At 43.8% G+C, this 515,787-nt stretch overlaps 16 protein-coding genes and 2 long non-coding RNA genes across 62 annotated transcripts; 8 read left to right on the top strand and 10 right to left on the bottom strand.

Annotated features, from left to right (window-relative positions):
• Positions 1 to 34,969: 34,969 nt before the first annotated feature.
• TRPV1 (transient receptor potential cation channel subfamily V member 1) lies at positions 34,970 to 51,123 on the bottom strand. Its single transcript, XM_048823503.2, has 15 exons — positions 49,241 to 51,123; positions 48,443 to 48,609; positions 47,957 to 48,109; positions 47,302 to 47,442; positions 46,140 to 46,438; positions 45,299 to 45,475; positions 44,498 to 44,662; positions 44,117 to 44,212; positions 43,162 to 43,232; positions 42,228 to 42,393; positions 41,641 to 41,707; positions 40,831 to 41,147; positions 40,039 to 40,166; positions 38,834 to 38,949; positions 34,970 to 38,259 (listed from the first exon to the last, which is right to left on the bottom strand). The coding sequence occupies exons 1-15, from the start codon at positions 49,555 to 49,557 to the stop codon at positions 38,108 to 38,110; spliced, it is 2,532 nt and encodes an 843-aa protein (XP_048679460.1). The 5' UTR covers positions 49,558 to 51,123; the 3' UTR covers positions 34,970 to 38,107.
• An 8,551-nt stretch (positions 51,124 to 59,674) lies between these two features.
• Positions 59,675 to 73,063, bottom strand: SHPK (sedoheptulokinase). 7 transcript variants are annotated; one of them, XM_048823507.2, is made up of 8 exons: positions 72,437 to 73,063; positions 70,999 to 71,079; positions 67,609 to 67,681; positions 66,113 to 66,296; positions 63,851 to 64,003; positions 62,433 to 62,608; positions 61,705 to 61,815; positions 59,675 to 60,527 (listed from the first exon to the last, which is right to left on the bottom strand). In XM_048823507.2, the coding sequence occupies exons 1-8, from the start codon at positions 72,629 to 72,631 to the stop codon at positions 60,133 to 60,135; spliced, it is 1,368 nt and encodes a 455-aa protein (XP_048679464.1). In that variant the 5' UTR covers positions 72,632 to 73,063; the 3' UTR covers positions 59,675 to 60,132. The 7 variants fall into 7 exon arrangements, with proteins under 7 accessions (XP_048679464.1, XP_048679462.1, XP_074977024.1 ...); XM_048823505.2 differs by having other exon boundaries at positions 61,615 to 61,815; positions 72,437 to 73,062; XM_075120923.1 differs by lacking the exon at positions 67,609 to 67,681 and adding an exon at positions 66,913 to 66,961 and having other exon boundaries at positions 61,615 to 61,815; positions 72,437 to 73,062.
• Positions 73,064 to 73,254: 191 nt separating this feature from the next.
• CTNS (cystinosin, lysosomal cystine transporter) lies at positions 73,255 to 87,232 on the top strand. 3 transcript variants are annotated; one of them, XM_048823522.2, is made up of 11 exons: positions 73,255 to 73,375; positions 74,403 to 74,485; positions 76,620 to 76,698; positions 77,950 to 78,034; positions 78,145 to 78,245; positions 79,380 to 79,511; positions 83,819 to 83,918; positions 84,007 to 84,126; positions 84,989 to 85,159; positions 85,606 to 85,723; positions 86,214 to 87,232. In XM_048823522.2, exons 1-11 carry the CDS (start codon positions 73,320 to 73,322, stop codon positions 86,342 to 86,344), a joined length of 1,176 nt encoding a protein of 391 aa, XP_048679479.2. In that variant the 5' UTR covers positions 73,255 to 73,319; the 3' UTR covers positions 86,345 to 87,232. The 3 variants fall into 3 exon arrangements, with proteins under 3 accessions (XP_048679479.2, XP_048679481.1, XP_048679482.1); XM_048823524.2 differs by lacking the exon at positions 73,255 to 73,375 and adding an exon at positions 73,485 to 73,609; XM_048823525.2 differs by lacking the exons at positions 73,255 to 73,375; positions 74,403 to 74,485 and adding an exon at positions 75,551 to 75,606.
• A 706-nt stretch (positions 87,233 to 87,938) lies between these two features.
• On the bottom strand, positions 87,939 to 100,458 carry TAX1BP3 (Tax1 binding protein 3). The gene is made up of 4 exons (XM_048823528.2): positions 100,322 to 100,458; positions 95,614 to 95,733; positions 95,200 to 95,277; positions 87,939 to 89,811 (listed from the first exon to the last, which is right to left on the bottom strand). Exons 1-4 carry the CDS (start codon positions 100,358 to 100,360, stop codon positions 89,674 to 89,676), a joined length of 375 nt encoding a protein of 124 aa, XP_048679485.1. The 5' UTR covers positions 100,361 to 100,458; the 3' UTR covers positions 87,939 to 89,673.
• On the top strand, positions 92,529 to 98,457 carry LOC125623737 (uncharacterized). Its single transcript, XR_012665381.1, has 3 exons — positions 92,529 to 92,860; positions 93,286 to 93,379; positions 98,292 to 98,457. It is a non-coding gene; the product is annotated as an uncharacterized LOC125623737 (long non-coding RNA).
• Positions 100,459 to 100,500: 42 nt separating the features above from the next.
• On the top strand, positions 100,501 to 104,472 carry EMC6 (ER membrane protein complex subunit 6). 2 transcript variants are annotated; one of them, XM_048823529.2, is made up of 3 exons: positions 100,501 to 100,593; positions 101,387 to 101,458; positions 103,523 to 104,472. In XM_048823529.2, exon 3 carries the CDS (start codon positions 103,564 to 103,566, stop codon positions 103,894 to 103,896), a length of 333 nt encoding a protein of 110 aa, XP_048679486.1. In that variant the 5' UTR covers positions 100,501 to 100,593; positions 101,387 to 101,458; positions 103,523 to 103,563; the 3' UTR covers positions 103,897 to 104,472. The 2 variants fall into 2 exon arrangements, with proteins under 2 accessions (XP_048679486.1, XP_048679487.1); XM_048823530.2 differs by lacking the exon at positions 100,501 to 100,593 and adding an exon at positions 101,173 to 101,195.
• A 19-nt stretch (positions 104,473 to 104,491) lies between these two features.
• Positions 104,492 to 168,236, bottom strand: P2RX5 (purinergic receptor P2X 5). 4 transcript variants are annotated; one of them, XM_048823519.2, is made up of 16 exons: positions 157,071 to 157,203; positions 154,376 to 154,444; positions 153,347 to 153,449; positions 152,418 to 152,547; positions 150,640 to 150,750; positions 144,860 to 145,090; positions 120,012 to 120,083; positions 117,599 to 117,674; positions 115,559 to 115,655; positions 114,923 to 115,003; positions 113,513 to 113,651; positions 112,215 to 112,351; positions 111,362 to 111,455; positions 110,606 to 110,671; positions 109,050 to 109,132; positions 104,492 to 107,858 (listed from the first exon to the last, which is right to left on the bottom strand). In XM_048823519.2, exons 6-16 carry the CDS (start codon positions 144,989 to 144,991, stop codon positions 107,750 to 107,752), a joined length of 1,086 nt encoding a protein of 361 aa, XP_048679476.1. In that variant the 5' UTR covers positions 144,992 to 145,090; positions 150,640 to 150,750; positions 152,418 to 152,547; positions 153,347 to 153,449; positions 154,376 to 154,444; positions 157,071 to 157,203; the 3' UTR covers positions 104,492 to 107,749. The 4 variants fall into 4 exon arrangements, with proteins under 4 accessions (XP_048679476.1, XP_074977026.1, XP_048679477.1 ...); XM_075120925.1 differs by lacking the exon at positions 157,071 to 157,203 and adding an exon at positions 168,146 to 168,236 and having other exon boundaries at positions 150,640 to 152,547; XM_048823520.2 differs by lacking the exon at positions 150,640 to 150,750.
• HASPIN (histone H3 associated protein kinase) lies at positions 157,004 to 160,192 on the top strand. Its single transcript, XM_048823501.2, has one exon. The coding sequence runs from the start codon at positions 157,026 to 157,028 to the stop codon at positions 159,864 to 159,866; it is 2,841 nt and encodes a 946-aa protein (XP_048679458.2). The 5' UTR covers positions 157,004 to 157,025; the 3' UTR covers positions 159,867 to 160,192.
• Positions 166,595 to 220,907, top strand: LOC125623962 (uncharacterized). Of its 9 annotated transcripts, none has more exons than XM_075120928.1 (13): positions 166,595 to 167,301; positions 196,646 to 196,763; positions 199,626 to 199,725; positions 200,055 to 200,129; positions 201,150 to 201,289; positions 204,522 to 204,597; positions 207,858 to 208,000; positions 210,258 to 210,347; positions 211,348 to 211,376; positions 213,454 to 213,545; positions 214,775 to 214,873; positions 219,437 to 219,531; positions 220,348 to 220,907. In XM_075120928.1, the coding sequence occupies exons 3-13, from the start codon at positions 199,665 to 199,667 to the stop codon at positions 220,516 to 220,518; spliced, it is 1,071 nt and encodes a 356-aa protein (XP_074977029.1). In that variant the 5' UTR covers positions 166,595 to 167,301; positions 196,646 to 196,763; positions 199,626 to 199,664; the 3' UTR covers positions 220,519 to 220,907. The 9 variants fall into 9 exon arrangements, 7 of the variants coding, with proteins under 7 accessions (XP_074977029.1, XP_074977030.1, XP_074977028.1 ...); XM_075120929.1 differs by lacking the exon at positions 166,595 to 167,301 and adding an exon at positions 193,512 to 193,633 and having other exon boundaries at positions 200,058 to 200,129; XM_075120927.1 differs by lacking the exon at positions 166,595 to 167,301 and adding an exon at positions 193,512 to 193,633.
• On the bottom strand, positions 173,580 to 207,383 carry LOC125623959 (transient receptor potential cation channel subfamily V member 2). 4 transcript variants are annotated; one of them, XM_048824129.2, is made up of 18 exons: positions 207,330 to 207,383; positions 205,000 to 205,075; positions 188,400 to 188,567; positions 186,465 to 186,758; positions 185,906 to 186,042; positions 185,184 to 185,336; positions 184,207 to 184,347; positions 183,361 to 183,659; positions 182,753 to 182,929; positions 182,116 to 182,274; positions 181,892 to 181,987; positions 181,092 to 181,162; positions 179,916 to 180,081; positions 178,306 to 178,372; positions 177,911 to 178,218; positions 176,716 to 176,837; positions 175,233 to 175,327; positions 173,580 to 174,335 (listed from the first exon to the last, which is right to left on the bottom strand). In XM_048824129.2, exons 4-18 carry the CDS (start codon positions 186,701 to 186,703, stop codon positions 174,247 to 174,249), a joined length of 2,319 nt encoding a protein of 772 aa, XP_048680086.1. In that variant the 5' UTR covers positions 186,704 to 186,758; positions 188,400 to 188,567; positions 205,000 to 205,075; positions 207,330 to 207,383; the 3' UTR covers positions 173,580 to 174,246. The 4 variants fall into 4 exon arrangements, with proteins under 4 accessions (XP_048680086.1, XP_048680088.1, XP_048680089.1 ...); XM_048824131.2 differs by lacking the exon at positions 207,330 to 207,383 and adding an exon at positions 205,911 to 205,998; XM_048824132.2 differs by lacking the exons at positions 205,000 to 205,075; positions 207,330 to 207,383 and adding an exon at positions 188,961 to 189,443 and having other exon boundaries at positions 185,906 to 186,039.
• A 3,071-nt stretch (positions 220,908 to 223,978) lies between the features above and the next one.
• UBB (ubiquitin B) lies at positions 223,979 to 226,470 on the bottom strand. 2 transcript variants are annotated; one of them, XM_048824133.2, is made up of 2 exons: positions 226,313 to 226,470; positions 223,979 to 225,505 (listed from the first exon to the last, which is right to left on the bottom strand). In XM_048824133.2, the coding sequence occupies exon 2, from the start codon at positions 225,497 to 225,499 to the stop codon at positions 224,126 to 224,128; it is 1,374 nt and encodes a 457-aa protein (XP_048680090.1). In that variant the 5' UTR covers positions 225,500 to 225,505; positions 226,313 to 226,470; the 3' UTR covers positions 223,979 to 224,125. The 2 variants fall into 2 exon arrangements, with proteins under 2 accessions (XP_048680090.1, XP_048680091.1); XM_048824134.2 differs by having other exon boundaries at positions 226,284 to 226,404.
• Positions 226,471 to 239,152: 12,682 nt separating this feature from the next.
• Positions 239,153 to 245,706, top strand: CENPV (centromere protein V). The gene is made up of 5 exons (XM_048824147.2): positions 239,153 to 239,533; positions 241,724 to 241,822; positions 243,795 to 243,864; positions 244,957 to 245,071; positions 245,439 to 245,706. The coding sequence occupies exons 1-5, from the start codon at positions 239,259 to 239,261 to the stop codon at positions 245,561 to 245,563; spliced, it is 684 nt and encodes a 227-aa protein (XP_048680104.1). The 5' UTR covers positions 239,153 to 239,258; the 3' UTR covers positions 245,564 to 245,706.
• On the bottom strand, positions 242,663 to 334,952 carry PIGL (phosphatidylinositol glycan anchor biosynthesis class L). 3 transcript variants are annotated; one of them, XM_075120930.1, is made up of 8 exons: positions 334,634 to 334,944; positions 329,498 to 329,597; positions 275,292 to 275,382; positions 265,691 to 265,758; positions 256,522 to 256,553; positions 249,776 to 249,909; positions 247,542 to 248,834; positions 242,663 to 242,920 (listed from the first exon to the last, which is right to left on the bottom strand). In XM_075120930.1, the coding sequence occupies exons 1-7, from the start codon at positions 334,884 to 334,886 to the stop codon at positions 248,736 to 248,738; spliced, it is 777 nt and encodes a 258-aa protein (XP_074977031.1). In that variant the 5' UTR covers positions 334,887 to 334,944; the 3' UTR covers positions 242,663 to 242,920; positions 247,542 to 248,735. The 3 variants fall into 3 exon arrangements, with proteins under 3 accessions (XP_074977031.1, XP_074977033.1, XP_074977032.1); XM_075120932.1 differs by lacking the exon at positions 247,542 to 248,834 and having other exon boundaries at positions 334,634 to 334,951; XM_075120931.1 differs by lacking the exon at positions 242,663 to 242,920 and having other exon boundaries at positions 246,924 to 247,716; positions 334,634 to 334,952.
• Positions 334,953 to 339,854: 4,902 nt separating this feature from the next.
• Positions 339,855 to 454,946, top strand: NCOR1 (nuclear receptor corepressor 1). 13 transcript variants are annotated; one of them, XM_075120943.1, is made up of 48 exons: positions 339,855 to 339,986; positions 362,472 to 362,648; positions 365,575 to 365,717; positions 366,198 to 366,257; positions 367,979 to 368,174; positions 370,654 to 370,836; positions 372,967 to 373,080; positions 380,339 to 380,395; positions 381,572 to 381,624; positions 384,538 to 384,604; positions 386,417 to 386,589; positions 388,694 to 388,784; positions 389,323 to 389,501; positions 390,047 to 390,101; positions 390,902 to 391,003; positions 401,636 to 401,763; positions 402,629 to 402,834; positions 407,253 to 407,315; positions 411,844 to 411,983; positions 412,827 to 412,953; positions 415,647 to 416,202; positions 420,173 to 420,302; positions 421,008 to 421,203; positions 424,329 to 424,502; positions 425,429 to 425,589; positions 426,445 to 426,565; positions 426,655 to 426,756; positions 427,454 to 427,554; positions 428,439 to 428,607; positions 430,003 to 430,146; positions 431,368 to 431,451; positions 432,516 to 432,772; positions 433,161 to 433,521; positions 437,911 to 438,135; positions 439,042 to 439,251; positions 439,471 to 439,620; positions 440,279 to 440,440; positions 440,932 to 441,097; positions 441,357 to 441,856; positions 442,491 to 442,619; positions 444,694 to 444,851; positions 445,111 to 445,328; positions 445,850 to 445,987; positions 446,855 to 447,000; positions 448,621 to 448,674; positions 449,847 to 450,068; positions 451,345 to 451,527; positions 452,405 to 454,946. In XM_075120943.1, exons 2-48 carry the CDS (start codon positions 362,541 to 362,543, stop codon positions 452,590 to 452,592), a joined length of 7,650 nt encoding a protein of 2,549 aa, XP_074977044.1. In that variant the 5' UTR covers positions 339,855 to 339,986; positions 362,472 to 362,540; the 3' UTR covers positions 452,593 to 454,946. The 13 variants fall into 13 exon arrangements, with proteins under 13 accessions (XP_074977044.1, XP_074977045.1, XP_074977042.1 ...); XM_075120944.1 differs by having other exon boundaries at positions 401,633 to 401,763; positions 430,006 to 430,146; positions 446,858 to 447,000; XM_075120941.1 differs by having other exon boundaries at positions 401,633 to 401,763; positions 430,006 to 430,146.
• Positions 454,947 to 457,681: 2,735 nt separating this feature from the next.
• Positions 457,682 to 464,899, bottom strand: TTC19 (tetratricopeptide repeat domain 19). 2 transcript variants are annotated; one of them, XM_048823645.2, is made up of 10 exons: positions 464,617 to 464,899; positions 463,313 to 463,416; positions 462,677 to 462,787; positions 462,253 to 462,291; positions 461,756 to 461,812; positions 461,358 to 461,419; positions 460,534 to 460,628; positions 459,820 to 459,974; positions 459,272 to 459,434; positions 457,682 to 458,268 (listed from the first exon to the last, which is right to left on the bottom strand). In XM_048823645.2, the coding sequence occupies exons 1-10, from the start codon at positions 464,882 to 464,884 to the stop codon at positions 458,135 to 458,137; spliced, it is 1,188 nt and encodes a 395-aa protein (XP_048679602.2). In that variant the 5' UTR covers positions 464,885 to 464,899; the 3' UTR covers positions 457,682 to 458,134. The 2 variants fall into 2 exon arrangements, with proteins under 2 accessions (XP_048679602.2, XP_048679603.1); XM_048823646.2 differs by having other exon boundaries at positions 459,820 to 459,971; positions 464,617 to 464,729.
• A 630-nt stretch (positions 464,900 to 465,529) lies between these two features.
• ZSWIM7 (zinc finger SWIM-type containing 7) lies at positions 465,530 to 497,259 on the top strand. Of its 5 annotated transcripts, XM_048823653.2 has the most exons (9): positions 465,533 to 465,718; positions 465,901 to 465,963; positions 467,004 to 467,124; positions 467,475 to 467,573; positions 471,209 to 471,230; positions 475,482 to 475,584; positions 486,111 to 486,215; positions 487,242 to 487,418; positions 494,258 to 497,259. In XM_048823653.2, exons 1-9 carry the CDS (start codon positions 465,686 to 465,688, stop codon positions 494,270 to 494,272), a joined length of 738 nt encoding a protein of 245 aa, XP_048679610.1. In that variant the 5' UTR covers positions 465,533 to 465,685; the 3' UTR covers positions 494,273 to 497,259. The 5 variants fall into 5 exon arrangements, with proteins under 5 accessions (XP_048679608.1, XP_048679611.1, XP_048679610.1 ...); XM_048823651.2 differs by lacking the exon at positions 494,258 to 497,259 and having other exon boundaries at positions 465,530 to 465,718; positions 487,242 to 487,576; XM_048823654.2 differs by lacking the exons at positions 465,901 to 465,963; positions 494,258 to 497,259 and having other exon boundaries at positions 465,530 to 465,718; positions 487,242 to 487,576.
• Positions 469,686 to 475,488, bottom strand: LOC142069524 (uncharacterized). Its single transcript, XR_012665385.1, has 2 exons — positions 474,727 to 475,488; positions 469,686 to 472,691 (listed from the first exon to the last, which is right to left on the bottom strand). It is a non-coding gene; the product is annotated as an uncharacterized LOC142069524 (long non-coding RNA).
• Positions 489,073 to 510,841, bottom strand: ADORA2B (adenosine A2b receptor). 2 transcript variants are annotated; one of them, XR_007353127.2, is made up of 3 exons: positions 509,197 to 510,841; positions 491,597 to 492,707; positions 489,073 to 489,767 (listed from the first exon to the last, which is right to left on the bottom strand). XR_007353127.2 is itself a non-coding variant. In XM_048823647.2 (2 exons), exons 1-2 carry the CDS (start codon positions 509,517 to 509,519, stop codon positions 492,017 to 492,019), a joined length of 1,014 nt encoding a protein of 337 aa, XP_048679604.1. In that variant the 5' UTR covers positions 509,520 to 510,841; the 3' UTR covers positions 491,452 to 492,016. The 2 variants fall into 2 exon arrangements, 1 of the variants encoding a protein (XP_048679604.1); XM_048823647.2 differs by lacking the exon at positions 489,073 to 489,767 and having other exon boundaries at positions 491,452 to 492,707.
• Between the last annotated feature and the right edge of the window lie 4,946 nt (positions 510,842 to 515,787).

Raw genomic sequence — 515,787 nt, 5'->3', positions numbered from 1 at the left:
TACAATCTATCCTGAAAAATGATCCCTCACTCTCACAGATCTTGGGAGACAGACCAGTCCTCGCTTACAGACAGCCCCCAAACCTGAAGCAAATACTCACCAGCAACCACACAACAAAAACACTAACCCAGGAACCTATCCTTGCAACAAAGCCCAATGCCAACTCTGTCCACATATTTATTCAAGTGACACCATCATAGGACCTAATTACATTAGCCCCGCCATCAGGGGCTCGTTCGCCTGCACATCTACCAATGTGATATATGCCATCCTGTGCCATCAATGCCCCTCTGCCATGTACATTGGCCAAACCGGACAGTCTCTATGCAAAAGAATAATTGGACACAAATCTGACATCAGGAATCATAACATTCAAACACTGGTAGGAGAACACTTCAACCTCTCTGGTCACTCAGTAAAAGACTTAAGGGTGGCCATTTTGCAACAGAAAAGCTTCAAAAACGGACTCCAACAAGAAACTGCTGAGTTTGAATTAATATGCAAACTAGATACCATTAACTTGGGTTTGAATAGAGACTGGGAGTGGCTGGGTCATTACCCATATTGAATCTATTTCCCCATGTTAAGTATCCTCACACCTTCTTGTCAACTGTCTAAATGGGCCATCTTGATTATCACTACAAAAGTTTCTTTCTCCTGCTGATAATAGCTCATCTTAATTAGCCTCTTACAGTTGGTATGGCTACTTCCACCTTTTCATGTTCTCTGTGTGTGTGTATATATATCTATATTTATATCTATGTTCCATTCTATGCATCTGATGAAGTGGGCTGGAGCCCATGAAAGCTTGTGCTCAAATAAATTTGTTAGTCTCTGAGGTGCCACAAGTACTCCTGTTCTTTTTAGGTATATTCTCAGTATGTAATTGAAGGGAGCCCATCCATTTATATGGCAATAGATATTATTTCAAGTATCAGAAGGAACAGAGTAACTTTTATAAGCAACACTGAGGGTTTTGAAGTCTGCTATTAATGTAAAAGTCTATTTATACTTTAACCTAGATAACTTTAGAAAACCAATAAGTTTTAGCAGTCAAGCAATATTAACTCTGTTAGGTCCTAATAATATAGGAAGGTTGGTGCCAGACACTAAAGGTGCTGAAGTTAGATGAAAGCAGAAACTCTGCAAAGTGTTGGATCAGCAGAAGCAAGGTCTGAGTAGACACTACTAACACCAGGGGCAGAGCTCAATGAAAAATTAAGCCTTTTACCTGGACCTCCAGGGACTCCTGAGTTCTGGTGCCACTCCCATAAAACTAGTACAGAGAGAAGACGAAGACAAGTTATGGTCCTGTTATACATGAAGAATGTAGCATAAGGACTTTGGTGCTTGCATCTGCCCATCAACATTCAGAACACTGATTTCATAAGAAGTAATAACTATTTGTCATTGTAATATTCTAGGTTACCACTTATAATCACTAAGGATAATTTCAAATGAAGAAGTTAATTTTAGCATCTTTTAAGATATACTTTTATTGTAAATAGAAATAAAAAGTTCAATGATGTGACAGAGTAGTTTCTCCAGGAAAATGGTGAAAGCGCCCTCGGTACTCAAGAAGAATGTACTGAAGGGAAAATTGACTGGCAGGAGATGGACAAGATCAGCTACAAAGAACAATTATTTTTCATCTCAGAGTTCCATGGTTCTGGGGAACCTAAAGAAGATCTCTTCTCCCCAACTTTTGGCCTCAACTCTCCCTGACTAGATAGGAGTACAGGTGGATTTTACATTTGTGGGAGTGCATTCCTTCAGTGTTGTGATTCCTCTAACATGGGAATAACAAAATAAGAAAATGAGATCGTAGAGAGTGCATGAAAACCAAAGATGGCTGCAGTGATAAACAAGGCGTACATGTGGCATACATGAATAGCTGGGTGAAGAATCAATGAGGTAAATATGCATTTATGTGTGGAAGCATGTATAGGGAATAGACAAGTTGCAAATGCTAACACCTGTAAATAAACTCTTTTTGCTGTTTCTTTTGTCTTTAGATGGAGTGTAAAAGAAGTCACAAATGCTCAGTAGTCTCCCTGCCCCAGCAAGCCTGGGTTTAACACTCAAACAGAAATAAAATATTATTGTATATTCTGTTTTTGTTATATATATATTTACAGGAAAAATGTGTAGTCTAACAAATGCAACTTCAAAAACTCAACATTTGGATAAGTATCATAAATACAAATCATACCTGCATAGAAATCATTCATAAAGAGAAATAGCAGCATTATTCACTCAATATTTCTGTTATATAAACATACTATCCCCTATGGTACTAAAGGTGCATAGGAATAGAACTTAAGAGCTCAGAGAACTTAGATGAGGGAAAGAATAGGCCATTGTCCATCACCTTGCAAATATAGTACATACAGTAGTCCACAGATACATGATTTATCAGTTATTAAACTGATACATTTGATATTAACCCAGCCAAGAACAAATGATTACTGTCTTGTCTAGTTCATAAGTTATTTTGTTATGTATCTATTCTGGAGTGCCATAACAATATATTTTATGAATGCATAAAATACATGATCTCTATCCTGAGGAGGAGACAAATATGATACATGGAATAAATAAATCAAACATAAGTTAGTGAAAGGACAGATATGGAGATTAGCATTAGAAAGCTTCATAAAAGAAATGGGTTTTAAGGAGGAACTTAAAGTAAAAAGAAGAGAGCTGCTAGTAGACAAAGAAGAGGGAGAGTGTTCCAAGCATAGAGACCAGCATGAAAGCTGATGTTAAATTGACAGTGGAAGAAGCACACAAAGAGAGCAGTTATGGGAGCAAGGCTAAGAGTAGGAGGAAATAAGAGTATAGCCAAAGCTCTGTAGAGCTGGTACAGAGGTTTTTTTCATCATATTATGTTGTTTTATCAAGGCCAAAATGGTTCACAGAGATGTATTGGTTCCGATGAAGTTTTAGATGGGAAGGTTTCCAAGGTCCAGGGAAGACTCTCAGATCACTTCAAGAGGGAGAGAGAAACAAAAGAAACAAAATCAAAAAGCTTAGGTTTTCAATCCAAAAGCAGATTGTTTCAACACAATTCTGTTTCACAAAAATGTTTGAAAGGTTTTGTTTTTGTTCCAGTGAGGAATGAAACAGAGGGGGAACAGAGGGAGAATGATGTCGTCAGAATGTCCATTTACCAATGGACTTCTGTATAGACTGGAGTGATGAGAGGCAAGATGCAAAGAGGTAGTTACAGTTGGTGTGGTGAAAGATGACCAAGGCATGGACCTACAGAGGAAAGGACAAATTTTAACAGTGGTTAACCATGTAGACAAGCCCTTAAAAGTGACAGGTTTTAGCAAGAGCCAAAATACTAGGGGGTGGAGCAGATGAAAGTGGGGACTCAAAGATAACATTAAGTTTGTATATCTGGGTGATGGGGAGAATAATGAAGTTGTCAGTGGTGCTAAAGAAAGGAGACAGAAGAAAGAATCTGGGAGGAAAGGTGAGACAAAGTTTCTAGATATCTCAGCTGAGAATTTTCAAAACTATTTAGGGGCTTTGGATGGTCAATCTCATCCACAGGGCCAATTTTTAAATGAGGGATCTAATTTTGCACCAGTAATTGAATGTAGGCAAGGCACAAATGGTAGAATGGAAATAGCTAACTACTGTGCCTGAGAAGTAGATAGTTAAAGATTTAAAGTTTATCATTAGTGCCCATATTTGATTGCATCAACTGAAAATAAGCATGAAAATTAGAGGCCAGATCGGGGCCTTTGAAAATATGCCCCATAGAACTCAATTCTCTACTTAGATACACCCATGCAACTTTCACTGAAGACAGTAGAAGTTTAATGTGTGCATCATTAATTTTGGGATGCCCATGTGTCCTTAATTTCTCCCTCTTTGTGTTATTGGTCTAATGATTGTGATAATCTCTTTACCATTCAATACCCTTTCCTTCACTATTATTTTCTGTAATTTATACCATACTCTCTCCAGTACCTTACATAATTTTGATCTGTAAAATGATTGGAGATACAGTTTGTATGATGCACGCTATACAAACTAAAGTTGGGTTGCTTTATTGTCATAAACTGACAGGAGATGTGCTCCAGATTCTCTGTGAATTTCTGTTTTTACTCTGACCATCTATTCTATCATTATTTATCAGCCACTTCTTTCATGACTTATTTGCAGAATCGAATGTGACAATAAAAATATTCAGCTGGTTCTTAGCATTAAGAAATAATTTGAAGTGGAGTATACTTAGAGCACAGTAGATATCTCTTGTACTTACTTTAGGTATGAGGTAAGGGCATAATTTACTATACCGAGACCTGATTATGCATTCCTTACAGTGAGTAGTACCTTATCCTGCAAGCAGTCACGTTGAGTAACCTTATGTATATATCAATCACAGTGTAACAACAATCCTCTTGGTTAAGAAATATAGAAAACACAAATAAAAAACAAAAACAGTGAAGTGGGGCAGCGTGGAATGGTAGACTCCTCTTCTTCTTCCTTAGATTATCAGAAAAAAAAAAAACACTACTGGCAATGATTTCTATTCATTCTTGTTATGATTTTTTAAAAAAGTCTTTTCTGCCCTAGAGCCGTTCTTTTTGTTCTTCAGTTATTGTTATTATTTGTATTACCACAGTACCCAAAAAAACCCAAATCAGGGACCAGGGCTCCATTGTGCTAGGTGTTGCACAACAATATTCACACTCCCTTTCATAAGTTGGAACTCTCTAATATGTGACTGACTGGCATAAACTGTAAACGTACAAAACAACCCTCACTGGGGAAAGAATCTGGTCCTGTTTTTCCTCTTTCCTTAACGTTTTCACACTGTTTTTGGAGTGAGTATTTTGAGGTTTTGTGGTTGGGCCCTGACAAACTAAACTAGAACCCAATTTTTCCCTATTGGAAAATGAGTTTTCCCAAGAAAATCTGTTTTTACAAAAATGGCAGAATCCTCTGGGAAAAATAATTTCTTCCTTAAGGCACACAGGATTTATCAATCAGAGGGGTTTTTTTTAAACAGATCTTAGCATTATAGATGCACTAAGGATCTGATCTAACTACCATTCTGCTTCTGGAAGTGAACGTAACATATGAGTCCTTCAGAAAAAGATATTTTTAAAGTTTAGTTTGGTCCAGGGGACATTTTTGGTGTTTTTTCCCCCAAAACAATTGTGAAAAGCTATGTTCACTAGATTACAAATTACAAAATGTCACCATGGATCAGATAAGTATACATAAAAGCACTTTATCTGTTTTCGCCTCTATACACTTAGGAGTCAAGATTTGTCATGTCACACAGCCCTGGGTTAATAAATCACACAAAAAAATTACTCCATTTAAAAATCAGGAACCCTTTTACCCTTTGCCTGTTAAAGAATGGAAGAGTCACATAAAGCCCTCATTCTCCATATGAGCATCATACTGCAATCTGTATCCAGTTGAGCTCTAAGATGACTTACCCTGGTTAGGAAGCTCCCATTCATGTATAGAAAAGGTGGCTTATAGTTGTAAGAAATAACTCCAAAGTGGTTGCCACCAATGCTGCTATTATATCCAAAAAGATGAAACAGCACAATAAACAAAAAATGTCTCTTGAATCTTAAAACCATCCTAAAAATGTGAGGCACCCTTCTTGTGTCATCTGGTTTGTTTGGGTGCAGTTTCCGTGTATAAGTATAGTACTTAAACTGCAACACCACAGGGTTACGCCTGAAATTTGGCAGGAGACAGACAAACTTGCTAGACAACAATTTCTTTGCTGTACAGCTGACAAAATGGGAAGATAAAACACTGCCAATAATTATAGATTAAAAAGAGTTGCTAATTAATCTGAGTCACTTAATGATGAGGTAATGACACCTGTAGAATACGTAAAAGGATACACATCTGAAACCCATAGCTTTTTTAGTTTCCATATTCTGTATTAGTCAGAACTTGGTTAAAACATATCCATTGACATTGTAAATCATGTTTCTTTACGTCATGCCTCATTTGTTGTATATTATGTAACTGTGTTACCTATTCTAAAAGCACAAAACAAAAGTGAAAAGATAAATTGAGAGCACTCCAAATTGAGAGGCTACGGAAGCAAAAACATATATTGTTAAATATTACTTTCAGAACACATGGAGGGTTTAGAGTCCCATTCATTTCCAAACTGTAATGTTAGTAACGGTACTGTAGATGTGTTTAAAGCATTACCTGTCTTTAAAGGGATTCAGTTAAGATGCATCTTTACGCTTCATGAGGATATGAATTGGCATGCTTTGTATCAACAATGCTGATTTCATTTTTATTGTGTAATACCAATTGCAAGGAATGCAATTTTGCAACCTTGCTTGTTTTTCGCAATTGAGTGATAATTAATACAATGGACTTATTTCCTTCTGGCACCTATACCAGTGTAGCCCTAAGTTTTCCTCTCCTTCTCTTGGTTTTACCTTTATCAGGGAACGGTATTTTTAAAAGTTTGTGTGTATATGTAGCCATGCCTGGGAGATATACCTAAGACTGCCATCAATTAACTTCACTGAAGTGACAACTCCATTGGAGCTTGGGAGTTGTGTACTTAACCAGGTGAGTCTAATAGACAAATGGCTTATGTTATAAAAGGGAGCTGGAAGGCATCAGAAGTTTGAAAAGCTAACAAAAAAATGAATAAGGAGAGGATTTGGAAATGGAAGCTTATAAATAGTTTAAGAAGGTAACTCCTGGGATTAGCCATTTGAGGTCTGAAGAAAGACTTCACATCCCTCCACTGGCTTCCCCTTCTCTATCACATCAAACATAAGTATCCTGTCAGAAGACAAGTATTGAGCTAGGTGGACCTTTGTTCTGATCCAGTATGGCCATTCTTATAAGATACTTTTCTTCACTTTCAAGGCCCGTTATGATGGCCTATCCCCACTCTCTCTCTCTCATTCCCTATCAAAATGGCAATTCCTACCCTAAGTGGGTCCATGGTACCAGCCTCTATCACACACTTGTAAAATTTTCAAACAAGCACCTTTGTACTTTCTCCCATGCTGCCCCTCATGCTTTTCTCGTTGGTTTCCTTGTACTTTCCCATCTGTCTGCCTGTATCCATCTGTTGTCTCTTTACCACTTATCAATGATAATGCCATAAAGGACCGAGCCGCATGAATAATTATTCATGCATCCTTTATGAAAAAATTGCTTTCAGATTGTAACTTTAAAAGTAGCTATTCTGCAGTTTAGAGGTTAATACTATAGATCTTGTTTGACGTGTAACTCTTACTTTGTTATTCTGGCAAGTGGTCTATGGGCAAAGTAAAAGGGCTACATTTTGGGGACTAGAATAAACAGGGCAAAAGGGGCCCTCTATGGGAGGTGCTGAAAGTTTGACTTCTTGCCATATTAGATCAAACAATCAGTGTTGCATTGTCAGTTCTGCTTTTCCATGACATGATCCTAGTCAGACTCATGCAACACAAAGGGAATTGGTCAAACTTTATATTTAACTCTCTGCTTTTCCATTCCCCAAGAGAGACTCGTTAAAAGGAGAACCATTGTCTAAAATATATTATAACATTAATAAAGTAACAAACTGAGGATAACTCTCATTTACTTATTGTCAGCATTCTATTCCCAAGAGTGCCTTCTGTATGAGAAACTGCTTAATTTAACCTTTGAATTCATTATTTTTACACAGCCTTACTTTCCAAATAATATTTTCAAATTCCTGTTAGTTCAATATTTAATTGATTTTCAAGAGCCTTTTGTGATTTTTCACTCAGGATGCAGGCATTTATTTAACCTTATTCACGTGGAAATCAAATCAGTTCAGGACATTGTGTGTGTTATGGGTGGGATCTACAAATAATAAAGAAAAAACTTCTAATGGTTTTTAAAGGATTTTAAAAATGATTTTGTAGTCTTATTAGTATTATATATATTGCAGTCACACCCAAAGGCCCCATTGTGCTAGATACTGTATAAGCCAACAGGAAGATCATTTCCCCTGAGATTTTACAACTAATCTAAACAAGACACAACAAGCGAGTGTTACAGATAGACAGTAGGAGAGAAGTGGGGAAAGAGTATAAAGGTGACAGCAATGAGATCACACTGCTATCTAGGCTAGCTATGTGCACAGCTGGATGGGTCCATTGTTTATAATAGGCTTTTAGAAGGTATAAAAATTGTATTAATTCCACCCACAGTGCTTTTATTGTTAAACTAAGGCAAAATTTTGACTTCTCCCAAATTTTATCAGTTTGTTTTCTAGTATCAAGTTCTCGATTCTTGGAATCGAATTTTCTCAGTAACACATCCCACCCTGACACTGAGGGAATTCATGTAATTGATTTATCTTTAGTCAACTGTGGTATAAGCAGCCAGCTGTTTCCCACAACAGAAGAAACTTTTCTTTTGTGCCATCAGAAAACATAGTAGTGGCAAAACGTATGTCATCCATCCTATACTGTCAAACTTATCTTGTTCCATAACACTTTCCTTCATATGGCATCTTACATCCACATTTTAAGGAAAAATATAATGAAGAAGATTTTATATAAATGAACATTGTTAAACATCTCATTTCCCCTTAAGACAATATTATGAATGACTACTCAATCCAGTACAAATATATCTGGCTTGAAACAGAGTAGAGGATTTTTGCTGTGTGCTGTTTGGACTCCTATTATCATGACAATACTCTATGCATACAATGTGTACATTCCTTTAGAGTCCTGCTGAGATGGATTAGGCTTTTCTCTGGCAAATAATATTTTTGATTTATCAAAAGACTTGCTAGTCAGTTTCTCACATCAATAATATAAACACCCTCTAATAAAAGAAAAAGTTCATTTCACACATTTATGTAGTACTTGACTCCTTTTCATCAATTTCTGCCCTGTTTGCCCCCTTTTGAAAGTCACACTAGTTACTTTGTTCTTTTCACCTGGAAGGGTGGAAAGTAAAAAGGGACTTTGAGGAATACTAAAAATTTGTACTGGACTGGTTTTGGGGTGCTTCAGACTTTTTGGCATATACATTGCATGAAATCCCCAAGGAACTAGCACTTAATACATTCTCAGATGCAATGACTGCAATCAGAAGAATGAAAATAATGTAGACTTGTTTATGTAATAACTATGTAGCTTTAGTAACATTCTCCCTATTATAAAACTCCCTTAATCCCCACGCTATTAATTTCATTCTTATAGGATACTACCACACACATATGAAGAGCTTTTCATCCCTGACCAACTGAATAATACTGGCACATACTGAGGTGTCTGTTTACGAATATGAGCTTTGAGAACAAGAAGTTCCATTCTGAAAAATGTTTAAGGGTAGCAAGGTGATCCCGTAGGGCCCTGTTTCTCCATTGTGCGTGGATAGAGAAAATAGCATTTTACTTTGCACAGCTAAGTTGTAAGGCAGCAGACATCAGACTGTGTGTGTATGAATTTTGTAGAGTAGGAGATAGACTCTAGGGAAATCTTAAAGTGGGATAATATCTACCATTTTGTGTAATCTGGTAGATTGCAAAGACAAATCAGCACTCTCTAGCAATATCATCAGCACAGCTTTATAGCACCTTTGCCTTTAGGTTTTGTTCCTCAAGAATTTTTGCCATGAACACAAAATAGGAGAAAACACAAAGCCCTATTCACTAAGGAGTGGAGAATGGTCTGTGAGGCCTCTAGCACTTATTTGCTCTCTGTGCTTCCCCCAGCAACACCTTCTGTGATTGAGTTGGAGTGAAAGCACTTATTCTTAAAACAAATCAAAAGTATAAGAATTGAATGTGAACCTAGTGCATTTGGTTAGCATTGTGGTTATATGGTCTACGTGTACAGACTAGCTGATCACTATGGTCCCTTCAGGCCTTGGAATCTATGACTTTAAGGAATAAACTTTGAACACAGCATTACTGGAAAGGCTTGTGGCCAACCAGTGACAAACTAGCAGTGGCTATGCACCCTAATTAGCTGCTACATTCTACAACCAATCTTTCTATGGCCTAAGACAAATAGATTCACATAGCCAAAGTTCTAAAAAGAAAAGGAAAAGCTTAGTCCTATATCTCAGGTAGCATTCATTCCCTATATCAGTTAGGTTGCTAAAAGAAAAAAAGTGTACCACCCTCTCTCTTCTTATACTGCTTTCTCTTTCTGATGGCACAATTATCCCCACCTGTGCCAAGAGCCATTTCCCCCCCATCGCTGAACTCCACTGCCATCCCTGCAATGAGGGCAGGCACCTGTTGCCAATCCCATGTTCAGACACAGGTGGCCTAATCCTGTATCAATTGAAATCAATGGTTAAAAATCCCATTGACATTTGTGGCACCAGAATTTGACTTGAAGTTGTTTTTAACCCTTGCTCCCGCAAGCACTGGCTGGGAACTGAATAAACTGAGGATAATAATAATAAGAAAGAAAGAAAAGAAAGAATGATGGCAGCAGTTATTCTGTTAATCCTGTTTTTCTTTTTTTCCTAGTTCTTTGTTCTTATGAACTCCCCCCCCCAGCATACACACACCATTCCCTCTGTCCCCACATCATAAAAATAACAACATGGAATTAACAAGACTTGTACCAGTCATCACCCTGACAAATCTGCTGCTTGCAAAGTGCTTTCCTTTCTCCTTTGTCTGATGTTTGTCTTTTTAGATCATATGCTAGTTAGGGCTGAAACTGTGTCTTCCTATATGTCTGTCCAGCACTTAGCACATTTTGAGCATTATTGAGTAAATAAAAAAAAGTATACTTCCTTAGCCTGATCTGTGGGAGAAATGTCATACCATTCTGCAGACATCAAGGGCCAATATTTCAAAGTGTGCTTTTATATGCACCCAGCTTGTGCAGATGGAAACTGCAATTTATGGTGGAACCCATATGCATGTGTAAATCAGGGTCTGTGCATATGCAATTAAATCTGAACTCATGCTTTTGAAAATTTGGCCTCAAGATTTTTGAGTGCTTCTATTTCAGGGACAAATAAAAACAAATTACTTAGGCAAGTACCTCCCATTGTTTTCATTAGATTTTTAAAACATATTTAACCACTCCCCAAAACTGTTCATCAGATGTGGTTATGACAGACAATTTAATCAGACTTTCAAAGCATCAGCTATATTTGGATCGCTCAGATCTCACATGCAATGCATCACATCACAGGTTTGGTTGGGGGAGTTCCTGAGCTGTTACAACATGAGCCTGTACTCCTGGTAAACCTTCACTGTGCTGTTCAGTTTTTTGTATGCTTAGCAGAAGTCAAGAATTGAGCAATATTCAAGTGCTCAGGGGATGTGCCACACACAAGCAGGATATGCCCCACCTTGCTGTCTGCTGCTTTTTCTCCAGAGTGAGTCTACTACCATTTGACTCAAGCAGCCTTTTCATGATGATTACCAAAACTAGGGGTGGGCATTTAAGAAATGACAATAACCTCAGTTTCAACTGATAATAATGCAGTTTCTTTGGAGATAATAAAATACCCTGTTTTTGTGGCAGCCCTCTCCCCCCCGCACACACACACACCTTCCCCACTAAATCTTTGGAATAGTCCTTCCACTATGAAAAGTTGGTTAGAGCTGTAAAAACTTTTTGGTTTAAATCTGAAGCCAAGAAAAACTTGCCTGGTTTTATGTTTCAAGATGAAAGCTAAAATCTGCACAGAATTCATCATGCCTACTACACTCATTTCCCATAGCTGCTCCCAAAAAGGCCCTTTATGGAAATAACTGCATCAAAGTTTTTCTTTATGTTTTTGAGCTCACATAATCATGGTGGATATTCCATCACTGACCATTTTAAAATCAATATTGGATTTTTGTCTAAAAAGATCTGACCTAGGAATTATTTTGGGGAAGTTCTATGGCCTGTGTTGTATAGGAGGTCAGAGAGATGATGGTCCTTTCTGGCCTTGTAATCTATGAATAATTCCAGGTGAACATCAGGAGGTTCAAACCAAACCCACTGATTTTGGTTCACCAAAACTGAGAACTGAAACCTGTGCATTCCATGCAACCATAGATGTGACAACAGTAAAAATAGTTGCTTAAATGTGCTGAAAGAAGGAGTTTCCACCATTTCCACAGGGAATTAATTCCACAGACTAATGGAGCGTGCATTATCAGTATACACATATCAGAATTACATGATATTTACAGGCTACATTTCCTTATTTAAATTTCATCCTATTTCTCCTAATAAAAGCCCCTTTTGTAATATGAATTATTTCCTCTCTTTTTGGTGTAGACTATATTCACCTTAATCAGTGCTTACCTAAATTATAGTTAATTAACTCTTTTATTTTGTCCTTGAAAATTGGTCCCTCAAGAGTTCCTTCAAAATTTCTGTTGCCCTTCTCTGAACTCACTTCAGTTTTCAGTATGTTTCTGGTAATGAGGGACCTAGCTCTGAATGGAGTATCCCAGGTGAAGTCACAGCAAAGATGTATTGAGAAGGGACTACTATCCAGGCGTGCTGGAACTATTTTTATAGTGGAGGTGCTGTGAGCCATTGAACCAAACCGTAAACCCTGTTTATAATAGAATCCACTTCAAGTCAGTGGGTACTGCAGAACCCCCTGCACTCCTAGTTCCAACATCTATGCTACTATCTCCGTGCTCTCCAATATGACACCTCAGCCCAAAATTACATTGGCCTTTTTGATGTCATAATATATTGCAAACGTATGTATAATTTGCTGTCCACTCTCACTCTTAAGTCCCTTTCAGGATTACCAGTAACACTGTTCTAAAACATTAGTAATATTCCTGCCAAAGAGATTACAGTAACCTTTTCACAGAGAGTGAGCAAAGACTGTGTTATCAGACAGCAATTTGCTCAACCTTCAATCAAGCAAGTTCCTTGATTTGGAGAAGTGGCTGCAATGGTGTGGTGTATGAAATAATTTGTTCATTGGTAAATCTATCCATACACTTCGTAAATTCTTTGGGATGCCACTGAATGATGTTTCAATATTCCATAAATAAAAAGCATTATCAATATAGTTTGGTCTTTTGATTGGCTGGACAGCGTTTCTCAAAAACTTGTTGCGGGGATGATCCTAGGGACAAAATATCCAACCCAAACCAGATGCCAACAATCTACTTCCTAAAAAAATACAAGCAGGGTGTTCAGTATACAAATAAATGACACATGGAATGATTGACTGTAGCTTATACCAGATATTGTCTTTGCATTCAGCTGCCATACTAGGGAGAATAGAGAAACAATACACGGGGAGTGAAAATAAAGCAAATCGGTGAATAGAAAATAAAAGACTTCTAAATTGCCCTGGACATTCTCACAAATGCTGTTTTTCAGCTTTATCAGCTTCCTATTTGTGATTCTGTTAAACATCCACAACCATGTGGCATTTTTTACATGGAGAAGGGTGGGGAGAAGAACTTTGATGAATGCTAAAAATCTGGATTTAGCTTGTTTTGGTATGTTTCATCTGATTTCACGTGTAAAGCACCACAGATCCCTGAATAATTAGTATTTCTGAGATTCTTAAATGCAGTGATTGTAACCAGAAGAATGACAATAACAAACTATATGAAGTGTAGATTTAGCTGTGTCCATCCCAGGATATTAGAGAGACAAGGTGAGCGGGGTAATATATTTTATTGGACCAACTTCTGTTGATGAGGGAGACAAGCTTTTGAGAGCTCTTTGTGGCTCAAAAGCTTGTCTCTCTCACCAACAGAAGTTGGTCCAATAAAAGATATTAGCCCGCCCACCTTGTCTCTCTAATAACAAACTGCACACTTGACTCTCTTGAATGACCAGATTCTAATAACACTCTCTCTAAAAATAGAATGCTCCGGTACCTTTGGTCCCACACAGTTCCTCCACCCCATTTATACACGACTGGTTTTTCATCTCTGACTAACTGCATGCTAATGGCAGGCAGTTGAATAATCCTTTTGCTTTGTGTGATTCCCTATGTGCATTCCCCTTTGGAATAAAAGGAAATGCCTGGGCTAAACCTATTGCATCAGATTTGAAAAGAACGACTTCCTTCTAGCTGAGACAGGCTAAAAACTGCTTTTACTGAGTGAGCCACTGGGAGGCTTCCTTTGAGTCCCCTAATTGGGTAGGTTTGCTATCTCGTGCTGCCCATCAGTTGACTGACTAAGTTAAAACTGGTAAAGGCCATGGAGCCACCTGGCTTAGTGATGAATGGAAAAATGCTGGTTTGTGTTGTCTGAAGAGGATGGCTTGACGAAGAGTTTTCTTTTCACTTTAGAGTTTTGTTAATCCTAAAAATGCCTCTGATGTTGAATTTATAGTGAGAGTGGGGGGTATCATCATTCTGAAATGTACAGTTGTTAGGGGACAGTTGGTCCCTTACTGACACACAGTTGGGATTTTTGGTTGGCCCCCTCCCAGTACCAGAAGAAAGGGCTGATGAGAAATCAGGACTCTCAGACTAAGAGTCCTCAGGGCCAATGGGGAGAGGCCAACATTCTCAGTCAGCCTGACTGACAGAGCAGGCAGGCAGGCAAAGGAAGGAATCAGGAGGTTGGGGGTCCCATCCTTCGTGTGAGCTGGAGCTGCCTGGGCCAGAGCAGGTGCAAGATAATGAGAGAGCAGGAGCCTGAGCTGAGCCGGGGAGCGAGCCACGCCAGCCAGAGGAGCAGCCCAGAGAGCAGAGCTGGAGGCAGAGCAGCAGTGCATTGGAGAGTGGAGCTGGGGCTGGAGCCAGCTGGAGCCAGGTGCACTGAGCAGCTTGGGAGAGCGAGGGGGAGCCTGGGCAGAGGACCAGCACAAGGAGACACCCCCAGCCAAGCGGCCTTCCAGGCTGAACTTGAAGGGGGATGATAACCCTGACGGGAGGGCCAACACTGGGGAGAAGGGCCTTGCCATCCAGAGCCTGAGGGCGTGTGGCACCACCAGAGCAAGTGTCTGACCTGCAACATCCCTGAAGCACAGCCAGGGCCTGGGTAGGGGCCTGGGACATGTGAGGAACAGACTGTGAACTGCCCTGACATTCCAGAGATGCTGTTTGTGGTGTCCCTGGGCCCACAGGGCAGGGTTACGTGTTTTCCTTTAACGTTTCCTGTTTTTTCCTTATTTTTTAACTGGTTCCTGTTTAATAAATTGCATTTGCTTTGAAAGTATGCAGTGATCAGTGGGTCAGGGAAGCATCCAGAGTGGAGAGAGTACCCTGGAGTGGAGGCACCCTAACCCCTGTCCTGAATGACCATAACAAGATTGGAGGTTGAGTCCCTCAGGAATCCTGAGCCCAGCCTTGTAGGGGTTACAAGGACTCTGCCATACAGGACAGTGGAAGGGGAGCCCTCAAGGTCAGGCAGGCCTCTGGCTAAAGGGTGTGGGAGTGAGGACTCAGATCCTTTGCTAGCCAATTCCACCAAGGTAGTATATAAACCATGAAAGTTCCCCACAATAATGAAACCACTCCCCTACCTACACGGTGATTGTGTTACCTTGGAATTTTCAGCTGATCTTCTTGGATATTAATTGGCTAATGTTTTTACAGTGCTGTGCAGGTGTAAAGGACGATTTAAGTGCAAGGTATTATTATTAATAATGATGTGGTTTTTCACAGAATCATAGACACAGTAGAGAGCGAAAAGTTCTACAGGCTCATTTAGTCCATCCCTTAGGCAATATAGGATTGTTCCCACCAAATATTTTCTATTACTTTTTCCAGCCTAATTTAAAATGTCTTGAGTTATGGATCTTCTATCATTCCCCTTGGGAGAGAGACTATGTTACAGCCTAATGGAGCACACCGTGAGGAAGTTTTTAATAACATTCAGCCTAAATTTTCTATATCTTAATTTAATCTCAGAACAGTTCTTCTCCCTTGTTTGTTTCCATCCTTCAAATACTTGTAGGCAGTTATCACCAGTCGTGGTGATAATCATGGTCCAGTCATGTTACCTGCAGCCACTTTAAAATAAGGGATAATTTTAGCTGGCATTTATTTTACTGGGTGCAAATAGCTAAGAATTTAAGGTGTAACCACATAAGGTACAATTAAATACTACTCCACTGAGATAAATACCCACTGAAGATACTACATAACAGAAATATAATTGTCAGGTGACACATGGATTTTAGATTTAATAATTGGATTTCCAACAAGAACAAGGTAATGTCATAGGATCCTATTCAATGACAATAATATACAAGTTTTACATTAAAGCAGCTCCCCAAGGCCATGGAATTGATCTGGATTTTGCACATGATTATCCTGTTATCAGAAAACAACTGATGGAAAATATTGTGTCCAAGTTCAATGGTATCGCCCAAGGACAACCAAAGGGGGAAAAGAAAATTTGTTACAAACCACTCTCTTCCTCTTACTCTCCTTCGTGTGCCCATGATGGCGAGAATGTCTGCTTAGCTAGTTGAGAATATCAGGATGCAGAGCCTGGGAATATCTGTTCTGAGAGTAGACATGTACTGTCTCACTATGTATTTGCCTTTAAAGTATCCTCGTGTATATTAGGTCAGCCCTTCCCCATACAAGTACGTCATTGTGTTCTGTCCATTGGAGGATCAACACATCTTCCAGAGGCATTACCATCCCTACACTAAAATAGGAGGGACACACCTTCCTTTTCTGAAACAATTTGTTGGATGTGGCTAAAGAAAGATGAAGTAAGCAATTCACAACACATAGGGGTTTTGCTTACTGAATCAGAATTAGTGTGCAAGGATGTCAAGTTGAAGCCAGTAGAGTTTTCATGGCCAGAACTTGTAGAAAATTAATTTCTGCTGATTAGGGCCCATAGCAGAAAAGGAGTGATCACATGGTGTGGTTAGTCGTAGCTTATTTTTTTAAAAGTGAGAACTTTGCATTTGCTTTCTCAGACGATGTTGGCAACTGCAATGTTAAGGAAATAAAACCCTTATTACACAGCTTTAAAGCATTTAAATTTTTAACCATGGCATTATATTAATGTATGTGTTCACTGAGGGTTTTAGTATAAATCACATGTTTATTAAAAAATACAGTAACAAATCAGTATAGATTTTTTTAAGCACTTAGAAGCAGGAAGTAGTATGTTTATGAGAGTTAAAAACTCAGGGTTAAATTCTAGTCTAATGTACCAATGCAAGTGAAATAACTTCCGTGGAGACTTCAGTAGATATAAATCAAGGCAGAATTTGCCCTGATATTATCAATAAGATTAGGGCTCTCTATAGTACAGTACATATCAGAAATATGTAAAATCTTCTTGCATCTGTATATGACACAGGATCTTCATGAATGCTTCCTACTTGGATATTCCAATCATTTCAGTTCACTTCATTCACCCTGCATATATTACAGAGTGAGTTCACACTGGAGCCCAGTGCAGGAAAAGAGAACACTAACAGTCCATTTCTCTGGCCAATCATTTTCTTAATTCCCTTTCATATTAGTATTTATGCTGTAATAAGAGCTTTCATTCTCCTAGCCCAATTTTTTATTCTGCCTCACCCATAGCCACAGGGCCCAGTCCAATCAGGAATTCCCTATGTCAAGTGTTTGCCAGATCAAGACCATAATCCTGTGTTTGTGACATCACAGTCTATCACTATTACTATGTTTATATGATTACTAGCACAGTTATTGGTTCCAATAGTCATTTTGTAGCACAGACACTGTGGAGTTGCTTCCATGACTGTCTGCAGCTCATCTGATATGTCAGATGGCCTTTATGAGCATATGAATGGTAGGTAGAATGGTGTTGTCATCGGAGCATTGGCCTGGGACTCAGGAGACCTGGATTCAATTCCTGGCTCTGTCACAGATTTCCTTTGTGCCCCGGGGCAAGTCACTTAATCTTTCTTGTGTCTCAGTTTCCCTGTAAAATGGAAGTCACACTTTCTTCATTTCACATTTTGTCAGTCTTGTCTACATAGATTGTAAGTTCTTCAAGGCAAACACTGTTTCTTACATATGTTTTATGAAGGGTGCCTAGCACAATGGGCCCCTGATCTTAGTTGGAACCTCCAGGTAGTAATCTTTTTAATGTTATGAAACTCAAAATGCCCATCTTAAACATCTTCTTCGCTCTCCCTGCCCATCTGGGTAAAGGCAACCAGTTTGTTGGCTATAATCTTTCCTTTATGAAACCATTCTTTGAAGGACTTTGGCAGGTTTCTTTCCAGATCCAGTACAGTCAAAACTCTCTAGGAATCAAAGAACTAGTCTCATATATTCAAATAACTGCAACAATGTCACATGGAGAGAAAAACAAGCCAATATGCTATAAAATATAACATAAAAGCAAGGAAAGACAGATGAAGATACTTTCAAAATCTGGCATAGGTAAGCAGTCCTGTGAAAGAGCACTGGGCTGGCTTTCCGCAGTGACGAAGCATCACCCAGTGGCCATTTACCAGAGGTGCATTATTTACTTCATTTTGTTAATCTCAGGCCTTCCTTCAAATTTAAAACAAAGAATTGGCCAGAACCAATGGATCTGTTTAGAGCTGTGTGAGTAACGGATTTTCCAGTTTGCTGTCAATTCCAGGAGGGAGGATCATTTAGGGAAAACCAAAAATGAATTTTTTCAAAATTTTTGGTAATTCAAAAGTATGTGTTTAAGTCCATCTCAACTCCGCAAAGCACTTCATATGCTTAAGAGTTTTGTGAATTGTGGCCTCTCCTGAGGTTGCGAATAAGAATGCCAGCTGCCATGATGATTTCTGATATAACAACCCCCTAGCAACTGGACAGAGACCTGCCCTCACCCCCAAACAATGTTTTTCACATAGGCTAGTGGGCAGTATTGGGTGATAACAATTTCTGCTTCCTTGTGGCCTGGGCTACGCTTGAATTGAACACCATTGGAAGTTAGACAACTAAATACTTTTGAGGATCTAGGCCCGAGTATTATTGTTTTTTAATAATATTTTAACAACTAAAAAGAGAACTAACAGAAAAGGATTGTGGGAGGCATTCAAAACTAACAAGTTTCAGTGGCAGTTGTGACTTAGTGCTTCTGTGTTTATATTAACTAGGACAGGGATGGGCAAACTTTTTGGCCCGAGGGCCACATCTGGGTGGGGAAATTACATGCAGGGCCATGAATGTACGGCTGGGGCAGGGGGGTGGGGTGCGGGAGGGAGTGTGGGGTGTGGGGGGAGGTGCGGGGTGAACAAGGGGACTCAGGGAAGGGGGTTGGGGTGCAGGAGGGGGTGCAGAGTCTGGGAGGGGGCTCAAGGCAGGGGTGCAGGGACATGGTGCTGGCCACTTCTGGGAGCAGCACAGGGCCTGCAGCGCCACAGAGGTGGCAATCCCACGGGCTGAATCCAAAGCCCTGACGGGCCGGATCCGGCCCACGGGCCGTAGTTTGTCCACCCCTGAACTAGGACAATCTAGTTAAATCAAGGAAAAAGCTTCACCTGGAGCTGCTGTATTTTCTCACTTTCTTGGGACTCTGTGCTGACTGTCTCCCCCATCAACACACACGCTTAAGAGGAGTACAAAGAATATTACATAGGACACCAGGAAAAACTTGAAAACCTCTCAATACCGTGGAATCTTCACATCCTGGTCCCCCAGGTCTAAGTTTGAAGAGCTCCAGAGCTGCAGTGTGAAAGCTGTGAAGTGGGCTGCATGGTGTGTCCTGGGGATGCTCACTCATCAGAGAGGCAACACATGCAGTGAAAGAGAAAATCACACACCAGGAAAGGAATGGGAAAATCACTGTAACTTCCTAATGAACAGTTAGTTTTCCAACTTGAGAGTTCAGGGAAGAATGGACCATATTGACTTTCAGTTTGTTCAGGGAACAATGTGAATCTATAAAACGTGGACTTGCTTTTGCCAGTTTATTTTCCAGTGAAAAGGAAGTTTGTTCTCAAATACTGTTATCTTTTGGAAACATAGTAATTTTGCAAATCTTAATAGGTTTTGAAGTGAATGGGTGATAATTAGGGCTGTCGATTAATCACAGTTAACTCAGGCGATTAACCCAAAAAAATTAATTGCTATTAAAAAAAATTAATCATGATTAATTGCACTGTTAAACAATAGAATACCAATTGAAATTTATTAAATATTTTTGGATGTTTTTCTACATTTTCAAATATATCGATTTCAATTACAGCACAGAATACAAAGTGTACAGTGCTCACTTTATATTACTTTTGATTACAAATATTTGCCCTGTAAAAATGATAAAAGAAATAGTATTTTTCAATTCATCTCATACAAGTTCTGTAGTGCAATCTCTTTATCATGAAACTGCAACTTACAAATTTAGGTTTTTTTGTTACATAACTGCACTCAAAAAACAAAACAATGTAAAACTTTAGAGCCTACAAGTCCACACAGTCCTACCTGATCAGCCAATCGCTAAGAGAAACAAGTTTGTTTACATTTACAGGAGATAATGCTGCTGACTTCTTAATTACCATGTCACCTGAAAGTGAGAACAGGCATTCACATGGCAGTGTTGTAGCTGGCGTCGCAAGATATTTACATGCCAGATGCGTTAAAGATTCATATGCCTCTTCGTGCTTCAGCCATCGTTCCAGAGGCCATGCTTCCATGCTGATGACGCTGGTTAAAAAAATGCGTTAATTAAATTTGTGACTGAACTCCTTGGGGGAGAATTGTATGTCTCCTGCTCTGTTTTACGCACAAGCTGCCATATATTTCATGTTATAGCAGTCTCGGATTATGGTCCAGCACATGGTGTTCATTTTAAGAACACTTTCACTGCAAATTTGACAAAATGCAAAGAAGATACCAACGTGAAGTTTCTAAAGATAGCTACAGCACTCAACCCAAGATTTAAGAATCTGAAGTGCCTTCCAAAATCTGAGAGGGATGAGGTGTGGAGCATGCTTTCAGAAGTCTTAAAGAGCAACATTCTGATGTGGAAACTATAGAACCCCAATCACCAAAAAAGAAAATTAACCTTCTGCTGGTGGCATCTGACTCAGATGATGAAAATGAACATGCGTCGGTCCACACTGCAATAGAGGATATAAAAAATGGGACTATTGATTCCCAATTATTTCACAACTTGCAAACAGTCACACATTTTACTTTTTAGTCTTAGTGTTTAACTAGAATCTAAGCAGCCAAGATGACCCCCACAGGCACGTAGCCAGTAGCAAGATCAACTAGATGGTATGATTGGATATAATTCTATTAAATAGGAAGAAATTACTATAAATTATTTTGATTGTGTTTGGACATTATTTAGATGATACTTTCACACACACACACACACATACCCATTTGTTTTTCAGCAATATTTATGGGATAAAGTAAGCAGTCATGGAATAAGAGGGAAGGTCCTCTCGTGGATTGGTAACTGGTTAAAAGATAGGAAACAAAGGGTAGGAATAAATGGTCAGTTTTCAGAATGGAGAGAGGTAAATAGCTGTGTCCCCCAGGGGTCTGTATGGGGACCAGACCTGTTCAGCATATTCATAAATGATCTGGAAAAAGGGGTAAACAGTGAGGTGGCTAAATTTGCAGATGATACAAAATGCCTCAACATAGTTAAGTCCCAGGCAGACTGCAAAGAGCTAAAAACAGATCTCAAAAACTGAGTGACTGGGCAACAAAATGGCAGATGAAATTCAGTGTTGATAAATGCAAAGTTATGCACATTGGAAAACATCATCCCAACTATACATATAAAATGATGGGGTCTAAATTAACTGTTACCACTCAAGAAAGAGATCTTGGAGTCATTGTGGATAGTGCTCTGAAAACGTCCACTCAATATGCAGCAGCAGTCCAAAAAAGCAAACAAAATGTTGGGTATCATTAAAGGGATAGATAATCAGACAGAAAATATCATCTTGCCTCTGTATAAATCCATGGCATGCCCACACCTTGAATACTGCATGCAGATGTGGTCGCCCCATTTCAAAAAAGATATATTGGAATTGGAAAAGGTTCAGAAAAGGGAAACAAAAATGATTAGGGGTATGGAATGGCTGCTGTGTGAGGTCAGATGAATAAGAATGGGACTTTTCAGCTTGGAAAAGAGACAGCTAAGGGGGGATATGATTGAGGTCTATAAAATCATGACTAGTATAGAGAAAGTAAATAAGGAAGTATTATTTACTCCTTCTCATAACACAAGAGCTAGGGCCACCAAATTAAATGAATAGGCAGCAGGTTTAAAACAAACAAAAGAAAGTATTTTTTCACACAATGCACTATCAACCTGTAGAACTCCTTGCCAGAGGATGTTGCGAAGGCCAAGACTATTTGAGGGTTCAAAAAAGAAGAAGATAAATTCATGGAAGATAGGTCCATCAGTGGCTATTAGCCAGGATGGGCAGGAATGGTGTCCCTAGCCTCTGTTTGCCAGAAGCTGGGAATGAGCGAGAGGAGATGGATCACTTGACTGTTCGTTCCCTTTGGGGCACCTGGCTTTGGCCACTGTCAGAAGATAGCATACTGGGGTAGATGGACCTTTGGTCTGACCTAGTATGGCCGTTCTTATGTTCTTATGACTACATAGTTTTTGAGTTGGTAATTGTTGGGACAGTGCCAAATTATTATTATTACTGTGATTGACATGAGTGAATGTGATGAAGATGAATTTGGTATGGCTTGGTACATCTGAATTTGCTAGAGGATTCTGGGAACAGGGTTCTCTTAGCATCAGACAGTTGGTATGGAAATTTACTAAGAATGATTAGAGACTCTATCTGTGTGTATGTTTCAACATAGAACTTTGGTCATATTGTTAAGCTTATAAGAAGCACACAGCATCTTTTCCAGGAGATAAGGCAATGTGTTGCGTTTATTAAGAATACAGCCTAAAAATTAGCGTTCACACACGTACATACACCAGTCCTGCTAATGATGTTACATTTACCTCGTACTAACCTAGTGGCCAGTTAGGTCAGACACGAGTGGAGGAGCCGGGTTTAGTTGGACATGATCCAATGCTCTGAGGCCTTGCAGGACAAAACCCAGAGTTCCATGGCAAAACACCCCATCTTTATACTTGTAAGTTTCCATTTGAGTCTGTAGATTCTGCAATGTCATCCTACAATTGTTAGTCCTTAAGTGGCGTTAATCTCTAGGTTTTCCGCTGTTATCATTTGATGGGTATTGTCAGGCTTTCCATCCTTATGTCTTATTTGTTGTCTCCCCTTCGGGAATATTTGCCTCATCTCCAGGGTTGTCAATTCTACTATCTTGTTTAGCATCGAGTACAATGGATGTTTTCTGATTGTTTCCTTGTGTCTCCAAGTCTCTCACTTCTTCTTGACCAGCTGGACATCTGTGATGGTTTTCACACTTACCCTTAACCACGCACACATCCTTCATTCACACTAAACAATTTTACAGAGAATTTTAGACAGGATTATATTTTAGAAAGGATTATATGTGTAGGCACCCTTTACCAGAGAAGGCCTCTGGACGTTATTGGGAATGTTCTGGGGAAGATCCTGTGTGCTGCAATGCAGCCTTAGAGACTACAACTCCAGTTATGCCTTGGGAAAAGGGGAGAGTCTCTCTCTGCCAGGTGGGAGAGCGAGCAGGCAGGGGACTCCATTTTGAAGACGGAAGTGAGATTGCTGTGGTGGAGCTCTGGCCATGCCAGGAGCTGCTGCTACGAAGCCAGAAGCTGCTGCTGAGAACCTGTAGGGGCTTTGATCTGCAGGGAGCCTCAGAGGCTGTTAGTAGCTTCAGTGGAGTTAGAGCCAGGGCCGGTGCAACTACTAGGCAAACTAGGCGGCTACCTAGGGCGCCAAGTGGTTGGGGGCAGCCAAAAGCACACTCCCGGGAGGCAGTGGAGCGGAGGTGAGCTGGGGTAGGGGGACGCGGGGAAGGCCGCCTGCAGCAAGTGACGCAGGGGGCGGCGCACAGAGGAACCGCTCTCGGCTCTGCTTCTCTCTGTCCCAGGCTTGCGGCGCCAAACAGCTGATTGGTGCTGCAAGCCTGGGAGGCGGGAGAAGCGGAACAGTGGTGGCATGCTCGGGTAGGAGGCGGAGCAGAAGTGAGCTGGAGTGGGGAGCTGCCGCACGACTCCCCGGGCCAACAGGGTGGGGGGGCAGGGAGCTGCCGCACGGCTCCCCGGGCCAAGGGGAGGGAGGGGGATCTGCCGCCGGGGGCGGGGGGGGCGTCTCAGGGCGGAGGGCGGGGTGGAGAGCTGCCGCAGGGCTCCTGGTGGCGGGTGCACGGTGGAACTTTCACCTAGGGTGCAAAACATCCTTGCACTGGCCCTGGTCAAAGCAGAGACTTTTGCTGTGCTTGGAGCTGACTGAGCTGGGCCTGCAGTGAAGGGAACTGTGAGTAACTCTGGCAAGGGAAGGGACTGCACCAGAGGGGTAGATAGAGGATTCCCACCTATCCAACATCACCACTGGGATACCCAGGATCTCCTTTAATGTCAGCAACATCAGGCGCCCAGATACACGAGTGTTGCCTGCTCCCAAGTAACCCAGGGAGGAAAGGGTGGGTTACATATGGCTACTAAAGAGATTACAAAAGAACCTTATGCAACTTAGTTTGCAATACAGACAAGAAGCACAACTTAATTCGTAATGCAGACAAGAAGCAAGACCTTATAGCAAACACTAATAAAACCTTGTCCTAAGATAAAAGAAATGACCATAATAGATCAGAGATTTTTCTAGCCTTTTCCTGCCTCAGTGTCGGAGGTAGGCACTGGCAGGCCTATCCGATGCATATTTTACAACACCTCCAGGCTGTTCCTTTCTGCTAATCAGAAAAGGATGGCTGTGGCAGGGTAAAGATGCATCAAACAGATACCCATAATTCTTCATCATTAAACTCAACACTACTAAGAGGGTGGTGAAACACTGGAATGCGTTACCTAGGGAGGTGGTAGAATCTCCTTCCTTAGAGGTTTTTAAGGTCAGGCTTGACAAAGCCCTGGCTGGGATGATTTAACTGGGAATTGGTCCTGCTTCGAGCAGGGGGTTGGACTAGATGACCTTCTGGGGTCCCTTCCAACCCTTATATTCTATGATTCTATGATTCTAAGAGAAGGTTACCCACCTTGTGCAGTAACAGAGATTCTTCGAGGGCTGTGCCTGTGGGTGCTCCACTTTAGGTGTTCATGCACCCCTGCATGCGTAGTCGGAGACTTTTGGTAGCAGCGCCCAGTTGGGTCGGATATGCGTGGTCCCTGCCTCGCGCTGCTGCAGGCAGTTAACCGACGCTGTGCGACCAACACCCACTCCGTTCCTTCTCTACTGCAGAGACTAAAGCCCTGGCTGGGATGATTTAACTGGGAATTGGTCCTGCTTTGAGCAGGGGGTTGGACTAGATGACCTTCTGGGGTCCCTTCCAACCCTGATATTCTATGATTCTATGATTAATAAGGAAACTCCGAAGTAGAGGGGAGGAGGGAGGGTAGAACCTGCACAAGGTGAGTAATCTTCTCCTCTTCTTTGAGTGCTGTCCTTGTGGGTGCTCCACTTTAGGTGACTTCAGAGCAGTGCCCTCTGATGGAAGAAGGGGTTTCAGAGTTGAAGTCGTGACCTCCTATGGTACAGAGTGTCCGAAGGAGGTATCAGATGTTGCCTGTTGCTCTAAGGCATAGTGCTATCTAAAGGTATGGGCTAAGGCCCAGGTAGCAACTCTACAAATGTCTGTGATAGGTACATTGTGCAGAGAAGCCATGGAGGCTGATAAGGCTCTAGTGTGATGTGAGCGAATCCCCATGAGGGATTGGCAGTTGCACTGATGATAGCAGAGTTTTGTGTGATTATGGTTCTACGTGGAAAGTCTTTGTTTTGAGATGGCGCTCCTTTTGGAGCATTCAGTGATGGATAGAAACAGTCTGGGTGATTTATGGGATGGTTTAGTCCTGTCTATGTAAGAAGCCAGTGCCCTCCGAACATCAAGATTATGAAGTGTGTAATGTGTTCTATCTGTGTGGGATTTAGGAGTGTAGTCTGAGGGAGGCTTTATCCTTAAAGAAGACCATGTACGGGGGTTCTGCCATGAAAGCCCCCAGTTCTCCCATACGTCTGACAGATGTCATTGCCACAAGGAATGCTACTTTCATAGAACAGTGTAGCAGTGATTATGTCGTCATGGGTTCAAATGGGGAAGAGGTGAGGATCCGAAGGACCAGGTTCAGGTCCCATGGTGTAGTAGGCTAACGTAGGTTAGGGTAGGCATTATTGAGTCCTCTGAGGAAACATTTGGTCAGTAGATGGGTAAAGATGGGATGGTAATCCACCTTGGGGTGGAATGTTGTGATGGCAGGTAGATGCACTTTTATTGAGCTCATGGATAGGTCTGACCATTTGAGTTCCAATAGGTAACGCAGTACAGAGGGTAATGTCCCTGGGATGGAAGTCATCCATTTTAGTTGGCACCAGGCCTTAATTTGTCTCCCTTTCAGGGTGTATGGGTGACAGTTCATTTCTGTTCAACTGTGTAACAGTATATTTTGTATCTCTTCTGAACAGGTCAGCTCAGGTTCCGTGAGCCATGCTCTGAGATGGAGTTTCTGTGGATGCAGGACACAGCCTGAGTCCTGGGACAGTGGATGAGACAGAAGTGGGAGTGCGATTCATGGATGCACAGTCATGCTGAGGGGGTAAGGATACCATGTTTTGGCAAGACCATGCTAGTAGAATTACTGTGGCCCATCCAGCCTGATCTTGTGGATCACTCAGTTCAAGAGAGGAATAGGAAGGAAGGCATAGAGAAGGGGAGCATTTCACTAGAGGAGGAATGCATCGCCTAAGGACTGCACACAGAGACCTGCACTGAAACAAAAATGAAGGTGTTTGGTATTTTGTGCAGTTGTAAAAAGGTCTATTGTGGGGAACCCCCAGTGTTGAAATACATGCAGGAGTACTGTGCTGTCGAGGTCCCTTCCAGGGATTTCCCCAACACCCCCCCACACCTCATTTTTGTGAACTAGTTACATGCAGTGTTGCCAATTTAGTGATTGTTTGGAAATCTGAATTGAAATTGAAACATTAATTCACATTTTAAAAGCATATAAAGTATATGATAACAAAGGACCAAAATGGACACTGTGTAGAATCAAGCACGTAGGTTGTATTACGCACAGTGCTGGTGGAGTGTCACCTTGCTTATTAGGCTCAGAGACACTGCCAATCAATTGATTACAGTGAATTATATGGATTTTCCATGGGTGGAGGGAAATGACGGGGTAGGTGTTAGGCTATAGATATTCAAGCCTGTCTGTAAAGGCCTATACACTAAGAATTTAGGTGTATTCTTATCACTTGGCTAGTTATAGAGGTATAAAAGAAAGAATCAAAATCACTGTCTGCCGGTGTAAGAGCTTTCTCTTACTGTGACAGTCTGAGGCCTTGTTCTTAGGCTAAGGCCTTTGGCTAAGCAGCAGAGGCAGCCATAAGCTGGGAAGCGAATGGTCAGATTCTCACATTGCAAATTAGTCACATTGAAATAAGGTGCTATTGGGCTGTTAGGAATACAATCCTGTCCTGATAATGCCTATCGCCTCCAGAGAAAGGGAAGTGCCTAGAAGATGTAAAAGGAAACTTAGTTTGATAGCATCCTGTCTGGCAAGAACTCACTTATCAACAGCTGGAATGTGAAATCCTCATTTCTTTGTTGTTCTATCACTGTAGTCCCCGTTTCCCTATTGTTTGTCTGCATAATCTCTGTCTGGTTCTGTGATTGTTCCTGTCTGCTATATAATTAATTTTGCTGGGTGTAAACTAATTAAGGTGGTAGGATATAATTGGTTAAATAATCATGTTACAATATGTTAGGATTGGTTAGTTAAATTTCAGTAAAATGATTGGTTAAGGTATAGCTAAGCAGAACTCAAGTTTTACTATATAGTCTGCAGTCAATCAGGACATGAGTGGGTGGGGGGGAAATGGGAACAGGGGATGGGGTGGGGAATTGGAATCATGTTTTGCTAAGGGGGGGGGGATGGGAACAGGGACACAGGTAAGGCTCTGTGGTGTCAAAGCTGGGAAGGGGGATGCTAAGGAAGGAAACTAGAATCATGCTTGCTGGAAGTTCACCCCAATAAACATTGAATTGTTTGCACCTTTGGACTTCAGGTATTGTTGCTCTCTGTTCATGCGAGAAGGACCAGGGAAGTAAGTGGGTGAAGGAATAAGCCCCCTCACAGTAGGTAGTCCCAAACCCCTGGATAGGTCTAGCAGCAAGACAAGTACAGTAGCCAATAGTCAAAGATTACATGAGGTCTCTGCCCATGGTTTCAAGTTAACAACAATGCCCCTCTGCCATGTACATTGGTCAAACTGGACAGTCTCTACGTAAAAGAATAAATGGACACAAATCAGATGTCAAGAATTATAACATTCATAAACCAGTCGGAGAACACTTCAATCTCTCTGGTCACGCAATCACAGACATGAAGGTAGCTATCTTAAAACAAAAAAACTTCAAATCCAGACTCCAGCGAGAAACTGCTGAATTGGAATTCATTTGCAAATTGGATACTATTAATTTAGGCTTAAATAGAGACTGGGAGTGGCTAAGTCATTATGCAAGGTAGCCTGTTTCCTCTTGTTTTTTCCTACCCCCCCCCCAGATGTTCTGGTTTAACTTGGATTTAAACTTGGAGAGTGGTCAGTTTAGATGAGCTATTACCAGCAGGAGAGTGAGTTTGTGTGTGTATGGGGGTGGGGGGGATGTGAGAAAACCTGGATCTATGCAGGAAATAGCCCGACTTGATTATGTAAAGAGTTGTCACTTTGGATGGGCTAGCACCAGCAGGAGAGTGAATTTGTGTGGGGGGGTGGAGGGTGAGAAAACCTGGATTTGTGCTGGAAATGGCCCACATGTTGATCACTTTAGATAAGCTATTACCAGCAGGACAGTGGGGTGGGAGGAGGTATTGTTTCATATTCTCTGTGTGTATATAAAGTCTGCTGCAGTTTCCACGGTATGCATCTGATGAAGTGAGCTGTAGCTCACGAAAGCTCATGCTCAAATAAATTGGTTAGTCTCTAAGGTGCCACAAGTACTCCTTTTCTTTTTGCGAACATACAATTAGTACTTCAAACAATATATAAAATGTATATTAGTATAAAATATATATGTTGAATTCAGTTAGAGGTCCATCGGAATGAAGTAGCTCCTTTGATTGTCCACAGGTACATACCTGGGGGTTAAAGCAAAGAGACAAATGAAAATTACATGGCAATAAAGATTGTTTTTCAGTTGCTCATTTGTGTTTCTAAGGCAGGCACTGGTAATGGCTTGGGAGGAGGGATGTGCATCTGTGAGAGGGAGGATGTCATATCTCATACTGACATGTTTGAACCTCTTCCATAAACTCAAGGTTGATGTGTGGGAAGGTATCTCTTCCTACAGCAGGAACAGGGCCCCTTTCATTCCTTTGGTCTGTTTTCAACTTCAAATAAAGACACCAGTTATGACTCCCCACCTGGCATTTCGCTGACCAAGCTTATCTTAGCAAAAAGCAAGGTTGTCTTCTGTTTGTTCTGCTCTCTTAGCTAATATTGTTCACTATTTGCTAGGCCTCTGGCCTCTTGACCAAACTCTGGACTTTGGGCCTGTAAAAATAGCTAACATGGTCTATATCAGGTTGTTACATAAACATCATATGGATTTTGGCCCTTCAGATAAAATATGTGTATCTGAAAAAGTATAATAGATTTGAAAATCTATTATATCATATTATATCTATGATAATCAAGTTGGGCCATCCTGGATTTGTGCTGGAAATGGCCCAACTTGATTATCATACACATTGTAAGGAGAGTGATCACTTTAGATAAGCTATTACCAGCAGGAGAGTGGGGTGGGGGGAGAGAAAACCTTTTGTAGTGGTAAACACCCATTTTTTCATGGTTTGTATGTATAAGAACATCTTCTGTATTTTCCACAGTATGCATCCGATGAAGTGAGCTGTAGCTCACGAAAGCTTATGCTCAAATAAATTGGTTAGTCTCTAAGGTGCCACAAGTACTCCTTTTCTATACACACTAATATATTTCAAACAATCAATGACTCTTAACTTTAACTATAGCAGAGCTGCTGCTCCACAATAATAAAGTATATGGCTGTATTTCTCCTTCACTAGAGCTGTTAGTGATGTCTGTTATGATATGAGAAACACTGGCATTGTGGAGAAGTTCACCCCATGCAGAGGACCAGCACAAGACTTATGCACCACTTACATCCCACTTATACCCTCAGAATAGGACCTATGTGGTGTATTGGCCATGTGCTGACCTTCTACACAGAGGAGAATTTCACCCCTACTGAGCAAAGCAAGGCATAGGGTTTCCCAGGAAACTTCAGCACAACACATTAATGTCCTTTCTTAAGGTCATAGAGGGATCACGCTCCAACAGACAGTAGGTTACCAAAGGTGATGAACTAGAACATATTTCAAAATCCCATCTTTAAAAGTGTTAACTAAGTTAAGTGGAAGGGCTTGTATTTGATCCATATTTTTGTTTTTTAGAGTTTAGAGATCTTCTGGATGTGGCCTTTAACATTACGCTCTTTTCTTCAGAATAACTATTTCTATGTTCTCTTGTGAGTTCTACTCTTTTTTTCCCCACTGAATATTACATAGTGTTTTACCTTGTCACGGTGGGACTAGGGAGCCTTTTAAATGCAAACTGTCTTGTGTTTCTGTAAGCCAATCAGACTAGACTTTGTAACTGTTTGAAATTGCATTGCATACATTTAATGAATACATATATTTCAGTAACAACAGGTGGGAAGTATCTCAATATTTGACTATGATTTCTTTTTCCCCCCAGTTTCATTCAAACACTGCTGGTGATATGCACACATATCTTGTACATCATGCAAGTGGAAGCTTATGTTATACTGAGGGTCTTTGCCTTAGCTTTGGGATGGTTCAATATCTTGTACTATTTCAGAGGGTTCAGAATCACTGGCATTTACACTATAATGATTCAAAAGGTAAGTTCAAAGACCTTTGATTTAATTTATATTTACATATTAAAAACATGTTAATATAGGTATAAAAAACACAGCATAACTTGTTCATATGGGAGTGGAGAATTTTAACCCCAAAAGCTGGAAAGATCCTATTGCTAAAGTATTCTCCACAAATATTTTCGTGTAAATCTTTGGATTATGAACATAAATATAAACCATAGCAGCTCTTTTGTTCCATTCAAACATGTTTCAACCAACCAGTAGTAAAATATGCTAAACTATTCCTATTCACTTAAATTTGCCTAACAATTTGTTTGCTGTACTGAAACGATGCTTTATACAAATCCTGAGCTAACACAATGGGACAGCTTTACTGTATTCTATTGTGTGAAACTATAATACACATGAAAGTATATGGATATGCAGCTACAACCCTAAATATTCTCTATGCCTATACACCACAAGACTCCAAAGCTAGATATTTTGGTGAACTACAGAGCTTTCATATTATTGTCTAAGAGCTTTCCAATAATACTCTTCTTTCTAGGTTTTCCATGCTTTTTCAGATGATTTTAATGGATGTTTCTAGGTTCCTTTTGGTTTATGGGGTTTTCCTAGTAGGTTTTGGAGCAGGTAAGAAGTTTCTCATATTAATATATATAATTAGAATAAATATTAATTTGAATTTAATGATATGGAAAGATGAAAAGGATAAGAAATGAATCAATCCTATGATTCTGGGGTTCCTCAAGCATCACTACCACTAGGCAGCCCACACCCCCATTTCTGAAAAAGCCACCATCATCTGAGCTAAATCTAGAGCTATTCAAACCTTTTCCAGTCCTGGGCTTTGTGTTTGGGGTGAACCAGGTTCTAATTCCCATATGTCAGCCTCACTTCAGTCCCTGGAAAAATCATGGAGCAGGTCCTCAAAGAATCAATCCTGAAGCACTTGCATGAGAGGAAAGTGATCAGGAACAGCCAGCATGGATTCACCAAGGGAAGGTCATGCCTGACTAATCTAATCGCCTTCTATGATGAGATTACTGGTTCTGTGGATGAAGGGAAAGCAATGGATGTATTGTTTCTTGACTTTAGCAAAGCTTTTGACACGGTCTCCCACAGTATTCTTGTCAGCAAGTTAAGGAAGTATGGGCTGGATGAATGCACTACAAGGTGGGTAGAAAGCTGGCTAGATTGTCGGGCTCAACGGGTAGTGATCAATGGCTCCATGTCTAGTTGGCAGCCGGTATCAAGTGGAGTGCCCCAAGGGTCGGTCCTGGGGCCAGTTTTGTTCAATATCTTCATAAATGATCTGGAGGATGGTGTGGATTGCACTCTCAGCAAATTTGCGGATGATACTAAACTGGGAGGAGTGGTAGATACGCTGGAGGGGAGGGATAGGATACAGAAGGACCTAGACAAATTGGAGGATTGGGCCAAAAGAAATCTGATGAGGTTCAATAAGGATAAGTGCAGGGTCCTGCACTTAGGACGGAAGAACCCAATGCACAGCTACAGACTAGGGACCGAATGGCTAGGCAGCAGTTCTGCGGAAAAGGACCTAGGGGTGACAGTGGACGAGAAGCTGGATATGAGTCAGCAGTGTGCCCTTGTTGCCAAGAAGGCCAATGGCATTTTGGGATGTATAAGTAGGGGCATAGCGAGCAGATCGAGGGACGTGATCGTTCCCCTCTATTCGACATTGGTGAGGCCTCATCTGGAGTACTGTGTCCAGTTTTGGGCCCCACACTTCAAGAAGGATGTGGATAAATTGGAGAGAGTCCAGCGAAGGGCAACAAAAATGATTAGGGGTCTGGAACATATGAGTTATGAGGAGAGGCTGAGGGAGCTGGGATTGTTTAGCCTGCAGAAGAGAAGAATGAGGGGGGATTTGATAGCTGTTTTCAACTACCTGAAAGGGGGTTCCAAAGAGGATGGCTCTAGACTGTTCTCAATGGTATCAGAAGACAGAACGAGGAGTAATGGTCTCAAGTTACAGTGGGGGAGGTTTAGATTGGATATTAGGAAAAACTTTTTCACTATGAGGGTGGTGAAACACTGGAATGCGTTACCTAGGGAGGTGGTAGAATCTCCTTCCTTAGAGGTTTTTAAGGTCAGGCTTGACAAAGCCCTGGCTGGGATGATTTAACTGGGAATTGGTCCTGCTTTGAGCAGGGGGTTGGACTAGATGACCTTCTGGGGTCCCTTCCAACCCTTATATTCTATGATTCTATGATTCTATGTCACTGAGATTGTGCAGTAAAAGGTGGGACATTACATTTCAAATGTGCAGTAAGAGCTCGGGAAATATGTGGAAGGAAAAGCAAGAACACACCATAAAGGACTAGCTAGATCAAGTCCTGGGTATTCATAATGGACTTTACCCAGGAACAGTAGAACCATTACATAGTTATGTGCAACATATGCCAACAAAGGGGTAACTAAATTCACGTTATCAGAAAATAATTTTGACAGAAATCAAGTCTAAATTTGTATGAAACTGAATGAATATTGTACTCAGTATCAGTAGCTCAGACAATGGAAATTCAGTGTTATCTTCTTGGTCAGTGCAGTGATTTTTCCCATCCCTTTCCTGGTGTCTGATACGGATTTTCTTTTACTCTGCAGCTCTTGCTTCTCTGATTGACTGTCCCCAGGACACACTGTGCAGCCCATTTCACAGCTTTCACACTGCAGTGTTTGAGCTCTTCAAGCTTACCTTAGGCCTCGGGGACCTTTCAGGGCATGAGGATTCCAAGTACCCTGAGGTTTTCATGCTTCTTCTCATCTGCTATGTGATGCTCACCTTTGTGCTCCTCTTAAACATGCTGATCGCGCTGATGGGGGAGACAGTCAGCGCAGTGTCCCAAGGAAGTGAGGAAATCTGGAAGCTCCAGGTGAGGCTTTTGCCTTTATCAATTCAAAATCAGTGACAAGATACTGTAATATGATCAGACATACACACTATTTTGTATACACTATTGTCTCATCTACCTGTCACTTCTGTCACACTTTTCTTCCACTTCCCAAGAACCTAAGAAAAATTAAATGTCTATTTTACATGGCTATTACAGGTAACAAAACTTTTAAATCAACAAATACCTGGAAATGGCTACATCATAGCCAGGTTCCAGAACGGTCTTAGAATGGAAGCTATACAGCATGACACTAGAGACACACAACACATCCATTTGGGCCCTTATTATCCAACCTGAATACAGAATAATTCCCTTTAATAGGCTAAATCTAAATGACTAGTGTATGCCCATAGGGTATCTATAGTAATCATTCATCTGCAAGGGCCTCAAGTGGTGACTAGATGTCACCATTTCTCCATGTGAAGTTGGCTGTGTAAGTATGACGTGCTTTTTAAAATGGTAGAAAGTCATACCAGAAAACACTTAAATTGTTTACATTTGTATGTGGGATTTTCAAAAGTTCTCAGACAATGGCCTAATACTGTTCCCACTGTAGATAAGTTCATGGAGGATTGGTCCATCAATGGGTATTAGGGAAGATGGTCAAGAACACAACCCCATGCTACGGGTGTCCCTAAACTTCCAGCTGCCAGAGGCTGGGACTGGATTACAGGGGATGGATCACTCAAAACTGCCCTGTCCTGTTCATTCTCCCTAAAGCACTGGCCATTGGCCACTGCTGGAAGACAGGATACTGGGCTAGATGGACCACTGGCCTGTCATAGTATGGCCGTTCCTACATTCAGTGGATATATTACCATTAACTTCAGTGGGTGCAAAGTTAAGAGCACCACCTCCTCCCAACTTTCAAACCTGCATCCTTTGAAAATGTTGTGCTGCTAGAATGATCTGCTGACAGCAAGAACATGCTGCAGTAGCAGCCACATGCTAGAGCATACCCTGAACGATTCACTGTTTGGCATCATGTTGATTATACATTGTAACTGTTTCCAGAAAGCCATGACCATACTGGATCTGGAAAGAAGTTTGCCAGTGTCCTAGAGAAAATGGCTCCAAAGAAAAAAATATTCACTCCAATACACTAGTTGGATATACCCCTGATAAAAAGGAAGATGAGAGAACTTGCTTATGGTGGGTACAGTGAGACCTCTAGAAATCAAAGTAACTACATATTTAATAAAAGCTTGATTAAGCTATTTTATTATGCCTAAATGTGACGGGCCCAAGCTCTCTGCTGTTCCCAGATACAGCTTATCATACATGCACACCTGAAGACCATTCAGGGCTTTAAGGGTCAGTGGGCCCTGCAGAGACAGTGGAGGTGAAGGTAATCCCTCCACCAAAGACACAAGAGGAGGGCAGCAGGCCACAGCACCAGGGCTGGGAGAGAGAGATTTGTGTTTACTTTTTTTGGAAGGCTCTTCGATACTAAGGAGATAGGCACCCCTGTGACAACAGATAGAGCTGGGGAGGGGGGTTGCATATAGCAGAAGGTCACATTAATGGTGGAATTCTCCATAGTTTCAGATAGTTTAGATATGCATCTTAAGTCTGCACCTTCTGAAGCACCCCATCACTAGAGTTATATGGAGTTTGGCTATGCTGAACCCAGCTTTTAGATGAATAAAAATAAACTTCAGATTTGTAAGCTTCCTCTTTATATAACAAGGAGTCCCGTGGCACCTTAAAGGCTAACAAATTTATTTGGCCATAACTTTCATGGGCTATAACCCACTTTTGCCAGATGCATGAAGTGCCCCTCTTTATAAGTTTGCTTAAAACGAACAGGGTGAATGAAGTGAACAAAATCCAATGGAGTAACACACTGATAAGCCTGAATGAAGATCCTGTTCCCCTTGCAAAGGAAAAGAAAAGAGGAAATGGATGAGACCTGATTTTTAGCTGTAGGATAACTTTACTGCCCTTAAACTTCAGTAATCATTCCTGTGGACCTATGACTAGAATTACATTAGCTACCATACCAACAACCTCCAAGACTAGCCTTGTGTTGAATAGAGGAGCTCTGTGGCTTTTAATTACACAGGGGCCAAATCTTGAAGACCTTGTTTATGCAAAACTCCCACTGACTTCAAAAGGAATTTGGAATCAGAACTGCAGGGCTGGGCCTATAGTAGTTAACATGATATTAAAAGACAGTGACAGTTATTTCTGCCCGATAAAGCACTTGTGTTCTGATGAGATGTAAAAACTGCAAGTTCTAAGTCACTTTGGGTAGTTCTTCTCTTAAAACGATAATATTTAATTACGTTGGATGAAAACCTGACCCCATTGAAGTCAATGGCAAATTTCCATTGACTTAAATGGAGACAGGATTTCACCCATGGTATGGGTTCTGTAGATGTTACAGAACTGCAGCGTTACAGGTTTATATGGTTGTTTTTGCCATGTTAAATAAAGTGCTGCCAATGAGAATAATGTCATTCTGTGTGGTGGTTAGAGCAGATATAATTTTGAAGATAAATGCAAAAGTTAAAAGAAATCCAAAATTTAAGTTCATTTGCAAACTTAGTTGGTTGTTGGATAGCATTTTGTTCTCCTGATCTTGTAATTACTTGTAACTGGATTTTTGTCAGTTTCACTGAAAACAAACCCAGACCTCTAACTGTAACTGATTCCTCCAAATTGCATCCAAACTAAACAGAGAAAATTGGCTTGTTCTTCTCATGCCCACAGTTTCACCTTCTCAATATTTCTTCTCCAGGGTCAAGGAGAGATGTGATGGGGAAAAGGGAACCTGAAGAAAGCAACACATCAGTAGAAGAATCAGATGTCTGAAGAGGTGTTGGTTTCTTTAAGTTCTTGTACGTGTATACTCTTTCACTGCAAGTCAGATTCCTTCTGCATTTGCTTTGAACTGTAAAGTAAATAAGAACAGATTTAATAATTTTATTAAGATAATGTTGAAGTAAAAAGAAAACGGTACAGAGTTTAAGCATAGAAGTTTCTGGTTATCAGGGAATAAGGTACAGATTATCAAGGGGTGCGAAATTTGGTTTAGGAACGGGTGGCGTATGGAACACATAACCTGCAATCTCCCCAGTTGGGGGTAAAATGTTAACGGGTCAAAGTACAGACATTGAGATATGGGGGTATGTTGTCCATTACTATATAGCTCTCTAAATAGATATACACATTTATGTGCTCTTCCTTTCTCTTGCAAATTATATAACATGTAAGTACAGCTAATTATAAACTTGACTATACAAATTTAGAGCCCTGCGCAGATACAAAATTTATATCCGTGGATGCAGATTCCTCTGGATATAAATCAGTATCCACAAAGCTGCAGGGCTCTACTGGAAATGACAGTGGTGAAAGCAGCAGCTTGTCAGGCTGCCACTCTCAGGAGCCAATGCCCCACACTGGTAGCTTCTCCTGCATGGCACTGCGCAGCAACTGATTTATATCCGCGGATATATATTTTGTATCCATGCAGGGCTCTATAAATCATACCCGCAGATATTGCATACCTGTACTGGCATAATATGTGTTAGCTTTTGGGGACTGTTTCTCAGGGAGTTGATAATAGATTCTGTCCAATGACCAAAACAACAGTGATTGCTGTAATTTTGGGGTATGGTAAAGATTAAGTTAAAACCTATTCAATAAAACCATATTTCTGTATCAGTGCTACAAACTGTGTGATGACTGAAAACTTAAATCGAACTCACTGCAGCCTGAGTACCCGTGTTAGAAGCTGTGACATTCTTTCTATCCCAGAGAAGTCCCACAGGCAGAAGACCGCTAGAGAGCATTCCACCAAGCAGTTGAGGAGCCTCCCAAGGGTCAGTTAGGATGTGGAGATGGGGAGCAAGCAGTGAAATCCAATAGAGACTTTTATGTCTCTTGTTTGGGCCAGGTAGGAAACCTCAAGGTCTAGGCCGTCTGTAGTTTTTGCACTGGAAGGTGAGGAAAACTCCTTGTGGGCAAAAATACTCAAGTTTATTTCCTGCTTTTAACCAGCATGTGTGATGTACAAAGCTCAAGAGAGAGCCTTCTAGTGTGGTTGATCTGGAGATAAATACCTAACCAGTAATGGAGACACGACCAATTTTTGGCAGACTTATGTTGGAAATAACTATGGAAACATGGTCTTAACTAACAAGCTGTTTACTTAGCATGTTTAACGAGTTATTACATACAGTAACTTCCTCAGTCCTTTTGCAGTAATGCCCTATTCTCATAAAGGGCTCCAAGTCCATGGTCTGTGAACACAGACAATACACTTAAAAACAATTATAATTAACTTTCATCTTAAGAACAATTATATTCAACAACAAACAAAAAAACTACACAGACTTCCTTGCCCCAGAGTCTTCAGGCTCATAATCATGTTCCAAAATGGGTTTTAACTTGGCTTCTTCTGGCTGTTTCTGTGCCTCCTCTCGCCTGCTCCCATCTCTCAAAAGTGGAACCAAGGTCTTCCAGTTTTTCCCTGAAACTTATAAGCAAAGTGGCTATTAATGTTTTTTTCCTATAGAAACAGACTAGAATATTCCTGGTTTCCAACACAGAGGAAAACTGATATAAATATAAAGCACAAGTGAAGATTTTATTCTTTTAAGAGTTTTATTCTTCTGTCAGTTTTCCATTCTTTTAAGGTGACAAGTGCATCCACTGATCTATGAACTGGGGTTCTTCTGCACTGGCTAGTGAGCTACTGAACTGTGGGGTTGGGGCATCAGAGAGTGGCTCCTATGATACACTGCTGCCATCTCTACCCAGCTCACCAAGGTGTGCCACTCATTACACACCATCCAAAAACATCCAGAGTGAGGAATTTGAGGGAGCTAGAGAATTCCAAAGAATAAAACTGCAAAATGAATACAGGGTTAGCTCATTTTAATCCTTTTGCCCACTGTGTTCATTTAACAGCAGTTCATGTAGCTATTGGAAGTCTCACTAAGAGATGTATAAACTTGCACTACATTACGCTGCCTTTATAACCAAATGTATAGTCTACTATCGTCAGAATATGGGAAGAACCAGAGTGTTTCCATGCATGGATTCCTCACCTCTGCTAGACTTAAAAGAAAAACTTGAGTTTCGCTTCAAGCCCACGCTGTATCCGGGCTCCTCGTTGATTATGCCCAGATTAGTGTTCCACGTGGACCAGTTCACCTCATCGACTCTGGAGAGAGAAAAAGAGTGATGTCATGTTGAAGGGGATCTAATTTATTCTCCAAAAAGGATCGAGAGTCTCAAGGACCTCATGCACAGTATAACTTTGTCACGCAACCAGTTCTCTGTGTGGACAAACTACTCATAGAGAATTCTTGTAGAATAGTAATTACTACTCTTGAAGTACTCAAGGTACACAGCAATAATCCTGGAATTTTTGTGAAGTAAAGTGTTGCAGAATGGTGCTGGCCTAATCCTTGTGGCTGATTAAAGCTCCTGTGGGTTTAATATTCTGTATTAAAGTCCCTAATATACCAAATAAAATTCTCCATCTACTGGATATTTGCAAAAGGCCACTCTCAGCCTGAGGACCGAGGCAACTGCCCACAAAGAATTCTGTAACGTTCACCTGAGGAGAAACCAGCCTGACTCAATTAAATGTATATCATACTATGCAGAGAAACACCAACGGATTCCATGGTCACACTCTGTCCTTGTGTCCCAAGGCAGAGGGTTGGCTGTGGGCTGGTGAATCCATGAGTATGCAGATCCACTAACCAATCACCACACAAGGAAGAGTTCCGGCTATCGCAGGCCTGCTGTGTAACAGTTCTGCCAACGCTTCACGGTTTGGCAGGGAATGCCATAGACGTCCCTGTTGCATAGGTCAGATACTCAATCTCTGCACTCCACTAGGATTCTCCCCACTGAGCAGTTTGCGTCACAGTGGCCCAAGAAGTAAAGCAACGTAGAATCAGATATCGAAAGAAAAAGGCTCAGTTGCAGTATCTGTTCATTATCCGTCAAATTATGATGCTGCTTTGAGTCTGACAGCAATGAGAGGACATAATGCTGCTATTTTAACATAGAAGGTCTGCTTGGCATTCTGGCCCTTCTCAGACCCAGCAGGCTGGACCAAGTCTATTGCGAATTGGACTAAGAACCTATTTCACTCAGGCCACTGAACAGCTATCACTTAGTGTAATTTTTGGTCATCCTAAGTTTAAGAGCTCTGCATCCCATTACCAGTTATTGAGCCATCCCAGCCTGTAGATATGTTTCTGCAAAAGATTGTCCATTTAAAATAAAACCAGGTTACCTGAAACACCATCTGTAATCGTCCTTGTCATCAGGCGTGGTTCCCACTAAGACTCGCTTCCCGGATCGGAATGAGCTTATCATGCAGTTCAGGTAGCTGTTTTCAATATTCAAGATGGTGATGGCTCTCTACCAATTGAAAAAAGCAAGGGGAGTGGGGAACAGCTAGCATTTAACTATATTTATACAAATGTTGAGTCCTTTCTTTATAAAACAAGAATCCCCGAACTTTCACCTGCATTGTCAGCCTAGGGCAATGATCACGCCAACCACAAACACAGGAAATTTCTCTAGAAGTGTGTCTTTTAAAACGATGGATGATTACTGTTATGTAGTTAGAACTACAGGGTTTCTTTTCGTACACAAAAGCTGACATGACATTGTCTGCAAACCTGGCAGAAGGCACTTGCTTTCATCCAATGCATAATCTCTATCTTTTCATATTCTGATCATGGTTTTCCAGTGTCAAGAGCCTAAATGCCTTCTGGTTTTTGACTTTGTTATTGTCTAATAATAAAAATATTTATTTTCTTAAACTGCAAACATCTGTGAAATATTCAGTGTATATTGATAACATCTGCTTAAACAGTGCATCATACACCAGATGAGGAAAGGGGCCAAGGACAGTCATACAGGCTTGTGCTCATGGGTAAGGAATCAGGAGATAGAAAGCCATGAAAATCTGCAAGTTTAGAAACATACCAATCCCTCCAGATTCCCCTTAAAGTGCTTATCCCCCAAGTTCTCTTTCTAGTTCCAACATAAAACCAGAACCCTTGGGGGATCGACAAACCTGGAGTTTCCAGATGCTCTTACTCTCTTGTGCGATTTTGTTCACAGTTTCCCCCATCAGCGCAATCAGCATGTTGAGCAGGAGAATGTAGGTGAGGATGATGTAGAGGACCAACAGGATGACAAAGACAGACTTAAACCTGTAGTTCTCAGTGAACTCTAGATCTCCCATGCCAATGGTGAACTTGAACAGCTCCAGGCAGGTGTAATACAGACTGTTGTATGACATGCGGCCACGCTTCAGCTGGACTGATCGGGTGCAGAGAGAGCTGTTATTTTCTTGTCCCTCATAGTCATCTTCAATCAGAGTCACCACAGCTGTTGCAGATGGGAGGAGCCATGTATACAAGAAAAAGTTACTCAGAGATCATGCTCATTTTGCAAACAATGAAAAACTTGCAAAGATGTATCTGATTAGACACAATATATTGACGGCCATCGACTGCAGGTGGAGTTGTGGGGAGTCAGAAGCTCTGAAAAATCAGTCCCCAGGATTCTAAAGTTGGGCACTCAACATGGAGGCATCCAAAATTAGAGATTTCTTGAAAATGTGGTGTCTCAGTTTCTCCATCTGTGAAATGGGAATAATGCTGCTTGGCCAGCCACTTTGAGATCTATGGGTAAAAAGCCCCATATAAATGCTAAGTAATAGTATTCTTTATTTTTTTATGTGGTAGAGATTTTGTACGGGGGCGTGATGTAGATTTCTTAGTTTCTAGTTGGTAAAGGGAATTCTAAATTAACTGAAAAGGTAATTTTTGCTAAATCTCATTGATTCTCTAAGAAAAAATAACTCCCAGGGTGACATTACCTGTGGAAAATCCCAAGAGAAATACTAGGTAGACAAACATGAAACGACATAAATCCCTCAGGATCATCTGCAACATGGAAACAGAACATTTTATAGGACTCTAACACAAACTGCAACCAAGAGTGGTGGAAGGTCCTGATTTGGCTCCAAGAAGGAACTATACAGTGTGAACTCACTGCCCTTGCCTTACACCATGACTGCATTTCCTAGTACTGGCTTTCAATATAGAGAACATTTCCTTTGCATTATTCATAAAACCTATTACATGCATATGCAATATACTTAATGCCAAATATATTTTCAACTTTTCATGTGTGAATCAAGCTAAGACAGTGTGGTTCTTTGTCCCCCTCTATAGGCTGCTTGGCTAGACCACATGAAGAGGTCAGACTTCTTTGTGGAGAAGGCCTGAAAATAATGGAGGAGAGGAGAGTTAACGGACATGAGCCTTTTCAGACTCACTGGAACAGTTAGTAGATTCCCCCCCCCGGTGAAAATAAAGCTGCTCTCCCTGGTTTAAACCATAAGGTTGAGTCGGTGGCTCTGTGAAAATTCAGCAGTGCTTGCCAGCTGCTCCCTAGACTGACCTTCTCAATCATGACAGAGTAAATTCCCATCTGCTGGAAGCCTCGGGTGTAGTACAGCATGTTAGTCCAGCCCAGTGCCAAGGAGAACACCATGGATGCCACATAAAGTTCCTGGCCACAGAAGTACAGCACCACTGAACTCAACAGTAACAACGAGTGGACAAAGCTGAAAGACAAGCATGGTCCAAGCAGAGTGCAGATCCTCCCAGTTAGGCAAGAAAGGAGGGATGAAGACATAAGCAGTGGGCTCAGGAACTCCCCAAAAGCCCATTAGAACCCACCTGGACAGGCATATCCTCCTAGGCCAACCTCCATCCCTTGAAAGATTCTTTCCTTTCATGCTTCACTTGTTTTCTGCACCCTCCTCAATTCCTCTCCCCTTGATAACTCCCAAGTTTCCCACATATCCCTGTTTCTCCAACCCCACTGCTGTTCTTCTGCCTTGCAGGGTGTCAGCAAGACAAGCCACAATTCTCTGTGTTGTCCTCGAGCGCTGCTCTCTCTGGTACTCCCTCTCTCTCACCACAGAACTGGCAGCAGTTCAGGAAGCTGCCCTGTGTAGCAGCCTTCCGACTGGAGAAGGCAGAGGGCTCCAATAGAGTAAAGCGGAAGGTACCATTGGGGACAAGAGAGGTTTCAGCTTGGCCCAGTGCCCAGGGCATTGGACTGCAAGTCAAGAGTCCTGGGATCTATTCCTGGCTCTGCTGCGGGACCCAGTCAGTAAACCTCTCAGCACCTCACGTTCCCCACCTGTAAATGAGGGTTATGACCTGGCGCCACCTGTGTAAAGTGCTAGGAGAACTGGGGGATGAAAAGCACTGTGCTTATTTCAAAGCCTGTACATGAGCTGCCTGGCTCAAGCCAAGGCCATGAGTCCCTCAGGCTCCTAAATGCCACATTCAAAGGCAAATAAAGAAGTTGCTGAGAAGCTTACAAAAGAACCTCACTGTAACTGTCAGCTAGCAGAGTCTTCAATGAGGGCCGCCTCTGCAGGAAATACTGTATCTGCAAAAAAGGGAGAAGAAAAGTCAGTTTCAGGCTGGCAAGTAGATTTCCACTGCGAATCTGCCCGGGGGACCCATCACTCTGTATCTAAGTGCTGACTGTTATCTGGATCACACTTGTTGGAAATGCTGCTGCAACCATTGCCCCTGTAAGTGCTCGGGAGGTCTGCTGAGCCAGGGCCAAGCTGGGAAAAGGAAAACAGCTCACCCTAAGTTAGCTCACCACAAGGACCTCTCAAAAGAAACACACATTCCAGTAAGCATGAGCTTCAATTAGGGTTATCCCCTCAGTGTAGCACTACTCTGGAGCTTGCAGCTTGGGTGGAAGACAGCAGCCCATTTGCTCACTGGTTTGAGCAACTGTGATCACATTGTATTTGCTGTGCGTTCTTTACATTGGCCACCACACAGTAACAGTTTGTGTTTAAAATAGCACTGATGATCTCTAAAGTCCTTAATGGTGCAGGCCCTGGCTATATTCAGTACCCCGTTAAACCTTGTCTCGGCTAGTTTCTGTGCTCAGGCACTCCTAGACTTTGTAGGGCCTTCCTTCTCACACAGTAGCATGACAGGCAACTGCACCTTAGCTTTGTAGGTTTCAGAGTAGCAGCCGTGTTGCAGCCTGTAGCTGCAAAAAGAAAAAGATCACTTGTGGCACCTTTGAGACTAACTAAATTTGTTAGTCTCTAAGGTGCCACAAGTACTCCTTTTCTTTTAGCTTTGTAGCTCAGAAACCTGACAGCTCCTGGCCATGCCATTGAAAACTATCTGCAGCTTTCGAGTGAGGGATGGACTCGAATAGCAAGTAGCCCAAATCAAGGGGGGCACCTATTTTTGGCTCCCACCTATCCACATGGCTCTAAAGAGACATTTCAAAGCTCTTACCCCTCTGAAAAAGAAATAGAGACCTCCCAGCACACTCAGGATCTCTCCGGTGACTCGAAAACACTCCTCAGTGGTGTATTCAAATTTGAAGGGAGGCTGCATAACACAGGAGCAAAGGGTCAGCACAGCTGAAGATGGAAAAGGACCTGTCTGCTGAGCAGTTGAAGGTGCTTGGCTTCCCCTAGGATTGGTCCCTAAAAGCACTGCTTCCTCCATTCTCCAAGGAGGGGCTGGAGGAGGAATCCTTCCTCTACGCCCTTTCTCTTCCTCACTCAGGAAAGAAGGAAGAACCTTTTAAGCTCTGGCACCATGAACATGGCAGGCATGCCTGGGAATTCATCTCTGGGGTGGTCACACTGATGAGCATGACCAGTGAAGTACCTTTCCATGTTTCTCCACAGGTCTGAAGTAGGCGGCAATGGTGAGGATGATAACGTGCATGGCATAAACAAAGAAGTTGAAGTAAAATAGGCGTTTGACGAATCGGTCCCACTTGTCCTGCAGCAGCCTGTTCAGGGGCTCTACCAGCAGCATCTCATGGCGATTCTGCGAGGGGGACGAGAGAGAGAAGAAATGCGAGTCCCAAAGAAGCCAATACACACATAAGATGAGAGAGCACCTGCCAAAGGGCTTTGCAAACAGTAAATGAAACCTCATTGACCACATTCTCCAATCCCCAGAAGGCAGGGAAGTGTCATTATCCCTGTTTCACAGATAGGGAAACTAAAGTAGAATGATTTGTCCAGGGTTGCACAGTGAATTAGGAGCAGAGCTGAGAACAGAAGCCAGGAGGCCTGTCTCCCAGTCCCCTGCTCTAACTATAAAATGTTTCTCTCAGGAACCCAAAAGAGTGCCAGGGAATGACATACAACACAGGGGCTTGCTGTATGGCATGACCGTACCCTTACTTGTCTGAGCAAGCACTCCTGTGAACAGTACTGCTGGCTTCAAGCCGAAGGGGAATGTTTGCAATAAAGAGTCCTGGGATTAGCTTCCACAGTCAGGTGGGCAAAAGGAATGTCAGTGCATAGACTCGTGCCAAGAACAAAATTACATCTCTGCACTGTTCCTGATCACTATTTACTTGTAACTAAGGATGCAAACCTTCAGAGACATGCACTATACAGAACGCAGCTGACCACTGAACCCAGTAAGAACGTGTAGAGGAGGTTTCATACTCACTGGTGTTTTGCTGCTATACGCAATGATCTCAAGCACTGAGTTTTTCTCACATGTGTCTATGGAGGACAGGTCATAAAGAGATGAGTGGACGGGTCCATAGGCCCATTCGGTGAACTTCCTAGACAGATGCCTACACTCAGGCTCTTTGATCTCTCGTCTAAGGATATAGGCGAAAATCTAATCATAAAAGAATAATATGTGACCAACATTTCAGCTGTGGTAGATTTTTTGTTACTCAGTTTCTCAATAACACAGGAGGTCAGATTCCTCCCTGGCTTAACTGCACTGATATCAAGCCATTGGGATACTGTACAGCTCACAGCTTGCACTATCCAAAAGCCAGTGATCTCATTGGGTTCTGGAGAATGGGCAATATGAATGTGGCAAATGGGCTAATGCAGTAACACAAAGAAGTGTCTCTGATCTCTTCCAGTTAGGATTTGGGACTATCTTTGACCTCTGAAACCTAAAACAGACATCTAGAGGCACCTGTTTCATATCCCTTTGAGGTCACTGTCTTGGTGAATGGGAAATGTTTTGGAATTGGCCATGTTAGCCAATCAAAGATGCGCTTCCTACTCCACCTGAGATAGCAGCCAGGGCACTTTTACTGTTTCCATCTAGGCTGACATACATGTAGTGGTACTACACGACTCCCTCTGGATACATGATCTAGACTATGCCAAAGCTTTGCTTTTTAAACTCCAGTGTTAAGTCCTGCAAAGTTTTCCACCATCTCGGTCTGCGAGGCCCAGGCAGCAAGTAATGACATGGACCCAGTGTAAATTATTTGATTATACTGTGTGTCATTTGAAAGGGTAACAGGTATGTGTCCACCTACCCCTATCTTCCCTTTCTTTGCAGCCAGGGTTAAAGGAGTCAGTCCCTTCTTGTTAGTGATCTCTTCCAGCTTCAGCATCGGGTTAATTTTGGCACCAACGATCAAAATGTTGTTATACACCTTTGTTACAAACTTGGTGTTATCTTTGGTGTTATCTGCAATCTCCACAAGGGCGTGCAGAACTGTATTGCCCATAGAGTCCTGGCCAGCTATATTGGCTGGATGATACGGATTCTCCAGGAGGAATTTCACAATGCCTAGCTGGTTGGTGCAGGCAGCCAGGGAAAGAGGCAGTTCACCTAATGGCAAGCAACATGAACCACTGGTCAGAAAACTCACCATATGTACAAAAGTCACCTTTATGAGCCTAAAAGCGAAGGAGAATGTACAAGTCTCCACCTCCCACCATGACCAGACAGGGGTGAGCAGTTCTCCATCAAATACTGTACCAAATCATAGTCTCATTGTAAAAATTGTATTTCCCTATAGGACTTAAGCACTGCATAAAACTTGTGCAGGCCCTCTAAACATGGATGAATGTCACTCACTAGGGAACATGTTCATACCTTGCTAATCAATATAGACTGGGGTTATCTGGACCCAGCATACGAAGAGTTGAAAAAAAAAGAATTCTCGAATTAGAAATGCACACTGAATGGTCCCTATGTATTTTGGTTAAAAGGACTGAATGTCTTAAGGGAGTTTTACACACACACACACACACACACACACACAAAAAGACTTCTTGTGTTGGGACCTCACACACTAAGTTTTAGGCAGAAAAAAAAAGTGCTTGGATTATAATATCCTCTTCCCACTGAAAACAGATGGCTATAGAAATATTGAGTGCAGGGCTAGAAGGTGCCTTTAATAATGATACAACCCATCAAGAGATACAGAGGTAGTTCAGAAGACAAATGAGGTTAGGTACCCATCTTGCACTGAATATCAATGGGAAATGCATGCCTAACTGCCTTAGCTCCTTTGTAATCCCAGTCCCCATTAGGGAAATACTAGGGAAGGTTGGATTAGCCCCCTTGCTATTTGTGGGTCATCCGGTCCCCCATAATCAGGAGTATTTGAACAGCTCACATTTGGGACAACTCTCTTGGTTACTTGATCAGTGACTGAAATCATGTATCATGCTCCTTGTTTTCCCTACCAAAATAAAAGCCCGGTTTCCCTTTGATTTTTCTGAAGAACTCTCCGTGGGCTCTTGCATGAACATCTGCTCCATTTTGGACCAAGAGCTTCACCAAGTACATATTCCTCCTCTCGATGGCAATGTGGAGAGCAGTCTGACCTAGGGAAACACGCATCAGACCATGAAAATCTCACATCACATAACACAGAGAAACAGCTGCCAGACACTACAGGCTCTTCCTTCAGAGGTTAATGCAATGCTGGTGAAAAGGGACAAACTGAACAGCACTGGAGACTGAAGTGCTCTATTTATCAACAGAATGGAGCCCACAGAGGCAGCAAACACAGGCTTCCTTGCTCCCCTGCCAATGTGCTCCCAACCCTATTCCAGCAACGTGCAGCTAGAAAGGGAAGAAAATTAGACCACATTAACCAAACATGTCACTGGCATAAATAGCAGGTGTGATCCAGGTATTTCAGGAACACAAGTGCTGACTAATCGTCAGGCTCTCTGGCACTTTGTGGTTCTGCTTTCCTAGAACCAGAGCTTCATTCTTGGTCACATACAGAGAAACGTCTAAAGGGCTCAGGGGTCCTGTGTAACCAATCTTCAGTCTTTCTATACAGACTTAGGCTCAGGCAAGGCCAGACATTCTTCCAGCTGCCTCTCTTACCCTTGTAGTAGTTGTCAATATATTCTGCATTAACTAACTCTTTCAGATTGCCTGTCTTCTCCGCAATTTCCAGAAGCAGGGGAATCGTATCATTCTTCCCATCATGCAGATTCAGCATGGCTTTCAATAAGCAGGTTTTCCCAGTTTCCGGCTCTGTAACACAAAGGGTTACAGCTATAAAAGGGGGCATTACAAACCTGCCCTCTGACACCTAGGCATGCAGTAATAACAAGGGATCTGGGATCTTCTGAATGGATGGAAGAACCTACGGACATTTAGGGTTTCACAAATAACCTCTCAAACTTTTCTGAAATTTCCAGCATCTTTATAGAGAATTGCCCAGTCTATGGGAAACTCCTGCATGACACAGAACCCCCTGCGATGTCTTACCATGTATTTAAGTTAACACCATGCTGATCTTTTAACCTCAGCAGCGCTGCTGGAAGAGGGAATTGGCATTTGGATGCATCTGACACTACTGGGTACCTTTGAACTCATTGTCTGTGAGATGCTTCCGGGTCTCATGGAGATAGATCAGCAGGTCATTCAGATCACTTGTGTCACCTTGGGCTACAGCATCAAAGATCCTTCTGCGATCATAGAACTTGAAAGCTTTTTCTGAGCAGCTTGCAATGGAATTGGTAGATAGGAGCCTAACAAAGATAAATTTAGTTACTGAAACGTAAGGATTAAGCAAGTCTCTTAAAAACCACCAATTATACTTCCATTACTGGCTTTCAGTGGCACACACATTAGTGAATATTACATATATGAATTGTACAGTCTATAAGATCATAAATGTTTAGACAAACAGATGTACTGGTGAAATTATGTTTTTACTGGTGAAAAGTTAAGAACAAGAACTCAAATCCAGTTAAGCAACTAAGTCTAACATCTGATCACGCTCCTGGGAGCTAAGAACTCCCAAGTTCTAACCCCAGCTCTACCATGGATTCACTGTATAGCTTTGGGTAAATGATTCAGGGCAACATTTTCAAAGGTGCCCACTAATTTTGAGAAAGACACCAAAGGGTTTGATTTCTGGAGGCACTGAGTTCACTCCTATTGATTCATTTGGAGAGTAGATTGTATTCAGAGATACAACTCCAGGATGGGCAATAGTCATTAAATGTACCATAGTATTTGGGATACTTCCCATTCTTTAAAGCGTAGGAAATACTGAAATATCTGCTGTAAAAGCAAATACTTTGGTGCAATGGGTAAATGCTGAGTTATGCAGCCCAACCCCTGTCATAATATATATCCAATATATCAGGAACTTACTTGGCAAACTGATTGTGTATTTTTGCCCTTTCCATATTGATATTAAACTTGATGACGGGAGCAGAAACCAGGTGGTCCATCTGGTACAAGGAGTCCATGGGCGCCATGTTCTTATCGCTGTCCCCCATCCCAAAGCGGCCTCGTCTAGCAAAGATGTTGCTTTTGGGCAGCTGCTGTACCTTGGTGCTCTGGCTACCCTGAAGGCTGTCAGGGGTTCCCAGAAAGGAATTCTCACCATCTGTGTGCTCGTCCGTGACTTCAGAGTCCTCCACATCAGAACTGCCAAGTTTCCTCATCTTTCCAAGGATGGATGACATGGCCAGCAGGCTGCAGGGAACCCAGTGACATTAATACTGCCACCTGATAAACTATGTGGGAGCTTAGTCTGGCTTCGGTTAGGACTCTTCACCAGTAACAGTTAGAAAGGGAGTTGCTTTCTTTTTCTTTTAAGTGAAGGTGCTGGTTGCCATTCTGTATTACCTGGGAAGGTACAGTAGCAATATACACTTTCTACTCACTGCTCCTCTCAGCCTCATTCCTGATCTGGAGAGACCAACCACTGCTTTGGGTTAAGAGAGGAATTCAGCCGGTCTGCTGATATGATCAATAAGGGGGTCAATTGGTGCCAATCGTGGTCATGGTTCTTGTGATGTGGTCACTTGTTCACTAAGGCTGGGGCTGTATCTTTTCTGTTCTATTCATTGACCTCATCACCTCCAACTCGTTTCATACAAGCCCATCAAACAGCTATCAGATGGTACATTGCTCAACCACCACCACCGTTCTGGTGATAAACACTGATTTAGTATTCTGCTTCACAGACAGACCAAGCCTCTTCTGGCTTGCAAAGCTCTGACTTACAGTAAAAGAATCAAGAGTAAGGTCTTGAAGGAAATTCAACAACAGAGATTCTCCCCCCACCCCACTAGCCAGAACCTGGCATACACTGGGAAATAGTGTGGCAGACTTATAGAGTGTTACAAAGCCAGGAGCAAATAAAAATATATACATGCTAGGAGGGAAAGAGAGTAGGGCCAATATCAGGTCCTTTTGCATGCTGGGGAGGAAGAGGAAACCAAGACACATGTAGCTCTTGTAAGGCTTACGGAAAGGTACAAATTGCTACACAGGCACATTGATCTGGTATGGTCCTGGTATCCTGTCTTGGAAGACGCCAATATCTAAAATGAAAACCTCACTAACAAGGTAGTATCTGGTACTGTGAAGAGAAATTTTCTTCTTCATCCCTGCAGCAATCCACTGATGCCCTGAAGCATAAGGTTTCACTGTTCATGTCTTCATCTATATATATTTTTTACTTTGTTCATGAAAGAATTTTTACAATATCTTACTATGAACATGAAGAGGAGAAACCTAACACGAAGGATCTCGTCTTCACCAGCCATGAAGCCATCCTCAGCAAACAGGCTACTCCCCACCAGGTGAAGCACTGAACTATTTAGAAATTGACTCATAGCTCACACTGTCCTGTCCTTTAGCATTTTGTTAGGCAGGCAGCTTGAGTCTTCTGCATGCTTCAACGTAACTATTCACTCGAATAGCTCCTAACCTGAAGGAAATATCCTCAGTATGTGAAATCAGTGCACAGCAACATTCCCTCTGGGATGATCCAGCAAAGAAGAGGCTGCAGCACTGATTAATAAACCAACTGATATGGAAAATCATTTTTACTACTTCTGCAGAATCACGCCAGTTTCAATTATTTTGGTAATATATTTCAAAATAGCTGTCAGCAAGTATGCCTGTAACAATACAGACACACCCAAAAATTCCCCTGGGAGTAGAGAGTTAAAGAAACCCGTATGACAACCCAGCTCCTCTTTCTCTGTCCCCTTCTCCCCCCTCAGAGCCCAGCCGTGGGGCCAGAAACCCACAACCCCTCCCCAGAGCCCACCTGCGGGGCCCTCCCGGCCCAAGTAGCCACATCCCCTCCCCCCCACAGAGCCCCATCCCCCACCCCGAGCCCAGGGATCCAGAGGGAGAAACAGCCTGATGTTTGGTCCCAGGCTTGCACAGAGTTTCCTGCACACGGCCCTCTCCTTCCCTCAGGGCATGCAGGGAACTGCCGCTGCCAGAAACCCTCTAACTCCCTCTTCCTCCCTCCAGCAGTGTCTTCTATGTGCAAGCTGGGCTCTGCTGAGTCCAGTGGCCCCTAATGGCAGCTAGCAGTACTGCAGTCCATTTTGGTGGGGGATAGAAAATTCTGCACGCGTGTTCAATTTCTGCAAAATTCTTCACTGCACAGTGGTGGAGAATTCCCCCAGGAGTGAAATTTTACACAGGATCATAGGAGCAAACTACATCACCTCAGATTATCATAGATCCCTGGCAAGGAGAAAACAACTCACACCTCTTTGCACATGAATGATTAAAGCTCAAAGTAAATTTCTTTGTTTGGCAACAACAAGGCTCATTCTGCTCTCAGACCAGGGTAAATCAGGAGTAACACATTTATATGAAAGGAGTTGCACCAGTCGGTAAGTAACAGCAGAATCAGGTCCATGGCATCTACCACAAACAAGCTCTCTTGTTCTCCCTTTGCCCATCTGATGAGAGTCAGGGGACACAAGAAGGGGAGAGGGAAAGTTGTGTTATTTTCAGGATAAGCATCAATCAAGAGAAGCAGGACAAAGTAAGGAGCTGACACTAGGGAGAGCAAATGAGAAAGGAATGGAGAAAGGAGGTGTGCTAAAGAAATGAATGAAGCAGGTGTCCAGCAAGTTTGAAATGTCAGTTGTTGCTGAAAGAGATTTGGAGGACAGGACTGAAAGAAGACGCTAAGTTGTTGTGAATGGGCCTGTTAGAAGCACATAACTAGAGGGGTAGTAATTAGTCTTTTGTGGGTAGAGGTTAAGGATATTACTCCAAATGTTGATCTATTAGCCAGTGAACTGGGCCTCAACCAATGTCTTTGTGCATGAGGGCTGCATCTCAGCCATATGGTAGCAAAGAGACGTTTGGCTAACATGGGAAATTACCACCTACTGACTTCAGTGGAGTCACAGTGATGTCTAAATGGCGTAAAAGACTGGAGAACCGGTTCCAGTAAGATAGCCACTAGACAGGTGGACCTTGAAAGCTGATAGTCACCTCAGGGATACTAAGAAAGCAAAAAAGGACAGGTTACTGTAGATGAGTAATATTCGGAAGGCCAGCACTTTGATCGTGTTTGATTTATAATTACAACAGATATGCTAAAATGAAGGGTTGTTGTTGCCGTGATGGTCCCAGGATATTAGAGAGACAAGATGGGTGAGGTAACATCTTTTATTGGACAGAAATTGGTCCAATAAAATATATTACCTCATCCACCTTGTCATGCTAAAATTAAGACTGTTTCTAGACTGTTTTCTTATTAAAGTGTTTTAAACAGCCAAGTGTACATGCAGTGTGATCAAGAGGAAATGAGGCAAACACTGATACATCGAGGTGAACGTGACATGCAGGTAGGAACTACTGTTCATATCATTATTAGATATAAAATACTCTGGAGGATCAGAAGTAGAGAAAGCATTTCACTGTACCCCTTTTGAACTTTGACCCAGCCAGATTTGAGAGTGTGTGGAATGTCCTCTTACAAAAGATTTCCTGAAATCCCAAATTGTCTGGAAAATCTAATGCTTTGAAAATAAGGGTTTTTGAAATCCTGCAACAGCAAGTGCCCTCCTCAGCTATAAACAGACCTTCATGCTAAGAATTATTATGTATACAAGCAATAGCTGACCAGTGACCTCAAACGTGCTTATGGAGGCGAGTTAGCAAGACCACAGGTAAAGTTGTACCAGGATCTTCAGTTCAGTAGGATTCATTAACCTCTAAATCAATGGCACCTGTACAATTTTCTATGGAAGTAAACATGGAATGAGAATGTTGTTGTCGGTTTGACTTTTCAATAACCATACACAATATGTATCGAACAAATTCTTAAAATATTCATAAATATACATTTACAGCATCAACCATAAAACAAAAATAGAAACTGTTAAAATGACATCTACCATAATTTAGCTGTGGGGTACATTTTTGCTTAAATTTCCAGTTCTGTGGGTCCCTCACAAAAATAAACTGAAATAAATAGAAAAGAAATTTTCCTAATATCTTAAATGATTCTGCAAACAAGAAATAATGCAAAAAACAAACAAACAACTAAAAACAAAAAAACCTTTTCATTTACGGTTTGATATTAAAATACTTAAGAACTATAAAATGTTCCCTGAAATAATCAACAGTGGGTTTAAAGAATGAAAAACACTGGCAAACAAAATATTCATGGGTTTTTGGTTTGGGGTTGGGTTTTTTTCAGGGAAGAGGGGGGTGTCTCCTTTAAGCGAATGCACATCTGGCAAAAAATGCCAGACTGGAACCTGGAGACCTTTATTTCTCCACAGAACAGGTACCGTATAGGCAGCAGCCCAATGACCTTTCTCGCACTGCCTTATCAATACGCCATCACCCTATTTTCATCATTCCAAAAGCTTTAGTTTTAAAAACGCTTGGTAGAAACTGCAATAATGATAGGAAAACTACTCAGCCTCATACAGGTCTGAATTTGCAAGATGTAAAATCTTCCACAGAGACTTCAAAATTCACTGGAAAGATATTTTGTCTTTAAATTTCTCATGTGCTATCCGGATAAAATGTACCTAATTTGGGCTCTTCTAATCCAGTGTATATCAAAATTCAATCCTATACAACAACCAGATAAAAGAAAATATTGCTTACAAGAGACTCCAATCGAACCACATCTAGTGATAAATACCAAGGGGTAATTTACAAACAATGCACAAGTATGCTATTCAAATATACATGCAAAGACTTACAAAAGCTCCAAAAAATGCCACCTTCTGCAAAATAATCCCGTCTCAATAAGTACTATCTGATCTACAAGTCCTCTCTTCTTAGGTGATTTGTTTAGAGCAACATCACAGATCTTCCCTCCACTTCGTTTGTCTGCGGGATTGTTCTACACTCTGAGGATGTGCACTCGAACATGAACTTGACTAATATAATAATTAAGAACTATCCTAGAAGCAGAAGTAACAGCAGCAGCTATTCCCGAGAGTGTATCAAAGCTCTTTACAAGAATCCCAGTTTGTTTTTTTCAAATTACATTTAGCAATGGACACTCCTTTCCAGATTTCCTTTTCACAGATACATTCAGCCTGGGAAAGTCAGTTATTTTTGTGGTTCAGCTGTACACATCACTTAACGTGAAAGTTTGTAGAGATCTTTTCTGAGATCGTTCATCTTTGCAGTGGCTATTAGTGATGTTATAATAAAGATCTACATACTGTCCAAGGAAGAGTTTGATTACAATCAGAGTTGATGAACTTCGAAAACCAATTTAAAAAATCCAAACACCATTTTATTAATCTGTTTACACACCGCGTTTCATTGAAATAATACATGCTTACCTTAGTCAGCTGTGAAAAATTAATGTAAGTGCAGCTTGAACACTTGAAGTATTTCCTTACTTCAGGCAGGCTGGTTTTATTAATCTGTCCTTCTGTCTAGGATATCTACATCAAGGAATAGGCTAGAAAGACAAAGCATTTCTAAAAGATATGCTCTAGCCCAGCCAGAAGCTTTGGACTCGATACAGGAATCACTGGTGAAATCTCTGGCCTGTGTTCTGCAGGAGATCAGACTAGGTGATCACAATGGCCCTTTCTGGCCTTAACATGTATGAAAAGGGATGCTGCAATATTCACAGCAAATTGAATTACATTCATCAGAACAGCCTACGACATTTTATTCAGAACAAATAAAATGCCTGTTTATTAATGCTGAAGCATAAATTAACAATGGGCCAGATCCTCGGATAGTGCTACTGGAAGGAACTACTTCTTCACTGATTCCCCAGAGCTGGACTTGATAAGCGAACTAGGTATTTGGTTGTAGGAACATGTGCATTTCCTGAAAAGGTGAGCATTTAGCACCTGATCTACCACTGACCATCAGAGTTTGAGTTTATATTCAAACAGCAGGGTTTGATTCTGTTCTGGCTTACCCAACAATACATCTGGGGCAATTCCTTTTGAAGTTAATGGAGTTAAACAAGTGGAGAAGAGAAGAGTCAAGCACCCCAGTGTCCACATTCAGTCATAGATACATCTCCAGATTTCAGACATCCTGGAAACAGAAACTCTCAGTGTATCAATAAAGGAAAATTAGAGCAGCCAGAGGAGTGAATGAAACCAGAGACAGAGTAGCAGTTTGGTACAGCTGGAGAGGGTTGGGGGGAAGTGAGGGGACAACACACATGGGAAAGAGGATTAACATAACAAGAGGAAGACGGTAGAATCTGAGCTTGCCTGCAGGAATGTGTGACCTACAACTTATCCTATTTATGTCTTGCTCAGGGAGTCACTGGAGGCAAGTTTCCGGCAAAATTTCTTTAGAATCGAATGGATCCTCTACTTAAAAAACAAAAATAAAACAAACCTGGGCACTTGTCCCCAGTATAGAGTCTGCTATGGGAAATATTCACATATTGAAGGACATAAGACAGCTTGGTCCCTAATTGATCTTGCAGCCAGGCCTCTGCCTAGCAGATTGTTATGCAAGATACCACATTTCCATAGATAACCCAAAGGAAAAGTCATTTAAAATAAAACCTCCTGGAACTGCAGTGGCTGTTTGTCAGCTCTGTGTGATGAGCTCACAATTGCTGAATCAATTGATGTAGGAAGGACTAACACTTACTGATTCCAAACAGGAAAAAGACTGAAATGTATCCAGCGCTTCTAGATAAGAAAAAAGGGCAACATGGAGCAGCGAACCGCAGCCACTGGGAGCCGCGACTGGCCAAACCTGTGGACGCAGCAGGTAAACAAACCGGCCCGGCCCACCAGGGGCTTTCCCGGCACAAGTGGTGGAACAAGTTTGGGAACCACTGTTCTAGGCAATTCGAGGACAGATGAAACACTGCAGTTTTATACCAAAATGCACCACGTACCAAAGCTTTTCAACAGTGTCAGTTCCTGTATAAGCCAATTTCACAATGGATGATTTTTTGAAGCGCCTAAATTAAAAAATAATGGCAGGTTAGGGCCCAATTCTGATCTTTATTACACCAGTGTAAACAGGATAGATTCTCCAGATCAGATGAGATGAATTCAGCATAAGTCTGGAGCGTCTGGCCAAAGTGGCTTGAATTCTGATTCTGATCCCACTTACACTGGGGTAGCTCCAGTCCAAAAGAATCACTCCAGATTTTTCACCAGCATAGGAAAAGTACATAATCAGGCCTACTACATCTGAACAATGGAGAACTGCAGTGAGGTCCAAGCCTACCGGTATCTACTCATCATGCAGAGAACAGGAGTCTTCAGAGTGAGTGCAACATGCTATCTATAGAGCTAAGCAACTTATATGGCCCCCATTACGGTTGTACCACAGGCAAATAGAGAGATCAAGTGACTTGCCCGAGAAACCTGCGGCAAAGCAGGGAATTGAACATGGGTCCCAAATCCCAGGCTAGTGCCCCCACCACAGGGCCATATTTCCTCTCATATCCTTGCTCTGCACATTGCTGTCATGACTCACAGCAGTCAGTCTCAGCAAAACAAGAGAATTACAATGCACAGTGAAACATCCAGTAAACCTCATTATGCTGGACTGTTCACTAAGATAATCACATCCAGCTTTTCAGAACTATGAGGAAGGAAAGTTAAGTGCTTCAGCTGCACTAGCTAGATTTTCAGTCATAATTCAATTATCCCTATTACTGCCTTTTACTTCCAAAAAAACAACACCCCGGAGGCGCTGTGACCATGTCTCTCATGCCCCCTCTCGCTTCCTAGGCTTTTCTTCATCTCTTTTTGCTAAGTACTTCTTCTGTCTCCATCTCCCATTCCTGGCTTCAGACTTTCTCTGACCCTTCCTACCCCATGGATGCACATTTTTAGAACACCCTCCCATTTCCTGTGCATCAAGGAACTCCCCTCCCCTTCTGATCTCCCTTTCTCGTGAAGATGCTCTGCTCTTCACGATGTCCTGCTCTTGCCTCACCTACAGGTCTCTGCACCTTCCCATGCTTCAGCTGTTGTCCTAAATACTGGGTTTGTTTGTATTAGACTTGGCAGGGACCTGGTTTGGGTGTATCATATAGCGTGATCAGTATACTTGCAGCAGCATATAAATAATAAAATGGTGAAATTTACCCCTGTGCAATGGGTCCTACATACATCTGAGGCTTAAATGGTGCCTCAGTCTTGAGTAAACTCTGCACACAGGAATGAATTTTACTCACCGAATATCCTCTCTCATCAGGTGGCAAAAGACAGAAGTGACAAGAGATATGCTAGGAGCTTTAACAAACACAGCTGGTGATGGGGAGGACTGAGTTACTCCAGAGAATTATTTCCCGGGTATCTGACTAGTAGGTCTTGCCCACATGCTCAGGGTCTATCTAATCGCCATATTTGGAGCAGGAAGGAATTTTCCCCCAGGTCAGATTGGCAGAGACCTTGGGGGAGGTTTGCCTTCCTTTGTAGCATAGGGCACGGGTCACCTGCAGGTTTAAACTAGGGTAAATGGTGGATTCTCTGTAACTTGAAATCTTTAAATCATGATTTGAGGACTTCAGTAACTCAGCCACAGTTTAGGGGTTTATTACAGGAGTGGAGTGGTGAGGTTCTGTGTCCTGCAATGTGCAGGAGGTCAGACTAGATGATCATGATGGTCCCCTTTGACCTTAAAGTCTAGGCGTCTATTAATCAGGGAAATTCTTGTCTTGATAAAGCATAGTAATGAACCATATTCCAGATTTTACCAGCTCCCTGAAACTGGCTCAGCTGGATTCAAGGATTACTAAGCGGCAGCTGCAAAGACCTAGTTTTTTAAGGGGAAATATTATTGGCTCCTAGCGGTATCATTCAAAAAAGGGAAGAAGACCTGCTGATGCACACAAACAATATAACTAGCAAAATTAAAACAAAGTGCTACAAAATAGGGTGTTTTATCATAACCTTCAACTATTCATAACACAAGAACTAGGGGCCACCAAGTGAAATTAATAGGCAGCAGGTTTAAAACAAACAAAAGGTAGTATTTTTTCACACAGCACACAGTCAACCTGTGGAACTCCTTGCCAGAGGATGTTGTGAAGGCCAAGACTATAACAATAACAGGGTTCAAAAAAGAACTAGATAAATTCATGGAGGATAGGTCCATTAATGGCTATTAGCCAGGATGGGCAGGGATGGTGTCCCTAGCCTCTGTTTGCCAGAAGCTGGGAATGAGCGACAGGGAATGGATCACTTGATGATTACCTGTTCTGTTCATTCCCTCTGGGGGACTTGGCATTGGCCAATGTCAAAAGACAGGATACTGGGCTAGATGGACCTTTGGTCTGACCCAGTATGGCCATTCTTATGTTCTACACTTTGTCTGTGTTTCCTGGTTACACCAATGGCTCTTTACTCACCACATGGAAAAGACTGGTCATGAGGAGGCAGGGGATTAATCTATCACCTTAATTAAAGTCTGTGGACTTAGAGCTCTGGGATAGGAAGCAGATTTCTCATTAAGACAATATGAGTCAGTCTCGATGCTGCTAATGAACAAGATGAATATGCAGGTCCATATTTCAGTTAAAACAGATGCTTCTAGTTAATAAAATTGTACACAGATAATATGAAACCACTTTATTTACTTCCCTCTCTCTCTAGTAAGGAAATGCATGTCCAACTTCTCCTGGATGATAAAATAAAATACAAATGCTTTTACTTTAAAATAAAGGAGTGGGTAGAATGATCAGCGAGGTGCTTTAGGACCATGGCACATGGGATAGAAACCCAGAGACTTATGGCAAGCTCACATGAACAATGCTCAAAACTGAAAAAAGATTTTAATCCAGCCTGCAAATTGCTATGCCAAGGCTCAGTTCCTTCCAATATATAAAAAGCAGAGAGTTATAAACTCCTTAAAATAGAACATATCAAGGAAACCTGAAAGGACGTTCTTGGGCTGACACACGTGAGCACATTTCACCTCTCACTGGCAACAACTGATTGTACTTCAAGTCACATTGCGGTAAGAAGAGAGGGGAACGGATCTATCAGGAGGGTTACTATAACCTTTCTAGAACAAAAGAAAAGCCCAATGAACCATCTATTCAAATATCCCGCCAATGCGGGATGCTTCAGAGGAAGCTCCAATCCACACACACGAGTGTAAATAAACAAGAGAAATACCTTCCTGACCCCCCAGCTGGTAACCAATTGGCACTCTGAAGCGTGAGCACTGAAGTCATTTATGAGCTAGTCATGAATCTAACTTGGATCAGCAGCAATATACTTCACTGATCCTATCACCTTCCCTCCTACATGCTTTTCTTAACATTTTATTGTTACTTAAGAGCCAAAAAGGTGCTCAGCCCTTCAGAGAGAGACTCTTCAATGCATAAGATATGGTAAATTATTATTTTATTTGTATTACAGTAGCACCTTTAGGCTCCATTGTGTTGTATACACATATATATGGAAAGAGATAGTTTAACCACAAAACATCTCTAACAAAGGCTACAGATGCCATTACCAACAGACACTGGCTCTTCTTACCTAACAGGAAAATAAGCCTGTGATGAAGTATTATCTTCAACCCAAACGTAATGGAGCTTTTCCCTTCACACAGCCAAATTTCATATGGTAAATTGTTGCACAATTAGGAATGACAACATAAGAGCATGCAGGGCCCTGAGTACATATGGAACCAGAGAGGGACATTAATGGAAGCTGTTCTTCTCCATACTGAGTGGAATGGTAGATTAAAAGCAACGTCAGGAATGATGAGGAAATAGAAAGAAAGTGTTGATATGTCCAGAAAAAAAAAAAAAACTTTGTATCAGACAATCCTGAACTATGGATTTATCTTCTGTGCAGCATCACCATAGCAGCGCCTACAGCTGCATCCACATCCTTTCCATAGATCACAGGAAGTGGAAAAGTTTTCTCCACTTCTTGCTTCAGCACCTCATTCCTGGAAAGGGCACTTCCACTTCCCAGAATTCTCTTCACTCCTGCCTCTTTCAGGTGTTGAAATGGCAACATGGAATGCAGATTCTGAATGATCCCATGGCACAAAGCTCTGGTGACGTGACCCAGAGAGAGCTCAGAAGCAGCGATACTAGTCACAGACGCCAGTTGCTCAGGCATGTGCCTTTCTCCAAATACAGTTGGGCAGATTGAGAGTCTGGTAGCATTTTGGGCCAAGGCTGCGTTGATCATTTGTGTATAGACATGGGACTCTAGAACGTCATACCCTGCCAAAAGGAAATGGTGTTACTAATTTTGTCAGCCTGGTGTTCCTTTCACCTGTCAGAGATGAATGCTGGAGGCTTAAAGTATGCTAATCATGCTGGGTGCTGTTTCAGTGGTGTAGGTTGGCTCAACAGAACACTATGTATTTGGCTTCTCCTGTCCCTAAGGAGATCACTTTTGCAGGAATATGACTCTCCTCATCCAGAGTATTTTGATCCAAGAAGTCTTTTCTGATTATAAACACTGCAGTTCTGATAATGGAACAGTTTTCTCTGAAACATTAGCTATTGGCTCAATTTAAATGAAAAAGCAACAGTAAAGATAATTTTGCATGTTTGGAAACTAACCAGCTAGTGACCTTTTCTTAATAGGGGCAATCAGCACAGACTCCACCTCCTATACTGACAGTGCAAAGGTCACTCAAGCATTGGTTGGAAGGGTTTTAGAATTTACTGATGCACTGAGACAACTCAAGGGAAGGATATCAAAGAAGTTGTGACAACACATTTTAAAGCACTTTGGGGAAATGACATGATTGTCTTATATGATACTGCACTAAACCTGGCTCTTTAAAGTCCATTAGGCATTTAAAGTTCTGCGAAAATTGCAACTCCAGGCAATTAACATAATCAAGTCACTCTTTATAGACTCTATGAACATGGAAATTAGTGACTGACTTCTGATTTATTGACTTATAATTTTTCCTTTGAAAATTTTTCCTTCTGAAATGGAACCCACAAAGATATTCTCACTCACTTAAGTGCTTGAAACAAAAATAAAACCCAGACATAATCCAAATGCAGGTTCCAGTTAGTGTTGTTCTCAGCATGTCCCCTAATTGTTGTAGGAAATTCTAGCACTACAGTGGGAACAAATCGCGTGCGTCATGATTTCTGCTCAGATGACACATACTGTACAACAGTGGTTTTCAACCTTATTTCATTTGCAGACCCCTAAAAAATTTTGAATGGAGGTGCAGAGCACAGGTTGAAAACCACTGCAGTACAAGACTTGCTGCTTTGACTCAGTCCCTCATATCTTGCTGATCAACTCCCATATTAAGCTGTGTCTATCCCCAAAATACTTTACCCAACTCCGCCATCCAGCAGGCCAACATATCCACAAATGTTGCCAGCACATTTCCTCCGTTGAGTGATGCTGCCACTGCCAGATAGTTACCATCAAAATAAGGAAAATAGGCAACAGCTGACAAGGAATCTGGTGTCTCTGGGGGCTGGAATCCCAAGGGCATGGGGACTGTCAGCTGAGCAGAGGTGCTGATATTGAGAACTGCAACACAAGAAAGAAAAGATTTCATCTTTTAGCAAGCTACGCTGAAAGAGGAAAATAAGTTATCCACATACCGTGGTGTTGAGCACAATATAAACACCGAGCTAGCAACAACAGTCAGGCAAAAAAGAGTGCTATGGTATTAATGGAAAAATTGTATTAGTCCTTTCACAGACTAGAAACTGGTACTCAGACCTATTGAAAGGTCTGACAGTAGAACCTCAGAGTTACAAACAGCAGAGTTACAAACTGACCAGTCAACCACATGCTTCATTTGGAACCAGAAGTACACAATCAGACAGCAGCAGAGACAAAAAAAAAAAAAAGCAAGTACAATACTGCGCTAAACCTGAACCACTCAAAAAAATAAAGGCAAAAGTTTAAAAAAAAGATTTGACAAGGCAAGGAAACTGTTTCTGTGCGACAAATTAAGATGGTTAAAAGCATCATTTTTCTTCTGCAGAGTAAAGTTTCAAAGTTGTATTAAGTCGATGTTCAGTTGTAAACTTTTGAAAGAACAACCATGTTTTGTTCAGTTACAAACAACCTCCATTCCTGAAGTGTTCGTAACTCTGAGGTTCTACTGTAGTTGTTGTGTCCCAGCTGTATAAGAATACCTGCATCAGTCCGCTCAGTCATACAAGAATAAACAGAGCACTGGAAATCTCCCAGAGCAATTCCCACTTCCGCTCCCTTTGGTATTCCATGCCAGTCATGGGGCATCCTCCCAGCAATGCCACCAGGGTCACCCACTTCAGGAAGCAAGTCAAGGGGAAAGCCAGATTCTCTCAAACTGCAACCAAAAAAAAATATATATATATATATACATATATACACACACACACACACACACACACACACACACACACAGATGGATTAGTCAATACGACAGCATGCTATGTGAACATCCCTGAGGTCACAGGCTAGCCTGACCATGTGCTTGTGGCTGCTGGGTTTACAGATTCTTTTGCCCACCCAATTAGCTCTGCCTTGGACAAGTTCAGACTTTTAGTTTTTAGCCAACACAGCCAATGGAACTAGAACAGCCTTGTACAAAATAGCCCAGAAGAGTAAATAAATCCACCTACATTTATACTTGATTTGATCTAGCAGGGATCACATGTTCAACCCACCAAAGTCACATAGCCAAGCAGCATGGTAAGGGACAATCAAAAGGACAGAAATATAACCAATTTTCAAGTGCCAAAGAACACTGACTCCCAGGACACTCTCATGCAGAGGATTAGCATGTCAAAAACAAACCAGAATATCTTAGTTACAACAAGCTTCTTAACCAAACTTCAACGTGAGTATGGGCTACCTCACAACAACTACTACTTCAAGTCAGAAAAAGCTCAGTGAGCCAAATCCAAGGTCCTGTTACCCTTTCAATGGGCTAGAAAATATTTTACCTTCACGGTTAGAAGATCTTTTCACCCTGGAGTCGTGGCCCAAACCAATCCCTGAAATGTATAGGGCCCTGGACTCCACCCCCTGAAAGAGCAAGTCGTTTTTAAAAAAAGAATAAAACTGATGTCTCATCAGATGCCCGGTAGCCGGACACCTTTTAAATGACACTGTGAGGAAATTTTAATGCTTATGAAAGAGCTCAGCTGAAGGCACTAAAGAGTGAAATTCTCTTTAACCAGCATGTAGATAGAGCATTGTCAGTTGACCCACTCTGTCTCATTGCTGTACCTCATCCATGCCCTAGAGAGAACCCCAGCAGGAAGGAAGCAAATAATTCAGTATCCATGGCCTCTTTGCTGAGCCAGCCAATAATGCCTTCTCTGAGGGTTTCTAAAAATGACAATGCCAATGACTGCCAACAGTGATGAGGTTTTATATGATATACTTGCCCACCACAAACTGCACTGAGTCACACAGATTCATTCAGCAAAGGGCCAAACAATCATCAGAGATAGCAGCTTTCAATCACCCCTTCCTGGGCTATAATCATACTTATGGTCTACAGGAGTATTCACCCCATCTGGGACAGACAATAAATAAAATCCATTGGATGACTGTCACTTACATCTCAGTATTCCAGCTTTTACTTCTGGAATTAAAATATCCCCAGCTGGCAGCGTTCTGGACGGACATCAATGGCCTTTCCAGGTCACACAACATGGCAACCACATAGTCGTGGATGGTACCAGCTGCATCAAAAGGCTTCAGAAAATCTGGGCTATTTAACAACAAAACAACAGCTGCTTTGTTAAACGTCCACTTGCCAACCATTTCCATTTGTAGTTGATATTCAGGACAAAACTGGAAACACATGACAAAAGAAACCTTCTGGAAACATGTTAATTAACTGAATGAGAGAAATCCTTAGAAAACAAGTGTCCACTAGCACTGGTTAGGAAACATTTTTTCCTCCCCACAAAAAAACGTTATACTACAATAATTGTTTTTGTCAAAAACTTTCTTCAAAACTTTTTGGATTTTATAGAAAAACCAAAAATCCGAATTAAGGAAAAAAATCATTTTTGGCAACTCAAAAATTTCATAGAAATCAGACATTTCCCTGCAAAAATTTGTTTCAATTAAAAAAAAAAAGTAAAGAAAGCATTCTTTGTTGATAAAAAAACCTTTCAAGCAAAAAATTTCAACCATCTCTAGCATCTACCTCCAACACTGCAGTTACTCCATTGGCACCTGGTTTTGAGGCCAATAATACAATTAGATCTTTTCCAAATATTCTGAATAGGGTACTTGAGGTTTACTGTAAAAATGATTTAACAGTGAGTGTCTGAGGGAAAACAAAAAAGCTGCTTATTGAAGAAAAATAGAAAAAATTGAACAGTGTGTCTAATGTTCTTCAGTGAATTGTTACTTTGCAATAAAACTTAATTACACTGTTGCAGATGAGGATTGCTGAATTCCTAGCTGTATATAAAAGGAAATAAATAAGGTAGGTATTATCTCTTTTCTTATCTTTGTCATGAAAGTCAAATGATGCAGAGCAGTATTAAGTAAAGACAATGAGAAATAATTCCTAAGGCTCCTTAATATTAGTAAAATATTACATTAACTCTGTCCCATCAGTAACTGCAGCCTTTATAAAAAACAAGATTGCTTCTATCACTCCAGAGAACTTTAGAAACACACAGAATCTCACAATTAAAATTGCATGGAACCAACTATAAAGACTGCCTCAGTGATCAAGTCCTAGTTTTTCCATAGAATTGGATTTATGGTGTGTTACCATGCATAATACTCACTCTTACAGGGAGATGGGGGAAACAGTTTTAACACACAAGTTCTTTGTGGCAAAGTGCATAGCTGCAAAGCCTGTTATAAAGAGAGAAACAGCAGCAGACTTGCACAGAGATGTCCTGCTCTCAGCTTTGGAGCATCTGAAAAAATCTTAATTCCATCTAGTTGAATTAGGGTGCTCAATATATGCATTAAAGCAAAAGTACCAAGGATGAAAATAACAGTATAAAAACGAGTGTGGAGAGATCAACCGTGTTCCAGATACTATCTAAACAAACTTCAGGAGGAATGCAAGATCAAGAGAGTCTTTTATTCCTTTGAGCAAAACGGAACTCCTACTTGATGTGGAAGATGGTGACAGTTTGGGAGATGTAATAGCTTATTGAAGCTGAAGTGGTTTCAGAATCTACGCAAAGGTTTTGTGGATTCCACACCCTGCTATGGCTAAAGGCAAGTTGTAAGTGAAAAACTGTCCCATGCAAAGCATGTGACAACCCAGCAGATTATGTATAAAACCTCATCAGAGGCTTGCTAGGACAGCTTAATGCCTAAAAGGGAAGGGAACAGCAGCTAATGTAGGGCCCAATTTTCTTAGCATGTTGCGGGAATTGGCCCAAAACAACTCCCCCAACAGATTTTAGATTTTCATAAGTATATATAGGAACTATGCTTAAAGCACAGCTATAGGGTTCAAATTATATTAACTGATGATGTTTCCGTTCATGTATAACCAGAGCTGTTTCTTTTCTTGTTAAGTGTTCTGTGGTATTTTTAAGTAGAAGGATGAGAGAATATCAAACTCAGTTGTATATGGTTAATGTTTAATACTTCCATTTGAAATGATCTTCAGCCATTTAATTAATATTATGATTAAAGGGAAGTTTTGCTTCATCTCACAGGTCTCCTCCTGCTGGTGCATTATGACAGATAGGAAGAAATATACAGCTGCAGACCCTGAACTGGTATTAGCTTCTACAAGAACACTGACTGGCTTGAATTCCAGCCAAGAAACTGCTAAGGAAACGGCATGACAGAGAAAATCTAATGAATACAGCTGAAGTTACAGTGCTTCTACCTGTTCTTCAAATACCAGTAGATTGTGGCACATCCAAATCCTGTAGCCACGCTTAGATGTGACTGTGGTTGAGGAAGAGAAGAGAGGAAACTGCTGCTGCAGCGGCCATCTTGCCACGTAATCAGATGACTGACTTCTCCAGGCTGAAAGGTGTGACCAGTTCCACTCTCGGCCCATTTGCAACCTGAAATCGGCAGTATTTGAGAAGCACAGCATAATTAACCGCAGTTTGTCTGGCACCTTTCAACTCCTGTGACTCAAAATATTCTACAAAGAAACACATTTAACACTTAAAAAAAAAAAATACAGCAGTACTGACTCTAGTCAAACTAACCAATCATATTTTCTAGCCCTGAATAATCTGCCTCAAAGACTGTTACCCTGAGATGAAGAAAAAAAACATTCTGTCCAGAGGCTTTATCTCTGTCCTCCTAGCACCCATAATATCCATCCAAACAGGCACAGATCGAGATAAGACAGAATGTGACATCTTAAACTGAGCATGACCCACCAAAAACATGCAGCTAAGAAGTGCCCTGAGAAGTGGAGCAAAAGGCTGCTAGAACTGCACTGAACTTTTAGAACTGCATGCAAACGCTACATGTTTTAATGCAGCTAAATGTAAACGTAGGACATCTAGGAACAAAGAATGCAGGCCGTGCTTACGGGGGTCGGGGGGACTCTATCCTGGGAAGTAATGGATATGAGCTCCCAGTTAAACGTGGTGGCCAAAAGGGCGAATGCAATCCTTGAATGCATAAAGAGGGGAATCTTGAGTAGGAGCAGAGAGGTTATTTTACCTTTGTAATTGGATCTGGTGCGACTGCTGCTGGAATATTGTGTCCAGTTCTAGTGTCCACAGGTTAAGAAGGATGTTGATAAATTGGAGAGGGTTCAGAGAAGAGCCACAAAAACAATTAAAGGACTAAAAAAAAAAAATCTCTCATAGTGACAGACTCAAGGAGCTCAATCTACATAGCTTAACGAGAGACTTCAGGGGGGATTTGATGACAGTCTATAGGTATGGGGAACAAATATTTGATAATGGGCTCTTCAATCTAGCAGAGAAAGATATAACGTGACAATCCAATGAGTGGAAGTTGCAGCTAGACAAATTTGGACTGGAAATAAGGTGTAAATATTTTTTTTTAAACAGTGAAAGTAATTAACCATTAGAACAACTTAATAAGTGTCATGGTGGAGTCTCCATCATGGACAATTTTATCAAGATTGGAAGTTTTTCGAAAAGATATGCTCTAGGAATTATTTTGCGAAAGTTGTATGGCCTGTGTTACGCAGAAGGTCAGACTAGATGATCACAGTAATCCCTTCTGCCCTGGAATCCATCAATCACTTGAGCCCAAATTTTAAGAGTATGACTTGGATGTGTCATTTTCTAGCCTTGAAATATCTACACTTGCTCTAACATTGGGCTCAATTTCATACAACAGATAGCTCATGAATATGTCTATTTTTTAATACAAAGTACCACTTACATCTGGTATCGGGGGGTAGCCGTGTCAGTCTGTATCCACAAAAACAACAAGGAGTCTGGTGGCACCTTAAAGACTAACAGATTTATTTGGCCATAAGCTTTCGTGAGTAAAAAACCACTTCTTCAGATGCATGGAGTGAAAATTACAGATGCAGGCATTATAGAATGAAACATGAAGAGAAGGGAGTTATCTCACAAGTGGAGAACCAGTGTTGACAGGGCCAATTTGATCAGGGTGGATGTAGTCAACTCCCAATAATAGAGGAGGAGGTGTCAATTCCAGGAGAGGCAAAGCTGCTTTTGTAATGAGCCAGCCACTCCCAGTCCCTATTCAAGCCCAAATTAATGGTGTTAAATTTGCAAATGAATTTTAGTTCTGCTGTTTCTCTTTTAAGTCTGTTTCTGAAGTTTTTTTGTTCACATACAGCTACTTTTAAATCTGTTATAGAATGTCCAGGAAGATTGACAGGTTTCAGAGGAACAGCCGTGTTAGTCTGTATTCGCAAAAAGAAAAGGAGTACTTGTGGCACCTTAGAGACTAACCAATTTATTTGAGCATGAGCTTTCGTGAGCTACAGCTCACTTCATCAGATGTATACCGTGGAAACTGAAGTGTTCTCCTACTGACTTTTGTATGTTACCCTTCCTGATGTCCGATTTGTGTCCATTTATTCTTTTACGTAGGGACCGTCCGGTTTGGCCAATGTACATGACAGAGGGGCATTGCTGGCACATCACTTATGTAATATATATAAAAGTTATATATGTAAGTGATATATAACTTATGTATCACTTACATCTGGGTTTATCAAGCAATAATATAACTATCAACAGAGACATGTAACCACCAAGCAGTAAAGAGTACATGCCATCCTAGCTTTGTAATACAGGCTCATAGAACATCCTAGCTCTGTAACACAGCCTCATAGAGAAGGTGGACTGCCTTCATTAGGATTTATATTGATTCAATTTTCTTTTTTAGCTTCATTGCCAGGGTAATTCCTATCTTGTTCCTTTTAAATACAAAAGGTAGGATTCTGTGCTGTGCCTCTAAGTGCCTCACAATCCTAGGCCACCTGGAGGGGCCAGTCTAAATTATGCCAGCCACCCAGGGCTGCCCAGAATCTCCACAGTTCTGCATGCTGATGCTTCACTTCTGTGCCCTCAACCCCACTCCAGTGTGTTCCCTATACTGGGCGTCGTGAAGGAGTCCTAGGAAGGCAGCTTACAGGTGTCTTGCACAGTTCCTGTGCTGGGGAAGTTATCCCCTGGCCAGAGGGCTTTTATGGACCCTTTACACAGCATAAAGGAGCCACAGTGGGAGTGAGGCTCTCACCCATAGAAGTTAAGCCGTACTGGCAGAGAGGGAGCTTATACCAAACATAGCAGAAGGCATCATTCTATGACGACCAGTGCCTCCACTAGTCTGAACTGAAACTTTGATACAGCTCCTGAACTTCACTCTCACACAGAGCAACTTTAAACAAAATGTAAAAGTTACAGTATTATGTGACGCGTCCAAAGTCCATTTCTGTCTTATTTCCTTTTCTTTGATACCCATTCCTTTAAGTCTATTTCAACTGTATTTCCACTTCATCTATTTTCTAGTTTTCAAATTGATTCTAAGAACTATTATTAACCACAAAGCTAACCCTAAATGATGCCATTAAAAATGTAATTTGCAACATTGAGTATGCGGTTTCACTTAATCTACTCAAAGTAGTGAGAGCAAACAAACATTCTCCTTCATTTTGTTGAATACAGCAATTTAAAACAAAAAGTGACATATAGCTTTCTGAAATGAAATATTAAACACCTCCACATGAGAATTTATGCGGCTGATGGAGTCATGAGGTTTTGTTATGCAGCACTCATGGGACAGCTAGAAAGTGGGCAACAGACCCATGAATCCATCAGTCCTTGGATATACTCCTTGGTGATGGTTTTAGTATTTAAAATAAAATCACAGCGGTGAATAGTTCAGGATCTCTTAAAGCAATTGAGATCCTGCCAATATCTGACAGACAATGACCAGTGCTTTCAGAAAATCAGTTTTATGGTCTACAGCAAATCTCTGCTTCAACTACGGAGTTCAACATTAGCTATTATTATTTAATATTTTTTATTATTGCCTATAGGTGTGTATTTTGAGTTATAGAGAGAATAAAGACATGGAATCAGATTCTGAAAGCCAGAGTAATGCCACTGACCAAAATGGATTTACACTAGTGTAGCTGAGGAAAAATCTATATTATAATCCCTGCCCTACAGAGTTTACAATCTAAGACCAAAATCTTGTAAACAAATGCATGCAGCTACACATTTACTTGAAAAAAGAAAAGGAGTACTTGTGGCACCTTAGAGACTAACAAATTCCTTTTCTTTTTGCGAATACAGACTAACACGGCTGCTACTCTGAAACCTGACATTTACTTGAGTATTTGCAGAATTGGGGCCTATGTGAATAAGTCACAGAGGTCGACTTGGTTGCTTGTGACTTGGATGCTGATCCTACAACTACTTACACATGCAGAATTGCATTTCCATTTCCCAGATACTCATGGAGTCAACAGCAATAAGAGTATTGTGCGTCTGTCACCTGTGGCTTATCAGAAAACTATTTCATTTAATGCTTTGGGCTTTTTAAAAACATCTGACATCAATTCAAATATTTATTGAATTTCACTCCTTGTATTTTGCATTCAAACTGGAATCTTTAAAAACAACATTCCAGAGCAGAATGGGTAATGCTATGTACATTTCCATAAAGTGTAAGGCTACTAACTTTCCACAGCAGGATAGACTCAGTAACCTCTGTACTGAAGAGGAATTAACTGAAAGGTATTCAGACAACTCACTGGGAAACAACTAGTATGGGATAAAAAGAGTACTGTGTGTTCCATAAGCACATTTCATTTGGTAACAAACAGAGGACAATTGATAGATAATTGTAAAGGCCCAATTCCCTTCCAAATCCCAATCCTGCAAAACCTTCCTCACGTGAATAGCCCTGTTGACTTCACTGGGACTGCTCACATAAGGATTCACAAGATCAGATCCTTAATTAGTATGTCAACAAAGAACATGGTTAAACGGAATGAGTGGTTGTAAATGTCTGTCTACTACAATTAAGGAGAAATGCATGTTTAACAGGACTTTTTCTGACTATTATATTTCATAAAACATCAAGATGTTTTATGGCAGTTTTCTGCAAATTATTCCAGAACTAAAAATGATCTCCAACATCAATAGACCCATCTTCCATGGCTTCTGCCATTTAGCTTCTATACTACAATATTTATAGCAAACATGTCAAAAGATGGACATTACCTTGGTTTGTTTTCCAAAACACAACCCCATGCATTTGTCCTGAAATACCAATGCGACTAACCCTTTGAAGGTGCTCCTGGGGAAAAGCCGCAAGACATTCATTCAAGGCTTTTATTATTTTCTGGACATCTTGCTCCATTCCCTGCAACCGTAAAATCAGCTATGAGGGTGTTGAGACATAATCTACTAGATTCATGTACTGCATTTACTTAAGCAGTGAAACAGTAGCTAGAAGTGAACACCATCTATTATTTAGCTTAACAATATACTGTTACTATAGCTGAATTACTGAGTTACTACTACATAGTTCAAAATTTCAACACACACTAATTTAGCTGATTTGTGGCTAAATAACATACATTAGAAACAAAGTTTAATTACCCACACACAAATAGATATGAATTATTCTATTAACGTATAACTTTGATTGTATAAACAAACAAGATGTTTACCTGCTGTTATTATAATTACTTATTATTTGTATTACTGTAGTGCCTGTCTTCACTACTAAAAAAGGCAAGGCCTAGGATCATAACAAGTCCATTAAGAGCATAGAGATGTACCTTCTATCTTTCTGCCCTGGTTTTTGCCAGGTTGTATCAATAGACACAATGGACCAGAAGCCCTTTAAGATGAAAGGATCTCGTTGCTTCTTTCTAACACACCATGCCCTATTTAAGCAGTGCTCTCATGAAGCTAATGATTGTATCCCGAAGTAAAGTGCAAAATGGGCTAGGGCAGTTTGCCTCTGTCCCCTGTGAAGCAGCATCACATACAAGATCAAGGTGCAGGGAAAGATCTATTTTAGGTTTTTCTAAGGTTCTGATAAATATGATCTAAGTATCTGGGCTTTCTGCTGTTTTCTAGATTCTCAGGCGAAGTACATAACTTGGGTTTGGGCTGTAAATTTCACTCGATCATGCTAGAGCAAAGACCGCTACGGCAGCTAACTATGATGCCATTTCAGAAAGTGCTCAGAGCTATGTCTGTTTTGAAACTCCACAAATCATTAGGAAAAAAAAAAAAAGTATTCACTGCCGATAGTAGAGAGACAAGGTGGGTGGGGTAATATCTTTTATTGGACCAACGTAATAAAATATATTACCTCACCCACCTTGTCTCGCAAATATCCTGGGACCAACACAGCTACACAACCACTGCACACTGGACAGCCAGAAACACTAATCAACACTAATTCTGTCTTCATTTGACTTAACCATTTAGGTACCTAACCACTGATTCTTTTAAAAACTGACCCTTCTAGAAACAGACTGTCTTACTCGGCTTGGCTTTTTCATACAGCACAAGAGAAGTTTTTTAAATTAGATTTGAGACATACAGACAGACACACATGCCTCCTTTCCCTTTTTTCCTAAAGAGCCAAGCGGCATCCTGCAAGGCATTAAAACAACGCTGATAAGTCACTGAAGCTGACATAACATGGTGGCACAAAGCTGAGTTGGTAAAACACAACACCTCTGTCTTGAGCTCTCTCTCACCTGTGCTCCAGCAGCCGGGCTATTAGCCTGGGCCTGTGTCTCCCTTGAACAGCTCTGGGTCACAATTTGCCCTTGCGCTGTCTCTACGACCAAGGCAGCCTTCACTGAGGTGGTGCCCAGATCTATGCCCAACACACACACAGTTCCAGGCGTGGCGCATGGACTCAGCCCTATAGCCTGGTTATCAGCCATCATTTGTGTTGTCCTGTGGCAGCAGCCACTTCCTGCACCACGGGGATGCGTTCAGTCCGCCTGCTGCCCAAGTAAACACCCAGCACAAGGCAGCAGTAAGGGACCGGCGCAGGGACTCAGCCCGGCAGCCTGGCTCCCACTCTCCAGCCCTGCTCCCTGGGGTGGCTCTCGGTTACTCGTCTCTCCACCGGCAGGGTGCCCAGGTCTCTGCCCTACGCACAGGCAGCACCAGGGCACAGGTCCAGCTGGCTCCGGGCTCCCATGGCAGGCCAGGGCTGGAGGGCCTGGGGCAGCAGCCGCCTGAGGGTTAAATCCAGCTCCAGGCAGGCTTGGGCTAAGCCCTGGGCTGCGCTGACCCTTGAACTGCGAATCTCGGAGCCACAGCAGCAGGGAGCCGCTGCCCGAGTAGAGCCGGGGAGGGGGAGGGATGGAGCCTCCCATCTTGAGTGTGGCAACACGCCCGCCCGCGACCCACGTCTGGCGCTTCCCAGGGCCCACCCCCCAAAAAAACCCCGTATCGAAAGAGTTTTAAGCAATACTTTAATTAAACCAAGAGCGAGACACCCCAGGTCATCGCTAGCGCCCCCAGCACCAGATGCCACACCCAAGATGGCGGCAGAGGGCGGCCATTGCGGCTCTACGGCACGCGAGAGGGAGCCAGCGGGAGGCCTGATATAGGCGGTCGCCTCACATGGGAGGAAGGAGCCGGCAGAGCGCTAGTCGGACAGAGCGGCCCGGCGGTAGCGGGTCGGTCTTTCTCCAGGGGGTTTGTTCTGCCCTCGGGGCGTACAGCGGAGCGGGGATCCCCCTCCGGAGGGGTGGCCCATGAGGACCACAAGTCCCAGCATGCACCGCGCCGCGTGGCCGTGGGACTGAGGGGGCGCGTGGGTGCGAGCCCTCCCCGCCCCCCATCTCCCCCGCCCCCTGGCTGGGGCGCTGAGACACCCCGCCTGTTCCCCCTGCCCTACCTAGAGCGCTGGGGTGGGTGAGGAGATGTGAGGGGGGAGGTGTGGGGCGGGGAAAAGGCAGGCGGGCTCTAGGTTCAGGGGCCCCTGGGGTGGGTGTGGGGCAAGGCAGGGTGGTGAGGGAGGTGGGTGGGGGAAGGGTTCTAGGTTCAGGGGCCCCTGGGGTGGGTGTGGGGCAAGGCAGGGTGGTGAGGTAGGTGGGTGGGGGAAGGGTTCTAGGTTCAGGGGCCCCTGGGGTGGGTGTGGGGCAAGGCAGGGTGGTGAGGTAGGTGGGTGGGGGAAGGGTTTTAGGTTCAGGGGTCCCTGGGGTGGGTGTGGGGCAAGGCAGGGTGGTGAGGTAGGTGGGTGGGGGAAGGGTTCTAGGTTCAGGGGCCCCTGGGGTGGGTGTGGGGCAAGGCAGGGTGGTGAGGGAGGTGGGTGGGGGAAGGGTTCTAGGTTCAGGGGCCCCTGGGGTGGGTGTGGGGCAAGGCAGGGTGGTGAGGGGGGCTGGGGAAGGGAGGGCTCTAGGCTCAGGTATCCTGGCCGCTGGGGTGGATGGGGGGCCAGAAATGGTGATGCAGGGTGGGCACCACGCTCGGTGGTGAGTGGGAGCTTGGCAAGCCAGGCTCAAGGTGGCCCCAGCCCCTGGGATGGGTGGGGGCTAGGTGTGGAGGTGAAGGGGCAGTGCTGGACTGGCCATGGTGTGTGGGGAAGTGATGGGTGAGATGAAGGGATGCAGGGCACAGTGGAAAAAGAGTGCTCGATGGGACTGTTCTGCTGCTGAAATTATGCAGGAGCCTAAACAAAACTTCCTTTCATTTGCTTTGTAGCGGTCTGAAGAATAGCATGATGGTGAAAAGATGGCTACTTCTCTCTGTGTTGTGTTTTTCGCTCTCATTGCTAAAACTTTGTGGTAAGTGTCTTCCAAATAGGGAAGCTTATCTAGCTGTGCACCAGATCAGCAGTCGGTTATTTATTCGCTAAAATGGCTGTAAAAGAAAAGGGTATCTGTGCTGAAAACCAAATAGTCTCCTGTTAAAGGTGACCGGTGTGAAATAGTGGTGTGTTTATAAGGGTATTGGCTCAGTGTAACAATTTCTAATAAAGAATTGCTCCAGCTGTTGTGGTGTTGGGAAACTTTCTTCCCTTATATATTTTACCTTCAGACTATTTTGTAGTGACAGCGCAGCATGTCTTCTTTCATTATTGATGTAAGTGACTAGGGTAGGTCAGTAGGCTAGACTCTATAGGTTTAGTCCTCATTATACTGAAGTCAGTGATGAATTTGGTGATCCTGTCTATGCTAGCTATTGGGTTTATAGGTGCCAGAAGTATTTACAAGATAAGACCACCAAATTCAGTCACTTGTAATATATAGAATTTTAACAAAAGATTTCTAAAAATTGCATTTAAAATAACACTTCTCCCCTAATTAAGAGGTCTTTATTCTTTGCTTTTATAAGCTTCTGATATTAGCAGGTATGAGTGGTGAATTCCTGGGCAGGCTTTAGGCATATGTCGGAATTTGGGCAGGGGAGTGGAAAAACTGTCTGTGGGAGGCTGAGCTATACTGTGGCACTTGCTTGTGTATGAAATGTAACCACACCCTAGTCACTTAAATAAAGTGACTGACAAGCAAGAAAAGCATAATCTTATTTCTCATATGCCTTATATGAATATTGTTGCATGGTGCACACTTCAATGGCAACAATTTCAAGCACAATAGCAAGATGTTGCTTGAGTACTGCAAGGGCAGGATAATGAGCTGAAGTTCTTGAATTTCTTGGTATTCTGCTGGGCTTGTGTCATGAATATAAAGGGAAGGGTAACCACCTTTAAATCCCTCCTGGCAAGAGGCAAAACCCTTTCACCTGTAAAGGGTTAAGAAGCTAAGAACCTTGCTGGCACCTGACCAAAATGACCAATGAGGAGATAAGATACTTTCAAAGCTGGGGCGGGGGCAGAACAAAGGGTTTGTCTGTTATGCTTTTGCTGGGAACAGATCAGGAATGCAGCTCAGAACTCCTGTAAAAAGTTAGTAAGTAATCTAGCTAGAAATGTGTTTAGATTTCTTTTGTTTAATGGCTGGTAAAATAGCTGTGCTGAATGGAATGTATATTCCTGTTTGTGTCTTTTTGTAACTTAAGGTTTTGCCTACAGGGATTCTCTGTTTTGAATCCGATTACCCTGTAAGGTATTTACCATCCTGATTTTTACAGAGGTGATTCTTTTACCGTTTCTTTAATAGTCTTCTTTTAAGAACCTGATTGCTTTTTCATTGTTCTTAAGATTCAAAGGTTTGGATCTGTGTTCACCTGTACAAATTGGTGAGGATTTTTATCAAGCCTTCCCCAGGAAAAAGGGTGTAGGGCTTTGAGAGGTCTTCCTGCAAAATATCCCCCCCCAAGTGGGCTCTTTCCCTGTTCCTTGTTTAACATGCTTGGTGGTGGCAGCATAGGGTTCAAGGACAAGACAAAGTTTGTACCTTGAAGTTTTTAACCTAAGCTGGTTAGAATAAGCTTTGTGGGAACCTGCATGAAAGACCCCCTTCTGTACCCTAGAGTTCAGAATAGGGAAGGAACCTTGACAGCTCATGTGGATCATGTAGCAATTTTAAGACCAGCTTTAAAGAGTTCTGATTCTTACAGGTAATTAGGATCCATTGCTGATCATAGCAAGAAACAATAACACTTAGCATTTTATAATTAGCTTAGAGTTTAAAGTATTTATAATAAACACATTATACACATGCAATTAATTTTGTTCCAGGAGACCATTGTTTGGCCCATTTACTGTTTTCAGTCTGCACTTTTCTCATTAATGTCTCAGAATTATTCAGTCACTCGGAAAAGTGCCAATGCTTACTTCCACACTGTTGCTAGTTGTCTGCCACTCTAACCCTTCCTGCTAACCACCCCTAGGAGCTCGTCTAACTGGTTTGTACTCTCAAATTGCTTTCTTCTGCCACACAAGAAAACAATTCCTCTTTTCAGGAAGGAGATTTTTCCTTTTGTAGAAATCTAAGCTTAATGTTTTTCTTTTTCCAGATGGAGCCATCATGCTCTCTGTCCCTGAAGTGGTTTCAGTAGAAAAGGGTAGCTTGACAAATATCACTGTGACGCTAAGGTAAGGTTAGAGCATCATTTTCAGTTTCTCTTCCTTTAATTCTCTGCTTTTGTTACACCCACAGGCATCAGACCAGAACAGAGAATGGACAAAACTTGTTCAGATAACTAACTAGATTTGCAGGAAAGATGAGGTGGCTTTGTTCATTTAGGGCAGTGGCTTTAAACCTTTTCTCATTTGTGGGCTCCCCCCCCTCCCCCATCTAATTTAGGTGCACGTCCCTTTGAAAATGTTAGACATAGTCTGCAGACCTCCAGGGGTCTGTGGACCAGAGGTTGAAAGCCACTGTTCTACAGTTATGACTACCTTTCACGGACCCCCGAGACATAGTCTGTGAACCCCCACCACTGGAGGGTTGAAAAACCACTGATTTCAGGTGAGTTTCATCTGTGTGCAGTGAGTTAGTACAAGGCCACTATTCCACTTGAGCTGTGGTACATAGCCTTCATACTGGCCCTCACGGGGATGAAAATTCACCATTGGGTACAAGCTCAGATAAGTCTGTATTTTTGTATCAATAAGTTTTGGCTAGATGTAAGATTCAAATTCATATGTCCTCTGTTGGAGTATTGAATTCTGCATTTGCCGGAAGATGGACTCAGTCTCTTCTAGCTCTAACTACTATGAGCCTAACAAAAACATGCTTCATGTACAAATTTATCTAGAAGGACACCTAAATGTTTTATAAATTGAACAGGTGTCACTGTTCCCAGCACAGAAGTGTAGCCATCTCAGAGCTGAAACACACACTGTAGCTGTGGAGTAGATATTTACTATAGTCCAGTGCTCATTTTCTCAGTCTCTCACGAATAGTGAGACTTTTCCCAAGAATGGAAAGTTCCTCTCAATGTGAGATGACTTGTGGGGAGAGGGAGGAAGACTTCAGAGAAGACTGCAGTGGTGGGGATTGGTGGGGTGTTTACAAAGTGGGAGGAGAAATAGGGAAATATCAGACCTTTTTTTTTTTTAAAGGTGTTTATCCATCTTTCAAACCCCTGTTAGAATTGACTAGTGGCTGCACAAAGGGATACATACAAGTTCTATCCAGTTCAGATTGGTTTGTCAGTAAAGGACAGTATCTGTTTCTAGAGTATCATGTTGGTGCCACAAGTGATGATTAAGTGTGAATTGTATGTGGTCCATCCAAAACAATATTGCCTAAGCTGCATGGAATCAATTCTCCCAGAAGGCCTGAAACCTCCTTTAAACACATGGATTTATAGGCTTCTTTTGACTTGTCTATCTTCACAGTGCCCCATTAAATGAGACGTTGGTGATAACATTTAATATCACATATTCGTCAAAAAATGGAACCATTGTTGAACTACCTGATCAAGTGAGTAACAAAACTGACTTCAGACCTTATACTAAAGCTTACAATTGGTCATAGTCTGACCTCATTAAAAATGAGGTGAATAGATGTAACCTTTTTTCCTTGTCTGACAGGTAATATTGCCTGCAGGTCTAAATTCAAGCTTTCAAGTGAAAGCTAAAGATGTTGGACAAGTTACAGTTTATCTTCATGCCAGTAATGCCAATGAAACTGGGTGAGTTAAACTACTATTCAACCCAGATCATGTGCAACTCCTTGGTATCCAAAGTAGTATAATAATTTCCCCCGCCCCTACACCATCTCCCAGTATCCTACTGATTACACTGCAAGTTCCCTTGATTAACATAAACATAGTCATCTTCTCTTATCTCTCCTTCTTCCTCCCCCCCCCCCCCCCCCCAAAAAAAAATGATGTTGAGATACGTGAAGTGGTACTGGTAGCTTCTGTATCTTGTAATCCATGAAACCTAACCTCCTAAGCATTCATAGGTCGGGTTCAGCAGCATGCTCTAAACTACACAAGAAAAGGCTCCAAGCATGCATGACAACACTACTCAAGCTGGATACCATTTGGCCCTAAACTCCATGGGCTACTGCTTTGTTGCTATGCCTATCTTGCGAACACGCTTCTGAGATTCATATCCTTGAATGTTAACAGCCTGACTCTCCTCTGCACACCCACAGCTTTCACAAGACTTCAATGCAAGCCACAAGTACTTAGCACATCCACAAACCTTCCTGCTTAAAGAGTCTCTTAAGGAATCATGTGTTCACAGGTGGAACTCTCTCTTCCTTGAGATCAGAAACTGGTGAGATGGGGAATGCTGAGTTGCATTTGCTTGTTGCCATTAATACCACAGCTCTGCAGGATAATGCATGGTCTTGTCACTTCCTCATTTCACTTCTGCTTTTAACTGTCTTGATCATGGCTATCGTTACCCACATCACAACATATCCAGGAACACAAGACAAGCTAGATAATAAGGCTTTGCTTGACAAGCATGAAGAGTAAAACCTTGCTGTTGCACAACAGTAACATACTAAGAGGCATAGAAGAAAGAGAGGAAGATGAGAGGCTTCAGAAGGCCTGTATAAGGGAGGGGAAAATGACAGAATAGAGGATTGAGGGTAGGCAAATCACTAGGATTTGTAGAAATCTTGGAAAGACCACAAGGGTGTGTGAAAAGGGGGAAAGCTTTATTGCTCTACTGAAACCCAACCCTAAATTTTGAGTAACTGAGTAGTTTTCTGCCCCACAAATTAGAATGAAGAAGTATGATCTGTGGAAAAGTGCAGAGAATATACTGACTGTTTAAAAACTGATTGATTAGTACAAATTCCTTTGCAGCCCCAGGATTCGATTCCAAGTGATTCATAGTAACATACTGAGGATTATAGACCAGGTGACTGGCTGGATCTATTTCTTTGCCTGGTCGATCTCCTTCTACCCTCAGGTTTTCGAAAACTGGCGACGAAAAAGGTAAGGAGACTAGCTGTGAAATGTGTGTGAGTCTCTTAGCAGTGATACAAATGGTCATGTGGACTGGTTTCTGAGTAGGATGGGGAATTATCAGAGATCCTTCTAATGTAGTTAGTTCCCATTAAAGAAGAAAACCATACCCCATTATCACAAGAGTCCATTAACGTCATTAATATAAAGTCTCTTGTAGCAAGCTCAAGTACCTTTCCTAGAAGGCTACTTTCCTCACAACTGTCTGAGTCAGAACTCCAAGGCACTGACCCTGCAATTGGTTTTGTCCAAATGGACCCCTGCAAAGTATCATTGAAGTCAATGGGCAGCAGTTCACATATGTAGCTCCGATTGCAGGATCAAGACCCAACTCACTGAAAGGTTTAAAAATACTAAAAGACCACTCAAACAAAACAACTCTCTTTGCTGGAGAAGTAACCTGTCAATGTTTGGGTCCCCCCCCCCCCCCCCCGCCGCCCTTCTTTCTCCCCTTGAGCACAATAGTGGACTCTTCAGATCTTAAATTCACCATCAGAGGGAGCCCATGTAGCGTCATGAACATACTGGCAACTTTGTAGCTAAAAAAATTGAGTAATAGGGTTCAAAGAAAAATGCACTCACTAGTATGTATGCCTCCTGAACAGACTCATCTCGATGGAAATTAGATTATGCCTATTATGTATGCGTAGGAGGGTAAATTTCCCCTAGTCACAATTCTGCTTAACTCCACAATTTCTCACCTGTTCCAATGAATGGTTATTCATGATTAAGGCTGCAAGTTTCACAGACGTTCCGTATTCCATGACTTCAGTGACTTCTGCAGCAGCCGGTGCGCCTGGCTCAGAGGCAGCTCAGGCAGCCCCTGTGTCAGGCATACTGGCCACTGCTAGGGCAGTCTCAGGCCTCCGCCCCCATAGCAGCAGTTTGGGTGTGGAAGGGGACAGGGGATTGGGGCATGGGACAAGGTGAGGCGGGCTCTGCACGGCACTTACCTTGGGGGGCTCCCCGGAAGTGGCAACATCCCCCTCGCTCAGCTGCTAGTCGAAGGCGTGGCCAGGCAGCGCTGCGAGCCAGTGGGAGCTGCAGAGGCGGTGCCCTGGGCAGAGGCAGTGCACAGAGCTGCCTGTCCACGCCTCTGCCTAGCAGCTGAGCAAGGGAGATATCGCTGCTTCTGGTGAGGCCCCCAGGTGGGTGCTGCCCAGAGCCCGCCTCACCCCATCTCGTGCCCCTGACCCCTCCCACACACAAACGCTGCTGCAGGGGCAGGAGAGAGCACAGAGCCAGGAAGGGAGCCAGCCCCAACCAGGGACCTGGGCCGCACACTGCCCCCACGTTTTAGTCACGGTATCTTTAGTAATAGTCATGGACAGGTCATGGGCCTTGAATTTTTGTTTCTGTCCTGTGACCTGTCCGTTACTTTTACTAAATACTTGTGACTAAAACTTAGCCTTATTCATATTGTGTATGTATGTATACTGTGGCAGCTGGAGAGTGCAGCCTCATTCTACTAAGCACTGTTCAAATATGTAAAACATACAGTCTACTCCAGGGCAGGGAGTACAGTTTTTTTTGCATGTTAGACACCTAGCGTAATTTTCTAAATGCCTAATTGACTTAAGAACCAAAGACCTATTTTCAAGACCACATCACCCACGTGCTTTTGCAAAATTTACCCCTAATCTCCATCACCTCAATTTCAGTTGCCATGTGAATAAGTTACTGGAAAGATGGGAGTGTGTTTAAAATACACACTGCAGTGGTGATGTCCCTCCTCTTCTGGGTCAGAGGGAGGCCTCACTACATCATCAGTATCACTGCCTAGTATCAGGGGGAATTAGCAGACCAGGCATTAGTGTCCTGACTGGTCTAACAGGGAAGAACCCCAAAGAGTCTATGGGCTCAGGCAAGGGCAGGGCTAACCTGTCGTCCTAGCTCTGGACGACAGTAGGCTAACACCTACCACCTGGCCTACGTTAGGGTGGGATGGTAGGGAGACCCAGGCCCACCGATCACTGGATCTGATTCTAACAATCTTGGAGTGGTCTGTCAGTGGGGAATCTAGCTGCAACACGCTGACCATGTTTCAGGCAGTGCTACAGCAGACTAGAGTCAGCTGTCCTGGGCAACTTCCTCCCCTCCAGGTGTACCTAGATTGAAGGGGTGTCCTCTGTCTCCCCAGGATAGGTGGCCAGCAGCAGTTCTGGCAGCTCCCCTGTAGACACAGGTTCCTTCACGAGCAGGATGCATCTATCTCCCTCACTGTTTCAGACCTAACTGAGCTGGAGCTCCACCTTTTATACTTCCTGTCCTATCTATCCACTTCTGGTGGGAAGGACAAGGTGGATCTGGCTCTGCCCACCTGGGCAGAGTGGGTGGTTCCTTAGAATCATAGAATATCAGGGTTGGAAGGGACCCCAGAAGGTCATCTAGTCCAACCCCCTGCTCGAAGCAGGACCAATTCCCAGTTAAATCATCCCAGCCAGGGCTTTGTCAAGCCTGACCTTAAAAACCTCTAAGGAAGGAGATTCTACCACCTCCCTAGGTAACGCATTCCAGTGTTTCACCACCCTCCTAGTGAAAAAGTTTTTCCTAATATCCAATCTAAACCTCCCCCACTGCAACTTGAGACCATTACTCCTCGTTCTGTCATCTGCTACCATTGAGAACAGTCTAGAGCCATCCTCTTTGGAACCCCCTTTCAGGTAGTTGAAAGCAGCTATCAAATCCCCCCTCATTCTTCTCTTCTGCAGGCTAAACAATCCCAGCTCCCTCAGCCTCTCCTCATAACTCATGTGTTCCAGACCCCTAATCATTTTTGTTGCCCTTCGCTGGACTCTCTCCAATTTATCCACATCCTTCTTGTAGTGTGGGGCCCAAAACTGGACACAGTACTCCAGATGAGGCCTCACCAATGTCGAATAGAGGGGAACGATCACGTCCCTCGATCTGCTCGCTATGCCCCTACTTATACATCCCAAAATGCCATTGGCCTTCTTGGCAACAAGGGCACACTGCTGACTCATATCCAGCTTCTCGTCCACTGTCACCCCTAGGTCCTTTTCCGCAGAACTGCTGCCTAGCCATTCGGCCCTGTCTGTAGCGGTGCATTGGATTCTTCCATCCTAAGTGCAGGACCCTGCACTTATCCTTATTGAACCTCATCAGATTTCTTTTGGCCCAATCCTCCAATTTGTCTAGGTCCTTCTGTATCCTATCCCTCCCCTCCAGCGTATCTACCACTCCTCCCAGTTTAGTATCATCCACAAATTTGCTGAGAGTGCAATCCACACCATCCTCCAGATCATTTATGAAGATATTGAACAAAACCGGCCCCAGGACCGACCCTTGGGGCACTCCACTTGATACCGGCTGCCAACTAGACATGGAGCCATTGATCACTACCCGTTGAGCCCGACAATCTAGCCAGCTTTCTACCCACCTTATAGTGTATTCATCCAGCCCATACTTCCTTAACTTGCTGACAAGAATACTGTGGGAGACCGTGTCAAAAGCTTTGCTAAAGTCAAGAAACAATACATCCACTGCTTTCCCTTCATCCACAGAACCAATAATCTCATCATAAAAGGCGATTAGATTAGTCAGGCATGACCTTCCTTCTGGCTTGGAGGGAGGGCACACAGCTTCACTGCGCACACACTGTAGTGCAAGTGACTACATGTGAATTTGAGCCCTGATGAACTTTCAATAGCACATGAATTGGAGGGAGAATGGAACTTTAAGTGCGTCCTCCAGTGACCTAACGCTAAACTATGACTTAATATGGATGGTTGACAAGATTTCTTTTTCCCCCAGGGTTGTAGAAGACACTGTATTTCTAACCAATTCATTTAGAATGCATGCCTTTAACAATGACAGGTTATCTTGCCTCTGACTTGAGGCTCTTAGTGAGTGAACAAACGATTGTCTATAAGTTTTTTAAATTCTTACCTGGAATGTGAGGACAGAACAGTGGGCAGCAGGAATGGACTCCTTCTGATGTAATGCTTCTGGTTGTGGATCTAATTTAAAATGCTATCTGATTCATTGCAGTTAACATAGGAATATGAATTTTGAAAGTAAACTTTATTGTAAACGCTATCAAAATATATAGTATGTGTGAGGGGCAACCCTCACTGCGAACAAATTACTTCTTTTATAAAGTGGTATGGCCGCAGTTTCTGCTTGGGACAGTAATTGTAAAAAACACTTAAATCAGAACCTTCTAGTGCCAGAAAGTCTGTCCCTCTATGGCACTGACCATACTGCTCCGCAGATGAATCTTTACATGTAAAGTGGTGTCTCTCTTTCTTTCTTAGTGTTGTTGGATTAAGCTTTGACTACATAGCGTTCAACCTCACTGGTTTCATAGCATACAGTGTATTTAATGTAGGACTTTTCTGGATTGCCTATATCAAGGTAAGTGCACTTGTTCTTTCAATGAAATATTTCATTACTTGTAGAACAGAGTTACAGTAGCTGACTTGCTTGGGTTTTTAATACACAGGAGCAGTTCCTACGCCAGTATCCCAATGGAGTGAACCCTGTGGACAGCAATGATGTTTTCTTCAGTCTCCATGCAGTAGCTTTAACTCTCTTTACAATATTTCAGTGCTGTATATATGAGGTGGGTTTACCTAGGATATTCTTATAGTCCAAATGAAGTCAAAACCGTTGATTATGTTTAAGCTTTGAGGCAATTATACCTAGCAATTATAGGGTTCTTCATTTTCACAGCACTCTACAAACATTAATTCTCAACATCCTTCTCAGATAGGAGAATACAACTGCCATTACAGCGGAAAATATGGGCACAATTTGTATTACTCTTACAAAGCCATGCGGAGTGGCAGAATCTGGTTTGGAATGTGGGAGTTGTTCTTGGGTTCCACTTCTGTGCTCAGTTCACTGCCTTCCCAATTACAAAATGTGTGTGGATGATCACTTACAGGCAGTAAACCTGCTAGGTGGAAAAAAATATTCTTACCTCTTCTGGATTACCAAGTTGTGAAAGAGGGGTGTGTGTATGTGCGCTCCTTGCTCCCTCTACCAGAATGGGATGCTTTCAGGAAAGGTCAGGGTATGTGGCAAGCGTGACTTTGGAAGCTTCTCTGTGCCCATCTCAAATATGCTATTACGAGCATAAAGCCCCGCAAATAGTCTTAATTTAGAACTGAGTAATAAAACAAGTTCCACAAAAACATTGCAGAAAGACTTTGACCCCTTCCTCCTGGCTGCTAACATTCTGAACAAGATTCCCATGGGAATTGGGACTTGGAAATTGCACTGTTTTATCCTAAACCTATAGCAAGCTATTATGATACTAAAACAATGTGGGGATCCTTGAGGAGGAGGAGGGGTCAATCTAGCCAGTTCCACAATGGGCTTTGGTTGTATGTTATGCTTAGCATTGTGCATCCTATGGTAACTGGGGTGGGAGGGAGCTGGGTATAATGAATTCTAAATGTATAAAATGTCTTGTTTTTCAGCGAGCTAGTCAAAGAGTGTCCAGAGTTGCTATTGGGCTACTTGTGATTGCATGGATCTTCACATTTACCACACTGTCCGTGGCTGCAGCTGGAGAAATCACATGGCTACAGTTCTTATTTTTCTTTTCTTACATTAAACTGGGAATCTCACTGATAAAATATTTTCCACAGGTAAAAATTGGCACTAATGTCTCCTAACTCAGGCAGATAGCAAGAGGCCACATCCTAATATAGGAGGCTACCTGGAAGAGCACTGTAGGTTCTTTAATATGTAGTGCATATGATTCTAGAATGCTGACTATGCTATGTTAGAATTGTGAGAAAACCAATCACTTGATTGATGGCTCTTGTGCTCATTAAGCATGCAAGTAACTTGCAATGTCTGAAAACTGTAGTTTGTTAAAGCAGCGAGGCTTTCTCTTACAGCTGGGGTTAACTGAAGCATTGAAAGCTCAATCTGCTTATCTGAGGTCAAAATAAGTGGAGAATTCTCTATTGCTGGGGTAGAATAAAAAGTTTTGGCTTGTTTTGACTGCTCGATCTGCAAAAATATTTGCATTTTATAGGTAAAGATCAAAGGCTGCAGCATATTTAAATTCACTTTGACTCCCTTGTAGGCATACATGAATTTTCGGCGGAAGAGTACTGAAGGGTGGAGCATTGGAAATGTGTTACTAGATTTTACTGGTGGAAGTTTCAGCCTCCTTCAGATGTTTTTGCAGTCTTACAACAACGGTAAGCATGAAATTGAAGTGTCTTTTAGGGCCTACATTTTCAATTAAAGAAAAACCTGCCACAAAGCACTTTCTTCCAGTCCAGACCCACTTAAGGTCATTCCCAAACCTAGGTGTCCTGCATGGCAATACATGCAGCCATCAGTGCTATAAAAATGTGGTAAAGAATAAGTGTTTGGCTGTCTTCTAATGTAAGCTATTTACACAGTTCTGTGTAACTATACAACAGCACAGAATACCTTATTGCATTAACCGTACAATGTCATGAAATCAAACTAAAGTTGATGAATAACACCTGTGCTGTTAAAAATAAACCATTTTAGTAACAACCTACGGTAATGACAAACTTGAACAATTTATCTCATAGACCCATAACTATGGGATAGCCATTATCCCTTGACTTTTAAGGATAGCCAAGACCAGTTTAAGACTATTAAATCAGTTAATGTGGGTGACAATGCAGATTTTCAGACTACCTTAATTTTTGACAGATGAATGGATATTAATCTTTGGAGATCCAACTAAGTTTGGACTGGGCCTCTTCTCCATCACCTTTGATGTAGTCTTTATCATCCAGCATTACTGTCTATATAGAACATCAGGCTATGAGTCTTTGAACTAAGACCCCACCCTGAATAGACAACAGTACGGATTTATTGGTTTTACCTCTATACTGGCTGATGGATTTCCAGACTACTCACCAGGTATCCACGTGAGTAGTGCGAGAGTCATGCTGTTGTTTATAATTCCTCTACCGTATAGGACTGTTGTGAACTTATTTTTTGCTTAATGGCAAATGCCTTAATGGATACTCCATTACCCTACCCTTTACAGCTGGAAAAGATTTGCAACCCTGGAAGCTAATTCCAAGCCAGCCTGTCTTGAGCTGGCCTAGTAATAGTGGCTATCTTTGACCAATACGGCATTTTGTGTGGGGCAAGGAAAGAGCTGGGCTTCCTTCAGCTGAACGCAACTGGAGGGTGAAAAACCGAACCAGGTACCTTTATAAAGTAGTGACCAAGAAACAGTTTGGTTTTTTTTGCGGACTGGACAGTAAAAATCTAACTCTACTGCTGCTGACTTCATCTTCTCCCAAACCAAGTTGTAAGTGGAAGGCGGCGGCTCAGGAAAAGACTGCTTGGTAACCACAGATACTGTTACAAGTAGGTACAATGGGTTAATGAAGGCACTAACCAAGAAGCATGAAGACCAGACCAGTCTTCATCAGATTTAATCTCACAGCACGTTCATATGACTGTGTCAAAAGCTGTACCTAAACATTAAATAAAAAAAACTGTTGTGATCTCTGCTACCATATACCACCAAGCACTTTCAGTAAAAGTGCTAAATCTAGTGCCAAACTTCTGAATATTTACTGCACTAAGTTGTAGAGTTGTTCACATTTGGTTCCATTGAAGTGCCTAGTCTGTGCTGTTAATGCAAGGGAACAATTTTATGTTAAGTCTGATCTTGTTCAATAGCCTAATGATTAAAATTTGTATTAATCTTTGTTTCCTCCCTTTTCCTGAGTAATCTAGGCAGTAGCTGATAAGCACTTATGGCACCTTCCAGGTAAAGATTTCAAAGCCTCAAGATTCCCTCTGCAAGGTAGACATCCATTTTATGTAGGTGGCTTGGGGTAAATAAGGTCTTTAAGTAAATAACAAGACCTTAACACAAGGTAATGTAGGAAGGTGGTGAATTGGGAATAAAACTTACTCCGGTGCTCTGAATTGCTTTCTCTGTAGTATGCGTGCAAAGGATGTAAGATATTTAATCTCTAAACAGGGCTGAACATTCTTGCACTTTAAACTGTACAACTTGGCACTATGCTATGTTAGGAGTAAGGAATAGCTTATACTAAAAGGGACTCTTAAACACACGATTTAGAATCAGTAGTGTTCAAGGTCTGATTACTTAATCCTGTGACCCTCCTGCCAGAGGGAAAATTAACTTGTTCTTCACTGAAAAGTTTAGGATGGTAAAATTTCAGAAGGGAATGTACTTCTCCCCAAGAGATGCTCCAAGTTGTAAATGGGTGAAGAATTTGCTGACTGTCACTTTACTGTTAGCTGTTTAGCATATCTTTACTTCAGCAGAATGTGGCTGTCTAAATGTTGTCAAGCAGCACTCAACCTGTTCTAAATCAGAAGAATTGGAGGGGTAGGAAGCTTGCACAAAAAGGGTGTAAATACATAAGTTGTCCTCTTATTAGAGACAGTTTCTTAAATTCATTTTATTGTGTAAAATCAAGACCACAGTACAAATAGCAGTGTACTTTTTTCTACAGTAAACAAAAATAAGGCCTATCTGTAAAGCTATTTACTACCACAGGATTTGTAATTTAAATGTCCAAAATTCCTTTTGGATTTTTTAGTATTACTGAATAAGGTAAAGTATAAAAAGAGGCATCTGCTGGTATGTCGAGATAGAGTGGAACATTCTTTGAGATGCATTTATCAAGTTTATAAAATTCATTCAAGTCAGAACCTAAATAGCACTGCAGTAATAAGTTAGTCTACAACCTCTTCAGTGTTCTAGTTAAAAAAATTTTTAACTGCTCTGAAGACAGCTGAAGTAAAGAGGTCATATACAGTGTCATTAAAACTAGTTCTGGACAATGAAGCAATTTTTTTGAATAACTGTAATTAAAGCTAGCCTGTATAATGCCTTAAAGTGTAAATGAGTTTCACTGAAGAGTATAAAACCCTTTAAGGATTTGTAGGAATCTCTTCTGCAAAAGCTCCTACAACTCCATAGTTTGGCCTTTGTGAAGGATTTCTGTAGTGTATATTTGCCTACCACAGGTGCAAGGATAGGAATTTTGGTACAATAGATGTTTGCAAGCTTGTTTGCACATTTCTACTTAATACAAGATTTAAATAAGTCTCCCACTACAAAACAGACCAGCTGCCCCTTCTATTCGAAGATTCTCTCTGCTAAATGTGGAATGAGGAAGTGGAACTTTGTAAATGTCTCCTGTATGGTCAGCAATGACAAAAGTTTCCATCTCTTTCCCAATTATTATTTTTGTTAAAAAAAACATAAGCCCTAGAGTTGCAATAATTATGGCATGTTAAAGCTAATTTCCCAAGTACTTTACAGTTGCAAAGTACCTCTATAGAAGACAAAATTATGATTGCTTTATAAAGTCTTGGAATTTGTTACTGAATCCCACACAGCTTCCATTATAATCTGTTTCTGCACCAACTGCTAGTTCAAACTTGTGTCCCTTTTATGATGAGCTGCTTGGTGAAGCAGACTAAAATCTTGCAGTGAACTCTTCAGGACAGACTATCCCTCAAGCACTGCAAGATATTCTGCTTAACTTCTGGTAGCACTTGATGCTAAGAGTAGTGTAGAGATGTCCTTATTGGACTTTCTACAAACTTTTACTTAAATGTAGCATCTTAAAAACCTGAGCCTGAACTAGCAAGGAACAATCTAACCCTTAACATTAGATTTTGAAAACTTACAGTAAAAACATTACCTCCTCTCCCCACTGTTAATCATTCACTCCTTTGCAGAAGCAGCTAACAGAGCTTTAAATGCTAAGCAATGGGGAACTCTTGCACTATAGGAGAATCATCTCCCACTAAGTTAACTGCATTTTCCACAGTTTCTTCCCTAAGAGAAGTATTTAGTGTTTTGCATGTTAACTGCTAACTTCCCCTGCCGCTGTAGTGTTACAGCTTTGCATACACAGTAGGGTAAGGTGCTGTTTTATGCAGCATATGCTACTGGAAGCCTTTCTGAAAGAGAAACTTGCTTCTGAAATGGCTAGAATTTACTATTCTCAGTTTAGAGTAAAAATGGTGCATATTTACCTTGTTGGGCAGCACTAGTGTTTGCAAACAACTCAGGTCTAGTATTTGCTTCCTTAGAAAAAAGGAGTGTCACTCTATAGATCCATCCCTCCCTCTGCCCCCCTCCCCCAAGCCCATTGCATAATTAGGACATCATGGACTGCTGAACAGCCTTCTGCAGGGAGTGTCTGGTCACCAGGAGCCGTACCACTTCTTCATTCCTCTTTGTCAGTCTCTTCCTCGCTTGGTCATGAGTTACCATTGTCATGTCCCACCCGTTCACCTACAAGAGAAGGTTTATCAGGAAACAATATTGTCAGTGGAGCTAGCCTTGTGAAGGTGACTAGCAAGCTGGGGCCTGTCTGTCAGTGTCTTGGCACTAGTGGGTTAAGTCAAGATAGGGTGAACTTTAAGGTTCAAAGGTTTGCTTTGGAGAAGTACCGGACAATTTAAGAACTGCTAGTACGACAAACATACCTGCAGGAGTCCTGGTGTCGCCTGGAATGAGGAAGTATATGAGAAGAGACTTAGCTTAGAGAAAGTTTGAACATGCACTGAAGGACTTGAAATGTGGAGAAGGCAGAGAGAAAACCGAGTGGAAGCAGACTTAATGAACAGCACCCAATCACTTCACCATCTCAAGGACACTTCATTACCCAAGGGAAAATCTGTTCAGACATTTCTGCTGGCTCTCAGGTGAGTTCCCTCATTGCAGAACTAAGGGAGGGTCTGGTGTGGATTTCTCTTCTGCTCTTGCTGAAGCTGGTACACTTTAAAAAAAATTACATAGTAAATGCGCCACAGCTAGCATCAGGACTGCTGTATAACCCAGTGGTTTGAGTTCTTCCCCCAGGCTGTAGGAGAGTCTGATTCAATTGACCCTCTGCCTGCTCACTGGAGTGTAGGCTATACTGGGTGGGGGTGGCCTCATACTTGCCTGTTGGAGCTGTTGACCCTTTACTTAAGTAGTGTTTGGGCCAGGCCAGGAGTTAGAATCACTCCCTAGTCCAGTGGTTGGATATTGCCTAGGAGGTGGGGGATTCTGGTTCAACAGGCAGAACCAGGATTTGAAGAAGAGATCTGTAGGGGGATTCCCAGCCTTCCAGGGCACATCTCAGTGAGGGAGAGCTCCCGGTTTGAATCCCCTTGTCCTGGAGAAGGGAACCAGTGTCTCCCGCATTCTAGGCACCTACCCTACACCTGCACCACAGAGGGCTCTTTGCTGCTATATCTTGCTTTGGCCCAATTAATATTTAAAGTGGAACAGCTTCAAGAAAAAGGACTTGAACTCCATGAGGCTCATTCCTGGCTCAGGACTTGAGCCCTGCTCTCCACCAGCACAGTGTGGCAGCATAACCACTACACTACCAAGGGCGCCTTACAGCCCATCTTTGCTTTGGCCTAATTAACCTCTAACTGAGCAACCCTCACGGCAGGATACCTCATAGCCTACCTGTTAGGGCAGTTACTTGCATGGCAGGGAGATGGCTGTTCAAATCCCCTCTCAGGAGACAAAGTGAGACTTTAACCAGACTCTTCCCACACCCTGGGTGAGTTTATACTCCAGTGGGTGGGTTAAGTGATTCTTATGGTGTCTGACCCAATTATTATTTAATTAAAGTGGAAGAGCTTCAACAGGAGAATACAAGCAACTGACATCAGACTGTCCCTTAGTGCAGCAATTAGGGCACTCACTGGGGAGATAGCAGTTGCCTGCACAAATCCCTTCTCATGAGGCACAAGGGGGAACTGACCCAGAGTCTACTACATAACTATTGGAGAAGAGCTAATGTAACACCCATTTTAAAAAAAGGCTCCAGAGAGGAGCATGGCAAGCATAACTTCAGTACTGGGCAAACTGGTTGACATATAGTAAAACACAGAATTATCAGACATCAATGAACATTGTTTGTTGGGTCTGAGTCAACACAGCTTTTGTAAAGGGAAATCATGCCTGACCAACCTACAGGCATTCTTTGAGGGGGTCAACAAGCATGTGGACAAGTATAGTGTACTTAAATTTCACAAGATCCCTCACCAAAGTCTCTTAAGCAAAGTAAGCAGTCATTGGAGAAGAGGGAAGGTCCTTTCATGGATCAGTAACTGGTTAAAAGACAAGAAACAAAGGGTAGGAATAAATGGTCAGTTTTCAGAATGGAGAGGTAAATAGTGGTGTCTCCTAAGGTCAGTACAGGGACCAGTCCTGTTCAGCATTCATAAAAGGGGTGGCAAAAGGAGTGAGGTGGCAAAATTTGCACATGATACAAAACTACTCAAGATAGTTAAGTCCAAAGCAGTCTGCTAATAGATAAAGGGATCTCACTTTTTTTTTGTAGACACCACACATGCAACAACATGCATGACTAAAAGGAGCTCTCACAAAGATGCACACACCAAAATTCAATGTTGATAACTGCAAAGTAATGCTCACTGGAAAACAATCCCAACTATATATAAAATGGGGTCTAAATTAGCTGTTACCACTCAAGACAGATCTTGGAGTCATTATGGATAATTCTTTGAAAATATCCACTCAATGTGCAGTAGCAGTCAAAAAAGCGAACAATGTTGGGAATCATTAAGGGATAGATAAGATGGAAAATATATTGCCTTTATATAAATTCACAGTACACCAACATCTAGAATACTGCATGCAGATATAGTCTTCCCTTCTCAAAAAATATACTGGAATTGAGAAAAGGGCATCAGAAATTATTAGGGGTATGGAACATATGAGGAGAGATTAAGACTGGGCCTTTTGAGCTTGGAAAAGAGTCTATAAAACCATGATTGGTGTGAAGAAGGTAAAGTGTTATTTACTCCTTCTCAAACAAGAACTAGGGGTCACTAAATGAAATTAATAGGCAACAGGTTTAAAAACAAAAAGGAAGTATTTCTTCACACAACATAGTTAACCTGTGGAACTCTTTGCCAGAGGATATTGTGAAGGCCAAGACTATAACAGGGTTCAAAAAAGAACTAGATAAGTGCACAGAGGATAGGTCCATCAATGGTTATTAGCCAGGATGGGCAGAGATGGTATCCCTACCTTTGTTTGCCAAAAGCTGGGAATGGGCAACAGGATGGATCACTTGATTACCTGTTCATTCCCTCTAGGGCACCTGTCATTGGCTACTGTCAGAAGACAGGCGACTGGGCTAGATGGACCTTTTATCTGCCTCATATGACCATTCTTATGTAACCACTGGATTAACAGTCATGAGGCAAAGCTACCTTGCCTCTCAGAGCACTCGAGCAATGGCAGCTCACTGTTCAAATCCCATCTCATAAGGCAGGAGGAGGAAACTGACCCAGGCTTGCCCCTATCCCAGGTGAGTACCCTGACCATGGAGATAAAGGGAGGCCAGCTCCTCCCAGACTGCCATGTGTGGCCTTAGGCAGTCCCTAAGCAGGCCTACAGACTGAGTCCCACCAGGGAGACAGACAGGGCATGTGTAAACCTGCTCCAGTTACCTAGAGCATGAGCAGTTTGAGGGCAAAGAGCTGAAATGCTGACACCTCGTCACCCATCAAAGATTATCTGATAGTCTAGGCCAGGGGTAGTCCATAGGCAGACTGCCAGCCAAATCCAGACCACCAGACACTTTTTTTAATAGACCTTAAGTCTTTTTATTTACTTATTTTCTCTGGAGTCTGGACCTTGACAAAAAATATTTGAGTACCCTGGTCTAGGAAGTAGCTATATCTCTGCCTGTTAATGGCTTTATAAATTAGGACCCTTACTTTGAATTCACAGCATGGACAATCCTGACCTAACCAGAGAGGTAATGAAGAACCAAGCATTAGCTGAGTCAATAGTCCTTGCTCAGTATCACTAGCAAGATTTGAAGGTAGGTAACTGCATTCCAAGCCAACTGCTGTTTTTTAGTCAAAAGATCTCACTATTGTATTGGGAAAGAAGTAACCATCTCTGGATCATGTGGCTGAGTTGTTTGCCAAGAACAAAACAAATGAGAAACTGCCAAGTGTAGCCTCTTCAGGCAGCACCTGAAACATGCCACTGATCAGTCAGACATACAGAATCATGCTGCAGTTCAGTATCCTCAAGTATCCCCTGTCAGCACCGGATGGGTGATAGGTAGTTCCTAACACAATGGTCCAGCTGCCTGCTCCAGCAGCCAGCCTCACCTTTGTGCAGTGTAGGTGGGAGTACCTGTGCAACAAGGAGATGCAAATGCTGCAGGGAAGATTTGGTGTGCTTGATGCATGCAGCTGTGACAGTAACAAGTGCAGCGACTGAGCACATCAGAGACAGATTCCGAGGGGCAGTGGAAATGTTTCAACAGTCTGCAAATTTCTGTGATTATTTTTTGAGTTAATACGGCCCAAAGGAGCATTGCATTAGATATCCAGTAGCTCACAGTTGTATACAGGGGTTACATTAGAGTGCTAGTTTGTTATTCACAAGATAGTCATACAAGACATTCTATAGCCTGGCTACTGAGTCCTTACGGTTATATAAATAGTATACATGTATTGTCATTGTACTCAGTGACAGTAAGACGATAATTATAGTTGTATGTGCTTGTTTAGCTTAATGTCTCCAGCTGAGCAGGTATCAAATTATATATGCTTTATAATTAAGGGGTAGGGGTCTTATCTACATAACTTCATAAACATAGCAGACAAAAACTCTTCTCAAATGAGTCCATTCTACACTGTATTGTGAGGTATTACATGGTACAAACAAGCTCATACTGTCATGTGACTATAGACTTCTGCTTTAACTGAAGGCAAAAAAGTATGGGGGTGGGGGGTGGTTTTTTTGGGCAGGATTCACATTCCTCCTCCTACTCCAGCCAGAGCAGATTGCATCAACTATACACAAAGGGATTTAAATATTTCCCAAAAACTTTCCATACAGGACTATTTGGAGTACACACTTGCATTATCAGTTGTATTTAGAAGCTTTCTGCCAATTTTGTTAAAAGTAGACTATGATTCTACAAGTAAAGGCCCTTTTTGGATTTTATCAATTTTTCAAATTGGATACTCCACAACATTTAGACATGTGATACAAAAAACCCTCACCATGAGGGTTGCATCTACATCCCCTCTGGGGATGACCACCAGGTATGTGCCTAATGTGGTAGCAATGACATTCTTCTACCTGCTGGGTTACCCTTAGTACCTTGGATGGATCACTATTAAAAGCCCAGCCCCACAAAGGCATGTTTGGGGGAAAGAACATGTGTCCGTCTGCTTCTTCATGATCTGCCTCGAGTTCTGGTATTGCAGAATGGTTGCCAGGCACCACTTTCAGAGCTTTGAGGTTCATGACCATTCAAGACCACGTGCTCAGTTGTGACTTATAGCTAACTACCTATAAGTCACTCTTCTGCAGGGGGCATTCATGTTGGCAGTTACAGCCAGAAGCCTCTTGTCTGGAGATAGGGAAGCTTTTCCAGACAGATTCCCAAGACAATCCATATGGGAAGGCAGTGACCTTTTATAAACTTCCTTGGGTAGCACATACAACAGTGGAACAATGAGCAGGTGAAACAGTCAAGAACAGAGCGAGTGGATGAGATTCACCATCACCCTACCTCTGAAATAGCCTGGAAAGCAGTGCTCCCTAGGGATCTTCTGGGCTGGGATTGTTCTGCATCTAGGCATTCCAGTATGTTCCTCTTCCTACCTTTGAATTTACCTGCATTATCTTGTCTCCAACCTGGAGTCCGGCAACTTCTGCTGGGCCTCCTTCTGTCACCCTTGTTACATAGATGCCCTGTAAGAGTCATGTTTTAGTTATTCCAGTTGGAATGGTTACAAATGCACACAAGGCAATAACCTTTACTTAGCAGCACCTTAAAAATGGATTCCATTAAAAAACAAATCTGATATTAGAAAACAGATGAGTCACACAAGAGCCCAAATGCAGCAGCAGTGCAAGTTGGCTACATTGACTAAGTGGGAAAGGAGTATAACATGGACCAATCAGACTGAGGGAGGACCAGGCATAGGCTTACAAAAAGTGTGTGCCACTCACTGAATTCAAGGTGAGTTGAGGGCACTCAGCCTCTTACTGGGGGTCTTAATTATTTAAGTTCAAAGAGAATCTGACCTTGTCAGTTTTATCTTCAGAGAAAGGATTCTGAGCAGGGTCCTGATCAATTCCACCTCCAATACTGAATCCAAGAATCAGATTTTCACCTTGACGGAGTTTATGGATTTCAACTCTTTGCTGAAAGAGATGGGAGGGGAAAAAGTGCAGGATTCACATCCCTTCTTCTACTCCAGCCAGAGTAGATTAAGTTTAGCTTTATTACATGTAACTATCTCTGAACATAGGACAACAGATTTTGTTTGGTGAGCTACTGTGTAACTTCCAGACAAAGGGAGCACATAAGATAGTTTACAAACGAAGGCCATATCACAAGCATGTTTTTTATATTTGCTTAGACAATGAGCAGGGATCTCTGGATCTAAAACCCATTGGTGGATGGGAGCATTTGCTATCTATCCCAAAGAGACAAGCAAACTTAACTTGGGCAACAGCTGTTTGTTTTAATTGATCCTGTTTAAAAGTTATCATTAAGATGAACCATTTCTGCCCTTCAGCAGTAACTGAGGAGCACTCTGTTGTCCTTGCTAGTAAGCCACAACAGAAATAAGCATCTCCAAACATATCCCTAAAGGACTTGGCACTTCAGCATCTAAAGGAGTTTAGCTTCTATCTCCGTTACCACAATTGAAATGGAAGGAGGGATGGCTCCAATAGCAGTAGACTTATATTGGAGATCAGCTTCCTTCAAGCCAGTAAAATGCAAGTGTCAATAACGAGCAGTCTCTCAAACCCACACATCTTGTTCTGTTTTGTCCATGGAAAAACTGCGAGTTCCTCCTTTGCGCTCTGCCAATGGGAGTATGTATCCTACTATTGTCACTCACCCACAATAGATAATGGGGCAGAGACTTCTGTTGTCTGCAACAAGTTCAGAAACTTAAAGTACTCTGAATGTAGGCCACTAACTCGGCTGAAGAGAGTCCAACTACCAAAGGGTTCACAAGACCAGCTGTAAAGTCGCCCCGGCATTAAGAGTACTAAAAAAGTCTTGATGAGAAAGTTCAGACACCAAGAGATTTTAAATCGTATGAGTAACAGCAGAGGCGCTCTTAGTGACAGAGATATGAAGGGGAGTCATGATCTCATCCAGAACCCTGTCCAGCCGGGGCCTCTCTGCAAAAGAAGTTGTTTAGTCTTTCCTCTTGAATTAGGCCCAGATCCCCCCAGGCTACAAACTGCTCTGCCAAACAAATGATTTGTGCAGCCTTTGCTGCATGACCTACTTCCACCAAAATTATGAGATTTATCATACACATCACCAGGAAGCCTGGTTTAAGTGTGATTAGTAATTCAAAGTGAGTTGCTTTGCAATCTTTGTTTCAGCAAGGAAAGTAGTTCACATTACTATCTTAGAACATTTTAATTTAATGAACTCAAGTATGACCAACTACAGTTCTATGTTTTTTACTGCCTCTATAGTAACAGAACTCTTAACTATAGCATTGCAAACCCACAGATTACAGATAAAACCAGAAACAAGGATTTAATTCTCAAAAGCTTGCTTGGCATCTCATTTTCACAAGGGTTTTAGCTAGTGAAGTACAAAATTAAATTTTTTTAATCTACTTCACAAGACTAGAATAGCTAAAGCAGATGCCACTCAACTTTTAAAGAGCACCATGCAGCACTGTCTAGTGGAGGACACAGAACAGTCAGTAAGTCTTGTCATGCTACCAGAGTGACACTTTGCATTGAGAGATTAGAAACTGTTTTTCCCTGCTCAGGGGAAGGTTCTTCCTTGTGAAATACTCCAAAATGTAAACAACCTATCTCCTCTAGGTAATTTTGGGTATGGTAACTAGCTTTCCCTTCTGACAGCAACTTCTGGAAAGAAAGCATGGGTTGAGGGCAAAATTACAGGCTACATGTAAAAAGAAAAGGAGTACTTGTGGCACCTTAGAGACTACCAAATTTATTTGAGCATAAGCTTTCGTGAGCTACAGCTCACTTCATCGGATGCATACAGTGTATTCAGCTGTAGCTCTTAAAGCTTATGCTCAAATAAATTTATTAGTCTCTAAGGTGCCACAAGTACTTTTCTTTTTGCGAATACAGACTAACACAGCTGCTACTCTAAAGGCTACATGTACGATTTTTGAAGTTTTTCTTCCCTCAAGTTTGCACGGCTGTCTTTTTCCATTCATCAGAATGCTTCCCTGGGTCAAGTGAGCCCATTTGGAATAGAAGAGGGAGGTGTCTAACTCAGCCAAGTAAACAAATAATCATTTTAATTGGAGTGAGACTCCATATGAGCTCATTGGAAATACTGACAACTTCCACAGACAAACTAAAAATTGCAGCATACCATAATAAGAGACAGACAAGGAACAGACTCCAGGCTGGCAGCCAAACAAGTGGATGGCAGCAGATTTGGTATCTTTTTATGTTGTCTTCAACACTGGAATTGGCTTGGAGGCAAGTTGTTGAGAACAAGGCTAACAGCAACAGCGTGCAGTCACATGGCATTTTTATCAAGCGTGCGTGGGGGGGGGAGTGGCGCTAAGGCACCACAACTTTAGCTGAACAAGGACATTCTTGGTTTTGTTTTGTTAACTGGTGATACTGAGATTCCAGTTCAAGAAAACCTATGCTCCTTGAGCAACATGGTGTGCAGGGTGTTTACCCACAGGAAAAGTAACCCATTGTAATCTGTGCACCATCATCTTCTATCCCAGAAGGCACCTTAACAGAAGGCACCATCTGCCAAGCTAAAGAGTGAACACTTTCCATCAAGATCACAATGGTTTTTGAAGAAAAATACTGTTAGAGAGGTCTGACATCTGAGGTGAAGTCCTCTGATAAGTGGCAAGTTGACTATGCTATGCCTCTTAAATCACAGCACGTACCATGATCCCAGTTTGCGCTCGGTTAGGCTGCCTGGCGTTGCAGGGAGATGTCAGAAATCTGACTTGTTTGACAGTCACTTGGTTGGACAGCTAGTGCATGCCACGGTGTGCACCACACCGATATGTGGCAAATTTTCACCTCTACACTTATGGTACGTTTTACTGGGCTTATTTTCTACGGAGAAGGGTTGATTCTGGAGTCAAATCAGCCCCCATCCAACCTGCACTGGCTTGCATTAGTAGCAGAACTCACACCAGCTCACACAGCCTCTAAGTTCTTTGTTCTCATCGGACTGTCAGAGACTTTGTGCAAAAAAGGTTATTTTTTCATCCCCTCCACTACAGCTACCGCAAAGTGACATGCATCGCTGCAGTCTTGTGCGCATCAGAAACGTAACCATAAGCAAATAGCGGAGACAGCATAATCCAGTGGACCTGGGAGACAGGACAGCTAGCTTTTGTTCCCTGCTCTACCACTGACTCACTATATGATCTTGGGCAAGTCAGATCACATCTGTGCTTCAGTTTTCCTGGATGTACAGAGGGGACAATGATACTTCAATCTTTGGATGAAAGTGGTAAGAAAAATGGTATAACCTAAAGTAGATCTGTAGTAAAATCCTTAATTAAAAAAATACAATAAGGGAAGCTAAGTCACCCAATCCTTTCACACCACCAAAATGAATTAGTTTGACTTTTCCATTCCCCCTACCCCAAATCTACAAACATGCTACGGTTCTTTTGCTTCAGAGCACATTTTTCAAATACCGTTTTACCACCTTGTTACTTAGCTGTACGTGTATACATGCACACATGCAGGTGCATCAAGGATGGGGGAAAGAGTTGTTACATGCTTCAGAATAGCCAGTGAACTGGAGAGGTCTCTTCGAGTTGCCTCCAGTACACTAGCTCGCTCCACGTTTCGACTGCCCAGGTTTCAGAGTAGCAGCCGTGTGAGTCTCTATCCGCAAAAAGAAAAGGAGGACTTGTGGCACCTTAGAGACCAACCAATTTATTGGAGCATGAGCTTTGGTGAGAGACAGCTCACTTCGTACAGACTAGGTAGCTCTTATGGAGTGCTCTATAAAGGAGGTCGCGACCAGCCTCGTTGTAGAGACGGGGGAAACAGAGGCACAGAGCCGGGAGGGGCCCGGCCCCAGGTCGCCCAGCTGGCCAGCGGCAGACTGGGACTCAGCTCTCCCAGCGCTCGGCCCCTTCCACCGCCAGGCGGCGCTTTCACCGCGCGAGCCTCGGCCCGAGCGCTTCCCGGAACCTCCCTCCGACTCCCCCGAAGCGGGGCGCGGCCAGAGCAAGCGCCTCCACCCCGGCTCCCGCGCCACCCGAGCCCAGCGCCCGCTCCCACACGCGCTGCGCTGCTGTCAAACGCCGCCGCCGTGGTGGGTTTTGCTGGCAGCCGAGCAGCCCGAAGGAGACTTTTCCCCTTCTCCCCCCGGGGGGTGGGGGGCAGGAACCCAGCCCGCGCGCGCCCCTTTGCGCCCGGTGACCGGAGCGGCAGCGCGCCCCGCCCGGGGTAGGGAGCTCGGCCCCGCAGCCGGCGGGGAGCCGGGCAGGTTCGCCCGGCCCGGCCCGGCCCGGCCGAGTGTTTGCACGGGGCGGGGCGGGGCGGGCAGCGCTGCCCCGGGGCGTCTCCCGCGCTCCGCACGGGCCGGCTGGAAGCGCGGACTGCCCCGTGCGCCGCCCCGAGCGGCTCGCGACCCGCCGCCAGAGCTGAGGGGGCTGCTCGGGGCGAGGTCCTGCCGGGCGGGGGGGGGCGGGGCGCTACGGGGACACGGTCCCGCCCGGGGCCGCCCCCTCCCCAGCGCTCGGCCCCGCCCGGGGGCGGCCCCTGCCCCACTCACCACCACGGCGGTGACCGGCTGCCCCGGGATGTACGACATGGCCCCGCCCGGCAGCTCGCGCCCGACTCGCCGGCGCGCCCGCCGCCTCGCCAACAAAAGGTCCCTCCGGCCCCGCCCCTCGCTCCGCAGCCGAGGAGCCAATCGGGCGCCGCCTCAGGCCGAGAGAGCAACGGCGCGTGCGCATCGAGAGCGGCGCGGGGCTGGGGGGGGGCGCGGCGTTTCCCAGCAGCCTTTGAGCCAAGATGGCGGGCGGCCGCCGGCGGTAGGCGCGGGTGAGTCGCGGCTGTTACCTCAGCGGGGCCGGGCGGCCGCTGGGGGTCCGTAGTGACGTCGTCCCGGGCCCGGCCTCACCCTCACCCTCGGGTCAAACCGAGCCTGGCGGCGCTGCCTCAGGCGTGTCCTTCGCGCCTTGCTCTGGGCGGCCCCCGTCCAGGCCTGGACCCCGGGCGGGGGCTGGGCTCCGGCGGCCCCCCGGGCGGGGTGGGGGTGAGGCTCCGGTGGGGCCCCCCCCGGGGCGGGGCGGGGTGGGAGCGGGGGGGCTCGCCCTGGAGGCCGCTGGTGATGCGCTCGGGACCTGCTGTTTCTAGTGTGGAAGCCGGGCTGCGGGAAGGGGCGCAGAGTAGTTTCGAGGCCGATATTCTGCCCCATAAAGGTGCAGGAGCGAGCTGGGGCCAGCCTGGTTCTGCAGCACAGGGTGGTGTCCCCGCGGGCCCGGCCATGGCACTGCGGACTCCATCCCCCAGGCTGATCCTGTATCCCCAGCCATGCTCGGGGCTAAATTGCAGCTGCACTTGGTGTCTTGGCTGGGGGTGAAAGCGGTGCTTTCTTTTAGTCCCTCCTGGAGTCGGTGACCCCAGAGAACACTAAATGAGGGGTGAGTTTAAACTTCAGATTCCTCACCTGTGCTTCACTAAGCATGGGGAAAAGGGAGCTAGCTTGGGGCTGGGTGGTTTTGCTTTAACTCGGACCAGGGAAAGGAGGAGATGTGGATTTAAATCTGCTTTTACTGCCATTTTGTATAACATATCTATGAATATTAAAGTTTGTGAAATCTTTCTTTTACAGAAAGCTACGGTTGGAGTCTAAACTGCTTGACAAGCCCTTTCGCTTTTGTGTTCTGGTTGCATTTCACCTCAGGTAATTACATTGAGGCACTCCAAATTTCCCAGAAGCTTCAATTAAGCACAATGCCCTTTGCTTTTAGTCCTGAAGTCTTAGGTAGTGTTGCTATTGAACAACTAGCATGTTCCACCCTAGCGATAGCTGCGTTACACTGTTGAGTAGAGTGATCCCTGTATCTAGTTATTTTGGGTCTAAGCCAAGTGGAGCAGGGGTTCTTTAATATTAGTAAAGCACACTGAAATCATTCTATAAAAAATGCTATAGAAATGCCAAGTAGTGGTTTTAATGCAGTGTGCAGCTACATTTGGTTAATTGGGTCCTGTAGTGTCTAGATACTACTTCCTTGGATTTAATTACAACTTCAAAATTTAGGTAGTTAGCTAAAGAGGTGGCATTGTTGAACAGACCAGACTGATCGAAATTAAGTGTAAATAGGAAATCTTATCCAAACTCTGTGTGCTACAACAAGGAGGATAACAAGGAAAAGGAGGATGTGAATTTAAAAGTTGAGTTGCTGTTAGAACTATGTGTATGTACACAACAATATGTTGCAGGAAAAGGCCATATAATGAGGTTACTCATCTCTAAATTGGGCTTGCAAGTCTTATACTGGAAGCTAGGTTCCCTGCAAGCTGCATGCTTGGGCCAAGTGGCTGCCCAGGTGATTAGCTGAACATCTACACCCTGGCAATATGTGTTCATGTGCCTCTCCCCCCACAGTGCTTGTCCTGCAGCTGCTCCTCTCCTACTTGCTTTGCAGGGGGGGGGAGGGGGTGTTGCTGATGTCAGGATGTTGACCCTGTACCCCATCTCTGCAGAGCAGGGCAGAGGGGACACAGCCTGGCTCAGGAAGGACTTGGAACTGCTGGGGTGAATGATGAGTGCCTTTCTTAAAGAGACAGTGCACTGAGATTTCCCCAGCAGCCAGCTCTCTCACACTTCCCCCCACCCCCATATACCCCATCTCTGCAGAGTGGGGAAGGGGAGACGAGGGCTCAGGACAGAGCAGGAGAGCTTTCAGTGAGTGTCTTAAAGAGAGAGCGCATGGCATCTCTCAGAATCATCCCCAGCAGCCAGCACACACCCAGTCTGTCACTCTCACACACACACTCACCTCCCAACACATAATTGTATTAGTGTTACTACTTGGTACTTCCTGCAATGCACATATAGTCTCTAATTTTATTCTTTCAACGTGTTATTTTAGGGTTTTGACTGGTCTATGCATTTCATAATTTTTATTTCTCTTACACTTTAAATTATTTGAGTAGTGAGTCCTAAAATGCCTAACCTGTTCTAGCTGGAGTAATTATCCCTATAGTTACTCTTAAAAATATATATATATGGGTTTTCTGTTTCTACTGGAGATGCACATCCCCAATTTATTCTGCGCACATGGGTGGAAAAAATTAGAGGGAACATTGATTGGAACAAAAATTCTATTTTTTTCAGATGGCCTAAATTTTTCTTACTCTAACAAGTAAATTTGTGTGCTGTAAACATATGTAATGAGATTGGTACTGTTTTGTTTGTGTGTGGTGTTAATGACTAAAAGGCTTTGCGTTTTAGATGTAAACTTACCTGATTAACTCAAGTTAATTTTATATTTGCATAGAGTCCAAGTGCAGACTACCTGATTTGCTTGAATGTTTTAGCAGCTCTTTGAATACCATCAGTTATAACAGCTAGTGGACATGTGAATAGCTCCTTGATTTCTTGTAGTTATTCAAAGACCACCACTTATTTCTAGTGCAGATAACTGGGAATACAGTTTGTCCAAGACACTACTCAAATTAATTTTTTTCAAAGGGTATGAACAATGTTCTGATGTCTGATGCATTCCATATGCTGTCAGGCGTGATGTTACCAAAATGTGCAACAGATTATAGGTACTCTTCAGTTTATCGATTTATTGATGGTGATTTTTGCTAAAGAGGACAATTTCCAAGTAGCAGTGCATTTTTCACTCTCAGTTCCTGTTGTTAGTTATGCACAGGAGGGAAAATTGTTCTGTCCCATCTTCCCAAATAAAATGAAATTGACTTAGTATAATAGTTTCTTTTCTCTCCTTTGACGTAGTCTCGTTGGGAGAGAGAAATCCTTGACTCCAAACCAGAGCAATGGCTACCATGGTGGCTAAGCGAGAAGGGCCTCAGTTCATCAGCGAAGGAGCAGTCCGAGGGAATGCAGCCATTCTGGATTATTGCAGGACATCCGTTTCTGCCTTGTCAGGAGCAACAGCAGGAATTCTTGGCCTGACTGGTTTACATGGCTTCATCTTCTACTTCTTGGCTTCTGTCCTTCTCTCAGTGCTTTTGGTATTAAAAGCTGGACGGCGGTGGAATAAGTACTTTAAATCCCGAAGGCCACTTTTCACTGGGGGGCTTATCGGAGGCCTCTTCACGTATGTCCTCTTCTGGACTTTCCTCTATGGCATGGTGCATGTCTACTAAAAAGAGTAGTAACCACTTTAGCTGCAATGGGTTTTAATGAAATGGGAGGACTGTTGCCAAAAACTCATCTAAACAACTATACCAGCTTTTTAAATTGTTGTTCACTGCTTGTATTGTTAAGGCGGTCAGTAACTTATGTCTGAGAACAAAATTCTGTAGTATTTGTCTAAGTAAATTGAATGTAAAACGTCTTACAGAAAAGTCCCTTAAATTGGTTCCCACGCTTCTATAAGTATCCTGTGAATCGCTAAAAATCGCCATTTGTCCACTATTCTCAGCTGGCTTTATTCCTTTTACATTCTGCATCTGTAAGATCAGAAATAGCAGCTATATTTTACTGTGTGTTCCTACTGTCACCGTTTGCACCAGCGTACAAGCACTGGTAAAGTATTTTTAACCAGAAGCTTAATGCAATGAAATCTGAAAGGCAGCACTGACACAAAGTTAATTTCACAGTAATATGTAATTAAATGTACATGAAGCTCTGGACAGAAGTATCTTATTTGTCTGGATCATTCGTGTAAGTAATCCTGGCTGCAGTCACTTTATAAACAGGAAATTAAAGCTACTAAAACATTTCAGTCTCTTCCATGCATTGACTTTGCAGAGCATTTTTTTTAATGGCAGATATAAAAGGTAATAAGTAGCACAGTGCTTTCCACTGCCATACTACATTATGCCAAAGGAAACCACAGTATCCTATGAATCAGTATCCATTATAGCTAATGTGAACAAACACACAGCCAGAGATCTGGAATAGACTCACTCTTAGTATTTCCCCAAACATACAATGCATTATTGTGGTAATATACTTCATTTTCTGCAAGAAAAATCAAGGACCGACTGAGCTGTAAACTGTAGCTTTTAGCTATAGGATAGACCCTGCAATCCCTCTTCATCCATTTTCTTAGTGAATGGGTATATAGTCTATGCACTTGTATGGTGACAGGGCTCTGAAGCACACTGATATACACTTAGCAGTATTTCCATACAAGGAGAAAACCAAATAGTCAGTAGCATTTTTGCAGTTCACCCTATTCTAAAACATAAATTACTAACCAGTGACAGAACAGTCAGTGTAAAACATTTTCCCACTTATACTTTGAAATGCTTTTTTTAAAGTAGTCTTCCCTCTATTTTAAACTTTATTTAATATTAAAACAAAGACATTATATATGATAAAGGGAAATTGACAATGATACTATAAATATTGTCAGCCATACTATATATTTACAATAGTTTTATCTTTGGTCTCCTGCAAAATAACATGGTCTAGTTACTTAATTCTGTCAGAGCTATTTTTCTGTATTGTCATGCATCTTTTAAACATGGGCACTTTAGCTATGCTTAGATGGGCAGCTTTATTAATATACTTGTACTGTTCAAATGTTGAGTATCAGAGGGGTAACTGTGTTAGTCTGGATCTGTAAAAGCGGCAAAGAGTCCTGTGGCACTTTATTAGACAGACGTACTGGAGCCTAAGCTTTCGTGGCTGAATACCCACTTTGTCAGATGCTTGCATCCGCTGAAGTGGGTATTCACCCACAAAAGCTTATGCTCCAATACGTCTGTTAGTCTATAAGGTGCCACAGGACTCTTTGCTGCTTGTTCAAATGTTGTGCATGCTTTTAAAAACAAAATGGAGAAACCAGCATGTATATGGTTAATCACCATTATCTAAAATAATGCAACTTACAGAAGAGACGCAACATTGGCCTAAAATAGACAAATTCCACTGCTGTATATTAACTCCAAGAAAAATATCAAACTCTATTTAAAAAAAACCCTCTGAGAATCCGGTAGTTACTGTTTATGAATAATCTCTGTACTGAGTTTAAAGAAAAAAAATGGGGATCAAATTTTGTGATGAGGGACCTAAAGTCTTCAACTCTGGAAGTGAGTTAGGTCCTTTCTAACAAGGTAGCATTATTTGGGCAGGTTAAAGTATTAGACTACAAAGCAGGCCTAGCCTTGCCTTGTTTTTATTTCTGATGAGCTGTTTGATTGAATCATACCGTAGTATGAGGTGATACAGCATTGTATTATATTTGTTTCAGCTTCAAAAACTACTTAAGTATAGATGGTTAAGATAGTTATATTGGCTTAGTAAGTTTACACAGTCCTGTTTGCATCAAGCTAATGCTGTCAGGTTTCACCTTAACACATCATTCACCAGTTTTTTAATTGAGTGAAAAGACTGATGTAGGACTATTAATGTCATATTTCAAAACAAGGCAGATTAATCTTCACCACCTACCATTTTCATCCAAGGCTAGTGAGTCAAATTCATCCTAAGGAAGCACAGAGCCAAGTAGAATTGACTTTTGTGCTTTTGCTTCCTAGTGTTTTTTGGGAAGTTATATCACCATCTGAATTTAGGCCACAGAGCTTTGAGAGTCAAAAACCAATGGAGCAAAAAAAAAGTTTTAAGTATTAGATTTCTAACTTTTAAATAAATCCTGTAACTTGTGGGGTTAGGAGATACAGAATGACTTGGGAAACAAAGTTCAATTGGTGTTATTCCCCTCCCACACCCCCACATTTTAAACTATGGATAACGAAAGAGCAGACACAGTAGCTGTCCCTCACTAGAGCCTGCCTGACCCAGTAACAGTGACTATCCATTCCTACTGGCAGACGTATCAAATTCCTCCTCTTTCAGGAATGAGTAAGTAAGGTAGAGAGGATAATCATCCATGAGCTAAACAAAAAGCACAGTGACAATAAAAGGGAGTTTCTGAGAAAAGCAGATGAAACCAACTGGTAAAGGAAGGGAGGCTTGGTCATTGAATGTGCTGTCATTGACAGGTGCCTTGATGCATGCTGTTAACACATTGAATGCTTGATACTTTCTTTCCACATTCAGCTTCCAAGGGCAGTTTGTTCAAAAGAAAATTCAGACAAAAAAGTGTTATCAGGCCAGTTATACAAGCATTTGTCAACTTCCTTAGAAAGAAGTATCACCCAACTTGTTTCAAAATATTCCCCTAATCAGCTAACTGCTGTGCCACACTATGCTTTCTTGTACCCCAAAATGTCCAGTTACCTGGACCAATTACTAGGGGACAAACCCCATCCCTTTACTGTAGGTTATTCTGGTATTTTTAAACACTAGATTTAACAGAAGTTCTATATTTATTTGCTCATGAGAGCTTTGCCAGGCCAACTGCAAATATCACTGAGCCTGGTTGGTTTTGGAGTGGGGTTGGTAAAGTGCTTCTATGGAAATAGGAGGATACCATGGTCTATATAGTAAGTGCTCTTCCTGTGAAAACATCTTTAGAGTCACTTTACCTGTGGTATGATGTTACCTGAACTACAGACAAATTGAATGGAACGCTAGATCTCATTTATCTCAACAGCAGCCCAAATTATTTCAATCTACTCTTACAGGTAGATCATGCAAGACTTGGGAACTGGTGTGCAGTGCAGTGCAGCTGAACAGAAGGTGATTCTGTTTTCCCAACCTCAACCCTCCTAACAATGTCAAATGCCACATGTTCTTTGATAGTGATCTTTCACTAGCAAAGCAATGCAGTGCTAGGGAATAATGCTGATTATCTATGTATGTGCATATAAAAATGTTACCTGGTTTCTTCTACATTTTTCTTTATAATACAAAAATTCTGTAGCAATGACAGGTGTCATCAGCTCAAGACAGGGAAGAATGCCTTAGGTCAGAAGGTGTGATATTTTTAGCAAACTGCTCTCTTGAACAGAATAGCTATAACTGACTTCTTTGGGCATCCAAATGATACAATAGACCTGACCAGGGGTGTCTCCACCTCAAAGTTTGGTTGCTGTGTTTTACCACCGTAGTCTTTATGGAACGTGTTTTCCAATTGACAGACCCTTAGGTCTCAACTGTCTGTAGTTGTCTCTGCTGCTCTAATGTAGCCAGTGATTCTGAGTTCTGGTTCCCATTCACTGTTCCACCTGGTAAAGACTTCCTTGAACTGGACCTGTGGGAACAAAAGGCAAGAATGGCAGTACCTTGAGTTTATTTACCTTGTGAAGCAGAAGAGGGGTCTTGGTAGGACCTTCAGCATTTCCAGGAGACACAGACAAAGAATGTTTAAACCATTGCTTCTAGAGATGGGTAAATTTCTCCCTGGCTTGGCTAATGGACAGAACTGAGCCATTTTCATAAGTAGTCTGTTTTGACTAAACTATAACTGTTCAAAACAAATGTTTGTTGTTTCAATTGATTGTTTTTTAAGGTCCACTTGTACATCACAGAAGCTAAGTTGAGTCATAGATTTTTGCATAATGCCAGCAATGGCCTCAGGGCACCTTGCTGTAACTCCAGTAGGAGCTCCTCACGTAGCCACATGCACAAATAACCTTATCTATTCCACAAAGCTCATACTGAATTTGTGATGTCAAGTTTTTTAGAAAAAAATCTTTCCCACAATTTGTTGGCAACTTCATGATTGAAACAGAGGGGGCAGTTGTTCCACTGATGTAGATCTGTAAACTCCCTGTTAATTCAAGTAGATTGCACACAAATATAATCAAAAGGAGCTTAGACGGTACATGAAAAATAAATGTCAACGTGACGCTCAGACTTCAGGATTCAGAGCAATGGAGCTCTGGCACTGTGATAATGTTCTATTACAGGGACTATGTACTCGAGGTTTTATTAGATGGATGCTGGTGCAGCAGTGACTCACGCTGCCATTCTCAGTTGGCTGAACTCCAGTGGCACAGAAAATGGATCTACAGGGTCTAAGTCTGCCATACCTGAGAGGACATGGCCCCTGTTGCATCCCTGCCAGGCCTACATCAGCTTAGCACTGAATCCACCCTTTAACATAGCAGCTCTCGGGCTGGAGTTGTAATTTTCATCTTTATAAGTGAAAGGACAAGGCATCCAATACTTTTAGTAGTTGCCATTGATTCCATTTGGCATCATTATGGATGAAGAGGCAGGAGGCCATTTGCAGCTTGAACAATGACACAGCAGTTTCCCTGACTCCAGAAATGACTTATGGAGGGAGCAGCTCGGCTACATTCATCTGTATGCATGTAATTTCCTGGAAGCAAATGCCTTTCCTCTACAATTAAAATTTCCCGTGTTTCTATATTTCTGTCCATTTAATGACTGGACGGTCTAATGCTACACACATAAATGCAACAAGAGTCCCACTTACTTCACTTCCTCATATTTTTTGCCTCGATAGAAGTTGCTCTTTTTCATCAAATACAGCAGCACCACGTCGCAGAAGAAAGCCCCCTGCAAAATATTGGAGGCAGCACAGTACTATAAAAAGCAACGGAAAGCAAATGCATAATCTCCCTGTAAAAATCCCCAAAGCCACTACCTTGTCCTCCTCCCAATCTCTCTTGAAAACTCACCTGTGCTGTGAAGCCTACAAAATGTTTGACAATGGCTACTCTCAGCCAGCCTACCGTGACTGTTGCTTATTATGGTAATCGTGATCCTCCCACTGTCACCTTGTGCTCTCGTTTGCGTGTTGCATCCACCTGTTCTCTCACGCTCAGACTGTAAGCTCTTTGAGCCTAGGACTGTCTTTGCCTGATGTGCATAGAGCACCTAGCGCACTGGGGTCCTGTTTGGCAACTCTAGGCACTACTGCAGTGCAAATAATCATGTCTTCAATCCCAACCTTGCATATGAAAGGCTTTAGCAAAGCAATTGTTTCCACTCTGTGGGACCAGAATACCCGAGGCTACTAGATATAACTTAATTAGATAGCTCCAGGGCATCTGAGCACCTCACAACAACCCTGTGAGGCAGGACAGTTGTATTATCTATCCCCGTTGTGCAGATGGGAAACTGAGGCATAGAGGAAATATGTGATTTGCCCAAGGTTCCACAGGAAGTCTGCAGCTAAAGCAGGAATTAAAACCAGGTCTTCTAAATCCCAGACTAGCACCCTAACTGCTGCACCATCCTTTCTCGGTATCATCCATATCTGCTTACCCAAAAATAACTGGTGACTTCCGCTACCAAGAAATGCAGCCAGCGTTAAGACTGGTACATGTTAGCATGGAAAAGACACCGGGTTCACAAACATCAACATCCGCATTTGCTACATATGGACCAGGAATGTGATTCTATTTAGCTTTTATTATTCATTAACACAGCAACATGCCAATTTCCCTCAGCAGGAGTATCTTGCCCAGATTGGTTTCAGACAATGGGACAAACAAGAGAAGGAAAAAGACACCAAGTCACAATTCACAGGGGGCTTATTATAAAGTCTACTCAGTAATAATTCAGTGATAATGGGATTAATCTTGCTTTGTCTGTCTAGGCTTTCACACTATAGTCATCACCATGGTATCTGAGCTAAGAGATGTCAGCATATCACAGCTTCTTCCTTGTGCATGCGTTGCATCTCTCAAGTACAATAGTAGGCCTAATTTGCAGCAGGCACTGGTTAAAGGAGGAAAACAAAGGCTATGGCACAGTTTATAATCTAAGCATTTATACTGTGCTCATTACCGCAGTGTCTGTTCTCCCTAATGTGTTCTGCCATGCTGGGGTGCCCACAGCGCAAAGTGTATTAACTGATGGCTCCCTTTTAAAGGCACAATCCCAACCGATCAGCCTTTCTAAAGAACTTGACTATTTTTTCAGGCCAACTGTTTATCCTGGAAACATCTCAACCGCAGGATTTGGACATGGTTCAGGTTCTGATGCTTTTCTTTCATCCGTAAATAGGATGATACATTTACTTACTGCACCCATAAGCGCAAGTCCTGAGCCCACGTTGATTATCGTTGGAATGATGTTAAATTTACCTGCCTGAAAGAAATAATAAAACACTTTGTGTTAGCCGAGCAGTTACCACAAGCTGAACTGATGGCCACAGAGTTACACTTAGGGTAAATTTGGCTCGATGCATGTGTTTCATTAGCAGTACGTGATGGAAGCCAGCAGGCAGAGTTACTGAGCAAGCTTTGAGACTAGGGCTACATTCTAAGAGGCATGGGTTTGTCTGGTAGCAGCCTGGCCCTGCTTGCCTTCCTGGGGCTGTGGTGTCACACCAGACTAGGTCTCTCCTGTATGCTGATCCTCTTTCTCCAGCTCTACTTCTCATACTACAGTGGGTATTGACAGGAAACCCAATAACATCTTCCATAGTCCTCTTACTGCTGGACATCACATGAACCAGTTTCCTCAATGAGCATGAGATGTGTAGAGTGGATCCTGCTGGCTGATATTGACTAATCTATTAATCTTACTTTGAGCAGCCTAGTGCTTCCCTTCAGCCTCAGCTGCACTCCAGGCTCTTTTCTTCCCTTTGTGTATCAAGGCAGCTTGCTAGTGCCAATGAAACATTGCCTGCCAAGAATCCTCCCCCCTCACAAACAAGGGGGTGGTTTCGCCCTAGTGCTGCCCTTTCCCACTCTGGTGGTACCTACCCAACAACAAAAGTCTGACTCCACCCTTATTTCTTCCAGGACCAGAAATATCCTGGTCTAGGCTCCTCACCTTGCCATTCACCATCACATCAAAGCGTATTCCGTAGGCTTTTATCAGTGTCCTGTACTCGACTCCTTCAGCATCCTTGTAATATTTGGCAAATCTAGAAAGCAGAGAATGCAAGAACATTGATTTTTAACCCAGTCACCTGCCTCCCTCACGTAAGAACAAGTTTGAATTCACCCTCTCTGTTCAAACCCAGGTATATTTCCCTTTAAAAATCAGGGGTATATTTGATGTCCTAAACTTGAGGTCTCAGAGGAGCATGTGGATGGGTTCTGTATCAGCCAGTTCTTGACATCATGTTTCATTTCTAGCCTTAGCCAGACTAATAGGAAAGCCTTTCTTGCTGGGTAGCTCTAAGCCTATTGAAATCACTGTAATGGCCTCAGCGTACATTTCCTTATCATTACAGTGGGAGACTGGAAGGTAAAAACCCTAAACCTGTTCAATTTCCATGGATCACTCTCAGTGGCTGGCTGACCGTGGTGGGGGTGATGATGCAGAAGCAGTGCTTAATGCAGAATATGAAAGACTCAGCAAAACTCATAGAAGATCTCTAATTCTAGATTAGGAATCACTGCAAATACATCAAGACTTCGGTGTCTGCAGTGTGTGAATGGTACTAGCTTTGTGGAGAGAGAGAGAGACTGTGTGTGTGTGTAAGTAAACTGCGATGAAAATTTTAAAAGGCCATATACCATGGAACTGGCATAGGCTCAGCTGAAAGAGTTAGCCAGGAATAGTTAGGAACAGAATCTGATTTAACCTATGAGCCGATACTGTTACAGTGGCATTTTCAAGGGCCCCTGTGCCTGAGAGTTACACAGTGGTACCCAGTCCCATCATTGCCTTTGATTACCTGAAGTTGTATCCAGAGGAGATGGATTTTTCCGCAAACTTGTTGTCCAGACGGCTAAAAGAATAGTGAGGGTTGCATTCAGAAGGAGGTTTATCAAGATCACAGTCCCATTCAATCTGAATTCCTATCACACCACCCTTAACGAAAGAGAGACACGTTTTCAGTGTGCTTTTTTGTAGCTTGGCTTGGTTTGTTCATTTTTAAATCATGTCTGCTCCTCTGCCAAGTGTCCCTTGAGGGAGATAAAAGAGAAGTAGGCTCCTCTGGTCCTGAACTCATACTCAGATCAGGATGAGCCAAACTTAGGCAACTGTGGTTAATCATATTTTTCTACAGTCATCCTGGCTCTTCCCATGCTGGGCATCTGGAGACAGTTTCACTGACAGCTTCCTCACAGTGCTCCTGACACCAATTCCAACCCCACCTAGAAGGGCCCATCTGTACTCTCTGTTGTAATGAGGATTTTCATGCCCAGGGTGTTCATTAAGTTCCTGTTAGCTGACGTGTTCACTTTAGCGAAGAGGACCTTTGTCCACTAGTGGTAAAATTCTGTCCTGTGCAGAGGGTCAGCATGAGGACTGTGGAGCACTTAGCCCTAATTATGCGGGGACTTGAGAGGGGCTTAGGTCTTGCGCTGGCTCCTCTGTACAGTAAATTTCAGCACTAACAGTAAAATATTCTGTATTTCTTTGGACTTGAAAGGGTTCCACAGGTGGAAGCATCAGTCAATGGTATATTCATGAAAGCTACGTTACCTTTAGGGAGTATAGTTAAATGTAGTCCTTCAAGGGACCTGAAGAAGAGCTCTGTGTAACGCAAAAGCTTGTCCCTTTCACCAATAGGAGTTGGTCCAATAGAAGATATGACCTCACCCACCTTGTCCTTCAAGGGACACTGTTAAAGCTGGCTGTGGCAGGGATGGTGACATTTTAACATGTAAGGTTCAGGACTTCTTTACATAGATCCAAAACAGACATTTCAACCATGTTTTAAAAGAACATCCTGTGAGCAACTCATACACAGCCCTACAATAACAAACTAGGGTGCTCAGCCAGACATGTACAAGGTACCCAACAGTAATGCACAATTGGGCAGGTGGAAATACTTCAGTTCCATGGGGTTATTATAGGCAAGAGACAAGATGATTTTAAAGCTCAATGACCTGCCATAGTTCTGGATATGAGAAGTCCTCATAGGGGTGAGGGGGAGTTTTGGTCACTGGAAGGATTATCAGCTTTTCCAGAGAGGAATGTCTGTTTAGCTGGTGCGGTGTATGGGAGAATAAGGAATGTTCATACCTTAGATGCCATGTCCTGAAAGTTGTTCCCAGCCCAGCTCACGAGTTTGCCCAGGTGGAATATGGGGCAGTAAAGGTGCTGTGCACTGAAGTGGCAGTTTTTCAGGTAGAATTCATCGTCAGTGTTTAGCACATTAGTCCTGCATATAGTGAACAACAGAACCAGTCTGACCTTTCTCTTTGCCTGCCCTACAGAACAGCCGTAGGAAGATTCTCTTCCAAGGCCACAGAGATGAGTCTCCTCTTCGACACCCACCATAATAATCCAATAGGACAGAAAGGGCATTCTTGCCACTAACCCTATTATCCTGTGAGCATCTCTGCAGCCACCCCCAATGAATGCATTCTGCTGTGCTTGGATGCAAACAGACCCTGAGCCTGCACATAGATCCACGCAGGCAGATTTATGCCCATGCAGACCTGACAGCAAGATCAGGCTCTAAAGGAGGATGCAACCCTCATTCAGGCAGTGACTTTCGAAACCACACCTGGATTGTTCCTTCAGTTTTTAAGCAGAGCTTCCTGTTGCAATTCTGTCTCGTGTTCTCTCTCATAACAATAGGCTAGAAATGCACAACTGAAGCTACCCAGAGTGGTGATGGGAAAATGCTCGTTTTGATAGAGATTTCTGTAAGTAGAGCCATAGCCAATAGCTCCTGTTCCCACCTTCACACCCATCCTTACAAGTGGAATATTGAAAAATCAGCATTTTCCACTCAACTTGCCCAGGTTATTTCATTTTTACAGCATAATAATTTGGGGGTGAAACTCCAAAATGTTCTTATTTTTTACCTAACCAGTGAAAACACAATCCCCCATCAACTTCCCCCAGCTTGGGGAGCTGGTTTCTTTCTAAATGAAGGCCCAAGTACCCCACTCCCCTTTCCCCCGAATACTGCTGGTTGATGGACATGCTGGGTTTAGATCATGTAGGCTATTAGGGAGGCTGCCAGCCCAGTTGTACTCTAGGCATGAGAGGGGAATACCCCAATATTCATATACATGGGCTTGTTATCCAGTTAGATTAATAAAAATCCTATGATGGAAATAATGGGTCATATTCATCCCATTGGTCAGTGCAATGTCAGCTTGGATACACATAGCCAGACAACTGTCAAAGATTACGTTCCATAAGTGACGGTCTAAATCCAGCCACTGTTTGGCTGGGAAGCTCTCACCAGACTGAAAATCTTCCCCTAAAATCAAATCCTTCATTACCTTCCCTGCTCCTACATAGCCAGAAACCAAATACTGTCCTCCGGTTACCAACAGGAAACAGTCACCGTCCTAGACAGGAGTGTTCAGATCACATGCCAACATGCATTGAGGAGAAAAACACAGGAGCTATTTGGATTATTGACAAAAGAAAGGTTGCTGATAGAGAAAGAAACAGAGACAGGCACACACTTACTTGGAGAATTTAAACTTAGGGAAGCGGATCGAGTTTTTGATGTAAACAGTGAAGTTTTCTGCATTCGCTAAAAGCGGTTTCCTGAAAGAGAGGGGGCAAAGTTCTCTTGGGTTTATACTCATTGTTCTTCTGCCCATTGACATTTAACTGACATGTTCATGTAATAAGCAGAAGCAGAATCCAATCCTGCAGAATGCCCCCTGAAGACAGAGAAAGGGCTGCTGCACAGACCCTTGGCTCCTACTGAGAATCAGTTCTGTTCCACACTCTTCCCCTTTGGCCAGCCTCCCTCGGTTGTCATGTTTTGTCGGGGAGTTGTTTGAGAAAAGGGCAGTGTTAGAGGGAGTCAGGCAATAGCAAGAGTTGGAAGATGCCCTGCAAGAAGCATGTGCACCATCTTTAGAAGGAGCAAGGTGTGGGCCCCAAGGCACCCTCATGCAGAATTTCCTGCTGCCCTGACACATTTTAAACATAGCAGATGTTTCTGACCTCGTGCGTTCAAGCCAACGGGAATCTCTGCAAATACAACCCAGCGACTTATCTTCAGTTGCTTGTTAGGAAACGGAAGCCATGCTTCAAAATAAGACAAAAGACAGGCAACTCATGCTCAGTGAAATTGCCAGAAGGGGAACATACTTGGGCTTGGACTTTTTCTCCACCGGACACCACGCTAATATTTCACACGTCCCATTGGTGTTGCTCCCGACTTTCAAACAGCGGCCAGTCTTGACCCCTATGGTGCAGACAAGGTCATGGAAAAGGTCATTCAAGGCTGATACCTCCCTTTTTCCTGGCCCACTAGAGCAGATGAAATGTTACTTTGTCTTCATTGTAACCCTAAATCCTCCCAGCTGTGAAATGTTCTCTCCCTGCTTGAACAACTGCTCTGTTGTTGCTTTTCCTAGCAGCCTCAGGGTATCTTGGCAGGGAGACTGTGATCCATTTGGTTTAGCAGAGCTCTGTTTAAATGGGCTGTAAACAAGTCAATGACCTCAAATAAAGATGGCTAAGCGAGAGTGAAGTCACTGCTGCTCCCTCTCAGTTACTGACTGGAGACATCCGGGACCACGACAGTCCCAGCAGCTCAGCATGATATTGGCTTTCATCTCCCCAAAGAACAGCAGTCCACCATGACACATCCAGGGGTTCCCTTTCTTCCAAGGAGCCCTGGGTCCTTTGTTAATTGCTGACCTCAGTCTCAGGGCTGTTGGGGGGCCACTGCTGACCATGCTACAGTGCTCGGCTCAGGCTGGGGCTCCTGATACAGTCGATTCCATTTGAAAAAGCCAGGTCACTTTGAAAGGCAAGAGCTGGGCTGTTGTGAATCATCAACCACCCTTTACAGCACACAGGGAGGAGGGGAGGAGGAACTGTCCCAGTAACATCTATGGCTCAGGGCCAACAAGATGTGTAATGATATGCAGTGACCCCCCCCCCCAAAAAAAAAACAACCAAACAAACAAAAAAAACCTCCTGGGGTTACGGCCCAGACCCAAGGTCATAGTCCCAACTGCTCTGGAGTGCCCAGGGAGATCAATGGACACATCCCTATCTTGCTATCTCCTGTTAAAAAGGGAGTGTTCCCAATATCATAAAAAGAACAGGAGGACTTGTGGCACCTTCGAGACTAACACATTTATTTGAGCATGAAGTGAGCCACAAGTCCTCCTGTCCCACTTGCTTTCCTCAGCCAGGCCTCCGAAGCGTTTTGCTGACTGGCCAAGTCAGTGCCCAGGGGGTGCCACTACTCCAGCACACCTATCCTCCACGGCTCTTTACCCAGTTACTCATGCCACATGCCTTGGGCAACTCCTCTTGATCCAGACTCCCAACTGGCTGCATTCAGAACCATAGACATGCTGTGAAATCTCTGCCCCGGGGAGATCCTTGGGGATTCTGCAATATATTTAATGCCAAGCACCAAGAATCCTGTTAGGCCCAGGCTAGGTGTTGGAGCCAGCTGACCCTGCCCTGCTGCTGCTACCAATGTGTGTCGCAGGATAGGATATAAGTCAACCAATGGTAAAATACATTATTAATGACAGGTTTCAGAGTAACAGCCGTGTTAGTCTGTATTCACAAAAAGAAAAGGAGTACTTGTGGCACCTTAGAGACTAACCAATTTATTTGAGCATAAGCTTTCGTGAGCTACAGCTCACTTCATCAGATGCATCCGATGAAGTGAGCTGTAGCTCACGAAAGCTTATGCTCAAATAAATTGGTTAGTCTCTAAGGTGCCACAAGTACTCCTTTTCTTTTTACATTATTAATGTAATTTATGTCGGCTTTGTGCTCCTGAAAAGAGAAGACTAAGAACACTGGTTAGGACCAGGTGCACTGTGGGCAGGTGTGGCACCCGATTTCCCCACAGCTCTGCTGATGCATCTCCATCCTGCAGGACCCCCAGCTTCCAGTCCTGGGTCCACCTCTATGGCCACTTTCTCAAGCTCTCCCAAGGCCACATCCCGTTACTCACTAAGAGACTCCCATAAAGCTCTGCCAAGACACCTCAGTCATGACTTGCAACACCCCTGTTATTCTGGGACAGAGACTCCCATAAATCTCTCCCTCCTCCTCCAATCGTCTTCTCAAGCTAAGTTCTTAAGTGGAGAATTGTCTTCCTCAGAAGGCAAGCTAATTGCTCAGGATGTGCAGGGGGATGATCTCATCTCTTACCATTGCCAGCTATCACAGCTTCCCCCGCAGGGCAGTCCCTGTTCTTGCTGCACAGTGCGTCTCGAATGCCAGTACTCTGCAAAGCAGATGATTGCAGCAAGTAAGGCATGTGATAGAAAGCATAGTGTGCTTTCACTGGAACGCTCCTCCACATAGAACTTCATGTACCCGCCACCCCAAAAACACTTAGATTTGCATTGTGGGGGTGAAGAACTAAGTGAAAGGGATACATCTGAACTCATGTCAGCCTCCCAAAATTCACTCATCCACTCAGGCTGGATGAACAAGGTTTTTGATAGGAGAGTAAAATATTATTTTCTTCTTCCTCCTCATCACAGTAATTGGGTGAGACTTTCAAAAAATACCTAAGTGATTTAGAAACTTGAGTCCCTTGTTCTCCTAGGTGATGTAGGTGCTTTAGGAAATCCCATCCTCTCTCTCTGGCATACTTCCATGAGGTTTACATGAATGATTTCAGTAGGGTAATTAGGTCACTTTTACAAAGAGCCACCAAGTGCATCCCTTACGCAATGGGGACCACATATAAAATATTGTCCTGGAGGAAATGTACAGTTTAACAAATGGGGTGTGCACGCTAGCACTCAAGAACAGCCCTGCAGTAACCTACCCTCGGACTGGGTCTATCTATCATGTTATTTTTTATGACATGTCAATCACTCGCATCTGAACAATTGAGAGAGAGGAAAATGAGAGGAAAACAGATTGCACTCCCCGGCTCCCACAGGTCTCTAAAAACAAGCAGGAGGAAACAAACTATTATTAAAATGATGGGATAACGCTACCTTTGCTTTAATCTAAAAAACTTTCTCACTCTGAAATAAAGCAGAGACATCCTGTGTGATTGGACACATTCTTATTCCTCTTCCATCTCTGCATGCTATGCTAACCTGGCCACTTGAGGGCAGTGTTGTCTTACCCAGCTAAGCTCCATTGTCTGGTAGGCCTCCAGAGTGCTTAATTTCAGATGACCTCTTCAGACAGACATGGAGCCCAGCCAGAGGAAATGACTGTCATTAACTAGGCCTCAGCCCTGAGAGCTTGTTACCAACACACACACTGGCTTTCCCAACTGCCTGAGGGTTTGCTACAAAAATTGGCCCAGGATAGGGCAAAGTTAGTAAGGATACTGGTGAGATGGTAAATAATGGAGCAAAACATTTCTACATGTTTATGACCGACAGCAGCCCAGCCAGCTCAGGCTCTTGGCACTAACGAACAGTCTTTTATGATAGGACTGGAAAGAACTCCTGTTCCTTGCCTAATTTAGGACCCAATCCTGAAAGGTGCTGAGCCGGAGTTAGTCAGAACTGCAGGTGTTCAGCACCTCTCAGGTTGGGGCCTGTAACAGGGGAACTGTCCCCTTTAAGGCTGGCAGGGACTAGGGGTCAGGTAAGTTTTGGGAGAGAGGAAGTGATCTCAGGGAATAATTAGTGTTTGCAGAAAATCCAGGGTACTGTCTCTTGTAGTGTAGGATGGGGACAGGATCCCCTCTCTCCTAGCCAATCAAGGCAAGCTCTGGGAACGAGGGCAGTAGACATTGTGCGCCTGTTCCCTCATAACGATGGAGACATAGCAGGACTGCTGCCCTTTGCCTGCCCAGGGAGAAAAGGACTAAACTACAAAGCTGGGAGAAGCTGGTTTAAGGCTACAGCACACGGGCCCCAAGAGATTGTCTGTGTGGCTCCTGAACAAAGGAGAGGAAGCTTGTCTGAATCAGCACATAGGCCCCAGGAGGAAGGCTGGGGAGTCCAGAATGAAGGAGAAGTGTTGTTGGCCCAACGGGCTAAAAGAGTTTGTATTTGGGAGAAGATTAAATGGATAAGACCTCACAAAGGGAGATCCTATTTTAAGTATTCCGGCCTGTAAATTATTGTAAAGAACTAATAGGGATATAAGGCTGGGTGCCTGCAGGGCTACCTCATGCCATGAAGGGGTGCTCTGAGACCACCCCCAGCTACAGGTTCTTTCTTCTGGCATTACTGCAAGAGAGTCGTCTCTACACGAAACCCAGGATTGTTTCATTTGGACTCCACTTGATCTCTTCATATGACCACTCTCCCTTAGCTAAAAGGTTACCTTTCTCTAATGACTGTATGCTGTTATGGCCTGATTTCCAGTGGTGCTGAGGTCCTGCACTTCTCATTGAAGTCAATAGAGGATATAAAGTGCTCAGCACCTCTGAAAATTAAGCCAGCCGATTCTGCACTCCCCAAGGGCTAATCCACTTCTTCCCTGGTCAAGTTACTCTTCTACAGGCCTGAGAAAACACCTGCCCCCCCCAGCTATGTTCACAGCCTCTCAAGTATTCAAGTTTCTCAACTTTCCTCTTTGTTCATTCGTATCCATATTTTTTGGGGGGGGAAATGAAGGAAGTGGGGGCAGTTCTTCCTACCTCAGGGCATGTGTCCTGCCTTTGATTTGGGGTCACAATCAGATTTGTCATAACGAAGAAAACATTTTCACCCTAAAAAAAAAAAAAGAAGAAAAGAAAATTTATAAACTCTTTTTAACTCCTAGGATCCGGTTTAAAACATTAGTGCTAATAAGAACCCATCACAGCAGATGTGTTGTTTTATAATAATAAAACCGAGTTCTTATCTAGCACTGCTCAGGTGGTAGCGTCTTCGGCTGATCAGTTTTTCCCACTAATCTGATTCAGTCCATAGTTTAGGAGGCTCCTGCTCCTGGAGTCCTCACGGGCACAAAGGGCTTGTCTACACTGGCACTTCACAGCGCTGCAACTTTCTCACTCGGGTGTGGGGTGTGAAAAAACACGACCCTGAGCGCAGCAAGTTTAAGCACGGTAACGTGCCAGTGTAGACAGTGCGCCAGCCCTCGGAGCCGTGCTCCCAGCACTGGGAGCTTCGCCCCTCGTGGAGGTGGCTTTTTTAGAGCGCTGGGAGAGCTCTTTCCCAGCGCTCTGCCGCGACCACACAAACCACGTTGCAGTAGACTAGCCCTGAGCTCTCACATAGCAGCATCTGCAAGTAATGCCTTCTACCATCTCCAGGTGATGAGAAGACTCTGTCCCATCCTAGCGGGCAATGACCTGGTTATACACACCCTGGTCTCCTCTCATCTGAACTACAGCAATGTGATAGACCTGGGCACGAAGCCTTCTGTACTTAAGAAATGCCAACTCTCCTCCACTCTCTACACTTGCATCCTATAGAACAGCAAGTCAAGGTTCAGGTCTTGGTCCTTATCTTCAAGGTGCTCAATGGCTTGTCTCAATAGCATGTGTAAAAGAGCCTAAAGCTCCAGGATAAGGACTGTGGTCAACAACTCCACCCCTCAGGCCTGATGGAACTGTCTGCCACACAGGTAAGGCTTACCGGTGCAGGAGACAGTGCTTCTCCGGGGGCTGGTCCCAGACTGGAATGAATGCCCCCAGAACCGAGGACCATCCCAAATTCTCACCACCTCCTGCTCCAAATGCCATCTGCACTTCTCCGACCTGCCTTCTCCAATATAAACTCAGGGCAACAGGCACTTAAAAACAAACAAACAATTGCTCCCAAAACAAAATGCTCCACTGCACATACAATTCTCCCTGTCGAGAGAGGATGACAGAAAAGTGTGTATCAGATGTTGGTCACATTACTTAATGCACTGCTGGAAAGTGCTCAGATGCTATAGTGATGAACGCGGGATAAAAACCTATATAGGACAGAATAGATTTGATTGCTGCACTGACATACAGACACAAGCATACTGGTTCTGTATTATTAATGGCACTGGCTAAACATGCTGGAAGTGATGTTCTATATCCACACCAGGGAGGGGTTCTGTGATGCACTGTGTTTGCATGGTTAGCCGATGGAATACACTTTATTTAGTGGAACATTACTTGGCTTTTAAAAATACATTTGTCTCTAACATCGCATCCTGTTTTGCTGCATCGATTATTACTGGGGCCAGCAACCAGCAGCACCTGGGGCATTTGGGAGTGGGTTTGAGTGAAATGCATTAACCTTGAAGCATAATCAAGAGGATAAACCAAAAGCTCTGGAGACCTTGGGAAGCAGCATTTACCAGCTCCGTTCACTCTCCTTTCAAAGTACAGTCCCTTCTTGTGTCAGTTCTATGAGCAGCTTCCATCTGACGACGGAACAAGTTGGGAAGGAAAAGGATGTGTGTTCAAGGTTCACCACCACAAATGCTGCTGCTATGACAGTGGGAGTCTCCCAGGATTTTCCAGTAACAATCCAGTAACTGGCACTGCAGCAGCTTGCCGCGTTACTGCAGGAGACTGCAGTATTTGTGATAAAGGAATCAACCACAGCATATTTTGCTTTATGATTTTTTGCAGAGCAAACCACTCCCTCCCTCCACCAAACTGTGTGAGGCAGCTCAGTGTCAGAGCGAAACATAAAGAACCATGGGAATGAGCCATGAGAGTAACCTGCAGCTTTTGCTTGCTTCAGATACACCCGCTTTTCCCTATTCATCCCACTCTGATCCACTGAAACATTGCAGAGAAATGACGCCTGGGCCCAAATGCCTGTACTGTAGAGTGCCATCGCTAGAGATGGGGTGGACGTTTTTTTAAAATGCAGAGTACACCAGGCGGCACCCCAACAGAGTGACACACAGTAAGAGGGCCAGTGGCAAATCCTGGCGCATGAGTCCTGTGGAAAATAACTATCAGCGTCCCTGCCTGGTTTATGCGGATGGGCGTACACACATGACACCTGGTCCAATGGGCATGAAAGTCCTGGACACCACCTAGGGCAGACAGAGTTTCAGGCAGTGCAACCATTTATCACACAGAGTCTTACTGCGTGTTTCATGTCGAGCATCTGACTGGAGGCCACGTTTTTCACATCAGCGATGAGATTTGGTTTTAAAGTGCGGGTGGGCTAGTGAGCAGTGCAGAGCACTGGTGCCAAATTTGAGTGAGTGCAGACTGGGGCATGAGATGGAAGCTCTTACTGGCGTGCACAACTTCACTGCATAGAAAGGGTAGCAACAGAGGACTGCAACACGCTGCCAAGTACATTGCTCTTGCTTTACTGTCCTCTGCACTGCCTCAGCGTTTGCTGTCTTGAAAAAGTCTTTCAAAGACTGGGAAGGGTCAGACTTTCAGCCCCACCCACCCCCCTTTTTTTTTTCCTGCACGTGCTTTTGTGCACATGCAACTGACTGTGCAAACAAAAGTGGACATGCAAACGGCCACTGGTGAGTGCAAGTCAGACAGTTCCCAATCCAGTCCTCAATTATCCAGTATGTGCACTCACAAGAGGTGCTCCCAGACAGGGGCCAGCCCACATTTGCAGGTACAGCTGGCCAAGGAAATGGGCACATCTGACATTTGAACTGAATCGAGCAAGGAGCCCGGAGGGTTAAACCAGACCCTTCATTTAAGCAATTCACATACTCAGCATCATCATCATCTGATTCGTCCGCCTCCTCCTCTGGGCTTCCCCTAGAGTTCTCAGATAGGCACTGCATTTATTCATGCCTGCTCTGTTCAGGTAGAGCCTAATCCAGCATGTTGCTTAAGCATGTGCTTAACTTTAAGCAGGTGAGCCATCTCAATTAAGTCAATGGACGACTAACCTGCTTAAATTTAAGCACATGCTTAAACGCTTTGCTGGATCAGCACCCTGGCCTGACATCCATCCAAGGCCGATAGGAGGCTGGCTGAACATTTGTTGGAAAAGGAGGCACAGAGCTGAGATTCTCTGGTAGCCCCTCTCCTGGGCATTCACAGAGCTACGGGGACTAGCAACTTCATCGCTGTCTCGCCAATAGCGACCACGCAGGAATTAGCCCCCAGTCTTTCTAGTTAAAGAAAGTGAGAAATAAAGCAAAGGGGACTCAGCAAACCTGTGGGGGAATGACATAATCGGCGACATCCCACAGCCTCTCCCCCAGCTCCGAGGTGTTGGTGAAAGCCACGCCCTTCAGCTTGGTGATGACGGAGCTCTGGATGGAGGTGTCCGAGTCCTGGTAGCCTTTCTTGACAACAAATACCCATCTGTGAACAACACAGCAGGCAGCAGCATTAGCCAGGACGGCCAGCCGAATGGGCCAATGTGGCAAGTTAGCTAGAGAAGGGTTGTGCCCAGGTAAAGCACAGTTCAAGGGTAAGTCAGAATATACAAGTGATACCAAACCCCTCTCAGCCACAGCTCCAAATTTAGGTTAAGCCCTTTGATGCAAGTCACCTGTCCAGCAAATCCCCTAATGACCTCAACTCCTGAATGTTTCCAATGCACCCAACACACTATGGCTAATAGAATATGCAGCGCTTTCCATCCATCAATCTCACAGCACTTGCCAAGGGGTCAGAGTATCATTATTCTCATTCAACACATGGGGAAAAGTGAAGGGAAGCAACTTGCCCCGCATCACACTATCTCCGTGGCAGAACTGGCATTACAGCCCAGGCCTCCGGACTCTTGGTCCCCTGCTCAGCTCACCATCCGCAGCCAGGTCAAGGGGCTGCTATTGTGTATCTGGTAGCATATATGGCCCAAGCCCAGGTAATTCTTACGCAGACAAAGCTCCCATTGACTTCTATAGGAAAGAGTGAAGGCCCTGGCTCTCTGTTAGTATCATCCTGCTCTGCTATATACCTGGGATTTACAGACTCCTATTACCGATGACATATGTTTTGGGAGAGTCATTTTTTGGCATCTGGGAGACATATTTACCGGAGAGACCCAAGCAGCCCCCAGGACTCTGCCTGATCATACAGATAAATAATACGCATTTTATAACCTGCCACAAAATTGCCAGCCCTGCAGCAGGTCAATGCTAGGGAGACACAACCCAGGAAGGTGAGCAGGGATTTGCTTAGAGAAATCCACAGGGAATATTTGCATTATCCTAAAGTCGTCACCTCAGCACCAATGCCATCTTCTGAGCAACGCGCGTATCTCGGTTGGCTCAGGTGCTGCCAGCATGAGGAACAACTCTCAGAGTGTGGCACAGACCTTCCTCGAGAGACTGGGAACGTGAGTCCCACCCACCAAGACACTGTGTCGCAAACAGGAGTCCTGAGACCAAAGGAAGCTGAACTGGCACCGCTGAGGAGGGATCACCCCTGCAGCACACGAGGGAGCTGCAGCAATTAGCAGAGGCCATACGTGATGTGTGCCAGGCAGTGCTTGGAGAGTGTCGCCCAGTACACTGGCAGCAGCTGATCCCATTGTATGTTGAAGTGGGGCTTCCAGGCTTGGATGCTTAGTGGGGTTTAGCAGATCAAACTGGGAGCATTAAATTCACTCCACTCCCTCCTTTCATACCCAGAAGTCAGATCTGTGTGTTCATGAACTGCGCCCTGGGCCAACTGCGGCAGGAGTGCAGCAGCCATATGGACACCTCTGGCTGTGGGGAGAGTGTAACATCTCCATAGAGGCATAGGTAGGGGTGGGGAAAATCCAAACGCTGCTGGTCACGGACAAAGACAAAGGGAGCTTCACAGAACTGCAGTATTTACCACCCCAGGTGAGACCTGGTCTGGCAAATCTGGTCTCCTGCCTGTGGCAGTGGGAAATACCAGAGAAGCAATCCCCCCACCCCGAGCACCATATACCCGGTGAGCTGCGCCCCACTGCACAAGGTTCCTTCCTGCCCTGCTCAGCTGGCACCGTGAAGCCTGAGGTCCAATTGCCTCTCTCCTAGCCTGCAGCATTGTTCACAGGACTATCCAGCCCCTTTCTAAATCTAGCTCTGGTATTTAGGCCAATTACAATCCTGGTGTAAGAAGGCACCTAGGTGCCCCTGAACTTCAGTGAGAACTGTACCCGCTTTATGCCAGGGCTCAGCTTGTACCTTAGAATTTATGATTACCACACGACCCCAGGAGGCGGGACCCAAGCCTCAGCCTGCCTCGGCATTGGCATCCTGGGTAGAGGACCAAAGCTCAGGCCTCACCACCCCAAGCTGGGGCTGGGCGCCCAAAGCCAAAGCCCAGGGCTTCAGCCCCAGGCAGGGGGCCTGTAAGTTTAGCCCTGCGACCCAGGCCTGAAGCTCTTGGCTCAGCTTCAGCCCGAAGTGGTAGGGCTTGGGCTTCAGCCCCGGGCCCCAGCAAGTCTAACACTAGCCCTGGCAAACCCATTAAAACAGGGTTGTGACCCAGCTTGAGAACCCCTGCACTAGGCCCATCACAGTCTTAAACTGCTGTTATATCCCCTCTGATTTCTCCTTCCCAAACTACCTAATCCTCGGTTTTGCAATCTCTCACTGCACACAAGAGCTCAAACTAGCCTCCCTTCCTCACCCTCCTTGGCCCCTTTACTGTTTGGAAAGAAGGGTCTGTCACTGATTCCCACTAGGATCCAACTGTTCTGGGGGGAATGGAGAAGTAAAGCCCTTGTAGAACTGAATGAGGTGCCTGCCAGCTCCTCTATAGGACTGCCCCAGAGTTAGGGCTGTCAGTCACCAAGACAATGAATCAGTGGAGAACCTCAGGCAAGTTAAATGACCAGGTTACAGACTGGGTGGGGAGCAGGCAATGTTTGTAGGAACCCTTGGAATGCACTAAGGACTGAGCATGCCACTGAATGCAGCATGTGCAAGCAGCTGCCATGAGGGCTGGGGATAGCAACATCACATGCCTAACTCATGCCTGCTTTTAGAGGCAGATTAAGAATAAACCAAGAAAGCCCCCCCCCCCCCGGAAAATTCTCAGACTTTCTTGCCTTCCCAAGAAAACCAGCTCTTTGCAGTGAGGACTTGACAGTGACCCAGTTGGAGGCAGGTCTTTAGCTTTCCCCATTCGAATGTAACAGGGCATCCAGCGTGGGCAGATGTGCCCGAGCTCCAGGGATGCTCATCTGAACAGACACTGGTGAATAACAAAACCATCATACTAATGCCTGAGATGCAAGCCCAGCCTGGCAGCAAAGGGGTCAACACAATAACAATCACCTTTAGTTATATGGTTGTACTACAGGGATGCATGGAGCTATACACACCAATGAAAGGGAGCAGCCCATTCACCCAGTGCGTTCAATGTCTCCCAGGCAGAAGTCACTTTAGTATCCTCTTTTCTCAGGGGAAGGGGTATCATATCTATAGGATTCCTCCTTTAACAGCTAAAACATGCCAGGCTTCTGAGACTCCACTCCTCCTCCACTAACAGATGTACAAACAGACAGCAACTGTGCACTTTCTATAAATAAACCCAACCAGGAGAGTGACTCTGCTATATTTATTCAGTTATGGTGGGGGAAGGGTGGAGGCACTCAAAGGACAAACAGCTCAGCTCTTGTTTTTGGGTTGGAGACTCTTCCAGATAGCATCCTGGATCATTCTGGGAAGCCCCTGATACTCCAGGAGGAACAGCACATGCATTACACATAATTCATCAGCCTGTTGGGACATGGAACTTGACCATTCAGGGCCTGATCCTGTGAGGAGTGAAGCATTGAGTTCAATGAGAGCGCTCAGGATGTAGCAGGACTGGATCCTCTCTGAGCAGTGCCGGAGCCATCGCCATGCCAGCCAGTCCTGCTCTGAATCACTCGTGAGGCAGCAGACATGCATGCCACCTCTCTCCGCGTTCCCATGACTGCCCCCATTCCGGCTTGCTCAGCTAAGGAATTTGCCACTCAGTACGGGCCCATTTTGCTCTCAGTTCACTCAGACAGTCACTATCACACCCACAATCCTGCATTTAATAGAGTCACATGGAGTCAAACCTCACCTGGCATATCCTGATTGTCAGCAATAATGGCCACAAACACTTCAGCTTCTAAAAAAGGTTAGCTACAGTGGTTTGGGACCATAATTACAGAATACTGAAATAAGGATATAAATAATGCATCATAAGGCAATAGTAACATTTGCTCTATTTTTAAACCTAATTGTAATGGGGGAGGGGAAAGCTAAATATTTCTACTGGGGGAATCTAGATATTAGCCTCTTACATTACACAAAATCCCTATTTTGATTAGGAAGTTCAAATATTCATATTCAGGCAGGTAAAGCATTATAGAGCCCTCCCTGTACATACAGTCTCTCGTAACAGCCACGGCACCAAGCTCCATTGAGATGTAACTGAGATAGTATCCTATGCACAGAGTGACCCTGACCGCACTTACCCCACCAGGTAAGCCAGGATGGACAGCTGCACCACTCGATAGAGAATCCCCACCTTCTTGTTCTTTGCAATGACATATTTTTCGGTTTTATAATCAAAAAGCGACAGACACAGACCCTTCCAACCGACCTGCCCCATTCTCCCGGCTCACTCTGCATCAGTGACAGATCGAAAAGGCAGCACTGGATCATTCACACGTGCTTTGCATTGAAACCTGACTACACCAATCCCTGTAAAAAACTGCAGATCTCCACCCTCCTTCTCAGCTGCTGTTAAGCAAGCAGAAGCACCTTCCTTACAGCCAGTACTGCAGTAACAAGAAAGGGATTCTCACTGAATTCATCTGCCTAGGCACAAGTCCCTGATAAATTCAGTCAGCCCCAGAAAGTGCTGGATGATTCTCTTGTACCTTTCCCCACAGTCCAGAAACAATGGTAATTTAAAACAGGTTTAAGGTTGAGCCTTTAAAACCGGAGAGCTGTATTCTCTCTCTCTCTCTCTCACCCTGAGGAGTCAAATCCTAAAGTCCTTGCTCACTTTTATTCAGTCTTTATTCTGGCAAAACTCTCACTGACTTCCTTGCGAGTGTGCTGAGACAAGGAGAATTTGGCCCATCTGGAATAATCCAAAATCTCACAATGGCAGAAACGCCCTCTCCCAGCACAAAGAGCAATGTAGGAGACTAACCGACAGATTTTATAAAAACAATGAGGAGTCTGGTGGCACCTTAAAGACTAACTGATTTTATGATTATCTGTAGCAAAAACAACCAGAATTGAAAACCATAAAAATAAATATGGCTAGATTACAAAACATTTTTTGAAAAGTACATTATTTTAGCCTATATTACAATCAGCACTTGGGTTACCAAACAAAAGTATTTTATTGTACATTTGGTAGGTCAACTGTTCGCACTAGTTGGTGAAAATAAACTAGTCAGTGTCTAGTCAATATGATTTTCTAACTGTCTAGAGGAATGTTGGAATACCAGATCTGCAGACAAGCAGGGGAATGGTTGTTTTTTAAATTACCGTTTCCGATAGAATAATTTTAAAACAATAATGGAAACGTTTCTATAGGTCTTCGGTTTTATAAAAGCTTGTTTTTCACAAGACTTAAATGTTGGTCCAAATGCATACCCTGAAAATGCAATAAAAACTCCCTCAGCAATTCTCTCTCTCATTCTGTTTTCTCTGACTACAGCTATCATCATTGTCCTGCCCCGAAACAAGACACAAACACGACAAAGCGGATGAGTTTCATTTTCCATTTTGGGGTCTTAAGATCCAAATACTATTCTTATACTCTTCCAATTGTTTTTTCCCCATTTGCATGATGCTCTTTTCTATGACAATGGCTTGAGATGAACCAGACTCTGGTTGTGGTCAACCAAGCAGCCACCAGGGAGGCACACAGTAGAACACCACTCCAACTTTGACCGTGTTTATAAACTGGAGCATTATAAATCATGAGTACTGGGAACTCAGAACAGTCCCAAAACCATTCTCCGCCATATGTTATCTTTCTGCCTGGTTCTCACTTCACCCTTTTCTGATCAGTCCATTTAACAGCCAACTTTGGGCCTCAGAGGCACAGCAGCTGGGATAAGAGAGTCTGAGGCTTTCTAGGAGCAAGAAAGGCTCCTGCAACAAATAACTGACCAAAACAGGGACACTTTTTTGAAGGAGGGAGTTACAGGTGGGGAGCAGATTGGTTATTGAGATGATGGGAGGCAGAGAACATGACCCATGTAAATGGGAGTTGTCACATATTTTCTCTATCTAGGACACTGCTGTGCCCAACATTGGTCCAGAGCTGCAGATCTTGGCAAGGGACCAACACCCATGGCTGAGGCTCCCTCCTTAGTGATTTTTCCTTCTTCACACAGTGTGATTTTTTTAGGATGGAGAGAGATGGCTGCAATAAGACTACAGGATGTGCACACTGAAATATAAAACAGGGTGAAAAATAGCAGCGTCAAGTGCACAGTGCTGGTTCTCTCTGGAGAGGACATGTTTGGCTGAAATAGAGCGCAAAGAGAAAAATACAACTGTAATCTGCCAAGGCAGAATTTTCCAAATATAATCCATTAGATTTCTCCTCTAATTCTGCTGTGGCTTTGCAGTCAGTGCAGTGTAACAAAATGAAAATCAGAATCAGGCTGCAAGTTGCCATGGTTATAAACAAGTTGAAGGATTTTTATTTTTTAAATCAGAGGCATGAAAATAGCATTTGAAATTTGATAAAATCAACTGCAACCTTTGTCCTTCTAACTAGTGTCAACCCAAATTAGGCACATGTCCTTGAATCCTGGGGTCTGAAAGGAAAAGGAGACAGAATCCCAGAGAAACACTGGAAAGGTGTTTGGAGCATTTTTACCTTTTGAATAATTTCTTTCTTTTTCCTTGTAGTGTTGAACCAATGGGACCAATTCCACCTTGGCTGGCAGACTGAATTATTTTATCTCATTCCCAGACACTCTTGGAAAAGGAGCACCTGGAAATATGATTTCTGGCATCTCCATGCAAAGGGACTGGCAACACGCCATAAAACCTGGGATTCCATCTCTCCCAGGAGGCACCCAAACCTGCCTGCGAGGGTGGGGAAATGGGAACATATCCAGGTTCCAGGAGACAGCCAGGTATTTTCTGTTCTATTTATCTCCCCAATCCTGCTCTCATTAAACCAAATGACAAAACACCCATTGGCTTCCAAGAGAGCAGAACTGAATCTCAACTCTGCATGATGCTTCCCAGTCTTGTTAACCCTCTGGTTTGGTGAAACAATACCGGTGACACAACTATCTCTCACCAACAGCCTTTAATTATGGTACAAGCTGACCTGCCCTAAAGAACAAGCTACCTTCTAATGACAGGTTTCAGAGTAACAGCCGTGTTAGTCTGTATTTGCAAAAAGAACAGGAGGACTTGTGGCACCTTAGAGACTAACAAATTTATTTGAGCATAAGCTTTCGTGAGCTACAGCTCACTTCATCGGATGCATACAGTGGAAAATACAGTGGGGAGATTTTATATACACAGAGAACATGAAACAATGGGTGTTACCATACAGACTGTAACAAGAGTGATCAGGAAAGGTGAGCTATTACCAGCAGGAGAGCGGGGTTGGGGGGGAACCTTATAGCTACCTTATAGTTCACCAGCTTTCAGGTTACATCATCTCCTCATTCTTCCAGTGCTCTCCTAGTCCTTGAATGATCTGTATTGCATGTAGCACATCCTACACGGCCTTATCATCATCACTGGCTGAAGTACTTGCTACTTCCCCTCCCCCTTCCCAAGGATCCAAGATATCAGTGGAGAAGGATTGCGAACAAATGGTGGGGAAATCTTGTGGAGCTGAGGAAGTTCTCATAAGACAGTGCTTGATGGATTAAACTGCTGGCACCATAAAGGGAAACTGAAATGAAATAAAAATACACATACAAAATCATTTGGAAGACTGAGTGCAGCAGTAGACGGAACAGTCAGCATTTTGCAATGCTGCATTCCAGTGCTTTGACCTCCTAATGCCAGCCAACAAAAGCCTTGTTGGGGGAAATGTTAAATCAATGGCCTGAAAACTGACAGTTTTTAATAAAAACTTGCCTTCATGTTAAACTAATAACTCAAAGCAAAAATCCTGCTCTTGGCTAGGTGTGGCAGGTCTCTGCTCCACTGGTTAGTACACAAATGGCTCTTTGCCAACATGCTTCATGATTGACATGTAGGAATGAGAAAGGAACCCAGTCCCCAGAGCTCATGCAACCCAGGGCTGCTCTGTTGAGATGACCAACAAGGTGGCCCAAACTAGTAGTGGTGATTTTAGTCCTGTTATACTTCTAGGAACTGGACTGAGGCTCACCAAACTCCTTCATCACAGGCTACCATCAGACAGTAACACATTCCAGTCATTACTCAGCCTAGGCAGGACTCAAATCTGTGACCTGGAGAAGAAAAAGTTTCTTGTCTCCTTAGCAATCCTCTGAGCCAAGCAGTCCCCTCTGACTGATCCCGTCTCAAACCTGGAGTCTGACTATGCATAGTGATGATCAGAGGTTGAATATTTGCAATGAGCAAGTTACATGCCACTGAATCACTACAAGAAGCTCAAATGTCCCTGTTGCAACAGAACTCTGGAGCGCACTACAGATGATGTTCTGCTCTCCAATTAGTTTCACACATGTTCACCACCCCACAGATGCAGCATTGAGCACTGGCTTCCAGGAAGTTTAGCATTGCTGAGTCACCTCTTAGCACTGTTAAGTGCTCTCAGGGAATTCTGAACAGAAGGTGCCCTGTAGATTACTGGGCTGCTCTTTAAATAGCATATACTCTTCTAAGTCACCTGGCACAGACTGTATTCTCCACAGGAAATGGAGTTAAGGTATGGCCCACACTAGAGTCTAGACAGGTTGTTTGTGCCTCACTCAGGAATCAAGAACACTTTTTGCATGGAAAGCTTAAGCCCTGCATCACCCTGTGCAGGAGGTCTGGGTAGCACCCTATTGCACTGTTGCAAACCCTGCTGAATGCTTAGGGAGCTCCAGGATCTCCACAGTGGCATATCTTTTCATTCTACCAATACTTGGGATGGGGGAAGGGGAGAGGGACAGGGAGGACAGACCCAAATCAAGCAGCTGAGAGCGAGTCCAGCTAGGGTCCGGCAATTAAAGAAGCTGAATGTCATTTGCAAGGCTCTGTTCTTGAATGGCAACTTCAGCAGATAGAGCAGCCTCTTTCCTTTTGCTCTGTTTAGAATGGATCCTCACTGTATTGACAGGACTGAGCAAATCTATATTACCAGGCTGACTTACCGCACAGCTATCAGTAGGATCTAAATGAATGGCAAGACTAGCTTATGCAGAGGTGGTTCGCCAGGTATCTGAGGATAAACAAAGAGTGTTTATTCCCACATAGGGAAAGATGGCTGAATAAGACTGATAGGAGAATAAGGTGTTGAGTGTGAACCAGTCTGACATCACTGAAGACCTAATGAGATGGTGCACAATGGCCCTCAGACAAAGCCTAGACAAAGCAGGGAAAGACGTCACTGCCACCCACCTATAGACGATGGGAGCCCTAAACTGAGGCTTGGCTCAGATGGCAGCAGGTCGCAAAGCAAGTCCAGCCATGGGATGAGGATTCCACCAACTGGCTACGTTTGCTCCAAGAGAGTCCAGGGCAAGGTAACACAAGCACATACGGTGAATTTAGTCTAATCCCAAATGGTAATATGGCTATGTCACAAATCCACTCTGTTATAATGGTACAGTTGCCTTGTGTGTGCACGTAAGTACTGACAAGGCAATAAAAAGCAAGGGTCAGTGGCTCTTAACCTTTGCCCAGTTGGCTTTCCTGTTTTAACCCCTCCCTATGTGGTCCACGCGTCTGGCGGGGTTGTGGGGAGGGAGAATTCCACTGAATAACAGTGAGCTCATGCAAAATGAAAATGTAACAACAGCCCAATGCTCCCTTTCCTGCAGGATGAGGTGGATTGTAAGGCTTTGGAATTGGTTTTAACCACGCTCTTGGGGACTATGTATGTACAAACCTCAGTGCTGGTGAGGTTTTTTTTTTATTATTGTAATTGAAGGAAGTAAAATTAAAAAAAAAAAAATGCAGCAAAGCTTCCATGGGGAAAACACAGGATCCTATGAGATACATGATTGTGGTTTGGGTTGTTACAAGATCTTGGCAGTCCTGGCTAATCCCTTTAGTGCTATCCAATCACTGTGAATGGATTTGGCATCCACTACAGCGACAGCAACTGTGGGGAATTAAATCATCAGATAGGGCATGTCCGGTTTACAAGTCAAGGAGCCTTATAATGCATTTAATAAAGAAAAGCTGCTTGAAAGAAAAACTGGTCGGACTCTGCTAGAGCCACACTCCCAGCTCCCAGACAGCTTTACAAGACAGCAAAAGTGACTGGAGGCATCAGGGAAGTTACATACAAGGGGACACTGGAAAAGAGAAGAGTAGGAGGCGATATAATAAAATAATGAATTGTATGGAGAAGGCTGGGTCCCCTTTAACCTGTCCCATAGCACAAGAATATTGGGACACAGGCTGAAATTAAAAGGCAGCGAGTTCAAAGCCAGTAAGAGGAACTACTTTTTAAAAAGCGACACAGAATTAAACTGTGAAACTCTCTGTTGCAGAATGTCATTGAGGCAAATGGCAAAGAAATATTTTTTAAAATATTAGACGCCTAAAAAAACCCCTGCTTCTGTAGTTATACACAAACACCAAAAATCCTCATGTTTCAAGGCATAACCTGCTGATCATCAGCTGGAGTTAGGAACCACTTCTCCCACTCATGCATTTCCTCCATAGGATAATATTGCAGTGTTAATTGTGTTGTAGAGCTGTTACACCTTTGCTGAGCAGGAGCAGACGCAGGATGTCACAGGTCAGTTTCCAGCTTGAAGCAGAAATCGGTGAAACAGGATCAAGTATTTTGTTTATAGCTTGTTTATTTACAAGATCTACACTAGTTTTATTTCCTTGGTAACAAACGGGCAACTCCCCTCTTTCAGAAGCCCTAGAGAAAGGAACCGCTGCCTTATCCCAAGAAGCAGCTTCCTTGGGCCTCTATGTTTCTCTAGGGTCTCACGCAAAACTAACTATTAAATACAGTTCTCTCCCACTGCCCCCAACTCCTGAGGATTTTCCCTGGGAAACCCCTGCAACTCAAAACTCCTCCTCTGGGGGGGCCTTCCAAGATGAACCTGATTGTCAGCCTTCCTTTTGTGCAGCTGTTTTGGAATTCAAAGGAGCCTCAGTTAAGTGCCACACAAAGGCAAGTACTTTAACCCCCACAAGTCTCCTTAATGAGCATCTCATCTGGGTACTTATACATCAACAAACCCTATTAGGCAAACCATTAGCACATTTCAGCATAAAATGGAGCTTTGCTCCTGCCTATGAAGCAGTTAGCAATGGCCATTGTTGGGGACAGAACACCTTAGGACAGCCAATATCAAGTTTGTCTACACAGGGAAATTATTCCAGAATAAGGTAGGATGTGAATTTACAGCACTATAGTTATTCTGGAATAATTCAATTATGTGAAAAGAAAAGGAGTACTTGTGGCACCTTAGAGACTAACCAATTTATTTGAGCATGAGTTTTCGTGAGCTACAGCTCACTTCATCGGATGCATACCGTGGAAACTGCAGCAGACTTTATATATACACAGAGAATATGAAACAATACCTCTTACCACCCCACTGTCCTGCTGGTAATAGCTTATCTAAAGTGATCATCAGGTGGGCCATTTCTAGCACAAATCCAGGTTTTCTCACCCTCCACCCCCCCACACAAATTCACTCTCCTTCTGGTGCTAGCCCATCCAAAGTGACAACTCTTTACATAATCAAGTCGGGCTATTTCCTGCACAAATCCAGGTTTTCTCACATCCCCCCCACCCCCATACACACACAAACTCACTCTCCTGCTGGTAATAGCTCATCCAAACTGACATCAGCCACACTATCAGAGGCTCGTTCACCTGCACATCCACCAATGTGATATATGCCATCATGTGCCAGCAATGCCCCTCTGCCATGTACATTGGTCAAACTGGACAGTCTCTACGTAAAAGAATAAATGGACACAAATCAGATGTCAAGAATTATAACATTCATAAACCAGTCGGAGAACACTTCAATCTCTCTGGTCACGCAATCACAGACATGAAGGTCGCTATCTTAAAACAAAAAAACTTCAAATCCAGACTCCAGCGAGAAACTGCTGAATTGGAATTCATTTGCAAATTGGATACTATTAATTTAGGCTTAAATAGAGACTGGGAGTGGCTAAGTCATTATGCAAGGTAGCCTGTTTCCTCTTGTTTTTTCCTACCCCCCCCCCCCACAGATGTTCTGGTTTAACTTGGATTTAAACTTGGAGAGTGGTCAGTTTGGATGAGCTATTACCAGCAGGAGAGTGAGTTTGTGTGTGTATGGGGGTGGGGGGGATGTGAGAAAACCTGGATTTGTGCAGGAAATAGCCCGACTTGATTATGTAAAGAGTTGTCACTTTGGATGGGCTAGCACCAGCAGGAGAGTGAATTTGTGTGGGGGGGTGGAGGGTGAGAAAACCTGGATTTGTGCTGGAAATGGCCCACCCGATGATCACTTTAGATAAGCTATTACCAGCAGGACAGTGGGGTGGTAGGAGATATTGTTTCATATTCTCTGTGTATATATAAAGTCTGCTGCAGTTTCCACGGTATGCATCCGATGAAGTGAGCTGTAGCTCACGAAAGCTCATGCTCAAATAAATTGGTTAGTCTCTAAGGTGCCACAAGTACTCCTTTTCTTTTTGCGAATACAGACTAACACGGCTGTTACTCTGAAACCTGTCAATTATGTGAATGCTTTTATTCCAAAATAAGAGTGCCTCTTTCCAATTTAACTTAATCTAGCTAAATCAGAAAAAGGCACTCTTATTCCAGAATCAGAGTGTCCACATGGGGGGGTTATTTCCAGAATAGTTTATTCTGGTCAATTTCCCATTGTGGACAAGCCCTTAGTCTCTTGCAGTACTACAGTGCACACGACTATAGGAGAGAGTGGAAAAAAAACGGTTACTTACTTTCTCATAACTGTTGTTCTTCGAGATGTGTTGTTCACGTCCATTCCACATTAGGTGTGCGCGCGCGCCGCGTGCACGAGCGTCAGAAACCTTTTCCCTTAGCAGCTCCCGTCAAGCCGGCGGGCCCCCCGGCCCCCCGAGTGGCGCCACTGCGCCCCGCATATATACCCCCGCCGGCCCGACCCCCTCCAGTTCCTTCTTGCCGGCGACTCCGACAGAGGGGTAGGAGGGTGGGTGGTGGAATGGACGTGAACAACACATCTCGAAGAACAACAGTTACGAGAAAGTAAGTAACCGTTTTTTCTTCTTCGAGTACTTGTTCACATCCATTCCACATTAGGTGAATTACAAGCTTACCTCTGGAGGAGGGTAGGAGTCATGGAACAACTGCTCGGAGGACCGCTCTGCCAACTGCCGTGTCCTCTCTGGCCTGCTGGTTGACTGCACAGTGGGTTGTGAAGGTGTGCACCGAGGACCAGGTGGCTGCTCTGCAGATCTCCTGGATCCGGACCTGTGCCAGGAATGCCGTGGAAGTCGCCTGTGCTCTGGTCGAGTGGGCCGTGACCGCCGGGGCCGGAACACCCGCGAGCTCATAGCACACCCGGATGCAGCTTGTAATCCAAGACGAAATCCGCTGCCTCGACACTGGGAGGCCTTTTAACCTCTCAGCCGCAGCCACAAACAGCTGCGCGGATTTGCGAAAGGGCTTGGTGCGCTCCAAGTAGAACGCCAGCGCTCGACGCACATCCAAGGTGTACAAGCTGCAGTGACTCGGGTCCGTATGGGGTTTCAGGAAGAACACCGGCAGACAAATGTCCTGGCCCAGATGGAATTGGGAGACCACCTTAGGGAGGAACTTGGGGTGCGGCCAGAGCTGCACCTTGTCCTTGTGAAATACTGTGTATGGTGGCTCAGAAGTGAGGGCCCTCAGTTTGGACACCCTTCTGGCTGAGGTAATGGCAACCAGAAACGCCACCTTCCAGGAAAGGTGGACGAGAGAACAGGTAGTAAGGGGCTCGAAAGGGGGTCCCATGAGTTTAGAAAAGACCAGGTTAAGGTTCATGGAGGGACTGGGGGGCAGGAGTACGGGAACACACTCTCCAACCCTTTAAGGAACCGCCCCACCATTGGGTGAGAAAACACCGAGCCCCCCCGAGAACCCCGGATGGAAGGCGGAGATGGCCACCAGGTGCACTCTGAGTGAGGACGGGGCTAGCCCTTGCTGCTTGAGGTGCAGGAGGTACTCCAGAATGGCCTGCACCGGCCGCACCTGTCGGGGTTCACACCAACATGAGAACCTTTTCCACTTGGCCATATAGGCCCCCCTGGTAGAGGGCTTTCTACTGCCAAGCAGAATCTGCTGCAGAGGAAGGGAGCACTGGCTCTCCAGGGCGTTTAGCCACAGAGCCTCCACGCCGTCAGGTGCAGTGACTGCAGGTCGGGGTGGAGAAGCCACCCGCCGTCCTGTGTAATGAGGTCCTGGTGTAGGGGCAGGACTACGGGGGCATCCACCGACAGCTCTAGGAGCGATGTGTACCAGTGTTGGCGGGCCCAGGCTGGGGCGATGAGGATCGCTGCCGCCCTGTCCCTGCGCACCTTGAGCAGGACCTTGTGCACCAAGCGGAGCGGGGGGAAGGCATACATCAAGCCCCCTCTCCACGGGATCGCAAACGCATCCGCGAGTGAGCCCGGGCTGCGGCCCTAGAACAAGCAGAACCGCGGGCACTGGGCGTTGGCCCTGGTGGCAAACAGATCTACCCGGGGAAACCCCCACCTGTGGAAGAGCGAAAGCACGACATCCACCCTAAGCGTCCACTCGTGCATATGGTACGACCTGCTGAGGGAGTCCGCCAGCTCGTTCCGCACCCCCAGGAGAAGGACGCCTCAAGGTGAATCGCATGGGCTACGCAAAGGTCCCAGAGGAGGAGAGCCTCGTGACAGAGTGGCGAGGAACGAGCCCCACCCTGCTTGTTTATATAAAACATGGCAGTAGTGTTGTCTGTCAGAACTGTCACGCTGTGACCACTCAGAGTGGCATGAAAGGTCTGGCAGGCGACACGAACCACCCTGAGATCCTTCACATTGATATGGAGCGACCGCTCTGCCTCGGACCACAACCCTTGCGTCATGAGGTCCCCCAAGTGGTCTGACGCGTCTGTCACCAGCATCAGGTCCAGAAGTGGGGCGGCAAAGGGGATGCCTTCGCAAACCACAGGCTGGAACTGTCACCACAGCAGGGAGTCCAGCACATCCCTTGGGGCTGTCACTACCAAGTCCAGGGGGTCCCTGCCTGGGCGGTACACCCGAGCGAGCCACGCCTGCAGAGTCCTGAGTCTCAGTCTGGCATGCCTGACCATGTGTGTGCCTGCTGCCATGTGGCCCAGCAGTCGCAGGTACCACCTGGCCGTTTTTGTTGGAAACTGGCGCAGGGAGGCCACTGCTTGTTGGATAGCCCGGAATCGGGATACCGGAAGGCTTGCCCTGGCCTGCACTGCGTCCAGGACCGCCCCTATGAATTCCACTCTCTGCGTGGGTATGAGCATTGCCTTGGGGATGTTGACCAGGAGCCCCAGCTCGCAGAACAATCTCAGGGCCACCTCCACATGGCCCTACACCTCTGCCTCGGATCGGCCCACCAGGAGCCAGTCGTCGATGTACGGGTCCACCCGGATTCTCTGCCTCTGTAAGAAGGCCGCCACCACCGTCATCCACTTCGTGAACACCCTTGGGGCTGCGGCTAGACCAAACGGGAGAACCGCAGACTGATAATGTTCTCAGCCCACGGTGAAGTGTAGGAACCACCGATGTGCTGGGAAAATGGCGATATAAAAGTACGCATCCTTCATGTCGAGGGCAGCGTACCAGTCCCCCGGATCCAGGGAAGGGATGATGGTACCCAGAGAGCCCATGCAGAACCGGGCCTTGACTGGGAATTTGTTGAGCCTGTGCAGGTCTAGGATTGGGTGAAGGCCCCCTTTGGCCTTGGGCATGAGCAAGTACTGGGAGTAGAACCCTTTTCCCCTTAGGCCGTGAGGCACCGCCTCTACCGCCCCCGCCTGTAGCAGCGAGCGGACTTCCTCCTCTAGGAGATGTTCGTGAGAGGGGTCCCTAAAGAGGGACAGGGAAGGGGGGTGGGAGGGAGGCGAACTGCAGCGAGTACCCGTTCCGCACCGTGCGTAAGACCCAACGGTCCAACATAATGGTGGACCACGCACAGGAGAAACGGGACAGGCGGTTCAGGAAACAAAGGGACAGATCTGGTGACTAGTCTGGTACTCTGTCCTTGAGCGCACCTTCAAAAGCCTGGCTTACCTGGCTGGGGTTTGTGCTGGCCTTGGTTCTGGCCCGGCGCATTACTGTTATTGCGCCGTTGCCTGTTATCCCTGCCTCGCCTATGGTAAGGCTCATGCCTATGACGAGGCTGGTACTGGCATTGAGAGGGAGGCTGTGGCTTAAAAGGCTTCCTCTGGGTCACTGGGGTGCGCATACCCAGCGACTTGAGCATAGCCCACGAGTCCTTGAGGCTATGCAGCCTCGCATCTGTCTAATCCGAGAAGAGCCTTCGAAGGGGAGGTCCTGGAGCGTATTCAGGACCTCGGGGGGCAGGCCTGACTCCTGGAGCCACGCCGAGCGCCTCATGACCACCCCTGACGCAATTGTTCTAGCCATCGTGTCTGCCGAATCCAAGGAGGCCTGGAGAGAGGTCTTGGCTACTGCCTTGCCCTCGTCCACCAGGGCCGTGAACTCCTGTTGGGAACCTTGCAGGAGGTTGTCCTTAAACGTCCCCACGGCCTCCCAGGAGTTGAAATTGTGCCTGTTGAGGATGGCCTGGTTAGCAATCCTCAACTGAAGGCCCCCAGATGAGTACACCTTTCTACCAAAAAGGTCCAGGCGTTTCGCCTCCTTGGCCTTAGGGGCCGGAGCCTGCTGCCCATGGCGCTCCTTTTCATTCACTGCCAAAACCACTAGGGAGCATGGACTCGGGTGGCAGAATAGGAACTCATAGCCCTTAGATGGAGCAAAGTATTTACGCCCCACTCCTTTAGCCATTGGAGGTCGGTGTCTGCCATATAGTCTTATAGATAGACTGAATGGTCTTAATGAGCGGGAGCGCTATTCTGGATGGCCCTTTGGAGCTCAAAAATGTCCACCATGGGGTCCTCCTGCTCAACCGTCTCCTCGGCCTGGAACCCCAAATTTTGGGCAACTGTGCGCAGCAGTTCCTGGTGGGCTCTATGATCTATTGGCAGAGGGCCGGATACCTCTGTACCTGCCACCGCCTCATCGGGGGAAGACGAGGAGGTTAGCTGCTGCTCGACCCCCTCTGGTTGGTCCTCCTGTTCCCCATCTCCCGTGGCAGGGGCCCCCGGCTCAGGCTGGGGCGGGAGTCCATGGGACGGTCTAAGCTGGGGGGATGCTGGAAGCCTGGATACGGCTGCCTCCAGCACCGTCTGGCGTCAGTGCGGGGACCGGGACTGCCGCACCGAGTAACTTCCCCTGGATGGGGTGCCTTGGAGCTCCTGATAGGCCCAGGGGGTCCAGAAGGGCCAATGGCCTGGCGGCCCCCATTGACGTTGCCAGCTCCCCTAAGGGTCCCTGCTGTCCGGGCCCCGGTGCAGGTAGCTATAGCGGCTGGAGCCAGCGCCGGACTGCAGCGATGCCGATCGCGAAGGCCATGGTGGTGCCAACGATCTGCGCCAGCGGGAGAATGAGCGGCTCCTGGCTGAGCGGGACCGGGACTGGGACTGGGACCAGTGCCGGCGTTCCCTGGACCGGAACCGTCTGCGGGAGACCTCTGGCGAGGGCCGTCTCAGCTCCTCCCGGTGCCAGTCTCTGGGAAGTGCCAGAAAGCGGTGTGCCCTTCCTGGCGCTTCTTTGTGTCGACCTGCTGCTGGTGCCGCAACCTCCTTCTGGGCCGCTGGCAAGTGCGAGTCTGCGGAGTCGGAGCTCGACCGGGACCAAGTCCGGGAGCGGTGCCGGGATGGTCTCCTTGAGTGGCACACCATTGCCAGCTTACCCCTCGACGGCACCCGAGGCATGGGTGCTGGAGGGGGCTCGCCACCGACAGCTTGATGAGGTCCTTTGCGGCCTCAAAGGTGCCAGGCATAGAGGGCTGATCTGTTATGCCCTCGAGCCCATCGTCCACACTGAGCTCACTTAGGTCTGGGCTCGGTGGGGCTTGTGCCGCTGGGACCGCCTGTATCAGCACCGGTACCGCGGCCTTCCCGCTCTTGTCGGTGCTCGGTGCCTTGGGAGGCACCAGCCTCCTGTTCAGGGAACGACCACGCCTTCCTTTAAGCTGCACTGGGGGCTGCACCGGGGAGGACGATCGGTGCTGGGGCCTAGCCTGGTGCTCCAGGGCCGACAGTTTACGGTGCTTCGCCAGTGCCGGGTCTCATGACGGCTCCGGGGCACTATGCACCGATAAAGCCTGAGCCAGCGTTGGGTGCTCTGCGCCCGGCGGCTGCAATGTGGCCTCCATCAACGGTTGTTTTAGGCCAAAGTCTCTTTCTTTCCTTCTCCTTGGCTTGAACACCTTGCAAATCCTACACCTTTCAGTTTGATGTCCATCCCCCAGGCAACGCAGACATGAGACATGGGGGTCACTAACTGGCATAGGTTTGCGGCATGTGGCGCAAGCCTTGAAGCCGTGAGCCTGCGGCATGCCCCGCGGCCCGGGGCCGGTGCTGGAGGCTTCCAAGCACCTAATCACTTAAGTGTTCACAGTCGATATGTAAACAAACTGCTAACAGGTACTCTAAAGGCTAAGGGACTGCTCTTCTTCCAGAAAGAGAGAGAGAGAGGTTGTTCCAACGCCGCCACGGATGGTGAGAAGGAACTGGAAGGGGTCGGGCCGGCTGGGGTATATATGTGGGGCACAGTGGCGCCACTCAGGGGGCCCACGGGCCCGACGGGAGCTGCTAAGGGAAAAAGTTTCAGACACTCGTGCATGTGACGCATGCACACCTAATGTGGAATGGACGTGAACAAGCACTCGAAGAATAAGTCCTTCATTCATTTAGCAAAGCCTGTTTCCTACTGCGTGGAGGAAACTCCAGATCCAGCCAGATACAGTTTGCCAGGATTCATGCTGCAGGAACACCAGACATTAGAAAGATCACGGTATACTGTTCCTCATTCATCCATAACCAATATCACCAAGGTAAATAAAGATATTGAGACATGATGGATAGAACAGAATCAATGCACAGCACAACAGATGCATTTGTACTAAAGGTATGTTTGATGCAGAAGGGAAGTTAAAGGTTGGGGATTCATAGAGCAAAACTCCAGAGACACAATCTAAAACAAAGCCCTGGTGAAGATGCAAGAACACCAGAGCACAGAACCAGAGCTCTTAGAGAGGAGCAAGGCCTATAAGGATTGAATGAGCTAATGCACCCACTTCCCCAGTGGAAGACTGGTTTACAGTATTACTACTGGACTAACCTCAGTTGGAAAGCCTGTATAACCTCAGTTATAGAGTAGGTCAATGGAGTTACTGCAGATTTAAAGGTTTCAGAGTAGCAGCCATGTTAGTCTGTATTCGCAAAAAGAAAAGGAGTCCTTGTGGCACCTTAGAGACTAACAAATTTATTTGAGCATAAGCTTTCGTGAGCTACAGCTCACTTCATTGGATGCATTCAGTGAAAAATACAGTGGGGAGATTTATATACATCGAGAACATGAAACAATGGGTGTTACCATACACACTGTAACCAGAGTGGTCACTTAAGGTGAGCTATTACCAGCAGGAGAGCAGGGGGGAAAAACCTTTTGTAATGATAATCAAGGTGGGCCATTGCCAGCAGTTGACAAGAACGTCTGAGGAACGGAGGGGGGACGGGGGGGAATAAACATGGGGAAATAGTTTTACTTTGTGTAATGACCCATCCACTCCCAGTCTCTATTCAAGCCTAAGTTAATTGTATCCAGTTTGCAAATTAATTCCAATTCAGCAGTCTCTCGTTGGAGTCTGTTTTTGAAGTTTTTTTGTTGAAGAATTGCAACTTTTAGGTCTGTAATGGAGTGACCAAAGAGACTGAAGTGTTCTCCAACTGGTTTTTGAATGTTATAAACTGATGTGACTGAGACCAGAATATGGCCTGTATTCTGGTACCCACTATTTCCCTTGGGAAGCTATTCCCTAGTGATGCAGATCTCACTTTCAGGACTTTTTCCATTATGTCCCCCACTAGATTCTCCTTTGCTTAGTTTTATCCCATTACTCGTAGTTACAACCCCTTGAATGACTCTGAAGAATTCCTCTCCCGACCCTTGGAGTCGGCAACATTTAGGTACAGCACTAGTAGAAAATTACTATTCTCCTCCCCAGCAAAGGCTTGATTCCAGGCCCAATGAAGCCCATTAATGAGAGCTTTTCCACTGACTTCAATGGGCTTTGGATCATCTCTAAAGTTGACAACTGGCCACACCATAGCGAAGATGCTACTAACTGTCCAAAAACGTTGCTAACAGACTCAGGGTCGCCATTGCTGCCTTGTGCCCTTCCAGAACTTCGGGAGCGGATACCCTTAAAACCTCTGAAAAGCAGGGAAATACAACATTAAGGTAAATACCACCCTTGCAATGCCACCTTAACACTGACCCCTTGAGCTAGCAATAGCCACTGGGAATGGCTCAGAAAGGGTGGTGCCATTAATAAGCAGACATGAGGAAGGACCATAAGAACATGCCCTTCTTTGTGTTGTGTTCCACTCCACAAATTTGAATTCCAGCATTTATCTGCATTCCATGCCACGTAGCTGTATTGGGATCAGTTGGAGCAAGTTGGAAGAGCTGTCATTGTGATATGCAGAGTGGTGTAAGTATGCCTCATTTCAACACCATATTCCATATTGTGTCAGCGGAGGTGCACAGGAGTGCTGACAATCCCCATGGCAAGAAGACAATCAGGCTGGGATACAAGACAGTGGTCTCCAGGGCTTAGCAAGAGGTGCGTGAAGGCAATGTTTCAGAGGAATCCTCAGGGCAAGTCTGGGGTGGTTTGTGTTGAGTAAGTTCTGTGTCTGAGTGTAGGCCAGGTGCAATTAACTACTGATTGCTGTGCCTGACTTAACCTCAAGATTTGCCTTAGCAAAGAGGTATTACTTTGTCCTAGTGTTCCTGTGCTCTGTTCCTGAAGAATGCTATCACATCTGTAAGGGTAGAGGGCTAGTATGTATCTTATTGGTGTGTTGCTCAAAGAAGGCAGAATTAAGGTTGAGTTGTGAGGGCGGAATGCACCTTAACTATGTATTTCCTGGTTTTTAGAGGTTTAAGCGCAGATGAACTCACATTCAGGGTCAAACTCTACCCCAGCCTCTCTTGCAGCATACCAGTTATCAAGACAATCTCCCTACACATGTCAGTTTTAGGGCACTTAGATTATCATCATCATCTGCTTATTGGGAAAAGAGGAGACTGTATCTGAGAAACCCCTTAACCAAATGACCCCAACTTGCACCACAAACTCTTCATTTCCTATTCCTAGCATGTCCTTCTACAAATAACCTTCTTTCATGTTATGAGCAGCCAAGAGGCATATATCAGGGTTGGTTTTTTTTACTCCAGACTTACCAAATATGATCTTACTGTAGATACCCCCTTCAGGGTTCTTTGGCACTGCACAGCAGCAATCTCTTCTGTGAGAAATGGAGAGTGTAACAAGGTGCTGAGTGATTTAGGGAAAGCTGGAAAAAAGGAGACCATGCTGGAAGAACTGGTGGCTTCTTTCAGTCCCTTCACAGTCAAATATTAATAGATGCACGTCCGAACTGAACTTCCAGACACTGCGAGGTTTGCCGATTGCTGGAGAGAAAGCAGAGAACAGACTCCCGTCTCCCAAAATGAGTCAATCTGATTCTTGGCTAAAAAAAATGTTTTAAGAAACCTCAAAACAAGGCAGCCCATTATGATTCCCCCACTCCAAGTACTAGTGTGGATAGTACCTCTCCTACAGTCTTCATTTCAGTTACCCTGAAGCACCACAGGTTGTCACAGCACAGCTCATCTGCTCTGCACAAGCCCAGCATATCCCCAAGGTTGGGCCAGTGTGAGCCAGCAGTAAAGTCATACACAAACAGAGCTCTCTTGCAGGTTTTTATTGTGAGGAAGCCACAGTTAAACAGATTTTAAAAATAAACAGGAGATTTTATACCAAGAGAGAAATAAGGTCATTCAGGATAAACAAAAGCACAGGCTTTCCAAGCTCAGCTACAGAGCCACTTTTGCTCAAGAACCTAAGTTAGTTGATTCCCTCACTTAAACTGTTTTCTCTTGGCTGAGTCCCCACTTAGGAAGCCTCGTTAACTCAACCCTTTCCACCTGCTCCAGTGTGGGAAGCAGGCTAGATTAGCCATTAACTCCCTCTGCTGCGGCCTATATGAACAGCTTGTGGTGATGGTCACAGAAATGCAGTTAAGCAGAATGGCTATGTTAATAAACCTTTAGACTTGCGAACAAATAGGCTCATCTACACTATAGGTTCTCACAGCATCTCCTCTCTTCTCAGTGATCAGGTCCCTGCTCAAGGGCATGACACCTGGAAGCCACACAAATAAGTCAACCAGAATCAACATTCACTACAATACCCACTGCTCCAGGTTTCAGAGTAACAGCCGTGTTAGTCTGTATTCGCAAAAAGAAAAGGAGTACTTGTGGCACCTTAGAGACTAACCAATTTATTTGAGCATGAGCTTTCATGAGCTACAGCTCACTTCATCGGATGCATACCGTGGAAACTGCAGCAGACTTTATATACACACAGAGATCTTTCCACTGCTCCAGGGTTCCTGACGCTAGCCTCCCACTGGTATAACTACCGTAGTTACCCTAGATTTACTCCAGTGTAAGTGAGATCATGTTCAGACCCTGTGTTTGATCTTTTCTTGTTCTGGTTGGCTGCACTTTTGCCACAAGTGACCAAACTTACAACACGCTGAGCACCTTCAGTTTTCATCCACAGAGGTAGTTTGTATGGAAGAAGTGAACATAGTTTGGTGGCAGTGCAACATGGGACCAACCTTGTGCCTCTAGTCTATTCAAGTCTTTGAAGGTAACAGACACGGTAAAGAAGTGCCTCCTGTGGGCTGACTAACAGACCATTCTAGGAAACTGAACGGGGAGGAACAGATTAGCTCCAAACCCATAAGGAGTCAGCAAAAGATAGAACTCTTTCCCATCCACCACAATATCCTCCCCGGAGAGCTATTTGCAGTATTCCCGGTACATATTTTTCAATGGTGCATACATCTATTTTGACTGTAATTAGTGACAATGTTAAGCCATTATCTCCCCCAGAAAATGACAAGGTTAATCGTTTTGTGAGCTCTCCTTGGTGGAGGAAGCCATTTCCCTCTCTGGTTACCATCTGTTTGAATGATCTCTAGAAATGTGCATGTGGCCAGCTGAGTCACATATAATTATGCTAAGAGATGCTATTGTTTTATGGATGTGATTCCTTCCTGTGAACCAAAATGAATAATCCTCTGCTGGTCAATTTTCACTGGAAATACTGATGCAGTAAATAATGTCGCTTTTATTATTAATAATTTATGTAGTGCTATAGAGCACATAGCACTATAAAGCTGTGGCTCAGTGCCATACAGATAACAGGTGCCTGCCCCAAAGGTCATACAATCTAATGGCCTGATCCTGTGAGGTGATGCATACCCTCAACTCCCTATGATGTCAACCAAAAATCAGACGGCTGAGAATTATTCTTTTCTGTTTCATAGGTAGTGTTCACATCCATCAATTGACAGTGTCTCTCAGGAGCTTTATGAAAGGTGACTCAGCTGGACCACACACATGCCTCGTACAGTATGATGGTTTTGGATTTGTCTGCAATAAATCTATAAATACTATATGTGCTGTGAGTTTGTCTTAGTACTGTAAAGTTGGGTACTGCATTAATAAATTGTGATAATTCACTATCGTATTTGTCAAGAAATGTTCCCAGAAAAGAGGGACAAACATTTGAAGAACAGTGCTGTGATGAACTGGCTAGATCCCTCTGTAGGCTTGCTAAACAGGTTTCTCCAGCAATGTCTCAGTCCTGTGAGGAAAGGAGGGAGAACAAAAGAAAGACACAAAGGCTCTCAAGAATTCAGTTCACTAAAAGGGAGTCCAGGAGAGGTTGGAGATGTCTAGGAGGACAGACCTACCAGGTTCCCTATGTAGAAGACGGAATGACTCCTAATAAAATAGATGTGTGTGTAGGCCTTTTGTTGTTTTAATTCTTTTCTCCTGTTATGCTGTGTTCTTACTGTTCAGATTAAATAATACTTTGCTTCAGAAGGCTGTTTGGGTCATTGTATTCACTACTGGTCATAACCCCTGAAGGGAAGAACTGCAGGTACTCTGTCCAGCTGGGCATGCTGAGTAAGCATGGATTGTACACAGTGGGGTTGTAACCTAGTACCCCGATTTAAGTGTGGGAGACTCACAGGATTCCATCCCAGGGAGGTAAAGGCATGAGCCTGAGACCTCAAGGGGGAGGCACTTGGACAGAAAGGGAGAGGGAGAGCTTGTCCTGAACTGTGACCCACAGCTAGAACCCAAAGAGAAAGAAACAGTCTGTCCTTTTTCTGATCTGATGTTCTATGGGGATTTTAAGAGGTGGTCTGTCCCTCCCTCCAAACCATCCACAAATGAGTTTCTTGGATTGCCAACTCTGGCACTAACCAAAGGCCTGGCAGGTTTCTGAAGCTCCTCTATATCCTGGGACCACAGATTCAAAACTCCTGCTTAAGCTCTACCTTGGAGGGAACAGACGTGCTGTCTACTCAACAACCATTACCACTGTGGTTTTGTGAGTTGTCCATTAGGACGTGCTTTTGCAGAGTATCTTGTTATCTTCTCGGACCTGCGTAGACTGAGGAGACCCAACATTGCACTTAAACTCAGGTACTTGTCATGCTGCACCACCACCACATCACAGCCATCTGCCATCCGACCAATTGCTACATCAGGATATTAAAGACACTCCAGTGCAGGCCACAGGGCAGCTGTTAGTTTCCCATGAAACAGTACATATTGACTGCTACACCGAGACATTAAAAACACCAGCACAGGCTACGTAGAAGCTGTTAGCTACCCATGAAATGGTGTGTATTGGCTAAGACATGAGCAGGTGGTGGGCCAATCTGCTTTCCTCTTGTTGGAATGAACATCTAGGTTAATTCTGTTCATTTCAAGTGAACACACACTCAAGTTTCAGTGGTTTTAGGTGAAGTAAATGTGACAGAAATAAAACAGCAAACTACACAGGTAGGGACAGCTACAGCCAGATATGGAAATATTTAAAGATATTTTTGCTTTCAAAAAAATGTTTTAGGTCAGTAGTCATTTTCATGCTCAGAAAACACAAGGACTGAAGGTGCTGACTAGAGCCAACCACGGGACAGGCAGTTGTTAAGCAAACTTCCCACGCACACTGCTCTGTAAATGCAGTTACCTCTGACCTGCAATACCCCCTGCTGTTCCAGTCTTGGGACTCCACATTGCTATGCAATAAAGCACAATCCTGACCTGCAACAATCCTGCTCTGTTCAACTCCAGATTTGCCAGTGACTCAAGACCTGCAACACTGCTACCATTCCAGTTCTTGTACTCTTCTGAGCAGGCATTGCCAATCATGCCATCATGGTGCAGTGATTTCTGATGCGGAAATAGTCCATCGGGACCTAGTATGAAACCTAGCAAACACATTTTCACTTGTGACCTAATCAGAATTTGAAAACAATTAACCCAGAACTGAAAGGCATGAATCTGATTATTAACCCTTTGTTCTCACGAGAGTCTGGAGATCCCAAAGGAAAACACAAAAGCATTTTGGGTTACTAGGCCAAACAAGAACCTTCTTTGTTCTGGGTGTGGGGAGGAGAGTGTTTCTCCTATACCATTCTGCTTGTTTACATGGTCACCTCTGGACACACTTATGATTCCAATCAGCAAGAATCCACGTATCCCACTAACTGAATAATGGCTGAGAGCAACGAGACTGCCCTGCTGTGTTAAATCAAACAAGTACAAGAATGCATGCATCTGAGGTGCTTTGCTAACTTCACTCACAATGACCAGAGTGAAGCCTCCATTCAACCATTTCTATTTTCAAACTAGTTTGCGGTTGCATGCTCTTAAAGTCCATTTAAAACCAACTCGGCATCAAAACAACAAAGAATGTGATAACAAGGCATAAATTACACACAATCCAAACTAAATTTTCTCCATATTTACATTTACATTTAGGCAAAATTTGAAATGAGGATTCTGTAGTTTGTTAATTTAGGAAAATCCAATTTTGACAAACAGTCAGCAAATCCAAGCTAGCTGCATAAGCAGGTGACTGGGTTGTGCAAGGTCCCTAAATTAAACCAGGAGCAAACCATGGCAGTCTCAAGATCCATCCTAGCTCACAGACTGATTTGCTTTGCTTCCGGCTGGTCTTTGATATTGGAGCTCTCAGGAAGAGTGTACAATTCCTGTACAGAATCCTGCTCTACTCATTCTGATCCTCAGGAATCATGTCCACCATCATATTTTTATAGTTTCTTTTGAAAAAGCCACAAAAAGTCTCTTCAAAAGTCTTTTGAAAGACATCAAGAAGAGCATTAAAAACATGTATTGTGTCCTTTATGTTTGTGTATATACATTATAACAATGAGCTAAATTCTGAGTTCCCCCTATTCAGTTAAAGTCACAATAAGTCAGAGGAAGTTTAAGGACTGAGCAAAAGCTGAATAAGGAACTGAGCAAAAGCTGAATAAGGAACTCAGAATTTGTCCCAATTATAATTTCTTACAGTTCTATAGCACCTTACATCCTTAAACCCTTCAAAAGGTATTGGCATGTAGCTATGGAATCACCCCCTCCCATGATTTTCTCCTCCCGCCTCCACATACCCACACTCTACTAAAATGAAGCCACTTCTGGAGTGGAACGTGGCAGCTGTTTAGCAGTTTAAGAGAAAATAAAAATGAATACCTTCTCCAACTGAAACTGTGGAGGAAATTTTAAGAGGCTGTATACATTTGCCTGAGTTGTAATCTGGCCAGGACAGTAAGGCCTTGAGAAAGACTTTGGGATCCTTCAGGATTTGTTTGTTTTTTAAAACAAATTATTTCATAACTCAGGGAAACTTTAAAAATGTATTAATTCACATTAATTAATTACCCTGCTGAAAAAACTGTAAGGGAGAACCCCAATGGTCCTGCATTCCCTCCCTCAGTAAAACATATCAGAATATCCACAGCTGAATGTGAACTCTCACTGAGGACAGGATAGTCACTGGACTGCTGGGATCTTAATCAACGAGAATGACATGTGCTTGTAATTATGTCAACAAATATATTTACCTTAAAAAGGATGAAAATAATGAAAGCCAACAGCAAAAATCCACCAACAGAGCTTCCTATGACAACAGGCAAGGAATTGACTACTTGCGTTTTCAGCAAGATGACAGTAATCTAGAATAGAATCAAGGGTGGTTTAACAAATGCTCCAGTATAACTGCTTTGTCTTAACTAGGGGAGTGAGTTCACAGATTATAACGCCAGAAGGGACACTCTACATTTGGCCATCTTAAACTCATAATATTTGCTTGTGCCCTGCTTACTAAGCGATGTAGATCACTCTGTATCATGACCTGTCCTCTTCTTTATTTACTGCTCCCTCAATCTCTGGGTCATCTGTAAACTTTCTCAGTTTTATGTTTATCATTTTATGGTTTCTTCAAGGCCACTGACAAAAAATGTTAAGCAGTGCAGGGCCAAGAACCAGTTCTCATGGGCCTCAACTAGAATAACACCTGCTTGATGAAGATTCCCATTTCCAATCTGAGTCCTTTCAATTAGCCAATTTTAATCCACTTAATGTGCGTAATGCTAATTTTGTATCATTCTACTTCTAGTTAAACTCACTCAGACTCCTTAAGAAGTCTCTGGGTGAAGTGATTGTCTCAGTGTCCCCTAATGACAATAATAATGACTATAATATAGTTTTTGTCTCCACTGGGGGGAAAAGGTGCAACTTTAAAACATGTTAACTAACACATTGAAATCCTGGTGAAGACAAGGCAGTTGTAGCTTTAATACATTAGCTGAAGCCAAGCAAGGAGCCTCATTAACTTGTTAAAAATACACCTTTTTTCCAAATACAGATGTGGCCATATTTTGCGGATGGAGTAAATACCTCAAACTCCTCTTGCTTTGATGCTGGCAAGAAAGGAGATTCTACTGAGCCGAGCTCATTGGTAAAGGTTTCCACCAATGGGAGGAAAAGGCTCAAGTATTTGCTAACTAAAAAGAAACACTGAAAAATAGAGACAATACAGTTGAGTGACAGAGGTTACTTTGTGTATTGAAATGATGCTCCAGTACCACTGTATCTGCCCCTTGTCTTTCTTCACACTAGGCATCAGAGCACGAGCAGAGCTATATTTCTGATAATCCCTGTGATACACGGCTCAGATTTATCTCACTACTTTAACAGCCTCTCCTGAAACATGAATTCTCTTCTCATGTACACCGACGCAAGCCCGCTGATTTCCCTGGGGTTTCTCCTGAATTACATTGATGTACGTGAGAGGACAAATGTGCCTATTAAATATAACTGTATCAAGTGGCCAATTTCCCACCTGACATTTATAAAAATGTTGGGATTTAGATTCAAATAGATGATTAAGAGGGAACATGAATGCAGCCCATCTAAGATGAAACAGCTGCTCATCCTAATTGGCTGTATTCCCCACTCCCCCACCCCCATCAGGCTTCCAGGAGGTGCTTAAATGTATCTACTATCATTGAAACTTCTTTGAAGCTGACATATATTTGTGTTTCCAACTAGAAATTACCTTCTGGACTTAGGATAGTTCTCTGCATGACTGGGAATACAGTATGCATATTCCCAACCAGGCAGATAACTTCTCTGTGTACACCAATACATTCTCTTCATTCCCTTTTGTTCTCTCTGTGGTCCAAATCCTGGTTCAATTGAACTCAGCCAATGAGTCCAGGCCCTCCTAAATCACTCTATTTTAAGAGTTCAGCAGAAACATTTGCATTCCTCCCCTCAGTTGCTTCCTTCATTTCCATCCTGAGAAAGGGCCCTAGCTGCCTACATGGTGCTTGGATACCTCAGCTTTGTGGTTCTCTTCCTTCAGGCCCTAGAGGTCCCTTCCAACTCTGATATTCTATGATTCTCTTGAGATGTTTGTTGAAGGTGATTTCCCCAATGACCAGAAGATCAGTTCTATCTTCTAAGAACTACAAAAGAGGGAAGGAAAAGACAAAGCAAATTATTATTTTAGACCTTTCATTTCTTCAGAGAAAAGCTGGCAAAATCATAGTCTAGCAAAGAGGTCCTCTGCCTCCTCCACAAACATAGTGGTTTTCCAAACTCAGAACTCAGATGCATCAGCCAGTTCCCACTGCATCCCAATCAACAGAGTGTGTTCGAACCCGTACTGGAGCTCGGACTGACCAAATTCCAGATAGGATTGCACCCAAGATGCCCAGATTTTGCAGTTCTGGTTATGGGGACTGCTCATCAATTTAAGAAATTCACAAAAGGAGTTATCTCTTCCCCCTACATCTCAGACCTCTCACCTCAAAGTCTGTTAAGACCTGCTGGATGTTTTTCTAGCCAGAGGGTTAGAAATGGAATAACTGCAGTCCACTCACACAACTGAGACTCTAATGTGCTGGGGTTGTGTTACCCAGCATCCCCCTGCTCTGCTTGGATTTATGGAAGAATCAATAGTAAGACGGTACCTAGAAAAATCAATGTTTGCAGCACTGGAAATGCCATCCTCTGGAGGAATAGCCTCTGTGGATAACTAGAGGAGATGGCAACATCTCTTGTAGGAGCAGAGTCTCTCCTGAGAGCTGAAAGCACCATGATTAAAACTCCACCCTTGCTCTGCAGAGTCAGGAGATAACTTAGTACCTAAATGTCATTCAGGGTAAGGATTTCATAGGTGTCTCTGCAGAGATTCTATCCCACAAATGTGGGTTAACAGATTTTTAGCAAGAAAAGACAGACACGCACAGCTTTTGTGTATACCTGCTGAGAATCAGTTAAAGGCAACTCAGCTATCACAGTAACATTCTCTCTTGTCGGCCAGGATAGCACATTCCACACATTGGTACTGCACTTCTTTGCTGCCCTGAAAGTGAAAGGGATATCAACACTGAAAATATTTCTCAAAGCAAAATGTATGGCATGGAATCAAACTATTTCACTCTAAGCAGGGGGTTCACGATTGCAATTTGCATGGAAATAGTTTGAGACTTCTAGAATGTACAAGCCATTTCACTAAATGCATGTTGTGTGTGTATTAAAAGCAAGCCATTCTTGGTTACAGCATGCAACACTTGTTATTCCACTTTTCAATAATGCTGTATGACTCACTGCATTGGTCACTACAAAGCCAATGTCCCAGGACAGAATCACAGGACCAGAAGGGACCTTGAGAGGTCTTCTAGTCCAATCCCCTGCACTCACGGCAGGACTAAGTATCATCTAAACCATCCCTGACAGGTGTTTGTCTAACCTGCTCTTAAAAATCTCCAATGATGGAGATTCCACAATCTCCCTAGGCAATTTATTCTAGCGCTTAGATATGCATGGCACAGCAGATGCAGCACAGCCCTGCAGTAGCTGTCACTACCACCAGCAACCCTAATATAAAACAAGAGAACTAAAGGGCCACATACCAAGCACCATGACAGGCTCAAATCAAGTAATCAGATACACACAAAAACGTGCCCCAACATTAAAGTTACAAGATCGCTATATGGATCTAGGAAAATATAGTCTATCAGGTCAGGACTTTCAATTTTTATTTATTTATTTATTTATTTTTAACATCCAGAACCATTATGCGCCTGTGTGTTAAAACCAAACTAAACTGAATCTTGGACTTAGCTCACTGCTTGCACCACAGAGAGCCTATGTTGTTACATTCTATGTAGATTTACTAACAGAGTATCTGCTGGGTGCTGCATTTCCCATTTCTGGAAAGACCAACAGTAACTAGTTTGTGTTTCCCTAGTACATCTGTGTAACAGCAGATACCAAGAAACCACTCACCGATAATTTGGTCTCTCTAGTACCGAATGGAAGAGACCATTCCTTCCCTATTGTGCAGACTGTTGTATTCTGGAAAGAGAGTAGTAGAAAATCTTGGTAGTTTCCCACACACCATTTGCCCAGAGCATGCCTAATAAAATGCCCAAAGAATCCCAATCCCATTGTCTGCCACCTTCTTCCCAAGACTGGTGATACTTGTAGTGGTGGCATGTTCAGCTACCAGCAGAGGAAGGGAGGCTCAGGGTCAGATTGCTCACGACACCACCAATTGGTCAGTTTAGGAGAGATGAACTCCAAAGTGTCTCTGGTCTGGTGGTCTTCACCTAGAGATGTGTGACCACAACCTACTTGCAGTATGTGGGGCAAATGTATTGGAGAGCTATCCCCAAGCATTTGCCTGGAGCACAAAGGACTCATCTGCACCGTAGAACAGTGGAGTCCCCAGAATTCACTACAGCAGAGACTATTTTTTGGATTATATGATAAAGCCAAAGCTACGTCAACATTTCGGCACTCACTATATTCAGGGTGAGTGCTCTGTTGTTTATACAGTGCTATCCGCTCAGCGTGTATTGTGCTGCACAGCCAGTCCTGGAGACACAGCTCTCTGCCCCAGGAGGTGAGAGCCTGAAGGCCTTAGCTGGTTCAATACAGAATATGGCCATTGTCACCAGGGGCTCAATGGAGCGGAACCAGTGAAGGGCTGGTCCATCTCCCCCCAGAGACGCAAGTGCCCTGCGGGAAACACTGAGAGCGAAGGGGCCTCGTCATCTCATGAGGGCAAGACAAAGTCACCCAGGGAGCACAGAGATGGGCAGACTGCGTGTGAGAGACACAGGGCACCCGGCACAGTGTGTGTGACATACATAGGACATCCGAGGGGTGATGGGCACGGGGCACCTAAGGGGAGACAGGCACAGGGGAGACAGATGGGGAGAACGGGGCTGACGGGCACGAGGAGGAGGTGACAGGCATGGGGGGGGAGGTGACGGTGACAGACACAGGGCATGGGGGGGTGACAGGAAGGGGGGAGGTGACGGGCACGGGGGGGGTGACGGGCCCGGGGGGAGAGGTGACGGACACAGGGCCCGGGGGGGTGACGGGCCCGGGGGGAGAGGTGACGGACACAGGGCACGGAGGGGTGGTGACAGGCCCGGGGGTGAGGTGACGGGCACAGGACACGGGGGTGAGGTGACGGACACGGGGCACGGGGGGGGTGATGGGCACGGGGGAGGTGTAGGGTACGGGGGGAGGTGACGGACACAGGGCACACGGGAGGTGAAGGGTACGGGGGGGGGAGGTGAAGGGTACGGGGGGGAGGTGACAGGCACAGGGCATGGGAGGGGTGACGGGCACGCGGGGGGGTGAGGTCAGGGAAACAGGGCACGGGGGGGTGACGGGCACGGGGGGAGAGGTGACGGACACAGGGCACGGGAGGGTGGTGACGGGCCCGGGGGTGAGGTGACGGACACAGGGCACGGGGAGGTGACGGACACGGGGAGGTGATGGACACAGGGCACGGGGGGGTGACGGGCACGGGGGAGGTGAAGGGTACGGGGGGGAGGTGACAGGCACAGGGCATGGGAGGGGTGACGGGCACGCGGATGGGTGACGGGCACATGGGGGGGTGAGGTCAGGGAAACAGGGCACGGGGGGTGACGGGCACGGGGGGAGAGGTGACGGACACAGGGCACGGAGGGGTGGTGACAGGCCCGGGGGTGAGGTGACGGGCACAGGACACGGGGGTGAGGTGACGGACACGGGGCACGGGGGGGGTGATGGGCACGGGGGAGGTGTAGGGTACGGGGGGAGGTGACGGACACAGGGCACACGGGAGGTGAAGGGTACGGGGGGGGGAGGTGAAGGGTACGGGGGGGAGGTGACAGGCACAGGGCATGGGAGGGGTGACGGGCACGCGGGGGGGTGAGGTCAGGGAAACAGGGCACGGGGGGGTGACGGGCACGGGGGGAGAGGTGACGGACACAGGGCACGGGAGGGTGGTGACGGGCCCGGGGGTGAGGTGACGGACACAGGGCACGGGGAGGTGACGGACACGGGGAGGTGATGGACACAGGGCACGGGGGGGTGACGGGCACGGGGGAGGTGAAGGGTACGGGGGGGAGGTGACAGGCACAGGGCATGGGAGGGGTGACGGGCACGCGGATGGGTGACGGGCACATGGGGGGGTGAGGTCAGGGAAACAGGGCACGGGGGGTGACGGGCACGGGGGGAGAGGTGACGGACACAGGGCACGGGGGGGGTGACGGGCACAGGGGGCTGACGGACACAGGGCGCGGGGGGGGTGACGGGCACGGGGCGGGTGACGGACACAGGGCACGGGGGGGTGACGGGCACAGGGCGCGGGGGGGGTGACGGGCACAGGGCACGGGGGGGCTGACGGGGGTGAGGTGACGGACACAGGGCACGGGGGGGGTGACGGGCACAGGGGGGCTGACGGACACAGGGCACGGGGGGGGTGACGGGCACGGGGGGGGTGACGGGCACAGGGCGCGGGGGGGGGGGGGTGACAGACACGGGGGAGGCTGCGGCAGGAGCGGCCCGGTGGGCGGGACTTCGCCCGGCCTCGCGAGACGCGGTTTGAAAGGGCGGCGGGCGGGCGCGGCGGCTCTGGCTGAGGCGCGGCCGCGCCATGGAGCTGGCTGCGAGGCCCCAGCCGCGGCTGCTCCGCACTTACACGCGCCGGGGCGCCGGCCTGCGCCGCCTCCCGCCCCCGGCGCCCTGGCTGTCGCCGCCGCAGGACCGCGAGCGGCTCTTCGGCTCCAGCTCCGCCTCCGCCGGCTCGGCTTCCGCCGCCTCGTCCTCCGGCTCCGAGGACCCCGACTTCCAGCCCCCTGGCCCCCGCCGGCCGCGCCGGGGGCCGGCCCGCCGGAGGGGCGGCAGCGCGCGGCCGGCCAAGGAGAACCGGGCCCCCGCCGAGGGCTGCGCCGCGCCCGCCACCCCGCCGGGGAGGCACGTCACCCGCCGGCGCCGCTGGGGGGCGCTCCCGTCGCCGGGGCGCAGGGCGGGGCCCCCCCTGCTCTGCAGCACCCCGCAGCAGCCGGCGCCGGCCGGGGCGGAGAGCCGGCCGCTCCCCGCGGAGGAGAGTATCCTGGGCGGCGGCCAGGAGAACCGCTCCCCCGGCGCTGGGAGGGCGGCCTCGGGCCGGGTCCCCCGCCGACGTCACGGGCCCCCCCGGCCCCTGCTGGCCGAGCTGAGCTCCCTGACGCCGGGGAGCAGCGCGGCGGAGCCCGCGGCAGGGCTGGAGGGCAGCCTGGAGCTCTTCTCCCCGCCCCTGGCCGGGGCCAGCGACCGGCTCTCTCGTGGCCCACAGCGGCCCAGCGCCAGCCCCCTGGCGGGAGACTGGCGGGGCCGGAGCCAGCCGGCGCGCCCAGCATCTCCCCCCGGGGCCCCGAGGCCGCCTGCTTGCCGGTTATCCGAGAGCCGCTGTGTCCTCGTACCCTGCGGAGCCGCCCAGCGGGACTTGATCCAGCTTGTTCCCTCATCATTTCCGGGTAAACACAGACCGTCTGTTCCTACTCGGGGCCAGCCTGTATCCCCCACTCATAAAACTGTGAGTAGAGATCATGTCCAAAGACTGACCTCACAAAAGGCAGAGAGGGCTCAGCGGACTACACCGGGGCCGTGCCCACTAGAAACTAGCCTAGGCCTGCAGAAACGTGCTAGCTGTCCTGGGGCTGCACTGCCCATTACGGGGAAGCCCCATGTCCTGGTACAAGGTAATACCAGTCCTGATGAGCCACATGATGATTTGAGAGGAAGCTCTCAGAAAAGGAGCTGGAACCTTAGCACAGACAAAAGCAGACACCACCTTCAGCCGTTGGTGGTCTTAAGCTCTCAAGTGGTACCAAACTGGTTGGCTGCTAATAATAAGAATCTGGATGCTTGGCCCTCCTGGAGGGAAAACGATTGTCAGCAGCCAGTTTCCCCCTCTGCCTTGTTTGTAATCTCAGAAAAGAAGTCCAGAAGTAGCAAGGTCATTCCCAGAGATGGTGGTAGAGGCACCAGTAAAAAGGCCTGTATCAGTGGGTTCAGCTCCAGCCGATGGGGGAAACAGGCAAGGCGCCGCCCAGTCAGACGCAAGAATTCAAAAACTCCATGGCAGCAGGCTGATGGCTCCTTCTTTCAAGAACAAATGAGGCAAAGAGGAATGGAGAAAAATGCCCTAGAGATGTCGTCGTCTTTTCTGTGTGATTTTTCTTTCCTTAATGACTCCCAGTGGTGGGCCAGGGCTCGAGCATCTCTCTCTCTTCACAAGAAAAAGAAAGTTTCCACTGAGGAAAGTGCCTGTGGCAGCATCCCTTGTACTCCTTCCTCCAAATCTCAGCTTGCAGGGTACCATAAATCCCTGTTCATTCAAAGTGTCTGCTACTCTAACTGGCCCACTTCCTCCGTGCTCCTGCTGACTCCCATGAAGTCCCATTCTGTTCTGGAGGTGATGCTTACAGATGCAGAGAAGGTGTATGGGGAATGCCAGCAGGAGGGTCCTATCTCCTTTGACGAATGTATTCCCCCAGATAAGATGAAGAACTGTTTGAAGATTGGGGAAGGAGTATTTGGGGAGGTGTTCCAAACGAACAGTGAGAAAGGAGCTGTGGCTTTAAAAATCATTCCTGTTGAGGGGACTGAGAGGGTCAATGGAGAAGCTCAGAAGAGCTTCAGTGAGATCTTGCCAGAGATGATAATCTCAAAGGAGCTCAGCCTTTTATCTCAGGAGGTAGAGAACAGGACTGTAGGGTTCATTGACTTGTACTCTGTGCACTGTGTCCAGGGGGCATATCCCAAGCATCTTCTGAAAGCCTGGGACAAATATCATGAACTGAATGGATCTGAAAATGACCGGCCCGACCTGTTTGGAGAAGAGCAGCTGTTCATGATCCTGGAATTTGAATTTGGAGGCAATAACTTGGAGAATATGAGGAATCAGCTAAATTCAGTGGCAACAGCAAAAAGCCTGCTGCATCAAGTTACTGCTTCCTTGGCTGTGGCAGAGGAGGGACTGTACTTTGAGCACAGAGACTTGCATTGGGGGAATATTCTGGTGAAGAAAACCAACTTGAAAGAGCTCAGTTATACTTTGAATGGAGCAGTTTATACAATCCCCACGAAAGGAATTCATGTGAACATCATAGATTACACCCTGTCTAGGATGGAGAAAGATGGGTTAACGGTCTTCTGTGATATTTCTACTGACAAAGAGCTGTTCCAAGGAAGAGGTGACTACCAGTTTGATATCTATAGGCAGATGAAAGAAGAGAATTCCAACAGCTGGGCTGACTATCACCCCCATAGCAACGTCCTGTGGCTGCACTATTTGGCAGATAAACTTCTGAAAGAGGTAAACTACAAAAGAAAGCTATCATCATCCTCTGCCTTGAAAGGCATACATAAACAGCTCCGAAAGTTCCACAGAGAAGTCCTGAACTTTACCTCTGCAAGTGATGTTCTGCTCAATAGCAGCCTTTTCCACTGATCGAAATGGACCTTTGAATGAGTGATCACAACATGATGTCCTTGTACTGTCACTCCCTTTGCTGTATTTTTGGAATACTTAACATTGGCACATTTGGCATGGTGCAGATGGTAAATGACCTCTTATGTCCATGAGTTGAATAATTTCTAAGTGTTCAGCTAAAATAAGTGAAGATCCATTATTGCAAAAAAAAAAAAAAATTGAAACATTTCACAGTTGAAATATTAAAAATGGTTCTACATATGTTAAGTCCTTATTTTGAACTTTAAGCTCCTTTGCCACTTTTAGATCATTAAAACTGATGACTTAAATAAGCTACAGTAAAATCTAGCCTACTTTTCATTTCTCACATTGGAAAATGAAGACCTGACCTAATATTGCTAATACATTTGAGGCATTGCCTTATAAAAAATGTGGTTTTTTTGTTTTTAATTAGCACTTGTATAGACCCAGCTTTAAACACATGCTCTTAGGTTGGCAAACTTCCTAGATTAGCAGAATGAATTTGACAGGTTACAATATGTAAACCTTGAAATAGAAAATTAGAGAAAATACTCCTGGATGCTGTAGGAAAACCCTGCTTGAATATGTTTTATCAGTAAGGCTATGATTTTGTCATGGATATTTTTAGTAAAAGTGATGGACTGGTCATGGGCAATAAACAAAAAAATCACAGAAGCTGTGACCTGTCCCTGACTTTTACTAAAAACATCCCTGACAAAATGGGGAGGGAGAATGGGGTCTCTGCAGCTCCCAGCACCCTGTCTCTGTGCCCCTCCCAACCCCCCGCAGTGGCTGGGAGCTGCAGAGACCCCATTGCCCAGTGGCCCCTGCCGCCCTGTGGGGGGTGGGGGTCCCCCACCACCCATAATGGCAGGGGAGCTCTGGGGAGGCACCCATGGCCACTGAGCAGCTCGGGTCCCTCTACCATGCACCACCATGGTCACCACCAGTGGCAGCAGCCAGTCAGTTATGGGTCCTGCTACCTGCAGCTGCAAGAGGGTCCTTGGAGGCTGGGCTGCTGCTGGGTCCCCTGATGCCTGCAGCAGCTGGTCAGCTGCGGGGGCTCCCAATGTCACGGAGGTTGCTGGAGATCACAGATTCCACAACCTCCACGACAATCTTACCTTTATTTATCAGTAAGGGTCTAAACCTGCTCTCCTGAAAGTCTGTGGAACAGGAATTGCACGTTGAAAAAGTTTAAAAAAAAAAATACCTGTGTTCTTGTTATATTTTTTGTGTTTGTAATACGATTCTTTTGTATGCTGATAGGAACCAAAATCTGTAACGTAATTTGAGCTCCAAAGCGGTTTTCCCCATTGATCTACGAAAGCAAATGCACATGAGAAAGGGTGAACAGTTGGTCCTAAAAAATCCAGCTACATCAATGTTATTAACTTTGTACCTACATGAAAGGAACTCCTTGTTCTCAGAGTGTCCTTGACTAACATTCACATATACTACTGGAGTTGGCCTGCAGACAAAAAGATAAATCAAACTAAATGGATCTTGCATTGTTATTGCTGCAAATTAGTTCACGCTGTAACTGATAGAGACATATCCCTCAAATAGAAGGGAAGTTATCACACATCCAGTTTTAGTGAAAGTCATGTTTATCTACACTTATTTTAAAGGGAAAGAATCTTGAATCTATTTAAATAGTTTCAGGTACTAGAGAGAAAAGGAGTACTTGTGGCACCTTTGAGACTAACCAATTTATTTGAGCATAAGCTTTCGTGAGCTACAGCTCACCGCATCACTGCATCCGATGAAGTGAACTATAGCTCACGAAAGCTTATGCTCAAATAAATTGGTTAGTCTCTAAGGTGCCACAAGTCCTCCTTTTCTTTTTGCGGATACAGACTAACACGGCTGTTACTCTGAAACCAGGTACTAAAGATGCCCCTGACTTTCCCTGCCAGTTAGGTGGTTTTACTATCACATTTTTTCAATCTCTCCCTCCCCTGGTGATATGTGAGACTCATACAAAATGGGAACCACCAACTATATGTAGTGTTGTCAAACACACAAAGTAAGAAATCTTAGGATCTGTCAATTACAAGAATCACAAGATTACTGTAACAATAGTTGACTGTTTTAAACAATAAGGTTAATTAACATTTTTGTAGAGGAACAGCAATTCATAAACAACAAATTATGCTATAGTCTTAACAGGGTTCCCCTACTTCACTTTACCTCCAACACAGGTTTGTAAATGTGATGAGAATATCAATAGCTCTTGGCTACTCCGTAAGACTTACTTGGTAAGAACTGCACTGAAAGCATATCTGATATCAAGTATGTGTTCTTCAATCAAAAGTAGTGCTATTTTCATTTACACTAAAAATAAAGGGTAAAACAACACATTTAGTTATCTACCTGGTGTGTATATATGCTATATTTATTTTCACTGTCGCTAAAGCTTCTATAGTTTGACATTTGCTGACAGTGACTTTATACAAGGAGAATGAAGAGAATTATTGCCACTGTACAGTCAAGAGCAGCTTTCGCAGAGCTACTAGCGGTCTGAACTCCATAAATGTAATATGGTAGGAATTCTGACCTTTCCTTTAGCATTTCCTGTCTCCCCATATTTCAAATATAAGTGTAGTGTGTGAGCATACAGCAATGCTTACATCTGTCATAGTTAAGGGTGATTCCACATGTGCAAGAAGCTTACTGGCATGGTAGAAACACGTACAAAAACCTTCCCCTTCAACTATGCTTGCAGTAGAGTTGAAAGGCAAAAATTCCAGATTTAGCTGTCTAAAGTTAGTCAAATAAAATCTTTAGTTTCCTAACATCAGTTTCCTGATTTTCAAAGATGCTGAGCACTTGCTCATTCCTGTGGTCTTATTTTCCACACTTAAGTCCAGCTTTTTAGGTGCTAAATCATAGGTTTATATTCCTATCTTGTTTGAAAATGTTGACAAATGAGTCAAGTACAATTTTGTGCCCATTACTTGGGTATAAATATGGCCTCAGCTTTTTTTATTTTTAAAGGCTTACTTGCCTTCCCCCCAACCCCCTAGAAATCAGTCACAGACTTCCCTCCCCTCCCCTCCCCTCCCACCCCCAAAAGAATAGGAGAGGACAGCAAAGGACTCTGAAAACCTGCTTTCCCAGGCCCCAGTTAAGTGGGTGGAGGGAATTTAGTACCCACCATACCTTGCCTCCCTAAAATTGATGGGGGCCTCAACAAAGAATCCACTCGGCACATAACTGGGCCTGTGTTTTTGAAAAAAGTATACACTATACACTGTTTTTCCTACTGATGAAGAAGGGGTACTAGGTATCCTTCAGGAAAAAGTAGTAAATCAGGACTCTGCTTAAGTAATAAGTGCTGAAGCAAGCAGCATATTGTCTGAAATACTGAGTCAGGTCAGGTGGGCCATGACCAAGCAATAGGTCCCAAGGGGACTTGCCCAATTCCCTCGCTGGAAGTGAGGGGAGCCCAACTCATCTATGCAGTGGGCAGTAAGGCAGATCCCCCAGTCCTAAGAGATTCCTGCACTGCACTGGGAAATGACACATGCTGGGGGTATTGTCTACTTCACTCTCTGCTGAAATGAGCAAGGGCATTGTTGGGGGTTTGTTGGTTTTGGTTTTTTTAAACACTCCAAAGCTAAAACCAACCCTTCCTCCTTTATAGATACACTGCTACTCTAGCTCTCTCCCCTACACTATCTAGGCTGTCTCCATGACAACCCTTCTATCCACCTATCAGCACAGACACCGACTGCTGTTCCCCCACAAACCCAAGAGAACAAACACGGCAATCTCTGGCCAGTTATGCCGTCACATCTCACGGCAGGTGCTGGGGTGAGGGGTTGGAGCAAATACAGTTGTATCGTAGAACTTGGCTATAGACAATGGATCGTGTGGTGTGGTCTGGATGAAAGCTGGAGGCATGTAGGTAGGAATAGCGGTCGGTAGGTTTCCGGTATAGGGTGGTGTTTATGTGACCATCACTTATTGGCACCGTAGTGTCCAGGAAGTGGATCTCTTGTGTGGACTGGACCAGGCTGAGGTTGATGGTGGGATGGAAATTGTTGAAATCATGGTGGAATTCCTCAAGGGCTTCTTTTCCATGGTCCAGATGATGAAGATGTCATCAATGTAGCGCAAGTAGAGTAGGGGCATTAGTGGCCGAGAGCTGAGGAAGCGTTGTTCTAAGTCAGACATAAAAATGTTGGCATACTGTGGGGCCATGTGGGTACCCATAGCAGTGCCGCTGATCTGAAGGTATATATTGTCCCCAAATGTGAAACAGTTATGGGTAAGGACAAAGTCACAAAGTTCAGCCACCAGGTTAGCCGTGACGTTATCGGGGATACTGTTCCTGACGTCTTGTAGTCCATCTTTGTGTAGAATGTTGGTGTAGAGGGCTTCTACATCCATAGTGGCCAGGATGGTGTTTTCAGGAAGATCACCAATGGATTGTAGTTTCCTCAGGAAGTCAGTGGTGTCTCGAAGATAGCTGGGAGTACTCTTGTCGGGGTATTTTAGCCATCAGGCCAGGGGAGATTTTTTAAGGAGAGACTTGAAGGTGAATAACGAAGTCTAGTCTAGTAGCCTGTCTGCTTCAGAGAGAGTTGCAAGAAACTCTATTGTGGAAAATTATGAGATAATCTGCCTACCTATGTAGGAAGGGAAGGTAGCTTAGAGACTGTTGTAAGCAATGTGCTGTGAAATCTTTGCCAACAGAATCAGCCATGAGCAAAATTCAAAAGGCTGGGAGGCTGGGTTTGGAGAGGCATCTGTACTTATTGCAAACCTGTGAACATTGATTTCTCTCCTGAGATTGCCAGGGGGACAGAGACCACAGCTTGTCTATATCATGTTTATCTTTGGCTTTGCATGTGTGTCACAGGCTTTGCCAAAATCAGGCTTGTATGGGTTCCTTCCTGCAAAGCTACTCCGTTAGAGGAGGGATGGCTCAGTGGTTTGAGCATTGGCCTGCTAAACCCAGGCTTGTCAGTTCAATCCTTGATGGGGCCATTTAGGGATCTGGGGCAAAAGTTGGGGATTGGTCCTGCTTTCAGCAGGGGGTTGGACTAGATGACCTTCTGAGGTCCCTTCCAACCCTGATATTCTATGACAGACAATCACACTTTGAGGAGACACGGGGCTTAAGTGAGACTGTAGCTCCAGAACTCACACCAGAGCCATTTAGAGCATTTTGTGCAGATTGTGGCATTCGGGGGTGGGTTGGGGGGTGTCTCGGGGCTCTGAACTTCTGAAGCAGGAGTAGGGATGGGGGTGGGTATGCTTCTTGAATTGTGCATGCATCTTTTGGCGTAGTGCATGTCTAATAATACAGTATGTTTATAAGGCCCCTTCCGTCAGAAATGCTTTATAAAACTACATCAGAATCATTTCCCCCCTGAAATGCAGCCATCTCTGGGGTAGTCACGCAGACAACCAGTGCACACAGCACACCAGCAGAAGGGAAAGGCAAAACTACAGCCATGGGGCAAACCTCTAATCTTACGAATAATGCCATGGAATTGCTTAAAACTGGGAGGTAGCAAGGGCTGGAGGAAAGAACACAGAGCTGGGAACCAGGAACTCCTAAATTCTAAACACAGCTCTGCCAATGACTTGCTGTATAAACAAGTCACTTCCTTTCTGTGCCTTAATCTCCCCACTCATAAAAGGAGGCTAAAACTGATCTTCCTCCCACAGGGGTGTTCTGAGGAATGAGGAATTAATGTTCAGACAGGGCTCTGAAAAGGTGTTTTCACGAAAAAAATAAATAAAAAGCCGTGTGCATCACATATTAACTGATGCATGATGGACGTGGCCTTTTCTGTATGGGCAAAATAGCTATGGAGTTTATATACAAGGGATAGAACTGACAGAAAGCTCCTCAGCACATAACCAGGACATGCTTAGACCCAGAGCTGAGCCCAGTGTCTACAGGCTAACACCTGATGATAAAACCCACAGGCACAAAAAAGGGTGACAGAGGATACCAAAGTGCACTGAAGAGAGGAGCTCTGTTGTAGGCTAAGATGGGATAGAGGTCACTGACAGCTATTCCATTTTAGTTCAAGTTTACATGAGTTAGATCCGGGCAGAGTAGGAGTTCGGGAGTTTTAATTAGAATTGTAGAAATCCCCATGCAGTGTTTACATGGTTAATAAAGATGAAAGTCACCTATAACTCTGAGCTTGAGTATGTTAACCTAATGTTAGTATCCTAGGAGAATACACCTAACAGACAATACTCTACTCATCAATGGCTGACCTATAAAACCTATTTCAGATGCATGCAATCTAACACACACACACAAAAATTATGTTTAAAGAACATTGAGGTTGCAAAGCCAATCACTCAATTTAGGAAATGTCAGAATTAATGTTAGCTGTGCACCCCTAATTCGCCCCCCTTATGATTATGCATTCTGATACACATACTGGTTTTTCCAAGGGAACCCTGCCTTGTTCGCTGCGCAGTGGGGAGGATGCTCACTCTGGGTTGTTATGCAATATTTCTTTTTATCCTCATCGTTCACTGTGTGGTCTCAAGACATATTCACCACACACCAGCCAAACCCTGCAAATTATTTATTTCCCTGTGGACTCTTCTAAGGTATCCTCACCGTGCTATCTGAGTGCTTCACAAACATCCGTGAATTTATCTTCACGCACACCTGTGAGGTGCAGTAGTAGGATTAGCCCCATTTTATTAATGGGGGACTGAAGCACAGAGAGATTAAAGCCAAAATTGTCAATGTCCACTAATTTTGTGTGCCTAACATGAGATGCCATGGGCCTGATTTTTCAGTGTGTTTAGCATTTTTATAGTGCTTTGTATGTTCAAAGCCCTCCTCCAAACAACTTCAGTTGCAGTTTTGTGTGCCCAGCGCTTCTGCAAATCAGACCACACAGTCTCAAGTTGAGCACCCATAAAATAAGGAACACATAGTTAGTGGCTAGTCCAGTTTTCCAGGGCAGCAATCAACTGCCTTAACCATGCAACCATCCTCTTTCTTCTTGCAATCCCCTGCCTCATTCACTTCCAATTTCTGCAACAAATGAGGAATGGGTTCTATAGACAACAGTCTCCTCCACAACCCTGATTCATCCCCAGAGCATGGTCCAGTCAGTGCACTGAATAAGGCACGGGTCTTGTGGAGGAAACTGTATATGATCACGTCAAGATTGTAACAAAATACATATGAAGAAGGGGCTGAATGAAGGTTGCTACTCCCTCCCCTCTTATCCCCTCCTTCCCCACTTCATGTGAGTCAGGCTGATTCCACCTTCTCCTCCAAGCTGCTTGGGTGCCAACAGCAGGGGCATGGAAAACACAGGAGACAGTCTCCTGGGTTTCACTTCTGGTGCTTGGTGACAAAAGAGCTCCTAGCTCCTGTGGGGAGTAGCTGCAGGGAGCAGCCTGGAAATGAAGCATCCTGCCAGTATCAAAAGTGAGTAGGTTTTTAAACAGCTATTTGTCCTCATTTATATTTAACTTCTTACTTCCAGAATTTCAAAGTGAATTTTCTAATTCATATCTGCCTCTTTATTTATATCATCAATCCTTATTTCCAAATAAAGGGCTGAGAAAGAGGTTCTCTTTTTATCCTAAATACTAAGTTCAGAACACTTGATCAGAGTTCAGCCAGCCAAATCTCCATGGGCAATGAATTACTGAATGCATTCCCTGATTGGCACACAGACATGTATTTCTCAGGATGCTTATAAAAGGAAGAGCTCATGGACATAAAGACACTGGTTCACACGCTGCTCTCCATTACAACAGTGTAAAGACACTAACCTCACTGACTAAATAAAGCTTTTTACTTATGTAAATGAGAACAGAATTTTCTCAGTTGATTCATCGTGACTATATAGTGCAGTTTATCTATATACCCAGGCAGTTATATGATCCTCACCACTATAATATCTGAGCCCCTACCTGTCTGTCCCCTTAATACAGTTGAGCCCAGTGGATTTCACGAACACTAGCTTTTTCTAGAGAATTGCAAGATCTTACAAGACACTGAAATTACCCCCCCACCCGCCCCCACGATTAACTGATCATGCTGAAATACTAGAAAACCAATAATTTTGCAACAAGGACTTTTACACAGTGCATCTACAATAAGTGCTGAAACCTTGAAACTTCCAAAATACGCTGCAGGCATAAAGCACTTTACTTCGTCAGCTTAAGTGACTGCCTCAAGTCCTCAGATTCACAACTTTCTTTTCACAGTCCAAGACTTACGTTTTCTAATTTAGGCAGGTGGAAAATAAATAAAATTCACTTACTTATTAAAAAGAGAAGGCATGGAAGGGACCTCATAACTCTGTTCCTGGCTTTCACGTGAACGATGCAGGACTGTAGTTTCAATATCACACTCTGCCTGCAGATGACTCTCCCAGGACTGCTGGCTGCTGAGACACAGTTAGGCAAGTCTGTTGTGGATTTCCTAGTTGGGGTTTCAGTGTGTATTCTAGTGAAATACATTGAAATATAGATGCGGCAAACTACTGGCAGACCATTTTTATCAGTGCCTCTATCTGTCTACCAGCATCTGTAGCCATCACCAGGGTATCCTTGTGGGTTACCTTTGAAAGCTGTTGCAGAGTAACAGCTGTGTTAGTCTGTAGTCACAAAAAGAAAAGGAGTACTTGTGGCACCTTAGAGACTAAACAGTTTATTTGAGCATAAGCTTTTGTGAGCTACAGCTCACTTCATCGGATGCATACTGTGGAAAGTACAGAAAATCTTTTTATACACACAAACCATGAAAAAATGGGCGTTTACCACTACAAAAGGTTCTACAGTCTCTACGTAAAAGAATAAAATGGACACAAATCAGATGTCAAGAATTATAACATTCATAAACCAGTTGGAAAACACTTCAATCTCTCTGGTCACGCGATTACAGACATGAAAGTTGCGATATTACAACAGAAAAACTTCAAAACCAGACTCCAGCGAGAGACTGTTGAATTGGAATTCATTTGCAAATTGGATACAATTAACTTAGGCTTGTGTTATACCAATAAAATAAAAACCAGCAGGATCTTATTAATGGGAAAAAGGCAAAATACCACATTTATTGTGAATACAGAAAGAATCATAGTAAGCAGTTAGTTATAGCTATAACATTCCATTCAATCTCATATTTATTCACACATTCATTCATACACACACACACACAGGTTCTGCAAGGTTGTTATCATAGTTACCAGCCTTAGAGTTGCTCATGCCAAGCCACTGGACAGGTGGCCTGGACATGAGGAGGGAGCAGGGCCTTGTCAGATGCTCATCTGATGCTCCTGGAAGTTGGTTTGCAGAATCAGACCCCAAAGTTCTCACTTTTTATAGTCTATTTGTATAGGAATTTTTTCCTATGCCAGTCTATGGGAATTGCTTCATCATGCTGTTGCTGAATCAATCAGCAGATAGCACATTCCTGACGGCTCCGTGCTGCTAGATGTTATCTTGTTCTTTGGTTCTCCCATTCTTGAGGCTGTTGAGTGGATTCCAGTCTGCCCTCTGGGGGTCCTCTGGTTATTTCCACTTGATGCCTTCTTCAGCCGATGGACACTGGATTCTTAGGCTGGCACCTCCCTGATCATTCAGTTATTATCCACACCAAGCATCCATTCACTTACATTCTCTATCTCTATTTTAATCACAATTGTTAATACAACAAAAGGGCAGGGAGTCTCTGGGTGCTGTTTCTGTTGTTAGAGTATTGCTTTGAGTCTCTCTCTCTCTGTGAATTGCTTTGAGACAGACTCTGTCTTAGAATGTACTAACACAATTAGCAGATTGCAAGTTTCACACACAGGAGAGAAACAGTACCAAAAAACAAGAGACCTCTTAATTAGTAATACCCTGGAATTTAAACTATGGGGAATCAAACTCATTTGTGATTTTAATACAGAACTTCTTTAATATGATCCAACACTTGAATAGAGACTGGGAGTGGCTAAGCCATTATGCAAGGTAACCTATTTCCCCTTGTTTTGTCCCACCCCTCCCCCCTCCCAGACATTCTGTTAAACCCTGGATTTGTGCTGGAAATGGCCCACCTTGATTATCATACACATTGTAAGGAGAGTGATCACTTTAGATAAGCTATTACCAGCAGGAGAGTGGGGTGGGGGGAGAGAAAACCTTTTGTAGTGGTAAACACCCATTTTTTCATGGTTTGTGTGTATAAAAAGATCTTCTGTACTTTCCACAGTATGCATCCGATGAAGTGAGCTGTAGCTCACGAAAGCTTATGCTCAAATAAATTGGTTAGTCTCTAAGGTGCCACAAGTACTCCTTTTCTCTTTGAAAGCTGCTAAGTGAGGTATTTGCACTATGCATCTTCATTTTCCATGCTAGCTACCTGGAGGTGTCGTCATCCTATGGAAATGTCTTGGTAACAGAGTGGAATAAACTTCAATGCACTCAAGCAGGGATTTAAAAGGTACGTCACCTTTCAGATGTGCCTCATGACAGACATCGCTCACTTTAGACCCAGGTTTTCCTCTTTCCCACACAACGCTGTTGTTCTCTCTCTGGTTAGTACATTGTTACTATCAGAAATGTTGGCTCTTCAAAGGAAAGTTTACTGAAAATGTAGGGCACACTAAAGAAAGGAAACCTTATCATTTCCACTCCCTCTGCTGCCAATCCTTTGCTCCTAGTGTCCCCCCCTTTGGGGTGTCTGTACCACATTTCATAAGGGCAAGGCCTAGGAGTCGGAAGGGTCAGTATGTGTTCGTTAAATACCCGTGCTGCATTCTACTCTGACCCAGAGGCGGATTAGGGGTTTGTGGGACCCTGGGTCAGAGTAAGTGGAAGCCCCTCCCCACCCCTTTCACCTGGAGTCCCTCCCGCTCCCCCTCCTGGTGCTCCTGCCAGAGAAATAGGGTTTGGGGCATGGGGGCTTGCCCTGCCCTGCCTTGCCTGCCCGGGGCTCCTGACAGGGAGTGGGGTCGGGGCATGGGGTCTTGCTCCACTCCCCGACAGGAGCGCTGGGTGGAGTGGGTCAGGGCATGGGGGTGCCCATTTTTCCAGGGGCCCCCCAGGCATGGGCCCCATTGGCCCAGTGGCTAATCCAACACTGCTCTGACCTATTTTGTGACTGGATTCCAGCTGCACAGAAATAGCCCCAAGTAACTGGTTCATGATGGCAGAAACCTGGTTTCCTCACAGACTGGCAATGCTCGGGGGGTAGAGAAGTTCACAGGGAAGTAGAGGAAGCGTTTCTAGAAACAGGCTGGTCTTTCCCAGCTTGCAGCATCTGTGTTTATTATACCCAATATTCTGGGGAAAGAAGAACGTACCCAATACCAAAGGAGGTTAGTATATTACCTACCACCTTGCCCTTTTTTAGCTCCCCTACACCAAAAGGGTCACAAAGTACTTCATCAACGTTCAACAACTAAGCTTCATGGCACGGAGGGGCAGCATTATTCCAATTTCACGGATATTTGCTTGCTCCTTTTGCACAGAGAAGAAATTACATCAGAAGAGAGCATGAAGCAAGTGTTAGTCATTGCATGCGACAGTCACACATACACACTATCCTCGTCTGTCTGGCCACACTGTGACTCACACAGCCAGCAGGCGTAAAGCCTTCTCAGAAATGAAGAGCTTTAAAAAGCTCCAGAGGAACCATTTAGAAAAAAACCAACGTTTTCTATAATTGTATTCCTGGTGGTTTCAAAGCTCACTGCTAATCACAAAACAACTTGCATCAGAGGTCTGCAAGCTGAACTGGTGCAGAACTAACTCCATGCAGCTTGTGCACACTTAGCTGCAGAGTCTAGTTTTTCAAAGCCCCCCCCCCCCTCTCTCTCTCGGAGCTGAGAGCCCCTTGGCTCGTTGAGTTTCAAAGCCTCCTTCCGCTAGCCACAGACCCGAGAATGGAAAGTACGTTGTAATAAGAGTGGGAGGAGCTCTCTGAAGCTCTACATAAGAATAGCCAATCCTACAGCACTCTGACCTCCTGAAAGGAGAATTAAAGAGCCGTTTCTCTCCCCCTTTACAGTTTTTCCTTAGTGATTAACTGATTTATTTTTGCCTCAGAAGATTTCAGGGTAGGAGGTTAAATGATTACACTTGCTCTGACTCAGCATTAGGCTAACTGTAGCTCCTAATAATTTATTGCTCTGGTCTTCTTCAGAGGGCTTTGGAAGCAGATTCCCTTAGAAAAGTGAGCTCTCCACCTCAGTTTATTGTGAGTTATGGTTTGTTTACAGAGGATGTTAATCCTGCTGGTGTGATAGATACACCTTTAGCTTCCTCCACCTAAGAGCTCAACTTGTAAAATGTGAAGAATCAATAAAATAAATGAATGTGTAAAACATTTACGATTCTGCATGGACCTGCCTTTCAAGCTACATGGCTCTATGGGGAGACAGGAACTAAGGAAACAGAACTTTTCCCAGCACCAGGAAATCCTGCTACAGCTTCTTGCCCTTAGTGCTGCCACTAGCAATGCATACAACTTTCAAGTGATCTTGTCACCTTCACCAGTAAGAGGCAGCAGACGGTGATGCCCGGGGACGTGTGATCTAGTAGCTAGAGCAGGGGTCTGAGAATGAACAGGGAGAGTCAGCTGAGAAAGTGGTAAGAACACCAGACAGTCATATACCACCAGGGTGGGGAAAAGGGAAAGAAATCAATCCACAAAAGTATCACTTCAGCAAAAGGACAGAGTCGATTCATCTCTGTATGACAACTTGCCTGGTTTCCCTGTTCCGCCTCCAGGCAGAGATCTGAAATGGCAGGTCTTGTTTTGCCTAATCTGCCATATTACGTACTCACTTTCCCCAACATTTTAGTATTAAAATGCTTCTTTGAACATTGCCTTTGGCTGTTCCCTCTGATCAAAGATGCATTGGAAACCAAGATGATGCATTTACAACTTCAAAGATGGATGCGGGAATTGGCTGGAGGTCTCTGTCACATTTCAGTGCTCATGAAAACAAGGGTCCGATAGCACTGGTTTGAGCCTGGCCTAGGGCAAGCAGAGACTGCGCCCAACTCTGCCAACACTCTCCAACCCTGACTCAGAGCACAACCCTGACAACCCGCTCCAGGAGTGTGTATGTGGAGTTCTAGAAACCCCTGAGACAAACTCTTTCAGTGAAACGTCCCTGGTGCACTGGATACCATATGGAAAATTTTCAAGCTACCACTTTTTTTTAATACAGAGGACTAAATTTCTCTTCCTGCTTTCCAGCAGAATTTCACAGCATGCATCTCACCCTGTCTGAGGTGGTCAGCATGTGAAAATCAACATAAACTTAGCAACCATTTGGAGCATGACAGAAGTCCACAGAAGGGAACAGGAAGTTGTTTAAGAAGGGTGAAAATGGCAGAGGTTGTATTAGCCCCTGCATCTTCAAGAAGCTCTGATATGCAGTGCTCAGCAGCTCTCATTTGAAGAAGAGCACACCTGTGGGGAAGGGATGCCATATATATTTGCATTTCTAAGTCACAGTTTCAATAAGAAACAGCTTGGAGTGCAGCTGTTAGCAAAGCATACAACTTTCAAGTGACTTTGCCACCTTCCGTTCAGATACAGGTTAATGGTTCTGAGGCTGTCAAAATGCCAAGATTTGCTACCTTTGCTATGACAGAAGCCGCAGCACTGAGCTTAATGTTTCAGCTTGAATACCTCTTAACACACCTCCCAAAGTGACACACACTGTCTTGCATACAAGCCAACCTCATGCCATCAGAAACTTTGAACAATGCTTTATACACCTTTAATTCCAAAGCACTTCCCAGATAGATTGCCTGAAATGCAGTCACATGTGGGATTGAGGATAACAGTGCAGAAGAGAACATTTTTCTGGCCACAAACACTAGGACAAAGTTCTGTTCTCACAAAAAGTACTTGGTATCTTATACTGTCAGTACACAGCAGACAGGTCCTGTGGTTGGAAAAGTATCATCCAAAAGTTCTACACATATTGAGCTGCATGGAACTAAGTTTTCCTGTCTCACAAGCATGAAGGGCTAAATTGACTCAAATGAAATTTTAACCTGGCCTTCCAGAGAGAAATTTCAAACCTGAGGCTTCGATTACAAAACCATCCCATCGAGGATACACACCCCCAATCTCTCTCACACACACATCCTCTTTTTAAGCATTGTAGGAAGAAAGTATCAGGCAGAAGAAGTTGAACAGAAATTATTTCTTCAAAGGAAATACTTTGTACGCACAAAACACAGACTGAAACACAGTGTTTGATGAGACATGTTAATACGGATTACTTTTCCATCTCAACATTAGTGGCACCATAGAATGAAGAATTCCGTTACAGATGGGAGCAATGACGGGATCCCAATGCCGAGAACATGCTACAGTCTCTTGGCTTGTCCTTTTCTAGTGGCCTCCTCTCATTTACTGGTTGATGGGATGTAATGGCAACTGCTCCTCCAGTTCTGCTGAGTTTGCTTGCGCCCGTGACATCTTGTCCCGCACTCTCTTCACTGTAACACGAGACATAACAATGGTGGCCCTTAGTTAGTAGGGAGATGACAAAGATAAGGAAGAGGGTATTGAGCTGGTCCTAGGGCTATTGCAGGTTTACATAAAACTAAAAAAATTCTATTTGAGGCATTTTTGAAGTGCTGTAAACCTCCCCATCCCACTCCCTTTAGGCCAGCAGTTGGAGACCAACCAAAGATGGAACAGTGAAAGGGTCGGGTTAATCCTGATGGGGCTCCTACACAAGACCTGGCAGATTAAGCAAACAATATATTTTCATTGAAAGGAACAAATCTCTGTTTTCAGTGCAGGGCTCCTTAACCACGCACAGGTATGCTGCACCACAGCTCAAGACAGGAGGTGGTGAAGGGGGATGGGACTGTATCCACTTGAAAGTGCGGAGGATGTTCAGGCAAGTAGAATGTGATTCTACAAGTTAGAATTTGGCCACGATGCCAAGGTTAACACCCCGACTCTTGCTGAATGTGCCCTGGGACCTTTAACACCACACTGGGGCTGGACCTTAGTTTTACATTTCCCATAAAAGGAAACACCTGGGCCATTGGTTTAGTTTGGACCTGAAGGCACTTAACTGAATCCTCAACAGTGTTTATTGCAGAACATTATTTTTCTTAAGGCGTCCTCCATTCAAGTACGGAACAGACCCAAGCTTACTTGGATTGTGCACGCTGACCAGATCACAAATGAAGGTGCGATGGCTGCAAGACACTTGATAGACAGCAGTTTCACAGGGTGTATCGGGGGTGAGGGCAAATCCACCTGAAATTTCTGGCACACAGAGTCCACCAAAGAGATAACAGGCGAAGTGCATAAAGCATTTGCCCAGCAGGTAGTAGAAAAGGGGCTGACATCCTCTGCTCAGCCCTGGGATATTTTACCTAGGGATTCTATTTCCAAGTCTCTGGAGTTCCCAGGATCCTCCTTGATGACTCCCAGCTCCTTTTCCCAGTTGGCCCAGTTAATCTCCTCCACTCTGGAGACAGAAAATAGAACAATTTCCCCCATCAGCCAGTAGACAATGAGGCACTGGGGCAAAACATACTGACCATACAGCTGCATACCAAGGCTGCATCTGTGGCATCCCAGTGACATCCATTCCGATGGATTTCAGAGTAACAGCCGTGTTAGTCTGTATTCGCAAAAAGAAAAGGAGTACCTGTGGCACCTTAGAGACTAACCAATTTATTTGAGCATGAGCTTTCGTGAGCTACAGCTCACTTCATCGGATGCATACCGTGGAAACTGCAGCAGATTTTATATACACACAGAGATCATAAAACAATACCTCCTCCCACCCCACTGTCCTGCTGGTAATAGGTTATCTAAAGTGATCATCAAGTTGGGCCATTTCCAGCACAAATCCAGGTTTTCTCACCCCCTCACCCTCAGTCCTCGCTTACAGACAGCCCCCCAACCTGAAGCAAATACTCACCAGCAACCACACAACAAAAACACTAACTCAGGAAGCTATCTTTGCAACGAAGCCCGATGCCAACTCTGTCCACATATTTATTCAAGTGACACCATCATAGGACCTAATCACATTAGCCCCGCCATCAGGGGCTCGTTCGCCTCCACATCTACCAATGTGATCTATGCCATCATGTGCCAGCAATGCCCCTCTGCCATGTACATTGGCCAAACCGGACAGTCTCTACGTAAAAGAATAAATGGACACAAATCTGACATCAGGAATCATAATATTCAAAAACGGGTAGGAGAACACTTCAACCTCTGTGGCCACTCAGTAAAAGATTTAAGGGTGGCAATTTTGCAACAGAAAAGCTTCAAAAACAGACTCCAAGGAGAAACTGCTGAGCTTGAATTAATATGCAAACTAGATACCATTAAATTGGGTTTGAATAGAGACTGGGAGTGGCTGGGTCATTACACATACTGAATCTATTTCTTTAATAAGTTAAGTATCCTCACACCTTCTTGTCAACTGTCTAAATGAGCCATCTTGATTATCACGATAAAAGTTCCTTCTCCTGCCGATAATAGCTCATCTTAACTAATTAGCCTCTCAGTTTGCATGGTAACTTCCAACTTATCTGTGTGTATATTACTATATGTTCCATTGCATCCGATGAAGTGAGCTGTAACTCACGAAAGATTATGCTCAAATAAATTGGTTAGTCTCTAAGGTGCCACAAGTCCTCCTTTTCTTTTTGCGAAGACAGACTAACACGGCTGCTATTCTGAAACCTAGATAATTGAGTGTCCATAGGTGCATTTCTCATTCATATACATACATATAGATACATACACACAGATATGAACAAACCAGCTCCCCATTCACACACAAGGCCAACACACAGAATTCAGAATGTGGGCAGCTGCCTCCACTTTCTATCTTACCTGAAACACCATCTCTGATCTTCCTTATCATCAAGGCTCACAGACAAGAAGCAGCCAGATCTCTGCCTTCTTCTTGGGCACCACAGCCAGGACTTCTCTATTTCCAGAATGGCAATGGCTCTCTGAGGGTACAAGTCCATGTTAGAGAAGAACTGGTGCAGCCAAAACCCAGTCACGGAGCTAGCCTGCTAGCCTAAGTTCCAGTCAAGTCTTCCCCATCCACCAGTGTCGTGACTGGGAAAGGCACTTTTGTGAATGTTCCTTGGCTCTGTTACTGCTGTCAGGACATACCCTAAAGTCTCCTAGGCCTGTGGGCTTAAGAAATTACTCTAAACTCTGCAATTTTCTAGATAGAGCAAAAGAGGACTGGGTTGCCATCAGTATAAAAGGGGATTTTGGACTCTGACAGATCCTGTAGTTCTCTCTAGCTCCCAGACTGACTAAGCACAGCCTAGCATCACCTTACAAGTCATGGAAGGAGCTGCTAACTGCATTAGAAATTCCTCTAAACTGGGGTAAGCCAACAGAAGGTATAAAAACACAGACAAATCTTCACAGAGCCCCACACACGAGAACAGAAACATCTCAAGTAACAAAGGCATGACACCTGCAAAAGGGTTAAACGTCTGTCTCCTAACATGGTTTTGCTCCCATGGTATGCTCAACCAATGAAAGTATTGTGATGCTGTCGGGGTTTTATCCTGTGTTTTATTGTCACTCAATCTGCGAGGAGAGCTTGCTTGCATGGAGCCTCTGGAAGACCAGAATCAGCTCTCCCAGGTTGAGGAGTTGGAATAAATCTCCCAATAAACTCAGCTGTTAATTTCCCTCAACAAGCACCACAGCGCAGCGTCACTTCCTCTTGTCTCCCAGAGGCAGGGAAGTGACAAAGAAGCACTTAAAATGTACAGTCCCACCCAGTAAGGAGGTCACAGTCTTTACAAGTAGATCTGGAAGGCAGATATCTCAGCACTTTAGATACTAAGGTGATGGGTACTATAGAAACGTGGCGAGAGAAAAATCTCATTACACTTTTAATAAAACTTTAGAGCTCAGTGAAAACGTGCGTCAAATCTGATATCCCAGTGCATGCACAGCGGGAGAGAATTTGTTGCAAATGGCTCTCTCAGGCCCACATTTAGCACATAATATAAGGCCTATATTAGAGACCAGGTGAGTGGTGCAACGGACATACCTGCAGCTTCCAGACACTCTTGCTGTAACCAGAGACACTGGTGACAGTCTCGCTCATCAGGGCGATCAGCATGTTAAGCAGGAGGATGTAGGTCAGGATCACAAACAGCAGCAGCAGCAGCAGGACAAAGTATTTGAATTTCACATGCTCCTGGAACTCCAGGTCCCCCATGCCGATGGTGAACTTGAAGAGCTCCAAGGAGGTGCTCAGCAACCCACTGTACACAACATGGCCTTTATCGCCATCCTCTTGGGTAACAGACTTGTTCTGGGAAGTTGGAGGAGCATCCCCTGTGAGGGTGACCAGAGCTGTAACGAAAGCAGAACAATGAATCTTTCCTGGCAAGTCTCCTCCTGGCAGGTCTACCTGTAACACAGTGCTGAGTCAATCCTCACCTGCTGCAAAGCCAAAGAGGAAGATCACATAAACCATGAGGAAACGCAGCAGGTCCCTCAGGATGGTCTGGAGACAGAGCAAAAGGCAGCGTTATTAATCACCAATAACTTCACATGATATTTTTACAGCACAAAATTACCAGGACAACAGGAAACTAGCGCACCTATCAAATAAATATATTTGGCTCTGCACCAGTTCCGGCAACATTAACTCATTAATCCTCACAGTCCCTCGCAAGGGAGGCAGGTCAGGAAGTATTATTACTCCCATTCAATAGATGAGGATGTGATACAGAGGCCCACTGGTGGTTCACTGCTCTGAGTCACCAACTCCTATTAGGCCTGACAAACTCAGTACACCTAACTCATTGCTGTCATTGTATTTATCTATAAAGAATGTTGTGTGAGGTACCAAAGGAAAGCTTAGGCCATACTGGTCACGATAAGCATTGAGAGATGCAAGTACGGGTGTTATTTTAAAAGTTGTACGTACATACGGAAAATATTTTTAGAATCTGTGTTCCAGGCAGGGTTGATAAGCAGCTTTCACCAGACCTATCCGCCCTGTCTCTCATGTAAATTAAGCATTTTTAAACCAACACACAGGAAGTGCTATTTGCATATGAAGTCACCAAGTTGACTGGTGGGGGGAGGGGGTGAAACAAACATGGGAGAGCACACAGGAATCTGAGCACCAGGGGTTTTCCTGCCTCTCGAAAGGACGACAAACTTTGGAGAAAAAAAAAGGACATTTTGTGATCTATTTCACTGAGGAACATCCTTGGCAGAGGGGGGTGGATCACAACAACCTGGATCCTGAATTGAATGAAGATCAGCAAGCTCTGCATAAGGGCTCTGCATGACGGCGAGAAATGTTTTGAGATACAGGAGAGTAGCCTGTCAAGGTTATGATTAGTCTCTTAGGTGCATGTTATGCTTCTGTTTTATTATAACCATCTGTTTCCATAATTCTTGGTCACTTGAATCTGTGATTCTCTGTTCTTTGAAAATACACTTTTTCTCTTTTTATTATAAATTCATCTCAGGGCTGTGAACTGCTACAACACATCTGGCTACGCCAGCCCTCCCTCCCCCTCTCTTTTTCACTCCCCCCCTCCCCGCATTGCTGATGTACCTCATCTCTGATATGGAGCATCCCCTGCTTCTCCAATCCTGAGCAGCACACACAAATCTGCTTATGTGCCTCAATCCAGACTTTCCAATGCTAGGAAACATCTCCTGAACAGACTCGCACTCTGTGTTTTGTGTTGTGCTTTGTTTATTGGCGGGGGAGGGAGGGTTGTGACAGGCAGGCAAATGTCAGCTACTGTGGGGGACCAGGATGAGTCCCAACAAACTCATTTTTTCTTGTCACCTGAGCCAATATTTGAAAACCTGCTGCAAACTGAGCCACTGGTCTGCCCCATGCAGCATCCCACCTCCGCTGAGAGAATACATTTACTCAAATGGGATGGAATTTCAGTGTCCACAGCCTAAGTATTAGCTCCTTTCATATTTCTGATGGTCCTGACGGGAGAACAGTAACTGCAGCATTTGGACAATGCCTGATATCCCTGACCATCTCTTACAGGCTGTTGCTCCATACTGACCTTCTGTATCATGACGCAATAGATCCCAGTCCACTGGAAGCCCCGAGTGTAGTACAGCATGTTCACCCATCCCAGCAGTAAGGAGAATACCATCATCGGTACATAGTCTTCTGAACTCACAATATACAGGACAGCTGAAAGCAGCAGCGAGATTGCCTGGAGCAAGCTGGGGGAAGGGGAGGAAACAATCAGTCACACAGTGAGCTGAAAGTCTGAACGCCAAATCCTTTTTGTGCCACACTGGGCACAGCCAGCTGCATCTTGCAAGGTTACCCAATGGGGTATAAAGTGGCAGCTAATCAGATCCTGTAGTTATAGGTGAGTTAGTATCTAAATCCATCTGTAACATACTTTCTGCACAAGTATATTGCAGATTCATTAGACATTAGTGAAGTTCACATTACGGAAAATCTCAGATATACTGGGCCTGACTCATCTCTTTTCCACCAGATACATTTACATATACCAGGCCTGATTTCAGTGGAGTTACACGTGTATAACTGGTGTAAAAATGGAGAGAATCAGACCCATCACATATAGAAATATACACACACACAAAAATTATAAAGTCTCTTCCCCTTAACAAAAACACCTCGCTCTCATATAGCGATCTTCAACCATTGATCTCAATGTGCTTTACAAATGGAGGTCAGTGTATTATCCCATTTTACAGACTGGGAAACTGAGGCACGGGAAGATGAAGTGACTTGCCCAAGGCCATGACTTCAATGGGAGCCACTGGTGGAGCCAGAAATGGACCCCAAGTCTCCTGAATCCCAGTCCAGTGCTCTGTCCACTAGGCCACATGGCCAAATCTCAGTCACTAAATGAGCAATTCCACATATGAGTTCATGTTATTATCATCTGTATTACAGTAGCACCTTGATGCCCCAATCAAGGGTCAAGGCTCTATTGCACCAGGCACAGTACAGATGAAAAAAAAAGAGAAAGACCTAGAGAGCTCACAATCTAGAGTTATGACAAGAGGCAACCAGTGGAACAAACAAGCAAAGAGTTGGTTGGAAAGATGACATAACAGCAGAACAAGCATGCTGTGAGAGAGAATGGATCATTTCTGCTCACCACCTGCCTAGCTACCTCTTGCCAGTTCAGTTGCCTCTTAACAGCTGTTTGATTTTATATTAACTTTCATTTCCCACAACCTAAAGAACGTACAGAAAGACCTCAATGCAGCCATCGGAGAACACGTTCTTCAGGTTCCGCCATCTCCTCGAAAAGTACAGACCCTATCAGAAAAGGGAGAAATCAACAGGGACAGTTCCTTAACGCAGCAAGACACATCTGAGTCCAGCCCCTGCTGGGATAATCTACTGCACAGTGAATGGTTTCTTCATAGCTCTTATATTTACACCGTTTGCTCCAATGATAGAAAAATTCAGACCATCCCTCTTCAGGGATGGAAAAGGGCTCCTGGTAACACAGAGCCAATAAAGAAATAGTAACGGAGCCACAGATCTTGTATGTGTCTTTTTAATATAGTCTATCCAATCATTAATGTACATTTGCTATTGTACAACATAAAACCCCTCGTGACCTTTTACGTTGTGCCCATCTTACTAATCCTCCCTTTGTGTCATCCTTTGCTTGCTATATCCTGCTTATATTGCAAGCACCTGATGGCAGGAACCTCTCCTTCCATTTATCTGTGAAGCTTTGTGCACATTTATGATATTATGGAAATAAATAAGAGTGGTGTACCAATGCCATGGGGGTGGTGGTTTTATTTCAGAGCAGATAAGTTAGATATCTTTCAAAGTAACAGCCATGTTAGTCTGTATTCGCAAAAAGAAAAGGAGTACTTGTGGCACCTTAGAGACTAACCAATTTATTTGAGCATAAGCTTTCGTGAGCTACAGCTCACTTCATCTGTAGCTCATGAAAGCTTATGCTCAAATAAATTGGTTAGTCTCTAAGGTGCCACAAGTACTCCTTTTCTTTTTTAGATATCTTTGTACCTGAGCAATTATGAGATAAAAGCCTCCCAGGAAAACAACGATCTGTCCAGTGAGTTGCAGGAAGCCGATAGCTGTGAACTCTGTAGGAAACGGAGACTGCAAGATAAAAACAAGAATGTGAAGACAGCAGTGGGAGCTGTAGCCACCCAAAGCCCTTTAAACCCCTTAAACCACAGCCCCAGCATTCAAGCTCACTCCATCCCATCCAAGTAAGCCAGCCCTACCTGTAACTGCAGGGGACGATGGTAGGCAAGGACCGTGAAGATGGCCATGAATATAAAATAAGAGAAAAAACTTAAGTAAAATCTCCTGGCAGCAAATGAGTCCCATTTGTGCTGGAGCAGTTTGTTCAGCGGCTCCAAAACCACCATCTTGTATCGATTCTAGGGTGAAAGGAAGAAAAAATAACACGTCATCAGGGATCCAGAATCACCATAAAGCCTTCTTCATCCAGTGTTGGAATTCAGAGGCCAGAAGCCCTGCATGTGTCTTTCATCAGACCTCTCAGCATGAAAGGACGCTGGCATCCTATTGGACTTGGATACTGCCCGAGTCTTATAGCCCTGTACTTGGAGACACCCAGGCTGAGTCACTGCTCCACATCAGGGAACAGAATATAAAGGTCCCAAACTCCTTCCTTATTGCAGATTAGCAACAAAGCTGAAGGGGTTTAATAACATTAACCATATATGTAAATTCCTCATCATTAAAAAATGAACAAATTCACACATTTCCCACCCTAAAATAGAACAATCTGAAATGCCAAATTAATCTACATGATTTACATAATTTATGGTAACACTATAAAAAACTGGACAAAGCCATTCTATATTTGATTTTAAATAAGTCTTCAGGACTCACTGGTGTGTCACTGCTCTCAGCAAGGATCTCCAGCACAGAGTTTTTCTCATAACTATCTACAGAGGACAAGTCATAGAGAGATACATGGACAGGTCCATAGGTCCATTCAGTGAACTTGCGAGACAAGTGCCGGTACTCTGGATCCTTGATCTCTCTTTGGAGAATGTGTCTGAAAATCTGAAGGGAAAGTTTATGTTTATTATACTAATTATACATTAGAATGTAAAATGAAATTCCCAGCATACTTGAGTTGTCTTCAAGCCTGTAACCTGCTGCCTGCATACACTTTGCAGGTATGTTCTTGGTCACACATATGATCCGGCCAAGAACTTGAGGCAAACTAAGAACAGCTTCTAAAAGTTCAGTCAAAGGAGTAACAACTCTCAACCCAGCCCAGGAGCTCCCAGCTGTGATCACATCAGCACAGCTCCTAACAGGAGGGTCTGGAAGAGGGTTTTTTCATGCCTCCTGCGGTGGCACTGCTGGAGAGTCTCACGTGCAGTAACGTAGGATGCACGTACATCAGACCCAGCCTCTAGGCAGGGGACTCACTCCACTGTCCTCACTATTTCTAGCCATGCCCAGAGAACCACTCTCATTGCGTTTACCTCTACTTTGCCCTCCTTGGCAGCCAGTTTCAGTGGCGTTAACCCAGCCCGGTTCACTATCTCCTCGAGCTTCTCTGCTGGGTTAATCTTCATGCCTGCCTTTAAGATCTCATCATACATCTTGCTCACTAACTCAGTGTTCTGCTCGGTGTCATCTGCGATCATCACCAGGGCATGGAGAACCGTGTTGCCCAGGGAATCCTGTTTCTGGAGTCTGGCTTTCTGGTAGGGGTTATCAAGGAGGTATTTTATCACATCAAGCTGGTTGGTGCAAGCAGCCAAGGAGAGGGGAAGTTCACCTGGAGAGATGGAGGCAGGGTTTTGGGAAAAAAAAAAAAAAAAGAAAAAGTAGTTTTAGGAGGAACATTTATATCTTACTCTGCAGAGTCTTGTTACTGTAACAGTGGTGGGCTTTTTCTGGCTGAATCTCTGTATTCAGGCTTGGATGTTTTGTAGTTAATTGGTACAGAAAAACAATCCCTCGCTACTTCTGGAAGCAGCTGGACCACTTTGCCAGACTCAGATTTTGGCAGCACGCCATCAGCATCCACTCCCTCCATCTATTTTTGGGCTTAGTCCACACATGTGGGGGGTCTGAAGCAGTCCCATGTCCCTCGAGAGGGACAAGTGCACACAGTTGAACGGCAGGAGGCAAGCACCGACTGGTGCAGAGGACAGCTCAGTCTGGTGAAGAGGTCTAGCGCCCTTAGTAGGATGGGGCACCCAGGGTTATGGGATGGAGGAGATTACACCAAATGCATGGAGGGGCAAACCCAGGATGGGACAGTGTCTCCACATACTGCAGGGTTCCCAGATAGCAAGCCGGAGCCTGCAGTGCTGGCTTACCAAAATAAAAACCCACTCCTTCTTTCTTCTTCCTGAAGAATTCACCATGGGCTCTGGCATGGACATCGGCTCCATTCTCTACCAGCAGTTTCACTAAACCTAGGTGCCTCTTCTCTATGGCAATGTGGAGTGCAGTCTGACCTAAGAAAACAGGCTTTGCAGTCAGAGCTTGTTGCGATGGTGCCACGGACAGATGGAGCAGGAAAGGCCTTTCCAGAAAACCCCACCAACGTATCAAATCACCACCAGCAATACTGTCAATATGGTGAAATAATCATGGACTCCCAGACATACTGTGTGCAGGGAACTTGTAGCAAATGCTGACTTTGCAACAGCGACCGCTGGAAATGCAATTTGGACACTGAGCATGTGAGCTGTCAGACACAAACTCCCCCAAGACTACGAGGAGCTGAACAGTGTAATTTCTCTTAGAGTTACGATAAGATCTCAGATCTGACCCATGACCTCAAGACCATGAAGCAGTAATAATGATCTAGAAAGATAAAGGTAATATACGTGCACACAGAGGTATGTTTCTTTTGAATATTAGCTATTAAAAGGATAAATCCGCTTAGCAGAACTCATTCATTTCTTAAATGTAACTTGTTTTCACTGAATAATACTACGTAATCTTTTTGCTTCTCCAAAGCACTTTACAAACCTTAACAACAGAACCTCACCATAATCCTGTGTAAATAAGCCAGTATTACCCCCATTTCTCAGATGACAGAACTGAGGCACAGAGCGGTTAAGTGAATTGCTCAAGGCCAGAGAAGTAGGTATCAGAGATGGAATTAGAACTCAGAAATGCCCAGCTCCCTTTTCTGTGTCCAGGCCATCAGTATACCCATTCCACAAACGAAGAACTCCAACATCCTATCAATTATGCATCCATCCAATTCCTGTTATTTTCCATAGATGCTGCCTTGCTAATTGTTGACTTCAAAGTCAGTCACACAGTGCTGGAGAACCCTTACCTGCATAGTAACTATTGGTGCATGCAGCATTGACAAGTGGCCTTGGAGTCTCAGTCTTCTGGTCTATTTCTAGCAACAGTGGGATAGTGGCATTTGTCCCATCTTTTAAATTCAGCAGGGCTTTCATTAAGCAGGTCTTACCTGTCTTGGCATCTGGAAGAGAGAGAGACAGCATGGAGCGGGGCATAATTGTGTTTTGTACATGACTGCACCATCAGTTTCGTCTTGCCCAGAACTTAACTGTCAATGTAGCATTAAACACATTAAATTAAAAATCCCTTTCTCATGGTATTTCCAGCCTGCACTAGAAGCAAAGAGCTTAAAAAAAACCCCATATTGCTTAGCACTTTACATCCCCAGATCTCAAAGTGCTTTGTACACAGGCGGGTAAAAGTATCATTAGCTTCATTTCACACATGGAGAAAGTCAGACACAGAGAAAGGAAGTGATCTGCATGACACAAAGCCAGTGGCACAGCGGGGAGCAGCACCCAGACCCGTGCTCGAGCCCTAGACCACACAAACTCTTGTTTGTGGCTGCAAGAGGTTCAGAGTCCAAACTTTTGATTTGGTGGAAGGGTGTATTGTGGGCAGGGGGAGTTGTGAGCCTAAAGACTTTTGGTTTGGTGCTTATTCAACGCGAGCAACAAACCCTTTGAGCTATGCAGGCCACCATCAAGGCATGCCTGTGTTAAATCACCGGAGTACTGAGCTTGTATCTACCTGTATATTCTGAATTGGAGAGAAATTTGGAGGTCCTGCTCAAGTAATCAAGCAAACCATCCAGCTCCTCTGGGTTACCCCTCAAGACAGCACCAAAGAGCCGATCTCTTTCAAAGCGATTTGCGTCCTTTTGGCTACTGGAGAAATGGGAAGAGTTAACCATGTTCTAGACACTCAACAAGAGAGTATGTACCAATCTCCCACGATGCAGGAGCTGCCGTGGTTTCACTGCAAGAAGAGCAATGGGCACGGCAGTTTGCCAAAAGAAAGAATCAAACTCTTTCAGCTCAAAGACCAAACAAAAAAAAAAAAAAAGTTAACTCCCCCAACCCTTTTTGTTTGTTTGTATTGGCCTCAGCACTTTCTGGTTCCAGACAGAGGTGCACACTCTGAGTGTGGGGGGAACGGGTAGTATGTATCCCTCTCCATCTGTGTACCACCCCCCCCAGGAAGAATGCAGGACTTGTGCATTTTCACTCTCTTGCAAAGTTTCTGGCACCAGCTTGAATTTCACTTGGTAATGGAAGGCTTCCCAAGGGCAGATCCCATAATTACTTACTTGCTGGAAAGTCCTGGTCGATAATTCAAGTTAATCTTGATTTTTGGATCAAAGTCACTGCTCTCTTTCTTGTAAGGAGTCTCCAGGGGTGGTGGTTCTTCCTTCCCTCCTTTGGCCCCTTTGCTTTCTCCCTGTTTACCAGCTGCACTTTCCTGGATGCTGTCATCTGTTTCTAACACACCCATCAGCCTGTTCTGTGACAGGCCTGGCTTCCTGACCATAGCGTTTGAGATATCCATGTCTGGTAGGACGATGCTTCAGATCATCAAAGGAGCTCCCTGTAAGAGTAGAGATCTGCAGAAGAGTGAGAATTCATTCGATATTGCAGCTGAATTAGACCTCTCACTTGCAGTCCATCCCTGTCCACCCTGCTCCCTCCTAGAAGTTCCCAAACCATCATCCAGGGATCTATGGTCTAGTACCCTCTGCCCAGTGAAACTTCGTTATTTACTTGTTGAACACCTAGAGTTTATTCAGTGCTGTGCAGAAGGCAGCACAGTCATTGCCCCAAAGACTTTTACCATTCAAGGGCCTGTACCTGCAACTGTATCTATACAGGTGGGTCCCTTCAATGACCTGCTGATTTCAGTGGGACTCGGCCCAGGTCTATGAGCTTGCCTGCACCCATCAGACGGGAGGATCAAGTCCTTAAATAGTCTTTGGGGCAGGGAAATAACCAAAGAGTTGTAAAAGCAGGTTAGAGAGTACAGACCAGCAGGGTGTGCTAAGCGGTGTGTCACATTTGGGAGATAACCTCACCTGCGATTGACGGATGGCGTCCTTAGATAAAATGTACTGTGTGGAGTCCATTAGGACTCAGCAATAAAGGAGGGGGACGAATATCAACATTTAGGACACGGACACCATTGTCCTTGTCTTAATGTACCCAGTACAGGCTAGCTATCAAGTGGCCCAAGAAGATAAGATTATTAACAACAGGCCTTCATTGGAAGAGAGCATTAGGTTTGCTCCAGTTCTTTGTTTGGAAGTAGGAAAGGGGGACATATTCGCAGGAGAAACTCATGCCTAACACACAGTATGTTCCTTGTGCACTGCTGCATCACATACTGGGGCATGAGTGCGTATGACCTAACATCTCCTCAAAGCTGTGGTGTGCTCCAGCCACTGCTATCCACATGCGCATGGGCTCTGACCCTCTGATCAACAACCTGGGCACACACGCACACCATGTACAGCTGCTGTTCCGGTAAATATTGCTCTCCTGGCCTGAGCACAGAGCAGCCTCATCGCTCCCAGCCAGGGAGAATGAAGCAAGATCTGCTGTATAGCAGTGCTGAGCACTAACCATTACAGTACCAGGCCAACCCACCAGAATCTAATATTTCTGGTATTCTTTTTCCATCATTTTGAGCCCTCTCTTTACAAATATCTGGGTAGATCTCAGACCCATCCGTGCAAGCTCCCACTGAACACACGCGAAAAGGATCCACTAGAGGAAGAGATGACTGAAGGTTTGTTTACATGCAGTCTAAGAGAAGGCAAGGAAACACCCACGACCAATTCAAGCTAAACATCCTTTATCAGCAGTGCCTTATGCACATGCGCTGTCTGCAAAGAGTTAACAGTTCCTCAGGAATATCATGCTGCAGAGTTGGAAAGCCAGGCTCCCTATTCTATGTCAGGGCAGCATCAGAGGAACACAGTATAAGCACTGTGCTCTAGATTAGGATGCAGAGATGCTTATTTAGATCTAGGCAGTGTATGTTTACAAAGCAATTTTCATGTAGTTCACAGCAAGAGAAATCCAAAGGCACATGCAAAGAAAGTCTATATTAACCATTTTATTTTAAGTTATAAGAAGGCTTCAGTCATGCAGCTTAGGCCCCATTCTATTGCCAAGAACCCCTATGCACACACAAACGTATACCCCATAGTCCCCTGCACACCCTTCATGCCCTCCCCACAAACACTTACTGTGGCAGCCACAAAGCCTTCAGAAAGCTGTGTTTATTACTCATACCACACCCAGGTTGCGTTTTTGTGGCTTCTTGTTCCTGAATTCTCTTTCAGCTGCAGTTTCCATCCCTTCTTGGTGCTTTAAAGATGTACAGTCGTATTTACTCAGAAGGCATTTCAGGTTCTCTTTAAAAACAAAAGCAAAATGGGTCCTAAAAAAAGATCTTACAAGGAATACATCCCCCTTCTGGCTCCCTGGAGAATCCAGAGGGCATTCTTTGGTCCCCATCTGAGCTTTCCCCTGTGTATTCACCCCTTAGCAGGCTGCTAGTCAACTACCAAGCCACTCTGAATTGCACAGCACGAAGCAAGACCTGCAGCCAAATGAAAAGCACAGCACATATTCTGAGCTGGGGCTCCACCCAAGAAATGCTGCTGCCCTGATAGATGGGTCCCAGATAAGCTTTCAGAGGCTGACCCCCCTTCAGTGCAAAGGCAAATCCAGTGATCAGTAGCGAAAGCGCAAAGGTTAAATGAAGATTTGAAAAAGCTCTTACCCAGAGGTAAGATTAATCTTACCCTGCAAAAGAAACTGTGCTCCTTTTAGCACTCACTACTGCATGCTGATAGTGAGAAAGAGCATCCCTAGGCGGAGATCCTGGCTGGTGCCTATGAGGAATCCAGGCTTCTTGTAGGGAGTAAATATTGATTCTGCACTGGCTAGCCACTCAGCGAATAACGGAAGAGCGGCAAAGCGCTTGAGCAGGAAGTGATTAGATGGATTTTGCAGTAAGAAAGAAACCCATATTAGAGAGCCAATGAGGGCAGTTATACTGGCAATGTCTGGCTCACTGGGTACATTGCAGGTTGTATGCTTAACCCCTGGTCACCCAGGCGGAGGCGGGGTAGAGTTTTGAGGCTGTCAACCACAGCAGGCTCAGGTCTGATGGGAGGTTGATAAATTTTATCTCCACTCTTTCTGTAGCCAGTGGTTTTCCTCACGAGTATGTCACAAGGCTCAGGGATCAGCCGCAAAATGAGCGAAGTTGTCACGGAAATGTCTACCAGCAGCCCACTTCCTAGGAGTGTCAGTTTTTCCGCACCCAGCTTCACATGCCCAAGCTGTGGCAAGGCTGAGATCAGAATGAAACAAGAACCAGCTTAACCACAATGTTAACAAGAAAGACCCACAGTATCAGCTGCACAACACAAGCCAGGGGATAGCACAAAGGCATCCCAGTTCTAAAGAGCTGGGCTCTGTTGCTCCACTTTTCAGCAGCACAGTTCAATGCCCCATTGCTCCCAGGAGATGCAGCACTGGACAAGACCCCTTGCAGATAGTCAGAGACCCCAACTCAATTATTTATTGTTGTTAGCTGATGCTGTGTCTTTAAAGAAATTCTGATCTCATCTACATGCTCCTTCTTGATGGAGGACTAACTTCGGTGCATCATGATGGACAGCAAGGTGCTGGGATAAACCCTAGTTCCCACTCCAGGAGGTATGATACATAGGGAACACAGTTGCCACGCCAGGGCAGTTTACACTGCATGGCACTTACACTGTGGGTGAACCCAGGACTGGAACAGCTGGGGGTGCTGCAAAGCAGCAGTGAGGCGAGTTGGCAAAACTTAGAGAAGAGATTCCTAAAAATAAAATTAATGCACAGGTGAAGGACTTCATACTGATTGTTCATTTTCAGCTTCCTTCCTCTAATGCAGATGGGGAATTTTGTTCCATTCCTCTCTCCAACATGGTCTGCATCGCCTCATCCCAGACCTGAAGCGAAACTGCTGAGCTGCATATCCGAGATTAGGGTGGTAGATCCTGACGGTGGTCTTTTCTTTGTGGGCCATATCTTGCCCAGTCTGTGGGATAGTGGGGTCCAACTGTGGTAAGGGAAATTCCATCAGTTGACATCTTATTAAGGGAACCTTTGGTGCAAGAATTGCCGGTGCAGCCGAATATGTGGTCTGCGTAGCCTGATCAGCCCAGCAGTAAGTTCCCAACAATGGTATACGTCACATTCACCAGTCGCAGAGCACTTCAGCCAGCACCCTGTGGTCTCTTGAGTTCTTTCTCCTCCTCTCCCCAGCAGATTCAAAGCCTCTGGATTTAGTTTAACCCCTCTATTTTCAGCAGTGTCGGTGCAGGATGACATTCAGAGCACTCCCCAACCACATCACCACACCACTTAGCTGGGCCTACAACACTCTCGAGGCCCAATATCTTGAGTGGTCACTATATTCTGCATTGCCATGCAAGATACTGAACCCAGGGCTCAGGTTCTGATCTCTCATTACCCAACACTGCCAGAGGCCCAATCAAGTCTAAAGTAGTTCTCAGCTGGAAGGACTGCAGGCACGAGACAGCATAGGGGCAACTTAGCCATCCCCCAGGGAAACGTTCCAAGTTAGCATCTAGCTTGAATCTGCCTCTAACAGAAATCCTGTTAGAAGCCATAGTGCCAACCACCTGCTCAGTGGTACCGAATTAAATCATAAGCCAGTTTCTCAGATGCTTGTGTTAATCCCTGGGGAGAAACAGAGCTGGTTCTATAATGATGTAAAGCTATTTTTGCTTTCCTTTCCTGCTTAGTAGCTTTGACTGTGCCACAGATTCTAGTAAATGACAGAAATCCGGCACAGGCAGAGAGATGCAAACAGGGCTCAGTTCTCCTCTCTCTTTCACACCAACTTTACACTGGTTTAACTCCACTGGCTTGGAGTCCACCTGTTGGGTCAGAACAGCAAAATACACAATGCCTCAAAGAAGCTGAGGAAGGACGGGGAAAATAGGAACTTTTGACATAGGATTTAGGAAGGACAGAATTCAAAGACTGACTATCACAATAGCAAATACTTCTCTTCAATCACTGCAACACTACACACACCCGTAGACAACATCAGGGTATGTGTTAATATAGTTTACAGGGTGGGAAAGTGAGACAGAAAAGTTACATGACTTGTCCAGGTTTATACAAGTCTGTGTCAGAGCCAAGAATCGAACCCAGGAGTCCTGACTCCCAGTGCTTTGGCTCCAGTCACAAGACTTGTCTGAGTGGAACTGATTTCTGGCCAACAAACTTATTTCACTAGTGAACAATTTCACACTTGAACTTGGAGTCTATGGAGGGGACAGTTTTCTATTACTCCATTAAAAAGGGTGGGGATATAAATAATAGGCTAATACTTTATAAAGTCAGAAGGGATCATTGTGATCATCTAATCCAACCTCCTGTATCACGTGAGCCATAGAACTTCCTGGAATTAATTCCTGTTTGAACTAGAGCACAACTTTTAGTTCTTTTACATGAACGGCTGTCAAAGGAATTTAACAGACTATAAAGATTTCATGCCACTGTCCCTCTGCCCCCAGGTGAATCATTTCACAAGGTCATAGTTATGACAAAGACATCACATGAATATCCCCTACCTTCACTTTGCGAGTCTGAATGTTTCCATGTGACCAGCTGGCAGTTACACCACATCACTTGTCTCTGCCCTCCCAGACTCTAGAGATTGTGGAAAAAGGAAGCTCATGAAAGAATAATTTCTATTTATTTACACTGTACTCAGCGCTCTGAGAGAGCAGAACCAAAGTGCAGGTGGCAGGCAGGATCATTTCTTCTGCCTTGTACATGGTACTTTCAGCCAACCCTTGAAACATCATCATATAAATAATTAAGTTAGTTATGACAGAAGATAAACCTCACATCTAGCCCGGATTAAGAGGGACAAGGAGAAGGGGTTTTGGATTCAGTGGTGCGCACTGATTCCTGTTATATTCCAGAGCCACAATATCAACTAGAACTATTTTAAATAGTTAACATGAGCAGGTCTGAGCTTCCTGCTCATTTTGGTTTGTCTTGTATGGTCCAGAATGAGCAGCAGAAGAGGCCCATCACCAACAGGCTGCTGCATGACCCAATATCTCTATTAATTATTTGCAGTTAGAGGGGCAGAGGAGACACCCACTGAATGAGGGCAGAGATGCAGTGTAGTGCCTTGCAGTATGCAGCAAGCATGTTATGTGGATGCTTCTCCCCAAAAGGCATCATGCACTGGGCTTTCCAGCTCTTGAGAATCACTATTGGGAAATGACTGTCTCAAGCTGCATTCTGACTGGCCTGTGGGCCCTCCGGATGGTGTCATACTGTGCACCAGCTCCCAGTAATGCATAGCTGGGACCTTGCCCCTGAAAAGCAAAATCATTATGCCTGTCATAGCTGGGGAGAAAGAGTTAACGGGCGACAAAGATAATAGAAGCAGCCTGTAGGGAGGAAAAAAGGAGCCATTAAACTGCTCACATTCTCCAAAGTGCCAAGCGGCCTCTCAGAAGCAAGTTGTGGTCCTGCTGCCATTTTTATTGGGTGGGAAATTCAGACTGTTCAGTATTTCATTTCATGGAAGGAAATTGGTTGAAAGTGGCTGTTGGGTCAAAAGCTGCTATTGAAAGGGCAGCCAAGCCTCGGGAGGACAGAGGAGGGCTTTTTTCTCAAACAAAACTATAGTTCAAACCAGAAGAACTATCTGCACAGTGAAGGATACATCACACAGTCCACACCACATCCATACATCCATTATTTACAGAGTTTTAGTTTTTAAAATGATTTTTAATGTTCATGGGAATTTTGTAGCATAAACCACACCAGTGTGCCTAGTAACAGGCAACCAGTGCATGTCTTGGACAGCTGTCCTTTGACCTCATCCTACACAGAGAACCTAAAGGTGCATCAGTAGCTGACTAATGCAAATACACCCTGTCATTGCTTATTGCGCCAGTGAAGAACAGGAGATTTCAGTTTCAGGTTTCAAAGGGGTTATTCGTATAAACAAAGCAAGTTCACACAAAAAGAGCTCTTTAACAAGATCCTTTTAACATCATAACACTCAGTGTAGAATAAATAAAATTAAAACTGATTAAGAGATTGAATGAATTTAATTTATGCTGTAAAGCAAAGGGTGAAATAAACCAGCTCTTAACTGATGTCAGTCAACAGATAACTAGAAGGTTGCGGTTTTGGGTGGGGGGAGGGAGGAGGAGGAGGAGGGGATAGAGAGAGGGGCGAATAGACTTTCCTTGTGGCTAGTGCTACAGCCAGACTAGAAACAGCCTTTGTAAAGTCTGCTGTAGCAACAGGCCCTAGCAACGGTGGGACTCCTCTGCTGAGACAATCCGAAGCAATGGCAGGTGGCTCAGGAACTTTGACATGGCTACAGAAAGCCCGAAATCACATTGAGAACTCACAGGTATGGTAGAATTAGGCACAGAAAGTCAGGACAGGTCCTGATGGGCCAGGAAGGGGTTTAAAGTTTGGACTTTGTTGATCTTGGGCCAGAGAGCTGAGGCCAAATGCTGGAATTCACATTTCCTGAGCCCACGGCCCTGGGAGGAGGGATTGTCTTGCAGTTAATATCAAGGGGTTTGGGGGATGTGTGGCTGAGCCTTCTGCACCTTGGGCTAAAATAATGGACTGTATACGTCTGAGTCTTGCTCCACTGGGTCTGAATTGCAACAGTCGGTTATAGGTTTCTGAAAAGCCAGAGGCAATCTGATGTGAGCAAGCTTAATAAACATAGAGCAACCAGCACAAAAGCCAGAAAGCCCCCCTGCTAGAGAAACAAGCAAGACAATTGTCTGTAAAAATACCCAGTGATGTGATTACTGCAAAGGTCGGAGTCATAGAGGGACATTTTGGAGCTGTACTTACTAAGAAGGCAGCAGCTGTCCTGATGGAGAGTCTCTCTAACCTTCATGACCTCTGTGACCCCATGTGCTGTGCCTACAGCATCTGGGCTTCTGCTGGGTCTGTCTCATGAAATCATCTACAACGCTTGAGTCCCCTGGAGGCCCAAGGATAAAGCCTCTGCACTGCCACTTTCTAGATCTTGTACACACTGTTGCAGTGACATCATCTGCCAGAGATGGCGGTTGACAGGAATACTGTCAATCTCAGGGGGATTATTATTAGGGTTGAGGGAATGCCTGCCAGAAGGGAGTCTGTGGAGGCCCCCCCTGCACACGTCCACCTCTGTATCCCTCTTCCTGACCCATGGAGAGCGTGGCTGTCTTCACACATTTGGGATGAACATCCAGGACCAAGGGAGGCTGGCCTAACAGAATCCCCTCTATGTTGGGCAGGAATGGTGAGACTTCACAGTGCAGTTATGTGATGCTGCCCAGCAGCAGATGACTGAGAGCCACGTCCATTTCTTCACTGACCTCTCTGCGGCAGAGAAGGCTTTCGTCCTTCAGCGAGCTGCCAAGGCCATCCAAGGAGGTAACAGCTTGGGAAGGGAAGAATATTCAGCCTCTCTCTTCCTTCAACTTCTAGGTTACCACCCGGTTGTTTCATTTTTTTCCTGTCATCAAAGTACTTTATTTTGCCGAGCAGCTCAATAAAGTGCCCATGAAACTTTGGCTTCTTTCCTAGTCTCTGTATGGGCATTTACACCATGCCCATCACTGTTGTATCCAAGTACACTGAGTTTAGCTGGGTAGTAATCAGGGCAAGATGCACGCTTCTCCTGCATTGGCACAACAGCTTCTGCTAGTACTTTACTTGCCGTGTAACTCCAATGCTGCATTGCAAGAGAAAATGCCAAAAGGCTTGAGCCCTGCTTCAGCAATATCTGGTGACTGTAGTTTTGTTACAATAGTTAAATGTTAGCCATACACTCATGACTAAATCACTGACTTACACCGCCCTACTTATCTTCTGGTTGTCTTACCATTATCCTGATAAACAATGAAGAAACCTTCTGGCTGTTTCAGGAGACCTGTGTAAAGCCCTGATGTCTCAAGTTAGCACTTGCCTAGAGGAGCAGCTGTACATTCAAGTTGCTCATGAACTGCAAGATGGTGATCGTCTGAAAAACAAGTCAGCCCTGGTTCTGAGTCACATCAAGAATGGAGTGGTACATTTACTATCTTTTTCGAAGAGGGTTATTTTATTTGCATGAAAATTCAAAATAAAGGACTAATGTGACCTGCAGCTGTTCCAACCTGATGCAATCGTTGCACAGTCTAAAGACAAACCAGTTTCCTTTGTAGCCCTTCATCTATATTGCTCCAATGGCATGAAATTTTCCAAGAATCCAGCTTGTGATTTTGTCCTCAGATTGTAGACCAAAACTGCCGCTCTGGGACCCAAGTGGCTCAGGGCTCTCTATTTCTATGTGCAATCTAAGATGTGTTCAACATCATAAGTGCAGAGGTCCCAGTTCAGTCCCTCTTGACTTACACTTTAGAGCATCCATTCATTCTGCTCAGGAAAGACCAATACCTCCTCTCCCAACTCCAAACGCTGGAATGTGCCACCCTGTCCTTTCCTTAGCACTTGGCAAAGTTCCATTCTGATCTTGGATCTTCTCTCCACCGTCACTCACCTAGGTGGACAGGTCACCTGCCAAACACAAGCCCATCTAAAGGGACTATGAGGTAAATCAGTGCTTCCTGTCCATTGAAACTCTGATTATCTCATATCTATCCACAGCAGAGGTGCTGCCAGCAACCTGGCCAGTTCTAAACTATCAATGTCCAACGACCCACTCCCCAGCACAAGCTGAACCAGAATAAATCCACTCATCCATTCCCTAACAAATCTTACGCCGATGGAGCAGTGCACAGACCTATAAACCAACAGTCCTGCCTAGTGCCTTCATGTCATTCATCTTTACTGCACACCAGCCTGACAGCTGCTGTATACAACTAACTTAGGCAGGAATGGGCAAACCAGACAGAAGCAGGCAGGATGGAAAAATCTGAACCAGGCTGATTTCCCATTTGCAGTCCTTATTCTTATGCTTGAAATGAGTTCACTTTCCTCCTGCTGTAACACTCTTGATTTTGAAAACTGTAAATAGTTCAGTGGTTATAAATGGCTAAGTGACTTGCTCAAGACAGTATAGCAAATCGGTAGCAGAGCTGGGAATAAAACCCAGATGTCTGACTTCCTGTCCTTTGCTTTATCTATAAATATAGCTGATGACAGGCAGATCTGAAACCCTAAATTTAATTATCCTCCTTATTTTAAGTGATTTTATAGATAAGGAAATTCCATCTTCCCTCTAGGCCATCCACCTGAAGCAGATACTAGGCCTGCTTCTATATACCTCATGTCTGAAAACTCCCATTGAGCGGTTTCACTGGATTCCATGACTACAGCAGGGGTCCATATCATATAGAAGGGACACTTTGTCCTTATACTGAAAGGCTTTAATTTAGAATTTAGCTGCTGTCAATTATGCATTGTTTTTCAGATGAATTTGCTGGAGGAAAGGCCAGCTATGAAGGGGAAATTGCAAGCTTTTTTCAACCAGTCCCTCCCTGCAGACTTGAGAAGGCTCACCTGGAGGCTCCACCTGTCTAATACCAAAGGTATTTATTTATTTCAATGGTTCCTTCTTTTGTTTTAAAATATTTGACCATCCCAACTTCTGGGCACGTTTAGAAATCAATCTATCCTATCTATGCCATTCATGTGTGGTATGACATATAGGGATTAATATCCACACCACAAAAGACAGGACACCTGGAGACTGCTGTTCACAGTCTGAATGACGAGTGTAAACAGCTTCACATGGCTCATGATGAAAATCCAGTGGTTTTCACTGGTCTGCAGAGATGTTGTTCCTTTAAATGAGACACTCGAAGGGGGTCCTTGGAGGCCCTTGCTAAAATTCTTGCCACAAAATTGAAGAGAGGGTTGGAGCAATCTCCCTCCCTTATTTATTCCCGGGGCTCATAAAATAGTTCTGAACAGTACCTTTCTTGCCTTTGGAGTGGATCAGTTTGCTCCAATTATTTTCAGAAGTGATCTCTCAGGGTAGCGCAGTCATTACACACATGGAGTCAAATTCTATGATAATTTGCATCCTGTGCAGCCCCACTGAAACCAATGGATATATCTCAGTACAAAGTTTAGACGAAGATCATCAAGAATGTAAGTGGGTTCAACTGCACAGAGAGATCTAGTAGTGTCTTTATAAGAAATCTGGTGAAGTATGAGAACGCATTAAAGTTCACGCAAAAAGTGAATGCTGTGGTTCCTTTATGGCCTCCCTTGTTCTTCTTCTTTCCAGCACGTATGGAGTATCTGTCCCAAGTAGCAGTGAATAAAGCTAAATCCCCAAAGGAGCAGGAGATTTTCCTGAGGTCTCAGGTTCTGCTGTCCACCGAACCCACCTTCCAGCATCTGAAAAATAACAAAGGTGAAGTCATTGATCACGGGTAGCGATCAATGGCTCCATGTCTAGTTGGCAGCCGGTGTCAAGTGGAGTGCCCCAGGGGTCGGTCCTGGGGCCGGTTTTGTTCAATATCTTCATAAATGATCTGGAGGATAGTGTGGATTGCACTCTCAGCAAATTTGCGGATGATACTAAACTGGGAGGAGTGGTAGATACGCTGGAGGGCAGGGATAGGATACAGAGGGACCTAGACAAATTGGAGGATTGGGCCAAAAGAAATCTGATGAGGTTCAATAAGGACAAGTGCAGGGTCCTGCACTTAGGACGGAAGAACCCAATGCACAGCTACAGACTAGGGACCAAATGGCTAGGCAGCAGTTCTGCGGAAAAGGACCTAGGGGTGACAGTGGACGAGAAGCTGGATATGAGTCAGCAGTGTGCCCTTGTTGCCAAGAAGGCCAATGGCATTTTGGGATGTATAAGTAGGGGCATAGCGAGCAGATCGAGGGACGTGATCGTTCCCCTCTATTCGACATTGGTGAGGCCTCATCTGGAGTACTGTGTCCAGTTTTGGGCCCCACACTACAAGAAGGATGTGGATAAATTGGAGAGAGTCCAGCGAAGGGCAACAAAAATGATTAGGGGTCTGGAACACATGAGTTATGAGGAGAGGCTGAGGGAACTGGGATTGTTTAGTCTGCGGAAGAGAAGAATGAGGGAGGATTTGATAGCTGCTTTCAACTACCTGAGAGGTGGTTCCAGAGAGGATGGTTCTAGACTATTCTCAGTGGTAGAAGAGGACAGGACAAGGAGTAATGGTCTCAAGTTGCAGTGGGGGAGATTTAGGTTGGATATTAGGAAAAACTTTTTCACTAGGAGGGTGGTGAAACACTGGAATGCGTTACCTAGGGAGGTGGTAGAATCTCCTTCCTTAGAAGTTTTTAAGGTCAGGCTTGACAAAGCCCTGGCTGGGATGATTTAATTGGGGATTGGTCCTGCTTTGAGCAGAGGGTTGGACTAGATGACCTCCTGAGGTCCCTTCCAACCCTGATATTCTATGATTCATATGTGGTTATCTTGTGATTGTGAAGCCATGACCTTTACTTTTTGCAACTAATAAAAGATTGTGTACAACACCAGGGAAAAAAGGACTCCGAAAAAGTTGGGGTTTTTATTTCAGTTGCAGCACGAGCCCTGAGGAACATTCTCTCTTACTACCATAAGCCTCAAGGCACAGCCACGAATCTGCCCGACACAGGGTATTTTTTACTGGTGCCTCTGCTGCAAGTCGTCCTAGACACTGCTGCCCCCAGCCTATCTTTGGACTCCATTTCTGCTGTTCTGGCTGAAGAGTTTATCACTTTCATTGAACCTTCGACCTCAGTTAATGAGGCTCTCTTCCACCAAGGTAGAGTCAGATGCCTCTCCCCTTTTCAGGGCTATGCATCTCTGGAGAAAGAGGATGCAGCTGACTACAGAGGCTTCATTGAGTCCATGTGTCTGGGATCAGAGACAAATCATTGCTCTCCATCCTCCCCCATGGAGCTCCAGCCTTGGCTGCGCCTCACAGCACAGGCTCCTATGCCACACGCATAGTCCCCTACAAACATAGATGAAATCTGCACTGGTCGTGCCCCATGTAGAATCAGGGGAAAGCCGTGCACTCACCCTCTTCAGTTTCTCTCCATGACCTGTATAGACAAGGAGTTGCCAAACTCCGATGAAGTGAGCTGTAGCTCACGAAAGCTTATGCTCAAATAAATGTGTTAGTCTCTAAGGTGCCACAAGTCCTCCTTTTCTTTTTGTGAATACAGACTAACACGGCTGTTACTCTGAAACCTGTCACTGGGCCATTAGTTTGCCTTAGAAATTGTTTCCCTAGAATAAAACAGCTTGGGTTTAGAGAGACGAATGGAGCATCAGGCATTTTCCTTAGTTCTGTACAGCACCTTTTCTGAGAACTGTATAAAGGAAAGATGCCAATAGGACATAGTGTCCCTTCCCCTCAATGCATTTTAATTTCTCACACAGATGCTGTTATTTCTTGTTCTAGGATCCCGCCAGTGCCAATATATTGGAGGAAGCAACCTCAATGTTAGAGCAAAAGGACAGGGACCTGGCCAACGTCATTCGAGGCATTTACAGTCAGACAGGTAATTTTGCTGTATAGTAAATAAAATAACGGAAGTATTATATGGTAATAATTGCCCACTCCCTAGGAGGTGAAACACAAAGCCTTATCTTCCTTCAAGATACTCTGTTCATCATCTCAGCGGAAAGCTTTTCTATCAATCAGATCCTCAGCTGGTGTCCATCAGTAGAGCTCCACTGGATCTGGCCCTATATAAGTGGTACAATTTAAATACAGTCACCAGCTCGTGAGACAACCAGCATGTTAGTCTCTGAGCTTGACTGAAACTTCAAGTAAATTCCAACTGTTATGCAGAATCGATTTACCCTGAACTCTTTCATTGTGTCCTAGCAGAGGAACCTCAGGAACCCCTGCAGAAGGCACTGCAGCACATGGTCCAACCAGCCATCAGTACGGTCTTTGCAGGTAAGGCCCTTACTGAGGTTTTTAAATGAGTCACAAGCCAACTTCTTCCAATCCTAAAATGAATCAGGCTTTTCCACATAAGGTCTAGCTTGTAAGAGAACAAAGGATGTTGTGTATTAAGAACAGTGGTACGAGATATTCCCTCCAACGGGAGGGAAGACAGCGAGATAGGGCCAAATGTATCACTGATATTAATAAACGGAAGTCATAGATTCATAGATATTTAGGCCAGAAGGGACCATTATGATCATCTAGTCTGACCTCCTGCACAATGCAGGCCACAGAATTTCACCCACCACTCCTAAAAAAGACCTCACACCTATATCTGTGCTATTGAAGTCCTCAAATTGTAGTTTGAAGACCTCAAGGAGCAGAGAATCCTCCAGCAAGTGACCCGTGCCCCATGCTACAGAGGAAGGCGAAAAACCTCCAGGTCATTTATTTTGTCCTTAGGGTGTAGCTACATTGCAGTCTCTGGTGTAATTACAGCACAGGTAGACATACTCATACTGACTTTACCCACACCAGCATGGCTAAGAACAGCAGTGTAGACACAGTAGCGTGGGCTTCAACTCCAGCTGTATAATCACACCAAGGACCCTAGGTACATACTCACAATGCTAGCCTGTTGCTAACGTCCATGCCATTGCATCTCCACTAATATTTTTAGCCAGCCTTGCAAGGCTAAATCTAGCAGAGACAATCACACCTCAGATCATCTCTAGAAAGGAAAAAAAGAGTCAATTTGTTCACAAATTCACCCAGATGAAGCAATTTAGAAAGTAATTAACATTTGCTCATCTTTCATTCTCCCCTTTCCTTCTCATTCTGGGGAACAACAAGCAACCACTAGCAAACAGAGACGTAAAACGAGAGTCTCAGTTACCCAGAGTCTCCTGGCAGAGCAGTAATTGTGCAACTCATTCCTGTAATGACCAACAGATCTTCCAAACTTGGTGCATCTCATGCATACACACATCCCTGCCTGTAGTAAAAGGGTTACTCTGCACTTTTTCACAGGCTACCTGACCATGGGTACATTGCTTTATGTCTGGGACCAGGTAATCATTGGACTTGATCAGCCAGCATATAACTGCCTCCCTGCATTCAGCACAGCCTTCATCTTATTGCTCTGGAACTATCTGAAGACATGTCAGTCAGTAAGTGTCACATTTCCTTTCTCACAAAATATGCAATTTCATTCATAAGATTCAAGTCCATGATAACTTTTATTTCAGAAATCATAGTTTGGGGTAGATAAAATGTGGAGCTAAAGAGACAAAGACTGTTTAACACTGAGGCTAGGAGGTGAGTCAGTGACAAAAAGAAAGATTAAAAAAATAAGTTCAACAGCATCCTGACACAGAAGAGGGTGCAGAGATATAAAGGAAGGGCAGCGAGGATATGCCACAAAATCTCACGGCAACTGCAATCCATTTTCCTGGGACATAAATCACTGCCTATTGTTTGGTTCAGCCAGGCCAGGTGGAAACAGCTCTAAGGACTCAAGGGCCAATTCTGTCTGTGCAAGAATTTCAAGACGTGATCAGAAAACACGTCTTCAGAGAACTCTCCAGCCAGCTACACAGAGATGACAGTGACCCCTTCCCAGTCCATGATCCCACACAAGGTGAGATCACATCCTGCATCTGGCACTGCACAAGACTTGCACCTGGAATAGGTGTCACAAAAACAACATACCCAGCTAGATGCAGCATGCCCAGTGATTAGCTGCCAAAATCTTAACAACCGGTTTCCTCCTCACCCCACAAGGGGGTCGTTGCCCACCCCCACTCCCCGGGACTCCTGCCCCATCCAACCCCCCCGTGTTCCTTGACGCCCCCCCCCAGGACCTCTGCCCCATCCACCCCCCTCCCCTGCCCCCTGACTGCCCCCAGAACCAGGCAGGAGGATCTCATGGGCCACCGTAGTGGGTGCCCACCCCACCCATAAGAGCCAGAGAGACCTGCCGGGGGGCAAAGTGGGGAGTCCCGGCGATGCTTACCTGGGGCAGCCGGGAAGGGCTGAGAAGCAGGCGGCAGCTTCCTGCTCAGGCCGAGGGTGGTGGAGGTGAGCTGGAGCAGGGAGCGGTTCCCCTGCGGCACGACCCCCCCTCCCCCCCCGGGTTACCTGCTGCAGTGCGGACAGCCCTCCTCGCACCCACCCACCCCCGCCCCAGCTCACCTCCGCCTCCCTGGGCCTGAGTGTGAAGCCACCGCCTGCTTCTCAGCCCGCCCCGGCTTCCCATGTGAACAGCTGATTCGCGGGAAGCTGGGGGGGGCCGGAGAAGCAGAGCGGGGCGGTGCGTTCAGGGGAGGAGACAGAGCAGAGGTGAGCTGGGGCCGGGCGCAGGACAGGGAGCTGCCGGTGGGTGCTCTGCATCCACCAAATTTTCCCCTTGGGTGCTCCAGGGCTGGAGCACCCATGGAGTTGGCACCTAAGGCGCCACTTTTGGCCGGTTAAATTTAGAAGCCCTTTTAGAACCGGTTGTCCCTTGCAGAACAACCAGTTCTAAAAGGGCTTCTAAATTTAACAATCGGTTCTAGCAAACCAGTGCGAACCGGCTCCAGCTCACCACTGAGTATGCCCATAAAGCTGGTGGATATTCCAATACTTAGATTCACCAAGCCAGCATAAAACATCTTCTTTATTACCTTACTGGTTACACTCAGAAGTCCAAACCACAAAGATCCCTTAAAGTGATCCAGCCTCAGGCCTCCATCCAGGTACCCACATCAAATATGATGAAAATTTCTGTAAATCTTATTTCATTATATAAAAGAAATGGTTCTACCAACCCCAAAGGATCGGACACATTATCTCCCAGGTTAATGAATGTTTCAGATCTTACCCAAATACAAGCTACAGCCAATTCTTATTAACTAAACTAAAATTTATTAAAAAACAAAAGAGAGAGGGAGTCTGGTTAAAAGATCAATATACATACAGACATAAGTTCAATTCATTGAGGTTCAGATTCACTGCAGAAATTGTGAGCTTTGTAGTTGCAAAGAGTTCTTTCAGAAATAGTTCATAATTTATAGTCCAATGTCCAAATCTCACATTCAGGGCGTACCAGCATAACTGGGACCTCAGTCTTGCGACTCAAACTTCCCCTGATGAAGCCAAAGCAGATCTCAGATGACAGAATCAGGACCCAAAGATCTTTTATACAATTTCATGTCTTTTGACAAGTTGGGGTTCCTCAGGGAACAAAAGGTAATTAGAATAACTTTGAAGGAGGTCCATCACCGGTACTTAGCTATATGAATTAACATAAGACCATTTGCTTGTTCCTCCACCATTCACAGTACATTTAAAAAAAGAGATGAATACCAAGATATCCCGTGTTTACAATTCATTTAAATGATAGGATGTTCTTTTGACCTCTGAATTATCAGAATACAGCACAGACAGGGACTGCTGATTACATTGTGGACCCTAATCATACATATGTAAACACACAAAAACACAAACATCTCTCCACCCTCTTTTGAGGGTTATTTATTTTGCAGGATGTCTAACCCTAGCCATGTGTCACAACTAGCAAAACCACCACAAGGAGCTGTTATAGCATAGTCTGGTCTCACCTGTGCAGATAGACCCAAATTATGTTTTAACCTTGTTAGTGGATTGTGCTACGGCTCCTATCAGATCCATAACACAATTCAAGTAACAGGCTCATACCAGGCAAATGCAGACCTAGTTATAAGACAGAACACTACCATGATGTAACAAGACGTGATAGATCTTGGTTTATAGACAAGTACTGTTTCTCCTATACCCAAAAAAGGAACCATATGCTCTCAGTCTTATTCCAGATTACAGGAAAACAGCAAGAAAGAAAAAGTGAAGTCTCTGCGAGGGAGAGCACAATGCAGGCATCTCCTCTGTACAGGCTGCAGCAACTCTGAGAAGAAAATGGCCACTGCCTCTGCACTGAGGCACAGTTCTTACAAATGTAAGAAGTGCAGAACATAGAAAATGTAACCAGCACTACTGTCCCTAAAAAACCCTGACTTCCTGTTCCACGGAAATGCTATCCTGCCAATAGAGAAGGAAGTTGGTGAATAAATGCTCTTAAAGCAACCTGGATAGGAAGCCCCAATAACTGATGTTTGATAGATGAGCACTTACGTTACCAGTGATTTGTTAGCAGATTTCACAATATTTTCTAAATGTTTCTTCTGGAGAATTCTATAATCAGGCTATGGAATATATACACGTGTAGATGAAGCAGTACGTACTCTGCATGGAACTTTTATCAACTCAGATCTGGATTCATGTCGAACACGTCTGTGGGAACTGATGCAGTTGTCTGGCTATCTCTGTGTGCTCTTCAGAAAGCTGACAATTGTCATGTTCTCACGGTTTTTATTTTCTTCTCCACAGTTTTGCCTCCCTGGAGCTACTTGTACAGAGTACCAGTATCTCCAAGAACCAGACCTCAGGACAGAAGACAGGCAAGGTAGCTCTATTGGGCATTACTGTCACCATACAGTACTCATGTATTTCTCGACATTACTGCCAGGGCTGTGACCATTAAAATGGGTAGGTCACTCCAAGACTGCAGCCTTTAACATCTCAAATGGCCCTGTTTAATCCTTTCTAGCCATGTGTCACAACGAGCAAAACCACCACTATTAAGGAGTTGTTATAGCATAGTCTGGTCTCACCTGTGCAGATGGACCCAAATCATGTTTTATGTTTAGTGAAGCAGTACAGACCTGGGGTGCTATCAATGACACAGCCCAGCAAGGGCACGGAGGGGAAGGCGCCAAGAGCAGTTTTCAAAGGGGAACAAATATACACGTTTCTACGTTACAGAAGAAACCATGTTTGCATTTTTGCAGGGGGCACTATACCATACACGAGAGTGGGTGCGGAGCAGCTCCATCCTTGCCTTACTCTGCCTTCAGGGTTGAGGTAGAGGAGATGCAGGATACCTATTAAAAAGGGTTAGAGAACTGTAAGCCAACAGAGTCTGTCAGCGTACTCCAAAGACATGGGGTTTTCCTCCCACGTGTTTACTGGCAGAATTTGGAGGTAAACAGGTTTTATCAAATGATTTTAAGCCAACAACTATCAAAAATCCTTGATGTGCTACCACCAAAAAAAAATCCTCTAAAGCTTAGTGCCCTGTTCCGCCTCCTTGGAGAGGCCTGCCTTAGTCTGTTTGCTGCTAACCTTAGATCTCACACTTCTGCCTGTGAGCCACATTTATGGCACTCTGTTGCATTTGGTTCCTGATTGCTCCCCTCAGGAGCCCCACCTTATTATACCAACAGATTTCACCTGTGCAGCTACAAGCCATAAGAGACTTGATCAGAGAAATTAACTCTCCATCAGCTGGATTCAGTGTGGGACCTCCCAGCACACTGAGTATTTTGTGCCTAACTTTAAGGGATCAGCTGTAAAATTTATTAGAAGGGGGGGGGCAGTTTGAATTAGATTTTGACACAAATCTTGCAATAAGCTTCATGCAGGCAGAGGCCTACAGAGAGCTCATTGCATAAGCCTGGGAGTAGTTTCACAGTTTTTCTTTTGGTAAATTTTAAAGAAGAGTTGAAGGGAAAGGGGAATTTAAATCTTTTCCTAAGGTGTTTGGGTCACAAACCCAACAGCACTGGGCTAAGTGTGTGAGAGCCAGAGAATGACATTGATTGTAAACAGTGAAACTGATCCTTCTAGCTTCATTATTATCCAACCTCCGTGAACAGCAAAAAGTATACAAAGATTCCCACTTTATACCTGGAACTGAAACAGATTTACCAGCCTTACCTCTAAGGAGCCTAGGGGATAATGCACACCGCAGGCCCTGGAATACAGGCCTGTGATTTCCTACCCACCCTGAGGGTAGATGGAGTTAGAGAGGCTGTCTCAACCACTGACTTTAAAAGTTTCTCTTCCTGTCCCTCTGCTCCCATTTTCCTAGAGAGTCCTTCCCTAAATACAATCATTAACAAAAACTTTAGCACCATCCACTGGCAACCTCCCATACTCCACTTTATCATCAATGCTATAAGTACGCTAATGAGCAAATCATTACCCACTGTGGTTTTGTCAGGTTAACGCTCTCTGTGGAGCAGATGAGTGAGCTCAAGTCCTGATATTTACACATTACTATATTTAAACCTAACGCTAGCAGAACACTCAGAATTAAAGTTGTAGTTGTATTCGTCCTGGATTTTACAGAGACAAGGTAGGTAATATCTTTTATTGGACTAACTTCTGTTGGAGAGAGACAAGCTTCTGAGTATACATAGAGCTCAAAGAAGACCTGAAGAAGTTAGTCCAATAAAATATATTACCTCCCTGAGCTTGTCTCGTTAATCAGAATTAAATGCAGTTTTACTTAGTCTTCTGCATTTATGGGAACTCTCTGCAAGCTTGCGGCATCTTAAATGTTCCAGGAACCAAAACAATGTGGAATTCTGGAGACCTTTCCCAGGCACATTTTGGGGAAGGAAATTCACTCTCAACTAGAAAAGGGAGAAATTGAGAGTTTCAATAAAATTTATTTTGTGCTTGCTCTGCTGATCAGTGGCTTCTTTTACAGAGCACTATGCACTATAGTTTCCTAAAGGGACATGGGAAAGCAAAGCAGCAGTAGCACTGGGTGTATGTGGTTAATTCAATTCTAAGATTCATCTCCTGGCTCGTAGAAGTGCTTATCAGTGGAGCCCGTTTACATACACAACTCCTTCACATGCACGCACCGGTCCGGTTGTTGTGACTGTATCAGGATGTAAGCTTGAGGCATCTGACTCACAATGGGTGGTTGCACTGTTAACTCCTAAATGGTTTGCAGTTAGTGGTGTGTATCCCTACTACACTAAGGTGTGAGGGGATAACTTCTTTCCTTTCAGGAGAAATGGTTCTAAGGAAGACTAATGCATTCACTGGCATCACCTCAGTGGTGTGCAAATACTTAATGCAAGTGCCAATAAGGAGATCAAGCCCAAGAGCACACTACTGGGTCCCCAGGCCTCCAGCCAGCAGTGCTTGCCTTCTTGACGAGCAGACCAAGAAAAGACAATCTAAACAAGAACACCAACTTCAAAGCCAGGTGCATGGTTACCCTTGAAGCCAGATATAAGACTTGGAGGCACTGAAAGGAATAAAACTGTAAGGGGAAGGAAAAGGTACACTTGGGGCTCTGTCTCGGATGTAGGAGTAGAGGTGGAAACCCACACATACCTTTTTAAAAAAAAATCAATATGTTGTGGTTTGCAGAGAGGAATGTGAGATGTTTCAAAGGCAGCACACGGAGAGACTGAAACAGGAAGAAAGGTTGCAAAGGTTTAGAGAAGAGGAACAAAAGAGGTAAAAACACACACCCCCCCAAAAAAAAAGCCCAACCCAAAACAATCCCAGTATTCCCAGATTTAGGACTACAATAGCACTTCCCCATCACACTGCTCCAGCCTTTATGACTTTCTACTCTTAGCCCCTTGGCTCCCCCATCACATGCCCCCTCGTCTGATTTCCACCAAAGAATCTATTTTACTGCTAACTAGGAGCATGGAGGTAGCTGTACCCCTTCTCCAAGCACTCATTTTTCATATAATATACAGTGTCATGCGGGGGGACATCTTAAACACTGTCTGAAAACCCTCCCGTGATGCATAGTTTGGGAATGTTATGTAACCTGTGTATGTTAAGTGAGCTATACTTTTAAAAAAAATAGTCCCACCATCTGAAATTAACTATTTAATGGAATGATAGGCAACAAGAGGGCAGACTACTACAGCTTCTGGAAGAGACTAAAGGAACCTATGAAGCACAAAGGATCTATCTGGAAGAACAACTATCACAGGCACTATTTGGAGAAACGGAGAGGAAGAGGAACTGCATGGCTGATACAGGATGTGAGTCAAACTGGAGTTGTAATTACCTCTTCACCCCCTCCACAGCAGCAGCAGCTGTATGGAAATAACATGCTTTCAGCCATAATCCCTTACATCTCTGCAGAGCTTTATTCTGAAGGATCCTAAAAGGCTTTAGTCTGCAATGTAGCAGGGTCACTTTCCTCTTCACAGAAACACAGTCTCTCTGCGGTGGGACACAGCCGTCCGTCTCGAGCAGTAGCACCACACAACGAGGTCCTTAGGAAGAGAGGAAAAGCTTCTCCAACTGAAGCTGCAGAAGGAACTTAGTTACTGTAGGCAGCACGAGTTCAAAAGTGGCCCGGATGTCACGGTTAACGTCTACTCTTACAAAAGAGGCCATCAAATATTTAATGACAAGTTGCTGAGGCCTAATTTTTATCTGTTGTCTAAAGAGGCCACCTCCAATAGCATATAAGCGCCCCCCATCCTCCACTGCCTTCATATGGAACTCTTAGCAAGAACCTCAGAAATCTGCCCAACATAGTTTTAATTCCCATAGGACACAACCCAGAGCATCATTATCGAAATTAGGGCTGTCAATTAATCGCAGTTAACTCAAAAAAATTAATTGCCGTTTTAATCGCACTGTTAAACAATAGAATACCAATTGAAATTTATTAAATATTTTGGATGTTTTTCTACGTTTTCACATATATTGTATTGTGTGTTGTAACTGAAATCAAAGTGTATATTATTTTTTATTAGAAATATTTGCACTGTAAAAATGATAACTAAAATTAATAGTATTTTTCAATTCACCTCATACAAGTGCTGTAGTGCAATCTCTTTGTCTTTGCAACTTGCAAATGTAGATTTTTTGTTACATAACTGCTCTCAAAAACAAAACAATGTAAAACTTCAGAGCCTACAAGTCCACTCAGTCCTACTTCTTGTTCAGCCAATTGCTAAGACAAACAAGTTTGTTTACATTTACAGGAGATCATGCTGCCCTCTTCTTATTTACAATGTCACCAGAAAGTGAGAATGGGCATTTGCATGGCACTTTTGTAGCAAGGTATTTACGTGCCAGACATGCTAAATATTAATATGCCCCTTCATGCTTCAGCCACCATTCCAGAAGACATGCTTCCAGGCTGAAGACGCTCGTTAAAAAAATAATGTGTTAATTAAATTTGTGACTGAAGTCCTTGGGGGAGAATTGTGTGACCCTGCTCTGTTTTCCCCGCATTCTGCCATATATTTCATGTTATAGCAGTCCTGGATGATGACCCAGCACATGCTGTTCATTTTAAGAACACTTTCACTGCAGATCTGACAAAATGCAAAGAAGGTACCAACGTGAGATTTCTAAAGATAGCTACAGCACTCAACCCAAGGTTTAAGACTCTGAAGTGCCTTCCAAAATCTGAGAAGGATGAGGTGTGGAGCATGCTTTCAGAAGTCTTAAAAGAGCAACACTCAGATGCGGAAACTACAGAGCCCAAACCACCAAAAAAGAAAACCAACCCTCTGCTGGTGGCAATGAAAATGAATGTGTGTCAGTCCACACTATGTTGGATGGTTATTGAGCAGAACCTGTCATCAGCATGGACGGATGTCCCCTGGAATTGTGGTTGAAGCACAAAGGGACATATGAATCGTTAGTGCATCCGACACGCAAATATCTTGAGACGCCAGCTAGAACAGCGCCATGAGAACGCCTGTTCTCACTTTCATGGAGCCTTTGTAAACAAGAAGCAGGCAGCATTATCTCCTGCAAATGTAAACAAACTTGTTTGTATGCACGATTGGCTGAACAAGAAGTAGGACTGAGTGGACTTGCAAGCTCTAAAATTTTACATTTGTTTTATTTTTGAATACAGATTTTTTGTACATAATTCTACATTTGTAAGTTCAACTTTCATGATAACGAGATTGCACTATAGTACTTGTATTAGGTGAATTAAAAATACTATTTCTTTTGTTTTTTACAGTGAAAATATTTATAATAAAAATATAAAGTGAGCACTGTACACTTTGTATTGTGTTGTAACATCCAAAAATATTTAAATAAATGGTATTCTATGATTGTTGAACAGCGTGATTAATTTTTTAATAGCGTGACAGCCCTAATAGAAATGTTTTCTGTGCTTGTTCTCTTGTAGTGTTGCAACAGAATTTTCACTGACCTTTGCCTTCCTGATCACTGCTGGTAAACTAGATGCCAGAAGACACAAATGGCTTTTGATGTCTAGATTATTTACTCACTTTTGCCATCTCAAATTACATCTTCCAGGAGAAACAATTGCGCTATGAAATACAGAGGAAGGCAGAGGCACAGATCAATGGGCTGCACGCTGAAATCAAAAGACTCATGGAGAAGAGGGTAATAAAAGAGCTGAATTTATTAAAATGAGCCCAAATGGACACTGCTAAGTACTACAGATCATAAAGAGCCCATGAGGGCTCATCGCCAACTCTTAAGAACATTCTGTTTAGAAAAGTTGATGCTTAAATAATTTATTTTTCTTCCTTCATTATCATCAGGCACTTATACATGAAAACAAGGTCTTTACTAATTAAGCTTTTGTTATTCTCCATCTTAGTTTTTAATTCCATTTGTGACAGCACAATCATTTCCACATCAATCAGTTTATAATCCTCAGAAACTTCTGGTAAAGTTTGTTAGTTTGGGGTGTTCTGATTAGCATCTGTGTCTTATGTCTTGGTCTTCAGGGATTCCATTCAATGGAGAAACCATATTTGAATTAAATTAGTCTTTTATAGTAGCTGGAGCAGAGGGCTGGGGGCTCAATACTCCTGGATTCTAATCCTGTCTCAATATATGTCTTTTTGCAAGTCACAGATCCCTTTCTATGCCTTAGTTTACACATCTCCAAAGTAGGAACAATAACTACTACAGCATATCCCACTGGGGTTATGAAGTTTAATGTTTATATGTGTTCTAAGATACCTGAATGAAGGGCATTATAGAAAAGCAATTTATTATAAATAACCTAATTTAATTCCTTTCAATCTTCTAGATTTATTAGTTACCCACAGAGAAAACGTACTGATCTGGTGCAGCATTGATTCTGCCTTGTACTAACACTGATGCAAATGAATGTTCTGTCAACAATACTACCAAACAGCCCAACCTTCCAGAGGTAGCTCAGAGAACCCTTGTTCAATAGACTGGGAGAGGTACCTTTGTGGAAGGAGTGAAACTCTCCCAGGCCCACTCTGTCTTGTCTGATATTGAAAAGCTGGCCCGCCACAGCTCTGACATGGGTATTCAGTTGGAGACATAGTGAAGGCAGAGAGCTAATCTCAAAGCTGTTTAAAAAAATCTTGATTTAGAATGTTGCTTTCTGTTTCTCTTGTAGCTTTCTATTGATGCATACTCAGAGGGAAGGTAAGATGCTGTGCAATATGTTACCAAAGAGAACACTCAGGGGGGAAAAATGATCTTAGTCAAGATAACATCCCCAAGACTTTCCAGAGTGGTTTTGTAATGCACCAGAGTGATTAATGCCTTAAAAAAATCCCAAATGAAATACAGCAAACTACAATGTAACAAATATTTTAACAATTCCAGCCAAATATTTCTAAGTCATATGACCAAAAGTGGGAAGAGGATTTATTCTCCAGAACCATGGGGCAAAATTTCCATAGAACTGGAGGACTGAATGGCTCAGGGGATTGGTAATGATATAAGGCCACTTTCAGTCAGAGTTCCACTCACACAGTATGGCCTAGTAGATGGAGAACTAGACTCAGGAGACTTGTGTTCTATTCCTGGCTCTGCCACCAGGCTGCTGGGTGACCTAGGACGAGTCATTTCACCTCTCTGGGCTTCAGTTTCTCCATCTGTAAAATAAGGATAATGACACAATCCACTGGCTGGAAGTTGATGATAGCCAAGTTAAGACTAGAAATAAGGCATACATTTTTAACAGTAAGGGTAATTATCTATTGGAACAATTTACCAGGGGCTGTGGTAGATTCTCCATCATTGCTTTTTAAATCCAGATTGGATGTTTTTCTAGAAGATATGACCTAGGAATTATTTTGGAGCAGTTCTCTAGCCTATGTTATACAGAAGGTCAGATTAGATAATCACAGGGCTCCCTTCTGGACTTGGAATCTATGAATACAGACGAAGATGACAGCAGCTCAAAGTCATTACTATCTAAGTACTTATTGTACCTGATACACATTTTGTAGTCTCTGAGTGGAACCAATGACTGAAAGTGGCTTTATATCATTACCAATCCCCTGAGCCATTCAGTCCTCCAGTTCTATGGAAATTTTGCCCCACAGTTCTGGAGAATGAATCCTGTTAAATGAGCTGGTGGAATGGAGTCTTCCTCATAAACTCCAACAACATAAGTAGAGCCCTGCGCAGATACAAATTTATATCCATGGATGCAGATATTTCACAGATATAAATTGGTATCTGTAGAACTGCAGAGCTCTCCCAGGGGTGAAATAAGCATAATGCAGGGCTGCCGCTACCAGGAGCTAGCGCTGCATGCTGGGAGCTCCCCCAGTGTGCCTGTACCGCCCCCAGCCCTGCCCCCGTCCCATCCACGCAGGTAACTGCGTCTCCCGTCTGGGGGCGTGTGCGCCGCTTGAACACAAGAGCACGACCAGGGACAGCTGCTGGTGATCCTGGTGCCGCCCCACTAAGCAGGGCTGGCGTCGGTACAGCTGTGCCAGAGGAGCTGCCGGCATGGGGCGCTAGCTCCTGGTAGCAGCAGCCCCGCATTATGCTCATTTCACCGCTGCAGTTCTTGGGAGAGCCCTGAGGTTCTGCGGATACCAGTCTACATCCGTGGATATAAATTTGTGTCAGAGCAGGACTCTAAACATAAGTGGCACTAACTGGCACCTTTAAACAGAGAGGTTAAGGATTAAGAGTGTGATTCACAAAGGGCACAGAGACTGAGCTATCCACTGCCCCTATATGGTTTCTTTCAGCTGAGGGTTATGGTACACTAGTTGGGAGTGCATGGAAAGATTGCACTGCTGCTGACCATGCTGTACCCATTCTGTGGATAAGAGAAGACATCAGTTTTCAGGACTGTCAAGCCAACGAGTTTCATTAGCATCAAATTCACTTAAAAATAAAAACTGAAAATCTGTATTGCTTACATAGGATCCTTTTTATGTTATTTATGATATTATGCCTCAAGCAAAAGGAAGGACTCAGGTATCTCCTGATCTGGAATTCATTCACCTGTTATTGTCCCTCTTTATGCACAAGTTTGTAGGACAAAGAAAGGACAGGGAGTGAAAAGGAGGGGATGGTCTGACAATGAAAGGCAGGTTATCACCCACCGTTCAGACAGAAAACACATTGCCTCAGTATCAGCAAAAAGGTGTGATAGAAAGAAGCAGCAAAGGGACTTCAGGAAAACAAATACAGCATGTGTCACAGTGGAGTATGCCTCTGGAATACATGAGAATGTGTCTTTCCTCTCTTATAGCCTCACAGCACCTGCACCTTCGCTGCAGTCCCTGACTCCATCTCAGACGTTGCATCCTCAACCTTCTCCAGTACAAACACCACCTCCTACAGGTTAGTGAAAGTTACATGGCTCTTATCACGTACACATCTATATCATAAAGGCTTTATGGGAACATGGAGGGTACCCTGGGGAAAAATCTGATCGGCTCTTATTTTTATAATCAGTGATGCTCCACATTCCTTCCAGCTTTGAAGGACTGGGGGAGAGCTTTGAAATCAGCTGATGACTCGGGCTGCCTTTGAAATCAGTCAAACTTGCTCTTCAGTATCCCAGAGGAGTTAGCTAGGTGTTTCTCTTCCCAGGAAGGGCTAACAATACTGCAAAATTAACTTGTGGAACTCATTGCTACAACATATTACTGAAGCCAAGAGCTTATCAGGTATTTTGTTTTGTTTTTTTAAAGTATCAGGCATTATATATGAATAATTAGAACATCCACAGCTACCTTAGGCTGGATTTCCCTATTCCTTTTGTGGCATTTTTCCTTGGAGGGGGTTATTTAGTCTAGAGCAGGGGCTCTCAAAGTTCATTGCACCGTGACCCCCTTTTGACAACAGAAATTGCTTCACGACCCCAGGAGGGGGGACCAAAGCCTGAGCCCGCCCAAGCCCCACTGCCCTGGGTGAGGGGGCCAAAGCCCAAACTCTACTGCTTTGGGCAGGGGACCAAAGCTGAAGCTCAAGGGCTTCAGCCCCAAGCAGGGGGCCTGCAACCTGAGCCCCGCTGCCCAGGGCTGAAGCCCTCGGGCTTTGGCTTTAGCCCTGGGCAGAGGGGCTCAGACTTCAGCCTTAGGCCCCAGCAAGTCTAAGCCAAGCCTGCCAACCCCATTCAAAAGGGGCTGCGACCCACTTTGGGGTCCTGATCCACAGTTTGAGAACCGCTGGTCTAGAGTTACCAAATATAACCAGGATAGCTCCTTAACTAACCCACCACCATTGGCAGCTGCTTTAGGTACAGTATAGTGCACTATTTCACTAGTATGGAAAGATTAAGCTGGAGATATTTTTTTTTAATGAAGCACAAGAGAGAGGGACAAATACAAATATATACAAGATATAAACCTTCATGTTTTAGAGCATAAACCAGCAACTAACAGCCTGGGACTGGGAAAAACTTTTGTGTAAGATCATTCCATAACTGTCCATCAGGGAGTTTCATGGAAACCTTTCCTCATCAGGGTTGAGCCTCATCACCCGTACGTTATTTATCTCTAAAGAGATTAAGAAATTTATTCCTGGCCTGAAAAGTGGTGAGTCTACATTTGTAGCCTTTGCTTTAGTTACAGATGGCACAAATAGGACCAGGGAAATTCATGGCAAAACAGCAAAAACCATAACACTGGATCTACTTGAACAACTAATGCAGGCTGCAAACACAAGTAAGTAATATGGTTTTCTGAAAAGCTAGAAATCAAATAAAGTCCCTGAAATATCTGTTGACTGATCATATTTCTCTTTTTACCAATAAGTTTCAAATAGTTTTCTGTTGTGATTAATACTATATATATATCGCATATGCTGTTTGCAGTACAGAAAAGTGACTTACCAGTAACTGAAGTTTAAGTATATATATTGCCTCTATCCATCTATACCATGGGTAAGTGGTTCAGAACCATCTCCAAAACAGTGATTGCTATAGACTTGCTCCACTTGTGCACCCCAATGGAGATTAGACCAAAAAATAATTCTACACCATGGATGTCAGGTACATAATGGCTCTGGACAAATCCTGTTATGGTCACTGCACTGAAAAAAAAAAGCTGATTTACATAAATATCATAAATATAAGGATATCCCTTTACTAGTACCAGTGAATGTCATATCTAAAATTAAGATATTACTAAATATATCCTCTGTCAGGACTGGATTAATAACCAGGGTTCTAACCTCTCATGGTATTAATTTAAATTATAAAATTCCATCAAATTTTAGCATTACATTACAATATTTGAAGTTTTCTACATCTATATAGCTCCCAAACCCAATCCTCTCCTAATCTGGACTTCTATTACTACGTCTATCTAATCTAGCTACATGCTAACAAGAATTATCAGTTGACTGAATTATTTTGATAGAAAACTACTTGGAGGATGATTTGCTCTCTTCTGCATGGCTATCCAAGGAAAGGATTATAGAGGACATTTTCCCAACTGTTTTCAAGATGATATAAGCTTCTGATGCTGGGCAGTGCGTATCTTGATAGACAAAGCCTAAAAGTCTTTCTAGGTCCCAATTATCCAAAACAGCATTTCTATCTAGTTCTACTTCCCCACCAATGTGCCTGTTCTGGAGGAACCACCCATCTGTAAGGTTAAGAGGGTAACTGCATTCTTCTCTAGGTAAAAATGTCATAGAATCATAGAATCATAGAATATAAGGGTTGGAAGGGACCCCAGAAGGTCATCTAGTCCAACCCCCTGCTCAAAGCAGGACCAATTCCCAGTTAAATCATCCCAGCCAGGGCTTTGTCAAGCCTGACCTTAAAAACCTCTAAGGAAGGAGATTCTACCACCTCCCTAGGTAACGCATTCCAGTGTTTCACCACCCTCATAGTGAAAAAGTTTTTCCTAATATCCAATCTAAACCTCCCCCACTGCAGCTTGAGACCATTACTCCTCGTTCTGTCATCTGATACCATTGAGAACAGTCTAGAGCCATCCTCTTTGGAACCCCCTTTCAGGTAGTTGAAAACAGCTATCAAATCCCCCCTCATTCTTCTCTTCTGCAGGCTAAACAATCCCAGCTCCCTCAGCCTCTCCTCGTAACTCATGTGTTCCAGACCCCTAATCATTTTTGTTGCCCTTCGCTGGACTCTCTCCAATTTATCCACATCCTTCTTGAAGTGTGGGGCCCAAAACTGGACACAGTACTCCAGATGAGGCCTCACCAATGTCGAATAGAGGGGAACGATCACGTCCCTCGATCTGCTCGCTATGCCCCTACTTATACATCCCAAAATGCCATTGGCCTTCTTGGCAACAAGGGGGCACACTGCTGACTCATATCCAGCTTCTCGTCCACTGTCACCCCTAGGTCCTTTTCCGCAGAACTGCTGCCTAGCCATTCGGTCCCTAGTCTGTAGCTGTGCATTGGGTTCTTCCGTCCTAAGTGCAGGACCCTGCACTTATCCTTATTGAACCTCATCAGATTTCTTTTGGCCCAATCCTCCAATTTGTCTAGGTCCTTCTGTATCCTATCCCTCCCCTCCAGTGTATCTACCACTCCTCCCAGTTTAGTATCATCCGCAAATTTGCTGAGAGTGCAATCCACACCATCCTCCAGATCATTTATGAAGATATTGAACAAAACCGGCCCCAGGACCGACCCTTGGGGCACTCCACTTGATACCGGCTGCCAACTAGACATGGAGCCATTGATCACTACCCGTTGAGCCCGACAATCTAGCCAGCTTTCTACCCACCTTGTAGTGCATTCATCCAGCCCATACTTCCTTAACTTGCTGACAAGAATACTGTGGGAGACCGTGTCAAAAGCTTTGCTAAAGTCAAGAAACAATACATCCACTGCTTTCCCTTCATCCACAGAACCAGTAATCTCATCATAGAAGGCGATTAGATTAGTCAGGCATGACCTTCCCTTGGTGAATCCATGCTGGCTGTTCCTGATCACTTTCCTCTCATGCAAGTGCTTCAGGATTGATTCTTTGAGGACCTGCTCCATGATTTTTCCAGGGACTGAAGTGAGGCTGACTGGCCTGTAGTTCCCAGGATCCTCCTTCTTCCCTTTTTTAAAGATTGGCACTACATTAGCCTTTTTCCAGTCATCCGGGACTTCCCCGGTTCGCCACGAGTTTTCAAAGATAATGGCCAATGGTTCTGCAATCACAGCCGCCAGTTCCTTCAGCACTCTCGGATGCAACTCGTCCGGCCCCATGGACTTGTGCACGTCCAGCTTTTCTAAATAGTCCCTAACCACCTCTATCTCCACAGAGGGCTGGCCATCTCTTCCCCATTTTGTGATGCCCAGCGTAGCAGTCTGGGAGCTGACCTTGTTAGTGAAAACAGAGGCAAAAAAAGCATTGAGTACATTAGCTTTTTCCACATCCTCTGTCACTAGTTTGCCTCCCTCATTCAGTAAGGGGCCCACACATTCCTTGGCTTTCTTCTTGTTGCCAACATACCTGAAGAAACCCTTCTTGTTACTCTTGACATCTCTGGCTAGCTGCAGCTCCAGGTGCGATTTGGCCCTCCTGATAACATTCCTACATGCCCGAGCAATATTTTTATACTCTTCCCTGGTCATATGTCCAACCTTCCACTTCTTGTAAGCTTCTTTTTTATGTTTAAGATCCGCTAAGATTTCACCATTAAGCCAAGCTGGTCGCCTGCCATATTTACTATTCTTTCGACTCATCGGGATGGTTTGTCCCTGTAACCTCAACAGGGATTCCTTGAAATACAGCCAGCTCTCCTGGACTCCTTTCCCCTTCAAGTTAGTCCCCCAGGGGATCCTGGCCATCCGTTCCCTGAGGGAGTCGAAGTGTGCTTTCCTGAAGTCCAGGGTCCGTATCGTGCTGCTTACCTTTCTTCCCTGTGTCAGGATCCTGAACTCAACCAACTCATGGTCACTGCCTCCCAGATTCCCATCCACTTTTGCTTCCCCCACTAATTCTACCCGGTTTGTGAGCAGCAGGTCAAGAAAAGCGCCCCCCCTAGTTGGCTCCTCGAGCACTTGTGCCAGGAAATTGTCCCCTACGCTTTCCAAAAACTTCCTGGATTGTCTATGCACCGCTGTATTGCTCTCCCAGCAGATATCAGGAAAATTAAAGTCACCCATGAGAATCAGGGCATGCGATCCAGTAGCTTCCGTGAGCTGCCGGAAGAAAGCCTCATCTACCTCATCCCCCTGGTCCGGTGGTCTATAGCAGACTCCCACCACTACATCACTCTTGTTGCACACACTTCTAAACTTAATCCAGAGACACTCAGGTTTTTCTGCAGTTTCGTACCGGAGCTCTGAGCAGTCATACTGCTCCCTTACATACAGTGCTACTCCCCCACCTTTTCTGCCCTGCCTGTCCTTCCTGAACAGTTTATAACCATCCATGACAGTACTCCAGTCATGTGAGTTATCCCACCAAGTCTCTGTTATTCCAATAAGAAAAGGAGTACTTGTGGCACCTTAGAGACTAACCAATTTATTTGAGCATGACCTTTCGTGAGCCACAGCTCACTTCATCAGATGTGACACATCTGATGAAGTGAGCTGTGGCTCACGAAAGCTCATGCTCAAATAAATTGGTTAGTCTCTAAGGTGCCACAAGTACTCCTTTTCTTTTTGCGAATACAGACTAACACGACTGTTCCTCTGAAACCTGTTATTCCAATCACGTCATAGTTCCTTGACATCACCAGGACCTCCAGTTCTCCCTGCTTGTTTCCAAGGCTTTGTGCATTTGTATATAAGCACTTGAGATAACCTGTTGATCGCCCCTCATTCCCAGTATGAGGCAGGAGCCCTCCCCTCACAGACATTCCTGCCTGTCCTTTCACTTGATGTGTTCTTTCTGGCTCTATATTTATAGCCTGCTGAACAAAACTTGCAATGAAAATCAAATGTCAGTGAAAATGTAAAAATGAAGTTGTTTTTTTTTAAATCAGCACCTCTGTGGAGCAATGATGACATCCTGTGGCTTAAAATGTAATTGCTTCTGCTTAAGAAAATAGGCCCTCAGGGGAGACTCTCTAAGCCCATGTGTCTAGTTAACCCCAAAGAGAGTTGCAGGCCTGCACTGAGAGAACAGGTTCCAATGATTTATTCCTAGTATTAAAGTGGGTATTAACTGCTTGTCTTGTTTAAAACAGCACTATTCCAAATAAGCTTCAAGGATACAATTATATTCCATAAGGAATTAAAATTGTTGTAAATTTACGTTTCTGATGCCCAGTGTCCAAAAGGAATTTATTTTTTGTGTTTTTCAGTTGCTAATGGGAGCAATGCAGCTGAGCATGACTCTTTGAATGCAGCTACCAAAGAACATCTTTGGAACTACAACCAGGACTGCAAAAATGCAGAGGTATTACATATGCTTACTCACCCTTTGCCTCTCCCCTTAATGCTATAACCCTATGGTTATGCAGTGTACATTTAGGGGGGAAAGTACTGTTTATCTTCTATCAGTGACTACTGCAGCAGTGTAAATGATGCAGCCACTTAATCCTCATACTGTTGTCAGGCCTGGACTACAAAGTTGCAGCAGTTTATGTAAGGGTGTGATTTTTTTAAAAAACTGATTTAACAGGGCACAAATTGCAGGTGGACTAGACTCACCCAACCATCTTTAATAATGTAAGGTTACGACAACACAGACTCTTAAAGCATCATAAACGATGGGGAAGGAAACCCAAGAAAAAAGGCACATGGCCCAAAAACAAATTCCTGAGGTCAGAAAAAAATCTGCCATGTTTCAATACTAATGCCCCTCCTGAAAAGTAACAGTGTAGGGTAATGTTTTAGATTTAGATATGTATTTGATATATATTTAAACAATCTTGCATTAGGAAATGAACGACTGGCTGGGAGAGTTGGTAGCCTAAGAGGGAAACAATCCATATTAATGCAAGTAGGCCATTAATACACACGAAGAGTCCACGCAAATGTTGTTTCATAAAACATTGATAAAAAAATACCCTGCTGCTATCAAAGTCTTAGTTTACATTCTGAGATTGTTACAGAATAGTAAAAGTCCTTTTTTAGATGTTTCCAAACAAATCTTTTAAAAAGCCTGTTTTACTATTTTTACAACTCAAAGTCTTCATTAAGTAAGATGTAAAGTATTAAATATTGCTACAATATTGTCTTCAATTTAAGAGTTCCTTTTTTGCCTTAACAGATTGAAGTATTTGGGCATCAGATAAACACAGAAGACAGAGAAAAAATTCCAGAACCCAAAAGACAACTAAGGGAAAAATTAACCACAGCTATCAGCAGAAATGCAGAGGCCCATTACAAAGTGCAGTTTGAAGCAGTGAGGATGTTATCAGAGCCTGATTATATGGTATGATGCTCTGTACCTCGGGAGAACACCCAGCACCCCCATGTCCATCCTTGTAAAATGATTGTGTGGCATCCAATGCAAAGTTTGTCATGTTGGGTGTCCTCGGAAGGCTCATGATGCACTGATCATTGTTGTTACAGTAATGTTACAGGTTATAATTTCATGTATGTAGTTATGAGGCTGAAAACGTATCCTCACGGCTTAAAATAAGCCCAGGCAAAAACTCTCCAAGAGCAGAGAGGCAGTTCACACCTCATTAGGGCAGGAATGGGACAAACCCAGCCCAGCCTCACAGGAACAAAGGACACTGGCCTAAACAGCAATAAAAGAATGGTTTCAGAGGAACAAAAGTCTGTATTCGCAAAAAGAAAAGGAGTACTTGTGGCACCTTAGAGACTAACCAATTTATTTGAGCATGAGCTTTCGTGAGCTACAGCTCACTTCATCAGATGTTTACCGTGGAAACTGCAGCAGAAGGGTGAGAAAACCTGGATTTGTGCTGGAAATGGCCCACCTGTTGATCATTTTAGATAAGCTATTACCAGCAGGACAGTGGGGTGGGAGGAGGTATTGTTTCATATTCTCTGTGTGTATATAAAGTCTGCTGCAGTTTCCACGGTAAACATCTGATGAAGTGAGCTGTAGCTCACAAAAGCTCATGCTCAAATAAATTGGTTAGTCTCTAAGGTGCCACAAGTACTCCTTTTCTTTTTGCAATAAAAGAATGTTAGACTCTCAAGGGAGTCACCCCCCTTCCTTTGGTCAGTTTGGAACTGCAGTGAGGTAATGCTCACGTGACACTGAAGGGGGGGGGAGGAGGTACACACATGCACAAAGCCAAGGGAGAGATTTGCTATGCTCTTCCACCTACATCCAGACACCACCACACCAAGGGTATGTCTATACTGGAAACTTCAAATAGCTAATGCAGGAATGCTCCTGCAGCAGCACTTTGAAGTGCTAACATGGTCACGCTCGAGTGCTGGGAGAGCACTCCTGGTAATCCACCTCCACAAGGGGATTTGCTCTGAGCACTGCTCAGAGCCTGTCTACACGAGTGCTTTAAAGCACTGACTTGCTGTGCTCAGGGGGGTGATTTTTCACCCCGCAGAGCCAGCAAGTTAGAGCACTATAAACTATAAGTGTAGACAAGCCCTAAGCAACTGAAGCGCTGATCAAAGGGGAGAGGCAGGCTGAAGAGCAACCAGCCAACCTGTGGTGAGAAGCATCTAAGTTTGTACAGGCATTGAAAGTGTTAACAGCTTAGAATACATTTTGCTTTTATTTCATTTGACCAAATCTGATTTATGTTTTGATTTATAATCACTTAAAATCTTTTTATAGTTAACAATCTGTATTTATTCCACCTAAAGCAATGCATTTGGTTTGAAGTGTCAAGAGATTCCCTTTGGGATTACAAGCCTGGTACATTATCAATTTGTTAAACTGACAAACTCATAAACTTGCAGCATCCAGCAGGCACAACTGAACATTGCAAGATGGAGGTTCCTAGGGTTGTCTGGGACCAAGATATTGGCTAGTCATTCGGTTATAAGTAGCTGGGAGGAACTTACATACCATAGGCTGTGTGTGTGAACAGCCCAGGAGTGGGGGTTCTCACAGCAGAGCAGGGTAAGGCTGGCTCCCAGAGTCAAGGGTTAGAGTGACGTAGCAGATCACCAGCCCAGGTATCAGAGGGGAATATCACAATTTGGCTACTAATCTTGTGCTCAGTTTAACCTACCATTATTACTGGGCTCTGAGAATAATAAATCTGTATTATAGATGGGGCTGCTAGCATGTTAAGGTTGTTCCTGCCCACTTCCCATTACAGACCCAGTTTTCAGTTGCTTGTAACTTTGTGCACATGTACGTATCTCCAAAAATTCACAACATCCCAGAAAAGCCTGGAGACCTGTTTTAGCAGGAATCTTTTGCAACAGACCTATTATAGTTAGGAACAATCAGTTTTGCTACAAACTCAGTACAAGAACTGTATCATACTACTAGCTGGCTGCCAAAGCACTTTACAAATTAAATGCTACAATTTTACTTCTGGGGAAAGAGACAGCATAAAGTGACTCACTTTGAATGCAGCAAAGTCACTGAGAGCGTAAAATAAGCCAATCACCACAAATTACCAGACCAAATCATTTTCAGTTATGTTTACTTATGTAGAGGGGAATCAAATAATTTTCTCTACCATCATGTCAATGTTTTGCTGATAGAAACTATTTACAAAGGGAGTCACTTTTACCCTTTGGTGTAGAAGTTATTTTAAGGAGTCTGTAAGCAGGAGTTAAAATGTATTTTGTTAATGGGATAACACACCATTTGATGCTGACATTGATAATGTAACTTCCCATAGAAATGTTTAAGGTTGAAACTCCCTCAACCTAGAATTAGTTGTTACAGGAAATATCCCACCTATTTATGAAGAACCCACAAACTGAAACAGTGAAGTTTCCTCAACAAGAGCACCAGTGGATATGGTTACACTATATTCTATAAGCTTTTCATTATGAGTTTAGTTCTGTGTATTTATGCACCATAAATTACACAATATTGAGTTGCTATACAGTATATTTTCAACACCCACATTTGCTGGAGCTAACACTGGTTCTGCTATACTTGAGAAAAAACAAAGTGCTTTACATGAAAGCATGACGTAGTAGTAGGCAAGTTATCGGGCATAGAAACACTCCAGATATCACACAACACCTTTACTTAAAACTAAAGCCCACTATTTAACTAATACCAGATTAGTTAATAAGAATAAGTGTAGCACTAGTAAATGACTGTTAGCTCTTACAAAGCTAGAAAGACTTTCAGTCTCTGCTCAAAATCAGGGCCAAAATTTCATGTATGTGTTTAATACCCCATGTGTGAATGAGTGATTCATTGATTTTTTTTATTAGTAAACTGTAAAAATCCAGTGAAGTGTTTTCCTCTTAATTCAGTACTGTTGATGCAATCTACAGATTGAAAAGAAGAAACGGCAGAGAACTGAGAATATGTTCAGTTCTCCCAGTCCCTTCTGTTCCCACTAAGGAAACAATTCAAATGTCAAACAGCAAGACTTACTCTTGGCTTTTTCCTTAGATTAGTGTAAGCAACATTATTAAAGTTGGCATAATCTAGAGGAAAAAAGCTTCTACTAAGCATTGCATAAGAACACAAGCCATTCAACTGTTTATAGCCAGAGGAACCAGATTCTGCTCAAGAGACCAAAGGGGTTATAGTAATTATAACATCCTTAAACATACCAGCAGAATTTCCATAATAAACGGAGAATAGTCTAGATAAGTGTTACCTTACTTTGCATAATTCTGACTTGTTGAAAGTAAGATCAACATCAGAAATTAGTAGCTAAACCTCCACACGCCCCTCCATGAAACAAGTTTTTTTATTGCATGAAGATTGGGTAAAATGTACTAGAGTTTCACAGTTAGCAAAGACCATCAGGTAATGTGCAACAAAAATCTTTATTAGCATTCACAGACTGTTCAGCAGTTACTGCAACTTGTATTTAACTTACAATATTAAGACATTAAAGGGCTACAGTGCAAAAACAAATGCTATTGGCAATCATGTAAAGCATGGTCCACAATAACTAACAGCCACCCCTCAGACGCAGCACAAGATGGAGGGTGGATTCCTTCTGGATGTTGTAGTCAGACAGGGTACGGCCATCTTCCAGCTGCTTGCCTGCAAAGATCAGCCTCTGCTGGTCGGGTGGGATGCCTTCTTTGTCCTGGATCTTAGCCTTGACATTCTCAATAGTGTCACTGGGCTCAACCTCTAGGGTGATGGTCTTGCCAGTCAGGGTCTTCACAAAGATCTGCATACCACCTCTCAGACGCAGCACAAGATGGAGGGTGGATTCCTTCTGGATGTTGTAGTCAGACAGGGTACGGCCATCTTCCAGCTGCTTGCCTGCAAAGATCAGCCTCTGCTGGTCGGGTGGGATGCCTTCTTTGTCCTGGATCTTAGCCTTGACATTCTCAATAGTGTCACTGGGCTCAACCTCTAGGGTTATGGTCTTGCCCGTCAGGGTCTTCACAAAGATCTGCATACCACCTCTCAGACGCAGCACAAGATGGAGGGTGGATTCCTTCTGGATGTTGTAGTCAGACAGGGTACGGCCATCTTCCAGCTGCTTGCCTGCAAAGATCAGCCTCTGCTGGTCAGGTGGGATGCCTTCTTTGTCCTGGATCTTAGCCTTGACATTCTCAATAGTGTCACTGGGCTCAACCTCTAGGGTGATGGTCTTGCCAGTCAGGGTCTTCACAAAGATCTGCATACCACCTCTCAGACGCAGCACAAGATGGAGGGTGGATTCCTTCTGGATGTTGTAGTCAGACAGGGTACGGCCATCTTCCAGCTGCTTGCCTGCAAAGATCAGCCTCTGCTGGTCGGGTGGGATGCCTTCTTTGTCCTGGATCTTAGCCTTGACATTCTCAATAGTGTCACTGGGCTCAACCTCTAGGGTTATGGTCTTGCCCGTCAGGGTCTTCACAAAGATCTGCATACCACCTCTCAGACGCAGCACAAGATGGAGGGTGGATTCCTTCTGGATGTTGTAGTCAGACAGGGTACGGCCATCTTCCAGCTGCTTGCCTGCAAAGATCAGCCTCTGCTGGTCGGGTGGGATGCCTTCTTTGTCCTGGATCTTAGCCTTGACATTCTCAATAGTGTCACTGGGCTCAACCTCTAGGGTTATGGTCTTGCCCGTCAGGGTCTTCACAAAGATCTGCATACCACCTCTCAGACGCAGCACAAGATGGAGGGTGGATTCCTTCTGGATGTTGTAGTCAGACAGGGTACGGCCATCTTCCAGCTGCTTGCCTGCAAAGATCAGCCTCTGCTGGTCGGGTGGGATGCCTTCTTTGTCCTGGATCTTAGCCTTGACATTCTCAATAGTGTCACTGGGCTCAACCTCTAGGGTGATGGTCTTGCCAGTCAAGGTCTTCACAAAGATCTGCATATTGAACTATACAGAAAGAGGTATCAGAAAGAGTTCTAACTTCCCACATTGATTAAACTTGCTACAGAACACAAGTCATCCCATAACACAGACCCTTAAGCTTCACATCAACATTTCAGTTTAGAAAACTGAAGCTCAGTAATCAGTAAAATCAGAATACCAAAAACTCTTCCCTGGTCTCTATATTTAAATAAAGAAAATGTTTTGGGGAGACATTTCCATAACTGGTTCCCTGGACCCTAACCAGCCCCTATGTTGCTGGCTTAAGAACATGTCTGTCTCCTGTCCACAAGGGGTGGTATCAGACGTTAGCAAGTTCAAGCCCTTTCCCCGGCAGCCGGGAACCCAGCTCTTCCCTTTCGCGGCTTCACCAGCGCTCCCGTCCTCAGGGGAGGGAACGCCGCGCCACCCACCCGCGCTCTTCGGCGCCTTTACTTACCCGAGCGCTCACTCGGTCGCCCCCATCCCAGTCTCCGCGACCCTTCTGGGCGACACACGCGGGTTACCGGAGCTTGGGACCGCCCCGCTTCCCTCCCCAGTCACAATGAGCGCCAGTGACTCAGCACTCTTCACTTCCGGGAAGGCAACGCAATGGCGGCCCGCCGCCTCCGCTATCTTAGACCGGGCCCCCTTCCCGCACAGACGCGGAGAGGGGCAAAACCCAGAGGCTGTGCCCCCAACTCCCCTAAGCGGATCTGTGCCGTCCCCACACTAATCGCCCCTACTCTCCCGAGCGAGTGGCCTCCCCACTTTCCCCTTCACACTGCCCTGTGTCGCTTCTTACCGTTAACCTCCCGCGGCTTGGACACTTACGTGGAAGGCTATAAAATCAGCCTGTCAACGCCGATACCGCTCACCTATAACAACACTGTCCGCTTGTGAACTACGCAGCTCTCTGCTCACCGGCTCCTATTTATAAGACTGGGGACGCCAGACGCCCCACCCATTCACGCACAGATAGTGTCAGTCCGCTGCAGAAAATAGTCCCAAGCAATGGCCCTGCACCAAAGGAGGGATACAGGCCCTTCCCCGTCACAAATCCTTTCCTGAAGTCTCAGGGTATGTCTGTTCCTCCCTGTGAGAAATCCACAGCTCTCCCTCCGAATAATCGAAATCTCTCAGGCGCGGAAGGATATCGGGGTACGGTGAGAAAGCTACCAGATAGCTCTGGAAGCTTCGTCGACTGAGAGGACGGTAGGCGGGGTTATGCCAGTTGTCGGCGTTGATTGGTGCAGAGGAAGAGAGACGGGCCATTGATTGGTTCACAGAGTCAGGCGGGCGAGGCCACGAAGAAAGCTCTGGAACCAGGACGGGGAGAGAGGGGTGATTCTCGTCGCTGATTGGTACAGGGTGAGGTAAGCCTTGTTGCTAAGGGGTGCCGCCTCAGAGAAGCAGATTCCGGGCGGGGGAAGAGAAGGGGTGTTGCGCGCGCGGGAGCGCGTGGAAAACAGTGTCCTGCAGTGGTGGGGGAGGGGTACCGAGGGCCTTCATGGGGGTGGGCCCTCACGGGGAGGCTGGGGCCCAACAAGGCCAATGGCCTGTGGGTAGCGATGGCTTTCCTCCCCTCCCCTGGCAGCCAGGATGGGGGAGGGCTTGGGCTCTGGAAGGGGGAAACCCCCCCTCATACGCTATCATGCGGCTGCCCTGAGCAGGGGCCCGGAAACCATTCGTGCCAACTGCTCTGGCCCCCGGCCACCTTTCTCGAGCTGGAGTGATGAGCACCAAGGCGTGTGGTGCTGAGACACTGGGCCGGTGTCACGTCCAGTGGGATGTGTCAGCCCGTCAGTTAAACTGGCTCTAAGGGGCTGCTGTGTGGACGCACCTGGGTCTGTTAAAACTGGGCTTGGTTTATTATTTTAACTCAAATAACCTGCCCTTAGACCCAAATGAGAGTGGGGAACTCAATGGGTTTGCACTCCTGTAAGTTAAACCGGTGCAACTTCTGCATGTAAGTAAGGCCTGGCACTTCTGAGTAGTGAAGAGCCAAGCTGCTCCTTCTCTTGGACCTGATTCATTGTTGCCTTGCACCTCCTGTAGTTATGCCAGCACAAACTTGGTGTGAAAGGTCATCATCTATATGTTGCTGGCACCCAGTGCTGAGAGGCAAAACAACAGCAGGGTTTGGTTCGCTACCCGGTGTGCTTCACCCAATAATCACAATGGGGTGGAGAAGCAGAAAAGTTTATTTGAAGCTTCAAAAAGGTACAGGGAGAATAGAATCTCAAATCCAGGAAGTTACACAGGCTTTTATACATCATATCTTCAGCATACTTATCCAATAGCAAGCTGCCCTGAGTATCCATATAGCCAACAAATAGCTACATGCTCGTTCCCTTGTTTCTTGTATCATTTGTTGAACTATACATAAAGCTGCTTTATTCAGCATTTTTCTTCCATATCTGCCCTGTTTGGCCTTGTTTAGTTTCAGGCAGTCTGACTCTGCAACATATTGTTGCAGATCCTCAGCATAACTGCTGTGAGTATCTCCAGGTGGGGGGCCAAGGACACTTGGGCCTAGTACACATAGCTGCTGTGAGTGCCTCCAGGCCAGGGGGGACCAAGGACACTTGGGCCTAGTGCGAGGGGGCTTCATCGACACTCATGGTCTTCCATCCCCTCGAGTTACCATGCTCCAGTGTCCCCAATATATATGAGGCTTTGTGTGCATTACACACTTACTTCGGTATAACTACGTAGATGTATGACAAACGTTTAAGCAATGTTATATTTTGTTTTAAAATTTCTGATTTTTCGTGGATGGGTGGGTGTTTTGTTTTTGTTTGTGTTTCATTCCTAGTAGGTTATTATTTTCCTGTATATAGTGCTAAAAATGGGCTAAATGTTTGATCCATGGGAGCCCTGTATGTACTGAACTAAATTAAAGGGTTTAAAACTCAGCATAAAACATAATGAGCAACCTACATCTGTTCTGTGTAGAATGGAATAAACATGGAAGAAGCAGGAAAGAGTTTTTAAACTGTTTTAATTTAAATACCCAACCTCAACAAATAAAATTAGAACAAAGATCTTTGTATAGAGTCTGCCAAGTGGTAGTGTCAGGAAATATGAGTATAACTTTTTCAAGATCCAGAATCTATTAGAAAATAGCTGGAAACTGGATCTCTAGGGCTCTGGTAGGGATGCAGAGTATCTGTGGGTGGGAGGTATCTCTGTAATTGTTTCACTGTGATTACTAAACCAGAAAACACCAGAGTCTCTCTTATTGTTCCTAGGTGTGGTTCCCAGTAATATTAGCTAAACTGCTTTCCCTCAGTTACTGTTGGTTTTCTTTTTACCTATTCAAAACAGCAGATTAGAATCAAGTCTCAGTAGTTTCACCATAGTCTGATCTTAAAATAACTTGTTGCTGTTTCAGAATAATTGATGCTTCATGGAAGTGTCATTTTATTAAGCTAGTACAGGGATCTGCATGCCCACACAAAATGCAGACTCCACATTCAAAATAACAATGGTGTTTATATGAACTATGGTGAAATTAATTATCCTCCCAACACACACACGCACCCCCAATTGATTTTCTCAGATAACCAGATGTCCAAATAAGATAAACAATTACGTGGGCTTTGTGCAAAGAATTTGGTGTGGGGAAGGTGGAGGTTGGAGGAATGGAATTGACCCCCACAACGTGCATGTGGGCCACACAGCCACCATTCCAGCTTTGGGCTGGATTAGTGTCTGTTCCCGCTTTGCACCTCCTTGATTTGGTGCACTGGATTCACATAATTGTGGATTCAGTGGCCTCTCCCTTTACCTTTCTACCATGGCCATCTGTTCCATCTTATTTGGAATCACCACAGAACCCTCCTCTGTGCTGGGCAGAGGGTAGAGATAGCTCTCTCGTGCAGCCACTCTTATTAAATGTGTCATCCCACCCACCCTTCCGTTCTTTTCCTCTCTGTGCAGAGCAAATTCAAGGCCTGTTCTATACTTAAAAATTATGTCAACCTAGTTATGTGGCTCAAGACTGTGAAAAATTTCATGCCCTGAGTGTTGTCGTTAGGCCAACCTAACCCTAAGTTGATGTAGATATGGCTAGGTCAATGGAAGAATTTTATCCCGTCTCGGAGAGCTGGAAAAATCCTTTCCTAGCTGTAGCTGTGCCACTGTAGCAGCTGTAGTGTAGACATGCCCCAGGGCTGACATGGTGCACTCTGGACCTGGACACATTCCCTATATGCACAGAGGATTTAACTCTGCCTTTTTATTATCTTGATACTCTGGGTGGCACTTTCTTGCTATGGCAGTCACAAGCTTGTGTGTGTTTTACATGTAATATACCAGATTCTGTTTCATTTACAACAATGTGAATCCAGACAACTCCACTGGAGTCTGGTATATAGCTGAAAACAGAGTTTGGTCTCATGAGTTAGTAAATGACAGTTTCAGCCTTAGCTCAGAATTTCTGTTGGTGAGAAAAACAAACTTTCGAGCTTACACAGCTTGTCTCAGGTTTTGTCTGCACTGGAACTTTGTTGGGAAAACTTTGTTGCTCGGGGTGTTAAAAAACACACACGCACCCTGAATGACAAAAGTTTTACTGACAAAAAGCGCCGGTGTGTACAGCACTTTCTGAGCAGGAGTACTCTCCTGCCAGCAAAGCTGCTGCCGCTCATTGAGGCTGGAAGACTTTTGTCTGCAGGAGAGCTCTCTCCTACCAACAAACAGCAGCTAAACTGCATGCCTTGTAGCGGCACAGCTGTGTCTCCAAAAGGTGCAAAATGTAGACAAAGCCTTAGGGCTAGTCTACACTAGCAATGTTAAAGCGCTGCCATGGCAGCGCTTTAATGTGGCTTGTGTAGTTGTGGCACAGCGCTGGGAGAGAGCTCTCCCAGTGCTCGAAAAAACCCACGAGGAGGCGTAGCTACCAGCAGTGCTGGTGCACTGTCTACACTGGCACGTTACAGTGCTGAAACTTGCAGTGCACGGGGGTGTGTTTTTTCACCCCCCTTAGCGAGAAATATGCAGCGCTGTAAAGTGCCAGTGTAGACAAGCCCTTAGTCTCTCATCAACAAAAGTTGGTCCAATACAAGATATTACCTCACCCACCTTGCCTCTCTAATATCCTGGGACCAACCTGCCTACAACAACACTGCATACAAATATGGTAAACACAGATTAGGCAGGTCTGGATGTCTTTAATTCTTCAGGTAACATAATTTTCTTTCTACAAAGTATAAGCATTTTTTATTTTTTCATATGTTGTGCTGACAATTTTATGTGAAAAAGTATCACCAACCAGCAGTTGACTCTGAATAATATATAAAGAAATGTGAGTCTGGAAAAAATCCAGATCTTGTGACTGGTTTGACTGCACAGGTGGCTACAACATTTGCCGGATCATGGGACACAGCTAGGAACACAGCTTCCTTGTATAGTGGTTTCAAAAGTAGGTCATTGGGCAGTACTACAAAGCAACCCACTTGCTGAAAAGAGGGCTCCATGATCACAAGAAATTTATCAGACAGATTTTTACATTCCGGAGCACAAATCATAGGTGACCTATCCTGCAGTAGAGCCTGAGCAACTGCAAATCCGATGTGCTGGGACATTGCAAAATCAAGCAGTTTATTTGTACCTACAATGGCATAACCTGTGAAAGGCAGGCTGTTGGAAGATTTGAGTGTGACTACCGTAAATGCAGTATTTTTCCTGCAGGGAAGGGCTACTCTCTGATTAATTTTGCCACAAGGGAAAACCAGTATTTATTCCCAGTTCACTCCTAAACTTACTAAACACCTCTTTCTATAACATTAGGATAATCACTTCTACCTATGTCATAGGAGCACTTGTGAGGACTAATTAACTAGGCATAGTTCCACTTTGCAGTGGAAATAGGACCTATCCTTTTTTTAAGATCTATGCTAAAGCCTTAAACATGTCTGGATAGGTCTAGATGACAGAGTCTAAAATACCAGCAGCTAATTTACGTTAGTGCATCTGTCATGGCTAGGATTGGTGCTATAATAGTGGGATATTTAAAAAAAATCTCAGTGCAGTAAAGGCTTATGTGTGACTAACGAAATGTGAGGGACGAAGTGAGTGAAAGGAAGGACCGAGAATATAAGTGGAAGGTGAAATAGGTGACTGTTTATGCAAATATTGGAACTGAGCACTCTCAGACTTAGGGATAGTGTTGTATCCCAGCAACATTTAAGATCCATCAGCTGTACAGTTTTTAAACCATTTCCTTTAAATGTGGGTTAAACAAGGTGTTGACAGCTACTACATGCAGAGTATAGCTGTGTTAAACCATTTTAAAAAGCCTTTCTCAGGTCTCTGTTAGTATATGTGTACCCATCCATGCTGGCCAGTATAACGTTGAACAAGGTTTGTAGAAAACATTTTAAAGCCTAATTATATGGTCTGTTCATACTGTGACTTTAAGCTGTGTATAAAATAACATTTAACAATTCAACAAGCCTGAGATTTTTAAAACATTGACATCTTGAAGGTGACAATATCATTGTTTGATAGTCAAGATGGTCAGTTAGTTGGGTACATTATGGGTTTCCTTCGAAACCCACTTTCCAAAGTTCCACTATACAAAGTTCCACTTTGGTATAAACAAGAAAGTGCCTTTACAAATCTTTGTACAAGTATTTGTAGCACTTGTGCTCCCAGGAGATTAATAAAGATGTCATCAACTTTATAGCACACTTCTGTGTTAATATTCTGTGCCTACTATGATAATGGTTACAGTCCACTTTCAGTTTGTTTACTACATGCTCTTGGGAGCACTTTGGATGTGCTCCAACTTGCTGCAGTTAGGAAAGACTTTTTGTTGACTTTAATGCAAGTTGGGTCAGGCACTAAGTGTAATAAGTAACCCTAAGTAACTAAGTAACCCTATAGTTGTGTGGCTCTTTTACCCAGGAACAGGAGACAGATACATTGTTAAAAATAGGAAAATATTGTTGTAAAACACACAAAATTGTGAGGGGGAATTGGGCAAGCATAGGATCTGAAACCATTTTTAATTTGTGTTAATTAAGTTGATTTCAAGTTGATACCTCTTTAACAATGAGTAAGAGCTAGTCCAACAAAGTAAAATAACTCCATTCTGAAGCAGCCTTCTTCCATTGACCCAGTGATGGGGCTTATGGAGGAAGCTGTATTTTGTCCTCCTGAGCCAGGACAGATTGGCTTATTATATCCCTCTTGATGAGAGAGAATCACCCAAAATACTTCCCCTACTCCCCTCCCCACATTATGATTAAATCTCAGGCAATGTTTTTCTCCTCCAGCGTGCAGGTTTTGTAGTACTGATTCCCATTATTTATGCCTCTTATCTATTAAGTATGTTGTTATCTATAGGCTACTTCTAATACTCTGGCCTCTAGAGTGAAAGTGAAAATCAGTATCCATATTTCCTAATTTTCTCTTTAGCCCACTAGTATCCAGCTGCTTTCAGTGAGGCTTCTCCAGTGTAAATTCCCTTGCACACAGAATCACAGGCTGAACTCCAAGAACTCAGTGTTCTGCTAAGTCACCATTACACTCAGAGCCAAGGGAGTACAGAAAGGCACCTTTGTACCTTTAACAATGAAACACATCAGCTACACCTGGGAGTGAACTTTGAACGTCACAAGATAAGAGGAGAGCGTTTAATGAATTTTCCAGACTGTTCTCCTCCCTGCCCTGTAGGACATCTTTCTGAAAATGATCACTTTTCCTTCTCGATTGTCTCAGATTTTAAAGCAACGTACTCCCCATCAGGCTATTGACTCCTGCATGCATTCATGGGAGTTCAGTACACCCACTATTGCTCGGAACAAGATGGAGCATTATGTACAGCACCCTGCAATTGCTATGGGCCGCACCCCACATTACAAATGAATGAGGCCACATTGTAGAACTCCATCGACTGCATTTGGCTCATGGGCCCCAGTTTGTCCCCACTGACTTTTCCTCCCAGAATATGATGTGACTAAAATGAAATCGAGTATGACTAAAGTAAAGATCTGGGAGTGGTTTAGAGAAGTAGCTATAGCTGAGCAGTTCTGGTGTGGGTCAGAATTTGTCACATGCAGTATATTTACAGTGATTCAGCTGGGATAAACTAGTAACCAGTATATAGTTCAGTACTAGGAATGAAAATAACAGGAAATCATTCCTCCAGTAACCTTTTCTGTCTGCCAGAAAAACCGAGCAGTTGAGCCATGGGGTTGTTATTCTAGTTCTGCCATGTACTGTTTCAGGAAGCAATGCATACTTTGCAGGGTCACATGTTTTTCAGAGCTGTTTTTCAGGTCAGGCAGTTTTGATGGTGGTTTAATCATGATTCAGTTGCTCAAACATATTCAGGATTGAGAAACTATTACAGTTAAGCAGACCTGTCCTGTTTATATTGCCTGTATGCAGTGGTTCTCAAACTTTTGTACTGGTGACCCCTTTCACATAGGAAACTTCTGAGTGCGACCTACAAATTAAAAGCACTTTTTTGTATATTTAACACCATTATAAATGCTGGAGGCAAAGCAGGGTTTCGGGTGGAGGTTGACAGCTCATGACCCCCCCAATAACCTCGTGACCCCCTGAGGGGTCCTGACCCCCAGTTTGAGAACCTCTGGTATATAGTGAGTACCAGACTGGCAGCTCAGCTGTGTTTAGTGGTCTCTGTTCCATTTCATGAAACTTTCAGGATCTTCCAGTGCTTTTAAGTTGTAAACACAAATTTTTATTTGGGGTATAACCCAAGTGAGACAAATCCACTCCCAGCCAATACTTGGTATGGAAGGTTTAGCCTACCGGTGAAATTTTTTTTAATTAAACCAGTTTGAATGCTGATAGGTTCTTACAGTCCCTCCCATCCACCCATGTTTTGTTGCATCACATATATTTTTTGTGTTTCAGATATTCAGTCATAAGATTTTTTTAGGTCATAATTGCACAATTCTGACTGGTGCCTTTTAATCTTCCAGTGCTTTTTTTTAAACAAATGTAATATATTCTCCTGATTGAGATTTTATTCTTTAGTTCTAAAGCTCTATTGACCGTGACCATGGGAACCCTTGTATCAAGAATTATGGTTAAACACAGTTCTCTGGAAAGACGGCAACCTGGTTTCTAATCCCAGGGTAGGCAGGGCCAAAAGATATTGTTTTTTTCCTGATGTCCTGTCCTAAACTGCTGTGCAATATTACTGTGTGCTATTAAAGAGCTGCCATGTTTCAAATCACAGGTGGCTGTATACCAGATGTGGGTGAAATGATCCCTGCATGTTGTATGTATTATCACTTCAGGTCTGTAAAAAGCTTTGGAATTCTTCAGGATGTGAGGATATACTTATAATGAAAGGATATATCCCATCCTAATGTTTACACAACAATGACAGGTTAGTGGCATTCCCGTAATTAAAATGGGATGTGAGCTTATTGTTACGGATTTCAAGGTTCATTTTCATATTCATGGCATGCAGATCCCATCAGTGTTAATTATTCTAGCCCATTAAACTAGGCAAGTAGGGTTAATTTCTTGCTTATGCTGAAACATGCTGTACAGGACTCACTGGTGTCACCTGTTTTAAACAGGCTTGTATACAACGTCAGCTATACGTAATGCTGAATCACCACTGCCTTGCTGGGCGTGTCTTAGCATTAAACATGAGGGGATGTGACAAGTCCCCTTTTCTAGGATTAGTCAGGCTATAGACAATAACAATGGTTATTGTTAGGATATAGATATTCAGGTCTGTCTGTAAAGGCCTATACTCTAAGAATTTAGGTGTATTCTTATCACTTGACTAGTTATAGAGGTACAAAAGAAAGAATCAAAATCACTGTCTGCCGGTGTAAGGGCCTTCTCTTACTGTGACAGTTTGAGGCCCTATGCTTAGGCTAAGGCCTTTGGCTAAGCAGCAGAGGCAGCAATAAGCTGGGAAGCGAATGGTCAGATCCTCACATTCCAAACTAGTCACATTGAAAGAAGGTGCTATTGGGCTGTTAGGAATACAGTCCTGTCCTGATAGTGCCTATCGCTTCCAGAGAAAGGGAAGTGCCTAGAAGATGTAAAAGGAAACTTAGTTTAATAGCATCCTGTCTGGCAAGAACTCACTTATCAATAGCTGGCATGTGAAATCCTCACTTCTGTATTGTTTTGTCATTATAGTTCCCACTTTGCTGTTGTTTGTCTGTATAATCTCTGTCTGGTACTGTGATTGTTCCTGTCTGCTGTATAATTAATTTTGCTGGGTGTAAACTAATTAAAATGGTGGGATATAATTGTTTACATAATCATGTTACAATATGTTAGGATTGGTTAGTTAAATTTCAGGAAAATGATTGGTTAAGGTATAGCAAAGCAGAACTCAAGTTTTACTATATAGTGTGCAGTCAATCAGGAAGTGAGGGTGTGTGTGTGTGGGGGGGAAATGGGAACAGGGAATGTGGGAAAGGAAATTGGAATCATGTTTTGCTAAAGGGGGAGATGGGAACAAGGAATGTAGGTAAGGAAATTGGAATCATGTTTTGCTAAAGGGGGAAATGGGAACAGGGAATGTGGGTAAGGAAATTGGAATCATGTTTTGCTAAAGGGGGAAATGGGAACAGGGAATGGGAGTAAGGAAATTGGAATCATGTTTGGCTAAGGGCAGGAATGGGAACAAAGACACAGGTGTAAGGCTCTGTGGTGTCAGAGCTGCGAAGGAGGATACTAAGGAAGGAAACTGGAATCATGCTTGCTGGAAGTTCACCCCAATAAACATCAAATTGTTTGCACCTTTGGACTTTGGGTATTGTTGCTCTCTGTTCATGCGAGAAGGACCAGGGAAGTAAGTGGGTGAAGGAATAAGCCCCCTAACAGTTATCAATTTGGAGCAGATACCAAGATGGACACTGCATAGTGACAGCCAGGTGATGGGAGAGTGCAGGGTGTCTCTTGGGCTAGGATGGAGGGAAGGAGCCAATGTGTGTGTGTGTAAGGTGTCTCTAGAACCAAGGACTGAGTGGAAGGAAGGAACTGAGCCACAGGAAGGAATGGGTGGGATCTCTGGTACTGGAGATGGAGTGGAAGAGAGTCAGGTAGTGGGAGCGAGCAGGTGAAGAACTGGGACAAGTTGGAGGGAGGGAACCAGTTCAAACCTAAAATGGTCACTACCAGGGCTGCTTCAGGACTGAGGATTTATATGTGTGGACTGAATAAATCCAGCAATCGGAGTGACCCTGTCTTTACCCCACAGTGAAGTGACTCTGAATTTGGCTCCTCTGGAGGCTTTGAACGTAGTGCACACTGTTCCTTCAGCCTCTGCCTTGGGGTCACCTAGTAACATTTGCTTGTCTGGAGCCGTTTGTCTATAGCCTTCACTCATGGTTCAGCTGAGTCTGCAACTAAAAATACCTCCTGTTGGCTTGCACAGGCTGGTCTTGCTGCTAGTGTGGCCCTGTGATATTACATGATACTGCAGACACCACATTCATGTAGGAGTTCTGCCTTTTTTTTTTTTGTACAGTATCCCAGCTAAAATAACTAGTGATGTGTCATCACTATCAGGTGGGGGGAGAACGGCTGTTCGTGGAGGTGTTATGCTGAAAAAACAAAAAAGTTTTTTTTTCCAGTCATAACTGGGAGCTAGCAGCCTGCAGCAGCTGCTTTAAGTCAGAGTAGTGAAACTCTAGCCACAGACTAAGTCTTGCTCTTACTTACATATAGACTTTTCTGTGGTGCTCATCGCTGTAGTGTCAGAGTATCTCATCCGCACTAATTGATTTATCCTCTCAGCCCCATTGACTTCTGATGTGGTTGCCTTTCTGAAAAATGGGGCCTACACGTCTGATCTTGGGCACCCAAAAATTGAGACACCCCAAAGCAATGGCCCCTTTTGAACATTTTTGCCTATACGTCTCGCTGAAGATCACATGCTGGGAGAGCTAAGAGTACAGCTCAGATCTCCTGATTCCTGGTCCAGTGCTTCAAATACAAGATCATCCTTTCTGTCCAGGAAGGTTTTCTAATTCACCAGGCTTAATATTATACCTGATCTCTGAAAACAAAACATCTGCTTTATATAAGATCTCACCTCTTTGGTTCTCAAACTTCCATAGGAACCCCTGATAACAGATCATTGCACCTACAAAAATGACTCCCTAGAAAAAGAGGTGGCAGTACCTGAGCTGACATGGGGAATTCTGGAGTGATGCCTACAACTTCTAAATTCAGGCCCAGCAAACTGGATTGTCCCTAGATTTCACAGAAGCCCAGGAGGAAGCACTGCCCAGCTGCACCTGAGTGATACTATGTTAGGAGCGTATATTACACTTCTGGAAACTAGACGTGGCATTTCAAACTGATCCTTCCTGGGGAAAATCTTGAAAACTATACAAATTCCACCCTTTTTTTACAGTATGAAAGAGGGACAGCAGCTGTTCTTGCTGTAAAGCCCAGACTGATTCAGGTAACCCTTGGAGAAAAATAGTTTTAAATATGAGAATGTTTCCCTTTAAGGAATTGTCCAGCTTGCCTCTGTGAAAAACAGATCAAGTCAAATCTTGCTGTGTGTCTGTGGAGGTGTGGGCAGAACTCAGTTCATTGGAAGAAATGGCTCTAAAATATAATCAATGTGAATTTTTAACACAAGAGAAGGTAGGTGATGGTCGTAGGGAAGAATTGAGGTTGGAGGGAGCTCATTCTGGTTCCCATTGAATTAGATTGTTTGCTGGTTGGACCAGTTCAGTGAAGTAAAAAAAACGTGAGTCTCAGAAATATGATTTTTTTTTCACCAGAAGGGCTGAGAGCTTGAGGGGAAGCACCATTGCTCTTCTGCCCTCTGAAAAGGGGTAACTTTGGTGTCAGATTGATTGATGGCCTTGGAGACTGAAATCCTCTTTACGCACGATAGCTGCAGGCAAAGCTTTCCTGCTACACACACTATGGCTCAGTCCTGACGACCAGTCCTTCTAATCATTCAGTGCTGGGCCGGGCCTCACTGTGACTGGTCTGCGAGTGGAGCCAACTTTGATGTATGGCTTTGGTGATGATAAAGCTGGTATGAGATTCCTCAAGCTGAAGTAACACTGGGCTCTGCCCCTTGGGGTCACGACCCACTCGGAAAAAGTTTAAACACTGGAGCCACCTTAATGTTACCAACTCCTCCCAGTTTTGGGCCCCACCACTCCAAATTCTACTATCTATATGGCGGACAAGACTAGCTACTGCTATTGTACCAACCTCCCACACATGCCCAAACCCTGGCACATCAGTGCAGCACAAACCTGGATGATCTCTGTACAGTCAGTGAAATTTTAGGGATTGGAGCCAAAAATTGGCAGGATTCAAGTGCTAGATCTCAGTATTTGCAGTGTCCTTAACCAGGATGGGTTATGTGTTTGGTGTAAAAGGAACATCTACCCTGGTCTATGCAGTAGAATTAGGGGGTCTCATCACTGTCTGGATTCAGGTGCGTGATCTAGGTATTTGTGGCACCGTTGTACTGGGTTTCCTCAGGATCTGGGCACTGGATGCAATAGGAGGGGTTACGCTTGTTCTCCGTGTAAGCAGTGGAATTTTGGGGAGAAGGGGGGGTGTCAAAAACTGGCAGGATCCAGCTTTCTCCTTCCCCACCTTTCCTCATTCCCAAGGACTTGGCTCCAAACCCTCCCAGTCCACGTGGCTCTGGACTCTGAAGCAGCAGCCCCAGAGTGTCCCTTTGCACCTAAACTCCAGATCACAACAGCGGAGCAAAAGGCCCCAAGGCAGAGGGGCCCAGCCGCAAGCTCTGTGGTTACGGGGGTGCAGGGCCAGGAGCATGGGGAAAACCAAGGCAGGCTCTGCACGGAAATCTCGGGGGAGAAGCCCAGCCGCAGCGTGTCCGGCTGCTGCCGGCCGCTCCCTCCGGGGAAAAGAGAGCACGTGGGTAGGCAAGAAGCCTGCGGCTCCCCGGGAGCGGCCAGGGGAGCCGCCGCTGCCTCCCCCGGAGTTCCGCCGGTTCGATCTGGGGGCGCAGAGGGAGCGCTGGGTAAAGTTTCAGGAGAGGCAACGCCTGACTTGCGAGGAGGCAGCCAGACTCCTCCTGGACACCTTGTGAGTAGAAGGAGGGGGACGCGGGAGTCGCCAGGCACTACGCTCTTCCCACCGAGGCAGGGCAGCGTCTCTCCAATTCGCTCCGGTGCGGGCAGAAACGACCCTCCCCCCGGCGAGCTTATCCTGTCACTGCGGCATGCTGCTGCCGTTTAAGGGCTGGTGCACGTTGCAGTTGGGATGGTGCAGGTTTGCATGCTGCTTGGGTCCCACCTGCATTTCTTTAAATCTTCCCTCCTGGCCTCCGGGGTAGGGGCCTCTCTGAGTGCAGCATCGCTTTGGACAGGATCTCTCATGCGTTACTTTGTGTGACCCATCTGTACGTTTTTGACCCGCTCTCTCTGAAGTCAGTGGGAGCGGGCCCATGATTGTTAGAGCTGGAGTTAGGACAGTATACTTTTCTCCCCTAGACCCCATCTACCCTGTGGCTTTGAAGGGGGCTGCTCCCCCTTGGGCTCAGGTGGGTGTAACCCACATGACTGATGCCCTGATAGACCTTCTCTCCATCTTTGCATTCTGTGTTTGGTATAAACCTACACTTAGGTACTTTTAGACAAAGGACATTAATGTAACTAATGTAAATATACAAACCCTCATTAGAAATGCTGATTCGAGCCAGGCTAGTGCTCCCTGTGGACCTTTATCAATGTGGTCTGATAAGTGCCTGGTTAATAATTAATGGAGTCAGAAGGGTCATACATCTACAAACCATGCTTCTCTGGGTTTGGAGAGAGAATGACAGTAGGGCCTTCCACAGTTTTTCCTTCACGTATTGCTTTAGCCACATAAATGACTTCCGTGAATCCATGTGTAGAGTAAAATGTGGATTTTATGGGAAATTAACAGCAAACTTTTTCTTGCTCAATAAGCAAGCCAATACATGGAGGCTAAGCCTTCCAAAAACATGGTTTTGGAAGGCTCACCCAGCCACCTTTCTTTTGATTCTTAATGGCAATGCAAATAAGTGTTACCTGGCAGTGTTATCCAGACCTCTTACATTTAGATTTATCTAAGTGTTTCTAAAATGCTTATCAGTGTAATATCTAGGTGTTGATTTTGGTAATAATGTGGGAGGTTCATTGCACACATCTTATAATCACATCCAGAGAAGTGGTAACGGCTAGACATACAGCAGCTCTGACTGGACACATATCTCTGCTTTGTATTCAGATTTAGGGGCCAAGTACAGCGTTGGATTTAGTCAGACTACTTAATTATCTTCAAAAAGACTTTCTTTTGTATTTCGGCAGTTTCTCACCCCAGAATCTCTGCCCCATAAGTGCCACAGTTGCTGTACCTGAAGCCTGTCCATATGATTATTCAGTGTAATATTCCTCTTGTCAGCATTTTCACAATGATAAACACTGGCTTCTGTGGAGCCACAGAGTTTATTTTCTTCCCATGGAATCTGTGGGCTGTTACTCTTAATCTGTTCATGTTTCAGGGACCTCACATGAAAGGGAAGTAAAAATCCTTTTATCCTGTTCTTTTCTGTTGTTTACAGTGACGCATCTACCAAGCTCATATTCTAATCCTGCTGTCCCATCTGAACGTGTGTGTAATATAGTTATCTTTTTGGTATTCCCATTAATAAATCTGAACAAACTGTCAGTACATGCAATTGATAATATGAAAAGCAAGGGACTTCGTATCTTTGTGTCTGATCTAGCATGTTGATTTAGCTACGTTACCATGGCAAAGTCCTAAGGGAGTGAAAGAAATACAAAAAGCAGAGGCTTCTTGAGTCTGTGAGTGCAGCTGGGAGACTTCAAAAACATATTAAAATGTTTTAAACTAATTAAATCCTACTTATCGTCTCTGTTTCCAGCTTCTAAAATGGAAGCAAGTTAGTGATGCTTTCTATCTAGAATGAACATCATCCTGGAGCAGAATTGGTGGGAACATGGGAAAATTCTAGTCTTAATTTCACTGGTGTAATCCTTACATAATTTGACTGAATTCTATGGGTTACTCTAGATTTACACTACTGTAACTGAGGTCAGAATTTGGACATGTGTTTGGGGGAAGGTGGGTCTGCTTCAGTTTGGCCCCCATTGCTAAGTAATCTGAGTGGATAATGACTCTGGTAGAGCTGACTTGGACACTATGAAATCTCAGTGCTTCCTTGGCCAACTAGAATTGTCTGATCACAAATCCTCTCTTTTTGTGTGCGTGCGCCTTTTCTCCATCCAGTGAGTACAAAGGCCTGGTGAAGTACACAGGAGGCTGTCACTGCAGAGCTATCCGCTTCGAGGTTTGGGCATCAACAGATCTGCACATTTTTGACTGCAAGTGGGTGTTTTTTATTTATTTATTTTGCCATCCCCAAATCTGAATAACCAAATATTTTGCCCTTCTCTAGCACTTCCCATCTAAAGATCTCAAAGTGTTTACCAAACAGAAATCCACTGGAAGTTGGTATAGTAGCAGGAGCGCTGTCTAACCTATTTCCTGTAGGATGCAGCCCCAGCTGAGTAGGTTAGTACTGTTGATTTCTGGTGCTGGTTCTGCAAGTGCACAATGTGCTGATTGGCAGAGAAAGGAAGGTGCTGTGCACTTCTCTCTGGGCAGCACAGTGACAACTTTGTGTTTTCTTTATGCCCTAGCTGAAGGGGTCAGGCTGTGGCAAAAGCTGCAGTTGTCAGGGAGATAACAAGTGCTTGGAAAGCAGCTGAGAACAGGGAGACTGTAGCAGTGTTGGCGTTACAGGGATCCTTACTGAGATTGCTACTAGGTGTGTGATTACAGGCAATTTTAGCAGATTGTTGAGGATGAGATCTGCCTCTCATAGGCCAGAAACAGTAGACATAAAAAAAGTCAAAGAAATATCCCATTTTTAAATTTTGTGGAATACTAGCTATGGCCCTAATACAAGGTCCAATTAAATCCAGATGAGAAATTCCATTGACTTCAAGTGCTCTATATACGGAAAATATTAAATGTCCTTTATGAAGAGTAAATGCAGATCAAAGTGACTTGCTCATTACAATTTGGTAAGATGTGATGATTATTACTACACAGTCTACAACTACTACAGTTAATAATTACACAGACTTCCCCTGTGATCCTGAAAAGTTACTATATCTATGCCTCAGTTTCCTCAGCCACACAATGAAGACAGTAATACTGGGATATCTTGCAGGGATGCTGTGAAGCTAAATAAATTTAATGAGATCCATGAATGGAAGGTTCTAAACACATGCAAAGTGTTATATTTAGTATCATTATTAACAACAATATCTTACATATATACAGAATTTTACAAACTCCTATACATACAGGAACCACTTACCCCAATACTAAAATGTAGCCATATCTGGAGTAAAACATGGCAGATGTTTAACAGGATTCTGCACAACAAGGAGTGCAGAATACCAGCTCCATATGGGTCTGCAGAGGGAAATATAGGTAAGCAGAATGCAACAACTTACATTGGAATTCAGCTACAGTTTCATGATTCATACCTGTGCTTGTAAAAAAACTGTCAAGGTTTTAACAACCAGAAATGCTCAGGACCTGCATTTTATACATCATCAAAACAAAATGCTTTCCAACAGATCTCTCAAGGTCGTGGGGTTTGGTCCTTTCCTGGCATTCTCTTATCAAACGGAGAACACATTACTACCAACATGTGGTGAGGGATATATATTGAAGCCCTATAAAATAGTCTAATTTCAGTATGGTCTTTCCACAGACTCAGAATTAGTTTCTTTCTAGCTCAGATGTCACTACAAATCTGTTTCCCTGGTTTGCAAAGTAATTAATATTGGTAGCATTTGGATTAAGTTGGCAAACTTTACATGGATTTCTCAAGGCCACAGTTCAGCATTGATCTATCCACTGAGAGTTGTATTGTGGAGAGAAGACAGTTATATAGCTCTCAGTTTTGATAAGCTTACTTTCCGTATTACAGGGAAACGTAAGTCTCTGGACTGAATGGACGCATACACAAATACATATGCCATAGTTGCAGTCTGTCCACTCCTGTCATCAAACCTAATGTTTGCAATGTTGTTGTAGTTGTGTTGGTCCCAGGATATTAGAGAGACAACGTGGGTGAGGTCATATCTTTTATTGGACCAACTTCTATTGAATCTCTTGTCTCTCTAATATCCACCCTGATGACAACTAGGTAAAAATAATTATAGTTTTCAGTGAAATCTAACTTGTTGAGAGCTTTAGGCTAGATATGATTGTTACATTGCAGGTTATAACTGCCTATAGACTAGTCATGGTTTTTTTCTTTTTCTTTCCCCTCGTACAGTTGCAGTATTTGCATAAAGAAACAGAACAGACACTTCATTGTCCCGGCTTCACACTTCAAGCTGCTGAAGGTAGGTTAGGGTTTATGAGTGCAGTGGGTATGGGTACCTGTCAAGATATTTGATTCTGAAAGATTCAGATGGTGGTCAACTTTGTATCCTAAATTTGTCTGTGTCTGTCTGAGGAGATGTGTTTGGAGACACGAAAAATCCATTTGGATCCTAGAAGCCTGGCTGTATGTGTATGTTAACGTGTCTCAGAATGGGAAGTTCCATGTTTGAAAAGTGAATATATCTCTTCAAAAGATGAGGCAGGGATGTATGTACACCCCAGGAGGTGTGTACACCAGGTAAATATGCTAAGTCAGTGTTACACTGACGACAATAAAGAGCGTTACTGTCACACTCATACTCCTAATGGGCTAAGGACCTGAGCCAAAGCCCATCGCAATCAGTGTGAGTCTTGACTTATTGGGCTGTGGATTAGGTCCAAGCACATTGCTCTAAAGCATTCTGCCTCTATTTTAGATCAGCTTCAGACTTCCTTAACTTGATTTTTAAATTTTGATTACAGGCTTAATTCTTTTACATTTTAATTGTTACAAGGGCATATTCCAGGTTAGGCTCTTGGATTCCAAGTTTTCTGAGGACTGTAGCTTTTAGATTAATTTTTCTCAGCTTCTAGCATCATTTAATTTGATTTTCTTTTATAGTTGGATGGTCTCAGATAAACACAGAAATTTGTCCACTGCTTCTAGGAGGAAAAGCCCCAATTATGTTTACTTTGGAGCATTTAAAAAAAACTAAGCACTTTGTAATAGACCTGCTGTAATAGAGAGAGTTCAGTGACTGCATTTCAGTGGTCAGAAAGTAAAGCCATGGCAATTGTTAGGTTTGTCTGGCGGAAAGGTGTATGTGAAAATAAAGCACAGAGGGTAGGGGAAGGAGATAAATATATGGAACAAAATAGCATGCATGCAGTATTCTTAACTCTAACTCACATAAAGACATAGCAGGTGATATTTTAGACTAGTCTTAATTAGGCTTCTGTTCTTGTGCCTGCAATTTTACATTTATTAACTACAAGCCTGTGGAATGTAAGTGACAAAAAATGACCCATTTCTGGGTACTTGGCAAACCTTCATCATGTATTTTTTTGCCTAGGGTGCTGATAACATAACAACGTACACCTTCAACACGCACCGCGCCCAGCACACATTCTGTAAGACCTGTGGTGTGCAGAGCTTTTACACTCCTCGTTCTAACCCAGATGGTTATGGTAGGTAAACAGAACAGGGAAGAAACCTGGTAGACATACGGCAACACAAATTCACCCCCTGCTGCTCTTGTATACTGACCATGATGACCATTAGCACTCTGCCAAGAGCAGTAGCACAATAACTGTGCATCATACAGCTTGCTTCTAAAGTACTGAACATCTGAAGCTGCAACTTTCAGTAGCAGCTCCTTATTGTGTAAGTCTTAACTGTGACCAATGGGCCACTGGCCATCTACGGTTTCTCACCTGCTGCAGCTGTATCGACACCATCACCACCCTCTGAGATTCACTGCCCATGAAACTGAGAGACTAGCTCTCCTTGGCTTCAAAGGGAGAGCTTCTCTCTGTATTTCCCCCTCTTCTCCAGGAATAGCCCCCCACTGCCTGGATGAGGGCACCATGCGCAGCACCATCATGGAGGAGATAAATGGCAAAGAGTGGGAGAAGGCCGTGAAGGAACATAAGATCATCAGGAGCATGTCGAAACCATGATACAGCCTCTGCACCAAAGTGCTCAGCTTGGAGCACTGCCATTGGCAGGCCATCATGTAACCTCTTAGTTCAAGCTCCCCTGTGCCGAGCTGTTCAGGAAGTATCTCTTTTTTGTTTTTTTAAATAAATCTTTCTGTGCTGCCTGTTTTTTTCCCTCCTTTCATTTTATATTCAGTTGTCAGACCACACCAGTTCCATAACCTACCCAACAGCTGGGATTTTTCCTCTTTGCCTTATTCTGACGCTGCCCCTATCTGCAGCAGAGTTCAAATCACATTAGTTAGAACAAGGTTCTTACATCTGTTGCAAGATTGTACCATCTTGTCTTTGGCTAGTATAGACACATCCCAGTTGCGTTATGATCTGGTTTACACCAGTGGTTCTCAACCAGTGGTCCGGGGCCCCCTGGGGACCATGAGTAGGTTTCAGGGGTTCTGCCAAGCAGGACCAGTGTTAGACTCACTGGGGCCCAGGGCAGAAAGTCTAAGCCCTGCTATGCAGGGCTGAAGCCCGGGGCCCTGAGCCCTGCCACCCAGGGATGAAGTAGAAGCCTGAGCAACTTAGCTTCACAGGGCACCTTGTGGCATGGGGCCCCAGGCAGTTACCCTGCTTGCTACCCCTTAATGCCGGCTCTGGCTTTTATATGCAGAAAACCAGTTGTTGTGGCCCAGGTGGGCTGTGGCGTTTTCATAGCATGCTTGCTGGGAGGGCCTCAGAAAGAGAAAGGTTGAGAACCCCTGGTTTACACAACTGTACTACGTGAAATAACGTCTCCCAATTCTGCTCTGTTACACTGGTCTCTCCATTGATTCCACTGAAGTTACTCTGGATTTAGAGCTATACCAGGCTGATGCTGGCATAACAGGCTCCAATTGAGCAAGTTCTTCGTACGTGTTTAACTTTCAACACAAGAGTACTGCCATTGAAGTTAATGCAATGGGGGCTGCGGGTGCGAGCGCAAGGGCAGCACGTGGAACCTCCCTGGCCACCTATGCACCGAGGGGATGCAGGGACCTGGCAGCTGCTTCCTGGGAGCCATGGTAAGTGCTGCCAGGACTCAGCACCCTGAACCCCCTGCCCCAGTCTGGAGTCCCCTCCTGCACCCAAACTCCCTCCTGTACCCCTCAACACCATGCCCCAGCCCTGAGCCCCCTTCTGCTCCCCAAACCCCTCATTCCCAGACCTACCCCAGAGCCCACAGCCCCAGCTGGAGCCCACATCCCCTCCTGCACTCCACAGCCTGGAGCCCCCTCCTGCACCCCAAACCCTTCATCCTCAGCCCCATCCCAAAGCCTGCACCCCCAGCCAGAGTCCTCACCCACCCCACCCCCGCACTCCAACCCCCTGCTCCAGCTCGGAGCCCTCTCCCACACCCCAAACTCCTCATTCCCAACCCCACCCCAGAGCCCACATTCCCAGCCCTCATCCTCACCCTCCTCCCACACCCCAACCCCATGCCCCAGCCCAGTGAAAGTGAGTGAGAGTGGGGGAGAGCAAGCGATGGAGGGAGGGGGGATGGAGTGAGTGGGGGGGTGGGGCAGGGGACGGGACAGAGGTGTTCGGTTTTGTGCAGTTAGAAAGTTGGCAACCCTAGCTGTGTGCTTAAGTACTGAGAGTACAGTTCTGCCCTAGTATCTTTTTAATAGCTATGTTTGGGAGGATGTTGTGATTTGAGTAAGGAATTAGGAGCTAGGAATTTGGGCTCTGATCCTGGCAGTGCAATGACTTGCTCTGTATCCTTGGGCAAGCTGCTTATGCCATCTTTACACTGGGGTTTATAGTATTTACATCCCTATCTCCCACAGGTGTGGTGAGGAATAACTCAATGATGAGTGCAAAGTGCTCTGTAAATGCTGAGTATTATTTAGTTTGCTCCGGTGTGAAAGTTCTCCTTTAAGATTCCAATTATTACTAAAATCTCTGTGTAGACTTAAAAATTACAAATACATATTTGAAAATTGGCCTCTCTGTCACTTACCTGCTGAATCTGTGGGCTGCAAAACCCAGAACCCAGCACTTCCTCCTGGCAGCTAAGAGGAAGGGGGCAGCTTTTCAAATGGTGCATCTGGAATTTTTATGTCTATATATTTATTCTGTCAAAGGACTGGCTGGCGTCCTCTCACTTGTAACTTCATTTGTACACCCTGCACATCCTGGTAAAAAACAGCTTAGGTTCAGCGGATCTCAAAGACTTTGTTTGGAAGCAGGAATAAATACTAGTGTTTCACGAGGTACAGTCCAGCAGAGTAAAGCTCGCACCACAGGGTGGCTGGGAGGGTCGAGAGGGAAGGAACATTAAGAGTTCAGTGCAATTATATTAGTTATATATTATTAATTTTTAATATTTTATTCCTAAAGTTTTGGCATTTTAAAGTCAAGAAACCAGCCCTCCATCAGCAGGAACTGGCTGACTGACAGGCAGTCCTGGGTGGTTCAGTGTTATAGCCTGAGGGCTGTGAGGATCCTGGTTCAAACCCCAAGGGACAATGTGTATCCTTGGACAAATCACTCCTGGTGCTTGATCTTTACAGCAGAGGGAAATGGGTAAAATGCAGGAATCACCAGGTGGTGATCTGGGCCTTGTCTCCCTGGGGACACCCATTGTAAAAGCACATAAAGTACATGCTGTATTCTAAACACCTTCAAAATTCTACTTCACTAGTAATTAGACTCAGATCAATCTGATTTGCTGGTGGTTCGAAGACCATTTAAGCTGTTACAATGGGAGTTCAGTAATTGTATAGCTATAAGCTATTACCAGCAGGACAGTGGGGTGGGAGGAGGTATTGTTTCATATTCTCTGTGTATATATAAAGTCTGCTTCAGTTTCCACGGTATGCATCCGATGAAGTGAGCTGTAGCTCACGAAAGCTTATGTTCAAATAAATTGGTTAGTCTCTAAGGTGCCACAAGTACTCCTTTTCTTTTTGTTTGAACCCAGGCATCTCCCAGGCTGTCAGGCAAAGGACACCTAGAAGGATGTAAATACAGTATGTTTCTGCAATCTGAAAGGCTGCAGGGCACACAGAAGGTGGAATTCTGTCCTCTTCTTGAGACAATAAAGAAGCAAGAGCTATCAACAGTGCTTGGTCAAGAAGAGCCTCTCTTTTCTTTGTCTCCCTTCTCTGGTCTCTCAATACCCCCCTGGAAGTGTGTATGATTCTCCTTCCCTTTACAGAAGGCAAAGTGAATTGATCACCATAAAGCGTGAGAACAGGATATAGGTGTGGCGGAACCAGAGAAGCTGGCTGTGATGGCACCGCATGGCTCTCTAGAAAGATAAAAATATGCGAGAAAGCATTAGACCTTCCAAACCCATTCGGAAGACAGCTTTCAGGGCTTTCTGTAAAGTTCACTACTAGATTTACAGTGAAACCTGTCTTCAGAGACCCACCAAAGGACCACCACAAACACAGCTTACCAGCGGTGGGATTCTGACTAAACTCAAACAGTGCTATACTGGAATCACTGGGGATATTTTCAAGTGGTTGCATATGACCAAATGTTGCTAGTTGAGGCCCATTTCATGTATTTATGAGATGCCACTTGGAAAGTAAGTGTCAGTAGGAAGGTCAGATTCAAGGTTCTAGCCACTGTGGCTTGAAATATCAGAGGAATTTTTGTACTTGGAACCTTCTGTTACTACCCTCACAACTATGACAGTGCTGTGGGTGTTACTTGTAGATTAGCAGCACTGTTTGCTCTGTAATGTTTACTTTAATATACTGTGGAGGGAGCTCTAATCATATGGTGATTAGACGTTTCTCGACAAGAATGTATAGCGATCGCACACAGTAGAATAACTCAAAGTTTGCCCAAAAGACAGGGCAACTTGCTAAGAGCCTGCTGCCACAAGTAGTCATATAACGCAGAGGGCAGATCAAGAGAGAATACTGCATGCTGGGAACTGTAGTCTCTATAGTCCACATCACTGTATCAAATATAAGAGTGCACTCTGGCCACCCAGGGTCTAAGAGCTGCCCAATCCCACCATCTGAACAGCGTACAAAGCAATTTGTCTTGACAAGTAAATAGTCCTAAAAGCAAATCCACTGATGCTTCATAAATCAAAGACTGTTTGAAATGTGACAATTACACTCCATGTGCAGTATATATATTTTTAAGTTCTACATGCATGAGGCGCTTTTTGTTGAAGCTCTCACAACAATTCTGAAATGATCAAACAGACTGGGCAGGAACAATGCATCTCACCTTGGCTTGTTCAGACTCCTCCTTTGTTAGTATAAAGAGAACATCCTGGGACTGGAGGCAGCTAATGGGGACATCCAGGATGGAGATGTACTTCCGGAGGAGGTTTACTGACTTGAGCGTAAGGACCCGGCACCCTGAGCAGAGCAACAGGAGAAAGCATGCAAGACAACAAGATGATTACAAGCTCACAGCATCACGAGGGTAGGCAAAGCCCCCAGTCTCCTGTATGACAGCCCACCAGGAGTCCAAATTCTGTCAGAACCTACTTTTGTGTCATGTGAATTTCTATTCAATTCTGTTTGCTTCTTAGCTATTCTGCTGACAGCAAACTTGGACTCCCAAGAAGAAAACCTGGGTTTAAAGGTTGGATGCCTTTTTATTACAATCTCAATTATTTCTGAACTTATTTGAGCCCAGTCCTGTTCCCATTGAAATGCATGGGAAGGCCCTTTGAATGCCAACACTGTATCATTTGAAGGTAGTTAAACAAGCTCATTTGATTGTCATTCTATTCCAATTTTCAACATGCTTTGCTACAGAAAGGAGTGTTTTCAGTGTCCAGGAATGACTGCAGGAGATATTAACACAGGCAGGTGATTACATGTTAACAGGAGCTCAAAACCCATCACCGAGATGTTTGTCATGCAGGGGGTGAAAGGAGCATGCAGAACAGATTCAGCTATGGTTCATTTCTTTCCCCTGTTTCTAAGAAATCTTTGAACTCAAAAGTTAATTGCTAAATTTTTTTCATGGCTAAACTGTATTTATTAATGAGCTCAGCTGATGGTCCCATTAAGGAAATGTAGCTCTTTGGGAAAGTGCCTTGAGATTTCCTGACACTTCAGAAGCTGAAGTAATTATGCTCCTTATTTTAGGCACTACTTGGAGTTTGACAGATGAGAACAGAGTCACTTTGTATAGACATAGTAGGCTCCGCAATCAGATGCACTGCAGCATGCCCCTGCAATCTCAATGAAACTCTGAAGGGAGGGTGCAAAGGGAGGCCTGAACTGTCACAATGTCTGTATCATTTTAACCCTAGGAGAACCCAAGATCACACATCTAATACAGCTTCAGCTGGGGACTGAGGTCCTTCTCCGTTGTCATTATGTTCTCACAGGGCACGAGGATCACAAAGTGAACATGAAGCAAGTTGATTCAGGATCACAAAGTGAACATGAAGCAATTGATTGTTCTCAGACAAATGGGACATGATGCTGAAATCCAGGAGTGGCTCACTGTACTCTGAGGGAAGAAGTTGGCTGAGGTTTGACTGACTCCAAGACAAGGAGAGAAGAGAGACCCTCCTAAAAGTCCCTAGGCAATGTGCATTCCTCATTCTGTGCCCACCAAGTAGCTGGCAGCTTGGGGTGCTGCCTTTGTGCTGTGAGTTCTCTAGACAGACACTTATTACTTACTAAGGGCCTGGTGCTAGGGGTGCAGAACAGTCTCACTCCCACTGATTTCACAGGATCAAGCACAAGTTAGTTTCACTAAAACCTGCATTCTAGTGCAAAAGTGGCTCAGGTCCAGGGTGGGAAAGCAACAACTCTTGTTCATACCCTGAGCGAGCTATCTGTGGAATTCCTGGAGACAGGCAGGGGGAGAAGCCACACAGAGGTCTCTGAGGTGTAGAATGAGGGGAGCAGCATGCTGATAAAGACATTTAGAAGGAAGCTGTGGAATATTCTGGGCCGAGGAACAAAGAATGGAGACAGGGCAAGACCTCCAACTTTCTCCAGCCTCACAAATGAGTCGGAGCATATGCTTGCCCCTCACCTATTCCTAGGAGTGGCACCAACCCACTTTTTAACTTTGCTCTTATTTCATCAGGGGCCATCAGTGAAAGAACACTGTAGGTTTTCTGGAAACCCCTCCTTCCAGCACTGCCTCCAGACCCCTCAATTCCTCTTCCTCCCTCCAAAGGAAAGGTGAAGGGATTTTCCCCACCTTCTCTATTTCCTTTTGCACTCCCAAAGACAAAAATCATAATTGTTCCTGCTTTTGCATTAGTCCCTGGTTATTAGATGATTTTTGCCTGATTATGATTAAAGCCTGGCCAATACAATCTAACTAGATCAGCACTAACCTCTCCCAGTCTTCTTTCTGGCAGGGTTTGCAGCTGACTTGTTCCTGAGGGGTTAGTCACTGGCAGGCTTGACAGAGCTGAGATAGCTTTCAGCATTACTTTCTGCATCTGCAAGTGGGCAGGGCTAGAGGGTCAGAGGGCAACAGCAGGTTTACATCCTGATCCAATGTGCTAGAATAGAGAGTGACACAAGGTATATGATCTGGAGTTTTCACAGAAGTGTCACATCAGTTCACATTGCTGCAGGCTCTGACCTGACAGAGGAAGTCTGATGTTAGCAGATAAGCCAGAGTAAATATTGTCCAGAAGGTGATAAATCGTTAATATTGACATTAGAAAAAGAGCCAGGTCATAAAGAGACGTTTCCAGCAGATGGCGCTCTCCAATGGTAACTGTAACTGGAAGGTTTCAGAGGAACAGCCGTGTTAGTCTGTATTCGCAAAAAGAAAAGGAGTACTTGTGGCACCTTAGAGACTAACCAATTTATTTGAGCATGAGCTTTCGTGAGCCACAGCTCACTTCATCAGATGTGTACCGTACACGGTACACATCTGATGAAGTGAGCTGTGGCTCACGAAAGCTCATGCTCAAATAAATTGGTTAGTCTCTAAGGTGCCACAAGTACTCCTTTTCTTTTTGTAACTGGAAGAAAGCAACCATCATATACAAGCTAGTGTGCCAATTTACCAGATGGCAGCAAGTTCAGAAGCCTTCAGCACATTCGTCATGTCAGAGCTGTACCATGTACCTGATCCATTCCAGTTGAAGAGGCAGCAATTCAGTGGAACACTGGCCTGTTAAAGGTCACTGTGCCTTCCCTGCACAGGTGGTTAGGGAAGGGTGAAGGGGCCTGTTGTCCTACCAGGCTGCTTACAATTAGACCACGTGGAAGTATTGGACACCAGAAGCCCTGAAACCTGTGTGCCAGGGATACTTTGTACCACTCCCCTTCCCTTGCACCAAAGACCCTCTGTGGTGCAGGAGAAACACAAGGTGAGAATGGGGGGCAGGGGCTCAGGCTTTTCTCCTGGACCTGACAATGAGGCCCAAACTTCATTTCAGACCCGAGTTTAACTTCTGGCTCATCTTCCTGGTCATTGCCATCAACATGGAAGGTGTGTAATCCTTTCAGGCTGCTGAGCGTATTCAGCTCAATGCTGCGAAGGTGGCTCCCAGCGAGAGGGGACAGTGGTACAGACTGAAGTGACTTGGTGGTGTGGAAAGTGGCTTCCGTTCATTTACCTCCAAGAAAGTCAATTTCTTGTTTCCAAGAAGTGAATTATTTTGCTGTTCTTTAACTCCAGGGCTTGTCGACCGTCCTTAAGTGCCGATGAAAATTTGCAGGCACATCCATTGTGTGTGTGCAAACCAGCAGTGCCCACCCATTATGCAATCACAGTTAAGGAGACCCATGAAAGCCTGGCCTGTCAGATCCATTTTGTGTTCAGTCAGTAGGGGATGTGGACGGAGACCCTCTGGGCTGCTCAAGTGTAGAAATCTGCTTGCTGGGTAACTCCAGCTGAAGAGGTCTGGATCATGCCCTGCTGTGTGGAAGAGCAGAGGAGAGCCACTGAAATGGATTCCCTTGCCCTGGTATTCCACATTTCCATCAGCCACCTGTTTGCATCTCAGCCCTTTTCAATGGGGTGTACAAAAAGCAAACATAGTGCAATGGGCCTTTTCCTTTCCTGGATCACTGTTTACAAGCCTTGGCAGAGCCTCCGGAGCTCCTAAGTGCAAAGTTGGGAAGAGAGGGATGGCCTGCCCTAGGGTTAAACACTGATGGACTGTGAAGTCTGGGCTGCTCCCCCATTCCCTAATCATCTTTTTCTAAGAAATACTAATTCATCTGCAACCATATTGCCCTTTGCTTCCCGATCCCTAGCAGCTGGGAAGGCTCACTACATTGCTACTGGAAAGCAAAATCATTGCAAGTGAATTTAGTGAAAGGTGCCAGTTTTACTGCCCCACAGGCTGAAGTCCTCTATGCACAGAGCGGGAACAGCTTAGGCAGCCACAATTTAAACCTTAAATAAAGGAGTTGTTTGCATTAGCAATACGACCAGGGTCATGAGGCACCACCAGCAGAGATCACTTTGAATGAGAAGAAGAGATGAAACGAAGCTGGTAGGGAATGTACAGTCCAGCTACAGATGGGAAGGGCTCAGAGATTCAAAGCCCTTCCTGCCAGCCAGGGTAAAAGAAAGGGAATGTCAAGTGACGCTACTGATGGGCTTGCTCCTGTGACACTCTCAGGCGAAGACCTGTGGAGGAGACGGTCGTGACTGTGACCCCAGGATAGATTTAAGATTGTTAGTCAGCTGCTTTACCAATTGGCCAGGCTAGTGTGACCTCTCTAGCTAGCGGATCAGCTGCTGGAGTTCTGAAGCCCAGTCAGCTTGGCTTTCTGTTTCAACAAACGTATGCAACAAGTGTGCCTGGAATGACGTAGGCTCTTACAGAGCTATCTATGACAGGGGGCTTGCATTGCTTTTGCTAGATGTTAGTGCACTGGCTCTTCTGGCTGGGAGCTGGTTATAGCCAGGAGGTGGATGTACCGTGGATGTGTGTAAACCAGCTGTCCCCAGCTCTTGAATCAGGCCTGCTTGCTCAGAGCTGGCCGGGAGGACTCAGCTTCCTGCTGTGGCCACACTCAATATGGGAATTAGGAAGCAAAGTGGGATGCTCGGGGTACTCATTTGCATACCGCTACCCAAAATGCCAGTGAAAGACTATTTGCAGAATCATTTCCTGTGGGCTCTTTGATCCCATGGGCTTACACAGGTTCAATGCACGCAGTTCCTAGTTCCTGGCAAGGGAGCAGGCCCTTTCCTTGGGCTGAGTATGCTTTTCAGCTGTGCTCCAGACAGCCTAGGCGGGCCCGACGTCACTATCATTTCATTAAGCCCTTCTGATGCATGGCCCTGCATGCCTGCCAGATCGAATTATAAATACCGGGAATTTCAATGAGACTGGAACTATATTTGGAAAGGCTTAATGTAAGCAGCAACATGGGAGCTCCCGACTCCTTTGGCATTTGTAGGTCATGTAAGATGTGATGTAATCAGAGCAGTTAGCCTCATGCATATCTTCAGAAGCCCACTGGCGCTGCCAGAGAAACTGAGGCGCCATCTATGCTGGTCTTACATTGGTTATCTGAACCAGTTTTAGACATGGTCTCTCTGGCCTGAGAGGGCAGGGCCAAACCATGCTTAAACCAAGCCTAGTCAAACTGCATTAGCCTGTTGAAGGGGGTTCATCACAGATGGGGTCTGACATATTTGTCTCCTTGCAGCATGGCAGTAACACCTAGGCACTTGCTTTTCATTGTTCCCAGCACTTTGCAGCTACCCCTGCTGTTCATGCTGTGCCCAATCTCTGGACAATACTCAGTACACACACAGCTCTTTGCCCATTTAAAATGCTGCACAGACATAACCCCCCAGATCCCCCATGGGGAGAGGTCAGTGTGAACCTTCCCAGTCGCAGATGGGACACTCAAGGCACAGCCAGGGGACGTGACCTGACTGTGGCCACAGAGTGGCAGAGTCAGGATAAAAGAGCAGGAGATTCTGGCTTCTGGGCCCACGCTTGCTCCACCACATGGATGACCCTCAACCTTTAATCACTAGGGAAGCAAAAGCAACTCTGTATGACACACTCAAATCCTTGTATAACACACAAATCTGTATGACACACAACCCTTCTCATCCAAAAAGGATTTGAGATTAGGGTAACGGCAGCAAAGTGTGGATGGTTTTTGGATGCTGGGTGGGGATGACCGGACTGGTTGGGGATCTCTGTGCCTGGGGGCAGAGCTGACTCCTCCAAGAGTTCCTTCCCAGAGCAGATCACTGGGAGGAGTGGGGGAGAGATAAGGGCCGAGGATCTGCTCTGGGATTGGGTAGCATGGAGTAAAAGCATCAGAAGGAGGGTAGTTAGGAAGCATGTTGCTCTTCCTCTCCTCTGCTTTGGCTACTGTTGTCCCGCAGTGTGGACAGGGGCCTTGCTGAGACCCCTCCTAGCCAAACAGTATGACGGACCATTCCTCCAGATAGTATCCATAGCACAGTTTTAATATGTGCTTCTCATATTGCCCACGTTGGTGAGGGAACCTGACCTAGGATAATATAGCTAGGACTGCGTTTAAACTTGGCTATAAAACCATTCTCAGCAACAATGTTATTGAGTTAGAGTTCTTCATCTGACTGCATTGCTAAAGCCCTTTTCACCTTCATGTCTAGGCCTAATATTATATCTAAAAACAGACAAATCAAAAGAACTGGAGAGCAAGGCAAAGGCCTGCAAACAGCAGCTATGTGCACACAGCAAGAGGCCAAGAAGCAGAGTTGGTGTCACACAATCCCGACAGGACAAACACACAGGATGAGAAGAGGGTGCCTTTGAACCTAACCCGACTCCCGTGGGAGACCAGCCTGAGTCACGCTAATGCCCAGCCCCAGAAGAAGGGACAGTACAGGAACATGAGCTCAGGAAAAAGTATGAAAGAGCAACCAGGAGTTCAGCTATAGATTTCATTTGCATTGCAAAGAAGAGGTGAATTATTCCAATGGGGACTTGGACATAACATGCAAGTCAATAGACAGGTCATGTCTGCAGCGTCACTGATGCTTTTGTTTAAACATGTGTGACGTACCTTCAGGTAACTTCCTCTCTGAGTGCAGATACCTGTGAATTGAAACAGAAACCATGGTGAACATATAGTGAGGCCACTTGAATCCTTCTTTAAATACGTATAAGCACTAAGGGCTAAATAACACACACACACACACACGAAAACTCACAATGCCAGCCCCTAAAATAAGCTTTCTGGAGCAGAGACTGGATGTCCCAGCTCCCACTGACCCTGGAAGATAGCAGGTTTGGTTCCCCACAAATGCTTCTGCTCCTAATCCATCACTACTTTCCTTGTCCTCATTGCTGGATGGCTGGTGGGGCAGGACATAAGCACTCCCCACCCATGTCCAATTGGCTCTCACCATCTAGTGCTACAATATAGGAAACTCTGCAAGAAGCTACCAAATACCACTTGTTCTTTAGGGTCCTGTCTCTAGTGGCCTGGGACTCTGGCTCAGCAGTAGCACCCCTCTAGCAAGCCATGCTGAACAGAGGACTTGCTAGGGAAGTGCTAGCCAGGTTTCCCCAGCCCAGGTAGACAGGGCTCTGCATAGTTAACCTAATCATGTCACTTTGTCCACAAGCGCAAGTGTTTGAACCCACTTCTGTTTCCATTGTTTGAACCAGCTTGTGAATAGACACTGGTTCTGGCCTTGCCCAGAGTAGCTGCTCTCTTTTTCATTCAGTGACAGAGTCTGCAGGTTTAGTGACTTCATTCTGGGGAGAGGTGCCCGATCGAGAGCCCGGGAGTCAGTTATCCTCTAGTTATCCACAGAGCGCAGAGACAGCATGGGCAACGGTAGGGCATGCTTCCCCCATGCTGTTCCCACAGTGGGCCTCAATCCCAACCCAGAAGGACCTCTCAAAAGAAAAAAAGTCTTTAGAAAACGGAGCAGATGGGGCGCAGTTCAGTGGAGATCTAAACAGTGGTGTTAATTACATCAATATGTCCGAGTGGGTGTCACATGCTGAAGGAGTGGGAGGGTGGTTAGCCTCATTCCCCTTTAACGTTCCTGTTTTTCCTGCTACAACTCTGCCTTCCCCCTCTGTGTGTAACTCACAACAGCTTACACGTAACACCATTTACATCTCCACTGATTTTGGCCCAGCCTGCTGCTGGCTGGACCTGCAGATTTCCAGTAGATGGCAGCAGGAGTTACATAGCTAGGCTTGTGCTTGTTGAAGGAAAAACAAAATGGACCATTTGGGTGAAAAAAAGGTTATTTAACCCTGTGTAATATTTAAAGAGATTGTTATCGTCTTTTACTGGTGCATTTCATGTGTAAATCAACCTGGGCAAAACGTATATTGTATGTAAACTGCATTGTGCCTCTAGTCATTTTCAAACTATGATTATCTCTAGTTACTGGCTAGTTTCGAGGAAAGGGATTAGCCATACAGGGATAGACAAAATAGGAAGCGCTGGGTGATGAATACGCAAAGCAATTCAAAGCAAAAGTCAAGCCAGAAATGCAGGACATGGCTGTATTCAAAAGCAGTGATCAGGAGACCAATCCCCTAAACAGATTCTTCCACGACTGTTCTTTCCTTCTCCAGAGGCTATGGCTACACTGGCACTTCACAAGGCTGCACCTTTCTCGCTCAAGGGTGTGAAAAAACACCCCCCGAGCACAGCAAGTTACAGCGCTGTAAAGCGCCAGTGTAACAGTGCCCCCGCGTTGGGAGCCGCGCTCCCAGCCCTCGGCGCTGATCCCCTTGCGGAGGTGGAGTACCAGGAGCGCTGGGAGAGCTCTCTCCCAGCCCTCGGCGCTGATCCCCTCGCGGAGGTGGAGTACCAGGAGCGCCGGGAGAGCTCTCTCCAGGCCCTCGGCGCTAATCCCCTCGCGGAGGTGGAGTACCAGGAGCGCTGGGAGAGCTCTCTCCCAGCCCTCGGCGCTGATCCCCTCGCGGAGGTGGAGTACCAGGAGCGCTGGGAGAGCTCTCTCCCAGCCCTCGGCGCTGATCCCCTCGGAGAGGTGGAGTACCAGGAGCGCTGGGAGAGCTCTCTCCCAGCCCTCGGCGCTGATCCCCTCGTGGAGGTGGAGTACCAGGAGCACTGGGAGAGCTCTCTCCCAGCCCTCGGCGCTAATCCCCTTGTGGAGGTGGAGTACCAGGAGCGCTGGGAGAGCTCTCTCCCAGCGCTCGCGCGCGACCACACTCGCCCTTCAAAGCGCTGCCGCGGGAGCGCTCCCACAGCAGTGCTTTCAAGGTTTGAGCCCTAAGGTCCATCGCATGACAGCCTTTGCTACCTCCAGTCTAGGAAACCGTCCTTGTAATACTTCTTCAGTCACCCACCTCTGTTCAGACTCCGCTCTTATGGACTTTCTGCTCTGCCACCGGGGTGACAGTCAGGATATTTACGCCTGTAAATAAAAGGCATCGAAAGGGAGGCTTAAGGTAACAAACAGAAGAGCTGCCCCAGGAGTGGACTAGTAATAATCATCATCACTGGCCACAAACTATAGCGGCAAGGAGCCTGCCTGGAAAAGCCCCAGTTAAGAGCAGCGGCACGATCAGCAGGGAAGGAAGGTTCAAGACAGTAGCAGAATAGGGGATTTGTGCACACAAAGGTTCAGGAGGAAAAAGCACCATTGGAAATTCAAGTTCTGTTTTAACATGGAAGGTCCTCAGTGCTGGTACTGCAACCCTTCCCTGCTCTCACCTGGAAGAGCTGCTCTATTGATGACCTTAGTACCACCATCCTGAGCCAACACTACAGCACTGGCTGAGCAAGGTACAGTGCAATGTTACTGTAAGGTTCACATGGTTGGAATGCTGCAGAGAAATCAACAGGCTCATCCATTCATACCTCTTAGGACTACAGATGGGAAGGAACTGTGCTCGCAGGGAAAGCGAGAGAGAGTGAGGCAAAGCTCTACCTCCCACTCAAGCCCCTATATACTAACAAATATTCCTCTCGCAAATCAATCTTCTAGCTCCCTCCCACGCCCCTCCTGCAGCTCTCTCCAGGGAACACTTCCAAGTAGGGGAGAGGTTGCAGCTCTTCGCTCTTGCCATTTTGGGAATGTTGTTTTACATACTGGACGTGCTGTGGTTTGGGTGAAATGTAAGAGTCTGGCATGAGGTCATGACAAGAAAAGATACAAATGGGCTCCTTCGGGAGCTTTTTCCATGGTTTGTTTCCTGAGAGATTTTTATTATTATTATTATTTTGAAGTGATGCTGCAGTGAAAGCAACCACAGACGGAAGTAGTTGAAACTCATCCACTGAACACCAAAATGCCCCAACCCGATTTATAGCCATTTACAAGCGACAGGGGATTCCTGGCTGTGCTTCTTTGTTATGCTAGTGGCAAGTTCCAAGACAGGGCACCTTCCATATCCCCTTCTAGGGGAAGGAGGAGGAAAAGCAGGATCCCTGCAGCAAAGGATTCAAAGAATCTCTGAAGTCCTGCAGGGAACCCAAGAAATCTCTCTGCATTAAAAGATTCCTGAGATTCCTAAGGGACCTGCAGCCTCAGCTCCCCTTAAAATCAATGGGAATTGAGGGCCCTTGGCACATCATAGGTGCTCAGGAATTTGCAATATTAGGACCTCACTGTTTAAGCAAAGTTTCCATTGGGCCAAATCCTGAGGTCCTTGTTTTTATTCAGTCAATACTCCTCCCAGTGAAGTGTATGAGCCAGCTCCTGAGCGGCCCTGAGTACAAGCAACTTCCACTAAAGTCAATAAGGCGTGAGTAAAAAGTGAGTGAGGATTTCAGGGTTTAGCTCACAGGGAATTTAGAGAGCAGGAAACTCCACTGAGAGGGAAGCAGAGTCAAAGTCCCAGTGGGTAGATTGCTGTGTTGGTGACACTCTGCTCAGAGAGAAATTGTTCCATGAAATCCATGACTTCACTCTAAGAGGGTCCCACTGTGGGGAACATAAAACCCTACACTGTATTCACTAGGCTATCTGCTAAGGCATACTGAGGAAATACAGTTTGCAGGAGCATAGCAGGGAATGCAAGGCGCAGCTGGGGCTCCATTTAGGTTCCTGTCCCCTAATCTGCCCAATTAATATGATGAAATAGATGTGGAGCAGGAAGAGCAGCCAGTCTCCTAGGAGTCCCAGGGATGTTACATACAGCGAGAGATTTGCCAGATGTTGAATGTTTACAATCTGAAATACCTCCCCCACCCTAACTGGACTGGCCAGCTGCATTTCCCCTGCACCCAGAACCGCACTGTGTAGGCAAAACACAGTTTAAAACATTCATACAATCTATGCTCATTCATATTTCAGCAACAAAGGATGGGGCCTCGCCAATTCAAAGTAATCTGGAGAAGGGGTGACCCAGGGATCTTCCAGTTCACAAATGACGGAGCTGCTTCATCGCTGACACTGCTTTCGCCTCCGTACTGTGTGGGGGTGGAGTGTGGAAAGGTTACAGCTTCAATCAACTACATGAACAAACTGCTAAAATCTTAACGATCTGGGGGAGGCTATTCCCAGAGGGATCTATTATTTTGTTTAAGCATGGTCACTGTTACCAAGGAAATAGCTTTGCTGAGTACTAACGAATTTGGTGCCTTCTGCTCAGTTTATTTTTGTGGCTCTCAGCTCAGGGGGAGACATCAGAACAACCTCGTCAGAATAAAGAATGAGGAAAAGGCTGGAAGAAGGAAAGAGGTGAGATTCAGAAAGGGAATTTATAAGCTGGCAATCAAGGTGATATATTATAGCTGTGGGCTGACTCTCCAAGGAAAGTGGTGGAAGCCCAATCATTTGAGACCGCAAACACCAGACTGAACAGAGCACTAGAAAAACATATAGTGAGAGACCATTTTACTCGGACTCCATGGAGATGGGCTGCATGGACCTTAGATGGCACTCCTGTCTCTAACCTCCTTGATTCTCCCCATCCCCTGGAATTAGTAAAACGAGGCTAGAAAAAACACTGGAACATGTACAATACAGAACAACCTTGACTCTTGCAAGGAGGGACAACAACATGAGGTCCCAGCACCAGAAGGAAAACGTTCAGGCCTCAGCCGTTCCTCCTTCGGAAGTCTCATCACCACTTGAGATTGGAGCTAGAACACAGACAGATACTAAATCACTCAAAATGAATCATCCCAGGAAATCCTTCTCCAGGATGGAGTGAAGAGGCGTCCAGGAAAGGGGAGGAGGGTGACATGGGAAAACATAGGGCTACATTATGTTTTCACTTACATGGTGAAATCAGGAGTAATGCCATTGAAATTAATGACAGGTTTCAGACGAACAGCCGTGTTAGTCTGTATTCGCAAAAAGAAAAGGAGTACTTGTGGCACCTTAGAGACTAACCAATTTATTTGAGCATGAGCTTTCGTGAGCTACAGCTCACTTGAGCTGTAGCTCACGAAAGCTCATGCTCAAATAAATTGGTTAGTCTCTAAGGTGCCACAAGTACTCCTTTTCTTTTTATTGAAATTAATGGGGCACAGCTGTGTAAAACGGGTGTAAGATCAGAATCAGGCCCAAGCTCTCCATCAATGTGGGAAGACGTCCAAGACAAAGGGAGCAGTGGGTGCCACATACCATCATCATCCACCTAATCATCTGAAGAGGAACCTGCTCCTTGCACATCGTGTCTCTAAGCATGAGCTGGAATTCCTAAGTCAAGAAAATTCTGCAGTCTTCAGCCTCAAAGGGAGTTTTGTCAGAGTAAGGTCTGCAGGATTTGGCTGGATATTAGCCATTTTCTTTACCTATTTGCAATTGGCATTCAATTAAACCCCATATCTGAATATGTCCCAGTACAATGTACATGGGACAACAAATACATTTTTCTTTTGTACATATGTCCCAAATACAAATCAACTCTCCCATGGCAGCCATACACAGCACATGAAAGATTCAAGCCAGGGCACTTAACCACAACAAAGCATCAATGACACTCAAACAGCATCATTATCAGCTCATAAATGATAAAACACTAAGCTCCCAAATACCATCTCCACAGGGCTTCATTTAGAACCCGCCGCTGAGTTTACAGCCATTTGGAAACAAACTGGAGGAGTTAGATCGTTTTTCTGAATGGAATTGACAAGAATTGCTCAACTAATGATACCTTGATGTAGCTTTCTACGTGGCCTCGTTGATATAAGTTTTATGGATGCAGTTGCTATAACAACATAATGCACAGTGGTTAAATTAGCAGCTCCTATTTTCCACTCAGTTTGCTCTGGCCTAAGCAGCGAAGGGATTGTTCTTTCATATTCTAAATGGGAAGAGATGGATTTCACTAGAGGAAGTGGGTGTGCAAACCCCAGTAGAGAACATTCCATTTTATCTTAAGCCAACAAAACACACATTCGCTTGGCAGGAGGGTCTGTTTAAAATGGAAATGCCCTGAGACTCATGCAAACCAAAATCACCTCGATGCCATCCATGACATCAGTGTACAACCCCATCTCTATAAAACAAAAGTGCTTCTAATCATCGTCTTCTAAAACACGGGTTCTCAAACTTGTCCATCGCATGCACCTCTTCAGTAATCATGTTTACCCTCGTTGTGCGTAGGGACCAACTGAGAACCCATTGTGCTGGGCACAGTACAACAGAGTAGTGTACAGTCCATGCCATGAACTTTTTACAAGCTAAATAACTTCATGTTAAAAGGGGATTGTCTCATGGTCACCTCCCCCCTTGTTCATGATGGGTTGGAACCACCTCCCATTTCCGATCCCAAAGCATCCCTGTGGCGACTGCAGCAGTAGCTTATGAGGAGGAGGTGGCGTATGAGGACAGCAGAGATGTATTGTTAGCTGGCTTCAGTGCAATAAAATAGTCACATTCTCTCCTTTTGATCTTCCTTTCGTCTCTCCTTTCCACTGCTCTGTCTCTCTCGGGAGTAACCATTGTTACATGACTAGCCAGCTCTTCCTGGACCACCAGCAAGTGCTCTGTGGCCACCAGTTAGTCACAGAACACAGTTTGAGAAATCCTGCTATAAAACGAAGCCCATCAGTGCCATTTGATGGGTGTAAAATGGGTCTGGCGAGTCTCAAATCAGCCACAGATGTCACCCCACCCCCAGCATTCTTGGCAGTCTCCCCAGATCGAATGGGCGATGAAGCTTCAACCTCACATGCTTTAGAGGCTGGTGCAGGGGGCAGAATGGGATAACTTGCACTGCTGCTGTCCAAACTGTACCTGTTCTGTGGAAGGATTTCAGCTTCCAGGACTGTCAAACTAACACTTTTCAGTAGCAAAAAGAAAAGGAGGACTTGTGGCACCTTAGAGACTAACCAATTTATTTGAGCATAAGCTTTCATGCTCAAATAAATTGGTTAGTCTCTAAGGTGCCACAAATCCTCCTTTTCTTTTTGTGAATACAGACTAACACAGCTGCTACTCTGAAACTTTTCAGTAGCAGACTCTCGCATACTTACTCATTTAAAAGGCAAAAACTGGGATAAGGCAGGTGGCTTAATCACTGGGCCATTAAGGGCTTGGAGTTCTGCAAATGGGCGAGGAACCATGGTACGTTTCTGGAGCCATCTCTTCTGACAGAGACATGGTGAAACATCCAGCCCCTCTTGGCCAGAGAGTGGTTACTGGGACATGGGAGCTTTAAGCATGCTGGGGAGAAGAGAGGACTCTCCCCGGACTTCCTTCCAAAGAATCCCAAAGCACTGGCATGGGAAGATGATGGGGTGGGGCCCATTACAGGGACTGTGTCCATCACTTCATTCTTAGGTGAAAAGAATTTTGTAAAAAAAAGTTTCTTTTCTGTTGGTTTGGGGCTGCCTTCAAAATCCCCACAGGAGGATTTCAAGCAAAATGCTAATGTATGCTTTTTATTTCTTGCAGAAAAACAAATCCTCCCCACAAGCCCTGACATTTTATAGCTATCCACAAATCTGGGGCTTGGACACATATGAAATAGCAGCAACTGGACCAGCCACAAAAGCAGTATATCAGGAGACTGGTATATGAGAGAATCCTGGGGTTGGTCATGCAGCCCACTTGACCCCTGCCTTTGGAGGGCATGAGGCAGAAGTGACAGGGTCAAACAGGGTGCAAAATCATTTAATTAACTGGAATAGCACCCCAATTTACCTTTTTCATCTACAAGAGTGCCTGGGGGATCCTGCAAGACAGTTTGAAAGGCTAACTGTGTTAGTCCAATGCAAGTACCATACATGGTACTAGCTGACACAGAGACAGGGAGGGGAGAGGGTTAATTCGATCTCTTTGCTGCTTTTTTTCCCATACAATCATATGGGGGACAGCAGCAGGCAGGAACATCAATGCGTGTGAAAGGTCACCGCACATGCTCTGCAGCTCTGTCTGAAAGCAGTGTGTGTGAGAACTCATCAGGGCACAGAAACCATGAGTGATGTGGTCATGCTCTAGTTCCTCTGTGACACAGGCTGCCCCCACAAAAAAAATTAAAGAAGCAGCAGCAGCAGCCACTAAAAATAAAACTTAATCCCTCAGTAGCTGTGGAGCTGCTGGATTAAATGAATGAGAGCAGAGAGTGACTCTGTATTTGGGGGGAAGACACGTTAAAGAGAACAAAAACAACAAGGAGTCTGTTGGCACCTTAAAGACTAACAGATTTATTTGGGCATAAGCTTTCCTGGGGAAAAAATGCACTTCTTTTTACCCACGAAAGCTTATGCCCAAATAAATCTGTTAGTCTTTAAGGTGCCACTGGACTTTTCGTTGTTTTTGTGGATACAGACTAACACGGCTACCCCTCTGATGTTAAAGAGATGCAGGCCTGCTAGACTGCAGGGAATGGAATTCAGGGGCCAGAGTCTCTTCCATTCAAACATTCTTCTAAATCCATCAGTGCACATGGGACGTGAGTTGTGCATCACATTTTGGTGAAAGTGCATTCATAACACAAAGCTAGGAGTCAGAAAGTGTAGATACAAAGGGGCCCAGAACAGGATCAGCAGAGTGGGGGCTTGCAAGCCCACAGTGAGGGGCACTAGCGGAGAAATATTGGGAGAGCACAGGAGTAGAACAGATAGGGGTGCACTGGTCACGGGTGCACTGGCAGAGTTTTGGGCAGTTCCCACAAGTGGAATAGCAGAGGGTGCTGCAGGTCGGGACTGAGGTGAATCGGTGAAGTCCAGGCAGTGCTTGGCTCTAGTATTAATCTTTTACTTCCACAGGCACCACATGCGCTCTGTTTCAAATAGCATTTCGGCAAGGCGCGCAATGGACTGTACAACATCGCTGTACCTTAGAGCTGCGTAAAGGGCGATGTGGTTAGCGTGGCCGCTCACTCCTCCCGCATCAAAGGTTATCAGCTGCAAAAAAACCCACAGAACACAGTTATTTAGCAAAGGAGCAGAGTGCAGTAAAAGGTTGCAACTAAATTCGAGGGGGTTGGGCATTTGTGTAACTCAGCACTGTCCCAGCCAGAAGGCTTGAGTGAGTCCCATGTTTGTAAAGCAACTAGCACAGTGGAATCCTGGTCCATGACTAGGGCTCTGAGGTTCTACAGTAATACAAATAATACATAAAATAAAATAATAATAATAATTCAGACCCCATGGTGCTGAGAGAAGTGTAAAAGCCTAGACAGAAAGATGAGAAGCATCACTTCCTGAATATCCGGATACACGTTACTAATAATAATCAGACCTCACAGTTACTCTGAAGAAGTTCTCTCTCATAACCTCCTGGTTACTGGATCCAGGAGAATCTACTATACAAGTCCCTTTCTCCTGGAGTTGACAGATTACTGGGGTGCATGTGAACTGCAGGGCAAGACTGTGCTTTGTTAGGCCCTAGACCATGACATTATCACTCAGGCAGGAACAGCAGGCTCCATAAATCACTTTTGTGCCTGTAATGGGAAGGCACTTCAGGATCACACTGTGAAAAAACAGCCTGTTTCTGGAATATGTTATTTTAACCAACCAGCTAACAGTGTCCTGTGTTTGGCTAAGGCAGGCTCTTGGTCAGGTTGGAACAATATACTATTATTTGTCTGCACAGGGAAAGGTTTTATTTCATTATTCAAAGGTAGTGTGGTCTGTGGGCGGCAAAGAAATCAACACCTCCCTAGTGTCTCCTTCCTTGCCCAGCCTGTTCTGTCCCTTTAGTACTGGGAGGAAATGCCACAGCCTTGCTTACTCACAACTGTTCCTTTCTCCAAATCAGTTTCACAGGCAACGCCCAAAGCACTGGGTAAAAGGTTGAGGGAAGATCAAACAGTCTCCCCACCTGCTTTGCAACCTGCTGCGCCAGGAAGAGCAGCCCAGGCATCCCTTTCAAACACAGAAGGTGCTTTGAACAACAGTCAAAGACAGACTCAGGCCTTGTCTACACTGGCACTTTACAGCGCTGAAACTTTCTCGCTCGGGGTGTGAAAAAAACACCCCCTGAGCGCAGCAAGTTTCAGCGCTGTGAAGTGCCAATGTAGACAGTGCACCAGCATTGGGAGCCGTGCTCCCCTCGGGGGTGGGGGGGCGGTTTTTACAGCGCTGGGAGACGGGGGCTGCGACTACACAAGCCACATTAAAGCGCTGCCGCGGCGTGGGTAGTGAAGACATACCCTGAGAAAGATCCAGAAAACACAGGCACTGGACAAGCCTTTGTAAAGGTTCTCCACCCTATGAGAGTCCCCAGTTACACTTTTCATTTTGCTCAGCAGCTGTAATTTGGTGCAATGAGTTTGGCTACCCAGCAGGAGAATTAATTGGTCATTATTTGACTCTTTAGAACGTGTCTGGTGGAAGCCCCACTGGTTTTTGCCAGACATTACGAGTTGTTTCCTTGGTATCTCTTTCACACCGAGTAAATTTGCATAACTCAGTACTGCCCCTTTTTCTGTACTTGGCATCTTTTTGAAAGGCTATTCCCACTACAAGCATGGTTCTGTGAGGTACTGAGCTTGCCTGATCCTCCTGGATTTCAGCTCATACAGTATGTCACACACTCAGGGCCTAAGGCAGAGAGCTGATTGAGTTACGATAGAACACCAGACAGTGCAATGAATTCACATGGAGCTCTATACACCAGAGATAAGACACTGTCCTTGCCCCAAAGAACTAACAGTCTAAATTCACCTTTACACCGAGTCATACATTCCTTAGGTCACAATTAGTCCCAATGATTTTAATGGGAGTAGCAAGGTGCTACTCCACATAAGTCAGAGTGGGAGAATCTGGCCCTAAGACAGGACATATTTACAGACGCACAGAGCAGCATGTACTTTAAAAAACCTACCAAAACAAAACATACCTCACTGCAGGCACGCGTCTTCCTCTGGGGAGAGGATGAGAGAATAAGCCACCCTTGACAACTGTTAGTCACGTCACTTAGGCTATGTCTCCCCTGGCAATTGAACGACAAAACTTTTGTCTTTCAGAGGTGTTAACCCCCTCCCCCGAAAGACACAAGTGTTGCCGCCACAAATGCCGGTGTGAACCGTGCGTTGTTGGCAGGAGCGTTTACCTGCTGACAACGTGAACGCCGTTCGTTGGGGGTAGAAGTTTTTTGGCGGCAGGAGAGCCGACAAACAGCAGCGACACTGCGTGACTTCTAGCGGCACGGCTGTGGTAACACAGCCAGGTCGTTAAAAGCTGTGCAGTGTAGACATTGCCAAACTGTGCTACTGGAAGGTGCTCAGATACTGGGGGCATGGGGGAGAGATAAGAATCTCTGTCTACCGTACATAATTAAAATAACAAATAGCTTAAATTGGGATAGTATCTGAATGTGCTAGGCAGACTGTACGGGACTGATTTCCAAATGATGTTGCTTAACTCATGCCCAAGATATTTGTATGTGAATCTACTGTGCCTACAAGCATGCAGATGTGTGTGCAGTTATTCATTGTACTCATCCAGTGACCTGTCTTGTAGGAGAAAGGCATATGGGTGTACATTTTACCTGTATAACTTAGGTGATTACCTTTGAAATGTTGGCCCTGTATTCACAGGTATCACTTCATTCACTGCTGACATGCAGCTTATGATTGGCAGTGACATCTCATCTGTCCGTAGTGTTTAGGGTCTATCACACAGGCCACTGATTTCATATAGTCTGGTTGCTGTATTCATTACTGCTAGTATTCTGAAAGTACGCCGCAATCACATTTCAATGCATTCCTTGGCCCTTGGGAATTTATTTTATAATCTGACTTCCCAGTTTGTGTTTCACATGCTGGAGATAACTTTCACAGAGGAACTTTTGCTCCTTCCACACAGTGCATCTGTCATAACCATACAGCTAAGGGTAGCCTAGAATTCCTCCTTACCTTTAAAGGGTTCAGAAGCTCAAATAACCTGGTTGGCACCTGACCAAAAGGACCAATGGGGAAAGAAGATACTTTCAAATCTTGGGGTGGGTGGGAAGGCTTTGTTTTGTGTGTTCTCTTGGGAAGCGGAGAAGCATCAGATCAGAAAACTCCTTCTCCTATAAACCATCCAAAAGTCTCTCATATTACAAAAATTGTAAGTAAAAGCCAGGCAAGGTGTGTTAGATTATCTTTTGTTCTGCTTGTGAATTTTTTCTTTGCTGGAGGGAGGTTTATTCCTGTTTTTTGTAACTTTGAAACTAAGCCTAGAGGAAGTTCTGCTGTGTTTTTGAATCTTTTGTTACCCTGTAAAGTTATTTTCCATCCTGATTTTACAGAGGTGATTTTTACCTTTTTTTAAAAATAAAATCCTTCTTTTAAGAACCTGACTGATTCATCTATTGTCGTAAGACCCAGGGGTTTGGGTCTGTGACCACTTTGTAACCAACTGGTTAGGATATTATTCTCAAGCCTCCCCAGGAAAGGGGATGTAAGGGCTTTGAGGGATATTTGGGGGGAATAGGAACTCCAAGTGGTCCTTTCCCTGATTCTTTGTTAAATCACTTGGTGGTGACGGTGTACCCTCCAAGGGCAAAGAATTTGTGCCTTGGGGAAGTTTTAACCTAAGCTGGTAGAAATAAGCTTAGGGGGTCTTTCAAGTGGGTCCCCACATCTGTACCCTAAAGTTCAGAGTAGGGAGGGAACCCCGACAGCACCAGTTACATGTTTGGTTTAAAAACATAACCCAACCTGCTGATGACGAAAGCAAGCAAGCAATCAGGATAAGATAGAACAACCTGCACATCTTGATTCTGCCTGGGCTGGAACACGGGTGTGACTATTTCTGTGATCAAGAGGCTGGAACAGGAAATATTCTTGTTCGGTGGAATCTTTGGGGGTTTTCTTCTCCACATCTGTTCTGAAAAGGGAGCTGTGGCTGTTGGTGCTGATGGGTTTTCTTTTTCCGGATGATCTTGGTATCTAGGAGATGGAACTTTCACTGGTGGAAGCCAGCAATGCAGCCAACATAAACAAGGAACCAGAAATCCCTTCCGGAGGGGGCGGGGAGCACAGAGGAAATCTGCTCAATTACCAGCAGAAGAGCTAAGAGCTCTAGACTCTGAGCTTCCTCTGCAAATCAAGCACACTGGAGAAGAAAAACACTGGGTCTCCTGACAGTTGCTGGCACCGCCTAATATTTTAAAATGCAGCTCACCTCTGCTCAAGGAGACCGACGGGATAGATATTTTCCTTTCTGTGGAGCAGATTCTCTGTTCTTTCTGAGGAAGTGGGCCATCCAAGAAAACACTGTAGGAGCAACCTGCTTTTATAGCCCCATTTCCTCCACATATAATTTTTACGGGCTTGGAAAGGTCATTAGAAATTACACCCTATGCGGTCTCCTCTTTGGTCCTTTGTGGGGCAGGTTTTTGGAAGACATCCAGCTGGATTTGGAGAGCACTTTGGCCCCCTCCCACATGCTGTTAAACAAGAGAAACTATAATTTAAAATAATGGGCTATTGGGCCAAAATCAAACCACAGTCTGCATCGCAGCGCTGGCTGGACTGGAGCTGCAGATGTCTGAGTGAGTGCCAGCTCTTTAGGAAAGCCCACAGGACCTTTCATTCTTTTGCCTGCCTCAAGCACACCTGATAAAACTACAGCACAAAGAAAGGTGGGAGAAAGCAGGGATGGCAGAGATTCTTGCAAGAGGCGCATTCAAACTGTGCATGCTGCATTATGTTCCCAGTGTCCTGCAAAGCCATATAAAGTCCTTTCTACACTAGAATATCAAATTTGAGTCTCTTAAATTTCAGGAGCTGGGGGATTCTGATTCAAAACCCCAGATCTGAACCCAACGTCCAGAGTTTGAATTCCAAAACTAGAGGGGGCCTGGCTGGTTTGGAGGTGGCCCAAGATGATGGGAATCTTTCTAGAGCAGTTGAAGTTGAGAGATTTCCACCAGTCCCAAGTGGAGAGTAACTCATAAGATTCTGGTACCTTTGAACCCAGCTCTAGCTCTGCCCCAGCACAATCTGAATGCTAGCTCCTCATCCCATTTCTGCTTTCACCAAGCCTCCAATAACACTATTGCCTGAGATCCTGACTAACAGGCATTGCATCATCTAGAGGTTGTCTGAGGCCCAAGCAATAGCATGTAACATGCGGTACATACACTAGGTACTTTCTAATCCAGATCGAGACAGACTGGCTTTGGCTGATACTCCCTGCAACACTGGCTTTTACTTAGAAATCTAGCAGGCAGGAAATTATTTCCAAAGTTTATAAATTAGTTTTGGCTTTGAGTTCACCAACCTTTAATTTCTGTGTCTCCACTATTTAATGTTGAGCTAGGATGACACATGTCCCTGTAGCTCTCAAAGAGATTGAGTTACTCGCTGACTTCCAGGGCAATTGGGGAAATGAGTAACTATGTAATAGAACAGAAATACACAGAACATAGTGTGACTCCCTCTCCCACAATCCCTCCTTTCAGACATGCTGGAACTCTAGCATGTCTCCCCATGGCCAAATGACACAGGAGTTCTGTAAATACGAGATATAGTTCTCTGTGCAACAATTCTGGAGAAGAGCTGGGGTAAGGTCTGGTGCCTGTCTTAATGGGCAAAAGGGTGTGTGTTTTTCAGTCATGTTAAGTCAACTGAGTGTAGCCATGTTAGCCTGTAACTCAACCAGGCTTTTCAGTCATGGTAAGGTAAGTCAGCCAAGCCAACGTGGCTGAAACACCCAATGTTTTTGCCCGTCAAAGCCAGGGCCCTAGTCTCTGGACAGGAGGGCCCCCTGTTGGATCATCTTAAAGAAGTTCTGTATTAAAATCACAAATGAGTTTGATTCCCCATAGTTTAAATTCCAGGGTATTACTAATTAAGAGGTCTCTTGGTTTTTGGTAGTGTTTCTCTCCCTCTATGTGTGAAACTTGCAAGCTGCTAATTGTGTTAGACATTCTAAGACAGAGTCTGTTCTCAAAGCAATTCTTTGTAACAACAACTACTCACACAGGGAGAGACTCAAAGCAATACTCTGTAACAACAGAAACAGCACCCAGAGACTTCCTGCCCTTTTGTTGTACTCATCTCGCTTTGTTAACAATTGTGATTAAAATAGAGATAGAGGATGTATGTGGATGGATGCTTGGTGTGGATAATAACTGAATGATCAGGGAGGTGCCAGCCTAAGAATCCAGTGTCCATCGGCTGAAGAAAGCGTCAAGCGGAAATAACTAGAGGACCCCCGGAGGGCAGACTGGAATCCACCCAACAGCCTCAAGAATGGGAGAACCAAAGAACAAGATAACATCTAGCAGCACGGAGCCGTCAGGAATGTGCCATCTGCTGATCGATTCAGCAACAGCATGATGAAGCAATTCCCATAGACTGGCATAGGAAGAAATTCCTATAAAAATGGACTCTAGAAAGTAAGAAGTTTGGGGTCTGATTCTGCAAACCAACTTCCAGGAGCATCAGATGAGCATCTGACAACGCCCTGCTCCCTCCTCATGTCCAGGCCACCTGTCCAGTGGCTTGGCATGAGCAACTCTAAGGCTGGTAACTATGATAACAACCTTGCAGAACCTGTGTGTGTGTGTGTGTATGAATGAATGTGTGAATAAATATGAGATTGAATGGAATGTTATAGCTATAACTAACTGCTTACTATGATTCTTTCTGTATTCACAATAAATGTGGCATTTTGCCTTTTCCCCTTTAATAAGATCCTGCTGGTTTTTATTTTATTGGTATAACACCCCCAACGTGTGGACAAGAGCTACCTGTAGCCCACACCACAGAGTTTTACAACGTAGAAGACACCCAAGTTGTAGGTGCTCAACTAAACTAATCAACCGCTTGTTTTCATTGTTGGCAAACTCTACTCCTACTTCTGATTTAGGGAAGTTACAAGAACCAGCGACTATCTGGGCCACTGGCATTTATCTGGGGGTTTAAAATTATGTAAATCTAGATGCAAATCTGATGCCACTGGCACCTGGCAAGTTTCCAAGGTGGCCCTCTATGGCAGTGACAAAGATTCATTTGTCTGGGAAACAAATCTCCTCCATTTACACAGACCAAGCTCAGAGCAGTTCAGTGAACTGTTTGAACACGTCCAGATAGAGGGATGCAGTGGGTCCCAAAAGCCATGGATCCAGGTTTTCAGGGTCCATTGCTTTCATCATTAACAAGGCTACATGCCATGCTAGCTGCACAGCATGAAGGGCACTTGTGATGTTAATGTTTCATGCTTTGAAACCAATGCACGTGATTTTTCAACTCACACTACATAACTGCAAGACTTAAGCCTCCTATGCCCTCCGCACCACACAAAACTTGCGTTTCGTTTCCTCTGAGACAGCGCTCCAACCCTTCCTCGTTATTCAGGAGAAGTTTTAGTGGATTCAGGATTTCTACTGGGACTTCAAAGGGTTTGCGCTGCTGCCCAAGAGAGTCAAGAACATGCAATCCAAGTCCTCTTGTGTTAAGAGCTTTCATATCATATTAAAACTCCTGACTATTCACAGGGCCGAAATACACTGAATGACTGTAGGAAAGCTGCATCTGACTTCCCTGTGCACACCAATGAATTTCATGGATAATTAGCCTCAGAATCAATACAGAGTTGGAAGCATGAGCTGTCTCTTGCTAAGGAGCTTTCAGTTCCTGTGTTACAAGACTCAGAGTGACTCTGATTCACAGTCTCTGCCCTCCTTTGTTGTCTTGTATATTGCCGTGGGGTTTGTTTTCAATATTTTGTGAGTTTGGTGCTAAAGAAGCATGAGGGACTGTAACAGTGTCGACCCATCGCTGCGGCATCTCCTGCTGGTCGTGCTGGGAATAAGCTCTCTTGGACCACCAGGGCGCCTTTTACTAGCGGTGTCTCACTTGCCGTTACTTCCATTTTCTCCACCATGATATCTTCGGGACCCAGCCCTCCAGCTGTGCCCCAGCCTGCTGTCTCCCCAATTTGGGGGACAACTTCTTCCACTTGCCTCAGCAGCAACTGCAGTCTCTAATCTAGCCCCTGGCTTCCGGGGCAAACTGCAGTCTGGATTTAGGCCAATCTCCTCATTGGCAAGTAGGGGTAAAGGAGGGGGAAACCCAGGCCCACCCGCTACTCTGGGTCCCTGCCCAGGGACCCTATAGCTGGCAGCCACTTTCTGCCTCTCCTCCTATTTCCCCCGCCTACTTTCCCCCATAGCCCTAGCATCTTCCTGCCCTTGCTTCAGGGCCTCAGTCTAGCCAAGGTCAGCCAAGAGCTCCCTTACTGCTCTGCTACCCTGCCCAGCACTGCAGTATCTCCAGTGCTCCTTGGCCAGCAGACAGTCCTTACCCCTTGCCCTCCAGGGAGAGACTGCCTCTTACTCTGCTGAGCAGCCCTTTATATATGGGCTGCTCCAGCAAGCCTTCTCCTGATTGGCTCTCTCAATAAACCCTTTCCTGATTGGCTGGATGCTGCGCAGCCTCTCCAGGGCTGCCTTAACCCTGCTCCTGCCTGTGTGGGGCAGCCACCACATCACAGGGACTATCATGCCAGACTACAGCCACACTTAGTAGAGAGGGGTTTTTTGCATATTTCCTCACTACATAGTGCTTTAATCCTGTTCTGTAGAAACCCTACTGTTTCAGTCCTGGGCTCCCACACAGATCTTCCAATGCACTTGAGTCCTGACCAGCGATCCCCCTGGGATTCCAGTCCTGGGTCCCAACACAGAATTCTGCCAACATATCTCAAACCTTGACTCTCAGACAATCCTGGGTTTTTCATAGATGAAGACTATCAGCTGTGACAAACTGCTTTTAAAATGTAAACAAACATCCACTAGTGACTAGGGTAAGACCTCTCCAAGCTCATTTCACTTGTGTAACAGTCGGGAATTGACCTGAGGTTCATCCATTAACCTACAGTGTCATCCTTTCCCATTTTATTTTATAAGGCTGTTTTATTTGTTTTGGTCTCTTTGGAGGTGTTAAAGTATTTGGAAGAGGGTTAGTCTGATTTTGTTTTACCTATAAAAGAGGCATGGGAGAGTTTCTGGAATCTTCAGAGGAATAGACACAAAAGCTGCACAAATGCTCACACATAAACTTGAAATCACAAGACGCAAGCCTAATTTTGGGCTGCATTGCAGGCTCCCTAAATTAATGAACCTGGTGCTCATTTATGGTGAAACTTACCAGTTTCAAAGGAGCTTTGCCCCGAGTTTTTGAGTTTGTTTGACAATGAATTTCAGTGAAGGCTGCTGACTTCTTAGAGAAGGTTGGGAAAATGACCACATAAAGGTGCCTTGTAGGGCTGAATTACAGCAATGGGTAAAGATTGTAATGTACCTGATTCAAAACAGGGTAGACACCATTTCCTTTCCCCTCCCCACCTGCCCCAAGGAGCCTCCAATAGTAAAATTCTAAGCAAAACTCTACAAAAAATAAACCTTTTAAAAAGGGAGCAAAGAATCTGGAATAGTGATAGCATAGAATGTTGTGGGCAAAATCCCTTTGCTGTAGAAAGTTGCACATTACCAGGTTGATGTTGTTGGTTTCTATGTGCTTTAGCACAAAAGTAGAGAGGAGATGTGTGTCCCAGTCAACAGTTGGATCGTCTGGAAGGTCCCTGGAAATGAAAAACACAATCAGTCACGTCATGGCTCCCTGCTGTATCCATAATATGCTGAAGGACAGATCTCATCTTCTCCGAGATTGGAAGCAAGTTAATTTTATCAACTGAAGAAAACCATCCGAACTAAGCACTGCAAGTTTCCCAGGGTTGAACAAGGAACACTGGTATATTGGTAGGGCTGGAAGGGAAGCACGGCAGTTTGGTCAATAGTTTCCCCACTTCATTAAGAGTTTAACTTGTTATTGGTTTTAAATTAGATTTCAGCACCACCACCACCTATTTTCGTTGATCAACGTCTATTTGTTCAGTGATTCCTGCTTTCTGCTCCCTTCCATCAGAGTTTCCACCCCCCGCACAGAAAGAAAACGTCCACCCTCTCTTTACTCAAATACTTCCTTAAAACACAATTTACCCAGAAAGCCTTTCCAATAAAATCTACTGATGAATTACATATTAAAAGTAATGGATCAAATTCTTCTCTGACCCCATTACCTTCGTGTGCTTTGTATCTGCACTGTGTCTAACTACTCTATCTGTGTATTTTAGATTGTGAGTTCCTTGGGGCAGAGATCATGGGCCAAACACTGGTCTCAGTAACACTGCCGTAAATCCAGAAGTCACTCTACTAAAGTCAACAGAATTATTCCATATTTACTGTGATGTAACTGAGCAGAATATGATCCCCAGTCATTATGTACTGCCAGGTGCCACGCACACTGTTGGTGTTCACTACTTTAATAGTACATATAATAATTTTTCATTAGCAATAATATACCCTAAGGCTGCTAAAGACCCATGAGGATCCGTTAAACCCTTCTTTCACTCTTCCTGTCCGGTAATAGTTTGATTATTGCCTTGAGGCAGCTTAGCAGCCAAGTGAATGCATAACCTTTTCGCACTGACACAATGATTTGGATTCAGAATGGTCCCAGCTGTTTGTTGCTGAGCGTAGAAGTCCCATTTCCCAGTACACTTGTCTCTTTGACGGTTCCCAAGACGACAGGGATGATAACATCTGCATCAGAGCAACGGAAAAGTGTCTCCTCAGCACACAGCTCAGCGCATTTCCAAGGTCAAGCTTTTAGACTGTGTCTATACTATGGGACTTTTGGCAAAATTTCCCCACAGCTGTTAACACTGGTAGTGGCAAAAAGGGGAGCCCTATAGACTGGCTGCCAGCATTTTCACCACTGTGCTGCTTAGCCCTGTTCAGAGCTGATTTAAATAATATGGTGTTAAAAGTACCAACAGCATTGGTAGCTTTTTCTCCATGAGTGTTCTCATTCTTGCTACCCTCATTGGAGCTGCACTGGTGTTACCAACAGTGGAAAATTGTTTCAGTAGCTTGAATGGTGCATTTGAGGATACTAATATTCAAGTTGTGCGTTCGGCTAAGTGGGATTTTTTGCTGCCCACAGCAGTTTGTTCCTTCTTCATTCACCAGACTTTGTAATGGCAGTTCTCTAAAAACTGATGTAGAAAAGTGGAGACAGAGAAAAGTGTCCTGTGAAAACACCAGGTGAGCTCCAACCCGTAAGAGGTCAGGAAGGAAACATGGCAACTGGAAATGACAATGTTTAAAAGGATGTTAGTATCCCAGCAGCTGTGCTTGGTTTTACTGAGCTTTCTCTGAAGAGGCTCTGGGCAATGGAGCAGGTTTTAACTAGATTGGACAGACAAAGGTCACCCGAGTTCAATGAAAATCAACAGCTGGAGGCAATGGTTCAGAATCTCTGAAAACAAAACAATCTGAAGGCATGGAGAAATTAACCCTGTGCATGCTGAACTGATTAAAGTGAGCACATTTTGCAGGCAGCTATGCTTCTCTCCATTTACCAGAGCCCCATGAAGCGGGCCATTCATGCCCTGCAACTAAGAGGAATTTTTTCCGGCATCATATCACCTGCCAGCAGCAAAGACAGCAAAGCTGATACACACACACACACACACACACACGCACACACAGTTTGTATCTAACTAATTCTCACAACACCCCAAACTAGTATTAGCCTCATTTTGCAGACAGAGAAACTTGAGACAGACATGAAAGAGACAATAAGGTGGACCAACTTTTCTGTTGGCGAGAGAGACAAGCTTTGGAGCTAGACAGAGCTCTTCTTCAGGTCTGGGAAAGGTACTCCCAGCCAAGAAATTGTTTAGTATAAGTAGCTCATGAAAGCTTATGCTCAAATAGATTTGTTAGTCTCTAAGGTGCCACAAGTACTCCTTTTCTTTTTGCGGATACAGACTAATAGGGCTGCTACTCTGAAACCTGTCATTTAGTATAAGTAGTTAGTACATATTGTAAGGGACCCTTCATGTAGAGTTGCCCATTAACACCTCTGCAGTCACAAGACAAAAAGAGGGGGTTAGTGGGTAACAGACTGTGTAATAAGCCAGGTTTCAGAGTAGCAGCCCCGTTAGTCTGTATCCACAAAAAGAACAGGAGTAATTTTTCTCCTGCTGATAATAGCTCATCTTAATTAATTAGCCTCTTACAGTTGATATGGCTTATGTTCAAATAAATTTGTTAGTCTCTAAGGTGCCACAAGTACTCCTGTTCTTTTTGTAATAAGCCAGTTGTTCTCAACCGGGGTACACGTACTCCTGGGGGTATGCAGAGGTCTTCCAGGGGGTACATCAACTCAGCTAGATATTTGCCTAGTTTTACAGCAGGCTACCTATAAAGCACTAGCAAAATCTGTACAAACTAAAATTTCATACAAATGATTTGTTTACACTGCTTTATACACTGAAATGTAAGTAAAATATTTATATTCCAATCAATTTATTTTATAATTATATGGTAAAAATGAGAAAGTAAGCAATTTTCCAGTAACAGTATTCTGTGACACTTTTTGTATTTTTATGTCTGATTTTGTAAGCAAATAAATGAGGGAGTTTTTAAACTTGGGGTATGCAAGACAAATCAGACTCCTGAAAGGAATACAGTAGTCTGGAAAGATTCAGAACCACTGTAATACGTCATAAACCCAGTGTCTCTGTTCAATCCATGATTTTTAACATCTAGCAGAGTGATGAATTTAAGCTCCCAGGCTCGTCTTTTGAAAGCGTTGTGCAGGTTTCCTTTGAGGATGAGGACTGAGAGGTCAGATACAGAGTGATCACTTTGTGACACAGACATTAAATAACACATCCAAACCCACGAAGAGCAGCCAGTAGCAGAGCTGGGACCAGAACCCAAGATCATCACCCAAGTAATCTGATCACCCAGCTCCAGGAAAGGTTTCAGAGTAGCAGCCGTGTTAGTCTGTATCCGCACAAAGAAAAGGAGGCCTTGTGGCACCTTGCAGACTAACCCGTTGATTTGAGCTCCAGGAACTGTCTTTTGCTAAGTGTTTGAACAGCACCTAGCATATGTAAATTCTTGCCACTGCCACAATACAAATAAATACATATAACCATGGACTCTGCTTAAACCACTAGACCAGATTACCATTCTATTTAATATACATGTCAACATATTCTTATTAATACCTTAAAAATCAACCCTAGCCAAATCTGAAGCACAGTGACCTTTTGAACAATAAAAACAGGTTATATCTTATTGTTTATTAATAACTTCAGGGCTGATGATCAGAGCCATTTGGCATTTAAATGGTTAACTCTAGCTTTCTGACTGTAGCTGATAACGTCTCTGAGCTCAAGGTTGCAAGGCTGAGATAAAGGGCTGTAATGGAGTGAAAATTAGCACATTCCCTGGAGCCCACTGGAGCCTGTGCCAGGAGACACCCCCTCCCCGGACCTTCTCTGTCCTTTATCCCAGAGAGCTCCTTGTTGGTGCTGCCAACCACCGTGATGGATCAAGATATAAATCACATGTTGGAAAGGGTTCCTGGATCAAATCGCTGTAGGGGTGGGGGTGTAGGAAGAGTTCAGTCAAGCAGCCTGATTTCAGCCAAAGGCTTCTGACCAAGAAGTGACATTTACAGGCATTCCAAATCAAAGACATTGAATGCAAAGGATTGTTCATAGCTAGGGAGCCTCAGTGACTGAGGGCATGAACAGCTGGCCACAATGGGGCAAGGCTTTTGTCATTCAGTAGGAAGGTTTTGCCCCAGAATTAAGATTGTTCCCACTTTTATAACATTTTCAGTGAATCAGAGTTTTGCGGCTGCTCTGTCAAGTGTATTTAGTGCTCTGCTGAGAGCACTGGAGAGTGAGGGTACGTCTACACGGCAAAAAAACCATCCACAGCAGAGAGTCTCAGAGCCTGGGTCAACTGACTTGGGCTCGTGCTACGGGGCTAAAAACAGTGTAGATGTAACTTCTCAGGATGGACCCCAGGTTCTGAAACCTGGTGAGGGGGGCTGGTCTCAGAGCCTGTGCTCCCTTCTGAGCAGGAATGTCTACACTCCGATATTTAGCTCCATAGCGTGAGCCCGAGTCAGCTGACTTGGGCTCTGAGACTCGCCGCCGAAGATGTTGTTTTGCAGCATAGATGTACCCAGAAGTGGGATTTTCAAATGCACCCAGTGTTGGCTTAACTATGCTTACTGACCTTAGCAGGAGCAGTCAGGCCAACTCTGAGGGCTTCTGAAAACTACCTATAAGTCCTCCATTTATCTATCATGGGCTTTGCCACTGACTCCAATGGGAGGAGGAGAAGACCCTCTGTTGGTTTCTAATTTTCTCTCCCTTGTATTTGTCCTCTCCATGTTTCCCCATGGAATAATTACATCCTTGCAGCTACTACCCCTGTTCTTGCACCGGCACTACCATAGGGCAAAGTAATGGAGTGGTGGACAACACAGTATTTAGTCTTGGCTGCAGCATCCAGGGGATTTGAGAGCCACCAGTGGGCCACAGCAAACCACAAAAGGAAATTAAATAAAAAGGCAATTTCTTTGTTTTGGGTAGACTTTGCCCAGTGAGCTCAACCTGTGCACCATACACAGCTGCATCTTCATAACAAAAGGAATTAAACGAATTTCTATGGAAAAAATTAGAATGGAAGCATTGTATGCTACACCCTGTTTGTGTGTCTCCCTTCTCTTGTTTGCTTTTGTCTGCTGGATGTTGTCCCTTGTTTACTGTTGCTTCAGGGCTTGGACCATCTGACCTCTAGATCAGAGCGTCACTAACCTTGAGCATGAAGCCAGCAGTACTGGCCCTGCCAGAGGGGTTAGTTTTTATAAGATAACTTTTATATTTTAACAAACTTCACACTGAAGGCAGATTTGAGAAGAACACCCATGTTGGAGGGACTCGTTTGTGTCCCTGATGGAAACTTTAAAAGCTTCACCTACTCTACATGGCCCAGCTCTACCTTTCTTCTAAGACATCCTGTTCGCCTCCTGACCAGCTTTCTTATGTTCAGCTTCTAACAGAGCTGCACCCAATGCACTGTGTGTGCACCTTTTTTCAGAGTCTTCTACGGAATTTGTTCTGATCAAGAGCCAGGGTCCTGTGATCACTTCAAAGATTAAGTTGAACCAAACAGCCAGTTTGTGTGAAGTCCATGTGGCTTAATAAAGAGCAAATGGCTGTCCCACATGGGACACCTGTGTTTACGATACCCTTGGGTCTGTCACTCCCCAAGGTTGCTGAGACTAGGCAATGCCCAGGCCTCTGGGACACTGTGTTATAGTGACAGATTGCTTGGAGAGAGAGCAGTATGGATGGGGGTTTGTTCGGAAGCCTTCTCAGCCTTGTGGGGCCTTTACAGGTAGTGACAGGAAAGTGGGTGGGGCGGAAATGGGGTTCCTGGAAGAACTACTCTCCTCTCCCCACCAAACAGATCAAACACCAGAGCAAAACCTTCCAGATACTCTGGCTAATCTGATTTTTCATTCCACTGAACTCCAACGGGATAAAAATGAAAGGATTTGCCCATTCAGTCTAACTTCCTTACTGGCTCTTTGTCCTCCAGCATGACCCTAATCAATGCAAGGCTAGTGACCAGGAAACAACTTTTGCATGGATTTATTTTCCCCTCAAAGAATGATGTTACATTAAATCAGCACAGAGGTTGGTAGATTAATGGTAGACTACTTAGGAAACAGGTGAACTGCTGTTCAGTAGTTCCCAGCTGAGAACAATGACCACAGTGTGTTTGTTTGAATAAAGGACGCCCTTTGTATAAAAATAAGATAAAGGAGTTTCTGAACATCTGGGTGATTGAATCTGGACCAGAAAGCAAAGGATCCCACAAAATAAAATGAGGCTAGCACACAATTAGTGAAGAGGCTGTGTGATGACCAGAGGCAATCAGGGAGTGACTTTTACACCACACTGTCAATTTATTGGAAAGTCTGAATTAACAGGAATGATCATGTCAGCCTCTGAGGAGTGAAATGTGAAATTATTTTCTAGATTATACTGAGATGAATGGAGACGGGCTAGCCTTAGAATCTCAGGCAGAACTTGCATGCACCTATGTTAATAGGTACTTATGAATATCACAGCCCACTACTGACAATTACAGACAGGAAGGCAATAGCATAGCTAGGGTGCATGCACATATCTGACTCAAGTAAGAAGAAGGAAGGACTCAAATCCAACATACTTGCAGTGTCACATTACACTGAAGAACAGGTGCTGCATGGCTGTTGGAAAGGTATACACCTATCGCTTAGCACCTGGCTGGGATGAGTCTGGAAAAACACAAATATCTGAGGAGGGGCATTGGGAAATTATTGACAGAATTAAAGCCAAAAACAGTGGCACACTGACCATAAGGAATAAAACAGGGGCTGGGCAATGACTATCCAATGACAAGCAACCTATTGAGGGGGCCAATCCTGACATCTTTATTCCAAGTGACTTCCAGTTGGATATTTCTAAGAATTGAGTAAAGGCTTCAGGATTTGGCCCAGCTGTGGAATAAGCTCCCAAGGGGAGGGGTGGAAACCCCACTGCTTGAAACATTTTGAAATAAAACAGGGCAAACCACTAAAAATACTGGAGAGAACAATCTCACAAAGGAAGGAGGCTAGACCAGATGGGCCATAATAGTTCTCTTCCATCTCTAACTTCTGTGATCTATACCTAAGGGTCTACACTCAATGGTGAATTTTTCAAGCCTTGGTGCATACTACATAGGTCAATACTGACCTAAATAATGTGAATATGTTGGGTAATGCGCATGTGTGAAGGGAGAGGATAGGTGTATCTAGACGTTATTCACGAATACCAGTTCTTACAGTTTCATCTAAAGTCCAAAGAGTTGTGTGTTCTTGTCCACTGGTCTATGTAAAATCCCACTGCAGCTGCGTCAGTCAGTAATCCATGTACCTACCATAAATTTACTAAAAGCCGATGGTGATCTAGATCTTTAAGTAATAAACTTTTGTCTTGGGCATAATCATAAGTTTCTGTTTGAGAAATAAGAGTGGGCTGTAGTTTAAATTTAACAAGGTTGCTAGAACACACAGGATCATTTGTCACGTAGGAAGCTCTCCAAGCGTCCCTGTACTTGTCTAATTTTTAAAAATGAATTATTGACAATTTCTCAGCAGAGTTTAATGTCTATTCATGGAGATGAGACAATTGCTTATCGTAATTTGAAATCTGGTATTTATTTGACGTCTGTACCTCAGAGCCCTGTTGATAAATTACAGCACAAAGCTCTGTAGGAACAAGTTCATATTCATTGGCTTTAAACAGAAAAAAACCCGTGTTGGCTGGCAAGAGTAGAAATGTACAGAGATCAGGGTTGTAAGAGCTACCTTTAAAAAGTAATATATTAAAACTAGGCCTTGTCTACACTAGAAAATTAGGTCATCATAACTATGTTACTCAGGTGTGAAAAATCCATAACCCCAAGTGGTGTACTTAAGCCAACCTAAGTCCCCACGTAGACCGTGCTAGGTCGACGGAAGAATACCCACCCCAATGGGAGAATCCCTCCCATCGGCATAGGTAGTGTCTACACTGCAGCGCTACAGCGGTGCAGCTGTGCCACAGCAGCATTTTAAGTGTAGACAAGCCTGTAGAGGGAGAGGAGGTAGGCTGGTCTAGCAGTTAGAGCAGGGGACAGTGTCAGAAGAACTGGATTCTATTCCTGACTCAGTCACTGGTTTTAGTCACAGTGCTTCATGCCCCACTTTCCACATCTGTAAAATGGGAATAATAATGTGTATGCACCTATATCATGCACTTGGAAAGGCCTTATGGAAAAAGCACATTTCCTCAGCCACATGGCTAGAATGAGCACACCAGCTCTGTCCTGCGCTCCCTACACTGGCATCCCATAGAATAACAAATCAAGGTCCAAGTCTCAGTCCCTCTCTTCAAGGTGCTCCATGGCTTCTGCCCAGCATATCCATAAGACTGCCTAAAGCGCTAGAATGAAGACTGTGGTCGACAACTGTGCTCCTCTGGCACAATGGAACTCTCTACCATAAGGGTAAAGCTTGTCTGTGCAGGAGACACAGCTTTCTCAGGGGTCGACCCAAGACTGGAATGAACTCCCATAGGAATTTAGGACCATCCCAAACCTCAGCACCTCGCACTTCAAGTGCCAGGTGCATTTCTTCGAGCAGGCGTCTCTAATATAAACATATAGCAACATGTCTGTATGTGTGTGCGCGGGTGTGTTATATTATTTAAAAAAATCCAAAACAAGAAAAAATCCATTGCACATGCCTCTCTCCCTGGGACAATAATGAAAGACCAAACAAGTGACAGATGTTAGTCATGTTGCTTAATACACGAGTGGGAGGTGCTTATATACTGTGGTGTTGAGCAGTGTAAAAACCTGGATAGAACAGCATAGTAATCTGGGAGGCATTACTGATTAATTTATTGCATAACTAATGGAGGACCAAGTACTTCTGTGTCCTGCATAGATTTGGAATTCAGCTGCCAGAGAAAGGGAGGGGTCTGTTTCATTCAGTCTGACCTGCCATCATCAGAGGTAGTAGCTTTAGCCCAGCCAAAATTTATCATGGATTGTTTACGTGAGCTGCACAATGAGACAGGTCACACAAGGAAACATGGTGGCTACTTCTGCTAGGGACAGCAGTAAGAGGACAACCAAGTACAGTTACTGAAAAATAATTTAATAAATTGAAAAAAAAAACCAGATTCCCACACTTTATCTTATACTCTCGTCCATTACTTTTTTCCTCATTACACTTCCTGCTCCCAAATGGACTAACATTCACTTTGCTCACCCACTGAATGCCAAATCAGGGCCAGTTATGCTACTTTACCACATACAGCCATTTTCTGGCCAGCTTACACTACCACGTACCTCATCACTGAATTTGGCCCAAAGACTCTGATGGCACCTTTGACACCAGGTCTCAGTTTAGCCTGTGGTTTCCGATACAACTGCACACACAGGAAGACAGCCCTGCTGCAGGCTGTATGCTGAAGGGCTGGAAGCTTCACTTTCGTTTTACAAAAGCTTACAGTCGGCAGAATCTGCTGGGGCCACCACAGACAACATTAAACCAAGCATTGGCTTGGTCTGACTCCCAAAGTTCACTGAAAACACCAACTGGACATAAGACTTAGGGCTTGGCTACACTTGCAAGTTACAGCGCATTAAAGGAGCCCCGGGCGCACTAGCTCACTACCCGTCCACACGGCAAGGCACGTAGAGTGCTCTGACTCCGCGGCTAGTCCGCTCCTACTACTCCACCTCAACAAATGAAATAACATTTTGTGCGCCCCCGCTGGAGCACCACGGTGCTAGTGTGGACGCCCTGGTCTGTTAGTGCGCGCTGATCGGCCTCCAGAAGTGTCCCACAATGCCTGGTCTAGCCACTCTGGTCATCACTTTGAACTCTACTGCCCTGCCCTCAGGTGACCAACCATCAGACCTGCCCTTTACATTCTCTGGGAATTTTGAAAATCCCTTCCTGTTTGCTCAGCCAGGCATGGAGTGCTCTCAGCGAATCTTTCCAGGTGACCATGCCTCCACGCACCAGGTGATCCCCAGTATGGAGCAATGGCAAGGTGCTGGACCTCATCAGTGTTTGTGGGGAGGAAGCTGTCCAGCCCCAGCTGCACTCCAACCGTAGAAATTATGATACCTTCGGGCAGATATCAAGGGACGTGATGGAAAGGGGTCATGACCGGGACGCACTGCAGTGCAGGGTTAAAGTGAAGGAGCTGCGGAATGCCTACCGCAAAGCCCGTGAGGCAAACAGCCGCTCCGGTGCTGCCCCCGTGACTGCCGTTTCTACAAAGAGCTGGACGCAATACTTGGGGCTGACCCCACCTCCACTCTGAGTATCACCATGGACACTTCAGAGCCCAGTTCAACAAGGCGGGAGGAGGAGGAGGAGGAGCAGTAAAGTGGGAGCAAGGGTGTTGAGACGGAGGAAGACACTCCGGAATCCCTAGATGCATGCAGCCAGGAGCTGTTCTCAAACCAGGAGGAAGGTAGCCAGTCACGGTGGCCAGTGCTTGGGGAAGGATGAACACCAGAGGAGGTACCTGGTAAGCGGCTCTTGTTTTGGGAAGTAAGTTATTCAGTGCGGGCTCTTGGGGTGAGGAGGATTAGGGCTGCATGCATGCCTAGATGTGGAATGGGGCATTGATGTGCTCCCTCACATTGTAGTAATCGGCCTCAGTGATCTCTTCAAAGGTCTCATCCAGAACTTGGGCAATGCACTTGCGCAGGTTTCGTGGGAGAGCCACGGTGGTCCTTGTCCCAGTAAGGCTAACTTATTCGTGCCACTGTGCCGTGAGGGGTGGGGGGACCATTGCTGCACAGAGGCAAGCTGCATATGGGCCAGGGCGGAATCCGCATTGCAGTAGAAGACCCTCCCTTGCTTCCCAGGTCAGCAGCGAGATATCTTCCAGGACCAACTCCTGTGGAAAATGTGGGGACAGTGTTCAGTCTAGGGGCCCCCTGCCGCTGTTGACTCTCCCCAAGGCACAGAAACCCAGAAGACAGTATAGCCATGAAACAATCAGTCACATTTGACCCTGTGCTTACTCACCATTTTGGGGCTCCTGTGGGTTATGTGCGCTCGCTTTGGGATGGACAAATTATGCTATTGTGTAGACTGTGCTTGCCCTTAAGTACGGGGGAATCATTGCTCTGTCTGGTGTGAACAATGCTGCCTCTGTTAAGTGTTGCATTTTGCCTTTACAGATGCAACCTTGAGATCTCAGCCATCCATGTTATTGCTGGCCGAAAAACTCCAAAGAATCAGAAAGAGGCCATGCAGAAGCAAGGAAGACATGTTGCATGAAGTAAGGCAGCATTCAAGTAATGAAAATCGAAAAGTGCAGGAGTGGCAGGACAGCGAAAGGAGGATCCGCCAGCAGAATGAGGAGCGCAGGCACAAAAGCGCGGTGCTCGGCAGCAAAGCACGGATTGGCTGATAAGCATAATGAAGCGCCAACTGGACTCGATCCAGGCACTCGTAGCCATGCAGGCGAAGCACTACCGTGTTCGACATCCCCCCTGCAGACCTTGTCCCAAAACTCTTTCCCTTGTGCCCCCATGTCACCTCCAACCTACTTTTCCCAACATCCGGGTTCTTACCGCCTGCCACCAACACCTGTAGCTTCACCACCCAGCCCTGAAAACTACGACCCTGACCCTCTGCACTCAACCCCCATCACCATGCAGTTCAGCCACCCTGAAGTGCAGCACTCATTGCACAGCACTCCAGACTGGAAGGCTGAGTATGATAACAAGACATAGGCAAATCTGTGATTGTGCCGTTCCTCACCCCACCCCCTTGCCCTTTCTGGTTCCCAAGCAGTTGTGTTTCTTTTCAATAAATGGGTTTTCTAGCTTTGAAAACACTCTTTGTTATTGTACCTTAGCCCGGGAAAGAAACAGGCACGCAACTCAGCATAGCACACACAGATTCCTACTAACATTGGAACCGCTGCACTTCACTCCCGTGCAGGGCACCAGACGTTACCGCTGGCTTTCAGCCTCAAATGGCTCCCTTAAGGCATCCCTAATCCTTGCAGCCCCGCGCTGGGCCCCTCAAATAGCCCTGCTCTCTGGCTGTTCGAATTCAGCCTCCAGGTGTTGCACCTCCTAGTTCCATGCCTGAGTGAATTGTTCACCCTTCCCTTCACAAATGTTATGGAGGGCACAGCACGTGGATATAACTGCGGGGATGCTGTCATTGGCCAGGTCCAGCTTCCCATACAGAGAGCGCCAGCGGCTCTTTAAATGACCAAAAGCACACTCCACAGTTGTTCTGCACTGGCTCAGCCTGTTGTTGAACCGCTCCTTGCTGCTGTCAAGGCTCCCTGTGCAGGGTTTCATGAACCATGGCATTAAAGGTAAGCGGGGTCTCCAAGGATCACAATGGGCATTTCGACTTCCCCTACGGTAATCTTCTGGTCTGGGAAAAAAGTCCCGGTTTTCAGCTTCCTGAACAGGCCAGTGTTCCAAAAGATGCATGCGTCATGCATCTTTCTGGGCCAGCCTGCGTTAGTGTCAATGAAACGCCCACAGTGATCCACAAGCACCTGGCGAACCATAGAGAAATATCCCTTCCAATTAACGTACTCGGAGGCTAGGTGGGCTGGTGCCAGAATTGGAATATGTGTGCCATCTATCACCCCTCCGCAGTTAGGGAAACCCATTTGTGCAAAGCCATCCACAATGTCATGCGCGTTACCCGGAGTCACGGTTCTTCTGAACAGGATGCGATTAATGGCCCTGCAAACTTGCATCAACACAATTCCAACAGTCGACTTTCCCACTGCAAACTGGTTAGCGACCGATCGGAAGCTGTCTGGAGTTGCCAGCTTCCAGACTGCAATAGCCACCTGCTTCTCCACCATCAGGGCAGCTCTCAATCTCGTGTCCTTGCGCCGCAGGCTGTGGGCGAGCTCCTCACACAGTCCCATGGAAGTGGCTTTTCTCATCCGAAAGTTCTGCAGCCACTGCTTGTCGTCCCAGACTTGCATGATGATGTGATCCCACCACTCAGTGCTTGTTTCCCGAGCCCAAAAGTGGTGTTCCACGGTGGTGAGCATGTCCGTGAATGCCACAAGCACTCTTGTGTCATATGTGTTACTCAAGTTGATATCATCATCAGAGTCCTCACCGTCACTTTGGATCTTAAGGAGTAACTTGACTGCCAAACATGATGTGCTGGCGAGACTCGTCAGCATATTCCTCAGCAGTTCAGGCTCCATTCCGGCAGACTGAAAGGGAAGACAGAGCGCACAGTAAAAAAAACGTTGAAAGATGGCGCCAAATGTGGACCGAAGCACAGGGATTGCTGGGATGCGAACCGATGCATCACGGGGCGTTGGGACAGGACCCAGAATGCCCCGCCCTCCCACAAGCCACAGCGCCAGAATGAGAAGAGGTGCTCTGTGGGATAGCTGCCAACAATGCACTGCTCCCAATGCCGCTGCAAGTGCCGCAAGTGTGGCCACGCCAGTGCACTTGTTCCTATCAGTGTGGACAGACGGCAGCGCTTTCCCTACTGCGCTCTCCGAAGGCACGTTTAACTCAAAGCGCTCTACATCTGCAAGTGTAGCCATGCCCTTAGTAAAGCAGCTTCTGGCCCCATGAGGTTTAATGCTGCCATGCTGAATTAGAAAAAGCCTTCCTCCTCCAGCCTGCTGGAATGTGCTTTAGCCTGTAGATCACACCGTGGCCTGTAATAAGCTGGAGATTCTCTACGGTTCACCTCTCTAAAAGGTATAAAACAAAGCAGATAATTATGGTTACCACTCCATATAACAAGCACCGCTAATACCAGGAAAACAAAACACTAATGATTGCTGACCCTGTCTTGGTTTGTGTGTTTGTTGGGAAAGTACAGTAGTGGTCACTCTCCAAAATGCCTGATGTCATTGACAAATACCAGATCCATTAGCATCATTCAATGATCTCACTGGCAGACTTCTAATAAGAGAAATGTCTTGAAATACTCAGCTGTTTAGCACCTTAAAGCAACATTGGAGGGCAAAGGAACACACAACACAGCACCCCAGTTCAATGCCTTCCTAGGGCCGAAATTACATTTGAGATGTAGGTCTGTCACATTATCTTGCTGCTTCCAAAACATCTATCATAAAACTAAAGGGATTTCAACCATCTGTTCCATCACCTCTCACTCTGCTCTAATCATTAGTAAGACCTTTTCTATTTATTGTAATAACCTTAATCCCCATTAACACATCTGACATTCAATGTAGTGGGCATGCAACACCCTATACGATTCTGCCTGTAACACTATATTAGTTATAGATAGAAAATATTACTCAGAAGTGTTCAGCACATTGGAATTATAGTAGGTGAGCATTTGTATTCATCTGTTTGTTTTATGGAGCAAGTATCTAAAACACACATCTCAGGGCATGTGGACATTATTTAATTAAACATACTCTACAGGTGAGAGTTGCTTCCAATACAGGAGAATCACACAAGGTCCAAAAAGAAAAGGAGGACTTGTGGCACCTTAGAGACTAACAAATTTATTTGAGCGTAAGCTTTAGTGAGCTACAGCTCACTTCATCGGATGCATTCAGTGGAAATTCACTGAATGCATCCGATGAAGTGAGCTGTAGCTCACAAAACCTGATGCTCAAATAAATTTGTTAGTCTCTAAGGTGCCACAAGTATTCCTTTTCTTTTTGTGAATACAGACTAACACGGCTGCTACTTTGAAACAAGGTAGAAAGTGCCACTAAAGTATTTGATACAGAACTCAAGTGGTGCATAGAGACCTGTGTGGGTTCCTATCCTAGGGTGAATTTTGCCCTATATGCCCAAGAAACAAATGAAAAATACACTCCCCCTTGTCCACATGACCCTTCAGTTCAGAGCATGTAGAGTTGATCCTAAACCAAGAAAAGGTGGATGAATAATCAACAACTGATTTTAACAAGTTAAGGCTGCCAAATGCCATAGTGGTCACTTTGCTGCTTACCTATAACCACTCTCAATTACCTGAAAACAGTGGGGACAGAACTCAGATCACGCGGCTCCAAAAGCACAGGCCCTAGCCTACCATTTGAGTTAAAGGAGAAGTCTCATTATTAGCATTATTGAGTCTACGAGACACAGCTGAGCGGTTCTGTATCCATCCAAGAACAGTGTACATAATCAGTCACTATTCTTATTTGTATTACCATAACAACCAGGAACCCACTGCGCTAGATGCTGTACAAACACGGAACAAAAAGATGGTCCCTGCCCCACAGAGCTCACAATCTAAGCACTGTTATATTTTAAAACCAAAATAAAACCTAGACCCCGCTGAGCAGACATCAGATATATACATTGCTCTTACCTTCCTCAACCTGGTCCAGTAAAAGCCTTAAAAAATGAAAACAAAATGGTTTTGGCAGCAGAGGGGCAGAGTGAGTTAACCCACTGTGGAAACAGGATTTGGAATCCTGGCACCACTTCCTCTTGAAACAGACTTTTCTAGTTTCAGCATACCAGGCAGTTTCAGGCACCACACAGAGCGGGTGGGGTACCTTGTCAGGTGGAACAGGAACCCAGTGTGTTCTAACTGGCCTTTTACTACCAGGTTGGCACACAATGTTCCTGAACAGGATCCTGCCCTGCATCATGATGTGCTCAATATTCCACATGAGAAGGGGGACAAACTGCAGGGGAAGGAACAGGAAGTCTCTCATTGCAGCCAGCAAAATCCTGGTGAAGAGAATGACTGAAATACAGCATCCCACATGTGCCAAGCAAATTCAACAAGCATTTCATCATGATCTTAATACTGGTCCTGTCTACCCTCTGAATAATAAATACACTGTGTTATACAGGCAGCCATCAGTGGTCTCATCCTCCACCATTCAGGTCAAGGGGAATTTTGTCAACCACTGAAGGTCAGGATTGGACTCTGACTGAAGCGGCCCTAAAGCACAGCCACTCTTGGCCCAAAGATGGCCCATCGTTAGGGCCCTACCAAATTTGTGGCCGTGAAAATTGTGTCATGGACCGTGAAATCTGGTCTCCCCGGTGAAATCTGTATAGCATAGGGTAAAAATACATAAAAGACCAGATTTCACGGGGGAAACCAGCATTTATCAAACCGAAGGACCCAACCCAAAAGAGGATTGTGGGAGGAGTCGCAAGGTTACCGTAGGGGGGTTGCGGTATTGCTACCCTTACTTCTGAGCTACCTTCAGAGCCGGGCGGCCAGAGAGCGGCAACTGTTGGCCGGGTGCCCAGCTCTGAAGGCAGCACCCGCCAGCAGCAGCACAGAAGTAAGAGTGGCAATAACACACCAGGCCACCCTTACTTCCATGCTGCCGCCTTCAGAGCTGGTTCAGAACCCCTACAGTTACAACACCGTGAAATTTCAGATTTAAATATTTGAAATAATGAAATTTACGATTTTTAAAATCCTCTGACCGTGAAATTGACCAAAATGGACCATGAATTTGGTAGGGCCCTACCCATCGAGTCTTAATAAAAACACAGCCTGAGATTGTTTGACCAAGCTGACTAGTTGACGACCAAATCTAGCCATCAGCAATTTTGATTCATCTTTCTAGGAAGAAAAAGCACCAGAAAACATACATTCTGGTCACAGGCATTTATATTTGATGTCAACATTTATGTAAATTTACATGAAAATCAGATGTAGCCCTTGCAGGGCACTGGCAAGTTGCCAAACATAGCCCTCAAGTTCACAATATTTTAGCATCCCTGCTCTATATTGACTCCATCCAAGGAGTGCTAGCCATGCTAGCTAGCCCTAAGCCATGCAGAGCCAAGAAACCATTTGATCTACTGTCTCAAAGGGGAATGTTATTTGTTAAAATCATAATATATGTGAAGAACTAAAAACAAAGTGCTGAGATCTCTCTAGCTGGTCACACATTTTACCAGTGCTCCAGAGTCACTTGCATATACAAAGAGATGAAATCCCTGCCCACTAATGGACTGATCCTGCAACCTTCGCTGACACGATAAGTCCTTACTCATATAAGCAACCCCATCGCAGGCACAATTCTGCAAGCCTGACTCATGTGAGTAGCCCTGATGTACGGTTACATGAGTAAGGACTGGTGTGGTCCTGCCACTGACTGGGAGGACCCCTACCATTGGCTGGGAGCTGTGCCATTGACTTCCACAGGAACCTGATCGGATCCAATGTTCGTAACTTCATTTCGTAACAGCTAAGAGGGACTCAGCAAGAATGAATTAAGAGAGTAAAATGGAATGGCCTTTATTATTAGGCCATCTCACTCTCTGCATCTGATTTAATGGGAACATTATGTAATGGCTTTGCTACAGCAACAGCCCCAATGATCTATAGTAACCCCCATCGCTGCTTGCCGCTCCAGAACGCAAACATCTCATTGCCGCAGGGACTATGATGTAGCTGTTGAACTTTGGCCCACTATAAAGCCTCCTACTTTGATTGGCAAGGCTTTTTAAAGGCTGTTTACTTTAGTCATGTGATGGGGGGGAGAGGGAGGCTTCTGGCAGCCTATCAGGAGTCAGCAGCATGTCTGGGACAAGCCAGAATTGCCAAAGGGTTCAAATGGATTAACTCATTCAGGCGGCTCGCGAAGGGTCCAGGAAAAGGAAATCCTGCACGGTGTCAAAGATATTTCACTTGAGGCAAAGCTCCCCCTTGGCAGCACTGCAGGGACCTGAGAGGCAGTAGGAAATTATTTTTCATTTCAGGACTTTATTTTGCAATGGGGAAAAAAATCAATAAGCTTTAAATTAGGGGGGAAAAAAAAGCCATTTAAAAAATGGCAGCAAGGAATAACCAGCTAGAGGTGGGAGCAGAATTTCCTATCAGAAGCACTGTCTGCTAGGGATACACACTCCTCAGTTATTTGGATACCTGGGAACGGAAGGATAAGATGACACCCAACTAAAGAAGATATTACTATTCACAGTTTGCCCTTCTATAGCACCTTTAACCCCAGGCTCTAAAAGTACTGTACAAACATCAAGTAAGCTATTCAACACCTCTGAGGCGGGGAAGTTGTAATCTATGAATGCTCTATTAAAAACTGTTACTATGTTCCTACTGGAAAAGCCCAAAACAGGGCAGTAACCCTAAGCTATAGCCATGAGTCAGTGTATACACAGCACTACTGCTGCTGAGCACTTTTATAGCCCTTTATGTTTTCAGTGTTCCACAGACAATAACCAATTAATCACAACACCCTGTGAAACTGGTATTGGAAAGTAGGAAAGTAATATCATCCCCATTTTATAACAGAGGCATAGGGAGCTCGAGGGAACTGGACAAGGCTCCTCACTGAGTAAGTGGCAGAATCAGAAGTAGAACTTGTAGGTTCCTGGCTCCCCGTTCAATTCACTGCACCACAATACTCCTCAAACCATAGAGTTCCATCACCCTAGTTCGCTTAGGAAGGAAATTTTGCTACCTTGAGCAAGTCACATGCAGGAGGATTTTCAAAAGACCGCTTGTGGGTGTCCTACAGAGGACTGGGGTGACAGTTTCAGGGTGTTCAGGTGGCACGGGGAGTTTTCAAAGCAAAATGTGGGTAGTTTTTGTTCTGTGAAAAATCTACTCTCCTTTCTGGGTGCCTAAACTGCCTGGAGCTCTGGCACAACTGGGTGCCTGGCCACTGGGATTTTCAATCCTCACCAGTATATGGCACCTGTACCTGAATTGATCAGGCTATGTCTACACTACCGCTGCAGCTGCACCGCCGTAAGGTCTCTCGTGTAGCCGCTCTATGCTCTATAAGGCAGTATGGAAAGAGCCGAACTTTCTTCATGAATTTTCCAGTTTTGCTCTTCTCAGCATTTGTGTCCAGGTTTTCACACAGAAAATAACCATATTCCTACAGGGTGAAATTCATTCAGGAGCAGAGGCCTATGGACTACTTAAATCCTTATTAATATTTAGTAAAATATTAACTATTTCTAAAATACAAAATGATACACGGCCCCAAGCCAAGACCTGATAACCCTTTATATACACACACACACACACACATCATAGATACTTTAAAGACGGTAATGCAGGAGAGCTGCTTATCCTGTGCTGAATGACTATGATGAGAGAATTACTTAACTGTGGGGAAATGAACTGCCTGATTAAAACGAGAAGGTACTGCACATAGCATGTATATCGTGTGTTTCCTGTGACATAGTTGATATATGAGGTGTCAGAAGAAGGGGATGACAGTTGGCATGCAATTCTAGTTAAAGTATAAGTGTGCAATGTTTTCATATACCCTGCCAGTTGGTATTGAAGGGTCAGACATAATAAAAACCATCCAAGATTTCACTCAGTCTATGAAAGTTTGATGTTTCAGATTCCCACACTGCAGAGACAAAGCGGGGTTTTCATCACATCTGGCTAAAGAAGAAGCAGGAGACAGGAGGGAAGATGCATAGCAATTTCCAGCAAAGCATTCACGTCTCCTCCATACCTGATCTCTAGTTAAATGAAATTAGAAAAAAGATTCTGGAACAAAATGACAACATTAAATCTTTGTTGCTTCTAGTGTACTTCAGAATAGATGCGAGGATGTGGCAAATGAGAAAACATACCGATAGTTTATTCTGTTAAGCTCTATCCTGCACTGTGAATAGCAGGTCTTGTGACAACTGCTTGTACGGATATTTGGGGGTTCCAAAGTACTAAGCACTGACCTACCTCTAAAGTATCATTTTATCACCCTTTTACTCAGTGTAACAAAGGCTCCTATATATTTTATTAACAATTCATTAACATAATTTGCCTCTTGATATCTCATTGTTTCCCTCTACTATGTGGAGAACAACATTGGTTTGTTATTACAGGGTTCCTCATAAACTCTGGGCTGCTGGCATTGATAGTTTTGGTTTGTTTGTTTAAAGAAAATGAACATTTTGAGGAGGTAGAGAAGGAACATCTATACTTTGCAGACAGTTCTAAGAAGAAAAAGGATGTTAAATGTATCCCCAACCCAGAGACAATCCCTTTAAGAAATATTTTTAGGCGTTTGCCCATATCTTTGTACACAGTCATTTCTAATTTAAACTTTGCACTGGAGTTGAGAAACTTGATTATTCAGTACAGGGTAACTGAGCTCTGGCCAAGGGGAATGAAACCTGCTAGTTTCACGTGAAGTCAAAACAACAAAAGTTTCTCTGCTAAGAGAAAATGAACTACAGAAACTTACATGGTTACAGAGGGAGCTTTTCTATCATTTTTATGGCATGAGAGCTCTCCCTCATTGTCCTTTCCAGCCCTGAGGCATGTGCCAGGGGAGAGCTCATCAGTCACCAGGGACTGTTGGACAGGGAGGGATGTCTCAATGGGGGTCTTCACTATGGCACTGCCTTCTCCACTATAATCCCAGTTGCTCCTTTTGCCCTCTTGCTTAGCTGCATCTCTGACACCTTCCTGCAGGCCGCTGCAAATAGGAACAAGAATGACACATGGGATACCTAACAATCAGCACTGGGAATAGACAGACTTCCTATTATGTGAAGTTTGAAGCCTACACTCATTTGAAGAGAGGCCCAAAGTCACTCTTGAATTCACTTTGCTTCTCCATTTGAACACAGAGAGGAGAAGGTCCTGGAAAACACTGCTGTACCCCACACCAGGGGTATTGATAGAAGAACTTCAGGCCAGCATATTCATGTTGGACCCAAGCTCCTCCTGGTTGCAAAAATCCAGTGGCAAAGACAGTGGGTCCATTATTAGAGGGGATTGTCAAACCCTCCGTGCAGGAGAACAAGATGCCACCTTTTCTTACAGAAGCTATTATTAGGTCCTTACTCAAGAAACCATTTTATGACATTGATAATCTTGCAGATTATTGCCCAGACTCTAATGTCCTTTCTAGAGTTCACAAATTTTCTTGACCACCATTACTCCAGTTTTGGGCCTGAACTTAGTCCACTTTTTATTTTTTGCTGAGGAAACCCGGAGGGTGGTGTGGACAACTGTTCACCTTCACCAGGAGCCCTCTCCTGTGGGGTACTACAGTTCTGTTCTGTTGGCCTTCTTGTTCAACAGGTATACAAGATTGGTGTGGGAGACTGTGAGGTGGCATGGACTGCAGCATCTCTGCAATGCTGATTTTACTCTGCTTTACCTCTTCATCTGACGGACCCAGCCAGTGCAGGTGACTAGTTTGCCAAGATCAGGGCTTGGATGAGGGTGAGCTGTTTGAAACTAATCCCAGATCAGCTTGAGTTTGTGACAGTGAATAGCAACTGGAAGAATTAGTGGAGCTATCTAAGATAGGTTCCTTCGCTGTGGGGAGTTTCCCTGTCTTCTGTCACTCAGGTTCACAACATAGTGTCCTGCTGGGTTTCTAGCTGTTTCTGGATGCCCAGGTACCAACAATGCTTTTCAGCATTTCTGTTTGGCCAGGCTGTGTCCCCTTTTTTGGATCCGGACTTTAACATGGCAATCCACACCACTGTCCCCTTGAGGTTGGATCACTGCAATATATTGTGCCACGGACAGCACCTTGAAATTGCTCGGGCAGAACGCAGTGTTCTGTTTGTAAAAGGGTATGTGCATTACATCAGAGCTCTAGGATCTGTAATGGCTTCCGCTTTGTTTTGGGGTGCAATTTACAGTGTGTGTTTTCACCTAGAAAGCCTTATACGGATTGGGTACTTGTTTCTTTAGAGATTGTCTCTCTCCATGTATCAGACTGTAGCAGCTGAGATCATCTGAAGCATTTAAGCAAACAGTCCCTAGTAAAATTGTATAATAATATTTTTTTATAATAATTATACTAAGCACTAAATGGAGGCATTTTTATTCATTTAAATGAATAGACTCAATACAGAATTTTGACTCACTGGACTGAAACTTCATGCTGTGTAAAACAAACCTGACAGATGCTATGGATGGTATCTGCCAGGGAGCTGAGTAATTACGAGGTGAGCTGCATTTTAAAGGTATATTGGCAGACTAAAAATCACAGTTTTGTCTGAAAATGTTTGCACTCCTATGATTCCTATAACAGAAAGAGATTAAGGAAAAATTATACTGTGTTTGTTTACTTAGTGACTTTACCAGCACCTTGTGTATAGTCAGTTTCACTGTTTCCCTTAACTTCGACTGTAAGCTTTAAGGGGCTGAGATTCACTTTTTATTTTGCGTGTGTACATGCCTAGCACATTTGATCACTAACTGAAGGCTGTAGATGCTATCCCCATGAAAATATTAAATAATAACAATAGCTTAATTAGTCAGTTTTCCTTGTTGGATGTGCATCTTTCACACAGCAAAATGGGGAAGAAAACACATTTTAAAAAATAGAAAACTGTAAAACCATAAAATTGGATGAGGGCATCAGAGGCAGCTGTAGGATCTGAAACCACTTTTAACTCCTTTTTTAAATTATTGACTTGATTTCAAGTTGACCATGTCCCTTTTATGTTCTCCGTCCTGACAGACTATCCTGCTTTGCACACTGCACTATGAACTTTAATACAGTAAGGTGTGGACTCACACACCCTTATTTGGTGTTGCAGTTTACATGTCCTTTACAGGATCTCACAAACAGACTGCCAAATTTCTAAATTCGGTTACTTCCTTTGCCGTCCAAAACAGACAAAGGTCATTTCAGTTCATTGCTAAAGCACTGGAGCGTGTTCAAATCTCAGCTGACTACAGAGAGGCTATAATGCCCTGAGGCAGGAGAGACTGTCAACACAGCTGTCCCATTCAGCCATCTCCTGTGTGTTAATACAATCATCATGCTGGGCAATCTCTGAACCAAAATGGGAACCCTGAAATGGAATGGGGCAAAAGACAAGAACTACAAGTAGACCAGTCAGACAAGAAAAGATGTACAGGGTTTGATTAAAAGCTTAGATCAAGTCTGTTAGATTAGAAGTAAAAAAACTGACCTACAGTACTTTGCGCATTGCACATATTACTCCATCACATATCAAGGAGCACAAGGTTTTCTGTATTGCCCATTGTTCTCATCGAATGGGAGAGAAGAAACAAACACTTTAATAATAATAATGCCTGGCACTTCTAGGGCATCTGTCATCTAAGGATCTCAAAGTGCTTTACAAACATTCTGGAAGTCAGCCTCCCTATCCTCCCCTGAGGTATGGGAGGCGTTATCCCCATTTTTCAGAGTGGGAAGTTGTGGCACTGGGAAACTAAAGGTGAAATCCTGGTGTTATTGAAGTAAATGACAAAACTTCCACTGGCTTCAGCAGAGCCAGGATTTCACCCTAAGGACATGCCTACACTGCAGTTCAAGATGTGACTGCAGCACAAATAGATGGACCCACGCTAGCACAACTAAAAATAGCAGCACGAGCTTCAGCATGGGCTAGCAATGAGAGTATGTTCCTGGGATTCCTGATGTGCTCACACAGCCCTCACTGAAGCCCGTGCCACCATGTCCACTCTGCTATTTTTATCTGTGCTAACACAGGTAAAGCTAGTGCAGCTATGTCTACCAGTGCTGCAATCACACACTGCAGACAAACCCATAATGACTTGTTTACGATCACACACAGTCACTAACAGACACAAGAACAGATCCCAGAAGTTCTGAGTTCCAGTCGAGGTATGCGATCACCAACATAAGAATGGCCATATCGGGTCAGACCAACAGTCCATCTAGCCCAGGATTCTGTCTTCTAACAGTGGCCAATGCCAGGTGCTTCAGAGGAAATGAACAGAAGAAGCAATCATCAAGTGATCCACATCCCCTGTTGTCCACTCACTGCTTCTGGCAATTTACACTGTTGCTAGACAAGATTATCTCCCAAACACAAACATCTTTGCAACTCTTATAGTTAAACTTTCCCAGTGGGATCTCTGTGAATGCAGAGCTCGTCTTAAACTAAATAATCTAAATTACATTTCTTAAACACTAAACTTCTCTACTCCCTTTTAAATTAATTTTCTGTTCATTTGAGGCTTAAGAGATGATTGGCTCAGTATATCTCTACTCCTATGTCTGGGTTTATTTCAAATATAGTCACAAAAACTGAGGAAAGTTCCCCCAAATATGAGCACTATTAAACTTTTTTTGCTTCTTATGTCCATGCTTTGGGGATTTTAATCATGGATAGAGGATCACACTTTCACAGCTCAGGATGAAAAGTACATTGGCATAAGCCAAAATACCACTGAAATTGAAGACTTGCCCAGACGTCTAACATCCTATCACAGAAATCTGAAATTGTATTTTTTCTTTGAATCACTTATAAAGAATTTACTTCATGGAGCACTTAAAAAACCAGCCACAATAAATCAGAATCTGCAGATCCATGGGGAAAAAGTCGCAGGGTGTATTTCACTTCTTATGCCTTGTCTCTTTCAATTAGGCTCCTCAAATGCCTAATGATTGTCTGTGACTCTACAAAAGTGACTTCCTTCCAGGCAAATTCAACTAACTGCAGTCTGAATGGTGCTCAACACAGCAGTAATAATCCTCTGTAGTGGAATAACACTTTTCACCTTCAAAGCACTTTACAAATGTTGGGCCCAATCCTACATTCCACCAGCACCTCAAATCCCCATTGACAGTGAACATTTTGATTGCACAATGGAGAATAAAGCCTTTGAGCAAATTAATTCTCATGGAGGTTGGGTAATTATCACCATCCTCCCCATTTTCATAGATTTTAAGGCTAGATGAAACCATCTAGACTGGGCACCTGCATAGGATGGCCCAAAGAACCTCACCCCACAAGCTCTACATCAACCCAATGACTTCTGTTTGAGCTATAGCATATATATCAGAAAGATGTGCAATCTTGATTTAAAACCTCCCCTCCCTTGGTAATTTGTTCCAATGTTAATTCCCCTCACTGTAAAAATGCGTGCCTTATTTCTGGTCTGAATTTGTTTAGTTTCAGCTCCCAACCATTGGATCTCTTTCTGCTCGATTAGAGAGACATCATTTATCAGACATCTCTTCCTTCTGTAAGTATTTGTAGACCACGATCAAGTCACCACTTAATATTCTCTTGGATAAACTAAATAGGTCGAACTTCTTATGCCTCCCACTATGAAGCATATTTCCCAGACCTTGAATCATTCTTGTAGCTCTTTTCTGAATCCTTTTTAATTTTTCAAAATCCTTTTTGAAGTGCTGACACCAGAACAGGCCCCACTATTCCCCAGTAATGGTCTCAAGAATGCAATATGCAGAGGTAATACCACCTCCCTACTCCTACTAGTTGCTATTCCCTTGCTTATACATCTGAGGATCACATTCATGCTCTCCACTACAGCACTGTACTAGGAACTCATGTTCAACTGGTTATCTGAATGCATCCGATGAAGTGAGCTGTAGCTCACGAAAGCTTATGCTCAAATAAATTTGTTAGTCTCGAAGGTGCCACAAGTCCTCCTTTTCTTTTTGGTTATCTACAGTTAACCCTAAGGCCTTTTCAGTTTCATTTCAAACCAGGGCACCATCCCCCATCTTGTTAGTGTGACCTACCTTTTTTGTTCCTAGATTCATGACCTTGCATTTGGTGTTAGTAAAATGCATGTTGTGCCAATCAGCCCATCTTACCAAGTGACCCAGGGTCAGTCTATATAACTGATCTATCCTCGTCAGTATTTAGCACTCCATCCATCTTTGTGTCATCTGCAAATTTTACTAGTAATGATTTTATATTTTCTTCCAGACCATTGATAGTGATATTGAATAGCACTGGACTAAGAACAGATCCCCATCCCCACGAGAAGCACCCCAGTTGGATGATGACTCACCATTTACAATTATTTTTTGGGATCTATCACCTAGCTAGTTTTTCATCCATTTAATATGTTCATTTTGTATAGTACTATTTTTTTTTAAACGGAGTGCCATGCAGGGCGAAGTGAAATGCCTTGCAGACAGTACCAGTAAAACTCCCACACAGCGTTCCCAGAAGTCTTAGGGTCTAGATAAACAACAGTTAATGGAGCAGCAAGCCAGGCATTAGCCAACAGGTTGGATCAATAGCCATACGAAAGTCATTGCTCACGACCTTTCTACCACTGAGTCAAAGCTTGCGAACTAGCTCATGTGGATTCAGCATTTGTCCTTGAGATGGTGTTGCCAGCATTTGCAACTCTGTTCCTAAGCCAATATAACTCAGTAGTAACCTTATCAGGCCAGGCATGGAGGATATTGGGTGAGGGTTGGGAGGAAACACAGCCTGGCTGAATGAGGAGAGCTGCTCTTCTAAATGTTAATGCGTTAAGAATAGAAAGGTCAAATGCCTGTGTTATTTGAAGGCCCCAATGCTAATGGGCACTGCATCTCAGCAATCAGGGCAGCAGCTTGGAATAAATGTCAGGAGTTAAAAGAAAAGGAGTACCTGTGGCACCTTAGAGACTAACAAATTTATTAGAGCATGAGCTTTCGTGAGCTACAGCTCACTTCATCGGATGCAACAAGCACCACAAGTACGCCTTTTCTTTTTACGGATACAGACTAACACGGCTGCTACTCTGAAACCTGTCAGGAGTTAGTTACTGTAGCTGTAAAGAATGGAAGTCCTATGGCAGGACTGGGAAGCCAATCCATTTCTAAGAAATGCCGGCCAGTGAGAAAGTTCATTTGCCAGGTCTGAGTGTTTGTTACCCAGGTAATAAAGCAAATCCTGAAATGGGGGTGGGGGACAGCTTGTGAACTGTGTGAAGGCAGCAGTGAGCTCTCTATGGAATGGCAGTGTGAGTACCAATAGGATTAACAGGTTTCAGAGTAGCAGCCGTGTGAGTCTGTATCCGCAAAAAGAAAAGGAGTACTTGTGGCACCTTAGGGACTAACCAATTTATTTGAGCATAAGCCTTCGTGAGCTAAGTGAGCTGTAGCTCACGAAAGCTAATGCTCAAATAAATTTGTTAGTCTCTAAGGTGCCACAAGTACTCCTTTTCTTAATAGGATTAACAGTTTCAGGAGGCGAGATATCATGTTCTTATGCTGATAGGCCATCGCTCCAGAAAGCTCCAGAAAGGGCTCCTGCAGGGACATACTGAATTATCTGAAATCGGGAATGTAGAGTTCATTTGGGGTAAATTCTTCCCTACTACTCTGCAGCTGCAGTGCTCAAAGTGCAAGAGAAACAGTATGATGGCTGGTTTCAGAGTAACAGCCGTGTTAGTCTGTATTCGCAAAAAGAAAAGGAGTACTTGTGGCACCTTAGAGACTAACCAATTTATTTGAGCATGAGCTTTCCTGAGCTACAGCTCACTTCATCGGATGCATACCGTGGAAACTGCAGCAGACTTTATATACACACAGAGATCATGAAAGAATACCTCCTCCCACCCCACTGTCCTGCTGTGCAGGGAGTCTGAAATCTCTCTCCCTCCATTAGACTGCTCCACAGGGCCTCCTTGTGTCCCAGTGCACAGTGGACTAGGGTGAAATTGGAGACGGAGGAGATCAGGGAAGAATCATGGGTCCAAAAATGCAACTGCTTTCCATTAAATACTAATAAAGTATTACCACTGGGTGGCTCTGGGTGATGGTATTGCAATACTGAGCCCTTCACAAACGGTTAGTGACTGAAAGCCAATACCATCTGATGGTATGGGGAATGAGCTGGTGGGTCTCTGTTCAGTTCCTGGTGCATGCATCCACATTCCAACTGGCCTTCATGTTGGCAGTCAAAGAGGCAAAGATTGACCACAATGGACACTGGTCCTTTCCTGGCTACAGGCACTCTATTCAAGGCACAGATGAGCGGGAGGGAAGGGCATGAAGGTTTCCCTATGTACTTGATTTGTGCTCTGAATTTCGAGGGCTTTCAATCCGGCATCTTTCACCAGCAATACAGTCTCATTCCAAATCAGCAGATTCCTTCCACCATGTGAGGTGTTATGTTCAAGATAAGACTACTGTTGGGGGCAGGGATTGCCGCAGGGAAATATATATCCAGTTTTGGGAAGAAGACAGAGGTCAGCTACCTGATGTACTGGTACCATTTCACCACATAGCAAAACAAAGAACAACACTGTTATCTGCCCTATATATAGCCGTAAACAAACTGCTGATGGTGCCTGTTACCAGGTAAAATGCTGAGGAGGAATAATATCTACAAATGAAGCAAGACTGAACTTATTTTATCCCAGGTGAAGGGAAATTGAGGATCCTAGTCATGCCCTTACTGATTGCATTTTCACCATTAAAACAGTTATTTTCCACAGTAAAGATAGGTACAAACAAAGACAAACCAACCAACTCAAAACTAACAAACTTCAAAATAACAGGAAAAAACCCTGCAGTATTGTTCCCTGAAAAACAGTTGTAGTTTATGCCCTAATGTTTGTTCCGCAAAGTGAATACTCGGCAGTTAGCTACCCTGGCCTTTAACCCTAGCCATGGGAGAGAACATCATAACCTACTTACACTCACAGACTGCATCATTTATGCAGCAGAGCTCCCACATGGGGACAAAAAGCTTATTTTGGTCACTGGCATTATTTGACATCTGTTTACCAAGCAGACTGCTGCAAGCATCTGTTCTTTTGCTGACGTAGATGCAGTGTTGTTCTGCATTTCAGTCTAGGAACTGAACAGTGTATTTACTTGAAGGAACACAAAAATATAACAGAAGACATTTTTCTGAGATGCATGGCAGTTACTCAGTGTGCTATTAAAACAGTTGCTGTGTTCCATCCCAGAGGCTGTTGGATTTGCAGTGGTGACTCTAATCTCTATGATTTCAGAGTAGCAGCCGTGTATCCGCAAAAAGAAAAGGAGGACTTGTGGCACCTTAGAGACTAACAAATTTATTTGAGCATAAGCTTTAGCTCACAAAAGCTTATGCTCAAATAAATTTGTTAGTCTCTAAGGTGCCACAAGTACTTCTAATCTGTATATAATTTACAAATTTTTGTACTTTTGGACTCCTTTGGAAGAGAGTCTTCATATACATGTAAGATTTTATTCCAATTCTTTATAGTACTATAATTTGACTACATTGCTTTGCTATCTGAGAGCCAGCAAGCCTCTATACAGAGAAAGGAATCCAACACATGCTTAGTTCCCATGCTACTGTTCCACAGGAGATGTCAGCATCTCTATTAAAGGTCTGGTGATGCTCAACACTTTCCCCTGCTTTTAAAACACCAGGCTGAGGGTCCCATGTCACAGCCACCAAAGACCTCTGCTAAGGAGGATTGGAAGAGGAGCCAGCCAAGGGTCCACTTTAACTGGTGAGAGGAGTCAATAAGCAACAGGAAGCACTGCCTATAACGTTCATGGGAGTTATGCAGAGAATATAGTGTGGCCCACCCTCAAAAGTCTAGAAGACAACCTTCCATTGGCTGAGCAAGAGAGGATTCAGAGTGGATTATTTAGGAGACCTTTTCCATCTCTAGTTTCTGCGATTAAAGGTCAGTTAGGAAAGTTAAAGGTTTAATAAGGCCCTTATTCCAGTTTGGGGAGTAATGGTTTGGTTCTCAGTTACAGATGTCAGCTGAACATAAGCACAATGTTTATTAGCAAAGTCCAACTTTCTCCATTCCAGTTTAACATAATCGTATTTGTTTCAGCTGAAACAGTGAAATCATTTAAACATTTAAAGACATGGAGTGACAGAAATTTGCAGCCCAGTAACACATTAAAAGTGTGCTCAGGGGAGAGCTTTTGTGGTTCTTTCTGATCCATATTCACTTGCACTTCTGTTTCTAAGCTATCATCATTAAGAAATAGTTGATATTCTTCTCTCTGGTTTAAATCCCAGAAAGGCATTTGCATTATCACCATAATAAACCTTTACACTGGGTACTGCATTGTCATTATTCTGCCTGGGAAAGTCACAAGGATTTCCCCTCCCCTAAATGTCCCATTTGTAGGGGATGGTTGTGAAATTCCATTATTTCCAAGAATTGCTGGCAAGCCAATGTTGTCTGTTCTTCTCAGTACTGCTTGTATTTTTCTTGTTCAGCTTTAAAAGCCAAACTTGGTTTGCAAAAATGTCTGGGTTTTTTAGTGCCAGAACTGAATAAAGACTGGTACAGTACAGAATTAGATGCTTTTATTATGCTGAAAAGCCATTAAATCATATTCAAGTTTGTAAAACAATGAGAGCATAAATTTGGAAATATAATATTCAGCCTTAAATCCTAAACTCAGAATTTCCTAAATATTTAAAATAGCCATTCTAAACTACACCACCTCTACCTGATGACTGTATTTCAAACCAAAGTGGATTTTTTTAAAATCAGAGACACCGGGGTTCTCAATAATCCTTATTTAGCAGAGTTAAGAGAATCCGTGAAGAAAGTGAGCCCAGTTCTCAAATGTGTATAATGTCTGCCAGAATTACTTGAGTAAACAGATATAAAGAACACAGATGTGTATTTACAGGGAGTTACAAAGAGAATACACTCCAAAGTCTGCAGTTAACTAGGGTTTGATGTCCAAGAAATCTGTAAACAAACGGTGATGTCTAGAAGAGGCTGAAAGACATCAGGCAATTCAAGACTTTGTATAGCATTGCTGATAGAAAAGTATGACAGAATGGGCCCCAGCCAAATGCAGTTCATAGTGCCAGATGCTGATCTCCATAATGCTGATGTAATTCCAGTGACAGCAATGGAGTTACCAGAAAATTACACTGGTGTGACAGAGATCAGAATCAGACCCTGTCCAAACAAATGGAATAAATCATATGGGATATAAGAAGCATCATTAGTAGATGTGTCAGGATAAAAATGAAAATCAAGAAGGTCCCTCTTCAAACACTTTTTGTGACCAAGGAGATTCAAATCTTACTGTTCCCCTCCTCCAAATACAGTAGAGCCTTCTAAGCTTCTGGATCACTTGTGACAGACAGCTCTAAAAATGGTTTTACAAACTCACTAGTGCTTGAGCTCCTATGGGTAAATATTTCCTTACGTTTGATATGTGAAAGCCATAATGTACAGAGTGATGTTTGAGGATTGGTTTCTGGGAAGAGGAAATTGACCATACACAATGTCAGCTGAGTTCATTCCTAAATGAAAACCATATTGGTCTGTCAACCATGATAATAAAAACCTGCTGACCTAGTTTCCTGCAGAATCAAATTCTTCGCCTTCCCTGCTCCCATTTCAAACCTAAATCAGATTTCATTCTTTACAGAAAGAAATTAACCCTTTGAGTATAAAGAAAAAAAACCTAGTGACGATACTTAGTATTTAAGTAGCAATTTCACACCTTTGAGATAATATAAAAACAATAACAAATTAATCTTCACAACACCCCAAAAGGTAGGAATTATCAGATGTGAAAACTGAAGCAAAGAGGGGCTGTCCAAGGTCACATGGCTTGGCAGAGCTGGGAAGAGAATCCAAGCTTTCTGGTTTTCAGCCCTGTGCTCTAACCATCTAGCAATGTTGCCTTTCCATATACTCTTTCTCTGCAAACATAAATTCTTCATTGATTCTAGTGGAAAAAACAACGGAGCTTCACTTTTCCAATATAGTTTAGTCAAACAGCTACAGAAAGGACCATTGTTCTTCCCAAGTTTTGTAATCCCAACTATCTGGCATGGGCTCACAAGATGAGAGCTTACTGTATTTGCTCCAACTGTTTAATTAAAGCGTTCACTTTTAATGGATTAAATTCCTTGGTGATACAACATTTCATATGCAGGGATGCCTGGGGGAGCTCTGGGATGGTCACAGAATGCACAAACAACGGATGTGTGGTGTCAAAACCCAGCCAAGAGAATACAGATGAGAAGTCTCGCTGTACAGGTCACTTCAGAGTCAGGCCTTGGATCATGCTGCAGCTTGGAACAAGGTGAACACGCACTCCAGTAAAAGACTAAGGCACTTTGGGAATGGAGATTCTGAAGCATGGTTTGATTCTGAAAGAGGCTAGGAACACCCTCCATTAGTGCATCTAGTCAAGCAGCCAGACAGGCTTTCAATCACCTGCTGAGACAGGTTTTCATTAAGGGAAAGAAAGGAGGAAACAACTCCTATGGTTAACCCTTATGTAGTTCTACAAAATAAATCCTGTACAGTGGAGTGGCCCGAGTGCAACCAGCAGATCAAATTTGAGTCATAGGGTTCCCTATTGCAGCTTTCAGCTGTCAGCTTCAGAACAAGCAGGCTTCCTGGTTCTGATGTACTTAAACACATTTTTGCTGTTAGTTTTTGTGTCTTTTGCTAGTTGCTCTTCAAATTCTTTTTTGGCCTGCCAAATTATACTTTTACACTTGACTTGCCAGAGTTTATGCTCCTTTCTATTTTCCTCAGAAGGATTTGACATCCAATTTTTGTTGTCTCCAAATAGCAGGCTATCAATCTGGTGTATATTCTTGTTTCATAAAACAGAGGCCCCCAAACTTTGCTTAGAAGACGTTTCTCTTGGCAGTTTGCCAGTAGCCCAAGGGTAGCACCTGACAATCAGTGGGGCCACTGGACGACTGAGGTACTAAAGGACCTCAAGGAAGACAAGGCCACTGCAGAATAACTAAATGAATTCTTTGCATCAGTCTTTACTATAGACGATGTGAGGGAGATTCCCACTTCTGAGCCATTCATTTTACATGACAAATCTGAAGAACTGTCCCAGACTGAGGTATAAATTGAGGAAGTTATGTAACAAATTGATAAATTAAACAGTAATGAGTCACTAGCGCCAGTTGGTATTCACTCAAGAGTTCTGAAGAAACTCAAATATGAATTGCAGAACTACTAACTGTGGTATGTAACCTATCACTTAAATTAGCCTCTGTACCAGATGCCTGGAGGAAAACTAACATATTTTTAAAAAAGGCTTTAGAGGCAATCCTTGCAATTACAGGCCAGTGAGCCTAACTTCAGTACCAGGCAAACTGGTTGAAAGCATAACAAAGAACAGAATTATCAGACATACAGATGAACACAATATGTTAGTAGTCATTGGATGTTTAACATCGTGAATGCCAGTGAAAATGAGGTAAGATCACAGGGTAAAATAGGGAAAGAACAAGTTAAAAATTATTTAGACAAGTCAGATGTCTTCAAGTCACCAGGGCCTCATGGAAGACAGGAGAGATTCCAGAGGACTGGAAAAGGGCACATATAGTGCCCATCTATAAACAGGGAAATAAGGACAATCCCGGGAATTACAGAGCAGTTAGCTTAACTTCAGTACCCGGAAACATAATGGAGCAAGCAATTTGGGAACACCTAGAAGATAATAAGGGGATAAGTAAAAATCAGTATGAATTTGTCAAAAACAAATAATTTCAAACCAACCTAATAACTTTCTTTGACAGGGTAACAAGCCTTGTGGATGGGGGGAAGCAGTAGATGTGGTATATCTTCACTTTAGTAAAGCTTTTGATACTGTCTTGCATACTCATAAACAAACTAGGGAAATACAATCTAGATGGAGCTACTACAAAATGGGTGCATAACTGGTTCGAAAACTGTTCCCAGAGAGTAGTTATCAGTGGTTCACAGTCAAGATGGGAGGGCATACTGAGTGGGGTCCCATGGGGATCAGTTTTGCATCTGGTTCTGTTCAATATCTTCATCAATGATTTTGAAAATGACATAGAGAGTATACTTATAAAGTTTGCAGATGATACCAAGCTGGGAGGGGTTGCAAGTTCTTTAGAGGATAGGATTATAATTCAAAATGATCTGGACAAAGTGGAGAAATGGTCTGAAGTAAATAGGATGAAATTCAATAAGGACAAATGCAAAGTCCTCCACTTAAGAAGGAACAATCAGTTTCACACATACAAAATGGGAAATAACTGCCAAGGAAGGAGTATTGCGGAAAGGGATCTGGTGGTCATAGTGTATAATAAGCTAGATATAAGTCAACAGTGTCACACTGTTGCAAAAAAAAAGCAAACATCTTTCTGGGATGTATTAACAGGAGTGTTGTAAACAAGACACAAGAAGTAATTCTTCCATTCTACTCTATGCTGATTAGGCCTCAACTGGAGTATTGTGTCCAGTTATGGGTGCCACATTTCAGGAAAGCTGAGGACAAAATGGAGAAAGTCCAGAGAAAAGCAACAGAAATGATTAAAGGTCTAGAAAACATGACCTATGAGGCAAGATTGAAAAAATTTGGTTTGTTTAGTCTGGAGAAGAGAAGACTGACAGGGGACATGATAACAGTTTTCAAGTACATAGAAGGTTGTTACAAAGAGGAGGGAGAAAAATTGTTCTTCTTAATGTCTGAGGATAGAGCAAGAAGCAATGGGCTTAAATTGCAGCAAGGGAGGTTTAGGTTGGACATTAGGAAAAACTTCCTAACTGTCAGGGTGGTTAAGCACTGGACTAAATTGCCTAGGGAGGTTGTTGAATCTCCATCATTAGAGATTTTTAAGAGCAGGTTAGACCATCACCTGTCAAGGATGGTCTGGACAATACTTAGTCCTGCCATGAGTGCAGCGGAGTGGACTAGATGACCTCTCGAGGTCTCTTACAGTCCTACGGTTCTATGTTGGGGAAGAGCCAACATGGCTTTTTAAAGGGAAATCATGCCTCATCAATCCATTAGAATTATTTGAGGGTGTCAACAACCATGTGGACAATGGTGATCCAGTTAATCTGGTGTACTTGGACTTTCAGAAAGCCTTTTACAAGATCACACACCAAAAGCTTTAAGCAAAGTAAGCTGTCATGGGATAAGAGGGATCAGTAACTGGTTAAAAGATAGAAACACAAAGGGTAGGAATAAAATGGTCAGTTTTCACAATGGAGACTGGTAATTAACGGAGCCACAAAGGATCTGTAATAGGACCTGTGCTGTTCAACATATTCATAAAACATCTGGAAAAGCAGGTGAACAGCAAGGTGGCAAAATTTGCAGATGCTACAAAATTACTCCAGATAGTTACATCTAAAGCTGACTGCAGAGTTTCAAAGGGATCTCATAAAATTGGGTGACTGTGCAAGAAAATGGCAGATGAAAGTCAAAGTTGATAAGTGCAAAGTAATGCACACTGGAAAGCATAATCCTGGTGTCTTTAAACCTCTGACTGCCAGAAGCTGGGACTGGACGACAGGGGATGGAGCAGTCAAGAATGCTTCTGTTCATTCCCTTGGATGCACCTGGCACTGGCCACTGTCAGAGGACAGTATACTAGGCTAGATGGACCACTGGCCTGCCCTAGTAAGGCCATTCTTGTGTTCTTATGATACCCCTCTGTCCTCACTTTTTGAGTTGACATGAGAAAGATGTTAAGACAGGACAGTGGGGTGGGAGGAGGTATTGTTTTATGATCTCTGTGTGTTAAGACAGGACAGTGGGGTGGGAGGAAGTATTGTTTTATGATCTCTGTGTGTATATAAAGTCTGCTGCAGTTTCCACGGTATGCATCCGATGAAGTGAGCTGTAGTTCACGAAAGCTCATGCTCAAATAAATTGGTTAGTCTCTAAGGTGCCACAAGTACTCCTTTTCTTTTTGTTAAGAGAGTACTGGCTCGGAAGAGACCAGTTAAAACCCAGCAACTAGCATTGGTTCTTTCTGTTAACTTGAAAGTGATGAATGGGAAATCTAGAGACTATGTACCTGTTTCAATGAGAGACATAGTTCAGTCTATTCCAGGGTTGCAGCATTTTACATAGGTAAACCCCCTAAAGGTTCCTGAAGAAACAAGAGCCTAAGTTCTCCAAAGCCTCATTATTAACATTGGCTAGAATCTGAAAAGTGACTACAGAAAAAGGGCATCTTCTCACTCAACCCATCTACTTCCTGTGGGGCTTTGAGTTGTATCTGCTCATGTTATTGACAGAAAAAAGTTTTATTCCTATTGCCTTTCAGGGGAAGAACAGGCTGGATTCAATTCTGGCTCACACATCAACTATGTTAGCCAAATCCCAACTGCAGAACCTTTATTCCTGGTAAGGATGTTGGGGGCAGAAAGACACAGCTGGATTTTCAGATCCCAGACTGTCTGCAGTGCTGGCAGTTAGACAAACCAATGTTTGAGTTGTATGTAAACAGAGACAATTGGAACAGGAAGGTCATTATGAGAAAATTCATTTTATGCAATGTCCATTGTATAGTCACTTTTCCAACTCTATCTACACTAACATTTCTAAAGCAAGACTTTGTCTCCTCTAGTTGACTGCTAGAATCCCAAATCTTTGTCCCATTGAAGTCAATGGCAAAACTCCCACTGACTTCAACTGGACCAGGAAGTGCCTTAAGGAAAGAAATACAGGTCTGAGATAAGCTTTGTGCAAGATTCTCCAGATCAGAGAGGGCTACTATAAGAAACAGTTAGGCCCCATGTAGGTCAAGAGGTAGGCTTTGTAAAGATAAGGTTTAATAAAACTCAGGATCAACAGAAACATTGCTACTAAAATCCCAAAGAAAAAAGTTTCTGCCGTGGCTCCAGTCTGAACCCTGAATTTGTACTGCTGCATGAGACCCTGGTCTAATTCTCTGATCCCAGATGAGTGAAATGTACACAGTCAACCATTTTTAAAATACGATTTTTAACCCAACATTGTCTCTTTAAATAAAAGAATTGGAAAAGTCCCCGATTAAATGCTTTGCAACTTTTTCAGGGTGATGGGAAGCTCTAAGGAATTTCCTCCATTCCCCCTACCCTTTACTCCCCCTCTCAAAGGCCCCAGGGTTGAGGAGACCCTCCTTCTGGAGCTCATCATCTCTGCTCCTTTACTCAGCTGGAGAGGGGTTTACTTGAGAATATTGCAATGTGCGTCCACCCACTCCTCAGGGGCACTATGGCCAACTCAGGAGATGCTTTGTGTTTTTAATGGGAATTTTGAAAATAAATTGAAGAAAGTTGGGATGATGTTGCTGGCACTTGGCCACACAGTGGGTTGCGTGGTTTAAAGCAGCTCTACTGTCTTCAACATCATGCTGCATACTTGAAAACAGATAATCTTTAGCCATTAACTGGCCTAATAAGAGCTTCACTCCCAAGGCTCTTCTCCGAAGGTTATTCTATAAACAGTAAAATCTCTAATGACTCTCTCGTATCTACCAAAGTTAGACAACGATAAATAGGCACTATAAGAAGAGATTTGTTTCAATGTCATGAAGAACATAGCATTAATAATAAAGGCTTCTGGGCAGAGCTATATACTTCTAGACTCCCAGAGTCTATGTGGCAGCACAGAGATAATCTCCACAATTTCCCGAACAAACAAATGAACACATACATTAACTAGAAGGAAGGGCCAAATCCTCTAAGAATTCTGACCCTTGAGCACCATGGGAATGGAGGCAGCTCAGCACCTCACTGGATTGAACTGGGGGTGTGAATAACTGCACATTGCATAAAGTCAGCCCTGTTTGCAACACGGTAGCTGCTCGACACAGTAAACATGCAGTTCAGTCGTGCAGTGTTGATGCAACTGGACTGTGCTATAGCCCTGGACCTTGCAATTGCTCATTTCATAATGTAATTGGGACCTTATTAAAACAGAGCTGATAAGATGCAAGGGAACTACATGGCTCCTGGTGAACAAGGAGTTAACTCAAACTCTTTGCACAAGCACTGGAATAGGACAATAAGAGTGGCTATTGAAGAGAAAGATAGGTATCTATGTCTTTTTCCCCTCACTGGGTAAGTTTTCTAGCCAAGGGGCTTACAGGGCTGGGTTGAATCCCAGGCTAGGGAATTTTCTGTTTACTCTTTCTGCTTATGCTAATGCATTGTGATTGCCTGTTATAAATGTTATTCCCTTAAGAAAAGATCTTGCTGACTGGGACCATTTTATGTTCTCTGTTGAATCATCCCAACACCAAGGTAGGTGTGCTGTCACTTCAGGTAGATGCTAACAGGAGTCTCTAGCAGAGATGTTTGCAAACATTGCAGCATATACTGTAAATGTAGCAAATCTTCCAAGTGTGGAAGGGAAGCACTTTTCATTCTGCAGCTGTCATTCCTTGTGTTCGTAGTTGGGGACTGTTGGCAAAACATGCTTTACTGTTTCACAACATAACTGGGAAAATAAATAGGTTGTTACAATGAGTCAAGTTTAAAAGGAGACTCTTGGGTATAATTGTTGAAAACAACTTTAATCTGACGACTGTCCATCTCAAGTAATTTGGTGCTTCCCAATTAACTCTTAATTGGGCCAATTGTAGAAGTTCTATAGGGCTGGATGGAGATAAACAATTTCAGTAATATTTTGAATACGCTGGATGAAATAGAAAGGAGTGGAGCTGAGGATAATTTTAGATACAGGACAGATGGTGCACTAGGAACACAGGGGAGGCAGTGTGTTCAGCTTAGCATGAGGAACACCTTGTGTTGCCCTCCAGCGAACGATGTGCTGACAATTAGGACCGCTATCTACCCCCACCAGACAGAGGCAGTATTGCCACAACACAGGGCATTGGAGAGAGCAGTGCTGGAGGAAGCAAAGAGGCAGAGAAGAGTGAGACAATGTAGAACTGATCAATGAAATTGTTTTTAATTGTTCACTTTATTAATATAACTTCATAAGTAAAGTTTTATGAATGAAACTACATTCATTCATAAAACCAGGTATCTCAATAACTGTCTAATTGAGTTTCACTTTCAATCCAATTGCTGCTTAAATCACTGAAACTTACACTGTTTCAACATTGTAACTTCTGCTCACTGTTTTCCATTCCTTACACTTGTCCATATTGTAACTCAAACTCCATTTTAACTTGTCCCTAACTCCATTTTAAAATGCTAACTCCATTTTGTAAACCCTGCTGCAATCTTCATTTTGCAAAACCCTGATGTAATCTTATTAGTGTAGTTTAGATGTGTGAATGAGGTATGTATGGATGATGGAATCAACCTCCAGCCCCACCCGTCCTGATGAAATAAAGTGTAAACACCAAGGACTGAAGATGCAGACAACAGCCCTGACAAAGCAAGAAGAGTCCACCCTCAAAAGAAAAGAACAGAAGTACAATTGAAGAAACATCAAAGCCAGGTCCCAGGTTGAAAGTCATGTCTACAATTGACGGGTGACCAATCACCCCGAACCCAGAGGCAGCGTGACACAGCAAGACCTATAGACTCTGGATTCAGACTAAAGCCTACAAAAAGGATGGGTGAGATGGAAGACTTTGGAGGGTAACACTCTGCTGCCAACATGGAAGGGCATCGGTGCATGCCCAACAGAGACCCAGCCCTTCCTTGTGCCCAGCTTTCCTGGCCAGTTAGCCGCCACAAGCCACGAACCCAAGCCACGAACTCAAGCTACATTCAGGACTGGTAACTATCTAGCAGCTGCAGAACATTTGATGCGTGCGTGTGTGTGTGTACATAGGTATTAGATATTAGTTATTGGTCGTAAATCAAATTGTGTTATAATAAACGTGACATCTTGTCTTGTCCCCTGAAACGATCCTGTGTAGTTCTATCTGCATAACAGGATCCCAGAGAACATCCTGAACACTACTCAGAAGTGAGGTACTTCTATGATGAGCGATAAAACAGGAGTCCTGACCATTAAACATCCCATGGCAGGTTCTGCAAGAGTTGGGATGTTGTGTCCTGACCAAATTCCCACAAGGGCATCTCTACCCTGCTTCCCTAAATTCCCCCTGCGGCTTCAGTTGGATACAGTCTTCTTCCTCATTTCCTGTCCAAAACAGAGGAAGAAATGGGGCATAATACCTGGATCTTAAGGACCAAGTGGACAGAGAAAACAATACAGAGACCGTGAATGGCCACAGAAAGATCTACATACCGATGAGAGTTTTTAAAGGAATCTGGCTCCTTGGAGTAATGGGGCTACATAAATGTAAATATTTTAGTGTTATTTATTTTAATTATTGCTGGATTTCTAATCATCCTGCTGGACTTTTTAAACATGCTATGGAGCCATTCCACAGGCATGGTTATATTCAGCCCCATCTTTTCTGCAAAGTAGCAACAGCGTGTTGCACTGGTAAATGGAAAAGCAAGAGCCAGTTTAGGAGACAGATGTGGGATTGCAAACCCAATGGGGTTCGATATATGACAGAGGTGATTGTGTCAATCTCAGAGGGAAAGGGAGCCAGTTATCCCATGTAACACTATGCTGCTAGAAAACAGTGGTATCAGGCAGCCCTGATGGGGACAGGCAGATTCAATAAAAGCAACTACCTTCATAGAAAAAGTAGAGCACCAATAGCTCCGAGAAACCACAAGCATTTTCAGCTCTGGGCTATAATTGCATTTTAATCAACATCAAGGAGAGTACAGAGGAGCACATGAACCTTTGGCCTTAATAATTCTGTATGAAGTTATCCAACTCAACAGGAATTATTACCACCACCAACAGCTAAGAAAACATGTAAGGTTTGCTTCCCAAAGCAGTTCTGGTTTTGTAAGTGAATGTGGTCATAAAATGGAATGGTATATATGGCCTTTAAGAGTTACACCAGTTCTATGCCACAGGAATACCTTTCCTTATGATTTACTACTTTCCATTTATGAACAAATATGCTTTACACTCAGATTATCTCCATGACAAAGGCCAGGCCACCTCCTTTTGCATCTCAGCCTGTCTGTGGCTACCTTTGGAAGAATAATAATGTATTTCAAAGTACTTAACAAACATTAATTAAGCCACACATCCAACACCCCCCATGCCTCCTGCGAGGCAGATAAGTAAACATGAGTTCCATTTCACAGATGAAAATACTGAGGGACAGAAAGGACAAGTGACTTATAGCCCACCTTAATTGATTAGTCTTGTTAGAGTTGGTATAGCAACCCCCATTTTTTCATGTTCTCTGTATATATATATATATCTTCCTACTGCATTTTCCGCTGCATGCATCTGATGAAGTGGGTTTTAGCCCATGAAAGCTTACGCCCAAATAAATTTATTAGTTTCTAAGGTGCCACAAGTACTCCTCGTTCTTTTTGCTGATACAGACTAACATGGCTACCACTCTGAAACCAGCAAATCAGTGGCACAGCTGGGAATAGAGCATGGGAATCCTCACTCTTGGCCCTGCTTCTCTGAGCACTGGACAATGCTGCAAGTTCGGACTGGAATACTTGGTCTTACTGATGTGTTACTGTACCAAGCAGGGGCTATTTTCACTGTGACAATGTAGAATTTAAATTTAGCACATCATTTTTCATAGCATTTCTCACTGTCACTTTGCAGCCTTCACAGTGTCCATGTGGACAACTTACTGGCATCATCAAAAAAGTCTGCCGTGGCTATATTCAGTGGAGGAGGACAGCAGTTGAAACCCTGAGTAGTCTATTGGAAATCAGCAAAACCAAAAAGACACTCCTCTCCTCAGGGGCACAGTTGATTAAGTTAACAAAACAGAGGATCCTGTTAGGTCCTGGGAAGTTCATTTGTTTGTGTCACAGAAAGATGAAAACAGAGAATGACAGGCAGAGCTCGGACCTGTTTTCTACATATCTTTAAAGCACATAGAATACTTGTGGGGAGATCAAAATCAACAATAGTTACAAAATCTCAAGGCTTTAACAGTTACCACAATAAACAATGAGGGGGTCTGTGTGTGATTTCTATCGCTATCTTAAAAACAGGAAGTTAGTGGATTTTCCTGCCCCATGCCCTCTGCCCTGAAGGCAAAGGCCAACTTTATTAGATTTCTAAAGCACATTTGTTAGGTTTTCTTAATATTGCCTTACCAGGGCTGACTACCTTGATTCAACTCAATTATTATTAACCCTACATGGGCCGGGGGAGGAGGGAGGGACTATGGACTAGTTGTCTAACAGATTTTTCCATCGCAACTTTCTACATTGATTATTTAATATTTTGTTTCAGTGTTTAGCAGTTTTTACCAGTACTTTGCTAAAATAATCTTGAGCATTAACAAGCTGAAGTCATAGAAGTAAAAAATGTGGTTCTTTGCATTTGTTCTGATTGGGTTTCTACAAACTCCCTTTGTCTTTTATTAACTCTCCTCCACTTCCCCCCTGCTTTTAGTCAGATCTTTTGGCCTCTTTGGCTAGCTTACTCGCTCTATATTAAGCCCTGCTGTGACTCTACAGAAACAGGGTCTGACAAGGTCTGTGTTTACATCTGAAGTGGGGTTCTCACATATTTTGAAAAGCCCCGACTGATAAATGAGAGCTCATCGCTCCCAGGGGGTGATGTGGGGGACGTATCCCTTTAACACTGAAAGGGTGGCTACCCCTTTTGCCACAGCCCCTTCTCTTTTGTGAAAAATCAAGGAAATTAATGATGCTGGAAAGCTGAGAAAGGAGATGGGCTCACAAGAGCCCCAGTGAAGTCAAAGGGGCAGGTTTCTATTCTGGGAAAAACATCAAACTTATGATAAAATGGTTAAATAAAACTTACTAAAACAAAGCCATTGCACTGGAAAGTAATAAAGAAAGTGGGCAAAGGACAGCTTCCTAACCCCAAAAAGAGCTTAAAAAAACCCAACTATCAATAGGACCAAGATTTTCAAAACTAGGAGACTGAAGTTAGGCACCTAAATAAATGGCCTGATTTTCAAAAGTGCTGCCAGTGATTTCAGCAGGTGCTGTATGCCCAGCACTTTTGAAAACCAGGCCATTTATTTAGAAGCCTAAATAAGGATTTAGGAGAATAATTTTAGGCATCGATTTTTGAAACTCTTGGCCTAGATCCTTTAATGATACAGACAAATCAGTTTTTTTTTTAAACCACACATTATTACAATGCCTCCCCAAAACAAAACTGAATACAAATTTCAAGAGTCCTACACCACATTTAAGTGAAACCTGTCTGAAGCGATCACATAAGGTCTCAACAAATCACTTGCTTAACAAAGGCTGTTTTCTAATAAAGGTGAAACAAAACTGTACTTAGCTGAATGGGGTTATTATGAAATAGTCTCAAACCAGGAGGTTGCTTACTTTATAATACACTGAATTTCTACAGCACCTTTCACCTGAGGATCTCTAATCCTTACTACAAATATCCTTATTAATTAAAGAAATATTTACAAATATTAAAGAAGCTTCTCAGCACTATTGTGAGGTAAATAATGGATATAGAAAACACTTAATTCCTCCCGGAAATATGCAGCCATTGGAACTGATGCAATTCTAGGGCCCAATTCTTCTATCACTTAGTAGCAAAAATCCCATTGACTTTAATAGTGCATGGTCAGGATGGCAACATTGAAGGTGGAAGATAGCCTAAACTGAACTGCGCTCCTGGAGAGTACCCCATTGCAGGGACTCTGAAACTTGATTGCACCGCGACCCGCTTCCGACAACAAAAATTATTACATGACCCTAGGAGTGGGGACAGAAGCCTGAGCCCGCCCAAGCCCCACGGCCCAGGATGGGAGGCCAAAGCCAAAGCCCAAGCTCCACCGCCCCATGGAGGGGGCCCAAAACCAAAACCCAAGAGCTTCAGCCCCAGGAAGGGGGCCTGTAACCTGACCCCAGCCACCCAAGGCTGAAGCCCTCAGGCTTCAACCCCAGGTGGTATGGCTCGGGGTTCAGCTTCAGCCCTTGGCCATAGCAAATCTAAGTCAGACCTGGCGACCCCACTAAATACGGGTTGCAACCACTTTGGGGTCCTGACCCACAGTTTGAGAACTGCTGGGTTAGAGGGAGTGGTTTAGCAGTCTATCCACCCAGTATTCAGGGCTGATCCTGCCAGGTACAGAGCACTGTCAATTCCTACTGCCCTTAATGTGTTGAAAGCAATGCAAACTAGAGTCCAAGGAAAGAGGGTCTCATGTTGCTCTCTAGTGACTCCTTTTGCCCAATTTAAGGTATAAGTTGGTAAACTGAAGAGAGAGCAATGTGCTGTCTTCCCTGGTCAGATCATGGGGTCAGAAAAAAGGAAATGGCAGAGGAAATTGAGGAGACCCTTCCCACCCTCCCCAAAAAATCACAAACACACCCAGTGAGAAAGCCTTAGGTTTGAGAAGGAGCAAGGAAAGAGCTGGCATGAAATTTTGGCTCACTGAAATCAAATGGGAGTTTTTCATGTGGGACTTCAATGGGGCCAGGATTTCACCCCTGTTCTTTTCCACTGGCATGCTTTATTGTTCATCTCTTAGGCAGATCCTGTTAACTCACAGTAATTAATCATATTTATATTGTGTGTGTCTCCAGCACTGGTTCATTAGGCACATTAGAGCAATTCAAATCAATAAGGCCATCTACAACTGAGATAAACACAATAAAACTAAATTGGTAGAGTCTGACACATTATTATTTACATGCATTACTTTTGGATAAAAATTTTCAAATCCTAATCCAAAGGTTCACATTTTCAGTTACATAAGCTTATCCTCTGAGCACTTTTTAGATTCTTCTGATCATCACAAATCTGACACACACACTGTTTACTTCAGGATATATTTTCCCCATGACCCTACAGAGTCGCTTCCTTCCACCAAATCTCCAAAAAAGAGGAGCTCGTTAGAAATGAAACAGGAGGAAGTGCAGTAAAATGTGTTCACCTTGGTAGGGAAAAAAAAAAAACAAAAAACAGATCCAACAACAATGAACCATTACATGAAAAATGAGTTTGAGCCTCTCAGCAACCTGATCTCAAACCTGGAGAAACCTTGTGATTTGCCTGGGCAAATGTGCTGCACTGTTTAATCAGAACCCTTTTTGGACTGGAGAGGAATAGTAAAAAATAAGTAAGAAATGGAATTTCCATGGAAACTTGGAAGCAGGTCTCGTGTTATTTGCAGTACAAGCGTTTGTACTTTAAGTGGAATGTCTTCTAGTTTACACAAATCCCAGCTATTATTTTCTTCGCAGCGCAAGTTTGGGCCAAACATTGTTACATTAAAGCGGTGCCAGTCGATTGTATCTTCTGTCCAGCACGACTGTCTGAATAAAGTTAGAGGCTTGGTATTTTTTTTGCCAGAAGCCAACAAAACTTCCCTTAGCAAAAGGAGAAGATTTGGAATTATTTTTTGCTAATCCTCAACAGAAGGTGAAAGCAACCTAGAAAATGTCTCCTGTTTACATCTGACACCGCAGACTGGCAGTCAGCCAGAGCCTTGGCAGATGTGCCCTGCATTAATGGGAACTTAACTAGTTACTCATATTAGGTCAATTACATGCTAATACTTTCCATATACCATGAGGTGAGGCACACATTGTTGCAATCTCAGGACCTATATTTACAGGTAAATTAGTTGAGTGAATGTATCAAAACTGTTATATTTCATGAGCTTTAAAAGATGCCCTTTGTCATCCTAAAATTATGCCTGACAGGTTAGAGCTTTAGCTTTCTTTATTGCTAGCCACAGTCTTGTGGTCAGTGAACTGCATACTTATCACAAAATTGAGGTTTGTGCTGCCGGTGTTTTTATGATTCTTTGGGGAAATCTTTAGCTTTGTTGAAATAACAGCTACTGCACCAAAGTCAGACATTGATCTTTACTTATGGCTTTGAAATATCCCATTCTAGTTCACTGTTCTTACTGTACCAAGGGCAGATATAGAACTTGTGATCCTGGATCTACTCCACCTTCAGCAGTATTTTAGTAATATATAAGAGATACACATATAAAAAAATTAAATCAGGGGAACAGCATTCTCTTCAGTGGTGTTTTGGTTTTCTAAATGAGAATTCTCCTCCCAAGAAAGAAATCACCCAGGAAATACTTTGCAATCATCTTAGGAAATCATAATTAATAAATGTGACTGGGCTACCTGATAATATATTCCTGGTTTCTATTACATCACCTCAGGCTGTTTTACCTGTCAGCCTGAACTTAGACATAAAGGCCTTGAATTCAGAGAGAAGGACTGATCTACAATCCATTTAACTGGTGCTGTTCCAGTCTGCTACAGAGGTAGGAGGTGTGGGGCGGGAGGCAGGCGTGCCTGTGATTAGCACCAGTTCATACGGATTGATCGAGATTTACTTGTGAACAAGCCGATTACAAGACCATCCCAGTTCACATCACCACATTAACATCTCCGTTCAGTGCCTGAAAGCAGGGATGGTGCAGTCTGACAATATCTGGGAAAGCTAAATTGCACTGAAGCGCTCACGTCTAAAAGCTTTTCTCAGTATAGCAGAGGCTCATTAGAGCCACAAGCTCAAAAACCAGAAGCCCAATAAACAGAACACCCCAAATCTATTATTTTTACATAATCTCATGATTTTAAAGCCAATCTCATGATTTTTGGCAAGCCAGTTTCATGGTTTGGAAACATTTGCGGTTGGCAATACTGCCGAATGATCACTTGGCTTGATAATGGGGTTGTATTGGTCTTCCAAATACTGCAGTCTAAAGAGACACCCCTTGGAAGCAGTAAGGCCTTAGTAATTGTGTAGCATTTTCTATAGTTGCATTCTACCATTCAGCTAGTAACAAACTTCCACATTATGAAAATTAGCTCAGTGGTTCAAGATCATTTGGTAACCCTCCTCCATCTTGGGAGGACAATCTCTCTGAGTAATGACTCCCTATGTATACTCAGCACATTAACAGGAACCCCAGGCACAGAAATTGCCTATAGAGTATTGATGAGAAGAGAACTGACATCTCAATGGGATTAGAAAATTTGTAATTTGAATTTGCTCTTTGCGATATATGGGTAGGTCTGTCTGTCTGAAGGCTCATGAAATAGAGCTGCCATTACATGATTTAAAGTGGATCATTCCCTTGGAAATTAATCAAAGCAATTTAGACTTTAAGCTGAGTCTGGCATGGGACACTCGAACACACTGGAGGAACGAAAGCTCTTTTGGCAAAAATCAGGATCTCTTTCGTTGATTATATGAGAGCTAAACAATTTGTGAGCCAGCTCTGTCCACTTCCGTAGATATTTCCAGCACCTGATGTGCCTGCCATTTTAGACACATCATGGCAGCAGAAATGTTAGCTGAGTTTGTTTGTGTTAAAATGATTAGCTGTTACACTTTCTACCAAAGTCATAATTACACTCTCCTGACTCAGATCGCAGACTTTCAGAGAGTCATTTCAGTTTATTTTAATGTTAGGATCACAACATAAATGAGACAAAACCTGTGATCTTTCATCTCTATAATTACTCTATTGTTGTAATATGCAAGGCCTGATTAAAATGTACCAAATATCTATGTGGGCTACAGGAACAATTCAAATATTGTTTACATTATAATTCATATTATTAGGGCTGTCAAGCAATTAAAAAATGAATCACGATTAATCGCACTGTTAAACAATATGATTTACTTAAATATTTTATGATGTTTTCCACATTTTCAAATATATTGATTTCAGTTACAACAAGAATATAAAGTGTACACTGCTCACTTTATATTAATATTTTTATTACAAATATTTGCACTGTAAAAAACAAAAGGAAGTATTTTTCAATTCACCTAATACAATACTGTAGTCCAATCTCTTAATTGTGAAAGTTGAACTTAAAAATGTAGAATTATGTTAAAAAAATAACTGCATTCAAAAATAAAACAATGTAAAACTTTAGAGCCTACAAGTCCACTTAGTCCTATTTCTTGTTCAGCCAATCGCTCAGACAAACAAGTTTGTTTACATTTGCAGGAGATAATGCTGCCCGCTTCTTGTTCACAATGTCACCTGAAAGTGAGAACAGGCGTTCGCATGGTACTGTTGCAGCTGGCATTGCAAGACATTTACATGCCAGATGCACTAAAGATTCATATGTCCCTTCACGCTTCATTCACCATTCCAGAGGACATGCATCTATGCTGATGACAGGTTCTGCTTGATAATAATCCAAAGCAGTGCAGACTGACGCATGTTCATTTTCATCATCTGAGTCAGATGCCACCAGCAGAAGGTTGATTTTCCTTTTCGGTGGTTCGGTTTCTGTAGTTTCTGCATCGGAATGTTGCTCTTTTAAGACTTCTGAAAGCATGCTCCACACCTCATCCCTCTCAGATTTGTGCTGAGTCATCATCCGAGACTACTATAATATGAAATATATTGCAGAATGTGGGGAAAACAGAGCTGGAGATACACAGTTCTCCCCCAAGGAGTGGAGTTACAAATGTAATTAACACATGATTTTTTTAACGAGCGTCATCAGCATGGAGACGTCCTCTGGAATGGTGCCCGAAGCATGAAGGGTCATACGAATGTTTAGCATATCTGGCACGTAAATACCTTGAAATCCTGTCTACAAAAATCCCATGCGAACGCTTGTTCTCACTTTCTGGTGACATTGTAAATAAGAAGTGGGCAGCATTATCTCCCGTCAACGTAAATAAACTTGTTTGTCTTAGCGATTGGCTGAACAAGAAGTAGGACTGAGTGACTTGTAGGATCTAAAGTTTTGCACTGTTTTGTTTCTGAGTGAAGTTATGTAAAAAAAAAATTACATTTGAAAGTTGCATTTTCATGATAAAGAGATTGCGCTACAGTACTTCTATGAGATGAATTGAAAAATACTATTTCTTTTGTTTATCATTTTTACAGTGCAAATATTTGTAATCAAAAACAATAATATAAAGTGAGCAGTGTATTTGTATTCTGTGTTGTAACTGAAATCAATATATCTGAAAATGTAGAAATGTAGAAAAATATCCAAAAATATTTAATAAATTTCAATTGGTATTCTATTGTTTAACAGTGCGATTAAAACTACGATTAATCAAGATTCATTTTTGCGTTAATCATGTGAGTTAACTGCGATTAATCAACAGCCCTACATATTATTAATAAAATGATTTTTTATTTACACGTTTTTGTTCCACTCTCCAAATGTCATTTTCCTCGGTTGTGGAAATTGAGTTTAAATTGCAAAAATTAACTTGGAAATCCTGGAGTCTGAACCCTGTGCAGCTCAGGAGGTGAAGCCTGGTTGGGGTGTGGGGCAAAGTTAGCTTTTAGCCATCTTTATGTCCTCTAAGGCAGATTCTCAGCTGGTGTAAATTGTTGGAGTTAGGACAATTTACACCAGCTGAGGATCTGCCCCCCTGAATTCTCTACCTGGCCCGTAGTGCCCAGCACAACTAATTAACAGCCCCAACAACTGCTCTAAGTTATGAAAAAACAACGAGTACTTGTGGCACCTTAGAGACTAACAAATTTATTTGACCATAAGCTTTCGTTAGTCTCTAAGGTACACAAGTACTCCTCGTTGTTTTTGCTGATACAGACTAACACGGCTACCACTCTGAAACCTGTCACCATCTAAGTTATGAGTGTCTTGAACGGGCGGTCTGTTGGCTGTTCCCTCTCCTGGGCATGCTGCTACGTCAGGGCGATTCCCCAGCGAGGAGACTCTTCATGCTGGAATGTGGCCAACAATTAGGGCCACTAGTTGTATACTGGATTTAGGCTGTTTTTAACTGAGGAAGCATGTACAGTAATTGCCTTAAGTGCCCACCCAAAAATCAATAGAAAGCAGTTGCTTAGTAGAGATGTTTTTTAAACGCTGAACAAACACTGTCCTGGAATCCCGGGGCTACTTTAAAGGATTCCTTAAGATCAGAGGGTTGCCTAATGAGAGGTTGGGTCCTTGGTATAAGTTCCACTCTAGGCTGATTGAGTGATGCTTAGGTTTTCTGTGAGTATGTAAAAAGAAAGTGTCATGTATGGTTTTATATGCAACCCCAGCCAAGTGAGAACACTGAGCATGTCAATCAACTTTACACTTCAAATATGCTTCCCTTCTGTATACTGAAAATTCTACTAACTCAATTTTAGATTAAGCAAAGAAAGAGGAAATAGCATGACTCAGCTTCATGCTACAATGGCTGGAGCAGATCCAGACCTAGCAATCCTTTGGGTTTTCCTTTTCCTTACCAAAATACAAAGTTGCACTTGGGTAATGTAAAGCATGCAGTGTTTGGGTAAGGAACGCAAAATAGTCAGTGTGCCTGCCCTGGTCCTTTAGTCAAGCAGGAGCTATTTACATTTATGGGAAATTCTCTGCTGCAGAATTAGGGAGAAAGCACAAAATACAGAAGGGCTCAGAATTTACCCACTGACAAACTGCCAAAGAGGAGCAACCTTCTGAAAATGTCACCTCCTTCCTAGCTATAGAATTTCAAGGAAGTTAATGGCAATAGTGATAGTAATAATAATAAATAACGCTTTGTCCTGCTATAGCGACTTCCATCTGAGGCTATCAAAGAACTGAATAGACGTGAATTCATTAAGCCTCACCTTATTTTACAGAAGTGGAAACTGAGGCATAGGGAGGTTAATGATTTGCCCAAGGTCACACTGTGAATCACTGGTGGAGCTGGAATAAGATTCAGGAATCCTTATTCCCATTGCCTTGTTCTAATAGCAAGACAAAACAGCTTCTCTATAAATCTTAAGTGTCTGAAAAACATTCCTGCTCCTCTAACCATTTTGTTTCACAGAAATAGGGAATATACATCTTGAAAGTAAACTCGGCACAGTAGGGAACTCTGATGTGCTTGTGTATCGACAGTATTAAAAACAGCATCCTCAAGTCCTTAACTCAGCTTCTAACAATGTCAACGCGAGTTACAAGTGCTTTGCCGCACTCAGGATTTGGCTCATAAAAAGGGATCTGATTCTGAGTAAGAATTGAGTAACAACTTCAGGAGTTGGCCTTTTAACTTGTTGGCAAAAAGTGAGCCTATTTGCCAGTATCTGATGATGAAGTAAGGTCTTTACAGATAAGGTCTTAACTTTTTATCTCACATTCAAGTTAATATCTACCTCTGTGCCTTTCAGACACTTGCCTCCACTGTGAAGATCACACATCCATCATTTTTTACATATGCTGTAATCAGGAGAGGTTATCAAGGCTCTTCTTTTTAAATTACCTGCACTTTATCTATTAAGGAAACCAAGGTATTTCTTGCAAAAAACAGTGCTCTGGGTTGTATATATTGGTGAGAATGCGTGACCAGTGTCAGGAAGCTTGCATCATATAGTAACCAATTGCACATTGCACTGGAGAAATCACCAGCCAGTTGGACCACCACTTCTATTTTTTTGAGCATCCTTTTTGTAAATTTCAAGAGACACTTGCTTCAATTACAGCATATTGTCTGTTCCTTTATACTTTGACAATTACAGTGACTTGACTTTTCCCCCCACAGTACTAACTGTTGCAATACAGCAACACTGCAAAACAGAATTACCCAAAAGCAGCTCAAGAGAAGGGAAGGGGAGCAGCTCTCCATTCACTCAAAAGGGAGACTCCCAATAAACACTTACCTCATCTGACCCAAAAAACTCTGTTGAACTAAAACAGAAAGTCAGACCTAAACCCTCAAAAGCCAGGGAATTCAGGCCTGTTGACTCTGGGGCCTTACCTCAAGAGAAAACAAAGAACCATAAGAATATAGGACTGGAAAGGATCTTGAGAGGTCATCTAGTCCAGCCCTGTATGCGGCAGCAGGACCAAGTAAACTTAGACCATACCTGACAGGTACTTGTCCAACCTCTTCTTAAAAACCTCCAGTGATAGGAATTCCAGAACCTCCCTTGGAAGTTGGTTCCAGAGTTTAACTACCCTTATTGTTAGAATGTTTTTCCTAATGTTTCTAACCTAAACCTCCCTTGCTGAAGACTGAGTCCCTTACTACTTATCCTATCTTCAGTGAACATGGAGAACACTTGATCTCCTTCCTCTTTATAACAGCCCTTAACGTATTTGAAGACTGTTATCAGGCTGACCCCCCCGTAATCTTCTTTTCTCAAAACTAAACATGTCCAGTTTTTAAAAGCTTTCCTCATAGATCAGGTTTTCTAAACCTTTTATCATTTTGTTGCTCTCCTCTGGACTCTGTCCAATTTGCCCACATCTTTCTTACAGTGTGGGGCCCAGAACTGGAAACAGTACTCCAGCAGAGGCCTCATCATTGTCGAGTACAGCAAGACAATTACCTCCCAAGTCTTGCACACAACACTCCTGTTAGTACACTCCAGAATGATATTAGCCTTTTTTGCAACTGCAACATATTGTGGACTCATATTCAATTTGTGATCCACTAGAATCCCCAGATCCTCCTCCCCATTTTGTAGTTGTGCATTAAGTGAAGTACTTTGCACTTATCTTTACTGAATTTCATCTTGTTGAATTCAGACCAATTCTCCAATGTTATTTTGAATTCTAATCGTGTCTTCCAAGGTACTTGCAATCCCTCCCATCTTGGTGTCATCTTCAAATTTTATAAGCAATACTCTCCACATAATTATCCAAGTTATTAATTAAAATATTGAGTAGTACCAGACCCAGGACTGACTCCTGTGGGACGCCCTTTCTAGATTCACCCTCCCAATTTGACAGTGACTTTCACTTTGACTATGGTCTTTCAAACCGTTGTGCACCCACCTTATAAGTTCATCTAGACTGCATTTCCCTAGTTTGCTTATGAGAGTATCATGTGGGACTGTGTCAAAAGCCTTACTAAAATCAAGATATATAATATCAACTGCTTTCCCTCTATACACAAGGCCAATAACCCTGTCAAAGAAGGAAATTAGGTTGGTGTGGCATGACTTGTGTTGGACAAATCCATACTGCCTATTCCTTATAACTCCATTATCCTCTACGTGGTTACAAATTGATTGTTTAATAATCTGTTGCATGTTAAGAACAAAGGTCAGTTTGGGGCCTGGATATTTAGTCTGGCTTTTCTAGCTTTTGTGGGTTTAAATCATGCCTTTAGTTAATTGTTTGTTTTTAATAAAAAATGTTCTTTTATTGTTTTTATTATGGTTCTTCAATACTAAAAACAACCACCTGTTCATTGTTTGCCTGTACATTTCTCCTCCATTTCTAGTATCAGCCATCAGCCTGTATTTGCATGGAGTTGTAATGAGTGACATAATGGGTCTCTACAATCACTGGGTTCTATGATTCACTAATTCAGCATGTTAAACTGCCTCTCCAGAAGAAAGTTTCTAAAGTAATCATAAACACAGGAAGGCTGACTTCATCATCTACCGTCATGTCCACATAGCATTGAAAAGAATAAGGCCATGTCTAAACTAGCATTTTTGTTGGCAAAACTCAGGGATGTGAAAAATACACCCCCCTGAGCAACATAAATTTTGCTGGCATAAGTGCTCGTGTGCACAGGGCTATGTTGGCAGGAGACGCTCTCCCACCAACATAGCTACTGCCACTCGTTGAGCTGGTTTTATTATGTTGACAGGAGTGCTCTCTCCAATTGGCATAACGTGGCTACAGGAGTGCTCTTACCGCAGCACAGCTGTGCCGCTGTAAGCTTGTAAGTATAGACACAGCCTAAGGATCTGGTGCAGACATTTAGTCCATAGCATCAGGGAATTATGTGATGTCTTGACTCTAATACCAAGTTCATTCTTGCATGTGTAGGTAGGACTATGCTATGTTATAAATGTTATGGGATATCGCTATAGCCCAGCCTCTACAGGGCTATAATTTGGTCTCAGATATGCAGACCAGATCAAACCACATTAGAACATGATTCCACAATCTGGGGCAAGGTGCACTTAACTGGTGTAAATCAGCATAAGCATAACTAAAATCAATGAAGCTACAGCAGTTTACACCAGCTGAGGATCTGGCCAATGGTACTGTCAGCACAGACATGCCTCTAATGCCCTGCCGACACTATGACTAAAATTGTGCTAACAACAATTCTGTTTAATCTCCGTTGTTGTTACCATGGTTCCCTTGACCAGCGTGGACAGGAGGAATTCTTTTAAAGAATTGTAGACACCATAAATATCCAGGTTTCAGAGTAACAGCCGTGTTAGTCTGTATTCGCAAAAAGAAAAGGAGTACTTGTGGCACCTTAGAGACTAACCAATTTATTTGAGCATGAGCTTTCGTGAGCTACAGCTCACTTCATCGGATATCCAAATATCCAGAGGCCCAGTCCCAGCATAACTCCAATTCATAGACAGGATCTTAACTAACATGCCCAAATCTTTAGCTTGATTATGGAGAATAGTTAAGGAACCATCTATACTATTCATTGTAACTACATTGTAACCAAATCAGGGAACAGCTGTATTTTAATGCTGTAACCAATCCCCTGATATAGTCATATTTGTGGCACAGACTTGCTCATAGATGACTTGGTGTGAGGGGTCATCTATAACAGTTTGGCTAGCACAGTACTCAGGGGAAAAATAATATAACTATGCTGCCCAGACCCACTGAGCTAGAACACAGCTAGCCTGGGAACTTGTCATATTTTCAGTTGCTTTGTGGGCAGACCTTAACTGAAATGATCTGAGCACCAAGATATATTGGAATTCATGTCAAAATGACCTAGATTTCCTTACACAGTACTAAAGAGTTATCCAATAAATGTTACACTACACTTCCATTTGACTGATAATGAAGTTCACAGCATGGGAAACTAGTAAACTTTTACTAGATTTCCAAGTCCAGGGTGCATTAGTTGATATTTCCTATTTACAGACAACAATGGGATTCTGCTATAATTAAAAAATAGTTACCTGTGGTCAATAACTGTTACATTGGAAGGAGGGATCCCCAAAACAGCACAACTCTGTACGAGTTCTTTCTTACGAATCTCCCCTTGATTGTAGTAATTTCCTGAAAATAACAAATGCAGTAACACTATCTACTTGACTTCAATTTAGCATGGAACATCTCTGTCCTCAAATCCTCAAAGCATCAAGCATATGTAGGTACCACATGTAAGGTCTGAAAAGACTTAGTACTAGGGTTCCCCACCTGAGGAAGAGGTACATTGTGGGGAGCAAATCCTATAGCTTATACTCAGGAAACACTCCCTTTGGCCCAGTGTAAAGTTTTAGGACCCAATACAGCCACACTCGTGCCTTGACTCCAAATGGAGTTGCACATTCATCTCTTAGAGCAGAGTTTGACTCTTTATAATTAATGAGCTCTCTTGGTTGGAACACAGGAATTTGCCATACCAAATCAGATCAATGGTCCATCTAGTCCAGTATCCTGTCTCTGACAGTGACCAGTATCAGATCCTTCAACAGAAGATGCAAGAAAGCCCATAATGGATAATTATGGAATAACCTACTCTTAGAGAATTTTTTTCCTCTCTCCTCCCCAATCTATTAATGGCTGGCTTATGTCCTGAAGCATGAGGGTTTATAGCTCTCTTATGTTTTTATCCTTTTTAGTGTTACAGTGAATGATCTTATTATCCATATAAATAAATGCCTAATCCCTTTCTTACTACTACTAAACTCCTGGCCTCAATGATCTTTTGTTGCAGTGAGTTCCACAGGCTAGTTATGCTTTGAGTAAAAAAGTATGTTATCTTTGTAAACTAATGAAATTCTAGCAAGTACATAAATGGATGTCTGTGTTCTCACATTACCTGTATGGAAATCACTGATATCTCATGATGTTAAAACTATTGGTCAAGATCTTTTTACAAATACAGGGGAAATCACCTTTCCAATGAGAGAGTGCCAAAAGCGCTTACTATTTGACAATAGCTAGGTGGCCTCCGTTAAATGAGATGGTACGTTGCAGTCCAGTTCTTGGCAGACAAGTATCTATAACACAACTGGTGATAATTGGACTCCTTAGGAGAGATCAAAAACTGAACTCCTCCCTCACTACTAGAGGTGGTAGGTCAGACTCTGTATTGGCATAAATCAGTGTAGCTGCACTGACTTCAACAGAACTATACTAATTACACTAGCTCAAGATTAGGTCCTCAGACTTCAGAACAGCAGAGTGTCAGTACTGTGTAAGAAACATTCCTACCTAATGCTTGTGATTTAACTAACAATTGAAGGACTTAAGTTTCCAGTGTGGTCATGAGCACCTTTCATGAGCACGAATATTCACCTAAAACTAGAATACTGCAATAATGAAGCACTGTCAAAATTAACGAGACACGTACGAGATTTCCTATCATTATAGTCTCTGTGTCAAGAAACTAATTCCTCAGAAGTCTGGACTGTTTCTAAAACAAATGTACTAAGTAACGTTCATGCAGGAGGTAATAGAGCAGAATTGAAAAGCATTTACGGAACCAAGAAAGGAATGTTAAAATATGTTAAAACCGCATTTAGAAAACAGCATTCTGGAAAACTTATAATAGCCACAGTGGGACCCAGGGTAGCATGGAACCAGGATTCATTAACTTAAGATACAGGCTGCTTCTTGATTTAATTATTTTCTTCTCATTCTGCCTTCATGTTATGTGGTCTGTTTGTTAGCATGAATCATGAAAAGTCCAGGTTAGAGCTCAGCTGGCCTCAGAAGGCGTGCTGCCCTGTGCAGCTTATAACTTCCAAGCAATACAATGAAAAAATACTGCAGAGTTTTAATGTGTGATTCCAGTTTGCAGTCAGCTATTCTGAACTACACGGAACTTTTTATTATTGTGAGGTGAGTCATCAGAATCTGGCATTCATCTGGTGAAGTGCTACAATCTGAGCTGCCAAAATCAGCTTCATATGATGCTCAGAGTGAAACATTAACCTCAGAAGAGACAACTTTTCTTATCACAATGAAATTTAGACTCTTACTGCAGCCCAGAAATGTGTATCTTCAGGAGGCTCTGATACTGATCATCCATGGAAGGGATGATTTACTGAGCTAAACATCAGGTTGGAACTCTTCAGCTTTCCTGGAGGAAGAGGCTCAGATCCCAGCAGAATCAACTCAAACCTACATCCTTCCTAGGCAGATTTAAATACATCTGTACAGTTTACTGGGTGAGAGTCTTTTAGAAGCAGAATCTCTGTCTCTTATTCTTGGGTCTTAATGATCCCAGGATACTACTGGAAGGAGTGAGGATTTTCCTCAGCCAAAATTTACTCTGCTATTATGCAATGTGCTGTGTGCTAGTGAGTTGCTGACCTCCACTGCAGAGAGAGCTATGCTTCAGTGACAATGTATGTATACAGGGCCAATTTCTGTCCTTGGATTACACACACACAACTTCCACTGAAGTTGTGGGGTGAGATTCATATATATCTGAGAACAGAATGTGATCCACCATTTGTGAAATACCTTAGGATGACAGGCACTACATAAATGCAAAATAGCATTATTGGGCAGCCATTGCTACTGAAAAGCATTGAGTGGCGAGTATTCCTGAACCTCATCCATGGAACTCTCTCAATAGGATGGCAGCTACTAAAGAGAGCTATTGGGGTGTTCGTGCCACCAGTTATTCACCCTGGACTGTGTGACCAATAACAATTTGCTCACAGTGCTCTAATTTCAATGCATTCTAGCGGCATTTTTGGTTGTGATCTGACAATTGCAAGTGTGATGGTTTCTAAATAGCCATTTTGCCTCCATTTTAAAATTTCACAGAAGAAAATAATGGGAACCTTAATACAGTATCTGATCAGCCTCGTCTATTGCACAAACAAATGAAGGACCAACCATTTGGATCACAGGATCCTACTATGAAATGAAAAAGATCTCTGAGTCCATCCCCTTGCAAGGGCAGTTCCCTTTCAAAAAACATGAGTGATTAATCTGAAGCAGCACAAAAGACACTTTTTGATATGTGCGAAATCTCTATAACAAGACTATTGCCAATGATTTTAAGGAAATTGATTACAAAAAAAGATTTACTTCTTTGGGAAAGGCGTGTGTAATAGCAGTATACCTGTATATAAGTAAGGCTGCAAGTCTGTCACGGAGGTCATGGATTCCGTGACTTCCTGTGATCTCCGTGACTTTTGCAGTGGCTGATGTTTGCTCAGAGGCTGCTCAATCCGGGCAGCCCCTGGGCCAGCAGCAGCAATTTGGGTGTGTGGGAGCGGGCTCAGGGCTAGGGGCTGGGGAATGTAGGGGGGGAGTTTACCTCGGGGTGGGGGGCTCCCTGGCTCCCACTTGCATGGCCTCCCCTGCAGCTCCTAGGTAGTGGAGGGACTCCGGGCGTTGCCCGCACGTGCAGGCCACGCCCCCACAGCTCCCATTGACTGTGGTTCCCCTGCCTCTGCTGCCTAGGAGTTGCAGGAATGCGGAGCTGGGTAGGAAGCCCTTGCCAGTCCCACCAACCCCCCCTTCCCTCAGCCACATTCCCCAGCACCCGCGGTGCTCCCGGACTGCCCTCCCCCACAGAGCATCCACAGCCCCCTGCCCAAGTTTTAGTCAGGGCAGATATTTTTAGTAAAAGTCATGGACAGGTCACGGGCCCGTGTATTTTTGTTTATGGCCCGTGACCTGTCCATGACTTTTACTAAAAATGCCTGTGACTAAAACGTAGCCTTATATATAAGAAATGCTCTAGACTGAGCTGGCTTGGTGGCACTGTGCTAACCTCTCTGCACAGTTGTGAGAAAGCCAAATGGGGTCCAGTTCTGGTCTCTCATGATCCAAGCCAGCAAGCAACACACTGGAGGCTGCATATTCAGCTCTGGATGGGTGACAGACTTTGACTGATAAAAGAGTAACACCAATGGGCTCCAAATACTCCATCCAGGTCTTCTCACCTAGAGAGGTTTAATGACTTAAAGGCTTGAGAATTGGGAACAGAAGAGTTGAGCTACCTAGAGTCTTGAGACCTACAGAGGGACCCTTCTCCCATCAAAAAATGACTCAGATGTGCATTTGACACTATATAGTTTCTAATAAGGAAATTCATGACAAAAAGATTCTTGATCCTTAACTTACATTATAATCTCCTTGGGACAGGAACCCTATCTTTTATGTCTGTGCAGCGCCATTCACACTATAATGTTTTATAAACAATCATATGTTTGTGCGTCTACACAACTAAATGTCTTTCTTTTCATTTCTTTGCATTATTATCTAATTAATTTTAAAGTGTTTTGGGAGGTACAATTTGCATGGAACTCACTACATCAGATATAGTTTTATTATACTTCTTACCAGTAGTTCCTAACCACTGATATCTATCACAGTACTAGTACTTCAGGATTTGTGGAATGGTCCTCTGGATGTACCCACCCTCCCACACCTTAATCATTAGCCTCTCTACTGGTCCCCATGAGTTACCACTGCCCACTTTCCATTAAATGATACATGTTCTAGCCTGCTGTCAAGTGGGGATTGCATCAAACTAGGGTTAGTTAGAGTGCAGTGATTTCTTGAGCACTATGAACTGAATAGCATGGTGATGTTTTAATGCATGCAATACTGTGTTTTGTCACTCTGTGCTGATATTTTGGAAGCAGTGCTACAATGTATCATGATGGGACAATGACTTCATAATGGAGTGCACATCTACTACAAGGCCACACATAACATTGTGAAGTTGTAACATACAGCGTGGTGTCCTGAAGTCCTGATGTGGTAAACTAGGGTTGTTGACGCTCCAGGATTGTCCTGTTGGCTCCAGGAACTGAAGATTAATCTTTAATTAAAGATTATATCATGTGATGAAAACTCCAGGAATACGTCCAAGCAAAACTGGCAACCTGGGGTATGACACAACTCAGTTACATTGTATCATTGTAAAGCGGGGTGATATCATGAGGATGTTGGCTACAACACAAAAGCCTGATTGGGTGATGTCACCATGGGATACAACACCGGGTAATGACGTCACGGCACGATGATGTCACAGCATGTGGTGTCACTGGGTGCAGTGTGTTGGCACTTCCCTCAGCCGGTCAACGTTGGCCAGACCCACCCTCCCCATTCCTCACCTGAAGAGCAGCACAGCAGCCAGAGCTGGGCCCGAAACCTGCCCAGGCTGAGGATTGTGGGAGCAAAGAACATGGCTTCGTCATCAGGGTGCGCCGTCACGACCAGGGCACGAACGTCATCGGCCCGCGCTGGTCCCGCCGCACACAGGGTTCGGTGTCCCCAACCCGCGCCGCGTCCTCGCAGCCAGCGCCAGCCCAGCCACAGAAGCGTAAGCAGCGCCGCCAGGATCGAACCCAGCGGCGCCAGCGCCATAGCGACCGAAACCGGAAGGGACCAGGTCGTTCCGGGCGGGAACAAGGACGAGCGGCAGAAAGGTTCCGCGCCTCGAAAGGGCTTTTCCCTGAGCAAGGCTCTCTTCTTTGGGTGAACCCAGAAGGGAGTGACAGGGATAACACGCAGGGGTCACTCTCCTCCTTCACTGCCCCAGAACTGGCCCACCAGATGCCCCCCCCCTTGGGGAGGGGAAAATGAGCCCCTTGCGGGAACTCCACCCAGAAAAGATTCATGCACAGAGAAAAGAGCTCCAGCCTCACCAATATCCCCCCACTACACAGGCTCCCACTGGGACATCAGAAAAGGCCACACCAAGGCCACAATGGGCCTCACATGCATGTGGCTATCACCCCACCCTTTAAAATCACCTCTACCAATGCATGTATTTTGCTTTGTTGGCAAGAAATGATTAACAATGCTTATAATAACTGGTATTGCTATAGTCCCAAGAATGTGCTAGATGACACACCAGAAAGTGTGGGCCCCTTACTGAATGAGGGAGGCAACCTAGTGACAGAGGATGTGGAAAAAGTTAATGTACTCAGTGCTTTTTTTGCCTCTGTTTTCACTAACAAGGTCAGCTCCCAGACTGCTGCACTGGGCATCACAAAATGGGGAAGAGATGGCCAGCCCTCTGTGGAGATAGAGGTGGTTAGGGACTATTAAGAAAAGCTGGACGTGCACAAGTCCATGGGGCCGGACAAGTTGCATCCGAGAGTGCTGAAGGAATTGGCGGCTGTGATTGCAGAGCCATTGGCCATTATCTTTGAAAACTCGTGGCGAACGGGGGAAGTCCCGGATGACTGGAAAAAGGCTAATGTAGTGCCAATCTTTAAAAAAAGGGAAGAAGGAGGATCCTGGAAACTACAAGCCAGTCAGCCTCACCTCAGTCCCTGGAAAAATCATGGAGCAGGTCCTCAAAGAATCAATCCTGAAGCACTTGCATGAGAGGAAAGTGATCAGGAACAGCCAGCATGGATTCACCAAGGGAAGGTCATGCCTGACTAATCTAATCGCCTTTTATGATGAGATTACTGGTTCTGTGGATGAAGGGAAAGCAGTGGATGTATTGTTTCTTGACTTTAGCAAAGCTTTTGACACAGTCTCCCACAGTATTCTTGTCAGCAAGTTAAGGAAGTATGGGCTGGATGAATGCACTATAAGGTGGGTAGAAAGCTGGCTAGATTGTCGGGCTCAACGGGTAGTGATCAATGGCTCCATGTCTAGTTGGCAGCCGGTATCAAGTGGAGTGCCCCAAGGGTCGGTCCTGGGGCCGGTTTTGTTCATAAATGATCTGGAGGATGGTGTGGATTGCACTCTCAGCAAATTTGCGGATGATACTAAACTGGGAGGAGTGGTAGATACGCTGGAGGGGAGGGATAGGATACAGAAGGACCTAGACAAATTGGAGGATTGGGCCAAAAGAAATCTGATGAGGTTCAATAAGGATAAGTGCAGGGTCCTGCACTTAGGACGGAAGAATCCAATGCACAGCTACAGACTAGGGACCGAATGGCTAGGCAGCAGTTCTGCGGAAAAGGACCTAGGGGTGACAGTGGACGAGAAGCTGGATATGAGTCAGCAGTGTGCCCCCTTGTTGCCAAGAAGGCCAATGGCATTTTGGGATGTATAAGTAGGGGCATAGCGAGCAGATCGAGGGACGTGATCGTTCCCCTCTATTCGACATTGGTGAGGCCTCATCTGGAGTACTGTGTCCAGTTTTGGGCCCCACACTACAAGAAGGATGTGGGTAAATTGGAGAGAGTCCAGCGAAGGGCAACAACAATGATTAGGGGTCTGGAACACATGACTTATGAGGAGAGGCTGAGGGAGCTGGGATTGTTTAGCCTGCAGAAGAGAAGAATGAGGGGGGATTTGATAGCTGCTTTCAACTACCTGAAAGGGGGTTCCAAAGAGGATGGCTCTAGACTGTTCTCAATGGTAGCAGATGACAGAACGAGGAGTAATGGTCTCAAGTTGCAGTGGGGGAGGTTTAGATTGGATATTAGGAAAAACTTTTTCACTAAGAGGGTGGTGAAACACTGGAATGCGTTACCTAGGGAGGTGGTAGAATCTCCTTCCTTAGAGGTTTTTAAGGTCAGGCTTGACAAAGCCCTGGCTGGGATGATTTAACTGGGAATTGGTCCTGCTTCAAGCAGGGGGTTGGACTAGATGACCTTCTGGGGTCCCTTCCAACCCTGATATTCTATGATTCTATGACTCATAGGAAGTACAGTCCCGCTCCAAAGAGCTTACACACCAAGTTCTTCCCTCCTGCTTTGGAGGCTCAGATGAGATCCTGCAGTCAGGGCCAAGTCGATGGACCCTTGAACTGTACTGAAATCTAAGATCTACTCATGCAGATCTAGTTGCAGGATTATGACCTTACATTGTAAACTTTTTGATGCAAGGACTGTCTTTATTATTTGTGTCTTGGACAGCACCAAATACATGAAGTTGACACTTAAATAATAGTAAATATAATATATAATAAATGTAGGATTTGAGGTCATATAATTTGTTTATCCCATTGCTGCCTTCTAATGTAGATTACAGAAACCCTGTGAGTTGGTTGTAATCTTCTAAATCATATAGAGCTGAAGGAGCAGAAAGGTAAGAGGAGCGTACGCCTTCAGAGATTCTACATGTGTTCAGACCTCTGTGATGCACAACTATTTTAACTGTGACAACATGAAATAGAAGGCATTTGGGTGCTGATTAGAGGTTGAAGTTACCATGAGAAGGAGATGGAGGGAATAGAGAAACAGGAAAAAAGATATAAATTATCATTAGAAAAGTAATAAAATATATTACTAATGTTTTTCCTGGGGATGTGCAAGGTAGAAGAGTAGTCAGCAAGGGTAAGGTCTGAACCACTTGGACATAGGGTTGTAGAGCAGGATAAGGACCACAGTTGGGGGAAAACCAACGTTAAAAAAGCCAAAAACTAAAAATAGATGTACATTTGACATCTTACCAGTAACTCATCTTGTTTTTACTGTTTTATCTTGTCTATTTAGGACCTGAAGCTGTAAAGATTTGTGCATATGCTTAACTCTACACACTGTGAGTAAACCTATTGAAATCAATAGAACCACTCACAGTCCAGAAAATTAACCATGTAAGTGTTTGCAGGTATGGTATTATATTTTGTAAATTCTTTAGGTCAGGGACTGTCTGATCTCAAACTTGGTACAGCACTTTAACACAATGGGGTCCCAATACTGCAATATAAATACTTTAAAATATAATAAAAATAATAATAAAAATAATAAAGTACACCCAGCTGTTACAGTGTCAACCACAAAATAAATACCTGCAGTAATTATATGGCCCCTCACCCCCCACAAACATTGAAACAGGGCCCTTCACACTCAGTGCTGCTTATGTGAGCATGGAAACAGAGACTCTCACTCCTTTTTTTCCTGTGAAGAATGCCTGAGAATTGGGACCTCTCTGTGGTGTTATCACAATTAAAATAGCATGCTAAAAAAATTATCAGATAATTTATTTGCAGTGGGCAATTTGAAAAAGGAGTATTTAAAAAGAAAAACTGACATTTTAATTGCCTCACTAAAACATTAAAAAAAAACCCTTCCTCACTAGAGGGAGAGGCTTGAGAAAAATAGCACAAAATTCATTACAAAATGTGAGTCTTCCTGAAACTGAGACTTGGCAGGACTATTTCTGGGTTTTTTTCCCCTTTCTTCCCTTGCCCCTCAACCTATACAGCATGTATGAAACATTCACACGGTGTAAAATATATTGAAGACTTGCCAAGTCTCATTCCGTTTCAGAGCGTGACTCCCTTAATGTAGGATTCATTTTTAAGGTAGTTCTAAAAATGATATTTCACTTGTGTTGAAGGATTTTGCTGTGCTCCTTTCATTGGAATAATTAATTTCTCACTCATTCAAATTTTCACATCTTAACAGCCTTGCAGATGGATTTTTAAAAACATCTTGTTTGCATTGATAACATGTAAAGCTCTTTTCTCGCCTTTGCTGTATTCACTCTTATTTTAATCACACTGGCATTGTGCATGTATGGTATTTGGATTTGGTACGTGGATTTGCCTTCTCTGTTTATACCCCCCAGCCCCAACCTATACAGCATTGACAAACATTTCACCTATTATAAAACATATTAATTTGACCTTATTTGGAGTGTGTGTGGAAAGACAGTTTTTCTGGCTATGATCCCCTTAGCTGAATAAAATATCGCCATAAAAATAAAAGGATCATCTGTCTATTGCAGGCTCTGCTCCTGCACGCCCGGCCCTGGCAAACAGAACTACCGCTCACCCGCTAATATTTAATGCACAGGTCGCATCATCAGGCGCTAGAATTGCTAATTTTGAGATGACAACACTCGGTCTGGTCGCGTTAGCGCAACACAAGTCCTGTGAAAGGCCACAGATGACTACAACCCCCCTCCTCCCCCGCAAGTGTCACACTGGAACCCTCTCCCCCGCCGCTTAGTGTCCCCACCCACTCTCAATGGCTGGCACCTGCCCCATGTCCTTTCTCTCCTTCCCACGGTGAGTTCCCCATGATGTCCTTGCCCCCACCCTCTGGCCATGTCTCAGCTCCCCCAGAGTCAGTGCCCGCCCTTGGCCTCTCCCCACTAAACAGCGAAGGCGGCCTCCCTCGCTCCGCGAGGCTCCCCTATGGCCATGCCGCGGGCACCCCGCTCCTTCCCCCCCATGAGGGGGGGGAGTCCTTTACCAATGCACAGACCGACGGGTCCTGGCAGTGGTATAGTGACACCCCCTCCTTCCGCTGCCCAGGAACGGGTCGACCCGGTCCGGTGTTACTGGGGCTCCCAGGAAGACTGGGAAAAGGCCGAGTGTTCGTGATCTGACCCTGACAGCGGGCAGAAAACGAGAAACGGGCCCCTGGCTGTGCGGGTTTGTTATGTAGCTGTTAGGACCCGGCCACAGGGGGAGGAGCCGCCCGAGCCGGGGGGAGGGGAAACAAGATGGCGGCGACGGAGGAGCTGAGGCTGAGGTGAGAGACTCCGCGAGTCTCGACCTTAGCTCGAGTCGGCCGTCTGCTCCGTTCCAGCGCCGCGCTGCCGGTAAGAGGGGGAGGGTTTCTCCGGGCAACTGCGGGGGAGGCGCTGCCGCCGTTTCGGGCCTCGGGGCCTAGCGCGGCGGCTGTAAGGAGGCGGAGGCGGGGGCTCCTGGTCGTTCCCTTCCTCCCCGGGGACAGAGAACAGGTAATGTGCGGCTGCCACCCCCCCGGAGCGGTGGGGCGAGGAGAGGAGGGAGAGCGGGTGGGGCCGGCATGGGAGGGGCAGGGTGGGGGAGGGGAGGGCTGCAGAGGAAGGGGGGCTGGAGGGGATTTCAGCGGGGGGGGCTAGAGAAGCTCGCCCATAGGGAGGTGGTGGCGGGGTGGGGGGGAGCTGTGAATGGCTCGGGGGGAGGTGGGGGTAGCAGGGGACGAGCATGAAGCGGGGGTGGGGTAGGTGTTTGGGGATGAGGGAATTAGGCCTGGGGTGTAGCAGGGCTGGCTACTACCAAGAGGTTTCTGGAGACATTCCCGAGCATCGCTCTTCTCCTGGATGTTGGTCCCTCCTTGGGAGGGGGTGCCGAAAACTCAACCCTCTGGGAACGTGGAGAGGAGCGTGGATTGTTCGATGTACTGTAGTTAGTTTCTGGAGATGTCCTGGTTACAGAAGCTGCAGATTAGAAAGTGCAGCTACTGCCCCAGAGCTGCCTGCCCTAGTCCCACACTGGGGTGGGGGCGGGGTTGCTGCTGCCGATGCCGACACTGAATTGTTGATTCAGGATCTGTAAATATCCCCAGTCTCTGTCATCTGTGTGGTGTTGCAGGAAACAATGGAGGTGGCTTATTGTAATTGTCCAAAGTTGATGGTAGACTGTGCCTAGTCAGTTGCTGCTCTTCAAAACTAGTTATTGCTATTGTGTATAAGTATATTGTGTTAATTGTAATTGGTCATCAGTCCTGTTTAACATTACCCACTCTTAATATTAAACCAGCGTAAATACACATGCAGGGCTGAATAAACTGTTATTGCTGTCTGAAGTTCTTGTTTTTCATGCTTAGAAAAAGGTGGTCTTTAACAATCCTATTTACTTCATCATTGCAAAAAGCTATGTAACCTAAGTGAAAAAACAATAGTGGATCCAGGTTGTAGTTATTTCTCCTTGTCACTAGTGAGTTAACTTGGAATGGTCGGCTTTGCGTCAATATATTTACATTGTATGCTATTTTAAACCTATGGAGTCCATGGGTAAAGAGTGCTGGACCTGTACTGGATTTATGTATTTCATTTTATTTTTTGTTGTAGATTTTATTATTTGAGGAGAAGTTGTGCTATATTATCTCTTTAACATAGTGATAATTTTGTGATGAGGACCTCAATAAAAAAGATACTATGGTAGTATGTTTGTTCGCATAAGGACTGTGTCCAGATCTTATTTTTTGTTGGCCTTAGTCTGTATAGTAGAACACCAGTTGTTTTGCTATTTCTTCTTGCCTGAACAACCATGAAGTTTGAAAAAGTATATAATATTTTGAAGTGGATTTCTCGTCTGCTGAAATCTTGTGTGTGTGTTGCGGGAAGGTACAAACTTGTCCTAAAGCTAGGAAAGTTCAGAGAAGAGGATTCTTTGTAGCTATTTTAAATTGAAATTATTTGTGAATGTGCCGTTAATTTTTCTTGGGATTGCTCTCTCATATAGATTCCCTGGTGAGGTTAAATTTTTGATATAAATTAATCTGCAGGGCAATTTGTTTTTTCATTTGAAAGTGTATTGCATGTTGTTGCTCGTCTAAATGTACTAATGATGCCTGGGAATGAGCAACATTTGGGAGCTTTCTTGCTGTTGGAGTTATAACTTGCATTTGGAAGTGGACAGAGAAAGTGCTGCAATTAAAATATTTTTCCTATTTAGTTTAATGTATTCAGTAGGTTAGAATACAATATAGATAATATATGACAAGAATGTATTTTGAACATGTAATGAAGGGTTGGATGATGCTAAAATATCAAAATATATCATAGTCTTAGCAGGATAGAAATTAATATATTCTAAATGCTCTCAGAACCCATATAGGTTACTTTTTTTGTCATCCACACCAGGCTTTCTGATATTTGAATTGAATTTTGCATTAGAATTCTGTTAATCTGGTCTTTTTATTTAAAGGGATACTCTCAACTAGAAATCTGATTTCAAAAAAATAAGGTCATAGTAGCTACACCTGCCTTTGAATCTCTTTCTTCAGTTTCTCTTCACCAGTTGTTGTGGCCTTATAATTACATCTTTCTATCTTCTAAAATATTCATCTTCCCAGTGAGTGTGAGTGAGAGACTTTTACAAACAGGGGAAATGGACTCCATACAAAGTGCTGTCAAATGCACAATTAAAAAAAAAAATTCTCTCAATCGTTCAGTTATATTTCTTAATTGTTACTTGTAACAGTAAATTAAAATCAGCCAGAATTGTGTTTTTATTGACCGTCACATTAACTTTTTCTCTGCATAACATTAGTCATATCTCTCTTCGTTCGGTGTGGGTCTAATTTTCCTTAAAAGCTCTGGGCCATTTTTGTGTGCAGTATGTTTTGCTTGTCTTTCTCTTTATTTTTTGTGCTCTCCTTAAATTTGCTTTTTCGTTGGGGGTTTCCTGAAGTAGCCAAAATATTATTCAGTTTTTCTTTTAATACATATGGCTAACTTTAAAAAAAAAAAGTTAATGGTCATTGAAGTTGGAAGCCAGGTACAATGCATGCAAGTGCAGTGCAGCACAATAATAAGTAAGAATACTACCTGTATAGCGGTTCCATAACATGAACAAATGTTTCCTGAATGCTAGTCTGATGCTCTTCTACTCATTTTTGAACTTTTGTGAAATCTGAACCAAAGTCACAAGTGAAAAATGAATAAATTAACTTAATGTGCCACATAGTCCTTCCACTGTAAATGATCCAGATGAAAATTCTGACCTGTGCACCATAGCTGTCTGTAAATATTTACTTTGGTCTTTTTCTAAATTATGCAAATAGTCCGGAATGTGCTCAATGAAATTCTCTGCTTCTCTGTCTAGAAACGATGTTGTGTACGATGCTAAAATCTTCACTATGTTGCCTTGATTTTTATCCATTCTCACTGATAAATTGCTATGAGTTTGAAGTCACCTGGACCTTATGGAGCTTCACCTTGGAGTATTAGTCTACATGCAGAGAATTCCAATTTACTTTGGAGCTAAGGATCTCTCAGGATACTCGGAGGGAACTTGTATGTCCTTGAATCACCACATATCCAAAACACTTAAACAGTGCTGCCCAATTAGTCCTAGACTGCTTTGATATGCAATGTTTTTGTTTCTTAATGCTTGAGGAGGATGTTGGTCTATGTGGTTTTTTTAAAGTGACTGACTTCAAAGGTTATTGCAAAATAGAGATCTTATATTTGTATGAAGGTGCATTAGTCAATCTCTGAAAAAATCCTATTGTGCAACTGCTTGAAACAATGAAAAACTCAGTCCAGACAAATAAAATTTAATCACTGCTGGCTGGACTTAAAAATCCTGGGTGCTTTGGCTGACCAGATTATTTAAAGCTGAAAATAAGAACTTTCTCACTGTCCTTGTGTGAATACCTCTAGAAGAAATAGAAGACTTGTCCATCATGGTGTGATGGCTTCTTAGTCATTTTCTTGTTTCCTTCTGCTAGTTCAGGGGAAGTGAATTTGCTTAATCCTGTCAGCAGTCATCTTGAAGTGATACTGTATGTATTCATCCCTGGGGAAAGAGGGGAAAAATAGCCTCCATAGGTTTGTTTGTTTATTTACTTATTTTGCTCTAGGGAAACTGGTGGTAAGTTATCAGAAGAATTTCTATAGAGACTTTACTGAAGCTGCCATGAAGGGCAACAACTTGGCAGACCATTTATGAGAGCATCCTCATTTCAAGGCAGATGACTAACAAATGCTGAACATGGTTTTAACTTACTTACCTATCCCTCATCTTAAAGTGTATACCTACTGATTCATATTTTATTTGGAGACATTAGAAGGTTAAATTCATTACAACTACAAAACTCTATTCATCCAAAAAAAAAGGGTGAGTGGGTAATGGTGCAAAACCGCAACCTACAACTAATTAGTATTCTTAGTCATGACAAGATTTAGGAGAAATATTTTCAGTTAAAAAAAGCACATCCTTGATTGGTATCCATTGTAGATTTTTATCATGGATTAATACATACTTTTAAAAAGAAAAGGAGGACTTGTGGCACCTCAGAGACTAACAAATTTATTTGAGCATAAGCTTTCGTGAGCTACAGCTCACTTCATCGGACTAACACGGCTGCTACTCTGAAACCGTACATTCTTTTAAAATATTGTCTAATTATTAGATGCTTTTGTTCTGATATACTGGGTGTCCACTGAATGCATCTGATGAAGTGAGCTGTAGCTCATGAAAGCTTATGCTGAAATAAATTTGTTAGTCTTCAAGGTATCATAAATCCTCCTTTTCTTTTTGCAGATACAGACTAACCCGGCTGCTACTCTGAAACATGTAAGAAGAGTATAACTTGTGGCCTTATTTATTTTTTGTCACACCATCAACATAGTACCTCTACTGGTCTGATCCTTACAAAAGGGTTGTATGTGTATCTGTTCATTCTTCCTTTTAAATAGCACATGCCTCAAACTCGGTACTTAACACAATAAATAGAAATAATCCTTTTCTCTGGCATGCCACTTTTCAATTTGGTATAGAGTATTTGACAAGAAGTTTGGTATTGCTTTTAAATTCTTTGAAATTCTAATTTTAAAGAATATTGTCTGTGTATCTAGAGTGTAAGCCTGAATTTGTCTTGAGCCTAATTGAATTTGTATTTTCCTCTGCACTCTGTGAAACACTGTGCTCGATACCCAAGGGCCCACCTCTACATGCCTTTGCATATCTCTTGAAAGGACAACTATCTATATTTATTAGTGGTAAGGATTCTGTGGTTTCTTTACTCTTTTATTGTAGACCTTAATAGTATTTTAAATATACTATTAAGTGTTAATCCCATAGCTTTTTGTGGATGGGGTGCAATATACTGTATATGACCTCGAGATTATTATTGTACTAATGAAAGGCTATAATTTTTGAAAGTTCCATTTTTTCAAGAAAACTAAATTATTTCAAGATACACTATTTTACCTAATTTAGTAAACCAACAGAGGCAATGGGGTTTACACTTGGGGACTATTTTATTCTTAAATTGCTTCAATGTGAATTAATGATTGCAGTAGTCCTAGAGCAGGGGTAGGTAAACTTTTTGGCCCGAGGGCCACATCTGGGAATAGAAATTGTATGGCGAGCCATGAATCCTCACTAATTGGGGTTGGAGTACAGGAATGGGTGAGGCTCTGGTTGTGGGTGTGGGCTCCAGGGTGGGGCCAGCAATGAGGAGTTCAGGGTGTGGTAAGGGGCTGTGGGGGTGGGGGATGAGAGCTCTGTCTGGGAGTGTGGGCTCTGGGTTGGGCCTGGGGAAGAGGAGTTTGGGGTGCAGGAGGGTGCTCTAGGCTGGGATCAAGGGGTTTGGAGGCTGGGAGGGGGATCAGGGCTGGGGCAAGGGGTTGGGGCACAGGGAGAGGCTATGCGGTGTAGGCTTCGGGCAGTGCTCTTCTCAAGTGGCTCCTGGAAGCAGAGGCCATGTCCCCACTCCGGCTCCTATGCGGAGCTGTGGCTAGATGGCTCTACACACTGCCCTGTCCGTGGGCGCCACCCCTGCAGCTCCAATTGGCCACAGTTCCCGGCCAATGAAAGATGTGCAGGAGGCAGCGGCGGCGGCAGCAACGTGCAGAGCGGAGCCCCCGGCTGCCCCTACACGTAGGAGCTGGAGTGGGGCCATGCCGCTGCTTCTGGGAATCACATGGAGCGGCCCCCGACCCTGCTCCCCAGCTGGAGCACCGCAGCACCGGAGCAGGGCAAGCCCCAGACCCTACTCCCTAGCGGTAGCTCCAGGACTGGTTTAAAAATGGCTTGTGGGCCGGATCTGGCCCATTGGCTGTAGTTTGCCCACCCCTGTCCTAGAGTGCTCTATGATAAATTACTCAGTGCTGAATTATGAGGTACTTCAGGATGGAGTAGCTATTTTAACCCTTAATTTCTTTGGTTGGGATAAGTCAGATTCCTAAAGGACTATTTTAAGTCTATTAATTGTACGCTTAATGCAGTCCTTTTAAATGAGTTCCTAGTAAGAAACTGCTTTAAGTATTTGTTACATTTTAATGAAGAAAACCTGCTGCATAACAGTTTATAGTTTGAAACGTTGGGCAAAAATGTATTTACAACAGGAATAACTTCAATGGCTGTCATAGTTTTAAATTTTCCTAGCACTCAAAGTATATTTCCAGGCAGCTCATAATAGAAAAACGTACTTTCACAGTGTATGAACTGGCATTAGTGAGCATCTTCCATATCCGGAATTAAAATTTCTCTCCTGAAAATTGTTTAAAGCAATAAGTACTACTGATCTAAATGTCTTGTTTGGTCTTTTTCCAAGTGTTAGTTGGTGGGCTTATCAAAAGAATTCCAGTCATCTGATCCTCTGGGTTAGCGGTTTGGGCAATATTGGGTCTATTTGAGTGCAGTGGTATGGTTAGTCACTTTGTATGATTACTCCTCATCTTCTATTTTCTTCTGAAATACTTAGTTTATGAATACTACGTCATAATTTGTCAAGTCAATATCTCTTTAATAGTCAAATTCAAATAGTCTTTAAAATCTGGTAGTTTTGATATCCATTAGGGGGAGAAATGGAGCATGGTAGGAGGATGCAGTTTGGAGAACTGTAGCCACACAGCGAACTTCCTGCATGTCCCATTTATTTAAAAGCAGTTTTAGCTAGAGATGGCCTGTCAATATAGAAACAATCTTTATGTCATAATTAGGTTTGATATGTACCTAAGCTCTTGGTCAAGCATAGCAAAAGCAGACTGTGAGTCTTAAACAGGAAGGATGATTTCTTATTTATGAGGATTGAGATCATGTGACACAATGCTTCTCAGGCCAGATGAAACAGAAGCAATTCATGTTCAAATATAAAGTTCTGTGAACTTTGCCATCATGCTATTTGGACTGATTATTATTACTTATTTTCTAGATAGCAATTTTTCAGGCATGGCTTCCAGTTTTGAGTTCATGAGGGCTCTTTCGTGGTTCTATTCAGCTATATGCTTTTCTCCTATTTGGAACCAATGGGAGTGGAGATGTGGTGGAGAGGAGACCAGGAGATACATAAAATGTCTTCACAATGAACGCTTTCTAGTATTGCATGCTTTTCATATGAAAATTCATATGAAATTTTAAAACCATAATCCCTAACTACAGGTCTTGAATTATCCCCTCATTGGTTGTACCTAACCCATCACCTAGCACAAATTTAACCATACTTTAATCAAGAAAATATTTTATTCCCCCTCACTCTAACCAGTGAGTGGAGGACTTCCCCTGATATCATGGTTTCATGTTGTGGTGACCTTCCTTGGCCAATGAGGGCTGAGTCGGGAGTTCCTTCAGGATGTATGAATGCCAGTCCTTCATTAGCCAGAGGCAGGCGTAGCTGAAGAGGGATAAAGTGTTTCCTCCCTCAGAGACTGTCTCTGCAGCCAGCAAATGAGAAACTAAAAACTGAACTGTACCTCTTGTTCGCTAGCCAATGGCCTGTATCTGTCAATGTTTATTTTTGCTTGAGATATATACTCTTCTAGAACAGCACACCTTTTTTCAAGATAAGAGGGTTGCTGATTTAGATACTACTTAACAGATGTTAATACAGTCTGAGTTCCCTTTCCTCAGGAACAGATTATGTTTCAAACATTACATGGCCTAATTACCTTTCATGTGGTCTTCCATTTAATGCATCATAGCTTCATTTAACCCAGGCCTTGCATTTCTGTTCACATTAACAACTTTTATTTAACATCCTAAATTACAGCATGGAGATTAGAGTAGAATTTTGCTGGATAAGAGCATTTGTAATTTGCACTCTATTAACTCAGTAACTTTTGCTTTGGTGGAACATTACTTTTAAACTTAGTAGTTACTTTCCAGAAATGACTTAAATTGGTCATTTAAATTATATTATAGCTTTAAAAATCCTGTAAAATTGGTCCAAATTGTTTAACGTGCAACCAGCGTTCATCTTTCAGAATTGCTGCAAAAATTTGTTCTTAATCAAACTTGAATTATTAATATAATTTTTATTAAAGAGTGTTAGGAGTTTGACACTACTGTAGTCTGTGTTCGTGGAAACTTCCTGTTCCTAAATCAGAATTTTTATATATTTATATTTTGCAGTCTTAGTGTAGCTGGAAAAGTCATGCTGATGTTCCATATTTGCTGATAACAGATAATACATGACATCTTACTTTTGGCTGCTGTAATGCTCTTTGGCTCTTGTCATTCCTGTCACTAGCTGTATTAAAGTCTCCCCTGTTTTCTTCTCATGTCACCTACAATGTGAACCAGACACAATCTGTAGTTAGTACTTCGGGCATTGAGGAGTACAGTAACACTGCTGTAGTGTGGAATACATAATCTCTCCATTTCATAAAGGGCCCTCACTATGGATCTTTGGCCTTAGAAGCTATTGTTAAAACATTGCCTTCTTAAAGAAGAGATTCTTGTAAAGAGTAACCCATGAGTTAAATGTTGCAAGGAGACCTCCATGCTCCCAATAACTTTCTTGTTGCTGAGATACAAATGCATGTTTGTTGATTAAGAAGCTAATTTTGCCTGCTGGCTACATCTGCAAACTACAATAAGCAGTAGAAGAGTAGTTCATGGATATGCAAGGAAAACTACATAGTCAAAGCTTTCATTGGGGAAAGAGGAAAACAATTATTTGGGGAAAGAGAGAGAAGTTTCTTCATTTTTTCCCTTCCCGGCCAAAATTTCAGGAATTCTTGTAAACTTTAGTTTTGTTTCACATTTGGATAGCAACTTTTCTTAACATAATTACATCAAGAGATTTCGTTACATAAGACAGTACGATATGACTCTGAACAATGGAATCCATAACTACTATACTGCTTTTTATTCGGAGTTCTCTGTGGAATCGTTAATTTGCCTGAACGTTGCTTGTGTGTGGGTGTGTGTACACATTTTATTATTTATGAGAAAATTATTATGTCCAGTAAACAGATGGATTTGTAGTGAGAGCACAGCCACTGAGACCAATTCTAATCCTGTCTTTTTCCACTGATTACTGGCATTGGGCAAGTCACTTGACCTCTCCATTTTCCTTTTCTATAAAATAGCCTTACCACTTAACCCTTCACAGGAATATTGTAAAGTGTTCATTAGTGTTTTGAAAACACTCTGAAGAGAACTACTTTCTAAATTCTATGTATTACGTCCAAGGAAAAGGGACAGAAAATGAGATGCTGTTACTGTGAATGAATTAAGATAAATGGAAGAGACTCCAAAAGGAGCAGAGTTGTGTAATGTGCTTGCTCCCTTCATGAACACAAGTCCTACTGGCTTCAGTGGGAGTTCTGCCATGGATTGAAGGCAGTGTACGTCCTTTAGTTGAACAGTCTGCTACAGTGCAATTAGGAGAATACTAACTTTATTTGTGGTAAACAAAAATGTGTAGTATTCTATAGTTCAGAATGCCCATAAACTGAACAACTTCTGAAGGATTCAAGCAAAACTCTCAATCTGTGTTTGCCATTATGTACCAATATCACACAGTATGGGCTCTAACTTACCCTTCCAAATCTGCGGTTAAAAGCAAAGAATTTGTATTTTGCTCATGATTTAATTACTAGATTTTGTTTTCCCACATCACAGCTGCTCTCAGATAATATCATATTTGTTATTTATTTGTATTATTGTGCCTAGAGCACTAGTCATGGACCAGGAACCCACCTCTTTTGAAAGGACAGTAATAATTTCTTTCTAATAAGTAATTGATACTGGTTATTGACTTTAGCCCAGTGATGTTCTGCAGCATTGATTAATTTCAGTTGGACTCACTGTAACACATAGAAATCCAAATCATTTATAAATGTCTGCCCTCCCCCATGGCTGTACCTTTCCCCTCTTTTCTACCAGCACAGAGTAGATACTCAGTAAGTTTTTTCTTTTCTTTTTCTTTCCCCCCAGGACGAGTGACTGAGACCTGGGACTAAAATATGTATTTTTTTAAAAGATACACTTGTTTGGTTGTTTCAGTGCTGGGACTTCCTGCCGAACTGTGTGCCTGGTACTTGCTATTTCTTGGTCCATGAAAGTTCACATCAGGTGACCTTCAGTGCAGTCTATAAGAGCTCATAATATTTTTCCCAGTTTTTCTAGAAATAAGTTTGCAGGATGGAGAGGGAGTAATAGTATATCTGAGTTGGTAGGGAGATCTTTGAGGTCTTTGTTAAAGCTTCTAGTTATATTTTTAATTATACCAGACAGAATCTAGGTCAGGTTTCTGTAGTTCAAAAAAGTAAGTCACTGTCATTTCTAAGCTATAAAAATGTTTTTTAGGTAGCTCAAGAGAAGGCTGATTTGTCAGGTGGTGTTACAGATAGATTACTTTCTGTTGTCCAAGAACAGCTCTTGTAAGGATGAGTGACATTACCCATTGTACCACAAAAACTGAGACTGAAATTACCGTTTTTTCAAATGTCAGTCAAATTCAGTTTTAGTGCTGAAATGATAAGTCAGTAAGATAAGGAAAGGTTTGTGTCAAGACAGGAAGGCTGTAATTGTAGCATGTACTGCACTGTCTCTCTCTCACACACAGACGCGCGCGCACACACACAGTTAATCTTGGTCAATAAGATCCTCATATTTGTTGCAGGTTTAAGAGGAAAATTTTGAGGGAAAGGAGCTACCTGTAAGTAAAGTTCTTGTGACTAAATGGCTTATCCAACTTTTCTTAGGTCTTATCTACCTAGGGAAATTGACTGGAATAGCTATTCCATAATAGCTCCCCATGTGGACACTTTATTCTGGTATCATTTTGCAGTAATTATTCCAGAATAAAGTGACTTTTATCCCAGAGTAGCATCCACACAGGGAACTCTTCGACAATAGCTTATCTGGCAATAACTGTATTGTGGTCAGTTTCCCCATAAAGACAAGGCCTTAGTGTAGAATCTTTGGGAATTAAGTTTAGACTTGATTGCAGAAGCAATATAAATGTAAGATGAAAAGTATAGTGGAGAGAGAATACTGTGGAGCCATGCCGGTTTTCTAGATTTGACACTGAATATGCTATTGCTTACCAACTCTTCAGAGACAAGTGGAACGTACGTTTTGGCATTATGGAAACATACAGCATGTTTGCAGTATTAAATCATGTCAGGCTATTTGTATAAATATTGGTCAGACACAAAATTCTATTCCAGTTGATTCTGTGTACGCATAGATAAAAATGGTTTAGGGTGAACAGATCAAACGTAACATTTTTCAAACCACAAATTAGAATTCTGTCATTGACAGGATGGGGGTGGAAATGTGAATATCTTTTGTGATATATTTTTTTTTATTTTTAAAAAGCTTCAATTTACATGTTGCAGTTAACTGTGAATCGCTATATTCAGCTTTTAGATGTAAGAGTTACTTTTAGTAATTGCCCCGTTGTGACTTCAGGAGCTGGACTGAGAGAATTCTCAGTAGTTTAAATGGTCTCTCTCCAAATTCTTCTCAATGAAGATTTAAATCAGCTGTCTCCACACACCCACTCACCTCTTTCCCCCTCCCTAAATAAAATATATTCCAAGTCTGAAAGTCCAAGATCTTCTTGCTAATGAGTTACATTAGAATGTTGATATAAATACCTTCTGAATGCTATTATAGTACTTAACTCTTTCTAAAACTCTAGCTGCTCTTTCTGGGTTTCCCTGGAACATAATTGTTGTCAGTATTGCTGATCTTTTTCTTCATGTAGGATGATTTCTTACTATTTTCAGTTTAAATTTGTTAACTGGATTTGATTAATATACTTTAAAGCCCCTTGAGTAATGGGGAAAAAAAACTCAACAGCGTTGTTTTGTATGACTTTCTCGGACAATATAGTACTATTCCCAGTGGTGCTTTTGGGGGCCCCTAAAGATTAAGACATTTCTAATTAACTGAGCAGCATGATTATAAAATGTTAATAGGGCCTTATGTGCCTCATAGCTTGGTATCTTAATAGAGATAGGAATGGCAACTTTTGTGATACCCGTTCTACAAAAAAGTGTTGTCCATAACTATTTAAGACTAAGGTCCTCAAGGGACAGTTTAGATTTTTTTAGGTTTCTTGTCACAGAAAACGAAGAAGGCAGTACAAATTTATGAATTACAATAAAAGAAAACAAGTAGCTTGCAATAAAATGCTAATTAAAATAAAATGACAATGCATTATTTTAATTCATCATGATAGCATATGTCCAAGTGCCCTGGACATGAACATGTCACTTCTGAGATTTTGAGGACCAAGTAATAAATGATCCCCAGCACTTATGAAAAGGATCTTAACGTTTTTAAATAATACATTTTTATTTGTTCTACAAAAGTGTTTTCCCATTTATAATACAGAGCTTCCTAAATTGGCTGTTGCCTTTGTGAATTATTGATTTGATCTATTAAAGAAATCAGATACATTTTTAAAAAGTGCAGTAAGTTTTATATGTCCTTTGAAAAGAATCCTTAATCTCTTGTCATTGTCTCCAACAGAATGCACACCGAAGGGTCTCAAGGCTACAAGTGGAGTATATCTCCTGCGTTTCTTGTATGTAAAGCACAGTATAAACGAGTGTATATTTGGAAACCAACCTTCTAGTTGGTTTATGAGTTAAAGCAAAGAGTACTCTGTTTTGGAGTTGGCCTCTTATGCTCATGTTTCTGTAGCTAAATGGACTAATTTCTTGTCCATTTCTGTAATAGTTAGCAGGGAGGTTTCTTGTTCTAAGACTCGATGGTCTGAAACAGCGATCAGTGGGAGCCCTCACTATCTGTGTCGTTGGGTCTTTTTTGTTTGTTTGTTTTTTTTGGGTTTTTTTCTTCACTAAAATTCTTCATTGCTGTTTTTCTTGAATAGCCATCTTATGACTCCATTGATAATGAGGCAGGAAACTGGTGACTGCAGAGCTGATAACTTGCATGAAATATATCCGATTCTGAATACTATGAATAAACGGATTGATACTGGTAAAGATGAGTTTTCATCAGTCTGGAGTGTTAATTGTATTACAAAGCTAAAGTCCAAGCATGATATTTCTTGCTTTGGAAAGATAATTGATCCAACTTCCACCAAAAAATTGGTATTTTTTAAAATTGATTTTTACTGTTTCTATTTCCTTTTGTATTGGGTAGCTTTCAGAGATGTTAATTTGCTATTTATGCATTACTCATTAGATGTAGATTATGATTAGCTGTCAATATGGAAACATTTCCAATGGATGTTTCTGGTAAATAAATGTATCCTGTTTTCAAGACCTATCAGTTACCCAAATTGTGTGATTTACTTATGCAACTCTTGTTAGCATTAATAAAGTTCTGTGTAACTTTACACATATTGATGGTACACTAGACTGGGGGTTTTCAGGACAAATTTTTGGTGGTCTCAGAGTGTGGCCACTAACTCTGCATCTTAAGACCTCTTAAGCTTTTTCCTAAAATACTTAAATAGCTTTAGGAAAACCAAATAAATATGCACAGACATATCCAAATCATTGTAATTTATTTATTGCTAGCTAGTAACTATGTTGTGAAGAGTGATACTTACAAACATACAAGTATCACATTTTACAGCAGACTTACTTAGCCCTGGCAAGCCTGGAGATAAACTAAGCCCTGGATGGAAGGTCAGGGGAGGCAGTTGGGGGCTGGGCCCTGCAGCCTGGGCCCAGGGACGGAGTGTTGGTTGCTGGGGCCTGCCATTGCGCAACCAGAGCTTGGAGCTGGAGCCGAAGGCTACATGGCCAGAGCCTGCTGCCCTGCCATCCCAGGGCTAAAGCCCAAAGCCTGAGCCCCACCACCCCTGGAAGGTGGGGAATTCACCAGCTCCTGCTCCTCCAGCATTGTGTCCCAGGTGTCTCCAGAGGGTGGCAGGGCCAACCCCTACTGGTGGCCCCAGCAACCAACACCAAGATGGTGTATCCAGGAGCAACGGGGAGGGGAGGGGCTGCTACTTTGGTCCATCCCCCTGTTCCGTGTCCATCCGTCCCCCCGTTCTCCCCCCCCCCCCCCCCCCGGAGGCTGGGCCACGAGAAAAGCCCCTGGTGGCCACATTTGAGAAACACTGCACTAGACCTCTTAAGCTTATTGGTGCAGAATTCTGTATTGTACTGTAATAACCAGATTTTATAGGTCTCCACTTTGCAACACGCATTGTGAAATCATTTTCTTGCACAAATAACTAGCACAGGAACATGCCTTCATACTTTTAAAACTTAGACAGTAATGTCAACAGTCAATGTTATGTGGCATCTATCAGGAACTTTGGGCAGCTTGAATTTAAACTTAAATTAGTTTTCTGATTGTTCCCCTATAGTTTCCTTGTGGCTTTGGCCACAGCTCTCCTACTCCCCTTCTCGCAGTATCACCATTTCCCTGTCCTTTTTGTCGTCCTCCTCTGCTGCTCCCAACAGCTTCAGCTTCTCTTATTTCCCTGTCCCCATCTATCTTCCCCAGCCCCCTTTTGGCAGTTCAGATCCATAACTCTCCATATTTGCTGTCTCCGTCTCTCTGGTGACACCTGCATCTATACCACACTTTTCCCTGGCACTACCTCCCTGGCACTGATTCTCCCCCCTCTCACTTCATACCTGTTCCCATCTCCCTCTATACTCAGTCCATCAAAAAAAAGGGGGGGAGGACAACTCCCAAAAATGCAGTACTATTCATACAACCTCATCTCCCACTATCTCATCTACACCACAAAGTTAGGTCCACGCAAATCAACTTGTCAATCTATTTATGTATTTGTCTACACTGAAACTTGTTTCTGGTCAGCATAAATGTCGTCTTTTATAGTGATTGAATAAAACCACCTCCCCAAACAGTGTAGAGCCATGGTAGACCTAATTTGATCAATGCAATGTGAGCGTAGACACAGTGACCTGTGTTGACCGAACAGTCTTCCAGCCACTCTCCCATAGTGCCTCAGTCCCTGAAACAGTGACCACTCTGCTCACAATTTTAAACTCCACTGCATAGGAGTAACATAGACTGGAACACTTCCAAACCCCGTTCTTCCCCACCCAAAAAAAACCCCACGTGTTTTTGAAATATCTTTCCTGATGGTGTGCCATGGCAAGCATACCTAGCAACTCACCTTTGTTTGTGCCTGCCATACCATGGCTCCACATACAGTCAGGCATTAGACACACACCTGCATGGAGAAGCAAGAATAATTAAATCTCCTGGGTTTGTGGGGGAAAAAAAGAGACCCTGAAAGCACAGCTGTGGAACAGCTGTAGAAACGTGGACATGTAAGAATGGCTATCACGAGGGATGTAGGCTAAGGGATGCATCAGGGATTAGCAGCTGTCAGGGTTCCCTTCCCACTCTGAACTCTAGGGTACAGATATTGGGACCCACATGAAAGACCCCCTAAGATTATTTCTACCAGCTTAGGTTAAAACTTCCCCGAGGCACAAATCCTTCCTTGTCGTTGGATGGGTACTGCTGCCACCACCAAGTGAGTTAGACAGATTCAGGAAAAGGACCACTTGGAGTTCCTGTTTCCCCAAAATATTTCCCCCAAGCTCCTTCACCCCCTTTCCTGGGGAGGCTTGAGAATAATCTACCAACCAGCTAGGTAACCAAGGTGAGCACAGACCAGACCTTTGGGTTTTTAGGACACTAAAAACCAATCAGTGTCTTAAAAAACAGAACTTTATTATAAAGGGAAAAAAAAAACACACCTTTGTAAAATCAGGATGGAAAGTCATTTTACAGGGTAATAAGATTTAAAACATAGAGGATTCCCCTCTAGGCAAAACTTCGAAGTTACAAAAAACAGGGATAAATCTCCCTTTTAGCGCAGAGAAAATTCACAAGCTAAAACAAAAGATAATGTAATACATTTCCTTCCTATTACTTACAATTTGTAATCTTAGATGGTTAGTTCATATATGGCTTTAGGAGATGTATTTTCCGTACCCTGGTTCCTCGCTGAACCGGAGAGAACACACAGAAAAAAACCCAAAAAACTTCCCCCACAGATTTGAAAGTATCTTCTCCCCTTATTGGTCCTTTTGGTCAGGTGCCAACCAGGTTATTTGAGCTTCTTAACCCTTTACAGGTAAAGGAGGGATTTTATGCTACCTTTAGCTATATGTTTATGACAGCAGCTGTACCACATGAAAACAAATGAACTTTGCCAGGGATACCGTAAGGTGAGGGAGGGCAACAAGAAATCTGTTGCTGCCCCCAAAGACCTGCCACACTTGCAATGAACTTCATGCCATACTAGACGGTGGCCCCACCGGCACCCTGCAGAGCTCTGTGGACACCTTGGAGGAGCCTGAGTGAAGACTTCTGCCATGAAGAGAGAGAGGGAGGAGGAGAAAAAGGGAGGCGATGTGACGCGACGGGGGACACCAACTATGTTGCGAGCCAGGAGGACCTGTTTAGAATGCCACAGGAGTCTAGCCAGTCCCACTAGGAGAGCATAGATGAGCCTGCTGATGAAGGGGAAAGGAGGTAAGTGTGCTTGCACAGTTTTCCTTACAATGTTTGCTTTTGCTTCCCTCCTCCCCCAACCCTTGTGATCATTTAAAGATGGTGCCTGGCCCAGCTCTAGTGTACAAGACCATGGGATCAACTTTTCATTGTTTTACTATTATATTATGAGAAATAAGGTTCGGAAATAGATTCAAAACAATTTCCCGAACAGTACCAACATTCAGATTACACAATCCACATTGATTCAGTGTCCTGTGCCCAGGTACAGATAGAACAAACAGTGGTGGAGTCCCCATCTGCTTTTCATTCCCTTGTTGGAATAGTCAGGAGGGCTATGAGGAGCCCCTTGGCCATGTGAATAGGGATGTTCCTCTTATTTTCGTAACAGATCTTGACGAAACTTGAATGGAGATATTCTGCCATCATCTCCTGAAGGTTTCTAGGGATGGCAGTCTTATTTCTTCTTCTGTGATAGGACAGGTTTCAGAGTAACAGCCGTGTTAGTCTGTATTCGCAAAAAGAAAAGGAGTACTTGTGGCACCTTAGAGACTAACCAATTTATTTGAGCATGACACTTTCCCATGCCGTTTTGTTACAAGTTTGCCTGGTTCATTGTAGCAAACAGGGTAGCGATATACTGGTCAGGGCAGCTTTGGGATGCTAGTAGCAGCTTGGTTCCCTGTGCCTTTGTGACCCTCAGGAATGAGCTATCAGTTAAAATTGCTACTAACTGTGAAAAATAGTGCCAGTATTCACTGCCATTGCTCTCTACTTGTACCCATGGAATAGGGTCCAAAAATGTATGGGTTCATGTATAGAAAATAGGCCCCATCCTCTATGCCAGGCCGTACTCAACATGGCTGGCGCTGGAGAGCAGTACTGTGGTGAGGTACTCGAAAGCTGAACTGTCAGTCAGCATTAAAGTATTTGTGGGAATAAGAGAAGGGAGTTTTGGAACTCCCATCTTTCCCATTCCGTTGGAACTGTAAATTTAATGGTGCATCTGTCTTTTTTTTTATCAGCAACTTCTGGTGTGGTGGCCTTGAGAGGTACCTCCTTTACACACGCAGAATGCCTGACCTTGGTGAGGAGAAGGAAGAGGGCTAGGGAGGATGTGTTCGGCGAGATCCTGCAAACCAGAGGTTCACTGGACTGAACAAAGGTCTTGGAGGGCCAGTATGACCAAGAGCATGAGAAGGACAGAGAGGATAGGCAAAAGGCCCAGGCGTGCCAGAAGGACAAGTAGTGGAAAATGCACTGTGACGTAATGGGTCTTCACAGACAGTAAACACAAGAGGTGCAGACCCTGGCTCACTTACAGGTCCAAAAATCCTAGACTCATCAGCCTTTGCACTGTTTGGAGAACTCAGTGCTTCTGCTCCCTACACCCCCAAGATAACATGTGGCATCATGGACCACTTGCTTACCCCTACCAGTCTACTCAAGAGGAACAACAAGGAAAATGCAGCTTCATATAGAGAGACGTGTGAAAACCACAGATTGGTGCATGCGAAGCCGCAACTGACGACATTGAACTACCTTTTTGTTTACACAAATGGACGTAAATGTTGACTTCCTTTTCAACCAGAATTTTAAAAGTTTTGCCCCGTTAAGTTATAAGTTTGTATAATGTATGTATATGTTTGTACTCTGATTTTATGCACCTAATTTTTTCACTCAAATTATGTTTATTAATTCACAACAAGTATTATGAAATGCATAATGGCAGTCAAGAAAGCCAACTACTTATAAATGCACCACAGAATTCGTGACGTCAGTAAAACATGCAGCCATATTTATAAATGTACAGTATGCACAACTCAATTCATAGTAAGAGGCAAAGCCCCAGGCCCAACAGTATTTATAACTTGAAGGAGGCACAACACAATATATATTAGCAGGCAAACCCCCCCCCGCTCCCCCCAAATATGTTGTTTAAATTACATGAGACAGATGCCAGAGAACACTACAGTGGCTGACTGTGAAGCATCCCTCAAGTACATAGTTCCACACTGGGTTCTTCTAATAGCACTGGTGTCTGACCGTTCAAATTCAGAAGAGAGATGTTCCACCTTACCCTCCACCCTGGTGGCAGTTTTTCTCCCTTTTTCTCACATACATTATGCAGCACATAACATGTAAATATAACCATTAGGATGTTTTTCTTGCTGTGTTCTAATCTAGTGAGTAAACAATGCCAGCGACCCTTCAGTGTACCAGAAGCACATTCCATAGACATTCTGCATCTGCTGAGCTGAAACTTGAATCTTTCCTTGGTGCCGTCCAGATGGCCAGTATACGTCTTGATGAGTAAGTGGAAGGCTGGGTCTCAGAGAATCGCTGTTGGCATTTCCACATCTCCAGTGTTAATCCACTGCTCAGGAAAGGCTGACCCTAAATGCAACTTCTTGAACAGTCCTGTGTTCTTAAAGATGCAGGTGTCTTGTACCTACCCTGACCAACCTACATTGATATCAGTGACTCAACCCCTGTGATCCACTAGCACTTACTTTTCCGTGGTTATATATCCTTTTTTGTTGATGTACTCAGTAGCAAGGTTGGCTGGTGCCAAAATAGGGAGATCTGTTCCATCTGTCTCCCCACAGCAGTTCAGGAACCCCATAGTTGCAAATCCATTCACTATTCCTTGCCTTCCACTTATCATAGCCTGGCATAGCTGGAGGCAATTAATGACCTTACACGCTTGTATGACAGTGGCCCGCACTGTAGATTTTCCAACTCCAGAATGATTTCCCCCGACTAGTAGCAGTCTGGCTTTTGCAAGCTTCCAGGTCGTGGTTATCACTTGTTTCTCCACTGTCAATATAGGCCTTATTTTGCTATCTCTGCGTTGAAGGGCTGGGGCAAGATCAGCATACAAATACAGGACTGTGACTCTTTGCATCTGAAAGTTCTGCAGCCACTGTTAGTCGTCCCAAACATGCATTACAATGTGCTTCCACCCGTAAATGCTTGTTTCTCAGCACCAGAATTAGTGCTCCGCCATCTGCAGCTGCTCCATGAATGCCACCAGCAACCTGGGATTTTTTTCACTAAATCCATCAACAAACTCTTCTTGACAATATCCTTGTATTCCCCATTGTGATTCCATTGTTTCAGTACTTCCTGCAGGTCTACAAATACAGGAGAATCATTTGTCGTGTTAGCAGTGTTCATGTTAATAGTGCTGAGCTCTCTGGGCCCCATGCGTCCGGCAAAGATGGCAGAGGCTGAAAAGCACGATGTGGAATTTTTGAAAAATGGCTTGAAAATTATGGAATGTGGAAGATATTATAGGGTGGAAAAAATTGCATGCTGGGTATTTGACCCCATCTCCCAAAAATCCCTGGGCGAATCCTTGCTATCCCACAAAACTGTGAAAATATCCTGAAAGGGATTGTGCCAGATGGCAGTGCATGGCACACTGGGATAACCCTACCCATGGTGCACCATGCTTTATATCCATGCAAGCACTCCTGGTGAGTACGTAAATTGCCGATGCAATCAGCCAAATATGCACATGCACAGGTGAAGTACAAACTTCAGTGGCTGTATTATGATGTAAATTGTGTGGGCCAAAGCTTGTGGAGTAGACATGGTCTCCATTCTCCACCTGTTGGATCACCTTGACCTGGATTACTCCTGACACTATTTCTGCAACTTTTTTTTTCCTTTTCTCTTCTCTAGCCTCTTCTCTTACTCCTAATTTTGACAATAATAAAATATAGCTTTTCAGCTTGAGAACTTGAAAGTTGGCATGTTTCTAGTTCACAATGAGGAAGTCACTGGAAAAAACAAATGACTGAGCATTTTCACATGTACAATGTGAAGTTTCTAAAGTTGTTGATGTTGCCATGGAGTCTGAACACCATTGGGGAGTTAGAGGATAGTCATGCCTCTCTTCTCTACGCCACTCCTTTCCGCCACTCTCAACTAGAGACTCGCAGATTCTGTTCCCCTAATAAAACTCGCATCTTTGCATGCCATTGCTCAACCAACAGAGACAAGATGTGCTGCCTGTAAGTTTTCACACATGATTTTGGTTTTTTTGCTTATTTTCTTTTTTGTTTTCCTGTTGCCTTAAAGGAATGTGGTCAAATTAAATATACATTTTTAATTTACTAAAAATGGAAATTTAAAAATTATAATTTTTCCCCATTTATGCTGTTTGTTACACCATGATTTCACTTAGCTGAGATACTAAATGGAGACTATTCGCTTGCCTTTGATAAGTCAGTTTGTGGTCAGGTTTAATTTGCATTTTGTCAGACCATTGCCTCATGTGCATCTCTAGCACAATACAATATTTGAGTTGCCAAAGCTATCATGTAATGTCTACCTAGCTTTTTAAATATTTGGGGGTTTTAAAAAAATTAATGTTATGTTTTATGGAAGTTTGTTTTCAAAAACCCAAATCTGGCCCAGGAAGCATCCCTTGGATTCAACTTTAAGTCCGTTTAGACACCCACAAATCAGGAAACACAGGAAAGCATTCAAGGATTTTATATCTCAGCTATACCCTCACACATGTGTGGATTAAAGTAGTGCTTAAAAGCATGATCACTTTCTCATTTTTTTCCTGCTATGTTAAATACTCATAACACTCAATGTGTAATATTGTGCAAGACTAAAGATAATTACTGCATGAAACACACTTGTCAAACAGGATGGAACAACATACTACAGATACACTATTGGGCAACAGAGTGGTACTAAGGGAAAAAAGGCTGACGTGTATGTGTTTTGTATTTAAATAAGTAAGACTGTAGAGACTATATAAGAATACTGAGGTTAGTTGTTCATGGCAGCTTATGTTGCTAAGCAGATGGGCTGCTGAATTTTCTCAGCTGGAATTTTTTCAAGGTGTGTGCCTTAATTATCACTTTCATCCAAGAACAGAGTACAGAGGTCACAAGTGCATGCATAACCATGTCCAGATCTTCTCCTCCAGATGAGGGCAGGCTCTTCTAGCTAGTTGCAGATGAAAGTGGGTAGTTTTTTGTTGCCATAGCTATTTGGATATCCAGTAGCAATAAGAATTTCCAAGACTGCTGACTGATTTAAATGATCTTCAGGCAGGTTCTTGGTAATGGAGGATGTTTTTTTGTTTTGTTTTCTTTAAAAAAGGCTAGTTCTTCAAAACTTCTTCCTACAAGCATTGCCTCAATCTTGGGTGGGTTCTGTGTAAACTAGATACCTTTTAGTTTGTGCCAGCAGCATCTACGCAGGGCATTAAGAGTACAACGCTTCGGAGCACTCTGTAATTCACATCCCTGTAGTCCATACTGGAGTGGAGTGTAGACATAAACTAAGACTGCTAACAAGGCTGCTATTTTTAATGATGGCTTTTATGCGTGCCTACCTACCTAAGAACTAAGGCTGCCAAGCTGCCATTCAATAGTAATAACTTCTTGTAGGGTCCAATAGAACTGGTGACATAGTGAATATTGAGCCATCTGGCCTCAAGGTTCACTTAATAAGGACGTACGGAACCATTCATATCCATTTAAAAAAAAAAATTCCCAAAGAAAAGAGGTGAATTTAGCTCATTACACCTTATCCTAAGGTAATTATCACGATACAGCTTGGCTATATAAGAACTCCTTTAGTATCTTTAAGTGACCTGTTTAAAAAGTAAAATCTTTCTAATTAAATTGGTGACTGTTAAAAGGATGTACTCTGACAATATAATTCTCAAATCCTTTTGTAGCTAATGCTGACCCCTCTGTTTTTGAGCCCATTTAAGAACAGCTAGCAGGATTCAAACTAGAGCAACCTATTGAATAAATGTATTGTGTGCGTGGGGAAGCTTTTACTGGTAAAGGTTGTTTTGCTTAGGTGACTATGGTTATAATGTGTTTGGAAGTACATCTGGTACTTCATTGCTTATCAGTGTTCTTTTTTTTTCCTTTTAGGCGGTTTCCTAGAAACATGATTGCTTGCTGGTGTTGATCTCACAGTTTGTGAAGACTCCTTCTCTGATAATGTCAAGTTCGGGCTACCCTCCTAACCAAGGAGCATTCAGCACAGAACAGAGTCGTTATCCTACTCACTCTGTCCAGTACACCTTCCCTAACGCGCGACATCAGCAGGTAAGGAGCAGATACCATGCAGATTACAATCTGAACCTGTCATTCGGGTATTTTGCTCATGCCAAATGTGTATTTTTACCTACTTAATCCTAGGTCAAAGATGTTTTGAAAAACAATGAAATTTCAGAGTATTGAACCTAATTAAAACTGATGAGGGGAATTTACATACTTATGCTCTGTCTTCCTTTGATGGAATTTGACCAGTGCACCAAGGTTAATACCTCTAATTAAACAAAATGTGGGATATGGTTTGAAATGTTTCTGGCCATATTTAGATGCCTTATGTAAAAGGTGTCCCTTCCAGCGTTATATTGCTTCCTAACTCCCTAACAAGATATTGATTCACAGGAGTTTGAGTTTATCCTTACTTCCTGCAGCACTGTGGTTTGTGAAATCTGGTGAGATCCCAGCCCAAGGTGGTAAGACTGTTATGATGACGTTGTAGTAGTCTACCAAAATATTAAAACCATGCAGGCATCCTGAGTGAAATGTTCAAATTGTCAGTTATATGCTACTTCCTATTTTCAATTCTGTAAATCCCCTCAAGAAAAATGTTATATGTTTCAGTGTTTAGTTAGTTTCTTAGTGTACGAAGAGAGTGGAGTAGCAATATATATTTGGCAAATAGAGAACCTTCTCTCTAAAATAAGGCAGTCTTTTTGGATTCTCACTTCCTCTGGTTTTATTTTTAATGTTGAAAACTCAAATGTAAATATGTGTAAACCAGAGTGGAGTGACAGAGGACACATTTTGACCACTGAGCAATGCTGCTGCCAATTTTGGCTTGCTAAATAGTTGGTCAAAATTTTTTTTTGCTGAAAACCTTAGATTTTATAAACTGCACACTTCTTCTGTTTGTTGGCTTGGCTCTCTTAAGATAAAATCAAGAAGATTTAAATGTCTTTTGAATATAGTACCATATATTGTGAAATTAATACAACTTTTCTATTTTTGTGGTGGGTTTTGTCCTAACTGGAACACACAATCCCTGAGGAACTAATTGAAAATTATGTTCTTTTTTTAGTCTTACTTTTAATCTAGTAATGCTTAATTACTAGGCTAGGTGTAGCCAACATAGAAGAAAGGCTGGATTTGGAATGGAAACACTAATTTTCTAACACTGTGCAAAGATGACTTGTATAATCTTTGACAAATCTAATAACGTTTTCTGAGTTAAAAAGTGACCTGTCAAATGCTGTGACAGAATGGTTCCTACAAGTGCCATAGGAGGTCAGTCTCAGGAATGGAGGGAGTCTCTCTACTGTGGGCCCAGGAGCTCTCCATGAGAACTTACCATTGCCTAGCTCCTCCTCTTCCTTCTCTCTAAGAACCCTAGATCCCTGGGTAGGTCAGAGCAATACTTAGTACACCTGGATGTGTGTGTGGGGAGTAATGGTGGGTTTACAATACTACTATCCCACTGATTCCCCCACCCCATCCCCAATCATTGAGGGGTAGCAGGAGCCAAACTGGCCCTTCGGACAAGTTATTCAACTTGGAACAGCTCTAGCTTGTGTCCATGAATAGCGGTCTACAAAGTGCTGTTCTGCTTGCTAGGATTACCAAGATGAACTGCACTCTGGTCTTGCCCTCACTCATCCCCAACCTGCCCCAGAATGTCCCCATGCCTGGTTGGCTAGGAAGGACTGGTGTAGGGCTGGCCATATTAGGGTTCCCTTACACTAGGGAAATCCTTAGCGGCTGCCTTAATGTAGCTTTGGGTCCGGGTTGCACCACTGGAGTAACGCAAAGGGGACTCGAGGGATTGAAGATCTGGCCTCCTATGTGCTCTTTGGTCACTGGTGCTGAGTAGGATAAATCTTCTGGCTAATGAGGTGGTTGATGAGTTGTTGAGGGTTATTTTGCATGTTAAGAGTTAGTGTTCATTGCGTTTTAAAGAAAATGGAAATCTATAAAAAGACCCATGTTAGAATAAATGTTGTTTAGATTAGTGTCTCCTAGACCTCCCTTTGATTGTAAACTCCATGGGTCGCTTCTGTATCCTACTGAATCTAATATCACATTTCAAAATATCTTGAGCTGCATTTGAAACCTTAAACTTCAGCTCTTATGAAAGGATCTTCAAAAATGGAGAAGTTGTGTGGTAACTGGACAGTTTAAAGCCACTTGTATGTTGAGTTCCGATATTTCAGTGGATAGTATTCTGTACTCATGATATAATATTGGGGATATAAAACTTTTTTTTTCTAATCATGTCTGAAACAATGGTTTTAAAAGTTTACTGGTCCTGAGAATATGGGTACTGCATCTTTGCAACTGTTCCCATGTGATTGTAGCAGCTAATCTCCCATGAACAACTGGAGCTAGATATTAATGTCATACCATTTGCAAGTTGTGATTCCAAGCTTTCATATGGCACAGAGCTTTCACTTCTCATAATCTCGGAGTTTAAATCTGTGTCAAGCTTTGGTTAACAAAGCTCTTCTGGCACTTGTCCAGGACTGAGCATATTGAGTCTTGGAGCTCAGTCCTGGTCTAATTCAGTCACCATATGTGTCTGCTAGTGTATAGGTGCAATCATTTTTCCCTAGACAGGTCTGAATATATTCACTAGGAATGAATATGTGAATTTCATTCTTATTTCCTTTATATTCTCCCCATTCCCAGACCACCTCTCTTTTTTGGGCTCCAAATTACTTTGCAGTTCCTGTGATGACTGTGATAGTGGATTTTATGACTTTATTTCTCTAATCTGTTTTTTTTGGAGTTCCAAAAAATGTCTGTAAAAGAAACTTCCCATTTTAAGACTTAGATGTTGGCTTGAAGCAAAGCTGTGATAATCCGGTCTTGATTTGCAAGAATTCTTCAGAAACCATGATTCCTTCATCTCCTGAGTACTTTGGCTCAGTGTCATAGCTTTTGAATTTTCATTCTTGCTTAAATATCAGGACTGTTTTTCGTTTAGGAGTTTGCAGTTCCTGATTATCGTTCTTCTCATCTGGAAGTCAGTCAGGCAACTCAACTCTTGCAGCAGCAGCAGCAGCAGCAGCAGCAGCAACTTCGTCGACGGCCTTCCTTACTTTCTGAATTTCACCCAGGCTCTGACAGGTAAGGGCATTCTATTTAGATACAAGAGAAATCTGTTACGAGTTGAACCAGACTTTATAAAAGGTATATATTCATAATTAAAAAGTATGCTTCCACAGTTCTTGCTTAAGGACTTAGCTTTATTAAGCACAGGGTTCTCCATTAACTAACCGTATTGGTCTGTGTACAGTATTTGACAATATTTTAGATTTGCTTTGTTTAAAACCCATTGCACAACTCCCCAGCCCACTTGGCTTAAATAAGATGTTTGTTTCCTAGATAGGAAGTGACACCTGTGCTTCACTTCCTCCCCCCCCACCTCTCCCAACAACTTTTATAGCAAGCAATGAGAACCCTCGTGCATATCACAAACTAGTTCTTCAGAAATATTTTGGCCATAAGTGTGTAACGTTTGTTTCTTTGAGATACAGTGACAAGTGAAGTTATACAGCAAAATTAAAGAATCATCACAGTGTGAATATTATCCATCATGTTTCCTAGATTTCACTGGGATAAAATTCATACACTTGAATATTCAGCAGAGGGTATTTGTCTGTCTAGGTAAGTAAGAAGCAGCAGAGCTAGTTGGGTTGTTTCATTTGTCATAACAGTATAAAATACTTAAATGTGGTGCAAAAATGCAAGCAATTGGTGCTGATTTTTGGCAACAAAGGAATAAAACAATTTACATCACTTGACATAGTTCAGAGTCAAATGTTCTTGGGACTGTTTTGCAAATTTGTTTATTAAACCAGTCCTGCTTGTATGGTAAATAGATATGACTACTGTTTTGGCTCCAGCAGATTAATACTGCAGTGCTATAGTTGGCTGTTACTGTCATGAAAGCTGCTGTCTTTCTTTTTTTAAATAAAAAATATTTTGCTTTATATCAACCAAATATGCTTTGCATTGATGTAACTTAAGGCAGTAAATGCCAGCTAAATACTGATTAATGTTTATTAAATAATTGTATTTAACCGGATTTTCAACTAAGAGGTATGCAGTGTGCTTTGAATAGCAGACTTGAAAATAATCATAAAGATTAATTCAGCCACAGATCTCAATGAAATTTTAATAATCTGAATACATTTTAGATACTGGGAATGCCCAATTGTGTAGGGGAAAGTTTAAGTATTGTGATTGTTTTGCTCTCTCATTGGTATAATCACATTCCGATGCACAGAGGTATGCATATGATACACCTTGCAGTGAGGTGAAATTGTACTCCTGCCTTGCACTTACACTACTTCAAATGCAGTGTTGTTGCTCATGGCTCACTCTGATCACAGATCAGAAGTGGTCTGTGCTGATCATTACTCTGGTGATAGTTAGGGTGTAAAATAAATGAATAGCTCCCCAACTCTGGATGCTAAATTGGAATATTCCCAGAAATAATTCCCAAATACTGGGTCTGAGGTTAACTAGTTGTCTTCATCTTGCAATTTATGAAGAAGACAGCTGGATTTGGTTTAGTGCCATCAAAGTACCAGAGTGCTTTGATAACCTACAGCAGGTAAAAGGACAAAAAACTGTTCTCAAATTGTGAGAAGCTCATTCACCAGTTTTGGCAAAATACAGAAAGCTACTGTCATTTCTTCTAGTGAAATCTTCTGAGAAGGTGGTGAAGCATATGAGATATCTTATTGACATCCTGTGTAATTCACTGCAAAGAAGCTAGTGATGCTGCTATTTTGCTTTGGAAAAAAATGAGTGGGAAGAGCCACCAAATCACTTCCCAGCCCCCAGCATAGATGGTAGAGCACTACTGACAAGTACTTGAACTTGAGAGTGTGGTGTAGACCAAGTTCCAAATAACTTCAATTTCTAATTAAGATACTTTTTATATGTATTTGAAATTTCTTCAGAAGAAAAATAATTAATTGAACTACTGTGCTTTTGCATAATTCTGTGGAATGCAATACTAAACTTACTGATGTGAAGGCTTTTTGGTGCTCTTTCTTGACCCAAACCTGTTTTCTGATATACTTGTAGTAATGGCATAAGTTTCATGTCCTGCTGTGAAGTGATGGGCATTTAAAATAGTACCTTTGTGGGCTTTAATTAACTTTCAGTCAAAATCCATTTTAAAAATAAAAGCCAATTTTCTGCAACATATCACTTAAAAACTTTTGCCCTTCTCACTATTTAGAAAGAGTTTTGTGACACTCTTCCCTATAGTCTTGGAAATGGGACACAACCATTAAATAATGCACCACATAGAGTTTTTTTGATAGATATATATTTTTAATTTAATTGCTTTTACGATCTCTTTTGTTCCTTAGGCCTCAAGAAAGGAGAACTGGCTATGAGCAGCAATTTCACCCAGGTCCGTCACAGACTGATCATGATTCATTGGAATCTAAGCGACCACGTCTTGAACAAGTTTCGGATTCCCATTTTCAGCGTGTTAGTGCTGCTGCTGTCCTGCCTTTAGTACATCCTCTACAGGAGGGATTACGATCTGCAGATATTAAGAAGGTAAAGACAGTTTTTGTTGCAATATTGAAGGTGTGCCTTAATATGTTAAATTGATTAGATGACTATTTTAAAGATTGTTGTGGCTGAAAATAGTATTAACTTAAAAACTGTATCAAGTTACACCATTTCTGTGATGAGCATTTGAATATTGACTGCTCACTATTTAGAAACATGTTTTGTTCACAAGTATAGTTGCAAGTTATAGTAGTGTTCTCACTAGCTATGTGTTGGAGTAGTAAAAAACCATCCCAGTAAGTTGCATAATATGCTTGAAGGTTAATTGTTTCTTGTACAGAATGTTGGAACACTTAACTTATAGCTGCCACTTGAGTTTAATTTAAAAAAACATCGCTTCAGCAATATTATGTAGACTTCTGTTGAAAAAGTATTAGTGCAGTGATCTCTGCTCCAGTCTTAAACCGCCAGCAGATGGTGACAGACAAAACAGCTGAAATGCCTTTCCCTCTGCAAATCTCCAAGACACTTCCTTGTATTTGAAAATATAATAGGCGTAGAATGCAGCCTATTTATTTAATTGAAAAGTGTTGCCCTTCTGTGACTTTGCATGAAAGACTTTGAGAGGCAGAGTTGCCCAGTGAGTGCTGGATTGGGGCTCAGTACCCCTATTCTTTTATTCTTGGCTTTGCCACTATTCTGCAAGTCACTAAACCTCTCTTTGCCTCTGTCTCCCCTCACACCATATGACATGTCTGCTTGGATTGTAAACTCGTTAGGTGGATGGTATCTAATGTGTTTGTGCACATGGAGCCCCACTCTGGATTGGGTCTCTAGACTCTACCATAAAGCAAATAATAAATAATGTAAACCTCTTACTTTAACAACCTTAAGTTTTTTTCCATCTTTCACAATGGAAATAGGTCTCTGCATTGATCCAGAATAACACGGTTCGTGATAGGTAATACAAAGGACTACCTTTCCCTGTATGAGTAAGAGTTCCTTTTTTGCAGAAAATATTGGGAGTAACCTGTCTACAGTATCTTATCTCCTTCATCTGACAGTTTAACCATGTTAAGGAGAAGATAGTATTCTCTGCTAGCTAGAGCAAGGGATTGTAAATCAGGTGACTGGAGTTCTGTTTCTGACTGTGCCATTGACTTGCTCAAGGTTACCCAGCAAGTCACTTAGCCTCTTTGTACCTAAATTTTTCCCATCTGTAAAATGATGCAACCTACCTATCAAGTGTTAAGGTTTAATGAATGAGATGCTTTAATCCCTAGCTGGAAGGTTCTATAAAGTATAATTGGTGAAGTATTTCTCTAGATTGAGCATGACTTACAAAAAATGGCCAAGATTTAAAAATGTGTGTGCCTAAAGTTAAGCCTGGTCTACACACTCAGATTGCACTAACTAAATCTGTTTCTAAGTCAGTCTAGTTAAATTTATGTGGTTCCCCTCTGTGGATGCTCTTAAATTAGATAAAGTTTGCATACATCTGTGGTAGAAATGTGAGTTAAGCTGATGCAATTTCTGTGTGTAGCGACTAACCCCATATTTCCTAAATTTATACTTAAACTCTTAAAAAAGTGGACCGAGTTTGAAAATTGGCTTAAATGGAATATGCTAGGCGCTTCTCATTTTAGAAAATGAGGCAATTTGTTTTTATTAGGTGCCTAAGTATGGATTCAAAAGCTAATAGTTGGTACCCATTTTAAACAAATTTTGGATAGTGTATTTTTATACTGCCTTTAATTATTTACTGCGGCTTTTCATATTCTAAATATAGCACTTTTCTGTGAGCTAAAGTAGAATATTAACATGATACAGCATCTTAATATCTTGCTCTGTTGCATTGCAAAGATAAGCTCAAAGGGGCATTGGAGGAGCCAGTCAGATGTGTACAATGTTATGTTTTCATTTAGTTATGAATAATTTTTATCCAAGTGGTGTACTGAAATACACGGTCTCAATCTTATATGCAATTTAAGGTACCTTCAGGAAATATGGAACTAAAACACTTAATTTGTTTCAGTGAGACTGGTTTGGATAAGGCATACATTTTCCAAGTTAGTCATTGGTGCATTCAAGATTTCATCATTTTTGTCTTTAAACATGTCTTCAGAGATCTGCTTTTTAACGTGAATGCCTGTGAAGAGTTGAAGATGGCCCTAATGGGGACCTATACTTGTAAATGTAAATAGAAACTAAATTATTTAAGATGGATTTTAAAAGGGTGACATCATGATCTTTTGTTAATTCCAGGCTGCATGAAGTAAAAATGACAGGAAAAACTGAGTACTTTTAGAAATTTAAATTAAACTTCAGAATTATCAGTGTTAAAGTGATTCTAAGCAGTAGTGTAGATGGCTGAAAGCTCTGGTCAATTTTATCTTAATTTATACTTGGACAACTTTATGTATTAAGATTTGAGACTACATCTGGAGATTGTAACATAACTAATTTATCTGTCTTCAAGTATTATGTAAGAAAACATGATCAAATTGTTCCTTGTTTATTTAAGGAACCAGCTTTTGGAGGCAAGCATGAAGGGCCATCTTCTCCAGTCTCTGGTCAGCCCTGTGGAGAGGACCAGAATGCATCACCTTCAAAACTGTCAAAGGAAGAGTTGATACAGAGCATGGATCGTGTAGATCGAGAAATTGCAAAAGTGGAACAGCAGATCCTTAAACTGAAGAAAAAACAAGTAAGTCAGCTACAAAGAACACCATAACCAATGCTATTTTTATTTTCAGTTGGCAGAGCACAATATTAAAGTGTTTGCAAAAAATAAATGAACTAAACTGCTTAATTACAGTTTGAGTCAAAGTTCTTGTTCTGTAAGCAATGTGTACTACGTAAATGGGTTGGATGTTATAATCTAGTTCAGAGGTTCCCAAGCTTTTCTTATTGTGTACCCCCCTTCCGGATCTATCAGTTGCTGACATACCCACTTCCAGATTTACCAGATGCCTACATATCCCTACCCTTCTCATCACTGATACTTGGTTTTCCTCTTAACACTATCTGTCTTTAGCCATCTGTCCCTATTTCACTGTTATGTATAGATATAGTTATAGTGTGACATATACAACCGGAAAAAACCCCTCACTAAGTTCTGAGCTCAGTTAGACTGGAGAGTTGCTGAGCAACTCAGCCCGCTCTGTATGGTGATTGGAGGTACGGGCTGTGTACATCAGCATCTCTGCATATCTATGTTCTCATTGTTACATCTTGAAGTAAATTAACTACCATATTTTATATAACAAATTCCCACAGAGTTTTAAAGCTTCATCTGAGTAGCCTATTATGAAAATGCAATAAATAAAATAATAAATCCACCATTACGTAATTTCTCCATGTACCCCCTAAAGATATCTCGCGTACTACTGTTTGGGAATCCTTGATCTACTTCATAAATGCTGGCTTTTATTTTTTTTAAACAAGATTATTGGAAAAACTATCTAGAGATGTTAAGAGTAAAACTATTTACTTAGAAAAACATTAGTAAAATTAAATGTTAAGATCGTGACTTCATTAATCTTAAGAATGATTTTTTTTTAAACCTTACTTTTTTTAGTAAAGCAGTATATTTTAATGCAGGACTGACTTTTGTAACTATTCTGCTGTAAATTTGCTTAGATGAATAGCTATATAGTAAAAGAGCAACAACTTCAAACTAAATGCTGCATTATGTTCTTGGAGCATTTAATCAGTCTTATGAGTTCTTATTCCAGCTTGTTATACCTTAGATTAGAACAGCAAAAGAGAACTTGTCTGGTTCTCTTACAATATTTACTCACGCATTAGCACTTGTGATCTGCCTCTGTCACTTCCTTGGGTGCAAAATCAGTGACTGATCATGCAGATTTCTTGGAAATATATATATATTTTAGATCAGGACCATTAATTGAATCCCTGATTTAAAACTAAAAAAAAATTGTACTGTAAGTTCTTAGATACTTTAAATGAACTGTAAAATTAGGACTCAATCCTGTTCTGAGTACGTGGCATTTTATAAAATGTTAAAAGCTGATTTCTTACACAACACTATAACACAGCAAATCATGTATAAGGGGGTAGACGTAGCCATTACATTGGAGGTGTATATTGATCTTTATTGTATGTTTCTGGCTTGCAGGAGGGAAGGATATTTACAGCACAAAGATTAAACTGACATTGATTCATATATAAAGGAATGTTTTGGTAAGAGAGGCAAATCACAAGAGGTTAATTGCTGTGAAAAACAAATATTGCATATATTTGGTTGTTTGATGTTACTATAACCTTTTAAACTTCTGTGTGTGTGTGTGTGTGTGTGTGTTCAGTAACTTTTTTCTGCCATGAAGTATGGTTTTGGATTGTCAGAATAATAATGACAGGAGTTACTTCAATAAGGAGTTCAAAAGAATATCAGCAACCAGGATTTTAAGTACATTATTTTAATATACTGTCAGACTTTTTGGGGGAGTATTGCCTCAGCATGAAAGCGTGAGACAATTGGTATTCCTTGGCTTTAATATTTTGGTTGAAAGTTAAATATTTTTATTGGTAAACCAGAACACAGCACTATGCATTTAATTGAATCAGACCTGTTTCAGTTTGACAGATGTGGGTGTACCTCAAAAAGGTTTAGTTTACAAATATTAGTGCAAAAATACTGTCTTTTTGCCACTTCTATTGGCACTAAACCCTGTTCATTCATACCTTGCAAATTAAATGATGAAATGACAGTCACAGCAAACTGTTGATCAGATGCATATTTTATCTCTGGTGACTAATTACTGGTTAGGGTAACATGGTGCGGATGGCTGATTTTCTTTCTCTCGTCTCTTAGCAACAACTTGAAGAAGAAGCTGCTAAACCTCCAGAGCCAGAGAGGCCTGTCTCCCCTCCTCCAGTGGAACAGAAACACCGCAGTATTGTCCAAATTATTTATGATGAAAATCGGGTAAGCTTGCTTCTTAGATTTGGTTGGCTGAGTATGATTCTATGTAATCTTACACATTGTGCTACATTCCTCTTTGTGCGCTATTTCAGTTTTTTAAATATGCTGCAGTCGTTTCATATTTTAACCATTTTGATTATTTTTCAATCGGAACGTAGTAACTTCTTTTTTTAATGACAAATGCTTGCATGAGATTTTCATTCCAAATCTCAGAATGTTTTGGGCCTTGACGGTGACAAACAAAAGCAATGAAAATGAGTCTGTGAGACCCTGATCTCTGGATTGGTGCTTTGATAACATTTTAGTGCCTCATGGAGTTTGATCTCCTGCATTGTCTTTAATCACATAAATACTGGCACGCCTGACTGAGTGGTAAATTCTCATTTAAATTTTGTAGATGAGTAATATGGGGTGTAACATGGGGTTCCATGCCTTTTTTAAAAAAATCTGAGTTCTGACACTTAAGGATTTGGATGAATGTAAAGATGAAATATTTGGGCAAACTTTTAGAGCTGCTTATGCTGCATTAGTGGCTAATAAAAAGCAGAAGTTCAGTGACCCCAAAACTGCAGCAACTCTGATCTACCAGATCCCTGGTCTGTTAATCTGTTGAACAGCTCTCAAAGTCCATTCCTTGGTTTTCCTAGGAATTTCTGGGTTAGGGGACTATAAGTATAGGGGGTAACAAAGGCCATGTCTATACTACAAAAGTACTCTGATTTTACAGAAGTCAATTTTTGGGAACAGATTTTATAAAGTCAAGTGCATGTGTCGACACTAAGTACATTAATTCGGTGGTGTGCGTCTACAGTACTGTGGCAAGCGTCGACATTCCGAGCGGTACACTGTGGGTAGCTATCCCGCAGTCCTCGCTGCCCATTAGAATTCTGGGCTGAGCTCCCAATGCCTGATGGGGCCAAAAATTAGTCACGGGTGGCTATGGGTAAATGATGTCGGTCAACCCTCCCTCCCTCCATGAGAGCAACAGCGGACAATCATTTCGCGCCCTTTTCCCTGGACTGTCTGAGCAGATGCCATAGCACAGCAAGCATGGAGCCTGTTCAGCTCACCGCAGTAGTTCTGACCATTGTAAACACCTAATGCATTATCGTGCAGTTTATGCAGAACCAGCACCTGAAAAACCAGGACAGGAGGCGACGCAAGTGCGGTGATGAGGACATGAACACAGTTTTCTCTAAAACCGCGGTCCCCAGCAATTTGGAGATCATGGTGTTTCTGGGGCAGGCTCATGCCGTGGAATGCCGATCCTGGGCTCGGGAAACAAGCACAGAGTGGTGGGAACCGCATAGTGTTGCAGGTTTGGGATGATTCTCGGTGGCTCTGAAACTTTCACATGCATAAGGGCACTTTCATGGAACTTTGACTTGCTTTCCCCGGCCCTGAAGCTCAAGAATACCAAGATGAGAGCAGCCCTCACAGTTCACAAGCGAGTGGCAATAGTCCTCTAGAAGCTTGCAACGCCAGATAGCTACCGGTCAGTCGGTAATCAATTTGGAGTGGGCAAATCTACTGTGGGGGTTGCTGTGATGCAAGTAGGCAACGCAATCATTGAGCTGCTGCTATCAAAGGTAGTGAGTCTGGGAAATGTGCAGGTCATACTAGATGGCTTTGCTGCAATGGGATTCCCTAACTGTGGTGGGGCTATAGACGGAACGCGTATCCCTATCTTGGGACCGGACCACCAGGGCAGCCAGTACATAAACCGAAAGGGGTACTTTTCAATGGTGCTGCAGGCACTTGTGGATCACAAGGGACGTTTCACCAACATGAACATGGGATGGCTCGCGTCTTCAGGAACTCTGTTTAAACAGCTGCAGGAAGGGATTTACTTCCCAGACCAGAAAATAACTGTTGGGGATGTTGAAATGCCTATAGTTATCCTTGGGGACCCAGCCTACACCTTAATGCCCTGGCTCATGAAGCCGTACACAGGCAGCCTGGACAGTAGTAAGGAGCTGTTCAACTATAGGCTGAGCAAATGCAGAATAGTGGTAGAGTGTGCATTTGGACATTTAAAGGGTCGCTGGCACAGTTTACTGACTCGCTCAGACCTCAGTGAAACCAATATTCCCATTGTTGCTGCTTGCTGTGTGCTCCACAATCTCTGTGAGAGTAAGGGGGAGACGTTTATGGCGGGGTGGGAGGTTGAGGCAAATCGCCTGGCCGCTGAATATGCTCAGCCAGACACCAGGGCGGTTAGAAGAGCAAAGCAGGAAGCGCTGTGCATCAGAGAAGCTTTGAAAACCAGTTTCATTACTGGCCAGGGTACTGTGTGATACTTCTGTTCATTTCTCCTTGATGAAAACATGCCCCCTTGGTTGCCTCTAAATTCCCTGTAAGCCACCCGCCCTACCCTCTTCGATCACAGCTTGCTTGCAAAGGAAATAAAGTCACTATAGTTTAAAAAACTATGTATTCTTTATTAATTGATTACAAAAATAGGGAGATAACTCACAAGGTAGCCCGGGTGGGGTGTGGGAGGAGGGTAGGAAAAGGCCACTTTAAAACTTGTTGAATGCCAGCCTTCTGTTGCTGGGGCTGTCCACTGGGGTGGAGTGGTTGGGTGCCTGGAGCCTCCCCCCACCCCCGCGTTCTTGGGCGTCTGGGTGAGGAGGCTATGGAACTTGGGGAGGAGAGAGGGTGGTTAAACGGGCTGCAGCGGCAGTCTGTGATCCTGCTGCTGTTCGTGAACCTCCACCAGACACCGGAGCATGTCTGTTTGATCCCGCAGTAGCCCCAGCATTGCATCATGCCTCCTCTGATCTTCCTGCTGCCACCTCTCCTCATGTTCGTCAGCCACTTTCCTGTACTCTGCTATTGTGTCCCTCCACACATTCTGCTGAACTCTGTCAGTGCCGGACGACTGCATGACCTCAGAGAACATTTCATCGCACGTGCATTTTTTTCGCCGCCTTATCTGAGATAGCCTTTGGGACAGAGGAGGGAGGCTTGAAACATTTGCAGCTGCTGGAGGGGAAAAAAGGGGAGTGAAGTATTTTAAAAGATACGTTTTACAGAACAATGGCTATACTCTTTCACGGTGAATAACACTATTCACATTACACAGCACATGTGATTTTGGTACAAGGTCGCATTTTGCATCTTATATTGAGTGCCTGTGGCTTTGGTTTCAGAGTAACAGCCGTGTTAGTCTGTATTCGCAAAAAGAAAAGGAGTACTTGTGGCACCTTAGAGACTAACCAATTTATTTGAGCATGAGCTTTCATGAGCTACAGCTCACTTCATCGGATGCACCGGCTTTGGTGTTGGAGATCACATACGCAGTGCCAGGCAACAGAATTCGGCAACAGAAGGTGGACATGGTAAGCCATAGTCTTTCGGCTTCTGCAACCTTCATAACAGCAGCGCCCTCCTCTCCCATACCAAGCAAAGCACGTTGAGTTGGCCATTTAGTGCTGTGGTTTTCTTGTTAACGTGCAGCAGCAGAAACCAAACTAACCCCCTCCTCCCATCCAGTTCTCTGGGATGATCGCTTTACCCCTCCCCCCACCGTGTGGCAGATATCCGATCCCTGCTAGCCAAATGCAAACAGCTCAGTGCCAATCTCTTCCTCTTGCCCCCCCCCCCCCCTTCCCGGCGTGGCTAACTGCGGGGAGGATTTCTTTTCAGCCACAGGCAAACAGCCCAGTAGGAATGGCCACCTCTGAATGTCCCCTTAACTAAATTCCCCTATTTCAACCAGGTTACCATGAACGATATTACTCTCCTGAGGATAACACAGAGAGCTAAAGAATGGATGTTGCTTGAATGCCAGCAAACACCGGGACCATACGCTGCCAGGCTTTGTCATGCAATGATACCAGATTACCTGCTACTAGCATGGCGTGGTAAAGTGTCCTACCATGGAGGATGGACTAAGGCTGCTCTCCCCAGAAACCTTCTGCAAAGGCTTTTAGAGTACCTCCAGGAGAGCTTCATGGAGATGTCCCTGGAGGATTTCCACTCCATCTCCAGACACATTAACGGACTTTTCCAGTAGCTGTACTGGCCACAAATGCATCCCGAGTCTTCAGGGCTACTTAATCATTAAAAGACGCCTGGCTTTTATAACATGTATTATATTTAAAAAGGTACACTCACCAGAGGTCCCTTCTCCGGCTTCGTTGAGTTGGGAGGTTATTTCAGTCAGGGTGATAAAAAGATCCTGGCTGTCAGGGAGAATGGTGTGTTGTGTGCTCTCCTCAAGCTTGTCCCTCCTTCTCATCTTCCCCATCCGCAAAATCCTCAGGCATGGCGGAGAGTACCCCATTATCGGAGTCCACGGACGGGGTGGGGTAGTGGTGGTGGCCCCCCCCTAGAATTGCTTGCAGCTCAGCGTAGAAGCGGCATGTCTGGGGCTCTGTCCTGGAGTATCCGTTTGATTCTTTGGTTTTCTGGTACGGTTGTCTGAGCTCCTTAAGTTTCACGCGGCACTATGTTGCATCCCTGCTGTAGCCTCTGTCCCTCATGGCCTCGGAGATTTTTTGAAATGTGTTGGCATTTTGTCTTTTGGAATATAGTTGTGATAGCACGGATTCCTCTCCCCATACAGTGATCAGATCCAGTACCTCCGGTTCTGTCCATGCTGGAGCTCTTTTTCAATTCTGGGACTGCGTGGTCATCTGTGCTGATGAGCTCGCCTGACCAAACAGGAAATGAGGTCAAAAGTTTCTGGGGCTTTTCCTGTACACCTGGCCAGTGCATCCGAGTTCAGAGTGCTGTCCAGAGCAGTCACAAGGGTGCACTGTGGGATAGCTCTCAGAGGCCAATACCTTTGAACTGCCTTCACAGTAACCCTAATTTGAAACGGCAATGTCGATTTCACCTAATTTCAGTTTATTGCCTCGTTGGGGAGGAGTACAGAAATTGGTTTTGAGAGCCCTTTGTCGAAAAAAATGGCTTTGTTGTGTGGACGGGTGCAGAATTAATTCAATTTAACGATGCTAAATCCAATATAAACTCGTAGTGTAGACCAGGCCTAAGAGTGCCTTACTGTTTTGGTTAGTTACATGGGCAAAATATTAGTGTGTTTAATGGTACTTCCTGTGCATTTTAAAACAGTTGTGAAGGCTCTCAGAACTCTGGACAGGTGTTTATACCTCTTTATAAATTAAAACAGTAAGAAAATGTAGAACAGTGGACCTCTTCAGTGATGGTTTTAATTCTTCAAAGATAGAGGTTCTTTTCCTTCTCACCCTCTGTCCCAATTACATTTTTTAGGTTGGAGAAGTTGAGCTTTACAAAGACACTCAGTTATCATAGGTTTCAGAGTAGTTATCATAGACATTAAAGATGGAAAAGCCCTACCACACTAACTTGTATTACATATTGTGGAAGTGTTTTCTTACCCTGTTAAAGAAAAGTGTCTTCCTTGTTTATCTGTCTGTGGAAATGGGGGTACTACTTCAGGATTCACTAGTTACTGTCTGAAAAGCACTATGTAAAATGTATTATGTAACTGATATAAGCTCTAAACAAGCAGCAAGCATGCTTTTTAGTTGTTAAACTGCGCTTTTTCTTCTTAGACAACTAGCACTGAAATGTTCTTTCTAAATTAATCTAGTGCTTATTATGAGATTTCCTCAAATTATTGAATCCCACGAAGGGATGACAAAAATGAAATGATTGAAGAAATTTGCAAACAACTTAGTGGGCTGTGCAGGGGATTGAATGGAAAAATGTAGTGTAATTTTGGTTACAGATGCTTACTTCTGTTAACAATATGCTGAGGTTACTGTTGACTACCATATGTTGTGTGTCTGACAGCAGATGGGAAAACTTTATTAATAGGGTGTTGGGCATTTAGTACCCTTTTGAGTGTTCTTGTGCCTAAATTGATCCTTAAATTTCAAAACTGACTCACGGTGGAGGAAATGCTGAATTTGAAATATTAACAATTCTAAAACCAAAGGTTTGTTCAACTCAGCAAGGGCAGGGTCTGTCTTCATTGTACAATCCTAAGCATATTGATGGTGCATAACTTGGCATGCATTTTGCAGAGTGCAGTTATAACCAAGTTATTTCTGCTGCCTACTATACAAATATTGTGACATTTGTGTATGCAATACTTGTTTGGTTATCTCTTTCTGCAGTTTTGCAAGAAGGTAGTCACCTTTACAGCATCATGGTTAGAGGGTGGACATTGTAAGGATATAACTCTTGATTTTAATGCTCAGCTGTACTTAGAGAATTTAACTCAACTAAGAGGGATAAAGTTCAGTCCCTAGTTGTGTTCTGAGACCAAACAAACCATTTTTCTTAGGGTAATTTTGTACTATTCTCCTGATATGTAATTACTTTGCACAGCTGTGGGTTCCAAAATATTTGTCATTTTTTTGAGTTCAGAATAGTACATGTAGAAAAGTAGTAGAATTTAGCGGAGCACACTTTCTAAAAATAACCTGGGTTTTTGTTCTTGTTTTTTTAATTTTTGCTGGTATGTGAACCTCCTGGAATAGCTTGTAGAACTTTTAACTTGTAGAGAGGAAGCAGCTTAAAAATAAGTATATTGCATAGTCTCTTAGTCTGTTTGCTAAAGAAAGGGTTTAGAAAGGATGGGTAGATTAAATGAACTTGTGAAAGCTGGGTGAGTAACTCAGCTCTGTTCCCTTAGGAACAAGACAATTTTTTGCCCTTTCACCAAGTACTGTGGGTGGATGTGTTGGGTTAATCTGTAGTGAAGTGTAGCTTTGAAAAAAGGCATATTGGACATACAGGTTGATTTATTTTTTGTATATTTTCTCCTTGCCTTTACTTTAATGGCTACCTTAACCCAGCCTTTCTAAATCATGCTTCCCTGGCTATGGAGCACACTTCCCTCCCCTTCAGATAATTATTTGCAGTCTGACCCACTGTGTGCTAGTTGCTTTCCAAATGTCTAAGAAGGGTGGTTCCTGCTCAGGTGAGCTCACAGCTTAAAGTCAGACAAGTAGATAAAGGTCTGGGGAATAACCATAGACAATTTATATATGTTAACTCGATTCACTACAGAGACTGGGTGGGATATCTTTTATTGGACCAACTTAAAACTGTTGGTGAGAGAGACAAGCTTTCTAGCTACACAGATTCACTATAGGCAATATGGCAGAAGCTGGTTAAGAGAGACTTAAATGTGGATGGGGGATTTATCTTTGCAGATGACCTTGGGGCAAGATGGTAAATATAGTTTTGACAGTCCAATTTGCATTATTACTGAATAAAACTGCATTAATATTTAGACTATACAAAATATCTTTCACAGAAAAAAGCAGAAGAAGCTCATAAAATTTTTGAAGGTCTTGGTCCAAAAGTTGAACTGGTAAGTTCCTTTATTGCCTTTCTTGCTTTTCTTTCTGAGATTCTTCTCCCAAGATGAACAGACATAAGAAAGTATGATTGCATGACTTAAACTTGTGGCTAAAAAAAAAAATCTTTAATTTTTTTCTTAATATAATTGACTTACTGTGTATTTGGTCTTGAGGGCTCATGTGCCTGTCCATTTCTGTAGCTAAGGCCTTGTCTACACTGCCGCAGTAAGTCGACCTAAGTTATTCTACTGCAGCTACATGAATAATGTAACGGCATAGCTTGGGTTGATTTACTGCGGTGTCTAGACCGGACTGCGTCGATGGGAGACACTCTCCCATTGACTTGTGTTACTCTTCTCGTTCCGGTAAAGTCCATTGGAGAGTGCTCTGCTGTCGATTTAGCGGGTCTTCACCAGACCACCTAAATCAACCCCCGCTGTATTGATCACAGCAGCATGATCTCTGGTAAATGTAGACATGGCCTAAGAGGATTCTTTGAATGTTTCAAAACATTAAATGATGGGCACAGGCCAGGAGAGACCATATAGTTATGTGCCAGAAATTTAAAGTGGCTGATGTAATATAACTTTTTTTAAAATGGGCTAGCAGGCCAGACCACTGATGGGAGCAGTCTGTTGAACATTACTTAAAACAGATCTCTTTTAAAACTTGTCAGCTGTTTGGCCAATTCAGTAAAGAACTTAAGCACATGCATACGTTCATCCTGATTCCTGCAAAACATGTAAGCGTGTAACCCTTAAAAAGTCTGAGCAGTCCTATTCATTTCAGTGGGACTTAAGCATATACATAAGTACCCCGCTGAATCACGGGCTCAGTGATCTGACTGGCTCAGTTTGTAATTTTTTGTAAGCAAATTTTAATAAACTTGAAATAGAAGTGTTTGCTTTTTAAATGTTTGAGTCAACTTTATTTAAAAGTGAATTCTTTAGGCTAGTGATCACTTTATAGGCTCAGACTGTAAATCCAGTGAAGTAGAGAAACCCTTCTGTGAGTTGCTGAGCACCTTCAACTTTTAGGTCACTGCATCTCACAGGTCAATTTTAGGTCACTGCATCTCACAGGTTGGGAATTCTGTTTGCTTTAACATGTTGCTTTAATATGTTATGTATTTGTAGAATTAAACACAAGTGTAATGTTCTTAATGTATATGCCAATCCATTTTGTAGCCACTTTACAACCAACCATCAGACACAAAGGTGTACCATGAAAACATCAAAACGTAAGTACTAAACATCTTGTAATCTTGCTGTTTTAAAAGGAGTGAAACATCCTAGTTTTTACATATCCATGTCATTACGTTTTATTGTAACAAAACATTGGAACTTCAAAATCCCTCATTTGCTTTATATGATTTATGAAACATTTTCCGTTTCAATTATTTTAGCTAGCTCAATGAAAATAGACAATTTCTAGCCCATTCAGTTTTCAGGTTTTTGTGTACTAGAACAATCCTGCAACACTTGGTTTGCAACTACTGCAAGAGAATGAAAAACGCTTTTCCACTGGAATTTTTTTAAAAGAAAACATTTGTTTGTCTTAGGTTTTTGGAAAAGTTTTTTTTCCAAAACTAAAATTCAGGCCTGATTTGGCCTAAATTTCTTTGTCCCTTTCCTTCATGAACAAAGTGTTCAAGAAGCCTTTTAAATGTTGCCACTGTTAAGAGTCAGAGGAGTCCTGTTTTGTGCAGACACTATGATGTCCTCCTTTTTCTGTGGTAGACCCTGAATTGTGTCACTGCATGCTATATTTCTCCACTATTTGTTACTTAGGACAAACTAAATTCAGCTGCATGAAGTAGACTGCTATGTCTTCTGGTAGAAAGTGTGGATTTTGAAAGTTAACATTCAATAATTTCTTGCTATTTCTTTGTCAAAATAGTAATAGCCTCATACTTTATAATCCAGTAAGGAACTGAAGGAGTACCTTTATGTGGCTAAATCATTCTTTAGCATGGTTAATCATCTTAAGCTTCATGCCCAATCAGTATTGAGCCCTTCTCTCAACACCCTGCAGACATCATGGTGAGCAGGCTGTGAAGAAAGAAAATGTTGATACAATGGTACTTCCATCCTACTCGAAGGCAACATTACCTTCTTTTTCCCTACAAAATGCCATAACTAAAATAGAGAAGAATTTCAGAAACTGTCATTGTTATATCAATATGATTGAGGCTTTAGCCCTATGTTTTGTTGTAAACTGAAAGGCTCTCATGTATTCCAAAATGTCACTGGAAACAATCTGTGCCTATATACGGAGAGTCTCATATACAATTCCTCTGTCTCCAGGCTATCTATCTGTAGTATTCATGAGGGATTCCACAGAGGGTGCACTTTGCTTTCAATTTATACCTGTTTTTCGGGACAACCAACTGTTGGGAAAATATTTTGTTTTTACTGTGATACTTGTAGCAGGATACAGATTTTTTTTTTAAGTCAAAATTACCCTTTTCTAGGAATGGTTTTTGTAAGGTCACTTGCTTACTGATAAGTGGCTTTGATATTTGTACAAATAATGAATATATTTGATGCTAGGATGTCCTGAGGTTACGTATAATGGTTTGTAATATGCTGGGTATATAAATGTTTTCTGTTGAGTGTCTTGTGAATTAGGGAAAGGTGCTGTTTGCATTGAGGAGTGGGATGCTTTCCAGGAACTGTTTTATAAGTGCTTAGGAAACTTAAACCTCTTGATTGACTTTCCATGAATGGCATTACTGTCAAATACATATTCTTGTTGTTGTCTGTATCTCTTTTTTTTATCATCATGATTAGATGTTTTTCTAAACCCTCTGCTCTAGGAATTATTTTGGGGGAGTTCTATGGCCCGTGCTATTCAGGAGGTCAGACTAGATGATCGATTTGCACTTCTTCTTTTTTGGGCTATGTATTTTTAAGTTGTAGTCTGCATCAGGCTTTTGTAACTAAGATATAGGCCCTCTGGAAGAAAGTCACTTGTGAAGTTTTTGAGACAACCTTAACTTTAGCCGCAGTATAAAGGCAGAATAAGTCTTGTTGATAAACTGTACCTTCTTCATAAGACACTCTCTGGGAGGTAAATCTTTTTTTGCATATGCGACCAGTGGTCCTCCAATATTTACTTTCTAGATACTGTGGAGATTTCTAAAAATAAGCCATGTCTGGTACAGTTTAGCCCTTACATTTTAATAATTAAAAAAAATCGCATTTCCTAATCAGCTGTACCAATATTTCCCAGTTTGGTGTGCATGCTGATGTTTCTTTCTTCAGTATAAAATTTCCCATTAGCTTGAGAACGGTTTGGAAGAGAATACTTTAAACTTAAATACACAACTCTTCTAAATACTGTATTTTCTTGAAATACAAAGTGGAAAACAGTATTGAAAGTGAAATATAATAGTAGAATTTGCAAAGCAGAAAGTTATTTTATACATGTGGGAGGAAATTCAAGAATATATCTGCAAACGTTATGAAAAAATTAACTTTCAGTGAGTGTGGAACGTGCATATGACCATAAGTAAGTTGGTGAATTTTTTAGAATTTTTCATCGTAGCTATATCTTTAAATATAGAAGACAAAATTACAAAAGATAGATTCATTATAATAATAAAAAACTGTGTACGGGGACGTTGAATTTTCAGGAATAATATATTACAAAGTAAAGTATATAACAGTGCCACAGCTTAGTTAGCTTTGTATACCAGTTCCAAATCCTGATGACCTAGGTGATTATTACATGTACTTGTAAATTGCAACTCATTCACTCAAAAGGTATAAAAGGCCCTTCACTTATTTCCAAGTCATCAGAACTTTGCCATATTCAGTTATTAGTCCCATCCTGTCCATCTGTGGTGAGGAGAATCCCAGGCTTACATAGGTTGGCTGGGATCCTCTTAATCAGTCTCTTGGCCAATCCCTCCCTCTTCAGGGATGGCTTCTGTTGCATATAATAGGATTTTAGTTTCATGGCGTTTTTCCTGCAATATCAAACACTTTCTGAGGTGCAAGCAAGAAAAAGAAACGTTAGATGAATCAACCATCCATATTTTCTATACCTCTATGTATATTTTCAGTAACTTCTTTGAGATCCTGATGTTGATAAAGTCTGTGGTTAAAATGTAACTTTTAAACACTTTTCTAATTCTCTTGTTTTCTAGAAACCAGGTGATGAGGAAAAAGCTGATTTTGTTTTTTAAGAGAAGAAATCATGCAAGGAAACAAAGGGTAATGCTGCAATATCTTTGTGGAAGTCAGAGTATTGACAAATATGTGGTGTCACGGGCATGTTGACTCAAATGCTTGTTTACATATATGTTCACAAATCAGTTTTGTATAAATCTGCACATTCCAGGTTAATGTTAGTATTCTTTGCATGTTTGTGTTTACCAATAGGCTATGTCAGAAATATTAGTTGTATCAGGAATATGCATGCAGACTGAAGTGGAAGAGCTACATTTGTACTTGGTAACTTGCTCATGAATGAAATGTTGTTCTGTTCAAGTTACTGTGCATCTATATACTGCTGCTAGAAAGTGAGTAAATATGTTGGAAATCTTATTGGGGAAAAAATTTATTTCATAATGTGTTCAATGGAGCAAATGATGACTGATGTAACACTTTCTGAATAAATACCAGACAACTCATTGGTGAACAGTGTAAAATAGTCACTGTATCTCACCAGCAGAGTTTTCCAAACTGAATGACATACTCCAGTTTTAATTTTTAAATGCTCTCCTCCTTAACCTAAACTTAAAGGGATACAGGCAAGTTAAAATACATTTATAAAACTAACTTCTGTACCTGTGGTGTTAGTAAAATCTGAGATTATTTTTAAAAAATTCTTATCTATTTCACTCTTTACCTTTTACATTTAATTTTGTTTTGGGTGATGAAAATAAACTAGTCAATTTCACTTCTCATTCTCAGGTTCTAGCACAAACCAGCAAGGTTTTGGTTTGCAAATACTATAGAGAATCAGACAATTTTCTTCAGTGAATTTTGCTTCTTTTATGAAAAACGCTTTTTATCCAAAATCTAATTTTTAGGCCTAAATTACTTGTTAGTACCCTCTAAATCCGATGAATTTGAAAATTAAGACTGTGAATCAAAATTCTTATTTATCTGATTGGAAATCCAATTTATAAAATGACTATGATTAAAGCTTAAGGGTTCATTTTGAAGTGAATAAGAATTTTTAGTTAACTTTCTGTGAAATAGCAAACAAGCAATCCAAATTTTAAATGCTTAAAAATTAAAAAAAAAAAAAGGGGGGGGGCTTAAGATCAGTTTCCAATGTCTTATAGTAATTGCTGTGGCAGCCCCCCCCCCCCCAGACTTCTTTCCCTATATAGTAACTATTGATGGAGAGATAAAACATCATTCAAAACTTTTGTCTTAAAAAATCCAAAAGCATTTTTATTCCTGTGTGTGTATGTTAGATACCAGTGTTACTATCAGAGCACTGTTTTGCAAATTCCATTATAGGGAGTAACATCCTTTTTGGCCTTGCATGATGTCTGAAACAGCACTTCTTTAAAAAATGAAAGAGGTTAAACATCACTTTATCTCCATCCTGGAATCTCTTTGCATTTACATTATTCTTTCCTTCAGATGGCTCTAGTTTTGTATGGGGCAGCCATTCCTCTCCTGAACACTGAGGTCAGGGATATATTTCACTTATTCCAATCCCATCCCTTTAGGAGACAACACCCAAAAAACCTTGGTATGGACAACATCAGTTACTGAGGAACCAGCAATAACATTTTGCAAATACCACAGAGAAGTGCACAGTATAAGAACCTAGTTAAATAATTAAATCTGCAGGTTTTTTTTGCACTGATGAAACCCCTTCTCCTACCTCCTTAAAATTGGGCACATCTCCTATAAAGTCAAGAGCCACCGGACTAGTAGCAAACTCCTGTATGCACTTCTGAACTGAGCATCTCTTGTAAGGCAACATATCGAGCTCTGAGTTAGTGAAATACTGATAGTATATTAGTGTTTAATTCCATCACTTTTATTTTTGGAATTTAACAGGAACAGAAAATCTGTCAACGTTATGATCAACTGATGGAGGCATGGGAGAAGAAAGTAGACAGGATAGAAAATAATCCCCGCAGGAAAGCTAAAGAAAGTAAAACAAGAGAGTACTATGAGAAACAGTTCCCAGAAATCCGAAAGCAAAGAGAACAGCAAGAACGATTTCAAAGGTAATACCACACAACCTAAATATTCCTCTCAAATACTGTCACAATTTGTTTCTAAATTCTATCAAATACAAAATGTTTCAGCTTAATGGCAGTGGTGAGCTGGAACCAGTTCGCACTGGTTTGCGTGAACTGGTTGTTAAATTTTGAAGCCGGTTTAGACTACTCTTGTCTCTTACCACAACTCCCCATTCTGTTTTGTCAACAATGCTAGCCTCATTAGTTTGTTTGTTTGTTTGGCATCTTAGACTGCTCTACCTTCTTCCACCTTTTCCCTAGTTCCCTGTCATCTGCTCTTCAAATCCGTCGTCAAACCTCACTCCTGCCATGATACCTGTAAGAAATTGGCTAATTCATAATGGTTAGTTTGAAGGATAGATTGTACTAGTAAGAGTACTTGCATGAGGAAAGCTATTCACGTGCATAAGTATTTGCAGAAGTGGACCTTAATTTTGTAAATTATACACAGAGCTCCAGCTTTGCATGGGGAAATTTAATTTCAGGCCTAGAAGTCAATTTGTAGCTAATATTTTTCTGTCAGATGTCTGTATCATTCCTTTGTCTCATGACAATTGATGTTCACTAGACTAATGCACACAAAGGACAAAGATTACACGATTTTTCTTTTAATTAAATTCTTTTTATTAAGTGACTTGTGTAAAACTTGCCATATGTTTCATCTGTCAGGAAGCTGTGGTTACTGAAATACAGTGATGTAATTTAACTCCTTGCTGTTTAAGAGATATCTGGGTTAAGATTAAGAAAAATTGTACAAAAAGGACAATGTAAGATGAATACAATTCAAGTCACTTTTTTGGGGAGTATGACAGTTGTTCTATAGTACTTGTAGGCAGTGGGTTTAAATTTTTAAAAAATGCTTTAAAAATAGACCAAGTTGGTTTGGTATTTTCAATTGCACCTAAGTTCTCTATATATTAAAACAATTTCAAAAACTTAGACTTCAGAAAAATAGACTTAAATCTTCCAGCCCCATAAAGAATTCATCCCATCTTCTCTCCTAAACAATCTACTTTCATGACTTCAGAAAAAGCTTGCAGAAGCCAACAAGTCTTATAGTGTATTCTTGGGGTCCCCTGCTCTGAACTCCAATGGATCAAAGAGAGGACAGGGGAAAGCAAATTATTGCATTACTAAAGATAAAAATAGAAGCCTCTTATAGGTAGAGAGCTATTTTAAAAAATAAGATAAATACTATTTATACTTGGATTGTAAGTTCCTGGGGGCAGGGACTGTCTTTTGGTTATGTGTGTTAGTGTCTAGCATAATGAGATCCTTGCCTATGCTTGGGGTCTCTGAGTGTTACCTCAGTTAAGACCCAATTAGTATTTGGACCCAATTTAATACATTTGACTGGTTTCATTAATACTTTCAGGATGGAAAAGGCCCATTAGGATTTTTGTCCATCTTGCTGTTGGGGACAGGTGGTTCTCTGTTGCACATGTTCTAGTGACTTTAAAATATTGACACTATCAAAAAGTCCACTTTCTGGAGAGATTAGTGTGATGATTTTTAGTTGAGAGAGAACTGATTGGGAAATGGTCTGCAATTTATAACACCTCTTCAAATTAAAAATTACAGTATTTTTTCTTTACTAAAGTGAGCATTAGTGGTATCTTGTTTCGGTAATTAATTGATTAAATCTGTGCAAGGCAAATTTGAACATATTCCCAGGTGTCTCTTGTGAAATTGAAACTGTTTTGCAGAATGCATTGTTTAAGGACAAAACAGTTTCCATACCACTGCTATAACAATTCTAATACTTAACTATAAGTGTGTGTGTAAGGTGGGATTTTCAAAAGCATTCATCTTTGGCCTAACTGCTCCCACTGAAGTAAAGATAAAACTCCTCTGATTCTTGGAGTATTGACACCAGAAATTCTCCCGTGTGCCTTCTTGCTGAGCATGAGGCCTCCCAAGTCCACATCTAAAATTCATTAGCCATTTAAAAGTGCAGTGTGTAGCCTACATTGGGTATTCGGTGATGCTACTTTTCTAGTTACCTGTCTCCCAAATGAGCTGTATTTAAACTAATCTGAAATGTTTTCTCGTGTGAAATCTCAACTTATGGATCTCTTTCAAAAACTAGGGTTGGTCAAAGAGGGGCTGGCCTTTCAGCAACTATTGCTAGAAGCGAGCATGAGATTTCTGAAATAATTGATGGACTGTCTGAGCAAGAGGTGAGGCCATTGTTTCAATTTATCAATGCAGCAAATTATTTATTTGACCCTTCTACTGAGATGTTGATAATCCACTTTGGATATTCTTCCTTTATGAGCTTGTTTTAGATTAGTTCAAGATGCCCTTTGTGAGTTTTATCATGACCTGGATCTTTGCTCTCATGTATCTTCCTTTTAGGGGCTAGACTTCACCATCACACCTCTGCTGTGGTAGACCTAGGGTGTGAAACTTTCCTTTGACATCTGATTTCTCCTTACTTGTAAGAGACTCCTGAAAACCTTTCCTTTTAAAAGTCTTTGCTGTTATAACAGCTGTTAGTGATGTGTAGTACTATTCCTTCATCCCTTTCAGTTATGTGAATATTAATTGGGATGGCCACAACTTCTGGAGGAGAAAAAATAAAACTATGTGAAAGGATTAAGATGAATGGAGAGGGCTGAATCTGTGTACTGTATTGTATTGCCCATTAGAACCATTTAGTAAATAACATAGGAACCATAAACATTCATAGAAACTTATGTCTTATTTTGTCTATAGAACAACGAAAAACAAATGCGTCAGCTCTCTGTCATTCCTCCCATGATGTTTGATGCAGAACAAAGAAGAGTGAAGTTTATTAATATGAATGGTCTGATGGAGGACCCCATGAAGGTGTATAAAGACAGACAGTTCATGAATGTCTGGACAGACCATGAGAAGGAGATATTTAAGGAAAAGTAATTAGTCTTTTACCTTTGTTTTTATTACACTGCAGGTGACAGATGAATGTCGAAGTGTATAGTAAACATTAATAACAATATTAATTTTCAGCTCACTCCTGTTAAAAACTCACGTGATGATATTTTGTCAGGGAACCCAAGGCTCTCTGATTACTACAGCAGAATGTTCTGTGTGGATGGAATATCATGTAGCTTTAGACTTGTTCATGCATTTTCCTATTGGGTCAGGCATCAACCAGTTGCTTATTTCTGCTGCTTTTTGCTTTGTCTTTAGACATGAAACTTTGTAAAAGATGTTTTAATTTACTGAACAGATTAAAATAATTAAGCCAAGTAGTTGTAGTTTTTCACTATATTAACCTATAGCGTGATTTAATTTGAATATTCCTAAATCAGTAATGTGAAAACTATACACGTAGGTTAAACTAGCTTCTTTTTTGGAAATGAAAGAGTTCCTGATGGAACACAATTGTTTGCCAGACTTCTTTTTTTATGTGATTATATATAGTCAGAATTTAAAAATAATTTCTGATTTATAAAAGGTTTGTCCAACATCCCAAGAACTTTGGTCTAATTGCCTCCTACCTGGAAAGAAAGGTAAGACATTTTTAGAATGTAAACACTATGTAAGGTGTGGTCTCTTACTTTTCTAATGTAAGTCACTTTTCCGGCTAATATTTTCTCGGAATTAAAACTTCCAAAACCAAATCTCCTATTAGCTGCAAAGGCAGTAATTATATGTCAGCAGAAATAAAATGATGATGCAAAACAAATTGCATGTTAAACATCTAACAAAGCTCAATAGTGTTTACTTTCATGGATAAAAGAAAAAGAAAATGGCATTTTGCAATTTGTTTTGTTTGAAATAGGTAAGTTGCATTAACCGTTCGTCTCACTTTTTGGTTAGCAACAGAACTGACTCTGCCTGCTAGCATGCTCTCTCTAAGGTCCTGCATCTGCACCATTAAAGTTAGTGGTATTTCACTGAGAGCAGGGTCAGCCTTTAAGTCAGAGCTGAGATTCTGCGCAGCCTATGTAAGAAGTGATTCCCAATTTAGGACCAATCAAGATACTTTTGACAGAACATCTCAAATACTTATAGCTATTATGATAAATGGCGGCTTTCCCACTAGTAATTATATAATGTAGGTTAAATCATAAAGAATAAACTAGCTGCAGGGTATTATGAGTATACATGGGCTGAGGTTTAATGTTATAGGATAGCTGTTTTTTCCTGTTTGTATGCATTAATCCATTTAATTGCTGAACAAAATTCTAACACTTCTCTGAATCTAGTGACTAGAATAGTATAAATAGTTGAATGACATCATATTTAATGTATTTAATAGGGTTTGGCTTTTGAGTTACAGAAACTGATTTTTCCTCTCTCATTTTAGAATGTTCCAGACTGTGTTTTGTATTATTATTTGACCAAGAAAAATGAGAATTACAAAGCCCTTGTGCGAAGAAATTATGGCAAACGTAGAGGAAGAAACCAGGTATGTTACGTATGTTTCAGAGTGACTCTTTGAATGCACGTGTGAACCAAGTAAAATAATTAGAACTATCTTTTTGTGTATTGTTGAGTGGTCAAGCACATTGCGTAAGAAATTATGATTAAAAATAGGAAAACATAGTTTCTAAAATCCTACCATTTTTAGTCCTTTCTGAAATAAGAAATGGATTCCATAATTCTGGGTTTTCAAATAACTTTTATATAAAAGTATTGTCTTCATAAATCTTTGCTTTGCTCATTTGTGGCTTTCACTATGACAATTCATTTTGTTTGAGCACCCAACAATACAAATTGAGGTCAGATTTATTAGTAAATCATATGATGGAGCCAATAGAAATTAGGTCGGACATACGATGTTCATTGGAAAGTACATAACCACTTCACATGTCAATGTCTGTCAAAAAGCAGAAATTAATAGTGATAATTTTCTGGTGGTCAGGCTGAAAGTCAAACCGACGTTTTGTAGCAAGAAGAAAAATAGACCAGTTACATTAATACATGTAAATTAACCAATTTGCTGATTCAGGAAGAATTCACTTGGAAGTACTGGAATTATTTAAAGAGGAAGAAAGTAATGTATTATGAGAAATACTTAGTAGGCTGCCAGAGTTAACATGGAAATTGGAAAGTGATGTAAAGAAAATTGAAGAGACTTAAAATTTTTGTTGGAAAATGGGAGCCGGGGGAGAGGAGAACACTATATTGGATGTGGGACAAGTCCATTTCAGAAGAGCAGAGAATATATTTAGCTGAAAAGCATTTTGAAAAGTATCAAGAGAGGAAGCAAAATGTGTTGGCATAGGCAGGGTACTAAAGAAAGCATGGTCTACAGATAAAATAAATAGTCAAAGAACTGTAAAATAAATAGTCAAAGACTGCATGAATGGCAAAGATTGAAACGTTTGAATCCTTAAACTGATACTGACAACCAGAAATGATAGTGGACAAAACTCCTTGACAAAATATGAAACACTTTATGGAAACTGAAGTTCAATTTTGTCAGCTTCTCAGTGTCTTTTTTAGACAGATGAAATTATAGAACTATTGTGGTTGGAAGACCCCAGGTCTCAGTCTTTAGTTTGTCTCAGAAATGAGTAGTCTGCAGAAATCAGTCACATCCTGGTAACATTACTGAAAAGGAAGAATTGGTGAGACTTTGAAGTAGTGTGGCTGCACAGATCTGGGGAGATTTAGCTGCCAATAGGAGACACAAAACTGTTGATAGCAGTTTAGCCAATCATTGATAGTTAAGGCAGATTTTGTAGTGACATACTGCAAGAAACCTGCCCTCTCACACCATCCTGTAGTACTGTGCCCTTGTGCCCAGAGCATTTAACTATTCCTGGAATGGCTAATCCAGAGGTGTTCTAACTCATTCTTGTATTGAAATACATTAGTGTCGTGTAAGGTAGATAAGAATCCATGCAGTAAAATTCTGTTAAATTTTAAATTGGCATATTGACTTGGACAAACTTTTTGAATGAAGGAAAGAGGGAAGGAATTCTCTTGCTGAGAGAGTTAATCTAATTAATGATTAACATCAAGTACTCGTGCATTAAAACAGATTGGAACACACCCGCTGAAAACATGCTCCAACATGCCTATTAAAATGGGCAACACTTCATAGGTCTGTCCTCACTATTGTGGTGAAGCTGTTTAAATTAAATTCCTGATAGTATCCTTGGGGTAAAAAAATGGCCATCTCACAGGAGGTTTTTTCCTCTCTTGCCACAGTGGCCACACATCTCAAGAGTAGGCAGGGGGAATCAACAGATCTTTGATCAGAGCTAAGCACTCTGTAACAAATCATTGACTACTAAATCAGGAGATTGTGTTGAGATATTTACATACTTTGCCAGCTCTTCTCTGAAAACATTAACCATTGTGGATATTTTGTTACAAACTGTATTGAAGTCCATCACTGTGTGACTTATGATGGCTTCAGATTCTGAGAACTCCAAGTGGGGAGTATTGACTTGTTTAAAATAAGTCAGATTTTCTCAAAATGTATGCAGTCACCATGAAAATAAAGCCCAGAAAATGCCTTTGGCTGGTTTCTCAGACCAATATACAAGCTACTTGGAAATGCTGGATTGTGCTACCTTTACTGGTGTTGAGTATGCTTTTGCTATGCAAATAGTTCCAATGGAAGTTGTTTGGACTGTTTGGTGAGTAAGATACTACTGAGTGTGATGAAGCATAAGACAACGTAGGCTCAAGTTTTGAGGTACTCAAGGGATAACAAAAATTTCCTTAGTAACAATGTTAAATATCTTAGATTATTAGAACTAGGAGAATGTAAAATCCTAATTTACTGTTACTTTTGCACTGTTTATGGTTTGAAACTTTTTCAACATGAACAATGAAAATACACAAGACAGGTTAACTTACATTCTCATTCTCATGTACTAATATTGACTACTACCAATAAGTAGTTATTACTCAGGTTGGTAAGCAAAATTGTCTGAGTCTACTGATACCAGCTTACAATGTCGCAGAGCTGGAGGAATTTTTATACACTTTATATCAGCAATCTGCTCCTGATTATGATTAATATTTAGACATGACTTGCATTTAAAAAAACGAGACCGTTTTTGATCTTATTTTTTTGTTGCTCTATAACACTTAAGTCTTCAGAACTATCAAAGTGCATTTGAGCATGAGGGTGGGGTATATGCTGTTTCATCCTAAAGTCAGTAGTGGTTTAGTTCTTGTGTACAGTGTTTAATGTGTCACTATTATTATAGTCAGGACCTGCTATTTGCAGGGTAACTCACTGTAACCTTTTTAAACTGTCACTGATTTGAATAAGAGAAACTTTACAACCCAATTTTGCTAAGCTCATATTCTGTGTTCAAGCATGTAACTGGCTTTTAATTTTAAAACTTTTTTTTATGGTGAAACAATCTGTGGTATAGAGGGCAACATGAAAGTTCATAAACCAGATCTTGTACGTTTAATGTCTTTTAGCTCTGACCCATTGCCTAAATATCTGATTAAAATACATAACTTGCCTCCTAGTAATGGTCCCTTAAAAGTAACTACTCTGTATTGTGCAGTAGTCAGTTTGAAAACTTGTGTAGATACACCAAAGTAATATTAAAAAATGTCAAAGTAAATAGGCGTATTGTAGACCTAGTTGTCAAATTTTAACTTTTGGTTTTAAAACCCTTTTTGAAGTATGCAGGAACCAAGACCTGTCAGAACTAGGAAATTTTACTTACACTGCTTTTGCTCCTTTAAAGTTGTACAAGTTAAATATGGTTAAACAAAACTCCGCTCTGGCAGATTCTGGCCCTCATTCTGTGACGATTGACTTGTAGTTCCATGGAAGGCACTGGGACTATTTGTGTGAGTCCAGTTAAATACTGCCTAATTCTTAGAAATGAGGGCCTTAGTTTGCCAGCTGTCAGCCCAGATTAAATATTATGGACAAGTTATAAACATCAGAATTATGGGAAACTGTTAGTGAGCCTTATATATACATGAAGCGGCAAGAACACGTTGGTATCTGAATCATGGTATATATGAACAATGCTAAAATATATTTTAGATTTTTCTGTTGAATCCTATCTTGCTCAGCTCTGAACTGTGTTGCTTTCTTTTAAAATGTGTTAATAGTTAGTAAACCAATTTGTAGTAAGGATTTCTGTTTATAGAGTAAATTACAGAAAATTATGTTACAGAACTGTCAAATACCTGTACTTATGCGTATAGTTATTGTGGTTATTAATATTTCTTTAGCCATAACTGCAATGTAGACACTTGTATTCTCTAGCAATTGAAAGCCTTGAGAAATCATGTTATTTTGTTTGCCTGGAGCCTTTGTTTTATGGGTGTAAATGTAATTATTTTTCACCTTTTGGAAAAAATGATTGCTATTGGGCTATAATACCTGAAACAACATGATGAACACACTAAACATCATTGGGCGTCACTTTTTCAGCCCAACGGAGGGTGATATCTTTAACTGTAAATGAAAAACTACTCATGAGTACCCATTAAAAGATTAGAGCGAATAGGAGACCCTTCTCCTCTATTAATTGACCTTATCCTTTCCAGCTCCCCAGCAAGGTAGTGGGGTTTAGGATGCACTCCAGGATCTTTTTGTACTGGCAATAGAGTAACTTCAAAAGAAGCATCCCAGCATACAGGGTCATAGAAGTTAAAAGCGAGGCAAATAGTGCAGTGAAACAGATAGCAAGTGCAGGCAGGATACAATTCTCCAGTAGAGGGCATAAAGCTGTTACACTGGCACCGCTATTACTCATGGTTATGATTTAAAAACCTAAATATTTTCTTAGCCAGTATAGTTGCGACCATTTAAACTTGGCCAACATCAGCACAGGTCTCAAAACGTATGTTTATTTTGAAGGCCCTGAGTATTGGATTATGGCATATGAAGTTCTTAAGAAATGTGGAGTTTATTGTATTGTAAGAGATGTTTCTGTTTAAAGTAAATCTAGAAGGGGAAAGACTTCTAATAAAGATACAATTTAAACTTCTCTAACAGACTCCATGGGGAGGTAACATGTCAAGTGTCTGTCTTGTAGCATGTGTATAAGTTTTTTTTAAAATAAGGGAAATCTGTTTTTTACTTCAGAATAGAAAGTGGCATGGATGCAAATGCAAAGTCTGGTTGCAAACTGCCAACTAGTGGGAAGGGATATTCTGATAGTCAAGTCTCAAAATTTAGTCTGCTCTTAAAAAAGGATGCTCACCAGAGAACTTCCAGTTTATCACTATGTGAATTCTGAGATATACTGGAAACCCAGAAGTAACAGCTATCAAGGCACAGCAACAAACAGTTTCTGTTTATGATTTGCACACGTGTAGGAAGAGGAAGAGCAGCAGTACATTAACCACTTCAGAATGAAACAAGAGAGGGTCTAGTTGCTTGTATTTCAGAACACCATCCAATGGTTTATGATTGTTTGTTTGGTTGCACCTGCAGTTTTTGAAGAAAAATTATCAACTGAGAGGGAAATAATAATCATCTTATTACAGATCCTTCTGCAAATTGGCCATTGATGGGTGTAATGTGTATATCTATAATTTAGATGGACTGAATAAAGTCTGCTTTAGTAGAAAAGCAGAAGATTAATTTGAGTGGATAGCAGTATTTTTAAGGCTGTCTTGGAATGAAATTTGAAAGGGGGCTGGAGAGAAATGCTAGTCAATAATTTGGAAATGTATACTTTTCCATAGTATAGCTGCATTGTCAGCATAAACTAATGTCTGTGGACCAACCCATATGTCTTTGCAGCAGGTGGTACAGTCCAGTGATTTGACCAGACAGAAACTTGCTGTATTTCTGTGACAGCCAATCAAGCACAGCTCAGTGGGGATTACCTTGAGTAACCCCTGTGAGATTAGAAGCTTGCACGTGAGATGGGCAACTCTTCTGTAGGCAGTTTAAGTGGCAGGATGACAAAGTTTCCTGGAATAAACACGTTGCTGGGTCAGCCAGCCCATGCTAAGGAGCTATTGATGGTGCTGTAGGCTTTGTGCTTTTGAGTTTTATTTTGCATTAGAGCCCGACCCCTGTGCTGTGGATAGTAAGAGTTTTAATCAACAGATGAATGTGCAGGTACGTCGTTGACTGAGGCTTCAGCTGTTTAAGGTTTGTGTTTTAACCTGCCTTTGCCCTATAGAGGATTGCATGCTAGAAAAATTCACTGTGGAAAAACAGATTTAAACCTGTAATTGACAATGTGCTGTGTTAAATGAGGCAGGTAAAAGCAATTGGGGGGTGTTCTGGTGATCCAGCTATTTTTTCAGGCAAATTATATACAAAATCCAGATTTTTGCTGAAGCTGCGGTTCATCTAAACTTTGCTTCTCATACTGTCCTGTCTAGCAAAATCAAAAAACATTTACCTCAGCATGTCTCCCTGACATGTTAAAGGAATACTTGAGAGAACCAACTAGTACCAATATTGAGATGTTAATACTTTGCAGGAAGATTCTAAATAATAGTTTGCTATTAATATCTACGCCAGTTCATATTTTTAAAAAGTCAAAAGCATTTTAGTTTTTAAAAATATATTCAGGGTGACTTCCAACCTTAATTTGGTAATGTACCAATGACACCTGCTGCCACTGCTATACGAAGGAGCTTTTTAGCATTTATGCAGCCTATTATCAGGAGTTTTTCAGTGGACTAGATAAAATTTAATCCTGTTAACGCACAGCATGTAAGCTCCTAGGAAAAAACCTCCCGGAACTCTCTCCTTATCCTTCTGTTAATTCTGAGATACTGTTAAGGCATTTAATAGTTACCAAAATTCTTGTTTCTGTCTTGCTCTATATTTAGACATCCAGCAACACACATTGATTTAGTATTAAGGGCCTTCCTTAAAACCCCACTAGCAAAAATCATGCTGACCCTGTGTTGCATCTACGCATTACAGCACACTGACTTTGTTCAAAGACTTCGGCAAAACATAGGTAAATTGTTCCTTGCACTCAAGAGAAAAATCCCCGAAGAGTTTAATGTTTAAGCATGTTTTGCAGTTAAAGTATATCTGGGAGTCTGATTTTAATCCGCACAAGCAAGGAATTTTGAACTGACTACCGTGCTTTATAGGTATCTGGGTGTTTGGGGTCTAGGGAGGGGAGTGTGTGATTGCTGAGCTGTACATGACTTATATTAGCCAAAGCCGCATGTTTATCCCCTTTGTCTTTCTCCAGTGTGTACACCTATGCTTGCTTCCCCCTTCTTGGCTCTGTTTGACACTTCACCTTTTTCTTCATTCTCAAGTCCCTTCTCAGGACCCCCTTTTGAGGAGGCTCTTGAACTATACTCATGTATATGCAATACATAATGTGTATAGAAATACAATACTACCTTCAAGACTCGTGAATTACTCAAGCCTATATTGGATTATTCCCCTTCCATTTGTTACTTCCTCCTGTTATGTGAATTTAGGGCTGAATCATCATGTTAGAAGGGGCAGCAAGGATCATTTAGTGTAACCCCCAGTTAGATCATGGAGTTACTCCCTTTGTAGTTTCACTAATTAGATATGACTACACATAAAATTAAGCATATATACAATAGCAAATGTTTGCGGAATTGTAAACTCTTAGGGGAAAAGATTTAGTCTTCGGGTTTTTTTATAGTGCCATGCATGTTTGAATGTTCTCTCAGTGATAATATTTGATTTGTGTGGTGCACTACTTAAGTGCAAACAGAAAGAGAGAGTTGGTTTTAGCCTTCAATGAATTTTCCAGGGTTTTAAACAGACTAACAGACTTCTTATTGTTTGTGTATGTATAATGTGCACACTTACAATACCTGCACCCAGACTTTGGTTTACATTTACAAGCTACCCCCTATAATTTCTTTTTTGGAATGCTTAGTTTATAGAAATTGACTGATTAAAGCAAGCATTCTTACCATATTTGCTATTTGCTTACAGAAATTTTTCCTGCATTAATCAATAATTATGAGCATGTTTTCCAAACGATACCATATGTAGTGACTTAATTGTAGGCTCTGTGTTACTCACATGCCATCTCATGCATTTTTGATACTGTTTTAAAAATATTTTGATGTTGTCAAAGGGAAGAATCTTTGAGGATCTGAGATCAGGTTTCTCACACTGGAGTACTGCCCAGACTGCAACTTAGATTGCAAGCCCTTGGGGGTGGGAACAGTCTTTATGGAGTTGACTAGTTGTACAGCACATAGTATAATGGGACCCTGATTGGGATCTCTTGGTGCTATCGCAATACTGCTAATACATAATATTCAGTAGGAATTGCCATACTGGATTGCACAATTCATCTAGCTAAGTGTCTGGATAGTAACTAAGCATTGCTTCAGAAGAAGGTGAACTACCCCCACGCTGCACCTAATAAATAATAGTAATATAATAATAATTGTACAATGCTGTGCACTGAGAGCAAGGGAATTTCTTCCTGATCATCACATGCTTACAACCCTCAAGCGTGAAGCTTAATTGCTCGTATAATTACATGAATTGTGTAGATACAAATGCTAAAATTTAATGAAATATGTACATTTATGTGCTGCAGTATATAAATGTAACATAAGTAAAATGCAAAGAAACCTCTGTCTCAGATTTTGCTTGGCTTTGCTTGACTCACGGCGCTCTCCTTTTTGAGAAAGTCCTGAGAGCACTCTGTAACAAAGGCAATAACACAGCAGGGAGCATAGGGACATAAAAGCTTATGCTTGTGAAGAAAATATTTTTACAGCCACCTTTAAAGATCCATCTCTTTTAATTTAGTATAAAATGTTTTTCTGTGAACACATCTTATACATTCTTCAGCCCATCTGGAAACAGTATGAGAAATTTGAGTTGGCAAATGTTAGATTACTCCTAATAACTAAGCCATGCAGGGAAGTTGAATGTTTTTTTGGGGGGGAAGAGGAGTAGGGATGGTGACACAAATTTCGTCCCACCATTTTCAGTTATAGATTCATAGGTAACATAGGTTTACAGGTAACAATGGAAATAGCTATGAGCGATATAATAGACATTAAAATAGTGTGTTTGAAAACAATAGGGAGGAAAAAATGAAAGTGCCTTTAAATATCTTCACTTCTATCAGACTACCAGTGGAATAATCCATCTGTCCAAACCTGTGATGACATAATAAATGTAAATAGATTTGAGCACTTGCTACTACCATGCTGGTTGCAGAGATTTGGACATGGACATCAAAGGTAAACTTGTAAAATATGAATGTAGATATCTTACATTACATCAAAATAACTGATGGTGTCATGTAAATGAAGAACAGTAAAAGTGATTCAGGTGGGTTTGAGTTGTACATACGATTTGAGCCAGTAAGAAACAAGTACAGTTTAGTTTCTATGAAGTGTTTTAGGGGCAGTAGCCCCATGAGAGTATTGAAACAGGATATTAAGTCTTCCCTGCTCAGTAAATGTCGACTATGGCTATATTTAAGAATTAGTACACAACAGATTCTTGCATGTGTGGTTGTAGGAAAAGGGCAACAAAGAGGATGCTGGTTATATCAAATGTATTACTGGTGGTTGAAGTTAATGGCATCATGCTACCTTGGCAGAAGCAGATACTTACCCAGGCTTCAAGACAAAGTTAAGGCTAGAACTGCCATTTAACTTAGGACTGCATAAATGTACTATTTTTAGCTGTTCTGTTCAGGGTCAGGGAGCCCATTTGTAATTACTCTGATATTTGCAAACTGTTTTTCTTTGTCAATGCCCACATGATTGTAAAACTGTATCTTTTGCTGTCATAGAGAAATATAGTAAAGAACTTCACAGTTCTAAACTATACCTTTCCTCCTCAACTGCTTAAACTACCATATGTACTCCTTCATTAGCCCGTTGGTTTGTAAGCCGACCCTCCCACCCCAAGATGGATAGGTAAAATAGTAAAAACTGTATGACCCTTTCATAAGCTGACCCTATATTTCAGGGATTGGCAAACTTTGGCTCCTGGCCCATCAGGGTAAGTCGCTGGCAGGTCAGGATGTTTTGTTTACTTGAAGCATCTGTAGGCATGGAGCCCGTCAGCTCCCTGGTGTAAGCCACTTCCTGCAGCTCTCATTGGCTGGGAGCAGCGAACCACGGCCACAGGAAGCTGAGGGGCTCCATGCCTACAGACACTCCAGGTAAACAAAACAGTGTATTGGATCCTCAATTCAATGATTTCATAGAGTTTAAAATCATCAAATTTTGGTGTAGACCCGTTTATAAGCCAACCCTCGCTCTTTGATGCATCATTTTTTTACCAAAAATATTCGGCTTATGAACGAGTATATATGCTAATCTAGTGAAATATGAAATTCCTAATGTAGTGCTTGATACTGCTGACTACCCTTAGGAGGGTTAGAGCTGTACATAATGTTCATGGTGGTAGATCTTCTGTTTCCAAGTTGTAAATGATCATGTATTACTATTTTAAAATAGAGCAAGTTAACATTGCTACTCTTGAAATATATTTTTCAAGATTTTTGGTTAGACATCTCCTGAATACTATTTTAAAACTTGTTTGTTACAGCTGTTAATTTTCAGGCTACATGTGTTGGGGACCCATAGTGGTGTTTTTAACATAACTCTCTTCCATATTATGTTATATTTGATACCGTGTATAGACTTGTTTATGAAGACAGCACAAAGAATAACTTGTGTACTGTGTCTTCACTATCACTGTACTTATTCTAGTGAGGAAGGCAGTACATCCATGGAATCTACAAAATAAAATGCAGTAAGTTCCCAAATAAAGGTTACTGAAAATCAGACAAAATGTAAGAGAAAAGAAGTTACTTATTGAGAGGGACTGAAGGAAACATTCAAAATGTGGTGGTTGAAACAAACTTCAAGGCTACAGGCAGATTGTTCCATGCCAACTGGTCTGCCAAACCACTTCTTTATGTTTTTAATTTGCAGATGTTCCTATTGCTGTAAAACCTCTGTAATCCAAGCCCAACTTCTAAATTGATGTGTAAATTGTGATGAAGATTCTAATGTAAAATCTTGGTAACTTCTTTTCAATAATATGGATGGTGTTAATACTATTACGAGAAAAATGCATATTCTTTACACAGTTAAGTGTTTTATATAGCCTTAGTGTGTCAATGGTTCATTTCAGCAGCAAATTGCACGTCCTTCACAAGAAGAAAAGGTAGAAGAAAAAGTAGAAGAGGAGAAAGCAGAAAAAACAGAGAAAAAAGAGGAAGAAAAGAAAGATGAAGAGGAAAAGGATGAGAAGGAGGAATCTAAGTGAGTATATGTAATGAGAATGAACTGTTTGACTTTTTTTTTTTCCCTAATGCAGTTGCTCTTTGCTAGTTTTTTGTTACTATTTATTTAGGGAATTGGTATTAAGTGAAAGCAATAAACCTGATGGTTGATTTCACTATAGAATTTCCGTATTTAGAGTTGAATTATTGCTGATTGCATAAATAATTGTTCTGTGGCATATCTGTTTCTCTCAGACTCTTTGGACCAATTCAGATCAATGGAAAACCCCTAAAGTTTGGATGGAATTTTTCTTGCCCTTCTGAAGTTTTTTGTGTTAACTTACAGTGTTTGCTGCTCGTGTATGCAGTGTTGCTGTAGCTGTGTAGGTTACAGTATATTAGCAAAACAATGTACTGTGAGGTAATATCTTTACACAGAACTCTTCAGTAGGTCTGGGAAATGTACTCAGGCGTGTGAGAGGTAAATACCAGGTGGAACAGATTGTTTAGCATAAATAGTTAATGCATTTCAAGGGACCATTCAAGGTGAAGTTCTGGTGCTTCTGTTTCTATATAAAAATGGACATTCTATTAAAGCCAATAAAAGGACATACCTGGTACCATCAGTAAGGAAATGGTAGATTTTTTTCTTTTGATTTTTAGTTAATAATGGAGTGTAGCTCCATTTGTTTTTAAATAAATTCTGATTTTTGGGGAAAAAATGAGGAGCCTATTTTACTGTTAAATTGCTTTACAAAGAATTACTCCTTCCATCGGTACTGAAAAACAAGCTTACACTTCGTTCTTATATCTGTGATTCAGTTTCACCAATACCTGCCTACGTAGTATATGCTTTATTAATGTCTGCGCTGAAGCTTTTCTTTTAACTTTTGTCTTCACTCCAGAGAGAACACCAAAGAGAAGGACAAAACAGAAATTGCACCAGAGGAAACAGAGCAGGCTACTCCTAGGGGACGAAAAACTGCCAACAGTCAAGGTCGTCGTAAGGGCAGGATCACCAGATCAATGACAAACGAAGCTGCAGCAGCAAATGCTGCTGCTGCTGCTACTGAAGAGCCACCACCACCTCTTCCTCCACCTCCAGAACCCTGTGAGTAGCATTTATGGAAAGTACTTTGGGATCCGTCTGGCAGAAAGGCACTTTGTCAATATGGGATCATTCTTTGCGAATACAACACATTTCCATTGTGGATACAGTGACATTTTTTTCAAGTCTAGTAATTTATTGACAAACAAGACATCAAGAAGTTTATCAAACTTCTAAAAATATGCATCGATATGAGTGAATGTTAAATAAAATCAGATCAGATCTTAAAACTATATAAGAGAACACCAGTAGTTGTCTTACGCAATAAGACTTATTATACAAAGACTAACCAATTTATTTGAGCATAAGCTTTCATGAGCTACATTCAGTGAATACATCCAATGAAGTGAGCTGTAGCTCACAAAAGCTTATGCTCAAATAAATTGGTTAGTCTCTAAGGTGCCACAAGTACTCCTTTTCTTTTTGCGAATACAGACTAACACGGCTGCTACTCTGAAACCTATACAAAGACTATTTTTCTCTTAGTTTGCAGGGTTAGTGCTAGATCCTGCAAATCACAGGCAGACCCCTGTATTAACATGGATCCTTTGCAGGACCTAGCCCTAGATGGTTACTAACAAGCAATTTAGGCCCAGAATTTGATTTATCTCAATATTTATTATCTGGAGTGGATCGCTGGTTGGTTTGTTTCTTAATCCATTATGTAGCTAAGGAATTTTCTGTAAAGTGTTATTTTGGTGGCATATACCAGTAGACCGTATACAGACTCTTGCTGCTGGCTGAGTTCCTAGAGGAGTGCACATTCCTACTGCCATAATCTGATGATGATGCAGAAAAAAGGAGGTAAACAAAACAGAGCCACGCTGGCTCCTGCAATAGAAATACAGAAAAATTATCAATGGAGAGGATTTTTAAAATAGTATTAAAGTAAGGTGACAGCTGTCAGCAAGGTTTCAGAGTAGCAGCTGTGTTAGTCTGTATCCGCAAAAAGAAAAGGAGGACTTATGGCACCTTAGAGACTAACAAATTTATTTGATCATAAGCTTTCGTGAGCTACAGCTCACTTCATTGAATGCATTCAGTGGAAAATACCTGTCAGCAAGTGGCACTGTTCTATTACTTGAGCTTTCTTTCCACTGGACTTCTCAAAGACTAACAGAGAAGTGGGTTTTTTACCCACAAAAGCTTATGCCCAAATAAACCTGTTAGTCTTTAAAGTGCCACCGGACTCCACATTAAAAACTTTTGAGTGGATTGACTACTTTTCTGCCCTATCCGTCTTCCAACCTTTGTTTTGCTGATTCCATTTCCTGCTAATGCTTTCTATATTATGCACAATGGCAGATAAAGCAAGGATAAATTGGGGGGGAGGATTCTAGTCTGTGAAGATGCTGAGCTGTCTGCAGTGGCTGAACATCATTCAGAACAATATTAAACGTGAGTGACATCAAATCCAGTGAAATAAAGCAGGAGGAGAATTGTTGATTGCATTGTGTCTCCTGATAGGGTGTTTTTTGTACTAGCATAGATTTTTTTTTTAAACTTTCATTCATTTTTCTTTGCTTATGATTGTTTGCCCAGATGAGTGTTGGAGACTGATATGCAGGAAATGAGTGTAGGAGAAGAGGCTTCAGCATGTTAAGTAATTAACTATTTCATTCTCTTCCAGAGGAGTCAGTGGAATAATTCCCTCCACAGAGGAACCCCTTAAATGCTTTAGAGCATTTGGGGCTGTGTGGTTTTTTTTTTTTTGTTTGTTTTTTCCACAGCATGCTGTGGTGTTTTGCAACCCCTTTCATTCTCTCAATTTGGTTTGTGTTCAATAGTGTGTCTGTTACAGCATGCAAATAGATTTATAATAGAAAAAGCCTGAGAGGCTCTATAAAATCCGTTCAGAGCCTTCACAATATTTTATATATAAATCCTTGCTGCCTGTCGTGTTGCAGAATATAATGAGCAGAATAAGACAATATGAAAAGTACAAAATTTCCTTTTAAGAGAAGTGTCCAGCTGCTTTCACTAAACTTGTCCGCTTTCCACAAATCAGTTGTGTGAAGTATATTACAATAGATGTAAGACTTAATTAACATCTTTTATATCTGAATCTCAGTACACTTTAAAAAATGGCTATGATCCCCATTTTATAAACTTTACTTGGGACATGGAAAAGAGGCACAGAACTCTTGTCACTTACTCCAGGTCACACAGCAAATCAAAAGTAGAGGTAGGGCTAGACTCAGGGTGTCCTAAAGCCCAGTGCCCTTTTCTCATGACTTAAATGTCTAAATTATGATTAGAAGGACAAAGCATATGGATAGATATACTGAGGGGAACTGTGAATAGTTGCATGTTTTTATTGCAGAAAGGAATATAACATGTTATCTGCCTTACAGTATGTATAGTTTTAGGCAAGAAACTGCTTCACTACGGACTGTAGAAGAGTCCTTAAGGAAGGGACCTTGCCTACTGTGTTTTTACATATTCTGTATACGTCTATAAAATCTATATGTACATCTAGAAAATATTAATGGCTAACGTGATTGTAGGGTATCATACATATGTAGCACTAAAATAAAATAGTGCTGAACATTTTTGCTTTTAAACCTTTAGACTCCAAGCACTTTTCAGAGGGTGGGATTTTGTATTTTGCGAAAGCAGTGAGGTAGCAGGGTCTAGTGAAATGATTGAGATGGCAGCCAGAACCTCTGGAATTAATTTCAGCTCTGCTACTGTCAGTGTACAGCCTTGGACAAATCAGTTAATCTTGCTGCCTTATTTCCTTACTTGTGAGATGGGACTAACCATCTTGCAGGGGTGATTTAAGTACTAGTTAGCATTTGCTACAGCACTTTGAAAAGGTAAGACGGTATAGAAGTGCTGGTTATATTTCCATTTCTTTATATTTCCGTCTTTCAACTCTCTTTAGCCTTTTAAGGCAAGCTGTGTGCTCTAGTGCCTGGGGGTCAGGAGAAGTGTTCTGTATCTGGTTCTTCTAGTGACCTGCAGTGTAATTCTGGACTAGTTACTTCACCTTCATGTGCTTCTGTTTCTCCCATGTATTAAATGGGGCTGGTTACATCCTCCTTGATTAAAAAAATAAAAACCAAAAAAACAAAACTTTGAGCTATACAGATAAGGGCTATATAGGAGCTAAGTATTTTACAGGAATGACTTTTTAAAAAAAAAAAATGAAATGCAAAGTCATTTGTTATCTTTGACTTTGACTGAGACTTTCAGCAGCCTACTTGTGCCAAGACCATACTTGGTTTTTCTCCTAGCATAACATTAACATGACACTTGGCAGAAATTGGAATTTGGAATATTTTCCAATGATTTTGTTTTTATTGATAACTTTAAGCATTCGCAAATAATTGTGTGGGTTCTGAGTTTTCTGTGGTATATTGGGTACCATGTATTGCGCAGGAACACTCGTTCAGCCTTCAAGGCTCTTTCAGAGATCGTGTCTGGACACTTTAACACGTGACAGTTTCCTGTTAGACCTCTCTATAACATGGCCTTGTGTGTAGCTGGACAATTTATAGTTCAAGAGTGTGGCGGACCAATGTGAACCTTGGGGCTTGAACACAGGACTGGGAATCAGAAACTCCCAACTTCTAATGATGGTTCTGGCATGGCTCTCACTTGCATTGTGGCCCAGGGCATGTCATTTAACATCTGTTTTTCCATCTATAAAATGGAAATAAGAATTTATTTGCTTATATCATTTGGATGTTGGGAGCATTGCTCAGTGTTTGAAGTAATTTTGGAGAGAATATTACATAAACATATTTTAGTGATTCCATGATGTGTAGCATGGGAAGTGAAATACTCCAGCATTTACAGATGTATGAGGAAAAAGGGGTTCCTACTTTGCATGAAAATCTTCAGATTAAAATCTGCCACCAAAATACTCTCTAAGAATCAAGAATTTAGATGTTGTCATTTTATCCCAAGTCCTGTCGGTGGACTGGCTCTTTTGTACAATCAGGCAGAACAGACAGTTATTTATGGCAACAAAAATTTTGACGGTTTTAGTGGGTGAATGCAGACGAACCTTTTAGAAATAGCCTGGCTTCTTAGAATATTTATTGTCCAGAATACTTTGCAGTAAAAACAAGCCACATGTTCACATATATAGTAAACTTCATTTTAAAATGGCTCAGACTCTGGTGTCAGTAGAATTAATCTGAGTTTAATTAGATTTTTAAAAATTCCACTTTTTCTGGTGGTTCAAAACAAGCTAGTCATTAGCATCTTGCTCTGAGAGCATGAAGATTCCTTTCCCACCCCTAGTTCGGTGTGATAGAAACTGACCGCCTCCCATGGTCCTGGGCAGCTTTCCCAAATAGCTTGAACAGGCCTTAATGTAAACAGATGAATAGATTAATGTGTGATTGGTGCTGAACGGGCATATCCTGGTCTTTTCTCTGTCTAATGGGACTCACCGTTTGCTATTTCAGCTTCTGCAGAGCCTGTGGAGACCTCTCGCTGGACAGAAGAAGAAATGGAAATTGCTAAAAAAGGTAATCCTTCTAAAGCTTTGGTTTCAGTTCTGGTTATTAATTAGTCTCTGCGGTGCTAATTTGAATTAATGAGGTGGGGGACTCACTTTCATTTTGCGTTTGAAAGGAGCTTTTTCTTAGAAGCAGATATCCACACAAAGCAAACCAATCTTCCAAACAAACATGCAGATTTAAATGTTTTTATTGGCTTTCCCAATCTGTTGGAAAAGCTATTTGATTTCAGTTTACAGCTATGGCCATCAACAGTCTGATAGAAAACGATTTTACAAAGTAGTCTCTATATAACAATGAAACTGATGTGAATGAAAATTTGCATCTGAAATTTGCACTAAGTAACACCTTCTTATAAGTCACATCAATACCCTTTCCATTAGATGAATTCTTTTATCTGAAATGTGAGTTTGCATTGTAACTTGGCAAGGAGATTGGCAAATTTTAATGTATTAAAACATTATTGTGCGTATAATTTGAACTCTGGCAAAGCTTAGTGATAGATATTAGCTTCAACAGGGAGTCAAATTTTAAATGAGTACAAGCAGACACTAGATAAATTTTTTTTTGCAAGAACTATTAATTCGCTTGGTTCTTTAGTGCTCTGTGCTAAAACATATCACAAGAATTTGTAGGCTTTGTTTTTCTCTAGTTATGGCTGAAAATGTTTGTACACCATATAGAAAGACTTCTAAATATACCATGCAAAAAAAATTTATTTTAGTATGTACACTTCCAAGTTTGGGACTTGAATTACTTTTAAGAATCAGGCTTGATGCTTTCTTTGCTTGCCCAGGTTTATAGGTGTTGCATAGCCCTCAAAGTAAAATAAAAATTGCTTCTATGCTACTGCCTAATACAAAACACATCCTGTTTCTACTTACTGCTTGCAAGTTATGTTCAAATTCTAAAAATAGAAAATGGGTGCTGTAAAAGTGTAAAGGACCCTTCGCAACAGTAGTATTCTGATTCAAGTGCAACTTGAATTGTACCTGATTCAAGTACCCCTAAACATGGATTTTAAAGGAAATATTACTGATATTTGTGCTCTGTGGTGTACGTTTTAAATAAAAACGTATCAGCATTTCAAAACAGTTTATTATTTCAGTCAAGTGGTGCTATTGTCTCTGCAGAGCTGTCACTTCAAGTATACTTCCTGGCGCAGGCCTGGTTTGGTGTAAAGCAGGACTGAAAAAAATGGCTTTCCTAGTAAAAGCACTGGAAATCTGTTCAGTTCTAGTTCTGCAACTAAAAAAAAAAAAAAATTCCCTTAATTACAAAGCTTCCTAATAAATTAAACTTTTTGATTTCCAAAGTTTTTTTTTAGCAAAATTTACGGTCATGTTTTGTGTAATCAGATCAAGAGAGTGGTCATTTAATCTTTTAAAACTATTATAACATACTTAAGTGAGTTTTTGTAATTTCAAAAGCAGAGATAAAGGCTAGAATAAATTTTATATTACATTGGAGCTCTCCTTTAATTTTTGTGTTTGTGTATATCTGTATGTATAGTAAAGATCACTTTCAAAGATCTTCTAGAGATTTTAGTCACTCTGTGTGCCTATTTTTTGCCAAGAATCCAGAGTCCAAGATTTTGAAAAAACTATCCAGTTTTTAGTCTTAGATATTTTCTTAGTGTATTTAGAAATAGTGCGGAGGTCATTAGCAGAGCAGCAGTATTCCAAATATTTATTTATAGTAGATTTTTAAGAAATGGGAGAGGTTAGTAGGGATTAGGTAATTTTTTTTGATGTGTATCTATCTTGTAGACAGAGCTACCACGGTCATCCTGATACTTATACTGGGGAGAATTTCTAGCTTTCAAAATCATATTTTACTGAGTACCTGCTTGTTTACTCTTTAATCTTGCCTTTCAGATGATACTTAAAAATTGTGAAATGGTAACTTAATTAAGAGAAAATATGCTTATATTATAAGATTAAGAACCTTTTTGAATTTCACAATCTGAAATACTTCATGATCTCGGTGTGAATTTCTTATCCTTTTTATTCTAGGTAGTGTGGTGTGGGATTTTTACACATTTTCTCAAATGTGCATAGTAGTAGTGGATGTGGGTTCAATAGTTTTATGTCCCAGAAAGAAAAGAAGTCGGTTATCCTAACAGGGCAGACCGCATGAGCCAGTAGATAGGATGCAGCACAGGGAGTAAAACCTGTGTTTTATTCCTGGCTCTGCCACTGCCTCTCTGTGACATTAGGTACAACCTCAACCTCTTGCTGCATTTCATTTTCAGTCTGGAAAAGAAGGCTAAAACTCACCTTCATAAAGAGCTTCTGGATGTATTGATGAGACACACAAAAATATATCTATACTATATTAAGATCTTGTTTTCTGCTTTGTCTCATTAGAGTCAAAACTATACCTGGCATGATTTTATGTAAAATACTAACATACGCAGTCCCCACTCTGCTTAGTAAAGCTATATTCTATGGATTGTAAAATAAATGCCTTAAATGATCACCTAGAAGTTTGCCTTCCTCCACTTGAGCAGCTATGAACTGGCTTCAGGTCATCCAAGTAATGTCACACATGTCTAAGATATCAGACTAAGATGATGGTGGAAGAAAGAGATGCTTGTTGAATTTTAAAAACTACTTAAGCAAGAAATATCTTCCTATGCAGTTTACAAAACCAAATCATTCTAGTTGCACAAGTATAGCAAGTTCCAGATGGTTGATACAACACTAAGTATTTCTTTTTGAGGGATGTTTAAGAAGAACATGTTAGACATGGCAGTATTGAGGCAGCATTTAAGCATTAATCTACTAGTAGTTTCATATTTCACCAGTGCCAAATGTTAAGGGGTTAGGTATATATTGTATAAGAAACTGCGTTTGAAAATCTAGATCGTAAAGGTTAACCAGGTGTTGTTGGAATGCAAGTACTGAAATGCAGTGCTTTGGTGGGGCATTGGTTGTCCTTATGTCGCTGATGACTGGTAGCTAGGGTAAACAAATGTTCGTGAAATTATTTTCCCAGAGAAACATGGTTTTAGGGGCAAGCATTGCTGTTGCCTCTCTTCCATTTATTCCAAACAGCCAATAGCCCCACACTGTAGATTTCAAGCCCTCAACTTTCCAGTCACACCTGAATTGTAGAATTTTTAAAGGTGAGGTTTATACTGGTGGCAGTTATGAAGTTTGATAAACTGATCAGTCTTTATCATCATGCAAGATGAAGAGTCATTTGATAATTTATGCCTATATAGATATAGAACAAAATAAGAAAATACAGTAGGACCTTGCTAATATACGCTGACTGCAGAACCAGTCTTAATTGTTAAGAGCCTGAACCAAACGAACTGAAGTCAATGGACTTCGTATCAGACCCTAAATGACCAATTGAGGAAACAAAATAGGGATTCTGCATCATAAAACGTAGCTTTTATGTACTTCATTACTTGCACAAAATATGATAGTAGCTACTGCAGTACTTAAGTCTTTATAACCTACCTTGTGCGTACGTTATAAGGGGAGCGGGTGTGCCATTACAAAGAGGGTTTCATTGTCCTTCTCGCAGCATGTAGCCAGAAATGGAATTCACTGCCACAGGAGGGTAGATAGACTCAGCTGAGACTCAATAACTTGTGATCAGTAGCCTGCTTAACTACAAATAGAAATAAGGATAATTAAATCTCATGCTTCAGTCTGACAGTTGATCACTGTAGGGGTTAGGAAGGAATCATTTGCCCTTGCGTCGTATTATACATTTACTCAAGCAAGGACATTATGAAGCTTTCACCTTCCTCTGATGCATCAGCACTGCCAAAGGAAACACTGGACTTGATAGACCAGTGGTGCGATCTGTCATGGGAAATTTTATGTAGTAGTACTTTATCTGTCATTTGCCAGGAAATTTGACTTTACTGTTTTCTTATGAAAGTTTAACAAAATAGGCTTAGTAGGATGTTATTTCAATAGTAGAAGGAAATGTGAAGTTTTCATAATATCAAAGTATTAAAAAAGAACATTTCTCTTGCGAAATGTTACTGTACCAGCTGATTACTACTTACCAAAAATAAAGTCTTTAAGCTGCACCATTCATGTTATCGTACTGGTGCTGCTACCGGTTTCTGGGGTGATGTCATCACAACAGCTGTTTGAGCATTGTCCTCTGGAGAGGCAACTGGGCCGACAGCTTTCTAACAGCACTAGTTAATTCTTGCTAAATACATTTTTAATTTACTTTTTCTATAGTAAGTCTGAAAACCTAGCTAATGAGCACATGGGAGGGAATGTGCTGACTGGTTCTGTTTCAGATGTTGGCAAAACTTTTGAATGGAATAGCTTCAGAGGCGCCCTGCTATGCTTTATGAAGTGCAGGGCTTTTCCATCTGTTGGGTGGGTTCATTATTGCAACAAGAGTCATTTTAAGGACAGTGTGATTTACCCCATTTTCTTGTGTCTGTGTTTAAGTCAGACCTTTTTAAAGTGGAATTTGTGTGTGGTTGAATTGATTTCTGGTTAGCCTGATTATTTATCATGGTAAATATTAAGCTTGCATTTTGTTTAAATAGGGTTAGTGGAACATGGTCGCAACTGGGCAGCAATAGCCAAAATGGTTGGAACTAAAAGTGAAGCTCAGTGTAAAAACTTCTACTTCAACTATAAAAGGAGACATAATCTGGACAACCTCCTTCAGCAGCACAAACAGAAAGTGAGTAAATCATACTGGATTAAATAATTTTTGGAGATAATTGGGTTTGGTCTAAAGTTAGGCCTTGAGGCTCACAATAGAAACTTCTTCAGCCTCCCATTTTGTTTCATTTCACCTGTTTTTGCTCTGTACCTTCTAGCACTTGGTGCCGCTTTTCATTGCCCGGGTAGATAGACGGTTTAGAGTTAGTAGTCACTTTAAATGTAAAGGTCAGTAGTAATATTATTTTGCATTTTTGGTGTAATACATTTCCTCCTGAGGAATTTCAAAGTGTTTTGCAAACTCACCTGTATAGAGGGGCTTCATCCACCAGTAATATCTTTGGACTGAAACATGTAGCTATTAAACAACACCAACAGTGCAAAACAGGTTAGGATAGCCAGTGGAACATCAGCAACTGAATGTTGCTGCATATATAGCCAAAGTAAAACACCAAGGATGGGATTTTCAAAAGCACAGTGCTGGCCTAATTTAAGTTAATATCAGCAGGAGTAGTTTGACTTAAGTGGTAGCAGAGTTAGGCCAGTGCTTACAGCCTTGGAAAATGAGTGGATTATGGCACAGTGACACTAGTTGGAGTTACGTATCTTAACAAGTGAAATAACTACTGGTTCTGCTTGTATCTGAAAGCTTTTGTGCATTTGACAATACTGTATTCCTCTTTGGCCCCCTGCAGTACTGCCTGAGTTAAAACAAGGTGTAAATCAGTGCAGAAAGAAACATCATTGCTAATTAGGGGGTTCTTTAACTTCTGAATCTGATATAAAGTGGAGAGAGAGTGCATTTAAAATTAATATATGGAAGTTTTCAAGATGGAGTAAATCTCAATTCTTTCTGTCTTAGTCTTCACGAAGGCCTCGTGAGGAGCGCGATGTATCGCAGTGTGAAAGCGTGGCGTCAACGGTCTCTGCTCAGGAGGATGAAGATATCGAAGCATCCAATGAAGAAGAGAATCCAGAAGACAGTGAGGGTAACTACTGAAATGTCAGAATTGGTTTGGAAGGAAACTCCTACTAGCACTAAAATGATCCACCATTTTAGTTGCCTGTGATGTTTGATCACCTGCAGAAGTTGTCACTTAAAATGATCAAAAAGTTACACTCTATTTAATTTAAAATAGTCCAGTGTAGTTTTCAGACTCTTATTCTGGGGTTGAAGTTTAGCAGGTGGGATTACTATATCTATGTCTGAATAAACTTAATTCTGCAGCTGACTGTGAAGAGTTACAAAAGGATTTCACAAAACTGGATGACAGGGCAACAAAATGGCAGATGAAATTCAGTACTGATAAGTGCGATGTAATGCATGTTGGAAAACATAATCCCAACTACACATACAAAACGACTGGATCTAAATTAGCTACTACCACTCAAGAAAGAGATGTTGGAGTTATTGTCTATAGTTCTCCAAAAACATCTGCTCAATGTGCAGCAGCAGTCAAAAAAGCTAACAATGTTAGGAATCGTTAGGAAAGAGGATGCATTATGATATTTTCTGTTTTATAAACGGAGTATATAAATCCATGGTATGCCCACACCTTGAGTACTGCATGTGTGCAGTTTTGGTTGCCCCATCTCAAACAAGGTATATTAGAATTGGAAAAGTACAGAGAAGGGCAACAAAAATGATGAGGGGTATGGACCATCTCCTATAGGAGGAGAGATTAAAAAGACTGGGACTGTTTAGCTTAGAGAAGAGGCGACTAAAGGGCAATATAATAGAGATCTATAAAATCACGAATGGTGTGGAGAACGTGAATAGGGAAGTGTTATTTATCTCTTCACATAACACAAGAACTAGGGGGTCATCCAATGAAATTAATAGGCAATAAGTTTAACACAAAGATAAGGAAGTACTTCTTCACACAACACACAGTCAACCTATGGAACTCATTGCCAGGAAATGTTGTGAAGACCAAAACTATAACTTGATTAAAAAAAGAAATAGGTAAGTTCATGGAGGATAGTTCCATCAATGGCTATTAGCTGTGATAGTCAGGGACACAACCCCATGCTCTGGGTGTCCCTAAACCTCTAACTTCCAGAGACTGGGACTGAACAACAGGCGGATGGTTCACTCTATAAATTGCCCTGTTCTGTTCTTTCCCTCTGAAACATCTGATACAGGCCACTGTTGGAAGACAGGATATTGGTCTCTGCGGACTATTGGTCTGACCCAGTGTTCTTAACTTGATCGTACTGACAGCAAATGGCTACATAAAACTGCCCTTATAAAAAAAACATGGTGAATCATGAATTTATAGTCTTTAGCTAGTAACTAGCCTCTGAAAAGTTTCAGGCAGGCGAATACTTACCAGCTTTTTGTGTTGGCTGCAACTGTTCATAATTAGACTCCCCATCAAATCTGTATTTGGCCATCCTTATGTAGAACTGTATCCAGTAACATTCATAAACTATGAATCAGAGTATTTGACTTAATGTCTCAAGCTGCTGATGTCTGCATGTTGTTCAGAAAATTGTTCATCTATATAAAAGCCAATAATAATTAGTAATAAGGTTTTTCAAATCATAGAGAAGCTTTAACAAGTTAGAATTGATGAGTCTTTAAATTTTACCAGATCCATGTGTTTAACATAAAAGATTAAAAATCCTTTTGGTGAATTTATCCATTAAAACCTGTGAAGACCCTTTGCTTTCTGGTTCTGTTTAAGCATTTTACCAGGCGTGTACTTTGTCTATAAAAGGTTACGTACATAAAATGACAGATGAGAGAACCTAAACCTTTCAGTTAACCGGTAGGCTGTGTAGTGCTCTATCTGCTCTGCAGTAGACATCAGTTGAATGGGAAGGGCATGTAGACGCTCCTTCTAAAAATACCAAAAGCTTGTGAGGATGTTATATTTGAACTAAATATTTCCTGTAAAAATGTTTTTTAAGCAATGAGGATTGATATAGTAATATAAGATTTCTGAATAGAATCTGTTGTGCTATATTATGGAACCATGGTTCTCTCTTAGCATTTGTAGTTTATATTAAACTTTGTTATTAAATGTTTGTTAGGGAATTTTGCCTTAAGATTCCAGTTTACTGAAGTTATTTCTGTGGGACAATGATTAGAATGAAAGATGAATAAAAGTTACCATTTATTTTAAAATGGTACAAAATGTTGTTAATAATGCTAATTTACAATTCTTCCTATAGATTGAAAACCCTAGTTTGTCACTAGCTGTGATGCACAGCATTGTTTTCTGAAAATTTGTCAACTCTGCTGTGTGAAAGCCTATAGCAGACTTTTTTTCATGTTGCAGCCTGTGTTTCAGTGTCTGGATTCCAATTCTACAAGTGTATCAACTCTTAAAATGAAGAAATTTTAAATGTATAGTCTGTGGCTAATACCTAAAACTAAAATAAGTTTTTTGAAAGAGAGATTTCTGCGCTAAGCAATAAATCTGTGTAATTCATGTTTGAAAATGAGTTGCTTGGATTGTTCACAAATGATGAAAAGCTTCCCATGTAAAGTCATCATTGCATTAGGTGTGAAATTAAGTGGTGAATGATATCTTTGGGGCAGAGGCTTGTAGTCTTATTTGTACTGTGGGATACCTCATATATTTGTGGGTGCTGTAAAATGAGAGCAATTATTTGCTGTCCAGTCAGAGCGTGTTAATTATATTTTGAGTGCTTATGCAAGAATGTCTTTCAGGTGCTGAAAATAGTTCAGATACAGAGAGTGCTCCATCTCCTTCACCAGTGGAAGCTTCCAAACCCAGTGAAGATGCGATGTCTGAGAGCTCTGCTGCTAGGATAACCACTGAGACAACAGCAGAACAGGAATCTGCCATTAAAACCGTACCTAGCACATCCCCCTCCTCAGCAGCCCAAAGTGCACAAACAGCTGAAAATCAGAATGTTGAGCTCCAAGTTAAGGAAGAAATAAGTAATGAGGCAGAGGAGCCAATGGAGATGGACAGTAGAAGCCACTCAGCTGAAGCTAAGCCTGTGCTCAACCTTCCAGTACATACTAAAGCAGAACCTGTAGATGCTGAAATAAGGTTACCCGAGAACATTCAAGTGAAAATAGAGAGTGATACCAAAGAGAGGGATTTGGAGAAACCCAAGGAAAAGTCGGAACCTGAGGAAATGGATTTCAGCCTGTCACAGCAGACTAATCCAGCAAGACCAGAGCCCAATTCAGACAATGATTCTAGTGCTACTTGTAGTGCTGATGAAGATGTTGATGGGGAACCTGAAAGACAAAGGTGAGTTTAATTATTCAATTATGAGAGAAACATTAATTTAACCTTAGAGAGAAGGTGGGTGAGGTAATCTCTTATACTGGACCAATTTCTGTTGGTGAGAGAGACAACCCAAATTCTACTTGGGATGTCTGTGACAAAGGATATTCAGTTACTTTTAAATTACTAGAGATCTCCACGTGCGCGCGCACACACAAAACATTCTTTTTTAAAAATCGTATTACGTAACTGGAAGACACATTGTTAAAGCAAAATATGGAACACTTCCTATGTTTGTGTGTTCTTCATTCTACCACTAACCCTCACTCAACTCCGTGGTTTGAACTTTGAGATTTTTAGTATGTGTGCATGCATGTACAATACAAATATTTTGTAGTTTAAACATGAACACCCATTTTTCAAATGGCTTATTTGGCACCATGTTCTTTTGAATTCTGTTTTCCGGAATGTGGACAAGTGTCATGAGTGGTGGTGATGCTTGGTTCTACAAGCAGTATCAACTCCTACTGGGAAAAGGGGCTTTCAGAAAGAAAGGTATATGCTCTCTCAGAAAGGAGAGTCTTAATGCTTAGTGTGGGGAAATGTTGATCTAACAGTATGCCCAAAACCCAGACAAAATATCTGCCTTCAGCAAGGCAAATTATAGCCTGAATTCTCTATGATAGTCTGGTGGATGGCCAGCCATCAAAAACCACACTCCTGCCTGGAAAGCTAAAGGAGGAAGGAAATTAAGCCATCTGGGGTTTGTGCCAAGAATAGGCTACATGTACATGTTAAGCAGCTTTTTGGAAAGGATAGCACCTTATTGAAAACAATGAGAGAAACTTTCCAAAGCAAAACAAAAGGCTAGATATTCCTGTCAAGGGTCTCCATGATATGTAATCCTGTGTTCCTCTTCTGAGGGTTGGGGAGAAACTATTGTTGCTTCAAGATTTTCTGGCACAGAACAAAACTATTATTCAAAAATCAATTGAGGCAGTGATCTATCCCAAAACTGAAGTGGTAATTTGGAAAGTCTTCCCCACATGTATCTTCTAAGAAAATTGGAGAGAATTCTCATTTTAGTTAAACTGTAAAGTGGTTTTGACACAATGCATTATGTACAACGTACAAATCCAAAAAAATATATTTTGAATCTCCTTTATTATAACTTTAATTAGTTTAAGAGTGTGATGTAATGGAGAGTTTCTGTTTTATGTGGAAAGTCGTGATGATTCCTCATTCATAGAAGAGATTATTCTGAGTTGTGCCAGTATGTTACTGTTGTCACAGGGTACCTGAAGAAGCAGAGACCCAGAATTTCCCCTCTTCTAAGCTGTATAGGTTCTTATACCACACTCATCGCTCTAGTATCTGAGCACATTCCAATAGTGCATTAAGCAACTGACGTAACATCTGTCACATGTTTATTCTCATATCCTCTCCCCAGGGGGAGAAGTGTGTTTAGGGAGTGTCTTGTTTTGGTAGGGTTTTATTAAATGTACTTGTTACTATGTATTACATTAAAGAAGGCAAGGTTAAGGAAATGCACCATGCACTTTGAGCGGAAGGTGGTGGTGATTGGTCTAAGTTCCAGAGTCTTGGACTGGTCCCCAAGAAAGCTGTGTCTCTGCACAGACAAGCTTTAGGCTTTATTGTAGAGAGTTCTATTGTACCAGAGGATTGATGTTGTTGACCACAGTCTTCTAGGTATCCTGAGCCCAGGCCATTGAGTCCCTTGAAAATAAGGACTGAGACCTTGAACTTAGTTAAGAAATTCTGTGGGAAGCCAGCACAGGGAGTGGAAGGCATGTCTAATGTGTCTGAGGTTTCCTGTGTTGCTGAGGAGAGACATTGCAGTGTTCTGTATTAGTTGGAGTTTCCTAAATACTGCATTCTTCATGCTCAGGTATATTGTATTGCTGTAGTCCAGTGAAGAAGTGATAAAGGTCTGACTGACTAACCCCAACTCTTTGTCCACCAGGGTGGGACAGAGTCTCCTAGCCAACTGGAGATGATAGAAAGCATTACTCGTGGCTGCTGCTATGTGGAAGCTTAGTGTCCGTGAGGAATCAGTACTCAGATCTAGACTATGGACCAAATTGACCAATTGCGGCTGTGTACTTTCAGCCAAAGGAAACTGCACTGTGACTGCAAACTCTTTAATTGCTTTCCTTTGCCTGCCAGCATCACCGCTGTCTTGCTCAGGTTCAGCCTCATCTGTGAGCTGATCTTGTCCAAGCATGGGGCTTTTATGGTGGTAGCAGTGTGGTCTCATGTTGTGACGGATAGGTAGAGGTGTGTGTCATCTGCATATTGCTGACACTTAAGTACATGTCATCTGACCAGTTCACCTAGTGGCTGCATGTAGGTGTTGAATGGGACCAGAGAGAGAACTGATCTTTGTGGGACTCCACAATTGAGGGTGTCTAGTGGTGAAGGTGAAGTTTCTAATCACTGTTTATTGGGTGTGTCTCTCCAAGAAAGACTCAAACCATTTTAACGCATTACCTTGGACTCCTGCCACCTCTCTCAGGCATATTGTGAGTGACAGTGACTACTTGATCTTTTACCAGGCTAAATGGTGACAATAGGTTTGTTGAACTCGAGGAATTGTGGCTGAAAAACAGGAAGAGTAAAAACTGTGGTGAAGGGTGCTTTACAAATGCACTAGACGGGTTTTAATTAGCATAATAATTCCTAACATGGTAAAGTTGAGAAGAACCTACAAAATGGGATTTTCAATAGGTATTGTCATAATTTTTAGGGCAATTCTATTGCTTCCCACATCCTGTGTAACGGGAAGGAATCTTAACTTGCATAGGAGTCATCCTACACTTAGCCAGTAGTTCAGACTAGTGATGTACAAGTGATGATAAAGCACATCTTCCTCTCAGATTTAAGCAAAGAATATATTAGACCTTTTTTATTCCTCTGAGAATTTAGGTAGTCTGCTACAGTCATGATCAAAGCTCTAAATTTTATAATTTGTTGATGCATTTTATAGTGGAAGTTCTACCATGTTAAATAGGATTTTTCTCTTCATTTTATTGATTTCTCAGCAGATATTTGTACACTGAAAGGCTTTTCATAGAAGTCCTGTAAGCTCCCAGAATTTCAAAATGTAGAGCAAGAGTTCATAGTCTTCTGATGTGAAGGAGGCTTTATCCCTGGAAATATTTAAAACTAACTTGGATAAACAATTGGAAAAATATAATGTAGAGGAAAAAATATGTATAACATGACTTCTGTCTTAACAATCACCATTTTATTTATAGATTCATAGATATTAAGGTCAAAAGGGACCATTATGATCATCTAGTTCGACCTCCTGCACAACGCAGGCCACAGAATCTCACCCACCCACTCCTGCGAAAAACCTCTCACCTATGTCTGAGCTATTGAAGTCCTCAAATCGTGGTTTAAAGACTTGAAGGAGCAGAGAATCCTCCAGCAAGTGACCCGTGCCCCATGCTACAGAGGAAGGCAAAAAACTGCCAGGGCCTCTTCCAATCTGTCCTGGAGGAAAATTCCTTCCCGACCCCAAATATGGCGATCAGCTAAACCCTGAGCATGTGGGCAAGATTCACCAGCCAGATACCCAGCAAAAAATTTTCTGTAGTAACTCAGATCCCACCCCATCTAATATCAACTAAAGAAATTAACAGACAAATTCTTATTACTGATGCAGAATTAAGGAATTTAAAATTAGAACATAAGCAGACTTATTGAAATGTTGCCATCCACTTGTTCTGGTCTCTGGTGTGCATTGTACTGTGTGCTATTTTGATGTACAAAAGGTTATGCTCTTTTTCGAGTGGTTGCAGCATGTATTCCATTCAGGCTTGGTCTTGTGGGTATTTATGTAACTTTTTGCTTTTACTTGCTCTTTGCTTTTCAGTTATTTAATTCAATAAAGGAGTACTTTTGTTTGTAATCCTATCAAGATCTTGCACTTTGTCTAGTTTTAATTTTCTGCTCTCTCCTTCTCCAGAATCTTCACTATGGATTCAAAGCCTTCACTGTTAAACCCTACTGGATCTATACTAGTATCCTCCACAATAAAACAAGGGCAGATGGATTTGCAACAACTTCACCATCGAGCTGCTGTCATACCACCTATGGTACGTTCTTAATGTCATTGGAAGGGGAATCTGCAATATCCATAATTTGTTTTATGTTACATTTTGTTATGAAAAATATCATAGAACAAGAGAGAATTTGTTTCTTTGTTTTATCACAGTACATTTGTGATTGAGTTTAAATTACAATGATAATGCAAAAAGAAAAGGAGTACTTGTGGCACCTTAGAGACTAACCAATTTATTTGAGCATAAGCTTTCGTGAGCTACAGCTCACTTCATCGGATGCGTACTGTGGAAAGTGTAGAAGATCTTTTTATACACACAAAGCATGAACAAATACCTCTCCCCACCCCACTCTCCTGGGGAGGTATTTTTTCATGCTTTGTGTGTATAAAAAGATCATCTACACTTTCCACAGTACGCATCCGATGAAGTGAGCTGTAGGTCACGGAAGCTTATGCTCAAATAAATTGGTTAGTCTCTAAGGTGCCACAAGTCCTCCTTTTCTTTTTGCGAATACAGACTAACACAGCTGTTACTCTGAAACCAATGATAAATGCAGAACAGTTAGCTTTAAAAACACCCAGAAAAGTTCTGATGCTGCCTTTGAAGTATGTAGAAGTAGATTACATCCTTTGACATGGAGCAAGTAGACATGAGTTATTGTTGGCAAAAGAGAGCTACTTTGGTAAATGTTTGATATGTATTATACAGATATTATGTACTTATTTTCTTCCCTTTTAGGTCTCTTGTAGCCCATGTAATGTACCTATTGGAACACCCATTAGTGGTTATGCTCTCTATCAGCGGCACATTAAAGCTATGCATGAATCAGCATTGCTGGAGGAGCAGCGCCAGAGGCAGGAGCATATCGATATGGAGTATAGAAGTTCTGCAAGCCCATGTGGCACCTCCAAGAGCCCTAATGTTGAGTGGGAAGGTAGGCGACGTCTTTTTTGAAAACTCAAGAACTAAGCAACCCTAGATATTGAAACATGGGTCAACTTCTGGATTATAAACTGCAAGAATCAATTACTGGAATCTACTAGACCCTTTGCTAATGTTTCATCTCTGTGTATGTTGATCACCAATTTCATGGAATAGGTTTCATAAAGTAATTAGCAAGCAAATTACAAACTGCCCTTTAGTACCTTACATGTAGTTGTGTGAAGAGAGAAATGCATCCTACTGGAAGCCCTTCTGTTAGGAAAGGGTGTACCAAGAACCTGATACTGTGGCAAGACAGTAAACTGGTCTAGAATTAATGTGGTGGATGCAGTGATGCTAGAAGTGCTGTCGTCTGGTCCGCGAATGCTTTGAGAGTCAGTGATAAAATCTCTTCCAATGTTGTACGTCCTTGGGTGGACCAACTTAGATCCTTAAATCAAACTTATTGAGTTAACCTCCTGAGAACAAAAGAGAGACAAGGTGAGTGAGGTAACATCTCTTATTGTAGCCCAATTTCTGCTGGAGAAAGAGACACGCTTTTAGCTCCACTGAGTTCTTGAACAAAGACCTCTTCAGAATGTTGTTAAACGTAAAACTGTTGTTTAGGACTGTGGTTCTCAACCAGGGGTACGTGTACCTCTGTGGTACCTAGAGGTCATATAGGGGGTACATCAACTCATCTAGATATTTGCCTAGTTTTACAACAGGCTACATGAAAAGCACTAGCAAAGTCAGTGCAAACTAAAATGTCATACAGACATTGACTGGTTTATACTGCTCTATATACCATACACTGAAATGTAAGTACTATATTTATATTCCAATTGATTTATTTTATAATTATATGGTAAAAATTAGAATGTAAGCAATTTTTTCCAGTAACAGTGTTCTATGACACCTTTTTGTATTTTTGTCTGATTTTTTTTAAGCAAGTAGTTTTTAAGCGAGGTGAAACTTGGGGGAACGCAAGACAAATCAGACTCCTGCAAGCGTACAATACTCTGGAAAGGTTGAGAACCTCTGATTTAGAATACCTTGGAATGTACATCCTCATTCACTACTTTTGTTGTAAGAACAAATGTTGTGTAACATCTGACTCTTACAGTGACATAACCAGCACTAATAACATGAAACATCTTAAACATTTTGATTTTTGGAAAACAGTTTTGAGTTTTCAGCATACACTACAGTTTTAAATTACATTTTCTTGAAAACCTTCATATTAATTTTTGCCAAAGCAAAAAGAAGCATTGGTATGTTTGAGAATGACAGATGTTTTGAACAGTGGTGTACCTGTTCTCTTCCATTCACAATAGTGAGGAGAGAGCTTGTAGAGAACTGTTTTTGGAGGTTGTTCCTTTAGAATAGGTGGAAGAACTTGTGGTTGCAATTACAAATGCTACCTAGCCAAAATACCATTTCTTTGAATAATAGTTGGCATTGGCTGTAGTTTATTATGAAGTATTGGAAAGTTTGAGGATGAAGTTCTCTGCCAGCAAAATTCAAGATTTCTGTGGGTGCCGGGAAGAATTTGATAAAATGTATTTGAGTCCTAAAGGATTTAGTATTTAAATTCTGAACTTTTAAAGAGTTGTAGACATCCCAAACTATTCTAGAGTTTCTGTTCCTTTAAGTCTGTTTTGCAGCTGGGATTTCTCCACTGTATTCAATGCATTGGAGACAACCCACAGATTCTATTTTAAACTTTCCGGTATAGGTTTTAGGATATTTACACATGATGCATGAGTTAAAGGCAAGTGTCCAGATGAAAGGCCATGTAATAGCACAGACTTATTGACAATCCGCAGTGAACTTATCTGTGACGTACAATGGTAGACATAGTAATTTTTTTTGCAGTATGATTAGTACTGTTTAACTGATGAGGTTAAAGGTGTACTTCCTCAGCTACAGTAGGCTGGTTCTGATTCATAATCAGGTATTCTTGAATTATCCTTTCACATTCCCCTTATATTTGCGAAACAAAATTGAGGTTCTAAAATACAGACAAATCTTGATCTTAATTCTGTTATTTCTAGTGCAAAATTTTCTTCCCTTTTCCTAGTCATTGTTTTAATTATGAAACCCCAAAGCCATTGACCATATAGATTTACTGCTCTTAAATTGACTAGGAGCAGCCCTTAACTGGTGGACAGGAGTACGGAGATCAATAGTAGTGAGTTGTCTTCAGTCTAAAACAATATTTACTCTTAAATCTTGCTGGCAGGATTTAGAAGTAAATATTTATTAAGGATTTAGAAATAAAAATTGGCAGCTTCTCTACTGAACCTTTCTCACATGGCTTGAGTTCCTTGGTACTGTTTGTTTTTAATATAATTACAGTTGGAAGTTTTTTGTCTGCATCTATGAAAATGTACATTATCAAGTACAAAGTGAATAACTTTATTGATAAAAACTGAAGCAGGGAAGAGACTGAATCTTTTTAACTTTTACTTCTCCTATAGAAAAAATGTGCATAATGTTGCAAAAAATATTTCACCAGCTTTTTTCCTTCAGTAATAAACTTATGTAATAATTTTTAAATTATGATATTTGCCAAGGTCAGTTGTTCAATGATGTTCAGCTCTATTTATATACTGTCAACTTTTAAACGTGTCTGAATCTGGAAGACTCAAAAAGACTAACAAGGCTAAATACACTCAGTTTCTAGGGGTAACATTTGAATCAAATTGAATGCCAAAAAGCTGGTACAGGAATCGGTACACTTGTGGTTTAATATGCAAAACTGTCTGAAGTCTCAGTAATTTCTGATCCAAAGATATTTATTGATCTTGAACTCCTACAGACGTTTTCTCATGTGTGGGAGGGTAACTGATCTGGAAGCTCCTTTTATTCCAGGAAGGGAAGAAGACCTGTTGTTGTTAACTGTGAAGTCTTTCATTTGCATCAGTGCTGTGATTAAGTGGTATTGTGTATGGAAGTCTTTACTTATGTGGTCTGAAAAGTTCTTTTGGAATGAAAGCATTTAAACTTCTGACAAGAGTACACTTGACTTTAGAAGACCAATGGTCTTGTCACTTGGCTATTGTGATCCAGTTCTTTTCACACTAAGTATTTTAATATAGGGTGGTTCTCTCATGATAACCTTAACTTTTATAGGAAAATCAGTTGCTTATATGCCTTACGTTGAGGTGAAACGAGCAATTGAACAGGAAGCACAGGTGCAAAACACAGCAGCAAGGTCGGCATCGCCATACAGGCTATCTCCAAGAGAAGTCAGTAAAGCCTCTCCACAGCCTGATATGAATGCAGCTCGCTATAGTGTTCCACCAGGTAAATATTATTTGTTTTGCACAATAGCTACTGGCGGTCTGCCTTCATAGGTTAGACTTCCATGATTTAATGTAGTAGTAAACTTTCTTTAAAGGCTTATCTGCACTATTGAAAATGACTTTCTTTTTTGTAAATAGACCTTCCTTTGGGATTTTCCAGTCATGGGGAACATGTACCCTCATGTTTTCATTTTGCATCAGCTGGTTCTCTTCTCTAATATGTATTTTCTTAACCAAATATGAAATCTTACGGTATTGGGGTTTTGAAATTTATTAAAGCTCCAGCGTAGAGCCAAAATGGCAGATGAGGATTTTATTTTAACTTGCAAAAAAGAATTCTCCAATATGATATGAATGGGGGAAGGAAAAAGGAAAGTAGAACCTGTTAAAATATACATTAGTACCTGATAAGAAGTGTTTTTAATAGACTCTAGCTATTCTGTCAACTATGGAAAAATAACCCACAATCCAGAAATGTGTATAACATTTGTTATAGTTCTTTTTCCCCAGAGTGTGATGTTGGACCGTAACAGAGGACAAATTAAGGAAAGACTAAATGAAATTAAGCCCAAATCTAATCAAGTATTAAGAACAAAAATGGTTGTGGGGAAAAAAACCTGTACGGTGAAAACTTGGTCCACTTTGCTTGAAAGTTTAAATTTTAAAGTTGTTTTAAAATGTAGATATTGCTATTTATTTTTATACTTTGATGCCAAGTTCAATTCCACTAAATTTAACTACATACGCCATGAAGAATTGCAGAGGAAAAATCCGTCTAAAAATGTTGTAGGACATACCACTAAGCAGTTCTTCTTGTACACAGTAAGATTAAGTATTACACTTGTTTCTGTTTTTAAGATTGTTTGTGTAGTGAATGATAGAGCCAGAAATGGGCTGTATTGTTTAACAAAACTTTTTCTTTAAAAGTTCTCCAGCCTGCTCCTCATCAAGTAATAACAAATATACCTGAAGGGGTCCGGCTCCCAACGACCCGGCCAACCAGACCACCACCTCCACTCATTCCATCCTCCAAAACTACTATGCCATCAGAAAAACCATCATTCATTATGGGAGGCTCAATCTCACAAGTAAGAGAACATTACTCAGCAGCAACTTCTAAGTTTAATATATTCTTGCTCCCAACTTCATATCTCCAGCATGGTGTTTATTCTTCTTCCAACTAAGAGCCACGTGGCCAGCCTACCAAAAACCCAAGAACTGCAGTTTCCTTTCATAAAGTGAGGCAGATTGTAGCCTTCATCTTTAATAGACTGAGTTGGTTAGGACCTGTAGTCTCCCGGGGTTGCACCTAAGAACTAAAGATGAGAGCCATGGTAATCTGCACAGTAGAATTTTGTAGACTGCATTTGGCCACCCTTGCTCTAAATTCTTAAGACAGAGGCATCTTTCCACATAGAAAATGAATGCACTAGTTCATTTATAGGTAAACCAGTGCTAAAAACTGTATAACATCTGAGCAGTACAGAACTAAAAATGAGTGACTTCTATCAGCAGAATGGCATTAAATGCCATTTGCTTTTATACTGTCTACAGAATGACAGTTGGCAATGAAGCTAATGGTGTCCAGTCAGTGTTATATTTACTCCAGTATTGAAACTGAACCCATCCCAAACCTTTACCAGCCAGGAGTCACATGGGCAACCTGTGGGGGTGGAAAGAACTTTTTGTAGCTGCTCACTGGCTGAGTTGGCTTATTTATTCCTGTTCAATATTTGTTCTGAATACTGCAGGAGATGTGTTAGGCTGTCTAGAGTTCCTGTTATAATTATGTAGCAGTACAAGATATTTTGGTCAGCTCATCATTTATTTCCATTTAAATAATTAAAAACTAAAGCACAGTCTGTAATGTTAATATGCGAGTAGTAATTTAATATTATTCATTACCCAAAAATAAAATTTATCAAAATGATTTATTCTTCTAGGGAACACCTGGCACTTACTTAACATCCCATAGTCAAGCTTCTTATAGTCAAGAACCAGCAAAGCCATCTGTGGGATCCATATCTCTTGGCCTGCCGAGGCAACAGGAGTCTGCCAAACCTGGTAGGAAAACTAAAGCCAACATAAACATTATATGCAAGTTTTGCGCATTAATAGTGGCAAAATTAATTTTGTCTTTTTTTTCTAACTAGCTTCCATACCCTACATCAAGCAAGAAGAGTTCTCTCCCAGAAGCCAGAATTCCCAGCCTGAGGGCCTCTTGGTCAGGGCACAGCATGAAGGTGTGGTCCGAGGTAAAGAAATACTCATGTGTTGAGTAATGAATTTTAATTTGTCAAGGCTGATGAAAATAAGTCAGTTAATTTTTATAGTCCTCACTACTTGACTTGCCATAAAATCTCTTGAGATTTACTGACTATTGTTGGCCTTTTCAAGGCCGGGTATCCAAGTGCTATTCCAGGCTTCCTATATACTGTTCTCTGTGAGTGCATATGTCTTACAAAGAGCATTTATAATTAGTAGTCTTTAAAAATTTTAATTTTGAGTCTTTCTGCCTTGCAAATGTTCTTTGAAATATCTGGTATATCTACATATGTGAAATTAACAAATAATAAGTAAAGGGGTACTGTTAGTTTAAAATGTAGTCAATTAATAGTAAAAATGAAAACCACAGGTTAAAATATGTTTTAGGAATAAGCCTGCCACTAGCTCTCCCTTCTTGTTTAGAAGACCTAGGTAAAACAGTGAAACTGACTATACATAAAAATACTGATAAAGACCCACTGTAAGAAAACTGTCATTTTATTTCTCATCTTTCTGTTATATATAGACCTATAGCAATAATACATTTTAAAAAAATTCAGATAGTTTGACTTTTTAAGTTGTCACCTTGGAGAGAACTTTCAATTATTTTAAGCAAATAATTTGTTTTAGTTGCCAGTTGAATTGATGGGGGCCTTATTTATTGGTTTTCATTTAATTTTGATTCAGGTACCACAACAGCCATACAAGAAGGAAGTATAACACGAGGAACTCCAGCCAACAAAGTTCCTGTTGAAACCATCCCTTCTCTGCGAGGCTCCATTACTCAGGTTTTTTTCCCCTTTACCTTCTATTGTTTGGTACTAGCACAGAGGTACTTATTTTTAAAAATAATCCTTAACATCTTTGCATAGGTAAATATAAACACTCCAAGAGTGAAATTCCAACACCATTGAAGTCAATAATGCCAGGATATCACCTCTGACAAAGAATTATCATGCATGTCTAACTTTTAGCTTAATATCACAGGTTTTGTAGTAGTTCTAAATGAAGACTTGTTAGCTGTACCTTACTTCACATCTGAGTAAAATCCTTGCAGTGCAAGAATTAAGAAATAAATCTTGGTAATCAGCTTTGCACAGATGCTGTTATAAAATCCCAGGAACAACATAACTAATTCTTAAATCCCTTTGTCTTTCTAATGCGAAGATACAAGTAACATTCTATTTTTAGTTTTATGGTGGCTTGTGCATACAAAGGGAGTAGGCACAGTTAATGAGCAAACAGAACACCCTCTGAGTTGGTAACTCCCTTTCTTGATTTTTATAATCAGAGTCTGAGGATACATTAGTATGTAGTGTTTGAAGATAAAGTACAGCCTAATGATCTTGGATAATAGTATAGCTAAGTAGATGTTCCATTTCCCCCAAAACAGTTGTTGTAGTATGTCCAAAAAAAAGCTCCCGGTCACAAAGGAATGATGTAATATAGCGTTCCCCATTGTCATTTTAAAAAAAAATTCATAAAGTGGCAGTGCAAAATATACTCCTCTGCACTAGTACTATTACATGAAATACCAGGAACTGTACCTGAAATTTCTGATTAGAGGAATCAGGATTATAGGCCTGAAGCTACACTTCTTGTTCTCTGGTGCCCAGTTTTCGGTATCTTACATACGTATGTTCAGAATTATACTTAATTGATTTGATTGCAGGGTACACCAGCATTGTCCCAGTCTGGCATTGCTGCTGATGCATTGCTGAAAGGAACCATCACCCGACTGGCTACTGAAGACAGCAGCCCTGAGAAGTGCCGAGAGGAAGCTGCAGCCAAAGGCCATGTTATTTATGAAGGCAAGAGTGGGCATATCTTATCATATGATAGTAAGTATTTATATATCGGAGTAGTATAACTGGTCCATAGTTTAAAATTGCAACTGAGTTTCCTCTTCTATCAAATCTGTGGATTTCAGGTTAGGAATCCGTTATTTTTCTATTTTTTTACATATAATTCCATACAAAAACCACTCAGCTAAACGAATGCTAAGATTGCAAAGTCAAGCACTTGAAAGTTAGGAAATGTCAATGAAGGTTGCCTATGCAACCTTAATTCTGCCCCATTGTGCATGTGTATAATGATAATAGTACGTTATGAGATCATGGTTTTTCCACACAGGATGGACAGAGCTGCCTCATTGACTGAGCAGTTCAATATTTGTTTTGTCTTCATCATTAAATATATAACCCCCGTGAATTATTTATTGCACACTATCCAAACCCTTAAATTAAAATTACCCTACGCCTTGAATTTCCAGGCTTCTTATTTTTTAAAAAATAATTACAATATTCTTGTAAGGATTTTATCCTTAAAATACAGATACCTTTTCAAACCAACATTTTAACATTGTGTGTGTGTGTGTGTGTGTTGGAATAATGTATAATAGGTTTTCTTATATAAAGGGAGAGTATCCATATATTTAAGCCAAAATTTAAACTGCTTTAAGACTGTTCTAATCTTAGTGGAGAAGGCTTTTATAGTTCCTTAATACTCAATATTTTGTTCTTCCATTCCACTTGGAAGAATGAAAAACCCCCAAACACGGTATTTTTAGAAGACCTACAAAAAACCTGCAGTTTCCCTGGTGGATTTTCAGAAGCAGTCATCAAACAAGCTGTTCCCACAGCTAACATAACCTCACTGGAGTATTGTATCTAACATAGGAAGACTCTTTCACAGAGCCTCCCTGAAGTCAGTGGGACTCCATGTGGGTTGAGGGGTCCACCTGCCTAGTTCAGCTTGCAGTATTGGGATCATAAATTATTAGAATCATCCAGAAAGGTGACCTTGGTGTGATGGGTCTTACACAGTGTATAACTGAAGGAGATAAAAACTGACACTAGTATTTAATTTCTACATTAGTTTTAAAAAATTAGTTGACAAATGTGAAAATGTCAAAATAACACTTCCTTTAAAGAATAGAGAGTATTACAAACTCAGGAGAGTTAGAGGAAATAAGTTATCCTTTTAACATTAAAATTCAAACTTCAGATCAAAATATTGTAGACACAAATATTTATTTGCTAAAGTAATATTACAAGATTTAAGTAGTAAAAGATGAGTGTTAAAAAGGCATTTAAATATGTTTGGGTACAGTATTGAAAAGGTAAACATTGTTAGAATAAGTTTTTGGTATCCTGTATCAAGGTTCTACTGTGTAATTGATAGCTTGGTTATGTTATGTTCTCACCTTTTCCTTACTACACATCTGTATAATTTAGCAGCTATTAAGAACGTCCGAGAAGGAACCAGGAGTCCAAGGACTGCTCATGAAATCAGTTTAAAGAGAAGTTATGATACGATGGAAGGAAATATTAAACAAGGAATGTCAATGAGGGAGTCTCCAGTGTCTGCACCATTAGAGGGTAAGCACCTATTTTAAATATACTATGTGCCTTAATAACAAGTACATTGGGGTAGATCTAAATCAAGAGGATATTTATACAGTAAACTGGAAGAGAAAGGAGACTTAAAGGTAGAAATCAAATCACTGTAACTTGATATTAACAGAGGCGTAAAAGCATTTTAGAGCTATTGTTATTGGCGAAGAGATAACTAGTAGCATAGAAGTAGCGGACTAGATAGTAGCAGCAATACAACAAATACTTCTTTGTATTACTTTGTTTTGCCTGACATCTATTAATTAAGACTTGTGCAGCTGCCAATATTTATATAACAGAGCATCACTGGATTTTTTTGGTTTGATGCAAAATGACTGATTTCCTAAACCATGACCCAACCGAGATAGTAATGGTGAAGTTGAACTGTAAGCCTTTAACTTTCCTGTGTGCCTTTTGGGAGTAGAAGAGGCAAAGAAATGTTCCTCTAAGCACTGTAGAACCAAGTGGAAGAGACTCCCTCCTTACCAGTCACATGAACTCTTAGTTCCCTCTTCATTTAACCTGTAGGGAACATCTGAATACCTCTTAGTGAGATGGAGAAATGCAGTTCGGAGAGGATTACAGATTATATCCCAAAATATTTACTTGCTAGCTTTAACTTTCTGGTGTGTACTCCTGATTTCTTTGGAGTGGGAGAACCTAAGACTGGTACTGAATGCCAGTCTTATACCTCTCTGATCCACTTTTTCTCCACAGCCTATGCAGAATTGTGCTTTAGGGGGTCTTGATGTTTGAGTTAAATTTCTCTTTGGCTCTTCATTTCAGCTTCTTTTAGATGGTCCCCATGTTAAGTCATCTTTAAAGATAGAATGGGGGTTTTAACCAGTCATTGTTCTGCTTCACATGTCTCCTAAATGTTCTGCATCACCAAGTGAGGAGACTGGATTAGGGTGAGTGCAGGAAAAGCAACTACTACAGTTTGGAAAGCGTTACTCTTCTTTTTCCCCAAGACCAGTGTCTTGTATATGTTTAAATACTATAGTAATGGGGCGGGGCATATGCTTCCTTTAAATTTGTTAGGGCAGAGACTGTCTCTTAAGCTTGTACAGTGCCTAGCAGAATGGGGCTGGGGCCTCTAGTCACAACTGCAGTGCAGATAGTAAATTATGTCAGTAGCTAGGTAGGTAGCATGTACTTTATCATTCTTGTATTTAATTCTCTAACTCAGCCAAATAACCTTTTTAGGGTTAATATGCCGTACACTGCCTAGGGGCAGCCCTCATGCAGAACTGAAGGAGAGGACTGTGCTGTCTGGCTCTATAATGCAAGGTAAAGTTTTCAGTAGTGTAGAGGCTGACATTAACTTATTGATCCTAGAAGTCTGACTTGCTGCACCCTACCTAGTTGCTGACAATGGTAGCCATGCAAAAGTTAAAACCTTTTAGTAGAGAGATGAGTGTTTTCCATGCATAAGCTTCCTGTTAGTTATTGATACATATTGTACATTAAGTTTTTGTGCAAGAATTGGTAGATGGGGAGCTATTTTACATGAGGAAATTTGTAAAATTGAAAAAAGTATATTTTAGCATTTCGCATCTTCAGGTGCTGAATAAAAATAACATCATCTTATAAGGAAGCATTTGAGGAGCGTGTTGCTGCCTTTGCTTTTAGCATATGAGAGCACGCCTGACCCATCCGGTGTCTTAAACCATTGCTTAGTACTGTTCCCTTATGGCTTTTAGTGGTAAAATTAGTTCATTTAAAAAAAAAAAAAGTACTTCCTGCTTCTCTTTCTATATTGCAGTCTTCTCTGTTCTTTATGTTACACCAGGCATGGGCAAACTTTTTGGCCCGAGGGGCCACATCGGGGTTGCAAAACTGTATGGAGGGTCGGGTAGGGAAGGCTGTGCCTCCCCAAACAGCCTGGCCTCCACCCCCCTCCCACTTCCCGCCCCCCTCAGAGCCTCCAACCCCCCCCGCTCCTTGTCCCCTGACCGATCCGACCCCTGTCCACACCCCCGCCCCCTGACAGGCCCCCCGGGACTCCCACGCTTATCCAACTGCTCCCCGCCCCATTACCATGCCGCTCAGAGCAAAAAAACCTTGCAGCCCCACTGCCCGGCCGGAGCGGTGGGCCGGCACACAGGCGGCGCAGTGAGCTGAGGCTGCAGGGGAGGGGCCGGGGGCTAGCCTCCCCAGCCAGTAGCTCAAGGGCCAAGCAGGACGGTCCCATGGGCCGTAGTTTGCCCACCTCTGGGTTAGACCCATTTGTAGAGGGAGGTCAGAGTTCCAGTTTGTGATTGGTATTTGCAGTTTGCTAAATGTGCAAAACAATCTTTCAGTGGCCGTTAACATACTAAAGACTTGGTTAACTTATTTTCCTTCCACACAAGGTACACCAAGAGCAACAGCTGAGAGTTTTGAAGAAGGCCTGAAGTATCCTAAACAGATTAAGAGAGAGTCTCCTCCCATACGGACGTTTGAAGGAGCCATAACCAAGGGAAAGCCGTATGATGGAGTCACTACCATTAAAGAAATGGGCCGTTCCATCCACGAAATCCCAAGACAGGACCTTTTAAGCCAAGAAAGTCGCAAGACTCCTGAAATAGTACAAAGTGCAAGGCCAATTATGGAAGGCTCCATTTCTCAGGTAACAATGCAAACCAGGACTGGACTCTTACTGCTGCCTTGGTACTCAATGGTAATTCCATTCAGGGTATTTGTTGCATTTAAGAAATACATGTCTCGTTAGCTGAAAATAGACAGTTATGTGTTTTTAATTAAGTTTGAAAACATTTTCTCCATGTATTGGTAAAAACCTGGGAATTATGTATCATTTTGACAAGAGTGCTGGGCAGTTTGTATAAGATGTAGCAAGTACTGTAGCTGTGTTCAACATCCAGTTGCATCAAATACCATAAAATTCATGTAAGTATGTAACACAAAAGATTAAAAACAAATTATAAGATGATCTCCTAGCATCAGTGGAAAGCTGATAGGATGACCTTGGCTGCTGATGGTCTTCTGCTCCTCTTTAGGGTACGCCCATAAAATATGAAAGCAACTCCGGCCAGTCTGCTATCAAACACAATGTAAAATCTTTAATCACTGGACCAAGTAAACTGCCCCGTGGAATGCCTCAGCTGGAAATGGTACCGGAAAATGTGAAGGCGGTAGAACGAGCAAAATATGAAGATGTAAAGACTGGGGAGGCTGTACGTTCCCGTCATACATCGGTGGTCAGTTCTGGCACCTCTGTCCTCAGGTCAACTCTTCATGAAACTCCCAAATCACAGTTGAGCCCTGGGATTTATGATGACACCAATGCAAGGAGGACTCCTGTGAACTATCAAAGCCCTATGTCCAGGAGTTCACCTATGATGAACAGAGTTACTGAAGGTATGTTATCCTTTCTTGCCCAGTGTAAGCTGACCATTGAAAATCATAACAATTCTTAAAATGTCTTATTTCTGTAGATTGAGCACTGTTTGGGTAAAGCATACAAGGACATTTGCTTTTTTAAAAATAGGTTATTAAATTTATTTATAGAACACTTCACTCTGTTCTTAGGAACTGTCACAGTTCTGTTGGATTTGGTTTGCTAGCCATGAACAGGAGTGTTCTTAAAAAAACCCAACATTAATTGAAATTAAATAATGAAAACCTTTCTGTTCACACTGGGTTTTGTAACCCTCCCACAGTGTTAATCTTGGGCTTCAACACCTTAGAATGTGCCTCATGTTTACTGTTCTTAGCAAGGTTGATATATGTGTACATTCACTACAGTAAAGGTTCAGTCTTTCCCTTAGTGATCTTTTTTGCTTTTATAATGCTGTTGATCCCAAGGAACTGAAAATGTCTCACTTGAACTTACCACCACCCCTGTAAGGTAAGCATTATAGCTATTTTACAGAGGGTAAGATGAAACATAAAGTTGTTAGTGACTTGTCCACGACCACACAATAAATTTGTGATAAGGCAGGGAGTTAAAGCCACAGGAGTTCTGACTCCTAGGGTGAAATCCTAGCCCCATTGAAATCAATAGTAAAACTAATAACATCTTTAATTTTCCTGAGTGTAGTTGGACAAGGTTACAGAAATAGATTATGTAATAACACTGATATGTCATGTACACTGCTTAATAGTTTAGTTGTTTTTTTTTAAATATTACTTCACATACTCATTCTTACCAATGAGTTTTTTGGCAATTCCACAAAAGTAAGTTTTTAGGAGGAGTTTTGAAAGAGAGCTGGGGTCTGGAGAATAAGTACCAAAGAAAAAGCAAATCAGACTAGTATGGAAGGTACTTTTAAAACCGTGAAAGTTGTTTTGCTGCCTGTAAGATGTGGATCTCTGTTAGGCCATGGTTTACACTGCCTGGAAGACCACTTTTTCACCATTCTAGCAAAATCTTTTTAAGCACAGTTTAACAGAAAGCTGGCCATATTAGCCAGTGTCCTTGCCAGGTTGGTTGTCATAACCTATTTAGTGGTTTGTTTTGTAGTGTCACAAATTTTAAATGTCTTGTACTGTCTGCCAAGTAATGCTTAAGTAATAGAAAGCTATAGCCTGTAAGCCACACTAACTTAATTATATTCACAAACATGGGACCCCAGCACAACTTGCAGCTCTTGTGTTTAAAAAAGAAAAGCTAGTAAAAGGTTATAGACTTGGAAATAACTTTGAAAAAGCCACTCTGCTCAGGAGTGGGTTTTTTATTGGCTGAAGTCAATTTGATAATCTGTGACCCCCTTTGCTTAAGAGAGAATTAAGGCCATTACCAGGCTCTCCATACAAAAGCTGTTTCTTTTCTAAGCTAAACACCTTGTCAGTTCTCATCTGCTTTAGTGGTCAGGCATCAGAATAAAAGTAGTTTTGTAAAGGTATCTTAGAACAGTTACATTTCTTCAAGCAGGGAGGACTGAGATGCCCAGTCTCCAGCTAGGCAACTACTGTTAGTTTCTTCCACAATCATCTCATCATTGGAGAAATTGCATCCCCCAACATTCTCTGTTTCTGTCTCTCAGAATGCATTTCCTTGAGCAGGTCTTTAATATCACTGCTCTATGCATTCAGATTGTTCTTGATGATCTGATTCTGCCACAGTGCTTACAAGAAATTAGCCCAATAGGGAATAGCTGGAACTCACTTGTGCCATTCGTTACTTGGCCACACTCCTTGCTTGTTATATCTGGGTCTCCCACTCTTCATGTCTTTTGTCTTTCATACTGTAAGCTCTAGAGGGCAAAGACTCTGGTGTCTGGAAAGCACCCAATATGTTTTGGGTGCTGTGTGTATGTTCATAATTAAAAAAACCAAGAGTACTTGTGACTAACAAATTTATTTGGGCATAAGCTTTCGTGGGCTAAAGCCCACTTCATCGGATGCATGCAGTGGAAAATACAATAGGAAAGTATGTATATACACACAGAGAACCTGAAAAAATGGGTGTTGCCATACCAACTGTAACGAGACCAATCAATTAAGGTGGGCTATTATCGGCAGGAGAAAAAAACCTTTTGTAGTGATAATCGGGATGGCCCATTTCCAACAGTTGACGAGAAGGTGTGAGTAATAGTAGGGGGGAAAAATTAGCATGGGGAAATAGTTTTTACTTTGTGTAATGACCCATCCGCTCCCAGTTCTGGCCCAATTGCATAGGATGTTGTTTCTTTTTTTCAGGCATTTAACCATGAATTAATTCCAGGAAAAGTCAAAAAGCATCTTAACATACAAATTAGCCTAGTGTCTCTAAACCACACCTAATAGCCATTGCTCAATATATAATACAGAGGTCGCAGCTAAATAAAAAATTTGTTTAAAATAAACAAAACTTTAATTTGTTTTCAATAATTTACTTTTACAATTGGCGTTAAATATTTAGAAACACCGTCATGTAGTCTTCCCCAAAACTTAGAATCATAGAATATCAGGGTTGGAAGGGACCTCAGGAGGTCATCGAGTCCAACCCCCTGCTCAAAGCAGGACCAATCCCCAATTAAATCATCCCAGCCAGGGCTTTGTCAAGCCTGACCTTAAAAACTTCTAGGGAAGGAGATTCTACCACCTCCCTAGGTAACGCATTCCAGTGTTTCACCGCCCTCCTAGTGAAAAAGTTTTTCCTAATATCCAACCTAAACCTCCCCCACTACAACTTGAGACCATTACTCCTTGTCCTGTCATCTTCTACCACTGAGAATAGTCTAGAACCATCCTCTTTGGAACCCCCTTTCAGGTAGTTGAAAGCAGCTATCAAATCCCCCCTTATTCTTCTCTTCTGCAGACTAAACAATCCCAGTTCCCTCAGCCTCTCCTCATAAGTCATGTGTTCCAGACCCCTAATCACTTTTGTTGCCCTTTGCTGGACTCTCTCCAATTTATCCACATCCTTCTTGTAGTGTGGGGCCCAAAACTGGACACAGTACTCCAGATGAGGCCTCACCAACTTGACATAGCTCTAAAATTATTGTAATTTTGGTAAAGGAATGCCTTTAGGATTACATATTTTAAAATACCTCTTTCAAATCATTAAGGATTTTTTAAAAAATCTTCAGGACTGCTGCTTTGTAGAAACAGGTTGAGCCATGTTAGATGTTTGGTGACATTTCTATGCGTATGTCACTAAATCAATCTGAGGTATATTCCATTTTGTTCCTAAAATACAAGGGGAGGGAGGGAATGGGTTTTGTCCAGTGGGAACATTTTCAAGCATCCAGTAGAGAATTTCAGTAGTGGAGGGTGTTAAAGAAAATTATTGATCTTTTGCGGGGGAGAGAGGGGAAAGAGGGAGAGGATACTATAACAGCACTACTTAATACCTTGGCACTTGGTAAGATAAGACTGATGTAAATCCAGTACAGTTTTATGTTACTCTGTCCTGTCTGAAAATCCCAACTTAGCTTTAAAATTGAATTTTTCAATTTTTCTACCATGGCTAAATTTTAAAATATTTATTCTTTTTGGCAAATTATTAGTCTCATTCTGTTTGGGACATATCACTTCTCTTCAATTAAAGTAAATGTTATGTTTCCTCAGAAGAAGTTTAGCTGTCTTTTCTTTTTGACATAGTTGAGCAATTTCACTGGCTTTTTTTCAAGTTTTCCTTTTTCAGGTTCCCAGAGCTATTCCCAGAAGGGCCTCAGATTATCAAAAAATACCACCACCACCATGCACACATCTGAAACAAAAAAAAAGGGCAATTATATCAAGTCGTTACATCAGCCCACCTGTGTTTGTTTTTGTCAAGACAGCTCATTCTTTATGTAAATTGAATTTTGGTGACTCTTAGGATGAGAGCCTGAGGCCTTTTGTTTATCTACAGGCATCAGACAGATCAGGACTATGCAGGGTGGACTGTTCAGCGTTCCACCTCTGTTCAAATTTGTACCACTAAACTTTCGCCCAAGGCAAACATACTTTTATAGAGGTAGGAGGTAATTCAGTCTCCACTCATACTTTATACTGGGTCACTTCAAAGGTGTTTCTTCAGGGAGTGTGGATTTTTTTTTTTTGAATATGGACTGTTACTCACTTAAGGCACTAAAATATGTGGATGATTGAGCTGGTATGTTAATCTGAAATCTAATAGTGTCCTTCTGAATTAATTTAGTCACTAAATTCTGATTCCACAAATTGTTCTAGGTGTGTAAGGTGTGTTTTCTGACTGGTGTAGTATTGTGCAGGAGTCTGAAGTGTGTCAGTCGTGTCTGATCCCTTTTTGAGCTAATTAACATTTACAGCTTCACCAACTATCAGGAGTGTATTTCTTACAAGTGTTTTTTTTTCTAGCTGGAATATCTTCTGGGAAGCCTGCTAATCATGAAAGGAAAAGCACACTTACCCCAACGCAGAGAGAGAGCGTACCAGCGAAATCTCCAGTCCCAGGCGTTGATCCTGTAGTAACTCACAGTCCCTTTGACTCCCATCATAGAGGATCTACTCCAGAAGTCTACAGGAGCCATCTCCCCCCTCATTTAGATTCAGCCATGCAATTTCACAGGGCTCTGGATCCTGGTAAATGTGTTTTGTTTTTCCTTTCAGTACTGTGGTCTTCAGTAATATACAGAAAAGATTGTGTGTTAAAAGCAAAGGTCAGTGGAGCCACAATTAAAAAGTTATTTACTACGAGCTATACCTTCTGCCCAACACTTTACTAAGAGGCCTCTTCTATTTTTTTAAATCAAAATATTCTTAAAGTATTCCTAGGTTAATACTACCTATTCTCTCCATTAGAACAAAAGGATTTTCCCTTTCCATTTCAAAGATCTTATAGAAGAAGCTGTCAAATTATCTTTTGTGTTTATCATAAATGGGAGATGTTCAGAGGATATTTTAAAGTAAAGTATTTGTTAAAAGAATGGCAGGCATCCAAGAAAAACATATACCCTGGGGGATAAAACAAAAGCATGCTGAGGACCACCATCCTTCAGAGTTTTGTGAGAGAAACACTCTGTAATTCAGAGATTACCAGATTGTATGTTGTTTTGCCCTTAGAATCTACTCAGATGGTATTGAAAACAGGAAACTGATTTGTAACTCAAAGATCGATCCGCTTCCACTGATTATCTTTAATCCTGTATTTTTCCTTTCATTATCCTGTATTTCTCCTTATCCTGTGTGCATATTTCAGTGCTTCGCTTCTAAAGAACATTAGGATTTACATTCACAGTTTCCTCTAATGACTTTTTCCATAAAGCAGATTTCTTCAGTCTGGATTGCTTAACCTTTCCTAGCTTAAGTATGAGAACACATGTTTTCAGTGGAACATCGGCATTGAGAAGACTAGTTTTGATTCTGTCAGAGCTGGCCCTGGAGGATTGGCAACACTTATTAAAGCTTAAGAAATATTTTAACTATAAATTCTAAACTCTTCCTCTGCTGCACACTAAACTTCCCTTTATTTCTTTTTCTCATCCTCAGCTGCTGCTGCATACCTGTTCCAAAGGCAGCTTTCACCTACCCCAGGTTACCCAAGTCAGTATCAGCTTTATGCAATGGAGAACACACGGCAGACAATCCTAAATGACTATATTACCTCACAGCAGATGCAAGTTAATTTACGTCCTGATGTAACCAGAGGACTGTCTCCTAGAGAACAAACTTTAGCTCTCCCATATGCAGGAGCTAGAGGTATGTCTGCCTTCTCCAGGCTTTCTTTGGAATATGTTTTGGAGGGTGGAGTTTTATATATAAATGGGTGCATTTTAAAACTGGTCTCTGCATATGCAAAACAAAACTCTGTATAACACTAGTAGAAAGCCTAGATGCATATCTCCTTTTTTTTTTTAAGTAGTTGTAAACTGTTGAGATTAGGGAGTATATCCTAATTCCATTATAACTTTTGAACAGGAATTATTGATCTGAACAATATGGCTCCCACTATCTTAGTCCCTCATCCAGGAGGAACAAGTACCCCTCCTATGGAGAGAATCACTTATATCCCTGGCACCCAGCTCACATTCCCGCCAAGGCCTTACAACCCTGCATCTATGTCACCAGGTAAAAGTCCTGATTGTTCTGTATTATCCCTAGTCCATTGACATTCTAGGATAGTGACCCTCTCTATCCACTAGTCACTGGATAAGTGTTTTGCTGCCGTTCCAATAGCTAACCCCCGTGCCATTCACTTTGGGTGATGGGAGAGAGGGTTGTTAACTTTATTGCTTCAGTAGCAGCCAGAGGTACCCAAGCCAGGGTTGGGGCCCCATTGTGATAGGTTTTGTATTTATCTGCTGGAAGCCCTGAAGAAGAGAAAACAATTAGAAAAATAAAAAGTTTGGTGTTTTTGTTAAATACAGTGGGCCAAATTCTGTCATCTGATACATGAACCCATTAATTTCTGTTCGAGGGTGGAATTTGGCTCCTATTATCTGCCGACTGGATAGCTCCTATCACTGTGTATTAAAGCAGTGGAGTGACTTGGGAAGGTTGTTTCCCAACCCCATCTCTCACAGTGAATTTTAGGGTTCAGCCATCATAGTCCAGTGTATAATTATCAATGAAATCAAAGTGGTTTGGGGCATTCATAAATATTCTTTTCTGGCTTCAACTTACATCAAGGGTGTGTCAAGTAATACACACTGCTGAGCTTTTCAGTGTTTGTCTTACGCTTTTCACTGCTGTTTTGAAGTTCTCCTATCTCCTGTGCATCTTATAGGACACCCTACGCATCTGGCTGCTTCTGCAGCTGCCAACGCTGAGAGGGAGCGGGAGAGGGAACGGGAGAAGGAGAGGGAGAGGGAACGTGAAAGGGAGCGGGAGAGGGAACGAGAGAGGGAGAGAATCGCTGCAGTTCCCACTGAGCACTACCTTCGGCCTGGTGAGTGTACATTGCCACATTTGGATCAGTCTTGTTTATACAAAATATAACTAATCAGTTTCCACAACCACCATTAGCACTTCTGTTTTGACTTCTAAAAAATAAAAAACAGTGCTGTGTAACCTATTGTTAATATGATCTAAATGGGTGATTCCTAAGATGTGGAGGTTTTGCTGTAATTGACAGTGGTAGGTAGTATGTTCTTTTTATCTTTGTTCAGTTGTAATGATGTAGAATCTGAAGGATGGAATCAACCGAGGCAGTCCTGTTACAATTGGCCTTTCACTCAGTGCAGTGCAGATTGGAGGATGCTGTTCTTTAGAAAGCTTTAAATATGGTCTATGCCTGACAGCAGCATAGACATATGAAAAAGAGTGTGGAGGAGGCGATAGCATTATGATACTTGCTTATGCATTGTTATATACATACTTATTACACGTTATAACAGTCTATATTTTCCCCCACTCACTAACTTTCTCCACACACTTAAGGTACAGAGCAACCTGGTAGACCTGGCAGTCATGGATACGTTCGCTCACCTTCTCCTTCTGTTAGAACCCAAGAGAACATGCTGCAGCAAAGGCCCAGTATTTTCCAAGGAACCAATGGGACAAGTGTAATTACCCCTCTGGATCCTGCTGCTCAGCTACGCATCATGTACGTTTCTTAAACTCCTGTTACAAAGAAATATGTCCTGGGATTAAGCTCATTACTAAACGTATTTACTTTGCATGAAAAATAGTAGAGACCAAAAGTACCACCATCTGCTAGGTCTTTGGCCTATGGGAAATGACTTAAGGGAAAGGTGTTAGCATCACAAAAGCTGTACTTTGTAGGAAGCCTGGAAGAGCCAGCTGAAATCATTTAATTGCTGTTGTATGATCTAATGCAAGTGATTTTTGATATTTGCTAACAGGCAGCTCACGCCTGGAGCCCCCTCCATAACTCCAGGGTTGCCTGCTTCCCGTTACAACACTGCTGCTGATGCCCTAGCTGCATTGGTGGATGCTGCAGCCTCTGCTCCTCAGATGGAAGTTGTCAAAGCAAAAGAGCATAAGCATGAAGGAACCAGAATAGAAGAGAACATGGGGCGCAGGTCCACGGTGGTTAGTGAACAGCAGCAACAGATGGAGCAGAAAACACTGGAAGCAGAAAAGAGGTCTGTTCAGTGCCCGTACACATCAGCAGCTTTTTCCAGTGGCAAGTCCCAGGGTCCGTCTTCATCGGTAGTTTATTCAGAGGCTGGTAAAGACAAAGGGCCTCCTCCTAAATCCCGGTATGAGGAAGAGTTAAGGACTCGTGGGAAGACCACCATTACTGCTGCTAACTTCATAGATGTGATCATCACTCGGCAGATTGCTTCGGACAAGGATGCACGGGATCGGGGCTCACAGAGTTCAGATTCTTCTAGCAGTTGTACGTGTCTTCACTCTTAATTACTATTCCCTCATGTGCTCTTTTCATTTCACTTACTACATTGGCCATAAAGAACATGGCACATCTGAATGGATTTGTTTTATCCTGTTGCTACTAATGGAGTGCAGGCCCTGTACTGTCTTCCCTTTTATATAACTGACAGCTGCTTGACGTGAAATAAAACAATACTCATTTATACAATGCTGTTAGCTATGCATACCACTTTACAGCCAAACACAGTTTTTCCTAAGAATCTTGTGATGCTCAGTACAAAACTCACTATCACCTGTATAGTGAACGTTCAATGTTTATGCTTATGGAAGTCTTAGATGTAGAAGGGAATGGCTATCTTGAATCACAGAAAAACAAAACTAACCACACTACAGATCACAAGATACTTCCTAAAAATAGTAGCTTTCTGTTTGTAGTAGTAAATGCATTATGAAAATGAGGAGGAAATGCTTATTTAAATGCTCTAATAGATCTGTCCCAGTCATGAAAATAAAATAGATTCCATACATTACAATTTTTAGCAAGATTTATTGGCTCTTAATATTAACTCTTAATATTAAGGTTTCACACTTCCACAAATTTGCATTTTATTTAAAAACATCTCTGCTGTTTGAACTCATAGTATCTTCCCACCGATATGAAGCACCTGGAGATGCCATTGAGGTGATCAGCCCTGCAAATTCACCTGTACCTCCCCAAGAAAAACTACAACCCTATCAACAAGAGGCACCCAAACCAAGCCAGGCAGAAAGTAAGTCTGTTTCTTTGTAGATAAAGAAATTATGTCCAAGTATCTTAAATATATATTCCCTTTTGAACAGTTGCTATGAACTCATACACTTACGTATATAAAGTACATTAGCAGCCTTTAAGTTGCAACTAAAAACACTCTTGAATCTTCAGAAGCTTTTCTAGAGCATATACTTAATTGTGATCTGTGAAAAGTAGGGAAATTTGATTAAATGTATTGAAAATGCAATGATACTTAGCACTCATCAGTTAAACCTCCCTACACCTAGGAGGTTGGGTGCATTATTCGCATTTTGCATGTGGAGAAAATGAGGTAAATAGGCTGACTTGATCAGACCCTACAACTAGTCTGAGGCGGAGCCAGGATGAGAATTTGAGAATTCCTGATTTCTAGACCTGTGTTTTTCAGTCTCTAGTCTGCGAACACCTGGAGGTCTGCAGACTATGTCTTAGGGGTCCGTGAAAGGTTGTCATTACCATAGAACAGTGGTTTTCAAGCTGTGTTCCATGGACCCCTGGGGGTCCGCAGACTATGTGTAAGATTTCCAGAGAGGTCTGCGCCTCCATCTGAAATTTTTTAGGGGACTGCAAATGAAAAAAGGTTGAACACCACTGCACTCAACTGTGCTGCTTTTTATTGTCATATGCTCTGATTTAGAATTAACTGAAAAAATGCTCTGTTAAAAAAAATAATTAAAATCTCACTGTATTGGTTGTTGGTGCAAACACTTACATTTTGGTGAAAGGTTTCAGAGGAACAGCCGTGTTAGTCTGTATTCGCAAAAAGAAAAGGAGTACTTGTGGCACCTTAGAGACTAACCAATTTATTTGAGCATGAGCTTTCGTGAGCTACAGCTCACTTCATCAGATGTTTACCGTGGAAACTGCAGCAGACTTTATATACACACAGAGAATATGAAACAATACCTCCTCCCACCCCACTGTCCTGCTGGTAATAGCTTATCTAAAGTGATCAACAGGTGGGCCATTTCCAGCACAAATCCAGGTTTTCTCACCCTCCACCCCCCACACAAATTCACTCTCCTGCTGGTGCTAGCCCATCCAAAGTGACAACTCTTTGCATAATCAAGTCGGGCTATTTCCTGCATAGATCAAGGTTTTCTCACATCCCCCCCACCCCCATACACACACAAACTCACTCTCCTGCTGGTAATAGCTCATCTAAACTGACCACTCTCCAAGTTTAAATCCAAGTTAAACCAGAACAGCTGGGGGGGGGGGGTAGGAAAAAACAAGAGGAAACAGGCTACCTTGCATAATGACTTAGCCACTCCCAGTCTCTATTTAAGCCTAAATTAATAGTATCCAATTTGCAAATGAATTCCAATTCAGCAGTTTCTCGCTGGAGTCTGGATTTGAAGTTTTTTTGTTTTAAGATAGCGACCTTCATGTCTGTGATTGCGTGACCAGAGAGATTGAAGTGTTCTCCGACTGGTTTATGAATGTTATAATTCTTGACATCTGATTTGAGAAAACCTGGATTTGTGCTGGAAATGGCCCACCTGTTGATCACTTTAGATAAGCTATTACCAGCAGGACAGTGGGGTGGGAGGAGGTATTGTTTCATATTCTCTGTGTGTATATAAAGTCTGCTGCAGTTTCCACGGTAAACATCTGATGAAGTGAGCTGTAGCTCACGAAAGCTCATGCTCAAATAAATTGGTTAGTCTCTAAGGTGCCACAAGTACTCCTTTTCATTTTGGTGAAAGAGACTGAGGTGCAAGTTACGTCAGCTCAGTTTGCTGTCAAAGAAGTACGGTGAAATTAAATCAGTCCAAAAATATGGATGCAGTGCTGTTGTAGACTAGTACTTAACTTTCTGTTGCCTGTTTGAATCAAATGGTCTAAATCAGAGGTTCTCAACCCGTGGGCCGCTATATTGTGTGGATGCGTCCCACTGGTCTAAATACTAAGGAAAGAAAGCTGTATTAGACAAGCTACTTAAAATTTCATGCAGAAATGTTTCATATATCTCCTTATAAATATTCAAAAAACTCTCAAAGCTTAAACTTCAGAAATGTCTTATTAGAGTGATATGCTTTTTTGGAAACTAGGTGATCCCAACAGGCAGTATGAAGGTCCAGTTCACCGATATAGGACACAACAGGAATCTCCTTCTCCACAGCAGCCTCCACTGCCTTCCTCTCAGGCAGAAGGGATCGGACATGTACCTAGGACCCATCGTCTGATCACACTTGCTGACCATATCTGTGTAGGTTAATTTTGCAAGTAACTTTGGGATTGATTTTATATTTTCAAAACATTGAAATGCTACATTTTATTTGAGAGTTATAATAGGTTACAATATTGGTAGTGAAACCATGGCATGTTACATATCACATGACTGAAGTTCAGATTGTATCGTGTTTGGTGTGTGTGATGCCAGTTGCATTTGTTCCTAAAATGAGAGAATGTAGGCCAGATTTTTGACCACTCTTTTTGTTTGTTTTTTGTTTTTTGCCCCCAAACAGCAAATTATTACACAAGACTTTGCTAGAAACCAAGCAGCCTCACAGGCATCCCTGCAGCCTCCGACTAGTACATTCCAGAACTCGGCCCCTGCTTCAGCTTCTACCCCTACTCGGGCAAAGGCTTCAAACCGCTACAGCCCCGAGTCACAGTCTGTTCACCATCAACGGCCAAGTGCCAGAGTGTCTCCTGAAAATCTCTCTGACAAATCCAGAGCAAGGTGAAGTGGTGGCTTTTTTGGTTTAACTGTAAATTCAACCAATGCCTGTATAAGTAGCCAATAAAAATTAACGGTGGATTAGGCTTAATTGATTTGAAGTAGGTTTATCCTTCAGCCTTTCTTAGCTGTCCAAAGGCAACTTAAATTTTTGGTCTACTTTCTTCAACAAATTGAAGGAATATATGGCTTAACTTTCTAACAGTGTAGTAAGGAAAATGATAAATACTGACTGGTGCTGCATTGTAGATTATAGCCATCTCCACATTTATACTAGATTTATCTGCACTTGGTCTCCAAGCTTTGAGGGAAGGAAGATACATAAATACGTAGCGCTCATAGAAATTAATAATTTATGTGGATAGTCTGAAGTCTTGTTTCTGTAATATCTTTTATCCCAAGGGATACCATAGACTTAGATGATATATAAGCAATATAGTCTTGATCATTGGTTACTGGAGTTTGTTTTTAACTGTGCTGGTTACACATTTGAAGAGTACCTCTTTTTTGTATTAAAAATTTAGACCTGGGAAGTCCCCAGAGAGAAGTCATGTCTCTTCAGAACCCTATGAGCCAATCTCACCGCCTCAGGTCCCAGTTGTACATGAGAAACAAGACAATATTATATTGCTTTCCCAAAGAACTGAGCCTGCTGAACAAAGGTATGTCTAAAAACTGAACTTACTATATCTTAACTTGTATCTCTGAGTGGTCAGCAGCAGCTCTAATCTCTGAAGTGAGGCAGTATTGTCTAATGGCAAGAGCAGTGTAGTAGGAGTCAAGACTCATAAATTCTGTTCCTGATTCTGCTACTGTGGGCAAATCATTTAGCCACTCTCTGTCTACCCTGTTTGCAGATGGGTGTGTACCTACCTACTTCCCAGAGATGTTGAAATTCACTATGTAAAGCGTTTGGAGAGGCATGGGTGAAAGACTCCATATGTGCAAACCACCTATCATAATACAATCTTTGGGTTTCTCATTGCAACTAATGTGCTTTAAAAGAATCAACTGGTTTAGGCCCCAGAGTGATGAAAATTGAATCTCCTCTTAACTTTCAGAGGCAATATGGTTGAGTGGCTAAGGCACAGGACTAAGAGTCAGGAGCCTTGGGTTCTGTTCCTGACTCTGGCACTGACCTTGTGCGTGTCACTTAACCACTTCATGCTTCAGATTCTCTGTATAATAGAAATATTGATACTTACCTCCATTGTCAATTGCTTTAAGATATACCAATCAAATGCATTGAGGTGGTGGTAGTGATTATGCTCTTGGCAAGTCATCAGTCTGGCACTCACTTGGGCAAAGTTTGGGTGACCCTAAGGTAATGGAGACAATAGTTGAGTGTATAGATCTAGTTGAGTTGAGTGTATAGATCTATTCTGCATAAAATTACTTATGGGGGGTTATAAAATATGTTGAATTTGGGCCCCTGGTGTAAACTCATGCTAGAGTTTAGAAGTGATGGGAAGGTTTTTAAAGCAATGCATGTTGATGTGTAGTTCATCTTTGACACATGTTGGTCTCAGCAGGACTGACTCTCGCTCTCCGGGGAGTATAAGTTACCTGCCTTCATTTTTCACCAAGCTTGAAAACACCTCTCCAATGGTGAAGTCCAAGAAACAGGAGATATTTCGTAAGTTGAACTCCTCTGGTGGAAGTGACTCTGACATGGGTAAGTGGGACTTCGCTTTCTCATTGCCTTTTCTAACATAGTGTATCCTTGGATGGCAATAATGCAAAGCCTAACCCAGTCTTGTTTCAAATACACTTTTTTTTTATTTAATGTTATGTTTAAAAAAATTACTACCAAACACTTGAAGTTTTGCCATATATATGTATTGCTCTCGTATTTATGTATGTAGGAGTTTATTTTACAATTACAAGGTTAATATTTGGTTTGAGAGAGGAAAACCTATTCTGTAACCTAAGGGCAAGCGTTTTATTTTGGAGCCACAAAATATTGGGCAAAAACCTGCACTCTTATCAATGTATGATTTATTGGGTTTTCCATTTGATGTATAAGATATGTAAACATAAGCTTCCTTACATGTATTCTACTGAAGAGGTGTCATGCTGCCAGAGGGCTTCAAAGACTCCTTTTTGTTGTTGTTTGCTCTTGTAATTATGGGTGTCAGTACGACAACCTCTAAATCACAAATAAGTTGTATATAGTTTAGGAAACAGATATCAACATGGTGAAACATGCTACTAACACCATGTTGTACTTCCCTGAATGAACGTATTCCAGCAAAATGGGGATTTCAGTTAGCCGTAAAGAGAATTTAATTTGGCTCCTAACCTTTTAATGCTCGTGATTAGAGCACATCTGTTTGCTAAAAGTGGAATATGTTGCAGTGAGCAAGACGATAATTTCTGTTTCACAGAAATCTACCTCGTTGTTTTGGAATATCTTATAAATGTTGCTTTTCTTAAAACTGATGTACAAGCAAGGACACCCAAATTCACAAAAATCTCTTATTTACATAAGTAGGGTCAGTGATGCTGGTATTATTTGTGGTGTTAGACCCATGTCAAGCCAATGTTGTCTCATTCTGTGAGAACATTGTAAGTACCAGGAATGTGTAAATAAGTGTGGTAAACATTGTCATTGTCTTTTAATAGTCCCAGCTGGGCATGTGTGATAGATCCTGCTTTGGTGCATTTCAGCTAAACTTTCATCTGGACTTCTAGAACGCAAATATAGTGTCCACCCCTGTCATTAGCTGATTATCTGTTCGCTACATGTCAGTATCAGGTCAATCTGCCATTGCAGATCAGTAAAGATATTACATAATGTTGGTGTTATAAATCCAATAATTTTGAATTAATTTTTTCCAGCCATTTCAAAGTAGTTCTAAATGGTCATAAGTAAATACATATGTGGTATCAAAATTCATATGATACATTCACCAAAATGTGTATTCAACCAGGGAAATAAACATAGCCGCTTTTTAAAAAAAAAAAAAAAAAAAGGCAAAAACATTTTAAAGACCTCTGAGACCAGGAAAACCTTCAAGGGTCTGAAAGAGTATTTTTAAGGGAAAGCTAACAGACAGATTGTCTGAGATTGTGTTTCTGGACCAACATTAAAGATGAACCTCTACACATAGTTTTACTTTACTGAGCAACCTGTGATGCACATTCACAGCACTAAAACCCAAAGGTGAAGTGAAAGCAGATAAAGTTGCAGATTAATGAGAGAAGACTCTTCAAATACACACACACACATCAGTACACGTGTAGTGCTTACCAGTAATATAAAACAAACTTTAATGTTGTGTTTTAATTGCAGCAACTGCTCAGCCAGGAACTGAAATATTTAATTTGCCAGCAGTCACTACCTCAGGTAAATCTTCCTGAAACATATCTTGTAACAGAATTTGCTGAGTGTAATACTTTTTAATAGGCGCATTGGGAAACTCCGAAATAAGAAGGGGTGGGGTGTGCGAATGCAGAAATAAGCCAGTAGAGCCCTAAATGTGGAAATTCCGGTTTCAGTAGACTAAGGAAAAGCAAAATGAATATAAAAGGAAATTTGAATGCATGTCTAAAGTGCAATTTAAGGCAGAAATTTAATTTGTACTATAGTTTGGCTTGTAATTTTCTTGCACTGATGTTATAATCGTGCAAATATCTTTTCCTTAGCATCTCATTTAAACAAAATTGTGAACACTTGCAACAGAGTTCTCTACTAAAACAGTTCATAGCTAAATTTATTTTCTGAATTATCATAAACTTTTTAAATAGAAGGAAGAAACTGAGCTGCTATTAAAGTATTTGCTGTATTTACATTAAGTTCGGGTAACTTCACATCAAGTAAGAAATTGTCCTAAAGTACTCCTCGTTCATTAGTAACTATTAAACACTTCCAGTCGCCTGCCTAATCACTGTGTAGTTCATAACTTGTCACTTCTAGAGGCAATCAGAGGTAGTAATCCAAGCTGTGCCACAAACTCCCTCTCTGACTTCGGGCAAATCACTCTACCTCCGTTTCCCTATCTTTAAAATAATGATTTCCTTTGATGAGGGGGGAGAGGTTGTGAAGATCAATATTTGCCCAGTGTTCTTTATTTAGTATTTCACTTGTAAAATAATTGTCGCAACATAGAATTTGTATGTTTCATCATGAGAGAAATCCTGTTTTCTGGGTCTCCTCCTTTTATGACCAACATATTTTAATGATTGTCAGTTTGATTAATATTCTGTCAGAATTGGCATCCTTAACTGCCTTGGCTCTTAGTTTTTAATACACATGTAAGTATCTTGTCCTCGTCCAAAGGGCAGTCTGACATAATTAACATGGCTCTTTAATTTTGGTGCTGGCATGTCTAAATTGTAGCCATTGTGAGCTGCTTGGTGCATGAAGCTTTGCATAAACTGCTCATCTTTGTTTTTTGTTTTTTTTCTTCTTCCTTTGTCCCTTTAAAATCTTCTCCCTTGTCACTTTGTTATAATTCTTTTGAGGTGTATTTTGTCGTCCCCTCCCATCCTTCCCCTCACAATTTCTTCTTCTCCCAGGTGCAGTCAGTTCTAGGGGTCATTCCTTCGCAGATCCTGCCAGTAATCTGGGTCTGGAAGACATTATTAGGAAGGCACTGATGGGCAACTTTGATGACAAAGGGGAGGATCATGGAGTTGTAATGTCCCAGCCTATGGGGATAGCACCTGGTAGTTCCAACCCTGCAGTCTCAGCTAATAGCGAGGCCCGTAGAGAGGAAGCTAATCCATCACCCAATTCAGGTGAGAAATCATCTTACAGGTCCTCAGAATTGCAAGGCCTTGAGACGGGTAGTAATTGTGGGATGTAATTGAAGTAGTTAAGAGAGCTTGAAATCATGAAAACTGAGAAATCCATGCTCCCTGACAGTGCTATAGAGGCGACATGTTCACCCCTTGGGTTGGGGACAGGTGCCTCATTCTTCAGCCGTGTCCCCTCCAGTTCAAAGAAGCAGTGCTGGTACTCCAGAGTCTTAGCCAGTGTTTCCTTTAATGAAAACATGGGGACTATGATAGGCAAGGATGGAATGGGTGGGGTGGTGCACCTGCATAGCATTGTGGTATAGAAAGATGCCTACCTGGAACAGCACCTCTAAAGAGTGTACACAAACCTTTGCAAAATGGCTGACTAATGCATGGTAACTGTAGCTAGCATTAGGTGAAAGTAACCTGTCTCTTCAAAACAAAGGAAATCCATTACATGGCCTCTCCACTGAAGAATTAACCCTTTGGTGATAGGAGTGTGGATTTCTAGAGCCCTGTGCAGATACAAAATGTATATCCGCAGATATAAATCTGTATCCACAGAGCTGCAGGTCTCTATCGGGAACCGTAACAGCAGCAGCATGTCGGGCCACCAGTCCCAGGAGTCAGCGTCCTGTGCTGGCAGCTCCTCTGGTGTGGCTGTACCATCCACAGCCCCGCCCGCTGAGACGAGCACCAGGCTCACCGGCAGCTGTCCCTGGTTGCGCTAGTGCGTGCAAGCGGCTTGCACACTCCCAGACAGGAGTCCCTTCCATGCAGCAGTCTGCATAACCTGTCTGGGAGCATGCGAGCCACTTGTACACACTAGTGTGACCAGGGACAGCTGCCAGTGAGCCTGGTGCTCACCTCAGCGGGCAGAGCTGGGGGCAGTACAGCCACGCCAGAGCACCTGCCAGCACGGGGGGCCGGCTTCTGGGAGCGGCGGCCTGATATACTGCTGCTTTCGTTGCTGCGGTTCCTGGTAAAGACCTGCAGCTCTGCAGATACCTTTTTATATCCATGGATATAAATTTTGTATCCACGCAGGGCTCTGGGAATTTCTCAGCAATGGTGCATGAACAGCAAACAGAAGCTATAGGCTGCTACCACCGGAGGGTTAAAGGTAACTCTCCAAGTGAAGAAATCCAGATTTGATTTGCTGTAATTAATCTCTTTATACAACTTAGCTTGCTATATGGCAGTTTGGTTATAAATTTATTATTGAGTCTAAATTGTATTTTTGTAATAATCTATTTACTGTGACTTCCATTTTCAGGAGGGGGAGTTGGCAAGCAGAAGTTAATTGGCAAGTCTAATAGTAGGAAGTCTAAATCTCCTATTCCTGGGCAGGGATACTTAGGAACTGAAAGACCTTCCTCTGTCTCATCTGTACATTCAGAAGGAGATTACCACAGGCAGACTCCAGTGTGGGCCTGGGAAGACAGGCCTTCTTCAACAGGTGAGAAATGTTGCCAGAAATACTTCTAAAAAATAAGAGAACTAGAACTGGAATCGTATCGTAAGGTTAGATGTGGAAAGACCCATTTTAAGTGTATGGACCAAATCATCACAGTATCCAGATTCATTAAACAGGGATCTTTTTGAATCAGATACGTGCAGAGTAGCAAACCATCTCTTTACAAGGGAAGAGAATGTTCTACCAGGCATTTTTAACACCAAAGTAGATCATTCACACCACAAGTGGTTTAATTAGTCCTCTCAAAAATTGTAATATTCTTTATCAGCAGCTGAGTCACCTGAGATGAGTGAAATTATTTTTTAACTTAGGAAGTATTTTTTTTTTGTTTTCAATCTGATCCTTGCAACTAACTCTTCACTGTACAGTGAGAGGCACCAGTGTTTTGGGGAAATTTTTGATCCACAGAGCTTGAAGGATCACTCTAATCCCTGAAACTGAAACCCAGTGTACTATAAAACCAATATTGTGAGGTTCGTATGCCAAAGAAATGTGGTGAATGACTTGTTTTGTTTACTGCAATGTTCTGAGTTAAAGCTGTACACGTAAATTAAGATGATAGTAATCAAGAGTTGGCCTCCATGTAAACAAATTGCATGTGATCTTGGCTGTTTTAAACTAATGGGAATTTTAGGGAGTAAATTTAACTTTCCCTTTCTCAGGGGTCTGGTGTTAAAATTATTAGATTCTGGAATGTTGGTGGAAAACACTAGTGTTGACCTCTGATCTGTCACGTGTCCATTCACCACGTTTCTTTGGCATATGAACCTCACAATATTGGTTAACAAAACAAAGTTAAGTCTTGAAGATCTGGTTGGAGTGATGTCTGTCTTATTTGAGCTAAACTTTTTTTACTTAGGATCAACTCAGTTTCCTTACAACCCCTTGACGATGCGGATGCTTAGCAGTACACCACCAACGTCCATTGCGTGTGCCCCACCATCCATGAGCCAAGCAGCCACTCACCAACAGAACAGGATATGGGAGCGAGAGCCTGCACCACTGCTTTCAGCACAATACGAGACTCTGTCTGACAGTGATGACTGAACTATGCAGAGGTTTTTTTTATTTGTGGGTCGAAAAAACTCTATTTTTGACTTATGCCCAAAGGGACTTCCCAAGAGAGCAAGGGCCACACACGAAGAAATGATGGGGAGCTATTAGAGTAAATCGAAAAGATTCCGTCTGCACAGACCATGTGTAGGAGGATCATGATCAAGGAGGGTTGACGTACTAAAGATAAATATGTAAAGACTTTTTAAGAAGTGGACTATTCCTGTTCTACATTTATTTGTAAAGAAAACCATAATGTCTTTAAATCATTCTTCTGTAAATAGAGAGTCCTTTTTGCAGTGTTTTTTCCCTTGCTATAGTCTCTGGTGTACTTACGTTCAAATCATTGCATAAACCTTGGGGGTCATTTTGTAATTTTTTTTAAAGCATTTTCTCAAGTGTAGAGTACTCTTCATACCTTACTCTCCCAACCAACAAAGCATCATTGCCCGTTAATGCAATGCCACCTCTTACTGGTGGTGTGCTTCAATCTAATTTTTCCCTAGACACAGTGGTGTTCAAGCTCTTGTGAAAATGTTGATTTTTAAGACTGACCCCTTAACAAATTCTGTACATTAACATAGTCAGGTCTGCTGGGGTAAGATTATATTTCTTTGATTTTTAAATTTCTGCCACATTGTAAATTTTCAGTGCAGTCAGTTTTATTTAGCAACACTGCAGAAATATTATTGCATGGGTATGTTATGGTTCAGTTTAAAAAGAAAAAACAATAACAAAACAAAAAAAACCAACCAAGCAGCTTCTGGAGTCATACCTCACTGTTATGCACACTGGTAATTTAACTGTGCCCCAAAAGACTATTTTAAGGTTTTCAGTTTCTGCATTGTATGCAGCTGAAAAAGGCTACTATTTTAAACAAATTTTACTACCATATATATCCATATAAATCACAGCAGATTGCTTAACTGAACAAAGGCTCTGGGTGGGTTGTTGGGTCCATCAAGAAAAATATATCCACTGCTCTAGTTTAAAAAAATAAAATAAAATAAAGCTACTTCTGAGCTTTGTAATCAAGGAACATAAGAGTCAACTTTCTGGGCTCTGACAGCCAGTTTGAAAAAGATACTGTGATTATTGCTTACTTCATTCTAATTTTGAAACGTCTTTTAACATGCATTTTAAAACCTAGTCCAGTAAGAAAAATGATTTGCATGTAAACCTAATTTTTTATATTGAACCAACCCCTAAACTTTACTTGATAGAGAGACTCTCTCTAAAAAAAAAATTGCTTATGGTACTAGAAGAGGGTCTTTTTAATCATTCATCTGTCAGTGCCTGCTGGAATTGGAGGCCTCTACTGTAGTAATATACATGTAGGACATGTATACATGCATCTGATTAGTATGGCCACTGTGTCAGCTGAAATCTGTTTGCCATGTTTCACTTTTATATGGTTGCACTGGCCCCAGGACCATGAGTTTAAGTGCTCTGGGGTACAAGGAGACAAGTATTGATATGGAGAGAAAACTATTGAATGAGTGGGTGGTAAAGTCAAATATTAAATGAAACATTTAAGCAGCATGTGACCCTTCAGCAATTGGAAACAAGACCATATTCAGCATTTGTCTCAGGAAGAGGGTGTCAAACTTATCACGATCTTTCAGCCTACTGAAAACGGTTTAATTTTAGACCTGTATTTGCAATTCCTTATGTCTGGAAGGTATAAAAATTTGTTTTAGCTGTAACTTGGAGTCCATGCAAGTGCTGTGTTTTATAGGTCTGTGATGCCCTTTGCCTGTAGTTAACAAATGGGAAGAGGTACAGAACCCTTTGTGCTGTAAATCTTTTAAAGTGTGATGGTGTTCATTGAAGAGAGCCCCAGGTTGCCCCAACTGTAGGAAAGAGAAAGCAACAAGAGATTTGACTCCTCTTTGCTAGTTTGCAAACTGTCTTGGAAACCTCATGAGGTGTAAGGATTGCAGATTTGCTTTGCTGGTGTCTTTAAATGCTGTATCCTGCAGAGTTAAAATTGGTTGGAAGTGTTAAAATCTTTAGACTTCCTGAAAACGTGAAAACCCTGAAGCATGTCAGGTGTAAAGTGAACAACTGTGTTTGGAATTCCTATCCCCCTGATTTTAACTTTCCTTTATTTTCTTAACTCATCTTCAAGGACACACTGCTATAAGTTGGTCTCCCCATGTTGTGAATTTAAATTTGGGAAAGTGAAAAATGGAGTGCTATTCCAAAGTAGTTCTTTTCTCCTGTCCTCAGTGTAACGAAAACCATAGTATGTTTGAAATAGAGGCTTGTACCTGCAAAGCCTGTAGCTAATTGTACTGTATGAACATCTGTTCTTTAGCCTAATTTACATAAAGGAGGGAAATCTGTGTGTTCTCTTTATTGCTGCTGCAAGGTATCCTAACTAAATAAGGGTAGTCAAGCAGCCTCTCCTTTGAGGAATAACCCTCACAGGCATAGGATAAGAGTGGCATTTGCCCATCTAATTTCGTTTTTCTTATTGTGAAGCAATTTTTTTAGGGTTGTTCCCTAAGTTTTAATTTTTGATAACACCCAGAGCCTAAGCATTATTTTAAATTCCAGTAGCCTTTGAATATGGAATTACACCTGGTCTGTTTCAAACAGGAAGGTGTCTGTAAATCATTGTTTACAAAAGTAGTTTACTACAAATTTGTAACTGTTGATTTCTGATCAGCGTTTTCTCAATGTTTTCATCTTGGTATGTTCAGTGATTCTGATATGAAAACATTTAAGACTTGAAAAAACCCATGTGTCATGCTAAAATTCAATTTTTTTCCACAAAATGTCTTCAGTAGACAATGACTTCTAGATTCAGACCAATCAATAAAGGGGATCCATTTCCTCTTTCTCTGTGTCCCTTTTGTTTTGCAGCATCAAGCTGTGTTGATGAGAATGACAGACAACACTCTACAGAAATAGCTGAAGCACCCTCCTAGGGCACTGAAATTCAAGTAATCTCAGATTACAACACTAGACTAGACCATTAGAGTTCTAGGAAGTAGATGTCCATGTAGCCAAAAACACGCATCTGGTAACTGCATGCTCATGCTACAGTGAATGTGATATAAAATGCATAGGCTATTTAGTCCTTCATTCTCTGTGAGCACACCTGAGCCTGTAATTGTTGTGTGTTTTCTTTCCTTAGCAATTCATGGGGGAGACAAACCTGCACTCGTAATAATGGAAGCCTAAGCTTAGAAATCAGGCCCCTAGCCCCACTATTCACTAAACTGGCCTAAGAGTTTATGCATGCCTGCTAGGAGGCTAAGCTACACAATCTAGAGAGGACTAAAGCTGAATGCACTGAAGATTAACTGATCTGCTGCCCAACACTAGTGTAAGTAATCTGAACAGTAACAATGTTCAGGTGTGCACATCTCACCTAGGTGTGCTTTTGAATATGATGGTAAACAAACCTCTTACCCACTCTACTTACTGAAAACCCCAAAGCTAGCTCCACTTAGAATCATAGAATCCCAGGGTTGGAAGGGACCTCAGGAGGTCATCTAGTCCAACCCCCTGCTCAAAGCAGGACCAATCCCCCCAATTTTTGCCCCAGATCCCAAATGGCCCCCTCAAGGATTGAACTCACAACCCTGGGTTTAGCAGGCCAATGCTCAAACCACTGAGCTATCCCTCCCCCCACTTGTCTGACACTACTTAAGTAGGCAGAATTACTTGCTTTAACAGTCCTTGGAATTGCTATAACAATCTTTATTATAGCCTTCCCTCATCAGTAGGCTTGCTCTAAACTGTTCAAAAGCTATTTGGGTTACACCCCACCACCTGCACATCAGTACTAAGTACAGTGCTCTAGGCTGGGGAGGTACTCCTGCCATTGCTTTTGAGCAGAACAACTTCCTCTTGCAGCAGGAATCTTTGGGTGTTTAGCAACAGCCAATAATTGAGTTTTGTAACCTGAAATTTACACTTTGGAAGGAAGATCTTTAACAAGCAGTTAATTGGGTCTGGCTTAGTAAGTGCACCCTGGGCAAAGGAGATCTGATTTCTGAACAAACAAATGACTGGTCTTGGGACCACAGAACAATCTTTCCCTCACAAAGGGTGAATTTGTGGATACTTACTGTGGTCTAGGCTAGAGGAGACACAGATCTGTTCTCCAGTACAGATAGTTTCCATTTTTGAAAGGTGCTGAAATCTGCCAAGTCTTTCAAAAGGGCTCTCATTTCCATTTTATAGAGGGGAACTGAACCAGACTAAGTTAATGACAATCCTAAACATGATTCACAGTACCTAAAGGTCAACTGTGAATGGGTCCTATTGTGCAAGCCCCTGTGGACTAAGCCTGTGCCAGCCTCTCTCCACCTGCCCTTACACTGTACACAGACAAGAGAAAGTACTATAACAGAAGCCCTGTGAACAATGCAATGGTGGCAGGGTGCATGTTTGTTCTACAACTTTCTGGTTTTGTTTTTTTTAATAGTTTCAGTGGGGCTAGGGTGGGAGAGACTACAGGAAAGCCACTGCATACTTCTGTTCCTCAGGCCCTGCTTGAATTGGTTCCTGCAGCTGGTTCAATTATTGTAACAGTCACATGGCTAGGAGAAGGGGGATACCATATGGGTTCCAGACTACCCCCCTCTATAGCAGTACCTGCTTGACTTAAGAATCCCAGGGTTTATACCCTACCCACTTGGTAATCCTTCTCTACAGTAGCCTCTCCCAGCAGTCTAGCTGTTGGAAGAAAAAAAAAAGCAGGTTCAGTCTGTATTAATTCCATCCCTTTTCCCTTAAAAGCTAAATGAAACTGCTTTTTACTACCATCCTCTGCTCTCCTTCCTTCTCTGTGTCTCTGCATGGTGGTGTGGCCCCTAGTGGTGCACCAGCAGGGCAAAGGGAAAGTGAGACAGCACTAGTGATAATTTTACAGTTTCAGCTGAGGCATTCAGCAGGAGCTCCCATGATTGTTGTAATATTTAAAAGGCACTGGTCAACACTTCAAGTGAATCCACTTCCCATAGTAGCCACAGACCACAGATTAAAGCAGAGGCTAACATTTAAACTTGTTTCAGAGTAACAGCCGTGTTAGTCTGTATTCGCAAAAAGGAGTACTTGTAGCACCTTAGAGACTAACCAATTTATTTGAGCATGAGCTTCAGCTCACTTCATCAGATGCATACCGTGGAAACTGCAGCAGACTTTATATATACACAGAGAATATGAAACAATACCTCCTCCCACCCCACTGTCCTGCTGGTAATAGCTTATCTAAAGAAATCATGGTAATTCAAATACAGTTCAGAGTTCACAGGTGCAAGGGACTAATGAGCCTTCAGTCTCCCACAATTCCATCAAAGCTTTATTTTGAGTTTGTCAAAGCCATCAAGAGCAGTACCTCCTTCCTCCCACCCCCTTGTACTTACTCAGTACTGAACCTATCGTTACCTATTTTAGTTCCCACTGAAAATGGCAACAGGTCCCAGTCTTCCTGTGCTCTGTATAATCCACCACCTTGCCTTCAGCAGTTCATTCAGTCCAAGATACTTCAAGCCTCCCTCATTTGTGCATCATATGTTCAGTTTGAGTGCTTTCTCCTCCTGGCCAGCTCTGCTAGTTCCTCCTGGATGTGCTGCCTGGATGCAGTGTCTCCTTTCAGCTCTGCCTGTTTCAGGGCTTTTTTGTACACCTGTTTTGCTTGCAGAAAGTCTTCTGCATTTAGTGGAGGAAGAAGGCTAGGTGAATGTTACACCCAGCCCCTCTGAGTGATTACACTTAAAGTGCTGCTTGGAACAGTCAGGCACAAACCAGGGAGGAGTAGGGTTTAGTTCAGGGTTGAAAGAATTGTTCATCTAGAAAATAAAGGCCAGGTCTGTCTCATTCCCTTCTCTGTCATCATGCTTTCTGTGCATGAGCAGCTGTCACTAACAGGACCAGCAGCTCACCTGGCCTGTCTCAGGCAAGATCTGAGGATGAAGGGGGTGGGGAGAGTCCCCTCCCTCCTGCCAGCCTAGAACCCAATGATTCAGTCTTGGTTGGCAGCAGTAAGACACACAAGCTTTACCAAGGGCTTTTTGTGCTTTGCTGGTTGGAGCTACTCAAAGTGTGTGCAGGCAGGGCAGCGGCCATGTCTGGGCTCCAGAATTTAAGGGTTAGAGATTAATCTTGCTCTAGGGTTGCACAATCTTCAACCCATGGAACCAACTGTATGAGGGATGGAGCACCTGCTGCAGCCAGCCCAACACAGCTACCCCTAGCTTGAGATCTCAGGCCTGGGATATTACTGCTGCAGTGTTCTCTGGCAATTACCACTACAGCCAATGCCCAATAGAGAGTGGGGTGGGTGGGGGTAGTGAGGCAATTAGTGGCTGTCAAGGAGTGGTGGGTAAGAATTCAACTCCTCAATTTAAAGTCACCTGCCTCCAAGGCACTAACTCCCTTTCTCACACACACACCCCCAGTGCAATGCAATCAATCAGTACAGGCATCTTCACCTTGACAGGTTAAAATTTGAAGGCAGCATAGACCATTGCTAAAGACAAGCCAGAGCTATTGCACTGAATGGGAAGGAGAGTAGTGATACAGGGTGCTGAAGTCCCTGTCCCATGTTCACTGCCACAGCCCAGGCCTTGCTCCCTTACTGCAGCCAGGAGAGTTATGAGCAAAGAAATCACCTTTCCTGATTAAGCTGCTTTGGCTAGGTGTCAATACTTACCTTTGTGCATCAGAATTCCTGCAAGGTTATTCAGCACCATGTGCTCCTCAGGGTGCTCAGTCTGCCTTGCCAATTCAGATGCCCTCTTCCCATGTGTATATGCCTCATCATAGAGCCCCTGGGCATCCAGCACAGTTGCTAAGTCATTCATCAGTACCACAGTCTGCACCAGGACAGGGAGAGGAAGTCTTAGAGCTGGGGGAGGAGGAGGAGGATTTTTGCTTTTAGAACTTAACCAATGGCAATGCAGATACGGGGTCCTGTCTTGACCTACAGCTATGGAAGGCTGAATATCCAGCTTAGCCTGTTCTGGCACACCAGTGCCAAGCAGCACAAAGGAGAGGATCTCATAACATCTCCCCATAGATGAACGGGTCAGTGCAATAGTAACAGAGGGTTCAATGCTGGCAGACCAGGACAGATCTAGCTCAGTCCTCCCCTCCCTGGGCACTGGCACATGTTTACTCTTGACCCCATGCAGGGACATGAGCACATAGCTGCTGCTCCAGCAAGTGCCATTCTGAGTCCAGCCATCAGTTCCCACTCACCTGGGGATGGGTCTCTCCCTGGACCTCCTTGGAGATCTGAAGTGCCCTCTCATACATTCTTTGGGCCCGAGGCAGCTGTTTGTTGGCCAGGAGGTAGCGACCGTACGAGTCCAGGCACAGACCAAGCAGGAGATACGTGTTGGCTCTTTCCTCTGCTGTGAGCAGGAAAAGAGATGGGTCAAAGCACTACCCTCTTCTCTCAGGAATGAAAACTAGACAGCACCCCCAGGGGATTTTTACCAACACCTGTGCAAGCATTGTCAAAGGATCAGCATTGAGTAATATTGCCAGAGCAACACCTGCACACTCCTGAGACAAGATCTCTGCCCTGCCCCACCTAGCTTAATGGCAAATGCAGAGGGTGAGGCACAGGTAGTGGGTATGGCTGTGACAAATGGCAGGACAGCTGGGCAGTAAAACAGATTAAGGGCTCCATGGGCACAGAGCCAGCATGAAGCATTAGAGCCAGAGCAGACACAGGGAGACTGGAGGTGGGAGTGCACAGGTGACAGGGTGGTGGAGGAAAGGAGGACAGATGTAAGTACAGGAAGGGAAGGACACAGAGCTTGAATGCAGCTCACGAAAGGAGAAGCCAGTGAGGGAACGGGAGGAAGGGGCTGTAAGAGGCAGGAGAGATGCCAATGGCAACACAGGAAGATCCCTAGAGAGGCAGAAAGCCACACTGACAACAGCAAAAGCCCAGGAGCTTCCTACCTGGGAGAACATCCTCAGGCAAGTCCTTGTATTTGGCTATCTTCTCATCCAGGGTCAGGATGCAGAACTGGTAGCCAGCAAGAGCCAGCTTGTGTCTGCACAATAAAGGGCGAAGGTCAGAGCTCAGCAAATCCAGGCCACTCCTCCCACACCGCCAGGGCAGCATTAGCTCACTACCACCACACACTGGGCATTTCTGGGAGACAGCCACATTACCATTACCCTGGGGGTCAGTTGCTTCCTGCTGTGACCCTTCCCTCACCTCCCATTCTGTTGGCCTGGTTCTTGGTCACCTCAGCAAACAGGCCCAGGGTTCTGACAGCTCTGGAGAAGTAGCCTCTCTCTTGCCCACAGGGGATGGAGTGTGCCCTGCTGCTGCCCCTGGCCTACAGACAGAGCACTCCCCTACCGCGCTGTCAAACCAGACAGCCACCAACTACATCTGTAAACACAGAAATTGAGCCCAAAGGCGTTCAGTGGGTTTTCTCTGTCAGATCAATGGGACTTGTCCCTACAGCTGTCTGCAGGTATTTCCATCTAAGTGGCAGAGACCTAGCTGGAGAGGATGATGCAGATCAGCTGGGTCTTGCCTGCTGCTGGGACACAGGTGCCACATATGTGACTCACACACAGGAAGCTCATGAAAGTCACTGACTTTGAGGTCTCCAAGTTGAGAATACCCTGTAGGATGGGTAACCCCCCAACCCTTCAACATAGGACCTCTTATCCTTCCCAGATCAGAAGAAAGAGCTTCCTCTGCCCCAAAATCACCACTGGTATCCTGGAGCTAACAATCTGCACTCCAGCCTCCCCCTGGTACTCACTGGTTCTGAGCAGCATAGATACTGGCCAGCTTGAGGGACATTTCAATGATGGCATTGTCATCCTGTCAGGAGGGAGAGAAGTCAAAGGCACATTAGAGGGGGCAGCCACAATCACTCCTCTCTTTGACCCTTACAGCAGAACCACTGCTTCCTCAGAGACCAGACACAGGCCAAGATAATGCCCTATACATGGTGTAAATGAACTGCTACCTCTAGAAGATGCTGCTTAAATGGCAGGGAAGCTCACTGCCACTCCAGTACCAGCAGCTCCCCATAGGAGGAGCTGTAGGGAATGGAGCAAGGCCACATCTTCCCCAAGCAAGAGGTAGTGTAAGGAATGCTACAGCAGCTGTGGGGACCTCACGCCCAGCAGGAAGCCTGTGGGGAGAAGCCCTTACCTGCTTCATGTCGCCAGCTAGCAAGAAGCTCATTGCTGCTTTGAAGAGCTTCTCTGCCTGAAACAAAAGAGAAAGTATATTAAAGAGCCAGCGCCCAGGTTTAGCTGGTGATAGATAGGCAATCTATGTCTGAAACTGGCCTTAACAGAATTGTTTAGTACATGGGTTCTCAAACTGGGGGTCGGGACCCCTCCAGGGGTCGTGAGGTTATTACCTAGGGAGTCGTGAGCTGTCAGCCTCCACCCCAAACGCCGCTTTGCCTCCAGCATTTATAATGGTGTTAAATATATAAAAAAGTGTTTTTAATTAATGGGGGGGGCACGGTCGCACTCAGACGTTTGCTATGTGAAAGGGGTCATCAGTACAAAAGTTTGAGAACTACTGGTTTAGTATAACCCAGCTGTGGGCCATAATACTTAACATTGTAGGCAGCCCTCTGAAGATCTCAGACACAGTACAGGGCTCTTCACAGACTCAAATGATAGGACTTTACTCACGCTGTCCAGCTGACCCCTCAGGAACGCAAGGTTTGCCATCTAGAAAAGAAGCAGGAAAAGAGCTCAGGTATGCCAAAGCTTCCCCATGTGAGGCTATTGCTGACCTTGGGCTAGCTTTGCACAAAGCTGTTTCCCCTCTTTTAACCTGCAACTTCTGCCCAGCAAACACGTGTTACCAGCTGCTGAAATTACTGCCCAGTGGAGGGCAAGGGAAGTAACAGGAATGTAAAAACACAAGACTGCAAGGGAGTCCAGGCCCCTGCAATCCAAGCCAGCCATGTCATATAATTCCAGTCATACATTTATCAAGCTCAGAGGCTGCTAGAACAGGTTTGAGCCCATGCTTGGGACAGAGAGACCGAGACCACATCCACAGCAGCTGTGAGGACCCCTGTCTCACACAGAGCTTTCCTGGGAGTATTACCAGGTCATAGGTATAGATGATGGCTCTCTTGTTGTCTGACTGATGGGAGAGTCGGACGGCTTCGTGCAGAATCCGCTCTGCTTCCTCAAGCTCCCCCTTCATGATGCTGAGCTAGAAGTGGAAAGAAGGGAAAACCTACAATGATTAGAGATCCCAGTATGTGGGAATGCTGACCCCAGGGTATCAGCAGGCCAAGCAAGGGCATCACTGTGCAGGTGAACAGACCTGTGCAAATGCTGCTTACAGGAGCAGAGACAGAACAGCATGAACTTCCAGCTGCTGCCCTGATCAATGACTTGGGAAGAGCAGTTCATCTCTGCTCTCCTTATGGGATCCTCAGTGCTAGCGGATACTTGGGTTCCCTCCCCCCATCCATGCCTCCAAGTGTCTGGACTGGCTCATCAGTAGGATGCAAGGCTGAGAGTGCTGAGTTCATCTCACAAAAGGCCTCCCATTAGGCTCTTGCAGTGGAAGTGCCCAGCAATTCGCCACCAAGCCAGCATGCTTATTTCATTGAAGTTAGTATATTTAATAAGAAAGCTAAGTGGGTAACAAGTTGAGGGTCCTAGTCTGTGACAAGAGCTCTTGGAGCTGTACGAATACAACTAATCGTAATTTAGGTCCTTGTGACGTTACCTTGGCTTTCTTCAAAAGGAATATAATGGTGTCTTCAGTTCCTGCACTCTCCCCTTCCTTTGTCTCCTTCTCTTCCTCAGCATTTTTAGAGAACAAGGTGAAAGCTGGGAAGAGAAACATTTGACTGGATGAACTTGGACAGCTGAGAGAGCTTTGTCCTTCCCTGCCCAGGGCTGCTGGATAGGGTTCCCAGCGGGAGCACGGACTTGGAAATCCCTTCAAAGAGCAGGTTTGGCTCCACAGCTTGGAGTCACTCACCCAGTGCCACTTCTACCCCACAGTGACTTGTAACAGACCCCCATTTCCACTGCACCCACATGCAAGGAGGTTTCCCATATCCCGCAGTGCCCTGGCCTCATCACCTCCACTCCACTTCCATCTCACGTCCTGCCCCCTTCCCCACCTTCCTGCCCCCAGCCCAAGCTCCTTGTCAGCACCCCGCCTACTCTGCCCTCCCCTCCTGTACCTAACAGGCCAGACATCGCCTCCCCCCACCCTGACTCCAAATAATCCCTTATTTACCAGTCTCCTCCAACAGCCACCTCCCCACCTGCCAGCCCCCCCGGTCAATAACCCCCCGCTGCCAGGCCCCCACCTGCCAGCCCCCCCGGTCAATAACCCCCCGCTGCCAGGCCCCCACCTGCCAGCCCCCCCGGTCAATAACCCCCCGCTGCCAGGCCCCCACCTGCCAGCCCCCCCGGTCAATAACCCCCCGCTGCCAGGCCCCCCCGGTCAATAACCCCCCGCTGCCAGGCCCCCAACTGCCAGCCCCCCCAGTCAATAACCCCCCGCTGCCAGGCCCCCACCTGCCAGCCCCCCCGGTCAATAACCCCCCGCTGCCAGGCCCCCCCGGTCAATAACCCCCCGCTGCCAGGCCCCCAACTGCCAGCCCCCCCAGTCAATAACCCCCCGCTGCCAGGCCCCCACCTGCCAGCCCCCCCGGTCAATAACCCCCCGCTGCCAGGCCCCCCCGGTCAATAACCCCCCGCTGCCAGGCCCCCAACTGCCAGCCCCCCCAGTCAATAACCCCCCGCTGCCGGGCCCCCACCTGCCAGCCCCCCCGGTCAATAACCCCCCGCTGCCGGGCCCCCACCTGCCAGCCCCCCCGGTCAATAACCCCCCGCTGCCGGGCCCCCACCTGCCAGCCCCCCCGGTCAATAACCCCCCGCTGCCAGGCCCCCACCTGCCAGCCCCCCAATAGCTCCTGTGCATCCAGCCCCCAGCAAACCCCAGTAACTGACCCCGTCAGCCCCCCAAAAGCGAACCCCCCTCCGCCCCCGACCACCGACTCCCGTTGCTCTCACCTGCCAGGGCGGCCAGGACGCCCCCGGGGCCGGGGCCGGGGCCGCTCCGCCCCCGCAGGGACCCCGCTCCCCAGGCGGCCCCCCTCCCGGCCGGCAGGCGCGCCCCGGAGCAGCGCCTCCCCGCGGCCGCCAGCAGGCCCGGCCCCCGGCGCAGCGCCGCCAGCATGCCCAACCCGGCCCGGCCCGCCCCCCTCAGACCCTCGGCCCGGCGCTCGGTCAGGTGCCAGGGGCCGTGACGCGCAGGCGCCAGGGGGCGGGCCCTGATCATGTGACCCGCCCGGCGGAAGTAGCGAGTTCATGTGACCAGGAAGGTGGCCAAGGGGAAGGGACGTTTGAAGGTCATGTGACCAGTTCAGCGGGGGTGGGGGGGGGCGTAGCGCGGCGGGGGTTGGGCCCGAGCCAGGCCCCAGACATGGGATGTGTGGTGGTGCGGGGCACGTCGCCTCCCAGCATGCCGTGCGGCCCCGCAGTGACATAGCCTATCCCAGCGTGCCGTGCGGCCCCCACAGAAGAGAGCCATGTCCCAGCATGCCGTGCGGCCACACAGAGAGGTATGTCCCCTCCCAGCATGCCGTGCGGCCCCCCACAGAAGAGAGCCATGTCCCAGCATGCCGTGCGGCCACACAGAGAGGTATGTCCCCTCCCAGCATGCCGTGCGGCCCCCCACAGAAGAGAGCCATGTCCCAGCATGCCGTGCGGCCCCCACAGAAGAGAGCCATGTCCCAGCATGCCGTGCGGCCACACAGAGAGGTATGTCCCCTCCCAGCATGCCGTGCGGTCCCGCAGTGACATAGCCTATCCCAGCGTGCCGTGCGGCCCCCACAGAAGAGAGCCATGTCCCAGCATGCCGTGCGGCCACACAGAGAGGTATGTCCCCTCCCAGCATGCCGTGCGGCCCCGCAGTGACATAGCCTATCCCAGCGTGCCGTGCGGCCCCCCACAGAAGAGAGCCATGTCCCAGCATGCCGTGCGGCCACACAGAGAGGTATGTCCCCTCCCAGCATGCCGTGCGGTCCCGCAGTGACATAGCCTATCCCAGCGTGCCGTGCGGCCCCCACAGAAGAGAGCCATGTCCCAGCATGCCGTGCGGCCACACAGAGAGGTATGTCCCCTCCCAGCATGCCTTGCGGCCCCCACAGAAGAGAGCCATGTCCCAGCATACCGTGCGGCCACACAGAGAGGCACGTGCCCTAGGGCTGTCAGCCCTCCAGGATTGTCCTGGAGTCTCCAGCAATTCAAGGTTAATCTCTAATTGACGATTATGTCATGTGATGGAACCTCCAGGCAGACATCCAACCAAAATTGGGAACCCTACTATCCCAGCATGCCGTGCGGCCCTGCAGAGAGGTATGTCCCAGCATGCCGTGGTCCATCTTGAATTGAGCAGATGTTTCTGCCTGCCCCCTCATAAGCAGGTCAGGGCGAGCTCATGCAAGGAGTAGAGTGATGCACTTGCTGTGCCGAAAGAGACTATGTTCTGGGTGGATGGGAGTGTGAAGGCCTCTTTGTGGACAATTCCCAGCTGTTAGTAACCATGACAGAGTGGTTATTGATAGCTGAGGCTGGAGACTTTGTCCTGTGAAGCCCTAATTCTCTAGTCCCTCGTCCTTGGTTTCTAGGGTGGAATCACTTGAGTAATTAGGCTGTTTCTGCTAGGATTACTACCAGCCTGGGTTTTAGCTTCTGTGCCTGGGTGCCATTTAGGGGTGACAGGTGCCCGTTTTTTAACTGGAAAGCTAGGTTGGAAATTTGCCCCCTCCCTCAATGTGGAGGAAGATGTACACAACTTCTTGCCCTCCCAGTTAGAAATTACATAAACTGGATTATATTATAAACAAGAAATAAGTTTATTAACTACAAAAGGTGAATTTTAAGTGGTAAAGAGGTAGCAAACAGAACAAAGGAGATTACCAAGTAAATAAAACAAAGCACGCAAACTAAGCTTTATTCACTAAATAAATTGGTTACAAATAATAATTCCTCACCTTAGATACTGTCTTAGGTAGATTCCTTCACAGGCCAGATATCTTTCCAGCTGGGGTAAGCAGTTCCCTCCCCCCCCGGCTCCAGTTCCAGTCTTTTTGTTTCCAGGCGTTTTCAAGTATCTCTCTGGGTGGGAAGGTGGAGGAGAAAGGAACTGAAGACCTTGATTGTTTTCCTCCCCCATCTTATATAGGAAAGGAGTACTTGTGGCACCTTAGAGACTAACCAATTTATTTGAGCATGAGCTTTCGTGAGCTACAGCTCACTTCATGATGAAGTGAGCTGTAGCTCACGAAAGCTCATGCTCAAATAAATTGGTTAGTCTCTAAGGTGCCACAAGTACTCCTTTTCTTTTTGCGAATACAGACTAACACGGCTGTTCCTCTGAAACCCATCTTATATAGGATTTCCATAAGGCTGGAATCCTTTGTTTGATTCCCCCGCCTCCCAGTGGAGAAGTTCAGCATTCCAGCCTCGGCCTAGGAGCAGCCAGGACAGGTTGCTGCTTGCAGGGAGCTGCCCAAGGTGAGCGTCGCTCAGATCCAGCATCCTGAGCCCCCTCCCGCGCCCCAATCTCCTGCCCCAAGCTCCCTCCCATGCCCCAACCTCTGCCGGCCCCATGCCAATTGAATTATAAACCAGAATTTCAATGAAGATCGGAAATGCCGCTTTATAGAGCTTTCTGGTTGATGAAGTGCCGGATAAAACAGCTTTTACTGTATAAGAAATGCTGATAAATAATCAGTGCCCTTCTCTTTGCCTCATCTGGGGGTTGAAATCAGCCTTCACCCGAATAAACTATCTCTAATTACTGTATCTGTGGTGACGCTAATGATTTCCCAGCTTCTCCCTGCCCTCTGCTGTTTTGATTACAGGGTTCACTTGGGTGTCACGGGAGATGGAGGCCACTTTGCCAGCAGTGGCAGAGCAGCTTTTGAAAGAGATACAAAAGGCTTTCCAGGAGACCGCGCATGGTATGTGGAGAAAAGCAAAGTCATACTGGGGTGTTTGTGGTGCACTCGTAGCTTGGATAGGACGCTGAAAAGCTTGGAGATCCTATGTGGGAAAAAAACCAACTCCTGCCCTGTGGTGCCCTGCCCTCTCTGTAAAGAGACGTGGCCACCCACTGTGGTTTATAAATACCAATAATGTCATAGCTTTCTGTGGGTCAGGCATTCAGCGTAACCTTGCTCAGTTCTTCTGAGGCCCTAATATGTGACCTTCAAAGAACTTAGAGGGACTTGAGCTTTGGAAAATGCTGAGCTCTTGCCCTTTGAAAATGGGGCTCTTTTAAAGGGACCCAAATGGGAGGCCCCAAAATTGAGGTACCCAAAATCCATAGTCACTTTTGAAAATATAGGCTATCTTGTAGTTACTCATAAGCATCTCATTTCAGCAACATTGTACAGCCAGTATTGTGAAGCTTTTTCGTTCAGTACCCCCTCACTTTACTGCATGTGGGTCATCCGTACTTCCAGTTTTACCCATGCTAGGCCAACTTTCTGAGGCTCTAAGACGGGTGGGCAAATTTTTTGGCCCGGGGGCCACATCGGGGTTGCAAAACTGTGTGGAGGGCCGGGTAGGGAAGGCTGTGCCTCCCCAAACAGCCTGACCCCTATCCACCCCCTCCCACTTCCCGCCCCCTGACTGCCCCCCTCAGAACCCTGACCCATCCAACCCCACCCCACCCCCCTCTTCCTTGTCCCCTGACCGCCCCCTCCCGGGACCCCACCCCAACCACCCCCTGGAACCCCACCCCCATCCAACCCCACCCCCGCTCTCCGCCCCCTGACCACCCCGCCCCATTCCAACTGCTCCCTGTCCCCTGACTGCCCCCCGGAACCCGCTACCCCTTATCCAACCCCCGCTCCCCGCCCTCTTACCATGCCTCTCAGAGCGGCAGGAGCTTGCTGCCACGCTCCCCGACAGGAGCGGCAGGCCAGAGTGCTGAAGCTGCAAGGGAGGGGGCACAGCAGGGGCGGGGCTGGGGGCTAGCCTCTCCGGCCGGGAGCTCAAGGGCTGGGCAGGACGGTCTGGCCTGCGAGCCATAGTTTGCCCACCTCTGCTCTGAGAGGTTGAAATCCATATTTATGGCCCCACGGTTAGCTCAAAGCAACTCTGCTTCAATGTCAAAGCTACTTGTGGTGTCAGTGCTGGAGATAGGACAAGTGAATGGGGGTGCTAATTTGCATATCATTACCCAGAATTCATGTTCATGGCTATTGCTACAGTAGTTCTGTGTGCTCACAGTCTCACTAACTTCAAAGCCACAGCAAAACAGAACCTATACAGAAAAGGAGGACTTGTGGCACCTTAGAGACTAACCAATTTATTTGAGCATAAGCTTTCGTGAGCTACAGCTCACTTCATCGCATTTATTTGAGCATAAGCTTTCGTGAGCTACAGCTCACTTCATCGGATGCATCCGATGAAGTGAGCTGTAGCTCACGAAAGCTTATGCTCAAATAAATTGGTTAGTCTCTAAGGTGCCACAAGTACTCCTTTTCTTTTTGCGAATACAGACTAACACGGCTGCTACTCTGAAACCTGTCATGATACAGAATGACAGATTTCATGATACAGAATGTTACAGTTGTCCCAGTTAACCAGCAGAGGGGGCTATACTACTGATCATGGTGGGCTTCTTGTTCAGAGGGCAATAAGCAGCCAGAGCCAACAGTTAGGTCCTGGTCAATTAGAGCAGCTAGTATGGAACAATTGCTGTTTGCTGCACGCTGCGTTACTGAGATATTTCTGTAACCCACGCTGAAAGAGTCCTGTTGTGTGTGTTTACATGGCAAATAGACCAAGTGGCGCCTGCAGAAGTGGAGTGTCTATTTAAATAATATATTCTGTCTGAGCCAGAACCAAAGGAAACGGAAATACGGGGAAGCCCATTTGACTATTTAAAGGAATGGCACAGGGTGGCTGGTTAGCATCGAAACCGCTCCAGTGACTGAACTGATCTTCATAGAGCTCACTGTGGGTGCATTATGGATATTGTCAGGATAGTTTATGTCCACAATCTGGGTTTGATTTCTGTTTTATAAAGGATTTTGTACAAAGGTAATGTCAAAACAAACCAACAAAATCAAAAAGGGCTTTTTAATGTAAATATCCCCTTGGAATGCTGATTTTTTTGTACTGGGACCTGAGAACGAAATGAAACTGACCAGTCTAGTTTCATTATCCAAATTGAGTAAGGTTGGAAGTCAGCTAACATCAGCCATGGAGAATACATTAGAATGTTAAAATCTTTACAGTTGTAATGATCTAAAGTCCCAATCCCTCAGTGACATCTATGTGGGTAGACCCCCACACCCAGCCTGAATCCCACTGGAGGTAACCAAAGGATCAGATTGCAGGATCGGGGCTAACCTGTTAAGTAAACCAGGTTGAGGATTTTTTGTTAATATAATTACTTGTTTTAACAAGTGCCCCTATTAAGAGGAGACCTTTTTCTATGCACCAAATCAAAATCAAAAGCTACAAAACATCAGAGACATCCAAGACTGTACTGGGAAAGGAAAAGCACTGTTAAAAGACTAGAATTTATATGCCACAAATTTATCAAGTGACAGTTTGTTTCCCAGGTAAAATTGCAAGGGAATCAGCCTGTTAATGTGAAGTGCAAGTTGTTAAAACCTTCAGGCCTTTCTTACAATTTTTAGATGTAGGATATTAGAAAAGTATATATATTTGTGGCTCCATATTATTCTTTAAAATTCATCACTGCAGCTCTGAATCATTTTTAAAAATGTCTGCACTTAATGTAGGTCCTACATATAAGAAGTCATATTGAACGTGCACCGTTCTGTTTGTGAGTGGCAATTGGTTGTTAGGTTGGTTTAAAAAGAAATGTTTCAAAGGCATTGGGAGACTCTTGTGACTATATTAACTGCGGAGAGCCAAGCTTAGTGTGACTGGCTTCTGCTCAGGGGTATATCTGGGTTGAGATCTGATGCTGGAGAGGGACCAGGACTGGAATAGTGGGGAATGTTGCAGCTCAAGATTTAGGGGCACCTGCAGAACTGTGTGTGAGGGACCCAGGACTGAAATAGCAAAGGGTGCTTCTGCTGAAACAAAAAGACACGTCATTTTTTTCAAGTCTGGTGCAGCTTGTGCAGCAACTAGAACCTAGGAACTTGACTGTTGCCCCCTCCCTCCCATGAGGGTCTGTGGATGACTAGTCTGAAACCATTCCAGCCCAGCATCCCCGATTGGTGAGCCCAGGAGTCAGCAAAAATCAACATCGGTTTTTGCACCCCCACAGAGTTTCCCGCAATGCATTGTCCATGGGTTTTTAATCTGAGCAAACAGGGGCTACCTATTGTGCTTTAAGAGATAGGAGGGTTATTCTTCACTACCAGTGTCTACATGTGATTCTGATGCCATCATCACTGGGGTCATGTATTATGAATTCTCTCCCCTAACAAACCACTACACTGCTTCCTATGTCTCTCTGTGGTTAGGGAGGTTGGACTGATCACTGTAGGGGACAACCCTGCATGACCTACGAGGATGGACGAAGTGGAGCCCACAGGGCCTCTTTGTCTCTGATTTCAGACGATCTTTAGCAAAATGAAATTTCTTTGTCTTTTTGTTGCAGTTCCTGATGATCTCCTGTTGGCGTAAGTACTTTCTGCTCTGCTCCTCATCCCTTCCTAGAGGGCACTCTCAAGTACTTTATAGTTTGCTTTTTTCCCTTTGCTGCCTTATGTCTTTCTGTTTGACCAGCAGGCGTTTCTCATGAAATGTAGCTAAATTTGTAACAGGTGGTGGGATTGGATGTGCAAACAGCTTATATGGGGGGTTTCCTCGTGGATCCTTGGGTTCCCCAATGTCTCCCAGCCATAGTCTGAGCTCTGTTGTAAAGCATTCTAAGCAAGGATGGATTGGACATCCAGGGACCTGGGAGGTCTCTCCAGAGTCTTAAGGCCAGATTCAAATCTCCAGGTGTAAGGAGATTTGACTCCAGTGAAACCAAAACTTTATTTCCAAACCGCCCTTCCAGAACTTCACATCTCCTGATGCCTTTATGCCGTTGTGAGCACAGCAGCATCTTCGGGTTGCCCTCTGTGTCCGAGCAGAGGGACAGGTGGTTGTAAAAGAGGGAAAGAGAAAGGAACCTATAAATGTATCCACACAAAATAACTGGCACCTTGAAGGTCATGCTGAGAATCTCATTACTGCCAAGATGCCTGCGGAAATGGAAGGCCAGGGCTGGCTTTCAATACCATCCCTGTGAGCTGAGCCTGGGAATGTGTCAGCCATAACCCAGCAATGCCCACAGCCAAGGGACTGAGTGGCACACAGCCCGCACCCCTCATTGATCCATGGCAGTGCTGGTACAGAAGCAACATATGCAGGAGAAGACACTTTTACGGTCACACTGTGATGCTGCATTCTGACTTGATTGTGGTTTCAGACAGGCAGGGGTTGATCAGAATCTTTCAGGCCTCTTTGGCCTTGAAAATGAAGTTTGCAGTGTACCAGTGGTAGGTGGAATGGGGTGAAATGTTTTTGACAAATAGTAAATTTGGTGAAAATGCATTTTGGGGGGGGCATCAAAACTATTCGCAAGTTGGCATTGACTTTTGTGAATAGTCTCAGGTGAAAAACTATGGAGAAAATTTAAAAAAGTCGAAATAGTCTGTTTTGGCCATTTAGAAATAAAGCATTTTGACTTTTCATTTTGAAGGGGCATTTCGTTTAGAAATTTAGCTAATTAAACAGGGGTAAAAAACATTCAAAAATGACACAAAATGAAAAAAAAACAAAAAAAAATTGAGGCTAAATGAAACATTTTGTTCAACCTAAAATAAAGTTTTTGGCACTTTTGTTTCGGCAAGAAAAAACAACAAAAATCCGTTTTGGCTTGAACTGAACCAAATTTTGGGGGGGCTTGACCCCCAAACTTAAAAATCAATTATTCGCTCAGCTCCACTGGTAAGAGTCTCACTGCTTTTCTATAGGTTGAGAGAATCATTCGTTTTTACTCCATGGCTCCCTGTCCTCAATGGACCATAACTGGGCTTGGAAGGGTTAGATGTTAATTGATAGGTGTCAGAACTGTTGATTTCTTTCTCAATCTAAAAGTGAAGAGGAGGGAAAAGAATCTCATTGTAAACTGAGTAAATTTAGTGGAATCCCATTGATAACTTAGTGGAATCCCATAGATAACTTAATAACTGTTGATTATTAACTATTCCCCCCCCTCCCCCCGCTGCCCTGCTTAGTTGCCACCAATGCCCTCTGGCTCAGGAATATTCTGATTCTATTCCTGAATCTGTTCTGAATCTCGCCTCCTCCAGTCACTGCATTTCAACTTGGCTGCTGATTTATTTCCTGCTAGTACAAAGATGTACATTGATAAAACTATATTTAGGGAAAAATTTCCAAAATCTCTACAATAGCCATTGAAATTCATTCAAATCAACCCACCGCAACTGTAAATCTAATCATTAAGGAATGTGTCATGCAGGGAATCGTTCCCCACCCTCCCACCCTTTCCTTTGTTGAAATCACTCTCTGTTTGCTTTGAATTTCTGCCTCTCCTCCAAGAGTAGGTCTGGCTGTGCAGCATGTAATCAATGGGGTTGACCTTGGGCCAGTTGTGCTGCTGAGAACATACAGATCTGTCTCGGATTCTGTGTGTCTTGACGGGGATCAAGCACATTCTTCCCAGAATAAGAGGCTTTTCTGCTTCCTTCTGTTCTTGTTTTTAGCAATCTGTTCCTTCACACATCTCCTTGTTTATTGTTTACCTTTGTGACTGATCCAGACTGCATGGGTGTTTCTCTGTGGACAAAAGGTCTATAAAGCTTATCTTTATTACCTCTGAACTCTTTGGAACGCAGTCAAATCTGCAGGATGTACAGATCCAAAATAACTTTTAAGCCTCTGAGCGGTTTGGACAATAGGTTAATGGCTCAGGTATCCATAGCTGGCACACAGTTAATCATATACCTCTACGTGATGTCTAACACATGCAGATAAAAGCCTTTCTGCAGGGGGGCTGAATGTAAACACCTCAGAAGGAATACAGAAACTCTAGTCTCCCAGTGGGGGTCGCGAGCATCCACCCTGCTGATGAATGTGCACCATCACAATGGAATAGTATCTCTAGTCATCTCCAGTCCTTGGAATGTAAGCAGGAAGCATCTAGATAGGGGACTAATCACGTGCTAGACTGTGCATGGGCATAGCCATATGCAGGGGAGAGGGTGAAGTATTTCTCCCTGGCCCTCAGCTTCGTACTTTCCCAGCTTGCTTTGGGGCGAAGCAGAGCACTGACTTACACCTCAGTTATGAGACTCAGCCTATGACTCAGCCATTGTAAGCTAATTCGATCTCGTGCTTCAGGGCATGGGCTAATTTCTCCTGGGGTCAGGAAGGCGTCGCCTCGCCCCATCCTCTATTGCACAACAAACTACTTCATTTCCTCCTTAGTGTGAGGCATCAGGTGTTGGTCACAACTGGAGCAGGATTCCAGACTGACTGGACCAATGTTCCCACCTGGGACAGTGACCCCGTGCATACTTACGCTGCTCTGTGTGCCAGAAACACCAGTTCCTTTTCCCCATGCCCACACGCTTGGTTTTTCTAATGCTGCTCCTGTTTGCATCCTCACTGATAACTGTTCTGACAACACGGTGGCTCTCTGCTGTCTGTCAGAGTGGAGTGCAGCTGGTGGGTATGTAGCTCTTCCTCTTGCCAACTTTGGCTGCTGGGGGACTGGAGCCTGGCTCCTTTTCCAGGGCCCTACATTACGTTTTTCTTACCACCTGTCCCGCTGCAGGTGCCAGTAATGCAACTCCCCCGCTGGGAGGTCTTATGTAGACAGGGCAGTTGCTGGTGTTTTTTACCCCGGTGTTATCTAGACCCGTTCGAAGCAGGGGTAGGTGTCACAGTGGTTTAAATGCTAGTGCCTTGGCTGCACTGTGGCTTCCACTCTTGCAACTGCCAAAGGCTGCCCTGGCGATAGCAATGCTGAGAGCCTCCTGTGGACACGCTGTGGATAAAGGAAGCCTGTGTCCCCTTCCCTCATGCCCCACTTGTGATAATCAGTGGTCCTTGAAAGGACACTACCAAGTTAAAAATCCCCCGTTAAAGCCAGACCCTTACCTGTGTGGCTGATAGTGCCTTGTGTCCACAGAGTTCAAAGACCAGGCCTGGAATCGATGCTCCTTTTTCACTTTAGTTGGAGACGGCGACCATTTCACTCTCCGGGCCCCTTGCACTTGGCCAGTGCTGCTGGGTTGTGGGTCACAACACTGGAGAAGGGACTTGGCCTCCCCAGATAGAACCTTTTATTTGTCAGCGTTAAAGAAAAAAACTTTAAAAATAATTTATTTCAAATTAAATCTTACTCAGGGTGGGGGGGTTGAAAAATCTTGGGGGATTGTTTGTGATTGGGATGGAAACTGGGGCAGTTCTCTCTCATGTTCTTATCTTCCACCCTAGACATGAGAATATGAAAACCTTACGGATCCCCTTTAGAGGCAGCCCCACATGCCAGCAGCTGTCTCCAGGGTCTAGGTTGTCTCCTGAAGTTGGGGCTGGGATTGGCCGTCCCGTAGGAGAACCTGAAGAAAGGAGAGAGAATGACCAATGTGCTTCGCTGCTCCTAATCAGGTTTTATATGGGGGCGCTGAGCACGGCAGACTAATGCAGTGCTGGGATTTTCGCAGAACACCTTTAGAGATGCCCTGGGGATCCCTGGCCACACGCGCCATGGGCTCTGTTTGGCTCAATGGCCTTTAAGAGATAAATCTTGCTCCCATCAGAGCCAGTGACAAGACTCCGATTGATTTCAAGAGGAGCTGGAGCAGTCCAGACCTTTGCAACACAGTCTAACCCAGGGACTTCTTCTCTTCTAGGCTGAAATTTGTATTTGGCTCATCTGCTGTGGCAGCCTTGGATTTGGTTGATCAACATTCAGTCACGCGAATCGTGTCTTCTAGTGGAAGGGCTGTGTACCAGGTACAGACCAGGCTTTCTCCTGGGTCACTCTCAAGTTATCTAGTCCCTTTCGGTTGCTGTCTGCCCATGTGGCCCTGTGCCTCATAGAATAAGGAAATGCACTGACTGTTTCAGAACCTCCTTAGGTGGAGAGGGATGTGACATGGAAACCTACCGCATCTTAAACAGGACAGAAGCGCCATTGTGCCAAGTGTTAATGTAACCACCGCAGCACAGAATGGGGCCACTGGTTGCATTACACCTCCCCGAGAAGCATCCAGCTACTCCCAGAGACAAGGCCATTCGCCTGATCTGAGCTAGTAGCTCCCTGTGCTCCTGTGGATACCAATCTTAGGAGGATGTTTTCTGGGGATCAATGATTTCAGTTTAGAAATTTTAATCATATCCCTCAAAGTTCTGTATCACTTTTGTCCCTTGGGGAAAAGCAGGAACTCTCAGACAGGGCCCCGTCTCTGCAGAATAAGCCTTGCTCCCATTTTTACCCATCACAATGTGTCTCCCGAGTGTCCTGAACTCTTGGGTCTAGCAGGGTGTACTACCAACAGGGGGGTAACTCTCTGCCCAGCTGGGGGCGATGGACTAGTGATTCTGCTGCATCTGGAAGCTATTTAGGGAACTGGTGTGAATTGAATCAAGGGGCGGAGTCCAGCTCACAATGGTCAAGTCTCTGTATCACAAAAACCACCCTAAAATTGGCATCTTTGGTAGAGAAGCGAAGGTCTGAATGGGCCACAGCGATCCAAGTGCCCTTGTCCCACAGAGTGGAGTCCTCCAGGGCCAGGATTGAGACCTATTAGCAGAAGGGGCTGATGTGTGGAGGCGCCCCACACTGTGTCTGTTGTGGGATAAACAGAGGGCTGCCTTCCCGTCACTGCCAGTTGAACCTTGCACCAGGCTCAATGCACCTCTGAAGAACGACAAACTGTGCCCTGGGTGTTGGAACAGCCCTGAGCGGCATCCCCAGCTGTCCTTCCTACAGCTGCAAACGGTCCCGTTCTCCCTCCGGCCAGGGCTGGGCTGGGATGTGCCGTTGCCACAGACCCTTCTGTTTAACTGGGGAGAAGAGGAGGGTGTGGTCCCAGTCGCCCCTCTGCCCTGGATAAGGGTGTGATCGTTGTCGCATGTTATGGGGCTGTGTTGTCTGAGTCACGTGAGGAGCTTTCACTGCTCTTGGGGACTCTGGAGAGTGAGTGGGACCCACCTGTAAGACCTGATTCAAAAACCCATGGGCCTAGGAACACGGCCTCTGGGCTGAGTTGAGGGGTTGCGGTTGCTTGTTGGTGTTTCACAAGGACTAATTGCTGCTTCCAGTGCTCTGAGGCCACTGCTGTCTCTGGGCTCCAGTGATTCTTTGGGAAGACGTCTCCTTTATTAATTGGAGGCCTTGAGGCTTTTCTTTCCTTGTTGCTGCTCTTGTTAAATACCCAGCCTGAAAAGCCCAGCCTGGGAGCGCCCAAGCTCTGTGCAGTGTGTTTTTAGGGCTAAGATGGAGCATTGCAGGCTGGGATGTGAAGTCTTAACCAGATGTACCTACATATTAAGGCTGAGGGGAGCAGCAATGTGCACCATTTTATCCCAGCTCCGTGCAACCTTTGGGCCCTTCGCTGGGCCCAAGTTTGGACTCCTCTCCTTTACGTGGCTGCAGTCAGCCTTTGAAGTGAACCCCCATTAAGCAGAGACAGTGCCGTGGGGAGGCCTTAGTGCTTCTCGTTGTCCATGCAGGCTCAGTGCATCCTCAGCTCATCTTGCAGCAGCTCCTCGCGGCCAGCAGGGCTGGACACTTCGCGTGCTGTACCTCTCCGAGCCCCTGGGTTTACATTCCTTCTCAGGAAGCCCTTGAAGGAAAGTGACGGAGACAAGCTGGGCTTGGTCCCGGTTTCTTCTTAGAGGTAGCTGGACAGCGCAGTGAGCATGCGTGCTCTGTATGTGGTGTTAATGCCTTGTGTGTGGCGTGGCCAGCTGTCTGACTGCTGCCCTCCCGTCTTCTGGCAGCGATGGAGAGCTCTTCCCCCGCCTTGGCCACCAGCGCTGCCACTGTGAGGAACAGCTGCATTGGAGGTGATCCTTCTCCCTCCACCCGAGCAGCTCTGCTCACTGGCTTGGTGACTTGGGGCGTTTCTTTGTGCTATGGCCAGTGCTGAAGGCCCAGCAGAGAGCAGGGCCCCACTGTGCCGGGCAGTGCACAATGAGAGTGAGAGTCCCTGCCCCAAAGAGCTCCCAGCCTTGATCGTCAATTACCAGGTCCTACAAAGGGGCAGCTTCACCCTTCTGGGTGCTTTGGCCAGGCAAACACCCCAGCCGCCTACCTAGCTAGTGCACATGCTCTCTCATGTGTTTGCCCCTCTGAGGGCCAGATCCTACTCCCATTGAGTGGAGTAAAACCCCACTGACTTCAGGGCAAGATGGACCAGGCTCTTTGCTATGTGATTGCCTTTGACAATCACCAGTGGGAACAAACAATAGTTACAATTTTCCTTTATGGATTATCATTTGCTAACGTAGCCCAATTAATGGATTAATTTCCACTTACAAGAAGAGACTTCAGAGCTGCTCTCCTCCCCACTTCAGGAGGCAGAATCGGAGGCTGGTTCCTGTAGGGGAAAGGAGCAGCAAGTCTTGGCCAGCGATCCGAGGGTTAGACACACAAGCCAAGTGGCCAACCCACAGGCGCTAGTAAGTAAAAAGCCTCGCCCCTGCACCACAGGGCTCCCAGCAGCAGTCTGGTCTTTCCAGCGGCATCAGAGAGGAGGATGGGAGTGGTTTGGCAAAGAGGAGTGAGGACATCTTCCCAACTGATAAATAGCCTGGAGGCCGGGCGTGCATTTCTCAGCTGGTTTCCTTTTCTGAGGCATGGGATTGTTGCTGCTGTAATGTCTTTGCTGTGGAGAGCTGTTCTTTTTGAGGGCTTGAAGCCCCATTGCAACACTCCTCCTCCTTGCAGCTGTAGCTGCCATTTCTGAGGTGCTGAGGCAAGGCGCAGAGCCCCCCAGGGACTGTGACTGGAACCGAGACGGGAATGCGATCAGGGGCTTTGTCAAAGCCATGGCACTGAGGTGGCATGCTGCCTGCGGAGTAGCTCATTCTCTCACAGCTCATTACCCTCTCTTGGGCTGGATCCATTGACAGCTCAGTGCTGATGTAACCAACTGAGGAGAGCCGTGTCAGAGGGCCAGACTTCCATGCGGCACACCCGTGATGTGAGCGTTTACTCCCAGCAGAGGAGAGGATCTGCTAGGAGCAAGGGGAAAGTCCTCAGCGGGGCTAGATAATGCATAGATCCACCTATCAGACAAACAAGTCTTGGACTTGCCCTCAGGAATGGTGCCCCTGCAGCCCAGGGCTCGGACATGGGAAGGGATGTCAGTGCTAATGGACTATACTACCCCCCAGTGCTGCCTATGGTCCGTCATCCTGGGTACTGCTTGAGAAACAGCCTCCTCCCAGACACACACCTGATACTGCTCCCTGCAGCGTAGGTCACTTCCCCTTCCAGCTGCCGAGATGGGGCAGAAACTGGCCTCAGCTTAATATCCCCATTCAAATGAAAGCAGCTCTTTGCCCCTCCTGCTCAGTACAGCAGTGCAGGGATCGCAGCGGCTAGCAGCTCCAGGCCTGATGTTACAACTCTAGCCATCATCTGAAGGGCTCTCCTAGTGCTCATCTGAACTGCAGCCTGTGGGCTAAACCCAGCTCCCTGGAGCTCCGGAGTGGGGATGCCTCAAACCCGCTGGTGGCCTAAACAAGCAGTTTCCCATAATTGGTCAGCGGAGACACAAGCACCAGCCAGCGCCAGAGCTGCAAGCCTTTATTTGGGGGTTTTAAAATATATGCAAATATAGATGCAACCTTTGTGATCCTGGCAATTGCCAACACGGCCCTTGATGTTGCACAGTCTGGGCACTGGTTAGCCACACCCAGCATGACCAGCGACGGGTACTCAGCAGGCCATGGAAGTGAAGCCAGCCAGCGGGAATGGGGTGACATGGCAACAGGTCAAGCTCAGACTGGGCCTGTTCCATCCCTCCTGCCTAACTTCCCCTTTCTGCCTTCAGCTGTTGGCCTGATCTGTTTGTTTAGTGTTGATCGTTCACATCCTGTATCTTTATTAGATTATTTGTTTAAATATATTTTCATTTTAATTTCCTAGAACTCTATGGCAGCCTGCCACGCTGTCTGTAAACAGATTAAAATGCTCATGTGGAAATGTCTGCTCAGCTCCTGGGCTTAGCCATATGGTTAATCAGACGCTGGTTGCAGGGAGAGCTGCCAGATGATAGAGGAACCCGGCACTTGCTGGAATGGAACAACTACTCACCTGACTTTTCCCCAAATGTCTGTGCAGTCAGTTTCCCAGCGCCGCACTATCCCTGCCTCCTGTGCTGGTTTCCCCTGGATCTCGTCTTATCCATGCCACAGACAGACACAGTAAGAGAGGAAGGTTTGGACGTTTAAAAACTAGCACCCATCTGCCTTGGTTCTTTGTGCTCAGGAGCCTTGTCCACCGTGGGACCCACAGCAGAGCCTGGCTGCATGTCTGGGGATTTCCACCTCTTCGCGCTCACCGACCATGCAAGCGCGGTATGTGCTCCTGTCTCTGAGGTCAGGATCCAGCTCCCAGCCTTATTCACGCCATTGGCTCGATGTACGTCACAGGAACACCAGAGTGGTTTCCTTCCGGAAGCTGCGTTTTGGTTGGTTTTGATCCTCCCGAGTTCTTCAAGGAGGGGATGGACAAGCCCCCTGGGAGTTTGCAAAGCAGCCCTTGTTTCCCCAAGACCGGAGAGGACGATGCGAGGAGACAGCACAGCGTCTCAGGCAGAGGGGAGCAGGGCACCCTCTAATTCTGTCCGCTGCATTTCAGTGCTGCGTGGCCCGTGGATTTGAGATTCCACCTGAATCAGAGAGACGTGAAAGGCCTGTTCTTTCTGGGAGGGACAGCCAGCACCACGGGGGAAATGTTCAACCAGAGCAACGCTGGCAGCCTCTGAATTTGGCTGAGGGAAAGTTGCCATCAAAATACTTAATCTTGCAAGCAAACAATCAAACGGGACAGAGAATAACAAACCTACTGCAAGTGAAACAAACACAGAGTGTGGAGTGAAGGGGAGCCCAGGGCAGGCAAGGTGAATAACCAGTCTCTGATCAAAGCCCAGTCTTCTTCATAGTGTAAACACACCCCAGTTACCATTTCTGCTCCCTTCCAGACGCCAGGCCCAGTCCAGCTGGGAAGCAATCCAAAAACCAGATTGGGGACGGGGGGAGATGAGATGAGTGCTCCTAAGTAAACTATTGAGCCAGCCGCTGGCCCAGTCAGTCGGTCAGCATGTGCGGGGAAAGTGGAGCTGTGATGCAGAGACGTTCCTAGGAGAGCTGCTTTCAGGACTGGATCTGGAGGGAGGATAGCGTGGGCACTAGGAGGAGGCTAGAAGGAGCGCGGTTTCCTGAAGATGGGTGTCGGTGCACGGAATTCGGACGGTCTCTGCTGCTTGCTCACTGTTAAGCCAGGGGGTGCCAAAGCCTGCTGCTCTGTGGGACTAGAGCAAAGAGTGTTTGTGGAGTCGTTGGATCCAGTCAGGGCCCCTTCCTTCGGGCTCGTCTACGCAGCAGAGCTTTCCAAGTTGCACTGATATAAACCCCATGTGGACACACTTAGTCCAGGACAAGAGTGGGGCTTTTTTGGTTTAGCTTAAACCCCTCCGAAGCAACATAAGCCAGTGCTGGAAAAGGCCCGTGCTGGAAGAGGAGCATTCCCATGGGGATTACACCGACATAACTCTAGCCTTTCACATTCACCCTGCAGCACGGATCACTCTAACCCTCGTACGGGTAGACAAGGCCTTCAACATCAGTGGAGTTGTGCTGGGGATCAGGCCCGAGTCCAATAACTGTGGGGTTTAAAGGAGATCGGGATAGAGGCAGGTGTGATTGGTTTTGATTTCTATGAAGCATGGACTACAATAATAGTCTTGTCTGCCCACCCCTGAGGTTGGTAAGAGATTCGCACCCACCCAGGCCCTCTAAATAACCTTGTGCAGTTGGCTCTGGGTAAATCTAAGGGAGGGGATTCCCCAGGGAAAGCTTGGCCAGAGACAGGTGTGACGAAGTGGGACTGTTCTTAATGTTTCCTCTGAATAGTGTGGGGGTGCCTCAGTTTCCCCCAGGCAGTTCTTAAGTATCTAGGGGGTGGAGTAAGGGTGTATGATCATTGCAGAGCCCTAGAGGGCATGTGTGTGCAGGAGTCTGGACACAGAGAATGGCCGACACCCTGTTTCCTGGCAACTGATGGCCTGGGCCCTTCCCCCCCTGCAAGGTGGGAGCTAAAGGGTTGGAGAACAAAGGAATCCGGTGACCACCTGGCCCAGGAAAGGGACAAAGCCCAGAGGAGGAGGGGCTGGAGGGAGTTTCAGTTTGGGGCTGGCTGGGACATGGAGTGAAGTGCAGACGTGGTTGTCTGGCTCACTACCCCCCAAAATGGACCCAGCTGAGGGGTCCCGTTCTCTGCACCTGCAAGCTCTGTGTTAGACCATGTTCCTGTCGTCTAATAAACCTTCTGTTTTACTGGCTGGCTGAGAGTCACGTCTGACTGCGAAGTTGGGGTGCAGGACCCTCTGGCTTCCCCAGGAGCCCCGCCTGAGCGGACTCGCTGTGGGAAGCGCACGGAGGGGCAGAGGATGCTGAATGCTCCGAGGTCAGACCCAGGAAGGTGGAAGCTGTGTGAGCTGTGTGTCCTGAAGACAGGCTGCTCACAGAAAGGCGACTGCCCCAGAGTCCTGACTGGCTTCATGGGGAGCAGTTCCAGGGCATCGCCCAGGGACTCCGTGACAACTGGTGGCAGCGGTGGGATGTACTGCACCCCGTGGATGGCGCTTCCTGCAGTAAGTGACTGGGGAGCAGTAACACGAAGGGGGATTGCCGAGGACTAGGCCTGCTGAAGGCTCAGAGAGGAGCGGTTTCGGGGGGCGGTTAACCCCTGGGAGTGTGTGACCAGCGAGAAGGACTGTGCAGTAGCAGGGTTCCCCTGGGGATTGCAGCAAGCAGTCCAAGGGGCGGAGGAGTCTGCAGCTCGACCCTGGCAAAGAGGTGGTGACCTCGAGAAGGGCTGGCACACTAGGGGTTCTCCCTGGAAACCGTGGGGAGCTGAGAACACACGGGCCTGTGAGTCCACAACAACTTGGGAGGAGCGGAGTGATGGCCTGTCACCGTCTCCTTAAGAAGGACATTGTAACCCTGTGCAAAAAGAGAGGGTTGAGCGTTGGAAAGTGCACCAAAGCAGAGTTAATCGTGCAGCTGGAGGAGGATGACCGCTCTAAGGAACAGATTCCTGACCCCAACTGGGGCTATAGCAGGATCTGGGAGCAGCTGAAGCGGGAGCCAGGCATCGCCAAGACTCCTGTCCCCGACCAGACGAGGGTCTTCACGATCGGGTTCCCCATCGGGGGATCGAGACGGACGGGATTGGAGCTGAGTCTGAGAGAGCAAGAGGACTGTGAGAGACAGCGAGAGCCCGAGAAAGAGCTGCAGAAGCAGCAGCAGCATGAACTGGCGGTGGGGGAGCGGAGAGGCCTAGGGGACCCCTCAGGGGTGAGTGGGGATAGACCCCGGGGGGCCAGTTCCGCAGGGAACCTCGAGACTAAATTGCTGCCCCTGGTTAAGGGGGGGGGGTTTGGATGCCCACCTCACTGCCTTTGAGCAGGCTGGCGATTTGAACCAAGGGGACCCTGCGGAAAAGCCCCGGTGTCTAGCTCCCTTGCTGGGTCCCAAGGCCTTAGACTCCGTCAGCCAGATGGTTGGGGATGTGGACAGGCTCCCACTCCTGACCCCAACCTATATGTCTGTGTGGAGTTTCCTGGGGCCAGGCCCCTCGGACCTCCAGTGGGAGCAGAAGGTGATGGTCAATGGGGAGACATTCTTGGGGTGGCCAAAGGGCATGGGCTGCATAAACCTTCCCACATGCGGCCTGCAAGTGCTATCGACCACCCCTGACCTAAGGGAGGGCGTGAAACTGGAAGGGCCTGGTGTAACTCCTACCAAGGAATGGGAGAGATGCTGGGGCATCCATGGGAATGTTGGTGGCTTCGAACTTCCCCAGGTCACCGGCTAAAGTGACCCCGCTCAGTTCGATCTCGAAGGGGGGAGAGATGTGACGAAGTGGGACTGTTCTTAATGTTTCCTCTGAATAGTGTGGGGGTGCCTCAGTTTCCCCCAGGCAGTTCTTAAGTATCTAGGGGGTGGAGTAAGGGTGTATGATCATTGCAGAGCCCTAGAGGGCATGTGTGTGCAGGAGTCTGGACACAGAGAATGGCCGACACCCTGTTTCCTGGCAACTGATGGCCTGGGCCCTTCCCCCCCTGCAAGGTGGGAGCTAAAGGGTTGGAGAACAAAGGAATCCGGTGACCACCTGGCCCAGGAAAGGGACAAAGCCCAGAGGAGGAGGGGCTGGAGGGAGTTTCAGTTTGGGGCTGGCTGGGACATGGAGTGAAGTGCAGACGTGGTTGTCTGGCTCACTACCCCCCAAAATGGACCCAGCTGAGGGGTCCCGTTCTCTGCACCTGCAAGCTCTGTGTTAGACCATGTTCCTGTCGTCTAATAAACCTTCTGTTTTACTGGCTGGCTGAGAGTCACGTCTGACTGCGAAGTTGGGGTGCAGGACCCTCTGGCTTCCCCAGGAGCCCCGCCTGAGCGGACTCGCTGTGGGAAGCGCACGGAGGGGCAGAGGATGCTGAATGCTCCGAGGTCAGACCCAGGAAGGTGGAAGCTGTGTGAGCTGTGTGTCCTGAAGACAGGCTGCTCACAGAAAGGCGACTGCCCCAGAGTCCTGACTGGCTTCATGGGGAGCAGTTCCAGAGCATCGCCCAGGGACTCCGTGACAACAGGTTACCAGAGGGGGCCAACTATTGAACTTCCCTGGCATTAAGGCCAGGCCAAGTCCCCTGCCCGTGTCTGCAGGGCTGACAGATGCCGCTTGGGCATCCTGTGAGCTGCACACGCAGGCTGGACTGGAGTCAGATCTCGGAAACCAGGGCACTGCTGTTGTAGCCAGATTTCTCTCCCCGCCCTGTGCAGCACCTGAGGAGAGGAGCAGGAGGCTCAGGGGAGAGCACCGGATGGGATTAACTCCTACAAGCCGTTTTCCTGCCTGCCAGAAGTTACAAGTAGGAGGTTCTGGGATGGCTTTTTCAGGCCATTCACATCAGTCCCAGCAGTGGCCAAGAGCGCATCTTGCCTGTCTGCTTCCCTGAACGGAAAACATGCCCCTCCTCTGCCGAGTGGGGCATAATCCCCACTAGTGGTGTCTCCCCACCCCAGTGAAGGAGCGGCACCTGGGAAAGGGATGCAGAGACTTTCCCCTGAAATGGTCCCAGCACAGAGATGGAACAGTGAGGCCCCTTCTCTAGAGACCTGAACTTTGTTTATTCAAGAAAACTGAAATCCAACAACTGCAGCTGCTTGTGGCAGCCAAACAGCCAGACCCCCTTATGGCTTCCAGCCATTGCAGCTGGCTAGGAGAAGAGTCCCCAGCAAGGGCTGCCTTCTGGTTTATTTCCCACCCTGTCCTTTGGGGCCCGGGGCTCACAAACTCCCTTTGTCCGGCATAAGATGCAAGAGGTTTGTCCGCCCCTTCTAGCCGCTGGGAACTTGCGGGATGGTCTGAAGACCTGGGGTGACTGTGAGGAGTTTTACACTCCCCTCCATCCACTGAGAGATTGGAGCCTCGCTCCGGTTTGGTGTGTGAGGGACCATGTGCTCAGCAGCAGCAGAGTTCTCTTAAACAGTCGCATCTCTGGGCAGTAGAATCTCAGCTGGGGCAGAGGCGTGCTGTGGGCCCATTCCTGCCCAGTTTGCAGCCCTCGTCCCCAGTGCACAGGTTGTAAGTCAGGGGGCGTTTGTGGATAAATAGGCAGGGTATTATGACAAATCTTTGCTTTGGGGCATGCTTGGAAGTTAGTTGGGGCAGTGGGGATGGAGCACAGCCAGCCCCTTGTCTCTGGCCTTTGTCGGACAGAGTTTTCAAGACCATCGGGGCCAGGTTGGCTCACTTCTCCTGGCTCCTTTGCCCCCGGAACTATCAAATGCCTCACCGTGCTGTTATCCATTAGGCAGGCGGGCTTGACACTGGCCTCTCTTCCCTTAAAACAGTCCCGGTCTGGGTTCAGCTCCCCCAGCGGGAGAGACGACGTGTGCACGTCACCCTAATGCGGGAGCTGTGTCTGCCTCAGGGGCACCCTGTGGTAGCACTGAAGGAGCTGAACCAGCGGCCCCTGCGTAGCACAGGCCAGGACGTGGCCGGGGGAGCCTGTCTCCTGCAGTTGCGAGAGGCGAGGTTCCAGACGGAAAGCTCAGGCACGAGGTGCCGGATTTCAGGTGGCCCCTTTCAGGATGTGCCGCTCCAAGCTCCCCATCCCCATGCAGTTTGCCTGGCAGCTGGGGGAATAAGGTAGGAGTGGCGATTGCCAGGGAGTCAGGAGCAAAATGGCAGGCAGAGCCCCCCGTTTCTGAGGCCCACTCTGTGACTCTGTCTATTCCAGGTCCTCGGGAGTTCAGGCAAACTGTACACCTGTTATGCTTCCTGCCACTTCTGCACGTGCCCTGCATTTGCTTTCTCCGTGCTGCGGAAGAGCGACAGCCTGGTGGTAAGCTGCCTGCCTTGAGTGAGGGGGAGTGGGGAAGCGCTGGGGGGCTGTGCACCGACACACTTCCCTGAGCTGGATTTCATATACCTGGGTTGCGCAAGGGAAGAAACATGCAAGTGTTGAAATGCTGGGGCAATCTGTGGCCACCATGCCCTGATCTGACGGTGGGGAGTCGTGTGTAAGCAGCCGGGCTCAAGGGGTAGTGTTGGTTTGCAGTGAAGTGTTACTATTTATGACAGTAAAGATCAGTGGCCTCAGGACTCATTCTCAGGCTGCCTTTGTTATAACCGAGTCTTTAATGGATCCCAAAGGGGAGCCTCCTCTGCACTGAACTTGCCTACAGGAGAGGGGAACAGTCTGTGTGGGGGCTGATGTGGGGATTAGGGTGCAGGGCACAGCAGTGCTTCATAATTCACTTCTCCAGAGGGAAGACCCTTCAGTCCTCTGGGTAATATCCTAGAGCAGAAGGCATCTCACATCGGTGAGCTGATAGAGTCAGCAGGAGGCCTGTTATCTCCATCTCCTGCCCTCCAAATAGAGGGGCCAGGCCCATGGTGTGTTTATATGGGAACCGTGTGGCTTTGAGTTGAAAAGACTTGGGCAAGGGCCTGCAGGAGCTAAGCAAGGACGGAAAGACCAGGAATGATCCTGGCTATGGCAGGTGTGGGGCAGTTGGGCCAGGCATTAGTGAGCCTGGGTCTTTCCTGGGACACAGTGTGAGTTGGGCCCTTCAGCCAGCTGTGTGAGCAGCAGGGGCACACTGCACACAAGACACCCAGCAGACCTGATGCAGGTAGGAGCCCCAGGCTGGCTGTACCAAAACCTTGGGGTGAACATTGCCTTGATTACACAGTTGACTTGGGCCTGGCTACTGCCTGGGGTAGAATTCTTTACACGCTCTCTAGCTTGTGCACGTGTTCTCTTTGCTGGGCTTGGAACATGTTGGGGTTGGGCCCCAGCCTTGCAGCCAGCCTGCCATTCATGCGTCACCTTTATTGCAAATTTGCTCACATCCGTGTCTTGCAGTGTAAGCACATCCTTGCCATGTACCTCAGCCAGGCCACCGGCACATGCCAAGAGCTATCTGTCTCTGACCAGCAGCTGGCAAGCATCTTACTGGCTGAGGAAGAGGAGGAAGGAAGAAGGACTTTGGACCATGTGCTTACACCCTCTCTCCTGCAACGCCTCCCTGGCTCCTCTGAGGTACATCGACAAGCATTACTAACATCCCTAAGGCAAGCAAGCGTTGATCAAGGCAGTTAGTTTTCCTCCCAAGCTGAATTTAGGCTGGAAATTATTTAGCAGCCATGCACTGTTGTGTTGTAATAAATGTTACGGAGCCTCATAACATGAGGCTGAGATTTTGTGACTTCCGTGCCCTTCATGTCACCTGCTGCTGTGGTTCCTGCGGGCCTCGAGGATTTTGGGGAGAAGGGCTATGAACACAGAAGTGGCAGCTTTTATGGTGGTTTCTTGGCCCTTCCTCTTACTTCCCTAGTGCAGGGTTGATCTCTTACAGTAGCTTCTTTGCCTCAACACATCTTTTGGGGCTGGCCTTTTACACGTGTACCAGCCCAGATCCATCCGGGCTCTTAAGGGTAAACCAGCAGGTAGAAAAATGTCACTGCTCTCAAGTTAGGCACAGACCTGGTGGTCGTTCCCAGGGGGATGTAGATGCAGCCCTCGTGGGAGGTTTATTGTATCACATGTTTAAATGTTTGGGGCATAAAATCAGAAACTCGCAGAACCAGTCTAATTTTACCAAAATTGGCAGAAAGCTTCTAAATACAATTGATAATGCAACTGTGTACTCCAAATAGTCCTGTATGGAAAGTGGGAAAATATTTAGCCCCCTTCTCCCCCCCGTGTATATTTTATCCATTTTCCCATACTTTTTTGTCTTCAGTTAAAGCAGAAGTCTATAGTCACGTGACAGTATGAGCTTGTTTGTACCATGTAATACCTCACAGTATTTGTAGAATGGACTCATTTGAGAAATGCTTTTGTCTGCTATTTTTATGAAGTTATGTAGATGATAAGACTCCTACCCCTTAATTATAAAACATATTTTTGATGGTAGCTGCTCAGCTGGTGACATTAAGCCAAACAAGCATATACGATACACTGTTGGCAGAGACCTCCGAAGAAAGCCAGGGAGCTCCCCCATTTAGCACCAAACTCACCTGATCAAGTCCAGGAGCAGGGTTCCTGCTGTGGATCCCTCAGTGAGAGAGGCACCAAGCTCTATAAATGGCAGGGTTCAGCACCCCCACCGCATGGCTGGCTCAGGCAGCTGCCTGACTGGGGGGCTGGCTTCTGAAGTCCCAGTCTTAGCTGCCCAGCTCTTTCCCACCTGTGCAGAGCAAGCCTAAGCATCTAACTCAGGCTTTGGGGATCCCAGCATTGTGCTGATGATTTTCTAGGCATCTAAAAGTCCATTCTGAAAATTACTGTTTTGATGTATTACATGGTGCAAACAAGCTCATCCTGTCATGTGACTACAGACTTTGCCTTAAGTGACGGCAGCAGAGTACTGGGAAATACATAAAGTATCTCCCCAGGGGCTAAGTAGTTCCCAACCAGCCCTATTTTGAGTACAGAGTCACATTATCAACAGTATTTGGAAGCTTTCTGCCAATTTTGGTCAGAATTAAACAATGTTTCTTCAAGTTATAGGCCTTAGTGACGCAGTAGGGATAGAGCCACTGCTCTGTCCCATCCCACAGCCAAATGACCCAGAGCCCAACTCCACACTGAGCTTTGTGTCTGTTGGCCGGAGCTCGGTAGGGTGGGGCACCTGGCTATGTCTCACTCGTGCAAGGGCGTGCCCAAAGAAATGACACGGCACAGAGTTAGGTTGTTTTCAGTGGTAAATGTAAGTATTCATTCTGTATCCCAATAACAAAGTTACTGTAACTACACAGCCCAAGTAACATGTGGCGAATACCATCCATCCTGTATACATCAGGAACACATGGGTTAAGGGACATGTGAACAGCTACAGACACGGCCAGTGCAGGGTTCCTCTGCCATTTTACTTGGATTCACGTTTTTAGAAATCTTCAGTGCTGTGTTTTTTTTTTCTTTCAAACAACTTATTTAATTAAAAGAACCCCCCAGTGACACATCCCAGCTAGGGAAATGGTGACATCAGCACATGGCAAAGGTCCCTCTGAGTGAGTCTGGCTTGTAGTGGATCCTGGCCTGCAGTGTAAACTGTCACCTACAGATATTCCTTGATCAGTTATTAACTAACTGCTGGTACCCTGCTTTAGTACTTTGCATTATGCTCTCTCTTTCATGCACTCCAGATTGCGATTTGTTTTAAGGAGAAGGAGGCCAGCACTCATGGTTTGTGTTGCAATCACATATTTGGGTTGCAACCCTCCCCGACCCACAGGTGAGACTCTGGCTGTTCCCTTCCATGATTAATAGGAGCAATAAGGCCAAAGACAATAGAGAGGTTGAAATGAGATGATGAGTCCTGAGAAGGCAGGATGTGGTCACATCTGTTGGACAGACAGGGAGCAAGGAAGTTGCAGCAGAGATGATCTGCAAAGGGAAGGATAAAGACCCGGCTGTAATTTTAACCCTTGTGATACAGGCTGACTGGAGCTAAAGTTGGGACTGGATATTAGTTGATGTCAGCAGGTGCAATACCATCAAAATCACAGTTGGGATTCACTCAGGTTGGGATCTGGCCCTTTGTAGCTGAAGGGCAGCTAAACCTTCTCCTAGCACAACGGATGGTTAGAGTCCACTAGTCCCAGGAACCCCCAGTCTCACACCGCTGACCTATAGCAACCTCCCACATTGAACCCTGTCAGGTCAGAGACTTAGTGTAAGAAATAGGAGGGAATTTTTTCTTATTCCCTGCAGTGCAGTACAAAATAAACTCAAAGAAACAAAGCTGGCTACAGTGTTATTCAAGTACCAATGACAGACAGCTCTAGCCTTCCCATACCTGCCCTCTTCACAGCAACCGCATTGTGAAGAATGGCAGGAGAGGGCTTTGGCTTCCATTTCTGCCGCTCACGTTGATAGCACTTCCTTCCCAACAGACTCCCCCCGGGCACAGAGGGGCAGCTCTGAGAACCTACATCCCCATCCCTGTCTCTGAGCATGGGCTGTGCATATGAGAGCTGCCCAGCGGAGACCATATTAAATACACAGGCATGAACTACAGCTCTCTGGTGGTCACATGTCAAGGTACCAAGTGGTTCAGAGATTAAATTTGCCACTTCACTGGCACTTTAAGAACCTTCTCCTAAGGCTCCAGTTTAGAAGAGGGTTGCAGCACCAAGGTGGATACCCAGCCCTTGCGTAAGCCTGTAGTTTCCAGACCTAGCCAGTGGTTTGCCTTGTAACAAGCCAGTTCCTTCTTTCCATTAGCACTGTTACTGGGTATAATTTTTAATGGACCATCTGGAGTCTGGTAGGAAATCCGGCCCTTTTGCCATTTGTGCTCTCCCTGTCCGTGTCATACACTCTCACAGCTGTAGGCTTGAGGCTCTGCCTGTTAAAGTCAGATTTTGGGGAGAGAGGGGGACTAGTTTTACTGGAATTTTTGAGCCCCCTTAGAACAAAAGGCCCCCCCGAAGGGCATACCAGTTATACACTACTGCTCCTTGCACCTTCAATGACAGCTTCAACACATTCAACCCCTTTGGAGCAAACGCCCCATAGTTCTCCCCACCTGTGTGTCATTGTATGTACCACAGTTCACATATTAAATAGGCTTAGTCATTTAAAAACCCCAAAAGCTAGGCTTACAGAGAGTTATTAAGCCTCAGTGCACATTAAGGCTTCTCTGCCCTTCAGTGGAATTATAGAACAGTCAGTGGCCAAGATGGTGCAAATTAGCCCCTGAGCCAGCGCTGTGGGTGTAGCAATTTTTGACCCAGTCTAACCACCCGAGAAACAAACCTTGTGCTCATGTCAGTGCCTGTTCCAAAGGGCTGTGTTGTTCTATGGGGCCGTTGTTTGCACAAGAGCATTCTAACTTAACAGGCAAATTCAATCCCACTCGCGACCTTCAGCTAAACAGACATAAACCTCCCAAAGCTCGGAGAAAGGCTTCTCAACATCCTGAACTCACCCCACAGTGCACCGGGAATGCAGCATGGCCCTGGGGGCTGACGGTCATCAGAACAGCAGTTAGACGTAGGGCCAACAGGAGCTGCAGCACTTGAGCGCACAGAGCAGCATCCAGTTGGATCCTGCACGCCTGACTGCCTTGTTTTCCCATTAACACCAGCAGATCCCTTCTGACTCTGGGTCAGGGCTTCAGTTTTACACCAGCATCTGGGCTACATAAGATTATTTCCCATGGGAGAATACTAGCTGCATCAAATAATTGATGGAAAAAATAGGGTATTTACCAAAGTGGCATCAAGTATGTAGAAAATGAACCACCAACAAAAAATCCTTCTGAGTGAGCCAAAAAAAATAAATAAATAAAATCCAACTCATGCCGGGAGTTGACATGAGCAGCCCAGCTGGGGAAACCCATCCCAGGACATGCGGCTTCCAACATTCAACCTTTGACCTAGAAGGAAATGCAATACAATGACCAGCACTCCATAACTCGAAGGTCAGGAGACAGGGTAAGCAGGGCACTGTCTCCCCAGAAATGTTATTCCCCTATGAGGCGCTAGGTTAAAAAAATATATATTAAAAAAAAATACAGCTGTACAAATATATAGTGTGACTCATCAGAATCCTGGTCTACTGTCCACATAGGCACAAGGGGTGGGGAGGGTTGGGTTGGTCAGGGCCAGGCTACAGGATGACTGGCATGGTCAGATAAATACAGGAGCAGAACTGAGGTTGCTGACAGTCAGGTGCCGGCTGTTGCCATTGGAGCCCTTGGGGACGTCCTCCGTTTTGCAGAGGATGTACTTGGCAAGGATCTTGCGGAAGGTGCAGCGGAAGTCCCTGATCTTGTAGGCGTAGATAATGGGGTTGATGACCGAGTTGGCGTGGGACAGGATGATAGCCATGTACATCACCCAATCAGGCCTCTTGTCCCCAAAGTCCTGGTGGAAGTAGGTGAAGCAGTTCAGGATGTGTAGGGGCAGCCAGCAGAAGGCAAAGAGCCCAACGATGATGGCCAGAGACTTGGCCGCATTGACCTCCTTCTGGAGGGTAGTCCTGGACTTACCCATCAACTCCATCTTCCGCAGCTGCTTGCAGGCCACCATGAATATCTTGACATAGATGCCCAACATGATGAAGAGTGGGAGGAGCACACAGCCAAAGAAGTTGAAATAGACCATGTAGCTCATGGTGACCACATTCTCAAAGAGACATCTGATTAAGCAGCCCTGCTGGGTCTGCGAGCTATTAGTAGAATTCGGGCAGCCAATCTGTTCCAGCCCCGCAGTGGCTCTGTTCCAGCCCATCAGTGGGGTCAGTCCAATCCCAAAGGACAGGAGCCAGAGCACAGCGATGAGCCATCTTGCCCGTTTCCCGGTCACCAGACTCTTGTATCTACACACCAAGAACAAAAACCAAATCACTCCATGAACTAAATGAGCAGTCACAACTCTGAAAGCTTCAATTGCAAGGTAACCCCAGACAAGGCTACAGCAGCTCTACCGCTCCCAACCAGCAAAACCCCATAACTGATCACCTGTGTAGACCAAAGCTGAAACTGTTTTGAAAATGTGTAGTGATTTTGGGTACCTTTGCAGGGCCTGATTGTCAGCAAGTGCTGAGCACCCACCCTCTGAAAAAAAATCACACCCATTTTTCAGGTGTCTAGGTGGGTATCCACAATTTCTAGGCCTATATTCTTGGCCTACATTACTAGGGGATAATCCCACCTCTTTGGGGTAACACATGGGATAGTCCTAGCTAAGGGCTTCCAATATTCCCATGCATATGGTGACAGTTTCACACATCCCCTGGCCTCTCCTGTTTCCAAGATCAACTTAGTCCTGAAAATCAGGAGTTATTGTGGCTGCAAACGAACACTAGAAAGTGGGTCAAGATGACTTCAGCAGTCCCAGTCAGACTCCAATCCCACTGAGCGACTAGTTAAACCCATCCTAAGCATGCCACTCCCTCTGTGCCTGAGAGGAGGGTAGGGCTTAGGGAAACGAAGATCAGGCTGCATGCAAGGCCTCTTTATCCCCCACCCAACCACATCCATCCCCCTACCTTACACTGTACATGCCAAGAAGGAGTGGATTAGTGCCTGCAGGTGAAGCCCACTGTTGGCGACAGGACAGCTGCACCGTCTGATCCAGTTGGTATGCCGGTGCTTTGTAAATACACAGTCACTACATAAATGCCTGCAGGTCACAGGCCTAAGGGTCTGTCTGTGCTGCAGTCAGAGGTGTGACTGCGCCACACGTAGATACACCCAAGCTAGCTTTGATCCAGCGAGTTTAAACAGCAGCAGCATGAGCTGTCCAGCCCCACCCAGCACCTCGGATCTGTATCCGGGGACTGGCCCAAGCAGTATCAAGGTTAACTCTGGTAGGCCGACACGTGCAGCAGTCTCACCTCTGAGTGTAGTGTAGACACACCCTCTGTTGCATCTGGCAGGCCCAGCACTAAGGGCCAGACTTCAAAGGTATTTAGGCACTTGCACCCTTGGGCACCTCTGAAAATCCCATTGGCACTAGACACCCATTGATTTCAATGGGAGTTAGACTCTGAAAAAATCTCATTAGGTGCCTATCTTCATCTTTCTAGCCTTCATTGCTTTTTGGCCTGTACAGACATAACCAGGACTTGATTGCATGACGCTTGTAAAGATTAATTGTGCCACTTGTTAAGCTAATGAAACGATCCTGCAGTAACTAACTGGGTCTTTTCAGTCTGTCCTGTCTCCCATGATCAAAATTTGCCAAGCACCAAAATCAAGTCACTAGTATGATACATAGAGCAGAGGTGACAAGAGCTGATTTAATTCTGACCTCCAACATCTTAGCATGTTCCTATGATGTCTCAGTGGCAGCCCCCGACAGGGGGCCTCAGCTGGGCTCTGGGATTAACTGTGTTACCTTGTCTCTCATTACGCCTGTCCCTAGGATGCACTGAAGTGACCAGGGGATGGAACGGACCCAAGACAACCTGCAGTGGCACAGACAGCTTTTAACTCCATTATACAGGATTTTTGCACTGTCTGATGGAACAGCGTCCAGTCATGTGACATCCCTCCCTAGGGCCCAGCTGCTGAATTAACAGAGGGAGTAGAAATGTGTGGAAACTATGGAAACGGCAAACCCCAAACAATGGGCTCATTGGATTATGTGCACCATGCTGCAGCCCACACAGTGTTTCTGTGGCTGGATAAACAGACACCCGGAAGGGCTGCACAACTCCAGGAATTGGAAGTGACTGTTGATGGATCGAGTGGAAGGTTTTACAAATGTGGATTTGGGTCATTGTCCCTGTGGGCTTGCCTCAGCTTCCCCACCTCTCAGAACAGGAGCCATGTCACCTCCTTGCCTCGCGGAGACTGTGGCCTCACATCTGTAAATACATGCAAAGGAAGAGCAGCATAGAGGGGCCTGTCTGCAGAATATAGTCCAAGGCCTGAGTTTTTAAAAGCTGTTGCAAGGCCCAAGTGATTTTGACAGACAAGTTTAGGCTCCAGAGTGCCTAAGTCCCACTGACGTTCAATGAGATTGAGGGTAGGTCTACGTGGCAGTCGGAGGGGTGACTACAGCTCATGTAGACACATCCACACTAGCTTTTGTCTAGATAGCCATTACCAGTAACAGTGAAGCCATGGACGTGAGTGCAGGCTAGCCACTCAAGTACCCAGGGTCCAGGCAGGTTTCTATAAACCGTGCTGGAGCCCATGCTGCCGTGACTTCACTGCTACTGGTATTCACACCAGCTCAGGTCTACCTGCATGGGCTGCACTCACACCTCCGACTGCAGTGTAAACGTACACTTAGGCTGCTCGGGCCCAGCTCCACAAAGGTATTTAGGCCTCTACTTCCACCTGCTCAGCTGCCACCTAACCCCCCTAGGCGCCTATGGTTTTACCGGTCAACATTCACGAAGCTCGGATGGCTAAGAGCTGCTCAGAGCCCTAGCCCAAGCTGAAGCCCCAGGGGCGCTGACGCAGGATTCTCAAACTAGGCAGGGAAATCCTGTCTTGCTAGCCAGGCCCAGGCTTATCACTATGCTCTGGAATCCCATTACTGCAAACAAACCTCAATCCCACACCGGAGTCTGGTTCCTCCTAGGGCCCAAGGGAGGAAAGCACTTTACACAGCCTCGTTTCCGCTGCCCCACTAGGGAACCGCTTCTGTCCCACTGAGAACTAGCTTGACAGCCAGATCCCATGAAGACCCAGACAGCAAACGGCCAGCTGCTCTGGGTAGAATTAGAACAGACCCCAAGCTGAGCCCAGAGCTACGGAAAGCCTGCTTTTTTGAGGTATTGGGGGATGGGGGGAGCCTGAGGCAAGAAAGAATCTGAGAGGCCAAGAAGAGTCCTGTGTACAGCCAATTAGGCTGCATTCATAATTTAGCACCCCCTGGCTTGATATGCCCCTCTCTCTGTTCGCTTTGTTCTTGTTTACTCTGGACTCCTCTCCCCGCCTTTCGGAAGAGAAATGTTCTCATTTTTGGCTGGCTGGGAGGGAGGGGGCCGTGTTCCCACAGAACTGCAGCTGTACATGCTGCATATGAACTGCACAGGAGCAAGCTCTGCGTCCTCGTGGAAGACAGACAGACACACAGTCCCAGTTCAGCCAGATTTGTCCTGAGTGTACAGGTCAAATACAAACCACCAGGAAACAGCAGTGTCACCCAGGTGTGTCTGGGCTTTAACGTTCTGCTGTAGCCTAGAGATTGAAGAGAAGGGATCATCATGCGCTGAAGGAATGTGTACTGCAAGCCATGTACTATACCCATGTCTTCTGCTGCATGAAGCTATCTGGGCTCGATTCTCCTCTCAGTATTGCCCACTAACTTCCCAGTACCCCAGATGGCTCAGTAATTACTGCCCGTTTCACAGATGGAATAAACAGGACCAGTGACTTTATGTCCAACATTTCCAAAAGTACCCACTAACTCGGAGTGCCGTCATGGTGGTGCCCCACTGGGAGACCCCAGCTGTGGTTCCGAGAGCTGGGCACTTTCAGTGTTTGTTTGGATCAGCAGTCTGATGAAAAGCGATCGAGCCCACAGTGTAAATTCCTGTTCTCCAACCTGGAACAGCTCTATGGGGAGATCTCAGCACTCTTCCGAGGGGAGAGCATACAGTGGTCAGGACACTAGGTAGCAGGCTCCTCGGTTCTGTTCTTGATTCTGCTGCTTACTGAACTGTGTGACCCTGAGCAAGTCACTTAGCCTCAGTTTGCTCCTCTGACCCAGCTCCCATGGGTGTTGTGAGGTTTATTGTAATAACCGAGGGGAATGGGGCTTGTACAGGTGGAGAGAACATGGGAGTCAGGGGTGGTTTGCAGCACAGCGCTCCCCAAGTCCTACTTGTCTCCAAACAAATTAGGCTGGGTAATGAAAAGCAGACATAGCCCATCAACCAAAGGGTCTTGAAACCCAGTGAGTTATGAGGCCACTGACCTACACGCTGTTTCTGGGCATGTGACGTTAAGTACTGTCACTTCCTGAAAACATACCCCAGATGAGTCCTGCCAAAGGTTTGTAAAGTGAATTAAGCAGCCGTTTATCTTTCTGAGAAGTTGCAACCATGGCTTGTTTATTTGAGTGCTGCTCATTCTTAACCAGCAGAGAAACACGATTGTGGCCAAAACCAGATTTAACCAGAGCCCTCTTGCCAGTGCATGGAAGAGAATGGAAAATGTACTGACTGCATGAGCCAGAACAGAACAATGCCAACAGCTGCAGGCCGCATAGGCTCAGGAAAGAGCTGGTAGCAGTTACACCAGAGGCAGCTGCTCATGGTGAGCCCTCTGCCCCTGGAGCGAACTCTTCATTCTGCTGGTGGGTGTTGCAGGACTGACTGTAAGTAACACGGTGTTCTTGCTGCATTGCCTTGTTGTGTTTAGGCTGATAAAACCTGATTCTGTTCCGATTGCAGGAGCAGCACTGTACATGTGCCATCCGTGAACATTTGTGTGAGGAAGTTGTGTCATTCAGATGCTGGTGAGAAGCAGACACAAACAGGGCATGATTACAGTGTTCCCTCTACTTTTTTACATCCATGTGCGGAATGAATATTGTTATGTGCACCAATATGGAGGTGATGTGTGGTGGGGATGGGGCCGAGGGGTTCAGAGTGTGGGAGGGGGCTCAAGGCTGGGGCAGAGGGTTGAGGTGCAGAGGAGTGTGAGGGGTCTCACTGGAGGTGCGGCCAGGGATGAGGGGTTCAGACTGCCCCGGGGCTGTGGAGGGGAGAGAGGACTCCCCCCAGCCCTCTCTCACCATGGCAGCTCCAGGGCCGGGAGAGAGGTGCCTCTCCCCACCACAGCCCTGCATGCCCCCTACCTCTCCTCTGCAGTCCAAGCCCCTGTGGCTGTGCACCTGCACGACTCTTGATAGCCTGCTGCACGGCTGCGCAGCTTAGAGGGAACTTAGGGCGTGAATGGGGCCAAAGCAAAGTCATGAAATGTTCAGGGTCAAAATGTTTTTCACTGATCACCTAGGTTCAGTCTTAATTGACAGACTCGACAGATATTTCAATGGACCTCAGCAAGGTCAGTTGCAATCCTAACCTGGATTTACTCCCCCTCCCCCACCCATATTTTCAAGGAAGCCTTTAGATATGTATTTCCCACAAAAAAACAAATCTCTACAGTCCTCATTGGACAAAGGCCTAGATCCTCACAGGTATTTAGGCACCTAACTCCCACCAAGATCAAATCCCTTTGAAGGTCTGGGCCAAAGCACTTGAGGACAGTGACTTCAGTGGAAGATAAGCACATACTTAAAGGTAAGGCCAAGCCTGAGATCAGGATACAGGTGTTTTATTTCTTTCAGAACAGTTGTCGGCAGCCCTTTGCCCAGGAACAACTCTAGACTAACAACCCAATATGCTCACAACCCCACACTAACCAGCAAGTACCCAGGCACAATGGAGGGGGGGGAATAACTGTAGGAAAACTGATTTTGGATTGAGGTTTCTTCTGAGAACTAGAAGCAGGAAGGGGCCAGGGGTGTCCCAAGCTCTGAAAACTCCTTTAACAGGCTCCGATCAAATCCCCTTCTCTTTTTGAGGTTTGCTATTATTACACAGAGAAGTAAATTTACTCACCTAAAGCTGCTCAATTAACCCACAGCAAATATTGGAACTACTTGATGTCTCTGCCTAGAAGTAACGAGTTATTGTAGTGTCAATATCAGCTGGTTATTTAAGAGTGATATATTGCGGTTAAACAACCTGGCAATAGATTGGTTCCTTTTACGCAGCTAGGTAGGTTTAATAATCAATTAGTAGATAATTAGCTCTGCCACTGTTCAATGATATGGACACATTGCTGGACATGTCAACACCATCCCCAGCCACTGGGATCATCCTGCTGTCATGCAGCATCTCAGCTCCGCCCTCGAACCAGTAAAGGCACCTCTCACACTGCTGCCACCTTTGCTACAGCGCCTAGTTTGGTGAAGAGCATTTTCTCTGTGGCATAAGGGAACCAGCGTCTCACCTGCATATGGCTCCTACACCATCAGGAGCTGCCTGACAGATGGCGAAAGCGGTTTATTTCACTAGTCGTTTCCCAGTTAAATGGCCCCGGTTTCACTTTGTCACATCCCTGGGGCAAAGTGCATTTGCTTTCACAGACCAGCTCGGGCCCACTGGTGATGCCACATAGGAGAATCTATCCCAGAACAGACCACTAGGTCCTGCCAAAGGCACCTGTCCATGTCCTTGGAGTGAATCTGCTGAGTATGTAACACTGAGATTGGCAAAGGCAGAACCTGCGGCAGACTAATAGGTCTGATTGTTTAATTTGTCCAGCAGCACAGGCTGCATTGCCAGCTGGCTGCTGTGCTTTGGTACATCACACTGAACGATGATTGATTATTTCTACTGCAGCAGGAGCCCCAGTTGTGCAACGGACCCATTGTGCTAGGTGCTGTACAAAGAGAACCCTCCAAATGCTCAGGAGCAGGAAGACTGGATGGAAGGTGACTAAGCCAGCACCCCCAGGTCCCTCAGCATTGCACTAATCAACCCTGTCACACCCTGCACACCAAACTACCAATAGGCACTCTGGGCTAGTGCATTGAGAATAGTGCTCAACCACCACCTCGCTGTGCGACCAAGAGCAAGTCACTTGGCCTCTGTGCCTCCATTTCCCCTTCTGTAAGGTGGGTGTGATGAGGAAAAGAAAATGTTTGTAAAGCACCAGGCAGGGGCTGGCTATTGTATTTCTGAAACTCCTTGGGGTAGGAGGCTGGGTCTTCCTAGGGGTTTGTACTGTGAGCCTCTGGGTGCTACCCTAACAAAAAGCAGGAGCCGGTTTGAGCCTTGTCAAGGGTACAGCTTCCACCAGGGAATGATGTCTCCAAAAAACCCTAGCTTAGGCCATTGGCTTTAATCAGGTCTTCCTGCAGCCTCTGTCCCAGAGCCGTGGCAGCAGAGCTGGGGAGGTTGTGCTGGTGCAGAGCATCAGAGGACGTGATTTGTTTAAACATTTGCTTCGTTTTTCGAACATGGAGCCCCGTTTTTAAGTACCCAGGTTAATTGTTCCACCCCGAGTTCTCCCTGACCATGCTGGAGCGTTCCAGGCTCATTAATCACCACTCACCACAGTAACAGAGCCTCCCGCTCAACCCCCTGCAGCTCCAGCCTTGGCCTCTGGGTCATCCATGGCCCAGGAAGGGGATGGGCTCCTGCCCTTACATGCTTTGACTAAGCCCAAGTCTACACTAGAAACCTTTGCCAATACACTAACTCCTTGCTTAAGGCTGCAGTGATGTTCCTGAAAAATGCTACTTTAAGTGAAACGATGTTAAGCGAATCCAATCTCCCCATAAAAAATTAATGTAAATGGGGGGGTTAGGTTCCAGGGAAATTTTTTTTGCCAGACAAAAGAGTCTCTCTCTCTCTCACACACACACACACACACACACACAGTGTAAGTTTTAAACAAACAATTTAATACTGTCCACAGCAATGATGACTGTAGCTTGGTTGAGGTGGTGGAGTCAGAAGGGGGGATATTTCCCAGGGAAAGCCTTACTGCTAAATGATGAACTAGCACTCGGCTGAGCCCTCAAGGGTTAACTCGTTGCTGTTAATGTAGCCTCACACGCTACAAGGCAGCATGAATGGAGGGAGGAGACACTGGGTGGCTGCCGCACAGGGAACTTAGGGGAGCTGATGGGGGGCTGCCGGCCCACCCTGGTTCCAAGCACCCACCAGCTCGCTCCAACGGGCTGCTCTTCCTGCAAGCAGTGGACAAAGCATACAGCTGCCAAACAACCTTATAAGGGAGCATTGCGCAACTTTAAATGAGCATGTTCTCTAATTGATCAGTGACGTAACAATGTTAACCAGGACAGTGAGGAGTTACTGTATAGCTCTATGATTTTTTTTAGATCTATACTGGCAAAAGCCCTAGCGTAAATGCAGTTATATCGCCATCAAAGTCCTTTTTCTGGTTCCGCTCACTGAACCAGCATACCCAGACCCTGTTTTTACCAGCAGAACGGTGTCTGCAGTAGGAGGGTTTCCTTTTCAAGTGGAAAACTAGCCTGCCCCGATGTCTGCTCCAGGCACCTGCCCCATTGAGCAAACACTGTTTGGAGCAGAGAAGAGCTCCTTGGTGGAAATCGCTGCTTTTCAGATCTGTGCTAGGAGTTTGCACTGGAGGAGTGACACTGATTGCTGCGCACTGATAATCCCCAGCGGTGCAGACGAGACCTTAGACTGAGCAGTTCCAGTCTCCGACAATCCAGACAGCAAGTCACAAACGTCTCAGTGTGGAGACAAGACTGTCCCTGTCAAAGTGACATTGCTGAGCCTCAAGAACACAATGCTGCACAGAGACAGCAACGACGGAAGACAGACCCTGGAGTCAAACTCAGCCCTGCTCTAGCTCCACAGACCTGGGTGCACTAAACTCTGTGGAGATAAACAGTGCTCTCCTCTCCTCTGAGAGCATCTCTCCCTGCCCATGTGGTCCAACGACGATATCAGGAGTGGCAACTTGGAGGGGGGAAACAAGCCACTTTTTTCTTTTAACAGGAAAAGAATCTGAAGTGGGAGTGAGTGTGGAGAAGCGCTGTCTAGTGGTCAAAGCACAGACCCAGGAGGGAGGAGGCTCTGCTGTTTGATCTCGGGCAAATCACTTCTCCTCTATCCCCATGTTACGCACGGGGGAGCAATCACATGTCCCTGCCTTGCATGTGGGAGGTGAGGCCTAATGCAGTAAGAGCCTTTGAGAGTCTTGGATGGAAGGTACAATCAGCACGTTAGGTATTATTGTTATTAAGATCCATCCCCAGGCTCTGTCACTTGGGCGCAAGTTCCTGTAGCAGCTCAGACCAAGACTCTTTTTACCCGTAATTCCTGATAACCAGGGGTAGGAGCCGATGTAACGCGCAGACGGAGCTGGAACAAGACCACGCATTATGCTGTCAAGCACAGCTGGACTGAGAGATACAGAGGCTCTGCATGGAAGAGCCTGCCCCAGCTCTGGCTTAGACAGCCTAGAGAACACACCCAAGCCCTCCCACATGCTCCTAGCACCATTGCGCAAGAACGGGGCGGGCACTGTGGGCACTGACATGGGAATGAGATCACCCAGCCTTTCAAGCAAAGAGACAGTGGAAGCCACAGCCTGAAGCGGAAGCTAATGTTCGCCATGGGAACAAGTAGGGGCAGGTAAGAATCACATGCGAAGCAGTGCACTGATCACTCCCAGCTCCCATCGGCACTCCAAAGATCTGGCCCCCATGTGTTTAACTTTGCCATTGCCCCCAATAACTGCTGAGCTTACGAAGGAATATAGGACAAATCTAATGTACTTTTCACCACTGCTGTTCCATCTGTCTGTGCTTGGGCCAGGATGGACCAACAGGTCAGATCAGTCAGTGAACACCCGCTAAATCGACTGCAGATTGCTCTCCTGTCGACATCGTGTAGTGTGGACCCCGCGGTAGGTAGATCTAAGCTACGTCAATTTGAGTTACGCTATTCACGTAACTCAAATTGCGTAGCTTAGATTGAATTTCCCCTGTAGTGTAAACAAGGCCTTAGACAAGTTAGATATCTTCAGGTCACCAGGGCCTGATGAAATGCATCCTAGAATACTCAAGGACCTGACTGAGGAGATATTTGAGCCATTAGCAATTATCTCTGAAAAGTCATGGAAGACGGAAGAGATTCCAGAGGACTGGAAAAAGGCAAATATAGTGCCCATCTATAAAAAGAGAAATAAGGACAGCCCAGGGAATTACAGACCCGTCAGCTTAACTTCTGTACCCGGAAAGATAAAGGAGCAAATAATTAAGCAATCAATTCGCAAATATCTAGAAGATAAGTAACAGTCAGCATGGATTTGTCAAAAACAAATTGCATCAAACCAACCTGATAGCTTTCTTTGACAGGGTAACAAGCCTTGTGGATTCGGGGGAAGCAATAGATGTGGTATGTCTTGACTTTAGTAAAGCTTTTGATACAGTCTCACGTGACCTTCTCATAAACTAGGGAAATGCAGCCTAGATGGAGCTACTATAAGGTGGGTGCAAAACTGGTTGGAAAACTGTTCCCAGAGAGTAGTTATTAGTGGTTCACAGTCATGCTGGAAGGGCATAACAAGTGGGGTCCCTCAGAGATCCGTTCTGGGTCCAGTTCTGTTCAATATCTTCATCGGTGATTTAGATAATGGCATAGAGAATACACTTACAACGTTTGCAGACAATACCAAGCTGGGAGGGGTTGCAAGTGCTTTGGAGGATAGGATTATAATTCAAAATGACCTGGACAAACTGGAGAAATAGTCTGAAGTAAAGAGGATGAAATTCAGTAGGGACAAATGCAAAGTACTCCACTTAGGAAGGAACAATCAGTTGCATATATACAAAATGGGAAAAGGCTGCCTAGAAAGGAGTACTGCGAAAAGGGATCTGGAGGTCCAGGACCACAAGCTAAATGAGAGTCAACAGTGTAACACTATTGGGCAACAGGGTGGATCACTTGATTACCTGTTCTGTTCATTCCCTCTGAAGCACCTGGCATTGGCCACTGTCAGAAGACAGGATACTGGGCTAGATGGACCTTTAGTCTGACCCAGTATGGCCATTCTTACGTTTTATGGGATGTATTAGTAGGAGCATTGTAAGCAAGACACGAGAAGTAATTCTTCCTCTCTACTCCACACTGATTAGGCCTTAACTGGAGTATTGTGTCCAGTTCTGGGCGCCGCATTTCAGGAAAGATGTGGACAAATTGGACAAAGTCCAGAGAAGAGCAACAGAAATTATTACAGGCCTAGAACACATGACCTATGAGGGAAGATTGAAAACATTTAGTTTGTTTAATCTGGAAAAGAGAAGACTGACAGGGGACATGATAACAGTTTTCAAGTACAGAAAAGATTGTTACAAGGAGGAGGGACAAAAAAAATCTTCTCCTTAATGTCTGAGGACAGGACAAGAAGCAATGGGCTTAAATTGCAGCAAGGGAGGTTTAGGTTGGACATTAGAAAAAACTTCCTAACTGTCAGGGTCGTTTTAAGCCATGGAATAAATTGCCCAGGGAGGTTGTGGAATCTCCATCATTGGAGACTTTTAAGAGCAGGTTAGACAAACACCTGTCAGGGATGGTTTAGATAATACTTAGTCCTGCCATGAGTGCAGGGGACTGGACTAGATGACCTCTCGAGGTCCCTTCCAGTTCTATGAATACAGCTAGCACACCACCATTCCTTTAGTCAGGCTTTGAAAAGACCTCCCTGACTTGCTCTCGCTCTAGGAAGATTCCCACTCCTGGAGCCCGACTGTGTGGCTGACCGTGTCTAAGTCTGCAGGGCTGGAAGGGGCGAGAACAAAGGGGCTAGAGCCATGTACGACCCTCACTGCTGTCAGTGTGCTACTCACTGCCCCCTGGCCTGCTGATGCCTTCAGACACCGACTCTCAGTGCCCAGTTGGTGCCCAAGGCAGTGAGTTAACCACTCCAAACCTCACAGCAGCATGCAAAGAACTCAGATCTTCTTGCTACAACAGCACAGATCCCCTGCTGCTTGAGTGAAAGGAACAGCCATTAGCTATTAGCAGTAGGGGAATTATGATACACAGCTGAGTGAGTTTGATTCCAGCCTGTAAGGGGCAGTGCAGCACCTACACATTGCCGACACACCATTTCCCACTACAGCCAAGCAAGGAGCAGAGTGGTCAGAAGGATGGCAGAGCGATAGATAATCCAAGTCCTTCCCCTAGCCAGGGGAGGATCTAGTCAAACAGCACATTAAAAAGCCTCAGGAAAGGTCTCATCTAGTCCTGGCTACCCACAAAAACAGCAGGCATCTGGGCCTCCTAGCTCCCAGCACAGCCCTCTGCATGCCAGCCCCATGACCAGTCCATCCTGCACAGAGCCCTGACCAGCATCCCACACGGCCTAGTTACACCTCGGGTGGGCACAGTTTAGCAGCGGGAATCTCCTTGCATTCCAGCTGGCTGGGGAAGCCCTAGGAATCAGGTACCTCCCTCCCATGACTAGATCTGGCACTGCTCAAACCCTGCAGTGCCCCAGGGCATGACTCCAAGCAGGGGCCGGATCCTGAAGCTGTCTTGACGGGCCAGCTGAGCAATGAATGGCAAGTGGCCAGTGACCAGGTGCTGCCCAATGACTGTGATGAACCCACAGGGACATGGTGGGAGTCATCCCAGATGGACTCTACCTCAAACATGTCTGTGATCCATGGTACTGTCAGGGGTGGGAGTGAGCGTGACAGAGAATGCAGCATGCACCGGCAAGTGTGACTGTGCCAGGGGAGTATGTGTGCGGATATGCGAGTCTCTGCGTATGTGAGCGTGGGGAGTGGCTGGGTGAAGGCAAGGCTTTCTCTGCTCTGGGCCTAGATGTGCAGTTCACTCCATTAACCTGGCGGTCCTACAAACAGAATTACGGGGCAGAGGGAAGATGCCACAAGATGGACTGGCAGGTTATTTGTGGCTCCTGCCATGGGGTTGACGTCACTAACAGGATCAGCAGCAATAATCTGCTCTTTAGCACTTGCAAAGCCCCTGAGCCAGTCTCTGAATTGGAAAGCAGGCTGGGGAGGGAAGAGAGTGCACCTCTAAGACACAGCTGGGGCTGCTAATTCCTGGCACATCTGCTGCACCCTGCTGGCTGCTTGGTGGGGGAGGCTGTGGCCGTTGACAGAGCGGGCTGTTCTGCGCTCTCTCACCATCCCAAAGTCTGTGCTGGGGATTTAAAAGGGACATGGCAGAGCAGTCACAGGGGACACATTTCTTCTGTGCTTCATGCCCAGCCCTGCCCCTGCAGCCTGTGTGACTCCTCTCCTCGCCGTGCAGCTGTCTGGGCCTGCAGACACACAGTGTGATGTCCAGGGGCAGCGACCAGGCTGACCATTAACTTCGTGGTACTGAGATATCCTGATCAGATCAATATGAGGTGTCCATGTTCTGCTGGGAGTGGAGCTGACCCCAAACACGGAGCCTTGTCTTCCTACATTCCAGCTGGGAAGGGCTGCTAGGATCTACACTGAGGAAGAACAGGACTGGCACAAACTTCCCCACAGAAACCAGCAAACTCCGGCCAATGGGCTTTACACACTTGCCTGCTCCTTGTGTAGAGCACAACCTGCATGGGGTTAGGTAGCCTGGGCTTGCCCCTGTTGCCAGATGTCCTAGGTTCAGGACATTCAGGAGGAAAGGTGCTTCCTGCAATACCCAGCAAGGCTGGGGCAGAAAGAGGAACAAGACGCCCTCCCACAGTGACAGCAGGCAGGCACACAGGAAGGGGAAGAAGGAAGAACAAGCCCACTTGCCAGAAGCCACCATGCGTGTTTTAAGCAAAGCAACCAAGCAGATGAGCACCCTCCGCCCTTCCCATGCTAATGAACAAAGGACAAACTCCAAACTCTGCAGCCCACTCAGTCCTTGGCTTCTGCCACCAGGGAGGTGCGTAGTGCCCACGGCGTTGCTGGCATGGACACTTGTCCACTGAGACAGAACGCGTCATTTCACATGATCCACCAAACAGTGACCTTTAAGGAAATGGTTGGCACCCAATCCAGAGATAAAAGACTTCACTGAGCTCCGGAGTCACTCCCCTGGACAAGCCTTTTAGCTGGAAATACAGCTCCCCGCAAGTTCATTCCCCTGTAATTTAACAGCCAACTTTCCGTTTCCACAACAAAACTCTCCTTCAAAAAACAGCATGTGTGTCTAACTAGCACAGCTGCTTGGACCAGGTCTCACTCACTTCACCCCAGAGCCACTGCCTAGGAGATTTCCCTAAACCTTGTAACCAAGGCCCCTGGATCTCAGCTCAGAGAGGTGCATAAACCCAGTCCTGACCCAACCTGGAGTTGCACAATAAACCTGCTGCAAATAGAGAAGAAAAACAAACAAACAAAAAGAGGGAGAAGAAATATTTTCCTTGTCATCGGTTGTCAGAAATGTTTTCCATCTACACACCCAGGATCGGGCTCGCAATAATCCCCCAAGAACATCTGCTCTGTTACGTTCAGCTGAACTTCCACCTGGGGCAGCAATTGTATTCACACCTGCTCAACTTCCTCAGCCAAGCGCCACAGAAAAGAGTCACGGTACACAGACAGCGAGTAGAACTAACAGCCCACACTGCAGCGCCTTGCACGCCATGGGTGGTTTGAGGAACCGTCTGGCTGAAAAGAGCCATCAGACTCCCTTGCAGCTGCTCCCGTGCTCTGGGTCAATTTAGAAAAAAATAAATAAATGGAGCAGACACCGAACCATTGTCTGAAGCCAAAAAACAATTTACTCAGATTACCCCCGTGGCTGGAAGGTAAATGATTAGCCGGTTTCAGATGAGCTGACAAGGATTCAGATGCTTCTATCCAGAAGTACTAAAGCTTCAGATCTGTCCCCAGCTCCAGTACACGCCATGGAATCAATCTGCTGACGACACATACACCCTCCCTCTGTCCGCCGTTTCCCGAGAGGCTTGTACCTCACCTGCCGGATGATTCATGAATGTTTGTCACGCGCACTGAGATTCTCTCCGGCAAGGTGGGAGAAAAAGGCGAGTCTGGTTATTCCTTTTAAAGTTATGTCAGAGAGCATGTTTTGCTCGTGAAAATGAGACACTGGAAACAAGCAGAGTGTAGGCAGAAAAGAGCCACAGAGCTTGGCCAACGCACCTCACTTCAAACCTGCTGCATCCCCTAATGCCCCGACTCAGACCCCCTTCCCCCCAGCTCTTCTCTCCGAACTCCTGCTCCCATTTGCCATTCCAGGCCTGGACTCCCCAACACAGCTCCGCCGATGCCTCGCAAGCCCGACCCAACCCCCGCTCTCCTGGTCCTCATCCCGTCAGACCAATTGCAACGGTGGTTGTGCAGTAGGGACAGGTGAGCCCTCCACAATACTGAGGCAAGGGACTGGGCATTTCTAGGGATAAATGTTTAATCTTGTTAACACCTTCTGGAAGGGATATTAACCCTCGTGCTTCCCAGTTTAAGACAATCTCTGTCAGAAACCAGGGTGACACCTATGCAAGGGTCAGATTATCCCACACCTGCGATTTGCTTCACTTGTGACCCAAAAATCCAGGTTTTGGATGCACTTTTCCAGATGACAGGAGGCTGCTCCACAAACCCATTGTGGAAGCCTCGATAAAGAATATATTTACTGTGCTTTGTCCAGTATGTTCCTCTGTCCCCAGAACTAGTGTGAGACCAATTCAGGTCTCTTGTGATCCAATTTTGATTAGTTTCTTAGTGGTCAATTGGGGGATAAAAGAGGAAAACAAAACCCACACCAATCAATCCTCCTTCAGGCGTTGTGGGTTTCTTTTAAAAAACAGAACCCACATAGTCAGACCCTACGCAACCCTGCACCCCAGGCAGCTGGCCTTTCAGCAGAAGCATATTTGTTCTGGAATAACAGCCTGGTGATCTCAGAACATTGTGTGAACGGGCTAGTGGCTGGGGCTAAGGAAATGTGATTTGCGTATTTCGCCTTCTGTTTGTAGAGTTGATATCTTGTTGGGTTTACAATTTATACATTCACTTCCTTGCTTAAATAAAAAGCAATTATACATAAGAAGTACCTGTGTTCAGCGAGATATGATTTTAGCATTTGTACACTTACTCTCCCTTCCCTTCAACCCAGGGCAGAGCGATCCCTTCTAAACAGCGAAAAACACCAGCCTATTTTGGGCTCAAGGGCAGGTGGAGATTCTGAGCTAGGTGGAAGGTGATAGTTGGACTAAAAAGTAACTCGTAAGCTCACTTATAAGATCACTGGCAGCTCCAACCTCTATAGGCAGCAAGGGCTGAGCTGACCAAGGGAGCCGAGAATTGTTAAAGAACCTATGATAAACGACTCGAGCTATTCTAAAATACGTGGAGAAGCAGGAGAAAGATGTTGGTCTTGTCTTTCATTACTTGGGAGATGCTCAGACACTGCACTGATGGAGAATATAAAAATACCGAGGTGATTAGATAGAGCTATTCCCAGCTCTCCCACGGCCTTGTGGCCTTGGGCACGGAAGATTTTCCAAAGAGCTCCGCTCCCCTTTAGGCACTCAAAACAGGTGGGCAGATTTGCAACCCAACGGGAACGGAGCTCTTTTGAAAGTCTGGTCCTGGGCCCCTGGCAGCCACAGACAAAGCCTCCTGCATTTAAGAATAGAAGAATGGCCCTGCCGGGTCAGACCAATGGTCCATCTAGTCCAGCGTCCTGTCTTCCCATAGCGCCTTCCCCGGCACAGCCCCTGCCTGCCTGCAGTCAGTCCTTGGCTGCTCAGTTCCCCCACCTGTAACACTCTCCTGGCTTCGCACTAGCGGGCTCGGGGCTCGCTAGCGCTGGGCCGTGCAACGCCAAGTGCCCACATCCCCTCCCGTACCTGAGCGGGACCTTGATAGCCAAGTACCGGTCGATGGCCACGGCCAGCAGGCTGAAGATGGAGCTCTGGGTCAGCACCAGCACAAAGCAGGCGAAGAAGAGGCAGCTGTAGAAATCCGTGTGGAGGCCAACGCTGATGGTGATGGCAAAGGGGATGGCCAGCAAGCCCACGGCAATGTCGGCCACGGCCAGCGACACCAGGATGTAGTTGGTGGCGTTCTTCAGGGTGCTGTTGATGGCCACGGCCCAGCACACCAGGACGTTGCCCGCGATGGAGAGCACGGCGATGATCAGCTCCAGCACGATGTAGACCGTGTCCATCATGAGGGGTGGGAGGCTCACGTGGAGGCGGCTCTGTCCAGGGCGCGGCAGTCCCCAGCGATGAGCAGCCCGGGCCTGGGAGCCCTTACCATGGTCTTTCCCAGGGAGGGGGCCCGTCAGTGGGCGGTGGGCGCAGCTCGCCCCTGGCTCCGCCGGGAGGGCATGGTCCCCTTGCGGCTGGGCTCAGCAACGCCCCTGGGAAACACCTGCTGCGCCCTGGAGAGGCAGAGCCCCTGGCAGCGCCACCGCTGGGGCTCCCCCTCCACGGCGAGCTGGGCTCCCCGCGCTTGCTCCCCGCTCAGGGAGTCAGGAGCCCAGCTGCGGCGCCCGGCGGGGCGCAGGGGGGTCCCCCCGCCGGGGCATCCCTCGGGGCACGGCTGGTCTCCGGGCGGCGCGGGACCAGCGAGCCGAGGAACTCCCCGAGCGCCCCGGCGCGTTGAGCGAGGGCTGCCAGCGGCGGCTCTCCGGCCGACTCTTGCCCGGCCCCGGGGCGCTGCTCCGGCGGGCTGTGTCCGCGGCCGGCCCCGGTGCGAGCGGCTCCTGCGCCCACTTACGGCTCCGCGGCGGCTCGGCTGCTATTTCTGCCCGCGGGGGCGGGGGCTGCCGCGCGGGATTGGAGGAAGCGGCACCCGGGCGGGGACCCCTCCGCATTTACCGTAATGTCCCACCGAGGAGTCTCTGCACCGCCGCGGCGCTGGCTGCTTACCCCTGCCCCGCGCAGGTGGCGGGCGTAGACCAGCGACAGCAGCCGGCTACACTCCCCGGCGGCCCCTTGGCTGCTCAGGCTGCAAGTCCCCCCCGGCTCGGATTTCACACTCGGGGGCGCTGCAGCGGCCGGACAGAGCCGCCCAAGGCGAAGGAGGGAGTTGCCCACCTGCCAGCCGGGCGCTGGGGCCTGGGGAGCAGGTTTCCGGGGCAGGGGAAGGAAGGAGTAAAGGGAAGTATGAACAGACTAGAAGTGAGAGTAGGGAAAGGCAACGCAGAGCTGCTGCGGGTACTGCCTCTGAAGTCAGGCTGGATCCTGAGCCCCGGCTCCAACCACATCATTCAACTCACACTCTCAGGACCAGCTGCACGTCGCTTACCCTGGAGCACGTTTCTACAGCAACTCCGAGAGAGGCATTTTCTCCTCTTTCTGGTCACGGACTGGAAGACCAGTGCCCACAACCTATACTGGACCCTACAAGCCCTTGGTTTCTCGAGCCCTGCACCTTAAAGCCACATACACCTGAAGAGGAAAAACATTCCTTCATTCAAGAATAGGACCCACCCCCTGGGAACGGGAGTTGAAGCCCCTCAAAGAAGGATAACCAATTTATTGGAGCATAAGCTTTCCTGAGCTACAGCTCACTTCATCCGATGCATCCCCATAGCTCACAAAAGCTTACGCTCAATTAAATTGGTTAGTCTTGAAGGTGCCACAAGTCCTCCTGTTCTTTTCACGGATACAGACTAACACGGCTGCTACTCTGAAACCTGTCAAAGAAGGTTGTGTCTCGGAGCTTTTCCAACACCACCTTCCTTTCTGATCTTGAGGGGGCCTGGGAAATACAGTGGCACAGAAGAGTGAAAAGCAATAGTAACACAACCCTGATAAGCATCTGTAGGAGATTCTGACTGGAATCAAGATTTGAATTCAGTGCCCATTGTATTGGTGTCTCAGTGACTGCCACCCCAGGTTAGAGCGGCATGGGAACGTTCAGAACAGGTGCCAGCTGGGAACACTGCAGACCATTCTAGCCTCCCTGCTCTGGGACATACTGGGCCCCAAGGCTTGCAGGGGCTCCTTGGGCTGGCATCGCTTTTATGGCATTGATACCGGAGGGAAAATAGCAAATAGCTGCTGGGCAAGTGCAAGTTTAAGTCCCTGAGTAGTTTAGCATTTGCTTGAAGTGACTGAGAAATAATTTTATTTTAACCCATTCTCAGTTGCTCAGACTTTCAACAGGTTCGTTTTGCACTGAGGTTTTTCACACCCCTTTAATTACCAAAGGAAGGACTCGGTGGTGTGAAATGGATGGTTTCGCTTTCTTAAAAACCAAAGCCAGCAATGTATCAGTAGAAAAGTCTGCAAGCACCCTAGTTTACCATCACAGATCACACCACAGGCATCCGGGAAGGTTTACAGTAATTGTTGCAAAATGGAATTTTTTTTGCAAACCTTTCTGCGTTACAGAATGAACACTGGATTCATTTACATAAATACAACTTTGGCTTACAAGTGTGTTACAGCAGCATGTGGGGACATTACTGTAAAGATTACAGCAGTTTTGTTTTATGATCAACCCTAATGAGATCACACTGGCTAAAAAATGGAATGATTTTACAAAGTAATGACCACATACGGTCTAAGAATGTTTATCACACATTATGAAATTTCCTGAAACAGCATAATGCCACGTACGCTTAGAGAACACACTGTGTTACACTGTTTGAATGTGGTTCATGGGGCTACAGTGGAGAAGCCTAGGTCCAGGGAGTTAAACCAAAACCTGATACTGAAAGATTTCCCCGAAATTTGTGTGTGGCAAATGGGCTTAGATTGATTCCTCCCAAAACTGGTGAAGTTCAAAATGTGAGATTCCAAAGATAATTATTTGTAATTAAGAACTACTTACATTTCTAAAGAATCTTTAATCCAAACTGTGTTACACACTGTTCAGGAGCTATTTAATCCATCACTTAAATGCAGCCAGCTCTGGGGTGGAACATGATAGCAGTTTAGCAGCACCCAGCAACACTAAACAATAACTTAAGACAGAAAGCAAAAGGGACTCCTGTATCCAACTGAAACTACAATTCTCCAGTTGTTTCTTAGACTAACACTAGGTTGATGCTAGAACTTTAGCTAGCTATAGGAATGTCGGGTTAGAGGTGTGATTATTTTTTATGGCATTTCTATATTGGCAAAAGGCATAGTGTAGATGTGATTATACTGGCATAAAATTGCTTTTGGCTATGTAACTTATTTTATTTGGGGAACTGGAGTAAGCTAGAGTGGCAAAAATACTTTTACTGGTACAAATTGTGTTTGCACTGGTAGGGTTTGCCAGTATAGCTACATCAGCCAATCTTTTCTAGTGTAGACTAGATCAAACTAGCAGTGGGAGGAGGCTCTATGCGACAAAACGACATGGGGATAAGAAATTAAAACAGGACTGGGCCATAAAATGAAAACAGAGAGTGTCCCTGAGCAATGTGGGCCTGAACCAGCCCACTGAAGTCAATGGAAACACTCCCCTTGACTTCAGTGGCTGATGCTCAGGCTCTATGGGAGAGGAACTCCTGACTTATACTAAAGGAAGCCAGCTCCTGCAGGTCAAAGCAACACACCTGCCCCGTGCAGGCTCCAAGATGACTAGGTTCCTGAAGCACGTTTGCTTTCCATGGTACATTTTAATGCGGGGGAACTGCGTGAGGTGTGTCTGAGCCAACGCCTGAGCACCTGCAATGCTCCCTCTGCCACTTGCTCCTATCAGGTGAATGGCTCTGCATTTCCCTAATTACACGACCGCACCCCAACCCCAACTGACTGGTAGGAATTAAGGAGAAGATTATGTCACAGAGGTCACAGATTTTGTGACTTTCAGAGACCTCCCTGACATTGTCCGCTTCGGCCCCAGGGCACCGGGGCCAGAGCTGTCAGTTGGTGGGGACCCTGGAGCTCTCAGCGACCATGGATGGTGAAGGGCTCCCAGACACTGGGGCAGGGGTCCCAGAACTGTCAGCTCCCACAGCAGTGGGGTGCTGGACCCCGCCAAACCTCCCGCAGTAGGGTTCGGGCTCTCTTCCCCAGCATGGGCTTCAGTCAGCCCCCCGTCAGGCCCTCCTCCCATGATTCTGAATAAAAGTCAGACAGGTCACAGGCTTCCATTAATTTTTGTTTGTCACCCATGACCTGTCCATGACTATTACTAATAATAACCGTGACAAAACCCTAACCTCAGTAATCATGCCGAGTACTTTACACCTTCAGAGCGCTTTGCAGCTGAGATGGGATCACAGCAATCACATGAGGCAGGCGAGTCCTATCTTTACAGACCAGATTCAGAGAAGTGAAGCGACTTGCCCACCACCATGATGGCAGAGCTGGGATGAGCATTCGGGCCTTCCAAGAGCATAGCCCAGGGGTCAGTCTGGGCTACCATTCTCCACCACAGCTTGCCTGCACTTTTCTTTTCAACTACTGCAGCTGCACCAGTGCAAATGTAACCCCCACACCTTCTGGGTGTGGTGTCCGTCCCATCTAGTGGCACCGAGACTACCTAGAGAGAGAGAGAAAAATGAGTCTGCTCTACAGCCTTAGCTACTAGCCAGTTGGCTTTTAGCTTATACGGTAGAGGCTCATGCACTAAGCCCCAGAAGTCCCAGGTTCGATCCCACCTGCCGATGAGCAGGGTCTGTCAGCGTTACACTAACCCTAGTGCAGACGTGGGAACTATGGCAAGCTGCATTGGCAAAAGTCCCTTTTGAAACCAGGGCAGTGAATTCTCACTAGGGGTCTGTCCTGGAGCAAGTTCATTGGTGCAGCACAAACAAGTGTCTAGACAAGCCCTCAGCTATTCCATATAGATTCTGATGGCGATGATGTTGCAGCAGGAAGTGCAAAGAGGCTGAGCTAGCTCTGGGTTGGATACATTTTGCTGCTGGAGAATCTGCATGCATCTTATATCGGTTGCATGGCCCCATCTTGGTGAGTACTTTTTAATGGACTGATCCAGCAGCAGAAATACAGGGTCCCTCAAGTCAGATATGCAGAAAGACCACGATCCCTGATGATGTGAAATCAGTTGTTCTGCATCTGTCTCTTCAAGCTCTGTGCACGTGTGAGAGCTGTGATAAATCACCACGCATGCTGTACGCTTTCCACTACGTAGAGGAAGCAGGCAGCCAAGGCCAGTCTTATTACAGCATCATTTGACGATTGCCATTAAAAGCTTTGTCTTCATTACAAAAGAGACTCTCGGCTGGCAACTGATGCAACTGGACACAGCTTCGCTGCAAGCGTAGCCAAGGGCAAACCGTGCTCAGCACTGTCAGAAAACAAGATTAACAGCTGCTTGCAGAAAGGCCAGCATGAGGCCATCCCAGTCACTACTGCCTAAGTCAGAGGATTCTGCACATGAGACCCTGCAAGCAAACTGCATACCAACTGGAGTCATTGGTTTCAGCGGTATATAACCTCTCAGCAGGTAATGCTTGAGGGACATCTAACCTGGTAACATGCCCTCTTTTTGGCCAAGCTGCTACCTCTGCAGTCCTTGTGCTTACTGCTCAGGGGTGATGACCCTGATGTTACATCAGCTCTGCCTTCAGCAAGGTGCATCTTTGTACATTACAGAAACAAAGGAGCAGGGAGATCACAAGATGAGCAGAGCGAAGATTTCTACCTAGGAAGGCGGGTTTGCTGCTTGTGAAATCCACGCAAGAGCTGGAACACAGCAACACGTACGGGGCGTCAGTGCACTCAGAGCAATGACAGACGGTGGGAGGTCAAATACAGAGAGAAGGGGATTTTTATTATTATTATTGGATCGTATTCTATGTCGCCCTAAGCACTTGCTTCCCACGCACGCCAAAGGAACTGACACTGGGCCCAACATGCTTATTCCAAGGCTAGGGACTAGTTGCTCTTACAGGGAAGTCCAGCTGCCTTTATTCTCACTGTAACCTCTTGTTTGGGGTGTGGTATGGGGAATGGATTAGACAGGCCCCACCATATGAGTGACAGTACAGTGCGGGACAGGACCACTGCTCTGGCCAGCATGGTGCAGCCACAGTCTGGATGTCCACGTTCTGGCAGAAGCTGGCCAGGCTGCTACATGCTGTTCCTTCAGTCCTTATGGTCCCTGGGGAAGCAGATCTGCTGCCATCAAGGTGACATGCGTCTGCACCTGTCAGGGATCTCTCCCCCTCTGGGTTCTTACTCAGCTACTCTGTGCACCTGACCCCTTCTCATGCCTCACTATGACTCTCTCATGGACCTCTCACCTGGCCTCAACTCAGGGCCGCAGCGCACGCCACCTTCCGCACTCTCGCCCCCAGCTGCAGAGAACCCACGAGGAGCTCCACTGAGATACCCAGCCCTGTGCTGCAGAGGGGCTGTTTGGATACACACCCAGATATCACTAACGGGCACTCTATAAACACCCAGCACAAGCAGTAGGGGTGGGACTCTGTCACCTCTGCTACAGACATGTTTGCCAAGGAGGGGAACACTTTGGGATGGAGGCAGCCTGTTGCTCTGTGTTTGTACAGCACCCGGCACAGT

Source organism: Caretta caretta, chromosome 17 (genome assembly GCF_965140235.1).
Source record: "Caretta caretta isolate rCarCar2 chromosome 17, rCarCar1.hap1, whole genome shotgun sequence".
Lineage (NCBI taxonomy): Eukaryota > Metazoa > Chordata > Testudines > Cheloniidae > Caretta > Caretta caretta.
The sequence above is the reverse complement of the archived record's forward strand: the minus strand, read 5'-3'. Positions and strand labels throughout refer to the sequence as shown.

Bases quoted from the DNA above. Each gene is read 5' to 3' on its own strand.
- TTC19 (XM_048823645.2), bottom strand. From the start codon at position 464,884: ATGATCAGGGCCCGCCCCCTGGCGCCTGCGCGTCACGGCCCCTGGCAC. The intron at 463,417-464,616 runs GTGAGAGCAACG...TTCTCTTCCCAG, and splicing joins CGTCCTGGCCGCCCTGGCAG to CTTTCACCTTGTTCTCTAAA. The intron at 459,975-460,533 runs GTAGGAAGCTCC...TCCTGCTCACAG, and splicing joins GCCTGAGGATGTTCTCCCAG to CAGAGGAAAGAGCCAACACG.
- SHPK (XM_048823505.2), bottom strand. From the start codon at position 72,631: ATGATGGCTGATAACCAGGCTATAGGGCTGAGTCCATGCGCCACGCCT. The intron at 71,080-72,436 runs GTGAGAGAGAGC...TTACGGTTGCAG, and splicing joins GCCCGGCTGCTGGAGCACAG to GGAATGGAGCAAGATGTCCA. The intron at 67,682-70,998 runs GTTAGTCGCATT...TAAATCTGTTAG, and splicing joins CCCAGGAGCACCTTCAAAGG to TCTTTAAGGTGCCACCAGAC.
- EMC6 (XM_048823529.2), top strand. From the start codon at position 103,564: ATGGCTACCATGGTGGCTAAGCGAGAAGGGCCTCAGTTCATCAGCGAA.
- CTNS (XM_048823522.2), top strand. From the start codon at position 73,320: ATGGGAGGAAGGAGCCGGCAGAGCGCTAGTCGGACAGAGCGGCCCGGC. The intron at 73,376-74,402 runs GTCGGTCTTTCT...TTTGCTTTGTAG, and splicing joins GAGCGGCCCGGCGGTAGCGG to CGGTCTGAAGAATAGCATGA. The intron at 76,699-77,949 runs GTAAGGTTAGAG...CTATCTTCACAG, and splicing joins AATATCACTGTGACGCTAAG to TGCCCCATTAAATGAGACGT.
- LOC125623962 (XM_075120926.1), top strand. From the start codon at position 198,960: ATGAGGCTCTCTTCCACCAAG. The intron at 200,130-201,149 runs GTAAGGCCCTTA...ACTTTTTCACAG, and splicing joins CATCAGTACGGTCTTTGCAG to GCTACCTGACCATGGGTACA. The intron at 210,348-211,347 runs GTAATAAAAGAG...TTTCTCTTGTAG, and splicing joins AAAGACTCATGGAGAAGAGG to CTTTCTATTGATGCATACTC.
- NCOR1 (XM_048823614.2), top strand. From the start codon at position 362,541: ATGTCAAGTTCGGGCTACCCTCCTAACCAAGGAGCATTCAGCACAGAA. The intron at 391,004-401,632 runs GTATGTTACGTA...GGTTCATTTCAG, and splicing joins AACGTAGAGGAAGAAACCAG to CAGCAAATTGCACGTCCTTC. The intron at 426,566-426,654 runs GTAGGAAAACTA...TTTTCTAACTAG, and splicing joins ACAGGAGTCTGCCAAACCTG to CTTCCATACCCTACATCAAG.
- HASPIN (XM_048823501.2), top strand. From the start codon at position 157,026: ATGGAGCTGGCTGCGAGGCCCCAGCCGCGGCTGCTCCGCACTTACACG.
- UBB (XM_048824133.2), bottom strand. From the start codon at position 225,499: ATGCAGATCTTTGTGAAGACCTTGACTGGCAAGACCATCACCCTAGAG.
- PIGL (XM_075120930.1), bottom strand. From the start codon at position 334,886: ATGGCGCTGGCGCCGCTGGGTTCGATCCTGGCGGCGCTGCTTACGCTT. The intron at 329,598-334,633 runs GTGAGGAATGGG...TGTTATTTTCAG, and splicing joins GCTGCTGTGCTGCTCTTCAG to GAAATTACTACAATCAAGGG. The intron at 265,759-275,291 runs GTAATGTGCAAC...GTTTTTTTGCAG, and splicing joins AAACCAACAACATCAACCTG to CTGATAACCTTTGATGCGGG.
- CENPV (XM_048824147.2), top strand. From the start codon at position 239,259: ATGGGGAAAACCAAGGCAGGCTCTGCACGGAAATCTCGGGGGAGAAGC. The intron at 239,534-241,723 runs GTGAGTAGAAGG...TTCTCCATCCAG, and splicing joins AGACTCCTCCTGGACACCTT to TGAGTACAAAGGCCTGGTGA. The intron at 243,865-244,956 runs GTAGGTTAGGGT...TTTTTTGCCTAG, and splicing joins CACACTTCAAGCTGCTGAAG to GGTGCTGATAACATAACAAC.
- LOC125623959 (XM_048824129.2), bottom strand. From the start codon at position 186,703: ATGGATATCTCAAACGCTATGGTCAGGAAGCCAGGCCTGTCACAGAAC. The intron at 184,348-185,183 runs GTAAGGGTTCTC...CTGTTTTCTTAG, and splicing joins CACCAATAGTTACTATGCAG to GTCAGACTGCACTCCACATT. The intron at 180,082-181,091 runs GTACGTTCTTTA...CCCTTCCCCCAG, and splicing joins GGCTGCATTGAGGTCTTTCT to CTTGCTCCAGGCAATCTCGC.
- P2RX5 (XM_048823517.2), bottom strand. From the start codon at position 127,814: ATGGGGCAGGTCGGTTGGAAGGGTCTGTGTCTGTCGCTTTTTGATTAT. The intron at 111,456-112,214 runs GTAATCAAAGGC...TCTGCTTTCTAG, and splicing joins TCCTCTGGATACAACTTCAG to ATTTGCCAAATATTACAAGG. The intron at 110,672-111,361 runs GTGAGGAGCCTA...TATTTCTTTCAG, and splicing joins ATGTGATGGTGAATGGCAAG to GCAGGTAAATTTAACATCAT.
- TRPV1 (XM_048823503.2), bottom strand. From the start codon at position 49,557: ATGTCATCCATCCTTGGAAAGATGAGGAAACTTGGCAGTTCTGATGTG. The intron at 41,148-41,640 runs GTAATGTCACCC...CATCTGCAACAG, and splicing joins TCTCTTGGGATTTTCCACAG to CTGTGGTGACTCTGATTGAA. The intron at 38,950-40,038 runs GTAACCTGGTTT...TTCTCTCTCCAG, and splicing joins GATTACAGATGGTGTTTCAG to AGTCGATGAGGTGAACTGGT.
- ADORA2B (XM_048823647.2), bottom strand. From the start codon at position 509,519: ATGATGGACACGGTCTACATCGTGCTGGAGCTGATCATCGCCGTGCTC. The intron at 492,708-509,196 runs GTACGGGAGGGG...CTTGGTGTGTAG, and splicing joins GCTATCAAGGTCCCGCTCAG to ATACAAGAGTCTGGTGACCG.
- TAX1BP3 (XM_048823528.2), bottom strand. From the start codon at position 100,360: ATGTCGTACATCCCGGGGCAGCCGGTCACCGCCGTGGTG. The intron at 95,734-100,321 runs GTGAGTGGGGCA...CATCTCTTTCAG, and splicing joins AGCCGGTCACCGCCGTGGTG to CAAAGAGTTGAAATCCATAA. The intron at 95,278-95,613 runs GTCAGATTCTCT...TGACTCTTACAG, and splicing joins CTGAAGATAAAACTGACAAG to GGCATCTATGTAACAAGGGT.
- ZSWIM7 (XM_048823651.2), top strand. From the start codon at position 465,686: ATGTCCCAGCATGCCGTGCGGCCACACAGAGAG. The intron at 465,719-465,900 runs GTATGTCCCCTC...TGGAACCTCCAG, and splicing joins CCGTGCGGCCACACAGAGAG to GCAGACATCCAACCAAAATT. The intron at 465,964-467,003 runs GTATGTCCCAGC...CATCTTATATAG, and splicing joins CCGTGCGGCCCTGCAGAGAG to GATTTCCATAAGGCTGGAAT.